The sequence below is a fragment of the Mauremys mutica genome, chromosome 14, assembly GCF_020497125.1.
Source record: "Mauremys mutica isolate MM-2020 ecotype Southern chromosome 14, ASM2049712v1, whole genome shotgun sequence".
In the NCBI taxonomy this organism is placed as follows: domain Eukaryota; kingdom Metazoa; phylum Chordata; order Testudines; family Geoemydidae; genus Mauremys; species Mauremys mutica.
In genome coordinates, this window is record NC_059085.1 from 43708352 (window position 1) to 44230962 (window position 522611).

At 49.7% G+C, this 522611-nt stretch overlaps 15 protein-coding genes and 1 long non-coding RNA gene across 33 annotated transcripts; 10 read left to right on the forward strand and 6 right to left on the reverse strand.

Annotated features, from left to right (window-relative positions):
- The first annotated feature begins 1473 nt into the window (after nucleotides 1–1473).
- LOC123349429 (B-cadherin-like) lies at nucleotides 1474–21857 on the forward strand. The gene is made up of 16 exons (XM_044987500.1): nucleotides 1474–1615; nucleotides 2329–2443; nucleotides 10878–11089; nucleotides 11723–11866; nucleotides 12371–12526; nucleotides 12632–12776; nucleotides 13292–13467; nucleotides 14002–14130; nucleotides 14614–14799; nucleotides 15170–15414; nucleotides 16006–16148; nucleotides 16703–16927; nucleotides 17914–18132; nucleotides 18570–18700; nucleotides 18959–19105; nucleotides 20870–21857. The coding sequence occupies exons 1-16, from the start codon at nucleotides 1562–1564 to the stop codon at nucleotides 21077–21079; spliced, it is 2637 nt and encodes an 878-aa protein (XP_044843435.1). The 5' UTR covers nucleotides 1474–1561; the 3' UTR covers nucleotides 21080–21857.
- Nucleotides 21858–31936: 10079 nt separating this feature from the next.
- LOC123349244 (B-cadherin-like) lies at nucleotides 31937–69451 on the forward strand. Its single transcript, XM_044987136.1, has 16 exons — nucleotides 31937–32055; nucleotides 32939–33053; nucleotides 52302–52525; nucleotides 54179–54322; nucleotides 54896–55051; nucleotides 56275–56419; nucleotides 57190–57365; nucleotides 58296–58424; nucleotides 59267–59452; nucleotides 60391–60635; nucleotides 61911–62053; nucleotides 63267–63491; nucleotides 64282–64506; nucleotides 64798–64928; nucleotides 65798–65941; nucleotides 67238–69451. The coding sequence occupies exons 1-16, from the start codon at nucleotides 32002–32004 to the stop codon at nucleotides 67448–67450; spliced, it is 2655 nt and encodes an 884-aa protein (XP_044843071.1). The 5' UTR covers nucleotides 31937–32001; the 3' UTR covers nucleotides 67451–69451.
- A 1594-nt stretch (nucleotides 69452–71045) lies between these two features.
- TANGO6 (transport and golgi organization 6 homolog) lies at nucleotides 71046–156064 on the forward strand. 3 transcript variants are annotated; one of them, XM_044987745.1, is made up of 18 exons: nucleotides 71046–71169; nucleotides 74348–75000; nucleotides 79057–79173; nucleotides 82418–82568; nucleotides 83899–84035; nucleotides 85566–85728; nucleotides 89271–89353; nucleotides 95679–95791; nucleotides 97445–97621; nucleotides 100458–100584; nucleotides 101864–102055; nucleotides 104816–104950; nucleotides 110561–111097; nucleotides 112366–112423; nucleotides 124392–124544; nucleotides 138856–139007; nucleotides 146191–146304; nucleotides 154878–156064. In XM_044987745.1, exons 1-18 carry the CDS (start codon nucleotides 71094–71096, stop codon nucleotides 155052–155054), a joined length of 3315 nt encoding a protein of 1104 aa, XP_044843680.1. In that variant the 5' UTR covers nucleotides 71046–71093; the 3' UTR covers nucleotides 155055–156064. The 3 variants fall into 3 exon arrangements, with proteins under 3 accessions (XP_044843680.1, XP_044843681.1, XP_044843682.1); XM_044987746.1 differs by lacking the exon at nucleotides 154878–156064 and adding an exon at nucleotides 149377–150514; XM_044987747.1 differs by lacking the exon at nucleotides 71046–71169 and adding an exon at nucleotides 72311–72546.
- Nucleotides 156065–159336: 3272 nt separating this feature from the next.
- Nucleotides 159337–187019, forward strand: HAS3 (hyaluronan synthase 3). Of its 5 annotated transcripts, none has more exons than XM_044987288.1 (4): nucleotides 159337–159523; nucleotides 177064–177684; nucleotides 180845–180946; nucleotides 181851–187019. In XM_044987288.1, exons 2-4 carry the CDS (start codon nucleotides 177064–177066, stop codon nucleotides 182772–182774), a joined length of 1647 nt encoding a protein of 548 aa, XP_044843223.1. In that variant the 5' UTR covers nucleotides 159337–159523; the 3' UTR covers nucleotides 182775–187019. The 5 variants fall into 5 exon arrangements, with proteins under 5 accessions (XP_044843223.1, XP_044843221.1, XP_044843220.1 ...); XM_044987286.1 differs by lacking the exon at nucleotides 159337–159523 and adding an exon at nucleotides 171849–171932; XM_044987285.1 differs by lacking the exon at nucleotides 159337–159523 and adding an exon at nucleotides 172354–172776.
- A 329-nt stretch (nucleotides 187020–187348) lies between these two features.
- On the reverse strand, nucleotides 187349–190212 carry DERPC (DERPC proline and glycine rich nuclear protein). 6 transcript variants are annotated; one of them, XM_044987279.1, is made up of 2 exons: nucleotides 190131–190212; nucleotides 187349–190088 (listed from the first exon to the last, which is right to left on the reverse strand). In XM_044987279.1, exons 1-2 carry the CDS (start codon nucleotides 190210–190212, stop codon nucleotides 187834–187836), a joined length of 2337 nt encoding a protein of 778 aa, XP_044843214.1. In that variant the 3' UTR covers nucleotides 187349–187833. The 6 variants fall into 6 exon arrangements, with proteins under 6 accessions (XP_044843214.1, XP_044843217.1, XP_044843215.1 ...); XM_044987282.1 differs by having other exon boundaries at nucleotides 187349–190004; nucleotides 190089–190212; XM_044987280.1 differs by having other exon boundaries at nucleotides 187349–190046; nucleotides 190089–190212.
- On the reverse strand, nucleotides 190209–194492 carry CHTF8 (chromosome transmission fidelity factor 8). 2 transcript variants are annotated; one of them, XM_044987292.1, is made up of 5 exons: nucleotides 194367–194492; nucleotides 192901–193002; nucleotides 191013–191049; nucleotides 190635–190752; nucleotides 190209–190433 (listed from the first exon to the last, which is right to left on the reverse strand). In XM_044987292.1, the coding sequence occupies exons 3-5, from the start codon at nucleotides 191033–191035 to the stop codon at nucleotides 190209–190211; spliced, it is 366 nt and encodes a 121-aa protein (XP_044843227.1). In that variant the 5' UTR covers nucleotides 191036–191049; nucleotides 192901–193002; nucleotides 194367–194492. The 2 variants fall into 2 exon arrangements, with proteins under 2 accessions (XP_044843227.1, XP_044843228.1); XM_044987293.1 differs by lacking the exon at nucleotides 192901–193002 and having other exon boundaries at nucleotides 194367–194479.
- Nucleotides 194493–194525: 33 nt separating this feature from the next.
- Nucleotides 194526–205922, forward strand: UTP4 (UTP4 small subunit processome component). Its single transcript, XM_044987284.1, has 16 exons — nucleotides 194526–194713; nucleotides 195479–195670; nucleotides 196616–196700; nucleotides 197343–197432; nucleotides 197842–198053; nucleotides 198445–198616; nucleotides 198722–198813; nucleotides 199299–199395; nucleotides 200309–200373; nucleotides 201260–201382; nucleotides 201618–201777; nucleotides 202286–202392; nucleotides 202652–202747; nucleotides 203291–203476; nucleotides 204253–204363; nucleotides 205722–205922. Exons 1-16 carry the CDS (start codon nucleotides 194555–194557, stop codon nucleotides 205836–205838), a joined length of 2064 nt encoding a protein of 687 aa, XP_044843219.1. The 5' UTR covers nucleotides 194526–194554; the 3' UTR covers nucleotides 205839–205922.
- Nucleotides 205923–210991: 5069 nt separating this feature from the next.
- Nucleotides 210992–264375, forward strand: SNTB2 (syntrophin beta 2). Its single transcript, XM_044987291.1, has 7 exons — nucleotides 210992–211475; nucleotides 237290–237503; nucleotides 243902–244112; nucleotides 247394–247536; nucleotides 251360–251556; nucleotides 257517–257701; nucleotides 258341–264375. Exons 1-7 carry the CDS (start codon nucleotides 210992–210994, stop codon nucleotides 258431–258433), a joined length of 1527 nt encoding a protein of 508 aa, XP_044843226.1. The 3' UTR covers nucleotides 258434–264375.
- Nucleotides 264376–266088: 1713 nt separating this feature from the next.
- VPS4A (vacuolar protein sorting 4 homolog A) lies at nucleotides 266089–280286 on the forward strand. The gene is made up of 11 exons (XM_044987640.1): nucleotides 266089–266263; nucleotides 267386–267497; nucleotides 267994–268141; nucleotides 268454–268515; nucleotides 268873–268992; nucleotides 276805–276961; nucleotides 277248–277396; nucleotides 277892–277973; nucleotides 278313–278532; nucleotides 278785–278925; nucleotides 279820–280286. The coding sequence occupies exons 1-11, from the start codon at nucleotides 266243–266245 to the stop codon at nucleotides 279919–279921; spliced, it is 1314 nt and encodes a 437-aa protein (XP_044843575.1). The 5' UTR covers nucleotides 266089–266242; the 3' UTR covers nucleotides 279922–280286.
- A 3170-nt stretch (nucleotides 280287–283456) lies between these two features.
- Nucleotides 283457–288858, reverse strand: COG8 (component of oligomeric golgi complex 8). Of its 2 annotated transcripts, XM_044987868.1 has the most exons (6): nucleotides 288375–288858; nucleotides 287964–288171; nucleotides 286955–287773; nucleotides 286419–286587; nucleotides 285946–286136; nucleotides 283457–283758 (listed from the first exon to the last, which is right to left on the reverse strand). In XM_044987868.1, the coding sequence occupies exons 1-6, from the start codon at nucleotides 288704–288706 to the stop codon at nucleotides 283612–283614; spliced, it is 1866 nt and encodes a 621-aa protein (XP_044843803.1). In that variant the 5' UTR covers nucleotides 288707–288858; the 3' UTR covers nucleotides 283457–283611. The 2 variants fall into 2 exon arrangements, with proteins under 2 accessions (XP_044843803.1, XP_044843802.1); XM_044987867.1 differs by lacking the exon at nucleotides 283457–283758 and having other exon boundaries at nucleotides 285209–286136.
- A 56-nt stretch (nucleotides 288859–288914) lies between these two features.
- Nucleotides 288915–292328, forward strand: NIP7 (nucleolar pre-rRNA processing protein NIP7). The gene is made up of 5 exons (XM_044987870.1): nucleotides 288915–289070; nucleotides 289731–289817; nucleotides 290129–290267; nucleotides 291711–291851; nucleotides 291972–292328. The coding sequence occupies exons 1-5, from the start codon at nucleotides 289015–289017 to the stop codon at nucleotides 292089–292091; spliced, it is 543 nt and encodes a 180-aa protein (XP_044843805.1). The 5' UTR covers nucleotides 288915–289014; the 3' UTR covers nucleotides 292092–292328.
- Nucleotides 292329–292470: 142 nt separating this feature from the next.
- TMED6 (transmembrane p24 trafficking protein 6) lies at nucleotides 292471–300330 on the reverse strand. Its single transcript, XM_044987869.1, has 4 exons — nucleotides 298307–300330; nucleotides 295666–295792; nucleotides 295199–295350; nucleotides 292471–293322 (listed from the first exon to the last, which is right to left on the reverse strand). The coding sequence occupies exons 1-4, from the start codon at nucleotides 298520–298522 to the stop codon at nucleotides 293089–293091; spliced, it is 729 nt and encodes a 242-aa protein (XP_044843804.1). The 5' UTR covers nucleotides 298523–300330; the 3' UTR covers nucleotides 292471–293088.
- Nucleotides 300331–300482: 152 nt separating this feature from the next.
- TERF2 (telomeric repeat binding factor 2) lies at nucleotides 300483–314480 on the reverse strand. 2 transcript variants are annotated; one of them, XM_044987864.1, is made up of 10 exons: nucleotides 314202–314480; nucleotides 313848–313943; nucleotides 312432–312562; nucleotides 311332–311418; nucleotides 310863–311009; nucleotides 309330–309661; nucleotides 306190–306588; nucleotides 304093–304178; nucleotides 303173–303225; nucleotides 300483–301143 (listed from the first exon to the last, which is right to left on the reverse strand). In XM_044987864.1, the coding sequence occupies exons 1-10, from the start codon at nucleotides 314422–314424 to the stop codon at nucleotides 300985–300987; spliced, it is 1713 nt and encodes a 570-aa protein (XP_044843799.1). In that variant the 5' UTR covers nucleotides 314425–314480; the 3' UTR covers nucleotides 300483–300984. The 2 variants fall into 2 exon arrangements, with proteins under 2 accessions (XP_044843799.1, XP_044843800.1); XM_044987865.1 differs by having other exon boundaries at nucleotides 306190–306432; nucleotides 314202–314479.
- An 11492-nt stretch (nucleotides 314481–325972) lies between these two features.
- Nucleotides 325973–356489, forward strand: LOC123349423 (cytochrome b5). The gene is made up of 5 exons (XM_044987478.1): nucleotides 325973–326200; nucleotides 335797–335925; nucleotides 337433–337459; nucleotides 349276–349307; nucleotides 352642–356489. Exons 1-5 carry the CDS (start codon nucleotides 326045–326047, stop codon nucleotides 352727–352729), a joined length of 432 nt encoding a protein of 143 aa, XP_044843413.1. The 5' UTR covers nucleotides 325973–326044; the 3' UTR covers nucleotides 352730–356489.
- A 6169-nt stretch (nucleotides 356490–362658) lies between these two features.
- LOC123349424 lies at nucleotides 362659–382560 on the reverse strand. Of its 4 annotated transcripts, XR_006573534.1 has the most exons (4): nucleotides 382156–382560; nucleotides 380491–380598; nucleotides 365867–365958; nucleotides 362659–363663 (listed from the first exon to the last, which is right to left on the reverse strand). It is a non-coding gene; the product is annotated as an uncharacterized LOC123349424 (long non-coding RNA). The 4 variants fall into 4 exon arrangements; XR_006573531.1 differs by lacking the exon at nucleotides 362659–363663 and having other exon boundaries at nucleotides 364423–365958; nucleotides 382156–382556; XR_006573532.1 differs by lacking the exons at nucleotides 362659–363663; nucleotides 365867–365958 and adding an exon at nucleotides 373388–375753 and having other exon boundaries at nucleotides 382156–382556.
- A 138-nt stretch (nucleotides 382561–382698) lies between these two features.
- NFAT5 (nuclear factor of activated T cells 5) lies at nucleotides 382699–517119 on the forward strand. Its single transcript, XM_044987477.1, has 14 exons — nucleotides 382699–383002; nucleotides 435306–435431; nucleotides 449882–450440; nucleotides 455634–455826; nucleotides 458974–459164; nucleotides 466782–466954; nucleotides 470812–470946; nucleotides 471162–471214; nucleotides 476336–476468; nucleotides 485607–485684; nucleotides 496463–496611; nucleotides 500579–503009; nucleotides 509419–509665; nucleotides 511532–517119. The coding sequence occupies exons 1-13, from the start codon at nucleotides 382930–382932 to the stop codon at nucleotides 509655–509657; spliced, it is 4533 nt and encodes a 1510-aa protein (XP_044843412.1). The 5' UTR covers nucleotides 382699–382929; the 3' UTR covers nucleotides 509658–509665; nucleotides 511532–517119.
- Nucleotides 517120–522611: the final 5492 nt, after the last annotated feature.

Sequence of the window (522611 nt, forward strand, 5' to 3'; positions counted from 1 at the left end):
TGCAGTTATAGTCTGTGCAGGAACCTGGTTTAAACTGCAGGGGGAGGTGTGGACGGCGCTGGGGCAGGGTGGGGGGCAGTGCGGGGGCAGTGCAGGGGGAAGGACGGAAGGGCTCTGGGGGGAGGATGGATAACGTGGGGAGATGTGGGCAGCACTGGGGCAGTGTGGGGGGAGGAACAGAGGGGCTGGGGAGAGGCTGGATAACGGGGAGGTGCGGGGGGCTCTGGGGCAGGGTGGGGGGAGGGACAGCGGGCACTGGGGGGGAGGTTGGATAATGGGGGGAGGTGCGGGGGGGCTCTGGGGCAGGGTGGGGGGAGGGCCAGCGGGCACTGAGGGGGGAGGTTGGATAACAGGGGGAGGTGCGGGGGACTCTGGGGCAGGGTGGGGGGAGGGACAGTGGGCACTGGGGGGGAGGTTGGATAATGGGGGGAGGTGCGGGGGCTCTGGGGCAGGGTGGGGGGAGGGACAGCGGGCACTGAGGGGGGAGGTTGGATAATGGGGGAGGTATGGGGGGCTCTGGGGCAGGGTGGGGGGAGGGACAGCGGGCACTGAGGGGGGAGGATGGATAACGGGGAGGTGCGGGGGGCTCTGGGGCAGGGTGGGGGGAGGGACAGCGGGCACTGGGGGGGAGGTTGGATAACAGGGGGAGGTGCGGGGGGCTCTGGGGCAGGGTGGAGGGCGGTGCAGGGGGAAGGACGGAAGGGCTCTGGGGGGGAGGTTGGATAACGGGGGGAGGTGCGGGGGGCTCTGGGGCAGGGTGGGGGGCGGTGCAGGGGGAAGGACGGAAGGGCTCTGGGGGGAGGTGGGATAACGGGGGGAGGTACAGGGGGGGCTCTGGGGCAGGGTGGGGGGCGGTGCAGGGGGAAGGACGGAAGGGCTCTGGGGGGAGGTTGGATAACGGGGGGAGGTACAGGGGGGGCTCTGGGGCGGGGGGGGGGGCGGGGCAGGGGGAGGGACGGAAGGGCACTGGGGGGAGGTTGGATAACGGGGGGAGGTACAGGGGGGGGCTCTGGGGCAGGGTGGGGGGCGGTGCAGGGGGAAGGACGGAAGGGCTCTGGGGGGAGGTTGGATAACGGGGGGAGGTACAGGGGGGGCTCTGGGGCAGGGTGGGGGGCGGTGCAGGGGGAACGACGGAAGGCCTCTGGGGGGAGGTTGGATAACGGGGGGAGGTACAGGGGGGGCTCTGGGGCAGGGTGGGGGGCGGTGCAGGGGGAAGGACGGAAGGGCTCTGGGGGGAGGTTGGATAACGGGGGGAGGTACAGGGGGGGCTCTGGGGCAGGGTGGGGGGGAGGGACAGCGGGCACTGGGGGGGAGGTTGGATAATGGGGGGAGGTGCGGGCGGCGCTGGGACAGGTCGGGGGAAGGGCCGGGCCCTGCCGCTCCCCCCAGACTGCAGCGCCCCCCTGCGCCGCGCACACGCGCTGCCGGGGGCGCGCTCGGCCCCTCCCGGGGCGGAGCCGACGGGGCGGCACCTGGTCCCGCCTCACCTGGAGCCGCCGCTTTAAAGGCGCCGGGCGGGGCGGCCGGGTAGATACGGAGCCTCTACATCCCCCTCGCACGGATGGGGCCGCCGCGGGGCTGCCTGCCCGGGCTCTGCCTCCTTCTCCTGCTGCAGGTACCGGCACCGCGCTTGCTGCCCGCCCCGGGGCTGGAGGGGAGCCGCAGGGGCAGGCGGGGGGGCTGAGCCCCGGGGCTGGAGGGGCGCGGGGGGGGCTGAGCCCCGGGGCTGGAGGGGCGCGGGGGGGCAGGGGCCGGCGGGGGGGCTGAGCCCCGGGGCTGGAGGGGCGCGGGGGGGCCGGCGGGGGGTGGCCGCGCTGTCTGGGAGGAGGGGGCTGAGCCCCGGGGCTGGAGGGGGGCAGGGGCAGGCGGGGGGGGCTGAGCCCCGGGGCTGGAGGGGCGTGGGGGGCAGGCGGGGGGGGCCGCGCTGTAGAGGAGGAGGGGGGCTGAGCCCCGGGGCTGGAGGGGCGCGGGGGGCAGGGGCAGGCGGGGGGGGGCGCGCTGTGGAGGAGGAGGGGGCTGAGCCCCGGGGCTGGAGGGGCGCGGGGGGCAGGGGCAGGCGGGGGGGGCTGAGCCCCGGGGCTGGAGGGGCGCGGGGGGCAGGGGCAGGCGGGGGGGGCTGAGCCCCGGGGCTGGAGGGGCGCGGGGGGGCAGGGGCCGGCGGGGGGGGCTGAGCCCCGGGGCTGGAGGGGCGCGGGGGGGCAGGCGGGGGGTGGCCGCGCTGTGGGGGAGGAGGGGGCTGAGCCCCGGGGCTGGAGGGGCGCGGGGGGCAGGGGCTGCAGGGAGCGCTGCATGGGCCGGGCCGGGCTAACCCCGCTCTCCCCGGCTCAGGTGGGCTGGCAGCTGGGCGAGCCGGCGGAGCCGTGCCGGGCTGGCTTTACCTCGGAGCGGTTCACGTTCGTGGTGCCCCGTGCGCAGCTGCTCCGGGGCCAGGTCCTGGGCCGAGGTAAGGCCGCCTCCCTCCTGGGGCACTGGGGGGGGGGGGCGGGATCCCGGGGGCAGCGGGGCAGAGCCGTGGGGTGTGGGGGGCGCCAGCCTGCCTCAGGCTCCGGGCCAGGCCCGCGGGTGCTGCTCGCTGCCCTGTGGGACGTGCCCTTGGCTGCCCCACGAGCCCGGGCTGCCCCCTGCCTGTGGGGTGCGTGTTGCCGTGCTAGGCCTTCCCCTGCGCCCCTCGGGCCGCGTGGGTCGCGGTCAGCCCCGGCCCCAGACTCGCTTTGATGCTCGGGGGTGTGGTTCGGCTGGGGCGTTCCCCTCCGCTCTCGCTCCCGGCCCCGGTGGGGCACTAGCCACCGCTTGCACCGAGCTAGCCACATGCTCTGCCGTGAGCCCGCGAGTCCTGCCAGGCAGCGCCGGCTCCACTCCCTTCTGCTGCCCCTGCCCTGCTCACCTGCTCTCGGGCCGAGACCCTGGGGCAGAGCCCTCCCCAGAGCACTAAGCCTCTAGAGAGAGACGTGCCGGGGCCCAGGCTGCCTAGGTGAGGAAACCCTGCACGCTGAGTGAGCGAGTTTCCCTGGGGATATAATGGCTAAACAGCTTCCTGGCTGCCCCTAGTGCAAAACCTGCCCTGACATTCCAGCTTATTCTCCACCCTCCTAGTATCCCGCCGGCTCCAAAACTCCTCCTGGAATGGAGGGTTAATTCTGATTCCCCCCTTCCTCCCAAACTGCCCTGGCTGAGTCTTGTGACCGCCTCACCTAAACCCGATCCTCCGGGCTTCCTGTGGGGTTAGACCGGGGCTGGGGGGCTGGCACTTCGGAAAGTGGGAACGGGGAGCGCCAGGCCCTGGCTGCTTTGTCCCTCTGAAGTGTGCTCAGCAAATGATCTGATCAGACCCTGGAGAGGAGTCTATTTCCACTCCAAATGGGGGGCTCAAGGGCCTTTTCTCCTGCAGTTGAATTGTCAAAGCCTTAATTCAGACTAGAGCATTTAGGGGCTTACACATTAGTGGAAACTTCCTTAATGTATCAGAGTAGCAGCCGTGTTAGTCTGTCTCAGCAAAAGAACAGGAGTCCTTGTGGCACTTAGATATGTCTATATGCATCTTCTTGTATTTTTCACTCGATGCAGCCGATGAAGTGGGCTTTAGCCCACAAAAAGCTTATGCTCAAATATATTTGTTAGTCTCTATCTACTTACTGTATTTTTCACTCCATGCATCTGGTGAAATGGGCTTTAGCCGAGGAAGGCTTATGCTCAAATATATTTTAGTCTCTAAGGTGCCACAAGGACGCCTCGTTCTTTTGCCTTATTGTAGTTAAGGCTTTGCCTGCAAAGGTTGTCATGTCTGTCCCACCCCAAAGTAGGGGAAACTTCCACCGTGTTTTTATAACTTTGCCCCGAGTTCTGGTGAACTTGGCTGTCAGTGCTCACAAATCCCCCAGGCCTCCAACACTTACAGGGCAGAGGTTATAAAAACTGCTTCCATCTCCCAAAAAAGCGTGGGCCTGTCTCCTCTTTATCTGCGCTCCTCCCCCTGGAGTGCGGGAGGCTTTGTCCTGGGGAATGCAGCCTTTGAAATGCTAACGTCCAAACTGCTGGAGGACAATGCTCTGTGATTGGAAGGCAAGAGAGACTCCCACACCTTGAGCCCCACCCCGCCTAGGACAATGGAGCAGGAATAGATCATCCTGTGAAGGAGCCTGAAAGGAGGAACAGCCCTGCGAACCAGGCTCTGAGCGAACCAGGCTCTGAGCGCACTCTGTGAGGCTGTTACTGCCCTGCCCTGGCAGCTTATTCTGGCTGGTGGCAGGTCTTAACAGATACTCCCCCGCCTTCCCCTCCAGCGACCCCCTCCCTTAGCGCTAAAGCAGGGAGTTCAGGCGGCTGCTGCTGCTGTGCTGGTCTCCCCTGGGCTGGGGATGTGGATAAAGGTGCTTGCTCCTGATGTGCTGGTGAGACCAAACCAGGAGCTCCAGGCATGATTCAGCTTGGTGGGACTCCATCTGGCCAGTCTTTGTGCAGGTGGCAGAATCCTGGTGGCAGTGTCCCTGAACCCAGGTTCTAATGGCTAGTGCCAGGCGTTGGAGGGTGGCATTTAAATTCCTCACCCCCAGCCAATGCCTGGGTTAGACTCTGCCTGACATGGCTGTCAGCATGCCCGTCTCTGCCCTTGCATTCCAGGCTCGCTCAAGCATGGCAGTGGGTGCCAGTGCAGGATTCTTGCAGTGAGGTGGGTGTTTCATTGCCCCACAGACATGCTCCCGTCACCTGCAGGGTGACCTCCCCAGGGTCCCAAATGGGGGCAATGGCTCTGCTTTGGACTCTTTTCCCTGCCTCTCCTGGCCCACCCTGCAGTGGGCCCAGGGAGTGTGGATCAGGTGCTGAGATGAGCCGAGCCAGTGCTGGGCATGGTTCTGGCATGTGAAATGTGCACATTGTGCTCTGAACAGAGGCTAGTCTGTCTCCTCTGTCCTCCCTCCACGGACTGGAATGCACTTAACTCCATGCTTGCTGGAGTGATTTCAGCGCAGGCCACCAGAACTTATTGATTTTATGTCACCCACTGCTCTGTGGAAGAAAGACTTCCCTTCCTCATGGGCCAGAGCCTCCCTCACAGGGCGGGGAAGGCGAGACTGCACCTGCATGTGGCCAAGGGCTTGTCTACACTCGAGAGGCTAGAGTAGAGCTGCTGGAGCCTGGGTGTAGACTGCAGGGTTCCCCTGTCCCCGTGTGGGTAATCACCTGTCTGACAAGCAGTAACTAGGCTGAGGAATTCTTCTGTCAGCCTAGCCCGGGGGTCGGCAACATTTGTGTTGCCGAGTCTTCATTTATTCACTCTGATTTAAGGTTCCACGTGCCAGTCATACATTTTAATGTTTTTAGAAGGTCTCTTTCTATAAGTCTATAATGGATAACTAAATGATTGTTGTATGTCAAGTAAATAAGGTTTTTAAAATGTTTTAAGAAGCTTAGTTGAAAATTAAATTAAAATGCAGAGCCCCCTGGACCAGTGGCCAAGACCCGGGCAGTGTGAGTGCCACTGGAAATCAGCCCGTGTGCCGCTTTCGGCATGCGTGCCATAGGTTGCCTAGCCTGATCTACGCAGGGGCTTGGTTCTGCTTAACTGTACTGCTCGGGGGGTGGATTTTTCATGCAGTGTAGTTAAACTACCCTAGTTTTCTAATGTAGACCAAGCTGTAGGCTCTCAAAGCTCACTCTACGTCTCCAGACAGAAAACCCCCCTAAAATACAGAACAGAAATGTTCAGTGGATCAAGGGACCCCTCCCATTCTAAACCAGATCCATGCTGTTCAGTAATTCACCATCCTGTGAAACTAGCCAAATCCAGCCTGCAGAGCAGTTACTTGGTTAGTGCCCAAAGCCTAATTAACCTTCCTCAAAATGCAAATTGCTGTGCCAAGGGAACAATGTTGCCTTCCTAGTGCTTTGAGCTTGACTAGAAACTCTGCACTGGTGGCTGCAGATCAGGGACTGCTGTAACAGGACCCTGTAGGATAGTGCCCCTGGCAGCCTGGGGGTGCTGAATCCGCACTGTGGTGTTTACTGCTCTGCTTATGGAGGATTTCACCAAAGCAGGCTTTCTGCTCTTCCTTCACCTCTTGCACAGCCTGACCCCTGTAAAGTAGAGGCCTTGAGACAAACCTTTGGTATGTCAACACAGGGGCTGCAAAAATTCCATGCATGCTGGAGGGAGGGGAGGTGCTGATCTCCTAGCCTGTTCTAATTCCCCTTGTGCTGTGAAGCCTGCTACAAATTACTCTTTAGCGTAGCACTGTGGTGCTGTTAGGAGCGATTTAATATCCGGAGCTATTTGAGTCCCCTCTAATTAGCATTACACAGGGATCAAAATGCAACTTAAAAAATCACATGCACTTAATGTTCCGAAGTGTAGCTGCTAATTCTCCAGTGCGGAGGAGGAGGAGTTGTTGGCCTGTTTCTCTTCGTCCATCTTAGAGGCGCACTGGTCAGCTCTGATTACACTTAAGCCTGTGACCAGGGTAGTAGTGATGCAGAAGCCTCCTGGGTGAAGGTGAGGTCCTTGGCCATACTACAGGCCTCATGCAAAGGGTATCCTATTGAACTTGCCTGTTCCAGGGCTTCCTCTGCTGTCTGGTTGAAAGGATTGCACCCCTCCCCACCCCCCCAAGCTGGTACCAAGGAGGCAGCGCCAAGGCTGGGTATCACTGCAGTGAATGCCAGGTGGAGGCAGTTGCTTGTGCTGGGCTGGGGTCTCAGGGTTGGGGATGTGAAGCAGCTCCGCTCAGGGTTAAAGGCAAGGAATAACCACTCCCAGTGCCTCTCCTAGCCCCTGCCATCTCTGTAGTGGTGGGAGCTTTCTGCTGCAGTGCCTCTGGTGGGGACCATGGCCAGCAGTCCCAGAGCTCTGGGGACTGCGTCTCTCTCCTGCGCTGTCTGATGCAGGGCAGCATTGCAAGCCCTTGTTTACTCTTTCCGTTTGGAAGTGTCCTGGGGGAGGAGGCTATTTCCAGTAACTGCATGCAGAACTCTAGCTTCGGTGATGGGCTTAGCTAATGGTTGCAGAACTCGAAATACCACTAAGTGGTGAGTGCTTTCAGCGAGCCAAGGCCAGGCGAGCTGACCCGAGTGCACAGCTCGCTCAAAGTACCTTTGCTGGGTCTAGCTGGATGTGGGGAGCTGGAAGCCTTCCTGTTTTCTCCATCCCAGAGCAGAGATGTCTGTCCCTTCTCTATGGAACACGTGCCTCCATTTCTCAAAGTATCACTCTGGGTCTTCCTGGTTCTGTCCAGGCTGTGGCTGCAAGTTGGGGCTTAGAACATGCCCGGGTAGCTGAGCTGGCCCAGGGGAGTCTCATGGACATGCAGGCTGAAAACTACAATGCGCTGAAGCCTTATGGGGCCCCATGGCCACGGTAAGTGTGGCAAGAGGGTGCATTTCTATTGCAGGGTGTGAGAGATTCTGGATACAAGTGCACAATGCAGCTCCCCTCCAGAGCCAGTAATGACTGAGGCTGGTGCTGTCTCTGGGAGATGTTTTTGTGCATGGCCCTCAAGAATTCTTGTCCAAGACCACAGATGGTGTGGGGTGACCGGCTCTGTCTGCACTGGGCACTCTAAAATGGTCCCTCTGGTGCCGTTCACTAGGGCTAGTGACAAGGGAGCACTATTGGAGCCCAGCAGCTCGGCTTGCATGGTGCTGGCGAGCCCTGCTCGGTGCAGGCATAGGCAACACCACAGCTTGCTGGAGGCTAGAGCCCATGAGAGTGGGAGGACTCTGGCAAACCCTACAGCCTCAGGAGGAGCGTGCTGGTCTTGCTGTGGGGTGGCCCAGCCTGCCTGCAGGGGACCCTGACTAGAAGAGTCTTGCACTGTCCCGTTTCCTGGCTAAAAGGCATCTGTGTCCCTAGGCTAGGGCTGGTGCAGCTGACCAGAGCTCTGCACTAAAGCTACCAGCCCTCAGGTACGGAGGGTGCAGTCATCGTCCTGGAGGCTTGGGGGAAGGGGCTGTTCAATTCCAGTGTAGATGTTCCCAAGCCCCATGAGCCAAGTCAGCTGGCACAGGCCGTCTGCTGGTATCTAACTGCAGTGTAGACGTACTCCAAGTCACCTAAGCTTTCCTGGCCACGCCCTCAGGAAGCCAGCCCTTTGCCAAGTCCCTTTCCAAGGGGCACTGGATTGAGCTATTCCATGGTCTGTCTGAGCTATCATCAAAGCCCTAAATTCCTGCAAAGTCCCTTGGTCCTGCCCTCCTGCTAAGCTAGCCCATGACACCTGCTGTGGAGGCTCTGAGCATGGCAAGGCAACAAACTAGCGATCGCTGGGAATGAAGAGCATGTGGAATCATCTGGGTATGGGGGTGGTGGTTTTGCTGCCTCAAGGCAAGTGCTGCAGTTACTGGGTTTCCTGTAGCCACACTCTGGGGTGGGGGGAGGGAGGGAGGAGAGGCTGGTACCTATACTGAGCTAGCATCCTGAGTCCCTACTCAGGGACCAGGGGAGGAGTCAGTTTCTTGGAAATGCTCCCAGTTCATGGGGAAGGTCAGAGTTGACCAGTCTAGCTGAGCCTGATCTCAAGTGAGAGCGGAGCAGCAAGCGCTACCTGACTGTTCCTGCCCCAGGGAAGGGGAGAGATCACACAGTGACCCTGGATTTCTCAAAGACCAGGCCTGCTGGTGGGCAGCTGCAGCCTTCCCTGAAAGCTGTGAACTGGAGACTGGTTTGGTTTGGGCTTCACTCCATGCCCCTGATCCAAGGGTGGTGCAGGGGTCAGAGCATGAGCATCTTCCTGTGCAAAACGGAGCCGAGGGCCTGTCCTTCCAGCTGTGAGGAGCTGCCCCCAGTCTCCAGCCTGATGCCTCTAAAGCCACTCTGCAGACCTACGCTGTGTTCCCCATCCTTGGTGAGGGAGGCTCTGTGGCTGGATCAGCATGGCAGGAACAGGAAGTGGGACAGGTCTGATTGAGTAACTTGGCCATTTAATTACCTGCATAGCAGAGACCAGCCCTCTCAGCACTACCCAAGAGTCAGTGACTCACCCTGGGCAGTGTCTGAAAGCAAACCGGAAACATGCATGTAACTCGCTGCTGGGGGCAGATTACCCAACAGGCCCTGCACCTGCTTGGCCTCACATCAGGCTCTTACACATGTGGACTTCTGGAGACAAGCGACTGGCCGCTGCATTATCCAGAGGGGTTCCTGGCTTCCCTGGCACTGGAGTGTGAGCAGAAACCCCTCCTAAACAAGAGCCTGGGCTAGCAAAGCCCTGAGTCTGGAGTGCTCTGTACCTCTCTGGCTGCCCTTGCAGGGCACAGGGCCCCTCTAAACTGGTGTTCTGCATGTGAGGCGGCTATGGGAACCTTGTCTCCTAGGGTATTTGCATTGAGAACAGAGGTGACAGCCTAAGCCCGTGTTTGAGTCTGACCTCAGCTCCTCAATGGCAAAGAAAAGGGGAGCATGTCCCAAACAGGCTCCCAGGCCTCTGAGCCGGCTGTCGCAGGGTGCTGGCTTTCCTGGCTTACAGGAAGTCTCTCTTCCATTTCATGGGCATGGCATGGAATGGGGGCCCGGGCAAGAGTGAATGGTGGGTGGGTGCTCCCAAGAATCTGTAAACTATCCCATTGTGAAGGCTTTGGGACCACTGGCCTACAGTACCGGGTGAGTCCAGCCTTCCTGCCCAAGTGTCTGCCGAGGTCCTGGCTGCCGCTCACCTAGGCAGCGTGACCCTGTGGAAAGCTGGTGGCAGAGAGGTCTACAAAGACCTATAGTGCTCTCACTAACAGATGGCCCAGTGCACTTGGCCACACAGGGCTGGGGTAGCTCTGGTGAACTGGGTACGCCTGGCCTAGCAGCATGGTGGTTGGGATAGAAATGGGGTGTGTCCTGTGTGCACTCTGTACAAGGCCAGGATACCCTATGACTGAAGCATGCAGTGCAGAGACTCCTTCTTGGAGCCTTTGCCAAGGCGGCATGCACCTGGTGTGGGATTTGCCCAGAGCCCTCAGCCCTGAAGTCTGCCTCTTGCACTCCCAACTCCTAATACAACTAAACCTCTAAACTGAGTCAGGCCATCACAGGCTCCTCTGTGGTAGGAACTACCTGCAAGAGGAGAACTGGCCCTCCTGTTAATTGCTCCCTCCCTCTGCCCCCTGCTGACAGGGCTGTCTGCAAACCTGTAGACGGATGGAGGCAGAGTTCTTGTCTGGAACTGCCCAGTCATGGGTGCTAACCAGCAGGCAGCTGCCTTACTGCCTTGTTCTGGAGGTGTACTAGCAAGCTATGCTGCATAGCTGAAGTGACACCATTGCCCTCACCCAAGCTTGGAAGGCCACATGCTGTGTGGTGGGGGCCCAGGCTGACAGACACATTGGGATTCTGACCTTGGTATAGTACTATGGTGAAACAACCATTACTGTGGCCAGTTTCAGAAACGCAGCCTCTGTTTGGGCTAGTGACTGCACTAGGAAGAGCCTGTCTTAGCTGAGTCAGCAGCTCCAGTTGTGTCTGAGCAGACTTAGCTGATCACGCTGGAGGATAAATCCAGATCTCCCCTGCCCCTTCCTGTATGGTTGTGCTGTCACATGTCTGGCTTAAACACTTAATGCCTCCTAGCAGGTTAGCCAGAGTCTAGCTGGAGATACCTTATCAGTCACATTCCTGTCTCCACTCTCCCCCCCACTCTCTTGGCCTGGCATTGAGAAACTTGTTCACACATGTGCCTGGGTAGCTCAGAAGGCAGGTTCCAGGCTGGCCACTCCAGAGAATGATGACGTGTGCTCAGGGTCAATGGCTCTAGAAAGGGGGTAACATGCAAATGATAAGTCAAGGCAACCCATTGCAACTGGAAACCATCGCAGTCGTAGTGCCAGGGTCTCCCCGATATCCTGTCTCCTGCCATCCTGTGCATGGCTGGAGCCTGCTAACAGTGCTGCCCTTCCTCCCCCAGTGAGGTTTGAGGACTGCACGAGATGGAAGCTAGTGCTGTACGATGCAGATGATGCTGACTTCCGTGTGCTAGCGGATGGGACCGTCCTGATGAGACACCACACCCAGCTGCATGGGCAGGGGAAGACTTTTACCGTGGATGCCTGGGATTCCACTGGCAAGAAATTCTCTGCTTCAGTGACTGTGAAGACGCAAAGCCCTCACTCCACACAGGTAAAGCTAGTGCCAGCTGGCAGGCCTGTAGGGAGCACACAGGGCTGACGCTATGGCAACCTTTGTGCCTGGCTAGCAAACCTTGATCTCCTAATGGGATGGCAAGGTGCCCTGACTGCTCATGGCGCCTACAAGAGATGGGGCTGGGAAGGCCATTCCCACAACCATTAACACTGTAGCGTTGCCAGTGCACCCAGCCCACTAACTGCCTGTTGCTTTACTGGGACTGAGTTACACGGAGAACGACACCGGTCTAGCAACCGCGTTCCTGGCTGGAGCAGCCCAGGAGTGTGGGGCTCAGTGGGAATCGCTGATCGTAGCTCTCCTTGGACTGCCAAGTTGGCCCCTGGTCACACTGGGCCCAGAGTGCAACCTTCTCCCTTGCACTTCATTTCTGTGTCTGGCTCGGATCACGTGTATGGTCTTCATCCCACTTGCCGTGGCCTGGCCTCCTGCAGTGTCTGTGTCTGAGTCTGAACTGTCAGCAAGTCTGACTCCAGCTCTGCTGTGCTCCCAGCACGCTCTGTGTAAAGGAGCTGCCGGCTGGCACCGCACTAACCCAGGGTTAAACGCTGGCTGGGATCCCTGGGCTTGTTTCTTGTACACATGGATGATGTCTCCCTCTCCCTGTAGGAAGCTGCTTCAGACCATCAAGCAGAGGTGCTGATGTTCCCGCAGGCCAGACCTGGTCTGCAGAGACAGAAGAGGGACTGGGTGATCCCTCCGATAAGGGTTCCTGAAAATGAGAGGGGCCCATTCCCTAAAAAGCTGGTTCAGGTATGGAGGCATCTCAACCCGGCGTTTGCCCGCCTGAATGCTGTGTCTTGGGCAGGCAGGTGCTGCCAGTTCTCTTGTTGCTGGACCTTAATGTGTGTCAAATACTTGACTGCATAGGCGCTGACTCTTCTTTTTGCCAGTGGGAGCTTTTGAAAGGGGGCTGGGGGGGGACTATTTTCAGCATATTTATAATTCTAGTTGTTGCATGTTCTATCATTGGTATCTTCATGTAATCACTATACTAATGAACTACAGAATCTCACTGTCAGGAATTACAGTAGAGGAAAATCCTTGCACTCCCCTACATGCTGCTGCAGCAGATCTTCTGTATTTGCTGAAGCACAGCGGGTTCCTAAAGGTTCCCACCTTGTTTGGAATGCAAGTTTATCTATCTTTCAGCTTGGCCCTACTCCTGTCCATTACTGGACTGAAGTGTGGTGTGCTAGTCTAATTCCACCTTCCGGTTACACCGTGCGCCATGTATGTGCTTTGACTTCCCCCTAGATCAAATCCAATCGGGATAAAGCGACCAAGATTATCTACAGCATCACAGGGCAGGGTGCAGACACCCCTCCCAATGGCGTCTTCACCATCGAGGCCAAGACCGGCTGGATGATGGTGACTCAGCCCTTGGACAGAGAAGACATTGACAAATACCACGTAAGTCACCCAAGCCTTGCGTGTGGTCAGGGGGCCCATTTCTGAGCCAGCTGCTGGTGGAAGGGAGCATGGTGGAGCTCACAGGCCTCTTGTTTCTGTCTGTAGCTCTTCTCTCACGCTGTGTCTGAGAATGGCAAACCTGTGGAGGAGCCCATGGAGATCATCATCACCGTGACAGATCAGAATGACAACAAACCCCAGTTCACCCAGGAGCTCTTCAGAGGCTCGGTCCTGGAAGGAGCACTGCCAGGTAGGAGAAATGGGTGGAAATAGCCTTGTCCTGCTAATACTGATCCAGGCTCCAAAAATCTGCACCTCTAGACTCTGCTTCGTTAGCCGTTAGTGGGACAGGGCATGGACTGAGTCTGGGTTGTCCCTGTTAGCAGGTGGGATTCTGCCTTGGAGGTCTCTGATGGTGCCTGCATCCATGCCCCTGTGATCCACATGTGGTACTGAACACCGATCACCAGGGTTCGATTTCTTACAAGCCTCTGATCTCTGGCAGCCCTGACGGGTCAGGCAGGCTTCCCAAGCCACTGGTCCATGAATGTGGTGCCCACTTACACACCCTTTCGTGTGGCTTGCCAATGAGGAGGAGACGAGCCCAGCGCTGGCTCCATTCGCAGAGTCTCAGCTATTGTCCTGAGCTTCTAAAAATTCTAAGCATCTTGTATGAAGCTGCAGCACTCCTCAGGGGAAGTGTTCCTCCTCCTGATGAGGGAGGAGAGATCCTCTACCACCTCCAACTCTACCCTCCTTTCTCAGGTACTTCTGTGATGCAAGTAACTGCCACCGATGCAGATGATGCTATAGAGACCTACAATGGGGTCATTGCATACTCAATCCTGAACCAAGAGCCTAAGGAACCCCATCCCCAGATGTTCACCATCCACAGAGCCACTGGAGCCATCAGTGTGATTGCAAGTGGTCTAGACAGAGAGGTGAGCAGAGACATGGACTTGGAAGCACAGCAGCTGTTGCCATAGCAAAGTTCCATGAAGGAGGGTGGCAACATCACTGCTACACTTCAGTTAGTGAAGTGTGCTGAGGACTGAGTCCTCTTCCATGCTGGCACATGCCTACGAAGGAGACTGCTCCTCGTTAGCAGCCTGCCACTCAATGGTCTGAAATGGGCTGCAGGAAACAAGCAGGTTTATAAATCTTGTGCTTGACACCAGAAGACTCCTGCAGTGGCTCTCCCTGGCTGGAGAGGTATGCTACTGCTGTTGACAAAGCCCGGCCCTTGCATAGGGCTGCAGGGGAGAAGGGCTCCCTGTTGATGCATGCCTCTGAGATCTGGGCAGATCCCTGGCCCAGGAAGTCCTGATGCATGGTGGACTCTTGTAGTCAGCTTGCCATGCCCAGGCTGCTGGGGACTGCGTGAGAGGGTTACAGGGAACTGGCATCTGAGGCAGCACTGCTCATGTCTTCTCTCTCCATCTCTACCACTGACTGGCATGTCTGCCTCTCCCCAGAGAGTGAGAGAATACACGCTGACGCTGCAGGCTGCAGACTTGGACGGGGAAGGCTTAACAACCACTGCATCTGCTGTGATAGAGATCGCGGACACCAACGACAACGCTCCAGTGTTTGACCCCAGAACGGTACCCTACTCTGTCATCCTCTTGCAAGTATCAGCTGCTGACCCCTGCTGTGCTGGAGTGTCCCGTCTCGTTCACCTCCCTGGGATTGCAGGGGATGGCAGCACAGGGAAGACTGCAAGGAAAAGTGGCCATTCCTCCAGCCAAAGCATCTCTTGGCTAGGAGCCATGTGAGGTGCTCTCTGCACAGCTGCTGGTATCCCGTGCCTACCCCGGTTGTCAGGGACCAAACAGCCAGGGTGCCCCAGATGTCTCCCTTTCAGGGGCTCTAGTTGTGTTAGGTGCTGCACAAACAATGAGGTCATGGTTCCAGGCAAGGGCTGCAGTCTATTTTCCTGCTCATGGCATAGGACAAGACGAGTGGGGCGGGGCTGGGAGGGCAAGGTCTGGGTTGTGCTGCTGGCCAGTGGAGAGGGCCCAGGTCTCAGGAGGTGCTGGGTCTCTGCTCTGAGCTGTGACTGTGGCCTGCATGCCTCTCTGTTGCAGTACACCGTGGCAGTGCCAGAGAACGAAGCGGGCCGTGAGGTCCAGAGGCTGACCGTGACGGACACGGACGAGGTCAACACGGCAGCATGGCGGGCCGTGTACACCATTGTGCGAGGCAACGAAGGAGGCTTCTTCACTATCACCACAGATCACGAGACCAATGAAGGCATTCTGCGAACAGCTAAGGTGAGTGTAGGCTCTGGGTGTGTGCAGGGCTAAGCACCAGCAGCGTCAGGCTCCAGCGTCCTGCCTAGGGTGACCAGACAGCAAGTGTGAAAAATCAGGACAGGGGTGTAACAAGAGCCCATATAAGGAACAGACTCAAAAATCCTGACTGTCCCTATAAAATCAGGACATCTAGTCACCCTAGTCCTGCCAGAATGAAGCAGCTGCATCAAAACCCAGGACCATCCTGCAGCTGATTCTTCAGCACAGCTGAGTGGATGGCGTTGCCACGTAGTGATGTCTAGAGCACCAGGGACCTCGTGAGCTAAAGCATGTTTCCTGGGCATGAGGCAACAGGACAGGCTTCACCTTTCCTTTTCGTCCCTCCCAGGGCTTGGACTTCGAAGTGAGAAGCCAATTTGTCCTCTATGTGGCAGCCACCAATGAGGAGCCCTTTGTCGTGAAACTCACAACCTCCACAGCCACTGTCACAGTGAACGTGGAGGATGTGAATGAGGCACCTGTCTTTGACCCACCTATCCGGACAGCCCAGGTCTCAGAGGACGTGCCTATTGGGCAGAAAATCACCTCCTACACTGCTCAGGACCCAGACAAAATGCAGAGTCAGACGATCCGGTAAGTGGTGGTTGGGCCGGTAATGCCACATGTACCGAATCCAGCCTCATGCCTAAACAGCCCAAACGGGGACTGATGCCTTGACAGCCCTGTGCCAGTATGTGAGCTTGGGTCTGGACCTGTAAACCATGGGCAGCGAAGCCAAACGCACCGTAGCCATGTTAGTCTGGATCTGTAGAAGCAGCAAAGAGTCCCGTGGCACCTTGTAGACTAACAAACCTATTGGAGCATGAGCCTTCGTGGGTGAAGACCCACTTCGTCGGATCCATGGCCACTGCTCCCGTCCCCCGGAACAGGCTGCCTGGCACAGCCGCCCTTGCAGAACAGAACCTCTGGGCTCTGCTCTCTGGAGTTCAGCACCTGCCGCTCAGGAGTACGGAGCCCCCAGGGAAGCAGGAATTTGGGCAGGAGGCCTCCGTCAGGGAACCTGTTACTTAGCTGCGCAGCAGGGCAGGTGTCAGCGAGCCGCTTTCTGCCGCACTTGGTCAGAGCGGTGCTGAATCTGGCACCTTCCAGAACTGTCTCCCCTACAAACTGGCGTCTGCCCCAGGCTCTTGCGCCTTTTCTGCCCCTAACGCTCTTTCCCTTCAGGTACCGCATCGGGAATGACCCCGCGGGGTGGCTGGAGATTCACCCGGAGAACGGGATTGTAACGGCGAAGGCCCAGCTGGACAGGGAGGCTGTGTTTGTGAAGAACAACACCTACCCGGCCATTGTGCTGGCCGTGGATGATGGTAACGGCTCTGCAGCTGGAACGTGGCGGGGGCAGGGCTGAGAGCTTGTCTAATCGCTGCATTTCTGTGATCAAGAGCATCTTTGTTCCCCTGCGCAGTGCGCTGCTGGTGGCTCCCCATGTGAGAGACATGTGCTAAGGCCACGCCCCCTCCTGGGCTGTCACGAGAAACCACATCTCAATTAAAACCCAGCTCTCTTCCTGGGAAGATGGGAGTAATTCCAAAAGCAGCCCAGGCTGGCTTGTCGGCCCCTCCGTGACACTGCTCCAGTCTGCAGCAGCCTGTGGTGGTGTGGAACTGAAGGCACAGGGCTTGGGAGCCTCACCTGAGTCATGGGCAAAGCAGGCCCTGTAGCCTAGAGTGGGGACCCCGTAATGGTCCCTGTTGGGGTTTGCACCAGGGACCTCCCTAGCTGGCAGCAGCAGCCAGCTCTCTCCTGGATCAGGCACAGAGCAGGGGTGTTCCACTGGCTGAGCAGCGGGCTCCCCTTCTGGGCTAGGCAAATGAGATCATGAATCACATGCAGCCATTCACCTCCCCTCCGTCCCCAACAGGCACTCCTCCTGCCACTGGCACAGGCACCTTGCTTCTGACTCTTCTGGATGTGAACGACAACGGGCCTGAGCCAGACCCTCGTGAGATCACAGTCTGCAACCAGAATCCAGTGCCACAGGTCCTGACCATCAGCGACAAGGATCTGCCCCCGAACACCTCCCCCTTCAGAGCAGAGCTCATCCATGGATCTGGTGCGAGCTGGGCTGCAGAAATGGACAGTAAAGGTAACTACTGAAGGGATTTGCTGGTCACCTGAGATCTCAGACCATCCATTGCCCCTTTCTCCTGCCCCTTTCCTCCCATTCCCTCCACTAGGAGGAATGAGCCTGAACTGGGGGTGTGGATCAAAGGCAAGGCAGTGCAGGACACAGCCCTTGCCCACAGAATGTAATGTGGGGTGGTGCTGGCTTGGAGTCACTCATGTGACTAGGTCCAAAACACTTGACCTACCAGGAAAGATTTGAAAGTTCAGTTTGTCTAGCCTGGAGAAAGCGTGTCCCCTTTCAGTCAAACAGTCACTTTTGTAACAACCTTTTTACATATGTGGAAGAGGGTGATAAATCGTTCTCCTTAACCACCGAGGACAGGACGAGAAGCAATGGGCTTACATCAGGAAAACCAGTCTCTGTGTGTCAGGGTAGTTACACAGTGGAACAAATTCCCTAGGGACGCTGCAGAACCTCTGTGGTTGGAGGCTTTTGAGGACAGGTTGGACAAACACATGTCAGGGGTGGTCTGCAGAATTGGTTCTCAACCTATTTACCATTGTGGGCCACATCCAATACTACCTGTATGGCCCTGAGCATGTCACGTGGGCTGCAGCTCTGTGCTGACTGGGCTGCAAGCGGCCTGTGAGCTGCAGATTGAGAACCACTGGTCTAGAGAATACTTGCTCCAGCCTCTGCACAGGGGGTTGGGCTAGATGACCTCTTGTGGTCCCTTCCAGCCTGACATTTCTGTGACCTCTCTGCACGTGTCATGGGTATCCTAGTCCCAGACATGCTGTAGCTGAACGCTGGGGAGGGAAGATGCAAACTCCTGGGATGAAGTGATCTTGGGTAGAGCATGTTCGTGGCACTGTAGCCACCATAGGGGCTTGGCCTGCTTGGGAGGTAGAGAGGATGGGGGGGCCTGTTCTCTGACCCCTGGTGACCCACCCCTTGGGTATTCAAGCTGCTGTCTCACCCCCGTAATCCCATTGTCTGCACAGGGGAGACACTCACCTTGAAGCTGCTGGAGCCGTTGAAGAAAGACGTCTACCAAGTTTACCTGCGGCTCTTTGACAACCAGAACAAAGACCAGCTGACTGTCCTCAAGGCAGAAGTGTGCAACTGCGAGGGGCATGCAGAGAAGTGCCCAGAGGAACGGCTGCCTGTTCCGGGGGTCCCCATCATTCTGGCCATCCTGGGGGCTATTCTGGCCCTGCTGAGTGAGTACCTGGGAGGAGTTGCTCTAGGCCTGGCGGCTGAGCATCTTGTGCCAGGGTGGGGTCTTCCAGAGCTAAGCTAGCCTGGCCTGCACAGAAGGTGAGCTGCAACGGCAGGTGTCTTGCAGTGCAGGCTGAGACCTGCTGCTGCCTGTGGTGAGGCAGCTTGGCCTAGTGGCTAGAGTACCGACAATCAGACCTGGGACCTTGTTCCAGCTCTTCTAGTGACCTGCTGTTTCACTTCTGTGCCCTGGGTTCCCTGCCATTAAAACTGTGGTGCCTGCCCTCCTGCCAAGTGCTCCGAGATGGGAGCCCGCTGGTGTCTCTCAGAGTCACTGCAGGCCTGCCCTTCTCCCGCGGCACCCAGAGCAGCATGGCCCCATTGTGGGGGGAGGAGAGCACGCTGCATGGCACATGCTGACCTGGCTTGTCTCTTCCAGTCATCCTGCTGCTGCTGCTCCTCTTCGTGCGGCGGAGGAAGGTGGTGAAGGAGCCCTTGCTGCTCCCCGAGGACGACACCCGGGACAACGTTTTCTACTACGGCGAGGAGGGAGGCGGCGAGGAAGACCAGGTGGGCACCAGTGACCTGTGGCATGCTGGGGGTGGGGGATGGGTAACAGCACACCCGACACGCTGGCTTGCCCTGGGGGCTCGACTGGGTCCCACCTTGGTCCTCTCAGTCTCCACATGCTCCAGGAGTGGGCGATGTGGGCATGCAAAATGAATGGCCTGGGAGCCCCTCTGGTGCCCATCCCCAGGACAGATGAGGCCTGGCAAAGGGACATCCCAGTTCTGGATCAGCCCTGACCCTGTGCCTCTCTCTCCGAAGGACTACGACCTCAGCCAGCTGCACCGCGGCCTGGAGGCTCGCCCCGAAGTCCTCGTCCGCAACGACGTGGTGCCAACCCTGCTGCCAGCTCCCCAATATCGGCCTCGACCTGCCAACCCCGATGAGATCGGCAACTTCATTGATGAGGTGAGGCCAGGGATGCGAGTGTCACTAAACTCGCGTGAGCCTGGGCTCAGTGAGGGGCTGGAGCCAGCTCTGGACAGGGGCATTGGCTGATCAGTGTCAGCAGTTCCTTTCCAGAGCTCAAGATCTGGTCCTCGCTTTAGATGTACACTGGGCACGTGCCACCCTCGGGGGCCAGTCACTAGCCCCTCGCGGCTCTGCCGCTGTGGGGATTCCCTGGACAGCCGGTTCTGCCCACCCGAGGTCAGCAATGGCTGTTTGCCTGGCCTGGTGCAGCCGCCTAGCTGCTAGGGAGGCTGGCTTCATGGCTGTGCTATGCTCTGATGGGCCTGCCCTCGTTGCCAGGGGCGTAGCTATGGGGAGTGGAGCGGGTGGGTGGGTGTCGGCCTATACAGCCCCCCCACACACTACTGTTAGCAGGCCACATCCATTCGGGGGGGCACCCTGAGGATGTCACATGGGCCTCGGCTGTGTGCTGATGGGCCATAAGTGGCCAGTGGGTTGAGAACTGGTGTAGAGATGTCAGGGGAACTGGCTGGGGGCGGTGGAGAACATGGCAACTCACGGTGAATGGGGCCAGAGCACAGACCTGTCTCCCTCCCCTGCAAGCTGTTGATCTAGAAAAGCCCCTTGGCCAGCGCTGGAGACTAACCTCCAGGAGAAGGCCTGTGGCACCTGTTAGTCAGGGTCTGAGCCCCTCCTTTCTGCAGGGTGCTTGGCATGACTGGCCCCAGCCTCTGAGTGCCCGTGCTGTCAGGGTGGTAATGGGCCAGGCCCTTTGCTCAGACCTGCTCCCTCTGGTCATAGTGGCTGTAGTTCCTTGGGGTCGCTGAGCCCACTGGCCTCAGTGGGAATGAGGGTTCCCCAGGACCTTTGCCTGCACTCGATCCTGCCACCCCTGCCCAGGCAGGACTGGCTCCTGCCAGAGGATTCCCCAGGTCCAGCTGGGAGACCAAATTCTAGTCTCTGGGGTGAGAAGGCAGCTGGCGCTGGGGTTGCTCTGGGCTGTCAGGATCTCCCTGCTGGTGACTCATGGACCCTCCATCAGGACTGATCCGGGAGCCCCAGGCCCAAATGCAGGCACTGAGGGTGTCTCAGTGCTGAGCAAAACCACCCTGCGATGCCCTGGTCTCGTGATACAAACCTGCCTCTTGACTCCCCATCCGAGAGCCCCCTGCCTGGCCTGTCCCAGGGGTGAAAGGAACTGAGGACACTTATCTGGGGGGGGCTCTGGCCGATAGAAGGGCAGGGCTGGGGGTCAGCAGCCCCCAGCAACCATTGGAGCTCCACGCTGGCCCCAGGGCAGCTTCTCTCTTTGCCACCCCCAGCCAGGGAGGGAGGGGGGCAAAGGGGACAGGGGTTTTTCTCTAATATTGCTGTGCCCACCCCCACCCCCCATCAGCAGCCCTGCCACCAGGGCAGTGCCAAGTGCTGACAGAGGGAGGGGGCAGCCGTGTTAAAGCACTGCCAGGGTTGCCCCTTGTCTCCTCCCTCCCCCAGCCCCCTACGGACAGGGGAGGCGGAAGGGGCAGGGACACTAAAGCGCTGCGGCTGGGTATGGGCTGGTGCGGGTCCTTGCCGGTACCGGCTCACTTCCCCCGCCCTGCCAAAGTCTGGGCCCCAGGTGGGCTCCCCTCGAGGTGATGACTCCCTGGTGTTAGTGCTGCCTGCCAGCACCGATGGGGTGGCCCTCTCGCTGCACTGGAGAGTGGCCCCCGTAGCGCAAGGTGGGATGACTCCTAACCTAACGCTTCTCCCCACCCCCAGAACCTGAAGGCGGCCGACACTGACCCCACCGCCCCGCCGTACGACTCCCTGCTGGTGTTTGACTACGAGGGCAGTGGCTCCGAGGCGGCCTCGCTCAGCTCCCTCAACTCCTCCGCCTCCGACCGGGACCAGGACTACGACTACCTGAACGACTGGGGCGGCCGCTTCAGGAAGCTGGCGGACATGTACGGCGGGGGCGAGGATGAGTAAGGGGGGCAGTCAGATGCCATGTGCCCGCCCGCAGAGCAGCTTCTGCCAGGATGCACAATTCTCTCCAGGAAGCTCTGCAGAGCAGCTTGTCTTGCATGGAGCAACTGGCGGGCTGGAGCTTCAGTGGGCAAACTCGCTGGCCTGGGTCCCTTCACATGAGATCTTAAAGCTTCCTGGAGAGGAGATAGGCCCGTGTCTCCATGCCACCTTCAGGGCTGAGCCCTGATTGCCTGGTGGGTGTGATGCTTCCTGGAGCTGAGGAGCCTAGTGTGACTTTCCTGGAGACTTGCAAACAGCCTTGTACCCAGACCCGGCCATGCCTGGAAGCCTTATGAAGCTGCTGGTGCCTTCTGGATCTTAAGACACAGTTGCCTGCCAGGGAAAATAAAAGCCTGTCTTATGAAGCCCTAACTCCTAGTATCCCCAAGGCCTGGAGACCTCTGGCTCCTGATTCTGAACTGTGGCTGGTTCACCTCCTTGTGTGGAGTTTCAGACTCCAGCGCATCAGGGTAACGTATTGGCGCAAGGTGCGGTACCCAATCAGTCCAGTAAGCTGCCGGCTAGCTCCACGTCCAGCTGCCTTCCTGCTCCGACCAGACCACTCGACTGTTAATGCCCTGCTGCTAGCCATGTTCCCTACAAAATGTCTGACTCTGGCCTTTTTATAGCTTCCTAGGCCGCCTTTTTCTTTTGTACTGTGTATAAAGTAAGTTAGTTGCCGCTAAGCATGGGACAAGGGGTGAGGTCACTTTTAATAAAGGAAGTTGTGTGTTTTTTAGACTTGGCTCTTTATTCCTGGCATCTCTCTGGCCACATACCCACAGCCTGAGGCAGAGGGAGCACTATCTCCGAGCTATTGTTCAAGGGCTGAGCAGTAACCAGCTCCCTAGCCTGTCCTAAGTGGGGGGAGACTCCACATTCCCCCATCAGGCCCCTTTAGTTGGTAGAGAAATCTCCACACTCTGGAGCCCCAGGAACTCTGGCCTGTTCACAGATGCTAACTTCCAAAGAGCTCTGGCCATGCTCCTCCTGGTCTGCCACTGGCTCCCGTCGCACCTTGAGAGGGGGTTGGCAGGGACCTGTCTCCTGTGTGTGGGAGACCTAGCTGGCCTCCTGACCTCTCCAGGGGGGAGAGGGGTTTCCCTAGCATAGAGGCAGGATTGGGCTGGGGTTTAGTGTAGGCCAGGCTCTCAGCATCTGGTCATCTAGATAAACCCTGGCCAAGGCAGGACTCCTACCTGCTCAGCAGCGATGGCTAAGTCTCCAGGTCAGTGACCCCGTGCTACCCCCTCACCCTGCAGGGAGATGCTCTTAACAGCATGGCAAGGCAGAGCGGCCCTCGGGCCTGCAGATACTGCCCCAGTGGCCGGCCAGCCTTGCCTGGCTGCTCAGGGGGAAGTAGAGGGATTTTAGCCTCTAGCAATGCTGGTACTGGGACCAGCCAGCAAGCTGCTGCCTTCCTCCTGGCAATGCATAACTGCAGGAGTTTGTCACCCTGGGTTGGGAGTGATCCTGCTGCAGGTGAACAGCTGCAGCATTTGGCAGAGACTAGGCCTGCTTTTTGGGGGGGGTGGGGCAGGGAGGTGTCTAAGGCTGCATGGGCCAGGGTAGCCCAGCTAAACTGTCCTGCACTAGCCTCGCCCACACCCCATCAATACACAGCACAGCCAGGCTGCCAGAGCAGCCCCTGCTCATCCCTGACCTCATCCCAGCCCTCCTGCAAACCTGAGCCATAAACAAGAGCTTAGAGAAGCTGCCAAGGCCACTGATCTCCAAACAAAGCTGCAGAGGCAGCTCTCCCCAGCTGGGCAGAGGCAGAGTGGAGCTGGGAGGCTGGCTAGCCCAGGTGGAGGAGAGGTTTGCAAGAGTGAATGTTGTTGCTGCTTATAACCTGTGTGATTACAGCTGCTTGCCTCTGTCACAGGGAGCCGGAGCCAGCCCAGGAAAGGTCCAGAACCTCATTACAAACAAGAAGTGACATCTAAAGCTGTCAGGCTCCTGGGGCTGCTCTGGCCTTGGCTTCACCACCCGAACCACAGCTCACATGAGCTGTGATCAAATATTCAGCTGCCGAAAGGCTTTGGGGAGCAAGTGGCTGCTGCCCACAGGAGCTTCCTTTGTGTTTGCAGGGGGCTGAGGAGGCCCCTGCTGCTGGGCTGGGTGACATTCACCTGTGCAGAGTGTGTGCTAGAGGCTGGTGACAGCTGGGCCAATGCAGCATGGGCAGGAAGGAGCCAGTGACATTTCCTCCATGCTGCCCTAAACAAAGTGACCAGGAGCTTCCTGAGCTCCAGGGGCTGGAGTTTGGGGGTGAATCGGGCTTGTCATGTGAATTGCCCAGTGAGACCCTGTATTGACAGCGAGTGCCTGAGCCCTGGAGTGAGCACTGCCCTCCGCAGCAGCTGCCCTGGCAACCTCAGAGCTGCTTAGGGTGACCAGACAGCAAGTGTGAAAAATCGGGATGGGGTGGGGGGTAATAGGAGCCTATATAAGAAAAATCCCCAGCTATCAGGACTGTCCCTATAAAATTGGGATGTCTGGTCACCCTAGAGCTGCTTGAGACACCCCCGGAAAGGATTTCCCCTGAGCCAGCCAGTGGTAAAACAGGAAGGGAACCCAGGCATCCTGCCCTACAGGTGCATGCTTGGCTCTTGCTTTGCTGATGGTGCCTGTTGCTGTGGGCTGCTAAAAAGCTGCCATGTTCCAGCTGTGAGGAGGCAGCTGCTCTGGGGTGAGGCCAGTGACTGTTCTTACACTGGGGGTGAGATGCCCTGCAGTGCTGGGGGGATTAAACCTGCATCCTCTGTGCTCGTGAGCAGGGGTAGGGCCAGGCCCAAGGACCTTAGCGAAATGCCAGGAAGTCACTTAAGCAGCTGAGTTTCAAACCCTGCTTGGGGGAGGGGAAAGGTAGCAGGGCCCCAGTCCCCACTTTTCCTGCCTTATTCTCCCCATGCTGGGGGGGGAGAGGGAGGCTGGGGCCTGTATTCTCCCCCCCCTCACCACCATTCTTGTGCCAGCCCTGGGCTGGATGGTGACTTTTCCCTCCTGCAGCACGTGCCTTCGCTTTCTCCCTTCACCAGACTGAACAGGGCTGGGCCTGCAGCTCACAGGAACCTCCACAGGCACCTTTTACTTTACCAGGTCCCTGCTGGGGAGCAGAAAGCCCCTGCTCCAGCCTGGCCTCTTCCTTCTGCCCAGGGCTAATCTGCCTGCTCCAGAGAAATCCCAGGCTGGGGGAGGGGGCCACGCCTGAGCCCAGAGAGCAGCCTGGAACCTGAGGCCAGGCCCTGGCTCCTCGCTTTGCTCAGTGGCGGGGGGGCCACAGACTGCCTTCTCCCCACAGTGCCCTTCCTCGGGGGTGCGGGGAGGCTGGATGCAGCCAGTGCCTGGACCCAGCACTGCGGGAGCTGCTCCAGCTGCCCCTGGCCTGATGCTCACCCCGGAGGTGTCTACACTGCTCAGATGCCATTTGGGCTCCATGTGCCCTGGGAGGTGGAGGGTCCCAGAGACTGAGCTCCAGCCAGAGCTCAGAGGTCTACACTGCAGTTAAACAGCCCCTTACCCAAGCCCCATGAGTCCAACTCAGCTGGCAGGGGCCTGCTCTGGGTTTGTAACTGCAGTGTGGACAAACAACCCTGAGTGCTTCCCAGCCAATGAGAGCTGTGGAGCTGGCACTCAGGGCGGGGGCACCGCACCGAGCCCCCCGGCCACCCCTGCACCTAAGAGCCGGAGGGAGATGCCAGCCAGGGTGACCAACTGGACTTTCAGTGGCCTGGTCGGCAGTGCTGACTGGAGCCACCAGCATCCGTTTTCAACCAGCTGTTCCAGCTGAAACCCGGCTGCCTGGCAACCCCAGGTGGGTCTCTGCCTGCCCCCTGTGTGGCTGCAGCGAGACCCGGACAGCTCCATTTCACCCACCTGCTCACTCCAGCCCGTTGGCTTGGCTGGGGCATCTAGCCCTGCACGCAGCCCCTGACGGGCGAGGAGCTCCCCGCAGGGGCTGAGCAGCTGGCCCAACAGATGTGGGTGCAGCATCCTCCTGCAGCAAGGGCCAAGCCCGGGGCTGGTTCCAAAACCAGCCTTTCCTGTTCGTCTCTGAGAACGGCTGCTGCTGGCCTGCAGGGGAAAATAGTCCCTGCGTCTCTCCACCAGCGCCTGACCCCTGCTCCTCTGAGTGTCCCCCCTGCAGCTGCCCTGGATCTGTGCTGAACTCCCCCAGGAAAAGACGATGACACCCTGTTGCTTGTGGGACCTCTGGGCACCCGCAGCGTGCTCAGTGCAGATCAGCCCCCCAGGCGGCACATCCCAGCACCATCAGCCTTTCCCTTCCCCTGCGTTTTCCAGAGGCAGGGCTCAGCTCTGTGCCCACCACTCAGGACAGGGCCCTCACCACCGCCTCCTCCCCTGCAGCAGGCATGGGCTTCTCACCCACTTGCCAACCTGGCACCGGGGTTGCTTTCACGGGCAGGCACCCACCAGTGGAGGGTGCCCTAGGACGAAGGGCCTTGCTGATGCTGAGTGCCCACCGGTGACTCCTGGCTCTCCCCGAGCTCCGCCAGCGCCCCTGGGCACCTCAGCCAGGCAGCAGCAGGAGAGCAGCTCGACTCAGCACAGCCCTGCCCAGCTGCCAGCATGGGCAGCAGTGTGACCCACCTCCAGCACTAGCTCAGGGGGTCGGCAGGGGCAGCTGGGCAGCGGCCCCACTCTCCCCAGAACAAGATGGGGACAAGTTAACTCTTTGAGAACCAAGCAGGTGCTTCCGAGCGTGGAGTCCCCCTGCGGGCACATGCTCAGCTCCACCGCCGTGGTCACCAGGGGGCGCTAGCCCAGAGCGGGCCCCGGGCCCCCCAATGAGCCAGCTTGCCCTGCTCCCAGCAGGCCTGGAGGGCACCGTGCGCACAGCAGCCGCGGGTGTCTCCTCCCCAGGAGCAGCTGAAAGGGGGAATGGTGATGGACAAGGCGGGTCAGGGAAGAGCTTTTCTTCTCTCCGCCGAGCTCATCTTCACCCAGCTCGTGTCTCTGTCCTGGCCCAGCACGGCTACACCAACGGGCCGGCGTAGACACAGCTCAAGGCTGAGATTCGGCTCCACGGACCCGTCGTTCCGCCCCACAGCACCAGCGCCAGGCGGCTGATGGGCCGTGGCTGCTGCTGGTTGGGCTCTGGAGAGCTGGCTGGCGGCGCTGTGTGTGTGCCTGGACCCAGCCTGTGACCGCTTGGGCAGGGCCCATCTCATTAGCAGTGAGGCTGCTAGGTGCTTTGCACTAAACGTGGTAACCTCCCCGAGGTCCCGGACAGCGCCAGGGAGCAGCGCGCTGGGCCGGCTCCAGCTGTGGGGGCAGGGGCCCCAGGGCTGCAAACAGGGAGCGTCAATTCCAAATTCTTCCTTGGGTTTGCGTTTCCCTCGAGCATCCCTGTTGTGCGGGATGTGCAAAGCCTCTTGGTAACTAGACCTCCCCCACAGCCTCCCACCGCGGCCTTGGGCTGGAAACGCCCCCCGGGGCACATCAGCCCTGGCCCGCTCACCAGCAGCTAGACCTGGCGCTCAGCTTTCCCGTGTCCTGCCCCCAAAGCAGCGTTCAGAAAGCTGGGGGCCTGCAGCCCGGACCCCGGTAACAGCCGTTGTCTCCTCAGTGCTCTGGCTCCCGCAGTCAGAGCCAAGGATGTGCAAAGCTGAACCGGCACCGACTGCCGGGATGGCACAGCCGGGCACCGTGACAGGAGCGGCTAGAGCCAGCAGGCCGGGCTCCTGCCTGTGACTGCGGGGAAAGGGCTACGGGAACGTCACTGTTGGAGGGGAAAACACCCTGCGCAATAGGTGAGGCCTGGGCCCGCACAGGAGGTTTGTACAGGCAGCCGAGGAGGAGCGCAGCTGGATGGGAGGACGGGGCTGGGCTCTGTCTGACCGGGGAGCCCCTCACGTCTGATTCCGCCGCACCATCTTCCTGCTGGGGCGCTCCCTGCAGCTAGCCGGGCGCTCCCTGGAGGTACTGGCCAGCCTGCTGTTCCGCTCTGCCCTGCCCCACCCCAGTCCTGTCCCTGCTGCCCCTCAGCCACCACCCGCCCCATCCAGCCCCCTGCATGACAGCCACAAGCACCCTTCCTTCCTGCCCCAGCTCCATGTCCTAGCCTCACCCTGCTCCAGGCTTGGCATCCTGCCCATCTCTGCTCAGCACTGCCCCTGGCTTCTCACCACTGCAAGCCTGCCAGCAGCTGCAGGCCCCTGGGACGTGAGCACCATCACGTCCCTTATGGCAGGGAGGCAGCGCGGGTGGGGCACAGCAACGGCAGCAGCGGCTACCCCTGGGGCAGGGGGCAGTGCTCAGCGGAGAGCATCAGCATGACCCAGCAGCGCCGGGGGCATGACCTGCTAGCCACAGTGACCACAAAGGCCTCGCAGGCGCCCAGGCCTGAGCCCCAGTCTCTGGGCAGTGTTCATTAGTATGAGCTAGGAGGGGAGCACCTCCAGGTCCTACCGCAGACCAGTGCTCCACCATGCCCAGCGCTGCCCAGGCAGCTGGGGAGAGGCCGTCCCGAATGGGCTAAACAGTCAACCCAGGCCCAAGCTGGGCCAAAGGAAGGATTATTGCCCATTGCGCCTTCTGTACCTTTATAAATCCCCACGTCAGCTGAGGTTCGGGGAGGGGACGCCCCCCGTTGAAGCCCCTCGGACTTGCTGTGGCTGTGTGTGTGGGCTGAGCAGAACCCCAGGGAATGGGATGGGCCAGCCTGCAAGTGACGAGGGGCTTGGTGCTGCTCAGATGCCTGAGTGGGCTTCCCTGGGGAATGCAGCTCAGCTGGCAGGAGCCACGGGACCTGCCTACTGGGCACATGGCAAACGTTCCCCTTGGAGCACATTTCCCATGGGGTTTGAACACCCCCCACTTGCTGACAGGGGAGACCACTCAGCAGCTGCTTCGGGAGAGCGACTCCGAGACCGGCTCCCGCCAGGCTGCTCTGGTTTGTGGGCGAGATGCAGAGCTCTGGTCCCTGGCGGGTGCCTTCATGCAGCACCTAGGGCCTGTGGAGACAAGCGCTCGGGGATGCTGTGAGGCCGTGGGGGGAACTGGCTGATGCACTGTGCCCCTTTTGTGCCATGAGCTTAGCCCTCCAGGGAATGTCCCTGGGGCAATGAACCAGGGCCTGGGGGGTCTGCGGTTCCTCCCTTGTGGAGTCAGTAGCAGGGATTTAAATGCAGTTGACCAGTGAAATGCACCGACCCGGCTCATGCCCAGCACTGCCCGGCTGCAGGTCTGGCTCGAGGCTCATGTCTGCCACACAGGGCTCAGCCCCCCAGTCAGGGTAGGACCAGCGTTCTCGAACACGGCGGCCACACGCTGTGTTTGTACCACACGAGCGCGGCCGTGGGCTCAGCAGCAGGGCCGCTCCCGGGTTCATTCGGTGTCTGACCCTGAAGCCGGGAGGAGAATGTGGGAAATAGGAGTGTGAGGAGCCTGAGTCAGGTTCAGCAGGGTCCATAATCGCCTCCTGCACCCCCACCCTCCCGAGCAGCTGGCACTGGCTCCTGGCAGCGGCAGGGGGAGGGGCGGTGATGGACCCCTGCTCTGACCCGCTAGGGCAATTCCTAGGGGCTCAGCTGTGCCAGCCTGGCCACAGGCTGCTCCCGAGCACTTGGCACCACACACCCAGAGCGTGGGCAGCCCGGCTTGGGGGGGTTGTAATTAATCCTGTTTCTCACAGCAGGAGCCCTGGCTCAGCAGGCCACACTGGGCTCGGCGCTACACCAACACCGAGTGGCTGGTCCCTCCCCCAAGGGCTAAATACTCAAGCTAGCCCGGGGGGGGCACAAGCCAAGTGACTGATGTGATGCCAGCAGTGTGAGTTCCTGTATGTGTGGGGGGGGATTCACATGGGAGCGGATCAGCTACTTGGGAGGGGAGGCGGGTGATGGAGACAAGGCTATGAGCAATGCCGGGGGGGGGGAGGGATGAGCACCTTGGACTCTGGACGCTTGGGGCAGCCCCCAGCAGGCTGCCTCATTGCACTGTGCAAATATTTGCCTTCCCCAGATGCTCAGAGGGCAAGGGAGGCTCCCAGGCATTTTCTGAGGCTTCTGTTTCACAGGCAGTTGGCAGGGCTCATCCCCGCCCCTTCCCTTGGGTGATTTGTGCCCCGGGGCGGCGGGAGCACATCCAGCTGCAGCATGAGGCTACAGAGTTAGGTTGACAAAAGCCGCCTTGCATTGGCCTAGCTGGGCATGTCTCTCCCACCGCTGGAAGTGTCCTGCTATGGCACCGCAGTAACATCCCTGCCCTGCGTGGTGCTGAGCCCTGGTCGGCACAGTGCGAGTGCAGCTACTGGGTTACCTCTGTCGACCCGATCAGCCCCACCGTCCCAGCCTGACCATTGTGAACGCCACTGCCCGAGGTCCCGGAAAACGGGGAACCCCACATATTTCTGACCTGCCTTTGCACAACTACTCCAGCGCTCCCTCGTGTGGAGCACACAAGGGGACTGGCTCTCCTGGGTCTGTGGGGGGAAGGGGTTTGCAGGCACAGCTAGGAGCAGGCGTAAAGCCGTGGCCAGCTGTGAAAGGATCGCACAGGGCAGGCGAAGGGGTGACAGTGGCCAGCAGCAGTGCAGAGGGGAAGGGAAGGAACTGCAGCAGCATGCCAGGCCGGAGAGGCCAGCAGTCGAGACCTTTTATAATGAGCTGCATGCAGAGACTCCCCAGAGCACCGGGGCTACCTCTGTGGTGCCTGAGACAGAGCACTGCCAGGCACTGGTGGGAGGACATGCACTGGGGCGTCCAGCTGTGCCACAAGCCAGGCCCTGTTTGAGACCCGCCGCAGGGAGAGGGAGCTCGGGACAGCGTGGGAACGCATTTCCCGTGACCAGGTTTAAAGGTGCTAACCAGCCCCTCATCTTAAGAGGTGCCATTCAATCCACCTCGCCTGGGCCCCTGCACCACCACAGGGATGATTTCCCACCAGCCAGGGGGTAAGAGTCACCCAGGCCCTTGGGGCCAAAATCCCCCCTTCTCCCTCACTCTCGGGAAGAGACGGAGGCTGATACGTCCTTCTGAGCAAGGGAGAGGGAGAGGGAGAGAAGGCTCCCCTAGCCGGGGCTGCCCTGCAGCCTGGCCCTGCCTTCCTGGGAACATTCTGGGGAGTGTTCCCAGAGCCAGGAAAGCTTTGATGCTCCCGTTGACAGGCAGATTTACAGACATTTGTGACAAGGCCTCTGGCTCTACCCACCCCTCCCACTTACGAACCCACCGTTTGCACAGGGCTGAGGGCCTGGCCCTCGCCCTCTCTCATCTGGGCTGGGGCACAATTAGGTACCAGGAAAGCTGGGGGAGGCCCTATGGCCAGATCCTCAAAGGCAGTTCAGCTTCTAACTTCCACTGATTTCAAGGGAATGTAGGAGCCTAAATACCTCTGAGGACCTGGGCCTAAATTCACACCAAGCAGCTGGTTGTGTCTTCCTCAGTCCGTTCAATTCCCAGGTCCAGCTGTGCTTTTCTTCTGTTTGCTGACGACTGGACAGCGTCGGGCAAATTCACAAACAGCTGTTTCCGGGAAAGCATTTGCTCTGTGTTTGCGCAGAAACGGCACCTCAGCCACCTGTTTCTGCCATCAGGTGGCCATTTAGCCTGCAATAAAGCCTGAAAGTTCAGAGACCAGCTCCTCATCTGGTGGAACCTGGCAGTGACACCAGTGGAGCTTGGCGAGTTTCCACCAGGCGACCATAGATCCCAACCATTGCAAACCCCAAGAGCCAGGATCAAGCGCTTTCCAATGTCACCGGAACCTGCAGAGGTCAGGACACTCTTACTACAGGACAGAAGTTTCCTCTCCTGAAAACTTCACAGTCTGAGAACCTAAACCCGCAAACACATCCACGGACTCAAAGAGCCCGATCTGTTTGGTTCTAGCTCCCTCACCGGAATCCCAACAGGCAAAGGGGGAGGGGCAGGGTGTGACGTGACGGAGGGGGGACAGTTTGTGGTTTTGGGTAGCACCCAGAAGCATCAGCTGAGCTGGGGCCCCCAGTGTGGTGGGTGCTGCACAGACATGAGGCCTGGCCGTTCAAGGGCCGGTGAGTTGTTTCTGAGCAGCACCCAGGGCCTGGTTTGGGAAATCTGCCTCTCCGGAAAACCCCCAATGGAAACGCCGCTTCCTGCAGGGCTGCCTTTGCACTCGCTCCTCTGACCTGTGCCACAGTTAGGGAGGCTAGAAGGGCAAGGACAAAACGCAGCGACAGCTTTCAGGGGCTGGGCTGGGGCTGCGGCGGGAACAGCTCTGCCTTAGCGAGGATCATTTCGTTACCTCGTCCCTGTACCCGTCAGATTTGTCTGGCGTCCCCTTGGGGCTCTAGGCACCTCCTGGGGAGCCCAGGCTCCTACCGGCTGCAGGCTGGGGTGGGTCTGTCTGCCAGCGGGGCACTGTCCTGGCAGCTCCCCTGGACGTGAGCCGGGCTCCCCCCGCGTGCTCCAGGGCAGGGACTGGCTCTGGGGGCACCCAGCGCGGAGGAGCCTGCTCGGCCAGGGCGCTGCCATCCCACACACTGGTCGTTATTTCATCGGCAGGGACCTGCCCCGGAGTCCCGCTCTCGGCTGCCAGGAGCCCGCGGGCGAGCCCTGTCCGGGCACCAGGCAGGGCTGGGAGCGGGATGCCCCGCGCAGGGGGCGCTGCAAGACGCCTCGGGGGCCGGGCCAGAGCGCAGCGCAGCGCAGCTACCCCCGGCACAGGGCGCAGCGCGGGGCCCCGCCCGGCGGGGCAGGGCCGCGAGTCCCGCCTCCCGGGGCGGCGGAGCCTCCTCACCTGCGGGACGGGGCGGGACTGGGAGCTGGGAGCGGCCGCACCTGCCCGGCCGGCACTCGGCGCTGCAGCGCGTACGGAGCGGAGCGGAGCGGAGCGAAGCGACCCTCGGTCCGCACCGACTTGCCGCCTCCTGCCCCATGGGGCCGCCGCGGGGCCGCCTGCCCGGGCTCTGCCTCCTGCTGCTGCTGCAGGTACCGGGGCTGGGGCGCTGGGAGCCGCGGGGCCGGACTGCGCCCCCCAGCTCCGCTCGGCAAGGGAGAGACCGGGGCTCACTGCCGGGGGGCTGGGCGGAGCCGCTTCCTGGGGCACCCGGCTGCCCCCCCTTAGCCTCCCCTGCTCCCCTTTGTAAGGGCAACTCCCACTCCGGCTGCCCCCCATTCCCCTCCTGCCCCCACCCCCACTGTGCAAGGGCAGCACCCACCCCGGCTGCCCTCCGGCTGCCCCCTATTCCCCCTCCTGCCCCCACCCCCACTGTGTAAGGGCAGCTCCCACCCTGGCTGCCTCGCTGCCACCCTGCTTTGTTAGGGCAGTACCCCCTGCAGTGTGCCCCCCCCATGCCGCCTCCGGGGCGCCCCTTGCCTAGGCAGTGGGTTGCTGTACTTGTGGTGTGCCGGGGCGGCAGTGGCCAGCATTGTGCACCATAGCCAGGCCCTGACTCCAGAGTTCAGGGCTTGTTGGACTCTCTGGGTCTCCGATCCTGGGCTGGGAGTCTCATGGGACAGGCTTTGTCGTGAGGCTGCCGGCCTGTGACACAGACTTTCTCCCTGGAGCCTAGTGCTCCTGCCTCATCTGGATTCGGGCAGCGTAGAAGGCAGAGGAGGGCTGAGTTGCAGGTGGAATTTCCTTCTAGATAGGGGGATGCTCTGGGGGACGTACTGCTTGTGACCTGTCCCGGATGCCAGATACAGATCCTCTGGGGGCTCGGGAGATTTGGGACCTGTTCCTTCTGCATCCTCCAGAGTAGAACTCTCTAGGCAGGATTTTCGGGGGTCAGCATGATGGGGTTCAAGGGAAATCACCGACAGGGCTAGGCCAGAATGTGTGACTTACTAACGCTTATTTCTTGGGCACCAGGCTGGCCGGTGGTTTTGTGAAGAGGTGTCGCAGTGCCAGCCAGGTTTCGGCTCGGAGAGCTACACCTTCCCTGTCTCCCGGCGGGATCTGGAAACTGGCCGAGTGCTGGGCAAAGGTAAGGTGACTTCTCAGCTCCTTGAATGCTCCACTCGAGGCAGGTGTTCTCACCCTTTGTCTTAGGGCAGCTCACACCTTCATAGGGAGAGCATTTCCCTCGGACTGTTCCTGATCATAGGGTCATAGAGTTTAAGGCCAGAGGGACCATTGTGATCATCCTGTCTGCCCACCGCAATAACCTGGCCCATGGGACTGCCTCAAATTAATCCCTGTTTGGCTGTTTTTCTAGTTCAATTTGGATGTAAAAATGGCTGGTGCTGGAGAAGCCACCAGATAACACCCTTACAGCAGGGACCACTGATGGGGACAAGTACACTTAGGAAAGAATGTAATGTATTAGCAGCTGGGAAAAGGGAGAGCTGTGGAGATATGGCTGGTCAGAAAACCGCAGTTTGCTTTATGCTTTTGAGCCTAGTGCTGTAACCGTGGCCGAAGTTATGGACTAGGCCGGTAAATGTTTCTCAGTGGCTCTTGCTCCTGACATGAAAGTGTTAACAAGCAGAGAGGCTCACTGAAATCTGCCCTTTCCCCTCGAGCTAGGGGAGGCGTAAGGCAAGCTGAAAGCAGACTTGTTCTAACTAGCAGTCTTTGGGTGTGTGGCTTGTGTTTATTCACTGACAATCTGCCGTCACCATCATCCCTGTGCCTGGCAGCAGGAATGCCCATTTCCTGCTCTTCTTACTGAAGTTTCGGTAATACGAGTGGGTCATCTGTTTGGCCTTGGACATTGTGTAAATAAGGAAATTATTACTTACTTATTAATTAATTACTTAAATGGGGGACTTAGTTTTGGTTTGGCTATAAATAGCTGGTTCTCAGGCATGACCAACAAAATCAAAGCAGACAATCTGTCTACAGGGCTGTGGTCTCTTGGACTGTATGGTTTTACGGGGAGGGGCCCTTCCACAACTGTCTGTAAAACACCTCGCACTAGACAAGAAGTAATTGCCAGCCTCTGGATGGTAGCATGTCCAGCAAACGCAGCGCCTCTGTTCTCTCTGAGCTTGTGGATAGGTTAAGTGTGCCCTGCCCCCCGCCCTCGGATGGAGCTTTGGTTCTCTTGGCGAGTGCAAGCTGGAGCTGAGCTGCGTTGTGTTGTGCGTGCGTTCTGGGGTCACGACTGTGTGCGATGCCTCTGACCCATCTCAGAGAGAATGAATAGTTCTTTGTTCATTATAGCTCCCACTGGTAGGCTAGGTGTTTTGCAAACGCGCAGGCAATGGGGCCCTCTTTGGAGGCGCCACCAATCCACATCTGTAAACCAAAACCATCTGGCTAAAGCAGAGTTTGGGTCGCAGGTGTGTCAGTGGTTTCTGGTTCCATCCCTCGCTACACATCACGCTTCCTTTACAAATGTGCTGCACCTCTCAAACTTCCAAACCTGGCCTCTGGGAGTAGACCTAGCCACTACCCCATAATCCTTTGCTACACCCATCGCCTCCTCCAGTCAACGCTGCCCACTCCAACTTAGTGTCATGCCAGGAAACTTGCAAATTCAGAAGACCAAATTAGAAGGAGACCACAAGTTCCACTTCCTCTTCATGGGTCTCCAGAAGACACAATCCCCCTCAACCCACCTCAGTCCCACTTAAACCCACTTCCTCACTCCCGTGTCTCAGTGTTGACAACAAGTGCCCAAAGATGAGCTGAAGAAGGAGGGTTTGTCCAGATGGCAATTCCCACTGCGGGCTGTGACAGAGCCAAGACGATGGTTCCCTAACATCATCAAAGATCTGGCAGCCTTTAAATCTGGCTTCTCGAGCTTCTGCTAAGTGATGCTGGGGATGAAATTCCCATGCTCAGCATTCTGTGAAGAACGAGCTGGTGCAGAGGAACCGTCAGTACTTAGCTGCCTTTGTTCCGATGTCCTGGGGTTGGCTGGTGGCTTCTTTCGCTGGCTACTATGGAACAAAGGAAAGCTGATTTTGTGTGTGACTGGTACCAAGAGTTGTGAGGTGTCTGGTGTCACAACTTTGGCTCGTGACTGCACCATCCCTGGCAGAATGCTTGGTGCATTGTCTAAACTTCTTCTCAAGAAGACAAACTGGTGCTTGGGGTCTCCTCCAGCCTGCATTTGGCTTCCTCATGGCTTGTGAGGAACAATGTGTAGCTATGCCAGGAAGTGGGTTGTGGGGGGAGAATCAACTCCGGCTAGGGGTCAAACCCTTTGAAGAGCATGGTGAAAGGCAACATACTGGAGACTTTGATGGGGCATTCGGAACAGTGGGGGCCAGTGTGACCACTGCACTTTTAAGGTCCCAGATGTCGTGTGGGGCAGGGTTCTTTTCTTTTGCAGCTGAGCCCAAGAATGAGCTGGTGTTGGGCAGAGCTTAGGACCCGCTTTATTTTTGCTGTTGTGATCTAGTCTAGATGTGACTGTTGTGCGTCCCGGTCCAAACACGCCTGGCTGTTCAGCACGGCTGTAAAATCAAGCCCTATTCCTTTGCCCCTCACCTGTATGGTGCCCTCTTGAATAGCTTCAGCAAGTCTTCCTGCCCCTACTAGGGGCATTTGTTCTGGCAAAGTTGGCAGGAGCTGGGGCAGAGTCTATGCCCATAGGGAAGGGCTGGGAGCAAGGCTCCCTCTTTCTCTGTGTTTGTGGAGCAGACAGAGGAAGGACAGGTGGGGTCTCACATGAGCAGTGAGCCCAGCAGGGGAGCAGCGAGCCCAGCAGGGGAGCGCCCTGTCAGAAAGGCTGGTAGCTCCTGTGTTCAGGCTGGGTGTTGGGATCCCGCTGAGGTTCCCAGGACTGCTCTGTTGTTTTTTGACAGGGTTGCTATGGAATAAATGCTGCCTGTCGCATTATTCTCGCAGCAACCATTGGCTAGAAACATTTATACAACATTTTGTAACTGCTCTGCCTGAGCTTCTCACGTAAGGGGTGGCAGGTACTGGGATCAAACCATCTCTTTCTGAAGGACCTCAGTAGCATCTGCTGTTGAATTCAAAGGCAGGTGGTTACCCACTCTTTGGACCACAGCTGTTTCCAGCCCCTGCAAACTGGGCTGAAGATGCAGTGTGCTTAGTGGACTGAGCATAGGGCTAGGAGCCAGGAATTCCTGAGCTTTTAGCTCTGGCACTGACTCACTGGTGACCCTGGCAGGTCACTTCACCTCTATCTCCCCAGGGTACAGAGGAGGAAATGGCATCGTGGCCGCAAGGGGAGGGAGAGGACGAGCTTGTGCAGCACTTTGGAACAGATTTTTCTGGCTGATCCTGCCCATCCCATTCTTGCAGACAGGAGGGGTCGAGCTCTGGAATCCGGGGCGGGGTGACAGCTAATGGAGAAGGCAGCGGCTGCTGCTTCTCCTGCCTGTTTTATTTATTTGTTAAGCTTCTCTGGTAATAGGGTCCTGCTGACACCCTCGGCCCTTGGGGAGGGAGGGCCTCTGTGGCTTATGGCCTAAGCTGTCCCGTGTGGCTGCTGGTGGCCAATTACTGAATAGCAGTAGCACGACTCCCTCTCTGATCTCCCTGCACCTTGGTCTTGTCCCCTTGGTAGCATGTGCTGCCCCATCCCCTTCGTTCCGTCTGTGCGCTTGTGTTGAGCTGGGACTGCCTCATCCAGAGCCCTGGTCCCCGAGCAGCGGCAAGGCTGCCAGCGTAGGGCTTGGGGCTTTGGCCAGCTTCCCCGAGCTACCAGCGTCCCCTCTTGGGTGGTCGCCTTTAGCAGCCTGGGTGAATTGTTCGCTTCGTACAGGTGATTTCGCCCTGAATCACCTTTCGGGAGAAACTCTGTCTTGTGAGCCTGAAGTCATGGTGAAACTGCAGTATGACATCAGGGGGCTGTCTGGGAGTAGGTGTTTCCGTGGGAGAGGCAGGGTAGGAGTTCTGCCGTCCTGTTTGTCCCCGGGATCCATAAAAGCTGATGAGTCTCTCTGGACTCTCACTTCCTCCTACGACAGGGGTCTGCGTTTTGTGGAGGAGCGGCTGGATTTGGGAAAACACAGAGACAGGTTGTTGCTCAAACCCAGGGGCTGATGGTACAAAGGCAGTGACAAAACAATCGACAAATAAACCCAGAACCCCTCCCTGACTCCAGTGTGGGAGGCGAGAGCTTGTTTGGCTAATCTGCAGCTCTAAGCCGCTTATCTGTTCAGGAGGGGTTGGCGCTTTCCTGCCAGCGAATGACTCACCTCCACCTGCGCTGGGCCTGAACGAAGGAGGCTGAGTCGGCTGAGTGATGTCATTGTTCCCTGCCCCAGCGTGGGTCGGACTAGGGTGACCATATTAGGCGCTGCGCTAAAGGCTAGCGTGGCGTCCCCTCTCTGGGATCACAGCCAAGGTTAATATGACTCTGGGTCTCTGCTACCGATACGTGGGGCCGTAGCAAACAAGCACATCTCACAGCGTCGCTCCAGCTCTGTTGTGGGCCATTTACTTCCATGCCCTCTATATTGAATTCTGACACTGGCACTCCGCTGTCCCTCTTCCCCCACGCCATCCCCCCAGCTCCGGCCACAAGACTTGTTGAATTCAGACCTTTGCTCCTTCCAGCAAGGGTTGCCAGGCATCCGGTTTTTGACCGGAACACTCGGTCAAAAAGGGACCCTGGTGGCTCTCTGACCGGGCCGTTAAAAGTCCGGTTGTGGCACAGTGGTGCAGGCAGGCTCCCTGCCCGGATCCACGTGGCTCCTGGAAGCAGCGACAGGTCCCTCCAGCTCCTAGGCACAGGAGCGGCCATGGGGGCTAAGCATGCTGCCCCTACGCCAAGCATCGGCTCCGCAGCTCCCATTGGCCAGGAACCATGGCCAATGGGAGCTGCAGGGGCGGTGCCTGTGGACAGGGGCAGCACGCGGAGCCTCCGTGGCTGCCCCTGTGCCAAGGAGCCAGAGGGACCTGTCACTGCTTCCAGGAGCCACCTGAGGTAAACACCCGCCTGGAGCCCCCTCCTGTACCCCAAACCCTCATCCCCAGCCCCCAGCTGGAGCCCTCACCCTCTCCCGCACTCCAACCCCTGCCCTAGCCCAGGGCCCCCTCCTGCACCCAAAACTCCTCATCCCCGGCCCTATCCCAGAGCCCGAACCCCCAGCTGGGAGTCTTCACCCACTCCTGCACCCCAAGCCCCTGCCCCAGGCCGGAGCCCCTTCCTGCACCCTGAACCCCTCATTTCTGGCCCCACTCCAGAGCCCGCACCCCCAGACTGGAGCCCCTCCCTCCCCCCTGCCCCAGCCCAGTGAAAATGAGCTTGTGAGGGAGGGAGGGGGAGAGTTACTGTGGGGCCGGGCCTCGGGGAAGGGGGCAGGGTAAATGTGTTCAGTTTTCTGCAAATAGAAAGTTGGTAACTCTACTTCCAGCTCTTAAACGACATACGATTAAATCCCAAAGCCTTCCAGAGCCGGTGGCTCCTTGTAGCTGAGGCTTCAGAAAATCTTTGCTTTACACAAGTGGGAGGAATCCTGAAGCCCTTGTTCATCAAACCCTTATCATCCCACAGCCCTTGTGCCTCAGGTGCTCAGAGAGCCTCCTCTGTGTCCTAGGCACCCAGGGGCCTCCATCACTGTCCTCTCGGTGCGCCTCAGGGGCCTCACACACGCCTGGGAGGCAGGGCACTGTACAGGTGGGGATCCGCAGCACTAAGTGACGTGCCCAAGGTCACACAGGAAATCTCTGGCAGAGCAGGGAATTGAACCTGGGTCTCCCAGATCTAGGCTCGTGCCAGCCTTTCTTCATACATCACACAGTGAGCAGCGATGGGTCCGGGCATCACGTCCTGTGTCGAAAGCTCCCGCAGGCAGGCCGCACTGTGGCACCACATGGCTGCTGAGAGTCTCAGACGGACTGAGGAAAGAACAAGGGGTCTCCCCAGGCTGCTCCGTTACTTTGGCAAAGGGCAGTAGGGACAGGGCGAGTATCATGTGTGAAGGCTACACGCTGCCCAGTGGGAGGCTGGTGCTCTGTGCCATCACCGTCCTTTCAAAGTAAGAATGTCTGCCCGAGCTCGGCCCTGCCAGGCCGCTGGAGGCTTGGGTGGTGGTTCATGACATGCCTGGGTTCTCGCTGGGCAGCCTATCGTAGGTATAAATAGCTTTGCCTGTCTCGGTGCTTGTTCTGTCCTGGCTGGGGGAGATCAGGGGACTGGAGCCGCATTGTGCAAGGGCAGATTTTTTAGGCCCATAACTGACTGCGCGTCATTTGCCAGTAGTTCTGCGTGGGCCAGAAGCCACTTTTCGGTGTCTGATATCTTGGCCTTTCGCTGTTTAAAGTTGATTATAATGTGGGTTAGTGCGTCCCCCAGCTAGCCTAATGCAGCCATTTGTATGAACTGCTAATGCAGCAAATATTTTGCATGTATCATAAATTTAGTGATTTATTTATTTATTTTAGTCTACACAGCCCCTCAGGTTTACGTCTGGCCCCAGCTCTTAGTGAGAGCTGCTCAGTCTCTGCAGAGCTGAGTTACAGGAGTTTCGAACTGAGCTGCTCCATTCTGTGGCAAATTCTCTGTTTGTTCCCTGGGCACCAGAGCAGGCAAGTGAGTTGGAGGGAAATGAACCTCAGTCCAGTGCCCTGACGGTGCCTGGGTTGGGCTTCTGTGCTGCGCGAGGATCGGTCCATAGCGCTTCCAAGCACCTATCCTGTGGGAGGAGTCGTCTGCATGGCCAGGGTAAAAGTGAACCCTGCTGTGTGCTGCCTGGGTGTGGCTGGGCAGGAATGCACTTTCTTTCCAGCCAGGCTTCCTGGAGAAACTGGTTTGGCGGCTGCTTCTCTCAAATTAGAAGAGAGTCAATCCAAGCTCCATTCAGAGTGGCACCGGCACAGGGTGGTCCTCTCTCTTTTCTTGTGCTAAGGTGAGATTTTCTGCAGCACGCTCCCTGGGCACAGCCTCCTGGCCCACAGCAGGGGTGCTGGGGAGCCAGCGTGCAGGGGGAGGAGGAGAACATCTCGTCTCCTCTCTCTCTAGGAGTATGAGCAGCACTGACCCCCTCCAAAGGGGCGTCCCACCCCGTTCCCCTGGACTGGAGGAAAGGCGGCTGCCACCGCGATGCCTGGGCACTGTTCAGGGGTTGGCAGTCTAACTCTCCACTTCGCCGGGGCCTGTATGACACTGAGCCTGGCCACTTTTCACCTCCAGGCTCTCCCTGGTCTGCAAATGGGGGGGACGGATGCCCAGCGAGCGAATCACCTGGCCAAGGGCACCCAGCCAGTCTGTGGCTGAGCCAGGAATGGAACCTTGCGCCCCCTGTCCGTGTGACCATGCTGCCCCTCACTGGCACGGGGGTAGGAATGGGCAGAGTGAGGACGTGGTCTCAAGCGGGAGGGCAGCTCTGAGTCTTTGCCTAACGTGGCTGTTGCCTTAATTGTCCAAAGCATCTGCCCTCACCCAGAAGGTTTATTGCAGGAAGAAGAGACGTGCGAGTCATTCTGAGACTGGACTGAAATGAAACGTAGGGACTTGCCTACTTAGCCTGTGATTTCTGTGGGGGGAAATCCTTCGCTTCCCACCTGCCATCCCTCTTAAGGCTTTAAGACAGCCTTACACACAGCCATAGACTAACTCAACTTTGCATTATGTGATGGAGAAAGTGGCAAGTGTCTCATTATTATAATGATCTTGCCTTTATATTGTGCTGGATCCCAGAGCTTTGCAAACTCTGTAGCATGAAATGAGAAGATTTCATACATCTTTGATGAGCATTCCCTAAAATGGAAACACTTTGGAAACAGGTATGAAAACAAATGAAAGGTGCTGCCGGCTGTAACTTACCAGTGACAACTTGGGTTTATTACTGAGCCTGCCTCTGGAAAATCAGCATTTGAAATCTACAGAACTAATGTCCTGCTTTTTAGTCGCAACTAGACTCTGTTCCAGATCGTCTGTGGGGGACCCAGGAGATCATTTATCCCCATCATCTGGGATTAAAAAAAACAACTGGAGGGGATGCTGGCAATACAAAAACTCATGATTATTTTTCATATTGGAAAAATTCTGAACTGGACTGTTCTCTTCCTAGTTTGTGACCGTGTGAGCGCTTGTGACTAGGAGTGACAAAGGTATTAAATTATGAGGTCCATTTTGTATCTCGGTGCTATGGAAACCCAATAAAATGTGTGCTAATTTGAGAGAGAATCTCTGGGCACGTCTCTGGAATGCAGCTACCTCTGGGTAAAGCGACCGTGTCCTTGTCTCACCACCAGACAGTCCCAGTTCTTCAGAGGAGGTCTGGGCATCCCAGGATCTTCTCTACCCATTTCACTGGATTAAAATGTTTGGTGTTTTTTTATAACTACAAAATGTTTGTTCAAGACCCTGCTGTACCCAGCAGAGTTTCCTCAGTTTGCCAGGAAGAAGCCGCATCGTGGAATGAATGTTCAGTGCGGTGAGCAGGGCATACATTAATCTCCCTGCCTGGCTGGGAGAGTCCTCATCCAGGGGGCCCAACCAGCCACTTCTTCTCCCAATGGGGAGGCCCTTCTGGGCTGCATCTTGGTGGTTACCAAATGCTGGAGGGAGAGTCTGAATGGCCAGAGTCCTCCAGGGTCTGAATCCCAGACTCCTGCTAGAGAATGGCCCTTGCCCTGCCTGTGGCCCTGCAGATGCAAATACAAGGACACACAGTGTGTGGGGGGCTGTCACTACACTGGAGCAATCTGCCTGTGGCTATTGGAGGCGCTGCTCCTAGCCGAGGGGAGATAGAGACAGGGCCGCCCAGAGGATTCCAGGGGCCCGGGGTCTTCGGCGGTGGGGGGCCCTTCCGTTCCGGGACCCGCCGCCGAAGTGCCCCAGAGACCCGCGGCGGGGACCCCCCGCCGCCGCTGAATTACCGCCGAAGCGGGACCCGCCGCCGAAGTGCAGCCCAGTCTTCGGCGGTAATTCGGCGGCGGGGGGGGTCCCCGCCACGGGTCTTTGGGGCACTTTGGCGGCGGGTCCCGGAACGGAAGGGCCCCCCGCCGCCGAATTACCGCCGAAGACCGAGCTGCACGTCGCGGCGGGTCCCGCTTCGGCGGTAATTCGCCAGCGGGGGGGGTCCTTCTGCTCCGGGACCCACCGCCGAAGTGCCCCGAAGACCCGCGGCGGGGATCCCCCCGCCGCCGCCGAATTACCGCCGAAGACCGGGCTGCACGTCGGCGGCGGGTCCCGCTTCGGCGGTAATTCGCCAGTGGGAGGGTCCTTCTGCCCCGGAGCGGAAGGACCCCCCCGCCGGTGAAGACCGGGAGCCGGGAGCCAAGAAGCTCCTGCGCCCTCTTACCCCGCCCCCTCTGGGCGGCCCTGACCCTATCCACCCCCCCCCATTCCCTGCCCCTGACCGCTCCCCCAACCTCTGCCCCCTCCCTGTGCCCTGACTGTCCCCAGGATTCCCTGCCCCTTAGCCAGCCCCCCTGGCCCCAGCCTCTTACCCCCGGCTCCCTCCTCGCCCGGAGTCTCAGCGCCTCGCCCGACAGCCGCAGCGTGCGGCCGGCGGGGCCTGAGCTCCGCCCCGCTCAGAGCCGCGTGGGGAGGGGGCGGGGCTGCGAGCTCCACGCCGAGTGGAGGGAGCTGAGCTCAGCCCGGAGCTCCCAGCCCCGCCCCCTCCCCACGCGGCTCTGAGGGGGCGGGGCTCAGGGGCCCCGGCAGAGACACGCTGCGGCGCTGTCTGAGGACGCCGCTTGATGCGCTGAGGCTCCAGGAGAGGGGCAGAGGCGGGAGCCTCAGCTGTTCTCTTGGGGGCCCAGGGCAAATTGCCCCCTTTGCCCCCTCCCCCCGGGCGGCCCTGGATAGAGAGCAGAGGGTGGAACAAAAGGGGAAGTGGTTGGGAGGGAATGATGGCTGGCTCGGGGGTGGGCAAGGAAGTGAAGGCTTTAATAACCTGGTGGATTTACATAAATGATACATATTCATATTAGTGCATTGTATTTGCATATAATCCCTAGCTTTCTGCAGCTACAGTTTGCACAGGTGTGGAGAGGCCTGTCTGACATCCTGCAATGGCAGAGAGGGCTGAGATCGGCAGGATGTGGCTGGGATTTGTTCTGTCCCGTCTGTCTGACCGGCTGCTCCTGCAGCAGCACAATACCACTGGGCGGGGGCATGACTGGGGGAGTCTCCAAGGTCGCTTCCCCACAGCAGCCCCCCTGGCTGGCCCCTGGGAAGAGTTTCTCCCGCACAGAGGTGGGAAGTTGCGCTGCACACAGAGGAGGCAGCACCTGTCAGCTGCAGCCTGCGCCCAGGATGGGATCCCCTCACTTGCATATTGGGGATCCTGGAGGTCTCTTGCCATAGAGACCCTGCCTAGAGTGCCTTTGCCAGGCTTTAGGGGCACCCAAACTCCAGGCACCATTGGGGGGGGTGGAGGGAGATAGCTCAGTGGTTTGAGCATTGGCCGGCTAAACCCAGGGTTGTGAGTTCAGTCCTTGAGGGGGTCACCTAGGGATCTGAGGCAAAAATCAGTGCTTGGTCCTGCTCGTGAAGGCAGGGGCTGGACTCGATGACCTTTCAGGGTCCCTTCCAGTTCTAGGAGATGGGTATATCTCCAGTTATTACCTTATTACCTTTCATTGGGAGCTGCCAGCTGTGACAGCTGGCTCTGCACAGGATTGTCTGACTTCCGTAACAATGCAGACGCTGGGCCCCCCTGTCTCTTACCCCATGCAGGAGCTGATGCCCTTGCTCTCCCGGGACCCACAGCTAGTAGGAAAAGGTAACCCCAAACTCTCGCCTGCCTTCCCCTCACACTGGGGAGCTGGTTTGCTCCATTGTCGGGTCTATTGCAATATCCAGGTCTGGGGACAGCCTCTCTCCCAGCGTATGGCTTAGCGTACTAAACGGAGACAGGCTGCCCTGTCAGCACTCTCTCCTGGTGCCCTGTGTGTAGCGGGAGGGACCCATCGGCTCTGCCCAAGAGCCCGACGGCAGGTCCCCTGGCTGCAGGACTGTGTTCATCCCTTGGCTGTGCTCAGTGGCAGGTGCTGCCCAGAGGTGGAAGGAGAGGTTTGGGTACTTTGACAGCAGATTGCTGCTGGAGGAGATGATGAGATGTCCTACATTTTTAACGGCTTCAAAGAGATTTCCTTTAGCTAGCCTGGCGGTGGGCGTGGCTTGACCTCCATCCTCTGAGTGCGAATGGCGCCTTGATACTGAGCAGAATTCAGCTGTCTGGGTGGGAGAAGAGACCAGGTGAAATTGGCAGGGTGTAGATTTAATCCTCGGATTGTTTGCTTTTGCTCAAAGGCACCCAGCAGCTGGGAATTTAGTCAATTGCAAAGAATGAGTTAAAAGTGGTTTCAGTGGAACACCTGCCCGAGAGTCTCCTCCCCTCCCCACCCCCCCAGTCCATAGTTTGCTCTTTAACAAAACAAACACAACCTTGCTCTTCTGGGCTGCTGCCCAAGGGGCGGGGACAGAACACAATCTACAGGGGAAGAAATAAACCTGACTCTGTACAAATTGTGGTTAAATGCACCAACTAAAAAAACCCTGGGAAACTGAGTGCTTTGCTCTGATCTGTCAGTGATGGGATCGCAGGGGTTACTTGTTACAGACGTGATTAAGTTCAGGCAGAAGTGTGACTTTGTCCACTCCATGCATCATGGAAAATTCTTCATTCTCTTGATCCCTTTGAGCAGTTCGTTGTGATTAGAGCTCCCAGGTGTCAGCGGTTCACAGGGGCAGACTCCTGTTTACACCTACAGGTTTGCTGGGTAAGAGCTCTGACTCCAGGGTGGATCAGCAAGTTGTGCATGAGCAAAGGCAGAAGTAAACAGTACATTAGAGAAGGTGTTTAGCTGCCTTCCTCTATTTACATAATGCACACTGAGCTGCCGGTGCTATATAAGATCTGCTCAGGGCCCCGTTATGATAAATGGAATGGCTGCACTGCTCTCCACTGACCTTCTCTCTGCCCAGTAGCAGTTAAAGCAAAGGGGATGCAAGGTGCATAATATTTTTTTAAGATTAAGACTAGAGTGTTCTCTGTATCCACCAGACACTAGTCTGTCCACGTCTGGAGTGCTGCCTTCACTGTAGGGACACCGTCCGGTTGAAACATTTTTTTTTAAAACCCATTTCCTTCCCTTAGGTGGTTAGACTGAAAGAGGTTTAAAAGCCAAACTTGCTTTTCACCATTTGTGCTGCTGCTCTAACCCAGGGGAGTAAACAGTGACAGTAAACGGACTGGCCCCTTACACAGGCTTCTGTTTATAGCAGTGGTTCTCAAACTATTGTACTGGTGACCCCTTTCACACAAGCCTCTGAGTGCGACCCCCCCCCTTATAAATGAAAAACACTTTTAAATATATTTAACACCATTATAAATGTTGGAGGCAAAGTGGGTTTGGGGTGGAGGCTGACAGCTCGCGACCTCCATGTAATAACCTCACGACCCCCCTGAGGTGTCCCAACCCCCAGTTTGAGAACCCCTGGTTTATAGCATCTGGTCAGTTTCACTTTCCAGTTGTCAGGGTCTATCCCAGGGGTCACCAACCTTTCAGAAGTGCTGTGCCGAGTCTTTATTTATTCACTTTGATTTAAGGTTCCACATGCCAGTCATACGTTTTAATGTTTTTAGAAGGTCTCTTTCTATAAGGCTATAATACAGAACTAAACTATTGTTGTATGTCAAGTAAATAAGGTTTTTAAAATGTTTAAGAAGCTTAGTTTAAAATTAAATTAAAATGCAGAGCCCCCTGGACCTGTGGCCAGGACCAGGCAGTGTGAGTGCCACTGAAAATCAGCTCGCGTGCTGCCTTCGGCGCCCGTGCCATAGGTTGCCTACCCTGGGCTAGAATCTTGCTGCAATGTTAGTTCCAAGATGGCAAAGGAAGAGAGCACGGCAGTGGTGGTTGTGTAGCCCTGAATGGAGGGATTAGAGGACTCGAGGGAATTCAGTTATGGAAAACCCAGTGGCAAGTGCCCATTTCCTCCGCTTGTTCTGTCCCATCGTCTGAGCGGTGGGACAAAGGGAAGCACCCAAAGAAACTGAAAGCCTAGAGCAAATAGAAAGATGGTGGTTTATACAGCCCACCTATGTAACTCGCTGCTGCAGGAGGCTAAAAGACAGGCATAGAGGCTGCTGTTGGTCCCAGGATATTAAAGACACAAGGTGGGTGAGAGGGTTCAGAGTGGAGCCGTGTTCGTCTCGTTCAGCAAACAGAACAGGATCCTTGTGGCACCTTAGAGACTAACACATTATTTGGACATAAGCTTTCGTGGGCTAGAACTCCTCCAGCTCTCGCTTTGTCCTGCCGGGGCTCACTCTTCGTCTTGGTAAAGCTCTTCTCCTTTTGTCCTCCAAGGCCCTTCTGGGACCTAGGGCAGCTGCACATGGTTTTGCACTGGCTGAATCAGCCAGTCATCTCTGAGGAGGCCTCATGCAGAGCATTAACTGGTGTCCCAGCCTTTGAACTGTGATGCAATTCCTAACCAGTTACAATGTAACCCTTTAATCCCTCGCTGCAAATGCAAACCACTTTTCACTAGGGGTGGGGCTCCCAGCCTTCCAGCTCTGATGGTTAATGGAAACATTTGCTACCTCACTGGCTGGCTTCTCTAGAAAATGTTGTTGCACATTTTCCAGTGAAAAGGCTCAAGCTTCCATCACGACATAAGGGCCAGCGTTGTATCCCAGGGTAAAACCCAGGACTAGGGGGGCAGGAGAGTTGGGGGTTTGTTCCTGGCTCTGCAGCTGGCTTGCTGAGACACCTTGCCCACGTCACTTAACCTCGCTGCTGCTCAGTTTCTCTGTAATAAAGACAACCCGCCCCTTCCTCTGGAGAGTGCTGGATGAGTGCTTCAATTGTGATTACCACTACAAAAAGGGTTTTTTTTCTCCTGCTGGTAATAGCTCACCTTAACTGATCACTCTCGTTAGTGTGTGTATGGTAACACCCAATGTTTCATGTTGTGTGTGTGTGTGTGTGTGTGTATATATATATATATCTATACATATCTTCCTACTGTATTTTCCACTGCATGCATCTGATGAAGTGGGCTGGGTCCTGGCTCTTCTGTCCAGCATGGCAAGAATCTGGGTGAAACCAAGCTCTGCAGTGGCTGGCTTGGTGGGTGGCTGTGGACTCCCTGGTTTCACTGAAGATCGATACTGGAAATTGGATTCTCGTGTATTTTGTCATGCTGGGGACTGACCTGGTTCCCAATAGCCATGAGCCAGATCCTGCTCCCCTTTCTCCCTGAGCCAGTGGAGCTACTCAGAGCGAGCGAGGGCAGGAGAACTATAAGGAGCTTAGATCGTTGTCTTTCCAAGCTGACTCTTACAAAGCACTTGTTGGAGTGATGGTGTGCGATCCAGGCCTGCCTGAGCTGCATTCTAAGGGTGTTTGGTTCTGGGTCTCCTTTAGCTTCTAGGCCTGTCTCCAGACAAGTGCAGCGACTCCGGAAAGCCCATAGGATGGACAGTCTGGGAATACTGACTTGCAGGGCATGGTAGGAGTAGAGAAGTGGTACAGGAACTCCCCTGAGATCTGGGTGCTGCCCCTGCAACTCATCTGCTTCCAGTGCAGAATGCTGATGGATCAATCCGCACCTGCCAAAGTCAGGCAGAGCCCAGTGCTCCCCTAAGGAAAATGCCCCATTCCCATATGATCTGAGGAAGGACAGATCCAGGGGTGGTGGCAGCAGAGGCCTTCAAGGGTTGTCAGTCCATTCAGGGCGTGCAGAGACTGTCACTTCTGTGAAGGCCTGGTCAGCTCATGCACCGGCACTGGTTTAATGAAAGGCATGATGGGTTAAATTGGTGCATCTGTGGGTGGATGCTCATGGGGTTTAAATCTGTGTAACTTTCAGTGATAAATCTGTGGGCTCACGCTCAACCAATATCACCAGTTTTAAACCAGCTGAGTTTCCCCCCAGGGGTTTGCCTCAGTTTAACGAATCAGGTTTTTAGGAAGTCTGGGTGAGGACAAGCCAGGTACAAGGCAAACTGCTCCACCCACTGTTCCTGCGTGCTAGAAGAACTGCATGATCTCTAACCCTGATCGGGGTGTCTGGCCATCTAGCTAACTCTTCTCCATGACAAAATAAGGCTTTTGCAAACACAAAACACAGCCAAAAGCCTTCAGTGCTTGGAATCAAAGTGTCCCACGCTGGTTTCTGCCAAAATTTCCCCACTCCCTTGCTTGGGTTCATGGTTCTAACCGTGAAGCTTTTTATTTCCGGCAACATGGATTGACACTGAACTTCCCAACACTTGTTTGTGTCTAATACTTAGTGGGAGGGAATTGGCCTTAGGCTGTTACCCAAAATAGCAGCGACCGTAGCCTGCTGTGGTGGTGGTGGGGTGGGGGGAAGGTAGGTGCAAGCACCTTTCCATTCATGTATCCAGCCAGCTGCCACCTGCTGTGTAACAGGCCTCTGGGAGCATGGAGGGTGACTTGCCTCAGTGCAGGTAGCCAGCGAGACCACGTATCTGCTAAGCGATCTGCCGCCTAAGGAGGCAAGACCCCCTCCAGGGCTGAGGGGTTCTCAAACTTCACTGCACCACAAACCCCTTCCGACGACAGTAATTACTGCATGACCCTGAGCCCTGCCGACCCGGGTTGATGGGCCGAAGCCCGAGCCCCTCTGCCCCGGGCAGGGGCCACAGCTGAAGCCCAAGGGCTTCAGCCCCAGGCCCCATCAAGTCTAAGCCAGCCCCAGCCACCCCATTAAAAGGGGGGCCTGACCCACAGTTTGAGAACCAACGGGATAGGTGTTAAGAGACGGAGAAACATTTCCCACTGTACGTTGCTCATTAGAAGCAAACAAAACCCCTTCCACAGGCGTGGGACTCATGCTACCATCAGTGTGGACAGAGGAGAGCATTGCATGCGTTTCCGCTGTGCCCTCTGGGGCTGGGATGGGACAGCGAACGTAGCACTTTTACACGCCCTAGGAGCGGTTCTGTGGTCAAAGTCCTGTGTAAAACCAGCCCGGCTTCCTTCCCTGGTGCAGGCGACTGTTAGTCGTGGCTTGTAGGGGGGAAAGAGGGCAGATAACGAAGGCCCCTCTTCTTCAGCAGGAGAACAGGGAGAAAGAAAATCTCCTGTTCAGATAGCGGAGTGGGGGGGTCCCCTGAAAGATGAAATGTCCCCATAACTTTGCCGGGCGCTGGAACAATTTGTACAGGTGCTGAGAGCCATTGACTCAAAGGGGGAGGGGTAGCCCAGTGGTTTGAGGATTGGCCTGCTAAACCCAGGGTTGTGAGTTCAGCCCTTGAGGGGGCCATTTAGGGACCTGGGGCAAAAATCTGTCTGGGGATTGGTCCTGCTTTGAGCAGGGGGTTGGACTAGATACCTCCTGAGGTCCCTTCCAACCCTGAGATTCTATGAGTCCAATTACTAAGATATTACCAACCCTGTAAACTTCAAGCCATGGGGTGTGGCTGGACCCCCAGCACCCTAGTTCCACCCCCTATAAACTTTGCTGCATCACCCCACACGCAGGTGTGGCACCAGCACGCCAAGCTCATGCCTGGGGCAGCAAGCCATGGGGGGCGCTCTGCCGGTCACTGCGAGGGCGGCAGACAGGTTGCCTTTGGCGGCTTGCCTGCGGAGGGTCTGCTGGTCCCGCGGCTTCAGCGGAGCTGCCGCCGAATCCGCGGGACCTGGGACCTCCCACAGGCAAGCCACTGAAGGCAGCCTGCCTGCCATGCTTGGGGTGGCAAAATACCTAGAGCTGCCCCTGCCCCCACGCACACTGTCTTGGCGCACATGCAGCCCTTTGGGGTATTGGGTGCTCTTGATCTGACACTTCACAGCCCGAGAAGCTGCCGGGTGAAAAGTTCTTAAGTTGTGCTGCTGTGTAATTGCAAGATGGACTGTGAAGGGAGCCTTAGCCGTGGTGCTTGGAAAGTGCCTGTCATGTGCAGCGCTTGCTCTGATGTGTGGGGGGCACTCAGCCACCCTCTCAGCCAGCGGCCCACTCCGCGCCCTCAGAGGCTTTTGCTTTAATGTTGCTGTTCCTATGAAGGCTGCACTATCGATTGTCTGGGCCCTGCTAGGATGCATTTCCCACCCCGGCCATACAGCTGTGCTGAGCAGGGGCCAGGAACGGGAGGCTACGCACATCGGGGGGGCGGTGGCTCACCCTGCGTGGGAGCCGGCCACGTTGCTTCTCCAGCTGGGGGCTGCAGGTTGTGGATCCCGCCCCCCACCCCCTAAACTGCTCCCTGTTTGGTGCTGGCAGGCCTAGGAGAGCCGGAGAGGCCATTAAAGCAGGGCTGTACCGTGAAAGCTTTTAGTGACCCCCCCGCCTGGCGCTCACCGCGCAGAGCATTAAGAACCTAGTGCACTAACTGGGATGGGCTCTGCGGGGGGGGGAGGGGCAGATTAGGCAACGCTTCATTTCCTTGGGGTGAGATCCGGGAGCTGGGGCAAGGAGCCCCTTGCCCGGTCGGTGCTCTGGGGGCTGGCCCCTGGGTCTCACCCACGTTAGTTGTAACCACTTGGGATGGTTGCCTGAGTGGGAGCATCCGCATTCCAGAGCTTCCCTTCCCAGGTTAATCACCGGCTTCCTGGGGGAGGGGAGGGCGTGGGGTCCCGCAGCCATTTCCTGCTGATCTTGGAGCTGTGATGACAAAGCAGCCCTGGCTTAGCCAGCACCTGGGACGCCCTGCTGTGCTGGGGGCAGAGGGAGGGAAGGACAGCCTGCCTTCAGCATGGGGAAGAGAACTCAGCTCCCCTCCCCCCCAGCCCAAAAGTTGGGGCTTACATTAATAAATGCAGGATATCTGGGGTCTGGAATGGAAGCTGGTTCCCCCCCAACCCCCCGCCCACATAAAAAAAGTTGCTGGTGCCCGGGTCAGGGTATGATTTTGAGGGGAGGGTGCAGCAAACCCCTCCAGTGGCTCCTGGGCTGTGAGCTACGGGAATCCCCTTCCAGCCTGTGCCAGCAGCTCTGGGTGGCTGGGCCTGCAGAGCTACCGGGCCTGCCGTGCCCACCCAGGCTCATTACCGGATAGTCCCAGCGTGGGCCCCACGAAACCCACCATAAATCTCACCCCCAGGAGACCAGGGCAGTTCCCAGAGCCCAGCGTTGCTGTTTGCGCTGCTGGCACCGAGTCAGGAGAACTTGGCTTGTTTGCTCTGGCAGAGGTGCTGCTGTCCCCAGGGCCAAGGAAACTGGAGCACGGGCGCCCTCTGGCTGAGACTGGGACCTTGGCTAGAGCCTGAGAGCCTCGCTGACGGTCACCATCAGTCCTGTGCCTTCCAGGATCCCTAGGTCGGGGTGGGGAGGGGGTGAGCTGTTGGAAGCTGGGCCTGTAGCTTTGGTTAGAAGCAGCGTAGGATGGGGTGGGATGTTATGGCACCTGGAAGACTACGGGGGGACGCGTCTCTTTCGAGAGAGCTGCAAATGGCGTCTGTAACGTCTGAGATCTCAGGTCAAGCAACGTTGCTCCAAAGCAGCCCCTGGGCAGCATCTGCTTTAACTCGAGCGTGAGCCGGCTGCATGGCAGCCTCTGAGGCCTGGCTGAGGCGCTTTCCTGGCCTGGGTTTCCCAGTGGGTGATGGGCCGCGCCGCTCGCCGTTGGTGTGTATGTGGAAGACTCTGTGAATACGCAGGTCACCACTCCCCCCCAGTACTCCAGGGCAGAGTTCACCTCCCAGTGGCTGCTGCTGCAGAACCTCCATTGAGAGTGATAGCGCAGCCTCGCTCCTCAACCACCGTATCCCTGCAGTCTGAGAACCTTGCTAACGACCCCCCGCCCGGTGCAAGCGGGCACTGAACCCTGCGGTCTCTCCCTGCCCTCAGCAGAGCAATTCGTCGGGAGGCCGAGTTGCTAAGGCTTTGTGGCTGGGGAGCCGCGTAGTGACTAATGGGTTAGTAATGGCCCTTGGCCCTGAGTCCAGGATGTTCTGTTCTGCTCTGCTGTGGCCTGGCCTCTGAACTGCTTGCGGACTCGCAGGTCGGAGCCGCCATTCCACTGGCTGCTGTAAAGGGGCCAGGTTCTGCCTGCGCTTGGTGGGTGGCAGCTCAGTGAAACCACCTGCCCTCAGCCCACTGCTACCGGCAAGGAGGCTGGCAAAGCTCAGGCTTTAACACCAGCCCTCCTCATTCGCCCCTTTCGCGTTCTCTGCAGCAGCTTTGGCTCACTTTTCTCCTGTGCTTTCAGAGCTCCAAACAGGGGAGCAGGCTGCTAAGTGCCTAGAGTGAGCCACGGAGCCTGGCGCAGTGTGGGAGATACGGGCCCCTGGCTGGCGGGGCTCTGTCCAGAGAGAGGGACGTCCAGCTGCTGGGTATCCAGTAGGGCGGGGACTGGAATACACCGATGGGCAGGTGGCTCTGCTTCTAACCCCCTTCTCCTGCTGGGCTTTGCTGTCTCCGTCTCTGCAGTGAGCTTCGAGGGCTGCGCAGGAAGGAACCGGACGGCGTACCTGTCAGATGACACGCACTTCAAAGTGCACACGGATGGAGTCGTCTCAGTCAAACGTCGCCTCCATCTCCACGGGCACAAAAAGAGCTTTTTCATCCATGCCTGGGACTCTGCCAGCAAGAAGCACTCTGCCAAGGTTACCGTGAAGAGAGAGGGGCACGGGCACCACCACCACCAGCACATGGTACGGCGACAAACCCAGCGGGGCTGGCTCGTGTGACCTGTCTGCCCCGGCTCTGCCCGTCTGACGCGGTATCCGTCGGTGGCCGTTGTGTCCTTCAGGCCCAGAGGGTTCCCTCAACGCTGGCCCTGGGCCAGTCTGGGCTCATCCTCTGCCAGCAGAACGGCCTCTGTCCCCTGAGTGCCTGCGCTGCGTGGCTGCCGGTGCTGCCTCTGCCTTGCAGAGCCTGGGTGGGACCCCGGGGCTCAGGTGGCACTCTGCCTGCTGCGCTGGGGGAGGAGGGCGGCTGTCAGCTATTGGGCCAGGGTAAAGCTCCTGGCAGCCGTTCAGCCCGCAGCTCTCTCCTGGATCTGGCTTACTTTACAAACAAGAGCAAGGAAACTCAGTATCCTTGGGCACCACCAGCTTCGGCCCACTGGGAACCAGAGGCCATGTCTTCCCTCCCTGAATACTAGAGTGGGGGCATCCCTGACCCTGGGTGTCTCCATCCTGCTGCCTCCTCCACGTGGGCTCCTGTTGGTCAAGTGCCCTGCCACTACAGCTCGGCGAGAGGAAAGGCCACAGTGAAGCAGGAGGCGGCTCCACTCCTGAGGAGGAGCAGGAGTGAGCACAGCGCTGCAGGGACGCTGTCCTCCAGAGCAAAGCCGAGTCTCCTGCCAGGGAGCTGCTGCGCTAAGGGGCAGAGGGTTGGGGTGAAAGGGAGGCTGTAAATTGCAAGCGCCTGGGGCTGCACATCAGCAGGAGCTAAGGACACTCAGCACCTGGCAGGATTGGCACTAAGTTAGGAGCTTGGATCTCTTCCAGCTCTGGCTCCTGTGCTCTGCAGCTGGGCTCTCAGATTGGCACTGTGGCTGGTTGTCTGCACACATCTGTTCGGTGTGCAGCGTCCGCCAAACAAGCGAACAGGTTGGTGGGAACCACTAGGAAAGGGCTAGATAATGAGCCAGAGAAGATCCTAATGCCACTGCATAAATCCCGGGTACGCCCACAGCTGGAATGCTGCGTGCAGTGCTGGTCGCCCCATGGCAGAAAAGAGCTGTTGGAATTGGAAAAGGTACAGAAAGGGACAGGGGTATGGGACAGCTTCTGCATGGGGAGAGATTAAAAAGCCGGGGGCTGTTCAGTTTAGAAAAGAGACAGCTAAGGGGGGATAAGACAGAGGTCTATACAGTCATGACTGGGGTGGAGAAAGTGGATAGGAAAGTGTTGATAAATGCAGAGTAATGCACACTGGAAAACATAATCCCAACTATACATATAAAACAATGGGGTCTAAATTGGCTGTTACCACTCAAGACAGAGATCCTGGAGTCACTGTGGCTAGTTCTCTGAAAACATCCACTCAATGTGCAGCGGCAGTCGAAAGAGCTGGCAGCTGCTGCTCGGTATCTGGTCTGGGGCCTGTTGCGTCTCTTGTGACGAAGTGCCATGCCCAGCTATAAAACGGATAGGCAGAAGTTCCAGCCCAGCCCAGTGGTGAATTAGCAAGAGCTCGCAGCTAATGGCTCCTCAAGCCCTTTGCAGAAGGTGGAGAACCAGAGTCTGGATTTGTCTGTGTAACGGGTGTGGCTGGATCTTGGACGGTTTGTTAAAACCTCCAGCCGCCTTGTGTCTAATGCAGGGACCTCGCTGTGAACCGTCTCTCTCTCCCTGCAGGACTCCCCCGCCAATGCTCAGGCAGACATACTCCTCTTCCCAGAGTCCCGCCCTGGCCGGAAGAGGCAGAAGAGAGACTGGGTCATCCCTCCAATCAACTGCCCTGAGAATGAGAGGGGGCCCTTCCCCAAGCCGCTGGTTCAGGTATGGGAGGCCTTTGGCCCGGCGTCCCAGCTAGGCGTGGTGTGGCGAGTGTGTCACTGTTGGGGTGTGAGGAGGGGGGCTCTTTGGAGAGCCGGCAGCGGGGGATAGCTGGGAGAAGGCAGAGGGGGAGCATGGAGAGATGGGCGGGTGGCGTTTGGAAGAGCTCTTGGGATCTGACACTCTGGTTCCACCCAGCGCATCCCGCTGGGCCGAGGAGCCGTTTCATTGCCAGGGTCTAGCTTGCTGCCACTGGGTGGCCATGCAGCGCGGTGCTGGGGAGAAGGCTCCATCCGCGCCCGGACGGCTCCTATGTCAGCATTGACAAACAGAACCCACCCAAGCCCTTTCTCTGCTACTGGGCTTGTGTGGCAACAAACCCGCCTTCCAGGCCTGTCCTCCCCCGTATCCTCTAATGGGGTAAATGGGGGCAGGGGGTGCCGAGCAGGAGCCTGAATGTGGGGGGCAGCTTCTCGGGGACTGGAGGGGTTCTGCACAGATGGGGAGGGGAGCACAGGCTGGGGCGGGCCCGGTGCTCAGAATCCCCCGGATGACCCTCCTGTTCCCCGGCACCAGATAAAATCCAACAGAGACAAAGAGATCCAGGTTTTCTACAGCATCACGGGGCAGGGCGCAAGCACCCCCCCTGAGGGCGTCTTCATCATCGAAAGGGAGACGGGGTGGCTGAAGGTGACACGGCCGCTGGACAGAGAGGACATCAGCCACTACACGGTGAGTCCCTGGGTGCCGTGGATGGAGCAGGGGCGTGTTCTCAGGGGCTGATGGCCCCTGGAGCTTGGAGGTGGCTGGGAAGGGGCCAGAGGCTCCAGTGAACTGGGTTTCACTCCATTTCTTGTACCGCGTGGTCCAGAGGGCAGCTGCCCTCTCCTCCCCCTCACGGTCTCTTCCCCGAGGCCCGGCAGAGTAAAGCCAGAGAGGAGGTGCTGACCCCAGCTGGGCGCCGCCTCCTGCTCTGTGCCCGGCCCAGGTCATGTCAGCACTTGGCCCTGGGGCCTGGTTCTTTCCCCGAGGTGCTGAGAGCTGCAGCGGGAGCTGAGGGGCCCCAGCACCAGTGAGAATCGGGCCTAGAGCGCGCTGACAGCCCAGCACCGTCTCGCTGCCTGAGCAGGGCCCCTGCTGCTTGGAGACGCGCTCAGCGTGCGCCTCCCGTCTCCGAAAGCTTGGCTGGATGCCTCGTCACGGGCCCATGGGTCTCTGCTGGGCAGAGCAGGGCTAGCGGGTGGCTCCATGTCCATTACTGATGTTGGGGTTTGGCCCAGCAGGGAGGAGAAACCATAAATCCACACAGGTCAGGACAGTCCAGACTGGCCCCTCCTTGGGTAACAGGACCTCACTGTGCATGGGCCAGCCAGTGATTATCCTCCGAATGTGGAGAGGAGCTGGATGAGCCCTTGGAAGGCTGTCCGGACCCTGGGCACAGGCTGAGCTGGGCACATCCCCCATGCTGGGTGTGTTCCGTGTGGCCTGCGTGTGGACTCAGGACGCTAGTGGGGATGGTCAGCCAGCAGCTGGAGGTGCGGAATCGAAGGCAAGCCCCTCTGGCTAAGCCAGCTAGGCTCGGGCTCCCGTTCTGCAGGGACATGTGGAATGCTGCACACAAACCAAGCATGACCACTGCTTTCGGAGCCGTGGCTGGGTGTGGCGGGCGCTGCCGGCTGCTTTCGGAGCCGTGGCTGGGTGTGGCGGGCGCTGCCGGCTGCTTTCGGAGCCGTGGCTGGGTGTGGCGGGCGCTGCCGGCTGCTTTCGGAGCCGTGGCTGGGTGTGGCGGGCGCTGCCGGCTGCTTTCGGAGCCGTGGCTGGGTGTGGCGGGCGCTGCCGGCTGCTTTCGGAGCCGTGGCTGGGTGTGGCGGGCGCTGCCGGCTGTGCATGGCCATGTGGCTGCAGGACTCGCAGGGTGGCTTGATGGTGCCTTACCCCCTGTGCTGCCTTTGCAGCTCTATTCCCACGCTGTGTCTGCGAATGGGGAGTCCGTGGAGGACCCCATGGAGATCATCATCACCGTGAGCGACCAGAACGACAACAAACCCCAGTTCACCCAGAGCGTCTTCACAGGCTCCATAGGAGAAGGAGCCACGCCAGGTATGTGAGCAGAGCCCCTACTGGGGGGCTGAGACACACCTGACATGAGATGTGGCTTTGGAGGGTTCCGTCCAAGGAGAGAGAGAGACGGGGGCTGTTTGAGTGTTGGGTTAATTTTGCTTTGAAGAATTTAAATCCCAGAATAACCCAAAGGGGCTAAAATCTGCCCACTGAGCAGAGGCGCCTTGTCCAGAGCGGGCTGCTCGTGCGGATGGCTGGGTTTGGAGCAGACTCTCCCTCCCCTTCCAACCCAGCAGTTCAACCACCCGATCCTGCAGGAGAGTCGGCATCCTGGGGTTGAGCACCCGCCTCGCTACAGACCCCGCGTACAGAAGGCTCTGGGGCTGGCAGGGAGCAGGTGCTCGGTGCAGATACCGCTGATGGGGGCGGTACGAGAACTGGAAGAGAACAGGGGAGCTAATTTGGTAACAGTAAATGTAGCTCCGAATGGTGCTGTCCGTTTACCTGTGAGACGCTCCTAGGGCTCTGGTCTTTGTATCGCCCCAGTGAGATCGATGGCTCTGGGCTGACGGCTCAGCCTGCGCTGCCCCGAGGCGCTTACAATCGTATTCCCCTTCTTTGGTGACTGCAGAGAGGAATTGGTAGACGTTAGGGATGGGAAATGCCTGGTGGTTGATCTAGTCACCTTCCCCCATCCCCCTCGGTGGGCCAGGGCGGGATTGTTCCTGGCAGTATGTCCTGGAGAATCGTCTCCAATCTCATTGTGTCCTAGAACTAGAAAAATTGTGTTACTCTAAACTCGTGCCCAGGTACCTCCGTGATGCAAGTGACAGCCACAGATGCAGACGACAGTGTAAACACCTACAATGGGGTCATTGCTTACTCCATCCTGCAGCAGATACCAGAACAACCCCACAGAGGGATGTTCGCCATCAACAATGAGACTGGCGTCATCAGTGTGACTGGAACTGGGCTGGACAGAGAGGTGAGTGCCGCAGCGTTGGGTCGGAGGCACGTCCGTGTGTTGCGTTTGCACAGAGCGGATGGACGGCCCTAGGTTCTGAAGGGCGAGCGCCGCACCGAAACGCATTGGGAGGGGCAGGTGTCTGGTGCAATCCGTGTCACGCTGCAGGATGTCTTTGGCAAACTTCTGCTCTCTCCGTTTCTCCTGGGCGCTTGTGCCATGTTAGACCTCCCCTGCCTGGCCAGCCCTCGGGCTGAGTGAATTGTGCTTGGCAGGGAGGCAGTGGGGGGTTCAATGGGCATCTCTGCAGCGCTAGAAACTGACCCCCCTGTGGGAGGTCCAATCGTTTGTCCGTGTTCGGTTAATTCAGCTAATTTAAATGCATCAAATCTCAGCCCCATGTTGGGTTGTGTAGAAACACGTTGTTGCCGAGCCTGAGCCCAGCAGAGAGGTTGCACTGGGAACTCTACTGATCAAGGGAAACCCACTTTCTAACAAATACAAAGTGAAACTGATGTCATTGATTAATTGTCCAAGCCCAGACAGATGTGCAGAAACCCCCAAGCTGGTCACTGTAGATAAGCAAAGTGAATGCTTAAAATGCTCTCGGCTACCAATGTGAAATACTGATTTTAGTAGCAGGGACAATGGCCGCTTGCCTCCTGAATTGTGAAGCAGGTTCCCTTACCTGTTACTGCTGGGTTTCAGTGGATGAAACTGCCCAGAGACGGCACCCGCAGCCAGAAGAGTGGTGCTGCTTGATAGCTGAGTTCAGGAGTTCTCGCCTCCTGTATCACCTGCTGGCTGCTCTGACAGCGATGAAACTAATCATAAAAAGTTCCCCTGAGAGGAAGAGAGGCAGGGCCTGCCAAAGCCCATTCCCAGCCAGTATTGCAGCAGCCTGACATCTCCTCTGGGTGCTAACCCAAAAGTGACTTTTGTGGCTTGCAGACGACCCCCAACTACACGCTGATTGTCCAGGCTGCCGACTTACAAGGCGAAGGCTTTACTACCTCAGCTACAGCAATGATTGAAGTCATAGACATCAACGATAATGCTCCAGTGTTCGATCCACTCAGGGTAACGTAATCTCTCACCTGCTTCTATCTCTGTTTGCACTACCCGGGTCGGGAGCTCCACTCCCAACATAGAGGATTTCATTAGCTACATCTGAGTTAATTAGATGCCTGACAAAACTGTCCAGTTACTAACCCCAGACTTGGTGAAGAATCAAAGGGGCAGAATTAGTCCATGGGGTTAGAGAATCAAATTCTTCTTCTGTGCCAAAAAATTTTGCCTCTAACTGGAAGTTGCCTGAACTTGCTCCCTTTAGGAATGTGAGTGAAAGGCAAACATAACATCAACCTCATCGAAGTACCGCCAGCCATTGGGGGAGCTGGGGACCTGCATGCTGTGTGTGTTCGTATCTGAGTGCTGAGAGCCAGATCCTAGCTCGGCATAGCCACGTTGAAGCCAGTGGAAATTGCTGATTTCCCCTAGCTGTGGATCCTGGCCCTGGGCGTGTAGTTATGGAATAGCCACTGCAGGGACAGATGACATCTGTCGCTGGAACACTCAGTGCAACTTTCCATCCCCACCCCCAATGTACGGGCCCCCTTGAGGAGAATGTAGCAGCTCTGGGTGCTATGGCGCTCCCTGGAAATAGGTGCCGCTTGTGACAGCAAGGCCCATGATTCTGGCCCAGGATGTCCAGCTGGGGTTCCCTTTGGAGCCCAGCAGCTGAAGCAGTTGGACTCTGCCCCTGTGTGGAGGGTTCCGGCCCCGCTGCAGAAGCCGGACATCTAGGCTTTGTTGTTTTAAAAATCGATGGGATTCTGGGGCTGCGAGAAGTGCTCCGGCGGCTGTGCAGTAACCCGCAGTCAGAGTGGCGCCCTGCATCCAGCCTGTCCCTTCTGTTGCAGTACCAAGCCACGGTGCCTGAGAACGAAGTGGGGGTGCTGGTTGACAGGCTGCATGTGACGGACAGGGACAAGCGGGGCTCTCCGGCCTGGCAGGCGAGGTATGAGATCGTGAAGGGGAACGAAGAGGGCTTTTTCACCATAACCACCGACCCCAACAACAACGACGGGATCCTGAAAACTGCCCAGGTGAGTCATGGCAACCCAGCGCCACCTCAGCCCCCGTGCCCCACCTTGATGTGACTGACTTCGAAAATGCTACAGTCTGGTGGGGACGTCTCCCGGGGTCCTGGGCTGCACTGCTTCTCCCTCCTGCGCTCACCTGTGTTCACCCCAGGAACGTACACCAGCCCGGCTCAGCCCCCTGCTCTCACTCTGCAGGAGCACGATCCCCAGCAGAGGGTGCCCTGGGGAGCTCCCAGTTTGGGTCCCCAGAGCCCTGCTGCGTGTGAATCCTTCCCCAGGAAGATACGACTCTGTCTGGGGTCCCAGGGGCTTACTCTCAGCCGCCCCAGGGCCAGCGCTACTGAGACTTGCTCTTCGGGATCTCTCCCCAGCACTGCTTGGGGTGGGGTGGGGGTGTCCGTCTGGCAGGACGGACTCAGGGCTTTAGGTTCCCAAATGTCTCCCTCCCCACTCCGGATCTGGTTAGGGGCTGTGGGCCTGCCATCAGGGGCTGTGGGCCTGCCATCAGGGGCAGAGCTCAGTGCACTGTGGAATGGCACCAAAGAGCAGGGAGGGAGCGTGGTCGAGGGATTAGACCAGGGGACTGGGAGTTGAACAATCCTGCCACAGAATTCAGAGCTTCCTTATCCCCGTCAGTGTGGTGGGGAGGGTTCTCCCTCCCGGGAGGCTCGGGGGCAAGTGCGTGTGGAGCACTCAGGGGGTCTTGGACGGAAGGCATCCGGGGAAGGGCATAGCGCTCTCAAGGGACCTTCCCGAAGCGAGCCTGCTGATGGGCGGAGTTCCTCTGCCGCCAGGTTAGTGTGTGTCCTTTCTCCAAGGGCAGGATGAATAGCCTCCCAGCCGTTCAGAGCGCTGCTCCTTGCCGGGAATTCTCCCTGGTGTTAGCAGGGTTTATATTGTCTCTCCTGGAAAGCTGACTCCTTCCTTTGCATCCTTTCCAGGGCCTGGATTTTGAGGTGCATAAGCAGTTCATCCTCCACGTTGCTGCAACAAACGACATTGTCTTCTCAGTGCCTCTCCCGACTTCCACAGCCACCGTCACTGTGAACGTTGAGGATGTGAACGAAGCCCCAGTCTTTGATCCGCCTATCAAAAGCGCAGTGGTCTCAGAGGACTTGCCTGTGGGACAGCAAGTCACCTCCTACACGGCCCGGGACCCAGATAAGAGCCAGATGCAGAAAATCACGTAAGGGCGGGAATGCTGCAGATAAGCCTTGACAGGCCCCAGGGACTGAGCTCACAGCAGCCATTTGATTTGTGCATCAGCTGCTCAGGCCACCCCACATCAGTCCAGAAATGCTGCACGGCAAACACAGTGTGGCCTGTGCACGGCCTTTCTGTGTCCCATGGGCCCCGGGGAAAGCCAGGCACTAAGGAGGTTCTAATTGTTGGCAAACTCCTCCTTCCTGCATCGGAAATCATCTCAAATCTCAGTCATCTGCTCTCTTGAAAGGGAATAAAGGCAAATTATCTGGGCAGATCAGTGGTACGATTGCCCTGCTAAAACTCAGACCTAACTTTGCACGATCTACCTTCATGCTTGAAAACTGGGTAACTGGAAATATACCGAGCTGGCTGTTTGCTCAGCTAACCAAGCAAATCAGGGGCGTAGCTACGTGTGCAGCGCAGCCAGGCCGTCGGCAGCTCCAGGCCAATCAAGCTGCTGCCTGGTGACACAAAGGCCTGGTCTGCGCTACGAGTTAGGTTGACGCAAGGCAGCTTACATCTAGTTGTGTGAGTGTCTACACTAAAATGTAGCTCCCACCGATGTAAGTCACCCACTACGCCAACTTAATAACTCCACCTCCGCGAGAGGCGTAGTGCTTCGTCGATGGAGCGTCCGTGTTGTTGGCTGTCAGCTCTGCATGGGGCTCAAAGCTGGATCCCTGCCCTGGCAGCAGGGCTCCCAGCTATCAGGCCCAGGGCAGCAGGGCTCCAGGTGTCAGTGCCCCACTTAAGTGCTTCTGCCGCCGACCGAAGGAGCAAGTGTGACGTGACACAGCGCTTTAATGACTGCGCTGCCTGAACGTCGACTTAATTTTGTAGTGTAGGCACGGCCAACTCTACCCATCCACGCCTCTGTCCTGAGCTCTTCCCTTCAGTCCCTTTACGCTGTGTGCTCTTGGTACCTCTCTTCCTCTTTCACTGGCTGGAGGGCAAGGAACCAGCCCTTCTGATCTGAAATGAGGCAAGCTGCATTCCTGCCAGCAATCTGCGCGAGTGTGAACCCTAGCAAGCACCTGAGAGCCCTCGGCAGGGTGGTGACTGGTCCTCTCCTGCAGGGGACGTAAGCGTGAAAGGGGCCGGTTGTTTATAGTTGCAAACCTAGTTTGCTAGATTTCAGCCTTAAACTCTCACTGGCAAATTCATTTCACGCTCCCATAAGAGCATTGCCCACCTGCTCAGGCCCCGCACCGCATGCTGGACCTTTCTCCTGATCCCTGCTTGCCCTCCTCTCCAGGTACAGCATGGGGAGTGACCCTGGAGAGTGGCTGGCTATTGACGCCCAAAATGGCATCATCACCGCAAAACTGCCTCTGGACAGGGAGTCGAGCTTCGTAGTCAACAACATCTACAAGGCCATAGTCCTGGCTGTCGACTCAGGTAAAGACACGTGGCTTCCTCTTGTTTCGGGCCCCTGTTCTCTGGCCGAGCAAACTGCCTGTGTGATGGGTTGTAAGGCAGGGATCGCTCGTGACTCTCCGGCAGCAGCGCTGCCTTCCCGCTGTGTTTGGATACAGATGCCCCTGGCTAGAGAAACGAGTGAAAACCTCGCCTTGTGCTTACGCAGCGGCTTTCCTCCCCCAAGTCTTGCACTGCTCCAGAGTAGAGAGCAAATAGCTGCTACTCCCGCGGTGAGGAAAGTGGCGTACGAGCCCCTGGCTGCACTGTATAATATTCTGGAACAGGAACAGGAAAAATAGTGCCCAGTGGACACTGCTGGGGCAAAATGTAACTACCCAAGCTGGGAGGTGGCCAGGACACCAGGGCTAATGCCACAGGACATGGAATGGCCCCATGTGGTCTGCACTTTGCTTAGAGACAGAGATGGAGTAAATCAGAGCTGTGGGAACGCTCATGAAAGCATGGCACCATTTAAGGCAGGGGGAGGGCAAACTACAGCTCGGGGGCTGCATCCAGCCCATCAGACCTTTTAATCCGGCCCTCGAGCTCCGGCTGGGGAGCGGGGTCAGGGGCTTGCCCCGTTCCGTGGCTTCCAGAAGCAGCGGCATGTCCCCCTCTCCAGCTCCTATGCATAGGGGCAGCCGGGGGCTCTGCATGCTGCCCCTGCCCAGGCGCCAGCTCTGCAGGTCCCACAGCCAAGGGGGGGACAGGCTGCTGCTTCCGGGAGCTGCTTGAGGTTAAGCGCCACTTGGACCCTGCACCCCGACCTCCTCCCGCGCCCCATCCCCCTGCTCCAGCTCTGATCCCCCTCCTGCCCTCCAAACCCCTCGGTCCCAGCCTGGAGCATCCTCCTGCACCCCAAACGCCTCATCTCCAGCCCCACCCCAGAGCCCACACCCCCAGCCAGAGCCCTCACTCCCCCCGGCACCTCAGCCCCCATTCCGTGAGCATTCATGGCCCGCCATACAATTTCCATACCCAGATGTGGCCCTCGGGCCAAAAAGTTTGCCCAGCCCTGGTTTAAGGCCATCAGCCCAGCTCGTCCCTGCTCCGGCCCATCTGATCACAAGGCTCTCCTCCGTCTGCCCATGCCGTGCTCATACCCAGGTGTGGGAGGAGGCTGGGCGGCAGCAGAGGCGCGTGTGGGATTCTGGGGTCCCCTGCACTGAGCCGTGGTGTCGCTCTCCCTTAGGGACGCCGTCGGCCACGGGCACGGGGACCTTGCTGCTGACCCTCGAGGATGTGAATGACAACGGGCCAGTGCCAGATCCGCGGGAATTTTACATCTGCAATCAGAACCCAGTGGTCCAGTTGTTAAATATTGTGGACCCGGACCTTCCCCCGAACACCGGCCCCTTCAAGGTGGACCTGCTGCACGGCTCCAGCTCCAACTGGACAGCAACTATGAACGACCAGGGTAAGGGGCTGGGCCGCTGTGTGCCCCTCTCGGCTTGTCCTGCTGCGGGGGGAGCTACCCCGCGCTGGCGTTCCCACGGGCTGGTGGCCCAGGGGCTGTGGGGCAGAACTGGGCCCATCCGCCGGTTCTTTGTTGCTTTGTTTGGCTTGCGAAAAGGCCAGTGGAGCCATAAGGCCTTTCCAGTTACTGCTTGTGCTCCCCCTGGCCCCCAGCAGAGCAAGGGGCAGGGACCCCAGTCCCCTCTGGAGCCTGGTGCGTTCTCACTAACCTGCCCAGCCGCCGCTCCTCAGGAGGAGAGTGAGAGCTCTGGAGCAGGCATGTGTCTGCTGGGCCGCTCTTCAGGTGCCAGCCAACCCTACTGGTCTCCTGAACCCACAGCGGGTACCTGAGGGTAGAGCCCCCCTGTGAAGGACCCCAAACGTTTGAAGGGGGCTCAGGCTTCCCCACTCCCGCTGGGCCTGCTGGTTGTAGCCAGTGGCAGCCCCACTATCTAATGCCCCCAACGCCAGTCACACTGCCAGCTGTAAGGGTTGCTAGCTTCCCCCCACCCCTACGAACCCCAAGCTCCGTAAACCTCCCTGCAGGAGCTGGGCTTTGCAGACAGCCAGGCCCCCCAGCGGGGAGGCTGCTCTGCAGTGTGTCTGCCATAGAGCTGGAGGGGCTGGCGGCTTTGGACTCTCACCACGCTGGGGTCCGGCATGCTCGGTGCTGAGGCTGCCTGCCTCCGGGATCCCAGCACTGTCCCTGGAGCGTGTTTCTGACTCGAGCCCTGAATCCTGCTCTCCCCCAGGAGACAGCCTGGCCTTAAAGCTTACCAAACACCTGGAGCCAGGAGAATACAGCATCATCCTGCAGCTGGTGGACAACCAGGGTAAAGCCCAGGTGACGACTGTCAAAGCCAGTGTGTGCGACTGTGACGGGGAAGCCAGGAACTGCGAGAAGAGAGCAGCCATCGCCGGCGGCCTGGGGATCCCGGCCATCCTGGGGATTCTGGGTGGAATCCTTGCCTTGCTGAGTGAGTACCGCGGGCGGAGCCCCCTCACCTCGGGGAGAAGCAAAGAGCCTCACGCGCCTGCCAAGCGAGTTACTGTCGCAAAAGGCCTTAACCTCAGTCTCACGGCAACTGCACCTGCTGCTGAAACGACTCCCCAGCACAGCGTGCGCCACTGTCTGAGAGCTCCCTGGCTGGGGCAGTGCGGCTGGGGACTGCTCCCGCTGCTCTAGCGCCTGGCCTGGCCGTGCAGGCTGCTGGCCCCTCCTGGCGCTGCAGCCAGATAAAGGCCGTGCTTTCACTCCCTCTTTCTAGTCCTGCTGCTGCTGCTGCTGCTCTTCGTGCGGCGGAGGAAGGTGGTGAAGGAGCCCTTGCTGCTCCCTGAGGACGACACCCGGGACAACGTCTATCACTACGACGAGGAGGGCGGTGGGGAGGAAGACCAGGTGGGTGGAGCGCTGAAGCCGATGTTTAGGAAGGCCCTGCTCTCCCCTGCGTGCGGCTGGGGCATCGCAGGGACCTGCTCCGGATGCAGGCAGGGTGGGCTCTCTTGGTGCCTTTCCCAGTCTCACAGCCAGGCTCACGTGGCCTGGCCAAGGTGTCACAGAGGGTCAGTGGCACTGCCACGCTCTGAAACCAGGATCCTCTCGATCCAGCCGCTCGCTGTGATGAGTGGCTCTGCCGGTATCCCAAATCGCTCCACACATGCGGACGCCGCCATCACCCAGGGCCTTGGTCGCCAGCTGCCCCCTCAGATCTCGGACAGCCCCCAGGTCAGCCCCTCCGCCGTGGGCCAGGCCGTTCGGACAGCCCAAGTGTGACTCGCTCGGCGCGTTGAGTGCGTGCAGCCGATGCACAGAGGGGCGAGGCCTGCGGAGCATCTCCCAGCGTGGCCCTGACAGCGCTGCCCTCGGCTTCTCGTGGCTGGCAATGTTGGATTTGCTTGTGCTTCCAACACTGACATGAGCCACTTACAGAAAAGGAGGAGGAGGAGATATGAAAACCCACCCTGCCTTCAGCGCGCCTACCCCCTGGCCCCCCCCCGCCACGGTCCAGTGTTGTCCTTCAGCAACCGCTTCCCTGCAGCCTCGGTACAGAGCGGATCTCTGCGCTGCCCCTGTGCAGGGCTGAGAGCGGGACACATCCCGCGGGAGGCGTTGCTATGGGGTGACTGTGTAGTGGTGGGGGAAGTTCCTGCTGTTGGGCCCTGCCTGAGGCTCCCCCTTTACAACCTTGCTTTGCCGGCGTCTCGCAGAACAGCCTGGCTTTCTCCTGCTTGTTTCCTGACATCCCACCTCTTCCTCCTACTCCCCAGGACTACGACCTGAGCCAGCTGCACCGCGGCCTGGATGCTCGGCCTGAGGTCACCCGCAATGACGTCGTCCCGACTCTCATGCCAGCCCCGCAGTACCGGCCACGCCCCACCAACCCTGACGAGATCGGCAACTTCATCGATGAGGTGAGTGGGGCAGGCAGAGGAGTCGGTTACCCAGAGCTCTCTCTTAGCAAGGCTTCCTGTTGGCTCAGGCTGTGCAGCAGAATCCATTGCTGCAGGCTGGGCTGTGCAGAAACCTTTCCTGAGATCCTGCACCATAATTCCTAAGGCTCCGTCTCTGTGCCCAGTGGGGACACTAAAGCCAGAGATCCAGAGCGTGAAACTCACTGGGGTCAGGGCATTCTCAGTGTCAGGCCCTGGCTAGGGAACTCTTTCCTGCAGCTCAGGCCTAGCCCCCTTCAGAGCGTGATGCACAGCACCCCCGCCTCCCCCCAAGTAGCGAAGGCAGAGAGGAGTCCAATTGCCATCTGTTACCATGCTTGGAACTCAGCGTTTTCATTCTCTTGGTGACAGCTCTGGGATCCCCTCGCAGCTGTGTGCAGTACCACGGTGCGCCAGAGACATCTAAACACCTGGTCAGGACGGGGCCTGGGGGGCCAAGCCCCAGGGACAAAGGGAGGGGGGGATGAAACTCCTGCTGAGCGTCCTTGGGGGAGCTCGACTGCCTTGCTGGATTGCCCCCGCACACACCCCGTGGGGGGACTCAGGTGCCATTCCCAGAACACTGCCCAGATCATCATGGTAGCGTTGCCCTCTCGTTCCTCATCTGCTTCTATCAGCTGTGAAACGGTTACATGGCGATCTGTAAATCACCGTCCTGTCGCCCCGGGAATGGAGCAGAGCACTGCTCTCTTGGCTATGGTTTCAGGCTGCTTGCAGACGCCTGCCTGTCTGTCCCGAAGAGATGGGTACCAGTGGAACTGCAGCAAAGCTACCCCCCAGTTTGCTGCCCCAGCGTGACCTGGCACCTGCCGCAGTGTGGCCCTTAGCCCTGTTGTAAACTGGGATAAGCTGCACCCGCGTGCAGCGCATCTACACTGGGGTGTGCACTGCTGTGAATACTCCAGTGCAGAGAGGGCTCTGGGTGGATCCCCCTGCACCTCTTCACAGTCAGCTCCTGTTGTGAAGGGTTCCTTTGTGGTCACGCGAGCTAGAGGTTTAAGTTTCTTCCAAAGAGAAGCCGAGTCTCTAGCATGAGATGCCAGCTCCTGTGGGTGCAGGGTGCCGGTGCAGGGGCTGCTAACTGCGGTGCAGGTACAGAGTGTGCAGGAAGGGCCAATTCTGGGACAGCAGAACTGTACTGCCCCTCCATTTAAAGTCTGTCTGAGATTCTCCTGAGGGCATCCCCTGAGTGGCACCTCTAGGCAGGGCGAAGCTGTTGCTCTAGCTCCCGATTTAATGCTCCTCCCCAACCCCCAGAACCTGAAGGCGGCCGACACTGACCCCACCGCCCCGCCGTACGACTCCCTGCTGGTATTTGACTACGAGGGCAGCGGCTCCGAGGCGGCCTCGCTCAGCTCCCTCAACTCCTCCGCCTCCGACCGGGACCAGGACTACGACTACCTGAACGACTGGGGCGGCCGCTTCAGGAAGCTGGCGGACATGTACGGCGGGGGCGAGGATGAGGAGTAGGTGCCGCCTGTGTGTTCGGGCTGCAGCCGGGCGACGTGTGAGAAATGTCGCTGTGGCCCGTTCGACACAGACCAGCAAGGTTGCTGCTCTTCCCGAGTGGGCTGGATGGCTGAAATTCCCTTTCCTTAGCAGACAATAGCACTACATAAATCTGTCCTCCTCGCAGTCCTGGCTCAGTTTCTTCAGCCCCGGTCGTTCAGCTGTGGATAGCCAGTGCTTTCCAGCTTAATGGGGGTGGGGGGGATTCTGTTTCAGATTTCGGTCAACCAAGGGCCTTGGTGGCAGCCTGCCCGGAGTGCGAGGCTTCTCCCCAGAACACACTGCACTTTGACAGCTGCACTGTAGGGGCTGCAGGTCCCATTGTGCTCAAGGCGGAGCAACGCACGCTGGGATCGACAGCCTCCACAGACTGACGGTTTCTAGGAGAGGGCAGACCTGGGCTGCTCTCTAGAAGCAGAGGCCACAGCCCAGTTCTGTTTCCTCTCGTGCGGCTGGGGAGCTCCTGGCTGCTGTTACTTCCCCCAGACAGCCAGGCCCTTCCACTTCCCTGTGCCCACGTGGGTGAGCACTCACATGCACCTGCTAAATGGCCTAGTCTTGCTGCTTTGCAGCACACTGGGCAAGGGGTGCCCGGAGAATGCACTCATACCAGTCTGGTGCTGTGCAGCAATGTCTCCACCTGCCCTGCATTTCTTGCTGCAGGCCTCCCAGGACAGGGGCCTGCTAACTTCTGGGGGCTCCTATCTTCCAGCGGTGTTATTAAAAGGTACCCGTTTCCCCGGTGCTCTCAGAATACCTCATTCCGAATACAGGAAGCCTAGTGGGAAACTCCCCTCCACCAGCGTGTGGGATTTGTTCACGTTTTCACGCCACCCATTGTGTGGCTCGGTGCTGCGTGTGCCCACGGAGTGGGTGTGTTCTACAAAGTAGATTCTGAAGAGCAAGCGTGAAGTAGCCTTTCTCAGTAATCGTGGTGACCCGCTACCGCTGGGCCAGTCTGGAACACAGCCAAATTGCAGGGGACTTTGCCAGAGATATTTTTTATTGAATTTTCAGATGCCACTTATTTTTTATTATTATTGTTACCCTTAAACAAGAGCTGCACTTTGATACGTTTAGCACTGTGCCAACCCAAAGACCAAAGATGAGGGTAGCCCTCTTACTAAGCAATCAGTCACGGGAAATATGGGGGCGAGCCCCTAGGAAATCCTCAGGGAACGGACAGCAGATTCACACCCTTTCCTGGAAAGGAACCCCAGGACTCACTTCGGGAGCTCTGCTGGCAAGTGCCCAAATACCTTTGTATGCTGGTTTTAATGAATCCAGCTCGTCCCTGTCCGTGCGTTCATGTGCTCCGAAAGTAGTGATAATTTGTCTCTGTGCGCTGCAGTAGTGACTTTCCATTTCTCTAAATAGAGTTCAGTCTTCCCCGCCCCCTATACTTTGTCATGCACTCCTTACCCCTCCCAAAAAACTGGCTTATAAACCAACTCTTAAGTCTGTCCTCTGCCGACTGGAGGTGTGACTCTGAGGAAGTGTCACAGGACGGTAGTGCCTAGTACACTTGGGGCTCTGTATAAATAAATGCAACGTCTAAAGCCTGACTGTCAGCCAGTTTGAGGCTGTATTTTTGTATAAAGTTCATTCATATTTCTGAATAGGGAGGAGAGGATCTATAAAATTACCAGCCAATACCATGCCAAGTTCTTTTCACATAGTATTTAGCAGGATGTCTTATTTGATTTAATAGCTATAGGCCGATTTATATTTTTCCATTGTGACTACTTCCTTCGGTGCGTTGTCTAATCTCTAATGTATGCAGTGTAATTACTGTGCAATGGAGCTTTAAAAAAAACCAAAATGGCTTTATGCCTGCCTTGATACTTTGTACCTTTCTGTGACCGGGAATGGTGGGATCCAAAGGAAGCTCAGAGAACAGCAATAGCGTTGTGTTAATCTGACGTTTTTATAGCATTTTAATAAATTTGTTTTTAAAAAATACTTTTCTCTTTTAATGTTAAGGCTAAAAGTCTCTGCACGGGGTTTTGCTGCCCTTAGCTCATTGAGCATATCCTCTAGTTCAGTGCTTCTCAAACTTTTTTTCCACAGACCACTTGAAAATTGCTGAGGGTCTCGGCGGACCATTAATGACCTTTCCAAATGTTGTTTGTACTGTGAGCTAACTATTGTAAAGCGCTTTGGATAAAAGCGCTATATTAAAAATTAATAATAATTCAATTTTTTTGGTTCTACAAATAAAAGCACACTTCATATTTTAATATCAGTAGTCTTACCTTCCTAATGCGATGGATGTGCCCTCTCTCCCCTGCTGCAGCAGCCTCCAAGCTGGGGCTGGGAAGGAGGGAGGTCTCTCTCCCCCATAGGGTGACCAAATGTCCTGATTTTTATAGGGACAGTCCCAGTTTTTGGGTCTTTTTCTTATATAGGCTTCTCTGGCTTCTATTAACCCCGCCCCCCCCCAACACACCACCCCACGTGTCCCGATTTTTCATATTTCCTGTCTGGTCACCCTACTCCCGCACTGCGGCAGCCCCCAAGCTGGGGCTGGTAAGGAGGGGGGGGTCTCCCTGCCAGCGGCAGCCCTGGAGCTGAGGAAAGTCACCTCTTTCTCTGGCTGCCGCAGCCCTGCTCATCCCAAATTCCCCCCAGTCCCTCTTCTCACCCTACTGCCCCCCCCACATACCTCTTATTCCCCCCAAGGCCATCACCTAACCTTACAAATGTGTCTTCTCCAGGGTCCAGGCACCTAATTAGTGGAGCCACGCCTGCGCCCTTCATTGTGTTGTGTGTGGCCACCAAGGCGCGCAGCTCAGAGGGAACTATCCACGGACCCCCTGAATGGAGCTCACAGCATAGGTGCCAACTTCCGCTGGTGCCGGTGGGTGCTCAACTCCCTGGCCCTGCTCCGATTCCACCCCTGCCTCTATTCCAACCCCTTCCCCAAATCCTGGCCCCGCCTCCTCCCGAGTGCAGTGTTCCAGCTCCTCCCCCCTCCCTCCCAGAGCTCCTTACGCCACCAAACAGCTGTTTTGCGGGGGCAAGCGCTGGGAGGTAGGAGGGACAAGGTGGCGGGCTCACGGGAGGAGGTGGAGGTGGAGGTGGGGCGGGGCGGGGAGCTTGGCTGCCTTTTCCCAGTGGGCACTCCAGCCGGGCGGGAAGAGCCAAGCCCTGAACCACACTACAAGCCACGTGTGTCTGATGAAGTGGGTCTTCACCCACGAAAGCTCATGCTCCAATACGTCTGTTAGTCTATAAGGTGCCACAGGACCCTTTGCTGCTTTTACAGATCCAGACTAACACGGCTCCCCCTCTGATACACTACAAGCTAACTGCACATGGTCTGACCCTCCCAAGATGGCGGGAAGACAGCCCCGTGGGGCTGTTAGTCTGACCCTCCCAAGATGGCGGTAGGGCCAGTCCTCCCCTCCCCCTACGGGGCTGCGCTGGTCTGACTCTCCCAAGATGGCGGAAATACAGCCCCGTGGGGCTGCGTTAGTCTGACCCTCCCAAGATGGCGGTAGGGCCAGTCCTCCCCTCCCCCTACGAGGCTGCGCTGGTCAGACCCTCCCAAGATGGCGTCTCGGGGCGCTGTTGTGCGCAGCCGCAGTGGGTACGGAGCGCTATGGCCGAGAGTTTGAAGCTGGAGCGGGTAGTGGAGGCGCTGGCGCTGCTGCTGGGGAGGCCCGAAGGAGGCACCGGTGAGAGGGGCCGCTCCCTTCAGCGGGCGGGGACTGTGGGGCTCGCATGTTGGGGTCCCCGCCCCCGCATTGCCCGTGTGGGCCCTCGCCCCCCCATTGCCCTGAGCAGCGCCCCCGCATTGCCCGTGTGGCCCCCGTCCCCCCATTGCCTTGAACAGCGCCCCCGCCCCCATTGCCTGTGTGGGCCCCCACCTCCCCATTGCCCTGAGCAGCCCCTCCCCGCCCCCCATTGCCTGTGAGCAGCCCGCCCCCGCCCCCCCATTGCCTGTGTGGGCCCCCACCTCCCCATTGCCCTGAGCAGCCCCTCCCCGCCCCCCATTGCCTGTGTGGGCCCCTGTCCCCCCATTGCCCTGAGCGGGCCCCCCCTGCCCCTCCCTCACAGTGGGACCCCCCCGCCCGGTCCTCGTTCGCCACCGTGGGGGAGACCCCCGTTTTCCTGCACCCCCTTTTCACGAAGGCTCTTCTGGCCCCTTTCGTGTCTGCTCCCCAGGCCTCCTGTCCTGTCCCCTGCACCCCACAGGCTTGTTTGCGGGGGGCAGGTGTCTGGCTGCACCTGCCCTGTGGGGTTTGGGACAAAGGCCTGCAGCGCGGCCTAGCTGCTTGTCTGTGGGGCTGGATGTGCGCAGGGTGCTTTACCCCAAAGAAATCACACTCCTCTGCTGCGTGCACCTCTGGGCCGGACCCGCCAAACCTGGCTTTCCGAGCAGTGCGCTTTGGTAATGGAGCTGTCACACGCTGGGCTGTGGGGCGCTTTAGGGAATGGAAGAAATCAGAGACATTGTAGCAGAGAGAGGAGCAAGTGAGGGAGGTGTAGGAAAGAAGAGTTCTCCACTGAGATCTGAAACGAAGGGGTGGCTGAATGCCTGAGGTGGAGAGATCCAGGGAAGCTATCCAGAGGAGCAGGCTTCTGCACTTCAGGGTGGTGAGATGTGGGGAAGGGGGAAAGACAAAATGCCAAGAGGGGAGTTCTGCACAGGTCTGGCCAACCTGTTGTGTTCTCAGAGCTCTGAGGCTAGCACTGTTTGGAAAGAGCTGTGCCCTCATAAGAACTAGATTCATCCCCAACAGAAAGCTATTTAAGGCTATTGCAGATATCTAGGTTGGTGCACATGATTTTTAAATTAAAACCATATGCACTTTTTCTTATTTAACTGTAGGACAATATTGACTATATTAAGGTTAAGCTGGGGAAAAGGAAATAAATCTACTTCATCGCTATGGCTGCAGGAACAAATACCAGCCACAGGGATGTGGCTGACTACAGTACAAATACAGAAATGGAATGACATTCTGTATCGGATTAACAACAGCTGTTTGAGGAAAGGTGGACTGAATGGGACAAATTGATAAATCACAGATAAACACTTTTTCAGAACAGTATGTATTCCTACAGTCCCTCATAACTCACTCTGTCTCAGTTCTGCTGGGTTCCTGTACTTTTAGTGTTGTTATCGCCTCTTTTAATGCTGGAGGAAGACGCAGGGATAATAAAGAACCTGTACTGTTGACAGTTCTGTTTGTTTTTAATTAAAAGTTAGTAACTGGTAGAGCAGTTGTCTAAGAGATTGTGCTGGTGAATGACCCATATGGGAGCAGCCTCAAGGACTCCACTCTGCTTCTGAATTTCCCAGGCTAGTAAGACACCGATCAGCATTGTGCCAAGGAGGTAACTTGAGTCGGAGAGAATACAAGAATGTTTTTCTCTACCCAATTCTAGTAGTTGCTGCTCTTCCAGTGGGTGATATGGAATTACTTCAATCCACATTTCTGTTTGATGCAAACTTTTCTTAGGCTTTCGCATAACTTACAGCCTCCAATTTTTCTCCCATCCCAAAGTGCAGTTTGAAAGGCTGCCTCTTTGTCTGGTGAGGATGGATGTTGCCCAGCAAGGGTATGACTATGCAGCATTTTGGCACAAGCCTCCCAGCATGGATTGATAGACTCAGGCTAGGGGGGCTCACACTAGTACATTAAAAATAGCTGTGTAAATAGTGCTTTGACGTTGGGGCTCAGGCTCTGAAGCCTGCAGGGTGGGCTTCAGAGCCCAAGTTCCAGCCTGAGCCACCACTTTAAAGCACTGTCTATACAGCTATTGTTAGAGCACTAGCACTTGCCCTGGGTTGGGAGACTGGCTCCGGAAGGCTGTGTAGGCATACCCAAGTGGGGAAAAGGCAACAACTCCTGATATTTATTTTCACCCAATGGATTGGGGAGGGCAGTTTCTCACCAATTATCAGAGGGCAAGAGAGTCTCTTTCTCCTTCTGTATCTTCCTGCGTCATGGAAGAGGTACCCAAGTCTTTTTACCAAACTCTTTACGTGCAGTGCACAGGTACCAAGCTCTTGCTTGGTGAGTTCCATGTTGGTAGTTTCTTGCTAACCCAGATAAGCAACAATGTGGTGCCCCCATAATCCCTCTGAGACAGGGATTGTCTCTTTATCTGCCCTGTGCAACGGGGCCCAATCCTGGCTACTATGACATAAATGTTTATTATCATGTCTGCACCCCTGACCTTAAAATGTCTCCCAGGTTTCCTACAGGCTCAGACACCCTGCTTTCAACTGCTCCTTCTATCTGTCTGTCTGCTTTGTCACTCCCAGTTTCTCTTCTCAGAGTATGTCTACACTGCAAAGTTGTCACAAAACTTTTGTCTTTCACAGGTACTTAAACCCCCCCCCCCCCCCCAAGACAGAAGCTTTGCTGATGTAAGGGGCAGTGTGATCTGCTGACAAAGCTAACGCCGCTTGCGGAGCTGGAAGTATTTTGCTGGCAAAAGTGCTGACGGAATACCAACAACGAGCATTTACACACGCTGACTTTGAGTGACAAGGCTGCGTGGTGTAGACAAGCTGTCAGTTTTTCTGTGTTCTGCCTTTCCCATGCCTCACAAACACAAAACAGTACTCAGCAAAACCCCTCTGACTCTTAGCCCAAGAACTCTTGGGCAGGTTCACAGCCCCCTTTTGCCTTGTGATTAATTTATGCAGACATTTATGTTAATAGCAGGTATGTTCACACCCAGGCTCACGGAGGTTAATGATCCAAGGAGTAACCAGAACTTCTCAGCAGAACACTAATCATAGCAGCTAAGGAGGGACATTATATGGCTTAGTGGAGGGCAGGTGCTCCGCTCTAGCAATCCTTGTACTGTGCTTGACCTATTTGTTTTTCCTTTTAGGAACAGATTCAGGTTCTCTCCAGACGGCAAAACATGCAGCTCTGCTCGAAACCTTAAACTCCAACTTGGCTGCTTTAGAGGAAAAGCTTGGTCAGGATCCCCAATGGAATGAACTGCGGAGCTTGAGAGCTGAAGTCAGAGAGCAGGCTGCTTGGCTAGAAAGCTCTACAGATGTGACCTGGAGTTTTACTTGTCAAGTCCTGCTATTACTGCTGAGTCTGAAAAAGTGCATGATCCTCCTAGCTGCTGCTTATCATCCAGCCAAACCAAACCCTAGGACCGCTGAAGCTGCTCCTGCTCTCAGCCCTGACACGCTCAGTATCTCCCAGCAGAAGACTGTTCAGTCTGCATTGCAGTTTGTGATTACCTTGGGCCTTTGTCCATATCTCTTGCCTGGGGTTGGAATCCCGCTGAAGCACAGGACAGAGTTCAGTGCTGTTGTTCAGGATGTGGTATCTCCCCACACTGCCCCCAGTGCTCTGCATCGGCTCTATGCCAGCTGTACTGCACTGCTGCAGATTGCACAGCACCCATCTTTGGGCAGCCTCATCCTTACCCGCCACCTTGGGGACCTCATCGCAGGTCTGTGCCAGCTTGGATTCTGCCCGATCAAAGGAAAGGGGGAGCAAGCCAGGCCACTGGAGCAACTAAAGGTGTGTGTTCTGATTGGAATTTCCTGCCTTAATTTTGCGTATAGGCCCCATCCTGTAGCTTCCATTTTTCTGGGGCAAAGACAACTGTCTGGAAGGGACATAAAACCTTGTGCTTCAGGGAGCAAGATGAGACCTTCCTTGGGGGGCAGATTATCCCATATCTGCCTTCTGTGTGGTGTCTTGCACCTTCCTTTGAAGCAGCTGGTACCAGTGACTGTCCTAGACAGGATACTGGGCTAGCTGAACCACAAATCTGATCCTGTCATAAGAACATAAGAATGGTCATACTGGGATGGACCAGTGCTCCATGTAGCTCAGTATCCTGTCTTCTGATAGTGGCCAGTGCCAGAAGCTTCAGAGGGAGTGAACAGAACCGGGCAGTTTATGGAGTGATCCATCCACCGTTGTCCAGTCCCAGCACCTGGCAGTCAAAGGCTTATGGACATCTATGCGTGGGGCTGCATCCCTGACCATCTTGGCTAGTAGCCATTGGTGGACCTGTCCTCCATGAACTTTATTTAATTCTTTTTTGAACCCAGTTATTCTTTTGGCCTGGACAACATCCCCTGGCAACAAGTTCCACAGGTTGACTGTGTGTTGTGTGAAGAAATGCTTCCTTTTGTTTGTTTTAAAACTATTAATGGGTGACCAGCGCTGTAACTCCCAGCGCTGCAACTCTCAAGTGTAGCCAAGCCCTCAGTAACAGCCTTGTCTTCCTTGAGTGCTCCTTTAGCGCCTTGCTCATTCAGTGGCCCCACTGATTGTTTGCCAGGCTTCCTGCTTCTGATGTAATTAAAAAAAAAGTTTGTTGTTAGCTTTTATGTCTTTGGTTAGTTCTTCAAATTCTTTTTTGGCCTGCCTGGACTTGCCAGAGTTTGTGTTTCTTTCTATTGTCCTCAGCAGGATTTGATTTCCAATTCCTAAAGGATGTCTTTTTGTCTCAAACCTCTTCTTTGACTCTGTTTAGCCAGGCTGGCATTTTTTTGGGTCCTCTTACTGTTTTTCTTTCATTTGAGGTATACATTTAGTTTGGGTCTCTATTACTGTGTTTTTATAAAGTTTTTATGCAGCTTACAGGCATTTCGCTCTTGTGACCGTTCCTTTTAATTTCCATTTAACTAGCCTCATTTTTGTGTAGGTCTTTCTTTTTTTTAAGCTAAATGCTACTGTGGTGGGTTTCTGTGGTATTTTTCCCCCTACAAGAAGGTTAAATTTAATTACATTATGGTCACTATTACCAAGCGGTTCAGCTATATTCATTTCTTGGACCAGATTCTGTCCCCCACTTAGGACTAAATCAAGAATTGCTTCTCTCTCTGTGGGATCCAGGACTAGCTGCTCCAAGAAGCAGCCATTACTTGTGTCTAGACATTTTATTTCTGAGGTGACATGTTCCTAGTCAATATGTGGATAGTTGAAATCCCCCATTATTATTGGGTCTTCTGTTTTGGTAGCCTCTCTAATCTCCCTGAGCATTTCTCAACCATTGTCACCATCCTGGTCATGTGGTTGGTAGTATATTCCTGTTGCTATACTCTTATTATTCAAGCATGGAATTTCTATCTATAGAGATTCTATGCTACTGTTTTAATTCATTTAAGACTTTTACTGTATTTGACTCTATGCTTTCTTTAACATATAGTGCCACTCCCCCACCAGTGAGACCCACTCTGACATTCCTATATATTTTGTAACCTGATATTACCGGATCCCATTGATTATCATCATTCTACCAAGTTTCTGTGATTCCCATTAGATCAGTATCCTCATTTAATACCAGGCGGTCAAGTTCACCCCTCTTACTATTTAGACTTCTTGCATTTGTATCCAAGCACTTATAAAATGAGTCTGCCTTTGAGTGATGTAATTGAATGGGACTCTTCTTTGTTGTCTCTCTTCAGTTCCTTCCTGTACTTTGTCTACTTCTGTCCTCTGCTCTTTACAGGATATAGAATATTCCCTTTAATAAATCCTCCCATGCGGGATGTATGAATCATGTGCTCCTCTGCACCTATCAGTTTCCCTCACTCCTTAGTTTAAAAACTCCTCTGTGACCTTTTTAATTTTACATACCAGCAATCTGGTTCCATTTTGGTTTTGGTGGAGCCCATCCTTCCTGTATAGGCTTCTCCTTTCCCAGAAGAGTCCCCAGTTCCTAATAAACCTAAATCCCTCCTCTGAACACCATTGTCTCATCCACTCATTGAGACCCTGTAGTTCTGCCTGTCTAATTGGCCCTGCATGTGACACTGGAAACATTTCAGAGAATGCTACCATGGAAGTCCTGGACTTCGCTCCTCTCCAACCCTACGCATAAAACTGTCTAAACGTCTTGAGAGGTCTACAACCTTTGCACCTGCAGGCAATTCACCATATGGTTCTCCTGGTCATCAAAACCCCACTATTTATATTTCTAATAATCAAATCCCCCATTACTATTACCTGCCTCTTCCTAATAACAGGGGCCCTCTGCCCCGGAGAGGTATCCTCGGTGTGAACGAATACTATGACATCATCTGGAAGGAGGGTCCCAGCTGTGGGATTGGTTCCCTCCGCTCCAGCTTGATGTTCCCCTTCCCTGAGACTTTCCTCCTCCTCAGCAACACAGAGACTGTCATAGTTGGGGGGTGGAACCGCTTTACTTTGAGCTTGTCTACACTACAAAAGTAGGTCGACCTGCAGCCAACACAGTAATTAAATCGGCTGTTGGTGTCCACACTACCCTCCTTTTGCCGGTGGTGCGCATCCTCATCAGGAGCGCTTGCACTGACTGAAGTGGGGCATTGTGGGGCACTGATAGCCGCACAGGGTTCACAGCTGGAGCCCTCCTCCCGCCGCAGGGCTGACAGTGCCAGTTGTGAGCCAGGCACAGGGCTCCATTTCACAGTTGACATTCGTGTCAGTTTCCGGCTGCTATTATTTCACCTTTCCTCTCTGGCTGTCAGCTGGACTCCTGCCCTGGGGCTGACAACCAGAGCCAGAGAGGAAATGTGAAATAATAGCAGCCCTGAAACTGACACGAATGTCAGTTTCACAGCTGGTAGGCTCCTTGCTGTGAAATTGAGCCTGGGGAGGGTCTTGCATCTTAGACTGTCAGCCCTGGGGTGTGGGTGGGCTGTTCCCATTGTAAGCTCTGTTGCCAGGGCTGACACCCGGGAGGAGGGATTGACAACCCGGAGCCCCGTCGCCACCTCCCAGTGAGGGATGGGGGGGAGGAGAGCCCAAGCCCGGGCTCCTTCCTCCTCCCCACTGCCCAATCCCTCACTGGGAGGTGGCAGCGGGGCTCCGCCACCCGACAGTGGGGCTCTGTGCTGTCAGGGCTGCAGCTGTGAGTCCCGTGCTGGGCTGACAGCCAACGGGCAATGTAAGTAATGCAGTGACTGCACAGACACTGTCTCACCCTACTGCATCGACCTGAGTGCTACGCCTCTCGCAGAGGTGGGGTTATTAGGTCAGCGTAGTGGGCATCTTACATTGGTGCGTGCAACGTTCTAGTGTAGACACTTACAGAGTCAGGCCAACGTAAGCTGTGCTGTAGCCCAGGCCTTTGCCCCGCAAAGTCTCATATGTATCTCGTGTCTCTCTTAGCTCCTCCAGTTCAGAAACTCTCATCTCAAAAGCTCATATTGGGTCTCTGAGAGCCACAAACTGCTTGCACCAAATGCACATACACCACCTGTCCACAAGGCAAGTAATCGCTGCATTCAGTGTAATAAACAGGATAGACCCCACTCGGATGGACTTCTGCCTGCACTGCTTTTACTCTTGCAGGGTTGTTTTGTGTGTTTGTTCTTTGAGTGTGTGTGTGGCAGTTCCCGGGTAACAGTTGTTCCTGAACAGGTTTTGTTTATATTTGCCTTGACTAAAAACACCCTGTGTCAAACAGAATTTAGAATGGTGTCTAGATAGCACCTGGATGTTTCCCAATCGATGACCTAGAAGTTGCTAATGGTCCAGTAGAGGGAGCCAGAACCTAGCAAAATACATACCCGATGCTGCTTTACTGTTTGCCTGTGCTGCATTAATATTCCAGCACAGAGACCTGTTATTTTTCAGGGCCTTACAGAAGAGCAGCGAACCCACTGCAGGGAGGCCTTGAAGAGTGTCTTGGATCGAGTCTACCAACCCCTAGTGGTCCGGGAACTGCTTGTTCTCCAGGGTGGATCCAAACAGGTACCGAGGCTGCCAACTGGTTCTGTAGCTGGGTGGGGGAAGGGAATCTGACTCATGCGGCTGTCTCCAGTGTCTGCACCTTCCAGTGGTACAGGAGCTGGACTATGATATGCTAGAGCAGGGCTGGGCAAACTTTTTGGCCTGAGGGCCACATCTGGGTATGAAAATTGTATGGTGGGCCATGAATGCTCACGAAATTGGGAGTTGGGGTGCGGGAGGGGGGTGAGGACTCTGGCTGGGGGTGCAGACTCTGGGGTGAGGCCAGAAATGAGGAGTTCAGGGTATGGGAGGGGGCTCTGGGCTGGGGGTTGGAGTATGGGGGGGTGAGGGCTCCAGCTGGGGGTGCAGGCTCTGGGATGGGGCTGGGGATGAGGGGTTTGGGGTGCAGGAGGGTGCTTGAGGCTGGGACCGAGGGGTTCGGAGGGCAGGAGAGTGATCAGGGCTGGAGCAGGGGGATGGGTCACGGGAGGAGGTCAGGGGTACAGGCTCCAGGCAGTGCTTATCTCAAGCAGCTCCTGGAAGCAGCAGCCTGTCTCCCCTCTGGCTCCTGTGTGTAGGGGCCAATGGGAGCTGCAGAGCTGGCACTTGGAGCTGGGGCAGCGTGTGGAGCCCCCTGGCTACTCCTACATGTAGGAGCCGGATGGGGGACATGCTGCTGCTTCTGGGAACCACGGCACATGCAGAGTGGGGCAAGCCCCTGACCCCGCTCCCCAATGGGAGCTCGAGGGCCGGATTAAAAGTCTGATGGGCCAGATGTGGCTGTAGTTTGCCCACCCCTGTGCTAGAGCATTAAACTGTGATTTCCTAGCTACCTGTCCGACCAATGGGATGAAGATATGGGGCTTGGAATTTGCTGCAGAGACTTGCATTTGGAAGCTTTGTTTTATTTTTACTCAAGCTACATACTAGGAGTGAATCTATTTTCTTGAAAAGATAATAGAAGCACAGAAGCTTGTTCCCTAGAGAAGATGGTGCCATGGATCCATCCTTGCTATGTTGCTTCACCAAGTATAATGCTGTGTCAGCAGGGATGAATCTGGCTCATTGTGGTGGTTTATATGCTCCTGACAAACCAGCTGAATTTGTGCTAAATACGCACTGACGGCTACTTCTCCACTCTGAGATTGGCTGAGCTATTTGTCCTAGAACCTTGGCTATCTTACTAGTTATGAATAATGCAAAAATATGGTAATAAAACATTGTGGATTAGAATATAAATGCGCAAAAATCAGCAAAATTGTGGCTCCTACAGCAACAGCGACCCTGTCACACTGAACATAAATATTTATGGCTTAAAATAGTAATAAAAATCCTACTTGTGATGCCTGCAATAAAGCAGAGTTGCTGTGAGAGCCATAACTTGGAATAAGTTAATTGTTGTGCATTTACCCTTGTAGCTAGATACAGAGCTTGTCAATTCCGCAAACTGACTACAGCTCCACACTTGCTTCTTTGCAAAAAAAATTGTTCAGCGAAACACCATGTACGCTTTGGGTGCTCTATGAATAGTAAATAGAAATTCCTGGCAATGCTTTGTTCATCGGGTTAGGTGTGCTTTGCCCTAGAACTCCCCAGTGTGTGTGTATGTACCGTTGGCTTCCGTCAAAGCCAGTACAGCACCAGTTCAGTTTGTAGTCTGTCAAGCTTCCAATTTGACTGTCCTTCTGGTGAAGTGTCTTGTCCTGTAACTTTCCTATGTCACTCTGGCAAAACAGGCATTGCTTTCTTTTCAGGCTATGTGGCACTAACTTGAGCAAATATCCAATTCCTGATTTCAGTCTGTACAGGACCTCTGCAAAAAGACTATTTGGCTTTAAATGAACAGAGGCATTGAAACTAGATGCATGTCTTTCCTCCATGCAGCAATTTAAACTAGGCCATGTTTCAGGGTGCTCTATGGGGCTGTAAACTGGGAGAACCAGGGGAATTCAGCACACTGAGAACAATGTTACTGTCAGGAATTCAGTGTACCACATCTGGTGAAACAAGAGAAATCTGAGTCTTGTCTTAAAACCCTAATGCACAGCATCATCCTCCTAATGCATGGCACAGTATTGCCCCTAAATTGGAATTGTGCGTTCAGAAATGCTTGGATTATACTGCTAGATTTACCGGCAAGGAGAATATTAGATTTTCCTTTCAAGAATCTTTATAGAGTCCTTTAAATACACTTTCTAATTGCTTTTCCGTTTAGTGTCAGCAGTATTCTTGTGCTCCAGCTGTATAGCGTTAAGCTGATCCATCTATTTAAGTTTGTTACTCAAAGTTGATAAATTTGAGCTGCAACTGTTTTGACTTAGCACTGCAGGCTTAAAGGGAAGGCAGCGGCTCGTTAAAGAAAGCTGCTGTCCAGGATGGAGGTTGCTCCTCTCTCTCTGGAGTGGTTAAAGCAACATGAAAGAACAGTCCGTTGAAGGATTCGGGGTGTCAGATCTCATTAAATAAAGCAGCTGGACACTTCTGATCAGTTCTGACCTGGGTTGCCAGTAGCCTTGAATCTGCACTGATTCGTTCTTATTTGATCTTTAGTCCTCCATAAGTACCCTGTGTGTTTAATGTAGCTGTTTAACACGAAAGTGAGGGCTGCCTTGTAAAGAGAAAGGTGAGAGAATCCCCCGAGCTACTTTCTCAGTAAAGCAAACATACATCCGCCTTTCCACTGTTGATATAGCAGCTGACAGCAAACGCTGTCCATGCAGACTGCATGATTTCTAGGATTGTACACTCTAGATGGCACTGCCATTTCTACTGGAACAGCACCTGTCCTAATACTGAGGCACACTGGGGTTGTTTCCTTTCTTGACCACATAACCTATAGTTTGTATTGTCTGTCTTCTCAGCACAGTGTGCGTTATTACTGTGCCCAGCAGTCACTGGAGTTGGACTCGCTCTCCTCTTGAGCGCAATGAGCCCTGATTCATACTGAGAACCCCCTGTGTGTATCACTGGTAGTGAGACAGTCAAAGCTGACGTGTAACCCTGGAGACGCTAATTTAGGGAAAGAAATCCCTGCATGGAGGAGAGGCTCCTGGGATGCTCAGCCCACCTAATTAAACCCTAATTATTTTGGTGCCATTAGGTGGTGAAATGATTTATAGAAAATTCCCCTCTGTGTTGTGTTCCTGCCGTCACATACAGATCAAAGCCCTTCAGGGCAGAGAACATGTCGTTTTGCACATCTGTGAGTGCTGGCACCATTCTCTAAAGAAAATACATCTCCAATGCCCTCTCCGTACCCTTTCAGGGCTTGCAGTCCCCTGGACAAGAGGTGAAGCAGCCGCTTGCCCAAGCCCCAGCTTGGCTTCGGCATCTCTGCGGACAGCTGCTCTCGGAGAGGCTGATGAGACCCAGTGGGGTTCAGGCTGTTGTCCGGGGCATCATGGAGGGAGCAGGAAGTAAGTATGTTGCTCAGACACTGTCATTTCTGTTTCACAGATTATGAGTGAAATGAGACTTCCAGAGTGGGTCAGAGATCTTCCCATCCGATGAAATAACAAGCTGGAATAGCATTATGGGGACCCTCCCATAAGAGATGTCCTCTTATTAGAGAGAGAGACACACGCACGCACGCACGTGTTATGATTGCTTCTGGTCTTAAAAAGGGAGTACTGAGCTCCTGAACTTCAAGACACCTTTTGTCAGGGCTTGTTACGTTTCTGGGACTGGAAACGTCTACAGTTAATACAAGAACTAGGGGTCACCAAACGAAATTAATAGGCAGCAGGTTTAAAACAAATAAAAGGAAGTTCTTCTTCACGCAGCGCACAGTCAACTTGTGGAACTCCTTGCCTGAGGATGTTGTGAAGGCTAGGACTATAACAATGTTTAAAAGGGAACTGGATAAATTCATGGTGGCTAAGTCCATAAATGGCTATTAGCCAGGATGGGTAAGAATGGTGTCCCTAGCCTCTGTTCGTCAGAGGATGGAGATGGATGGCAGGAGAGAGATCACTTGATCATTGCCTGTTAGGTTCACTCCCTCTGGGGCACCTGGCATTGGCCACTGTCGGTAGACAAATACTGGGCTAGATGGACCTTTGGTCTGACCCGGTACGGCCGTTCTTATGTTCTTACAGTTATTGACAAAATATAAATAAAATGACACAACCTAGGGCAAAAATATCTGTGTATATGAAATGCCAGTTCCTCACTCTTGTGAAGAGTACGTTTGTTTTTAAAGATCTGTATTATTGATCTTTTTATTAGTGCCTATTTCTGTAAAGGGCATTGGTGCACGGGAACAGTGCTCTATGTTAGTAAATCATACTCATCTGGAGAGGAGTGAGATCGATTCCACACCCAGTAGGGTTTGGGATCTCAAGGCCTGCCAGTTAGCTCAGGAAGGGGTTTCTCGCTAAGACTAGGTGAATGTGACGTCAGGGACTTGTGTCCCATAGCCTGCACTCCCAGAGCCCTGGCCAGGGTGCTCAGAGTCTTGCGCTGTGGCTCTCTGAGAGGGACTTGAGATCAGCACCTGCCTCCAGTGCTTGGCTGTTATGCTTGTGAGTGGGAGTTGACTGCTGGAGTCCGAGGCCTTTGATAACACATTGTTCCCTTCCTCCAAAGCAGCAAGGCAGTCACCTGAAAGACGCCTGGGCTGAGGAGATGGTTAAAAACAAAAATCCGACTTTTAGCCTTAAACGTCTGGCTGTAGGGAAAACCTGAACTGTTGTTTGGCAAGCCCAAGTCTAATGGGGTCTGTGTCCTGCTCTCCTTTGCTTTCAGCCGGGTCAGCTGGTGGCAGCGGCGCTGAAGCAGCAGCTGCAGACTGGAGAAAGTGTGACATGGTTGCTAGGATCTTGGCCTCCTGTCCTCAGCAATCTCTGTCCCTGGAGGATTACTACAGACAGGTGTGCCCACAGGTATGCCCTTCAGTCCCCGTTCTCACCAGAGCATGTCTGCAGTGCCCGTGAGCAGGGGATTGTGTGCTTAGCCCATAGTCCCTCAGTATGAAATACCCTTGCCTCCCTAGCTAGGGGATTGTGTGCGGCTTGGCTGTGTTGTGAGTGTGATCCAGTACAGAGCACACTGGGCCGAACTGGAGAAGATTTGACTGGGGATCTGTAAACAGGAGAAATTCCCACCCTGCTCTGTGTGTACACACCATAGATCATCTAAACCAGGGGTCGGCAACCGTTCAGAAGTGGTGCCGAGTCTTCATTTATTCACTCTGATTTAAGGTTTTGCGTCCCAGTCATACATTTTAACATTTTTAGAAGGGCTCTTTCTATAAGCCTATAATACAGAACTAAACTATTGTTGTATGTAAAGTAAATAAGGTTTTTAAAATGTTTAAGAAGATTCATTTAAAATTAAATTAAAATGCAGAGCCCCCTGGACTGATGGCCAGGACCCGGGCAGTGTGAGTGTCACTGAAAATCAGTCCGCGTGCCGCCTTTGGCACGTGTGCCGTAGGTTGCCTAGCCTGATCTAAACTTACCCCCTTTCCAGGATTTGGCTTTATGTGCCTCTTAAATAACCAAAATAATAACAAAACATAAGCTTCAGCTTCACCTTTCAGGAACTCGTCTGTCCTAGCTCCTAGTTCCCTCTGTCCTAGAGAAACTCCAAGTTACTGCCCCTCTTACAGCCTAGGAGCTAATGAGACCCACCTGCTAGCATAAGTTAGCAATAATTACCCTGCATTTTATGTGCAGTTCTAGCTCTGACCTAGGCTGATAGGCATTTGTTTCAGCTGATAAGTCAAACGATTTCTCTTTCTTTTACTTTTACTGTGTCCTCCTGAGCATTTCTCTTGCTGATCGCTGTCCATGGGCCCTTGTGTTTCCTTGATGACATGTCTTCAACATGAGTATCCTAGCTGGCCAAACTGCCTTCTCCCTTTGTGACTCACATGCTCTTCTTGTATCTTCTTTCATTTAAGGGTCTCAAATCCCTTTGTAAATGTGTATCAAATCTTAAACAAGCCTGTGAAGCATTACCCCACTTCAGAGGGTAAAGTGATGTGCAGAGAGTTTAGGAGATCTGTCCAAGACCGTACAGTCAGGAAGTAGAGAGTCTGGAATAGACCCCTGGAGCCTGATGCCTTCTCACTAGGCAACACTGCCCAAGCTACGAAAAGGTACTAGAATTAAGAAATGCTCCCCCATGGAGCTCTTGCTTCTTCTCAGCCCTTGCCCCCAAAATTGCTGCAGGTGTTGGTGTCCTAGCTCATCTCAGAAAAAAATTCCCTTATTTCCTCCCCCACTCTTCCCTGCAGCACATACTGTGGAGGAGCCCTGCCTCCGCCAGACTCATAGCTGAGATGTCTCCTCATGCATTGCACTCAGTTGAAATGAAGTTAATAGGGCTCCTCATTCTCATCTGTTGGCTAGAAGTTCACTGCTCTCTCTGTTTCCTGACCTGTGTTGTATGTGTAATTTACATTCCAGATTCTAGACTTACTGCATATTCAGGAGAAGTTGACAGCACACCAGTTCCAGAGAGTTGCCACCACTGCCCTTCTCACCATGGCCAGAGAACGCCCTCAGCTGGCAGTGAAATATTTGCTCCATCCCATGCTAGCACCACTTCTCCAGTGCTGGGATATGGCAGGTAACGGTCCATCTCTCTTGGTCATGTGGACCTGTAACATATCAGGCAAAACCTCTCACTTGAGAAGGGAAGATGGGTTTCTCTTTCTGTCATACATCTGTGGGCTCATCGCCCTGAAACGAATCCCATGGAGTAATCCCTGCAGATCCAGGGTCCTGGTCCTTCCATCAAGGGTTCCTCTTGATTGGCTAGCTGGCTGCTCAGTGTCTAGGCTCAAACTGGAACCTATAGAAAGAGGCATTGGTCCAGGAACACTTTTTTTTATAGCCCGCTGAGACCTCTCCCTCTTTCTGGCTGTGCTGCTTAAGGAACAGCTGCGTGGATTGTATTTGAGACACACGTCCCAGATTCTGATTCCACGCCATGATAGCTACATACCTCTTAAAGAGGTTTGAGGAGTGACTTCCTTCTCTGAAATCAGTCCCCCTCGTGCATGGAGGCCTGGTTTTCGCTGTGGGAAGTGGTGGGAGGAGCGCAGTCTGTTTCTTGTGTGGCAGTGCTAGTGAGATGGATGATACCTTCCTGTGCTAAGTCACCTGCTATCAGAGGCTACATGATGTTCTGCAGTGCTTTGTTCGATCTCTATCACACTGTTAAATGACTCACGGGGCAGGGCTTCTGCTACTTCCGAAGTCTGAGGTGGTGTCGAGTGGTCAGTGACAGGTTTCTGGTGGCCATCCTTCCTCCCAGCTGCTGGGGAGTGGGATGTCAGCCTCTGAGCAAGCAGAAAAACTTCTCCAAGTTACATATTCTGACTTATGTTTTTATAGGTTGCACATAACTCATAGTAACCCTTGCAAACAATCAATTGTCCTGTCATCAGCAAGCAGTTCGTAGCCTAACATCAGCAAAACCTCATCATCAGGAACACCTGGATCAGTGCTCTCCAGCCTTTTTACGCCCAAGATCACTTTTTGAATTTAAGGGCAACCCAGGATCTGCCCCGCTCCTTCCTCAAAGCCCGGCTCACTCCATCCCCCCTCTTTCTGTTGCTTGCTCTCCCCCACCCTCCCTCACTTTCACCGGGCTGGCGTGTGGGCTCTGGGCTGGGGCAAGAGGTTCACAGTGTGGGAGGAGGCTCTGGGCTGAGCCTTGGGCAGGGGGTTGGGGTGCAGGAGGGGGTGAGGGGTGCAAGCTCTGGGTGGGTGTTTGTGTGCAGGATGGGGCTGTGAGATGGGGCAGGGTGCTGGGGTACAGGAGGGTGCTGGCTGTGAAAAGGGGATCAGGGCTGGGGCAGGGGGTTCGGGGTGCAGGAGGGGGCTTGGGGTGCTGGCTATGGGAGGGGGCTCAGGGCTGGGGGTTGGAATTTGGCCTCCCACTGGGCGGCACTTACCGCGGGCAGCTCCCAGTTGGCGGTGCAGCAAGGCTAAGGCAGGCTCCCTGCTTGCCCGGGCCCCATGCTGCTTCCGGAAGGATAGGGTTGCCAGATAGCAACTGTGAAAAAACGGAACGGGGTGGGGCGTAAAAGGCACCTATATAAGAAAAAGTCCCCAAAAATGGAACTGTCCCTTTAAAAACGGAACATCTGGTCACCCTACGGAAGGGGCCAGTGTGTCTCTGCAGCCCCTGCGGGGGTGGGGTGCAGGGGGCATGTGGCTCTGCACGCTGCCCCTCTCTGTAGGCACTGCCCCCAAACCTCCCATTGGCCACAGTTCCCCGTTCCTGGCCAATGGGAGCTGCAGGGGTGGTGCTTGCAGGCAGGCAGCAGTGCGCAGAGACCATTGTGCTCCCCAGGGCTGCAGGGGCATGCTGGCCGCTCCTGGGAGCAGCGTGGGGCCGTGGCAGGCAGGGAGCCTGCCTTAGTGGCAGCCCTGCTACACCGCTGGAGATCACGATCGACTGGGAGAGTCCCCAGGATCGACCAGTCAATCGCGATTGACGGGTTGCTGACCACTGCCCTAGATCTAATGTCAGCTGTTCACATTTTAACCCATTCTTGTGGTTCTTCCAAGTTTTACTTTTGATCCCTATCAGCAAAACTGCTGCTGCAGCTATTTTGTATGCTTATACAACACCCAAGTTATTCCCGACTACGAGGTATTCTCGCTTCCAATTAATGGTGGCTGAGTGCACAAAATTGCTGTGGTTTTGTCAGTCAGTGTCTCTTGTAACATCGCCATCACTGTAATGGGAAATAAATTTACAGTACGTACTTACCCACGGATCCTCCCCCTGGCCCTTGCTAGACTCTGGTGGAGTCTCAAACAGGCCCTTGCTTGCAGCATAACTGAATCCCCTGGTTGTATGTCCCCAACTCCTCCCCGACCTCGCTTTTCAGGCTAGAGGCCTGTGGTTCGGCTCCTTGGAAGTGTCCATGGTGGTGTGCAGGGTGCTGTTGGTGTCTCCACCAAGTATGGCATGTAGCTCTTTGTAAAAGTGGCAGGTCTGTAGTTTGACACCGGATCAACTGTTGGCCTCCCTGGTCTTCTGGTATGCTTGCCACAGTGCCTTCGCTTTCATGTGTCGCTGCTGCTGGTCCCTTCTCCTGCATCCCCGTGAAATCTGCTCGTAGATGTTGATATTTCTATGGCTGGTCCACAGCAGTGCCTGCACAGGCTCAGGGGATCCAATATCTCCTGTCTGCTCCAGGCTGGAGCATGTAAGCAAGACACAAGAATTAATTCTTCCACAAAAAAGGTTGTTGCAAGGAGGAGAGAGAAAAATTATTCTCCTTAACCTCTGAGGATAGGACAAGAAGCAAGGGGCTTAAATTGCAGCAAGGGAGGTTTAAGTTGGACATTAGGAAAGCTTCCTCTTGGAGTTGTTAAGCACTGGAATAAATTGCCTAGGGAGGTTGTGGAATCTCAGGGATGGTCTAGATAATACTTAGTCCTGCTATGAGTGCAGGGGGCTGGACTAGACGATCTTTCGAGTCCCTTCCTATCCTGTGATTCTATGTGTGGAGCATGTAGCCATCATGGTCAGCTGGGCAGTTGCATGCAATAATGGAGAGCTGCTAGGTGTGCTCACCATTCTGGGCAATCAGGAAAAGGCATTTCAAGACTTTGCAGGGCTTTAAAGAGGAGGGCGGGGGGGCTGCCGGTCTGCATGACCCCTGGGCAGTGGAGTTCACAACTGAGACCAGAGAGGTCAGTGTTGGGCATTGTGGGACAGCTGCTGGAGGACTGTTAGGGTCGACATAGGTAGCGCAGTGTTTACGCTTATGCTGAATCAGCCTCAACATGGCTCAATACCGCTCGGGGAGGTGGTGTTACTATGTCAGTGTCATGGAGCGCTTACATTAATTGGAGACCAATTTAAGTGTAGACACGTGTGCAACTAGATCAACGCAAGGTGGCTTATGTCAGCCTAACTTTGTAGAATAGACCTGGGGACTGCTGATTTCACCCTTAATTCTTCACTTCCCTCCATCTATTATTCTATAACCTATTTGCACATGCATGTTCCAGTGCTGCTCTACTAAACTGCTTTGGGTACTGTAGCAATGTGCCAAGACACTGTCACTCTCCTGCTCCTGGAGGCTATGTAGTGAAGGTGCATGTGGCAGCAGAGTCTTGATGCTCATTTTCTGTTTTTTTAAGAGCTGGCAATGGAAGACTTACCTGCAGGGACTGTGCTGGTGAAAGAGGCAGAGCTCAGCCGCTGCGTGGAAGATGTGTTCAAGGTACAGTATTTAATTTGGGTCTCTAATATGTGTAGTCGTTGCCTGAGGATTGAAGAGAAAAGTGTCTGTCAGGAGTCAGTCTTCATGTCTGGGACCTGCTGAGCCACTTAGATGAATATTCTAAACTATGAAAGAGAACAAAATCTCCAATGCAGCCTCAATGCTGAAATAAGGTGGAGTCATGGTCCCTTCTGGGAATGGTGCCCCAAGTGAGGAGTGTTTTTAATACCTCCCTCCATTTGTTAAACTTTTGAAAACCTTATTTTTTTTGCATTTGTAGCCCATTTCATGACTTTGATGCACTAGTTGAATGCATGATTTACCCCTGTCATTGTAAGATGATAATGTGCACTCTAGGATCTGTAAAGCTGTATTTATTCATGCCATATATAAGAAAATAAAAAATTGTTTCCTCTAACCTTAGAGAAACTTTTTACTTTTCAGAGTAACTGAAATGTACTAACATCAAGAGATTGAACTGTGCACCACTATTGGGTGGATCAGTATTAAATAGTGTTACAGTAGGTGACAGCCTTAGAATGTTAACCCTTTGTTGTTCTGTTTCAGATATTTTCCTATCAAATTTGCCCCTGGCTGCAAACTAGATTGCAAGTGAGCTTTTTGCTTCCTATACTGAGTTCCTGAAGGAGGAAAACAGACAGTATTAGGGAGAGCAAAAGTCTGTGTTCAGCAGTCTTAGAAAGTCATCAAACATTACGTGTTAAGCCTGGCGAAAGGAGTAACAGTATTTTTTGTTGCGTAGATAGAGGTTTGATAAATATCTCAGACATCTCATTAAATATGTCCTTTATTAGTCGCTACTTACACTCGTCAAGTACACTTTCACAATTACGCACTAAAACAAGGTTCACAATATCGCAACTGGGCTGTCACTTCACTTCAGTTCGTTCTTATATCTCACTGACTGACTGGCGCCACCCTGCCGCTTATATACCAACGAGGACATGGCTGACAATGTTCTAGGAGGTTCGAGCAAAATATAGTTCTCAGAAAGTCTGGAAGGTTCCACGAGATTCTACAAAGGTCTAGAATATTCTAGGAAGTTAGTGAAAAATGAATCCATATACGGAATACCTGAAACATTTTATTTTAAATATTCTATTTTCCCTTTTGCCACTAACAACAAAAACAGGACCCCGAGCCTGGCACCCCCCTAAGCTGTCACCTGGGTTGCCTGCCCCTAAATCTAGCCCTACCTTCTGGCCTTAAAATCTATGAAAAAAGATCTGCAGTGAAAGTAGTTCCAAAAACACAGAAGTGAATCACTTTAAACTCCATCTAAAGCTTCATTCTTGCTGCTGGGAGCAATCTCCATTTATATTGTGTCTTTGTCAAGCTGAAATCTGTCAGGGGTTTCCCAGTTTTAACCTTCCCGGAAGAGGGCTAACAGATCTTAATTCCCATAAAACCTAGCTTTTACCATCTGTGCTTACCTCATGCTTGGCAGGAAACACGTCTGGGTGTAATTCCTCTCTTTCGTGATGCATTTCTTCCATCTCGGGTAGTACCTCTCAAAACACTGACGGAAGAGTGAGAAAGAAACATAAAGTTCTCTTCACCTCTGCTACTGTCAGTACGTTTTCTCTTGACGACAGAAGTCAGAGAATGGGGGGAGGTCAATAGTATAGTGCTTTCCAGATTCTGATCCCATTGGATTCCCTTGGAGCAATCCTGTAACATCCTCAGTGTAAGTATGATGCTGTCCCATGTGCAAAGGAAAAGTAATAGCTTAATTCTAAATTTAAATTCAGCTTTGAGGCAATGGGCAGGGACCCTCATCTTACTCTGCAACATGTGGATTCCTCTGTGTTGTGTAATTTCAGCACTGCAGACAGGACCGGCACCAGCAAACAAAGCATGTGCTTGGGGTGGCACAATTCCAGGGGCAGCAAAAAACCTAGAGCTGGCCCTGACTGCGGACAAGTAACCTGGTCAGCAATCATCACCCATTTTTCAGCATCTTTACCAAGCAGTGTAATTAATTGAGTAGTGTGCTTTCAAGACCTGCTGCTGCATAGTGTAGATCAAGAGGAGGAGAATGAGCTGGCCAAAATTAATGGTGATTGTGCCAAGTGCTACCAAAGCTCCCTGAAACATGATGGTTTTCGTGCGCCAAAGCACAGGGGGCACTCTGGTTCCGGTTATAAGAGATGGGGGAGCAGGCAAAATCAAGAGGACAGGAAAATTGATGGAACCATGAGCTTACTACCCTAATGGGCCTGTCACTGTCAGCTTTTGCCAATAACTGACTGTCTTTAATGTTAATGCAGAAATGTCAGCAGGCAGGGAGGATAGTGCAGACTCAGCATCTTATGTGGCGCTCCTCCCAACAACAATTGATTGTTCTTGAAGCTGCTGCTAGAAAACTGCTCAATGGAATCGATTGCCTCATAACTGAAGTGCCACTGTGATGAATACTATCTGAGGGATTCAGATGGGCTCTTTGGCGCACTGGTGGCTTTGGGCGTGGTGGTGTGTAACGCAGGTCTCAGGGCTGTGGCTGTGGAGAGGAACTAACCTTCCCTTGTGGTGGTCTGTTAGGTTGTTAAAGGTAAACCGCATCCATTTGCACAGAACTATGTCCAGAAATCTGATGTGGTGAGAGAGGCTTGGGCAGGTATCTTACAGTCTTCATCCCCTCCTCCCACATGTCACATCTGCCCAATGAAACGCTGTAGAGAGGGTAAAAGGAGCAAATGGCCATGTTGCCAGAAGCCTGAGTTGCAGCCTGCACAGTCTAAGTATGCAGAGCAGTGCTTGGATCGAGATGGAGCGTTCCGTGCTGAGCCCTGTAATCGATGGAGGCAGCACCTCCGCCGTATTAATGGTGAGAGAGGCAGCAGTGTAGAGCCTCACGGGCATCCTTTAGCCACCTTGGTTGGTGTAGGAAGGTGTGGAACAGAAAAGCCCTAGTGGCTCAGTGCTTGATCCTCTGCTGTGACCACAACAGCAAATGGCCTCTTTGGGTCTAGCAGAAAACAAGATTCAGACCAATCTCAGACTGTTACCAGTCTGCAGTGAGCCAGCTCTGAGGCTTAGCCATGTGTCCTGTCAGGGGAACCTGCTCTCCTGTGAGTCCCAGGCTCCGGGCTAGAAGGGCAGCGTCTGGAGCAATGGAGTTTAACTGCAAGAAGCTAGTGATTGGATCTTTGGCAGAAGCCTTGGCAGTCTGAGCTTTTAAACCAGAGGTGGGCAAACTATGGGCCGGATCCGTCCCACCAGCTGTTTTAATCCGGCCCTCGAGCGCCTGCTGGGGTGCAGGGTCTGGGGCTTGCCCTGCTCCAGCCGGGGAGCAGGGTTGGGGCTGCTCCACGTGGCTCACGGAAGCAGCGGCATGGCCCCTTCTGGCTCCTACATGTAGGGGCAGCCAGGAGGCTCCAATCTGCAGGCTACCCCCCCACCCCCAAGCACCGCCTCCCCCAGCTCCCATTGGCTAGGAACCATGGCCAATGGGAGCTGCAGGGGTGACACCTGCAGACGGGGCAGTGTGCAGAGCCACCTGTCCGCGCCTCTGTGTAGGAGCCGGAGAAGGGATATGCCGCTGCTTCTGGGAGCCACTTGCAGTAAGCACTGCCTGGAGCCTGTGCCCCGAGCCTCTCACTGCTCCCCAACCCCTGGCTCCAGCCCTGATCCCCCTCCCGCCCTCCAAACCCCTCAATCCCTGCCCGCAACACCCTCCTGCACCCCAAACTTCTCATCCCCAGCCCCACCCCAGAGATCACACACCCAACTGGAGCCTGCACCCGTTGGCATGCCCCAACCCCCTGCCACAGCCTTGATCCCCATCCTCCAAACCCCTTGATCCCAGCCTGGAGCGCCCTCCCGCACCCCAAACCGCTCATTTCCAGCCCCACCCCAGAGCCTGCACCCCCAGCTGGAGCCCTCACCCACTCCCTAGCCCAGAGCCCCCTCCCAGAGCCTGCACCCCCAACCAGAGCCCTCACCCCCTCCTGCACCCCAGTCCCAATTTTGTGAGCATTCATGACCGCCATATAATTTCTATTCCCAGATGTGGCCCTCGGGCCAAAAAGTTTGCCTACCCCTGTTTTAAACACTATGATTGGTGCAACATTTTGGGTAGTAATGATCTGTTATAACTAGCTGGCAGGCAGAGGCCAGTCAGGGGGCTGCTCTGTGGCTGGTGTTCATTATGAAAATGCCTCTGGAGTGCAGGGCGGATCCCTCGTTAATGGCACTGTGCTTTAGTCCTGACAGCAGAGAGATTAACAGTGGAGACTCCGGCTTGCAAGTGTGCAGGTTTTTTGCCTACCAAGTGTCATTTGATGCTAGAGTGGGAATTGCTCCTTGGGGCTTCACCAGGAAGGCTTTGTATACCAAAGATGCTGGTTAGGAAGCACGCTCCACAGGGATTAGCATGGGCAAAACACTCTGCATCAAAACAATAGGCCAGTATATTATCCAAAGAATCTCCTCCTTCCTCACCTAAGCTGCCCTCTCGCTCTGGGCTGGCATGTTGCATCTGACAGGCAGTAGCAACACTTGGAAGTCCGCTCTGAGATTGGATCAAACCCTAGGAACCGCTTGCCCTCCAGCTGCCAGGGAAATCTGGAGCTGGGAGGAATAGTCTTGTTTAAAGGAACAGTGTCCTCCAAGCAGGCAGTTTCCCAGCCTGCTGAGCTGAAGATCATTCAAACAGCTTGCTAACAGGGTCGATATTTTATTTGCCTCTTCCTGGCACCCTCCCCAGTAAAAACATTTTTAACAAACCCACATACCTGTTAATTTGAAATTTACTGTAAGAAATGTGCACACTCTGAAATTGTAAGTCTGTAACTAATCAGAGCTTTTTATTTCTTGTAGCCTTCTGCACTGGGTGTCTAGAGTTATTGCTATTACCGCAGCCATCTTATGAGGGTTTTTAGAGAAATAGTTCAAAACAAACCAGGGCCGCCCAGAGGGGGGGGCAAAGGGGGCAATTTGCCCCGGGCCCCGGACTCCGCAGGGGCCCCCAAGAGAAGAGCGGAGGCTCCCGCCTCCGCCCCTCTCCTGGAGCCTCAGCGTCTCCGGCGGGGCCCCTGAGCCCCACCCCGCTCAGAGACGGTCCCGGCCCCGGCCTCTTACCGAGCACGTCTCCAACGGGGCCTGAGCCCCGCCCCGCTCAGAGCGGCGTGGGGAGGGGGCGGGGCAGCTGCCTCCGCTCGGCGTGGAGCTCACAGCCCCGCCCCCTCACCACGCGGCTCTGAGCGGGACGGAGCTCAGGTCCCGCCGGAGACGTGCTCGGTAAGAGGCTGGGGGCGGGACCCGCCGGGGGCGGGGGGGGGGAAGCGGGACCCGACGCCGACGCGCAGCCCGGTCTTCGGTGGCGGGGGGCCCCTTCTGTTCCGGGACCCGCCGCCTAAGTGCCCGGAAGGCCCGCGGCGGGGACCCCCCCCCGCCACCGAATTACCGCCGAAGACCGGGCTGCGCTTCGGCGGCGGTCCCGCTTCGGCGGTAATTCGGCGGCGGGGGGTCCCCGCCGCGGGTCTTCGGGGCACTTTGGCGGCGGGTCCCAGAACGGAAGGGCCCCCCGCCGCCAAAGACCCCGGGCCCCCGGAATCCTCTGGGCGGCCCTGAAACAAACGTGTAAATTGTAAGATTTTTCAGGATCTCTCTCCCTGGGCTTTGGGGCAGGGAAGGGAGATGTGGGGTGATTTGTGTGGCTGGTAACTGGGGGTGCTGCGGGTGGTTATGATGGTATTTGAAATGTATCGGGGTATAGAGCCCTGGGTAGGTGCCTTTTGGAAATAAAGGGAGGGAGGAGAGAGTGTCACTCTGAAGTCTCCTCAAAGTGCTGCCTGTCAGCAGCCTGAGTCTCACGGGCCCTCTGCCTTCTCCTTGGATACCTCACTCAGCACATAGCAGCCCAGTTGTCTTTCAGCCTTCGCTTTCGAGGGACTGAGCTGTCCAACAATGGAGATGTGACTCTGGGTATGTTGGTCACCAGGTTTATAAAGACTTGTCTCTTCAAATACTGCAGTCTGTAGTTTTAATCCCCAACCCTGAGTGATAGCGGCCCTGCGTAACTGGCTGTAATACACAAATAGCATGAAGCCCTACTGTAGCTAGCTCTGGCAGTTCCTAGATGACTCTGGAGAAGATGGTGCTGATGAAGGCTGCTTTCAGTGCTTAATAGCAAACAGGAGTCTGGTGTGATCAAGGGATGTGGACTCAGAATTAGAAGGGCTGGGAGCAGTAACCTGCTCCGTGTATGTTCAGAAATCAGTCCCTACCAGGCATGCACATGCCTTTCACCCATCCCTTCCTCTGCACTCCAGGCAGACATTTGACCCTTCTGTCTCCGTAGGTGTACGTGGCTGGGAATGAGGCCTCTGATGTGTTGCTGGAATCCTTGCAGCCAGCTCTGGGAGTGATTTTCTCTCTCTATTGTTTCACCAAGCAGAACGTGTCTCACTTACGGTAAGGCATGTGGCAAAACTCTTCTGCTAAGTAAAGAGGTAATGCCTGGCACACAGCTCTGTATCCTGGGGTGGGGGAATCCTCCCCGCTTGGTGCCCTGCTGTAAAAGACAGAGAAATCAGTGCCTTATTGCTGCGCAGAGACGGAAGTGTCCAGAGGACACTCCTGTGCCGAGCTTGCAGCCCCAAGGAGTTTAGATTCAAACTCACCCCGACTATGGATGTCAGACACACACAGCAGACCAGAACTGCCCCCAGGCTTGCCGTGGTAAGATACAGTGCTCGTCTGGTAGGTCAGAAACTAGTACTTTGAAGTGGTGACAAGTCTACCTACAGGGTGCTGGGGATCAGCCATTAATTAGTTCACTGTCTGGCCTATGTGGAACTGAGTAGGAAGGAGGGATCGTGGTTGCCCAGGGACAGCAGAAAGGGGTGTGTGTGGCGAGGGGCTTGGCTGGGTGTGGGGTGTTTTGTGTGCAGGTGGGATTTAGGGACAAGGGAAAACTTGAAATAAATTCCAGTATATGGACCTGAATGTCCTTGTGCTCTACTGGCTGTTTGAAGTAAAGGTCATTTGTTTTCCATCTGAGCTGATTTCCCTCTTCCTGGAGGTGCACAGGACCTGCTCCTCTCCTGGCCATTGTAGCTTTGTTCACACTGAGCTCTACGTTGAGTTCTCCCACCCCTGGAGTAACACCAGTACTGTGCGGGTAGCACGAGTGCAGACCAGCTGCTGGTGTGTTTGCCACTTTCCTCTCAGCCTGCTCCGAGCAGGGTTGGACGACAGTTTGATAATCACGTTGCCAGGAGGTTTACTCAAGCCCTTCCACCATTACTAATACCACGAGGGGCACAAGGGCTTTGATGAAAAGCTCTGTGGAGACACAGCCTTTGCCAGCAGAAAGACATCATCATTAATAATGTCAACGGTGCAGGGGCACCTCCTTAAAACAATGAAAACAACAAACTAAACCAGCTGCAGGGAGAGTGGGGCTACCGGGGCACTGGATCTTTCCCAGAATTCAGCAAGCGTAACCGAACTGCAGCTGCCCAGCACTGGTCAATCTTCCAGAATCTGGCACCGTCATGAAACAGCTGCTGGCACTCATCCAGTCATTACTGAGTTACGGGCTATCTGTCACCTCACTCTCCTCCCAATTTCCTCCTCTGATGCCTTGGCTCAGGAACAGCTCTGTTCACTGAGTGGGACTGCAGGCAGGCTTCAGGCCCAGAAGCCACTAATCCCACGAGGGGTCTGTGTGGAGGTGGTCTTTATTGTGCATATTCACTTTCATTCACACGGTCAGGCTTCTCGTTGCTGGGTTGAAATCTTTAATGACCCAGATCCTTCCACATCTGAACTGTGGAGGAGCAGGAGAAGCCATTGTGATGCATTGCAGCTGCCTTATAAGCGCACATAGAGAACTGTCACCTCCCTGGGGCTTACTGTATCTGTGAGACTGCACAGAAGGAACTTTCCAAGGTGTGTCTGTGGTCACCTGCCATCTTCCCAGTGCCACCAGCTCGCTCTGATGGTGTTTGCTGTGTATTGGAGCTCACAGAACATCATTGTAACATTGCTCCATGTGTCTGTTACAAGGCAACATGCCAATGGTAGAAGATGGACTCTGTCATGGCCTCTCTTTCTTGACAGCTCACCATGCCAGGAGATTTTATTATGGGTCTTGGAGAAGTCAGAGAGAAAGGTGGCGCTCTCCATGCTGGAAGGGTTTGCAGGACTGGGTAGAACCATGCAGTTTCTCCATCCGCTATGCCAGTTTCAAGTAGCTGGTGGAGGTGGTGCCATGGTCACTGTCAGAGAGACCATCAGGTAAGAGACTATGTCGTGACACGCTGCGTTAGCAGCCTTACACCCCTTGCCTGGCGTGCCTTCAACTGTCGTCATTCAACACCTCGGGCTGTTTTATGGCTCAGCCAGTAAGGGGTGCCCATGCAAAGTTCCACAACATGTGCAGAATATGAAAGCGGCGGGGTTCAAGACGTTGTCGGGGATTCTGTAATCCCTGGGGAGTGTCACCACTGGGCAGGGATGGACGATTGACTTGGACTTGGGCTTTACAGGCAAACTGAGCCGAACATTGCTGGAGCAATGTGGTGTGAAGTTGGACCAGACTTTTAGCCCTGATACAGCTACAAAACCAGTAATAAAATTCATGGTTGGCTTTTATTAGCATTATTAATTTCTTCTTGGGAGCCCTTTGGCCTGAGGCTGGATGGCTCAGGGGATTGAGAATAGGAAATGGCCTTTCACTCCTGAATCTCTGGTTCAAATTCTGACCAGACTGGTAGTGTCTGATGTCATCACAGCCTAATACAGGGGTGGCCAACCTGTGGCTCCAGAGCCACATGCGGCTCTTCAGAAGTTAATATGCGGCTCGTTGTACAGGCACTGACTCTGGGGCTGGAGCTACAGGTGCCAACTTTCCAATGAGCTGGGAGGGGGTGCTCACTGCTCAACCCCTGGCTCTGCCACAGGCCCTGCCCCCTCTCCACCCCTTCCCGCCCCCTTCCCTGAGCCTGCTGTGTCCTTGCTCCTCCCCCCATCCCCCGAACCTCCTGCACTCCAGGAAACAGCTGATTGGGAGGTGCAGGGAGGAAGGGGAAGGCACTGATCAGTGGGGCTGCCGGTGGGTGGGAGGGAGCAGATACGGGGGCTGCTGACATGTTACTGTGGCTCTTTGGCAATGTACATTGGTAAATTCTGGCTCCTTCTCAGGCTCAGGTTGGCCAACCCTGGTCTAATGGCTGATCAGTTACGTGTGTGAAATGAATGGAGTGGACATCTAGCACCATCAGCATGGTACTAATTGACCCTCTTGTTGACGTCCTCTGTAGACTGACTGAATGAGCCATAGTGACTGAACTCCCCCAGTGCTCCTGGAGATGGTCCCTCCAGGGTAGGGTCAGGCATGTTGGTGCCTGGCGTTAGATGGCAATTGCCCATGCTCTGTCTGCTTTGAGGGTAAATGGAAGACTGCAGGCTCCAGCACTGTCCAGACAGAGCCCATCACCAGCTTGGGGCATGTATCTACGAGCCAGCATTACCTGGTGGAAAGAACCAGGAACTCCTGCTTTGTCACTGGCCTACTGTGTGAGCAAGTTTGGAGTTGTCTGCACACAGACTTGCATCCATTTAGTTAAACTGGTGCAGAACCCCATGTGGCTGTTCTTATTCCAGTGTAGTTTAAACCTGTGCCTGCAACTTGAATGAACATGGTTAGAACTAAAATAAGTGTGTCGGGGTTTGCGCAGGTTTAACTAAATCAATGTAAAATCATTGCTCAAGTTAAACTAATGCACCTTTGCATGTCGACAAGGCCTTGCTTCCCCTCTGTGTATCTATTTCCCTCTTTTCTGGCTGGGGAAACAATTGTAGGGCTGCTGCATTCATTCATTAATGCTCATCCAGCTCTTCGCAGAGGAGTTATGTATGTGCTAACTATTTTGTGTGCATAGGTTCTGCCCTTGTCATTCCTGCAATGAATGTAGGTTAATTAGTGAACTGAATGCTCAGCCATTTCAACTTCATCACCAAACTAAATGATATTCATCAGCTGCCTACTGGCTGTCGCCTTTCAGGGCGTGCAGTACAGGGTGTTGCTGTCACTGGGAGTTTGCAAAAGCCTGGAAGTGATGAAACAGTGTAAACGCTGCCCCAGCTTCCCCTGATCGGGAGTGACAGGTGGGCTGGGAAGGCATGGGAAATACTGAGGCACAAAGCTGGACAGATAAGCCGGAAGCCGCTTGGGCATTTGGGACTTCACGTTAATTCTGTCACGTGGAAAGCACTCCTCACTGAAGGCTTGGCTCATTACAGCTTGAAACCACTTTATAAACCTGGATGAGATAGCCAGGGTTCCAAACACTGCAGTGCCAGTCGGGATGGGAAGGAGTGGATCTTACACTGAGGGAGATTCTAAATACCACTGAGAACTCTTCCTGGAAGTGTTTGGCACTGCTCCTTGGTGTCAGTAGGAGAGCTTAGCTTGCTGGAGTTACCTGCTGGATCTGGAGCATGGGTTTACGCCCCAGCCCTCTCCCTCACAGGAACATGGACAAGGCTCTGGCATACAGCAGCAGATTAGGGATTCTTCTGGGAGGGAGGTCATATAATGCTGTTGATCAAAGAGAAGGCAGACAGACCATCCTGTTGCGGGCACACCTTCAGCAGCCGGTGGTCTCTCCCATTGGGGTTGGGAGTGATTTTCATGCTTGTTTGAGTCTTAAAACCAGATCCCTGGCTGCTGACTAGCTTAAACAGCCCCAAGAGTGGGCTAGGCAGTGGGGGCCACCGTTGACCATTAGAGCCCTGCATGCTTCTTGCATGAATAGGGACCTTAGACCTGGTGCCCAGGCAAAATTCCATCTTCAAATAACATTGTCTCTGAAAAAGTTTCCCTGCCGTTTCTGTTGGATACGGTATTCTCTGCTTCCTGTCATGAAACGGGGTGTAGCACTGCTGTGTGCTGGCTGCTGCATCTTAATGGGGAGATGAAAGGATGCCCCTGTGGAAGTATTCTGGAAATCCCTACAGCACTTGGGGATGATATGTGCCAGGAAATGCTCTTGCCAGGGTTAGTTAAAAAACCAACACCAGAGAGACTCTGGGTGGGTTCCTGTCAGGTGAAACATTGGCTGCATTTCAGTGATGAGGAGGAGGCGCTCTACCAGAAGGTCTCCTCGGAGCAGTGGCAGATGGAGCAGTTGGTGGACCTGTTGACTCACTGCCAGAAGAGCGGCTTAGCTGGAGACTTCTTCATCTGCTGTTTAAAGGTAAGAGGCCACAGTCTGTTAGCAGCCTGTGCCGGGTGCAAGGGTCCAGGAAGTGCCTTGCATTCCCAGAGGGTTAACTTCCACATGCCTGATGGTTCCATGCCGCTACAGGTATAGGGTAGCTATATCTCGCAACAGTTGCAGCACCAAGCCCTGAGGAGGCACATGGAGTCCTCAGCCTGTGAAAGGCTTAACCCTTGTTCTGAGAACAGGAACATGTCTGAAGTTGAATGGTGGGATTTAGGCTGTGGGTAATGCCTACCTTTGCAGACCGCCACTTCCTTGGCTTTCAAGAAGGAAAGGCACTTCCCCAGCTCCCTGGCCCACGTTTCCTTTTCTTCCTGCAGCTTCATATCCAGCCTAATCACCGCCATGGCCCCTCCTCAGTGTTTGCTAGGGCTGGGCCAGGCTTTACTCTGCTCTGCTGCCAGGCAGAGTGTATAATCCGTGTCCTGCTAGCCCCCTTTGGGGTTGGTTACGGCCCTTCTGCTGTGCACAGAGGCGCTGCGCTCCTTTGTCTGGCCACCAGAAGAGCTCATCCAGTGTATGGATGGGAAGGGGCACTGGCAGCACAGGGGCACGTCTGTGTGAAGCAAGCGGGGTGCCCAGGCCATGCAGCCCACCACCAGGAAGCCCTTCTCAACCTGTTCAGCAGATGTTCCTGTTCACTTTATAACTCAGGAAATATACAGTTAAAATCTAGTTTGCTAGAGGTCAAAGGGTCTCTGGGGTGTCTGAGGCAAGCACCAAAGCAAATGAGCAAGCAAGACCCTGGCAGGTTTACAGCCCTAAAGTGACCATCCTTAGGGGAAGCTTTTAGTGTTCCTTCCCCTGATACGTGCTAGGAGATCACCCTGCAGCATTTGGGGCGGTGGTAGCAGTATGAGGAGAGGGGTGGGAGATCCCAGGCCTGGATAACAGAACCAGCATGAGATCCCTTTGGAAAGCTTGGGCTTTAGGAAAATGGCTGGAGAAGAATCCCCAAGGCCTCAGTGCAGATCAGTCTGCTTCCTGGCACCTGGATGAAGATTCTGGGCTAGGGTGAGGATGGCAGCAAAGGTTTGAGGCCTATAGTTACTATAGTAGAATCGGCTGCTCTGTGATGCTGATGTGCTCTTTAAATCTGACCTTGTTCTTGGACGTTTGCTGCTGGCCAGTTGCCAGCTGGGTGCCCCCAGCTGTGTGGATGGGGCTGTCATTGCCGGTGGCCCAGCGACCTAGTTCCTGTATTTAGCTCTGTTTCTGACTGTGCCGTGCACTCCCCTCCCCTCCCCGGCAGGAGCTGACTCACGTGGCTGCAAAGGACGAGGCTGGCTCGGATGCTGTTCCCCTCTCCTGTGAGAGTCTGGTGGAGCTGGAGCAATACCACAGTCAGCATCTTGTGGGGCAGAAGAAGAAACTGCTTGTTCTGCAGCTGGTGGCCATGCTGTGTGAGCGCGTCTCAGACACTGTGTTCACAGACATTGTCCAGGTAGGTCATGGCACTGGCAACAGCACTGCACCTGGGAAATGCCATCTGACTTGAGGCTCACAGAACAACCCTCAGCTGGGTCCTGTATAAGTCTTGGTTGAACCCCTTCTGCAGAGTGTGACATGAAGTCAGACGTGGCTACTGCCTTTCCGTTGACTGACTCCCATGCACTGAGGTGAGGGTGCAGTGAGGAGCGGTGTTCCCTGTGTGACCACAGGGGGGAATAGCCTGAAATCTCAAAGACTTCTGCTTGGGAAAATGAGACAGCAATGGTTCTGAGCTTCCCACAGCCAGCACTTCTACACCAGTCACTGGTGGGCATCCTGCTGGAAGAGGCTGGGGCTGAGTATCTAGAGCAGTGGTTCTCAACTTCTTGTTTCATTTGTGGACCCCTACAGGATTTCGAATGGAGGTGTGGACCCCTTTGGAAATCGTAGACACAGTCTGCAGACCCCAGGTTGAGAACCACTGATCTAGGGGACCTTGCCATACTTGGTGCTCCTGTCCCATTTCCAACAGCACCTTCTCCTGGGCTAAGCAGAGTGCCAATATTTTTCCCCAGCCCCTTGTTCCCAGAGCCTGCTGACCTTCCATTTGCAGTTTGAACAATATTGGGAGAATTCAGAAGCTCCATGTTACTCAAACTGTGGAGGTGATCTGAGCTGCTGTTCGGGGATGGAAGGAGCTCCAAATTGGTGGAAATGTGATGTGGTGACCAGATGCCCTCTGCCCTCTTGCCATGGGGCCCCCATTGGGAGCTACTCCAAAGGAGGTTACTCTGAATTGAACCCCCTGCATGAAGTATGAATAGCCGCTAGTCTTCCATCCCCAGCACAAATCAGCACTCGGGTGCTCCATGACGGCTCTGCACCAGCAGTTAAATGAGCCTCTTCCCAGAGTTGTGCTGCACCAGTGTTGCTGGTGGACAAACAAAGAAGTGAACCGGAAGAGTCATATTAATGTTGAGCTCCATTAGAAATGCAGGAAGCTAAGGGAAGATCAAAGGTTTGGGCTGCCAAATGGCGAAGGCCAAAGCCAGTCGGGCAGGAAATGTGTTTGTGATTTTAAAGCTTCTTGCAGAGAGTTGTGAAACATGGGAAAAAATATCTGATCCTATTCTTGACTGCAGACTCGGCATGGAGCACGTGAGGTCTAATCCCCTGGCCTTGTCTTACTCTGCATAATTGGGGAGCGCTTTGAACAGATGAAATGTGCCTAGAGAAGGAATAATTGTTGGGGGCTGGAAACCCTGCAGTGTGTTTCTGGAGAAGACCAATTATTCTTTATTTGCGGAATACTCCAAACGATGCAAAGTGCTGTGGTGACAGTGGAGAAGGGCACAGTCCGTGCCACAGAGCGCTTGCAGTCAAAGACAGCCTACCGAAAAGGGGAGAGAGCAGGATTGTCTCAATGAACGTATTTGATCCATGCTGAACTCCTGCTTTGGCGTTTGACCCTGTAGCCAGCCAGCAACTTTGATGTGTGCTGGTGTTAATCTAACCCTATTTTACTGAGCTTTCTAATTGTTCCTTACGGGATATTTTAAACCCGGTCCTTTCTTAATATTTTGCACTGTTTAACCCCTACCCAGTCTATATTTACCTAGTTAATGTTTCAAGCCCTAGCCTTTTCCTAATATGTTCGAACCCTTAATCCTCCTCTGTCATCCCTCCCAACAGTGATCAGGTGATGAGTCCAGTGCCCTTTGCTTCCCAGAACCTCCTCCGTCCTTGCCCACTTCCAACCCTTTCGCTCTGCACAAACCTCTAGTCACCTGCAGAGACTGGCAGGTTGCTTAGCTCAGGTCAGAAAGGGGTAGCTCCCAGGGGCTGCTAACATACTGCTCCCTGGAGACCTTGCAGGACTCCTGCTCTCGCAGAGGCCTGCTAATGAAGGCAATGAGCTGCATTATTATCGTCATCCAGGGACTGTGAAGGGCTGCAGTAAAGAAGCAAAGAAAAATGCTGCTTCCCTTGGAATAAAGGACTCGGAAAGCCTTGACAGAAGCCAAGCCACTGTTGCTGTTTATAGCCCAGTCTATCAGTGTGTGCTTTTTAAGGAGTTTCTAGCTAGGCTTTGGGCTAAAACCTGCTATGTATGACTCAGGCGGGGGATGTGAGTGTTGTATTTTAAGTATCAAGTTTCAGAAATATCAGTTTTTTTGTCTCAGGTTTAAAGGACTGGAGGGAGGGGGAAGGCCTCTTGGTTTGGCTGCAGCCTTGCATTCCTGGTGCTGACAGCCAAATCTGCTTGTTAAAATTAAAATGGCCAGAATGTTGAGGCATAATATTGCTTTTCATAGTGAAGAAAATTAGACAGGCCAAGCTCATAATATATGAGCAGCTACTGGGGATTCATAGCTCCAGAAATACTTCAAATTTGCTAAAAGTATCTCTCAAACTCCTATGGCTTCCTGGTGCCCACCAAGTGAGTTTATAAATAAATTAAGCAAAGCCGCGCTGTCTCCTCTTCCTCTGGAACTCCCAGCATGTCCGGCACTGGGAGCTCTTTGGGGCAGGAACTGTCTATTTCTGTTTATGGTACAACACTGAGCACCGTGTGAGTGTCAAACAAAGAATCAAGTTCCACTTCCAGGTAAATACGAGTTTCTCCGGCTCCCCTGGTAGAGGACCAGAGCTCCTGTAGAGTGCAGTGGTCTGCAGCCAGCCCATAGGGGGTGCAGTGACTGAAGGATCGTTGTGTCTCTAGCTGGAATGATGTGATTTCTCTTCTGTTCCCTAAACTCCCTTCCTTTGGCAGGTGGTGGAATTTGTGGCAGTTACCTTGCAGCGGGCCTGTGCAAGTCTTGCCCAGGGTCCAGAGGGCGCTGTGGAGGCGCAGACTCTGAGCATGTCCATGGGACTAGTGGCTGCCATGCTAGGAGGGGCAGTGCAGGTAAGCCAGGACACCATGGGTTGTGTGCAGATGAGCTGAATTCATGAAGGGGCCTCTGGAGCCCCTGGCCAGCAATGCAGGCTGCTCTGGCGTATGCATGACAGCCTGTGCCTGGGCTGAGATGCAACACTAGAATGGCTGGAACTGGATGGTTAGTTGAGATCAGATCATATTGAAATTTTGAAAATAGAGATCCTTTCCACTCCTGTGCCTTGCCCCTTGGAACAGACATGGTTTCCCTTCACCAGGAAGACTCTTAGGCTGTGGTTTGGATACTACAATGCTCCCGTCCCTTTTCTCTCCCCCACGTCTGCTGACTTCTGTCTGAGAGTGATGCCAAGAAATTGATTCATGCCATTGCATCAACTGGAGTGGGCTAGTGTGTAATGTGCGAAGGATGTAGCTGTGTTGTAACAAAGGGACCAGATGACTCACAATTGAGCTGTCTACCTGTTGCTATTTAAGCAGGCTCAAGAGTTACACTTGTACCTGTTTTGGAAGCATTTTCACGCCATCATGCAAGTCGTTGCACTGCTTGGATCCTACTTCATTTGTCAGCCTCTTCCTCCTTCAGTTTGTTCATTTAACCAAGGTCTCTTTATAATGTGGTGTGTTTCTAACAAAAAACCCACCAAACTCTAAATCTGTGAACAGACCCAGTGAAGGAGCATGGCCTGGGTGCATATTTAGTCAAACTACTACACTTCTCCTTTAGTTTAGTTCTGTAAATCTTCTAAAGTATGAAGAGGATAGTGATCTTGCATGTGCCTTGTAAGGTACACAGGAGGGAGCCCCTCTGGGACACACCTTAGGGGTTCTGCTGCTGGGGAAGGCAGAAAACATTTTCCCTAGCTACACAACTCTTAAAGCATAAGGGAGAATAGGGCCCTGTCTTGGGACTCCTAGGGTCCAGGGGACAGGTTGTTCTGGTGATATTTTGCCACTTAGTTCCAGATTATGGAGTTTACATGTACTTTGCATGCCAGCAGCTTCCAAGTCCTGGAGAATCAACCTGCTCCTGACCTGGTTTTTTCTCTAAAGTAAATAAACCTAGGAATGGCATACAAACAACTCTGCACAGCTCAGTGCTCACAAGTCATGAAGTACCAGTTAGTTTCATGCAGAACTCGGACTCTACCACCAGGTATAGGTGATCTGAGTCTCTACATGATCACATTGTATTCCTTAAATATTCATGTTTTTAGTCTGAGATACTCACGTGTAGCCTCTTGTAAGTGCATTACTCTGTATATGTCTTTCAGTCCCTGAAAGTCACTTACATGAAAAGTACACAATAAATTAAACTTATAGGACATCCTACCAATTAAGCAGGCATGGGAATAATAGTGAACATTTGCTGAGCACCTAAGTTTGCAGCAAAATTCACTTTCTGGTCAGCTGCCTCATTTTCTGAATTATACCAAAGGAAGGCTGATCTGCTGGTGGAAAAGAGAATTTGTTGCATCTGTTTGCTCACTAAGTTACTAAAATAATTAACGGAAGAGGAGACTCTTTCAGTGAAAACATTCTGGACTGTCTTGACAATGAAGTTAGTGGAAATGTGAAAAAATGGTACATGGTGTCACGTGTGAAAAGCAGTGGAAATCTTGTATGAAGCTATGTTAGTTCAGCAGTAGCCTGTGATCATGTGATTAATGACTGTATCATGATACATGTGCACATGGGGAAGATGAAGTCCATTCTCCACTCTCTGCCAAATCCCAGCATTTTAGGTTGTCGGTGAGACTGGGTGGGGGCATGGATCAGTGTTCACGTCGCAGTGCCCAGCCCAGACTGGGGAAGCTGATGATGCAACCAGCGGACCAAATTTGGTGATGAATCCTGCTCACATGCCTCCTGAGGCACGTGGTGCACATGCTAAGAAGTAGGACTGGGTATTTAATATTGACTTTTTGGTTGCGTGCATGGGGTTAAACTGATAGCTAAATGTGGGGCTGGGAAGGAATTTTGCCCAGGGCCTGGCAGGGTTTTACCTTCCTCTGAACCGCTGCCTGGGAGTGTTCCACTCACATAAGGTGGGCATGTACCACGATGGATTTCTTTCCCTTCTGGTTGCAGGGGAGCCTAGAGCACTGCGGGCCATCGTCCCTCCCACTAGCTATGATCTAAACCAGCCAAACACCATGTAAACTCAGGGCAGAAGCTTACTCTCTGCCCTTTCTGGTTTTCTTTCTCACCTAGACTCCTGCTTTCCTTTTGGGGTCTTCTCGTTGTTCAACTGCACCTTACCCTCCTTCCTCTGGCATGAGCAACACCTCCTCAGACACAGAGAACGTGCATTCTAGGTCTGTACCCCTGACCCACAGTGGATGAAGTAGTGGAGCAGGGCTCCACGCTTGTGCATGGGCCCACTCCTAAGTCAGACCTGATTCTCACTAGCTCATAGCTGCTCACTAGCCATTGTTAATGGAAGCAACTTAATGTGTCCAAATCAATTGAACGAGAAAGGTTTCCCAGGGCAGATGGTGGTTGACATCAGACATTTAGGTTAACATTTAGTATCCTGCAAATCTACAGGTATTGGTTTTATATCTGCATCTGTGGACCATTTTTTAAAATTTTGTATCCATGCAGGACTCTAAGTGTATTGTCTCAAATGGCCACCACAGAGGATATTTATCTTGGTTTTCAATTAAGTGTTTTGCACAATTGTGCAAAAAAATCTCCTGAAGCCACTGGCAAACCATCAGCTTCACTACTCAAGTCTTTGCTTTCCCAGCTCTAATGATTGAATTTTGAAACTGTCGGTTCCAGGATATTGGAGAGACAGGGTGGGTGCGGTAATATCTTTATTAGACCAACTTCTGTTGGCGAGAGGGACAAGCTTTCGAGCTCTGTATAAGCTCGTAAGCTTGTGTCTCTCGCCAGCAGAAGTTGGTCCAGTAACGTCTATTACCTCGCTCACCTTCTCTCTGATTTTTGAACTGCAGTTCAGTGCAAGAACTTCCTTTCATCCTCTCCCATGTCCTGATACACGCTGCTAGCAAAACCGCGCAGTGCCTCTTGCAGATCTGACACATTGCTACAGCTTCAGAGGGAACTTCTACCCAGTGACACTCTTGAGTAGCTTAGGCACAGTGCATTCCCCGCGGTAAAAGGGGGCTTGGGAGGAGCGTGCAGAGGACAGTTTTGTGATCTACCCTGGTGTTGCTGAACCTGGTGGTTCTCACGCCTGCCTGCCCCTGTCCTGCCCCTGTCCTTTGGGAGGTTGTAGCTCTTGTGCTCCCCCTGCTGGCGCTTTGCCAGAGCGAGGCAGGTCAATCAGTGCTGCTCATTAAACAAGGAAGTAAATGAAAAATGCACCTTAATCTCTGTAACCTCGAGAGAAAATATTTGTCAAATAGGAAAGGACGTCATTGGTGCAGCAGAGAGTGAAAACCAAAGTAGGTGTGAGAGCCCTGCTCCCCGAGGCTCCCCAGCATCTGAGATGCTAAAATCCCAGGCATTGACAATGCAGCCTTATTCGGAAGGTGTTGAAGTCTCATGATTTCAGCATCGGGATTGGGAGTTTGGATTTCTGTGTTCTATCCCTAGCTCTTCTCCAGACTTGTTGCGTGGTGCTGGATGAGTCACGTGACTGTGCAGGAGCTCAGTTTCCCAGCCAGAAGAAAGTGGATAATATTTATTTTCCCATCTCCAAAGGGGGCTGTGGAGCCTGATTCATGCAGTCAGTCCTAAAGCTCAAACATTACTGATGCCAAACGGGCATTCCGAGCACATGGGCTCTGCTGCAGGAGGCTCTGTGGGAGATCCGGAGATGGTCTGTTTCTTGCTAGCTTGTTGATTAGGGTGTGCAGTCACGCGTATTGGAAGGGCACGTTTCCTCTCCTGAGGAGTGATTAGGTTTCTTGGGCCTCTTGGAGATCCCTGACCCGATAGAGTTTTAGAGCTGAGCAGGCATCTCCGGGATGGACTAGAGGCAGTACTGGGATTGGCGCTGGTGGTGGAGACGGGGGATTGGCCCAGTCCTGGGAGTTGTGATGCAATCCTTTGGAGCTGATATAAGACTTTTGCTGCCTCCCCCCTGCTCCTGCCCTCCCCCGTCCTAGTTTCTTTTACGGTGCTGTGTGCTAAATCCAGGACATTGCCACTTGGTTTAGTTTGTCACGCACAGAGCAATTTTCTCCCTCAAGTAGCATCTTCACCCTTTGTTGAGGTCCTTTCAATGGATCTGTTGAGGTGTTGGCTACAGCAAAGGCACTTGGTCCAAATTGGGCAGATGTTATAATTCTCACGTATATTTCCTGATCACATTGACAGGATGAAAGTACTGGGTTATTTAACAAGTAAAAAGATATCCACTGGGAAGCAGATTTTAAATCAAGATCGGAATCTTTTTCTAAACAATACGGTCTAGTTCAAACAGAGATTAATGCAGGGAAGCGCTATGGTCTGTGTTATACAGGTGGTCAGATGAGATGATCACAGTGGTGCCTTCTGGCCTTATACTCTGGGAATCTACAGTCTGTGAAAAGCGCTTTGTGTCCCAGTTCACGTTCATCTCTGGAATATGCTTCGGAGGGAAGGTGATGCACTTGCGGTGCTTTAGGTAACTGTCGATGATCAGGCTCATTGCCTAGTCCTAGCAGACACATTGGTTTCCTGTACATGCCTCCTAGCAGATACTGAGGGGCAGACAGTCATTTGTTTTGATTTACAACATACACAAATGGCTCCTAATCCTGGGATCTGGGCACCTTTGTCATAAAATAGTTACATAAAGGTTGAACCAGCAGCTGCTCCTCACCTCTAGGCAAGAAAAAAATAACCAAAGATTAATCAAACCCCAAACAAATACCCTCTTAGCACAAGTGCAGGAGGTCGCTTGCATTCAGTCTGAACCTGGAGCGTGCTGCCAATCTGCACATCACCATGTGCACTCATGAAACTAGCCCTTGTCTCTCTCCATCCCCAGAAACATAGGAAGAAGACAGGGCCCTGCAGAGTGTTGTAATCACGTGCAATTACCTGTGCACACTTTTACATGCACAGTTTGTGATCTGTTGCATGTGCAGCTAGTCAAGTGACTGCTCACACAACTGCACCTGCACATCGCATGTTCCTTTTTGTATGTGCTACAGTGAACATGAGGCCTGAGTAAATGCCTCCTGGGAGGAGCGTCTCCCCGGCTCAGCTGAGCTAGTGCCGCGTGGCTGAACTGCACTGCAAGCAGACTAGCAGTGTCGGTAAAGGATGTGCAGGAGAAGGAGCCAGTGAGGCTTTACAGGAACCAGTCAGACTACTTACTGCTGTGTCTGAGAAGCTGCATGACCAGACGAGGTGTTCTGGGCCTCCTGTAGCCACATCCCCATGTGAGGATGGTAGGGAAATGTGAAAAGCTGCTGGCCCACCCCACTTAATGGTCACACTTGCCAGTTTGGGGCACATTATTATCTGATCCATCAGGCTCACATCCACGCTGTGCAGTTACCGAGGTTTCTTAATAGATTCAGCTCCATCAGACCATCTCCCATCACTCTCTCTCCCGGGCCACTCAGCCCAGGGGAGTGTTCTCTGGAGCTGCTGTAAGTCAGTGTGTCCATCTCTCGTTTTGAGGCCATGCCAGTGACAGTTGTGTTCTTCTTTCAGCTGAAATCGAGTGACTTTGCCTTCCTAAAGCAGTTGGTGCCCCTGTTGGAGGAGATCTCCCGCATTCATCCTGAACCTGTCATCCAGGAGCTCGCTGCTGATCTGCGCATCACCATCTGCACTCACGGAGCCTTCTCCACCCAAACAGTTGGCACTGCTGCCCACAGCACCCTGGGGAAAATAATAGGGTCAAACAGGTCAGGAGGACAGACCCACGCAAACCCCACAGAAAGTCCTGAGGACAAAACAGCCGGGCTCAGCCTGGGACCGCCACAGAGTAATGAAAATTGCAGCCACACAAACAGCAGCATGGCCAGTAACCCCAGTCCTAAAGGAAAGAATGGGGACTCCACCGTGCAGAAAGAGTGCCCCGCTGGGACTCCTACAGCAGCCCACAGCCCACAACAGCTTCAGGAGCTCCTCTTATCAGCGTATGACCCTGAAATCCCAGTACGGGCAGCTGCCTTGCGGGGTCTTTCCCGCTTGATAGAGCAGAGAGATCCAGACGGACTTAAGGCTCAGGAGAAACTCCTCAAGGTAGGCAGAACTCAAGACGAAAGCTTGCTTACAGAGCGTGTTTGTTTAATGAGCTGTTTCCCTTCTGACACTGTGCCATGCTCAACCAAGTGTCACACTTACAGGCTTGTCTTCACACTTCTTACATGACAACACACCTGGGACAATGTGGGCTCTGGGGGAGTGACTCAGGCGGGCCATACACATGTCTGGGAAGAGCACGCAGATCCCTTGTTGGCAGGTTTTTCCTGCAGAGCTCAGCCTTCGTCCTGCTTGTGGACCCAGCAACTCTTACTGGGTTTCCTCTCAACTGTTGGGGTTTGTTCTCTCTCCTCCCGGCCCCATGAAGCAGTAAACACGATGATTTGGTAGCCCAGTTATTGACCCTGCTGACATGAGATTAACAAGGTTCCTCTGGCCCAACATGGGCAATGTCCCCATGTGCTATTCTCATGCTGGCGTGTCATGCCCCGCCTCTGCCCCATATTCCTGGGTTCAGGGAGGAGCAGAGGTCACTTCCACTGTTTTCTGCAGCTAAAGGAGAGGAACCAGAGTTAAAACGGGAAAGTGCCCACTGATCTCTGTAAGTGAAAACCTCGCATCCTCCCTGTGAATAGCTAAGGAAACAAATTGTCCTACATGCTATTGCAGGACTCAGAGGAGATTCCTGAGCCACTCCCCACCCTGCAGCTGGCAGTCTCTGCTGTAGCGATGGGCAGCTGAGGAGTCAGTGTCTCGCTAGCAGATTTCATGAATCAGCGTTACATTTATGGCAACCACGACCCAGGCTCAAACCCTTTAACCAGGGCCATGTGCAGTCCATGATGCTGTGGGAATCCACCCATATGACAGCTCTGAGAGGTGCAAACTTCCACATTCATCTCAGCGTGGTGCTAACTCTCAAGCCTAGTTATGATGATTTAAATTGTCAGCATTCACTATTTCACTGCTGGCAGAAGCATCCAGCCAATGTCCTGGTCCCTCACTGCTGGCTGCAGAGGGGTGTGTTGAGGTAAGAGGCAGTGGAACAGCTAGTTGCTGTCAAAGTTTAGAATTTCAAAATTTCCTGTTGCTCCAAACTTGCCTACAAGGTGGAGAGAAAAGCTGCTTCCCCACAGATCACACAGGGCCTTGCTTGTAACTCCAGCTTGACCACAGGGTACAGAGGCTCACTCAGAGAAATGGGGAAGTCTGGATAACACCCCCAAGTGTGTGGGACTGGAGCTGTCTGAGGTGAGAACATGGGTCTTGCACTCCTAGGAAGGTAACTGGTGTGCTTTGTCCTCCAGGTTTTCCTGGAAAATATGGAACACGAGGACTCCTTTGTGTACCTTTCTGCTATTCAAGGTGAGTGCAGTGCCCAAGTTGCTTGGGTTTGATGTCTAATAATTTTCTAAGGATTTGCTGGTTAAACGTGCACATTGTGTCTGTCATGCAGAGCCCTTCGCTCCTTTCAGTGCCCAGAGCCAAGGCAGCTACCAAGAGAGTAGCACAATGATCACTGCCTGGGTGAGATCGGTGGGGCAAGGTCTGAACACAGGATCGGGAGCCAGGAACTGCTGAGTTCCAATCCCAGCTATGCCACTCTCCCGTTCTGTGACCTTCACCTCTGTGCCTGTTTCCCTTTCTCAAAACAGGGATATTTCCTACGTCCTGGGCTCCTTGTGTGAACTGCACTTGCCAGAACAATACTATTGTGGAATATAAGACACCTGTGAGGAGAATTGTGTTTAGCCTGGCCTAGGTAGGAAACTTCTCTGCCCCATCTGTTGTCTCCTCCTTGCCAGCAGCAGTAAACACCCCAGTCTCTGGATCACCTGCCAACAGTGAGGGGTTAGCTTCTCTTTCTCCCTCTCTAGCTGCAGAAACTCACAGCACTGGTCACTTGTCTGCAGCATGGTAAGGAAAGAAGCAATCTCCTGTCTGTGTCATCTGTATCTCTCCACTCTTCTTATATTGATTTGTACTGAGACCCCTATTGTAATGTCAGGGAGGGCCTTGTTCCCCCCCAGCACCCTGCTGTCTTTAGGCCAATCTGTGGGAGTCTCTCTGGGCAGTTTCTGCCAGTGTTTCTGAGGCTATTGTAATCTGAAAGGTGGAAAGGTACCCAGTTCTTGCTGAGTTCTTCACAGCTGGGTCTATCTTCGTGTCCTCTGTGGCTTGGGGTGTGAAGCTTTCTCTGGCTGCCATCAATACTTTGCCCAGAAAGCGGCTTCACTGAACTTAAGTTGGAGATCGAATCACCACAACTGTAAAGGGAAATGAACAAGCGGTGAATGAATTACAACACATTTAAGCCAGAAGAGCACAACGGTCTTTGCCCAGCAGTTCCAGGAATAGGTCTTGCTGGGAAAGATTTTCTTTTAGAACAAAAGGAAAAGCAAACATTTTACATGGCTCCAGGTTCTGCCTCGGAGCTGTTTCCAGCACCATCTCCCGGTTGAAGTGGGGCGGAGGTTTTTGATCTAATAGAACAACTAGTAGCTCATGATTCCTGCCACCCACTTGTGTGTGACTAATGCACATGGAGGTGTAGGTGCTGTACGTTTCCCTGTTCAGATGAGGCAAACCCTCTTCCCAGGTAAGCCATACTGGAGGGCATCTTCCCCACTATGGTTTAACTAGCATTTGTTTTGTGATATGTATGAGTCCTTTGTGTTCCACCCATGCTCCTATCTGTGAACTGCTGGCGTACATCAGCTGAAAGGTGTGTGCTTGTTTATTTACCAATTAAGCCATTGATTATATTCCCCTGCTGAGGATGTGCTGCAGATTTAGTGAGTCTCTCATCCTTAAACACTGCACATTCCCAAGAAAGTCAGAGGTGAGACAGGAGAGAATTCCCTGGAAACCAGAGAGCCAGTGGCTGTGAAAGCCAACCTTTATGCCTCCCAGTCAGCAGTTTGGATCCATATGGATTTTCTACTGGGATCGCAGGCCTCCTGGAGCTAGCATCTATTTGGCTTTGTCTAGACTAGAGCTTTGATCATGTAACTCAAGGCAATTGATTGCCAGTTAACTTGCGTAAATGCTAATCTAGACAGTCCACGGAAGTGTGTTGGTGGCTGTGTTAGAGTTCACGGTGGTAAATACACTTTTCCTTCAGCTGCGTGGGCAAACAAGTCATTGCTGTCACAGGCATGGTACAAGGCTTCTCCACAGAATGAAGGGCAGTAGCGCAGGACCTCCGTGCTAGTCAGTGCATGCAGCTCTTAGTAGAGCACAGGTCACTCTGAGATTCTTGCGGAGGTTGGCTAATAGGTGTGCTCCGCAGACTGGGCCACCAGGGAAAGGCAATCCTGAAATACGCGGGTTATTGTCAAGGGAAAGATGGGGGCAAGCTTCTGATACCTGTGACCCGTGGGCAGGGGAGTCCAAAGTTGTGAGCGGAGCGACCGCTGACCCAGGGAGAGTGGCACTGGGGGACTGTTGGAGTTGACAGGTAGTTCAGTGTCTCTGCTAGCAGTGATGGCAGAAATAGGCTGTCCTTGGCCTCATGTCGTGTGGGGAGATGGTGTTACTGTTTCCACGCAACAGGGAGGCTACCTCAGTGAGAGGCAAACACAGCTCTGGACGTTAGGTCGACATAGCTTTGTAGTGTAGACCAGGCTGAAGTGCCTCTTGGTCCATGGTGCTCAGCATGCACATTTGGAACTGGGAGTCTGACACCAGAAACTCTCCTGAGCGGCTTGGTTCTCCAGCTATGAAAGCATAAGCCGCCCCACCACATGGTGAAAATACCTGGGCTCTCCTGAAAGGGGAAACCTGTCATTTCTAGAGTAACACAGATGTTTGTTTAGCTGCTTGTAAAGAATTGCAGGGTGATCTGGCATAAAGCTGTACCAACATGCTTTATAGACGATGAACAAATAAAGAGCGCCTTCCGAAGAAAAGCTGTCGTATCCGGACTCCAACCCTATTGCATACTAGCTATCTAAACAATCCCCCTGTGGTTTCCGATCTTCACTCTTTCCAAACTCCTGGGTAGTGTTGCTGTGCACTTTTTAAAGGGGGCTCCATGGCAAGAAACCGTGCGGATGCATTCTAAAGCAGCTGCAAGAGCTGGAGCAGTTCTGCCGAGGGAATTGCTGTAATCAAGCTGTATGGTTCCCCGGGTATATTAGCTGCTGGGGAGGTCATTGTGGGGAAAATAAAATCTCTTCCTAAGAAACCTGTGCGTGTGAAGAGAGGTTACTAGCTTGCCCATGCATCCTGTTCCATGGAAATGGCTGCTGAAAATGGTGCCAAGATTCCTGACCTTGCTTCCTACCTTAGACCGAGTCCCTGCAGTAAGAGGAGAGACACAGGAAGAGAGAGCATCTAGTGAAACCTCGTATTGGGGTACCTGGGCAGGTCATTTTAATGTTCACCACTTAGCGCCCCCATTACTATCTCAATAAAACCACTGATAGACAGGGGATGGATGCTTGAGGGACGCCAGGTAGCATAACCATTGGGAATGATCTAGTCATCTGTTACCACTAACTGATCTCCAGCCTTGTAGGTGTGACTAGAACAATGTCAGACATGAGGCCCAAATGACACATTCACATTCACAATACAAGCTTTCATTATTATTAAAAAAAATTATAAGTAGTTTCTGGCTCTCAGGGTTGAAAAAACCCTTCCAAAATGTGGCTTAAGTGTAACCAGTGTAGTAGTGATTGCTTGGCTCTGCAGACAGCCTGAATCAGTGGCTCTGAGAGGTCTGAACTCCCCAAAGCCCTATTAATCTCCTCTATACGTTAACCCTGTAGCCCACTGATGACACTTTAATGTAACCATTAACTATTCAATTAGTGATCACTGTAGTGCATGGAATGGTGAAGAAGGTGGCCACGGGGAGTTGCTGCAGAGAAGGATGTGCAGAAAGAAAAACAGACACAGTTAAGAGAGAGACAAGGAAGGGAAACAAAGTGAAGAAATAATAGTGATCCTATGGGGGAGCAGATTTCCCTATGGGGTGCTGCCGAATAAGACAGTTGGGTTCCAAACAAAACATGGCATGACAATAACTCATAGTTTCATTGCTACATAAAGACCAGATTCTCCCCTGGGTCTCTGTGACATTGTTGGGGTGCCACTGTGGATTGACAGTAGTGTGTTTGTGCAAGACTGAAACTTTGGTCCATGGATCAGAATTAAAAATGGGATTCAGCTCTCGCCACAGAATGAGTTTGACACCCCTGCACTAGCACCACTTGAAGATGGTTACATGCGCAGACCATCTCCTGTAGTCACCAAATCAGCTGGCCGTGGCTGTTATCAAAACTTGTTATTTCTCAGGCTTGGTCTACACTTAAGTTTTGCCAGTATCGCTTAGTCTGTTTGGGGAACTGGTACAAACTGTAGCCCGTGTCATGGCTCCACAAGCCCTGAGCTACATCCCAGCTAGTGGAGGAACCCCTTCAGTGAGTCCCACTCTTCCTTCAGGGTTGGCCATACGGTCTCACCAGCTCCTACACTTGAGCCTCTAGGTTTCAGCGCTCCCGCTTCATACTATGAGCTCTGCCCAGTGCGTCCAACTAACAGACACCTGGTTAGAGTCTCTGAAGAGTGTAAATGGGCCTCAGCAGGTATTTGCAGTTCCAAACAGACTAGGGTTTATTAGTCAACTGGAGTGCAGCACTGGAAGCCCTTAGGTTAGCGCAGAGAAATAAAGATGAAGACAGTGTCTGTCTGGCCAAGCTAGTGCCATCCACCATCCAAGCTGCTGTGGACCCCATTTCTGGCTCTCTCTGACCCTTTGTCAGTCCCAGGGGAGAGCAGTCCAGCCTCTTCCAGAAGCAAACTCTTTATCCCTGCCTGTACCTCTGTCCTTCGTTTTCAGGCAGAGCTATGCTGAGTTCACATACTCCACCTCTGAGCGCTTCCCCCGTAAAGCGTTGATTGCTCAGCCATTGGGGGGGTTCTCGTTGTCTCTGTAGATCCTCTGTTGATTTGGGTTGGTTTCAACCAGGTCTTTAATGCCCATTCATTCCACCCAGGCAGCGGGATGGTGCACACACCTCATGCCTTCTGTGCTGCCCCAACAGCAGACTTACCCCTTTTTCACCTACTTGGTAGCAATGTTAAGTACAGGGGGACGCTGAGACACACACACAGGGTCCATAAAAATATTGCAGAAAATCCCCACTTCATCACAACTAACAAAGGCAGAATAAACCCCCACTAGGAGGGTTTGCTGGGGTAGCTCTACCAGTATATCTATACTTGTCTAGTGTAGACAAGGCTGACGTATGACAGAGTTGTCACTTGCCTGCAATGGTCTTCTCAGGCAATAGAAGCTTGAATAATACCGTAGAAGTCTACCTTTCGGCAGCTAATCCTTCCAAATCTTAAACACAGAACTCTAGTACTGTTGAGCCAGATGGGGAACCAGGCCATGCATCCTAGTCAGTCTCATATATATGCATTGTTTCCACCTCTGACCCAGGTCTCTCTCCTCAATAGACAGATCTTTCTTGTGTATGGCTGGGTTGGGTGCATAAGGTAGCATTGTTCCTTTGGAAGGAAAGTCTTAGTGACATGAACAATTAGATTCTTAGAGGGGTAAACAATGTATTGCTTAGGAGATGCATAAGTATGGAGGAAGAAAACCCCTGCGGATTGTACAATTAGTTACCTCTGTCTCTGAACCTCCTCTTCAGTGTGGCAGAAATCTGAGATGAAGGCAGTCTGGGGTGGTTAAGACTGGCTCCTTAAAAATTCTCAAACTCCAGTCTCTGTCCCCACTTCTCTTGCTGGCTGGAGTAGGAGCAAGAGAAGAAATACCATATTTGCTTCTCGTAATTGATGACTGGAAGAACAACCCCTTCCGAAACAGCTGGAAGATTATCAGTACACTTTCCTCTCTGCCTGTACAGTCTTGAGTGTGATGAGGTTATTCTTGCCCTGCAGGTGAAATAGGCATGCACGCTTAGATAGCCTCTGAATGATTCATGTACTGTGGGCAGCTCCTCACATATTTAGCCGCCAGTTATAGTTCCGATTAACCCTGACACAGTTTCTTGTGGTGTTGAGTCACTAACTGTACACAGAAGTAACATGTTAGCTAAGATTAGAAAGCGTTGTTAGTCTTGCCCTGTAAATGGCCTTCGGGGATGTAGGGTAGAGGTTGAGAGCAGCTGATGGATGCTTTAGGCAGGTTCCCTTTTTTTCTGGGCAACACATGCTGCTTCTGCGGTAGGGCTTTTTGCAAGTGTTTTCTGATGTTGGAACTTACAAGCTGGGTAGCCATGATGAGAACTGAAATCAGAGCTCACCCCAGAGCATGATACAGGAAGGGAGAGGGATCTGGCACTATGCCACTGTATCGATGTAGGCTGATGGCCAGTAATTGACAGAGGGTGTTAGTTCATTGATACTTACGATTTGGGACCTACAGGTGGGGCTGCTACTCTGAGGATGGGAGGGAATTAGATCTTGCATGTCAGCCCTCACCACTGCCGATGTGCTTGTCAGAGCCAGGAAGCTTTGTGCCACGATATAATTTTCACTTACTAGTTGCTGCTTTTTATTACGTTGACAGTCAAGCCCCAAATAAGTCGGCAGTTGTTTGAGCTCAGTTCCAGAACTGCAAATCCTGGACAGGGCTTGGCAGTACGGAACACAAGCAGGTCTCCTGGCTCCTGTACTGTGCTTTAACCATAAGGCCATGCTTCTCTTCAGTGTCGTTCAGGCAAAATGGCCAGGCATGTTCAGATTCCCTATTTCTCAGCCTCTCTGAGAGTCTCCGGTGTTTTCATTCTGTGGTTCAGTCCTTAGAGAGAGCACTTACACCCTTCATGGACTCATCCTTTCCTACCATCCCAGTTGTCTGCTGGTTGGTTCTTAGTATGTTTGTTATAGGACGGCTCCACATGGAGCCACCCCCAACAATAGAACTGGGGTCTCTGCCTCAGTTTTCCCTCCTTTGAAGGTCCCAGTAACTCTGTGCAAGCTTTCTTGTCTCATAAGACCCCTTCTTGGTACTGATTTATTACAAAAACATAGTGAAATTTAACCAGAACACACTGGTGCCACATCTGTCTGATCCCAACAAGGGCAGTCAGGGCCAGGGGTCGGAGCAGGGGCAAACCTGAGGCTAGGAGAAGCAGAGGACTTTGTAGTTGGATTCCAGGCCAGAGTCGATACTGAGGGTCAGAGTCCAAGTCTGTAGGTGAACTCTAGACCAAGCAGAGGTCAAAGCCAGGGATTCAGGAGCAACGAGCAGGAACAGTCATGGCAGCTACAGGAGATCCACGCTGTTGCCTGGACGCTTCCTGGCATGCCCCTTGGGTTTATATAGGGCAGGGAGCCAATCAGGAGCCATGAGGCTGCTGTCTGTCAAGCTCCTGAAGCAGAACTTCCCCATGTCTGTGTCCACAGCGGGTCATGGGAAGTGGAGCACAGATGGGCTCCAGCTGGCGCTGCGTAGCACCCTGGAGATGTCAGCTGCCTGGTGCAGGCCTGGGTTCTAGACCCATGGGGCCTTACAACATGGTTCTTAAAATCCTGTGACATGATGCCACACTCCCACCACACCTGGGCTCTTCATCAGTCTGCCTGTCCTTTTACAGGAGACCCCCCCAGCCCTTCCAGCTGGAGCGCAGCCCCACTCTTCCCAGCAGGACACCCCTTCCCCTCCCAGCCTCTCTGTTGGAAGTTCATCCTCACCAGGGGAGTAACCCTTAGTCCCCTGAGCTCCCAGCCCTCTGGCTCAAGCTACCCACTGAGGTCCCTATGCTGGAGAAGCCCCTCCTTGGCCTTCAGCCCTCTGGCCCTGGTTCTCTGGCTTGGGGAGGTCAACTGGCAAACCCCTCCCTCTTGCTGCTCTCCTGCCTTCAGCCTTCCCCCAGGAATTGCATTCAGTCTCAAGGCTCTGGCAGCGCTCACTTGTCAGTGTCTCACTCCCTGGGAGCTCTCACCTGCCCTTGTCCTGCTGACACTGTCTCTGCTCTAAGGTCACCCTCTCACCAGGCCTCTCTCGACTCCAAGTCCCAGTCTTTTAACCTTAGTTGGGTCAGCTGATGATTCACAAATGCACTAGGCTCTTTCCTCTTGAAGGGCCAGTGCCACCCTGACAGTTTCATTCTGGAAGTTCCCATCTCACTTTCAAAAGTCTTTTGTGAGCCCATCTCTCTGTACTGACTGAGTTCTGGTTACATTGCTGTTGTCTTTAATATTCTAGACCTTGGCAGCGCATGGTCTTATGACCTGGAAGAGAGAGCCGATAAAGCAGACTGATCTACCAAGCTCATGCTCCAAGACTGGTTGAGAGGCTAGAGGAGGTGAAAGGGTTTGGATGCTGCCCACTCTTGACATTGTACAAATACACAGCTCGGATTGCACACTCTGTACAGACACAGAACAGAGACAATCCCTGCTCCAAAGAGCTGACTACATCAGTGTAAGACAAGCCCAATGGTGGAGGACAAGTTGATGAGGAGATACTGCTGGTCAGCGTGACGGGCTCTGGTCTCAGCACACCAGCAATCAAACTGCTGTCAAATTTTTGTAGGCATCACAGCAAATTACAACTCAGCAGCCAGGATCAGACAATGTCAGGAAGCATAGGGAATGGGATGGTGAATGATACAGAGAAGGGTCAGGGAGACAAGGTGGGTGAGGTCAGATTTTTTATTTGACCAACTTTTGTTGGTGCGAGACAAGCCTGACCTGGACACCGTGCGCAGCACTGGCCACCCCATCTCGGAAAGGGTCTTCCAGAACTAGACAGGGCTGAGAGAGACACAAGGAGAATGATCAGGGGCCTGGAATTCAAGGGCCTCCTCGAGGCTAAGCTCAGACCCAGGCACGGATCCTAGAGAAATCTGTTCTGGCTGCAGATAGGAGGGCTCTGCAATGTTGGGAGTAGCTTTTTGCGTGGGCAAACCTGCTGTTAGTGTTTCTCTCTGCAGAGCAAGTGGAAACAGTTTTCCATTGGCTTTGCCAGTGCTGCGATTTATCTGCATATATGGCAGGGGGGAAGTTGTGTGGAGGAGGTGGTTATAGATCTAAGAAGGAGGAATGCATGTACTTCCTGGCCTTTGAGATGAGGCTTTGGCTCCAGCTGCCTCATTTTTTTCTGTCTGCAGGGCACTGGGTCTCTTCTTTCCTACCTAATTAGGGTGTGGCTAAAAGGAGTCATGTCAGTTATATCAGCAGGACTTTCATGTCAGTTTTATACTCCGTATGATGCTCATTACTCATTCAAATAAAGGCCATAGCGCCGATGCCACTCATTCCTGCCCTATAGTACCCTCTGCTCTTCTAGTCTGGGCCTCTCCCACACAGCGGTGCCAGTGCGTCTCCATCCTAGTTGGCAGCACCCAGCACGATCCCAGCCCTGACTTCCCCCCATGCACAGCTGGGCCCTAGTATCCCAGTCTTTACCTGCAGTTCCATCAGGATCTGCACGGAGATTCCAGGCACACTGCACTTGTGCCTGACACCAAATTTGAATCAGAATTCCAGAAGACTGTTCATTTACTGTGTCCCTTCCCCTCCCGCTCCCCTGCTCCAGTACCTCCAGCACTCCCTGCGTGGGGCACAGACATGCATTCATTTCCTATCTAAACCTCGCCAACTCTCAAAACTTCCAGTCTTCTGCCAGAATGCGTTTCTCCAGGAATCTTTAGGTTGCTAACATGGGTTCCATGTAATCTGGAGGCTACTGAAGGGAGTGGGACATACTCTGCTAAGAAGGTGAGAGAGCAACTCCAGAGCTGAGATACTCACAATGCACAGCCTGTTAGAAACAGATTTTGTGAGCTGTCTCCTCTCATCCGCTGTGGTGTTCAACCTGGAGCAGTACAAGATGAGTTACTCACGGGACACGAGCCCCTTCTGATCTTCAAGAGAGACCTTGTCACACAGTTAGCTTCCAGCCCCTGCAAAAGCTATTTATTAACAGACTGGCAATGCCAGACGACCACAACCATGGGCTCATGTAAGGAGCAGTTCATTGAACTACTTAGGGCTTGTGGGACAATGCATTCTACGCAAACAGCACGCCATTAAAGCACACCAGCAGGGTCTACACAGACCAGTTACAGTGCACTAAAGTGTTGTGCATTAGAAATCAACCCCACCCCGCCCCTGTAGAGCCTATTAACCCACTGTGTAGACAAGCCTTAGTGTACATGAGTAGGGTGCTGGAAGTTATATCGAACCAGAGAGTAAACGGTTCATAGCAGGCAGACTGTGTGAGCTGAACGTGAGCGAGATCTGGTACGAAGGGGCTGTGTTTAGAGGAAGCTTGGCTGGGGTTCCCTTGTTGCTGTGGATGGGGTAGAGATCTCTTATGAGGGTTCAGAGGTGTGCGAGGAGATAGGGACGTGGGCCCTGCCTTGCAGAGCTCACAGGCGTGCAGCCAAAGGGAGAGGGAAAGGGGGAGGGGACGAGGTTCGTTCATTTACTGAATTGATGTGACCCAGGCTGAATTCCTGTTGCCACTTGGTGCTGATGCCTTGATTTTTCTCATCCCAGCCTATTGGTCTTTGCTAGGAGAGCCAGAAACCATGACCTTGCCCCAATGCCTTGTCTGTTGTACAGCGCACCTCGAGCCTTGCCTTTCCTGTGTTCAGCCCCAGCCTTTGTTGTTGGTTTGTGACCCTCGCTTTGCCAGTGACGCCCAGGCCAGCACCATGCTGCAAGAACCTAGCCAGGGCTGAATCCAGGCGCCAGCAATCGCGTTCCCTGACGGGACGCTGAATATGGCCTGTCCTGGTCTGTGCTACGTTGCGTTCAGCGCTGTCAGCTTGTGAGGACAGGACTGAGGACTGGCAAATGGTGTATTGGACCGTGCTGCCAACCCTCGGGCTGCTAGAGCCTGGCCTGTAATATTGGTGGTGTTCTGGAAGCCCCAGCTCCTTCAGTCCTGTTCCTACAGAAGGGTCAGCTCCATCTGGAGCCCTCCCGGCTACGGAGAAAAGCTGAAACATAACCCAGGTATGCCCCAAAGGCTCAAAGTAGATAGCAAATAAATCCCCAACTTCCATTGTTTATAGTCGCTAGGGTTTTAAGCCAGTCTCCTGATTTTGGGGACCTGCCTCGGGACTTTGGCTCACCAGAGACTGGCATACTGAGGCCAGGGTAGGACGCATGCTGTCAGTCCCCAAGCACAGTGTCTGAGGCAGGGACCAGCGAGGGGAAAAGGAGACCACTATGTTGGGTCAGACAGCTCTTCCTGGTCCTACACTCCCTGGTGTTCTCCCACAATCCCCATTGCAAGGCCGGTCAAAGAGAGTCTGTCTTAGGCTACAGGGTGAATTGTCTCCGGAGCTCAGGTGACCACTATTAAGTGCCGCTGTGCTGCTGTTTGCCAGCTCAGGCAGCTTCCAGTGATACTTCGCCCCTTCTCCTGCCCTTCAATTTTGTAACTAATTTTTGGATGTTTAACATCTCCTGTCAGTCTGGTTGAGCGCTGGTCACCTCTGCCTGCTCTCTGCAGACGGGTCTGGGGAGGAGTCCATAGCTTGACTAGCTGGCCCTGCACTCCAAGGGACAGTCAGTGCCATTTCTTGGGTGACAGTGGGAGTGATGGGCTGGCACAGAACCTGCGGGAGCATAACTACCTTTCAGGTTCTGAGGTTGATACAGACAGCAAGATACTGTGATCCTCACACTTGGAAGCGTTAGGAGACGGAGACTGTTTGGCAAGCGTGTTGACGTGTGCTAGAGATGCCAAAATGAACAAAGATTATTAAAATCCCCCAAATTGTCAACTGACACTGCCTTGTGCAAATAAACCTGCCACTTCGAATCACTGTAAAAACCTCCGTCTGCGAGCTCTCTCCCTTCTCGTTCTGTGCCCCAGTGCGTCTGCTGCTGCCCTGCAGCTGTGGTTGAGAGGCCCGGATGCCAGCTATATCCGCCACACACAGGGCTGGAGCAGTAACCTGTACCACTACCGTTTACCCCGCAGCAATTCATGGGAACCATGTTATTTTCCAGCTCTGCTCAGTCACTAATGGAGCTGAGATGGGGAGGAGGGGGGTGCATTTTACAGCTGCATGCCCAGTTTTCCCACCCCGCCCGTGTTCACAGATCCACAAGTGATCAGCCCTTGGGGCTGGATACTCTTAGCATTTTATTGGGTAGTTTTGGGCTACAACTGTTGCCCCAGGGAGGAACTGACCTGGGGGGGCAGAGCCCTCTGAGGCGGAGAAGCTCACTGAGCAGAGAGGTAGTAAACCCTGAAGAGACTCTGAGATTGATTTTCGTCTGTAAGTTCGCTGTGGTTTGGTGCTCCATGGTTAGACATTCTGGGTCTATCCACTGCCTTATATTTTAGATTGAATCATGTACCCCTTTTTGTTTTGAACATCAGGTGTTGCCCTTCTGTCAGATGTGTACCCAGAGCAAATCCTACCCTGCCTGCTGGCCCAGTATGGCTGCACTTCACCAGGCACCAGAGGACCCCAGACTGCAGAGACCAGGATGAAAGTGGGAGAGGTGCTGATGCGGGTAACCCGGGCACTGGGTGAGTCTACAGCAGTTTCTCCTTTGGAGGGAGTGTACCAAATACTGCATCAGAGCAACATGTACCATTACTCTTGTGTATGGCCCTGGGCTTTATTGGGGCCTCTGTGTGTCCATGTTCCAGTGAAAATAGTGGAAAACTTTGAAGTTGTTGAAGTTTTCACTGCAAGTATTTAGTTTATTGATTTTTTTTTCCAGATCTACAAAAATAAAACCTACTGTGAAAAGTTTGCACTTTCCAGTAGTGACTCTACTATAAATTTGATGGGTTAGTACTGGTCACTTAAACCAGATGTGCCCAGACTTTGCCCAGCTGAGGTCACACTGGGAATTTGAGGGCAGCGTCTATCTGGCATAAAATGAAGGAGACAGCAGGCAGCATCCTCTTTTACTGTTTGTGGCCAGGCTGCTTGGATCAAGATGGAACGTCTGTTTGGTGTGATGGCTGCACTTTGGCTGTCCTGACTTAAAGCTACTAATTTGTGACTTGATTTTCAGGTGCGCTGAGCACCTCCCGCTCCTGCTGACGTCAGTACGCACCGCCTAAACCCAGGCCTGTAGCATATTAGAATAGTTATAACTACCTGCCATACCTAAATGAATGCTCAACCATCAGAATTGCACTGCTGTGTAAAAGCCCCAGATGCAACCCTCAGCTCCAGAGGCACACCAACCCCTCCTTCCCAAATATCTATAGGGGGAATGAGCCTGGCAGTGTGTCCAGAAGGCTAATGAATTGCAGCCCTGCAGAACAAGGGAGGAAGCAAGCCAAGCATCCAGAAGCCTTTGTAAAGAACGCCCTGCCCGCCATCCACAAACCAATGGGATTTTAGCTTGAGCACCTCTGCTTATTGTGACTGTAGTGGCAGGTATTGCACAGAGAGAAGGATAGTCCCCCGGGTAAGATGTGAGCACAGAGCCCTGGTGTAATGCGCTCTCAGCAAGTCATGGAGACAGAGAACTAACAAGATCACTTTTAAGGAAACACTCAATACATTGGCTCCGTCTCCTTCCCTTTATGAAATAGATTGCCTGTCCCTTTAAATTAAATAGCTGCTGGTTGAAATGTTAACCCATTTCATGTTTTACAAAGGACTGGGATTTCTACCCTAGATTGTAGTTTAGGAAAAACTTAAGGGTAGTTGAGCTCTGGAACAGGCTTCCAAGGAAGGGTGGGGAATCCCCATCACTAGAGGTTTTCAAGAAAAGTTTAGACAACCTAGACCCTCTCGGACAAGTGTTTAGCTTGGTCCTGCCTCAGTGTTGGGGGCTGGATTAGATGACCTCTCCAGGTCCCTTTCAGCCCAACATTTCTATGGTTCTTCATGTATCTACTAGTATGATACCCCAGGCAAAATCAGAGGGAAAAGTTATCAGCTGGGCTAGTGACTTGTGAGCTGCAGTTGGTTGATTAGACTCTTCCAAGCTCCAGTGCTTCCCCGTGGAAGGGAAAGGAAGGGAAGATTTGGAACGGAGGTGCTGTCGCATTAAACAGCTGCTTGTCTTGCACCTCAAGTTGATGAAGGAGTTTGGCAACATAAGTCACAGCCCAGGAAGATGCAGACACTGCTAATCCTGGGATGCTGGTGGCTTTTGTCCTCTGCTGCTTCCAGAGCCTCACTGTAGAGGGGGTGTTGTGGGATGCTGGGACACACAGGGCAGAGGGATAAAATAGAGCTGGACAAGGCTCTTCCGGCAGCTGCTGTAACAAGTGATACCTAAAAATGTGTCCTGCCTCTTCACAGGCTGAGCTAAACAAACCAAAAGGAAAAGGAGCCAGGATTCCCCCCCTCCTGCCCTGAAGGTGCTTACGCTTTGGCTTCCCCTGTGGGAATCAGGAGGGCTGGATGCAGCTCTCCCCCAGAGGAGAGCTGCTGGAACAGTGAAAGGAGTCCAGGGCTCAAGGTGCTGCCTCCACACAGCTTATCTTCGCCCAAGAGCTAACCTGGAGACCCAGGCCTGCTAACCAGCTGAGCCTCCAAAACCCGGTCCTCCTGGGAAAGAGAGATGCCCTTGAATGTAGAGTGCAGAGTGATCAGTGAGCCCCATTGACGGGTGGGTCTAAACAACTTCCCTCTCGGGGATTTCAGGCTTTGGCTGTGCAGGGCCTGCAGCTGATGCCATTGTAACTAGCACCTGTCCCAAAGCAGGATGTCTTGGAGCTTAGTATCTCCTCCTGCTCCTTGGAGAAGTAGTGATCCCTGTAGTTTCTCTGAGACAATTGCCTCATAAACCCAGCTCTGGCGTCTGTACTGCTCTTCCACCTCAGGGTACTGGAGCCTTGGAGCTGCTTGTGATGTAACTAGTCTCAACCTTGTGAGGAGAAGCGGAGTCTTTTCAGCAATAATGTCTAGCTTCTCAGAGCTCTACCCCCTTTCCCTGGCCTAGCAAACACTGGGAAGCCCAACAAAGCTTCCTATATGTTTTGATCCAGGTGTGATATTTACTGCACCGTAAACTCTCCCTCTGCTTCACTTCCCTGTAAACGGTAGCTCAGGAGTTGCCCACCTGCTTCCCGTATGGCTAACAACGCGTTATAAAACAAAATGGTGTTGCCCAGCACTTCCTGGCTCCCCTGGGACTGAAGCTTCGTGGCTTGTCTGGGCACGATGGTGACTGTGTGCCCTCAAGTTTTGCTGTTACAAAAATAAATCCTCTTATGGGAGGGCAGTTATTTGTGTGTGCTAGTCTGGTGCCTCTGGATGTTTGGGAGACCTGCATGGCTGATACGGGAAAATAATCCCTGCCTCCTAATGCTTCTCTCTCCCCCTGCCCAGCCCTGTGGTGAGGGCTTCCCAGAGAACAGACAGTATTCCTCGTACTTCACTGCAGAGCCAGCGGTATCCATTGACTAGATTCCTTTCTAGCCTTTTCTTGCACTTACCGCTGTACATTATCAGCTGTCCCAGATGCTTCCCCATCTGTGCCCCTCGTGTTCGCCTGGTGCAGAAAGTGAGTAATAAATCTGCTTTGGGCTGCTGCTAGGATGTGCTGATTGAGGCAGAAATCCTGCCCTGGCCAGCACTGCTGGTTGCTAAGGCATTTCAGCTCCACGGACGCTAACATTGAGAGCCCAGAGTTGCCAGGTGCTGCTGCCATTGTAAGCACGATGGCCTCTAACTGCTCAGCACCATACTAATCAATGCATGTTTAAAATGCTCTTGGGCCTCCCAGCATTGCTCCCACTGCGGGGCCTGAGCCTGGGTTAGCAGCAGCAGGGATGTTCCGGTGATTCCCTGGGTGTGGACAAGGTGGCTGGGGGACATGCGTTCTCACAGGCGTGGAATTTCTTTAAATGCTGATCGGCAGTGCTGTGTTCTGGGCGCAGCCCTACTACCACTCACGCTTTGTGACTAATGTTCTCTGCACTCAAGTTGTAGCTCAGACCTCTCCCTGGTGTAGGGAAAACTTCTCTTCTACAGATTGCTGCAGAATACTGTGGGAATGTGTCAGAATGATAGACCGCAGTGAGGCTGGAGAGCCTCTGCTCTCCTGGACCGGTGTTCTTCTCTAGACCTTTCCCTTTCAAACGTGGCTATGCTGCTTTGGTGTGAGCCACAGGTTCATCACTTTTGGGGTGGGGACTGTGAAGGGTTAGCTGGAGGTTTGCATTCGCATTGCCCCCTGTGACGGGTTGGATCACAGAACCCCCCTTGGGAGCTGCCAACTCACGTGCCAAGACTACTTCTGCTCCTGTTTTCCCTGCCAGCTCGGGACTCCAGCACCCTGTCGTGCTGAGCCAGACACTCCCGTCTGCTCCAACAAAGACCCAGGGTCTGAAGTACTTGCCCCAAAGCTGGAGGTTTACCTGAAAGCAGATCACAGAAGTTTGCTTGTCTTTAACACTCAGATGCTCAACTCCCAATGGGGTCTAAACCCAAATAAATCCATTTTACCCTGTATAAAGCTTATACAGGGTAAACTCATAAATTGTTCACCCTCTAGAACACTGATAGAGAGAGATGCACAGTTGTTTGCTCCCCAGGTATTAATTCATACTCTGAGTTAATTAATAAGTAAAAGGTGATTTTATTAAATACAGAAAGTCGGATTTAAGTGGTTCCAAGTAGTAACAGACAGAACAAAGTAAGTCACCAAGCAAAATAAAATAAAACACGCAAATGTATGTCTAATCAAACTGAATACAGATAATCTCATCCTCAGAGATGCTTCAATAAGTTTTATCCTCAGACTAGACACCTTCCAGGCCTGGGCACAATTCTTTCCCCGGTACAGCCCTTGTTTCAGGTGGTAGCTGGGGGATTCCTCATGACGGCTCCTCCCCTTCTCTGTTCCACCCACTTCTCTATCTCTTTTGCATATGGCGGGAATCCTTTGTCCCTCTGGGTTCCCACCCCTCCTTCTCAATGGAAAAGCACCAGGTTAAAGTGACATGGATTCCGGTTCAGGTGACATAATCACATGTCACTGTAAAACCCTCCCAAGCCTTCATTCTTCCCAGCCTGACTCACAGGAAGGCCTGCCCACAAACAGAGCCATCCAGTCAATTGCTCTGGTTAATGGGAGTCATCAAGATTCCAGACCACCATTAATGGCCCGCACTTTGCAAAATTACAATAGGCCCTCAGAGTTATATTTCATCTCTCTAGTTTCAGATACAAGAGTGTTGCCTTTATACAATCAGGATGATCACACTCAGTAGATTATAAGCTTTGTAATGATACCTTACAAGAGACCTTTTGTATGAAGCCTATCCCAGTTACATTATATTTGCTTATTAGCATATTTTTATAAAATCATATAGAGTGCAATGTCACACCCCCATCTCCTCAATTTGCCTGGAATGGGGTGTTGTGCTTTCACCATCCCCTTATTGTTAAAATGTAGTGTCCTGGGCTATAACCTTATGCCCAGAAATCTTGAACAAATGAGGTTCCATGTGGAGCGATTCTGCAGATTCAGCACAGAACATAAGTCATGTTCCCCTACTTCGCAGAACAGCCCCGGACTCCTGTCTCCTCACTGGGAGTGGTTGATCCAACTCTTGAATGATTCTGACTTGCTTTCATTACCTTCCTGCCTCCCAGCCAATCCCCTTCAGTGGGTAGAAGAGTGGTTGGGGGAGGTGTGTAGACCAGTCCATCACTGTCTTTTCACTGATAGAAACTCCCCCTTGCTGTGTGGTCTCTGCAGAGGGTTTGCAGCATTTAGAATGTTTAACTCTCACCTTCCCACTCAGCCATATGGTGATTTGAAGGGCTTTTTATTTTCCGAGGTAGAATTACATCTCTTGCAGGTTGGATTCCTTTACACTGCTATCCTAAACCTTCTCCAAAACCACCAACTACGGGAAAATTCTCTTGGCTCATAGGCACGAGCTGCAACTAGCAAAGAGCCCTTTCTTTAAAGATAATCACATAATTATACTGCAGTGTGTCAATGCTTTATCCTGCTCATTGCTAATTTTTCTCCTTTAAAAAAAACAACACATTTGCAGTTCTCTCCTCCTCCTCCCCAAAGCAAGGGAGCTGGTTTGGATTGGTGGCCCTTGCCCTTTTCTGTATCTGGGAGAACAGGGAGCAAGAGGCTGAATTTAAAAAAATGAAATCCCAAGACAAAATGTAGGGCTGGCTGTGTAAATAGACCATTCATTAAACTATCCCCTGAGCTTTGCAATTACCAAACCAGACTGGAAAGTCAGGAGATCTGAATGTCATGCCTGGTGTTCAGCAATGCTAAGAATACGAAAGTGCAGGTTCCCACCCCAGCTTTGGCTCTGCCCTCTCGTCTCTTATTTATCCTCCTCTTACTGATTGCAAGAGCCCGCTATTAGCCACATGACATGAATTCCTTGGATCACAGCAGCAAGATATTTTGCTGCACAGTGACAGCGTGCACTCACTCTTCCAGCCTTTCCTGAGTAGCAGAGGCTCCCATGGCATTGGCAGGGCACAGGGCCGCCCAGAGGATTCCGGGGGCCCGGGGTCTTCGGCGGCGGGGGGCCCTTCCGTTCCTGGACCCACCGCCGAAGTGCCCCGAAGACCCGTGGCGGGGGGCCCCCCCCCCGCCGCCGAATTACCACCGAAGCGGGACCCGCCGCCGAAGCGCAGCCCGGTCTTCGGCGGTAATTCGGCGGAGGGGGGCCCCACCGCGGGTCTTCGGGGCACTTCGGCAGCGGGTCCCGGAACGGAAGGGCCCCCCGCCGCTGAATTACCGCCGAAGACCGGGCTGCACTTCGGCGGCGGGTCCCGCTCCGTCTTCTGTGGTAATTCGCCAGCGGGGGGTCCTTCCGCCCCGGAGCGGAAGGTCCCCCCGCCGGCGAAGACCGGGAGTGGCAGAAGCTCCTGCGCCCGACCGCACAAGAGTTTGCCGGGCACCCCGGAGCGAGTGAGGGACCCCGCTCCAGGGGCCCCGAAAAACTCTGGTGGGGGCCCCCGTGGGGCTCGGGGCCTGGGGCAAATTGCCCCTCTTGCCCCCCCCTCTGGGCGGCCCTGGCAGGGCATGATGGGGAGGCTGGGGCTTTTCCTGCATTCAGCCTAGTCTCTTGACTGAGGCTCTAGCAAGTATCTCTAATATAGAGGCCTGGCCAGTTTTGGGAGGTTGAATGGGGGCAGAATCAGGTATTTGGCCAATAATGGAGAAATAGCTGGGGAGCAGGGTCTTGTGTGGATGATAGGTACAGGAGGATGTGTGATGTTGTGGTGACTGGCACATACTCCAAGGCCCTGGGGAAGGTCTTGTCTCTAGCCTCTTACGAGACAGGGGTTTGCAGTTTACAAGCCAGTTATGGAGAGCTTTGTCTGGGAAAAGGGGAGTGGGGCCTGTGGTCCATACTTGAAAATTCCATGAAGGACGCTCAGGAAATGAGGTCAGGCACCTTAAATCCCAAAGCTAGACAGAGCCAAACTTTGCAGTGGAATCGGAGCTGAGTATTCCCTGACTCTGATGGTCAGCATTTCTGAACTCTCAGACCAGGTCTACACTACAGCGTTTTGTCGTTGCAGCTGTGTGGAAAAACCACCCCTCCTAGCTGACATAACTATGCCGTCAGAACCCCCAGAGAGGAGACACAACTCTGCTGGCAGAAGAGTGCTTCCGTCTGACGTTGCGGGAGGTGATGTTATGCTGACAGAAAACTCCCTCTGTGGGTGTGTGCTGCGTCTACACTAGGGGGCTTTGCCAGCATAACCTGTCAACCATTTGTAGCGTACACAAGCCCTCAGTATGGTTGGTCGTCTTGACTTTTGCCTCATTAGCACTATTATGCTCTAATGTTTTAAACTGGTCAGTAGTTCTCTGCAACCTCCACTCTGACTTCAGTTGTTTGGCTGGGATTCGTAGGTGACTGTCTCTGCTGTCTGTCGGGGACCTGCCATGTAGGAGGGATCAGCTCCTTGGCATTAGATCGCAGCCCTTCGTCCTGGGTAGATCGACCTTGCGATGCCCCTTGTTGAGCCTTGGCAGAACAGGGCTCTGTTGTGACTGGCACATGGGTGCCTCAGCCATTGTGTGTCACTGCAAGGAGAGCACCACAGGGGCTACTGAGTTTGAGGGTTGGAGGGCAAGCCGTGATGTCGCCAGGCTCTCAGCCGTCTCTTCCAGACTACGCTCCTTTACCGCTACAGTCCCTGGGACATTTACTCTTCGGCATGTGCTGACTAGCCTGAGTATTTATAGACCAAATTAAATTAAACGATATGTCTTTAAATTGTGCATATTGCAACACTCTAAAGAGTTTATCCGGCATTTCAAACCCACCTTTTTATCTCAATCTTTTTTTCTCAACTTTGCCATGAATTGGAACTCCTCCATCTCCTCCAGGGAGACAATCCTGCAGCACAACTGGCCCTTCTGTCTCCTCTGGAGTAGAGGGAAGGCTACTTGCATGGGTCTGATCACATCAGATGACTGTAGCTGAGTGGAGTTTGCCAGTCTGTACAAGAACTAAAATTAACCATTAGAAGAATTTTGTATTTTAATATGAAATCAAAATGCCGGTAACATTTTTGAACATTTGACCTAATATTGATTTGAAGCATCTAATGTAACCAAGCTAATGTACATGGTTCTGATCCAATCGAAATGGACAGGCTGCTTGAGGCTTGAGGCTCTCACAACAAAAATAAATGCACATGAATTCTTTCCGTGTTGATTTTTATAGCAGGAACATCCCTGGCAAAGGGTATTTCCTGTGTCGTAACAATCCCTTCAGAAGTAGTACTTTGGCCTAGCGAAAGGCCATTAACTCCATTTAGACACCACAGTGGTGTCTGACTCCTCCCATGTGGTTGCTAATCTGAAGCAAATGGTGTGGACTGGGGCCATTGTTTCTTAAACAGGGTGAAAACCGCTTTGCAGTTGCCTCCATGGGACTCTTGCATGGCTGGTGGCACAAACTGTCCCTTCCAGCAGTGCAGCCAGCTGCTCCTGTAACTTTGAAATACTTGGCATGGTCTGTCTGCCTTAATGGGGTGTGTTGCTGCAGTGCTGAACGGAACACCCTGAGCTGGCTAGTCGGGAGCAAAAGTTGTTACCAACTGGTAGCCAGTGGTTGGTCTCAGTGCACAAGTGCCCACAGTACAAATGACATGAATTGTCACCCTTGGCAGAGAAGCCAAGCGCTGAAGAGCCATGAAGACTCAATCTTTCTTGCCCCTAGCTGAGGTCTTTCTGTTCAGATTTGAGATGTAAGAGTAGGTCTGGGGCGCAGCTGCTGGGAAGTTTGTGCTACCCCTGCTCAGGCTGTGCTTCTCCAGGTGATCAGGGATCTGAACTCTCTCAGAGAAGAACAGCAATGGCCTAATGCTCCCCAAAGTGCATGGGACACAGAAATATGGACTTCGGTGCTGCGTGTGCGCAAACCAGGAAAGCAGAACTGAAGGAGGACTGTAGAAATGTATGCGGCCTGCCCATCCAGTGAGTGCTTTAGTGCTGCTGTACTGGCTGCACTCACATGTCCCATCAAGACCAAGAGCTTGCTTCAGCATGAAGGTGGTTGAACACTGGTAGTACGTGCACAGCGCGGAGGCAGCCAGTGAGCCGGTTATCTCAACCTCCCAACAGCTCCAGAGGAGTGAGAGGATACATCATTCTTTCCCATTTGCTCTCAAGACAATGGAAAACGATTTTCATGGCAGGTTAAACTGCAGCAATCTGGGCTGGAACTGGGGGCTCAATACAGAATAGAAGTCCAATCAGTTGATCATTGCCTTCAGCAGGATATTATACCCTGAATTTATGGCTGTAACTGTGTCAGCTCTAAGTGGTTATGAATAAATTGTCTCTGTCTCTCTGCTGCAGCTTCAGTAACCATGGCTCTAGGGCTCAGGGTTGTGATCCTCTCAGCTGATCATGGAGCTCCAGCAGAGTATTGTTGGGCATCTCCTGGTGGCCCTGTCCAGCCAACTGGCCACTCACTAGGTGATGAGAGAACCAGAAATCACTGACAGCTAGTAGGACAATGATGCAAAACTATAAAAAGGAATAAACAATTGAAACCATCCCCTCCCCCTCCCGGTGGTGCTGGCAGTAGCAATGACAGATTGGCAAGAGCTGACCGGTGCAGAGGCAGGGTATATTGCTGGCATAAAAGCCCCAGTGTGTGTGACAATCTAATCAACCAGATTTCTACAGCAGGGAGACTCTGATTAATTGTTCCTCAGTAATTGGCTGGCCAGGCCAGCCCAGCCCCGACAGAAGGGTCAGTCGGGAAACACAGTCAGTTGGTGACTGGGGAAATCTGGGTTTATTTCTAGGGACCATGCCATTCAATCTGTACCGTACTACACACTCCCTTGTTTGACTTGCAGACGGTGGAGCTCGAAATCTTGTGGATCCACATGCAGCATAGACCAATTAAATGGCGACTTCTCTCCTTCCCCCTCCTGCTGTGACACAGCTGGTGTCAATTATGGGACAGACTCAGCTGACTCGGAGAAACCGTTTGCGCTATTCTGCTCGGTTAGGGCTGAATTCTCATCTTGGGTAGCAGGCGCATCTCACTGCTTGCCTTGAAAAATCTCCTGTGGTGCTGAACTCTACAGGAGATGCAGCGCTCGGCTGCTTATCTATCTGAGGTCAGGGCTGAGGCCTTGGTTGTGGGCGGTTGTGACAGTTGCCACTGCCTCAGACCGTGTGGCACACCAACTTCCCACCCAATGAGTGCTTGTTTGCACCAGCTTCAGCTCGTTGTCTCAGCCTTATTATAAAGTAGCATTTTTGCTTCTGGCGCCTGGCAGCAGATAGTTCAAGACAAGTTGAGATCTGTTAGTTGGCTGAAAGTACTAGCAAAGCGAACAGAATCTGTGTAACCTGATGCTGGTGTGTGTGTCACATTGAATCACTCTGGCTGCACCCTGCTTATCAACAAGCCCCATTTCGGATGGGGCAAGTGGGGAAAAAGCTCTTCCCTTCCCTCTCTGAGGTTTCCTGAAAGTTTTACATCATTGCAGTGAGTTTTCATCACAGGCACATTAAATCTGCCAAAGCTACGTCAGGGGAGACATTTCCTCTGGTTAGTCAGGGATTATCCGCCCTGCTCTGCGGGGGGGGGGGGGGGCGGGGGCTGCTTTGTTCATTCAAAAAGCAACAGAATCCTGTGGCACTTTATAGACTAACAGATGTACTGGAGCATGAGCTTTCGTGGGTGAATATGTCGGACAAAGTGGGTCTTCACCCACGAAAGCTCATGCTCCAATACGTCTGTTAGTCTATAAGGTGCCACAGGACTCTTTGTTGCTTTTTACAGATCCAGACTAACACGGCCACCCCTCCGATCCTTGTTCATTCAGTAACTAATCCACCAACCGGCCGGTGCTGTCACTGGCTTTAGCAAGAGAGAGCCAGAGTAATTAGCTTTCCCTCAATGGCCTGGTCCTTTCAGTGCAATGCTGGGGAGATGCCAGCCTCCCATTGCTGACCAGTGCAAAAAACCCTACACTGTTACCTCCAGGGGTATAGACATCTTTGCTGCATGGCACAGTGTGTGAATTCCAGAACAAGGAACGTAGCATTCTTTTATTTATTATTTGTATTAGCGTAGTGCCTAGGGACCCCGGTCCTGGACCAAGACCCCTTTGTGCTAGGTGCTGTACAGCCACAGAACGAAGAGCTGGTCCTTGCCCTAAAGAGCTGACAATCCTAAGTATAAGACAAAAGAAACAGATGGAGACAGAGTCAGGGAAGTACAGGGAGACAGTGCTGATCAGCATGACAGGTGTCGTCTCAGCATACCCAGCAGCCGAACCGTTGTCAAGTGTTTTTAGCTGTGCCAGCAAAGGAGAGTTTTAAGGAGAGATTTGAAGGGGGATCATGAGGTATCTTTGCAATGTTTCCAGGGAGCTCCTCCAAAATGTGAGAGGCAGAATGAGAGAAAGCACCAAGGGGCTTGTTTGAAAATGTAATGGACAGAGAAAATATTACAAATGGGCAGCTATGTAGTGCGAGGGCACAATTGCTTTAGTTTATGGTGTTCCCAGAACTCTGCAGAGGTGTTAACCCTACTAGTAACTGGCTGAAGTCTGTCTGTGTAGAATTGGAGGATGCCAGTGAGCAGTCCAGGCTGTGTGACCTTGATACAACTGTGACGGGTTGGATCACAGAGACCCCCTTGGGACTGCCACCTGATGTGCTGAGACTACCTCTGTGCCCATTTTCCCTGGCAGCTTGGGACTTCAGTGCCCTGTCTTGTTGAGCCAGACACGCTTGCCTGCTACAAACACAGACCCAGGTGTGAACCATGTCCCCCAAAAGCTGCGGATTTAACTGAAAACGGCTTAGAAAGTGCTCCTGTCTCTAGCACCCAGATACCCAGTTCCCCATGGGATCCAAATCCCCAAATAAATCCGTTTTACTCGGTATAAAGCTTATACAGGGTAAACTCATCAATTGTTCGCCCTCTGTAACGCTGATAGAGAGAGATGCACAGCTGTTTGCTCCCCCAGGAATTAATTACTTGCTCTGGGTTAATTAGTAAGCAAAAAATGATTTTATTAAATATAAAAAGTAGGATTTAAGTGGTTCCAAGTAATAACAGACAGAACAAAGTAAGTTACCAAGCAAAATAAAACAAAAACATTCAAGTCAAAGCCTAATACAGTAGGAAACTAAATGCAGGTAAATCCCCCCCTCAGAGATGTTCCAATAAGCTTCTTTCACAGACTAGACTCCTTCCTAGTCTGGGCCCAGCAATCACTTACACCCCTGTGGTTACTGTTCTTTGTTCCAGTTTCTTTCAGGCATCTCTTTGGGGTGGAGAGGCTATCTTTGAGCCAGCTGAAGACAAAAAGGAGGGATTTCCAGGGCCTTTTATATTCTTTCTCTTGTGGGCAGAAACCCCTTTGTTTTCCTGTGCAAAATCACAGTAACAAGATGGAGTCTGTAGCCACCTGGGCAAGTCACATGTCTGTGAATGATTCAGCTTTTTGCAGGCCAACGCCATTGTTTACATGTTAGTTTGAACGTTCCCAGGAAAGCTCAGATGTGGATTGGCGTCTTCCCAAAGTCGGTTGCTAGTTAAGTTCTCCCAATTACTTGAATAACCCCTTCACACTATGTTGACCAAATCTGCCTTATGTGCTTCCTACAGCACACACTTTAAATACAAGCATAGAGCCAATGCTCATAACTTCAGATATAAAAATGATACATGCATACAAATAGGATGAATAGATTCAGTAGATCATAACCTTTGCAAAGATCTGTTACATGGCATCTCGAGCATAAAACATATTCCAGTGATGTCATATTGACACTCATAAGCATATTTCTATAAAGCATTATGGGGAGCAGCGTCACAAGAACGCTGTGTGTTCTGTGCTGCTGTCTGAACTGGGAGGGAATCACTTTGAATCCAAAGAGAGGTGAGGTTAAGAATGACTTGGAAATGCATCGAGAAGCACTCTTGAGAACACCCCACCTCTGGTCCCCTGTTATGGAAGCCAGTCCTTGGTACAAGCCATCTGCTGTTCAGAACTGGAGAGTGCGTGGACTTATGGAGAATGTGGTTGGCTTATGTCTGGCAGCAGAAGCCCGGGTTTATCCAGCCTACTGTAATAGTGGATGTTCTTCTTGTTCTTCATAGAAACGTTAAATCTTTGTATGACTGCTGCTGAGCCTGTGGTATCTTGTGGCAGCTAGTCCTGCACAATAACTATACTTGGCACATTTTTTTTAATTAAAAACCCCCTTTTTATCAGCTTTAAATTTTGGTGTGTTTCAGCTCTGTGCATCCCTTGGCCTTGTAGTATGAAGGACTAGACAACAGTGGCTGCTTTTCCCACTCTGAACCATTAATTCTTCTTCGAGTGATTGCTCATGCACGTTCCAGTAGGTGTGCGCACCGCATGCATGATCGTCGGAAGGTTTTCCCCTAGTGGGACCCATCAGGTTGGCTGCAGAGCCCCCTGGAGTGGCATCTTCATGGCAGTGTCTATAGGTCCCTGCGGACTCACCGCCTGCTCAGTTCCTTCTTACGACCAGTGACAGTCGTTGGAGCAGCTCAGTCTCTTGCATTCACGAGTACCTACCTAGTGGTTCCCCTTTTCCTAGTTGTAAATAGTTTCACAGAGTTATAGTTACAGTAGTTTGTAGTTTATAGTTAGCTAAGCTTACTTTGGGGGGTCATCCCCCCCCAGTTTTCCCCAGACACCGGGGCAGGCCTCTGCCGCAGGGGTTTAAGTCATGTGAGAGGTGTGCGAAACCTATGCCCAGAGGCGACGCTGCTTGTCTTAAGTGCCTAGGAGAAGGTCATCAGACAGACCTGTGCTGAATTTGCAGGAGCTTTAGACCTAGGACAAGAGGGAGTGGGACTATCGTTTGAAGCTTCTCCTGATGGAGTCGGCCCTCAGCCGGTCCTGGAAATGGCACTGGCTGAGACCATGCACAGCAGAGTGAAAGCCCCAGATGTGGGTCTCTGCTTCAGATTACCCAGAATACTGATGATCCACTCTAGGGACTAGGTTTGCAGAGCCCCTGTCTCAGAGACAACACAGTGGTGTGTTGCCAGTGAGAACACAAGTCATTTAATAAGAGCTGATCACTGGCTCACCTGCATTATCTAGGAGAGAAGCTGCTTAAGTGCTACATCCTGGAACTCTATAGGAAAGCATGGTACAGCCATGAAGGGGTTAAAACTATTCGATCCACTAATGTCTAATGCCAGCAACTAAAAAGACTGAATTGGAGAAAAGGCTTTTCAATACTGCACCAGGAATGGGCTCAGCATAGCGGGAAAGGAGTTCTGAAAAGTCCTTCCCACTAGTGGAAGCATCTCCTGGCCTTTAAACTGTTTGCTTTTTAAACCTGTTAAATCTCCTTAAACCTCCTGTGCTTTCTCCTTCTCTCTCCTGCAGGGGACATGAGCTGCCAGTACAGAGCTCCTCTGATTCATGCCTTCCTGAGAGGAGCAAGAGACCCGGATAGCACCCTGAGGGCTAGCAGTCTGTCCAACTTGGGAGAGCTGTGTCAGAAACTTCACTTCCAGCTGGGCTCCATGGTTCAGGAGGTATTAATGCTGTACATCTCCCCTATATAATAGACACTTGAGCTGTATCTGTTGCCACTGGAGAGCGGTCTTAATGACACAGTTACAGGGGTCTTCCTGCTGACCCCTCTCCCACAGAGTGAAGGCATGGGATCGGTGGAGGAGGAGCCTTCCTAGGGCTGCTGCATATCTTGCAGGTGCGTTTGTAGGTTCCTAGTCTTAGAAACCATTTGTGCTGGCTGAGATGGGAACGAGGAGGCCTGTTTATATCCTTTGAATCAGGTCTTCGGGAGCTCACATTTCTGTCTGTTTTATATATTATACATGCAAAAGAATGTAAAGGTTGCAGAGTCAAGCACTCAGGTTAAGAAATGCCAGAATTAAGGTTGCCTATAACTTTGATTTGGCCTCCTTGTGTGTATGCATTATAACATAGTCTTTAATTAGGTGACCCCATGCTGTTGTTTCCATAGGACCCGCCTCATTCAGTGCACAGGATGGATGGTGCACGCTGAATGAGCAGCTATTCGAGATTTTGTTTTATCCACATTGTTTCGTGTGTGACTCCAGGTCCTATTTACTGCATGCTGTTCAAGTCCGGTTCTGAATACAGAATACAGCTCACCTTCTGAGTCCCAGCTCCCAGTCGTCTCCCACCCCTGACACTGTGTCTAATTTCAGTCTTCTCCCTACCCCTTTCCGGGCCGGCTCCAGGCACCAACACGCCAAGCACGTGCTTGGGGCGGCATGCTGCGGGGGGCACTCTGCCGGTTGCCGGGAGGGCGGCAGGCAGCTCCGGTGGACCTCCCGCAGGGACGCCTGCGGGAGGTCCACCGGAGCCGTGGGACTGGCAGAGTGCCCCCCGCGGCGTGCCGCCGTGCTTGGGGCAGCAAAATTGCTGACCCCTTTCCCCCTCTCCTGGTCCCCAGTGTCTCCCCCACAGCTCCCAGTCACTCTTCCTTGACTCTTCACCTCAGTCTCGTCCCCCCCACGACTCATTGCCTAGGCAGTCCTAGTCATCCCTGCCCCTAGATTCCTTCTCTAATCTGTCTTCCGCTCACCTGTTTTCCCCGTTCCCAGTCTTGCCCCTGGCACTTCGCCCCCTCTGCTGCCCCTCTCACATGTTCAGCTCTTGTCCCCTCTGCATTCAAGTCAGGCAGCTTCCTCCTCCAGCCTGCCTGGCAGATGGATCATTGGAAACACAGGAGAGAGTCTCCCTGTCAGTTCTGGTACCCAGCACCACAGTGCTCCTCGGCAGCTGGGAGCAACAATTACTGGGAAAGTCCTGTTCAGCCTCTGTGGCCCTGAACTGGAGCATGCTCAGTGTAGACAGAATCTTCAGAGAATTTACCTATTGGTCCCTTCAGAGCATGTGCAAACAGAGCATTTCCAGTGGCCTGTCACTTTACCAAATCTGGGCAGTTTTTCACAGGAACAGTAACGTGCACAGCTCTGACACTGGGTGAAGCCACCGTCCCTGCCACGTTTCAAGCCCTTGCTGTCAGACATGGAGGCACTATAGCTTCTCAGTTAAACACAGAGAGAATATTTTAAACATGGGCAAAACAATGTATTTTTCCCTAATCTTGTTCTCTGAATCAGCTGAACAATTTTTGTTGGTACTTTAATTCAGTCTGAGACAGACCCCTGGCTTGGAAAATTTCAGCCCAAATAGTTAGTTTGGCAACTGAAAACACGGTCTTATAATGGGAAGTGTCGGGCTACCAGCCCTGCCTCTAATAATTTCACTGTAGTACAAGACCTTAAAGCATGTTTTGTACCTGCTACAGGCACCTCCTCCCAGTTAATAGCATCTCATTATGCTTTTCATTGCTGCAAAAGAGGAGAATTCAGTGTCAGTTTTATCCTAGTGGCTGGGGTGCTGCAGTCTGTGCACTTTGATGAAAGGCTTTAGGCAAGGTGTGTTTATATCAGAGGCACAACAAAGGTGGAGTTTCCCCAGCTGCTGTTCTCCCTTGAAGTTTTTTCAGGGCCAGAGGTGAGTTTCTCATTTTTCCCTGGCTGATTGTAACTGTTTGGTGTGTTGGAGGCAATGAACCTGCTGCTCTGGCGCTAAACCCAGGAACACCGTGTCACTCACTCAGCCATGAACGCTGCTGAGGCCCAGAAGACTGTGCTTGTACAGCCAGTGTGTCTGCAAACAGGCCATTCCCAGAGCTGTTCCCTTCCCACACATCACTCCTTTCTCTGGAAGGCACGTGCAGCCCAGGTGTGTGCATGGTCCAGGGCTTTAATTGTTTCGGAACAAACAAACCAAAAATGGCCTCTCAGTAGGCATGTGTGAAGAACACTTTCACACACAGATCAAGTAGTGAACTGGCAAATGTCATTCCACGTTAGTGCCCTTTGCACACGAGGATTCGGGGAGCTGTGTTTCCTTCCCTTCCCATTTGCCGTCACCAGCCCTCACCTCCCTTCCAGTTGTGCTCACACACCTCTGTGGCAACTGGATTAATCACGTACATGAAATATTTTGCTTGTGTGTTTCTCACTGTATCCAGCTGCTGGTCTTTATTGCATTGGAGTAGAAGAGCCAGCCCCATGTGACCAGACAGCTGTACACTCCTGTCCCCCGCCCTGGTTTGGGAACGGCTGCACTACAGACTGTAAGCTCTTTGGGGCAGGGACCATGTGTTTGTACAGTGCCTAGCACCCTGGGTCCTTCCTCCATTGCTGGGCCCCAAGGCACTGTGGTAATATAAATAACAGAGACATGTTCCTGCAGCTTAGAGCCCCGTGACTAGCTCCGTGGACAAGAGATGAGGACATTGGGTGCAGCTCTGTAGCAGTTCTGATGCCTGCTCACCCAGTGTCCGTGAGGTGCCCTCTCTGACCAAAGGGCTCAGGTGTGTTTGGCAGCCCAGTGACATCACAGCCTGCCCAGAGAGGTGTGGCCCATGAGTAGATAGTGAGGGTGGGCCTGGTAACCGGCCAGGATCCCAGGGATCAACCTAATTTGCATAAAAGCAAAGCTCCCTGGTGGCTTTGCTGAAATGGAAGTGTTGCCCATCAAGCCCATGCCATGCTCCAGCCTCTCCTCCTCTTCACACACATTCTTTGCATCCAGCAGCTCCATATTAAAGGCCAGGGCACCTGCCTCTGCGCCATCCAGTGCAAAGTAGGGACACTCCCAGTCTGGTGGCCTGTGTCTGGGATGATACTGAACTGAGCTCTAGTCTCCCAGGGTGCTGAGAACTAGGAATCTCTCCTCATGGCCTAAACCAGGTGCTGATACTGCTTTATCTGTGCTTCCTAATCAGAAGCTGAGGTACCTGGAATAGTGCACTGCAGTCTTCAGGGCCTCTTTTCCTAAGGCAGTGTGTTGGGCTGACAGACATGAATGTGATTTATAACCACCACCCAGGAGCAGGGAGGGGCCGTATCATTGTGAGCCGCTCCGCTACTATGGCGACAAGTGCTATGGAAATGCTGATAAATGAGCCCACCTGGCAGGGCACCGTCAGCCACACACGGTCAGTGGTGTGCGCTGTAGGGTTCTGCAGAGACGTGTCAGTGCAGTCGTTAGGCAGCGCCGGGTTTACAGAGCAGAGATGGGGCCTGCGGTAATGCTCCTGTGAATGAGCAGACTGTTAATGAGTTTAAAAGCGATCTACATCAGGCACGCTGAGATCAGCACCATCCCCACTGAGTGAGCAGAAGGATGTGGCTGAGGCAGGTGCTCACTAGGAGGCAGGCAGAGGTGTGAGCACATGCCAGAGGACAAGCAGGTCACCTCTGTTCTGTGCCCAGTTGGTCTGATCCCTTTTCAGACCCGAAGGCAGGTGGAAGTGCTTCAGGGAAGGGAGAAGCACAGCGGCAGCCACGGGAGGCTCTCTGCAATCCCCTCTGCTTGTGAGGTGCTTCCCAGCAGGGGCTGTTCCTGGGGATTGGCTGGGTTGGTGCCAGCCTGCGTGAATTCTGGATGTAAGCGTAAGGGCTGGGAGCAGTGCGGAGACACCGCCTAGGGGCCGGGGCATTCCCACAGTGCTCGAAGAAGCTGCTTTTCCAGGGTTTCTGTAGAAATACACCCTGTGAGCTCTGTGGTCCCATATGAACCAGTGTTGGCTTAAACCTGGGCTGTGCCTTCCCACACGGTGCTAGGAGCAGGCTCCCATCTCCCTGCCAACTTCAGAAGAATCACTGGGGCAGCTAGTCACAGGGCTGGGAATCCGGGGGGATCTTGTTACTGTTCGGGTAGAGCTCCAGGAGTTTTGTGTTTAAGGTGGTCCAAGGGTGAAGGGCTTGTGTATTGGCAGAAAGAGAAGGCTGAGGAGCTCCATCCAGAGATTGCACTAGGGCTGAGTCCTGCAGGGTCACAGCCCCCCACCCCGCCCCCCGAAGGTGACCCACTCACTGCTGAGTGAGTGGGCACTATGAATGTGCCTGAAACAAGCTGTCAGAGCCCTACAATTGTGTGAGACTAGCGCAGGCCTGTTGTGGGTGCTTCCAGATCACTTTAAGCCCTGGCTCCAGCTCCATTCTTCCCTGAGCGCTTAGTCTCTGGCATGAATAAGTATGTGGACAGGTCTGGTGCAGCCCCTCTGCTGCTGCTGTGTAAATCCCTTCTGGCTCTGCAGCAGGCGGGAGTCCAGCCGAGTTGAGCAGGCATTGCAGCAGCCAGCTCCTCTGTGAGATGCACTCTCCAGGGCGCGGGGACTAGGCACTGTCCTTGAACAAATTGCTGATACTCTCATGCTGATACAAATTGCTGATACTCTTTTCCCATTCTGTTTGGAAATGAGCCAACCAGCCACGGAAAGTGGAGCATGTCTGTTAATGTCAGGTAGTGCTTTGCAAAGCTGGGATCTACTGGAGGAGAACAGCTTTAGGCTCAGGTGCAGTGTGCACTGGATTTTGGGGATTTGGGTCTGTCTCTGCCCCAAAGCAGGAGGCAGGTGGGTTAAAATCTCCCAGGAACTATTGCAGCACATGTGAGGAGGAAGGCAGGTCATGCTCCCAGGCATGATTCAAAACAAGAGCACACCTAGCCAGGGCCATTGAGACACACAGGGTCGTGGACTGGGATAGGATTTGTAGGACTTTGCTGTTCAGCTCTCTGCTGGTCCACCTGTGCCAGTGAACTGCTGAGACAGTTTTCCCACCACTTGTTCACAGGCTGCTCTGAGAAACCCTTCTTAGCCCATACAGTTCTGGGTGACTGGCTAGTGTCAGAGGCAAGCAGACGCATTGGTGTGGCTAGAAGCTGTGAGGTCCGCAGCAATGCCAAAAGCAGAGTGAATGCAAGCAGGTGGCAGAGCACGCCTTCTGCAAGACAGAAAGATGTAATGAATATTTCCCTCCTCTTCTGCTCACGCATCGATCTGGTAGTGACAGCATTTGACAAGATGCCAATGCACCGCATGTCAGCTATTTCAGGAACATGCTAGCTCTGCGAACTCTCCCTGCTGTTGCTGATTATCTAATTAGGCTCTTTAAACTCTGCCTGCCTGCTTAACAGCAGAGAAACACATGGTCTGAATAGCAAATCCCTGTGCAAGTGAAGTGTCTCTCCTCGAGCTGGAGATTCACTCGCTCTCTGACGGCGTGATCCAGGCATGCCCATGTTCTCTGCGTGAGGCACTTGCCTTTTGGGCAACAGTTTCTGCTCTCAGGTTTTGAGATGTAGCTGTTCCAGGAAGTCTCGCTCAGGCAATTTGTGCCCCCGTTTCACCTACTTGATACCAGTGACACCCCCTTCGGGTTGGTCAGTCTGTATTACAGGCCCTTCAGGACCTGTTCTGGGTCAGAATCATCTGCACTGGCTGAAAGGGGGGTTTTAATAATAAAATACCCAGTGTTTGCCTACGACCCATGATATCTGGCACTGCTGCTGAGAGAGCGCCCGCCTCCTGGAGGGGGATGGCAATACCATCCAGTGGCCCAGAGACGGGCCGCACCAGCGCTCCAAGCACGTGCCTGGGGCGGCAAGCCCCGGGGGGCGCCCTGCCAGTCCCTGCGAGGGCGGTAGTCAGGCAGCCTTCCGCGGCTTGCCTGCGGGAGGTCCGCTGGTCCTGTGGTTTCGGCAGCAATTCGGTGGCGGGTATGCCGAAGGCGCGGGACCGGTGGACTTCCCGCAGGCGAGCCACCGAAGGCAGCCTGCCTGCCGTGCTTGGGGCGGCAAAAAAGCTAGAGCCGCCCCTGCCCAGAGAAATGCCGACATTATGGATGCCAGTGCCCAAACAAGGGAATATATGAACCAAACCCAGAGGCCATGAGGTACCTAACAAATCCCTGGGCAAGTAGCATTCCTTCCGACCTTCTACGGAGCGGGAACACCTGACTGGACCATGCTTAGAATCCTTTGATATACAACAGCTTTCTCGTCGCACAGTCTCTGCTGCTTTCCTGGGTCCCAGCTCAGCTTTGCAGCCCCCGTTGCCCTGACAACACACGGAGCAAAGCCCCTCCCAATCCATGGGGAGCCTAGTGGCATCTGCACGTTTAATCAAATCTGGATGCCTAAAGTTAGGTGTCCAAATCCACATTTAGGCCACTAAATTGACCTATGTAAAGGTGCTAAATGACTCGGCTCTCACTGAAGTCAGTGGCAGTCTCAGGAGCTCAGCACCTTTGAGAATTCGGTCACTTTTCTTTAGGATTTTAACTTTAGGCACCTGGGTTTGAAAATGTAGGGAGCCAGCTTGAGAGGCCAGAGGTCTTCTGAAATTGTCAAGAGGATTTCCCCCGGTCCCATCCCCTGAAATCGCAGGCAATGGGACGTCCTCCCCCCGCCCCAGAGAACGCTGAATGAGCAGCCCCAGACCTCAGCTGGCAGAAAAGGCAGGAGAGCAGCATAACGTGGGGCTTCCCTTCTTTCCACTCCTGACACAGCCCCCATTGCCTGCAGCTTCTGTAAAGACCCATGTCATGGGGTGCGCTCTAGCCTGCTGCGCCAGGTCTGCCTTGGTTTCCATGGGCTTGTTTCTGCCAGGAGTTCTCCTGCCCGCTCTGGAGCTGCAGGTGGGCAGGCCCTGGGGGCTGTCGCTGTGGCATTTTCCCTGCTGTGTGTACGCCTGTAACATGTGGATCTGCATGTTACAGTCACTGCACGTCCCGTGTGGGTGTACTGCTGGGTTCCTGACTGCACCCCCACCCAGCCCGGTGACACTGCGGTGGGGACGACGGAGTGTGGCAAAGGCGCTGCGTACACTAACAGAGTTCTCACCCCGGTTTGCCCTGCCAGGTGACCTCCTGTTTGACAGCCATAGTTAAGACGGCCAGTGAGGCTGAAGTCCGAAGAGCTGCCGTCCATGTGGTGGTGGTGCTGCTCCGTGGGCTCAGTGAGAAAGCAACTGAGGTAAGCCTCCCTCCCTGCCCCCAGCAGTGCCACAGGTACCGCCAGGCAGCCTCTTTGCAGACTGACCTGCACTCGTAGCTCAGGCACGCCTCCCGCTTTATCCCTGGAGCGTACAGTCAACACGCTGGCTCCTGCCACAGAGCAAGGAAACTCTCAAGTGTCTCCAGACCCAAGGGTCCTGCCACTGCACCCATCCCAAGCCTGGCGGGCTTAATGTGCTCTCATACAGCAACTTAGTGAACTCTCTGGGTATCTCTGAAGTGATCTCTAGATAGCAGCAGTTCAGGCTCTGATTGTGTGTGTTGAGTCACTGGGAAGGGTTACGAGAAACATTTCCTCTCGATGTTGCAGGCAGTAAAAACCCAAGGTGTGGCTCTTGGGAGCCTAATAACTCAGAAGGTTAAACTTCCACATCTAATGAAAGCGTAACGGTGAGCTAGGAATTCGTTTCCCCTGCAGGGATTCCTGCCTAGCTCCTGTGCTGAGCTCTAAGATTAGTGCACAACGGTGTCTCCTCTTATTGTCTGTGTGTGCCAGTCCCCAGCGGGGAGATCCCCCCCTCCTGCAGTACTCGGGAGTTCTAGAAATCATGAGCCCTCTGTCCTGGTTTCCTGGCTCCTAATGCACAGACCTGTTCAGGAGTCACCAGCATGGATGTGCTGAAATATTAAGAGAACAGTAATTATCCTAAAAGCCACAGACTTCCCAGCACCCACTGTTAATGTTCTGCATTAACACTGATCCCAGCTTCCTCACTTACACAGCAGCTCCTGCATATTGGCCATTCCCCAGAGTGGCTTTAGCACTGGCTTCTGTAACAGAGACTGCCTTCCTTGGAGAGATGAAGAGCAACCTCCCTGCATTACTACAGCAAAGGCTGTCATCCTGCCATGGCCAGAGATTTCACTCCCATCTCTGCCTCAGTCTAATCAGTGCTATTTCTGACATACGAGAGCACCCAGGCCATGCTGCTAGCCCAGGGCTGCTCTGTTCCTTTTCCCTGCTCTTCCATGTGTTTGCAGAGAGTGGGAGAGAGCGTCTGGTGTCCACTGCGTATAAAAAGCCTGTCCTGTTGACGGCGACAGCACTTGGGGCTGGGCTGGCACTGCCAGGGATAGATTCGTCCTCTGGGGAAGTTTAATCTGGCATTGCTGTGTCTGAGGTGGTGCTGGGAGGCTGTCAGCTGGAGAAGCCCCCATGCAGCCCAGCCACCTAGGGGGTGGTTCAGGGACTAGAAGATGTGGACACTATTGGATTCTGCCTCCGTGTAGTGCTTCGGTGGGGATCCAGGGTCCCCATTTGTCCAAGCAGGCGGTGCACTGGGAAAGTCACCCTCTTAGGCCAAGAGGTCATTGGTTCTCCCCATAAAATTGCTTGGACAGACGGAGCAGTGTGACCTCTGGATGAGGTGTCAAAGGGTTAGATAGTGTGTGACTCCAATCCCATGTGACCCCAGGGCCTGAATGTTACAATGGCAGCAGGTCCAACCTGGAACCACCAGCCTCAGAGCAGCCATGTTAGCGCTGGTTACGTCTTCTGAATCCCCTGGCTGGGGTCAGGAGCAGGCCCAGCACCTGGAGAAGGGGCGACACTGCACAGAATGGGCAGCACTTGCTACCCCCCTGAGCTCCCCAGATCCCTCCTGTGCTTCCTGAGCTGAGGCTTGCGCTCTGTGCATGGATCTCTGTTACAGCAGGCTGCATGCAGGGGGAGGTCCTAGCCAGCTGGGGAGTCTGCAGAGCGCCAGTGAGCCCTCACCCAGGTGCCTGCCTCTCCTTGGGTCTGTCCCTGGATGAAAGCCCAGCTCTTTATCACACGCTAGTAACGCCTGTGTGTGGATGACCCGGCCACTCCGCCAAAGATGTCAGAGCAGGGTTGGTTCTTCACTGGTGAGGCTGAACTTTCAGCTAGTTTATCCCCTTTGAACTGTGTGTCTGTGAAGTCAGGAGCTGGTCTGAACCAAGCTCCATCCCCTGTAATAACATACACGATCCCCTTGGGTGCGTCAGCGTGCAGCAGAGAGCCATGGGGTTTCAGGCTTGCTGCCCTTCCTTGCTGTCTGCCGAGGCCCCTTGGATTCTTCCCTCACAATGGGTTTGTAGCCATAAAATCCTGCTGGGTATTGCCAAGCTGCATGTGGGACCCTGTGGGGAGGGCTCACGGGGTCAGTGTGAGGGACCTGCTAACGGAGTGTGATACAGCGGGTACTGGGAGTCCTGCCACCAGAAGTGGCTCAGTCCTGCTGAATGAGCCAGCCCTGTGGGAGTGGCAATAGGTGTGTCGTACAACAGAACTGCCCTGGGCAGAGGTGAGGCATGGCCACTGTGCAGTTCCCTTAGCGTGCTGAGAGCTGGCTCTTCTGGCCATCACAAGGCAAAACAGAGTATTAAGAACATAAGAAGGGCCATACTGGGGCAGACCAATGTCCATCTAGCCCCTTATCCTGTCCGACAGTGACTAGTGCCTGATGCTTCAGAGGGAATCTACAGAACACGGCAGTGTCCAGTCCCAGCTTCTGGCATGCTGGGATCTGTAGTTTCCACCACCTGCACTTCTGTATTTGAGAGTGACATCTGATACCAGGCCAATGGCATGGCAGTCGGGTGCAGTGCTGGCACTCCAGGCAGGTTGTCAGTGCAGCCCTCTGTGGGGCAGTCAGAGCACCCCAGACGTGTGCGCTGTCGTGGTGGGTGGGTATCGCACAGCGCAGTGCTGTAAAGGTAATACGTAAAATCTGGGACGTCTCTCTCTGGGTTCACTAGAAATCCCACGTCAGAGTTTAATGTTTTGGTGGCAAAGAGCAGATCCCATCTGGGAAGCTGCATGTTGTTCGCTGCTCTTACACCAGCACGTTGCACAACGTGCACTGCTGTCAGCAGCTCTTAACGCCAGCCCAGGAGCGGGTCTAAACCACGACGGCTCCTTCGTGTCTGCGAAGCGCGCTCCTCGCTGCAGAGAGCACCTGGGCGACAGGGCCTGGCTACAGAGCCTGCTCCTTGGCAGCTGCTATTGGGGCTGGGAGGGGCTCTGCTTTTGCAAGCAGCAGCTTCCTAACTCGGTGTCTCACTGCAGGTCGCGTAGCTCACACCCGGAGAACCGACCCCCTGGTCCTGTGCAGCCCCCGTTTGTCACACCCCGCATGTGCTGCGCTCACTGCATAGGCTACAAGAATTAAACCCAGGATTTCTGAGTTAACACTGTGCTACTGGCCTAGATTCACCTCCTTGTCCCTGTGCAGCCTGAGAGCTGCCCAGCATCTTCCTGCCTTTTGTTGTCTTATGTCTCCCCCACCCCCAAAGTTGTTTTAACACCTTTTTGAGCATGTGTTGACACAGGCTGCAGAATGGGCTATCGGCTGATCCAGCCTGTTTCCTTTGCAGAGCTATTCCCCCAGCAAGTGCTCCACATACAGACAGAGCCTCACTGTAGTGCACAAATGAAAAGAACATTTATATGAGCATGACTCACATCCAGGTTAGCTTTATTCCTCTGCAGACTTTCCAAGACAGTCATCAAGGTCCTCGATAGGCAGAAAACCAATGGACACAGCCCCCTTGCCCTGCTGCTCCTCCCCCAGTAACTGTCTGCCTCTAACCTTTCTGCTTCCCCCACTTCCACGAGACAGCGGGTGGCATCAGCGAGCTGCCCTGCGGGGACTGGCGCGCACTCTGCTGCAGGCTCTCGGAGCATGGAGTATTGTCACAGTTCTTGCTAGGAATGGAACACTCTCTCCCCTGGGGCTCTCAGCAGCTAGGGCAGGTTTGCTGTGGCTGATACCATTGACCAGAGATTGAGAGCATGACAATCTCACAGCAGCTACATTTGCTTTACTGCTTCCTGTCACTCAGAGGCAGTTTCCCAGTGTGCTTTGGCTGTGTGTATTCACCTGCTCTGTGTGTGGTTAATATGCTTCTCTCTGGAACCTGGAAGGTAGGTAGAGAGCTGGCTGCTTACTTGCATTCCTACTGCAGGTTTGTCTGTATCCACCTCTACCAGGTGTCTGATATTTCTCCTCTTGCTGCTCTTTGTCCCTCCACCCCCTCAAGAGCATCTGCAAGATGGGACAGATTTCTATAGCTTTCCCACTCCCTGAGCCTCCAGTTCTGGTTCTCTCTCAGTGAGAGTGAATAGTACCAGCATCTGCCTCTACTGTTGCCCATATGCCTGCTGCAGAGTGAAACTGACATTCTTATTTGCACTGCTCCCTACAGAATTCTGGATAGCAGCAGTGAAACTGACCAGAGTGGAGTTACTCTCCTCCGCTACAGTATGGGAAAGCTATGAGCTGCAGCAGAGGCACTAGAGCTGTCTGCAGTCTCAGGAAGTTGACACTGCATTGCTTTACATTCTGTTCATATTGCCAAGGTTTTTCCCTCTCCCTCAACTAAGGATTAGAGTTAGCAACTTTTGCAATGGAATATTACTTTATAAAGAAATTGAAGATTCACACACCCCCTTACCTGTGCCCAGTCACATTCCAGTGAATGCTTCCCACTTGTCATGGGTGAGTGGATTTGTCCAGTCCTGGTTATCTGTCCCAGTGTAGCCAGATGTGTCAGTTTCCCTGTGGGGGAGTGCTTGTTCTTTATTTCTTCCCTGATGTTTGGCTGCTTGTGAGGTTTTATTCCTGTGTGAACAACATGCTATATAAAATTTATTATATGGCAATTTACCAGAAGGAGGATTCCAGTGAAGTTGCTGTTCCTGAACAAGCTGCTGGTTAAGGTGGAAGTGTTTTGATACCATCCCAATGCAGCACAATGCCTGTTGAATGACTGTAACTTCAGTTGGTGGCTGGTGTACAAATTACTGAGGTAGCCTGCTCAATTCAGGGAGGCATGTGGCCTAGTGGACTGAGCATAGGCTTGGGAGTCAGGAACTCCTGAGTTCTAATCCCCCTTCTGTCCCTGACTTGCTATGGGGCCTCTGTCTGTTTCCCCATCTGTGAAATGGAGTTAGTGCCTTGGGCACATGCTGGGGAAGGATAGGCGGTTTGACAGTGTGCATGCTAGATGTGGTGTTGCATTGGTTATGGGTTAGAGAGGTTTCTGCTGAGGCTTAGCTGCTGTTCCAAGAATTCCAACATAGGCAAATTCCCTGGGGCCTCACCTTTCCCACCTCCCTCCAAAACACAAACATTTAGAAAGTCACCCCGAAATCCTGCTCCGTGAGTGCAGCAGGTGCATGACGTGGGGTTATTGCTGCAAAGGGGAGTGGAGCGAGTCTGGCATTAAAAGTGCAGTAGGTGAAATTCCCCCCAAAAAGCAGTAGGTGGCGCTCATACAGGCTTGTGATGCCAGCTGCCCTTGGGATTCGTGGTGCAGTTGCAGAAGCGCCGGCCACATGCACAGCAGAGGAAGAGGCCAGGGGTGTGGTGGGGGACACGGACAGGTCTTCAGGGTGAACTGTCACACGTGTGAGTCAGTTGATAAGACATGAACTGAATGGAGTACTGGGAATTCTAATGTATCGCATCCCGGAGAAGTCCTGTCTACACAACAGCTTCCTCCCCCTTCGGCTGCAGGGCACCCTAGGGACCCCTGGGTAGGACTCCCCTGTTAGTAGCTGTGCCAGCGTTCCATTCACACTGCGCTGGATCTTCGTAGCTGGGGGGAGGCAATGGCCAGATCCTGCAAAGCTGTGTTCCTGGCCGTGGCATGCTGGCAGCTTATCCTTGGGCGCTTGTGCGGGGCAGTCGTATTCCTGGGTAGAGATGAGAGCGGCTCAGAGCTCTGCTGCTCAGGATTGGCACTAACAGCAGCCTCTTGGGCTTCATAGTCCAGGGTTCCCCATGTTGCACTGGGAAGACTAGCAGCCTTGTGGTCCCACAGAAACACCGAATTCGAGGCTTGGCTGCAGAGCGAAATGGGGAAAGCCCAGGGGCTTGTACGCCAGTGAGCCTGACCGGTAAAATCCCCTTTCCAAACCCACCCTCTGGCTGGGTACGTCCTTTCCAGCTGCCCTCACTTCCTTTGCAGCACCTCTGCTGGGCAGGGCCTACACAGCTGCAGGTACCTGGAGTTGGCACCCATTTCCCTGTGCATGGAAGAGCCACACCCTCCCTCTGATCTTCAGAGCCAACAGCTGAAACACCAGGCACTGGGGAAGGGAGGGCCAGGCCAGGCCCTTCCAAGTGTCTGGTTCCTTCGAGCCTCCTGATGAATAACTATGGCTCTGGTGAGAATCCAGGGACTTGCCTGTTTCTTCCCTTCCCCACAGGACACCACCTTCCCTTAGCTTGTGAACATGAGGGACTCTGCCTCGGTGGCAGGCCTTCCTGCCCATCCCTCTCCACAGCAAGGGGAGATGGTGCTGATGGAAGGTCCATGTCATTCGTGTTGGAGACGGCAGTGCCCTGGGCTGTGTGTAAAACGAACCCTTCCGGTAGCACATTCTCAGCTGGCTGGCTCCCCTCCAGCAGTGCAGGAAGTCTGCCCCCCTCATGGCCTGTCCCCATGTGGCCAGGGACCCAGGCTGGGCGGTGCAGTGTCAGCTGCAGGTGACCTACAGGGATACAGCCAGAGGGAGAGGTTTTGATAGGTTGCAGGTGGTCATGGAGCCTCTCACTCCAAGGAAGGCATCCAGCCATGTCTCTCTCTCCTTGGCCTTTCCTGCTGATTGCTCGATTCCCCTGCCAAGATGCCTCTTCCCTGCCAGGGGGGTGGAATTCCCCTGCTCAGGAGTTAGACTGAGGAAAGGGGAACTTGGCACAGGAGCCCAGTGGACACGGGTAAAACATGTCAGTGCTACGTCTCGGAAAGCCGTGGGCATTGCCATAGGGGCTTTCTTGTAAATGCAGGGACTGAGGACTGGCCCTTTTATTCAGGGGCAAGGACTTCCCCGCTCTCCTTGCCGGTTATTTGGTGTTCCCAGCAGCAGAATTTGTTTGGGTGCCTTTCCCGTGTTAAAGGAAATAGTTCTCTTGCTCTTGGGAATTCCCAGAGCCGGGCTGGGATTGCGTTGCACTGTGCCCTTGCTTGGCCCCGCTAGAGGTGGATGACACTGACAAGTTCTCTCCCACCCATTGCTGTGCCATCGGGTAACACAGTGAAGACGAGGGGGTGCAGGGGATAAAGCCTTTGGATAACGGAAGGGTGCAAAAGCCAAGGAGGGGAAGGGGATCATTTAAGGCAGTAGTTTTCTGGGCCATGGAATGTCAGGCACTGGGTCACGGCAGCTCTGGTCCTGTTAAAAGTCCCGTGAGTGGTGCTGCCCAGCTAAGGCCGGCTAGTCCCTACCCGTTCAAACACCGCGCCGCACCCTGGAAGCGGCCAGCAGCAGGTCCGGCTCCTAGGCAGGGGGGCCATGGGGCTCCGCGCACTGCCCCTGCCCTGAGCACTGGCTCTGCACTCCCATTGGCTGGTTCCCAGCCAATGGGAGCTGGGGGAGGCGTGCCTGCAGGCGAGCCCCCTCCAAACCTGAAGCCCCTCCCTGCACCCCAAACCCTTCATCCCCAGCCCAGAGCCCTGACCCCCCTCCCCTACCCCAGCCCTGTGCCCTCTCAAACCCCTGGCCCCACCCCAGAGCCTTGTGATCTGGCTGTCCAGCTGCAGGGGATTCAGATCCAGCTGGTCTGGACAAAGCAGTGATGTAGACTGGGAAAGGCAGGCACCAGTTCAGTCGGCCTTGGAGCTACCAACTTGGTGTGTCAGGCCAGCGCCTGCCCTGCTCCCTCCGGGGTGGTGCCAGTGTAGCTGTGGATCTGCGCATCACACAGCACTGCAGGAAGGTGTCCCTGGGTGTGAGCTGAGCCCACTGCTGCTGTCAGCCCGCCCTGGGGGCAGCCCCTTTCCATGACGAGCGTGAACACCAAGGTGTTAGCAGGCTCACTACCAAGGCAGGGAAAGACTTTGTGTTTTCAGGCATCTCTGGACTTCATCTACCCCTGCCACTGGGAGCTGGGATTTTCTCACCCATATGTGCGTCCAGAAAGGCCTTTGCCCAAATCCCAGAGATCTAGAACCTCTTGCTCCAAAGCTGGGAAAGCCTGGTTCTGTGCATCCCTTCCCCATGAACGCCACACGTGCTCCCACCCTTCTCTGGTCCCCGTCCCCCCCTCAGCCTGGCTGGATGTTCATGCATCTCTCTGATCTGGGGGGGCAGCCTGGCTGCCTGCTGCAGCCAACACTCCTATGGAGCAGTGGATCACATGGCAAGTGGGTTAGTAAGGGATGGACACGCACAACCAGACAACTTGGCTAATTTGTACGTGCTTCAGTCCCCGAGCCGAGGAGCTAGAAACCTGCCCCTGGGGACAAAAGCCGCCACCTGCCTGTCTTAGGGAAAATCCAGTGGCTCAGCATCTGCTGTGGGGAGTGAGCACTGTTCAGTGGTAGCGCTCAGTGTTTACAGAGGAGGGCCTGTATCATGGTCCCTCTCTGGGGGGAAACTGAGGCACGGAGGGACAGGGATTTGTCCAAGTGATCCTACTGCTGTGATTTGCTGTAGTGACTTGGCTGAGCCTGGGGTGCTGGACAGAAGGCGACAGGTCTGTGCCCCAATGGGACACACTGGCTTATGGCTGTTCCTAATGTGAAGATACGGGCAGCTGACGACTATCCGTCTCTCCTCAGGTTCTCAGGGACGTGCTGCGGGATCTCTATCGCCTGCTGAAATCAGTGGTGGTCTCTGACCGTGATGAGGTCACTGTGCTTCATGCCCAGCTGGCCTTGGAGGAGCTTGATGACATCATGAGGAGGTTCTTGTTCCCCCCTCAAACCCTAGAGAAGAAGCTCGTGGTCCTGCCTTAGCAAGACAGACGGGCCAGCAGGGTCGAGTGCCCCCAGCATGACTTCCACAGCCGAGTCGCACCTCTTGGTCCGTGCCAGCGCGCCGTAGCCAGGAGAGACTGGGATTCCTGCGTCCCACAGCTCGTCTCGTCCCCTCCTGCCTCCCGGTTTGCTGAGAGCATTTAACACACTCTAGGATGTGCTTAGAATTTGCTAGTCCTCGTGAGGCTCCTGCTCCAGGCTGGGAGACTTGGAGCCTGCCAGCGTGTGTTCTGGCCTGTCTGCCTCGGCTATAAATGAGGCTGTGTGGAATCTGCAAGAAATCAGAAAGTCGCAGTGAGGGCTCCTTGCCTGTGCAGACTGCAGCATTGCTTGGGGCCAGCACAGCTACAGGTGGCAGCGTCTCACAGGGACCAGCAGGGAGTCGCTTTTAAAACCAAAACCAAACGTGTACTGAACCCAAACACAGAGCAGGAAAAAATCCCCACCTGTGAAGAATCCATTTGCTCTGCCCTCCGTTCATGTTTAACGGGACAGCTGCCAATGAAACCACCGGCCCGTCACAGCGAGGAGGCAGTGGCATCGGGGTGGCTCCGGCACAGGTACCTCCCAGAGGGTTCAGCCGGCCTGCCAGGTGCAGAGCCCCCTTGGCTCCCCCCATGTGCTCAGACTGAGGGAACTCGCTGCTCAAAATGCAGAGACCTTATTAAAACGACAGCCCCTCTCCAGGCCCGTGGGACTGGCTCCTCGGCGAGTGGTGAAAGGCAGGAACTGGAAGTCAGCTCTCATCCACTCCCTGCGTTTGACCTGCACTGGGGGCTCTCAGGCATTAGCGCTGTGCTGCAGAGCTGGGTTTAAAAACCCGTTTGGGGTGAAATTATTTACAAAACAGCCCCCGTGAGCCGTCCACTGGGGTGCCTGGTGGGGGTGGGGTATGTTTGACATTGTTTTTAACAATATCTAAACTCTGGGCCAACCTTGTTGTGCCAGGGCGCCTCTACGCTGGCTATAAAGGACCTCTGTCACTGTCACTAGGTGTAGAGTCAGCCTGCGTGGGCAGCGGGAGGGGCGCGGCAGAGCATGCGCTCTTGCTCTCCCTGGATAAAGCTGGCGTGGGGAAGCTGGCCCCCTGTACCACACTGGCGAGCACTGCGCCGTTTGCGCCCGAGGCAGGGAACTCGGAGGAAATGGATTTGTTTTCACTTGCAGAGGGGAGGGAAGGGAATTGACCTGGACAGTGCCCTGGGAAATGCAAAGTAGGATCCAGCCCCTCCTTCCCACACCTCCGGTGCCCCAGGGCTGCACAGTCGGGGGATGTGATGCAGCACGCAGACCGCACTAGTGCTGAGCTGTCAGACAGGCCCAGCCATGTCAAGCCTGCAAGGCCTGTGTTCTCCCCCCCTGCCCAGGGAGCCGGTCAGCGCTCTGCTGGCAGGAAGGTGCAGCTTTCCAGTGGTGAGCTGCTGAGATCTCCCTCCCTTTGTAAAGTGCTTTGGGATCAGCAGGTGGGAAGACCTGTCTGAGAGCTCGGGGCGGTTGCTGCTGGGCTGGGGGCAGCTGGCAGGTGCATGGGCTGCTGCCTCCTACAAGCAGCCTTGGCAGCTCGGCTCTTTAAGCCCCGCTCCTGGAGCCATGTGGCTGCAGGAGACTCAGCTTTGTGTGATTTAAAAGGAGGTTTGTGGCCCTCGTGGCGGGGGAGAAAAGCTGGAAACGCGAGGCCGGCTCAGGCCCCAGAAGGCAAAGGACCAGAGCCAGGTTCAGTCTTTGTCAGACTCTCCTGAATGAAGCTTATCTCGTGTGTTGGGGGGAGGGGGGAGAGTGTTTTCTGACTGGTGATTTTTGAGTGCCTGGCACCAAACAGACCCATTGACCAGTTCCTTCATGGACACCTCCACGGCGGCAGTGGAGGGGCACAGGAGGAGGTGCGGTTCCTGGGCTGGTGAAGGGGCAGGGAGGCCCCCGTGACCCCTCTCTGAGCTGTGGGCAAAGCTTGCGAAGCCCTGCACGCCTCTTTGCCCCGAGCCCAGCCCCTCCACGTCAGCTCACGGGGTGAGTCAGGGAGGGGCTGGCATCATGGGCACGTCCAGCTCCCTAGAGCCTCCCTTAAAACCAATGGGGCCTTCGATTGAAAAGTGACCCGGTGGGGGCTTGTGGCATGTCTGATTCCTCCCTCCTGCCTGGGCGTGACCCAGGGGCCCAGGCCTCCAGAACACGTGGAGAATGACTCGCTGCCCTGCTTTCACTGGCGCAGCGACCGGCCCGGGCTCTCTTGGGAGCCTCTCTGAGGCTGCAGGACGTGCGGGGAGGAGACATTAGCTCTGGGGTGGGGTCTGGAGTGGGCGGGCTTAGGGGAGATCTCTCTGCAGAGCTTCCAGCCGGGGCAGGCACGACCCCCCCAACTCCGCACTGCTGCAGGCTCACCAGCTGCCATGCTGCGTGCATCTTCCTTGCCCCTCTGAGCCAGGGCCTGGCCCTGCAGGGCTCCCCAGGGAAGCCTCACGCTGGCTGGCAGAAAACGTACCCAAATCTCTCTGCAGTGGCCTGTGTCTCCAGCTCCCCACACAGGGAGAGGAGCTGCCTTTGGCTCAGGTTCTGCTGGGTCGGGTGGGGCTGGGGCTGGGGCAGGGGCAGCTGCGTGCTGACCTCTTAGAAATACCTGAGAACAAACATTAAAACCTGGGATCTCTGAGGCTTCTGCCTGGAGCCAGGGCTGTGTCTGTATGAGCCCCGGGCTCCTGCCTGGAGCCAGCACCCTGTCCGTGTGAGCCCAGAGCCCCGGGCCCCTGCCTGGACCCGGCACCCCAGCCATGTGAGCCCAGAGCCCCTGGCCTGGAGCCGGCACCCCCTCCGTGTGAGCCCAGAGCCCCTGGCCTGGAGCCGGCACCCCATCCGTGTGAGCCCAGAGCCCCCGGGCCCCTGCCTGGACCCGGCACCCTGGCCATGTGAGCCCAGAGCCCCCGGCCTGGAGCCAGCACCTCCTCTGTGTGAGCCCAGAGCCCCTGGGCCCCGGCCTGGAGCCGGCACCCTGTCCGTGTGAGCCCAGAGCCCCCCCGGCCTGGAGCCAGCACCCCCTCCGTGTGAGCCCAGAGCCCCTGGGCCCCGGCCTGGAGCGGCACCCCGTCCGTGTGAGCCCAGAGCCCCCCCGGCCTGGAGCCAGCACCCCCTCCGTGTGAGCCCAGAGCCCCTGGGCCCCGGCCTGGAGCCGGCACACCATCTGTATGAGCCCAGAGCCCCCGGGCCCTGGCCTGGAGCTGGCACCCCGTCCGTGTGAGCCCAGAGCCCCCGGGTCCCGAGCTGGAGACAGCAAAACACTTGTGTGAGCTACAAGGTCCCTAGATGTCCCGTCACACCCAGTCCTGCTTCTGTTGCTACCCCCCAGCACCGGTACCTAGGGCGGCTGCTGGCATGCAGGGCTGGCCCCACCCCCCTGGTGATCTGCAGCCAGGCTGGCTCAGAGTGGAGTCTGCCAGAACACCTGCCCCACATCCACCAACTCAGCACCTGGCACAGGCTCCTCGCCAGCGGGGTGATCGCAGGGCACAGCCCGACTGCTCCCTGCCCCGGGGGCTGGGGGCCTTTACACAGCAGCAGATGGATGTGGGTAGATTTCCCAGGTTTCCCTCGGCCCCAGACGTCCCTATGGGTGAAGGTGTTTCAAACACGCTGGCTCTGTGGCAAACACTGAGCCCTTTCTTTGCCCATCCCCACGGCTGTCTAGCTGATGGGCCAGCAGCCTCCCTCCCAGCTGGGAAGTGCCATTGTTGCCTAAAGATACGGGATCAGGTTGAGGCCCGGTGACCGTTGCTATGCGCGGCTCCAGCGATCCCTGGGGAAATGCAATTCTGAGCTGTACTCAGGTCCAGGTACAAGGACTCCCAGTGTTGTGTGGCTGAATCGCAGCCCTCGCTGCCTCCCCCTCTCCACCCTCAGCAAACCAAACGGTCTCTAATCTCAGTACCTTGATCTGCCCCGCAAACCCGGCTCCCCAGCAGCGCTCTGCCCCAGCCGGCGGGAGCTAGAGAAATGATTTTATAGCGTCTAAGAATAGCTTTATGGTCTGGGCTTTGAACTGAGAGAAAGCGGCAGCCGAGCGCGCGCTCATTGTCCTTGCTGGAGAATGCCAGGTTGCTGCAAGATCAGCTCCCACGAGTAGGTTTTCCCAGCCCTCTTTCCCTCTCCAGATTACACCAGGCTCTGCTGTCCTGCAGCTTTGGCTGGGCAGAGGCCACGTCTTTGGGGAGTTGTCTGTCCTGCGATGTTTATGTCTGAGCTCTGCCTCCGCCTAGGGATCACACCAGGGGAAGATTTTTGAATGAAAAGTCTCTTTTAATGTTTTCTGGGCTTCTGGCTGCAATTCTCCCTGTGCAAACAAGGCGATTTCTGTGCAGGAGGAGACGGAAATTTTATTTATACCTTGGGAAGTGCTTCTGCAGAGAGCCACAGGAAGGGAAGAAAGGTGAGGTGTCTGCGAGCAGCGTTTGCATCAAAAGGTAAGAAGCTGCCGTGCTGCGATTTTTACAACAAATTGGCCATGTTTGTCTGCACCTGTTTAAACGTTACCTGGGAAGGAGCATAAAGGTTAATAGATATTGTGCGTGTGCGCGCACGCGTCCCCCAGCCCCCTGCACCTCCCTGCGCCCGGTTATCACACCAGGCGATGCTGCGTTTGCCCTGCTTTCCAAAAGCAGAGGCAGTGAGAACTCCCTGCCCTCCCCGACCCCGGCAGCTTTAAGCAGACACACAATGGAGCAGGGGCTTTCAAACCTCGGCTTTCTTCTAAACACTCCCTGTTCCGCTAGACGCCAAACCTGGCTGCGGGGGGGTGAGAGGGGCGTGGCAAAGGGGTCTTGGCTGATTTCTGTCCCATGCAGCCGGCACACGGGCGGCTCAGCAAACTGCTCGACCCCCTGCTCATACCGCGCCCAGAGCAGCTGGATTGGAACAGGTGCATCTGCCAGCACGAGGGGCAGCTGCCCAGGAGCTCCAAGGACGTGCCCGAGGGGGGCAGCTCTCAGGCTTTGCACTCACTGGGTCTCTGCCGGGGCGAGGGCAGGCCTGCTGCAGGAGATGGGGGGGGCTGCAGCGCAGGATTCCTGCTGCTAGCAGCCACCTGCCCGGGCAGAGCTCGCGGTCCCCTCCAGGGCTGTGCTCCTGAGTGCAGTGTCTGAAGGTCAGACCCAGCCACAGACCCCACCCCCCCCGGCTCCTTGGAGGAGCTGGGCCCCAAGGCCAGGACGCTCGTCGCTACTGTTCATACTAGGCCTCGGCTCTGGTGCCTTCCCTCAACGCGCTTCCCAAAGGGCAACGAACTCGCTCCCGGCACCCCGGCCCCTGGGCTCCGACGGGCTCGGGACTCGCAGACCTGGACAGCCAGTGGCAGAACTGGGAGATGGAGCTCGGCCCCCGGCCTGTTCACACTCCCTGTGGTAGCATGGTTGCCACTCCCCGCCCAGGGCTCTAGGGGACTGGACTGGCGCCCAGCTCTGCCAGGGCTGGAACTCTGGCTTTGTGCAAGTGGCAAGGTGGGGGGAAGCCTGCGAAAAATAGCAGCTGCTGGTAATTGGGGGGGAGGGGTTACCCTTTGTACCTCAAAATGAGATGGGGCTTCACTGTTCACTGCCCCAGCAGTGTTCAGGCAGGCCAGGCGGTCTCGCGGGGGCCTGCAAGCGCACACACCACAAGCCCAGCCACCAGAGTGCTGGCAATGCCGCCTGGTGCCAGCACCAGAGGGAAGTGCCTAGACAGTCACCTGCTGGGCTGGTCCACCTGGAATGGGAGTCAAGCTGGCAAGTGTCTGACATCCGCCCTAGCCCAGGTCTGTGACTGAGCCAGGCCCCTTGGCTGTGGGGCCGCAGCGGTTAGCTAGGAAACACCATCTCTCTCTCCTGGAGGCTGCTGCCCCGGGGAGAGCTGAGCTCTCAGCCCAGAACAAACCCAACGTGCCCATTCCCTCGCTGCTGCCCCTGGAACCGGGGAAATCTCACCTCTTCTTCAATGATCCCAACAGCAAATCAGTGAGAGGCAGCGGGAGAGGTTGGTTCTGGTGGCCCTGACTGGCCAGGAGGAGGAGGTAGGTGGAGGTGTGTCGAGGGCTAGAGAACTGGTGTGTGCGCCAGGAGGTTATTCAATCTGGGCACATCCTTGGCGCCATAGTCATGCGTCAACGTCCTCTGCTGAGGGCACCCCAAAGCCCATTGTCCTGAATCACAGAACCCTAGAACGGGCACTCAGGAGGGCTCAGCCAGCCGTTGGCACTGGCAGGGCCAGACGGGTTTGTCCAACTTGAGCTTACAGGCCTCCAATGACGGGGATTCGACAACCTCCATTGGACACTTGCTCCAGAGCTTAACTGCCCTTGTACATAGAAAGGGCTTCCTAGTATCTAACCTCAATCTGCCTTGCTGCAGGTTAAGCCCATCACATCTTGTTCCACCTTCAGTGAACGTGGAGACCAATTGATCCCCGTCCTCTTCATAACAGCCCTTCACAGATCTGGAAACTGCTAACAGGTCCCCCTCAGGCTTTTCTCAAGATGAAACAAGCCCAATTTTTTTAACCTTTCCTCACGGGTCAGGCTGCCTAAACCTTCTATTGCCATGTTGGTGGCTCTGTGGCCTCTCTCCAATTTGTGCCCATCTTTCCCAAAGTGCAGTGCCCACAGTTGGACTCAGGACTCCAGCTGAGGCTCACCAGTGCCAAGTAGAGCGGGACAATGACCTCCCGGTTCTTACACGCCAGAACAATTGTAGTCTTTGTCCCAGTACCATTACACTGTTGCCATATTCATTTTGTGATCCACTCTAACCTCCAGAGCCTTGTCTGCAGCGCTGCCGCCTAGCTGGTTATTCCTAGTTGGTAGTTGTGCAATTGTACAGCACTTTCCTGTGCTGAATTTCATCTTGATGGTTTCAGACCAATTCTCCAATGGAGCAAGATCCTTTTGAATTCTAATCCTGTCCTGCAGAGTGCTTGCAACCCTCCCAGCTCGGTGTTATCTGCAGATTTTTTAAGCACGCTGTACGCTCCATTATCCAAATCATTAATGAAGATGAGCCTGGACAGATGCTTGTGGGACCCAAGTAGATACATCCCCCCAGTTTGACAGTGACCCACTACATTTCCCTAGTTTGCTTATGAGAATGTCCTGGGGGACTATGTCAAAAACCTCGCTAAAATCAAGATCCATCATGTCTGCAGCTTCCTCTCTATCCACTACACCAGGAAATGAGTTGGTTTGGCATGATTTGCTCCTGACAAATCCATGCTGGCTATTCATTATCACACTATGATCCTCTAGATATTTACTGGGGCTGTCAAGCAATTTAAAAAAAAACATGATTAATTTGCATGATTAATCACACTGTTAAACAATAATAGAATACCAGTGATTTAAATATTTTTTGATGTTTTTTACATTTTCAAATATATTGATTTAGATAACAAACTTTCTATTTATTTTTAGTACGAGTATTTGCACTGAAAAAAACAAATAGTATTTTTCAGTTCACCTCATACAAAGTACTGTAGTGCAATCTCTGTATCATGAAAGCTGAACTTACAAATGTTGAATCATGTACAAAAAAAACTGCATTCAAAAATAAAACAATATAAAAATTTAGAGCCTACAAGTCCACTCAGTCCTACTTCAGCCAATTGCTCGGACAAACAAGGAGATAATGCTGCCCGCTTCTTGTTTACAATGTCACCTGAAAGTGAGAACAGGCGTTTGCATGGCACTTTTGTAACCAACGTGACAAGGTATTTATGTGCCAGATGTGCTAAAGATTCATATGTCCCTTTATGCTTCAACCACCATTCCAGGGGACATGCTCCCATGCTGATGATGGGTTCTGCTCGATAATGATCCAAAGCAGTGCAGACCAACGCATGTTCATTTTCATCATCTGAGTCAGATGCCACCAGCAGAAGATTGGGGGTTTGGTTGGTTGGTTGGTTGGTGGTTGGGTTCTGTAGTTTCCGCACTGGAGTGTTGTTCTTTTAAGACTTCTGAGAGCATGCTCCACACCTCCTCCCTCTCAAATTTTGGAAGGCACTTCAGATTCTTAAACCTTGGGTCAAGTGTTGTAGCTATTTTTAGAAATCTCACATTGGTACCTTCTTTGTGTTTTGTCGAATCTGCAGTGAGAGTTTGTAAATCAAACAACGTGCTGGGTCATCATCCGAGATGGCTATATCATGAAATAATGGCAGAATGTGGGTAAAACAGAGCAGGGGACGTACAATTCTCCCCCAAGGAGTTCAGTCACAAATTTAATGAACGCACTATTTTTTTAACTAACCTCATCAGCATGGAAGCATGTCCTCCAGAATGGTGGCTGAAGCATGAAGCGGCATATGAATGTTTAAGATATCTGGCATATAAATATCTTGCAATGCCAGCAACAAAAGTGCCATGAGAATGCTTGTTCTCACTTTCAGGTGACATTAAAAGCAGCAGTCAGGTGACATTGTAAATAAGAAGTGGGAAGCTTCTGCCATAAATGTAAACAAACTTGTTTCTCTTAGCGTTTGGCTGAACAAGAAGTAGGACTGAGTGGACTTGTAGACTCTAAAGTTGTACATTGTTTTGTTATGGAGTGCAATTATGTAACAAAAAAAATCTATTTGTAAGTTGCACTTTCAGGATAAAGAGATTGCACTACAGTACTTGTCTGAGGGGAATTGAAAAAAGACGGTTACTCACCTGTAGTAACTGGTGTTCTTCGAGATGTGTTGCTCCTATCCATTCCATGTAGGTGTGCGCGCCGCGCGTGCACGGCTCTCCGGAACATTTTTACCCTAGCAACTCCGGCGGGCCGGCTGGCGCCCCCTGGAGTGGCGCCGTCAAGGCGCCCCTTATACACCTCAGCCGGCCCGTCCGCTCCTCAGTTCCTTCTTGCCGGCTATTCCGACAGTGGGGAAGGAGGGCGGGTCTGGAATGGATAGGAGCAACACATCTCGAAGAACACCAGTTACTACAGGTGAGTAACCGTCTTTTCTTCTTCGAGTGATTGCTCCTATGCATTCCATGTAGGTGATTCCCAAGCCTTACCTAGGCGGTGGGGTCGGAATGAGACGTGGCGGAGTGTAGCACCGCAGAGCCGAAGGCTGCGTCGTCTCGGGACTGCTGCACCAACGCATAATGGGAAGCGAAGGTGTGGACGGAAGACCAGGTGGCCGCTCGACAGATGTCCTGGATGGGAACGTGGGCCAGGAAGGCGGCTGACGAGGCGTGCGCCCTTGTCGAGTGTGCGGTGAGCCGGCACGGGGGGACGCGAGCAAGATCGTAGCACGCCCGTATGCAGGATGTCACCCAGGAAGAAATCCGTTGAGATGAAACAGGCTCGCCTTTCATGCGCTCCGCAATTGCGACAAAGAGCTGGGAGGAACGCCGGAAGGACTTAGTTCGGTCAATGTAAAAGGCGAGGGCCCTACGGACGTCGAGGGTGTGGAGCTGCTGCTCACGAGGTGAGGCGTGCGGCTTTGGAAAGAAGACCGGGAGGAAGATCTCCTGATTAAGATGAAAGGCCGACACCACCTTTGGGAGGAAGGCCGGATGTGGCCGAAGCTGCACTTTGTCCGCGTGGAAGACGGTATATGGGGGACCCGCCGTCAGGGCGCGGAGTTCGGATACTCGTCTGGCGGATGTGATTGCCACGAGGAAGGCCGTCTTCCAGGTGAGATGGAGGAGGGAGCAGGAGGCCATGGGCTCGAAGGGCGGGCGCATCAGCTGGGTGAGAGCCAGGTTCAGATCCCACGTAGGAGCCGGCGGCCGCACTTGCGGGTAGAGGCGGTCCAACCCCTTGAGGAAGCGGGCAACCATGGGGTTGGAAAACACGGAGCGACCATCTACAGCAGGCCGGAAGGCCGAAAGCGCCGCCAGGTGTACCCTCAGGGACGAGATCGCGAGACCTTGGCCTTTCAGGTACCAGAGGTAGTCAAGGACCGTCTGGAGAGGGGTCGAGAAGGGGTTAAGACCTTGCTGATCGCACCAAAGGGCAAAGCGTTTCCACTTTGCCAGGTAGGTAGAGCGTGTGGACGGTTTTCTGCTTTCAAGGAGAACTTGCTGCACCGCCGCAGAACAGGTCCTCTCCGCGTCGGTCAACCACTCAGGAACCAGGCTGTAAGATGCAGCGACTGCAGGTTCGGGTGACAAAGCCTGCCGAGGTCCTGAGAATGAGATCCGGCCATAACGGTAGGGGAATGGGATCCCGGATCGATAGCTCGAGGAGCAGGGTATACCAGTGCTGCCTCGGCCAGGCCGGAGCGACGAGTATGACGCGGGCCTTGTCCCTCCGTAGCTTGAGCAGTACTCGGTGGACTAGCGGGAACGGCGGGAAGGCGTATAGAAGGGGACCCGTCCAGGACATGAGGAACGCATCGGAGATGGAGTCCGGAGCCCGACCCTGGTACGAACAGAACCTGTGGCACTTCCTGTTGGTCCTGGAGGCAAACAGGTCTATTTGGGGAAATCCCCACCTTTGGAAGATGGTGTGGGCTACGTCGGGGCGAAGGGACCACTCGTGGGCAGCGAAAGACCGGCTCAGACGGTCGGCCAGCGTGTTCTGCACCCCTGGTAGAAAGAACGCTTCGAGGCGAATCGAGTGGGTTACACACAGGTCCCATAGGAGCATCGCCTCCTTGCACAGCGGGGAGGATCGGGCCCCGCCCTGTTTGTTCAGATAGAACATGGCTGCCGTGTTGTCCGTGTATACCGCGACGCAGCGGTCCCGGAGGTGTGCAAGAAAGGCGAGACAAGCCAAGCGGATCGCTCTCAATTCTCTGACGTTGATGTGCAGGGAGAGCTCCTGGGCCGACCAGAGGCCCTGAGTGTGCAGGTCTCCCATGTGAGCCCCCCATCCAAGCGCCGAGGCGTCTGTGGTCAGGGTGACCGACGGGCGAGGGGGGCGAAACGGAACCCCGGCGCAGACCACCTCCTGATGCAGCCACCAGGTGAGCGTCTGGAGAGTGGGGTCCGAGACCGTGACCACCAGATCTAGAGGGTCGCGGTGGGGCCGGTACACCGAAGTCAGCCACATCTGGAACGGACGGAGCCTCAGCCTCGCGTTCGCGGTCACAAAGGTGCACGCAGCCATGTGGCCCAGCAGGCGAAGGCAGGACCGGGCCGTCGTGGAAGGGAAGGCTTGTAAGCTGCGAATGAGCGAGACCATTGTCTCGTGTCGAGAACGAGGGAGGCAGGCCCTGGCGAGGGTGGAGTCGAGGACTGCTCCTATGAACTCCAATCGCTGTGTCGGCCGTAATTGGGACTTCTCGGCATTGACGAGGAGGCCGAGAGACTGGAACAGGTGCAGTATCTCTGACACCTGGGCTGTCACCAGTTCTTGAGATCGCCCACGGATCAGCCAGTCGTCGAGGTAGGGGTATACGTGGATTCTGCGACGACGGAGAGTTGCGGCCACGACCGCCATGCACTTGGTGAACACCCTCGGGGCAGTGGAGAGGCCAAAGGGTAACACCGCAAACTGGTAGTGGGTCGCGTTGACCATGAAGCGCAGGAAGCGTCTGTGGGGGGGGTAAATCGCCACATGAAAGTAAGCGTCTTTCATGTCGAGGGCGGCAAACCAGTCTCCCGGATCCAAGGAAGGGATAATGGACCCCAAGGTTACCATCCGAAACTTGAGCTTGCAGAGGTATCTGTTCAGCTCCCGGAGGTCCAAGATGGGACGAAGACCTCCTTTCGCCTTGGGGATGAGGAAATATCTGGAGTAGAATCCCCTGCCCCGCCTGCAGGGAGGCACCTCCTCGATAGCACCCACGCTCAACAGAGCCTGCACCTCCTGTATGAGGACTTGCTCGTGAGAGGGGTCCCTGAAGAGGGACGGGGAAGGTGGGTGGGAGGGGGGGGGCGAAAGAAACTGTAGGCGGTAGCCGTGCTGGATGGTGCTGAGGACCCAGCTGTCCGATGTTATAGCAGACCACGCCGGAAGGAAGCGGGCAAGGCGATTGGAAAACAAAAGGGGTGGATCCTGGGGGGAGAGTGATGGGCCGTCCTCGGGCGTCCCGTCAAAAGGCCGGCTTTTGGCCTTGCGGAGCCTTGGACGAGTTCTGCGCCTGGTTGCGCCGCCCCCCTGACGGTCTACGGCGGAAGGGGGCCGTTCGGCGGTTGTTAAACGGCCGAGACCTGGCCTGGTTGAAGGGACGGTAGGGCTGTTGGCGGAACGAACGCCTCTGCGTGGCCGGCGTGTGCATACCCAGAGTTCGTATCGCAACCCTCCCATCCTTTAGGGACTGGATTCTGGCATCCGTTTTCTCAGAAAACAGCCCCTTCGTGTCAAACGGGAGGTCCTGGAGGGTGTACTGGACCTCAGGTGGGAGGGTGGAAGATTGTAGCCACGCAATGCGGCGCATCGTCACCCCGGATGCTACCGTTCGAGCCCCTGAGTCTGCTGCGTCTACGGCCGCTTTGATCAGTGTTCTGGAGGCTAACTTGCCCTCCTCCAGCAGCGCTGAGAATTCAGGGCGGGATTCCGGAGGGGTTAGCTCCGTGAACTTCGCAAGGCACCCCAAGATATTAAAAGTGTATCTGGATAAGAGGGCCATCTGGTTGGCGACACGGAGTTGGAGGCCTCCCGCCGAATAGATTTTACGCCCTAATAAGTCCATGCGCCGGGCGTCCTTCGCCTTCGGCGCAGCGGCGGGTTGACCGTGTCGTTCGCGGTCATTGACCGATTGGACCACCAGCGAGTCCGGGGTGGGGTGGACGTACAAGTATTCGTAGCCCTGGGGCGGGACGGAATACTTCCTTTCGACGCCTCGTGCCGTGGGGGCAACGGAGGAGGGCGACTGCCAGATAGTGGCACTGTTCTTCTGAATGGTGCGAATGAACGGGAGCGCCACTCTGACAGGGGCGTCATCTCCCACAACGTCCGTAATCGGGTCCTCGACTTCTTGCACCTCCTCTATGGGCAAGTTAATGGCCTTTGCCACCCTTCGGAGAAGGTCCTGGTGTGCCCTGAGGTCGATGGGCGGGGGTCCCGATGGCGAGGCCCCCGCTACCGCCTCATCTGGAGAGGACGACGAGGAGTGGCCCGGGAGCACCTCCTCCTGCTGGTGCTCGCCCACCTGGTGATCTGGCCGCAGCGAGTCCTGGCCCAAAGAAGGGTCGTGGGCGGCGGCTTGCGTCGGTGGGGACGGGGGGGCTCGACTAACGGTGGCCACCGGTACCGATGGTGCCGAGCCCGGCTGCCTGGGTGGCAGGGGAGGCCCCTGTTCATATTGCGCCCAGGGCACCCAATGTCCCCAATACTGGGGTCCATGATCCGGGGGAACGGAACCGGCTCTGAAATCCACCGCACTGCCTTGGGGTGAGGCTACAGAGGGTTCCCTGGAGGGCCAGGGTGGAGCCGTGGCGATGCCTGGGCGGGCGTCCAGCGCCGGCGTGAGACGATCCTCCGGTGCCGAGGGTCGGTGCCGGGCGTCTCGGGGGTCCAGTGGCGAGCGGGACCTGTGCTGCGCACGGTGCCGGGAGCCGGATCTCCGGTGCCGGGAGCCAGATCTACGGCGTCGGGAGCTGGATCTCCGGTGCCAAGAAGGGGAGCGGCGGCGGCGGGAGCTCGACCGGCGACGTCGGGAGCTCGACCGGCGGTGCCGGGAACCGGACCTCGAGCGGGATCTGCGGCGCCTCGAACGGCTGCGCGAGTCCCGATGTCCGCGGTGCCTGGACGCGGACCTGCTGCGGTGCCGGTGACTTCGTGACCGGGACCTGGAGCGCCGCCGGGAGTACGACCGGCCCCGCGATGGAGAGCGGTGCCGGGACTGCGACCGGTGCCGGGACGCTGAGCGGCGTCGCGATGGCGATTTACGGCGGGATGGGGAGCGGTGCCTCGGTGACCTTCGCCGGGAGATAGACCGGGATCGAGACCGGATTCTGGAGCCACGGTCGCCACGGTCGCCCGGAGATGAGGGGCGCACCATCGCTGGCTTGCCGAGGGACTTGAATGTCCGCACCAGTGGTGCCGGCGGCTGATATGACGGGGCCGTCGCCTCGATCAGCTCTCTTGCCGTCGCGAACGCCTCCGGCGTCGACGGGATCCTCAGCTCCTCCTCGGTGGGCACCGGGGAGCTGGGCGGAACCGGACTCGACGGGCCAGGCGGCGCCGGAGTCAACGGTGCGGTGCACTTAGCGTGCACTGCCTCAGCCTGCACCGTTTTCGTCGGAGGCGGCTGGGCTGACGGCTTTCGCTGCTGTTTTGCGGCAGCCGTCTTCGGCGCCTTGTGCTTCCTCCCCGGGGAGAGGGAGCGGTGCCGGGTCTTTGGTGCCGGCTCGGTGCCGGAGCGGCTCGGTGCAGTCGGAGCGCTGCTTGTCGAGGCGGTTTTCGGTGCTGCTGGAGCTGGCGCCGGAGGTTGGAGCGCAGACTCCATCAGTAAGTGCTTCAGCCTAGAGTCTCTCTCTTTCCTCGTACGAGGTTTAAAGGCTATGCAGATAGAGCACTTATCTGTCCGATGCGACTCTCCGAGGCAGCGGAGGCAAGAGTCGTGCGGGTCGCTAACCGGCATAGGCCGCTGGCAAGCCGCACAGGGCTTGAAACCCGGTGCTCCGGGCATAAGCCCGCACCGGGGCGGAAGAAGAGGGGCAAACCCTCTAATTCCGTAACTATTGACACTATTAACACTAAATATATATATATCTACAACAAGAACTGAACTAACTACTAAAACTATCTACACTAGAACTATGGAGAAACACTAGGGTTGTGGAGGTAAGGGAGCACTCCACTGTTCCAACTGGCCGTCACGGGCGGGAAGAAGGAACTGAGGAGCGGACGGGCCGGCTGAGGTGTATAAGGGGCGCCTTGACGGCGCCACTCCAGGGGGCGCCAGCCGGCCCGCCGGAGTTGCTAGGGTAAAAATGTTCCGGAGAGCCGTGCACGCGCGGCGCGCACACCTACATGGAATGCATAGGAGCAATCACTCGAAGAAGAAATACTGTTTCTTTTATCATTTTTACAGTGCAAATATTTGTAATAAAATAATATAAAGTGAGCACTGTACACTTTGTATTCTGTGTTGGAATAGAAATCAGTATATTTGAAAATGTAGAAAAAAATCCAAAAATATTTAATACATTTCAATTGGTTTCTATTGTTTAACAGTGAGATTAATCACAATTAATTTTTTAGTTAATCATGTGAGTTAATTGTGATTAATTGACAGCCCTAATATTTACCAAGTGTTTGATTCATCATTTGTCCCAGTATTGTTCCAGGCATTGAAGTTAGGCTGGCTGGTCTATCATTCTCCGGGTCCTCTTTGTTCCCCCTTTTAAAGAGAGGTTCTGTGTTTGCCCTTCTCCAGTCCTCTGGGACCTCTCCTGTCCTCCGTGAGTTCTCAAAAATAATTGCTAACAGCGCGAAGGTTTCTTCAGCTAGTTCCTTCAATACCTAGGATGAATTTCATCAGGCTCTGCTGATTTCAATACATCTAACTTATCTAAATAGTCTTTATCCTGTTCTTTCTATGTTAGCTTGTGTTCCTTCCCCCTTGTTGTTAATATTAATTGTGTTAAGTATCTGGTCACAATTTACCTTTTTAGGGAAGACTGAAGCAAAATAGGCAGTAAACACCTCAGGCATCTTGAGGTTGTCCATTAGTAGCTCTCCTTGCCTTTTATGCCCCTTGCTAGGGGTAACTCATGTTCTCCCTACATGCTTGTGCTGTTGGGGGTTCTTTGTGCTCCTCCTTAGCAGTTTGTCCATGTTTCCACTTCCTGTAGATCCCTTTTTGGTTTTCAGGTCATTCAAGATCTCCTGGTGCAGCCGGACTGGCCTCTGACTAGTCTTCCTGCCTTTCCTTTGCAGCGGGATAGTTTGTTGTTGCACCTGTAATACTGTCTCTGAGAAACTGCCAGCTCTCTGGAATTCCTTTTCATTTTGATTTTCTTCCCACGGGACCTCACCTACCAGTTCTCTGAGGTGGTTAAAGTGTGTGTGTTTGTAATCCACTGTCCTTATTCTGCTCTCACACCTTCTAAAACGACGGTCCCCCCGGTTACAACCTGCCCCTTCTGAAACCAGTCGTTAGCCCCAGGACATTCCAAGAACTTATTGGGCAGTTTGTGTTTTGCTGTATTACATTTCCAGCAGATGGCTGGCCAGGGCAAGTGCCCCAACTACTAGGTCTTGTGTTTGGGATATTTGTTTGTTCTCGAAATGCCTCACCCACCTCCTCTTGCTAATTGGGTCCCTACTGCAGTCACCCCTATTTCTTCACCCAGAGCCTGTCAGCTGCTCTGCCTCTCACCTGGACCTCAGAACAGGGTCTATGGTCTTGGCATGTAATGCAGCCCCCCCCTTTCCCCGGTTTGTCCTTCTGAACAAGCTGCACCAGCGTTCCAGGCAGGAGACTTATCCCCCCTCCCAGTGATGCCAGTGAAGTCAAAACCCCACAGAGCAGTTTGCTCCAGGTGCTGCGCTGGCAGCCAGAGCAGGGACTTTCCAGTGGGGATTTTGACTAATCCTTGGGGGACTTCAGCCAGAGGAAACCACCCGCGGTGCCAGTCCTGCTACAGACTCATGTAAAGCAAAGTCTGTAAAATGGGACAATCAGATGGGTCAGTTAAACTGCCACTGCTGGGGATTCCAGTCAGCTGCTTGGTACAAAGTGAGACCCATCTCCGTCCGCCTGCACCTCCAGCTGTCGCGTGCAGGAGGCTCCAGCTGCCTGGTCAGAGGAGAGGGATCCATTCCCCCTCCACCTCTGCACCATACCGGGGGCGGGGAGGGGGCAGCGTGTGGAGCCTCAGTCTGCCCAAGGTTCTGGTCAAACCCAATGAAATTCCAGCAGGAAGCAGGAGAGAGTCTCCTACCCCTCCCTAGGGAAGACACCCAGCACCCTCGGCGGAGCACACAGGCCTTTGCAGGGTTCTTTTCTGTCCTAGAGGTAGGTGGCTTTTTTAGTGATTTTATTCCCCCAGCTGGCCCGGTCCCCCAAAGCCCTGCTCTGGTTTAGCAGCAGAGGGCAGGAAGTGTCATCTCCCAGCATAATCTGTCCTTAAAACCCTGGCTGGATGGGCGTGTAGCCAGGGCCTACCCTTGTTAGCTTCCAGCCATGGCTACATCTGCTCCAATCAGCTCTGACACGCCCTGTTGCACCAACTCCTGCCTAATGTGTTTGGCCTTGAATTCTGCTACTACTAAGCACTGGACTTTGAGAGGTGCGAATCGTTGATGTCACAGGCACCCCCATGGACACCCCCACTCTCCCCTCACCCCTCGGGAGGGGCCCCAAGGAGTGCTGGGGTGGCGGTAAATAAAGCACTGGCACCAACGGGGGCTCGTTCCCCTCTCCTACCCCAAAAGGCTGAACTGGTTCTGCTGCCGAAAGCCGAGCCCAGCTCTGGAGAATTTCAGCCCCAAGGGTCAGAGTTTGACACTAAGCCAAGAGCTGGAAGCCGTGCAGGGCCCGGTGCTCTCTGATCTCTGTAACTTCCCCTCACACCTGGCTCTGGGGCGGTTCACTTTGTGCCTCCAGGAGCGGAGGCTGCGCGCCAAGAACCGGGCTCCCTGGGGAGTGAAAGCCCCTTCCTAGTCTGGGCGCTGCGCTCGGGGGATGCACAGCTCCGGCTCCCCGGCTGCCTCCGCCACCCCGCTCGGGCCCAGGAGCCAGGAGCACTTGGCTCAAGCCAGCAGCGATCTGTAACCTGCGGGCTGCTCCGGAGCAGCGCTTGCATGTGGCTCCGAGAACCAGAACCGCAGGCAGCTCCGGGTCTCACTCCGGCGTGGAGGTAACCAGGTTCCCCCGTCCCCACTGCTGGCATGGGCGCCGCCCCCGCCCTGGCTCCAGACCTGAACGGCCCAGCTCCGAGGGGCCTCGCCGGGCGCTCAGGTGGCCGCTCGGCTGGCCGGGAAAGTCCATCTGCATCCTGCAGCCGTGCGAGCCCTGCCCCGGCGCTGCGGGCGGGCAGCCGCTGGCCAGCGCCGGGCCGGGGGTACTGAGGCAGAGGGAGTCAGCGACTTGCTGGGTCCCGCGGCAGCCGGGGCAGGGGCAGAGCCCGGCCCGGCTGACCGGGGGCTGGGCGGGGAACGAGCCTGCTGGGCTCCGCCGGCGGTTCCTGGTCGGAGCCGGGGCTCCCCGGGCCGCTGGTTCGGCTGGACGCTGCCGGCCCAGCGGTGCCAGGGGCGGCGGGAGCACGTGGGGGGCGGGCGAGAGGGGCTCCCCCGTCCGGCCTCGGGGCGCCTCTCCCGGCCGGGCAGGCGGAGCCCCCGGGGGCTGCGGGAGGTGCCGGCTCAGCCGCGCCTTTAAAGGCGGCTCGGGGGGGCCGGGCCGGGCTCAGAGCGGCGCGGGAGGCGGCCAGCCGGCGGCACGGTGAGCGGGGCGGGGGTCGCCAGTTCCCCCCCCCCGGGCTGGCGGAGCGCGGGGAGCCGGCCGGCCGAGGGCTCCGGAGCTGCGGCCCGGGCTGCCGCACTGCAGGGTGAGAGGCGCCTCGGCCCGCTCCAGTCCCGCAGGCTGCTCCAGGGTCCTGCCGGCCCCAGCCCGTCTCCCCTCTCCGGTCGCTGGGGTACCCGGGGTACCCGGGGCAGCCTCTCGGCCCGGCTTTGCAGAGCTCCCCTGGGGGCCGGAGCCGGGGCCTGCCTCGCAGGGTGGGGAGCAGGCGGAGGCGGCTCGCAGGGCGCTGCACATCCCTGGGCGGGGAGCCCGCCCTGTGGCTCCCCTGAAACCCTCCTCCGGGCTCTCCCTGGCGCGCTCCCCGCCAAGCGAACCGAACCGAGCGGAGCCTGCCCCCCACCCCCCCGTCAGTCGGCCCTGCCCGGATCCCTGCAGCCCTGGGGCAAAGGGCCCCTCCGGCAGCTCCCTGGAGTGCACCGGGGCCGTGCCAGCTGGTGCTGGGCTGATGCTCACAGGGGCCAGCCAGCCTCCCTTACCCTGGGTCTCAGGCCCTGGGTCGCCGAGGCTGGTGGTTTGTGTCGCCCAGCTGCTGCCTGGAGCCGCCTCCTCTGGCCTGGCACGTGGCCGGAGCCAAGGGCGACACTTAGGTGGAGGAACAGAGACACCCCCCCCCCAACCCGGCCGCCTTGCAACCTGCATGTTCCCTGCGTCTCACGGGACACCCCCAGCGAGGCTGGAGAAAGCACAAGCCAACGTGCTGCAGGGACCTCTAAAGCCAGGGAGCACCTAGCACCTAGCAGCCTCTTCCCGGGAACCAGGAGCAGAGAGAGCAAGTGAGGGCACTAAGACAGAACCTGCCTGGCTTGGGGGGCAGCCGAGGGCAGACTGGGTTGGGGGCCAGTGGGAGGGACTATCTGAGCCTTCCGGGCTGGGACCTGCCTGCTCCACCCAGCAGGTTAGCCTGTGCCTTTGGCAGCTCGCACCTGGTGCAGAAACAGGCCCGCAGCGCTGGTGGGTCCCTCCCCCTCCCCCAGGGTGCTGGGAGAGCTGTGAAGTGCTATTGGCAGGAGAGGGCTTGGAGCTGGGTGGGAGGGTCAGTGATTCCTCTCCTGTAAGCCCATGCAGGCCAGGGGCTGACTGGCCCCTTCCCAGGAGCAGAGACTCCTCTTAGGAGTGGGATTGCCAAGCAGACAGGGACTCCCTGTATTTATCCCCCTCCCCCCCACACACCCCAAAGACCCAGGACCTCTGTAAGGGCAGTGAGCACCTGGCTGGTCTGTTGGTGCCTTGGGTACCAGTGAATGCCGATGGCATCCAGTCTGTCCTGCTGCAGGGGCAGCTGGGAGTGGGACGAAGGCATCCTTCATGCCCTTCGGTGTCCTTCAGCAGAGCCCAGCTCCGCTCCGGCGGGGCCTGGCACCCAGCAGTCTGGGTGTGCAGGCTCCTGGGGAGGAGCCTGGAGATCAGCTGGAAAGGCTCCAGGTGCCAGAGCCTGCATGGCTGTTGGCAGCTCTGCAGCAACCCCTCTGGCTCTCCCCCTCGTACACCCTCTGTGATCGGAGAGCTTCGCTCACCCGTGTGACTAGGAATGAAAGGCCGTTGGCCAAGTCGCCAGCTCTTCCCGCTGGGGAAGCATGGCTCTGTGCTTTCCCACCGGTGACTGGCTCCCTGGGGCGAGACCACTGTCTGCAGCCCCCTGCCCAGGCTTTTGGGGGCTCTGGTTTCCTGTAGCTTGGGGGCCCAATGGAGTGTCTCTGGCTGCTGAGCTTCCTCGTCCCTCTGACACAGCTTGGTAGCTGGGGATGGCCAGTGCAAGTGCAAAGCCAAATGCAAGCAGGCCTGTGGCCCCAGGATATGGGGCCAAATCCCTCCATCGCGTTGGCTTTGTACTAAGCTTTGGGATTTGTTCCAATAACAGTGCTCAGAAAGGAGCAGAGGAAAAAAATCCTCCAGGTGAGAGTGAGACCCTGCGTCCTGCCCCCAACCACCACTGGGTGACCGGGAGTCTCTGTGTCCCTGATAGAGACCTGGGAACCTCCCTCTTCCAGGCCTCTGTCGTGGTCAGCAGCCTTGTGACTGAGGAGGCTGTAGCTGGTCTCCCAAGACCCCTACGAGTGCTGAGTGTCAGGGGAGCAGAGAGGGGCTCTCTGGCTCCACCTGTTCCCTTGGCTGGGCCCGTCCCGGAGGAACAGAACGTCATCTGGCTGGCTGGGGAAGGCAACTCTTCCCCATTGTAGGGGCATGGATGGAGCAGGGGAGCTGCATTTGATCAGGAAAGGGACTGAGAGCCCAGCCCCTCCTCACTAGGGATGGCGCGGGACAGACTTCTTCCTCTTTGCTGCAGGTCTGGGGAGCGTCTGACTTGGGTGAGCAGTTGCTGTGATTGCTTGTACAAATGGCTGCCTATGCACTTTTGCACACTTGCGCAGTCCCCGTGTCATGCACCATCAAGCAGTCGCACGCTCAGCTCTCTGAAGTGTTTGGCCCTGAGAGCCCAGAGCCTGAAGCCTGTGTTCAAATTGTGTGGGGTTTTTCTGGCTGCTGGGTGACAGGATTTTACACCCTGCAGAGAGGAGCTGTTCCAAGGGCCTGCCTTTGAATGGCCAGCAACAGCGCACGAGAAGAGGGTATCTGGCTGGGGTAACAGACACAACTCTGTGCATGAGGCCAATATGTGGTGTGGGGGGGATAAACCTTTCCTCCTGCATTTGGAACGCTGTGGGCCAGCCTGGTTCCTGTATACAGAGCCAGTGTCCAGTCAGAGCCTGGCTTTGTGACAAGTCTTTGGCCACTTCTGGGGAGAGGATGCTTGGATTTCTAGCACTAGTTTTGAGGAGACCTGAGACTGACTGGGATTCACATGCAGAAACTGTAGGGAGAGTAGCCAACCTCTCTCTCCCCTTGACAGGTCACCTGCAGCATGGGTTGTGAAGCAGGAGAACCAGCTGCAGATGCAGTAGCACTTGGTGTTTGGTTGTGTGAGTGGCTGGCTGTGAACTGCTCCTGGGTGGCTCAGAGCTGAAGGTCTCTGGGAAGGTGACTCCCACATAACCCACTAGGCAATCTCACAGGGGTGGGATCCCTGCAGAGGGGGTTAGCCAGCACTTCTGGCAGCTGCTAGAACAGACCCCGGCTCCTTCACTACTGGGGAAAGTGAGTGCGTGTCCTGAGTGTTTGAACAGTGCAGCCCTGGGTGTGGCGACAGCCGTGTGCACGGTGCTTTCCAGAGTGCAGACAGAGGCTGCCGCAAAGGGCTTGCCAGCTAAGCGAGGCACTGAGCGATGGCAGGCCCTTCTCTGCAACCTGGAGAGCAGGAGGGCAGTGGGGGGCTGACTCAGCAATCCCCATTGGCCTGAAGGGGTGTACGAAGTCTCCAATGCACTTCAGGCTGGCCCAGGGCTCTGGACTGTTGCTTCATCCTAGCTGGAGCTGGCCGGGAATGGGACCCCCTTCTGTAGCACCCTTCCCTGGTCCTGCCTTCAGTACCCAAGTGACCCTTGCCCTTTGGCATGCTGCCAGAATGAAGGCCCCCTGCTCTGCCAGCTGGGTGACTGGAGGAAGGGTTGCTTGGGGGCCCCCCGGGCAGCACCATTGCTTCTGTGGCGTTGCTGTCCTGACCTCAGCCTGCCCTGTGGGCTTTGGGTTGCACCCCTAACATAGCCTCTGGTCCCTTCTCTTTGGACAGATGCCAGTGAGCTTTACCACGGCCCTTCGTGTTTTTGGTACCAGCCTCTTCGCCTTGGTGGTGCTGGGAGGCATCCTTGCAGCCTACATCACTGGCTACCAGTTCATCCACACCGAGAAGCACTACCTCTCCTTCGGCCTGTATGGTGCCATCCTGGGCCTGCACCTCTTCATCCAGAGCCTCTTTGCCTTCCTGGAGCACCGGCACATGCGGCTTGAGGGACGGCCCCTGAAGCTGCAGCGCTCCGTGGCGCTCTGCATCGCTGCCTACCAGGAGGATCCCGACTACCTGAAGAAATGCCTGCACTCGGTGAAGCGCATCTCCTTCCCCGACCTCCAGGTCGTGATGGTGGTGGATGGCAATGGCCAGGATGACACCTACATGCTGGAGATCTTCAATGAGATCCTGGGCTCTGAGAAAACGGGCTGCTACGTCTGGAAGAGCAACTTCCATGAGAGGGGCGAGGGGGAGACGGACAGCAGCCTCCAGGAGAGCATGGGGCACATCCAGCAGCTGGTGCGGAACAGCACCTACTCCTGCATCTTGCAGAAGTGGGGGGGGAAGCGCGAGGTGATGTACACAGCCTTCCGAGCACTCGGGGACTCCGTGGACTACATCCAGGTGGGTGGCCAGCTCCTGGGGGCGGCTGGAGGGTGGAACGGCACAGGAGAGGGGTGACACTCCTGCCTTGGCGGGCACGGCGCCAGGAGCGGTGACCACGCAGCTCTCGCACTAACCAGTGTGGAGCCGTTTCATATCTCTTGGGAAGGAGGGGCAGGTGAGAGGGGCTGGGGCGGGGGAATCTGCTGCCTCAGGACAGGGGCAGCACAGCCTTTGCTGTACCTTGCCTGGGCGGGAGGGAACGCAAGGCTAGGCCAAGATCTCTCCCAGCCGATGCACCGGGGATTGGCTGGCTCAGGCAGACTGGAGAGCCAGAGCAAGGAAGGGTTAGTGGCGAAGGCTGAGAGTTGGGATGCTGCACTCCCAGCTGACTCATGGCAGGGCCCGGGCCCGGCTCCGTACCCACCTTCTCCAGATCCAGCCCAGGCCCAGCCTTCCTGTGGGATTTGTTTGTGCTCAAAGTGTTTGAGATCCTCTACCGGGCAGTGCAAGAGCAGGGAGACTGGGCTGGCTGATGCACTGCTACATACACAGCCACAGAGGGTATCAGCCAGGCTGCTCAGGGCATGGGGGGGACGCAGCAGTAGCACAGTCACTGTCCTCAATCCTGTCCCTTTCCTTTGTGCAGCCCCTGCCAGCTCTCAGTCCTGTCCTGCCTCTGCTTGGCGCTGTGTGCAGGGAGCCTGGGGCTCTGCTCCATAGGGCTCCTCCAGCTTATAGTTATTGCCCGCTGGTGGGTCGTGTGTTCCTGAGTGGGACTCTCTCCAGCTCTGTTCTGTACAAAGCCCCCAGGGATCCCCCCGCCCAGCGAGAACTGAATTATCCAGGGTAGTTAATGTGAGCCATTGGAGGGGTAACCCTGGCTCAAAAGGCTTAGTCCAATAGACAGATGCCCAGGAGTTTAGATGCTCTTGGGTTGCAGATTTGGTCTGGAGCTCTCCCAAGAACAGGATTTGAATTTTCCCGCCCTTCCTGCTTCCTATTGGGGTCCCAGAAGCAGGCATGAGGTGTGAGCCTGTGAAACCTGCCTCTGCGGGATATACAGCTCCTTAGGCCAGGGTTAGGGAGAAGCTAAGGGAAGGAAAGGAGGTGAGATGCCCCCGCCATGTAACAACTTCCCCCTCCCCCCAAGCATCCGGGGGAACAGCACTCAACCAGGGGCTAACCCATTAAACTGACAGCCAGCTTCAGAGTGCATCCCCAGGGCTCAGCAGAGTCCAGCTCAGGAAAGTGAGGGCACATGCTGGGTCTGTCTTCACAGGGGGAGAGAGGCAGAAATTGGTTCTTTGGGGAAGGAGGGTGCTGGAGCTCTCTCTGCAAACCCTTGGGCTAGCCAAGCACAGGGGAGTGCAGCCCTCTCTTCCCGCTGGCTTGAGAGAGTCCAGAGCAGCTGGTGCACAGATGATCCTGCCTGGCCAGCCTGCCCTGAGTGGGCAGTGGCCAAATAGGCAGATTGGGTCCCTCCCACTCCTGCCTTGTGACATCCTCTCCAGGAATGGGACTTGGGAGTGCAGGGCCATCGTCCCCGGGGAGGGCTGTGGCTCCTGGGATCACTGCTCCTCTTTCCTGGCAGTGAGGCACTAGCAAAGGGCCAAGTGCACTGGAGAGCCAGTGTTCATGCACCAGTTCTGTAGTGCCACAGATGTGCAGGCCACTCTAGGATGGTGGAGGCAGCAGGATGGGCAGGGGTGGAGGGGGGCAGGGCTGTAACCCGGGTGGCACAGGGGAGTGGAGCTCAGGATGGCTTCCTGCTTGCCACAGAATCCTAGGTGGAAAAGCCCATCTAGCCTAGACCCTCCCTGCCAGGCTCTGCTCCAGGTCTTTGTGCAGCCCAGTGTTCAGTGGCTGGGGCAGCAGGCCCTTCCCGCGGGAGATGATTCCACAGCCCCCATTAAGAAGCGTTCCCTGATCTCCGTATGAGCGAATCCCCCTGGCTGGCCTGTGCCCAGGCTCGCCAGACACCCAGCTAGGTGAGACCGGACCAATCCCTCTCCTGGCTCTTCTCTGACCTCCCTTCAGTTTGTCACCCTCTTTCTGGCATTGAGTTGCCCTGCACTGATCCCTGCTCTGACCCCCCTGTGCTGTACAAAGAGGGCCTGACTCTGCTGCAACCCCTGTGTGTGTGTGTGGGGGGGCTCCCTTGCAGGTCAGGCTTTGCCCTTTCCTCGCTGCTGCAGCTGAGGGGGGCGCTGCTGAGGAGCCAGCGGGGTGCAGGGGCTCTCACCAAGGTGTTGGGCGTGAGAAAACCACGTCAGTACATTGAGGAAGCCCTGCACAGGTGTTCGGAGGTCTTGGCAGGCTCCGAGATGCTCATTGTTCTGGATCCATACGTTAGCCGGAATGGCTGGAGGGTGCTTTGGCCCGAGAGAGAGGCCGTCTCGGTGCTCCCCTTGCCAGGCCAGCAGCTTTGCCAAGATGCATGGCATTCTTGTGCACTGCCACAAGCAGGAACTGCTGTTCCCCAGCAGGCACCGAGCAGTTCCCTGCTTGGGGCTGCATGCCCCAGCCATGGCCACTTGCTCTTTGGGCCCTGTGAGACACTAACCCTGCAGCAAATGCCTTTGCCTGGACTGTGCCAGGTCTCCCTACTGCTCCTCTGGCACTGCCACTTCAGCTCCTGCAAGCAGAACTACCTCATGACATCTTCCCCCCACAACCCCTTAGTGAGACCCTTCACCTCTGCCCCGTAGTGCACCCCTGCCCCCTAACGGCAGACTCCTTCCCTGCCAACTTCCTAGCATAGAGACATTCTCTCTTCCCTCCAGCCCCCCTCAGTGGCTGGCACAGCCCTGCCTGGGGCTCAGAACCAGGGCCCCTGTGCTCTGCATGGTTCTGTGAGCCCAGAGCAAGGAGGAAAGGTGATCTGGGCAGTACCATGCTGCCCCCCTGCTGGAGCTCCTGAGTCAGGTTGTGTCCATCTGCGGCTGTGTACGCTCCGTGCAGCCTCTCAGAATGGTCTCCTGGAGCTGCCCTGTAGGCCCCAACGTGTCTGTGGCAGGATGGGCCTCTCCCCTGGGCTTGCTGTGCGGTGCTTTGTCTAGTTCTAAGTGACTCGGGCTTTGCTGGATGCAGGGTTGGAGGCTGGGCTCCCGCGGCGTGCGTGGAAGGGAGCAGGAGGCTTAGGCCGAGCAGACCGTGATGTTCTCTCTCTGCTCGGTAGGTGTGTGACTCAGACACGGTCCTGGATCCAGCCTGCACGGTGGAGATGCTGCGCATTTTAGAGGAGGATCCACGGGTGGGCGCAGTTGGTGGGGACGTTCAGGTACGAACCCCAGGGGTGTAGCCAATGGCGCGTGAGTCAAATGAGACTACCCTGAAATCCCAGAGCCAGCCGAGCCCAGGGAATGCAGGCCACCCGGGGCGTAGGGTGAGGGGATCGTTTGGCTCCTCTGCGGTTGGGCGCCAGGTTCAAAGTGAGCCTGGCTGTGCTGCTGCTGAGTGGGCGGGGAGCAAGTCCCTGTGCCAGTGCTGGGAGGGAGGGGTTAGTGCCATATCCAGGCCTGGGATGCCAAGGCTCTCTCAAATCCTAGGGAGAGGGAACATCCTGGAACAGGCCAGGAAAGAAGGCTTTCACCGCGGCTCAGAGCCAGCCTGCACGCTGTGCTGAGCCTGCTGCCACATGCTTTGGCAGTGATCGTGAGGCACACCCGGGGCAGCAGCTCTGCATGGCAGTGCAGGCTCTGTCCTCACCCCATAGGCGCAACCAGTGGGGAGGGGAGGGACAATGTCCCTCGGCCCCCATCATACTGCTGCCTGCTGTGGGGCTCCTCCCTCACTGGTGGGAGGCTGGCAGGTGCCTAGTGAAAGTCAGGGAACCGGCTCCCTGAATAACTGGGCAGCAGGGCTGAGGTCCTGGAGGCACCTCTCCGAGAGCCCCATTTCTCCTTAGAACAGCCACAGTGCCTGTCTGTGCACTGGTCTCTGCCCTGCAGGCCTGGCCGCGTGCACAGGAAGAGCTGGCTACTGCTGTTGCTCTGAAGGCAAGGGCCTCTCAGCCGCCCTCCGGCAGCAGGGCTCCCCTGCAATGGCAAGCCCTGTGGTGAGGGTGCTGCTGGATGGGAGCCGTTGGGCCGCAGTGCGATGCTGCTCTCCTTGCCTCGGCTGGGGAGGGAGGCCCTGCAGGGCTAGGTACTAGTGGTGTCTCCTTATGTGTGTTGCCTTCCCAGATCCTCAACAAGTACGACTCGTGGATCTCCTTCCTGAGCAGCGTGCGGTACTGGATGGCCTTCAACGTGGAGCGGGCCTGCCAGTCCTACTTCGGCTGCGTCCAGTGCATCAGCGGCCCCCTGGGCATGTACCGGAACGCCCTCCTGCAGCAGTTCCTGGAGGACTGGTACAATCAGAAGTTTCTTGGCAGCAAGTGCAGCTTTGGGGATGACAGACACCTCACCAACCGTGTCTTGAGCCTCGGGTATAGGACTAAGTACACCGCCCGTTCCAAGTGCCTGACCGAGACTCCCACCAAATACCTCCGCTGGCTCAACCAGCAGACTCGCTGGAGCAAGTCCTACTTCAGGGAGTGGCTCTACAACGCCTTGTGGTTCCACAAGCACCACCTCTGGATGACCTACGAGTCCGTGGTGACTGGCTTCTTCCCCTTCTTCCTCATTGCCACGGTCATCCAGCTGTTCTACCGCGGCCGCATCTGGAATATCCTTCTCTTCCTCCTGACTGTGCAGCTGGTGGGGATCATCAAGGCCACCTATGCCTGCTTCCTCCGGGGCAATGCGGAGATGATCTTTATGTCCCTCTACTCCCTGCTCTATATGTCCAGCCTCCTGCCAGCCAAAATGTTCGCCATCGCCACCATCAACAAGTCAGGCTGGGGCACCTCTGGCCGCAAAACCATTGTGGTCAACTTCATTGGCCTCATCCCGGTTTCTGTGTGGGTCGCTGTCCTGCTGGGAGGCCTGGCCTACACGGCGTACTGCCAGGACCTCTTCAGTGAGACGGACCTGGCCTTCCTCATCTCCGGCGCCATCTTGTACGGCTGCTACTGGATGGGCCTCCTCACGCTCTACATGGCCATCGTTGCCCGGCGCTGTGGGAAGCAGCAGGAGCAGAGCAGCCTGGCTTTTGCCGAGGTGTGACAGGCGGGGGTGCTCTGGACGGAGCGGGGAAAGTGCAATGGGAAAGGATTAGTGCTGCCGCCATGCATTGTTCGGGGGCAGCCGCGGGTTGGGGTGGGGAGGAGATGGGATTTTATTTGTGGGGTTTTAAATTGCTGTCCAAGGAGCGAGTTCCTGGGCTAGTGAGTCTGAGTGCCGCCCGAGGAGCAGCTGCTTGTTGCCCAGCAGAGAACGCTCCAGGTAGCCTGGGCCACGCACACCTGCCCGCAGGTGCAGTGACGATGGCTCCTGTGAAGATTCCTGTCTGCCACCTGCCAGGGCCCAAAATCCTGCTGTGGGAGCTGCACTGAGCTCCATTGGTGTGGGAGAGGCCCTGGGCCGGAGGCAGGACAGGAAGCGTTGCCTGCGGACTCCAGCCTGAGCAATAGGCTCCACGGGAGGCCTGAGCCCCAGGAGCCAGTGAGGGTGCTCTGTGCCCCCTGCCCTCCAGTAGGGACGGGAGTGCTCACAGAAATGAATTCATACGGCAAAAGAATCCAAGTTTGCAAACTCTTTGTCCTGCCCTGTAGAGCAGGAGCTGTCTGGCTGCACTGGCCGCATGGTAGGTGACACAGTAAGTTGGCTGCAATGTGTGCCCCTGGAGCCTGGGGACTTGATTCCTGCCTGGGGAGGAGTGCCCCAAGGTCTCTGCAGGCAGAGCTGTGCTTGGCAGGCTGTGAGCTCCCTCCCTCTTGTGCTTTAGCGTCCAGACACTGGATTCCCTGTCAGTTTTGCATTCTCCCCAGGCAGGAAAATGGTCCATAAATATTCAATTTATTTAAATGGGCAGAAATCTCCCCCCCTCCGCACACAGGACTGGCTGCCTGTGGATTTAATGCTGTGAACTAGGGAGGGTTCCCTGTGGCTTTGTGCCGGGGCAGGTGGGCTCCCAGTGCTATGGTGCTTTGCTAAGGACACTGCAGTCCTTTCCCTGGTGCGGTGAAGAGATGTCTCCAATTTGACATGAGAGTTTCCAAGGCAGGGGGAAGGATCCTCCCCTGTGAGGGCCCAGATGGCAGCCGTTGGGCCGCCTGAACTGGACCATTCTTTGCTGTTCTGAAGTGGCTTCCTCAGTCAGGTACCACGTCCTTTTCCTTGAGCCACTTGAAAACTCAAATGATCCTGGCCTCCCGCAGGGATCTGCTGCATGTCTGTGTGGCCCAGCTGCCTCCAGGGCTCTCCCATGGCTCCTTCTGATCCAAAGCCCTGGGCATGAGGGCAGCGTATGCCCATGGTGCTGATGGTGGTATGAGCTGCTGCTCCTCTGTCCCCTCTGCCTGCTTTGCCACTGATCCCCAAGCAGCTTTTCCGTCTCATTCCACACAGTGGGGCTGCACCCTGGGGTCACTGCAAGGGGGCAGTGTTGCACGCTCTGCCCAGCCCATGGCCTGGCTTGTCTGCTCCTTAAAGGCTGAGGCAGTACAGCTCCAGCTTTAGCCTTTGCTGTGCTCAGAGGAACATCCCCCACAACTGCCAGACCAGCAGCAAGAGCAATAACCCGACCCAGCCTGCTGCTGGGGCCATGGTGCTGTGTACAGCTCCAGTGCCCTACTGTGCCAAAGCCCATGGCAGGGTCACCTGGAGCCTCTCTCGGGATGGCTGCCTCTGCCCCCAGTCAGCATTACCCGGTGCTTACGAGCGACCCGTGCCAGCAGCTGAGGGTGAAGGCAGAAAGGTGAGTGGCTGCATTAAGGTTACATGGCTCTGAGCTTTCCTCCTCCCTTGCCTGTCCCCATGGCCCCCTGCACAACGGGGAGCACCTTTGCCATGGAGCGAGGCCAAGGCTGGCTGTCAGGGCTGGCAATAGGAATGGGGAGGGGGCAGCATCAAGATGGAGTTAGAAAGTGCTTATTACTTAGCCTCTCAGTGCTTCCCCTCCTTCCTGCTTCTCAGGTCAGGGCTCCTGGTTGTCCTGTCCACACCACGCAGGAGTGCCAGATCCCCTCTCATCAAGGTGAGGGAACTCCGTCTTTACGGCTGCTCAGTGCAGTCCTGCCCTGCCTTAACTGCGCACAAGCAGGCAGCATGGCCTGTGCCCTGGGAGGCAGGACCCTGGGTACTATTCCTGGCTCTGCCACTGATGCAGGCAAACTCAGGCAAGTCTCTTCCCCAGCTGTGAAAGGGGGGGTATGTGGGTACCCTCCCAGGGCAGTTAATTATGTGCTGTTTAGTCCAGGGGTTAGCACCCTTTGGTATCTTCACTGTGGGCCCCACTGCTAAGCTAGACTCCACCAAGAGCCTCAGTCAGAATCCCTGCTCCATGCTATTGTCTGCCGCTGGCTGTGGTTTTATCCCACGTCCTCTCTGGTGCCAGCCCTGGCTGTAGCTCTAGCATCCCTGTGTGAGGCTAACGTGCCAGAGAAAGCAGCGAAGCGCCGCTCTGCGTAAGGGCGTCTGTGGCCAGTACAGCGAGGGGGCTCGGGGCAGCGTGGAGAGAGGCAAAGGGATGGTGAGGGATGCATGGAGTGAGCCTAGCCAGAGCGGGAATGCAGCAAGTAAAGCACTCGCCCCTGTTCTGCTGGCTGAGGCACCTCATGCAGGGACCCAGCGATGCCAGGGGCGGCTGAGGCAGGACACCAGGACTTAGAGCTTTGGGAACAGCCACCCAGCCTGTGCAGATGGGGTTTGAGAGGCCCCTTCTGCTGAAGAAACACCACAAAAGCCCCTTAAGCCCCCTCCAGCTGCCACTCCCTGGCCCCTGGTGGGTGTTGGGAGGGTCTGAGGCTTGCCCCATGGGAGAACAGCAGCTAATTCTGGCTCCTTTGCCAAAGAACGGAAGGGCAGTGAGAGGCCACAGTCAGCGGGAGCCTGCCCAAGAATGGCTGCCAGCAGCTTCTTTGCCTGCCCTCTGCTGTGCCTGAGGAGTGCTCAAGGGGCTCGTGAACCCTTCCAGGGCCTGCAAGGGTGGTTGTAGCCAAAAGCCGTATTTCGCGCTGTGTCCCGGGGAGCTGGGTGCTGCCCCACTCCTCCAGCACAGCGCCTCTGCCATGAGCTAAGGGGACACCAGTAATGCAAGGTGCTGTGCTGGGCACTAAGCTGGGGGCCAGCTGCCCTTGCAGGGGCCCCAGCCCCATGGAATAGTTTTGCATGTTGGCTTAAGTCCCTGTGCTGCTCTTGGGCCAGGCTTAGTGGGCTGGGGGTTCCCCTAGTCTGCAGGGCAGAGGTTCCAGTACCCACCCCCCTCCCATACCAGAGGGACAGGAGTCTGAGCTGAGGGCCTGCCCCACATTCCGGGGTGGTGTGCCACAGCCGAGTGGTCACTCCAGCTGTGGGCAGCACATCCAGCCTGCAAGTTGCTGCGGCAGGAGCTTTTTGGCTGTATGGCTCCTTGTGCCTGAGAGGCTGCTCAGCTGGACCTGTTAACGAGAGCACCTAACAAGGCACCAGCAGGGACTAACCTGCCATGGCACCAGGCTGCTCCTGGCCAGGCAAATGCTGAGGGCTGGGATTCCAGCAGCTTGTCTGAATCAGCGCACAGGTGTGGGCAGCTCCCTCCGGAAAGGGGATGCTCCCAGTGCTGTAATCAGCAGAAGGCTGCTTGCTCTGCACCCTGTGCTGAGCTAATCCCGGCTGCTTTGCTCTTGGGCTGGGGCCAGTCAGCTCTGCTCCCAGACTTCTGTGCTTTCTTGTGAGGGAGGGCCCCCGGGGGTGTACGCCTATGGGCTTCTGGAACAGGTGCCTCCCTGCAGCCCCCCTCCCCTCCGGTGCTAGGGGGAGGGAGCCTGGCCTCCCATGGCATACGTGGAGGCCTGAGCAGGGACCTGGCTTTGGATCTACACCACAGGTATGTGCTCCCTCCTGGGCCTGGGAGGGCCTGGGAGAGCAGCTGCCACCCCTGCCCGGCCCAACAGTGTCCCCACATTCCTTGTGTCTGGTCTGGCTGCACCACAGCGGTCTCCCCAGGCCCTCTTTTCAGGGCAGAAACCTTACGCCAGGTGACTTACTCCATTGAATACAAGGTTTTTAGGAGACTTTTGTAGCGCTTTGATATTTACACTTATTGCTACCATTGTTTGTAAATCTATTTATTTTTTACCTGCATTTTTTCATTTTTTAAAAGGTCTGTTTTTATATCGCAATGGATGTCATAATAAAGAGATTTGCACACAGGAAGGCTGGGGGGTATCTTGGAGGGGAGGGGGGCAGCTGCCTTCTTGGCCCTAGAACTGAGTGTCCCCCCCCCGGCCAGAGCAGCTCTGCCAGGAGCCTGGCTTGGTAACTGAGTGTTCCCCCCCCCCCCCCCCGGCCAGAGCAGCTCTGCCAGGAGCCTGGCTTGGTAACTGAGTGCCTCCCCCAGGGCCATGTTCATGAGCAGCAGGGCCACCTCAGCCTACGCTCCTGCCACCCAGGCAGGGCCACTTCCGCCCCAGCCTTGCCCTGCAGGGGCCCGAGGGGGGCAGAGTTCCCACGGGTTTGCTCCAGTAGCTGAATAGCAGCTGCTCCATGCTGCAGTAACGAGGGTTCAGTGTCCAGCGTGGCCCTGTCCCTCCTGGCTGAGGCAGGGTCGCTGTTCCTATGGCGCTGGGATGACACAGGAGACAGTGCAGGCCCACTGACCCTCCTGTCACTTTTATTCAAGGGGCAGGAAGAAGGAACACAAACCCAGAACAAAAGGTCAGTTGGCTCCTGGCTGAGCAGGAAAGGTGATGCCACCTGCTGTCTCCAGCAGCAGCTGCATGGTCGGGGTTACACCAAAGGGCCTGCTTCAGAACAGGCTCCTGTGGCTCATTGTTCCAGTTCCGGGCACTACTGCCAGACAGCGATGGGGGCTCCTGGATTCCCGGCTGTGCAGGCAAGGTGGTAGTGCTGGAGTCGCTGGGCCTGAGATCTGCATTCCCTGAGGAGTGCGTCACCCAAACACAGTGCTCCATCACATCTAGGAGGATGAGGGGCTGCTGGCCTACGAACTCCTGGAGTCCAGAACCCAGCAAGGCTCTAGGAAAAGCTAAGACTGTGCTAGGTCCTAGTTTGTTGGCAAGGCAGGTGGCAGGAGTATGGCTGCACTCTTGATCTTCTCTCCAGGGTAGGGGGCAGGAGAGAATCAGCACCACCGCAGCCTGGCTGTGTTGTTAATGGGAGATGACAATGTCCCATTAGGAAAGAGGACAGCTGGGTTCACAGCCATGGGGCCAGCTGGCGTGGGGAAGGGAGCTGCGTTTGGCCCCAGGGGGCCAGCTGGCCTGGGGCAGGGAGTTGGGTTTGGCCCCAGGGGGCCAGCTGCTTTGGAGAAGAGGACTGGGTTCATGCTCTGGGGCTCACCCACCCTGGGGAAGGGAGTCCGGTTCACACTCTGGGGACCAGCTGCCCCGGGGAAGGGAGATTGACCCAGGGGACCGGTAGGTCTAGTGTCCAGCATGGCAGGCCCCTGTGTGATGGGAGCGGTGTTCATGCCCAGGGAGCCAGTTGTTCTTGGAACTGGGCTCATACCTAGGAGGCCACCAGCCCTTGCGCTGGGAGCCAGGTTCATGCCCAGGGGTGAGCCAATCCCTGCAATGGGAGCTGGGGTTGCACTTGAGGGTCCTCCTTCCCTGGGAAAGGGGAATGGATTCATAGATAGGGTGTCAGCTCGTCTAGTGGTGAAGAGGCCAGTCCCCCTCGGCATGGGAGCCGGGCCCGGGCCCGGGCCCAGGGCTCCAGTCCCCCTCGGCATGGGAGCCGGGCCCAGGGCTCCAGTCCCCCTCGGCATGGGAGGCGGGCTCAGGCCCGGGCCCAAGGCTCCAGTCCCCCTCGGCATGGGAGGCGGGCCCGGGCCCAGGGCTCCAGTCCCCCTCGGCATGGGAGGCGGGCCCGGGCCCAGGGCTCCAGTCCCCCTCGGCATGGGAGCCGGGCCCAGGGCTCCAGTCCCCCTCGGCATGGGAGCCGGGCCCAGGGCTCCAGTCCCCCTCGGCATGGGAGCCGGGCCCAGGGCTCCAGTCCCCCTCGGCATGGGAGCCGGGCCCGGGCCCAGGGCTCCAGTCCCCCTCGGCATGGGAGCCGGAGCCGGGCCCAGGGCTCCAGTCCCCCTCGGCATGGGAGCCGGGCTCAGGCCTAGGAGGCCACCTGCCCTCACGATGGGAGCTGGGCTTGGGCCCAGGGCTCCAGTTCCCACTGGGATGGGAGCTGGATTCGGACCCAGAAGACCACCTGGCTTGGGGATTGCAGCTGGGCTTGGGCCCAGGGCTCCAGTGCCCCTTGAGATGGGAGCCGGACTAGGGCCCAGGAGGCCACCTGCCCTTGTGATGGGAGCTGGGCTGAGGCCCAGGAGGCCACCTGCCCTAAGAATGGGACCTGGTCTGGGGCCCAGGGCTCCGGTCGCCGTCGGGACGGGACCTGGTCTGGGGCCCAGGGCTCCGGTCGCCGTCGGGACGGGACCTGGTCTGGGGCCCAGGGCTCCAGTGCCCCTTGAGATGGGAGCCGGACTAGTGCCTAGGAGGCCACCTGCTTTAGGGATGGGAGCTGGGCTGGGGCCCAGGAGCCCACCTGCCCTAGGAACGGGACCTGGTCTGGGGCCTAGGGCTCCGGTCGCTGTTGGGACGGGACCTGGTCTGGGGCCCAGGGCTCCGGTCGCCGTCGGGACGGGACCTGGTCTGGGGCCCAGGGCTCCAGTGCCCCTTGAGATGGGAGCTGGACTAGTGCCTAGGAGGCCACCTGCTTTAGGGATGGGAGCGGGGCTGGGGCCCAGGAGCCCACCTGCTCTTGGAAGAGTAGCTGGGTTCTGGCCCACAGCACCAGTGCCCCTGGGGGTGGAAGTTGGGCTAGAGCCAAGGAGTCCACCTGTCCTTGGGGTGTGAACTGGGCTTGGGCCCAGGAGCCCACCTGCCCTTGGTAGGGGAACTGGGCTTGGGCCCAGGGCTCCAGTTCCCAGCAAGGTGGGAGCTGGGCTAGCACCCAGGAGGCCACCTGCCCTTGGGAAGATAGCTGGGTTTGGGCCCAGGGCTCCAGTGCCCCTTGGGATGGGACTCGGGCTAATGCCCAAGAGGCCACCTGCCCTGGGGAAGGGAGCTTGACTTGTGTCTTGAGGTGGGGTCCCCCTTGTGCTAGGAGTACAGTTCTGGCCCAAGCACATGGCCCCACCTAGCACGGGAGCTGGAGTTGTACCCAAGAGGCCACCAGGCCTTGGCAGGAGAGCCTGGCTCATGTTTTGGAGTTCAACCCCTCTCGGGATGGTAGCTGGGCTTGTGCCCAGGAGTCCGGATGCTCTAGGGAAGGGAGCTGAGTTTGCCCCCATGGGACCAGCCCCTCTTGGGAACGGAGCTGAGTTTGCCCCCATGGGACCAGCCCCTCTTGGGAACGGAGCTGAGTTTGCCCCCATGGGACCAGCCCCTCTTGGGAAGGGAGCTGAGTTTGCCCCCATGGGACCAGCCCCCCGCCCTCGGGACAGAAGCTGGGCTCGTGTCCAGGGGGCAGGACGCTCTCTGGTATGGGGCCGGGGCTCTTTCATACTTTCTTGGGCACGTTGGTGATGATGGGCTTGGGGCGGGTTTTGAAGAGGAGCTTGGTCTTGATCAGAGCAGTCACCAGGTAGTGGGTAGCTGCCCCTGTGGGGCTGCGGTCACAGCCGTGCTCACTGGCACTACGTTTGGTGAGGACGGCGAAGGGCTTCTCCAGGCGCACTACCTTCCCATAAAGAATGTGATGGCCCACGATGAGCACAGGGACCCCCTTGGGAAAGAAGAGAGAACAGGCACAGGGTCAGAGCCCTGCAGGGACCAGGCTCCCTTCCTTTCACTACAGCCTCCTTCCCCCTTCCACAAGAAGATGGAGCTCAGAACCAGGTGCAGCCTTGGTGGGAGCTGACTTGGCAGAGGACTCCCTACAGCTGCTCTCCCCAGCCTGGAAGGAAGGGAAGGAAAGCTCCCTCACCTCTCTGGTGTAATGCAGGTCTCCCAGGAGGTTTCCAGCCAGTCCGGTGCTGTAGCGAGCCTCAATCTCTCCCTGCAGCTCCATCAGCACCCACTCTGCCAGGCCATCAGCCCCATCACTGAAAGCAAAGGGCTGGCGGTTACAATGTCCTAAGCGTCGAAGGGCCAGGAGGGGGATGTCCAGACAGAGGCTCCACTACAAAAAAAGTGGCAAGCCAGGTCCACCAGCTCTCTGGTTTCTGTGCAATACCCGGGTTTAGACGCTGCCCTAGGGCCTTGCTGAAGCATGTTCAGACCCCAGTGGGACACAAGCTAGCTCAGAAACTGACAACTCATCACTTCCTAACACTAGCACAGGAAGGAGTCGTGCCACACTCACCTGGAAATCACAATCTGCACCATGCTCCGCTTCTCCTCTGCAAAGCGAAGGAGACACAGATTCATCAGCAAATGGGGCTGAGGGACCAGGCACCTGCGCTGAACCTCCTGGGCCACTAGTGTCTCACTGGGCGAGAAGTGACCCCCCAGCCGTACCTGGGGAGGGGAGGAGTCCACTCTCGCCTCACTGCGAAGGCTCAGTGTTTGAACCACTTATGGCACAGCCCCAAGAGGCCCTTTGACACACACGCTCCCTCTGTGCCCTATGCAGCCCTTCTGACGGGAGCGCCCCATTGATTCGCAAGGGGGAGTGGTGGGTTGAGCAGATTATTTTGTATTTTACTGCCACCTACTGGCAAACTCAGATAATGTTCCTTTACAGCTACAATGGACAATGAGTTGTGCACAATAGAAGTGGCTCAATGTTGTGCTCCCCAAAACAGCCAGAGGGAGTCTCCCAGAAGCAGGGAGAATCACCAAGCACATGGCATAATGACCTGACTGCAACGTTAATAAGTGGCTGGCACATACCTGACCCCTGAGGTTACACTCCAAACCACAATATATTTGTTTGATTGTAACAAACAACTGAAGAGGCTGGACTACCAGATGGGATGTTCCAAGATCATTTTCACTGGAAACAACAGATGGGATTTGAACACAGGCAGACGAGTGACTAACACGTGGCTCCAGCAGGCCTCCCTTTTACACGGCACCACACTGTCTCAAAGCCAGTTTGCTTGGATGGTCAATGTCATGTCAGCAAAGTGCTTAGAAGAGGCATTCTCCAAATACCTTATGGATCAGCAAGATTGTGTAGTTTCCTTGGCTGTAAATAGTTTGACTCCTGTCTTTTACTTCATTATAGTTAGCATGGTGGGCCCTGGATCCCAACACCCCAGAAACTGAGCTCAACCAGCCCAGACTGTGAACATTCTCCTGTAAAGCTAGAATTAAACATTCTTATTGTCTGTAATTCAGGTAGCCTGAAGTGTGTGATGTGAACTCCCCAAAACTATTCAGCAGTGAAAGCTGAGTCCATGGGAGTTTGCAGGGGAAATGAATTTGCACTAATATCTCAGACTTCCAAGTATTAAACTCTACAGAGGCTAATTCATCATTTCTTGGAGATTTATTTATTGGGATAAACTCAAACAAGAAAATAAACTGTTGCAAATTAAAACTGGAAAAGCTCCTTTTGCTCCCACTGAGTCCATCTCCCAAGGGCCATGGCAAGAGTACTCCATGCAGGACATTCTCTAGTGCTTTGTCTGATCTAATTTAAAGTTTCCCAAATGACAAGGTTTCTGTCCCTTCCTTGAGAGTCTTCCATGGCCATCTACATCTCACTGTCACTAGCTTTTCCCTTACAGTCAACTTAAATTCCCCCTTACTTAATTTCATCCTATTCCTCCTATGTAAATCCACCTGTGCGTAGGAAAGTAATTTCTATCCCTCCTTGGTGTTTACACTGTTTAGATACATGAAGATTCATGTCCCTCACCTTTATTGTCACATAGCCAAGTTAGTTCCTATATTCTTCCCTCATAAATTAATTGCTCCAGCCACTTCTTTTTCTTATCTGAATTCCCTCCAATTTGTTAATATCTTTTTGACAATTTGGTGCTCAAAATTGAATGGAACATTCCAGGTGTGCTTGCATCAGAGTTGTGTAGAAAGGGGCTATTTTAAAATTATTATTAAAAAATTAAACAGATCTATCTTATAGCACTTTCCATCCTGAATCATTCCAGCCTGCATTACAAATTTTAATTACATACACAGTGGAATCACAACACCGGCCACTGCAACACAGCCACCTCTTTGGTGGAACAAGTAGATGTTTGACTTGATTAGTGAAAATCTTTACTTTCTAAAATGTAACTTACTTTCACAGAATATCCTTATTCCCAGGAAAGAGAGTTCTGTTACTAATAATTCTCCTTTCCTCTGCCTCTTGATGGCATTCGCTACAGCCAGACTTGAAACTCCTGCATAGAAACACTCCCTGTTTGCAACTGCACATGAAACATCAGACTCCCAAACCCTCTCATGACCCGCCTCCTATTTAATCCTCCAATACAGTCATTCTAATCAGGAGCCAACCGTCTTGCAATGAAATTAAGGCTGTGTGGGGAAATGATACTTCCTGTGGGGACAGTACAAAAAATGGATGTGTCCCATAAAACTCAGTCAATAGTGTGACTGGGTCCATGTAGTGGGCGAGGTGCTCTACAGGCTGCTGTCCTGAGGCGTACACAGGCTCAGTGTGACACAGGATAAGGGAGGGCTTTAGACCTCAGCCTGGGAATGGTGGCAACAGGCTGCACAGTTCTCTTCATGCCACACCCAAGTGAGGTTCTACCCAGCTGTACCCTCATGCCTCTGCTCTCCTTCCTGCAGCCTGGCTCAGCCCCCTGCTCCTGCACCAGCTTCCCTAGCCCTTCCCTCACCACCCTCCCTGATCCTTCACCAGAGCCCCTTCACTAGCCCCTCCCCCACCACCTTCCCAGAGCCCCTCCCTCCCCATCCTCCCCCAGAGCCCCTCCCCCACCACCTTCCCAGAGCCCCTTCCCTAGCCCCTCCCCCACCACCTTCCCAGAGCCCCTCCCTCACCACCCTCCCCCAGAGCCCCTTCCCTAGCCCCTCCCCCACCACCTTCCCAGAGCCCCTTCCCTAGCCCCTCCCCCACCACCTTCCCAGAGCCCCTCCCTCCCCATCCTCCCCCAGAGCCCCTTCCCTAGCCCCTCCCCCACCACCTTCCCAGAGCCCCTTCACTAGCCCCTCCCCCACCACCTTCCCAGAGCCCCTCCCTCACCACCCTCCCCCAGAGCCCCTTCCCTAGCCCCTCCCCCACCACCTTCCCAGAGCCCCTTCACTAGCCCCTCCCCCACCACCTTCCCAGAGCCCCTCCCTCACCACCCTCCCCCAGAGCCCCTTCCCTAGCCCCTCCCCCCACCTTCCCAGAGCCCCTTCACTAGCCCCTCCCCCCCACCTTCCCAGAGCCCCTTCACTAGCCCCTCCCCCACCACCTTCCCAGAGCCCCTCCCTCCCCATCCTCCCCCAGAGCCCCTTCCCTAGCCCCTCCCCCACCACCTTCCCAGAGCCCCTTCCCTAGCCCCTCCCCCACCACTTCCCAGAACCCCTCCCTCCCCACCCTTCCTTCTTCATCCTTCCCCAGAGCCCCTTCACGAGCCCCTCCCCCACCATTTCCCCAAAGCCCCTCCCCCGAGCCCTTCCCTCGCCACCCTCCCCCTTCGCTAGTCCCTCCCCCCACGCCAACATCCCTGTACCACGGCCCCTCCCCCCGCCGGGCCCCACCATCACCCCTCGCCCCAGGGTCCCTGGTCCCGACCTGCAGGAGGGGCCGTCGACGCAGCAGGGCCTGGCGAGGGAGCCGGGGGCTGCGTGGTCTCCCGGCAACAACCGAACCTCCCGCCGCTGCGCACTTCCGCCCGGCCGGACCCTTCCCCTCGCTTCCGGTTCCGGGGCGCAGGGCGCGCACGTGGGGGGCGCTGGGGGAGGCGGGGCTGCAGCCGCGGGATGGGGGAGTTCCAGGTGCACCGGGTGCGGTTCTTCGCCTACGTGCCCGCGGGGATCCGCTGCCTGGCTCACAGCCCGCGCTCCGCCCGCCTGGCCCTGGCCCGCACGGACGGCGCCCTCGAGGTCTACAACTTCGCGGCCAACTACTTCCAGGAGAAGGTAACGGGGCGCCCCCGCCGCGAGCGGCCATCCCGGCCCGAACCCAGCCGGGGCCTTGCGGGGAGCCGGGGGCGGAGACCAGCCCTCGCTGGAGCGAGCGTGGGGCCGGGAGAAGGTCCCAGGCTCCCCCCGGAAAGCAGCCCCCCCCCGGCAGCTCTGGGATGTCACCTGCCCTAGACGAAGCCTGGGCTCCCTGCGCGGGAGCTGTCACCGCAGCCTCGCGTGTCTGAGCGTCATTGGCTTTGCTGGGCTTCAGCTTCTCGCTCGCTATGGGGCGGGGGCGGGGGCGGGGGCTCTCCAGCTAACCCAGCCACCCCCTCCAGTGGGCGAGACTTCATACAGGGATGGGCAAGGAACAACCCTGACCCCCGGAGGGCCCGGGAGCTGCTCAGGACGGTGTTCTGGGGCCGATTCAACCGTCCGTGCTCGCCCAGGGCCCAGTGGCTTCGCTGATCTGGCCACGCGTTAGGGGCTAGTGGAGGAACTTGGGGCCCGTCCCAGCAGGCAGCACTATAGGGAAGGGTACAGCAGTGCTGCCTGCCTGGGAGTGACTAACCTCTGCTAGCTGGTGTATAGGGAGCAGTGGAGGGGCCCTCAGCCCTGGCCCTCCCATTGGGGATTGAGGTAGGGGAATTCCATAGGAGCAGAGGGTGGGGGGGACAAAATGAGACTTTGTCCTTATATGGTGCTCAGACGTGGGCTGTCTGAGCCCGGGTGGGCTCCAGGGGAAGCGGGATGGTGTGATTCATCTGTGCGTCTTTTCAGGGTATCCCAGGCCATGAGACAAGAACCACAGAGGCGCTGTGCTGGGCAGCTGGGGATCGGCTCTTCGGAGCAGGCCTGGGCGGAGACATCAGCGAGTATGATTTAGAGAAGCTGCGAGTCAAGTACTCCCTGGATGGCTTTGGGGGCCCCATCTGGAGCATGGCGGCTGATCCCAGTGGCACTCAGCTGGCAGTGAGTACCTCTGGCTGGAAAATCCCAGGGAAGCCTGCCAGCTCTGTAGCTTGGTTCTGCCATTGGGCCAGGATGTCATTTCTGGCTCCTGCTGGCCTATGGAGCAGATGAGGTCTGCCTCCCTTGCTGCTGCTCCCAGCTAGCAAGCTCCCTGGTGTTCTGAAACCCAGGTGCATACTCGAATTGTCTTCAGTGGCTACGCTCCTGTCCAGCCTCACAAGGCATGATGGACTGGCTCTGTGCCGGGCAATGGGACTGCTTGGTGCAAGCCGCAGACAGTGCTGAGATTAGGGGAGGGGGAGAATCATACATGTTGGTTCCAGGGAATGATGGAGTGGAGACTGCAGAATCTTCTTCCCCCTGTTGCGGGTGGGTGTGCTGAGCCCCTTCCCATTACCACAGATCGCAGTGTGGGGTAGGGACTGTGGGGCTCCCCGCTGCTGGTAGCTGATGGGCTGTGAGCAGTGCATCTGGGGGGGGGCATAGAGAGCCGGGTGGGTGGCGTCATAGTTGAGTGGTGGTGAGATGTGCCCACGAGGCCCAAGGGCAGTTTGTTCTCAGAACTACTTCAGCACAGAGTCCGGGCTGCCCAGCCCCGGGCCCTTCCCGAACGCAGAAGAGGCTGATTGTAAATCTCTGACAAGCAGGAAGCAGAGTTGTGGAGATGGAGGTAAAGGAGTTCTGTGCGCTAAGCAATACTCCTCACCAGACAGTGGGGCAGGCCGGGCTGGCAGTGCGGAGCAGTCCTGGCCTTGCTGGGTCGCTGTGCCAAGCACTCTACTGTGCTGGGAGCTGGAACTGACTTTGCTTCTGAGCGTCCATGTTCAGGCAGTTGGGGAGCCCATCGCTGCCTGCCCTTGGCAGCAGACAGATGGGACGTGAGCCAAATAAGGGCTTTAATCATCTCTCTCTCGTGTTGTCTCCTCGCTCGCCTGCCCTCCATAGGTTGGCTGTGAGGATGGGTCAGTGAAGCTTTTCCAAGTCTTGCCTGATAAAATCCAGTTTGAGAGGAGCCTGGACCGGCAGAAAGGTAGATTTGATGGGGACAGAGCAGGGCAGAGGCTGATGGGGGAAGCTGTGGTTGGGGGGAGTGATGGAGGGAAGGCTACAGAATCTACTTCCCACTCCCTTTAAATGCCCCAAGCCTGGTCCTCTGCAGCTCTCTCGGCCCTGGGTCAGCTGTGGGACTTGTGTTCTCCATTCCGAAGAAGCAACTAAGATGAGTTGAATCTGCTCCAGGTGGGACCCGCTGCCACCAGGGAGCCCTCCAAAGGCCCCACACTGAGCAGCGGGAGTCACAGCCTGCCCTCTTCCCCAGTCAGGTGCCCATGGATGGGGTCTTGTGGGCAGAGGGCAGTTAGAAGGGACAGTGTGGTCACTCAGGAGTCCAGGGTGTGGTGAAGGGGAGGCTGGTGCACACCTCTCTGAGAGAAATGTGCCAGCCTCCCATGGATCCAGCTAGCCCTGCTTCTGAACTGTCCTCTAGCTTAGCCTGTCCTAGCCCTGTACCCTCGCCCCTATTGGGAAGGCACAGCACCCAAGGCTGGGGTTTCTGCCCCATGGCACTGCCAGGCAATCGCTGAGTGCAGGCTTGCACTGAACGTTGGGGGTGAGGGGCATTGGTCTGGGTTGGCTCATGTGAGATCTCTTTCCCTGCCGTGTAATTCTCCAGGGCGTATCATGTCCCTCTCCTGGCATCCCTCCGGCACCCACATTGCTGTTGGCTCCATCGACCTTCTCCGAGTCTTTGACGTCAAATCAGGTGACTAGGAGCGCCCAGCAGAGGCGTAGTGGAGAGGGTTAGTGTCCAGGTGCCCCTGAGTGCTGGATGTGCTGGTGGGCTGTCCCCTAAGCACCTCCTGTCCACGTGGGCTGCATGCTCGCCCTCCCATTCTCCCTTCCCCCAGCAGAGTTCAACTGCCCCAAACGGAGCCAGCTGTGCCCTGTGGACTCCAGGCCAGGTGGGGTTGCTGGTCCATGTACCGGGCATTCCTGATGCAGCTGAATGGGGCTTCTGAGCAGATTGCCCTGGAGGAGAGAGACTCGGAGCCTGGCCTATCTATCATGTTAGCAAGGGGCCCAGCTCACGCACCCTGCCCCGACCCTGAGCTGTAAGCTCCCCATGGCCCTGTCCCCCTCTCCTCTGCTATCCGGGGTTGTCTGATTCACAGGCCATGCCATCCAGCGGATCCTGGTGGACCGGCGCCCGCAGGGTCTGTACAGCCGTGAGTGTGTGGTGTGGAGCGTGGCATTCCTCTCCGACGGCACCATTGTCAGCTCTGATTCGGTGGGGAAGGTGCAGTTCTGGGACTCGGAGAAAGGAACCCTCCTGGAGACCCACCCAGTCAGCAGCTCGGCTGTGCTGTGTCTTGCTGTGTCTGAGGTAGGAGGGGCCTGGCGGTTCCTGGGAGACCCCGTGCGTAGGCTGGGCAGAGGGGTGGTGACTGTGTGGGCTCTGCGCAGGGATGCTAGTAATCTGGGATCTCACCCCTTATCTGCAGCATCTTCTGTGACACTGGCTGACCCAGAGCGGCTTGTCCAGGAGCCATCCCCACCTGGTTAAAGGGCACTGCAGGCTGCTGGGGTGGATGCTGCCCTGGCTGACTGGCTTGGAGCTCGCCCATCTCCCACCCTCTTGGGCCAGGGTGCAAGGAGCTGTTGGGCTCTGTCCAGTACCTAGTGGGATGGGGGTTCACATCCCCACCCTTCCCTTGGCACTGCCCGGCCCTGCACTGTGGGCACGGCGAGCGATGGCTGTTTGGTTTCCTCCCCAGGAGGAAGATAGCATCGTGGTGGGCACTTCGGAGGGGGCGGTGTACCAGTTCCAGCTGCTGCCGGTGAAGTGGGGCAGTGCTGAGAGCAAGTGGGTGCGGACGAAGCCGTTCCAGCATCACACCCATGACGTGCGGGCCGTGGCACACAGCGCGACGGCACTCATCTCTGGAGGTATGGGGTGAGGAAGCTGCACCAGCCTAGAAGTGGGGCTCTGATCGCGCCTGGGCTTGGCTCAGCACAGTTTAGCCACCTTGGTGTCTCCTCCTCCTCTTTCAGGTCTGGATGCCCAGCTGGTGATCCGCCCGCTCATGGAGAGGGTGCATGGAAAGGGCTATGATGCTGCCCTCCGGAAATTCACCTTCCCCCATGTAAGTGCTGCACCCTGTGAGCTCTGTCTTGGTAGCCCTGCTCACCAGGTCCCCTTGCCGCAGCCACCAACTCCTGTTTGCAGGCCTGTGTCACTCCTGCTCTTGGGATTGCTCCAGAGTGGGTCCTTCCCTGTTGGAGTGGCAGCCTGGTCCCTCTTCACCCTTCCTGGTTCCAGTGGGGTCACCGTGGGTGAGCTGGCTGGGGAGTCCCATCGCTGGGGATGGCCCGTGCTGCTTGCTGACCTGCTGGGGAGAATGGGCATCAGAATGTGCTGAATGACAGTCTGGAGCACAAGAGGTGCCTGGCCGGCTTCCCACGTGCCATGCGCCGATCCTGTGGCATCTGGGTGCCCATCGCCCCAGGGGGTTCTGCACCCACAAATAGGAGCTGTGCGTGCTGGGCTGTCTGCCCTCTGGCCTGTCTGGCCTCGCCCTGCCCCGTTACCCAGGGGTCTCGTAACTGTCTGACTCTTGGTTGGTTGCAGCGACGCCTCGTCTCGTGCGCTAAGAAGGCCGGGCTCCTCCTCTTCCAGTTCCCCCAACACCTGGAGCTCTGGAGACTCGGAGCCACCAATTCTGCAGGTAAGACCCCGTGAGGGCTCCCAAGCGCTGATTGAAAACCGAATCTGTTCTTGGGATCTGGCAGAGTGAAGTGCCCGAAAGGGAATTTCTAGCAAATCCATGAAACAAGGCCAGTGCAATTCCTAGGGGACAGGTGTCCACGTCACCAGCCCCCTCCTCCCCTGCGGTCTCTAACCGGTCCCCTCTTGGCAGCCTTGGCAGAAAGGGCAATGATGGCTGTGCCTTGCCAGCATGGCCCGCAGGAAGTGCCCACTGCTGCCTGTGTCTCTGGAGAGTGTCAGTCTCCAGCAGGTGAGTCCAGCCTGAAAAAGGTTCAAAAAAGAGAATGGCCTTGGCCTAGGAAGTCGAGATGTAGTTTTGTGACTGGAGGGTTAAAGAGCCCCTGCCTTGGCCCCGCTGGGACTCCCAGAGCCTGGGAGGGGCCTGAATGGATTGGCTCCAGCGTAACAATCGGCTGTTTCAGCCACGTGCAGGGGCCTGGGTAGCATCCTGACAATTGACACTAGGAAGCGTTCCCCGCTCTGGGCACAGGCTGGTGCCACTCCTCTCTCTTGTTGCACGTGGCCAAGCAGAAATCATGTACTGCCCACACACAACCACTGTACTCAATGTCACTCGACACACCAAATCCCTGGTGTGCCAGCATGTGTCACGCGGGGTGGGCACAAGTGCTGGGAATGGTTCCGTAGAGTTCAGTGTGGCAGAGCTGAGTCATGGGGTGGGCACCTCTATGGGTAAAGCTCCCCCCTCCTGCTACGGTTCCCGGCATCTTGTGGGAGGTGCTGGGCTCAGGCCAGGACGGATCATCAGCCAGTTTCTCCCCGTCTGTGCCGTGGGGGAGTCGGTAGTGGCCTGAGTTGTGCAGAGCTCCTCAAGCAGTGTCGGCACTAAGTGCTCTTGGTTCTTCTCCCAGGGAAGGATGGTGATATCCTGCCAGTTTCCCGTGCCCCTGAGCACTTGCTGCAGCTGAAGAGCAAGGTAAGGCTGAGCAGCCTCTCCAGAGGGGGTGCCACCTCCCCGTTGCCCAGGTGGCTAGGCCTGGCCTAGGCCCCAGCTGTCCCCAGCTATAAGTTTTCACATGTGCTGTGCCTGCCTGGCCAGATCCCTGTGTGCAGGGACGCCCTGGGTAGCGTGAGAGTTACAGGAGAGTCAGAGAGAGTAACAGCCAGCCTTGTTCGGTCTGTGGCCTCCCCGGTCAAGGGCGCTTCCAAGTCGCTGGTGGGTGCTGTGAGGCAGGAGCACTGTGCTACCGGCCCATTCTCTCAGAGCCCTGCTGCACTGCGCTCCCTCGCAGCCGTGTCTGCTGTCGAGCTCCCCTGGGTACGGGAGCTAGGGGGTGCAGAGTGGGTTACTCCGGCTGCCGCAGGCTCGCTGAGGTGCAGAAATAAACTTCCTGCTTTGCCCACGGCTCAGCCGCAGGGGGCAGGTTGGGGGCTGGAACGCTCTGTACAGAGCGTCGGGCTCTGACAGCAAGGGGAGACCTGGGTGGTGGGGAAAGCAGGCCCCTGCCATCCCACTGGCAGCTCTCTCTCTCTCTGGCTGGCCCTGCCTACTCCCTCTTGCTGGGACGAGCTGCAGCTGATTTGTCTGGTTACTGAGAATCCTGGTCCCAGCATGCGACAGTCCCACAGCGAAGGGCAGACGCACCCCACACTCCCCAGGATGTGTGCGAGAAAGCATGGGTGCTATGGGACTCCTTCCTGTGGGGAAAGCCCCTCTGACCTCCGCAGTGCAGTTCTGCTGGCAGCTGTTCTCAACCGTTAAATGAGGGCACCTGTCTGCGTGTGGGGTGCAGGTACCTTTGGGGCTAAGACAGAGGGTGGCTGCTGGCCAACCCAGCCTCAGCACTCTGTGTGGTTCCCAGGGCCCCGAGCACATCTGTTGCAGCTGCATCTCGCTGTGTGGCAGCTGGATCGCCTATTCCACGGCCTCCAGGCTTCATCTGCACAGAGTGCACTTGGAGAACGGCAGCGTCAGTGTCAAGAGGGTGAGTACAGGCCCTGCTGTCGGGCTAAACCTGGGCGTGGGGGCTTGTTCCTGCCCTGACTGACGGTCGCTGATGGGTTCTGTGGGATGGAGTGGGGGAGGGGAGACAGTGATGGGAAGGGAAGGACCTCGGTCCAGTGCCCCCTTGGAGGGCCATGGAGCCCTGAGCAGTGGCCGTGCCTTGCCAGCTGCACGTAGGAAGTGAGCGCTGATTCTGCTCTCCTGCCCTCTCCAAGGTCTCCAAGGTGCCCAAGCTGCTGTGCTCCGCCCACCAGCTCCTGTGCTCCGCCGACTCCACCAGCCTGTTCGTGGCCTCAGATGAGGGTGCCGTTCATGTCCTCAAGCTCCTGGAGCCAGGGGGCTGCGGGCACCTGCAGACCCTCCGCCCAAACTCAGGTATGCGCTCCCTGCAGCTCCTGTGTGGCTGCAGGTGGGAGCAAATTTCAAAGAATCCCCAGCCCTCCCCAAACCTGTGCCTGAGGCAGTAGGGGAGGCTGGCCCTGGGCTGAGCCATTCCAGCCCCACTGCCTTCCCTGGGGTTTTGCTGGTGGGGGGCATTTTTCCCCTGGGGCAGCCTGTGAATGCCTGCCCCCCATTTGAGATGCCCAGAGTGCCCTGGAGCCGCTCCCCCTTGCTCCTGAAATGGAGCGTGTCTCGTCCACACTCCCTTGGACTCTGCCGGGTTTGCTCACCAATCTGCCCCCAGTGCCCTGATGTGACCTCTGCACAGGTCACTATGACTAGGTGTGTGCACCCCTAGGAAGAGCCTGGTGGGGGGCAGCGATCCCTTATGGCTTTGGACTGGGGTTGGATTTGGGGTGCCTTCAAGTGCCCTGCACCTCCATGGGCGCCAGAGAGGAAACGACTGGTGCTGAGCAGTGCGGCCGCTCTGACTCTCCTGCAGGCAGCGCCCAGGCTGTGTACCTGCTGGCAGCAAGTGCGGATGGGGACTGGCTGGCTGCCGCTGGTGGGGACTGGGAGATCAACGTCTACAGCCTGAGACACTTCAAGGTGAGAGCTGTGTGAAGGGTGCCTCCTGTGGTGGGAGGGCGAACCTGCATGTGTTTAGGGGTCGCCGTAGCCGGGAGACTAGCCGGCATGGTGCATGGGCTCCTTTGGGGCGCTCTAGCTGCATCACTGCCTTCCAGAGGGCAGAATCCTGGGAGTCTGTGCTGCGATGGGTTCATTGCCGCTCGGACTGTTCCGACACAGCGAGCCTGGCCGTCCAGTCCCGCAGACGTCCGTATCTCACCCTGTCTTCTCTTCTCAGCCCCACTGCACGGTGCCTGCATACAACTGCGCAGTGACTGCCCTGGCCATTCACCCTGTGACCAATAACCTCGTCATCACCCACTCGGACCAGCAGGTAGGAGCTGTCTCCTGCACAGGCTTTCCATTCTCGCCTGCTGCTCCGCTTCCTGTTAACTGCCTGTGCTTGGGCAATACGGACTCCATGCCCCCAGGGCGCCGTTCCTTGCGTCCAGGCTCTCGGGAATGAATGCACCCCGTAGACTGGTTTGTGGGTCACTGTTGCAGTCGCTGGAGTTCCGGTTTAGGGACGTTGGTATTTAGCAGCCGCAGCCTGGGTGTGAAGTTGGCAACGTCTGATGTCAGTCCCGTGACAGGGAACTCTTCCCATTGTGGGCACCATCCTTCTCGCTGCCAGCAGAGCGGTTTGGGGGCGAACTGGCCGGGACAGGCCACCAGTCGCCTCAGTCCTAGAGGAGAGGCTGGGTCAGGTCAGCTCGGGCTGTGGGGTGGTGGAGCAGCCTGGCGGTTCCTGTAGCTTTACACTGAGGTTGGTGCCGACTGCTCATCTGGCCTTCAAGGAAAGGGTGGAGGAGGGACTTGGCCAGGGGTATGTCCAGCTGTAATCCTGCTTCTTCCTGTCCCTCCCCGTGCTCTGCAGGTGTTTGAATTCAGCATCCCCGACAGAGAATACACCACGTGGAGCAGGAAGGTGCAGCAGCACGGGCTGCATAAGGGTTGGCTGGAGCGGGACACGCCCATCACCCATATCACCTTTAACCCCAAGCAGCCAGCGCACATCCTCCTCCATGACACACACATGTTCTGCATCCTCGACAAGTCACTGGTGAGCCCTGGCCCTGAGTCACTTCTGGGAAGCAGCTTGTGGTACAAGATGGGGCGAGCAGGGAAAGTTGTTCTGCCCGTTAGGGCCTCGCCCCACTGATCAAGGGACGTTCCCTGGAGCGCAAGGTGATTGGCATCCCCATGGGCATGCAGCTGCGCAGCAGCTCCTGTGACTTGCACAAGCTGCCTTGTTAGCAATGGCCAAGTCTGGCACCGGCAGCTGGGGCCTCCTGGCTGTCTGGGAAGGGGAGCAGGGCAGGGTGGGGTGCAGGGGAGTATGTGGAGTGTGTGTCCCCAGGGGCTTTCCTGATACCTTCTGAAGTGGCTCTTGTAGCCGCTGGTGGTGCTCGGCCTTAGGGTGGCAGATTGCGGCCCTGGCAGGCATGGGGCTGTCACATGGGCCTGGTGCCTTAGCCTGGGATGTTAGTTTGCCTGTTGGTTTGGGAGGGGTGGCAGCAGGTTGGGAGTAGTGCGCTGAGTGTGCACCCGCACAATACAGGGGCTTGTCCTGTCGTGCGCAGGATGGGGAGCGCTCCCCGTTTGCAGATTCTCTTTAGCATAGCCTGTGCCAACAGACAGCTCCCCAAGGGGCTTTGATCTCGATAGAATGGCTGTGCCCGTGCGGTCGGCCTGTCCCACCAAAGCCCCTCCCCCCGAAAGGATCCTTTGTTGGGTGGGAGCAGCGGGAGGAATGGACCAAACAAAGGGATGGGGGGCTCTGTGGAGTGTGCTGAGTCCCTGGAAGGCTGAGATACACACTGTGGGCTTTCTCCCCAGCCCCTCCCTGATGATGCAACCCCGCTGATGAATCAGACGGCCTTGAAGCAACTCTCAGAGAAGGCCAGGCGGGGCTATGCTCATGCCTTCAAGATCTGCAAAAAGTACCAGGCGAGTGTGCTAATGTGAGGGCCACCTCTGGGGGGGGATGGGCGGCCGCCTGCTGGGCCCACAGTTCACCCCCTGCAGCCGAGTACAGGAGCCAGGAGAGCTTTTCCTTGTGCTGAAGTTCACACACGTGTGCTGGGAGGTGCTGCACTGCAGTGCTTCCCTAGTAGGATGTTTACTCCCCGGGGGACTAATGCCAGAGCTGAGATTCCAGGCTAGCAAGATCAGCCCCTGGGTGCCCTGCTAGCTGGCCGGCTCTGGAAACAGCAGGATGGTGCCAGAGAGCTGAACTTGATGCCCATGGGTTTTGGGGTGGGAGTCACAGCTGCTCCAGCTGGCTGACACATGGAGGCTGGAGCAGGCTGGATACACCCGTTCCCTGTCAGTCAGTGGAGGGAGGTCTGGGATCTGTTGTTGGAGGAGGACTGGGCCTGTCTAGCTCCTGAACTCCCCCCAGGGTCAGTCAGTTCTCACAGGGGACGTGATGCTGATGGGACAGCATCCATACCCACCCCTCCCCCCCCACACACACACTCTCTCTCTCTCTCTCTCACTCTGGTGCTTCGTATAAAACACAAGTGCTTGAAATGTGCTGCCAGCCATGGGAGTCGTGTGTAACTCTCACTCCATGCCTGACCCTCCCTCCCTCCTTCAGGGTCTTGGGCGGTAGTGGCAGATGCTTAACTCCCCCGGGGTCTGGTGCTGTGTTGGAGCTGCTTCTGTTAGATGTTCTGACAAGCTTGTGGCTTAACTCTGAGCAGCCATCCCCACCTGCAACTGATCCAGACCAATTCTTTGGCTCACTTGGGTGCCTCCTGGCGAGGAACGGAATCCTGCTGAGAGGGCCTGAGACAGCTCTTGTGCCCAGGTGTTTCTGACCTGAAATCTCCCATGCTTGGGAGGGTTAGGGGGGTGGTATTGCTCCTCCCCAGCAATACAGACCTCTGTGATCTCCCAGGCTCGCTTACCAGCTGCTGGGTGTGTATTTCCATGATCAGCGTCCCTTCTGCCTGCGCTGTTGCACAGATCTCTTGAACCAAGCCAGAGCTGCCTTGCTGGAGGCTGGTCACTAGGGAGCAGTACGTGCCCATCCCATTGACCTTACACAGCAGTAGGTTGAGAAGACTTGATCTGAGGTTATGGGGCTGCCTGGTGTAGGGAACTGCAGGGTTTCAGAGGATCTTAGGCTGACGACTGCACAGGGGCTCACTGTTCCTGGACCCTGTGGCTAGGACCTGGTCTGGCAAGGCTCCTGGAGAGTTGATTCATGTTACTGCAGAGGCTCCGGGATGCACTCGGCAGAGCTGCTCATGCTGTTCCGAGAAGAGTTTTAATCTTGTCTCCCTCTTCCTGTCCTGCAGCCCCTGCTGTTTGTGGACCTCCTGGAGGAGGGCTCCCTGGTGGTGGTGGAGCGGCCCCTGATGGACATCAAGACACAGCTGCCCCCACCTGTCCAACAGAAGAAGTTTGGCACCTAAGAGCAGAGCTGGGTGCCCTGCCCATGGAGACTCTTTGTACTGTTGCTTACCTGGGGACCCTCGTAATAATAAACCCCTGCTGTTCTGTAGGCCTGTGCTGGTGAATCTCCTCTGCCCTGTGGGGCTCCCTGCTTTCCTAGCAACTGAGATGGCTCTAAGGTCAGTTTCCCTAGAAGGGATGTGTGCTGGAGGGATGGGCCCATCAGCTCTCCTGGGGCTTCTCTCATCCCCAACCGACCCAGCAGAAGCTGGACCTGACCCCAGGCCCCACTTCCTAGAGGGTGACACCAATCTCTCCCCCTTTTTGGTAATCGTGGACCCCCGGCTCACGGTCGGCAGTGGCTTTATTACTCTAGATGCTGGTGCTCTTCCTGCGGCACTGACAACCAGCAGCTGGGCTGGTGGGTCTCAGTCTGATCCCAGAACTGAGACTGGAAAGGAACTCTTCTCACCGTGTTTAATGGGAACAGCAACACCCACTGGTTGCTCTCGGGACTGGAAGCCCATTGAGCCAGGCTCTGCGCAGGTGTAGGAGGAGACGCGATCCCTGTCCCAAAAGACCTTCAGCCTAAATTAGATGCTGGGATCCATTTTGGTGGCACATTTTGGACCTTCCCCTCCACTCCTCTGTGTCTTGCTGCTGGGCTGCTTGCTGTGGGGGGCGGCTTCTGCCAGATGTAGTCAGTTCTTGCCGAAATTCATACTAACAAATATAGCCACTTCAGCTGGTGCCAAAAACCCTGCATCGAACCAGCTTTCACACCCAGTTCTCCCTTTGGACAGTGACTAGCCGTGACGGGAGGAGATCGGGGTGATTGGAAGCAGACCAGGCCAGACTTCTTTTAGCTGGCGACCTGTACTCAGTAGGTGCCTGTACCTGGGGAGTGGGTTTGAACTGCAGTTTCTGGTGCATGTTACTGTGTTTGTGGCTCTCGTATGGAACGCAGGTGCTCACTCAATTTGGGTTTGGTTTGTGCCCAGTTCGCTGCTAATGCCATGATCAGAGTCACTGCAGTGTGCCTTATTCTGTGGAACTTGCACATATCAGTTGGCCGCTTTCGTGTGCAGTTGCAGCAGTTGCCTATGCAGTATTTATGGGCAAACGTACAAATCTGGGCCTAGACGGAGCTGCAGGCAGTTACACAGTAACTCAAGAACACGGACTGGCTGGTCTAAGCGGCTCTGGGCTAACCAGACTCACACATCTACTCCGGGCACTCACACACAGACTTCCCGGCCGGTGTGAGTGCCCGGAGTGGATGTCGGTGCTGCACGTACAGGTAGTGACTTGTTGCTGTTGTGTACATGCTGTAGCTACCTGGCTCTCGCTGCCTGTCTGTGGGTGCCTGCACTCACATGTCCCACCCCAAAGGCAGCTGCAGGCAGCTCCTTGTCCCCTGCAGGCCTCTCACCCCACCTCCTCCAAGCCCGCTTCCCTCCCCCTCCCTCTGCGTACCCTTGCACCTACATAGTTCAGCATGGCCACATGCACCTTGCCTGGTGGTAAAAGACCCAGTTCTCTCCACAGTGGGCGTCGTATGAGGCAGAGCTGGCCTGAAATGTTACCAACTACATTTTAAAAGGACAGTCTGGTAGTAGCTTCTGTCCCAGACCATAGACAGACTTCCATCTTGCCCCAGAACCTGGATACCGATCTGACGTGTATCTGGCTCAGTAAGTGATTACGAGCCATTTGAACCCCATGTTGGACACCCCTGTTCTACCCCAAAAGTTCAGTTCTTCGTAGTGTGGGTTGTGCTGTGAATGCCTCCTTTCCATTTATCACGCCACCCCCCCCGTCCTCCATTTGCCATCATTTAGTCTCAGTTCCCATCCCATAACCTTCCTGTGCCAACTCCAGCAGCTATTTACATGGAAGAGAAGTAGTAGGAAAGTGTTAAGGGATGTTGGTTGTCTCTTAATATGACTTAACAGCTGGGCTGAAGAGCCAGCCCCATGGCAGCAGCCAATGCTTTGCTGACCAGTCTGAGACCTGCTGTTCTGCATTTTCATTGCCGTTAAGGATGATATTTTGAACTCTGGTGCAGAAACAAGCAGAAAGATGCCCACTCAGCCTTTATAGATCATCAAACAGCACCCTGGTTTTCTTTGCAGGCCTCTCTAACACTGTGCCAGCAGGGGGCACTGTTCCCTTAGCTTTTAGGATACCACTAATGAAAGCGAGGAGAGGGGGGATTAAGTTGCTCTCTCCTGAGATGTACTTGGTCCTGCCTCGATGCAGAGGGCTGGACTAGATGACCACTCGAGGACCCTCCTAGCCCTGCGCTTCCATGATTCTAAGATGCTGCAAAACTGAACTTGGGTTTTCTAGCCAAAGCAACAGGCTTGTGCGAGGCAGAGTAAAGGACTGCGTGGGTGGCTCCCTCTGGGCAGTCAGCTTGTTACAGCTTGGTAGGTGTCAGAAGGAAAGGAAGTTAATTCACAAAATGTGATGAATGGAGGTATGCTCAGGCTTGCAAAACCTTGATCACTGTGAGCTTGAGTTTCCCTGCTGATCCGTGAAGTGAGACAGAGCCCAAGCCGGGTTGCAAATGGGGCATCATCTGTAGGGCTCCATGACCGCTCCCTTCTCCCCCAAGGGGATGATACTTAGCCAGACTGTGACTGCTGCCCTCTCCACTCTGCTGTGCTGGCATTTCCGTTCATCTCCTTTTTCAGAGGCTCTTGTTTTGGCTATTTTAATTCCCCTCCTGCTGGAACTCAGTGTGGTATGTCACCTTTTAACCAAGCACCATTGCAATCCATCTGGTCTTCCAGCACTTGCGATTATTGTGCAGCTGTGTTGGTATGGGTGTAACAAAAGCCAGCCCTTGGATTGAGTTACAGCATCATCTGTCCGGAGGAGGAGGCAAGAGCTCTCTATCAGAACTCATTCAGCAGGCCCTGGTAAATTACAAAATAGCAGCTTGTCAGATGTCAGCAGTTCCAGTAAAATTAGATGATATTTCAATTCATCTGCAAGTCCCATTTCAAGGCAAAAGCTCATGTGTGGTGAGAGCATTTGTACTAAATAGTGAATCAGATCAGGTCTCTGCCCACTCACACTCTTCAGCAGGAAACCATAGTTGCAAAGAATTGCTTTGTAGTGTAGGTTGTTCCACCTACAGTGGAAAGCAGCCCCCTCCACCGCCCCTTGTAGGCTACCGCCCTTTAGTACTATTTATACATCTGATCAACAGGAAGGATGCCTAAAACAAGCCTTCAGTTACACAGGGGCAGTAGTTGCTTTTCCCAGCTTTTTTGGTCTCACAGAGCAATTGTTAACATTCAAACCCTGCGATGCTCGTAATTCTGGAGTAGGCAGTCCTGATACATTGTAAGTAATAATATCCCCCATTATAATTTGTTTGTGATCACTTCACCATGAAGCACTTGACATACCACCTATTAAACATGATACCTGTCTTATAAAATAGTATCCCCAAATCCTAGTAATGGACTTTGCACCGGTTATTGCTGTTTGTTGCATGAAATATTTAGCAGAGGTCTGATGTGCAAAAGCACCTGACTGCAAGTAAAACTTGTATCTGCTGCTGTTTGAGCAGTCAACAGGGCTAGAACACGGGGGGGGGAAATGTAGCTTAGTCTTGATAGATGACATCTTTAACTGAGTTTTTCCTGGTACTTTGGCCAATTGATTTCTAAAGCAACAATGCCTGTATCCTGCTTCTCCCCCCACCCTCCAGAAGCCTTAGAACTGCTCTAATTCACAATTCCCTTAATTCTCATCAATGAGAATGGGGTGTCAATTTAGTGTGGTTATTGCTTCCCGAACCACCTTCCCTGACCCCTGCAATCACAGTGCACTGGGCCTGAGTGCTTAGAGCCCAAGGGCTGGAAGGAGTTTATTATATTTCCCTTCTCTCAGGAGGTGTCCTCAGGAGTCTGAGGATCACCAGTGATTACATATGCTTGAGTTAAAAATAGTGCTCCTGGTCTGAAGGCTCAGCAGCCAAGGCCTAGCCTCAGGCAGGAAGTTAGCAAGCTCCAGGCTGCACTACTCTCAAGTGGACCTGCAACGAAATTTCTGTCTTAATATTGGATCTGCTGCTGAACTAATGCCATCTATGTAAACCTGGTTATGATCCCCTTGCTCAGGGCTAGCTTTTTCCTTAAGCAAGAAATTGAAGCAAAGTAAGGTGATCGGGAAGCCCCTTAGGTGTTCCCCTCTAGGCTTTGGCTACACTCTGGTTCTTCAAGAGGGAAGGACCTAGTGGCTATATTCATATCCCTATTTTCCCCTATTATTAATACTGTTTAGCCTTGTTTCCAACCCGTGCTACAGCTTTGACCTCTGGTAGCTGGGTCTTATCTCACTTCCACTCGGAACTGCCTTTGGGGTAAGAAGGGCTCTCTGGACTTCCACAGCTGGGTCTCCAATTCCAGCTCTGATGTGCTCCACTCTCCAAGGGAGATGGTATTTTTTCTGCCATAGCTGTTCCCTGCCCTGGACTCAAGTCCATCTTGGTTCTTAGTGCCTTGGGCAGGGCTAGGAGGACAGAGGCAGCGACTCCCATGTGGGTGCTGAAGGCAATGCCCTGGGCTGTGGGGTGGCAGCTCAGGTGTGACAGAATGAGGGAGGCCCATCTAGTGCAGTTGGGGGGTCTGACCTACAGCATGGGAAGGGCCCCTGGTGCCCATCTGCTGGGTATGGTGCCAACAGCCCAAGCTCTGTGCAGGCCCCACGGGATGGGTGGGGTTGGGGCAGCTGCTGCCCCTGGACCCAGTGTGGATGGGACCCCTGCTGGGATGGGGGCCTGTAGCTCTCCTCCCCTTTGCCCTGGAGCAGGGATGGGAGGAGCCTGCAGAAGCCCCGCCCCTAGCGAGCTTGAGGCTTTATTACTATAAGCCCCGCCCCTTATAGCCGTTCCGGCGGGGGGAGCCCTGAGCTGCGGCACCCCGCCCGCTGCTGCCTCTCGCTGGGGGGCGGAGCTCAGGCCTGCAGACACGCCCCTTCCCGCTCCCCACCAATGGCGTGCTCCCGTCGAGGCACTGCCCCGCCCCCTGCGGGAAGGAGGCCGGACGGGAGCGCGAGCCTCGCCCCTCCGCCAATAGCAGGGCCGCGCCCGCCCTCTCCTCAGCGGGGCCCGGCGGGAGCGGGCCGGGTGCCGGCGGAGGAGCCGCGCGGCGGGATGGCGGTGTGGACGCGCGCCGCCAAGGCGGGGCTGCTGGAGCTGCTGCTGCGGGAGCGCTGGGTGCGGGTGGCGGCGGAGCTGAGCGGCGAGGCGCTGAGCCTCACCTCGGAGCCGCCGCCGCCCGAGCCCGCGGGGCCGCCCAACGGGCTGCCCAACGGCGCCGAGTGGGGCGCGGCGGGGGGCGGCCCGGAGCCCCGCCCCCTCTCGCCGCCCCCGGCCGAGCCGGCGCCGCCGGGCGTGCGGCGGGTGCGGGTGGTGAAGGCCGAGGCGGGCGGGCTGGGCATCAGCATCAAGGGCGGGCGCGAGAACCGCATGCCCGTGCTCATCTCCCGCATCTTCCCGGGGCTGGCGGCCGAGCGCTGCGGCGCCCTGCGGCTCGGGGACGCCATCCTCTCGGTGAACGGCACCGACCTGCGCGACGCCACCCACGACCAGGCCGTGCAGGCGCTGAAGCGGGCCGGCCGCGAGGTGCTGCTGGAAGGTACCGGGGGCGGCGCGGCGGGGCGGGGCGGGGCGGGCGGAGGTTCCCCCCAGGTGTGTGTGTGACACACACACCGCGCCGGGACGAGCTCCCCTCCCCGGGGCCGGCCGCCCGGTGCAGCGGGCCTAGGTCCCCGGAGCCAGGCTTCCCCCTGCCCGGAGCCAGGCTGGCCTTGCGGGGGAGGCACCGGGCGAGACTGGGCTCTCGGTGTGACCGTGGTCAAGTCCCTGAAGCGGGTCTGCGGCTTGCATGGGCCGACGTGTCTGTACAGCGCCTCGCACATGTGCCCTCCCCCGCCTGGTCTGGCCTCTCCAGGCGCTGCTATAAGACGGATAGTATCGCTGTTAGTGTATGTCTGGGCACGGAGGGTTGTCCGTGTGCGGTTTAGAGCAAACGCTGGGGGTGAAAAGAGCCTTTCTGGGTTATGGTACAGAATGATCCCCAAAGTGGTGGGATCTTGCAGGGCGGGAGTATGTGTGTAGGAGGAGGAGCAGCAGCAGCCCGGTGTTTACATCTGAGCTAGCTACTTGGTTACTTTGGCTTGGTCCAGCAGAATCTTGCTTTCCTGCAACTGTGCTCATTTATACCCCGCCCCTGAGCAGGGGAGCTCTGTTCACAGGTGCAGCTCTGTGGCCAGGAGAGATGGCCTGTTAGTGCCTGAAAACAAGCTCCTCCCGCTGACTTCGTGTGTGGTCCTAAACTGAACAGCTCTATCGCATGCAGTTTTCCTTTATTTGCGTTTCAAAGCTCCTGCTCTGTGGCATTTGCCCCGGCTGGGTTCTCTGTAATACAGAAGCAGAGCAGTGGGGATAGCCATTGAGTCCTCTTTGGAGATGTTGCTGTCTGTAGGGCTGCTAGAGTGAAAGCTCCTGTTTCGTAGTCTGTCATCTCTAAGTAGCCCAGTGTTAGAGGGGACAAGTCCTCACCCCAGCCCTTGTAGTGGATCTGCTATATTGAAGTGTGCTTGCATTCTTGGGGTTGGAAGATAGCCCTTTCTCATAGAGCTGGAAGGGACCCCGAAGGGTCATTGAGTCCAGCCCCCTGCCTTCACTAGCAGGGCCAAATACTGAACTCACAACCCTGGGTTTAGCAGGCCAATGCTCAAACTGGCAGTGGGTGCAAGTCCATGCCTGAGTTGTCTGTTGTTTTAGGGGAATTTATGAAAAGTAGCCGGGGAGCTGCAAACTGCAAGTGAAGGTGTAATCTGGCTCCTCCCTTCCTTTCTTAGGGGAATCATTCACTGCCTGGTTCACATGCTAGCAGCAACATCTGCTCACTGCTAAGCCCCAGCCCATGGTGAAAGCTTTAGTGCAATTCTAATACTCAAGTCTGTTGTTGTGGCTTTGCCTCTAGTAGAGATGCTGCTGCTATTCTGAAGTTGCTGAGTGGGCAGCATCTGCAATTGAACCCGCAAGATAGTATTTGTGGTTGGAAGTCCCTTATAGCTGAGGGCCTGTAACTGAGAATGCAGCTGTACAGTCCATGGGTGCTTGAGCAGTAAGGTTTGTGAGTGATGTGCACCAACGTCACCGGAACAGACTAAGGGCTGCAAAGCAACTGGCCAAAGTTTTCTGTTTGCATGGTGTTGGAGGCACATGCTGTCAGCTATTCAAAACAGTCCTCCCTTAACTAGAGCCCCATGCTGATGTCTTGGTTTTGTGGGAATAAGTCTTCTCCCTAATGGAAAGTTATTGGTGGCCTAAAACTTTTATGAAGGAAAGCAAATTGCAATATTAGGTGATGGATTTGAATATGTTCTGTAAAGTTACTGGAATCAAACTGCTGATTGCTTGTGGGTGGGTGGCATTCTGCAAAGAACATTGAGCTCTGGGGCTCACAGCTTGGGACTGCAGGTTGGATGGGATGATCTGGGACAGGTTCTCAAACTGGGGGTCGTGACCCAGGTTATTACGTGGTCATGAGCTGTCAGCCTCCACCCTCCTTCTCCTCCATCATTTATAAGAGTTAAATATAAAAAATGTTTTTAATTTATAAGGGGAGGGGGTTGCACTGAGAGGCTTGCTATGTGTGAAAGGGGTTACCAATGCAAAAGTTTGAGAACTGGTCTGGAAGAAGCTGGGTTGGCTTCACAGCATTATTTCCTGTGCCCTGAACATCCTGGCTTGGATAGACTGCTTATTTGTTAAGAGCCTTGTTTTATGAAGGTTCTTGCAAACCTGTTTTCTGAAGCAAAGCCTCTACATGCTGGTGCAAAGAAGGTGATGGGAGAGGTGCTTGTGATTGGAGGCAGATCCAGAGGCTCTTAAAAGAGGAATTTACCTGTGGAAAGCTGATGCAGCAAGCTGACCCACTGTTGGTGATGAGGGTGACTGCATTATCTGGAAGATTATAGCAGTAAGAAAACCATAAAGCTACATTCAGAAGGGTTGTAATTATCGGGGTGTGTTTTATTTCACTGTCCTAGCCATCCAGTGCACTGCTATAGCAGGCAGGCAGAATTCAGCTTACACATAATTTAATACTGTGAAAGGATTTGATTCTTGCTGGAGGTAAAACATGGTCCAGGTTTGCTATTCCTTTGGGAAGCTGTTTCCTTGAAGTCTGCATGCTGTGGTATGGAGATGTTGGTATTTTTAGAGTCTTGTCTTTTTATTTATTACACAACTTTGTGATTCAAAGGAGTTGAGAGCATAAATTATCTGCTGGTCTAGGGAGTGACTGTCATTAGTAATCTGTGGTAGCAAGTAGGGGAAACTGAGTAGTTTCTCTTCTAAACCGAACAGAAAAATGAATCTTAGCTTGCAAGATGCATCAGGAAAGCAGACAGAGAAACCTTGATTTCTGGAGAGGTAACTCCATTTTAAGCCCTACAGTTCCTGTGTTGAGCTGTTTGGGTAGCTGCAGAGCTGTGGAGAGCCAGAGGGAGTGAATCTGCTCTTCTACTGCCTTCCCTGGGCTGCCCTTTCTCAACGACATTTATGATTCTAGTGAGAACTGATGCCTGAAGCTGCCAATAGAGCTTCCTTTTAAAGTCCATCAGCGGCTATTAGCCAAGATGGTCAGAGATTCAAACCTGTGCTCTGGGTGTCCCTAAACCTCCAACTGCCTGAAACTGGGAGTGGATGATGGGATGGATCACTCGAAATTTCTCTGTTCTGTTCATTCCCACTGAAGCACCTGGCATTGGCCACTGTTGGAAGGCAGGACTCTGGGCTAGATGGACTTTTGGTCTGACCCAGTTTGGCCGTTCTTATGTTCCTGTATTCTGACAGATGGCTGCCAGAACAGGGGTGGGTTTGCAGTGTAGCTGCCGCCTCCGGAATCTACCGTCTTGCAGCAGGCCTGAGGTTGTCGGAGTAAATCCTGAAGTACTTAGAGGCTAGATGTTCTAATTCTAGTACAGCTTTCTAAATCCTCCCTGTGCTCATGTGGCTGATTCAGAGGTACCTTCTTCCAGTGATTGCTGCTAACGATTACATTAACCCTTTAAAATGTAAAGCCTGAAAGTTGCTGACATGTGGTAGAGTCCTGAGTCCTCAGTTTGCAAATTGGACTAGAAATCTCATGAGACTTTGCTGGGAGATTTCCAGCACTTCCTGGGCCTTTCTGTCCCAGCCAGTGACTGGTAATAAGAATTCAGTCCTGGTGGAAGTAATTGGTGTAAAAGTGATCAACATGACCAGAGACTGCATAATGATCTGTCGTGCAAAGCAAATATGACTCTAGCTCTACCATTATTTGACACGCTCGGACAAGAAATATAAAATAATCCAGCCTTCCAAGAGCTCAAATGAGTAATTCTAGGTGGATGGTCAGTGCTTTGGGACTGCCAAGATAGAATTGCTGCATATAATGGGATTCCATTCAGAAGTCAGTGTTGTAATACATTACAGTATCAGGCTGGAAATGCTGAGCATAATGCACTGATTCCCGTCGGGTACAGAGACGTGTAAGAGCTGCCCATAGGCTGTAGTTGGGTGCATTCTGGGCATTGGCAATGCAGGTGCCTCCTTCAGTAGCAGAATGCAGTTCAGCACATTTCCCATCTAGGCATTTGTTTGTTTTTGCTATGGTTGCCCACAAATGTCAGTTTTTAGGTTGATTTTTGGGCTGTGGAACTGGCTTGAGAACACACACGTTTTCACATACAGCACCAAACAGCTGTTATGTGGGGTCTACTGAGGCCATGTTCAGCCTGGACTGCATTAGAATTGGTGACCTAGAGTAAAAAGGGTATGCAGCCCATTACCCATATCCCTGAACCCCCTTCTGCGTTTCGAAGGGACTCGGTAGTGCTGCTGCCGGGTTGCTAGTTATAACACGAGGGGCTCCAGCTGGTGCACAATTGTTGTGAACCCCAGCATGAAGACTAGAGCTGCCAAAGGGTGCCGATTTACCCCAGCTCAGCTGTAACCTGATAATTTGAGCCTTTGAGACCTCTGGAGAGAGAGTCAGCGTTGCTCTGCAGTGGCTGGGAAAAGATTTCACGTCAGTTCACTAGCTCCAATCACAGTTATTGCTTTTAACAAAAACTGGACTTGTCACTTACACTCTCCATGGCATTACATTTCAGCTGATGGCATTGCAGGCTGGTCTCTAATTATTGGCTGAGAAGCAGAGAGAGTTTTCATTCAGGTCTTGTGCGCCAGACTTAATATTTCTCCTCCTCCATCTGTTCCCCTTTCACTCCTTGTCTCATATTGGAAGGTTCCTTTTATCCTCTTGTACAGAAGAACAAGTAACTGTACATTTTTAGAAGTTTGTACTGTACATTTCACCTCAGTCATAAGAGAGACAGCTCTGAGATGCCAGAGCTCAAAAGACAGACTTGCTCACTTTACAATCTGGAATGCATTACAAGATGCTTCTTGCTTTCTAGTGGGGATTGTAAATCTACTAGTTCATCAGGTGTACGTTATCTAGTGACCCATTGGTACATAGCTCAAGTGAGAGCCTCTTTGGGGTTTGTATATGCATGAAACAAGAACCAGGGGTCACCCAATGAAATTAATAGGCTGCAGGTTTAAAACACACACAAGGAAGTACTTCTTCACACAACACACAGTGAAGCTGTGGAACTCATTGCCGGGGGAAGTCATGAAGGCCAAAAAGGAATTAGATAAGTTCCTGGAGGATAGCCAAGATGGTCAGGGCGGCAACCCCATGCTCCGGGTGTCCCCAAATGTCTAACTGCCAGAAGCTGGGACTGGATGACAGGATGATTAACTTGAAATTGCCCTGTTCTGTTCATTCCCTCCGAAGCGTCTGGAACTGGGCATTGTCAGACAGGATATTGGGCTAGCTGGACCATTGGTCTGACCCAGTCTGGCCGTTCTTATGTTCCAGCATCTCTTATGTGGAGGTCTCATGAGATGTGGGCAAAGGGCAGTTAGTGTGTGGACTGGGTAACTGGTCCAGTCAGTAGGCTCATCATGCTCCTCTGTGCTGAGCCCTGCCAAAGTGGCCTTCTATAGAAAGGCCCCTGTAATATGATGATTAGATACCTGATAGAATCTGTGCAGTAGTAGTATTTGGGAACAAGACTCTAATCTTGGATGGACCAAGCACCGTGTATTGGCATATCACAGAAGTGCCATCGTACCAGGAAAAGAAAATGCCATCCAGCTGCTTTGTAAAAGCCAGAGCTAGTAGCTGCTGTAAGATGCATCCAGGGGCAAGAAGGCATCAATTAGAGGTGCTCAGCTGCTTCTCACGCTTGGGAGTGGTAGCCAGTGCAATGCTTGCAGGGATTGGGCTCATCTGTAGCACATTGCTTGCCCCTCCTTTGCTGGTTAGCTATGGGAGCTGTATAGAGAGGCTGCATTTCTGGGGGGTGGACCCATGCTGAGTGTTTGCCTCCCAGGACTGCCGCTAAAGGGAGGCTGTGTGTGAATGTGTTCTAGTGCACTATTTGATCAGAAGGTTTTCTGAGCTGGGGGATGGGAAGCTCTTCCACGTGTTAGTTCTAAAGCAGGCTCCTGGGACTTAAGAGCAGAGCTTCCAGGGAATGGGGCAGGTTAAAATTCAGCCTGTGTGGCTCACAAAGAGGAAGGAGAGCCGCAAGACAAACGCAATCTAGATACAATTCTGCATGTTCCTCAGCTTTCCCTGCCCAAATCTCGCTGCTTTGCTGGCAGCCCCCAGGGATGAGGGTTTTCCGTGGAGGGGATAGTGGGGAACAAGCTGCAGCTTTTCTAAGACATGTTGGCAACCCCATGTCTCTAGTCACCTCTGGCCATGAGGGATGCTAGGGGAGCAAGGGCTGGTCTTCGCTGAGGCATTGGCTCATGGTATAATGCAAGTGCTCCTAGTGCCGCTGGTCCCGCGCCTACGGTGGAGCTTCCGGAGTCATGCCTGCGGGAGGTCCACACGAGCCGCGGGACCAGCGCACCCGCCACAGTCATGCCTGCGGGAGGTCCGGTTGTCCCGCGGCTCCGTTGGACCTCCCGCAGGCATGACTGCGGAAGGTCCGCCGGACCCGCCTGCTGCCCTCCCGTTAAAATGCCGCCCCACGCGCGCGCTTGGCGCGCTGGGGTCTGGAGCCGGCCCTGCTTGAGCTAACACTGTCCTGAAGAGAAGCCCTAAGAGCCTGTCCTTCACTGCAAAAAAAAAAAGGGGTGTTCTTGATCTTGACTTGGGTTAAATAGCAGTGAAGGCACAGCAGTTCTGCCTCTGACTCAGGTTGTATGCAGTGTAGTTGTAACCATGTTGGACCCAGAATGTTAGAGAGATTTTTGTCTCTAACTCAAGTTAGCAGCTCAAATGCAACCATGGGGGCTGCCCTGTAGGCTTCTATCAAGCTGCAGTGTTGCCATGTCTTCACTGCTGTTTTAACCCAAGTCAAGAGCACTGCATTTTTCTGCAGTGAAGACATAGCCCAAGTCTTTCTTCTCCCCTTCCCAGCAGATTGTGGGTAGGCCTATCTTCCCTGTAATGGAGTGTTAACAGCAGAGGGGCGAGGTCTCCTCTGTGACCATTACTCCTGTGGTTAATGCAGCGCTGAGCAACGCTGGCTACTGATGGAGGTGAAATGGATGCTGTGCTCACTCTGAGGCCTGGTTCCTGATGGTTCTGCAGACATGGGAAGAGGGTGGAAGATGGGCGCACAGGTAGTGCTCCGGATTGAAAGCAGAATGTGAATCAAGGCCCTGGTTCCTCTTTGTTGTTCCAGCTATTGTCTAGTGTTGTCTCTGACCTTTTTGGCTGCCTTTAACCGTGAATAGAGGACATGGTTCAGGAGCTTGGAATGCTAGTGTCATGAGGCTCTGCAGCAGGAAGAGCCATGTAGTGTCACTCTAGTCCCCATGAAGGTTAGCCTTGTTGGTATACTGCAGATATACTAGCAAAATCCTCCCATTTTTGTATTGGCTTCTGCAGCTTTGACCACTGAGGGTATGTAATCAACTAAGCATGACAAGTGTTCTAAGGAATCTAAAAGTACCAGGGGTGAAGTTCAGAGGCTCCTCCTTGCAGGCTGTGGCAGTACTGAAAAGTGGCACTGAGAGTTCTCTATACTTTGTCTCCTGGATATGTTTCCTGCCTGGCAAAGCCACGTGCCAAGGCCCCCTAGCCATGTTGCCCAGAGAGTAACGTGCTGCACAGTCTTCCCTGCAGGGTTCTGCAGTTGATACTGCTTTAGAGAGCTTGGTCAGCTAACTGCTTAAAAGAAACTGCCCTGATGATGCCCCCTTCCTTCCCCCCCCAGATCTCCTACCTGCTGAGGCTCAGTATCTTCAAATCTTCCTTGTTCCCTTTAGTGCTAACTGTTGCTGTCTTTGTGCTTGTGTGCCACCTTGTTAACTAGCTGCTGGAGGGCATGCCCACTCATGTAGTTTGCCAGCAGATGCATGTTTGGCTTGTAGCCAGTGCTGAAACACTGCAGTTATTGCCGCGATTTGGCAAGTGAGTCTGCAGAGGCCTAATTCTTCTTACTAAAGCTGGTTAACAATAAACTTAGTGTCTGAATGTTTGTAACATTCTGTGTTCTAGGGACGACCTGCAGCGTCACCGTTAAGCTGTAGTATGGCCTGGTTTTACAATATCACTGCCTACCAGTATGAAGGAGACCTGTGAAAATCTGCTCCCCAAGCAGCCTTTGGGAGATAACTGACTCGTGGGGTGATGGTAGCAGTTCAGCTTGAGGGGTGAGAAGAGCCTGTTTTTAAGCATTTAATTCAGGACTCAGTAATTGGAATGAAGTAACTAACCAAGGTAGATCTGGCTCAACAGCAGCTTTTACAGCCCCCCTCCCTAACATCTGGCATGGGCAGAATATTCTTTCTGCTCGTACCAAGGGCCATTTAAATAGCTGGGGATGAATCAACCCCTGACAGTGACAGGTGGAGTTAGGGGTCCTCATCAAGGTCTGTGAGAGGGAAGGAACAAGTGGGGGGAGGGGTTAAGATCCTAGTACACTTGGTGGAGAAAGTCTCAGCCCTAAGGCAGCTTCCATTGCATCAGGGGATAGAGCTAACCTGGGTTTCAAAACACACATGACCACTTCCTCATTTGTTAAACTTTATCTTAATTCCCAGGCAATGAACTTTAAGCTGGAGTTGAGGTTGGTAGAACACCTTGGTAACTTACAAGTGGTGAACCCTACAGGAGAGCTGTAGCCATACACCAAACAAGCAGCAGAAACCCAAGACGTTCAGAGTTAAGGTGCAATTTAAGGAAGCCCAAACACTTGCCAGGACAGAAATGCACAGTTAAAATGTCCCCAGACCATATATCTTTCTCTACAGCAACCCCAGCCTCCAGTGTTTCCTTTGACCCTTTCCCAGCAAGGGGCCAGAGCTTGAGAACCCCTTACTCAAACAGTTAATGGTTTACAGGATCAGGGTTCTTGTTGTAAGGTGGGGTTTGTGGATCAGACTCTTCTGAAGGAGTTGAGAAGTTCAGACTGCACCTGTGGATGCCTTAACTTTGGAGAAGTCAATGTCCTGTTGCAGCGTGCATACCATGGCACCTTCCCACTTTCCTACTGTCTCTTCCCACAAGCTTTAAAGAGCCTGGGGTCTGTGGAAGTTCTGAGGGCTGTTCTGTATAATGTCACTAGTGAGTGTGAGGCTTTGTCACTGCACTAGCTCGTTCCTTTTGAGTAAGTGCTCTACTTTTCTGGCCAGGCCTGGCAGGGTTGTGTGCGAAGATGCACTAGCTCAGGAACAAGGTGCTTAAGGAGAACTAGATGATTGGTATGTGTGTTCCTTGTATTGTGGTAGCACCCAGAGGCTGCAGTCGGGGATTGGGTCCCGTGGCGCTAGGCTACAACAGCAGACACCCCAGATATACTTTGATTCAAGATAAGTAAACTGTTGGGAGTTTCTTCCCTTTCCCAAATGATCCGAAACCATTACAATGGCCAAGCTCAGGGCCTGACTTCAATTATTTTTACTTTCACGGGTATGACTGCATTTCTGGCTCAGAGCTGGCTAGCCATGCTCACCACAATGCACCTTTAAAATGGCAGCTGCAGCTTGTTGGGGTCAGACTAATTGACACAAGGCAGCTCTCACAATAGATTGGAATTAGAGAAGATAATGGGGCTGGGGAAGAGGATTAAATGAGAGAAGGGCATGAAATCCTCTGACGCAGGGTTTGCCTTGCTTTTACCTTGTTCACTTGAAAGCAGAGAAGGAGTTTCTCTCTCGAAGTACAGGTGTGTTTAGTGTGTGTAGTGTAGGAGGGAGGAATAATTCATTGGGCTACCAGTCATTATTGCTCCCAGCTGACAGCAGTGTCACTGCTGAATGCCTTTGTCCTGGAGTTTAGCAGGTGAGTGGCTTTGGTGTCTTCCAAGCATTGCACTAAAGGAGGGCATGGCCAAGGCTGCTTCAGAACCACTCTCCTGAAAGTGCAGCCATCTGCCTTGCTGCAGTAGTGAGAGAGCCAACAGCTGCATAGACCAGTCTCTGGCTTTTGCAGCTTTATATTAGTATGTCAGTAAGCTCTCTGAGCTTCCTTCTGGACCTGCTCTGGGGGTCTGCTGCTCGCCAGCGCTTCCAGGTTGGTGCTGGACTTAAACCTGCATTGAATGCTGCTGGCAATCATAGATTATTAGGTTGGAAGGGACCTCAGGAGATCATCTAGTCCAACCCCTGCTCAAAGCAGGGCAAATCCCCAGACAGTTTTTTTTTATTTTTTTTTACCCCCATTCCCTAAATGGGCCCCCTCAAGGATTGAACTCACAACCCTGGGTTTAGCAGGCCAATGCTCCAACCACTGAGCTATCCTTCCCCCAGACTGCAGAGCACTTGTCTTTCTGTGACCATCACTAGCTCACCCCACCCTTCCTCTCTGGTGATGTTTCCTCTGCTGGTGTCAGACTACTGGGCTGACCCTTGCTGAACCAGATGGTGCTCTAATTTCTTATGAGCAGATGCAGGCATCAGGCCTGATATTCCCCAGGGAGCAGTGGATTGACTGGCCTCAGAAGTAGGAGGAGGAAGGGGCGCATATATGGCAAAATGGTCTCTCTCTCATAATTAGAGAGCGCATATGGCATCTGTTCATATCACTGAAATGAGTCCAGAATCTTTTGTCCAGATGTCCAGCCAGCATATCAGGGGAGAGAAGCACATCTTGTCTGCAGAAGGATGCACTTGTGTGGGGGAAGATCAGTCTTCTCGAAATGTCTCCTGCATTCTTGTCTCCTCCGTTTGGGTTCTTGTTAACACATTCCTGTTTAGTCACCTTTGCCATCTACAATGCAGCCAGTGCCCTGTAGTTCCTGTAGGCTATGACCTCCAGTGTTTGAGTAGTCCCATATATTCCCACTCTGGGAACAGTTCAAAACACCAGACTGCTTGGGTAGTTGTCCCATGGATTTTCACCTTTTGAAGAGCTTTGTTCATACAGAGCAATAGCTGGGGCTAGTGCCTGACTGTCGGGGCTTTACGGCTTGAGGCATGCAGCAGAGATTTCGATGGGTTCGTTAGGTAGATGTTTAACTAGTCTCGCACCACGTCAAGTTATGATTGGTTCAGAGTAGCTCATATGTGGGGTGGTATTTAGTCACTGGGGGGATCTTGGTCACTGGTTTCCTGCTTTCCTTTACTCCTTATCCTTTTGGCTAATTCCCTTTCCAAAGCCTATCAATGGTCCACCTGGTATTGGGCCCTCCCCCCCCCCCAGTTAGAAAAGTGGCATTGTGCAAAGTTCTCCCTGAAAACCTGAGAGTTCCCTCCAACACAAAGTATATCACAATGCTTGATTCTGCCTTTTTTAAATGAGGTTAAAAATCCAACCAGCCTTGGCAAATCTTCCTTCATTTATGCTGCAAAAATAAGCATGTGGAAAAGCTGCTGAGGCCAAACCACATTACTCCATGGTGTATTCTTGGCTATGTGGCTAGGAAAAAGCCTGTTCTTACTGTGTCTTAGTTTAGTGGCCTAGCAGAAGTAAAACATAGGTGTTTAATACTGTTACAGCATGGCCCTTGTTGTGCATTTAAACTTCTTGCCTTCGACTTTGCTACGATTGTTTCATCATGACTGTGTTTATAGTGCAGAGGCCAACCTTAGTCTCTTACGCTGAAGCTCACTTGCTTGCTGTGTAGGCAGCTTTTTCATGTTTGTTTGTATATTTTTCCTCTCCCAGTTAGAAGTTCTGTGTTCACTTTTGGTGGCTCCTTTCTGTATTTCCATCCATGCAGTTCATAGATTCATGAATTTGTAAGGCAAGAAGGAACCACTGATTTGGGGCTGTTTGCGTGTCCCAGTGAAATGCCTATTAACATCAGTAAAACAGGGTGCTAAGTCGTAGCCAATTCCATGACTTCAGTAGCTTGCACACTTGAATGATAACCAAGCTCCCAGTTTTGTCCCTGCTGGGATTGTGGGCTCCAGCTGTTACAGGGCAGCAGTCCCTCTCTCAAAGGGCTGTGTTGGCTTTTTCCTTTTCTGTGAATTTAATCTGTGAAATGCTGTAACGCATCCTTCCTCAAACACCACGTTAATCTGCAGGGTTAGAATCTTTCACTGAGGGTGGCTTATAGTTGAGGCCCAGATGTGATCCTGACAGCAGCAGTGTTAGCAGACATGGGCAGGGCACAAACAAGGCATTCTGGCCCATCCTGAGAGGGATGGATCTTTCAAGCTCTGATTCCATGCTGGGCATATTGCATCCGCTCCGGCCCTTCTTAAAATACATTATGCAACTCTTGAAAGTGATGATTACAAGCTCTGACTCTTCTCCTTCCCTCCAAGAACTGGTCATGTTACACCGCCTTTTATTGGTCCTCTTTGGCTCACTTTTAGCTGGGAGGAGAGCTGCAGTAATGGAAGCACCAGGTTTCCATGTGCAGAGGGGATGTTGTGCCAGTTGCTGAGGCCAACCCTTCACTGACATGGGTTTTCAGTTACCAAATTCAATTCTAGACCTTTTTAGAATCTCAGCATTTGTCAAAATGTTTAAAATGTTTTCTTTGAGTTCTAAGCGGGCTTGGTTGGCCTTTTCTGTAAGTACAGTTCCAGCTGCACCTGGCCAATCCTGAATGAGGCTCCCCCATCTGGAGCTGCATTTGGCAGAGTCAGATGTGATGAGGTTCTGGCTGTGCACATGCTTTGCTGCCATGTTCATAGCAGCCTTTGGGATTATCTGATCAGGTTAGTTTCACTCACTCAAAAATCATTGAAGGCTCAGCAGCTCACAGATTTTTCCTTTCCGAAGAGTCAAGCCTTTAGCCCTTCCTTGAAAGTTAGGGCGAGGTATAAATGACCCACCTGTGTTCCACCATGTGGGTTATGCTTTGGTGGTATTTAACTTCCTGACTGTATTGGAAAGCAACTTAGAACAAGAACACCAACATCCACATCTGGTGGCCAGCTGTGTAGCAGGCCCCTTTGCAGAGTTCTGGATTAGTGCTCCACCTCACAGGGCTCGCCCATCTACAGCAGGGAGGGGGAAGATTAAGGTGCATGGAGCTGTGTAATCCTGAAATAAGTGCTCTGACTGCCTGCAGGAGGCTAATATTAACTCTAGTTTGCTGCCCTCAGCAAGGGCAAGCTTCTCCTCAAAGCATGGATCTCGGTCTGTCTGTGCTGCTCAGTCGAACTGATCTGATGGGAGCACAGAGCCGAAGGGGAGGGGTTATTGGCTTGAAGCTCATATAACCAGATGAAACTTTTCTGCATGGCTTTGGCTCCTTTGCTCTTTGCCATGCTAACACTCAACACCCACTGCTCTGACAGCTTAACAGCCTCTGGATACAAAGCATGGGTCCCGAGGAGGTGGGCACGGCTAACCATGTCTATGCACCTGTCACAGGTAGAGACCTAATCCAGAGGTGGAGCTGGCTGCATTAGTGCTGCTTTTTCCCCTTGTGCAGCCCCTGGTACTTCATTGGCTGTGTAAGGAGATGCTACAATGCAGCGTTAACCCTCTGGTAACAGACTTTCTTCTTCCTGGTCTGTTGAAAATGTTACTATGATGATGCGGTTCTGGCGGGACCCAACTGAGAGTGCCAATTCAGGACCAATTGCTCAAACAGGGCAGTCACAGCCCAAGGCTGGGGTTTTTCCACCTCTAAGGCAAACCAAACCAGCCAGACAAAAATGACTTCGGTTTCACCCCACTGGCTAACCACAAGTCACACAAGCAATTTCCTTAGACACTCCAGTCTCCCAGTATCACCACCAGTGCCACTCGTCCTGGGGATGAATGGTTATGAAAACCAACACCCCAATAAAAGAAAAAAGGTTCTCTCGATCCCAAAGAATCAAGCCCCAGACCCAGGTCAATATACACATCAGATCTTACCCACAAATCACGCTGTTGCCAATCCTTTAGAATCTAAAATCTAAAGGTTTATTCATAAAAGGAAAAAGGTAGAGATGAGAGCTAGAATTGGTTAAATGGAATCACTTACATACAGTAATGGCAAAGTTCTTAGTTCAGGCTTGTAGCAGTGATGGAATAAACTGCAGGTTCAAATCAAGTCTCTGGAGTACATCCCCAGCTGGGATGGGTCATCAGTCCCTTGTGTAGAGCTTCAGCTTGTAGCAAAGTCCCTCCAGAGGTAAGAAGCAGGATTGAAAACAACATGGAGATGAGGCATCAGCCTTATATAGGCTCTTCCAGGTGTAAGAACACTTCTTTGTTCTTACTGTGGAAAATCACAGCAAAATGGAGTCTGGAGTCACATGGGCAAGTCCCTGCATACTTTGCTGAGTTATGTATCTGCCTCCTCTCAATGGGTCAATTGGGTAGCTGATGGTCCTTAATGGGCCATCAAGCAGGCTAGGCAGAGCTAACACCAACTTGTCTGGGATTTTTCCCAGAAATACAGCACAAATTTGAAATACAGACAGTATACAGCCAATACTCATAACTTCAACTACAAAATGACACAAGCATACAGACAGCATAATCATAACCAGCAACCCATAACCTGGTCTTAGACACCTTATACGACCCCCTTTACATAAGATTTGGTGCCACTACAGGACCTTGGTTGCAAACCATGTTCTATATGGTCCCAGTTTATATCAATAATGTCACAGTTACCTTTTGGAAGGCAGCTTTGGGGGGCTGTGATCGAATGCTAAATTCTGATCTAGCACCGTGAGAGCCTGGCTTTGTCTCATGCCACCTTGGGGTGATGTATTTGAGCCTGGGAATCCAGTGAGTAGTAATGCAGAGGGATGCTCCTTCAGCAGAAGTCTGCCCATACCTTGCTATCAGAACCGAGATTGGAACAGTCTGCAAAGGCTCTGTGGCCTGTTTTTTAAGAACTCCCCTTGTGTCCAGAGAGAGGCTGGAAGGGCCTTGCTTTAATGTCCCCTTTGCTGTTGAGGGGTGGAGCAGCACCTGCTGGTACTGAATTCAGCAGTGTCAGAGCTCGCTCTGAGCCCCTGGCCTGGCCTGGTGACTGAACCCCTTCCTGGCCTCTGCGGCTGATGGAGCCTCCTGACAACCTGCTGCACTGTGCATGTGATGGCTGGAGGTGGGTATGGCCTTGGGAAGCGGGAGAAGCTCAGACTTCTGAGGGTGACAGAAGTGGGAGAAGGTGTGGTGGTCATCGTAGGCAGGACTAACAGCAACACCTGGAATGGAATGGGCCAGGGGAGGGAGCGATGACCAAGGGTTTGAGCTGGAAGGACGAGTGGGGCAGTGTGAGTGATGCTGAGGCAAACTCTTCCCAAGGTTGGAGACCACCTGGGCGCTGGGGAAGGTGAGTGAGAAGTAGATAATGCACTGCGGTGCTAAGCCAGGACACATGAAGGCTAATGGCCTTGTCAGTGGTGCTCAGCGGGGCAGGGGTTCTGAGTTGGAGGATTCTTCATTCCTCTCAAGAGTTGGCTTTGGCTACTACAAAACTCATTGCACAGAGCATTGCCAGTAAGCGACACACCCCAAGGGCAGAGGTCTCCTTATCTGCTGGAGTTCCTGTTACAAAACCCCATTTTTGAGACATTTGAAACTTGATCACTGAGTGAGACTGAAACTTGGCAAACGGGCTTAGACCAAAGAGGTGAAATAATCTGTTCTATTAATCAGCTTTGCCAGTTTGGGATTGCTTCCTTTTAATGAGCATAAAAAAGAAACTGCTCTTCAAAGGAACTGAAGGCGTGGCATGTTCTCCTGGCATGTCCAGAGCAAAGGGCTGGCATTACTACTATAAGGCTGACTCCTGCACCTGCGCAGGCAGGCAAGGGGAAGTGGGAACTGAAAAGCCCTAGTATAGGGGTGGGCAAACTATGAAGGGCTGGATGCAGCCCCAGGGCCAGATGTTTTAATAAGGCCCTTGAGCTGTTGCCAGGGAGCAGAGTCAGGGGCTTACCCTGTTCCACGCGTGCCATGGCTCTGTGCAGCTCCTGCAGCTCTCATTGGCTGGCAACTGCAGCCAATGGGAGCTGCAGGGGTGGCGCCTGTGGACAGAGCAGCGCACAGCGCTGCCTGGCTGCACCTCCGCATAGGAGCCAGAGGGGGGACATGCTGCTGCTGCTTCCGGGAGCTGCTTGAGGTAAGCGCTGCCCAGACTCTGCACCCCTGACCCCTTCCCACACCTCAGCCCTGATCCCTGTCCTGCCTTCTGAACCTCTCAGTCCCAGCCCAGAGCTGCCTCCTGTACCCCAGAGCCTGCACCCCCAGCCGGAGCCCTCACCCCTTCCCACACCCCAACCCCCAATTTAGTGAGCATTCATGGCCCATCATACAATTTCCATACCCAGATGTGGCCCTCAGGCCAAAAAGTTTGCCCATGCCTTTCCTAGCATCTTAATGCTGCCGCTTCTCCTCCATGCTGGACAGCTCTGCTGCCTCAAGCAGTCCCATCGGGATGCTCCCTTAGCAGAGGGCATGATACCAAAAGCCTGTTCTTGCCCTCTGAGAACATGCTACTATCCTCGGGGGGGGGGGGAAACGAATTTAAAACCTAATGTGTAACACTTCTAAGCATAAATTACAGGAGAGCCTGGTATTGGATCATTCTGTATCGATTGTTACACAGTTCCAGCAAAATGCCAGAAGCCTAAATCAGAGGATCAGACAGTCTGGCTAATGTGTAGGTAGTTTAGAATCCCGACTAGTGGAATCAAATGGCTGCACAGCCCCGGTGTAATCCCTCTACTATTTATCTCTCAGCCCCTCTGCTGGCTTGTCATCACAACTCATTGTCTTTGCGTTCTGCGTCCTGTCTCAGCACAGAGTGTTGCACTCGCCTTGCTGCTGTTGGTTACATTCTTATCTGACATGATTGGGTTAATTGCAGGTGCCCATTTGGATCAGATCCAGACAAAAGTCAGATGAAAATAGCCACACAATTTTCACTTCTCTTGACACACAAGCTCAAGGAGTGTGGGTGCTGGTGCCACTAATGTAAGCTGGCGAGCCTTTGTCAGCAGCTCTGTTTGGGGAAAATAATGGTCAGAAACAAGATGGTTAGCACAATTCTCTGTTGAGTGGGGCTGAACAAGGCGTGCAGGTTTTGCTGTAATACCAATTTCTATCCTGTTTGTATTCAGGAGAGATGTAAAGGGGCGTCATCCCCAAAAATGTAGTGGGCAAATGCTCCCTTGTGCTTGAGACTGTGGGAAAGCCACTCTCATTACTGAAACCCTCAACTTCTAAACAAAGCAAATCGTTCTGCCTCACAGGCTCTGAATGCCTGCATGTCCTGTTTTATGTTAGCAGTGCACATTGTCTATTGTGTGTGTGTTTTATTGGAGCAGGATGGCATATTGTTTGGGTTTTAATGGTGCGTTCATTAATTGGGTTGCAAATATTTGATGTGGAGAGGACTAAGACTTTGAGGGCATTTCAGATATTTTCTCTGAGCTGTAGACCGTTTGAGTTCATAGGGGCTGTAGCTTGTTCACTTTTTTTATTTTCTACTCTCTGCTGACTTGTAGTTCATTAGTTATTGCCTTCAGCTTTGTTCCCCTTATTCAAAGATGTATAACTAGGATTCACTGTCAACTGACTGTTTTCAGGATCCGGGTTCCTCCTATTCTCTACCTGAAAACATGCCTATCACCAGCTGCTCCAGAGCTAGGACATTAAAATGTGAATGCTGAGATGTTTTCACTATTTCCTTGCCTTTTAGGTGGGCATAGGAGGATTAGATTTTTAACGGTGAATGTCAATTTCATAATAAATACACAAATCAACAAAGAATATTCCCATCAATTACTGAAATATACAGATAGGCAAAGTAAGAAAAATGCTGCTTGAAAACATATTGAAGTTTGATTTAAGGATATTTACTTTGAGGATTTTGACATGTGAGGTTGATAATATGCATTAAGTGATGAGGCTTTCATTTTTTGAATCTCAACATGTACTGTCATTAATTTCCCACTGCTGTGAAAATTTAAATAGATATAAAAAATGCTTGAATATGAACATTGATGTTATCAGTCAACAATTGGGGGGGAAAAAAAAAAGAATTCTGCCATGCCTACTTGCATCAGGAGTGTTCTTGACCTCAGAAACATCTATCTGTGCCTTTCCAGAGCCCCTAAGGTCAATGGTTAATGCAGGGAGAGCCTCTCTGAAGGGCTGGGGAGAGCATGTGCAGAGCTACACAGGTGTTAGGACCTGATCCTGCATCTGTTGAAGTCTCAGTAGGAGTTTTGCTGCTGACTTCAGTGAGCACAGGATTAGGCCCTCAATGAAGTCTTTCACAATGTAGCTTTTAAACAGGAACCACTTCAGGGGTCACCTCTTGTGGCTCCTGGTAATGCTGGCTTCAGAGGAGCTGCCATGTGAAGGGCTGGTGGTCTCAGTGTGGCTCTTCTGACCACAAGAGTTTGTTACAACTGATGGGGCTATAGAAAGAAAACAATGTGTTTGGCCCCGTCCCCGAGAGGGGACTAGGACAAAACAGCCCTGCCCTAAGTAGCTGTGGCCAGAGCTCTTGCACTGGGTGCCTAAAGCCACAGTAGGCCCCCTGCTGACAGTGGGTCACTTATCGGTACTCAGCACCAACAGCTCCCATTTCAGTGGGAGTGGGCCATGCATGGAAAATCGGACCATTTTAGTAGGGTGCCTAATTTTGGGCACTTAGATGCAGGACAATATTTTCTAACTTAATTCAGGTCTAGGTGTGTCCGTCCTGTGGAGACCAGATCAGTGCCTACTTAGGTGGATGCACGCTATGCCTCTGCTATGAGAGGCAGGCTTCACCTATGCTGCAATTTAACATATTTAATGTTAAATGGTTGGCACTTAGTGGGTTATCCCTGAAAGGCCTTGCAAAGGTCTAAGTGGCAAAAACCCCACCAGACTGCTTCTCCCAGCTTCAGAAAGATCTCTGACTACTTCCACTCTAAGTTTTGGGTCATCCCTTCACTGCCTCTGCTGGAGGATTTGGGCAGGATCTTTGGAGAACATCACACAAGACTGTAATAACCCAAGCTACTGCTTTGGTGAGTGGAACAGCATGAGGCTGTAAAGTGAAGGGCTCCACCAGTGTTGACCACAACTTCGTCTTGTGTTGATGATAAGAATACTTACACGAAACAGGTTTTGCATTTAAAACTAACAGAGGAGGAAGTAGTATCTGTAGATAGTGAATTGAGCTGATTTGTTTCTGGTCACCATGTTCTTTAAAATTTTAAACTAGATCTTATCCTCCTGAACCTCATTTGTATTCATAGATTGGAAGAGGAAAAAGACCTGTCCTGACCCCTCCACCTCCTAGAGAAGTGACTACTGCTATCAGAAAGCTGGCTTAGCGCTTTCAAGCCCTGGTCCAGGTGCTTAGCCAGTGACTTCCCCTTGTTCAGTGGCTTGACTTCCTTTAAAACTTCAATAGCAAATGTATTGCTTGATTTTTTTATTTAAAAGATTATATATAGTAAGTTGAGGCCTTAACTTAGGTTGTCATAATTTCAAATTTAATATTTTAAATAGGTTTATTTTACAAAGAAAAACCCAATTTAAATACATACATTTTTTAAAAATAATCTGTTTTAATCCACCCTTGTTCATAGGGCTTTCCCCCCTGTGTGTTTGGCAGGGGACTGGCCTTGTCTGTATTAGAGGAAACTTGTGAAAAAATGTTTCCCTTGCATTGCTTCTCCCTTCCTTGGAGTTACTGATGTTGGAAGCCCTAATGTAGACAGCCCACCTGCTGCTGGTACATTTTTCAACCCTGTGTCACCCATGCCTGCTGGGAGCAAGTCTAACTGATTTGCTAGTGCTGGTTCTTCTGGACTGACAGCAATACTGAGAAATCTTTCCAAAACGTCCTTAGTGTAGGCAAGGCCAGTGGTGAGTCCTTTAGCTTACTGTGAAAGAGCTCCTTCTCAGCTGTACTCCTTAGTCATTTCTTCTGGGGGGAGGTGATCTGGCTGGGGGAAATGTACAAATGGCTCCCCTTTCTCCCTCCTACTGCTGACACTGGAGAAGCCTTTGGAGCTGTGCCAACTTGGCTAGAAAATCCCCCAAGATGACCGAATCCTGGCAGCTGTGAACAGCAGATCCTAGGCTGGTGGTGAAGGGTCGAAAGCTTTGGAAACTTGGATAGCGTCGTCCTTCCGCAGGCATGGCTACAGATGAGATCCAGGATGGGATGGCAGTTGACCCCTTGGTCACATTCATTGTGCTGGTTTCTATTCTCTTTCCTGCTTCAGTTCCGTTCCTTGTGCTGCCAGTAACTGGGGATGAGCTATCCGGTCCCTCCACCCTTCTAAGGACATGACTCCTAGGTGGAGGTATTGTGCAGTCGAACTTCATATGAAGAGCCCTTGTTTTGAATGCAGAGGAGTTTCCCCAGGTCTGAAAATTCTTCACTGCCCTTAGTAGTGGTGATAGTCTGAACCAGGAGGAACTGGTTGCTCCCCTTTCCTCTTTGAACAATTCACTGTGGGTCTCTGTTGTTTCACTCCAGCAGGGCTAAAACAGCAGATGTCAATCAACCAGCCATTAGTCTCTTGCTCTTTGAGTGCAGTTTGCCTGGGAGCGGAGGGAACAAGGAGGCTATGCCTGCTATGGAGATTCTGCCTCAGATAGTTTTGAAGCTTCAAATTGCCCAAAAATGAAGTCTGAATCCACCCATCTGAGTCTTTGCAGGGAGCGTGTTATAATGTCATTCTTCTCGACACCATTCGCTTTCGGCACCACTGGAGCCAGCTTACCCTTCCTCCTTGTTTTGTAATCTGTAATGAGATTACTCTAGGGCAGTCGTGCAATATTCTTCGAGAGGAAGCATGTGCAAGGGAAAGAACCTTGCACTACTATAACGTGGTGCAGAATGCATTGTAGAGAAGAGCTGGACTGGCTAGGCAACTGTTAGCAATGTGGAGCAATTCCCTAATCGGTGTGGTAACTCTGGACGTTCCGTTTTTCCCTGACAATACTGCATTCCGTTGTCCACTTTTTAGTAGCTTTGGCAAGTTCCTCTTTCTGACCAGGGATAAAGGATAATTTACTCATTCCATGCAGAGCATGTCCCCTGCACAGTCATTCGCTGATTTGACAGAGCTATCTGAGCCCTTGGTGGCACAGGTTCCCACACCAACGGGATTTGTTCCGATTTCCTGCTTAATGAAGCTGTTGAGATTTTGCAGCTTTTTTGTGGAGTCTTTGATCGTCCAGCCCAATTCTACGTCTTGGTGTGCTCTGGGCAGGTGCCAGGGGCTTCTCTCGGTCAGCTCCTCTATTGTTTAATTAGACCACATCCCAGTCTGAAGCGCAAGGCGTAGCTCTTCGGAGCCAGCATGGGGGGGAGTTAGCTGGCCATCCTCAAGGAGCAGGTTTAGACTCCTCCTGCCTGAAACTGGTTTGTTCAGGCTTGAGCCTGAAGTCTGATGCTGAGAAGGGAGGGATGGCCAGAGAACTGAAGCAAGGCAATGTAAATGGGTACAGTCAGCTTGGGAAGAGACCGGAATTGTGCTCCAAGGTCCACTCCCGTGCAGGCCAGTTTGGGGTGTCTTCTGGAAGCTCCATTTACAGAGTTTGGTTTGGATGCTAGTTGGGAATTGCAGACCCGCTCCTGAAGGATCGAAGAGCATGAACGCAGGATTGATGGAGTTTTAATTGTGTTGTAAAAGGAAATTAGTGGTTTCTGGGAACCAGCTGACGAAAGCTTTGTGGCTGTAATAAATAACCATCCTCATGTCTAGATGATTAGCACTTACTCAGCCCAGCCAGGATGGTGGCTTAGTGCACAGAAGGCCAGGGCGGAGAGAGCCTTCCCACTTCATAGAGCCTAGTCACAGGGAAACACAGTGCTGACGTTGAGGGGGAGGAGGGTCTGTGCTGCTCTTTCCCAGGAGTTAGCTGATCTGGAGGGGAGGCAGTAGAGGGGACGTTCTCAGTTGTACCTGCAGGGTAGCTAATTATATAGCGCACTGTGTTTTGTGGAACAGTCTGCCTTGTATTAGTCTAGGTAGCCCAATACAATCTGCTCCCCCTCCTAGACTGTGGGTATGTCTATATGAACACTTAATTTGTGGAAGGCTGGGGTGTAAAGCAAACTTGTGCTAGCCTGCTGAGCACTAACTGTCCATCTGGACCCTGCTGCAATGCGCTCAAAGTTCCCTAGTGCACTTTGACCCTGCTTCAAAGCAGGCACATCAAAGTGCTCTTGGGAACTTTTAGTGTGTGGCGTGGTAGTGCGGGGTACACTTATACCCTGGCTTGCCACAAACTTAAGTGTTCACATAGACGTAGGTTTTCCAACTTGGTAATATTTAAAAACTGGACACCCCATCAGAGTGCTGAAACCTTCCCTGCCCCACATCTTTCCCTGGGGCTCCATCTCTTCCTCCCCCTCCCCAAGTCCACTCTTCCTCCTCCAATTCCCCCTCCCCCATCACTTGCTTTTTTTTCCCTCCCACCTCCCTGCCTGGGTCAGGAGGGATTACCTGCGGTGCTGGGGAGCCCTGGCTTTGTAGGGGCTGATGTGGGTGATGACCCAGCATCTCCCCATCCCACAGTAACTGGACTTGGGTGTTCGGTCAATAGATCTGACCGGACACTGTCAGGTCCCCTTTTTGACTGGACTTTTCAGTTGAAAACCAGGCACCTGGCCACCCTACGTAGGCAAGCCCTGAGCCATTCATGAGGCTAGTCCCATTCTAAATCTATATGCCACTGAAATTCACTTCTGGTTAGAATGTGGCCAGAGGGTTTGGTCCTTACTGGAACAGCACCTGGAGCAGTGATTACAAAAGTCTATTTAGAAGCACAAAAAGTAGTGACTAAAGTCCTCACATTCTGGAGAGTGTCTCAGCAGCCATCCCTTTGTCACGGAAGCTGGAGCCCTCTTCACAAATAAGCAGACAGCTGATGTATGCAGTAACTTTCCAGAATGTTGTGTATCAGGAATTGGTGTGTGCACTAAATGTGGCTTCATGCAGCTTCTCTGGGTCCAGGAAGCTGCTGAGACAGAGAGACAATTAAATGATTAAAAAATCCAATAAACCCCAGAACTCAGTACCCCTTCCAGCCTCTGACACGCTCGTCCCTGAAATAAACAAAGCAATTAAATACCAAAGAGCTGCGTTTTCCAGGTCACTCAGATTTTTCTGAACCATAACTCAGCTGTCTGGACTCTGCTCTCCTCCTCAGCAGAGAGTGTCGGGGACCATATTGGCCTGAACCATGAATTTCCTTTGGTTTTAAAAATCTAAACTACTACATTGTTTAAATGCTGTATCATATGCTGAACCCAATTTCAGAGAATATCCTACGCAGTGTATGGTGAATGCTAGTGTAGTCATTGGCAGTCCCACAGCTGCAGAGCCTGCATTTGCTTTGGGAAGCACATCCAGAGGTTCAGATACTTATCCAAACTTTCTGCAGCTGTATACTTTCCGTGTCCCAACTCCCCCCTCCCCACTGCTTGGTTTTAGGAAGGGAAGGGAACAGCTTGCTCTTAGCACTTCCCTATGCAAAGCCCTGGTCACATTTTCCAGAGGGCTGACAGGCCTGCTTCCATTTCTTTGTGCAGCTGGCATGCAGATAGACCATTCTCTCCCAGATTCCCAGAGCAGCACAGTTCTGGGGTGGGTACCTTGCCTGCTGGGCCACCTGGGAGCTTGCTGCTATATCTTTAACCATGTGTCACTGAGGTTGTCTGGGAGCTGCACTTCCTGGAAGTGATCAAAGTTTCTGGGTAGCCCATGGGTCCCAGGGCAGGTTCACAACAAGACCTAGAAAAGAGGCCATCTAGACTGAGCCTCCTGGTTTGAACCTTCCCTCCTCAGGCTCCCTTTTAATAGTGGCTCGTCTTGCATGAGGCCATTTGAAAGAGACATTTTTCTCCTGTGCTGCTGTGGTGGTTACTCTCGGAGCTGCAGCCACCTGGTCGCTGGGGCAGTGGTCGGGCTATACTTCAAGCAGATGGCTCAGTTTATTACAGAAATGTGCCTTTTTGGTTCCTTTACTAGGACAACTCTAAACACCTTGGAATTCCTCAACTGAATCCCCAGCACCCCGGTAGCTGGCCCGTTACATTTGGGGGACACAGGCAACTGCAGCTGTCAGTGTCTGTCCTGCATCTGGCTGCAGCTTGCTGCACTTCCTTCCTTTCCAGCTGGATGATATTCTGAGCTCCTGTTTTCCCTTTCATTCCTGAGGAGATGGCGCAGTCACACAGGCAGTGAGTGAAAACTCAGGGCTGAGACTGCTAAAGCCCATGTGCTCTGCTCTTCCCTTCAAAGCAAAAGGGGAGTGGAGGGCCATGCACTTAAATGCTTGGGTCAGCTGCTCAGGGAGAGAACCAGCTTCCCCTAATGGGAGCACTGTGCATGACTGCTCCACTCCTGATCACCTGGGGAAGAAAGATCCTGTTTGCTGCTGCTGCTGTTTCTCCTTCTTGCCAGCCAAATCCTGATGTCTGGAGGATGTTTAATATGTAGCTTGTACTGTCTCGTGCTGAGACAAGAGGCTGAGAATTAAAGGCGGAGGCAGCTTCCAGTTATAAAGCAGGTTTTTGATCCCTCTGTCAAATTTTACCCAAAATAAACTGACCCACCTGTAAAACTTCAGATGGGTTCTACCACCAGGCTAGTTCCCCTAGGAATCCTGTGAGGCAAATTGGAAAAGAGGGTTGGGTGACATGAGGGGTCCAAAACTGAGCTGATTCATTTCTTGAGACGTTTCCTACTCAAAACTCTGAGGGGAAACTCAAACTTGTTCTGGTTGGCTGGGCTTGTGAGGTCATTCACTCTGGTTCTGTCAGTCTGTGGGGTGGTAACTTTTGAATGCTTCCGCCAATCCCAAAATTGCAGGGAATGTTCGAGCCAGCTTCACTCTGAACTAGTATTCCAGCTGGCGAGGTCAGGTAATGGCAGTACCACCTCATTGATCAGTGCTGTAGCTGATGGTGATGTCACTAAGCATCCAGGCTGTAGCATGTGCCTGCTGGAGGATCTATTCTAGAAGTGTCCTGATCTGTCTCTAGGGTACTGACACGGTCTGCATCACCATAGTATGTGAGTGTCTGTATTTCCTGTCTCTCTCCTCATGCACCCTGTGCGGCAGGGCAGGGCAGTTATCCCCACTGTACCGCTGGGGGAGCTGAGGCTAAGTGACATGCCCAAGGTCACAAAGGGAGCCTGTGGCAGTGCAGGGAACTGAACCAGTGGGCAATCCCTCATCTCTGGCAAATGACCAAGGTGGTGTTTTATGGAAGCGTCCATAAAACACCACCTGTGTCTGGTAACCCTCTGGCTTCACTATCCAGAGACCATTGCTGACATAGCTCTGAGACCCACCCTGCTCCCCCTGAGGCCATGAGTTGGGGGAGCAGAGCACTAGGACTGTATTTGCAGAGGCAGCAGCAGTCTGATTTCATCTGACAAGCAAGTCCTTTCCTGTCCTCACAACATGCCTAGAGACCAGCTTCCTGTCACCCACAGTCCTGAGGAACCCTCCCCCTGTGGAAATAGTGAATAAATGTGTTTACCGTTTCCATCCTGCTGCCAGACAGCTGAGAGCTTGTCGACAAATGGGGGTGTGAAACTACATCCTCCTAGGACAGTTTAGGCAAGACCCCCTCCCCCCCCCCGACTTGCAGAGGAGAGGGGCAAAAGCTTGCACACATCCATATGATGGGCTAGCTGGGCAGGTTCACTCATCTGTCCTCTCTGGAAGGTGAGAGCAACTAACTCTAAGTCTAAGCTAGATCCCTAGCAGCGGACTTCTGGTCCTCGCAGGAGACCATGCTCTGAGGCCTGCTTAGTGCCCCCCCCTCACCCTCACCGCCGCACTGGCAGGCACTGCCCTCACAGTCAGTGCAGACCACTGCTCCCTGCTGGTGGGGGAGTCGGCACACTGCCCTGGGATGCACAGATCCGCAGGTGCTGCCTTACTTTTCTGTGCAGGTGCATGCAGTGTTTTGTGCACCCCCTCCTGAGGCAGCCGAGGTGCTAACTCTCCTCTCCCATCTCTGTTCTTAGTGAAGTTCATGCGGGAAGTGACTCCCTACATTAAGAAGCCATCGCTGGTGTCAGACCTCCCATGGGACGGGGCAGCTCCCCAGTCACCGAGCCTGAGTGGCAGTGAGGACTCCGGCTCACCGAAGCACTACAATGGCACCAAAGACAGGAAGGTGATCCCTCTGAAAATGTGCTTCGCCGCCAGGAACTTGAGCATGCCGGACCTGGAGAACAGGTGAGCTGGAGCCTAGGGAGACAGAGGCCTTGGGGTGCAGCAGGCTGCTCTGGGCCTATGTGCCTGGCATTTTGGGTGTAGGGAGGAGTGTTGACAGTGCTGGCCGGACATGCAAGGTGAGAAATGATCCCTTTTTTGCTGCTTTGCAATGTGTAAAGGAGTCTGGAAGACTTTTAAAAAGCTGCTTTTTCTGCTTGGCTTCTATCTGGATGTCAGGAATGTGGAGCCTCATGTGTCTGTTTTCCTGGAGGGCTCTTGGGAGGTCAGAGAACTGCAGGAGAGTCCCAGGCCCTAGTTATTGGGGTAGGAGTGTCTGAGTCTTTGAGACTCTTCTCCCAGGTGCCAAGAGGAGCTGGAGTTAAATGGGTGCTTACAAAGGCAAACAGGGTTTGAATCCCCACACACACACACACACACACACACACTTGCAAGCCCTTGTGAGGTAAAGTCCTGCTAGATCTATTTGTTTTGAATCCTCTAGCAAACAAAGGCAGATATGAGACACCTGCATTCCCGATGCAAAACCAACCAGGAAAAGCACACCAGACTTTGGCTGTATGTCAGGAAAGGGCATGTTTCTCTTCCCTTGTAGGCCCCCTTGCGTGCAAGAGATCCAATGGCATGGGTTTGTTCCTTCAGGCAGGTGGGGGGAGCTGTTGTGCTTATCACTGTGATGAACAGGTGGGAGTCGGTCTGCGCTGGGTCCCCCAGCAGTGCGAATGCCTTTGCAGCTGACCTCGTGGCAGCAGCCATGGTGCTTTCTACAAGAAAGGCTGACACTGCCTTGAGCGAGCTGTGAAGCTGGTGGCCTGACTGTTTGTGGTGCTTCCCGACGTTTGAGGTGGTAACCCTGCCACTGGTTCGTTCTTGGCCAGGTAACTTCACCTCAAGGGGTGCAGATCCTGCCTGGGTAGAGGATAGAACTAGGAGTCTGGAAATCTGCATTCTAACGCTGCCTGCAGCTCAGACTCCTCTGACCTAGCACAGTCACATCACTTCCCTGGGACAGTTCTTACCCTACTGCGCTTTCAGGGTGATGTGAGGGTTAACCAGCCCAGTTTTGGAGAGCTGAGCTCCTCAGCTGGAAGGTGCTATAAAGGGGTCATTATTTCACATGAGTCCCCCCTGGCAGTTCCAGCAGGATCTGGCAGTGTTGACTTCCTGCCCCAAAGCGTTCAGTGAGAAGCCTGCGTTCCACCCCAGAAGCAGCTGTTTCATAGGTGGGTGTGGTTATTCCTTATCTGCCACAAAGTGAGGGTTGGGAGCCTTAACTAGTGCACGTGACCCAAGTGGATTCAGTCAGGTGATATACAACTGCCAGGCTCCTCCTTTGGCTTATTAATTTGCACCCAGGGTCCCGAACACAGTTAGGGCTCTGTTGTACCAGGTGCTGTACACCCACAGGAAGGCCTGTGGAGCTGAATGACCCAGCGCCTGACACACACGGGGCGGGAAGGTGAGGGGAGCAGTGAGGTCCATGGCCACAGGGGCCTTCTGTGCAGATAGGTGCTGCAGATCCTGCTGCCGCTCGTTCTCAGTCACAGCAGAGATGGGTCTGGAGAAGCGGGGTTGTGATCCATCTTCCAGGCATCTAGTTCAGCTGTGTCTCTGCTTGCAGCCAGGTTACGTGTAACGCCTGTGTGTTCAGCGTCTGGGTTGAAGACAAAGTGTCCTCTCCTGGTGCCTTTTGGGAGGTGCAGGCTGGCTGACCGGGTGTCCACAGGATGTTTGGCTAATCTGTGTGTTGAACTTTTTCCATGGAGAAGATACCTGGCCTTGTGCCACACGCACGCTCCAGTGGAAATGGCAGTTCCTCTGCTGGTCCGTGTGCCCGGGATCGGCTCTGGAGACGAGGCTCGGGCTTCAGCTAAGCAGCAGAAGATGGACTAGAGGAGACTTAGGGTGGGAACAGCTGCACCTCAGGCCAATCTCCTGATTCACTCATCAAATCGTAACTGCAGCTTGCAGGAAATTCTCAGTGGTTTGGCTGCCAGCCAGGTCTCTCCACTCAGTGCCCCTCCTCCCCCCAGGCCTCAGCGAAAGCTGGCTGGCTGCCGTGTGGGACAGGCAGTGTTTGCATTTTGCTGTCCTCCTGGGGTAGAAGGCTCCAGCTCAGGGAAGAATGCAAACCCCTTCATCTAAATTGCCTTTCTGGCAGTTCAGCTTTCTTCTAAAACAGAGTTCAGATGGATTTGGGCTGAATCTCACCGAGGCCTTCCCCTGCTCTGGTAGCGCCTGTCTGCCCTGTCACACACCTGCTAGGTGGGGGCGGTATTGCGTGTAGTCCTGCCAGTGAGTGGTGGTTGGGGGCAGTTAGAGGCTATTAGTGATCCTGTTGGGTGCGTGTGTGCCGGGGGGAGGGGGAGGGGGAAATCTTGGTTGTGCTTATTTTCATTCTCTGCCCTTGCCACCTCTTCTTTGTACCTTCCAAGTGGCTGTATCCTATGTCCAGCCGGGGGCAGAGTTGGAATATCACACCTAGTCCATGGTCCCAGAGCAGCTGCATCTTCCTGTTGGAAAGAGTTGACAACTGTGTATCTGTCCAGTACTTATCAGGGTTCAGAGTTAACCTGTTGAACTGGCCCTTGGACCTGTAGTTCACCCTTGCATCCTGCAGATTCTGTTGGGTGCATCTGGAAGGATTTCCTCAACCACCTGGGCTTTATTAAAAGGAAAGGTTAAATTCTGTAAAACCAGGTGAGGCCTCTGGAGCCAGGTTGGCGTGGCCTGTGTGAGCGGGCTCTGGCATAGAGGCGGGGCAAATGAGCATCATTGGTTGGCAGTGCTGGGTAAGCAGTGATGTCCCAAACTGCGCTCTGCTGCTTGGAACTTGCTTCTCCTCTGTGTGTTGCTGAGCATTTGAACTGATTCCCCATTTGCCCAGGAGGTGGCTGGGCCCTGCCATGCAGAGTGGGGTTGCATTGCTGAGCTCTGAGAGTTGGGTTTGTCATTAGAGGGAGGAAATGACACTAATCACTTCCCCTTGTTTTCCTTGTATCTGTCATTACCTATGCAAAGCCCTCCCCTGGGTGCTAGGGACCAGGGAAATGCTGACAGGCTCTCACTGATGGGGAAGTTGCTATAGCTAAAAGCACTGAATCTTCAGGGGGTTGTGCTGCCCCAGGACACTGCTGTAGGGCTGATTACCTGATCTCCTGGGCCAAGCAGCTCTGACACTTGTATTGCAGGACCAGTTTCCAAGGTGGTGTCCCTTCACCGTCCCATGCTCCCCACATACACCTGCTGGGAGGCTGCCTCCCCCGCAGCTCTTGGGAACAGGCGTGGCCAAGCTACAGGGTTTTTGCAGCATGCAGGCTGACTTTGCAGGACTCTCCCTCAATGCTCCCACAAGAAGATCTTGTCCAGGAATAGTTTGACTTGGTACCTTTGCCCCACCAGCATCTCTGTCCTGGCACAGAGTTGGTCCGCGATGGAAATGACTAAGGTTTCCGGCCTGCGCATCCCTTTCTGAACAGGGCAGACTCTCCCTTGCAGACTCCTCTTAACTAGGTGGTGGGGAATGTAACGCCATCTCTGCCGAGTCTTCTGCCCCTTTGCTTTAAGCTGCACAACTTGGCGCGCTTTTGCGTTGGTGGGTGGACATGTGAAAGAGCTGTAATGGCTTCAGTACTAACATGCTGGGGGGGAGGGGGGGCAGGAAAATAGTATGGAATTAAATTGCCGGAAATGTACATGGATGAGTAAGAGCTAACTGCTCATATGTCCTGAACTCAGAACGGTATTTGCTCTCAACTGGGAGAGACCGCTTCCACGGAGCAATAGGCACACCCGAGGCTAGCGTGTCTGGTGTAAGGTGAGCCACCCTTCCCAGCACTGCTGGCATTTGTGCCAGCATAGGTGCTTGTGCAGGCATTTTCAGCACCATGTCCTAATGCTGGGAGGTTTTCCTGGGGCTGAGCTATCCAGGGCCCCTTGGCACTGGCACCAGTGCCAAGAATGGGAGTGGGATACTGTAGCTGGAAGAGAATGCAGTATCAGTGTAAACAGTGGCCAAGAGCATAACGATGGCTTTGTCTGTCCTTGGAGAGCCAGCAAGCAACCCAGTCTGCAGAGCTGTGAAAAGCCAAGTGAGCTCTGACATGCACGCTGCTGATCTGGAGGGCTTGATGATCTGTGCCGAAATGCCTCCCCTGTAGCTTGTGTGGGATGAGGAGCGTAGTCCAAGGGTACAGCTACACTTCAATCAAAAACCCATGGCACAGAGTCCCAGACCCTAGGGCAATTGGCTGTGGCACTAAGAACTGCAGTGTAGACACTGAGACCCCATGTATGGGGAGGGTCTCAGAACCTGCCTTCCAGCCTGAGCCCAACCAACTAGACTGCAATTTTTAGCCCCACAAGCCATAGTCAGCTGACCTGGGCCACAGGTCTTTTATTGCAGTGTGGTGCACCCCAAGTGTCTGGGTCTGCTGTGCTGCTTCTGTGTCCTTGCAAGACTGAATTTCCAGCACTGGAGCATGCCCAAAGCTGCGGCCTGGTACCAAGAAAGCGTTAAAAGTAGCAGCAGTTCACAAAGGGCTCAGGCCAGGATTGTCCCTGGGCTAGCACGATAGCGATGTTTGCTGAGATCATGGGCTTCCTGGCATCATTCACAATTCACTGCATAGTGCTGCTGGTTACTAAGCAAGTCTGTATCCCTGGGTTCCCAGGCAAGCGGCACCCTGGCAAGTAGAACTTTCCAGCCAGACTCAAGCGCAAAGGCTCCCTATCTCCCAGAACTTGACAAGGAGGTGAGCCTCTGAGGAGCTGTGACACCAAAGGTCTGAGCCATGCTCTGGACCTGGACAAAGGCAGCACCAATTCCCTGTCCTGCAGCATAGGCAAGTGGGAAGGGCAGAGAGTTGTCCTGGGGTTCCGATCAGGATCAGAGTGAACTGCATTAGTCTTTAAGGTGCCACAAGTACTCCTTTTTTTTGCGGATACAGACTAACGCGGCTGCTACTCTGAAACCTGCATTTAGTCGGTGTTTGGAGAATGGAAATCCAATTACCCAACCCCCGCTCATCCAGGTGGAAATAAGCTGCTGCTGCAAAAGGCTTTTGTCACGCTGTATCTGCTGTCTCTCCAGAGTTCTGCAGCAGGATTTCTGCACTGCCTTTGCATGCTGGTGGCTTCCCGCAAGGAGCGGTGCACACGCTCCTGTCTCAAAACTAGCCAGCCCCAATGTACTTTTAAGCACAAGGACTCGTTTCTACATGTTCTGTGGTCTCACGCCTGCTTCTCTGTTGTGCTAAGAGGGTGGTAGGCAGCTTGCCTTTGGGTGGCATTCGTGCAGCTTCCATTCCACTTAACAGCCCATCTCGGACATTTTGCGGTTACAATCTTGTCCCTGTAGCTGCTTGTCAACAGGTGATTGTCCCCAAAGTCCAGCTGGGCTCCTGATTTGCCGGCAGTCTAATTAATAGCTCTGTACTATGCACGCATCCCCAGATCCAAGAAGGTAACTGTGGAGAAAGGACCGTTAGCTTTAAATGATTATGGGAATTGTTGGCTTTCAGAAGGCTCCCGTTGCATCCTGAGTTAGGCATCAAAAGGGCATCATAAGGAGCAGATGTGTCTGCAGCAGTTTGGCATGGCTAGTCTGTTCTGGGTTCTGTAGCTACTGAGTGAAGGGCAGAGGAGATGAGTTGTGTGTGTGCTGCACCTGCATTCCAGGGAGGGAAGAGATGCCAGCTCGCCCTTTAGTATCTGTCTATCTCATAGCCTGTGGCTGAGCAATCGGATGAGAAGCCAGGCAGGGATCTGGGCTGGGCACCCCCGCTGCTCTGAGGGATGCTGAGCTGCTGCAGGAAGGTTCCTGCAGGAACCTGGGTGCCCTTACTGCTCCCCAAACCCTCTGAGTGCCGGCAAGCTCTGGGCCAGTGCTTGCTTTCTTCCTAAGCTCTCAGATGTTGCATCAGCTCCTGGCAGGGCTTCCTGACAGCTAAGATTAGGAAGCTCTGTAATCTTTTAATCAGTGGCACAGCTTCTCAGCCAGCTGACGGAGAGAATGATTCATGAGGCATCCCCCTGCTCTAGCAGAGCGGGAATCATCACTGCCTCCGACGCTGCGGGTTTCATAAGCACCTGAACAGATGAGTTTCCAGACAGTGCCCTGCCACGCAGCACTGGAATTCCATCCTGCCACGGAGCCAACTTTGCCCTACCCTCCGTCCCTGTGGTGAAGTCTTTGTGAGCGCTGCCTGGGCTGCTCGTAGCTGACCCCAGCCAGGGGCCCTCCCTAGCAGATACCAAAAGGTTTGAGTGTTTCATGTGCACTTTTCTTGGGGAGCCAAACCCCATTGATGTAGGGAGTGTCTGTTGCAGGGCTTCCACGTTCCCCCTCTGCCTTAGCTCTGGCTGCACTTCTCAGCCTAGCTCTGTCTCTTCCTATTCAGGTTGATAGAGCTGCACTCACCGGACAGCAGAAACACCCTGATCCTGCGGTGCAAAGACACAGCGACAGCACACTCCTGGTTCACGGCCATCCACACCAACATCATGGCCCTCCTCCCTCAGGTGCTAGCTGAACTCAGTGCCATGCTAGGTGCCAACAATGCCACAGGAAGTAGCAAGGAGGTCAAACACATCGCTTGGCTGGCGGAACAGGTATGCTGAGATGGAGGGCCCCTGATGTCTTGACCTTATTTGGGTAGAACTCATTTTTACAGGTGTGGTAAGAGTGCAGTCTAGCACTCTGCTTAAGGTGTAGCTGTGAAGAGATTAGTTTTCATTGGCAGGCATGGGAGCAGGTCAGCACTGCGGAGATTACAGCACTTTGGTAGTGGCTCGTGTGTTTTCAGTTCTCCTTTCTCCACTTACTACTGTGAGCCTAGAAGCCAGCTCAGTAATGGAATCCAATGGCAGCTGGAGCTGTGGGAGAGACCTGTCCAGGGAGGGATTTGTGCCAATCCAGTTTTGAAAATGTAACTTCTACCTAAAAACATCCTGACCCAATTAACGTTTCAGAGATGGCTTTCATCTCTGCCTGGCAGGCCACAGCTCCAGTAACCCTCCTTTCCTCTGGAGATGTGGCCCCTACCAACCCTGCAGGGGCATGTGCTGTAGTAGTGTTTGCCTGTTGTAGACAGGGCTGTAACCTTCTCACAGGCTTCCCATGCCTGTTGTGGATGGGTTGTGTGCAGGGTTTGTTCTGATTCTCAGCAGTGTCAGTGCAAGCCTGATCTCATTCCTTGCAGCACTAGGATGGTACTTCAGTCAGCAGCTTTGCGTGCACACAGGGCTCCAGACTTTCCCATCCGAGTGTCTGTCCTCTCTCCTTCCCTCAATAATTCATTTCCCCTTTAGTCAAAACCTCACCTGATGCTCTTCCTCTTTATTTAAAGGCACTAGGCATATGCAGTTGTCTTACTGGCCTCCACATGCGATAAAACACCTCCTTTCTCGGTGGGAGTTCATGCTCCAAGTGCCAATTTCACACTTGATCCTAGGCTGGCAGAGCTTTCTAGATCTGATGCTTGGGTATCTGTGCACCATTGTACATGCACCCCTTGGGTAACTAGACTGGCAGGAAAGGGGTGGCAATGCCATAATCTTAATGGGGATGAAGGATGGTTAAAGCAGAGACCTGGGGTCTGTGCACAGCCCTGTCACTGAGTCACGTGGCTGGGGCAAATCTAGTAATGGGGTTGAGAACCCTCCTTGGAGCTAGGAAAAGTAACTTGCTTATACTGAAATGCTTTGAGATCCTTGGGTACCAGGCGCGATACAAAGCAAAGTAGTGGTGTGGGTAGGAAGACCTGGTAAAGCAAAGGCCATTCCTCATGGGCCAATGGGAGGGACAGTTGAGGTTCAGTGAAAATCTCTGACCCATGGACTTCACAAGATTGCTGGACTTTTCTTGAGGTCCCATACTTGGTGCTCAGCCAGGCTCACAACTATGTTGCTGTGAAACTGGGCCCTGAAACTAATGCAGACAAAGCTACGTGCTGAACCATTGTGAACATGAACACCTCCCCCCCACACCCCCGTGTCACTGAGCCTGCACTTCCTTCCCGGGTCTGTGTTCGGTTTCCAGTTAAAGATGTTAAACCTTTGACAGCTCCAAGCTTCCTAGATCCTCTTCAGAGTGACCTGGAGTGTTTGTTTCTGCAGATAAGAGGAGACAAAGGAGAGTCTGTGTGGGCGGAATGTCCTGTGTATTTAAGCCAGTCACTTGATGTCAGCTGTTGGACACGTGGGCTAGTGGCTAAAGCACATGGCCAAGAGTTAGGTCCGGAATCTGCCACAGACCGTGGCTTTGGGCAAGTCAGTGACTTTCTGCCTCCACTTCCCAGTTTGATGTAGGGGTCATGTTGACCTAACTCCCAGGGTTTGCAAAAGTTAATTTCTGTTGTAAATATTATCAAGCAATGCACTCCTCCTGCGTGCAGTATGAAAACCACAACCTTGCAGAGTTAAAGGGCTGTACATTGTGCAACAGTGCAGAAAACCCAGCAATGGGAATAGCTTCCCACAAGGTATTCAGGCAGGTGAGTTTTTTAACAGCTAAAGGAAGATAGGCCTATCTCCGCACGGGGCAGAACACTTCCAATGGGATGAGCCTCATAGGCCAGTGGGACTGTGTCCTGTGAAGTGTTGCTGTGACAACAAGGAATTAGTTGTAACATCAGGTCAGGGTCCACTGTGCTCACTGTCCCGCTACTGCAGGAGGCACTGTGGCTGCCCGTGGTCCCCACACTTGGAACACTGGGATGGCTTTGCCAGAGGAGTCTGCGACTCCAGAAGCACTTGTGAAGCACTTTGCGTTCCACCCCAGGAGCCCAGAGAGGGCTGGCCAGGTTCACAGCAAGCTGGGCTTATACCGCTCTGGGCTGTGCTCCTGTCCTGTTCCCTGCCCCCACGTGATGGGTCATAGCCTGAGTGGGTGGAAGCCAGCGCTCGCCCGGCGCGGCTTTCCACTGGGGTGGTGAATCCCGTCGATAGGCCTGGGCTCTCCCAGCTGCTGTGTGATAGGACTGACTGACCGCATCTAGCGGTGCCCCCGGGGAGGGATCTGTGCGCAGGTTCTGAGTGTCAGTCTGATGCCCACACAGCATGAGCCCTCAACCATGGGATTTGCCCAGTCACCGAGGAGTTAGAACTATAGTCCCAGACTTGCCCTTACCTGAATTTGCTGATCCCAAAGTTAGTTTATCCTTGACCTTGTAAGTGTTTTCTTGGCCTGATAAGAGCTGGGCTGTGGCCGTCCTGGGCATGGGATCTCCTGGATGGCTGGACCCATTAGTGCCTTGCCGGCATTCCTCAGATGATGAGTTAACACCATTCCCACAGGGTCAGATTAGACTCTTCGGTGCCTGCTCCTTAGGGTGCCACTACCCAACCAGGTTATTAATACGGCGCAACAATATGCTGCTTGCTTCAGACAGGGCCTGGCTCCAGGCATGAAGGGAAATCTTCTCTCGTTAATTTTCCAGATTATTTTTTGCCCTAGTGCTGTTGATCTCTGAGTAGCTCGCCTTGCCCGGGGAGGGGAGGCAAGCACAAGCATCATGGATTGATTCCACATGGGGTCAGACGAGAGCACTACGGCACATTGCCTGATCCCCGAGTGCCCCACAGAGAGGAGAAGACACTGGGCTCTGCTGCTGGGAGGGAGGGGGAGGCAGGAACTGAGGATAGAAAAACTCCGAACTCGGCTCACTACTCCTTTCCTCAGTCTGCATTGCCCCGTCTGCTCTGTTACACGGACTCCTTCCCCCTCTGCCACTGGCACATTGTGACTGACTTAACAGATGCACTAATCAGAAATGTCCTTTGGCCCCAGACTGCAGATCTTAGATGCTCTCAAATGAGGATCCTTTGCCCCCAGCGGGCAGCACACACTGCTTCCTGGACTGCATGTTAACAGCTCTCTCGACTTCTTGCAGGCTAGACTAGATGGAGGAAGGCAGCAGTGGCGCCCCATCCTCATGGCTATGACAGAGAAGGACTTGCTGCTCTATGATTGTATGCCCTGGACAAGAGATGCATGGGCATCACCTTGCCACAGCTACCCTCTTGTTGCTACCAGGTAAGATCCAAGCCTCCAAGTTGCCTGGAGGGACATTTCTTTGATGACCTAAACCCTGCCCCGTAGAGTGAAAGCCTTTCCCGCTTAGCGCTTTTCACCCACCAGGTGCCAAGCGCTTTGTAAAGCTGCAGCTTTCCAGGGGAAACTGAGGCACAGAGTTGGGACGTGACTTCCCCAGTGTCATACAGTGAGTCTGACTGCTAGGATCAGACCTCTGGCCTCTGCCCAGTTTTCAGTCTGCTAAACCACAGTTGCCTCAGCCCACAGCTCCAGCCAGGGCATTGCTGGAATAACCTGGCTTGGGTCCTTTCTTGTTTTGCTGCTGCATAGTCCTCTCAGCAGCTCCTTACCTGGCTGCTGGAAGTAGGGTTGCCAACTGTCTAACCACACAAACCCAAACACCCTTGCCCTGCTCTGTGGCCCCGCCCCTTCTCCGAGGCCCCACCCCTCTCACTCCAGCCCTCCTCCCTCCGTTGCTGGCTCTCCCCTGCCCTCACTCAATTTCACTGGGTTGAGGCAGAGGGGGATGGTGCGGGCTCTGGGCTGGGCCGAGGGGTTCAGAGTATGGGAGGGGGCTCCGGGCTGAGCCTGGGGCAGGGGATTGGGGTGCAGGAGCTGCGGAGTTGGTGCTTGAGGCATGGGCATGGGCAGCGCACGGACAGACAGACACGCACCCCACGGCCTCAGGAACATGCCAGATGCTTCTGGGAGTGGTGCGGGGCCAGGACAGGCAGAGAGCCTGCCTTAGCCCCTCTGTGCTGCCAGACTTTCAGTGGCTTAAAATCTCCCACTTTGGCTTCAGTAGCCTCTGGGAGATGGAGCCTGATTCCAGGAGACTCCCAGTGAAACCGGGAGGGTTGGCAACACTAGCTGGAGCATGAGAGCCCTGCTTCTTTCTGTGCTGAGCCTGAGATGAGTGCCAGTGCCAGTGCCAGGATGTGAGCATTTAAATACTAGCCCAGTCACTTCCCTAACTGTATTATCAGTCGGCCACTTTGCTCCAAGCATTGGGCTGCTTTTCCTTTTGACTGCAACCTGGAACTTCTTTCCATTAGTGTAGGACGACTTCCACCCGGTCAAACCCCACTGCTCTGGCAGGGGTCCCACCTGCAGAGTAATTGTCAGGTTTGGATTCCCATTCCAAGGGTGATGGGTGGCACTTGTGATTGGCCAGCGACAGCTGGGGGAGTGCTAATCAGAGCAGCTGAGGCAGCCCTCCCACAAACATTGCTCAGCGGCAGGACTGCCAGTAGCTGTTACCCCTCTGGCAAATCAGCAGAGACTGGGCTGCTCTTCCTGGTAGCAAGTGGGAGAGTCAGGGGAGGGCTAGCTGTGCTCAGGCCATCCCTCTCTCAGCCACCTCTGATAAATCACCTGGTAAAAGGCCACTTTCTTCCGGTTGCTCTTGTTGGGCCCATACCTCTGATTCTTTTTCTAAGGCCTGGTCTACTCGGGGGGGGGGTGTCGAACCAAGGTACGCGACTTCAGCTACGTAAATAGCGTAGCTGAAGTCGAACTACCTTAGTTCGACTGACTTACCCGTCCTGACGCCGCGGGATTGAACTCCGCGGCTCCCCCGTCGACTCCGCCACCGCCGTTCGCGGTGGTGGAGTTCCGGAGTCAACGGGAGTGCGTCCGGAGTTCAAACTATCGCGTCTAGATTAGATGCGATAGTTCGAACTCTGAGAAGTCGAACTCTCCGCGTCGACCCGTGCGGTAAGTATGGACCTACCCTTAATGTGGCCAGCAGCCCAGAGTAACCCTGTAATAAGCCAGTGTGCGTGTCCCAGCCCTCCCAGGAGCCGTAAGCCAGCAAGGCACTGGGCATTGCTGGGGGAGAGAGATCGCAAACTCCCAGGGATTCTGCAAGACAGTGACGTTCTTCGTAAATGACACGGAATGCTCAAGCTGAAGGATGAGACAGACTTAGCAGTAGGCACTCAGCACTAATACAGAGCTGCAAACATTCCAGCTCCTGAGGAGTTTGCTTACAGTATAAGAGCCTTTCTGTAAACTAATGCACTCCTGCTTTGAGCACTGAGAGAATGAGTCCCTGCCTCTCCCAGCCCTGCCACGGCGTTCATTCCAGTCCACACAGAACCCAGCCCTGTGGCCCAAGCACAGACCAAGAGGCAAAGGTGGCCACCATGAAGCTCTGGCTACCAGAATACCATGAACAGCCAATGCTCACCTGGAAACCAGGCTGACCAGTGTCGGTATCCCCGCTAAGGACTGCGAAACCCGTCTTGGCTGCCTGGCAGCATCTGCAGAAAGCCTGTGCTGCTGCTGGAGTCCATACCAAACTTTAGCCTTCTCTGTGGTGACCTCAGTGTCGTTATTGCCCTGCTAACTCCTTCCATGATGATCTATGGGGCAGGGTGCATGTGTGTTCTCCTCCCAGGCCCACTCTTGCCACCTGTCCTGCAAGTGAAAGGGAGCAGAGCATGGTGTGCTGACAAGCCTGTATTTCAGACAGCCATTACAGCCTCCAAAACAAGAGGGTTTTGTTGCTGTTGGGGCAGGGAGCGCAGCTGCTGTGATCAGAGCGGGGGTCCCCTGACATAGGAGGGGCTGCAGGCTCTCGGCATGGTGAGATGTCTGCATGCATCTTGCGTTGGGCTGCCTGAGTGCTGGGAGGGGGCTCTTGGCTACTTACCTTTTCATTTCTAGCCCTGTCTCCCTGAGAGGAGTCCTGGCTTTGCGGCTTTGCTAGCAGCCTGAATCCAGCCTTGCTGGGAGCTGGAGGGGCTGTCCTGCTGCCAGAGGAAAGGCTTGGCCTGCCTGAGCAGGCTGCGTGGGGCCTTGGTGTCGTGTTCGCATCCGTTGCTCAAGCCTTCCTGTGACGCCCATAGGGGCGTGTGCAGGTCCTGCCACTGGATCAGTTCATGTTCCCTGCCAAGCCTTCAGCAGCCAGCACCATAGGAGGGAAACATTCCTCTAGCCTGAGCATTTCTAGAACATCTGGCTTGAGGCCTCCTGGAACAGGCTGATCCCTGCTTGGCATCTGCAGGCTCAGGGTGTCTTGCCCATTGTGCCATGTGGCTGCTCAGTTTGTCACCTGCCACCTCCACAGGGCTGGGCTCCAGCTGTCTGGTTCCAGGCAGCCCTTGGCTGCACCAGCTGAGAGGACGGAGGGGAGCTAGCTGCATCTCTCTAGTGCATCTGCCCAGAGAACCCCCAGCCCTGTGCACTAAGGAGTATGCCTTTGCCAGCCTGCTGCCCATGGAAGGGGAGAGCAGTTTAACTAGTGTTAATTGTGTTACTGCCCCATGTATTTCTAATGCCTCGCTCAGCCTGTGAGCAATGTCTCCCTAGTCTGCTCTGACCTTCTCCATCGCTGCCTGGCGGCTGCTCTGGTGGACAGATTTCTGAGGCGCCCCGGATCCATTGACAGAGAGGAGGCTGTGAGATGGGAGGTGGCAGCGGATCGAGCTGGGAGTGGCTGGTCTGGTTGGTGCTGGGTTTTCCCCACGTGACACATGACTGGGTGTTGGATGTGTGCACTGGGGAAAGGTGAGTGTTGTGTGGCCCATGCATGTGGCTTCCCCGGGTCACTGTCCAGGAGCAAGTTTGCTCAAACAGTGGCTTACGAGCAGCATAAGTCACAGCTCGGCCACTCACCAGCCAATAAATCTGAATGAATGAACAAAAGCAGCATCCTCCCACGGAGACCTCCCTCCCTCCTGGCCCCATGATAAAGGTTTGTTAATGAACCACAGCTTGCTCCCCCCCATGTTGGGAAGCAGCAGTGTCCTGGAACGATGTCTCCCTGGCCACTGTGCAGTCACACTGGTTTCCCTCTTCTCTCCCATGTGATCCGCAGGCTGGTTCACTCTGGCTCCGGGCGCAGATCACCTTCTCCGGGATCCGAGCTCACCTTTGCAACGAGGACAGGCTCTCGCCAGGGCATTGAAATGCACGTTTTCAGGGTGGAGACGCATCGGGACCTCTCCTCCTGGACCAGGATGCTAGTTCAGGGCTGCCACACTGCTGCGGAGCTGATAAAGGAGGTGTCCGTAGGTACGCTGGGGGGCAGTAACTGTCTGCAGCCCCACTGCTCCTTCCTGAGTTGCTCAACTGCCAAGCAATCAGTTGATCACCTACCCTCTGGGACTGGGTCTCAGCAGCTCTCCCTAGCTGAGCAGAGGCAGGCCTGTGAGGGCTTGGATGGGGGGCTGCTTAGCTTTCACAAACACACGAGAGAGTTGTGGGACATGGTTTGGAATTAAGACTCATGAGGGACACAAGAAAAGTAAGTGTGGGAAACTTAACACTAAGGCGCCCAGTCTGCATAGCCTGGAGTCTCGGCTCAGTGACTGCGCTTCTGGAGGTCATGGTGGGGCCATGTGGACTGCACAGAGCTCTGGGTCTTGGATGAGGGGTGTCCTCTGCTATAACCAAGGTTCTCTTGCTAGTCTGTAACAGAGCCCAGGTCCAGTTGGAGTGAATCCCTTGCCCTTCTGTACCTCTTTACATGGGAAGATCTGAATGCTTTCATGTGCTCAGAGATGGCCAGTGTCCCACCGGAGCTGAGGCTAGTGTGAGGTGATGGTAGTGATAGTGCAGTGAAACTGGAAGGCTGATTACAGTTCACGCCTAACTGGTTGGTGGAGCAGCCTAATCAAAAGGAAGCCAATTATCTCTCCGCCCCAGGTGGTGCACAACATATCTTCATTGCCTCGGCACTGCCAAGTTTGTGCTGATTTCTTGAGTAATGTGGAATGTGTGGCTCTCTTGGTAGGCAGACAAGCCTGAGTGGAAAGTTTTAACCATCTGGACTCTGGCCATTGGTCCATCTCCCCAGTGTAAGGACAGCATCACTAATATCCGGAGGTGCCGTGACCACAGTGTGATTGGCAGAATCTGTAATTCTGAGACATGCTTCTGGCATGCAGCTGGAGCGGAGTGCTGGGAAAGCCAGCTTTGTTCCTGCATTCTGAACACGTGAGGCTGCCCGTAAATTTGAGAACAGAGAGGAGCTGGGCAGTACGGCCCTGGGCATGGAAATCATTTCAGCCAGTGGGGGTGTGAAGTGGCCCATGTGCACTTAGAAAACCCAGTCTCAGCCTTGTAGCTGGAGTCTTCCAGTTTGGGGGTGGGAGAGGGCTCAACAGCAGAGAGATAGAAACAGCCAAAAATGAAGTTCTAGGCCAGGGGTAGGCAACCTATGGCACACGTGCTGAAGGCGGCATGCAAGCTGATTTTCAGTGGCACTCTCACTGCCCGGGTCTTGGCCACCGGTCCGGGGGGCTCTGCATTTTAATTTAATTTTAAATGAAGCTTCTTAAACATTTTAAAAACCTTATTTACTTTACATACAACAATAGTTTAGTTATATATTATAGACGTCTAGAAAGAGACCTTCTAAAAACGTTAAAATGTATGACTGGCCTGCGAAACCTTAAATTACAGTGAATAAATGAAGACTCGGCACACCACTTCTGAAAGGTTGCTGACCTCTATTCTAGGCTGAGAGGTTTGGGTCAGTCTGTTACCTATGGCTTAAAAGCTCCCTCTAGTGTTCAGAAGAGAATAGCACCCATTCTACAAGTCCTTCCCCCTTTTGAAGACTCTAATTTTTATTTCTGAGCCTCTTGCTTGTCACAATCATCTTACTGGGAAAAGCTAATGTGAGGTGGCAGGCCAGCTTCCATCCTGCTGCAATAGCAGCTTAATTGCTGCAAGGAGAATATTGGCTTGGGAGCCAGCACCTTCCACAAGCACTACTACAGCCCTCTGCATGATGGTCCTGCGAGTTTTGTGCGAAGGGGCCCTTCAGCCAGTTCTTTCCATCAGGAGCCCTCTCCCTAAAGGCCATACTCTCGTGCAGTCTGCCTGCTCCCCCGCATGCCTTATCCTTCAGCATCTGTAATGGCAGCTGTCTTGTTGGCAGTAGGCGCTCTGTGATGTATCAGGCACCCTAGAGCCCTGTATGGTGCCAGTTGAGGTAATAAAATTGCTGCCACAAGCGGAAAGATTCCAGATGCCACTAGGCATCAAAAACAGAGCATCTGAAAAATAGACTGTGTGCTAGGGAAAGCTGCTCACGTTGGGACCATGCAGAAGTGACGGGCTTCTTTTGAGGTTAGGCTAAGGAGCAGTTGTTAATCTTGTGTTGGTTGCATGATATATACTCCTTCAAACAAAACCCAAGAATGTGATGCTGATTGGTTTAGCAATAGAAATCTGGCTGGTGAAAACCAGGGCTAGACATGGTAGCAAAAGGAAGACTTGGTGGGAGAGCAGGCTTGGCTGCCCTTGTAGTATTTCACAGGTGAACCAGAAACACCTGAGTGATGTCACACATTTCAGATTCTCCCCCCCCACACACACACCCTCTGTTATAGACAAATGCAAGTCCCCTGATACTGCACACAACTGCTTGAAGTCTTTCAAAAACAGGACCTGATGCATGACTGCTGACAGGGAGTGGCTCTCAGTGAGTGAACAAGTTCCACAAGCCTCAGATGTGACAGGCAATCTGGGCAAAAAGTAAAAATCTAGGGGGGAGTGATGGACTTGTCCCTTTTTGGCTGCTTTCTAATCTGTTAAAGGCCTGTGTGGGGAGGGGGGGGGGAAGTTGAATCTACTTTGTTTTTCCCCATTGGAAATTCAAGTCTTACCTACCCTGGTTTCCTGGGAGACTTCGAATGTCTGGAGAACTGGTAGGATTGATATGCCATGCAAGTAAACTTTGGTTGAGGTGGGAATGGATTTTTATTGAAACTGTGCAACAGTTTTATTAACTCAAAGGCCTAAAAATAGTTGGGAGAAAAGCATTTTTTGAAGATTCAGGTCCCGCTCTAACATAAGGCCTGAAAAAGGTTCACATTCTATCCTGAGTCCTCCAGGAAAGATTGAATAGCCATGATAGCATGACTAACAGTAAAAGACAAGTAGAAAAACAACTTTAAAAAATGCTTTCAGGTCATCTTTATACATCCCAAACCTAAGTCTTGTCCTTCTCAGGTTCCCCTTGATAGGAGAGTCCAGAACAGACTCATAGTCTCTCTGATCCCTGATCATTACTGTGAGATCTTTGTCCACAGTGAGCAGAGAAACCCCAGAGAGCTTTCTTTTCATGTTTAAGTATTGGATGAGATGGGTTTTGGAAAGGGACTGGAGAGCGGCAGGCAGGCCTAGACTGACAGGCTAAGCCACCGCCCTGTGCATTCTTGGTGAGTTAGTTCATCCTATGTTCCCCGCCCCTCTCGCTGCCAAGCTGTGAAGGTACAAACCGAGCAATCATGCTCTTCCTGGGCGCAGATCCTGTGTCATGCTGGTGCCTCAAGGATGTTCCAGGTTGAGCTGCCCCCATGCTGTCCTGGGACACAGCCAGAGTGGGTCTGACAGATGCACCATCCCAGGCTCCAGCAGGATATTAGTCATCCTGCACCCATCTAGTTACATGATTGAAATCCCAGGCTTTCTGCTTTTCTGAGATGCTTCCTCTGCTAGTGTCCTCACCATGCTGCTGCTTTGGCTTTCCTGAGGTATTTCTTCCCTCGGCGCCATCTGCCAGTCTCTGCTCCTTGGTTCTAGCTGTAGCAGGTGACAGCATCCCTGTCCCAGAGATGTCTGCTCTGAACCCCGCACGGTCCCCAGTCCCTTCCCTTTTTCTGTGCAGTGGTTCCATTTGTGTGCTCTCTGGGCTGTCAGCAGCATGGTGAATTTCCTGGCTCCACAAAGGGCACTGCCAGTCTCATCCAGGAGCCAGGAAACACCCTGGTGTCCCTTGCTGATGCTTTTATATGCTAGGTACACAATGGCATGGACTCAAATAATGCTCCTGTGTGAATTCACAGAGCAGCAGATGTGTCCCTTGCAATTCCGTGGGCAGCCTGATTTCACACTGGCCCAGCCTGTAGCATTAGTGGTACAGCTGATGCACTAGTGTGGAAATGCTTCACCTTCACTACACACATCCAGGTCAGTTTGGTCACTCTCCTGCACCCACCCAAGGGCGAGTAGACCTCTTCTCTGCCCTTGTGCTCACAATGAGCACAGAAGGAGCACTCAAGGATAAGGCCATTGCAGAGAAACTAAATGAATTCTTTGCATCAGTCTTCATGGCTGAGGATGTGAGGGAGATTCCCAAACCTGAGCCATTCTTTTTAGGTGACAAATCTGAGGAACTGCCCCAGATTGAGGTGGTGTTAGAGGAGGTTTTGGAACAAATTGATCAATTAAACAGTAATAAGTCACCAGGACAAGATGGTATTCACCCAAGAGTTCTGAAGTAGCTCAGATGTGAAATTGTAGAACTAACTGTAGTTGGTAACCTATCATTTCAATCAGCTTCTATACCAAATGACTGAAGGATAGCTAATGTGATGCCAATTTTTAAAAAGGGCTGCCGGGGTCACCTCCTGAATTACAGGCCAGTAACCGTGATTTCAGTACCAGGCAAACTGGTTGAAACTATAGTAAAGAACAAAATTATCAGACACATAGATGAACGTAATTTGTTGGAAGAGTCAACATGTTTTTTGTAAAGGGAAATCATGCCTCGCTTATCTACTAGAATTCTTTGAGGGGGTCAACAAGCATGCTGACAAAGGAGATCCAGTGGATATAGTGTACTTAGATTTTCAGAAAGCTTTAGACAAGATCGCTCACCAAAGGCTCTTAAGCAAAGTAAAATGTAATGGGATAAGAGGAAAGATCCTGTCATGTATCGATAACTGGTTAAAAGATGGGAAACAAAGGGTAGGAATAAATGGTCAGTTTTCAAAATGGAGAGAGGTAAAAAGTGGTGTCCCCCAGGGGTCTGTACTGGGCCCAGTCCTATTCAACATATTCATAAATGGTCTGGAAAAAGGAGTGAACAGTCAGGTGGCAAAATGTGCAGATGTTACAAAGCTACTCAAGATAGTTAAGTCCCAGGCAGATTCCGAAGTGCTACAAAAAGATCTGTCAAAACTGGGTGACTGGGCAACAAAATGGCAGATGAAATTCAATGCTGAGAAATGCAAAGTAATGCACATTGGAAAACATCATCCCAACTATACATATAAAACGATGGGGTCTAAATCAGCTGTTACCACTCAAGACCGAGATCTTGGAGTCATTGTGGATAAGTCTCTGAAATCATCCACTCAATGTGCAGCAACAGTCAAAAAAGCGAACAGAATGTTGGGAATCATTAAGAAAGGGATAGCTAAGACAGAAAATATATTTCCTATATATAAATCTATGGTATGTCCACATCTTGAATGCTGCGTGCAGATGTGGTTGCCATATCTCAGAAAAGATATATTGGAATTAGAAAAAGTTCAGAAAAGGGCAACAAAAATGATTAGGGGTATGGAACAGCTGCCATATGAGGAGAGATTAATAAGACTGGGACTTTTCAGCTTGGAAAAAAGACAACTAAGGGGGGATATGATAGAGGTCTATAAAATCATGACTGATGTGGAGAAAGTAGATAAGGAAGTGTCATTTACTCTTCCTCATAACACAAGAACTAGGGGTCACCAAATTAAATTAATAGGCAGCAGGTTTAAAACAAACAAAAGGAAGTATTTTTTCATACAATGCACAGCCAGCCTGTGGAACGCCTTGTCAGAGGATGTTGTGAAGGCCAAGACTATACCAGAGTTCAAAAAAGAACTAGATAAATTCCTGGAGGATAGGTCCATCAATGGCTTTTAGCCAGGAGGGGAAGGGATGGGGTCCCTAGCCTCTGTTTGCCAGAAGCTGGGAATGGACGACAGGGGATGGATCACTTGATGATTCCCTGTTCTGTTCATTCCCTCTGGGGCACCTGCCATTGGCCACTGTTGGAAGACAGGATACTGGGCTTGGTGGACATTTGGTCTGACCCAGTCTGGCCGTTCTTATATTCTTAATGTTGGGACACAGGGTCCAGTGCAGCGGTTGCAGGCTCTGTCTTTGAAGGGTGTGGGGGGAGAGGCTAGGGGGCATGTTCTCTGAGCTGGCTGGCTGCTTCTGAGGTTCTGTGCTCTGTTTCTGTGCAGGCTGCACTTTGAATGGTCAGGAGGTGAAGCTCACAGTCCATTATGAAAATGGATTCACTCTCTCCAGGGAGGAGGCAGGCTCCAGTCGCACCCTGTTCCTCTACCCCTTTGAGAAGCTTAGAGTGTCTGCAGATGATGGCATCAGGAACCTCTACTTGGATTTTGGAGGCCCTGAGGGGGAGCTGGTGAGAATGGGGCTGGGGATGTGCCGTGATGTGTATTTTGTGGAGTGGGAAGGATTCGGGCTTGTCTGTTATCAAACTACTGTGTGACTTGAGTTAATTTCAGGTGCTCAAAGCCTGCCTCTCCCATCCCACCCCCTGTGGCCCTCACCTGCCCTGGGAGATTCCACTCTCACAAGCTGGGTACCATTGGGCCAAAGGATCCCTGTCTGCTTAGACATCCAGGAAAGCCAGTTCTTCCCACACCATGCTGGTGGCTGATCCCTAATCATTACCGTGCAGACACCTCACTCCCAGATCCCAAGGGGCAGGTGGATTGAGAGTCTGTTGCTTGTTGAAGCCAGACTGAGCAGTGTGGCCTCATGGTGATTACAGGGCCCTCGGTGCTTTGGGCCCAGCTTTTCCATCACCTTTGGAATTGGGGGTGTGGGATTGGCGGTTCCCAGGGGGAAAGCCCAGCTCAGGATCTGCTCTTCCCTGCTGTGTGAGAAGCTCTTTGTAACCATTGGGCTCTGTGGTTGAGTGGGAGCTGAAAACCCTGTCTTGGGGTGGTTTGTTTGCAATCTACACTGACACTTCTGCTCCAAGTAGAGCCCTGTGCTATGTGTGGGACTGACAGCATCTCTTGTGCTTTCTCTCCAGACCCTGGACCTGCACTCTTGTCCAAAACCCATTGTTTTTATGTTGCACACTTTCTTGTCAGCCAAAGTCACCCGTATGGGACTGCTTGTGTAAGAGGTGAAGGGTCCCAACAGCCCTGAACAACACATCTACTGTCCCAGCAGCAAAAAAGCACAAAAGACCCTAGTTTGTGGTGTCCTCCTGCAGTACCAGTGCCTTGACAAAGACTGACTCATGCCAGAACCATGATGGTGTGGAAGGAAGCTTCTGCTCTCCTCAGAGCCATAGCCAGAAACTCCAGCCTCTCCACAATTTCCTGGAATAACTGCTCCACATGCCTAGAAAATGCTGAGGCCAGGCTGCTGCTGCTGGTAGCTGAATACTGAGATCAGGGGAGATGTGGTTCTCACATTCTCAGTTTCCAGCCACTTCCTGGCTGCTGGCAATTTGAGACTCTTCTTCCTGACACTCCTGGGATTCAGTTGTCACCCTGAAGACTCAACGTAAACCGAGCATCCAGCACTCATCTGTTGCAAGAAGAGCCATTGGCATGGGACTGTGAGGGGGGAGGTTAGGGGCGGAACTATAACCAATCTGTATGACGCCATTTTTATTGCTTACCAAATGTGCCTTTGGTGTAAGGTGGGTGGTGCTTTACTGGAGATGTGGATGAGGAGACTGGGAGTTCAGCGCTGGTCGCTCTGGAAGAGTGTTCCATGAGCCCCCGCCCTCAGCTCGTTCCAAGCTGACCCAGCTCCCTCTGTTGCCACAAAGCCACTTTCCCAGGGGTCCTTGGTAAGGAAGAGGCCTGTCCTTCTCACTAGCCAGTGGGTTTAGATCCCCCTTGCCGAGTGGGATGGATAGTCAGGGAGATTTCAGTCACTTTTCTGACTTGCTTTGGGCACCTGGAAACATCCTAAATACAGAGCACTTGGTGCTTTTCGCTGATGCTTCTTACCGAGGCCCCCGATGGTCAAATGTGACAGGACAGATGCTACGTGGCTGGATCGGAGGCACAGAAAGGCCAGCTGGTTGCGTGTTCTGAGATGAGCTGGAATGTGTAAGGCAGCTGATGTCCATATAGTGATGCACACAGCCTCTGGGCCTGGCAACTTCCTTCTGAGACGCTAGCAGCACCCTCTCCTTTCCTAGTGCTGGGCTGCCTGTCCCTCCGCCTGTGCCAAGCCCATGTGCCCAGGTGTATGTGCTGCAGAGAGGTGGGTGACGGGGGCCTGTGAATGACTTTGAAATACCTGGGAGACAAGGTAGGGGAGATGGTATATTTTATTGGACCTACTTCTGTCGGGGAGAGGGACCAGCTTTCAAGCCACGCAGAGCTGTGTGCATGCTTGCAATGCTTGTTGGCACAGCCTGTCCCATTCCTAAAGAAGGTCTTCTGAAGCATCTGCAGGACCGAGGGGAGACAGCTCATCCACCAGAGGCGGGGAAATTGCAGTGCTTCCTTCACTCTGGTGGCAGAATTTGAACACAGGGCTTTTGGAAGCCCCCTCCCAGCACATCACTGACCTCCTCTTCCCAAAAGGACTCAAGACACCCGGCAATGGAGCTGGGCTCAGAACTCTGAGAAACTGATTTCACTGCATAACCCAGACTTTCAGCAGGGCCTGCACCCTCCAGCTCTCTTCCTAGATTCCTGGTCTCTCTCATGCTTGGGAAGAGCTGTGCCTGGGACACCCAGAGATGGGGGGCAGGGACTCCAGGAGCCCCACTGCGCGCACACAGCAGGTGGCTTGGACAGTCCTTTGAGGCTCTGCTTGCTTCCTTGGAGCGCCTCTAGCACCCGCTGTTGTGAGCGTTTCATTCCCAGTGTAGGTTGCTCAAGATTAACTCCTGGGATTCAGCTTCGCAAGTTACCAGTGTACTGAGCTTTCCGAGACTGGCTAGAGCCATGGGACACTTACGCCATCTGCAGACCAGTACGGTAGCCCATCTCCTTAGCAGCGCAGATCGACAGCTTGATGTAACTAGACTTAGGGTGAGAGTTCACAGCACAAAGCTTTTGAAGGTGAACCTAAGAGCATGCTGCCTCGAGCCTGGCCTTCCCCAGAACAGGCTCGCAGTGTGTGAAGAAGCTATCCTGGAGGGCACACTTCTCTTAAGTGAGGTATGAAGCAAAGCTGATTTGCCCAGATTGTCCTGCCAGCACAGCAGCCTGCTGAAACCCAAGGGAGGAGGGAGTGTTCTTCATAGGCCCCTCACAACCATGTGGCCTGTGCCTGATGCCTAGCAGCTCACTTCCAAACACAGTTTTAGCAACCAGCAAAGGCCAATCAGTTGAAACGTGTTTGTTTAAACAACAAATCACACCAGGTTATAACATACTTAGAGTAGTGTCTTAGCTGATTGGGGTTTATGAAGTGAATATAAGGTTAATATAAAGTGTGCGTTCCCGCACAGTACTGATTAGGATAGGTTTGTGTTCACCCAACAGACTGTTATCTGGTCTGTGGACCAATCGGAAGAGTTGTCATTCCAACGCAAGGCTGTTAAGCTCTTCAGTCTATTTTAGCTGCTCTTAAAGTGGATATTTCAGCTCTAGTATGGTTGGGGGTTTGTCCCATCAGTACGGCGAGTGCTGGAAAGCACGTAGTCTGCATGGTGAAAAATCTACTCCAGGGACAGTAGACTAGTTCTAAGCCTCAGTTCTTAGACAACCCATAAAGAAGTACTCCTAACGCCACAGGGTGATTAAGCTGTTACCATGTTGGACTATTTTCTTATCTAAATGTCTGGTTGTTTTTTTTTAATTTGCAGCTTCACCACATTGGTGGCTGTAAAGCATCTGGAATATTTTTACAAGTTAGAGGCTAGGCCAGTTTGGTCTCTTACCAAAAGCCACAAGTCGACTTAAATTAGAATTCTGGACAAGGTCCCTCCTTCTCCCAGGAAAACATGGCTTGCTAGGAACCAGGTTTACGAGGGTAAATGTGGGGTCCATCAACAGGGGAATATTCACACCTGTTGTACTGGAAAGTGAGTAGTGTCAGTATATCACATAAAATGGGACAGTCCCCCCACACCTCATATTATTCCTTCGTTCTGCAAACTACCTAATAAGCTGCTATTCAAATTCTGTTGTGTCCTGACTGGTTTCAAGGGGTTAGATATCCCTGAGGATTTCAGGGAAGAACTTGTAGACTTAAGCACTTTCTCTGCTTTTTTATTTTGCTCTGACACTTAAGGTTGAGTGGTTGCTATTTTGAGCTCCTGTGGTGGCCACTGATTGTCAGTACTGCTCATGATCTGTGCAAAACTTCAGTGTAAATGCCTTGCTGTCAGTGGGGTGAACTCTTCCCAAATCGCCTGTCACTAGCAAAGCTCTGGTTGAGGTGGCAACTGAAATGTCAAGAATAGACGCCAAATGGAATTGCACGTGATGGAGGTTTGGCTTAACAGGAGGTTATTTTCACTCATTTCGATTGGATTTGGATTTCTCTGGGAGGTGGAGGAGTACTTAGTACTGCCTTGTCATAACCACCCACTACAAGCTGAGCTGGCACCCCTTGTGCACGGCCAGCTGGAGTGAAGTACAGTATGGTCTGTCTTCCCCTTTGCATCAGACATGGTATAGTTAATGTGCAGAAAGGCTCATGCTGCCAGCCTGAAACTGTCTCCCAACAGATGCAGGTTCCTTCCCAGGCTTCGCTGTGTTAGGAATGACATTCTGTCCTGTTTAAGCAATCACATTTGAGCCTTTTGCCACAAAGCCTGAATTCAATCCTGACTTGCTTCACCAGTGAAGCCCCTGAGATCTCAGCCTAGTTCCCAGAGAGCCTGTGTCCAAACCAGACCCGTCTTCTCATTCGCGTGAGCGTCAGTGTCCACTGAATGGAGGCTCAGGTCTGTTGCGGATCAGAGGTACTTGGGGGAACTTGCCAGTTTGCACTCTGCGTAGTTCTCCCCAGGGATGCCTTTCATTCATGCCAAATACCTGCCCTGTTACAGAATGCTGCATGCCCTTTTGGAACACCGCGAGCCATCGCTTACTCTGGAAGCTCAGGTCCTCTTAGCTTTTAAGGTTTTTAATGTTTTAACTTGGTATTAAAAGCCTGTTCTGCAGACTGAATTTCTGATGCTCAAGCCCCCACTGTGTCCCAGCTCCTCCCCAGAAGTGTTGAGGTACCAGATTTATCTGCAGTACATTCACTATGTGCCTCACCTGGCCTCGTTTGTTTCTGGTGGCAGCAGGCTCCCCTCTTCCCAGAGCCTGTGTAGAGATATGGGGAAATGTACAAACGCCTGGGAGCTTGCCCTGTCTTTTCCCTGTAAGTGGGGGGGAAAGGGCCCTGGAATGTCTGCAAGAGACTCTGCTCCCACCCCCTCCCACATCTATGCAAACCTCTGTATTTTGAGTGAGGTGGTATGTTGGAAAGCTAGAAAATGCCCCATGTGGCGCTCCAGCTCCGCAGCTGGAGAGCTCTGTTACAGCATTCCATGTGGAAGATACACCACTGAGAGGCATCCCACATTATCCTTGGAAACCAGAGAGAGGAGAGGAGAATATTTATGCTGAGCTTGTCTTTTCTATCCGGAATAAGAGCAGGCAAGTGTCTTAAATATGGCCCTATTAGCCTGGATGACCATATGGTGGTGTGTAATTAAACTAGTGAATGGTGTTTACAAAACCTTACACAAGCTGTGTAGATCTTAAAAGCTATTGGTCCCCTCTAGTCAGTCAATTCCTCCTACCAACTCCTCTTCAAACAGCACTTGTGGGATCGACTCTCAGCATTAATACTCTGCAAGATCTTTGGAGATTCTTGTGCTTTCCCCAATGCAACATTTCTATGCCTGTGGCTAATTTCCACAGCTGAAAGCAGACATGGCATGCAGGGCTTAATTTGTAATGAAAGAGGTGCCAGGTTTCAAGCAATTTTTGTACTTTCCTAACTGACATGCCAAGCCCAAAGGTGCCCAGGTGGCTCAGCCCTGGCAGAAATTAAGCACTGCTTGTGTGTAGAAACCAGGCTATACTTTTCTTTAAAAGGAGGCCAGTAGCCTCTTCGCATTAGATATTAAGCAATAAAGAAAATGGATGTGAAACTAGTAAAAGCAAATGTTCAAGTCTTTGGCTGTGGATCCCACTCCTGGTGTGCATGTGCTTTGTGGGATCCACATGGACAGAGCATCTTGAAGCACCATGGTTGCTGTAAGGCTAAGTAACCGTTCTCTACAGCCAGCCCACCTTTGCCTTTATGCTGCCAGGATTTTGCTACATGAGTTAATTCTGTTTCTGCTGCTGATCTTACAGCATCCTGGCCTGCAACACAGTACATCAAAACATTGATTGCACTTTCATGTTCTAGAATTTGGGGGAACTACAGGGCTAGTTCTACCTGGTTTTAAAAATAATTTGCATTGACATCTCTTCTCTGTCGAAGAAAATTAAAAAAAAATAAAATCCCGTTGGCACATCAATGTTTGTGGTGCTCCATTTTCCTTTTAGCATATTTTCCTGTCTGGGATCAGCCAGTGTAGGGGATCTCACTACAGTGATCAGTGTTAAGTTTACAATTTGGGTAAATAGAGCATTACAAGCCCCAGGTGCTAAAGACAAGAACCCTGTAGGTATAACTGCCCCAGGTCATCTGAATAATAAATTGCACCGAACCACTACAAGTAAACTGTTTTTTAACCTGTGCAAACTCTGTGCTGTTTGATATGATATAATCAAGGCACAGACTGTAACACTCCCATGAAAAAACTAAAATAACATGCAATCAATTCTATTTTTGTATTCTTTGTAGTTAACTATTTATACAATTCTTCCTTTTTTGATGTTTTTAATCTCAAGCTTTTGGAACTTCCAGGTTACCAAATCCAAATAACCCAAGTGGTGAAAAGCAGGGGAGTTTGTGTATTTTACAATCACATTAAAGCTTTATGTGTACTCTATAAATATAGATGCATAGACAACCTATTGTCCCTCGAGTTGCATGTTAACTGTATAGTATTGTACATTACAATGAAAATGTAACCTAAGGGCAAGTGTAACCTTTATACTGTAAATAACAATAAAGGCTTTTATGCTTTTAGATTTTTATATTTGGGTTTTTCCTCTGTGGAAAACGTTTTGTCTGGGGTATGAGATGCAGATGCAATTTTGCCATTCAAGATGGAAAACAGTGCTCCCTGTCCTCCTCTGCCACAAGCAAACAAACAAAAAAACAACCCCAAACCCCAAGCAGTGCAGTGGTGCAGCACCCCTGGAAGCTGGCAGCCAGGGAGACCACCTGATCCTAGAACAGGAGACTCTCTGCTTTTCCTGCCACACACGGTTCTGTGTTGGAGGGGAGGGGGCTTGGCAGAACCCCCAGGAGAACAGTGGATCTGTGGTGTTCGTGCTCCATTGAGATTCATGAGGTGGTTCACCCATCTGAACCATTGGCTCTCCGCAGGCTCAAAGAACTGTCCCTGCATCAGTTACATCGAGCTTTTCTTCACCCCCACGATGGCAAGAAAGTGTGGTGAGTTTTTGGGGTTTTTTTTTGTTAAAGCTGAAATTCCCACGTAACTACCTGATTGGAGGAGCTGGAACCTTAGGCATTGGCCTCCAGAACCTATAACTTAAAGCAGCCCTGGATGAATGGGGCTGCAGTGATAGGCCCACGGCCCAATAAGCATCTATTTGTTGCTGTGATGTGCCAGGGGGCAGAAATCTCACCCAGACAATGCACTATTCCAAAAAGTTTTAGGGTTTAAGAATGGAACTGTCTGCCTACTCTGGAAAGGCCGGGGTGTACAGACAATCACACAGGACTAGACAAGCCTCACCCACTGAAAGGCAGGGCAGGTCTATCTGGAAAAAGGAAAGGTAAGGCACTGTGGTGTCCATTATCTCTACATGGTTATTAAAGCGCCAGGCCTGTGTGTGAATGGATGTATGCATTCTTGGGGGCAGCACAGTCCATTAGAGGGGGCTCCTTGTTCAAGGTTGACGGTAATGAGGTAAGAATGCCACTTTAGGAACAGGAGTGCAAAGCCCTGGATTCTCTGTGTCAGCAAGGAGGCAGGTAACCTACCTCAGCCCCTACAAGGGACCTGCCAAGGAAAAATCTATGGCTGAGTGACCTCTTCTCCAGAAAGCGACAGAGTCCTGAGGTAAGGTGTCACAGGACTGTTGCTTTTTACAGATCCAGACTAACACGGCTTCCCCCTGCGCTACTCTTCTCCAGAGAAGATGCTGTCTCCTGAAGTGCTGTGTAGCAGAGGAAGCTGCACCAGACCTGCTGCCTGAAGCCAGCCACGTGCAAATACAACTTAGCCTCAATGGATGACACGCCCCTGGAACAAACGTCCCAGGGAAGTGGCACATTCTCCATCTCCAGCATCCTCTGGTCCAGCCTGGACAACTTTCTGGAGGAGGCTTTAGCCAGATGCAAGTTCCTGGGCTCAGCACCGGGCTAACTGGGTGTGAACGTGAATAGCCCCTGTTCTGCAGGCGATCAGAGTCGATGAGCTAATGGTCCCTTTAGACTTAAAGCTGGGGAGTCGGTAGGGGAAGGGGGGCTGTGCCCATGGCGGGGGGGTCTCGATGCAGGGGAGGTGGACGAGGCTGAGTGGGCCACTTACAGGCGTTTATATCAAACAAAGCCCTGAATCTCGGACCGGAGCCTACTCGCCTGGGGGCGGTGCGCGGGTGTCTCCGAGCGGGGTGGGGGGGGCCCTGAGGGGCCGGGGCGGGATCCCCTCCGCTGCCGGCGGTCGCTGCAGTTCCCGGCGCGGCCGGCAGGGGGCCCCGCCGTCCTCGCTCCCCACGTAGCAGCTGCGCGGCCGGTGGGTCCCGGTTCGGTGCCGCCGCCTCCCGCCCGCCCGCCGCGCCGGGGCCTCCCCGCCCGGAGCCGGAGCCGGATCCAGGCCGCTCGCAGCGCCCCGGGGACTCGGGCGGCACCGGGCGATGAAATGTCAACGTCAACCCTTCAGGTAGCAGGCGGCGGGGCCGGGCCCGGCCCGGCTCCAGCGTCTCCCGCCCCGGCCCGGCCCCGGCCCCGGCCCCAGCCCGGGCTTTGCGGGCCTCAGGCCGGGCCAGGCCGGAGCGGAGCGGAGCGTCCCCCCGGCTCAGGGTCCAGGGCCCGGCTGGGGGCCGCCGCGGGCTCCCGTCCCCGGGGCCGTGGAGAGAGCCGCCGGGCCGGGCCCTGCGTGGGGCCTGGGCACGCGGGGGGCGGCGGCCTGGCCCGGCCCGGGCTTTCCCGTGCCCCATGGCCTAGGCCGGGCCCGGCCCGGGCCGTGTCAGGGGAGCTGGGCCCGGCCCCGCTGGCGGCAGCAGGTTTCGAGGCGAGACTGTCCAGGGGCCGCCAGCGCTGGGGGGGCGCAGAGCGGCTTCTTCCCCTCCCCCCAGAGGGGTGCCCGGCCCCTGGCCCCGGGTGAGTGGTGCTAACCCAGCTCCCGGCCTGTGGGCAGCGGGAGCTCTGCGCCCAGGGTCTGCATCAGGTGCAAGTTGGGCCGTTTCTTTCTTTCTTTTCTACCAAAACACTTGTACCGGCACCGCCCCTCTGGTGAGGTGAGGGTGCCTGGTACCGTATCCCCCTCCCCGCACCAGAGTGGCTGTACTGGGATCAGTACGTTTATACCAGGGGAACTGTCCACATTAGGGAGCTGCCCTGCTTTCGCTAAACAGGTGCTACGACTTGTGTGTGTAGACAGGGCTTTCCCTGCAAGGCCCACGGGTGCCTCTGTTTCTCCTGCCCTTGCTCTGCGGTGGTGGCGGCGGCATTGGTTAAAGGTCCCAGTGGCACAGGAGCTGTCTGCTTGCGCTGCCCCGACCTGGCAAATGGAGATGGGTTCTGGGCTTGGTTTTTGCTCTCTGGAATCAGTGGTTTTGTCCAGCCGAGAAGGAGCCACTTGTGAGTTTTGTCTGCTGTGTGTGAGCAGAAGGTTCATATGAGAAACAGGAGATGACTCTAGGCGCCAGGAGTTTGTGGTGCAGCTGCTGCTTCTCAGAGGTGTCCAAAAACCCGTTACCTCTGTGGGAAACATTACCTCTTTACTCTTCCATTGACATGGCCGGGGCAGCTGTGTCACTGGAGCTGCGTTCTCTCCTTGCAGAAAGCTATCGACCTGGTAACAAAAGCGACTGAGGAGGATAAGGCCAAGAACTATGAGGAGGCGCTGCGGCTGTACCAGCATGCAGTGGAGTACTTTCTACATGCCATCAAATGTGAGTCGGGCTTCTCTCTCCCTAGGCCAGCCTGTGCCAGATCTTTCCCTCGCTGTTCCTCTTAGGATCCTTCTTCCCGTTTCACCCTGCTGGGAGTCAGGCCCGCCCAGAATAGCACATCCCCAAAGAGATCAGCCTGCACCTGTTGCAGAGCGAGGTGGCCTGCAGAGAGTTCCCACGAGTGCATGCGTTCTCTGGGGAATGAGCTAACTGTAGAGCTGGGCTCAGAAACCCTGAAGTTGTGGGATTATCCGAAGGGGGGTGGGGCTTCCCCGGCTGTGGGTTTGTGCTGCGTCTGTCTCTAGGAGCAGCTTCTCCTGGGGGATTCTCTCCAGCTGCCCACCCGGTGGGAGCTGGTGAAGGGAGACGTTGGTGTCTCATGCCCCTGGAGAGGGCTTTTCTCCCCACTGCTGGCTCTAAAAGGGAGGGTGCTGTAGGGCTCTCCTCACTCCATGCCCATGGCGAGCTGCTCACTGTGTCTCGGGTGCCCTGACAGATGAGGCTCACAGTGACAAGGCGAAGGAAAGCATCCGGGCGAAGTGCATGCAGTACCTGGACCGGGCGGAGAAGCTGAAGGATTATCTACGCAACAAAGACAAACAAAGCAAGAAGCCTGTCAAAGAGTCTCCAAATGATAGCAAGGGGTACGTGTGCAGCCTCCATTGCACCCCCTAAACATGCTCATGCCTGTAACGATGGGAGAGGCCAGCCACAGGCCCTGGGTGCCCCCTCTTCTGCTGGGGGTGACTCCGGCAGTGGGTTTCAAACCAGCACTTCTCCCTCTCTGCACTCTGTAGTTTGTGAGTGCGCGTTGGGGGTCTCCTGTTGGGGCTGGCAAGAGCCAGCACTGCGAGGCTTCGACCCTTCTGGCATGGCCAGGCCAGAGCCTCCCTTCCCCCAGATAGCAGGACCTGGACCTTCGCTGGCCTCGCCATGACACTGCGTCCTCTCCACAGGAGCGACAGTGACAGCGAGGGCGAGAATCCGGAGAAGAAGAAGCTGCAGGAGCAGCTGATGGGTAAGAGGCGGGGGCTGGGAGCACGGCATTGCCCTGCAAGGTCGAGTTCCTGACTTGGGAAGCGGCTGGTGCATGCTGCTTGGTGCAGGGTCGGTGGGACTATACATGAGCCACTCCTGGAGCGGGATGAGGGGCTGCAGGGCCGCCTCCTCTCTAGCTCTGTGGCTGCTGGGCAGCTCTGGAGACTCCTCGTGAGCCCTAGCGAAAAGGAGACGTCCCTCATGCGTGATGACAGCCTGGCCCGGGCGGGTGGAGTTTGACAGCTGGTGCAGTGGCTGGAGGGAGGCTCGGGTGAGCCCCGAGGCGGGAGTGCTGTCATCTCTTGTCCCGCTAGGGAGAGCTGCCTTCCTCTCGCAGGTGCCATTGTGATGGAGAAGCCCAACGTGCGGTGGAACGATGTGGCTGGCCTGGAGGGTGCCAAGGAGGCTCTGAAAGAGGCTGTGATTTTACCCATTAAATTCCCACACTTATTCACAGGTGAGGGTTGCTCTGGTAGCTCTGGGGAGAGGCTGGGGCAGGGTGGATTGGCTGCTGCTCCCTCCGAGACGGACTGTGGCCATTGTGGTACTGGTTCCAGGTGGAGACCACGTCCTGGGATCTGAGTACTGAGCAGAGCCCAGAAACTTCCTTGGCCAACAGCCCTAGCAGAGCCCTGAGCAGCGAGGTGCATGTGAACTGGCCAGTGCCCCCCAGCACGGCAGGAGCAATACTGCAGGGGGCTGGGGCAGAGGCCTGCCCGACTGGAGTCTGGTACCTAATTCCCTCCATTCAAAGCCAGGTCTGCCCCTGCTCATTGCGTGCTGTGTTCCAGAAAGCCTATGACAAGGTCCCTCACCAAAGGCTCTTACGTAAATGAAGTTGTCATGGGATAAGAGGGAAGATCCTTTCATGGACTGAGAACTGGTTAAAGGACAGGGAACAAAGGGTAGGAATTAATGGTAAATTCTCAGAATGGAGAGGGGTAACTAGTGGTGTTCCCCAAGGGTCAGTCCTAGGACCAATCCTATTCAATTTATTCATAAATGATCTGGAGAAAGGGGTAAACAGTGAGGTGGCAAAGTTTGCAGATGATACTAAACTGCTCAAGATAGTTAAGACCAAAGCAGACTGTGAAGAACTTCAAAAAGATCTCACAAAACTAAGTGACTGGGCAACAAAATGGCAAATGAAATTTAATGTGGATAAATGTAAAGTAATGCACATGGGGAAAAATAACCCCAACTATACATACAATATGATGGGGGCTAATTTAGCTACAGCTAATCAGGAAAAAGATCTTGGCGTCATCGTGGATAGTTCTCTGAAGATGTCCACGCAGTGTGCAGCTGTGGTCAAAAGAGCAAACAGGATGTTAGGAATCATTAAAAGGGATGGAGAATATTTTATTTTAAATTGATGGTACGCCCACATCTTGAATACTGCATCCAGATGTGGTCTCCTCATCTCAAAAAAGATATTCTAGCACTAGAAAAGATTCAGAAAAAGGCAACTAAAATGATTAGGGGTTTGGAATGGGTCCCATATGAGGAGAGATTTAAGAGGCTAGGACTTTCAGGTTGGAAAAGAGGAGACTAAGGGGGGACATGATAGAGGTCTATAAAATCATGAGTGATATGGAGAAAGTGGATAAGGAAAAGTTCTTCTTCGAGTGATTGCTCCTATGCATTCCATGTAGGTGTGCGCGCCGCGCGTGCACGGCTCTCCGGAACATTTTTACCCTAGCAACTCCGGCGGGCCGGCTGGCGCCCCCTGGAGTGGCGCCGTCAAGGCGCCCCTTATACACCTCAGCCGGCCCGTCCGCTCCTCAGTTCCTTCTTCCCGCCCGTGACGGCCAGTTGGAACAGTGGAGTGCTCCCTTACCTCCACAACCCTAGTGTTTCTCCATAGTTCTAGTGTAGATAGTTTTAGTAGTTAGTTCAGTTCTTGTTGTAGTTAAATATATATTTAGTGTTAATAGTGTCAATAGTTACGGAATTAGAGGGTTTGCCCCTCTTCTTCCGCCCCGGTGCGGGCTTATGCCCGGAGCACCGGGTTTCAAGCCCTGTGCGGCTTGCCAGCGGCCTATGCCGGTTAGCGACCCGCACGACTCTTGCCTCCGCTGCCTCGGAGAGTCGCATCGGACAGATAAGTGCTCTATCTGCATAGCCTTTAAACCTCGTACGAGGAAAGAGAGAGACTCTAGGCTGAAGCACTTACTGATGGAGTCTGCGCTCCAACCTCCGGCGCCAGCTCCAGCGGCACCGAAAACCGCCTCGACAAGCAGCGCTCCGACTGCACCGAGCCGCTCCGGCACCGAGCCGGCACCAAAGACCCGGCACCGCTCCCTCTCCCCGGGGAGGAAGCACAAGGCGCCGAAGACGGCTGCCGCAAAACAGCAGCGAAAGCCGTCAGCCCAGCCGCCTCCGACGAAAACGGTGCAGGCTGAGGCAGTGCACGCTAAGTGCACCGCACCGTTGACTCCGGCGCCGCCTGGCCCGTCGAGTCCGGTTCCGCCCAGCTCCCCGGTGCCCACCGAGGAGGAGCTGAGGATCCCGTCGACGCCGGAGGCGTTCGCGACGGCAAGAGAGCTGATCGAGGCGACGGCCCCGTCATGTCAGCCGCCGGCACCACTGGTGCGGACATTCAAGTCCCTCGGCAAGCCAGCGATGGTGCGCCCCTCATCTCCGGGCGACCGTGGCGACCGTGGCTCCAGAATCCGGTCTCGATCCCGGTCTATCTCCCGGCGAAGGTCACCGAGGCACCGCTCCCCATCCCGCCGTAAATCGCCATCGCGACGCCGCTCAGCGTCCCGGCACCGGTCGCAGTCCCGGCACCGCTCTCCATCGCGGGGCCGGTCGTACTCCCGGCGGCGCTCCAGGTCCCGGTCACGAAGTCACCGGCACCGCAGCAGGTCCGCGTCCAGGCACCGCGGACATCGGGACTCGCGCAGCCGTTCGAGGCGCCGCAGATCCCGCTCGAGGTCCGGTTCCCGGCACCGCCGGTTGAGCTCCCGACGTCGCCGGTCGAGCTCCCGCCGCCGCCGCTCCCCTTCTTGGCACCGGAGATCCAGCTCCCGACGCCGTAGATCTGGCTCCCGGCACCGGAGATCCGGCTCCCGGCACCGTGCGCAGCACGGGTCCCGCTCGCCACTGGACCCCCGAGACGCCCGGCACCGACCCTCGGCACCGGAGGATCGTCTCACGCCGGCGCTGGACGCCCGCCCAGGCATCGCCACGGCTCCACCCTGGCCCTCCAGGGAACCCTCTGTAGCCTCACCCCAAGGCAGTGCGGTGGATTTCAGAGCCGGTTCCGTTCCCCCGGATCATGGACCCCAGTATTGGGGACATTGGGTGCCCTGGGCGCAATATGAACAGGGGCCTCCCCTGCCACCCAGGCAGCCGGGCTCGGCACCATCGGTACCGGTGGCCACCGTTAGTCGAGCCCCCCCGTCCCCACCGACGCAAGCCGCCGCCCACGACCCTTCTTTGGGCCAGGACTCGCTGCGGCCAGATCACCAGGTGGGCGAGCACCAGCAGGAGGAGGTGCTCCCGGGCCACTCCTCGTCGTCCTCTCCAGATGAGGCGGTAGCGGGGGCCTCGCCATCGGGACCCCCGCCCATTGACCTCAGGGCACACCAGGACCTTCTCCGAAGGGTGGCAAAGGCCATTAACTTGCCCATAGAGGAGGTGCAAGAAGTCGAGGACCCGATTACGGACGTTGTGGGAGATGACGCCCCTGTCAGGGTGGCGCTCCCGTTCATTCGCACCATTCAGAAGAACAGTGCCACTATCTGGCAGTCGCCCTCCTCCGTTGCCCCCACGGCGCGAGGCGTCGAAAGGAAGTATTCCGTCCCGCCCCAGGGCTACGAATACTTGTACGTCCACCCCACCCCGGACTCGCTGGTGGTCCAATCGGTCAATGACCGCGAACGACACGGTCAACCTGCCGCTGCGCCGAAGGCGAAGGACGCCCGGCGCATGGACTTATTAGGGCGTAAAATCTATTCGGCGGGAGGCCTCCAACTCCGTGTCGCCAACCAGATGGCCCTCTTATCCAGATACACTTTTAATATCTTGGGGTGCCTTGCGAAGTTCACGGAGCTAACCCCTCCGGAATCCCGCCCTGAATTCTCAGCGCTGCTGGAGGAGGGCAAGTTAGCCTCCAGAACACTGATCAAAGCGGCCGTAGACGCAGCAGACTCAGGGGCTCGAACGGTAGCATCCGGGGTGACGATGCGCCGCATTGCGTGGCTACAATCTTCCACCCTCCCACCTGAGGTCCAGTACACCCTCCAGGACCTCCCGTTTGACACGAAGGGGCTGTTTTCTGAGAAAACGGATGCCAGAATCCAGTCCCTAAAGGATGGGAGGGTTGCGATACGAACTCTGGGTATGCACACGCCGGCCACGCAGAGGCGTTCGTTCCGCCAACAGCCCTACCGTCCCTTCAACCAGGCCAGGTCTCGGCCGTTTAACAACCGCCGAACGGCCCCCTTCCGCCGTAGACCGTCAGGGGGGCGGCGCAACCAGGCGCAGAACTCGTCCAAGGCTCCGCAAGGCCAAAAGCCGGCCTTTTGACGGGACGCCCGAGGACGACCCATCACTCTCCCCCCAGGATCCACCCCTTTTGTTTTCCAATCGCCTTGCCCGCTTCCTTCCGGCGTGGTCTGCTATAACATCGGACAGCTGGGTCCTCAGCACCATCCAGCACGGCTACCGCCTACAGTTTCTTTCGCCCCCCCCCTCCCACCCACCTTCCCCGTCCCTCTTCAGGGACCCCTCTCACGAGCAAGTCCTCATACAGGAGGTGCAGGCTCTGTTGAGCGTGGGTGCTATCGAGGAGGTGCCTCCCTGCAGGCGGGGCAGGGGATTCTACTCCAGATATTTCCTCATCCCCAAGGCGAAAGGAGGTCTTCGTCCCATCTTGGACCTCCGGGAGCTGAACAGATACCTCTGCAAGCTCAAGTTTCGGATGGTAACCTTGGGGTCCATTATCCCTTCCTTGGATCCGGGAGACTGGTTTGCCGCCCTCGACATGAAAGACGCTTACTTTCATGTGGCGATTTACCCCCCCCACAGATGCTTCCTGCGCTTCATGGTCAACGCGACCCACTACCAGTTTGCGGTGTTACCCTTTGGCCTCTCCACTGCCCCGAGGGTGTTCACCAAGTGCATGGCGGTCGTGGCCGCAACTCTCCGTCGTCGCAGAATCCACGTATACCCCTATCTCGACGACTGGCTGATCCGTGGGCGATCTCAAGAACTGGTGACAGCCCAGGTGTCAGAGATACTGCACCTGTTCCGGTCTCTCGGCCTCCTCGTCAATGCCGAGAAGTCCCAATTACTGCCGACACAGCGATTGGAGTTCATAGGAGCAGTCCTCGACTCCACCCTCGCCAGGGCCTGCCTCCCTCGTTCTCGACACGAGACAATGGTCTCGCTCATTCGCAGCTTACAAGCCTTCCCTTCCACGACGGCCCGGTCCTGCCTTCGCCTGCTGGGCCACATGGCTGCGTGCACCTTTGTGACCGCGAACGCGAGGCTGAGGCTCCGTCCGTTCCAGATGTGGCTGACTTCGGTGTACCGGCCCCACCGCGACCCTCTAGATCTGGTGGTCACGGTCTCGGACCCCACTCTCCAGACGCTCACCTGGTGGCTGCATCAGGAGGTGGTCTGCGCCGGGGTTCCGTTTCGCCCCCCTCGCCCGTCGGTCACCCTGACCACAGACGCCTCGGCGCTTGGATGGGGGGCTCACATGGGAGACCTGCACACTCAGGGCCTCTGGTCGGCCCAGGAGCTCTCCCTGCACATCAACGTCAGGGAATTGAGAGCGATCCGCTTGGCTTGTCTCGCCTTTCTTGCACACCTCCGGGACCGCTGCGTCGCGGTATACACGGACAACACGGCAGCCATGTTCTATCTGAACAAACAGGGCGGGGCCCGATCCTCCCCGCTGTGCAAGGAGGCGATGCTCCTATGGGACCTGTGTGTAACCCACTCGATTCGCCTCGAAGCGTTCTTTCTACCAGGGGTGCAGAACACGCTGGCCGACCGTCTGAGCCGGTCTTTCGCTGCCCACGAGTGGTCCCTTCGCCCCGACGTAGCCCACACCATCTTCCAAAGGTGGGGATTTCCCCAAATAGACCTGTTTGCCTCCAGGACCAACAGGAAGTGCCACAGGTTCTGTTCGTACCAGGGTCGGGCTCCGGACTCCATCTCCGATGCGTTCCTCATGTCCTGGACGGGTCCCCTTCTATACGCCTTCCCGCCGTTCCCGCTAGTCCACCGAGTACTGCTCAAGCTACGGAGGGACAAGGCCCGCGTCATACTCGTCGCTCCGGCCTGGCCGAGGCAGCACTGGTATACCCTGCTCCTCGAGCTATCGATCCGGGATCCCATTCCCCTACCGTTATGGCCGGATCTCATCTCTCAGGACCTCGGCAGGCTTTGTCACCCGAACCTGCAGTCGCTGCATCTTACAGCCTGGTTCCTGAGTGGTTGACCGACGCGGAGAGGACCTGTTCTGCGGCGGTGCAGCAAGTTCTCCTTGAAAGCAGAAAACCGTCCACACGCTCTACCTACCTGGCAAAGTGGAAACGCTTTGCCCTTTGGTGCGATCAGCAAGGTCTTAACCCCTTCTCGACCCCTCTCCAGACGGTCCTTGACTACCTCTGGTACCTGAAAGGCCAAGGTCTCGCGATCTCGTCCCTGAGGGTACACCTGGCGGCGCTTTCGGCCTTCCGGCCTGCTGTAGATGGTCGCTCCGTGTTTTCCAACCCCATGGTTGCCCGCTTCCTCAAGGGGTTGGACCGCCTCTACCCGCAAGTGCGGCCGCCGGCTCCTACGTGGGATCTGAACCTGGCTCTCACCCAGCTGATGCGCCGCCCCTTCGAGCCCATGGCCTCCTGCTCCCTCCTCCATCTCACCTGGAAGACGGCCTTCCTCGTGGCAATCACATCCGCCAGACGAGTATCCGAACTCCGCGCCCTGACGGCGGGTCCCCCATATACCGTCTTCCACGCGGACAAAGTGCAGCTTCGGCCACATCCGGCCTTCCTCCCAAAGGTGGTGTCGGCCTTTCATCTTAATCAGGAGATCTTCCTCCCGGTCTTCTTTCCAAAGCCGCACGCCTCACCTCGTGAGCAGCAGCTCCACACCCTCGACGTCCGTAGGGCCCTCGCCTTTTACATTGACCGAACTAAGTCCTTCCGGCGTTCCTCCCAGCTCTTTGTCGCAATTGCGGAGCGCATGAAAGGCGAGCCTGTTTCATCTCAACGGATTTCTTCCTGGGTGACATCCTGCATACGGGCGTGCTACGAACTTGCTCGCGTCCCCCCGTGCCGGCTCACCGCGCACTCGACAAGGGCGCACGCCTCGTCAGCCGCCTTCCTGGCCCACGTTCCCATCCAGGACATCTGTCGAGCGGCCACCTGGTCTTCCGTCCACACCTTCGCTTCCCATTATGCGTTGGTGCAGCAGTCCCGAGACGACGCAGCCTTCGGCTCTGCGGTGCTACACTCCGCCACGTCTCATTCCGACCCCACCGCCTAGGTAAGGCTTGGGAATCACCTACATGGAATGCATAGGAGCAATCACTCGAAGAAGAAAAGACGGTTACTCACCTGTAGTAACTGGTGTTCTTCGAGATGTGTTGCTCCTATCCATTCCAGACCCGCCCTCCTTCCCCACTGTCGGAATAGCCGGCAAGAAGGAACTGAGGAGCGGACGGGCCGGCTGAGGTGTATAAGGGGCGCCTTGACGGCGCCACTCCAGGGGGCGCCAGCCGGCCCGCCGGAGTTGCTAGGGTAAAAATGTTCCGGAGAGCCGTGCACGCGCGGCGCGCACACCTACATGGAATGGATAGGAGCAACACATCTCGAAGAACACCAGTTACTACAGGTGAGTAACCGTCTTTTACTTACTTGTTCCCATAATAGAAGAACTAGGGCCCACCAAATGAAATTAATAGGCAGCAGGTTTAAAACAAATAAAAGGAAGTTCTTCTTCACACAGCGCACAGTCAACCTGTGGAACTCCTTGCCTGAGGAGGTTGTGAAGGCTAGGGCTATAACAGGGTTTAAAAGAGAACTGGATAAATTCATTAATGGCTATTAGCCAGGCTGGGTAAGGAATGGTGTCCCTAGGCTCTGTTCGTCAGAGGGTGGAGATGGATGGCAGGAGAGAGATCACTTGATCATTGCCTGTTGGGTTCACTCCCTGTGGGTCACCTGGCATTGGCCAGTCAGAGGACAGGATACTGGGCTTGATGGACTTTTGGTCTGGCCCAGTCTGGCCATTCTTGTGTTCTTAGGTAAGCGCACCCCTTGGCGTGGGATTCTGCTCTTTGGGCCCCCTGGCACGGGGAAGTCGTACCTGGCCAAGGCTGTGGCAACTGAGGCCAACAACTCCACGTTCTTCTCCGTGTCGTCCTCGGACCTGATGTCGAAGTGGCTGGGAGAGAGTGAGAAGTAAGTTAGCGGCTGGACTGCGCTGCTCAGCGCCAGGGCAGAGGAGAGCGCACTGTGGCTGCTGCACTCGTCACAGGCACTAGCGTGTCTCCCGAGGAAGGTGACTCCAGAGGCAGTGGGGTAAATGAGAACAAGCTAAGCAGTGACAGCGGGAGAGCTCCCTGCCTGCAGCCCGAGGGTGCTGGTCCTCGCTCCCCCGCACAGGGGGCACATGTGGGTTGCAGGGTCAGGGCTGGAGAGGAGGCTGCCTGTCTGTTAGCGCTGACCCTGTGTCTTTCTGCCCCAGGCTGGTGAAGAATCTCTTCGAGCTGGCAAGGCAGCACAAACCCTCCATCATCTTCATCGACGAGGTGGACTCTCTGTGCGGCTCCCGCAATGAGAACGAGAGCGAGGCTGGCCGCAGGATCAAGACAGAGTTCCTGGTGCAGATGCAGGGTGGGTCATGGCGAATGAGCTCCAGCCCCCAGAGCTCACCCCTCCCCCAGCTGGCTCAGATGGTGCCGGATCAGCCCTGGGGCAGGCGGGTGGAGAATGAGAAGTGAAGAACGAGGGGCTGCTCTCGTCCTCAGCCTGCTCGTTCCCTTTGCCGAGGGCAGCCTTGAAGGGTCTGTCTTGGACTGGCAGCTGGCTGACGAGCCAGTACTGAGCCTGGGCCTGGCGCCATGGTAAACCCAGAGGTGGGCCTGGCGCCCACTCTCCCATAGCCCCACTCCCACTTTGCCTCGTCCTCCTGTGGCCCCATCTGCTGCCCTCTGCCCCCTCCGCCCTGTGGGGGTGGTGGGTGGGGCCTTGGGGGACAGGGCAGAGCGTGGGGTTGGGGCCATGGGCCAGGCTCTGGGGCCCACAGAAGGTTAATCCAGCCCTGTGCTCTTCCGGGCCCCTCCGAGGAGTCAGTCCTGCTCCTTTATCGCTGTTTCTTCTTCCCGGTAGGTGTTGGTAATAACAACGACGGGACCCTGGTCCTCGGTGCCACAAATATCCCCTGGGTCTTAGACTCGGCCATTAGGAGAAGGTGAGTGGGAGCTATTGGAAACCAGCCGCTAGAGCTGCTCTCTGCCTGGTTAGGGGCAGCCACATTGAATGTGCCAGGAGCCACTGCCCCCCCCTTAGGGAGTGGCCCAGAGAACACAGAGTGGTCTGCCCCAGGGCAGGCTTAGGTCTGTCACCAGCATTACTGAGTGCCTCAGCGATCCCCAGCCCCGCCCAACCCCTCCCTCCCTCCCTCCCGCAGCCGGCAGCTCTTGCTGGAACCCGTCAGTGCTGCAGTGATCTGCACGGCACACTGCTTGCCAGCCCCGCCTGGCAGAACGTGGGCAGCTGCTCACCCGCTCTACCCACTGTCGGTGCCTAGGTTTGAGAAGCGCATCTACATCCCGTTGCCGGAGGAGGCAGCCCGAGCCCAGATGTTCAGGCTGCACCTGGGGAACACACCACGCAACCTGACAGAGGCCAACATCCACGAGCTGGCCAGGAAGACGGATGGCTACTCGGGAGCTGACATCAGCGTCATCGTGCGTGACGCCCTCATGCAGCCTGTCCGCAAAGTGCAGTCGGCCACACACTTCAAGAAGGTGAGAGCAGGTGTGCGGGACCTGCTGCTCCCCAAGGACTGCGGCATCCGAGCCTGGGGTCGCTGGTCTGCAAGGGAGGGGGGCTCCATGGCCACCTGGGTGTGTCCGGTGCCCTCGCCCCTCATGGTGAGATCCTTCCTGAGTCCCCCACGTCAGCCCCCAGGGCCCATGTCAGAGAGGCCCCTGCGGGCGGTTGGGGAGCCAGCCCTGGCATCCGCCCTCTCAATGCACTTCCTCTCTGGCATGTGGCAGGTGCGAGGCCCATCTCGAACCAATCCCAGCATAACCGTAGATGACCTCCTGACCCCATGCTCGCCGGGGGACCCTGGAGCCATCGAGATGACTTGGATGGAGGTGCCTAGTGACAAGCTGCTGGAGCCAGTGATCTGCATGGTAAGTAATTCATTAGGGACAGACACGCTGGGCTGGAGGGTGGCTGGGATGAGAGGGATTGTCACTTGGCCCGTGACACAAGTCAGTGTGCAACACTTCTGAGGCCAGCAGAGCCCCTGCTGGTGTGGACAGCCTTGCTCTGCCCTCCCACTTTCCCACTGGGGCTGGGGAAAGGTGCTATCCCCGTCAAAGCCACTGTCCCAGCATAGCTGCATGTTCCTGGGGAAATGATCAGCGTAAAAGAGATCCCTTGTCATCATTAGGCTTCAGAGTTAACCACTGTAGCTGAAAGGGTCAGTGGGCATCCCTGAGTGATTGCTTGTTCCTTCTGCCTGCGGCTTCCCTGCAACTGTCCCATCTGGAATGCTTGGCTCACAGCTCCGAGTGCGAGAGCCCTGGGCCTTTCTCCCTGACCGTTCTATTGTGCTGAGAGCTGAGGCAGCGGAGTGGCCAGAGCAGCAGTGTCATGTGCTGGAGGGGGGAGGGCTCCTCGGGATTAATGCTGCTGGAAGAGGAAAGCGTCCTTCTCCACCTGTGACCCCGGCCCTCCCCGAGCACCCAGGGAGGTCAGTAAGCATGGCCATCCCAGGGGACAGGCTGGAGAAAGCCCACAGGTGGAGGTCACACCAGTGACCAGGAGCAGTGTGGAACCTGAGTCCCGGCTCCCAGGCCTCCGTTCCATGCACCTGCCCTGGGGGACCCTGTAGGGAGATGCCTGTCGTTCAGGGCAGAGAGGTGCTAGCTCCACTGCCTTTGCTAGGGCTGGGGTGTTTAGACCTGGGATTCTCCCCCGCAACCAGAACTCGGGTAGGATTTCCGAGGGCATCAAGGTAAAAGCGACGGAGACTCTGATGTTGCACTTTGGCCTCAGCTGCCCTCTCCCCTTGTTTGCAGTCAGATATGCTGCGCTCGCTGGCCACCACCCGCCCCACCGTGAATGCAGAGGACCTCCTGAAGGTGAAGAAATTCACAGACGACTTTGGACAGGAAGGATAAAAGCTTCTGCCGTGGGGCGTGCGGGGGTGGCCGGGCAGGGCGGGGCGGGCAGGGCACGCCTTGCAGTGGCAGCGTGTACGCTTGCAAAGCCCAAGTGCTGGCAGGCAGACGGTGCCAGGTGGACGCTAATGTTCAGCTCCCTACTAAACCCACCTGCCTGTGGGCCCCCAGCTGGGAGTCACACAGCAGCACGGCCCCTGCCAGCCTGGCAGGCCTGCGGAAGGAGCTGAGCACAGCCCAGGGGCCCACCCTGCCTGCCCCGGGGCTCCGACTCCCCTGCCCGCTTCTTTTTTTTTTTAATTTTTTTAAATTAATGCTGCTTGTTTTGTCTTGTTTATATAAAAATAAAAACGATCCAAAAGCTTCGCCTGCCAGAACGGGACTTTCCTGGGGTAGCCGAGCCCACACAGCGATGCCCCGATCGCACGGGGCCAGCCGGCAGAGTGTAACCCTCCTCCACCTGCTGCACACGCTGCGTAGGGAGGCAGTGTGTGGAAGGACAAAGGCCTCTGGGCTAGGCCCCATGTACCAGGCTCCCCTCACTGAAACGGCCCCAAGCTGGGGCTGTGCTGTGAGGCGCCAGCCTGTCACGTAGCACTGCCAGCAGGAAACGGACCTGGATGCACGGCTACAGCCAGGTTCTGCAGCACATGGGTGGTGCCTCGTCTCCAGCTGGGCCCTGCCCCTGCTGTAGCCACTGTCTGCAGTGCTGCTGACGCAGGGAGCAAGGAGTCCAAGGGAGTCCTCCCCAGCTGGCTGCTTTTCCATAGCTGTGGGACCTCTCCAGCCCGCTGCACAGCCCCTCTGTGAGCCTGGCTCTTTGCTTTCCTGGGTGCTGCAACCCCCCCTCCCATCAGTTCCCGGCTCACCGTATGCTAAGGCTTCGCTCCTGCTGCAAGCTGGGGCCCAGGCCCTGTCACCGAGCTCAGGGCTACTCAGCTTCACCCTCCCCCCCGCTGGCATTAGAGGATTGAAGGTGTGGAGATGGGGCGAGAGGGGCTGAATAACGGTCAAGGGGAGGAGGAGATCTGAGAGTGACAATCCGCAGCCCCTTGGCTGCTGCACTTCCCTGTCCTGCGCCTGATTCCGGTCTCCTAGGAGTAGCCAAGTGCCAAGCCCCAGCGCTGGAGCTTCGGAGCTTTGGGCAGGCGTTAGCCTGAGCTAATCCCACGCCCTGGCTGCTGTTGGGCCAAACTCAATAGCAACCCCCCGGCCATCTCTGCTCCCACTGCAATGACCGGCTGCTGCTCCCGGGAGCTCCCCACCTGCACTCGCTGCGTGTGGGAGCCAGATGGGCCTGCGAGGACGAGCGGTGGAATAGCCAGCAGTGCTGGCAGTAGCAAGGTGGTGGTGGTGCTCCAGAGCTCATGGGGGCAGTTCTCTCTGTGCTGTTTGTGGGCAGGATCCCAGGGCGCCCCCTTCCCGGCCCAGGAGATCGCTTGGCTGGAGCCCAAAATCTTGTGTCCTCACAAAGTGCTCAGATCTGCAGCCAGCTCCTTGGAGTGTGAGACTCCCTGCCTCTCCCGGTCTGTGCTTCCAGGGGGCCAGGTGAGGCTGCCCAGGGCTGGGGTAAGCCCATCTATGGGAAGCTGGGCCCAGGCTTGAGGGGCTGAGTGAGGAGTGCCGCAGAGTGGTCAGAGCACAGGACTGGGAGCCAGGCACTCGTGCTAGTCTGAGCACTGGCGCTGGGTAAAATGGGGACAATGCAGGGCTGGGGGAATGAGACTCCTAGTGCAGGGATTCTCAAACAGCGGGGGCGGGAGGTCATTACCGGAGGGGTCGCGAGCTGTCAGCCTCCACCCCAACCCCTGCTTTGCCTCCAGCATTTATAATGGTGTTAAATATAAAAAAAGTGTTTTCATTTCTTGGGGGGGGGGGGGTGTTGCACTCAGAGCCTTGCTGTGTGGAAGGGGTCACCAGTACAGAAGTTGGAGAATCACTGTCCTAGAGCCTGAGATGCCAATGGGGGGAGAAAAGCAGCAATTGCTCCCTTCCCCCCGCCCCCGGCCAGTTTGACTGTCAACCCCTCTTGGGTTGGAGGTGGGTGATGTGCCTGGTGCAAGGCCCCTGCATCAGCCTGAGGCTCCCACCTATGTCTCCCCACCCCACCACCCCCCACTGCTGCCTAGTCAGGGTTGCAGTATCATGGCTGGGGGCTCAGCTCAGGCCCCAGCTAGGCAGGTTGCTGCAGGGGGTGGATCGGCTGGCCCGGCTGCCTACAGGAGAGGTGCTGGGGGAGGGGGGGGAGAGGAGGGTGCAGATTGGGCAGGCAACGTGCCCAGCGCAGAGCTGCTGAGGGGCAGAGCAGAGGGGCTAGCCCCACAGGGGGTCACAGCTGGAGTTTGCCCACAGGTTACTCGTAACCTGAATGTTTTTCTTTTAGCTCCATGACCCCGGTCTCACGTTGCCCTTTTAGGTGAATATTAATTCCCAAACCAGCCACGCTGCTCACTGCGCCCTGGGCTGGCCACTGGCCTCCTCAGGGAAATGGCTCACCCCTGAGGGCTGCATTTACATGGGAGCCCAGCGCTCCAGGGGCTGTTTTCAATGCGTGCAGCTCTTGGGCAGCGTCTGTAACGAAATCTCTGCAGCAGTGGTGGCTCTTGGGAAGAGCTCCACTTTTCGCTCTGCTCTGCACTAAGATGGCCTGTTCTCAGCATCCATGTGTTTCATTCGATTGCTGCCTGGCTTCTCAGTAGGGAAGAGGAGAACTGCTAGAAGGCCTTGCAGTCAGAGAGCCCCTGCCCAGGTAGACGGCTGCCTGCTAGGGTGCACCGCAAAGCTCTCTGCCGGGAAGAGTCTGCCGCTCGTAGGGGAGCTGCCCCTGGGTCAGGCTTCTCTTGCAGATTGGCTCTGGTGCCCTAGAGGGAACCTAGCAGCCGCAGGTAGTGGGATGAGCCCAGCCCATGAGCAGGAAGTGGCCTGCCCTCGTTCAGCTTGCAGGGGAGAGTGGGTGGCAGTAGCAGGCTGCCGGGGGAGGAACCCAGGCTGGAATTGTGAAAGACTTTCTCTGTATTTGCTGTAATAAAGCTGAATGAGTCTCCCTGGCCCGTGGCTCAGCAAGTGGGTTCTGTCCCTGCTACGGAGGCCTGGTGCTGTGGGTAGCAACAAGCTGTGGGCGCCAGCCCCAGCAGTGGTGTGGTACCCGCCAGCTACCTCTCCCAGCAGGAGGTGACTATTCCCGCTGACAGGAGGAAGGGCTACAATCCACTCGCCTTTCCCTCTAAGGCCTCAGTGTCACATGGCGCATTGACAAAAGGGAAGACAAGTTACTCTCAGCTTGGTCCCTGTGGATGCACATTATAAAACTACCCCTCCAAGTGCTGGGCAAAACTGAACCAGCATGGCAGGACTCCCCCATGCAGCCAGGGGCCAGCCCTAGGCAGGGGCTGCTGGGAAAGCACAGGAGATGCACCTGTCTGCCTGCTCTGGCTCCCAGCAGGGGGGGGGGGGGGGTGTTAGCCATAGCCTCAGAGGGAAAGGGAGGGTTGGCCCCCCACCTGGCCACAGGCCTTCAGAACTCTCAGACTGCAGCTGAGCTGTGGAACACATTTATTTCCCGTGCTATCGGTGGGAGAGCTTCCACCTGCCGCCAGAGGCTCCCAGCGCAGCCATCGTGCCCTTGGTCAGAGTGGAGGACACCACCCATGCCAGTCTCTCCAGCTGCCCATGATGCAGCACGTGAGGGGCTCAGTCGTTCAGCTCCGTCCAGCGTGTATTCACAAAGGTCCGGCTCTCCATTTTGTCGATGTACAGGATGCCCTGCAGGTGGTCCATCTCATGCTGGAGGATGCGGGCCGCCCACCCGCTTGCCTGCCAAGAAACGGCATCTCCTGCCTCATTCAGGCCTGCAGAAGCAAACATGGCCCAGGTGAGCCGCTGAGCATCAGGCCCCCCCGCCCCACTTCCAATACAGCTGGCACCAATCACCCCTCTGGCTAAGCACAGCGTGTATAGCCCCCGCAGGGCAGGGCTCACGCCTCAGCACCAGCTGCCTCACCCTGCCTCGGCGCTGCTCACATGCAAGGGGGGGTGTTTGGGCCCTGCCTAGCGGCAGTGTCCTCTCCCCCACGCCAGCATGAATTCCTGCCACTTGCACAGCTTACCAGGAGCAAAGACCTCAGTCTATCCCCGGCTATGGGGTTCTGGGGCTCCTGCCAGACTATGGGGGATGCACGCGACATGCCAGACTGCCAAGCCACTCGATGCCAGCACGCTGCAGCCTGCCTGTGGCCAGGGGGCTGGACCTACCTCAGGGCATCCCAGCAATAGGCATTGTTGCCACGGGGCTGGTGACTGGGCGGGGCGGGGGCAAGGCCTGGCTTGGGGGGGGGGGGGGGCCCCTGAACCAGGGAGTCAGGCGAGGGGGCTGGGACACGCGGGGCGAGGAGCGGCAGCCGGGCGGGAGCAGGCAGGGCCTGGCCCCGGGCGCTACGGGACAGGCCCGCTCCAGTACGGCCTGGTCCGTGTGACGGGCGCGCCCGGCTTTGCGCGCTGCAGTCCCGGCAGGGAGGCCCGGCGCTGCCCCGCCTACCTGACACCTGCACCGCCTGGTAGCGCGGCACACAGGCGGCGAAGCCGGCGATGCTGGCGCAGCCCTCGGGGAAGGAGACCAGGCGGGAGTCCAGCACCCGCAGGGCCGGGTTCACGAACACTTTGAGCGGGAACGGGGCCATCTGCCTGGCCGCCCGCAGGCTGGGGCTGGTGGCCCGGTGCAGCCGCTCGGGGAGCTCGGCCACGAAGAGCTGCAGGGGCACCCCGAGCTGGGGCGCGCTCAGCCCCACGCACGGCAGCCGCCGCATCGCCCGCACCAGCCGCCGGATCAGGCGCTGTACGTCGGGGCTGGCGATGAGCGCGGGCTCCACGGCGGCGGCCGCCGCCCGCAGCACGGGGTGTCCGGCCTGGCACACGCGCGCGTGGGGCGGCAGCAGCAGCAGCGCGCGGCGCAGGGCCTCCCACGGGGCGCGCGGCGTGGGCGGCGCCGAGCAGCTCTGCCGGGCTCGGGCCCAGGCCGGGCCCCAGCGGCTCCGCACGTGCGCGAGGGGCGGCCTGGCCCCGCACGCGGCCATCGGCACGAAGGGGGCGGGGCTCCGGGCGCTCCCGTGTCACTGAGCCGCCAGCCCCACCCCCGCCGCGGGGCCCAACCGGAAGTAGCGGTGCATGCCGGGAGCTGTAGTCTCCAAAGGTACCACGGGAGAGCGCAGCCCCTGGCGGCGGAGGGCGGGGTCACCGGCTCCAAGCCCACTCAGCCATGCCCTGCAATGGGTCTGTACACCACTGCACCTCCTTCCCCGCAGTGCAAAATACACTGATTTTTCTCTCTGGCCATTGCCTCTAGAGTTACCCAGGGTTTGAGCCCAAAGCTCAGACGGGGTAAGAGCAGCAGCTGAGCATCTGTGAATATCTTCAACAGCTGAGCCCTTGTCAGGCTGGGGAGAGAAATGACAGACCCTAGCAAGGTATGCCCATAGCAGCTGCTTGCAGCCAGGGCTAGGGGGAGAAGCAGGTACAGCACCGCATACACTCATGAGCTTTATTTACACAATGATCAGCCTTTTCCAGAGGTATGTACATCATTGAACCTGCTTTCCAAGTCAGAAAGCATTCACTCTCTTTATACTACAGAGAGCCTGGGTCCAGCCTCCTTCCACCCAGGCCTGGCCCAGGAGACCTGCAAGGGCCCTTGCCCACACTCGATGGTTACAGTGAAGCCAAGGAAGTAGTTACAGATGATGCAGCCTGTAATCCTCTGTACAGTTCCCATCAGCAGCCACAGCCAATGTTCCTGCTCATCTCCATCCACACCCCTACACACAGTGCCATTGTTCAATACCAGCGCTGCTACGTGCAAGACTCCCACAGGCTTCTGCAGAGGCCAGAATCAGCCAGGATATGCACGCAGCACGGCGGGCAAGCTGGGGCAGTCCCCTCCCTCTGTTAGGTTGTGGCTCCTGGGACATCAGGCTGCAGAACAGCCATTGTGTTCAGGCTGCTCTCCTCTCCAGCCACCGGAGGCAGCTGCACACTAGGTTCTACTCCCTGCTCTGGCCCTGGAATTTCTGGTGCAGGTGCAAGGCTCTCCTGGGCCAGTTCCTTCTCGTCTGGAGTGAACGTGGCCTCTCTCTTTGGCAGGATGAAGGCGAGTGGCTCCTTGATCACATTCACGTCCACACAGCCCAGGCTGCCATGCTTGTGCAGCTGAGTGGGAGGAACACCTGGCAAAGAGAGCAGAGAGTTAACTCACCCAGAGCCCACCTGGAAAGGGACATGACAACATCACACAGCTCAGGCAGGGATCCTTGTGGACTGTTGGACTTCACTGGGGGAGCTCTGAGCACTCCAGCCAACGGATGTCCCATGGGATCCAGAGCAGGGCAGTGAAGGGGTCAAAGACAAGGGTCTCTGGGACCCACCCTGCTCAGCAGATATGTCCTGGCTCTGCATGAGAGCAGGCACTTCCCTCATACTTCTCTGCTGAGGGAAGAAGGAATTCTTACCCAGGGTCTGTGCTATCTGGGCTGGGGGAAAGAGCACGTGGAGGCAACGGTTAAGGTAGGGGAGCAGGTCTTCCAGGAACACCGTACAGAACTGAGCAAAAAGCTCTTGCTCCCGGCTGCTGAAAGCCGCCTCCTCTGCCCGGTGAAAAGCCAAGATTGTTTGAGTCACCTGCAGGAGGGAGAGAGAGAGTGAGCGCGTAAGCACTTTCAGTTCCTCATCCTGCAACCTCCACCCTGGGCAGCTGCACCAAACAGCCCCACATTCCCCAAGCTGCTCAGAGTGATGGGACTGGCCCTGGAGAGCAGCCACTGACACACCACCTTGCCCTACACAATTCATCTTCTGATGCTGGACCCCGAGTCTGATTCAGTTGCCCAATTGTAGGGGAAATGCAGGGGAGGGGAAAGGGGCTCATTCAGCCAACAGGAAGTGGGTGCAGAAGGGAACGGCAAGATCTATCCTCGGCATTCTGACAACCCGTACAAAATGCTGAAAGAGAGAGAAACGGCCATGCCCTGTCAGGTGCCTGCCTCACCTTGCCCAGGGCAGCCTCCAGGGAAGTCGTTACATCCTGGGCAAGAGCCACAGGGCAGCAGAGACGCAGGTCATTGAAGGCAACGAGAATATTGTTCAGGAAACAGGCAAGAGGTGGGAAGTCCAGCAGCACCATGGGAGGCTGCAGGGTTCCTGGCTGGGTGGTTGGCACTGCCACAGGGATGGTGCTGCCCAGGACAGCAGGAGCAGAGATCAGCGTGTAGGAGTTCATCTCATCTTGGAATTTGTCCACTGCTTCCTGAATCGCCTTCTTGAAAGTGCCAAATGCAACTTGCTGGAACACTGGGGCCAGCTGGCCCCGGAAATCAGCTCCCACCCTGCTAAAGGACAGGCCAAAGTACATGCACTGACCCAACAGTGAGTCCAAGCGGCTGCCCACCCCCCGCCGGAGGTCATTATCCAGAACCTGCAGGAATTGTGAAACCTTCTGCAGCACCCAGCCATGGAAGATGGCACTCTCATTGACCGCATGCTCGCCGGGAGGCAGCAACGGCTCCTCGTCCGAGAAGATGGCGCGATACTGTGTGATGATGTCAAAGAGATGGACGCGGCAGGCCTCGATGGTCTTGGTGATGTGGAAGTAGGGGTCGTCATCAGGGATAGAGGCCTGGATGGAGTGGAGCCAGGCGTCCCGGGCCTGCAGAAACTTGATGCGCAGTTCGGCCTCTGTGAACACATCCATGCGCCGCAAGTAGCCAATGACACGCAGGCAAGCTGGCAGCTGGATATTAGTGCGCAGTTGCTGGATCAAGTGATTCAGCATCAGCTGTGAAGACTGATGCACTTCGTCCACAATGCCCTAGAGGCAGGGAGAGAGAGACCTCAGCTAGGAGACAGTCCAAACATTACACCCCCCAAACCACACTCCTCTCAGAGCAAGACCCCACCCGCTGCATGGAGGCCAGTCGACCAGCCAGCCACTACGTGAGGAGCTCATCCCATGCCCAGGGGCTGCAGACCCCAGCGTGGGCAGCACTATTGGGACAAACCTGGATGACAGGGATGGAGGAGTGTTTCCTCTCCAGCCGGCGCACGTAGGCAGCGAGCTCCAGCGCCTCCTCGTAGTAGCCGTTACGGACGCAGGTGTCCATCAGCTGCGGGATCTCCAGGATCTCCAAGATCTCCGTGTGCCGGTTCAGGGTCAGGCTGTTCATGCGCCGGCTGGAGGCGATTTCCTCGGCGTCCCGCAAGAAGCTCCTGCCAGAGGGAAGGAGAACTCAGCCCCCCGCAAAACTCCACCAGGCCCCGCCCCCCACAAGCCCCCCGGGCCCGGTGCCCCCGCCCCCCACACGCCCCCCGGGCCCGGTGCCCCCGCCCCCCACACCCCCTACAAGCCCCCCGGTGTCCCCCCTCCAAGCCCCCCGGGCCCGGTGCCCCCGCCCCCCACACCCCGGGCCCACCTGCAGCTCTCCTGGAAGCCGGGCAGCCGCCCCAGGAGCCGGGCCAGGCCGCGCTCGATGCCCCCGAAGCCGCGGCCCGTCTCGCTGGTGCACTCGGCCGAGCGGATGAAGATCTTGTAGTGGGCGAAGGCCAAGTGCCGCGTCTGGGCGGCGGCCAGCGCCCGCTCCTCGGCCAGGCGGCCCGGCTCGCGGCCCAGCGCCTCCAGCCCCAGCCCCGCCAGCTCCGCCAGGTACCCGGCCAGCTCCGGCCCCGGCGCCGGCCCCGGCGCCCCGCGGAACAGCCAGGCCAGCAGGCTGGCCTCCTCCAGGGCCGCGCCGGCCGCCGCCGCCATCTTGGGCAGAGCGCCACGACTCGCAGGTACGCGCTACCCGGGGGACACTCTACCCGCCTCCCGGCAACTCCACTGCTCTGGAGAGACTTGGTCTAGCGCCCCCTACAGCTCCGCGAACCCAACGCCGGAGCGCGGGTCCCTCCGCGGCACCCGGACTCTATGGCACGGAGCGGGGCACGCTGGCCCCACCCACCCGGGACGCTCTATGTTCTAGACTCTACGGGCCCAGGGCTGTTTCCGGTTCCGGGCTTTCCCCTCCCCCACGTGGAGCCGTGCCCTGACTGAGCCCGGAGCTGCCGGGCGCGGCGATGCGGCCCCTCACGCAGGAGGAGACCCGGGCCCTGTTCGAGAAGCTCGCGAAATAGTGAGGCGGGGCCGGGGTGACGCGGGGGGCTGGGGGCGGCTGGGCCGAGAGGGGGCTGACCCGGGGGCGGAGAGGGGGCTGGCCCGGGGGGGAGGGGGATGGGGGGGCTGGCCCGGGGGGGGAGGGGCGGAGAGGGGGCTGGCCCCGGGGGGGGAGGGGGATGGGGGGACTGGCCGGGGGGGAGGGGCGGAGAGGGGGCTGGCCCGGGGGGGGAGGGGCGGAGAGGGGGCTGGCCCCGGGGGGGGAGGGGGAGGGGGAGGGGGAGGGGGGGGCGGAGAGGGGGCTGGCCCCGGGGGGGGGAGGGGGAGCGCCGGACTGGCCGGCGGGCACGGGCGGAGAGGGGGCTGGCCCCGGGGGGGGAGGGGCGGAGAGGGGGCTGGCCCCGGGGGGGGAGGGGCGGAGAGGGGGCTGGCCCCGGGGGGGGGAGGGGCGGAGAGGGGGCTGGCCCCGGGGGGGGGGGGATGGGGGGACTGGCCGGGGGGGAGGGGCGGAGAGGGGACTGGCCCGGGGGGGGGAGGGGGATGGGGGGGCTGGCCCGGGGGGGGAGGGGCGGAGGGGGGCTGGCCCGGGGGCTGGGCGTGGGCCCGGCCTGGCGGAGGGGCTGGTGACCCCCAGGTGGCCTGTCCCAGGGCCCACCGCTCATGGTCTCTCTCCCCGCAGCATCGGCGAGAACATCCAGCTGCTGGTGGACCGGCCCGACGGCTCCTACTGTTTCCGCCTGCACAAGGACCGCGTTTACTACGTCAGGTGGGTGGCGCAGCCGGGCTGCGGAGTCCCCGGGCCACAAGCGCAGGCTCCGCAGCTGCCATTGACGTGACCAGTTCTGCAGACTGGGCCCCTGCTGCCTCAGGGCAGGGATTGGCCCCAGGCGCTCTGTCTCCTGGTCCTTTCCTGGAGAGTGCGGGGCTGATGCTTCTTGGGACTGCAGCTCTTCGTGCCCTGCCCCATCGGTGCCTCTGGCTAATAGTGGGGTCCCTGGTGCTGGTTAAACCTTCTCTTTTAGGTGTTGAGGTTCTCTGAGAACTAATCACATGTTGGCTGCATTTGCTCTTTCCTAGTGAGAGAATCTTGAAGGTGGCGACCAGTATCCCTGGGGACAAGCTGGTGGCACTGGGCACCTGCTTTGGGAAGTTCACCAAGACCGGGAAGTTCCGGCTCCACGTCACTGCCCTGGATTACCTTGCTCCCTATGCCAAGGTGAGAGGCTTGCTAAGGAGCAGCTTTCAGGCAGCAACCTGATCCTTGGTCATGTTTAGCAGCACTGGTGTGCTGTGTTCCCTGTACGCTGCTCGCTTGCGCAGCCCAGGAGCGATTTAAGTGCTCCATTCTGCAGCTGCTCCCAGGACCCTCCGGTTGGCTGTGCAGAGCAGAGCTGGGGTGGGGGAGGAGGGTGCTGATCCCCCTTCCCCAGCACCCCATCTCTGCAGGGCCGATGGGGGACAGCCTGGCTCAGGACTCAGAGCTTATGCAGGGAAGGGTGAGTGACAGAGTGCCTTTCTTAAAGAGATAGTGCACTGTTTCTGAGCCTTCCCCAGCAGCCAGCTCACAGTCTCTGTCTCTCTCCCCACCCATGTGCCCCATCTCCACAGAGCAGGGGAGGGGAGACGAGATGAGACAAGGCTCAGGACAGAGCAGGAGAGCTTTCCCTGAGTGCTGTAGAGACAGCATGGAGCATCTCTCAAAAACTTTCCCAGCAGCCAGCACACACACACTGGCTGCGCCACAGGCACCTCCCAACATACATTTATATTGTTACTTCTTGCAATGCACATATATTCTCTGTAATTTTACTCTTTCAAAATGTGTTATTTTACTGGTTTGACTGGTCTATGCATTTCATCATCTTTTTTTCTCTTACTACTGAAAGAATTAATTTAAGTGCGAGTTCTAAAATGCCTAACCTGTCCTGGCTGGAGTAATTATCCCTATTTAACTTTTTAAAAAATATATTTAGGTTTTTTGTTCCTACTGGTGCACATCACATTTATTTTGCACATGGATGGAAAAAATTAGAGGGAATGTTGGTGGTGAGGGGCTGGGGGAGAAGGGTGTAATATGTCTGCAGCCCCTGTAGCTAAACGAGATGGACCAGTTCTTCCCCGTACTCATTTGCTCTTGTTACCCATATCCCCTACCCTATGTCTCTAGCTTGTATGCATGGGGTGCGTCTAATAGATTTGTACAGTGCCCAGGACAGTGGGGTGTGATCCTGTTTGGGATCTTTAGGTGCTACTCACAACTATTTACTGATGGTATTTCCCTCCCTACTCACTCCCCTTGTGGCACTGCAGCTCTCCGGCCTCAGGTGTCTGCTTTCTGGCTCACCCTAGCTGCATGAAGTAATCTGCTTTCTGTGGGCATCCCTGGCACTAACCCCTGCTAGCCTCAGCCTCTGGTCCCCTTCTATAGCTGCATGAAGAACAAAAGGAAACAATGGACTGTTACAGGTTGTCCCTGTCGTCTCCCATGCCCCGGATACCACCTTATGAAGCAAGGCTCAAGTAGGGTATCACCTGTGTCTCTACCCTTGTGCCCGGTTGCATGAGGAATAACCTTGTACGTTCAGCAATAAGTGTAACTTGTGAAGATCTGGGTGAGCAACTGCTGTGCCTCCTGAGAATGGGTGCTTTTCTCTTGCAGTATAAAGTGTGGGTGAAACCTGGAGCAGAACAGTCCTTCCTTTATGGGAACCATGTGCTGAAATCTGGCCTAGGCCGCATCACCGAGAACACAGCTCAGTACCAGGGTGTGGTGGTGTATTCCATGGCTGATGTTCCTCTGGTAAGTGACAGTGCTGGTAGGGGAGTGGATTGTTCTTCAGAAAAGGGTGATTAACTTGCTTTGAACAGAGTGGTATTGATACAAGTGGGTGCCTGAGTTTCACTATTCTTAATTCCTCAGGGTTTTGGAGTAGCGGCAAAGTCTACCCAGGACTGCCGGAAAGTGGACCCCATGGCAATCGTAGTGTTTCATCAGGCTGATGTTGGGGAGTACGTGCGGCATGAGGACACACTTACTTAAAGGGCTGCCAGCTTCACAGGGCAAGAATGGAGCATGTTATGAAATCAGAACTCACAGCAGCAGCAGGGAGCTCTCCTGGAGTGGGGCTCTGCAGGCTGCTGTGGAGGATTACAGACCAGTTTACCTGTGACTTAGTCAAAACTGTTGTGAGCTCTGAGGAGTGCCTGTCCCAGCCTGAAGAGGAGACAGGGATTATATAAAACTTATTTTCTATCTAATAAAAACCATGTTGGTGTGGCCTCGTGAAAGAACTCAGCTACCTGGTCCTAAGCCCTGCCCAGGAATGGCTCTTACGCTCTCAGACTAAAGGCAGTTTTCTCAGTAGTAGCTGCTGAGGGGGGTAGATCACCTTAATGCAGCTACCTACTCCCTCCATCGGTGCTAGGGCAACCTGGAAGTTCTGTGTAGCAGGAGACTGAGGTGAACACAGCGATTCCTCCCCTCCCCCAGGGTTGTTTCTACCTTTTTCCCCAACAGAGACCCAAGTGGAGCAGGAGCTGACAGGGTTGTGCCACTGGAGGACATGACCACCCAACCAGGGCTAATCAGAAGCAGTGTAGGTAGGTGGGTGCTGTAGCAGTGGCTTCCACAGCAGGGAGCTGCCCTGGTTCCTAGAGGAGGGTAGATTCAGACAGGACAGTGCTTTCACACTATGAACTGTTTATTTATAATGTGAACAGCTTTTTAAGCCATTTCACTATTAGAGCATTGGGCAGATTAGGTCTAAACTAGTAGTGAACCATCCCCTCCCCCAAAATGGATCTTGTACTAGAGGCTGAGTAGAGAATGAAGAGCCAGCTGGACACTAGGGCATTGAGGGGAATTCTGTTCCTGAAAAATGCCCATCCCGGTCCATCCACAGGCAGGATCTCCCATTTTCCCATGGAGGCGGAGGGGAGAAAAGATGAGATGGAGTTCAGTGTGTTCTGCAGTGTTACAGGCCAGTCCTTTGGTCCTCCCTGCTGCATGGGTCCAGCAGTGGTGTAAGCCAGAGGCCTTAGCACCTTGGTTTGTTGGTGGCAGTAGTGGGTTGCACATTGAAGAGCCGCTTTAGGAAATACAGCTGCAGGACACCCGAGAGGACAATGATGAGGCTCTGAGCCAGTGACCACCAGTTCACATAGTTATAGTTGGACTGAAGGATGAAATAGTCAGCCGCTTTCCTCATCCGGGCAAAGTTATAAAAGCGCCACATGTGGAAGACGTGGGCCTGCAGACTGCGGGTGCTCTCCTGCAACAAGCACAAGGACAGGTAATGAAATCCTTCTCCCAACCCTCGATTAGACTGTGGAACTCTATGCCACCAGGTATCACTGAGGTCAAGGACTTGGCCAGATCCAGTGGATACTATTGTTCACGTTAACTGTTTTGGAAGAGCTTTAACTATGTGCTTCAGGGCTTCAGACAACTTCTAGTTGGGGGGGTTGGGATGAAACCTTTGTGGGGACATTATCCCACATCTGCCTTCTGCCAGGTTCCTTGAATATTCCTGTGAAGTACCTCATGCTGGCCACTGTCAGGCAGGATACAGGGGTAGATGGGCCTTTGGGCTGACCTGGTCCGGCAGTTGCTAAGTTCCTATGAGAACCAGTAAGGGGAAGAATGGAAGCCCTGCAGACCTCCCCCAGAGCCTGCAGGAACAGATCTTTCACCATTTGGGATTGAATGACAAGAGCAGAACAGGAGCCTGTTGACTGCATTCCATCCAGATCCCTGGCAGCCAGCCCCATCCAGCTTCACATGCCCCAGTGACCTAGACCTCTCCCTCAGCCACCCTTCCTGTTTTCACAGAACCCCGTGACCAAAAGCACCACTGTAGTCACACGCTACATGTACTAGGTGTTGAACATAGGCCCTGTGAGGTATCATCTGGAAATTAATAACTTGCTTGTCAATATCCTGGTGAGATGTACACGGCAACATATGTAGAGTTACGAATTCCCCAGTATGGTGGTGATAGCACAGCCATGGCTGAGCAAAAGTTGTTTAGAACAGACCTGTTTAACACAGGAATGTGCACACCTCAATTTAGATCCAAGGAGTAAACAGGGTCCTTGAGACAGCAAAAGGGGGAAAATGGCAGGAGACAAGCTGCATTTCAGCATATACAGGGGAGAAGAATGAGCATAGAGCCACTTTCACCACCAGTCTCCATGTCGCCGCCTTTAGAGTTTGAATAAACTTTGCTTTGAGGGTTAATCCTCAGAAGAATCCACTTCAGAAGGGGGCTGGACTATAAAAGCAAGGGGCAAAACCACCCAAAGCTCTCCCTGTCGCGCTCTCACCGAAGGTGACAAAGGAGCCAGTCCTTTGACTTTAGGAGAGATCTGGTCAGCAATTTTGCTAAGGATTTTATCTTCAACCAAGTCTAGCTTGTTGAGTTTTAGCTACTAGACAGTGCTTTATCTTTTGTTTTCTTGTAACCATTTCCAACTTTAATGCCTTATACTTGTACTCACCTAAAATGTCTTAAAAAATAAAACTAGTTTCTTTAACTACAATCAGAACTAATCCAATGCTGTGTTTGAACTGAACTGTTTGGGTAACTCAAGATAGCAAACTTGAGTACTGACCCCTTAGAGGGGCAATGGATTTCTAATACCTGAACTGCTCAGCAGAGGGCTGGACAGCGCAGAACACGTTTTGGGGAAAATTCAGGACTGGGAGTGTGTTGGGGTCACCCTGCAGGTAGTAACCAAGCCAGAAGGTGACTGGAGTGTTGCCAACAGGCTACTGGGCCAGTTGGCTATACACAGTCAGTCAAGGTGTGACCTGCATGCTGTTTGGTCGGCCCAGGTTGGAAGCGACAGCAGCAAAGCATTGTGAGGCCCCCAGGGCTACAGGGCAGGCAGTGACAGCTACTCATTGATCTGGATTGCACCCCAGAATGTGACCCCCCCCCATTCCTGGCTCTCTCTGGAGCCAAGTGTCTGACTGGTTTAACACTACTCCAGTTGCTGTCCCATGTATGTTTCCTGGGAGCAGCAGTTCTCCTGAGCTCCCCATTTACTTCCATGTGCCTCATTTTCAAAACCAAGATGCCTGTTTGAGCTTGCTCAGCCCTGCAATTGATTCCAAGGGAGCTGACAATGCAAATAAAATATTACCTCAATTGCCTCCAGCGTGTCATTAATTTTCTTCCTTTCCACGTCTGGTGAGTTTTGCAGGTCAAAGCCTTCATAGAACACACCAAAGTTGAGATAAACCTGAACGACACCAAAATGGTTGAGCTGATTGCTCAAGCACAGCTGGTAAAAACCTGTAGAGGGAAATGGTTCAAAGCATCAGAGGAGAGCAGCAGGTGCTGTGACAGTCAGACATTACCCCAAATCCTCTACTCTGTTAGCTCCCATTTACCCCTTCTCTGCAGCAGAGACATAATCTCTCCGAGCTTAGCAGCTGCAGAAAAGCTTGGTTGCCTGTATAGTCAAATTCCGAGCTCAATATCTCATGCTATGTCTAGCAAGACTTTAACAGGACTATGGCTTAGATCATTAACGATCTGCAGGCTGCCCTTGGATTGGAGTAGTCCAGCTCTCTTGTGGGCAAGGGACGTAGCAGGGGTGACAACAACCTGTCTCTTTGGTTGGGAAGTTCATCTGTCCTCGTACATCCTGGGACTTGCCCATTTGGAGGCCATTGGGATCATTTGCAGTGGCCAAGACATGTCTGTCATGTCCAATTCCCGAAGTCCGTTGTACCTGAAGCCAAGAGACAATGAGCAGAATAAGGAACTTTGGGTGCAGCTCTGAGTTCTAGCAAAGAACAAGCCTGACTGGTGCTGTCCTCGGAAATTCCCATGGGAACTGATGGGGCCGTGTTGCTTATAAAGGCAGCAAAGCCCATGCCTGTTCTCAGTGGCATCAGCTAAACTCACCTCAAGTGGCTGCCCATGAGCTTACAGGAGCCGCAGCATCCTGAGCAAACCAGACAAGCTTGGAGGAACAAGCACAGGACTGGGAAAGTCCTGGCTCTCCACACAGTGTGTAGCTGGATGGTTCAGTTCCTGTCAGTGAAATGGGGAGAATGCTACCACTCTGCAGGGTGAAAGATAAGAGCCTCCACCTGGCAGCTAAGTGGTTTCCGGTGCACTCAGGCCTAGCTCCAGAGTACGCAGGCTCAGAAAGGAAGGCTGGGGCAAGGAGAACCTGCTGAGTCTGCTTCCTCCTCTGCCCATGTCAGTTCAAGGACACCAAGGATTTTGCCCAGTTTTGCACTGTACAGTGTAATTCTCTCCCGCAATCCCCTTTCTCTCCCCAACCATTTGTGTACTGAGCTGTGCCACGGCTAGTAGAGATCTAGCTAGCGCAGGGCTGGCCCCCAAACATGTTCCATGACTGGGCAGTGGATTCCCTTCCCTCCATGTACAGTCAGCCCCCAGCGGGAGCTGTGGTATGGTTCAAGCCAGCCCTCCTTGCCCTTTACGCATGCAGCAATCAGTACTCCCAAACACACACCTCCCCTGCTTTGGAACAGGCTCAGAGAAGGGCGGGGGAGCACCTTGGGCTTGAACGCCAGCTCAATCCCCTGCCGAATCCTTGAACACCTCCAGCCCCTCTGCCTACTACAGCCCAGCTGCTTTGCTCCACACGCACCACAGATAAGGGAGCAGCTGATAAACACAAATAGTGACAAGAATGCCAGGCACAAACTCCCACATCTACTTCAATCGGCCCAGTGTAAACAGAAGCAGGGAAGTCACAGGGTTTAAGATAAGAGGATTGGAGGGCTCCATCCCAGCCGGGAGCCCAGTACCTAGTACTGGCAATACACAACCACACAGCAAGAGACCTTGGATACTCCTGCCACTCTCAGCCTAGGGGACAGGAAGGTCTCCTGTTGTGAGTGCTCAGCTGAGTCCATGCACTGTGGAACCTCCTGCCAAGTGAAGATCCAACCAACACTGGATGCTGGCTACTAGCTCTCGCCCCTCTACTACCGACTTGGCAAAGTTCTCTAGCAACCTTTGGAACAGCACATTCTCCAGAACCAGGAGAAGTTCTTCTCCACTGAGGTCAAAGCCAAAGCCGGGAGTTGCCTGAAGTAATCACTAGTTGAGCCTCTAATAGTCACCACAATACAATCAAGTTCAAGCTTCCTCAACAGAGGGGAGGGCCCCAGGACCAGCATGGCAGGGCCTTAACCTTTAGGAAGGGGGAGTTTAAAAGAAATTTAATCAAAAAGGCCCTAAAAACAGAGTCCTTAGACTCAGCCTGGAGTGAGGTCACTGGAAGGCAGGCAACTCCCCTTAACAAAACAAACAGGAAGGTGAGCTGGGGGGTGGGGGGGGAAGAGTCTGGCTAATGAGGTTGAAGAGATTATTTGAGCCCCCTCTTGTTCAGGGGAAAGAAATCCAACTCCAGTGAAGTCAACAGACAGGAGAGTAATCTATGGCATGAAGAGTGAAAATGGAAGTCAGGAAGGTTAAAAGGGGATGTTTAAATGGCTGAGAAAAATCAGAGCGTCTGTTCTCCCTCTCATGACATAGGGGACATTCAGTGAAGAAAAAAAAAAAGAGCAAAATGCAAAACTAACATGAAGCAAACACTTCCACCTGTGAGACTAGACTGCGGAACACATTGCCAGAGGATGTTAGTGTGGCCAAGAACTTAGCAAGATTCAAAAAGGGATTGGACATTTATGGCTAACAAGGATGTCCAAAGTTAATAGTTAATGCTAACAAATTTTGGAAGAGACAATAAACCTCATGCTTCAGGATTTAAACCCATCTCTAAGGAATTAGGGACACCTAATCTGTGTGTGGGGAGGTGACGGGATGATCATCCCACACCTGCCTAATACAAGGCTGCTTCATTTTCCTCTAAAGTATCTGGCTCTGGCCACTGCCAGACTAGAGGGCAACTCCTGTGTGCTACCAGGATAGAACACAGTACTCAACACCTTCCTTCAAGGGATACAGCAAAACTAGAGGGGCTCAGACGCAGGGATGGAAGTTTTGAGGACAAGAATGGGACTGTTCAGTTCAAAGGAGACATTAGAAGGTACAAAATAGAGGCGTGGAGAAGGTAGATCGGGCACTCCTATTCACACCCACTCAGCATATAAGAGCAAGCAGACATTGAAAGTGAAAGGCAGCAAGTTGGTACAGAAGATACCATTTTTGAAGATTCTGAAGCCAGAAGGGACTGTTAGATCATTTAGCCTGATAAAAAAAGTCTTTAGCTAGTTGTTTGGAGTGGGTCCCCAGCACTCACCTCATAGCTGAAGTAGAAGTAGCCGCTCTGATGTGCAAACTGCCAGAAGCACTCTGTGCCGCCTGCAGGGACAACAATGGCGAAGTCATAGCGATCAGCTCCACGGAAGAGAGGCTGCTCACTGGAGCCACTCGAGGGCTCTGTCTTTGGGCTCCTGGCAGGGCCTATCAGACTAAGCAGACCCACAATCACAGCCAAAGGAAAGAGTGGGACCATGCTGCCTTGTGAGCCTCCACCACTCTGGCTGGGGCAGAGCAGGAGCCTGGGTCCCAGGATGCAAGGGGATAATCATTAACTTCACTCCTCACTCCCCTGCTTTCGCCAAACACTCTTCCTTCAGCACATAACACAGCTGCACTTATCCAAACATTGGGGCACTTGGAAGTTCAGCTCCTCGAGATAATCTCAGTGTAATTACCAGGCCTGCATGGGCAGCTGTGCAGTTTGTCCTCATTAGAGCTTAACAGTCTGAAACATTTTGTAAAACCCTGAAGTCCACTTTGAAGAAATGTCACTAGGCACAAACGGTCCTTCCTGGGGAACTGCCTGTTCTGGGGGCAGGCTGGGTGTCCTGCACGCAGACTTCTGTCTACAGCCTACACCATGGTCTGAAGGATGCTATTATAGTGATTAGTGTGTTAAAACATTCCTAGAAACTTTATTTAGTACAAGAAATATAGACAGTGATCACAGAGCAGCAATATGCCAGAGAAGACCCAGGGACTTGGCTACATGGGCTGTGCGTATCCTTTACTACCTTATGCTGCCATCCCATCTGGTGCTGCAAGATATGTCCTGTTTCATCTTTGGCTGTGACTTCTCTTCTCTTATGGAGTCCGTGGCAATGTCCTCACTCTATAAATGGGAAAGGGGCACCACTGGCTGGAAAGTGTTCTACTGCATGGAGTGGGAGGCAAAGGGCTGGTATCGATTTTTGGATGTGGGATGATATTTATTCTCATGTCCCGTATGGCACAAGGAAGAAAGCATCCCATGTTTCTCCCACTGACACTTATTAATCTGGCTTACTGTAACTGGCCCAAATGGAAATACTAAACAGGGAAAACATGGCTCCATTGACACTTTGCCAAAGGCACTGCTTCACAGCCAGGCCACTCAAGCACAGGGGAAAGTTTCAGAACAGAAGAAAATATAAAATAAACTGGGCAAAGGGCAGGGAGAAAGAGCCTGGCTAATAGCTAAGTTAAAGAGGTTACTTGAGCCACTTGTATCCAGACAGCAGGTTCCTCTGGCAAGGTTCCTTCCAGCAACTGCTAGTGCCAAAGGACACGGCTAAAGCAAGCAGGGGACTTCTACCCAGCACCAGTGACAACAGAAGCAGCTCCCAGGACCCCTGCTGTTGGGGTATTTCTGCAGCTAGAACTGAAGGAAATTAAATGCATGAGTGTTGGTGGAAGCGAGGGGAAGATGATACATAAGTGCTTCTGAAATCCACCTGTCCCTAATAAGCAGCAGCATCCCACCGGATAGAGGTACAAGACTTTCTGGCACTCCAATTCAGTTAGTTGCTGATGCGATGCTCCTGGCTTCAGCTGGCTCAGGAAGTGAATGCAGGATGAAATTCTGGTTGTTAAAAGGGTGTCCCACTGACTCAGGGATATGCCAAGCTTCTCCCTTTTCAAGGCGGAATATTTACCTCAGGAGGGAATGCTGGGGAGAGGCAAATCAAATGTGTTGCAATTGTTATATCCAACACAGGAACTGCTTTATTTTACATGATGGGTTCAGACATGGGATTGGAATGGCACTAGAAGGCACGGCATGTCTGGTGCCTGCCAGAGATCCCCAGAGACCTTTCAGGGATAATGCACTACTCCAGGAAATAGACAGAAGGAAGGGAATTTTCCAAAGGAGGCAACTCAAACAAAAGTCAAACCAACTGAACACTAACTTTTAACTTGATGACATCTGGCTCCAAACATTCTAGAAACTAATGAGCACAAAGACAAAACATCTCTTTTTAAAGCATCAAAAAAAAATGTGGAGGAAGAAATCCCCACTCAATATAAAAATGTACAAAGCAGAGAAATGTGGAAACAAACGCCAGTCCCTGGCCAAGAAACCAGACTTCTGCCGGTGCAACAGCTCAGCCTACACCGCTGCTTTCCCCTCTGGGAGGGGCTGACGGGCAAAGACAGAAAGCCGATCAGCCAAGTGATTCAAAATTGGTTTAAGAAAATTAATATAGATAAAACAGTCGGTGACAGGATTACCCTGCCATTCAACCAACATCTGAGGAGAGAAAGCTGTGATCCCAGCTACAGTCCACTCAGGTTCCAGCTCTAATGCTCACAGGGTAAAGGCTGCCAGAATCCTCACTCTTTCTGAACATATACAAAATGTCAGCATTGTAGCACTTTTACTAGAGTCTTTCCATAGTTACTCAGGCTGTGTTGCTCCTGATGACAAAGATCTAAATTTAGTGACTCCAGCTAAATACAAGAACTAGGAAGGTTTCCCAAGCTCTAGTTAAACTTTGCTTCTTCCAGCTGTAGCATTCAGCTCTCCCAAGCAGCCATAAGAAGTCTCCACATCATTCCTATCACATTGCTAGGAAGGGGGCTACAAACTTCCTCCCATGGGAGTTGTTGCTTTGGTCCATCTTTTGGAGAGAAATGAGAGCACGTGTCACTCTAAGACTTCCTCAACTGCTGTTTTCAGTGGAGTCCCAGCTTTTTCATGGTCCGCCAGCGATCCTTAATCATCACCGCGGTGCGGTTCTCAAAGGGGAACTTTTTGCAAATGATTTTCCAGTTCCCTTCTCCAAACTTCTTCACTCCTTCTCTGATCCACTCGCTTTCCTGTACTGTCCATCTCTGCAAAAGAAGAACAAGGAGTGCCATGACTCTTAAGGCACAGGTCCTATCACCTCTGCACTAAAGGCTTCTTAGCCTCCTTGGTCCCCCTTACATCCATACTATCACAGCACCTTCTTATAACATAGTAATAAGGCACAGGTACCTCACCAGTAACGCCACACGGTATCCAGTGATCACTCCATTCCAGAAGAATTGTTACAATGGTTATATACCAGGAAAATACTATAGCTGAAGTTCAGGACTAGTTCTGTTTCCCAAATCACAGTGTAGATTACCCAGGAAATTCTCAGGAGTTATTGCTCTTGTATTCTCCAAGTAGTCATGGAGAGAGTATGGAAGTTACATCCCCTATGCAACGTTCACACAAGTAAAGAGAACTAACTACCTGCGGCTCGTAGAAGGAAAGGGCTGTGTTCGAGGGCTCTGTGAATTTCAATGACAGGAGGCCAAGTATAAGGGAAGAGGTGAACCACAAGAAAGCAAACACTGTAAGATGTTACAGGTTGCATAAAAGTGAACAGCCATTCACTTGTCAGAAAGGTGGTTACTGCAGGCATCAGATTTTGGAGCATTTACAAGGCAAATGCTACCAGGTGACAAACTCTAAGTGGTGCCACTGGCATGCACCATGCTTTTTCACTGCATGGAAAATCCGACAGACCCAGCTCCAACCAACTGGCATCAGACAGAAAAGGGGCAAGTAAGGAGGATTCACTCAGGAGACACCAACCCTGGCACCTCCCAAAAGTGTATTTATATTTTCAATACTAGCTGCAGGCTTATTTAGGAATGATGTGGTTTCTAGGGTGTGTTCTGGTTCTCCGCCTCATCAGCTCACTTACCTGCTGAGCAGTTCAGGAAGCAGATGCCAGCCAGGATATTATTTTAGGCCTCTACCACTTTCCTGGCTTTTAGTAGACAAACTGAAGCCAGGCCCTTACAATTTAAAGATCCGTGCAACCCAACTCACCCCTGTCATAGGTCTCACCCCCACTTAGAGCTGTTGGGTTCCAAAATGGGGACCTGCATTGACTCCCCTAAACTAAAATCCTAGTTTAGATCTGGTAAAAGCTGCCACCACCCAATAATGTACGTGTATTGGGACACAGTCCTTCCCCAAAATCCTTGGGGATCCCAAGAGCCCCAAAGCCATGGAGTTCTTACACCCAGGAGAAATAAACCATTCCCCCCTGCTTCCTCCCCCTTCCCTTTTCCTAGGAGAGATACCGGGATCCAACTACAGAGGGATGCCTCCCTCCTCCCCTTTCCCTGAGAATTCACCCAAGGAAAGATTTACCAAGTCCTTAACAGAAAAGATTTATTAAAGAATAAAAAGAAAGTAACTGTCTCTGTAATACCCAGATGGAACAATACACAGAGTCTAAACTTATCAATCTCTGGAGAGAATCCCCCCTCCTTTCTTTCTCAGTAAAAGCAATAACAGTACAGAATTAAAGAAATTCTATAGCAAACACACAATTGCAAATGTAGAAATCAAATTATAAGACTAATCCGCCTTTCTAATTAATACTCACTATTGGATAGTAGGAACTACTCCAGGAGAACTTGGAGACATGACTGGCCTCTCTTAGATCCAAAGAGAGCACAGAGCCAACAAGGAACACAGACAAAGGCTTCCCTCCACAGAGATTTGAAATTATCCTGTCCCTTGATTGGTCCTCTGGTCAGGTGTTTCTCAGGTTACTGAGCTTGTTAACCCTTTCCAGGTAAAAGAGACCTTAACCCTGATCTGTTTATTTATGCCCCTTGTAAGTTCAACGCTTAGATAATGCGAGCAGTGATCAAGGTACTCCAGTCCCTTAGTAAATATCATTTATCAGTGCAGCATCTTGGAGTTTTCTATTCAGTGTGCATCGCTTGGACTCGTCTAACTGAGCTGATACCAGAGGCTAAGAAATCTCTGAACAGCAAAAGGGATTTCCCCTTTCCAACTGCTTCATTGCTTCACTACCCCTGCAAAGCCTTGCTTTGGGCTGCTGAACGGAGCTGGAGGGCTCTATATTACCTGCTTCTTGGAACCGAGGCTTGAAGAGCTGTGGCTATTTCTTCCATGGGACTCTGAAAAATAAACCCAAGGAGAGTCATATTTCAGCATTCGCCTTCTGCTGTGCATGTATTTCCCAGAGAGACTGGCTTTAGCCTGTTCGATTACAGGGAGGAAGCGGCATGGCCACCAGGGGAACGCCCTTGACCAGGGTATGGAAAACAGAAACAAATGCCTTTACTTCCTCTAGCTTCTAGAATTCCACGTACTGAAGGGACACTTGGCCATTCTGATCCAAGCCCTGGTTACCTCATAAGAAGTGTAACTAAAGAAATATAATAACTAAGACTGCATCAAAAGGAATTAGACTTGTCTCAGGTTAGCGAATGTGTCTAAGGAAAAAAAAAAAAGACGGCCTGAACCAAAAAGCTTCCTCAATAGAAATCTCTGTTCATAAATGGAAGCACGTTCAGGCCACAGCAGGGAAGGTCCCAGATGTTAAACAGCACCCAGGAGAAAAGTCTTAGCTGTGATTTATTACACCTTTTGAAACAAGCATGCAAACACTCATCTGCCACCCTACAGCTGTTAATGGGAAGGAACTGCTTTTGGGCTGGGTCTCAAACTAGAATAGCTGACAATGACTAACAGGTAGTTTCATCTCAGGTCTGAAGCTGTAACGAGAGGGTACTTGCTAGATGTTCCATGATCAGGTACACAATAGATTTAGCAACTTCCCATTGTTTGGGCCCGCCTAAGAAAGGACATCATCTCCATTTCTGCAGTCTTATAACAGCAACCGTAGTCCCAAGCTTTCCAGGGTTATGGGATTTCTAGACTTTTGGTTTCTGTCAAGTATTCAAGGCAACAGAATGCGCAAGGGCTAACAGCATGGCTGGGACCAGCAATTAGAGTGTGCATGGCAAAAATAGCATACTTACTCTTGTCCAGGAAGAGCTCATCCTCCTCACTCCAAGTGTCCTTTTCTTCTTGCCCATTCGAGGTGTTCCATCTTGCTTTCAGTGGCCTGAAAACACACCACACACACATTTTAACTGCAACAAGCCAGCCTGGTTAATGAGGGCTGAAGAGACAGTCACTGCAGACAGCTAAATCAAACATCCAAAAGGACCACAGACCACTGACTAATTACCTAGAGGCCACAGTCCAGGACCACCTTGGTAGCAATGAGTCAAGACTAAGATCAGCATGCAGCACTGGGAAATGTGGGAGCTTGCCTGACAGCTGGATTATGTATGTTTGCTTCACCTCCACAACACATGCATCTTAGTCCACTGCCATTTGACTGGTTTGTAGGTAAAGGGTGCCATAGGTGTATGTCTGGCATTCAGAGCCACTCAGTGCCATTTTAATAACTACAGGTAGTTCTCTCTTTGGACCTTGACAGATCCCTGTATCAAACACACAAGAAGCAACTGAGAGTGAACTATGTAAAAACTAAGCAGTTGCTGAAAACTGATACAAACACCTGAGCTACCAAGAAGGTGCCGTGCATGTGGCATGAAACAGACAATGGAATGGGGCAGGAGCACTTAGCAAGAGTCGCATGCTCCACAAGGCTGCTATGAAATTTTTACTACAGGCAAAGCCAGCTGGTTCCAAACCAATTATGTTCCTTATTTCTCTCACTCACATGCATGCACTCAACTCCTTACAGGATAAGGAGAAGTCAGCTGAAATCAGGTGCATTTAAAATACTTTAAAAGGATATGTTGCAAGTAGATTCAATTAGTTTTAATATTACAGCAACTACATGAAAACAAATGTTCCCTGTTAGTAATACTCCTGTGCATTCCATCGCCATAGCAGCATGCAAGCATTTTCACACAGATGTATTTGAGCATTTGGGAAGGGGAAGGTTTAAAGTTGAACTCCTAAAGCAAAAGTTGACATCCTTTGTCACCAGTAGCCATCACCATCAGCACCACTGCCATTTAAAGCATTGCAACCTAGCTAGGATCTTAGTCAACAACAATGGGTGGCAAGAGCCAAAGTCAGGGAGCTCTGGAAACATGCCAATCCCGGGTGCTCCGCAGGGCACTGGGAACAGCTGGAGCCTACTCAACTGCATAGAACGTTTTACACTTGTAGTGGCCAACTTCCAAGCATTTTAGTGTGTTAGCACTTAACATTTTAAGCATATAAAACCTGAAATGCTAAACTCTAAACCAGTATCTTTTCAAGCATGAAAGCGCATGCAGCTCAGTAGGGTCTGCTCTGCAATCAGTACCCTGACGTGCTCCTAAGTCTGAAAACCTTATGGAACTACCATGTTTGCCTCATCTCTCCTGGGGAGCTCAAGTACTGCTCAGGAAAGGGAATTCCCTGCTGTTTCATTCCTGCAGTTCCACAGTACCGCCTTAAGTGTGCAAAAGCAGAGGTCCTCATCTGCACAGCCTCCAAGATGCATTAGAAGGGAACCCTGCTACACCCTCATCAAGTCCTACAGAAAACATGCATCCCAGAAGCCTAGCTCCAGAGAAAGTTTTGTTCCCACATATCCACCCACTCCCCTCTCTAATTTACAGCTAAGTGATAGAATACATATACAAGGTACAAAACAAGTGTGGAAGAATTAAAGTAACTTGCATCAATATTCTATTACTCTTAAAATTCATACATGGTTTAACTTCATCACAGATGTGAAAATTTACCTTAATCTGTCCCACAAAACATATCTACAAACTCCAACCTGTGTATTACTAACTGCAGATTTACAAAGTCAGATGCATACACTGAGAAGCAGTTTGCAAGGATGTCAAGGGTCAGCATTAAGGTCATTGGAATGTAGGAGGTGAGCTTTCCCATTTCCCATGTTGCTAACCACATGTATGAACTACAAGGGCAATAGAACATTTGCTTTAACTATCCATTTCCACATTTTCCAAAAGGGAGGGATTTTTAACATTCTACTTTCGCACTGATAAGGTTATATTGTTTAATGTAGCGATGTTAGCTATACGTTTTCAAAGCATTGCGTCTGTGTTAGAATACAGTGTCATGGATGTGCTTCATACTTGGGACTTCTGGAAGACACACACTGAACATGTGGCTTTTGAACAAGAGTCCCGAATGCAGAAGATACCACTGGCTCCTGGGATGAGTCTGGAGTCTCACTCAGCTCAGTACTCTGGCTGTCCTGCTCCATAATCAGTCTGCTTATAGTCAACAAGCGTTTACTCTTTGGAGGTGATTTAGGAATGTCTGAAGTCTCAGAGGTCTCCAAGGGTGGATTCTCCTCTTCTCTCTGCCTCTTGAGTCTGTGGGATACAGAAGGGGACAATTGCTTGGGGAAAGAAAAGTCGGTTTCATCCAGTTTGGTAAAGGCTGCATCAGAATCTTGGGGATTTGACAAGGTCTTGAAAGCTTCTCTCAGAGCAGAAATCCCATATGTGGTTACAGTTCCAGATGGCTGCCTATAAAATAAATGAAGCTATGCAGGTTACATCAATGATTTCAACAATATAAGGCTCTACTTCACTAAAATCACAGCTGGTCCCCTCACTCTGCCTCATAGCTAAGCGCCTACCAAATTCACATTCATGCAAAAGCACATCACAGACCATGAAATCAGACCTTCCCCTGTGAAATCTAGCTATTAAAGGGGACAGAGAGAGACAGGGCCAGGGGCACCCCAACTGGGGACTGCTCCCATGCACCAGGCTTCCAGCTGCTAGTCCTGTCAGAGATAGGACTTCCTCTTCCCCAGCACAGCCGCTTTCAGGGGGAGGTCAGACCCACCTTGGGTACCTCTCTCGGCTGCAGGAAGCTCCGAGGATGCTGCCTTCAGAGCCCAGCTTTCAGACCTTTCAGCTCTGAAGGCAGCGCAGCCATGGAGCTTCCTGCAGCCGGAAGATCCCAGAATTGGGTCTGACCTCTCCCCAGGAGCCACCGTGCAGGCAAAGAGGAAGTCCTGTCCTTCCCCAGATGGCCCGGACTAGCAGCTAGGAGCCCCCAGCTGGGGCGCTCCCAGAAGCACAGGGGGATATCAGACCCACCTCCAGGAATCTCCTCCGGCTGCAGGAAGCTCTGTGGCTGCTGTCTTCAGAGCCCAGCTCTGAAGGCAGCGCAGAAGTGATGGTGGCAATCCCATCTCACACACACACACACACACACGCATAGTCCCCGTTTGGGTCAGGACCTCCATGGTTACAACACCCTGAAATTTTAGGTGTAAACACCTTAAAATGTGAAACTGACTAATTTTAAAACCGTCTAGCCATGAAACTGACAGTGAATTTGGTCAAAATGGACAGTGAATTTGGTAGGGCCCTATTCAGAGCAAACAATTATGCCTGAAAGATGCCCCATCACAACACAAGGCATTCCCAATCTCTACTGACTCATCTCCCTTCTACAAGAACTTCAGTGTCATGTGCCATCCTGCCACCAGTGCAGGTGAGCTGCCTCCTCCAAGACCAGTGGCTCTCATCCTTTTTTAGTGGTGACCCCTTTCACATAGGAAGCCTCTGAGTGCAACCCCCCCTTATAAAGATATAAAAAAGTGTTTTTAATTTAACACCATTATAAATGCTGGAGGCAAAGCAGGATTTGGGGTGGAGATTGACAGCTCACGAACCCCCCAAGTAATAACCTCATAACCCCTTGAGGGGTCCCAACCCCCAGTCTGAGAACCACTGTCCAAGACAGATATCATTTCTGCTTGGTAATGACAGCAATGATCCTGAAAGCATCCGTGATGCCATATGGAATATGGGTGATCACTTACAATGTTATTGATACCAATATTACAAAATTGCAGTGATTCCTACAAGATATGCCATGTAAGGTATCAGTGGAAAAGTTATGATTTGGTAAGTATAATCATGTTTATATGTATGCATCGTCTTTGTATTGCGTTATAAATGTGAGATATATTTGTGTATCAAACTTGTGCTTTGTTTCTGGGTGACACGCCCAGACAGTTTGGCATCAACACTATTCAGTCTGTTTGATGGCCATCAAAGGCAATCAGCTGTAAAATGAACCCATTGAGAGAAGCCAGGGGCTACCCTATGACTCAGCAGGACATGCCTGTGGACAGGGGACTCCAAGTGCTTTTCCATGCCTATGTGCCGTGAGCTTGTGTTTGGGACAAAAGATATAAAAAGGCAGCGGCATCTTCTCCATTTTCAATCCTGCTTTCCACCTCTGGAGCATCTTCTCTACAAACTGAAGCTTTTAACAAAGCACTGATAGACGCATCCAAGCTTTGGATGTTTTCCAGGGGGACTTTACAAGCCAGCAAACTCACCAATGCTGGTAAGAACCTGATATATGGACTCTGAAGTCATAGGTATGTATCTGATTGCTTTGACCATTTAGCAACTCTCTTCTCATTCTTTTCTTTTATAATAAAACCTTTAGTTTTAGATACTAAAGGACTGGCTGGCAGCATGGTATTTTGGGTAAAATCTAAACTAGTATTGATCTGGCAACATGGCTGGCCCTCTGGGGATCAGAACAACATTCTCTGTAGCGAACATAGTTTTAAAAAACTTCTCACTGTACTGGACCTATTTGCTGTTTGGGAGCCAGAGAACTGGAATGCAATAAAGGGGGTTGTGTGATTTCTTTTTTAGCTTCTTGATAACCATTGTGGGAGATCAGGAGCACAGTTTGGGACTAGCTGGTGAATCTAACTTCAGTGTTAACCACCAGTTTTGGGAGAATCTGCTCCCCTTTTTGCAGCCTGCCCTGACCTTGGCATTTTCAGTGTCGGCTACCATAGGCACCTCAGATCACAGCATCCATCTGTTTTATCCCTCCAAAGAGTGGCAACTAAATGCATTGACCAAACTTATGTCCTCTGTACCATGGACACACCAAAACCCTTCTGTAAACATAAGACCCTCTCTCATTCACCACCTGTCACAAGGGACACCTTCCCTTCCTATAGTCCAAACACTCACCAGGGTACTCTTCAGAAAAAAGATCAACATTTTAATTCAGAGCTAGACAGCCTAGTGAAAAATCCTCAAGTAGTAGTCCCTGGGGCAGCACAACTGCATTGGCACATGGCAAAAAATTACAGTTGCCTGCACAGAGTGAAACCAGTGGGAGTTACAATTCAGAAGCAGAATTCTGGCAAACTTCATTCACCATATGTGGTCAGCTTTCCTCTGTAAGTTGCTAATGCATCACTGTAGTGGCTCACCTCTCAGAGTCCTTTGAAGACATTTCCACACTGTCTGGAGCCACCGCTGGTGGTTGCTTGGCTACTTCCACACTGTCTGGAGCCACCACTGGTGGTTGCTTAGCTACTTCCACACTGTCTGGAGCTGCCGCTGGTGGTCGCTTAGCTACTTCCACGCTGTCTGGAGCCGCCGCTGGTGGTTGCTTAGCTACTTCCACACTGTCTGGAGCCGCCTCTGATGGTTGCTTAGCTACTTCCACAGGCTTTGGAGCCGCTGCTTCCACAGGCTCTGGAACTAATGCCAGCTTCTTAGTTTCATCAATATATTCTGAATTCAAAGTCTTTTTCGCCATCTTTGACAGGAAGAAAGCACATAATCATTACAAATAAAACTCCATGGAACTGCATTTATTTTACTCCCATTCCACAGGCATGGAACATTATTTAATTAATTACTTGCTGTTCTATGGTCAGGGTGCTATTTAGTATATTGGAGATAAGATGACTATGGTCATTTGTCAGGTGTTCTGCAGTAGTTACATGTGCAGAGTTAAGTTATCTTGATTAAGAACTATAACAACCACCAAGTAATTTTATAGCATGGAACCTTAAGAGAAGGTCTGAATTTTAAATGCTAAAAAATTACTCCCTTGGTGTGCTGATCCCAAAACTTTACAGCCAGACATTTGTATCTGACTTCTGAGTACAAGTCAAAAATATTACACGTCAATAAGACAAAGAAACAAATTGGTAACTTCTTTCTAATTCATATCATTTGAGACTATTGTATCAACATTATAAAAGTTATCTGCATCTCTGTGAGCCAGAGATTGTATTCTAACTGCACAGAGGTGGTTTACCAAGTTTCCCCAAGGATCTACAATCACTGGAGGTGATTATTGCACATCCTGGGACAGGTAAACATCACCAATCCAGTATAACCCCAAAGGATTTTACAAATGGTGGATCAGACCAGTTTCCAGAGGCCCAGGAAACAAAGAAAGGCTTTCGGTACAAAAGGTGAACTTAATGCGGGGCTTGGGGGGTTGTTCTTTACCTGAAAACTGACCTGAACCTTTAACAAGAGGGCAAGCCCTGCTGGAAGGATCTGAAAGACTTTGACTCCTACCAGACCCTCATTTGAAAGATGAGTCACTTCTAATATGCACTTAGACTTTTTATGGTTCTATGACAAATTTTCCTCTGTAATTCTTTTGTTCTTAATAAAACACACTTTGCTTTGTGAAGGCTAGCTAGTCCCTTGTCCTTCAGGGGAAAGCATGAAACCATGGGTGGGGAGCTAGGTCAGACTGCTGGGATAGTCACAGAGAACAGCAAGCCTAAATCCCAGATCTGAAGGGAGAGAGTCACAGGACACTGCCTATAGAGAGGTGACAGCTGGAGGCCTGAGACCTAAGGATGTATCCCTTGAACTGAAGCCCAGAGGGGTTAGAGGTGACATGCATCACATGCAATTCTCCTGCAGACCATGGGGGGGGGGGGGGTGACAGCTGGGGTAGGGCTAAAATGTGGGTAGCCAGGGTAGATACATACGGTCAAGAGAAAGGGCTCTGAATCCTCCAGGTAGGTCTCCAAGAACTGGAACGCACTCTGTTGAAAAGTCTTGTAGGAAAAATTTCGGATCATCGTATGAGACAAATTCTTCTCACGGATAATGCTGAGCAACTCTGTCCTCAGTTTCTAGTCAAGAGGCAAGAACATTCTGAATATGTACAAATGATACAAGTTACAAATGCAGGAGCTGGGGGTTTGGGTGGAGAGGGGACTTCCCCACTGACACTACAACATTATCAGCTAATTTACACTGACCTAAATTAGGAAGCAAATGCCAGAAAAGTCTGGATTCTGTGTCAGCATTGCCAACTACATTCGCTTTCGGTGTCAGACAACGCAATGGTAGCAGCAGACAAATTAAGAAAAGGAAATACATGTTTGGGAACATATTGCACAGCCAACAAGATACTCCACCTCAAGCCCCAAAAATTCACATAATCAAACTCACCTGGGTGCTGGGATCCTTTGCCATGTTTTTTTTCAGAATTTTTGAGGCTTTATCAAACTCCCTCTTTTTGATACAAATGATAACAGCCTAAAGAGGAAAAAGAGGATCTCAATTTTTGTGTATCAATTCAACCACATCTCCTAAATCAGCTTCACATACAGCACAATCAAAATGCAAGCAAAACCTGTGACGTTCCTTCCAAACATAATCCAAGTAACATGGAAACACCACTTTTTGCACCAAACACCTTAATGAGCTGCTAACCTGAAATCCTACTATACCCTTCTAACTATCCCATTAATGCAAAGTTATAATTAAGGATTGCGTTACCTAATTTCATTTGTATGGTGTCATTCAATTCAGCAAAATACTTATTGTAAATGTACATGGACACCCCTGAAATTTGAGAATCCATCAGTTCTCACTAGATTTCCTTGGCTTAATTTTAAATAAACAAGTAGCCTTCTACAGGATCACAGAGTTACATGGCATGTCACTACTAAAAGAAGCTGACATGGCCCCTCCCCAAAGAGCTTACAAGTGAAGGCAGACAGCATGTGGATGTAGGAAGAAAGAGAAAATGCGCCAAAGACATTTTGATGTGCCTTGGCAAGTGTCTTGTAGCCTCAGGTTTGCTTATTGTAGCATAATATGCAATAAAACATCATAGTTACATTTTATATTTTACATACATCATACATGCAAACTTTATCTCAAGCCCGCAAATTGAACAGACCAGTTTGCAGGGGATGATTAGTTGCAATAGTAAGTTTTTAGGAGGGATTCTTAGTCTCTATGAGCATTCTGGTTCTACATTTAAAAGGTCCCCCAGTAAAAAGAAGAGAGAAAGGATGCATTATTTCTAATATAGTCAGAAATAGAGAAAATGGTAATAGCAAAATAAATGTTCTGCTTTTCAGTTCACCTGTAATAGTAACCTATTAGGATCTGTAACTCTATTTTCCTAGCAATGGAAAGCTCCCGGAAGACCTGAGAAGGGACAATTGCCCTCAGTGTAAGGGAAGCTTTTTTTTTTTAATTAGATTAAAGCTTATAAAACTCTAAACTATTTGAATGAAAAAGGAGAACTTGACCCTTACAGCTTGCTTCACCATTTTTCTAACAGATTCCATTGCCACCTCAGACACAGGAAATTCTCTCTCAATCAGCTCCAGCACACCGATTGCAGATTCAAGAGGGGTGAGCTCTGATTCTGTATCAAAGGTGCAATCTACAATTAAAAGAAACAATTCATTCCTATTGGTTTTAAAACAGACACACAAATCTACCTGGGACCAAGAAATCCTCCACAGGAAGCAGACAAAACAAGTAGGCTAAGATTTGCTCAGTTAGGCCACTAATGCTGCAGTAACTGACACAGCAGAGAACAGCACATACAAAACAATTATGATCAAGAAAGACAAGAAAGGCTGTCTAAGTTATGCAAGGTCCTCAAAAAGAAACATGACATTTGGTGAGTTTGAAATTAAAAGCAATAAACATTGTGAGCTGAGTATGTGGAGGTTTGCTTTACCTTACACTACAAAGAGAAAAATCAGGAATTAATACACTGAATAAAAATTACAGAAGATTACACTAATGCAGTTTAAATTCTCAAACATCAAGAAATTCAAATGTAAAGTTCTTGCCATATTGAAAGGGCACTGTTGTCAGATCAAATCTGATCCCCAAGTTTAAGTTTTGCTCAAGTATAACTAGATCGAAGACTGATATACATGGTTGCTTTACTTAATGTTTTAATTTCAATTGAAAGCAAAGACAAAGCCTTCTCCACAGTGTTTTCACTCAAACATTGTGTTCTTGGTCTATCACAGGAGAAATAAAGAATGAAATTGGTTTACCTATACATTGTTTGTAAAGAAAGTGGAAGTGACTTTGTTCCAGATGACAGAGAGAGAAAATATAGAATCCCTGCAAAGAAGCCAGGTTTTTCTTAAACAAAAACTTTTGTTTGGGTTTTAGGCTATTAGTAACAGAATGTTTGATGTTTACCCCACATGTTGCCTTCAAGTGACAATGCTAAACAGGGAAAAAGAAATCATACCTCAGTCTGAAAGTTTTACCTATTATTGTTCGATTCCTATTACTGAAAAGAGTGAAAATTACTTCGCTATTTCCCAGTTTGTTTACCCTGAACGTTAACTACCCTATGAAAAGAGTCACTTTCAACTACTTTGGTTCTGGTCAGAGGCACTATCCCTACTATTATCAGGCCTATACCCTTTCCTTTGCAGAAAAGACCCTTATAAACAAAAAAACACAAGCAGATTATTTCAAGGAATTATAACAGAAGTTTCAGAGACCTTTACCCAAACCTGAATTTAAAAAAATCTAAATAGCGTAGTTGGTTTTCCTCGGGCAAACAGTAGATAACAAGTGATTTCAGCAGAACGGTCCCACGCTGCACTGAGCATGGGCAATGCACTGAGGTGAATGACGTTTTGGGAACAGGGCTGAGCACCAGTAAGGCAAATTGTGGCGCTTTTCTCTCGTACCTAGGTTCTCGCCCTCCTCAATTCTTGAAAGAAACTGCATAATCCGGAGCAGCCGGGAGATTGCAGGTTCCTTAACCAGGGGCCGCAGCAGCAGAGCTAGAGAGAGAGAAGACAGAGAGCTTGGCACATCCACGTCAGAAACACCCCCCCCCCCGGCGGGCCCCGAGCGCCCCCCGGCCCCCTCCCTCTCCCCCCGACGGGCCCCGGGCGCCCCCCGGCCCCCTCCCCCTCCCCACGGCGGGCCCCGGGCGCCCCCCGGCCCCCTCCCCCCGGCGGGCCCCGGGCGCCCCCCGGCCCCCTCCCCACGGCGGGCCCCGGGCGCCCCCCGGCCCCCTCCCCCCGGCGGGCCCTCACCCTGCATCACGTCGCGGAACTCGCGGAAGTCCCGGTTCCGGCGGGCCCGATAGGCCCCCACGGCCTGGTGGAAGTAGAACTGCAGCACCCAGCGGTTCACCGCCTCCTCGGGGGCGCGGAGCCCCAGCGCCCCCTTCCCAGCCGCCATGGGCCCCCGCCGGCTCCGGGAGACCCGCCCGCGCGCACCAGCCATCCCGCGCCAGGACTCGGAAGTGACGCGCATAGCACGACGGAAGTGACGGCATCCCGCCGCTGCCCTCTCGACGCCTTGGGGAAAGCGAGCGCCCCCTGCACTTCCTCCTCTTATTGCTACGCGGGGCCACGGGGCGACTACAGCGACCGGCATGCACTGCGGCCTCCGGCTCCCAATATGCCCCCCAGCCCGGATCTCCCGGCCTGCCCTGCGTTGCTCGGCCCCGGCTGGCGGCGAGTCAGGCCCGGCGGGGCGCAGGGATTGCAGGGGATGGGTGGGACCCGTGTCCTGTCCCGCACCCCAGTCGTTAGCGAGAGGGTCCCGCCCTTCCCCATTGTCGGGCCTGTCCCGGGCCATAACAGCCCCTGCTGCAAACAGACTGGCCCGAGTCCCGCCTCCTCGGTGCTGCACCCATGGGGTTACATTGGGGTGAGCTCAGCCTAGTGCCCGTACCAGCCCTCGGTAACACAAACTGCTCTTCTGGCCTAGGTCTTCGTGAGAGACGGTGACCCTGGGAACCCCGGCCCAGTCCCTGGGGCCTGATTAAAAGAGTCTCCACATTTCTACATGTAATCACCGCGGTTCCAGATTCCTTGTACATAGAACTACACAATTGCTAAAAACATTCTCCTAATCTCTAGTAACAAGTTAATGATGATTGAAAAGCGTTTTCAACATATAAAAGCAGGAACTGAGTGGCCACCTCTTTCTCTTAACTGTCCAGAATATAGTAACAACAACTCAGAAGCCCAGAAAATATTGTCTTCTCTTGACACCACCATTTTGAGTCCCATTAATAACCTTGGATGAACTATGATTTGAGTCTTGCTAATGCTAATTTAGTCAAAATATAAAATTAGCCAAACTCTGTCCACGTGCAGAATTCTGGGCCTGTTACTTAAGTCATAGAGACATGTTGGTGCCACCGTCAGTTTGAAGTTGTGCTACTATGGTACGGCCACATCTTGAATACTGCATGCAGATGTGGTCGCCCCATCTCAAAAAAGATCTATTGGAATTGGAAATGGTTCAGAAAAGGGCAAAAACAAATTATGAGGGGTATGGAACAGCTTCCACATGAGGAGAGATTAATAAGACTGGGACTTTTCAGCTTGGAAAAGAGACAACTAAGGGGGGGGATATGATAGAGGTCTATAAAATCATGACTGGTGTGGAGAAAGTAGATAAGGACATCCTTGTTTACACAAGAACTAGGGGTCACCAAATGAAATTAATAGGCAGCAGGTTTAAAACAAAAGGAAGTATTTTTTTCACACAGCTCACAGTCAACTTGTGGAACTCCTTGCCAGAGGATGTTGTGAAGGCCAAGACCATAACAGGGTTCAGAAAATAACTAGATAAATTAATGGAGGATAGGTCTATCAGTGGCTATTAGCCAGGATGGGCAGGAATGGTGTCCCTAACCTCTGTTTGCCAGAAGCTGGGAATGGCAACAAGGGATGGATCACTTGATGATTACCTGTTCTTTTCATTTCCTCTGGGGCACCTGACATTGGCCACTGTCGGTAGACAGGATACTGGGCTAGATGGACCTTTGGTCTGACCCAGTAGGGCCATTCTTATGTACTACCCTTTCTTCTTTTGCATTTAAGAATATGTGACAGAGGGAAGGGAGTAACACTCTCTAGCATACTATACAGTAGTGTTCTCCCAGACCTGAAGATATCCTAGCTTCATCCTAATTTCTTCAGAGATTTCATTCTCTTCTAGCTTAAAATATTTGGTGGTATTGTAAATTCATCTTTCATTGCCAACAATTCTTCTTCTTCCCCTCACATAAAATACTCCTTCCAGGAATTTTGGAAACTGAACTCACTTTAGTAGGATCAATGCTCCTGTCTCCTCTTTTGTTCCTAATGCAAATCCTATCTGAAGACAGCTGTCTTCCTTTCAATATTCTAGTTAACATACTGCAGGATTTATTCCCATAGACAAAGAATTGATGTGGATGATTTAGTTTATAATATTACAGCCAATGACCGCCTTGCCTTCATTATTTCCTTTTTTGTTTTCAATCCCAACATTATTTTTCTATTAGATTCCTTTTCTATGTAATGCCAGCTCTAATCCCCAATGGATCTCAATTATCTTTTTGGTGCGTGCCTCCTATAAAAACATTTCCTGTTGCAAACAATAACCCTACACTGATTCCTAGTACCTAACAGTGACCCCTCTTTGAAGCCCTGCACTGACAGGCTCCAAAAAGGATTGTTCATCCATTTCTACTCAGTTAGAAAAGTCATTACAAATGGGAGTTCTGTTTGGCTTTCAGGATATCCCCACCCTTTTCCTCCCCTCCAGGGGCTCCATAGAAGAGAAAGAGGAGGAAAAGAAACAAGAAAAAATCAATATGTGTCAAAAGGAAAACAATAAAACTGGAAGGGAAAGAAATGCTATTGGCAAACAAACAAAGGGAAGTAAAAATAATTAAAATCTGCAAGAGCAAGAGGATGATGTGTTTTTACCTCTGGACTGAGCTGAGTGACCTCTACAGTGTATACACAGTCATGGGGCAGTTAGAATGGAACTAATTATAACCTGATTGTCACAAGGTTAATTTGTTCGAATGCAGCACTGAAGGGTTAGGAAGGATAGAGAAATCTACAGATCCATACTGTGTCCTGTTCTGTGAGGCAGCAGACAGAATTATGCAGTTTCCTTAGGGTCTCTTACTGTATAAAATGGGCAAGAGCTAATGGAGCAAGCAAGATGACTCAGGTCTCAACCCATAAGACCATGGCAAAACAGCTGATCAGTTTGGTATTAGTGTGCTGTATTGGCTACTCATGATCCAAGGGAAACATTATTACCAAGGGAAATCATCCGTAAGATTGTTACTCTAATTTTTTAAAATACATTCTTAATTTTCAGGCTGGGGCATCCTAAAGCACCCAGGATCTGTTAAACACAACAGCTTTCTCACCCTCCTGAGACACATTGCTCCTACTAGATGCAGCAGCTTTAGCCAAGGTTGATGCAACTGCATTCAGCAGACTATAGAGGTTTCAGGAGCTTGAGCTTCTTTGTTCATTTTAGCTTGAACATCAGAAAAGTGAGATCTATTAGACTACTCAAGGACAATAGTGGAAGCCTCACCATTTGTGTCACTTATACCGAACTGGACAAAGCTCTGGAGACTACAGGGTAATGAACAATCCTGCAATGGCTTCTGCAGGGATGGGAGTGAACAGGAGGGAAAGAATTCATGTGACCTTATAGGTCTTTTCAATTTTTATCTTCTACTATTCTGTGTTCAGTTGGTTAAAATCAATAATATCAATAAACAATGCTTTTTTACATTATGGAGCCCAGTTTGAGTTGTTGGCATCCTTTTGTCTGCGAGAGACGGTGGAAATTGCAGACTATGATGTAGATGGTTTGCAATGTCTCATATGACTGAATAGTCCAGTCTGAGATTTGCATGATCTTTGGCAGTTATTGCAAATGTCTGTATCTTGGGAGCTGCTTGCTTCCTACGGGCTCTTTACTCTTCAAGCTTTGGGGGGGCTAGCTTCTGTCTGGACTTTGATACCCTGATGGAGACCACAGTGCCACTTGTTACGATCACTTGCCAGGATTTCCCATTGTTCAGGATCAATTCAAAATTCCTTCATCTCTCGCTTGCATGTGTCTTTATAGAAAAGCTTGGGACATCCTGTTGTTCTTGTTCCCTCTGATAGCTCCCCATATAACATGTCCTTGGGTATGTGTCTGTCTTACAACCTACTCAGATGGCCCAGCCAGCACAGTTGTCTTTGCTTAAGCAGGGCTGTCACACTTGGTAAATTTGACCTTTGAAGAACCTCTGCGTTGGTGACTTTATCCTGCCATTTGGTGTTGAGTAAACAGCGTAGGTGGAAACTGTTTAACTTTTTCTCCTGGTGAGCATAAGTTGTCCATGTTTCCCCACCATACATGAGCGCTGAGGATGCAAACTTGGTACACTAGCATTTTGGTCTTGATGGTAAGCTTTGAGTTGTTCCAGGCTCTTTTAGTTAGTCTGATAAAGGTGGTGGCAGCCTTTCCAATGCAAATTCCAATGAAGAATTTAGTTCTTCATCCAATAAAAGGTCGATGGTCACTGTAGAACCCAGGGCCGCCCAGAGGATTCCTGGGGCCCGGGGTCTTCGGCGGCGGGGGGCCCTTCCGTTCCGGGACCCGCAGCCAAAGTGCCCCGAAGACCCGCAGCGGGAGCCCCCCGCCGCCGAATTACCACCGAAGCGGGACCCGCCGCCGAAGCGCAGCCCGGTCTTCGGCGGTAATTCGGTGGCGGGGGGGGGGCCCGCCACGGGTCTTCGGGGCACTTCGGCGGCGGGTCCCGGAACAGAAGGGGCCCCCCGCCGCCGAAGACCGGGCTGCGCTTCGGCGGCGGCGGGTCCCGCTTCCCCCCCGCCCCGGCCCCAGCCTCTTACCCGAGCGCGTCTCCGGCGGGGCCAAAGCTCCGTCCCGCTCAGAGCCGCGTGGTGAGGGGGCGGGACTGGGAGCTCAGCCCGGAGCTCGCAGCCCCGCCCCCTCCCCACGCCGCTCTGAGCGGGGCGGGGCTCAGGGGCTCGGCCGGAGACTCGGCGCTTGATGCGCTGAGGCTCCAGGAGAGGGGCGGAGGCGGGAGCCTCCGCTCTTCTCTTGGGGGCCCCTGCGGAGCCCGGGGCCCGGGGCAAATTGCCCCCTTTCCCCCCCCCCTCTGGGCGGCCCTGGTAGAACCTAAATAGCTGAACTTTTGGATGACTTCTAGCTGGTTTGTCAGCAGAGCAGGTCTATTTGCAATACTAGAAAAGATAGGATGCCCACCAACTCTGTTAAGTCTTACACGTTCATTCCACAACAACATGAGATCAACTGTCCAGTTTGACGGGGCCACTTTGGACAACTTTGAGATGAAAAGCGGAATGAAGCAAGGACGTGTTCTTGCCCCTACACTCTTTGGAATCTTCTTCTCAGTACTCTTGAACTGTGCATTTAAGGACATGAAAGATGGAGTTTATCTCCACACAAGTTCAGATGGGAAACTCTTCAACCTGTCCCCACTTAAGTCAAAGACCAAAGTAAAAAAGGTGCTGCTCAGGGAACTTCTATTCGCTGATGCTGCTGCCCTCATAGCATAGGCACCGAGTTTCTAATCTGCTGGGGGGCGGGGGGGAGGCTTCTCTCTGGCCCCACCAAGGCCCAACCCCACCCCTTCCCCAAGGCCCCACCCACACCCTGCTTCTTCCCACCCCCACCCCACTTATGCTTAGTGATTCTTACCCCTTTAGAGTGCAAGCAGCAAAAAGAACCAAGTTTCTCTTTGTCAGGGATTTTTCTCTCTTTCTCCCCAGAGCCCAGGCTGATGGGATGAGATCATATGCAGGTCTCCTCTTCCTGGAAGGGGTGAGGAGTGCAATTAACAAAATCTTTGTTCTTTTGATGTTTCACACTGGCTCATTTGGTTTCAAAGACATTCTTGTTGGGCAGGACTTAACATCTTCTGTAGGAAGCCAGCATTTGCATTAGAGAAGGTTCCTTTGATGAGTTACACAGTTAGAAAGGTTCACATTTGCTATTGCTTTATAACATGGTGTACAGATGAGTGAGACTATGCAGCATTCTACAAGTTATTCATAAGTACAGTTCAGTGTCTGTTACAGGGGTTGCAGAATTCACGGATTCCGCCACTTTCTGAGACTTCTGTGACTTCTGCAACAGCCAGTGTGGCTGACCCAGCGTCACCCAAGCAGCAGTCTCAGGGACAGGGCTGCTGCTGGAGTGGCTCTGCAGCCAGCGGCTGTTTGAGTGGCCCCGGGCAGCTGGCCCTGGGGACCACCCGAGCAGTGGTCCCTGGGGCAGCCAAAGCAGTGACTGCTCTGGCAGCCCCCTGCAGCTGGTGCTGCTGGCCCTGGCCCCCCCAACAATGACCCCCCCGGCGTGCCCTTCACAGCAGCGACCCCTTGGGGTGCCCCCCACAGCAGCAGCTGCCCCAAGATTTAGTCTGGGGTATTTATAGAATAATCATGGGCCATGAATTTTTGTTTACTGCCTGTGACCTGTCCATGACTTTTACTAAAAGTACCCATGACTAAACTGTAGCCTTATTCATAAGGCGTAAACATCAAACACATTCTTACAACTCTACTATCTAGCTTAAAAATATAACAGACAGGAGAGTCAGACTGGTTTCCAGCTATACATTTGTCAGCATTCAGTGAGGCCTGGGGCCTTGGCACAAGCTGGCACTTGGTCTGCCAGCATCACAATTATATCCTGCAAAGCTGCAGGGGGCAGGAGTGGAAGAAATAATGGAGAGGTTGATGGAAGAACCCTTTCCGTCACTGTGGTAAGTGCCTGCACTACAGGGGCACAATTTGTCCAGAGCTTCTTTGTGGAGCCATGTGTGTGAGCTCCTGTGTAGCAGTGCAGAGTCCTGGGGAGCGAGCCACCTCTGTAGTTCCAACTCTATCTTGTCTTCATTTATATACAGAACGAAAACTGTGTTATCACTAGCAGCCTCTCTAGTCCCCTTTCTTCTCATCCTTTCCAGTCCAGTGCAACAAACATCCACCGTTTTCCCTTTCAAACACTTAAAATGTACTCTTAGGCAGCCCACCCTAATCAGGCACATTGAGTTCTTCCATATTTATTTGCCTAAATTAAAATAGCAAAATAAAGCAATAAACTTATTCTTTGGCCACTATTACTCCTTACCATTCTTAGACACCAATGGGAGCCTGAACGTTATAATTCGTCTGTCTAGATAACAAACACGTTAGTTAGCAGGGATTATTTTCCTGTTTTGTACACACAGCTGGTGCTCAGTAAATGATAAGAGAGAAAGAAGCCTGTGGTGACCAGTATGCTCCTTGTAATTTTCCTGTTTTGTTTCCCGTCCCTTTTACAGTAACTCAGGCAGAAAGGCAGACATGAGACACCAGCTATGTACAGGTCTTGGCCTCTGGAATGTTTTCTTTCATCTCTAATCATTGCACTGAGGCTCATAAATCAAGCAGTCAGGACAAAAAGCACAAACATGGCTGTGATTTGTTCCTTCCTGCTGAGGTTGGTTGTTTTTTTTGTTTTTTTGTTTTTTCATAGAGAAAACCAAACCTCTCCTTGGTGGTGGACTGATAATGTCTCTGGGCAGTTAAGAGATGTTCTGGAGCAAATAATTTCATATATTTCTATAGGTCCTTTAAAAATTAGACTTTAAGGTGCTTTGCAGACTGTGTGGGAGACTTCACTGCCCTCTAGGATGAAATGCAACACAGTGCACACCCTAATTGTCTGTGGGTACTTTGGCTAGCTGAAACTATTAGAGTAAGTTAGGTTGACCAGAGAGTAATTTACCTGAGCTAGAATTTGAGATATCAAGACTAACATTTCTACCTTGGCAAAAACTGTCATGGGATTTTTAGTTACCATAAAGTGGCTCAGACCTTCCTTCAGAAATAAGTACTCCAACAGTACTGGGGTCTTTCTTCAGCGCCAGGCTGAGTCATGGGGTTCAGTTCTCATACAGAGGGAATAATGTCACATATTCTATAACCAACACTGCTTCTTGAAGCACACTGGGGATTTCTGTGGATATTTCCCAACCAGGTGCCAATCAGGCCAAATACTGCTTAGTTTAGGGAGCTGACTAGCAGGAGAGTCATTTGCTATGTTTGGAGGAGTTGGGGCAGGCCCCTCCTGACTTTTCATAGGTCTTCTGTATACCTCGTGGTATCTACACCAGGGGCTAGATCAGCTTAAATACATAGCACAGAGCGTGAAATTTTTCACAGCCCTGAGTGATATAGTTAAGCTGACCTAACTTTGTTGTGTAGAACAGCCCTGAGTATTTTGTGCCAGCAGAGCACAGAATAAGAATGATGATGAAGGTCTATATAGTAATTGTCAGGCACAAGGAAATCTGATGCATTGATAAAGGAGAGCCGCTTCCTTTGGACAGATACAGTGTAGAACCTGAGCACTTAGTTTAGTTCAACCTAGCTGTATAGCTCAGGGCTGTGAAAAATGTCACATCCTGTGCAATGCAGCTTGCATGAGGAAAACATTTATCCACCCCAGGGGATATCAAAGGATAGTAAGAATGTGCCATTCTGATAAGTGGTGTAAATGGGTTTAATACATAACTAACTCCCTGTTTCTGGGGGAGTAGAGGGATAGAGGATACATTTTAAGAGCAGAAAATTGGTCTGAGGTCAATATGAATTAGATGTTTCTTTGGCTGAATGTTTTTTCCTACTCCTATCCCAACTGATGCATCTCACACAATGTCTCTCTTTCCTTACTAATTCTTTGATTGCTCCTTGGTCCTGATTCATCTCCTTAGACAGAACCAGTAAAATGAGGCAAAGATAAACCAGTGTAACTGAATACTACCCTATACTTCAGCTCTTAGCTCCCAGCTATGGCTAGCTGGGCTATGCAAGACAGCAGTACAATTAGATTTTAAGTTATGGTTGCCAGGCACCAATGGGGCAATTTCCTTATCTTCAATAACAAAAATACTCCTTTCTGACCAGAAAGAAACCTGGAAGATTTGTTAGACACATAAGCTGGGATTCTGAAGAAAGTGTAAGGGAGGTAGGCACCCAGCTCCCACTGCATTTAAATAGGGTTTGGGTGTTTAATTCCCTTGGTCTCCTTGGAAAACCCCAGCTGTAGTAAATAATCTGGAATCAGTGTGGTCATTCTTTCTTTCTCTGTATGTAACAATGGACAGTTTTAGTAACACCTCTTTTGAGTTATGCAACGTTCTTCCCTCAGCAATAAGATTGGCGTTTGTAGCCCACTGTCGACCAGTAAATATAGCTGATTATATTTATATATATGATGCACATATACAATAAAAATTCCATTGGAAATTAGGGGCAAAAGCTTCAGGCCTAGAGATGTCCCTTACTTCTGCAGTTAACTTCCAAGCTAACTGCTGTCCCTTCATCATGCTGGATAGGAGCAGCATTGAAAGGCCTTTACTCAATCATGTGGCTGTGTTACCTACCCTGTGAAACGGCCCAGGGAGCTTAGCATTTCATTCTGCAGTTTTGTATGTGGACACTTATTTTGGAAGCTGCTAGAAATTCCTCATTGCTTTCCAGATGATGTTAAAGCACCTGGTAATTTTAGTATCAGAGGGGTAGCTGTGTTAGTCTGGATCTGTAAAAGCAGCAAAGAGTCCCTGGCACCTTATAGACTAACAGACGTATTGGAGCATGAGCTTTCGTGAGTGAATACTCACTTTGTCAGATGCATCCAACGAAGTGGGTCTTCACTCACGAAGCTCATGCTCCAATACGTCTGTTAGTCTATAAGGTGCCACAGGACTCTTTGCTGCTTTTACTGGTCATTTTAAAGACTTGTGAGACAATAGACTCTTCTACATATGCTTTCAGAAGGAATGGAAACAAAAGAACCAGTGTGGAACACATTCCTGTTGTGTTGGGATGTACCTGCTTTCCAGACCAAAGCCACTACAAGCTAACTTTTAGTCATGATACACTCTGCCATTTTATCAGGACTGTGTTGGAATATTCATTTTGAGAGAAGGTTTATCTTTCTTTGTTACTAGGGATGGACTGGAACCAGACTATAGCTCCAAATATCTCTGCAGTTTGGATCTGGACTTTGTGACTCTGACACCTCTCTGCTTGTTACCATTTTAACCTTTCTTTAATGTCAATGGCAAAGAAAGGAAAAGGTAGTTGGGCTGTTCTCTGGCTCATGTGGTTAGACTAGCTTAACTGGTAACTGAAGACAAATATTCATTTCCTGTGAAATGAGATTTTTTCCCAAAAATATTTCCCCTCATGTGCTGAATAAACATAGAACAGGAAGATAGGACTTTACCGAAGGGACCATGTGACAGAAATACAGTCACACAGGGAATAATTCACGACATAAGGTAAACATCACACCATGTGACCAGACCCTAAAAGGGTTTAATCTCAAAGCTCCATAGCACGCATGGTTCCTTCCCTGTTTATCTATATAGCAAAGGAATCACTGAAGCTATTGATAACCTTTGATTAAGGCTGGGTGGAAGACATTTCCAGCCTTGTACTGGAAAGGGATTGATAATGATGGACATTTACATAACACTCCCTCTATAGCACTCAACAAACTTAACTGATTTCTGGATTCCCCTTTGCTACCACATTGAATTCAAAGTTCTTGTTGGCATCTCTGCTCCTCTCTATTTGTCCAACCTGGTTTCCTCATCAGATGCCAGTCTTGATGCTCCCGTCATCTATTTCTTCCACACTTTTCTCTGCATTGTTTTCCATGCTGCCTGCTACAGCCAGAACATCTTCTCTACTCCAGCCCACCCCGCTCCCCCTCTCTCCTCAAAATCTGTCTCTTCCATGATGCTTACAATGAGGTATTAAGAAAATCTCATGTGAGCCACTAACACACACACAGCTACTGCTTCCTGCTCTCACTTCTCCCCATCCTCTCCTTACTAGTTGTTACCTCTAAAAGCGCTTTAGGACAGGGGTAGCATCTGGGTCAGGCCCCCAACTATCAGCTCCAGCTGCCTACAAAAGCACTCACTGCCCACAGCTTCAAGGGGCACTGAGACCACCCATGAGGCAGCCAGACAGCTGTACAGCCCCACAGCAACCAAGAGCAGGGAGCAAGGATCTGTACCTGTGGGCACTGCGAGGGGAGTGTCACCATAGACAGTAGAACCAGGAAAACCTCACTCCAGTGGAAGAGGTAATGGGGTCAGGCACCCCAAAGAGCCCTTGTGCCACCAGGGAGGGGGGGCAGGGCAAGGGGCTGGGAGATGGGCAGTCCCATAGGGCTGGGGGAGGGGTCCCTGTACCCCCAGGGGCTAGGGGAGAGGCAGCCCCATGGGGCTGGGGCCCATGTACTCCCAGAGGCTGGGGGAGTGATCCCTGTACCCCCAGGGGCTGGGAGGGGCAGCCCCATGGGGCTGGGGGGAGGGGTCCCTGTACCCCCAGGGGCTGGGGGAGGGGCAGCCCCATGGGGCTGGGGGAGGGGCCCCTGTACCCCCAGGGGCTGGGGGAGGGGCAGCCCCATGGGGCTGGGGGAGGGGCCCCTGTACCCCCAGGGGCTGGGGGAGGGGCAGCCCCATGGGGCTGGGGGAGGGGCCCCTGTACCCCCAGGGGCTGGGGGAGGGGCAGCCCCATGGGGCTGGGGGAGGGGCCCCTGTACCCCCAGGGGCTGGGGGAGGGGCCCCTGTACCCCCAGGGGCTAGGACTGGCCAGCACAGAGGCTCCACAGGTGAATGACACCCCCGTTCCCTGGGAGCTGGCGGGGGTGTTCGAGGCTGTAGCGCTCCCCTCTGCCGGCAGGGGCGCTATTCCCGAGTAGCCCGGGTGAGGAGGGCCGGGTGCTCTCTTTCTCTCGCTTCAGCGCCTTATCACGCCTCCTTCTCGGGCAGGTCGGTGGGATCTCGCCGTTTCATTGGCTGCGGTGGGGCGTCAGGGCACCTCTGATTGGCTATTAGGAGTCGAACCAGAACTGGCTACGAGCGGCCGGCCACCCCTCAATCTCCATTGGTCGACGGCGAGCGGACCAGATTGGGACCCGGAAGACCCATTGGCGCGGAGGGGGTGTGGCCTAGGTACGGCGGCCGCGCTGGGTTTAACTAGTTTGCCGTTCGGTAAAGGTGCCGGCGGGAGCCGGGATGGGGAGCGAACAGCTCAGCGCTGGTGGGGTTGGCGCGGCGCCCGAGGGCGGCCCCTTCTTCACCCTGGCGGAGGTGGCGAAGCGCAACTCGAGCCGCGAGGCCTGGCTGGTGATCCACGGGCGCGTGTACGACGTCGGCCGCTTCCTGGACGAGGTGAGGCCCGCGGGGGCGGAGCTCTGGGAAGGGGCGCGGGGGGGGAGCGCGCTAGTATTTACCTGTCGCTGTAAGGAAGCTTCCCGGGGCTGAGCCCTGCCCCGCTTGGCCCCCGGGGGGGGCCCTGGGGGACACTGACGGTGGCTCTCCCAGAGCAGGGTTGTATCATTAACCGGGATTTGGTTGTAGTGAAGCGGAGTCGCGAGGACCCGGTCAGGCTCGGGGCTGGCTCCGTGGTGGGTGTGGCACAGCGTGTCTAGAAAGAGGCATCCCTGCCCCTGTGGGGTGACCGGCAGCACGTGTGAGAAATCGGGATGGGGTGGGGGGTAATAGGAGCCTATATAAGAAAAGGACCCCAAAATCGGGACTGTCCCTATAAAATCGGGACATCTGGTCACCCTACTATTGCCTACAGTGCGATTTAAAACAGATGGAGCAAGTGGATGGAAGTGGGAAGGGGGGACGGACGTAACACATGATGTGGTGGTTTCAAATCGTTTGTTGTTCCCCCCCCCCCCCCAAACAAATAATTGAACCCAGTTCTTGTTGGCATCTCTGCTCCTCTCATGATATGACAAAAGTAAACTGAAGGCTTGGATTTGCATTTCTATGTTGGTTCCCTCAGGCTAATCGAATCAGTATAAGATTTTATACTAAGTTGTGAGACAAGGTGCCTGAGGTAATATCTTTTACTAGAACCAACTTCTGTTGATGAAAGAGACAAGCTTCCAAGCTACGCAGAGCTCTGCTTCAGTTCTGGGGGAAACTTGTTCCTCTCAGCAACAGAAGTTGGTTCAGTAAAAGAGATCACCTCACCTACCTTGTAGCCATGTTGGTCCCAGGGCATTAGAGAGACAACAACACCACAAATAATATACTAAGTAGTGTCAGGGTAGGTCAGTATTTTGAAGGCAGATCTCCAAGCAGAACCTAGGTTTTAAAGGAGACGATGCTGGTGATTCAGTAGATGAGTATCTGTCATGTTATTCACTTCCAAGAGGTGGGTGTATTTCTCTGACTGGGAGGGGAGTTATCCCTGTGTATAGTCTGCAGTTCTCCTGCATTCTTTGGGGTGAGCAGTGTTATGTGATAACTCATTGCTATTGACTTGGATTCTGGAAATGTTTTAAGGTATAGGCTGCTCCTAACAGTGTTTGGAGTCAGTAATTCAGCAGAATTAATAATAAATAGTCAGCTGTGTTTTTGTCTCACCTCAAAATAAAACCTCAGCTGCCATGCCACCCACACCTGCCCCGAGCTTCTGGCTCCTACAGAGCAATGCACTTATCACCTCATTCTGAACTAATGCTAAAACAGAAGCACTTCACTGAGTGAAACCATGTGGCGTGTACGGGGGTCTGCTTGTGAATCCTCAGGTGATGAAAAAGCAAGTCAACAATCACTATGTCATTGCCACGTTCCAGACCCTCTGTGGCAACATTGGAACATCAAGCTCACTATGAAGCTGTGGATCTATAGGACTGTGGTTGTACCAACTCAGATGTATGGAAGTGGAAATGAGGGCTCTGAGGAAGGCTGAAGAGCACCAGATTGATGTCTTTGATTCTCGTTGTCTTTGTCAGCTGCTCCATGTTAAATGGCAGATAAAGATCTGCAATTAAGATATTTGTAGCTGAACCCACCAACCACCTCCATCAGCACAGATTTTGGTTTGGCATCTTCCTTGGTATGGACATATTATTAGGATGGAAGACCAGTGAATTACAAAGCACACTTATGAAGGAATGTTGCTACATGGTCGATGATGGCCTACATGCCAGAGGCTATGGTGGTGCAGTGAGGTTGGCAGTGATGATCATAGACTGAGCATCCAGCAAGACTGTCTTAAAGACCTAGCTAGAGATTGATCTGGGTGGTGTTTGATCTGCAAGGAGGATGCATTCCTTTGGAATTTGTGGTGATGATAACAACACTCATAGTCATCTTGTAGGAAGACTCTTGTGAAAGGCAGACTGCCTTTCACAAGGCAGAACCTCTGTGCCCCTTTGTGGTGCAGCTTGGGGTCTTTCACACTACATTGGCTTAGGCTGTCTCTTCTTTGCTTGAGTCAGTTTTGCACTTTTTTGCAGCTTTCATAGTGAAATGGATATACTAGCAAAACTGGGCTTTTACTGGTATAGTTTGTTGCTCACGGGGGGGGGGGAATCTTGTTATACTGGTACAAAGCACAGCTTTAACGATATAGCTGCGTCCATGCTAGGTGTGTTTTGCCAGTATGGCATGGCCTGTGTAGTCAATACAGCTGCTGGAGAGAGTCAGACCCAGGCACTTCAATGGATTTTAAACAAGCCCAGTGTCTGATAAACTGTTCTGCATTAGATCTCTGAGAGTATGTCTACACTAGCAGAGTTATAGCACCAGCAGTTACAGCGCCGCTCAGAGAGTGCTGAAGGGAAACCACTGTTGTGTGTTCACCCCATCAGCTGCCTGCACAATAGAGTGTTCACACTTGCAGCGGTATTCGGAGCGGTGCACTCTGGGCAGCTATCCCACAGAGCGTCTCTTCCTCTTCTGTCACTAAGGCTACGTCTATACTACCCGCCCGGGTCGGCAGGTAGCGTTTGACTTCTCGGAGTTCGATATATTGCGTCTCATCTAGACGCGATATATCGAACTCCGAACGCGCTCCCATCGACTCCGGAACTCCACCACCGCGAATGGCGGTGGCGGAGTCGACGGGGGAGCCGCGGACTTCAATCCCGCGGCGTCTGGACGGGTGAGTAGTTCGAACTAAGGTAGTTCGAATTCAGCTACGCGCTGAACTTGCGTACCTTAGTTCGACCCCCCCCCCCCAGTGTAGACCAGGCCTAAGAGTTATGGGAAGGTGGAGGGGGCCATGGGGCATCCTGGGTCCTGTCCCAGTGCCCCGTGATGCATTGCTTCACATCCCGGCAATCCCTGTGCTTCTGTCCGCATTTGGCGCCATCTTTCAATGGTTTGTGTAGTGCACAGTCTGCAGGAATGGATTCTGCACTGTTCTGGCACATCACATTCTCCTTTCAGTCTCTCTTCTTGCTGTCCTGCCACTCCTTCAATTCTTGTTTTTCAGCCGTGGAGTGCATCATGACATCATGCAGAAAGTCCTCTTTAGTTCTTCGTGGCCGCTTTCTAATTCTGTGCAGCCATTCAGCTGGTGATAACAAAGAGAGAGGCTGGGTTCCCAAGGTCATCTCTGTGAAGCCAAAATGCAACATTTTATAGAAGCAGTATTGTTTGCAACACACAAAACACTGATTTAACACAGCAACTATTCGCATACCTATCACTAACTGGCTGACCCCAGGCAAGCATACATGAGCCACAAGACCACCAACATGATGAGTAACCACAGGGGAAATCAGTGTTCTCGGACCCTACTGTACACTGGGCACGTGGCTCTTGTGGAGAGTCAGCTCGAGGGGGGGTTATAATCATTACGGGCCCCACATTTTCCACAGGATGTGATCATTATGGAAGATATCTCGCTGCTGAGGGTGAGCAGGGAATCAAAGGAGGGTCTTCTCCAAGACTGCAGCTTCCACCCTGGCCCTTATTGTTCAGGAATGGTCCCCACCGCCCCAGTGACAGCAGAGTGGTGCGGGAAAGTTACCTTTAATGGGGCAAGAAACAAAGCAGCTTTGCCAAAGAACCTGTGTCAGCGGATTGCCCAGTATCTCCAGGAGTGTTTCCTGGAGATCTCTGAGGCAGATTCCTGTGAAGCGAGGGAGTCAATCAACACCCTGTTCCACCGCTCAGACTAGGCACGTGGTGGTACACGCATCATACAGACACAAGCCTGCTTTCTGCAACCCTCCTGCCCCCAACATCTCACTTCAGCAATTCCAAAAATCAAAGCCACTTACCAGGGGCCTCCTCTCCTGTTTGTGCTTCGCCAAGCTCCAACAGCTGTGGCTGGCTAGCCTCCTCTGCGGTAGAGAAGAGCTCCTGGCTGCATGCATCCCTGACCTCTGTGTTGTCCTCTGCCTCTGGGTCCCCTTCCCCATACAAGATTTCCTCCTCCTGGCTCAGTCCAGTCTTGACTGGCATGCGAGCCACCGAATTATCTACAGTGGCCTTCGCAGTGGAGGTGGGGTCACCACTGAGTATCACGTCCACCTCTTTGTAGAACGGGCAGCACCGAAGCGGCGATTTGCCCCCTACATCTTGTGGTAGGCGTTCTGCAGCTGCTTTACTTTGACCCTGCACTGCAGTGTGTCCTGGCCATGGCCCCTTTCTGTCATGCATCATGAAATCTGTCCGTAGTTGTTATAATTCCTGCGGCTGGAGCACAGCTGGGACTGGACAGACTCCCCTCCCCAAATGCTGATGAGGTCCAGCAGCTCAGCATTGCTCCAAGTGGGGGATCGCCTGGTGCGTGGAGCAGGCATGGTCACCTGGAGAGAGGTGCTGAGACCACTGCATGCATCACTGAGCAAACAGGAAGGGGACTTTCAAAATTCCCAAGGAATTTAAGGGGTGGGGCTGACGGTTGGTCACCTGAGGGCAGGGCAGTAGAGTTCAAACCAATGGCCAGAGAGGCTAGAACAGGCATTGTGGGACACCTCCCAGAGGGCAATTGCAGTGCTATAATCGTCCAGGGTATCTACATTGGCACCGTGGCACTGTAGCCCCGGCACAGAAAGCTCTATGCCTCTCGTCGGGGTGTTGGGTTTTTTTTTGTTTTGTTTTTCTTTTAATAGCGCTGCAGCTGCGCAGTGGTTTGGCAGTGTGTACACCTCGGGAGTTACAGCGCAGAAAGTTGCTTTGCTGGCAGAAACTTGCCAGTGTAGACAAGAACTGAATTGCTGTAACTGCAGATGTCAGGGATTCAGCATGAAATGTTCCCTCTCAATCCTCTGTAATGGTTGGGGCAATTGCTAATTGCTGCCTGTTCTAGCCCTTGGCCACATGTTATTTGTACAGAATTGCTGAGCTCATTGAAGTACTATTGCAAGGCTATTGCATAATTTCTGAGAGGCCACTCTGGTTCCTGCAAACCAGACACAGTGGGTCAGGTGCTGGTCAGTCTGGCTAAAGTGTGTCAGTTGCAATATGGATTATTTTAAACTTTATTTATAGTGTTATGTTGCTGGTTACATAATAGACGTTCTAAGACATTGGACTTACCACATGGCAAAAGTCCATCGGGTCATAAGAACGTGGACAGAATGAGAGAGAGGTGCAAAGGCAGCTCCTCAAGTTGCATTTAAAACCTATAGTGTGAGTTGGTATCTGTTTCTCTTCCAGAGCTGGCTATGCTACAGCGGGGGGTATGCCTGATGTGTTTCAGATGAAGTAGAACCATTTCCATAAATATCACCCAAATATGAAAAGGGTAATTCACTTACCACTTGAAACAAAATAAGCTGCAGAATGCAGGTTACAGTGGTGTCTATGTGCTGCAACTGCAGGAGCCATGAAAACTAAGTCTGTGTGTTTAAATATGGATTCCAGGTAAACTGCAAGGGGTTAACTTTCCAATTATGTGCTGAAATGGCTTGTCAGGAGCAGGGGTAAATGTACCTTTTGATTAGCATTGTGAAGTGTAAGTAGCCCTGTGCTGCATGCCCCTCTCTCCACTACATGCACACTACCATTTGGGGCATTTAACTCATCCCCTCCAAACCCCCTTGCATTTCTATCGATCTCAGGTACTCATAAACATCGTAGGGGGGGCTTGAAGTCTTTACTGGATTTCTTCTCACAGTCCCGTTCTGAGGTAGGCAGTGGTGGTGTTTGTATTTTACAGCTAGGGAACTGAAGAGTGGTGAGTTGGGGCGCTCTCTACATGAATTCTGGTTGATATTGTGAAGTTGTATTAGGGAGAACTGCTGTATTATGAGTACCTATGGCTGTCTACACCACAGCTTATGTCAGCATAATTTATGTCGCACAGGGGTGTGCATAAACCACCCCACTGAGTGACATAAATTACACTGATGTAAGCACCAATGTGGAAAGTGCTATGTCAGCAGGAGAGCATCTCTGGCCAACATAATTACTGCTGCTCACGGGGGCAGTCTTAGAGCAGCTACGTTAGAGAGCTTACAGCTGCGTTGCTACAAGTTCTCTAGTGTAGCCAGAACCTGTGTGTATATGGGTTCACCATGGATGACAGGGCCTGTAGCATATGTGACCCAAGCAGAAAGAGTAAGGCCTTGTCCACACTATAGAGCAGGGGTCGGCAACCTTTCAGAAGTGCTGTGCCCAGTCTTCATTCATTCACTCTAATTTAAGGTTTCACGTGCCACTAATACTTTTTAATGTTTTTAGAAGGTCTCTCTCTATAAGTCTATAATCTATAACTAAACTATTATTGTATGTAAAGTAAATAAGGTTTTTAAAATGTATAAGAGGCTTCATTTAAAATTAAACTAAAATGCAGAGCCCCCCGGACCGGTGGCCAGGACCCGGGCAGCGTGAGTGCCACTGAAAATCAGCTTGCGTGCCGCCTTCGGCACTTGTGCCATAGGTTACCTACCCCTGCTATAGAGTTAAGTCGACTTAAGTTACGGTCCGTAATGTACAGCCACCGCTGTAATTAAACCGCTGTTGCATCTCCACACTATGCTCCTTGTGTCGGTGGAGTGTGTCATGGGTAGCTATCCCACTGTGCAACTCACCACCATCTACCGCAGGATGTGTTGGGAAGGTTTTGCAATGCCTCATGGATAGGGCCCTACCAAATTCATGGTCCATTTTGGTCAATTTCATGCTCATAGCATTTTAAACATCGTAAATTTCACAATTTCAGCTGTTTAAATCTGAAATGTCACATGTTGTAATTGTAGGGGTCCTGACCCAAAAAGGAGCTGTGGGGGGGAGGGGTCGTAAGGTTGTTGCAGGTGGCGTTGCGGTATTGCTACCATTATTTCTGTGCTGCTGCTGTTGGTTGCGGTGCTGCCTTCAGAGCTGGGCAGCTGGAGAGCGGCGGCTGGTGGCCAGGAGCCCAGCTCTGAAGGCAGAGCTGCTACCAGCAGAAGTAAGGATGGCATGGGATGGTATTGCCACCCTTACTTCTGCGCTGCTGCTGGCGGGGCACTGCCTTCAGAACTGGGCCACCGGCCACCACTCTCCAACCATCAGCCACCACTCTCTGGCTACCCAGCTCTTAAGGCAGCGCAGAAGTAAGAGTAGCAATACTGCGAACCCCCTAAAATAACCTTGCGACACCCCCCCCCAATTCCCTTTTGGGTCAGAACCCCAAATTTGAGAAATGCTGGTCTCTTCAATGAAATCTGTATAGTACAGGGTGAAAGCACACAGAAGACCAGTTTTCATAGTGGGATACCAGATTTCATTGTCTGTGACATGTTTTTCGTGACCATTAATTTGGTAGGGTTCTACTCAGGGATGCAGTTTTCCCATCCTATAATTCAATGCCCATCCTAGTACGTTTCATGCTGCTTTTCAACAATCCCTGTAACCTGCGCGCCAGCTGGCTCTGTCAGAAAGCATGGCTGGTGGACTGCTCTTCACTATTGTGATGAGCATTATGAACACAACGCACCTGATCCTGCAGTATTTCATGAGCTGTGACTCTGATGACGATGCCTTGGTGTCTGCGTTACGATGAAAGAAACAATTCAAGATTGTTGTTTGCATTCACAGAGAAGCTGCACATGGTGGACTGTCGTTTCTGGGCTTGAGAAACAAGCAGTGAGTGGTGGGATCACATTGTTATGCAGGTTTGGGATGACAAGCAGTGGCTGTAGAACTTTCAGATGTGCAAAGCCACCTTCCTGGAACTTTAAGTATTTAAGTTATTAGTTCCTGGCTAATGGACTTCTCCTTAGTAGGTGTTGGGTAAATTTTTCAACCACCCTTGAAGATCTACAGCTGAAAACCACCCTTGAAGATCTACAGCTTTAGATGAATCACTTTGGCTAGTTTTCAGGCACAACTCCCTTAAATGCAGAGTGGAAGGATGAGGTGCACTTCATGCTTTGGCTGTCATGGCAGAATGCATCTCATTTCTTAGTGATGCATGTTCTCTGCCGTGGGCAAGGTTGCTAGGTTCCAATAAGCATCTTTCCATCTCCTTTCCTGCGTTCTTGCTCTCTCTAACAAAACCAGGAAGAGGAGAAATCCAGTTCCTAAGGGATTTAATGATGCTTTTTCTATCTGTCACTTCTTGTACTGCCCACCTGCATCTACTATCTCTGCACCCTCTTGTGTCTCACTTTGGAGGTAGTAGGCTGGTGGTGTGAAACCGGCCAATGGGAAAGGCCTGTGGCGTTCATCATGGAGGTGACACTTAACCTCTGCCCTCGCCCTCAGAAGGCTTAGCTTGGGTGGAGAACACTCCCCATGGTTCTTCCCAGCTCATTCCAGAAGCATGTTCATATGCAACACCCACTCTGAACTCTGACTCAGGGTAGGTCTGTGCACAGCTATCATTCTGTTGTTGATTACAGGTCATACTAGCTTTTCAAGGGTGAACAGGTATCTTTTATCGCCTGTGATGTTTTATATACTAGTTAGATAAAGGTTCTACTGAGGAATGCAGCCTTGAGGGGGAAGGAGACTAATTTCAGTGATTTAGACACTTCAGAGGTGAAACTTTTTTTAAATCAGTCAAAGTACAAACAGTAAAACTTCTCTTTAGGACCTTCACTCCCCCTGGCTGCTGAGTGTTTGCCCCTGGCTGGATTTCAGAGTGGGCCAGATGCAATGCTGGTGAATTAGAGGCTGCTTCGAGGAGGGTCACTAGAATTGTCAGCTTATGCCATTGGCAAGCTTGGCCCTCTCTCTGTTGATGTTACTGTAAGTGGAAAGATTAATTAAAGCAGACAGAGATCCTCTTATTGCAGCACCCTGGGGAAATGGAATAGCAATGTTGCCTCCACTGACATCCAGGAGAGGAGCATCCTAGATTGAGCGTCTGGGAACCCTTCCCTAGCAGCCTTTATTCCAGCAGGTGAGGAAGAAATAAGAATGGCTCGTGCATGGAAGGAAAGGGGAAAAGGAGAGAGTTCTCTGCAAGCGAGAGTGCCTGGCCTGCCCGGCATGTTCTGTTCAAGAGCCATGAGGAGGTGCTCTCTCTGTTATGCCTAAATAATCACAGTCACTGCTGGAGTATACTCAGCGCCTCAGGCTCTGCTGTTCAGGGCTCCTGTGCTTGTGTGTTGCTTGCACTCACGGCTCCTCTAGAGGCTCATATTCTGTGTTGTGCTTCTGCATGAGCATACATCTAGGTGCATCAGGAGTCAGACCAGCCTGTCTTGGCTATGAACCTTAAGGACTACAGAGCAGACATGACTTGAGAGGGCCGAGTCAGTGCATTGTGGATGTTGTGGAATTGCTTCTTGTTGGTGGAGGGATTTTTGCTGCCTGTAAAGCAGGTAAGGCTGGATTCCAGGTGCTTGCCAGACCCTGCAGTGCTCTGTCATTACTCATGGTTGCAGACTTGGACCTTTAGTGGGGTTATCTTAAGCTGTTCTGTGGGGGCTGTGATGAATTGAAAAGACTGGAGTACGTTTGGAGTGTTGGGCCCAGGACATTGCCACAGTATGTGTGTTTGTGGAGGGGACTGGAATTCTTCTCATTGCTTTTTATCCCTCAGCCTTGGGCTCACTGAATTCCTTCTTTTCCAGCATCCAGGTGGAGAGGAGGTTTTGCTCGAACAGGCTGGTAAGGATGCCACAGAGAGCTTTGAAGATGTTGGGCACTCCACAGATGCCAGGGAAATGCTCAAAGAGTACTTCATAGGAGAGGTTCACCCGGTAAGCAACAGCTGGGTGTGACAAACCCAGAGGGAACTCTGTGCATGCCCCCTCAGGGTAATCCAGCAGACAACTACATCAAGATCTGTCCTACTACATGTGGAGTTGCTGTGTACCTCCTTCCTCCACCCAAAAAAACAAACAAACCCCCAAACACATGCAGAAATGTAGGCTGTAGATTAAAATCTAAACAAATCTTCCCCATTCAGAGGCTTCTGAATGCAATTTAGTCAATGTCCCTGTCACAAGGTGCACCTCTCGCTGCTGGGCTGGCACCTCCTCCTGGTCACTCTGGGGTTAGCTCGAGACTGACATTCCTCGTCATGGTTGCACACCACTCCGACCCTGGTCTGAAGCTCCTCTCGCTCCAGGACCCACAGCGGATCCTTTGTGATTTAGTCCTCCAGCTAGGTCACTCAGCGTCCCCGCTTCCAGGATTCAGTCCTAGGCAGTCTGCCATTCGCTGCTCGAGTTCCGTGCCATGCCCTCGGAGGCTGGTAGGGGAACCCAGGTTTGCCATCTTCTCCAGGATCCAGTCCAGGGACTCTCGGCTCAACAATTTCGGGCTCCTTTCTCTCCCCTCACTGCTCCTTCCCTGGACTGCTTCCTACCTGTCTGGCTCCCCTTCTCTCTCTGGGTGTACCAGCTCCAAGAATCCCCTCCTTGGGAGTGACTGCTGCCTGCCTTCCTGCAGCTTATCCTAGCCACCCAGTCTGTAGCCCACTACCTGGCTTTACGGCCTCTCTCTCCCTGTTTCTGCACATATGAGCCTCTCTAATGAACTGCCTCTAACCTAAAGCTCCCCTGTTTGCAGCCTAATTAGCTGATTAACTCCCCACCTGGCCCAGTTCAGCTCCTGCAGGGCCAATGTGGGAGCTCACCCCATCAGTCCCTTAAAAAAATTCCTTTGGGAGGCTGACTCTGGAGGGGGTGGGGTCTGAACTCCTCCTTGCCTTGTGGATCAGGGGTTGACGATGTGAGATAGCTGATGCTGTGGACCCTGCATTCTACATGCTTTGTGATTAAACTTGCCGTAAAGCCAGTGCCTTTCAGCTGGCAAGGCCTTGGTCACAGCCAGGGGCACCAGAAAGGGGGGGGGGGGAAGAGGGGAGAAGGGGCATGGCCCCATCACTTTTAAAAGTAGGAAGTCTGCCCTCCCACTTCTTACTGGCCGTAAGGGTGAGCAACAAGTGGGGAAGGGAGTGCAGAGGTGCGATCAGGAGGCGGGGCCACGGGGGAAGAGGCAGTGTGGGGGCAGGGCCCCAGTTTGGGCGCCAGTGGCCCCTGTTTGGGTGCTGATGGCCCCACCACTCTTAGGGAGCTTCTGCTGCTGCTGGTCACAGCAAGGAGCTGAAGTTGAAATGTTCCAGGCAGCTGCCCAGGTGATGCTGGCTGGGTGCCTGCTGATTCTTCTGCAGTGGTTGAAAACTTCTTTCCAAAAGGCAAAGTTACAATGTTTGCAATTTTCTCTTCTCTTTTCTCCCCCCACCCCTCCAAAAACCTGCAGTGCGATCGTAAAAATGAAGGCTCTAAGGTAAGAAGCAAGTGTTTTGTGTTCCCCGCCCCCCCTATAACTTAGTGTCTAGGAGTCTGCTGGGTTCAATTAGCAGATATTTCATTTTGTTTCTACACAATGTGTTAGGCATTACCCTAGATGGAAAAGGTTACACAAACCATAGGGATTGGACGCTGTGGTGAAGAGACCCAAGAAAGTGTGTGTGGGGGGGGAGGGGTTGAATGCTGCTTTGGAGAAGAGGGGGGCTCATGGCCGTCCCAGGGACAGCAGGGCTGTCACATTGGATATGAAGTGGAAGAGAAAGATGGTATCTTGCTTTGCAAATGAGATCTGGCTCATCCTTTAGGGAGCAGGGATTTGTTGTATTTTTACCCTAGTGGGGGAAGGGCACTGCTTTTCTTCCAGTCTTTCATGGCATTTAAACCAAGAGTTGGGGTGTTAGCATTGGTGTCCTGCTAAATTCTAATTTGAGTAATTGCATCTTACCACCTAAATTCCCCCCCCCCCAAAATTTTACTTACAATATCTTCCTTCCATTCCTAATCTCTTCTGTAGTATTGCTGTGAGCTGCTACACAGCTACCATCTCACACTCAAGATTAGCTGCATTTATTTGGCAGGAAAAGTTATTTTTGTATACATATTTGTAAAGCACTTAGCCCATTGTTTAAAATAGATGATTGAGTTGCCAGAGTTGTCTTTCCCTCTTTTTTTGCCACAGTAATACAGTTTCTCTGGTTCTCATTGCAAATCCAGTGTATAGAGCAGGCAGATTGAGTCTGAGGAACTGGGAAATATGCGGGGTAAGGACCACACAAGAATTATTGAGCAGACCTCCATGGTAGATGTAACTTTTAGTATGACGGCCTAAATTGCACAGCAAGTGAAATACAGCCAACAGTTCTGGTTCAGACACAGGAGTGTTTAGCACTTGCTGTTCCCAGAAGGTCTCATGGAATATAAGCAGGAGAGGAATCATCCGTTGCCTTGCAATTCTGACTGTGTAAATGAGATCTGCAGAGTCTATCCATGCTCAAGTCTGGTATACGACACATTTACTGAAAGAGGAATAAAGTGGTTTTTTGAACTAGTTCTAAGCATTATCTGTGCCTTGTCCCCCCCCCCCTTTTTTTTTTTTAAATCTTCCTACCCAGTTCCTGTTGATAAAGATTTGAAACGACCATGATGTCCTAGTTCACAGTTTATTTAACTTGTCCTGAGAACATCAACTTTTGATTGTAAACATGTCCAGGGAAGTGCCCTACTAATCTGAAAGTGTTCCCCAGCAGCCAAGAGATTTAAGCCAATATCACCATATGTTTGTGGCCTTTTTTGAAAATGGCCTTGCTTAGACAGGATCTGCTATTCCCATGTGCAGTATTAATGTCTTGAGAGGTCGTAAAATCCATACCATGGTTTGGTTTGTGATATGTCAGAGGGCAAAAGATCCTTGAAAATATGAGTAACATCTTCAAATGTGGAAATAAACTGCACCAGTACAAAGCCAACTACAGAACCACCCAAATGAAATGTTCATTATAGCGGATGAAAATGTGTAAGGATATCCTAGCAAGGTTAGTCCTATTTGTATTCCAGTGAGTGGCAGGCTGGAGGAACGTGTCTTGTTTATGATAATGTTACTGGTTTGCAAATTTATGCATGCAGTAGTGGCCAGAAAAAGGAGACATTTTACCATGCTTCCTGTCCTATAAACACCGCACTGTGATATTTCATTCTAAGTATAGGAGAACACCACAATTCTGCAGTAAAATCAACACTGCAATAAAGTAAATATTTCCCTTTGATCTTGTAGGTGTTTTTAAGGCACCTGTCCCCTTGGTATCTAACTTTTAAGATCACCTCCTGTATCTTAACTTTAGTTAACATTTGTGTAACTAAAGAGGTCTTAGTGTGACATGGTTCATAGCTTGGATGCGACAAGAATCTCTCAATCCTCTCTACAGAACGGGGGAAAACCCTCCATCCAAATTTTCCCACTGCCAGGTACAACCGATGGGTTGCTTTTGAACAGTTGCACTCTTGTTAACTACTTATGTAGTGTTGACTTCCTCACTTTCACTATGTGCTCAGCAAAAGGCTACTCCTGTGAGTCTAACAAAATCTAGCAGTGGAGTGGAGGATGCTTTAAGGTACCAATGGTTGCTCATATCTAGGCCCTTCCTATTCTAAGTGCTGAAGAAATCTCTGGGAGGCAACCTGCTCGCCTAACTCAAGATTAGCCACTAGATTTGGAGAGCGTGCTTGCAGGGCTTGACCAGCTTTTTCAAATACTAGTATCAAAATGCACTGGTCTCACTGAGCACTTATGTAGTGATTGTTACCCTGAGAGGCTGGATATGTGACACACACCACCACATCTCATACTGATATGAGAAGGGAGCCATGGTGATGGTAGCTCAGGCCTCTTTTGGGTACTACTAAGAGAACTGGAAACGGAAAGCTTTGGTGCCAGAATATGAACGTGTATCGTACTGTCTGGTGTTCAAGTATCAACAGCAAAAAACTTGGACTTGACAGGGGCAAGTTGTTAAATGCTTGGTGGGGGGGAGGACTTTTTTCCTGTCTTTAGTTACTGACTAGTGTCTTTTTGATGACACTCTGCTACTGTAGTTGGCCTTAAAGCCTGTGGGTATCCTCTTGCTGTCTTACGCTTCACTTTGTGTTCTCTTGGTCTACCTTCCGTAGAGAAAATAATATTTGACGGATGGATGTGTGACAGGTTCCCCCCAGGGTGCCACCCAGAACTGGGGTACTACTGAGCTCCATGACCCACTAGCCTGGGCTCCCTCTCACACTGTACTGCTGTGACAAACCCTCCAGCCTGCACTTTCACTAGCATACACACAGGTAGGGACACAGCCAGCTGCAGTTACAAGCAGGCTCTCTGACGAGCCCCTGCATGGGCAGGCTACTCCCAGCTCCTCAGGCATGCACCCTCTCTGGAATATAAACCCAAAATTATACTGTCTTGTGCTGCACAAGCAACTGTACAGCGTAAGCTCATAAAATTTGCCCCTTCCCTCAATGTGGAGAAGAATATACAACAGCCTTTTGCCCAGAGAGATGATTCCCACACACTGCTTTAGGTGAAGCAAAAGATAGATTAAGTGCTTATAAGTGATAGCAAACAGATCAAAGCAGATTACCTAGCAAATAAACAAAAAATGCAAACTAAGCTTAATATACTAAATAGATAGGGTGAGAATCTGCTATTCATGTCCAAAGAGATGATACCAGCAGGCTGCAGATCCTCAAGGGGCAGCTGCCCTTGCTTTGCAGCTTGGAATCCCCAAGTGTTTCATTCACAGGCTAAAAATCCCTTTAGCCTAGGTCCAGCACTTCCCCCAGTTCAGTGTTTGTTCCTCAGGTGTTTTCAGGAGTCTTCTTGTGTGGAGACCAAAGAACACCACCAGATGATGTCACTCCCTGCCTTATATAGCTTTTTGCATATGGCGGGAACCCTTTGTTCTCAAAGCTTGGTTCCCAGATCAGTCTGGAAAAATACTGACATCCCAAGATGGAGTCTGCAGTTATGGTCTCATCACATATCGCTGTGTAATCGTAGCAGCCATCGCTCACTGGCTGTTTGGAGCCTTCACAGGAAGGCTCCCCAGGTGGGAGATAAGCTTCTGCTAAGATCTACTGTTTTTTTTCCTAATGGCCCATTGCCCTAAATAGGCCCTTCCTCATTCATTATCTAGACTGACAGCATATTGTCTAGGGGGCGTTTCCCAGGTGTCTCTACATTTGAAATACAGATACATAGTCAATACTCATAACTTCAGATACAAAAGTGATACCTGCATACACATAATATTCAGGAAATCATAACCTTTTCAATGACACCACACGACTTATCTTGCATGAAATCCATTTACAGTGTCAATCATATAATATCACTGAAGTGCAGTGTCACAGGATCATGGTCATGCTGGGTGTAGTGGGTTAACGGTTGTCCCTCCCCTTCTGGCTCAGCGGGAGGCCACGCCTCAGTGCCAAGGCAGGGCCAGGCAATAATACTGTCTAGGCCCCTCAGGCCAGGCAGAGCAAACAAACAGTCTTAAGGGAGCACAGGCCCTTAGGTAGGGCAGAGCTAGAAGGAGTCCAGGACAGTGGTCTCCAAACTTTTTTGATCATGCACCTTATCAGTAAAAAAATTTTTGAGCACGCACCCCCAATATGTGTGTATTTATGTATAAAATATATACATGTACTACTTATATGAATATATTATGTCCATTATAAAACATACAAAAAATTGAAATTAAAAAAGGATGAGAGATGAAACAATTTTTAAAATAATTTTTTATTGTATTTTATTTATTTCCTTTTTGCTCTCAAAAAAATGAATAATAATTTTTAGTGAGAGCAATGTGATTGAATATGCTTCATTATTTCTGAAAGTCTTGGTTTAACTCTATTGCCTGAAGTCCTGGCTCAGACAGACGTCAGACAAACACAGGCTTTGGCCAAAGGTTGGGAGGCTGCCACCCCAGGGTGCGGTTGGCAGCAGCAGCTAGGGGGATCCAGGCCCACCCTGCTCCACCAGCCCAAGGCCCTAACCGTGGCAGAGGGTTCCGCCACTGAGTCAGAAGGGCTCATACTGCAACATGCTGACTCAGGTTCTAACACCAAAACTGGACCAGCATCTGGTTTCCCTGGGCTACTTCCTACCATGGTCTTGATGAGGGGTTTCGTGTACTGGGGTTTTCCGTCTCCTTGGGATATATGGCGAGCAGCAGTCCTGGCAGTTCTTCTCCTGGGTCAATCTGCCCTTAGGGGCAGGGCACAGCACAGCTTAGGTTCAGCTCCAGGGTTCTGCACCAGGTTGGAGACATCCGCTTCCTTCCCTGGCTCCGGCTCAACTGGGATAAAGGTCCTGTTCTTTATACTTCCTGTCCTGCCCCTTAGCTTCTGGTGGGAGGGGTGGGCCTGGCCTGGCTCCACCCACTTGGGATCAGCATGGCTCTTCCCCCTCTGGCTCAGTGGGAGGCCACTCCACCTCATTACACTATGCCTTTCTGATCTACCCAGTGAGTCTCCTGGTCAGGTCCTCTATCTTAGACAGGCTTTTGTTCGTTGGTGAGCTAGCACTTTCACCTAATCTGTGGTGATGTCCTTTAATGCATGCTTAGATGCTGTTTGAAGGATGGTTAAGGCTACAATTTGGTCATGGAAATCACGGAAGTCACGGAATCCATGACTTCCACAGACCTCCATGACTTCAGCCCGCAGTGGCTGGGCGTTGCAGACTATCCCCACCTCCCGTGGTGGCTGGGAGCTTTGGGGTACTCCTGCTGCCTGGAGTGGTGGGGGTCTCCCACAGCTCCCCAGCTGCCACAGATATGGGGGGAATCCCCGGAGCTCCCAAGCCCTGTGGGCAGTGCGGGATCCCAGGTAGCGCCTCAGCTGCCAGTGGCAAGGAATTCCCCGGTAGCTCCCCAGACCCTGCGGGGTCCTGGCAACTCCCCCCTGGGAGGAATCCTCCAGTGCTCCCCAGGCAGCAGGGGATCCCCTACAGCTCCCCAGCCACCACAGTGGGGGTCCCTCCCAGCTGCCAGTCATGGGGCAGACTGCAGCTTCCAGCCACAGCAGGGCAGGGTGCTGGACCCTCCTCCCTCCCCATTTTTGTCATGGACATTTTTAGTAAAAGTCAGGAACAGGTCATGGCTTCCATGAAGTTTTGTTAATTGCCTGTGACCTGTCTGTGACTTTTACTGAAAATGTCCATAACAAAATCGTAGCCTTAATTATGGTTGGTTGCACTGTAACATGATCTCTACAGTTGATGGTTAGTATGTGACTTGGTGAAGACTCTCTTCTGTTTAAAGCACAAGTTTTTGTTCATAGGTGTGGAAGAGCCATGTTTTAGCTACTTTTATTTACTGGAAGGAAGCTGGTAATCTTTCTTACGTCTAAGAGCATGCTAACATGTGCAGCTTTCCCAATCAGTACGGTTCCTTCTGCTTGGTAGTAGACAATACTATGCTTGGGGCAGGCATGTTTACACAGCTCTTTAATTTAGAACTGGGTCAGACAAGATTGCAGGGAAGAATGGTCATAGAAGGAAGATGAAGCAGCTTTGTATTGCCAGATTCTATCTTGAGCTAGATGTTCTGTGGACAGTAAACTGCTCCCCAGGATGCTCCAACAAAAAGCTACACACCTTTTGTGTAAGGTCAAAAATTACCCCAAACAGGGCTTGGCTGTGTTGCTGAAAGTAAGACAACTCAACCTAAGAAACTCCTCAGGCCTTCTCCACAGGCTTGGTTACCCTAGAGTTCCTGTCTGTCTCTTCCAGACCCTACTTTGCTCTTTATAAAGCTGTTCCACCTCTCTTCATATTTGGGTTGGAGTTAAATGAGTCATCCCTGTCCCAGTGAATTCAGTAGGAATTAACCAGAAACTTCCCACATGGTTCTAACAGGGTGAGACTGGAAGAGAATCTTGCCTTCCCATTACATGGACCCTTCTGCTCTAGGATTACATCATGTTTTGGTACCAAGATTTTTTTCCACAGGAAGGCCCTACAATTATAGGATGATTCATCAAGAGGATCACTGGTATATCTAATGCTTTCCTTTATCTGCTGATGTCCATCTTGTTCACCTCTTCAGTGATGAGGTGTAACCTAAAAACAGGGCTATTGCATCATTGTACTCTTTGGAACTTGCTTTTGTGTTCTTGGGTTAGGGTTCTCAGATGTTGCTGCAGGTTTCTGTTTCTGGAGCATTTGGGCACTTAGTGATTTCTTCTTAGATATGAAAGGTGGTATGTGCCCCAGCAGCTTCTAGTATGCATTGGTTTGGTACCCTAGCAAGCCTGTAGCAGCTTTTTTCACACTACAAGTAGATGGCTGCTCTGTGTTCCCTAAGTGGGATTTCTTAAGTCCTTGCTGCTTTTTGATCGTATGGTCTCATTACCCTTTTCAGTACTTGAATCTGGAACTCACCTTTTGTCTGCTTGTTTCTGAAATGTACATTTAATCAGAACATAACATAAGAATGGCCACACTGGGTCAAACCAAAAGTCCATCTAGCCCAGTATCCTGTCTTCCGACAGTGGCCAATGGCAGGTGCCCCAGAGGGGATGAACAGAACAGGTAAACAAGTGATCCATTCCTTGTCCTGGCAAACAGAGGCTAGGGACACCATCGCTTCCCCTCCTGGCTAATAGCCATTAATGGACCTATCCTCCATGAACTTACCTAGTTCTTTTTTTAACCCTGATATAGTCTTGGCCTTCACAACATCCTCTGACAAGGCGTTCCACAGGTTGACTGTGCGTTTTGTGGAAAAAATACTTCCTTTTCTTTGTTTTAAACCTGCTGCCTATTAATTTCATTTGGTGACCCCTAGTTCTTGTGTTATGAGGAAGAGTAAATGACACTTCCATATCTACTTTCTCCACACCAGTCATGATTTTATAGACCTCTATCATATCCCACCCTTAGTTGTCTTTTTTCCAAGCTGAAAAGGCCCAGTCTTATTAATCTCTCCTCATCTGGCAGCTGTTCCATACCCTTAATCATTTTTGTTGCCCTTTTCTGAACCTTTTCCAATTCCAGTATATCTTTTTTTGAGATGGGGTGACCACATCTGCACACAGTATTCAAGATGTGGGCGTACCATGAATTTATATAGAGGCAATATGGTATTTTATGTCTTATTATCTATCCCTTTCTTAACGATTCCCAACTTGGTTTGCTTTTTTGACTGCTGCTGCACATTGAGTGGATGTTTTCAGAGAGCTATCCATAATGACTCCAAAATCTCTGTCTTGAGTGGTAACAGCTAGTTTAGACTCCATCATTTGATATGTATAGTTGGGATTATGTTTTCCAATGTGCATTTGCATTTATCAATACTGAATTTCATCTGCCATTTTGTTGCCCAGTCACCCAGTTTTGTGAGATCCTTTTATAGTTCTTCGCAGGCTGCCTGGGACTTAACTATTTGGAGTAATTTTGTATCTGCAAATTTTGCTACCTCACTGTTTACCCCTTTTTCCAGATCATCTGTGAATATGTTGAATAGGACTGGGTCCAGTACAGACCTCTGGCGGACACCACTATTTACCTCTCTCCATTCTGAAAACTGATAATTTATTCCTACCCTTTGTTTCCTATCTTTTAACCAGTTACCGATCCATGAGAGGACCTTCCTTCTTATCCCATGTTCAAGAATACAGACTGGGTTGTGAACTGTCCCTTCCTTGACTAACCTTAATGAGCAACCCCATCCAAGAGACTAAAGGGGAAAACTGAACTCTCTGAATGTTGGTGGTGCCTGTGTAGATACTCCAAATTTCAAGCGGGTGGATTAAGAATTGAATGGCAGCCTTCGCTGCTCTAGCTCGGGAGAGCTAGGCATGGTTCCCTCTGGAGATTGTCAAAATAGCTGACCAGTTTACTAGTTGCTCTAGTAAAATGAAGCCCCAAACCCCATATTTCCAGGCCTCTGTGTACATTGCTGCCTGTGGCTCAGGACTGGAGGGAAAAAAATGAGTCATTCAGTGTTTCTTCCACAGAGCTGGTGGTTTTGTGTTTACACAAATTGGGATACTGAATAAACCTTGCAAGCAAATTATTACTTTGTTTTTGTTCTAAAGATCAGCAGCACCTCAGTGTGGGATTTGAACCTCACTCCCCTGACATCAGCAGAGTGTTATTTCCACACCTTGAACCGCAGACCTCTGTTTGCATCATTCAGTGTGTCCTGATCACTGAACTGTTAGTGTTGTCAGATTCAACCCAGGAGACAGACCTAACCACCTGGGTTTGGCCTGAAATCACGAATTCTGTGTTAGCATCACCAAGTGATCTTTAGGGCTTCTGCTGAAAACTTGGGGACTCCCGGATCAGAACCTGGGTGGGGAGGCATATTGGAAAACTACCCTTGAAAGGAGGGGGGTGGAGAATCTGTAATAAATGGAATCTAATTAAGGAGTTAAATATGTGTCTTGCAGTTGGCTTCTCCTTGTACTTGACTAGGAGACTTGGCCTGGTAACAGCTCTGCTTTAGACAGCCCTTTCATTAGGCATCCTGAAGAGGCAACATCTTCTTTTTCTGCAGTCTGTTGGGAGGGTCTGTTTGTTCTGTTCAGCCATGGAGAGTATCGCTCAAACCCCAGGTTAGTTATACAGAACAGCAGGCCTTTCAAATTCTTCTCTTTTTATTTCAACCCTATTTCATAAACCGATGCAGAGCCACATGCTTCAGTAAAGGGTGTATAGCAATGGGTGGCAGCCTGAGCAGCTGTGCTGAATATGAGAAGGAGAACTTACGGCATTTCACAGCTTACTGCTATATTTAGATATGTCAAAATGGTGGATGGTGAGCCTCCAAGGGGATCTAAAGAAACTGGAAGATTGAGCAGCACTATGGAAAATGTATTTTAACTTGGATAAATCCAACGTAATGCTCACTGGAGGGGAAGAAAGATCTATCCTCTTCTGATGGGTTCTGAACTTGCAGGATGCTCTAAGGAGAAAGATCGCTGCTGCTATCCTTAGTTCAGTGGAGAAGAGCAGTCCAGTGTGCTGCAGCAGTCATGGGGAACAAGTAGGTGGCTCAGGTGTATTTAAAAATAATAACAAAATATGGAAATAATACATAAAATAGATAAAAGATGTTGCCTCTTTGATATCACTTTCCTTTTGAGGATCTCAAAGTTCTTCTCAAGCACAAATGATGGTATCTCTGCATCTAAAACAGCATCTTAATTTCAAAGACAGCATAAATTGCAAAGGGCAGTACATTGTTTAGAAGTGTATTGGGACTTATGGAGGATGAGACACTGTAGAGGACCCTGGAAAGGGGAAGTGTTGTAGGGGTATTCAGTTCTCAGAAGGTCCTTCCCTTGTTTTCATGCTATGGGGCAGAAGAAAGGATCACATATCACTCTCATACTTCATCCATTTCACACTAAGTCAAAGGAAAGAAAGTATTTTTACACATTGTATAGTCACTTTGTGAAACTTGCTTTCACTGAAGATCAATACTCTTGCTTGTATACACAATCATATATTTAAAAAACTCCAAACCAGCCCTGGGCTGGCTTTGTGTCTCCTTGTTATCTGACACCTTTTCACAAACACTAAAACTAACTCACTTAAAAAAAAAAAAAAGGGGGTGGGGGATGATGATGTGGACACACTATATGCAACTCTTCAAGCTAAACTATGAAGGGGAATAATCTCTTAGACATCATGTCATCAGTTGATTGGGAAAGATTTGTTCCCTCAGGCAATCTCCATGTTAAATACAAAATTATGGTTTTGTCCAGATGTTTTATAGCTGTTTATACTTTCCTCTGAAACATCAGGTACTTGTCCTGGATGCAAGGTATCTGGCTAGTTGAGCCAATGATTTGATGTTTTGGCAAATCCCGTGTTTCTTTCCTGATGTGGGCTAGTTACACGCTTTGTCTGTTTTAGGAGATGGAGTAGCATGTCCCTTAAAGGCTATAGTATCTATCCACATAGTATCCCTATGTAATAAAGTATAGTTGTGACCAGAGGTTCCGATCAAGATAGATACAGGTCCCGATCAAGATAGATAGAGGTCCCTGTGTGCATAGAGAGAGATGTGGTCCCTGACCCAAAATGCTTATAATGAAAGAAGAGGAGGGGGGGAGGCTGAGACTAATGTATATAAAATGTTGAGGGTTTTTAATACATAAATACTGTATCAAGTTTCCCTACTCTGCCCCTTCTAGGCGTTAATTGTTGACTGACTTCTTGTAGGTGTTATGGAAGAAATGGATCTTTAAAAGTGATTTGAAGGAGGACAGGGTTGGTAGCCTTACGAATCAATTCAGGGAGGGAGTCCCATAAATAAGGGGTGACATGGCAGAAAGCACAAAGCTATTTATGGAAGTAACAGACAAGTGAGTGGTCAGTAACATAATCACCAGGAGATTGGAAGAAAGTCAGGGATAAATATGGAAGGACAGAGTAGTAAAGGGCTTTGGTGGTAAAGAGAAGAAACTTGAACTTGACCTGGTGGATGAAGGTTAGGCAGCAGAGGGACTTACAGGAGGAGGATGTGATGTGGTTAGACATGAGCAAGGAAGATGACTTTAGAAGCTGTGTTTTGACTAGATTGGAGGGCAGCAATGGTGGCTATGAGGTTCCAGCAGCTGAGACTGGAGATGAAGGCCTGAATGAGAGTTTCAGCTGCCTGGACAGAAGAGGATGAATTTTGGAAATTTGATGGAGGAAGTGTTAGGATTTGGAGACATCCTGGATATGTGTAGTAAGTGCAAGGGAGGAGTTGAAGAAAATTCAACAGCAGGGGGGTCAAGAGGATGAGAATGGAATACTGGCTCAGTGATTTAGCCAGGGAGAGATCATTCAGACTTAGTGAGAGCAGTTTTGGTTGAATGCCAGGCGCAGAAGCCACACTGGAGGGGGATCTATGATGTAGCTGCAGGAGAGCATCTTGAGGTAATGGTTGTAGATAGCACATTCAGTGAGTTCAGAAGTGAAGGGAAGACTTTGGATGGTTGGTGCAGACAGGTGGGGTAAAGAGTTCATTTTGCTTTTAAGGATGGTTAAATCCAGCACATGCTTGTATTTAGAGGTGAATAGGTTTGAGTGTGAGGTTGAGGAGGGAGTGGAGTCAGGGAGGCAAGTGAAGAGATGTGGTAGAGAGCAAGTGAGAACCCTGTGTCGGTTATGGAAGGGAAAAGAGATATGGGAAACGGAGGAAGATGTGAGGGTTTTTCTGTCCCCCTCTCTATGGCAATTACATGTTCAGGGTTGTAGTTCTGTCAGTATAACTCATATAATGTATCTCTCTCTCTCCTCAGGATCCAAACACGACATCCTCAAGCCAGTCAAGGTATAGTACCCTGTTTATATAGGAATAAAGAGGTCTGAGGCTGGGGCACTCTGTAGCATTACATATTAATTCTGTGCCTTGTACAGAGCAGAAATCCCAGAACCTTAATGCAGAGCTCTTGAGTGCAGCCAGTCCAAGATAAGTAGCCAAATTGCAGCCCAATGAGTTCTATGTGAGTCCACAGTTCCCCTCTGTAATAGGCAGGAGCCATCCATGGAAACAAGTCCCAGCATGCAAAGCTCCATCCTGTTCAGAACAGCTAGACCTCCTAGCGATCTGGGACTTTGTCTTTGGTTCACACTTTCATTTGAAATATTACTATGGCTGCAAACTGCTCCACTGTACTGCCAATTTAGGTGAATGTCATAGATTCCTGGCACACTGTGAATGCATTCTATGGATTGGCAAATTTGTGGGAGCTGCTGTTTTACTGTAGAGTGGCAGTCTAGTTTAGCTGAAGTCCCAGGTAAGGTTGCCAGGTGTCCAGTTTTTGACTGGAATGCCCAGTCAAAAAAGGGACCCTGGCAGCTCCAGTCAGTGCTGCTGATTGGGCAGTTAAAGGCTGGTTGGTGGCACAATGGGGCTTAAGCAGGCTCCCTGTGGCTCCCGGAAGCCGCCGGCATATCTGGCTCCTAGGCGCAAGGGCGGCCACGGGGGCTCCGCATGCTCCGCACGTTGCCTCCGCCCTGAGCACCAGCTCCAGAGCTCCCATTGGAGCCCGACATGCCAGCTGCTTCTGGGAGCCATGGGGAACCCTCATCCCCAACCCCCTGCCCAGCCCGGAGCCCCCACCCCGCATCCTGAACCCCTCGTTTGTGGCCCCATCTGAAGCCCTTACCTCCTCTCACACCCCAATGCCCTGCCCCAGCCCAGTGAAAGTGAGTGAGGGTGGGGGAAAGCGAGTGATGGAGGGAGGGGGAATGAAGTGAGCAGGGGTGGGGCCTCAGAGAAGGGGTGGGGCCTTGGGGCAGAGGACAGGGCAAGGGTGTTCAGTTTTGTGCAATTAGAAAGTTGGCAACCGTAGTCCCAGAAGTATGTAGAGTCAGAACAGGTTTCTGGATTTCCATGACTGATGTAGAAGGCCCTCTTCTGTAAGGAAGCCAGTCAGCTTGGCTGGAGGTGAGTTCCTCTCAGGGTATGTCTACACTATGGGATTATTCCGATGTTACAGAAACCGTTTTTTTAAAACAGATTGTATAAAGTCGAGTGCACGTGGCCACACTAAGCACATTAATTCGGCGGTGTGCGTCCATGTACCGAGGCTAGCGTCGATTTCCGGAGCGTTGCACTGTGGGTAGCTATCCTGTAGCTATACCATAGTTCCCGCAGTCTCCTCCGCCCATTGGAATTATGGGTTGAGATCCCAATGCATGATGGGGCAAAAACAGTGTCGCGGGTGATGCTGGGTAAATGTCGTCACTCAATCCTTCCTCTGTGAAAGCAACGGCAGACAATCATTTCGGCCCTTTTTCCCTGGATTGCCCTGGCAGATGCCATAGCATGGCAACCATGGAGCCCGTTTAGCCTTTTGTCACTGTCACCGTATGTGTACTGGATGCTGCTGACAGACACGGTACTGCAGTGCTACACAGCAGCATTCATTCGCCTTTGCAAGGTAGCGGAGATGGTTACCAGCCCTATATCACAGTCTGCAATTGGAAATTGGCGATGACGGTTATCAATCCTTTTGTACCGTCTGCTGCTGTCATGGGTGCTCCTGGCTGGCCTCGCTGAGGTCGGCCAGGGGCGCATGGACAAAACTAGGAATGACTTCCCCAGGTCATTCCCTTCTTTATGTTTTGTCTAAAAATAGTCAGTCCTGCCTAGAATATGGGGCAAGTCTACTAGAGAACCAGAGAGCACAGCTGCTCCGGGTCAGAGCCCCAGATATCCCGCAGGAATGATGAGCTGCATGCCATTCTAGGGGGTGCCCCTGCAACAACCCCACCCGTTGTTTCCTTCCTCCCACACCCCTCCTGGGCTACCGTTGCAGTGTCCCCCCATTTGTTTGATGAAGTAATAAAGAATGCAGGAATAAGAAACACTGACTTTTTAGTGAGAGAAAATGAGGGGGAGGCAGCCTCCCGTTGCTATGATAGTCCAGGCAGTACAGAATCTTCATTAGACATGAAAGGGTGGGGGAGGCGCTCAGCCTCCAGTTGCTATGATAACGGTTTTTAATCCTTCTGTACCGTCTGCCGGGAATAACAGGAAGTCATTCCCATTTTTGCCCAGGCGCCCCCGGCTGACCTCACCGAGGCCAGCCAGGAGCACTCACGGGATGATGATGACGGATATCAGTCATTTTGCACTGTCTGCCACCGGGGAGAGGAGGGAATGCTGCTGTTCAGCACTCCAGCACCCCTTCTACCAGCAGCATGCAGCAGACATAGGGTGACATTGAAAAAAGCGAGAGACTATTTTTTCCCTTTTCTTTCGGGGGGGGGGAGGGAAAGGGGGGAAATTGACAACATACACCCTGAAACACCCGGGAAAATGTTTTTGACCCTTCAGGCATTGGGAGCTCAGCCAAGAATGCAAATGCTTTTCGGAGACTGCGGTGACTGTGGGATAGCTGGCGTCCTCAGCCCCCTCTCCCTCCCTCCATGAGCGTCCATTTGATTCTTTGGCTTTCCGTTACGCTTCTCACGCAGCACTGTGCTGTGGCCTCTGTCTATCATAGCCTGGAGATTTTTTCAAATGCTTTGGCATTTCATTTTCTGTAACAGAGCTCTGATAGAACAGATTTGTCTCCCCATACAGCGATCAGATCCGGTATCTCCTGTACGGTCCATGCTGGAGCTCTTTTTGGATTTGGGACTGCATGGCCACCCGTGCTGATCAGAGCTCCACGCTGGGCAAACAGGAAACGAAATTCAAAAGTTCGCGGGGCTTTTCCTTTCTACCTGGCCAGTGCATCCGAGTTCAGATCGCTTTCCAGAGCGGTCACAATGGTGCACTGTGGGATACCGCCCGGAGGCCAATACCGTCGAATTGCGGCCACGCTAACCCTAATCTGACATGGCAATACCGATTTCAGCGCTATTCCCCTCGTCGGGGAGGAGTACATAAATCGGTTTTAAGAGCCCTTTATATCGATATAAAGGGCTTTGTTGTGTGGACGGGTGCAGGGTTAATTCGGTTTAACACTGCTAAATTCGGTTTAAACGTGTAGTGTAGACCAGGCCTCAGTGTCTAAATATGTGGTCTCTCAGAGAATTTCCCAGATCAAACCAGTCCAGATTTGAGCATGTTGGACATTAGGAATAAATTATTAATTTGCTGCTCTCTTCTGTTTTGTGTTGTGTGTTGATTTTTTCCCTCTCTTCTGTAGTTTCTGGTCAGCATGGCTAATCCCCATCTTTGGCGCACTAGTCATAGGCTTAATGTACCGATATTACATGTTGGATGGGAAATCTTGATCTGACCTCGCTGGAACCTTGAGAAGCATGAGACCACATGCATGCAAGCAAGAGCTCTGGGGTTTTGGTTTTCTTAAACCTTGTGTATTTTGTTCTTAGCTTTGAGTCTGTCTAGCAATGGTGGTGTCTGCAGAGTCAAGCTACTGTTAGAGAGTGTCTGTCCAGACTCTGGGATCCGCTGCCCTGTCTCACGTTCTCTTCAGAGTCTTCGTATGTGTGTTGGGGCAGGGGGTGAGGTGCAGTGTCCTAATATTCCATTATATGTCTAGTCTGGCTCGCTGTAATAATCAGTCATGGGTAACGTTTCTTTTAACACCTTTTTGTTAATCCCAACAATGTGGAACAGCTGCTAGCATGTGAGCCTGTGAAATGCCCCTGTCTTCCATGTGAGCATTGTCAAAGAAACTGCAAGTTGTCTACAATCCCATCAAGCAGAAGTGTTCTGAGACTGAGCAGAACAGCTTTCCCAGTGCACCCAGGCAACACTAACAGAGGCAGCAGGAAATTGCTAGCTCTTGTTGTCTCTTCATATATGTGGCTGTTTTTAAATGGTTAAGCAAATATATATATTTTAAAAATGATCCATTTCACTTTGTAATATTTGTCTGTCCTGTAAAACGAGAGCTCACAGCTGCTGTACTTGGGACCCCAGCTCCATAGGAACTGACAGCTGGTTTCTTGGAACAGGTCTCCTCTCTCTCTCCCGGAGCTCTTCATCTTGACACGTGTACTTGGGTTAAAACACATTCCTATTGAAAACATGAGGGTGGGCTGGACAAAAACTATCCCTTCCCTCATACAGCCTGGGTTCCTGGGGAGGGCTAGCAGGAAGAGTAGCAGTTAGAACTCCCTGCTTGGGATTGGCGTATGATGTTCTGGTTTTCTCTTGGGACTGGAGTGTGGATGTTCCTATTTTCCTGTGTCTATTCCAGAAGCTACCCTCTGCCGCCAGCCCCAAACAGGGAAGAGAGGCAGGACAAAGCATGTTTTATGCATCATAAGGCATTTATCTCTCCTATCTCTTCCAGTAGTGTAGTCCTGTGGCTCTACAATCTGTGGTAACGGCAGTGAGAAATACAATACAACACCAAGTAGAAAAGAGGAATTAGTGTTCTGGTTCCTACCATCCCTCTGTGATTCTATTGTTTCTAAATTGCTCTGAGACTCTTTCCCAATTGGGGGGGATATTGGCAATAAGGAGAGGACCATAGCAGAGCCTGTCATTGGATAGTAGATAGGGAATGCCCTCCTTCCTTTATTGCTTCTCTTTTTACTGCATGCTTCTGTCCTGTATATGAGAACACCATCTGGAAGGGTTTTTTTTAATTTTTTTAGCTGCTTGTTATTCCCCACTTCCATGCAGCCAGTGTGCTCCCCAAAGTTGCTGTTGAGTCTTTGAAAAAACGAGCCTGCAATTCCCAGAATTCAATGTAAAAAGCCATGAAGTCTCTCTTGACAGGAAAGAATGACTATTCAAATGGCCTTAACTCCCTTCCAACATGTGGGATCCTGTCACTACCATGACCATGTCACTCACGTGGCTTAGCACTAATTAGCAGGCTTTTGGGGCTGCTGCCTCTGAGTCATCTTCCATATCATGATTCCTTAGAACAGAAGTATTAAAAGGCCCTTCCCTTTGGTGCGGGACTCCCCTCCTCTGCTGTGGATTATGTTCTGTCTTCTGTTGTGAACTGCGGGAGGTAGAAAGCTGCTATCCATAGTGAGGGGGAACCCTTGGGTTACGGTGTGGTGCTGAGAATTGGTAAAACAGTTTTTAGCCGTTCCATCCATTACAAGCTGTCCTTGGTCTGCTGCTACAGGGGAAGGGACTGAACCCAAGGTTAACTTTAACAGTTCATCAGCCTGGGGTGTGTGTGTGTGGGTGTGTGTGTGTGTTGGGTCCAGTTGTACGAGGGGTATACATTTGAGCCACGCAAAATCCATTGGGAAAGATCTTGCAAATATCCATGATTTTTAAAATATTTAAAAGGGATATATGGGGTGACCTGGCTAATTATAGACCTGTAAGCCTGACATCAATCCCAGGCAAAATAATGGAACGTCTGATACAGAACTTCATTAATAAAGAATTTAATCCATTGTGAGTTAAGCATATGTACAATCTAGTTTGTCCTTATGAGAGAACTAGCCCCCTCACTCAGCACTACATTTATTGTCTTAAGCAGCTAGAGCCACGTTTTAATATCTGTGGAATCCATCACGTTTCAGCCAGCGGTGTCCACTGTGGTCTGTGGGGCACTTACTTGTCTATTTCCACTGATGATAGACTGTGGTGCAGTCCACAGTTTGGAATCAAAGTCAGCAAATATCTGGAGTGCAGACTGTTGGGGAAGCATAGTGCTCTGTAAGAGAGCTGTGAGTCTGGCCATCAGCCCCCTAATTCTTCCAAACAAAGGGGATACTTTTTTGAGTGACTTGTTTGCTCATTAACAGCAGTAGGGGCTTATTTTGAAGTCTGTATTGCTACTTTACAGGGTTTAGTTTTAACAAGGAGGAAGGCCTAGTTGGCATCTAATAATATCTGCCTCTAGGTTTCCTCTGGCAAGATCATATTATGTCTGTATTCGAAAGGAGAGCTGTAACAGTTTTTGGTCTAATTGAGTGCATTCACGGTGTTTGACAGACACTTGCACTGATTCCTGGAGCAGTAATTTGCCACTGGTACTGTAAAATGGCAATACCTAGTTGCTTCTGATTCCTGGGGTAAGGATGGCAGGTTCAATTACCTTCTGCTGCTGGAGACCTGGCCACAAACACAATTGGAAGTTTGTTGACTGTGTTGAAGGACCAAAATTTCATCAAATGAGCAGTCATGATAGGCAGGTTGGACTGTCTAGGACTGAAATAAGATGGTGCTACTTGTTTGTATAGAAGCACACTGGCAGATAGGAGCATACATGACTGACAATGCAATCAGTCCATAACTTTCACAAGCTTGTGCACTTACTTTTTTTTTTTTTTTTTTTTAAAGGATTGGGTTCATCCAGTTTTCTTCATTCCTTTTTCCTTACAAGTCATGTGGATAGTGGTTAAAACTTAGGTTTAAAGCTAACTAAAACCAGCTTTAAAACTTGAATGAACACAGAAACAATAATAGCTTGTTTACCTATTTCATTTCAGAATTTTTTAAAAACAAAAATATTTGTCTTTAAAGTGAGTTTCTCACAAAGCAAGTTTGTTACCAGACCTGCTACAGGATAAAGGTATTGTCTCAACTTTCATCCATGCAATAAAGATATTTCAGTGAAAATAAAGCTGGGTGTGTAGGGTCTGTTCCCTTCAGGTGTTCTGGAAAAGGTTTCTACTAAACTACTGTATACATGACCAGAGGCAGCTTTAAAATTATTAATATAACTAAATTAAAACTGGCCTCCAGAGTGCCAGAGTACTGCTACTGGGTTTCTGACTCTTCAAAAACATAAATTCCTTGGCATATGAATGCAAGTGTAACAGTGGCTTTGTGGATGCTGTGAAGACCAAGGAGCCAGATTTGAGTCTGTTTTCATTTCTGTTGAAATTAGCTGATAAAGGAAACAAATTGCAAGGGAACAAGGTACAGGTCTGTCTGTAAAGCCAAGGTTCAAATCTGGTTGTCTTGGAAACTGATCCAAGTAAATTGCTGATTGTGATGGGAAGAATTTAGGAAGCTGCCTGGTTCTGAAATTGTAACGATTTCTACAATGCAAATTTGTATCTGGATATTGTCTGTCCAGTGAAACACTGGATTATATACTTTTTTTAAAATAAGCATCTGTACAGCTAATGAGTGCATAGTTCTGTATTGAACTGATCTCCTTCAATTGTTATACTAAAACTGGAAAATTTTGCTGCAGATTGAGTCTCTTTGCTTATTTTTGTGTGTCCCGAAAGCAAGCAGATCAGTCTCACATTTTACATTTTCCAGACTCAAGGTTTCACATTAGCTACATCTTTTTCAGACAAAGAACTAGACTACAGCAGCAGCATTTGTGGTTTCCCATCCACGCAGAGAGAAAAACTTCTAGATTGCACCAGTTCAGCTGAAAGCCTAAGCCAAAGATTTTGTTCAGGGTATTGCAACCATATAATAAGTGTTTCCTGCAAAATACTTAGGAAAGCTGTAGCCTGTGGACAAAACATGGTGCAGGCAGAGTTCAGTGTTTTCTTGCATAATATAATTAATGCCACAATGACCTACATTAAAAAAGTTATTAAACATTGTAATAAAGAATGTATCCATGCACTACAAGACTTTGCGAGGTGCACAGGTACCACGATAGTGGGTTAACTCAGTCTCCTAGACAAAGAATTCTTGCTGAAAATGGTGCCCAGTTTCTTTGGAACCATGATCTTTCTCTGTTGCAACTGCCTAATTTGTAATTCGATCTAAATGATTGTCTGAGATAGTTATGCTGTTAACCACCATCTTACCTTCCCACTTCTCAGAGTTGCTCCTTTCTGGGATGTATGTTAATTCCACATAGTAATAGCAGCTCTTAAGGTTTCCTTTATACATTCTAATTCTAAGCTACACTGGAACAATCTGAACCATTTTTTGTATTGTAATAGCGGAACTGTCAGGAGGTTGGGTACCTATTCATTTATTTTGCATAATTCTTCTAAACTTCATTTGGTTTGTTCAAGATGTGAAATGTTGAAGGATCAAATCAGTTATTCAAACAAACGTGAGAGATGTCATATAGTGGACATTATTTACCACTACTAATATGAAACTAAGTACAGCCTCTTGTCTTCTGTAATTGGACCTTTGTTTACTCCAGTAGTAACTGGAGCTCCCAGCAGGGCCCCTGCTGTGCTAGTGGTGTACGAATAAAGCTGGGATAAGGATTGTCCCAAAGACCTCATCATCGAAGGCTTTGTCTGCATTTGCAAAAGTAGGGTGGTGGGGTTTTGGGGTTTGTTTTTTTTTACAGTGAGATAACACACACGAACGATCTTGCTGTAAAATCCTAGTGCAGAGAAGGCATCATAGTTTTTACTGTGAGGGAGCTAGGTGAGGTCTACCACAGGCATGGGTATAGTGTTGACTTTTCATAGCTACCTCACACTAAAACAATAGTGCCTGTCTCCACTAGGATTTTACACTGGCATAGTTAGCATTTGTTAATTATCCCATAATTAAACACGTGGTTTTTTTTGGAAGTGAAGAAAAGCTAAAGATAGATGGGGGAGAGGGAGCTATGAAACGTATGCAGTTTTACAGACATAAGTACACTTGTACTATTTTTGGTAATTACATATATGAATAACACACGCTTTCTCCAACTGCTAACTAGTCCAGCTCTTAAAATTGGGCTGATTTTGTGTAGTTTGTTGTGATAGTTGCAGTAAACGTGCATTGTGGTTGCTCCCAAAGGCCCCATTGCACTAGGTACAGACACACAAAAGAGAACCCCTATTATGAAGGGTTTAAGGAGGAGTCGGAAGTAGCCTCACAGGGAGAGAGCATCCCAAGAATAAGCACATCTGGGAAGAAGGTGAAAAGACTTAGGAAAGAGCTGACAAGCAGAGGGCTGTGCTGATGCTAGCTGAGTAAAGGGGACAGGGGAAACACTGTAAGACAAAAGTGACCAACCCACAGAAGTGGACCTTTCTAGTCTGCCCTAAATTCTGGACAAAATGTATTCAATTAAATAGGCAAGCTCTAAACACACGATACAGAGGCAGCATTGTTGATTAACTCAATCTAATATACAAGATAAAGCCGAGGCAGATTTTCTGTAACAGACAAACATGAACTGAACTCTTTCTACCCAAATACAAGGAATATGGGAAGCAAGCAGATCAAACTAGACGTGTGACAGAGATGGGGATCATGACCTAGTGAACCTAACAGAATCATTCCACCATATTTCTCATGCCTATGCTGCAGAAGGCTACAGTCTCACAACTGGAATAAATAAGCTGTATATGAAAATGATTAGTTTGTGCAGTGATTGGAAAAAAATGAAAAGTGCTGCTAAATTAAAATGCAAAGAGGATACTGCAAAGGAACTATTAATTGACTCAACAAAACCACCAAGCTACTAATTGAAGAGTGAGTATGTTTGTGAGACTCATGGTTTAAGAAGAAAAGATAAGAAAAATAGGAGGAAGATATTAAAGGGCACATCTGCATGAAAGAAAATGGTGGGGGGTGGGGAACCACCTGGCCATAACTTGAACTGAAGTCAGAAGTTCCTGTACTTGCAGGGGAATTTAAGACAGCTGTTGGGGATAACATGCAGACAAATATGTATTGTAAAAGAGGTTCCTGAGTTATGAGAAGACAGCTGTGTGATCCAGAAAGCAGAGAATCCAGTCAGAGTAGAGGGCATCCTAGATCTGCTTTTTACTGGAAGAAAAAGTTATAAGCATCTCCCTTATTCTTAATAAGTTATTTCCTTGGTAGACAGTATCTTGCTGAGAGTTTGAGTTCACTAGGACCGTGATCCAAAACCCACTAAAGTAAATGGCAGTCTTTGAATGGACTTAAATAGGTTATGAATCAGGACCCCAAAGCCTGAAACTAAGAGTGTTGACATTTGCTGTAAGAGCCTCTTACCCCTATAGCAACTGAAGTTATTACTTGCCTAAGAGCACGCAGCAAGTCAGTCCAGCACTGATAAAAACAGAACCCAGAAGAATTCGATCTAACCACTCAAACTACATTCTGCAGACCAGTCAGTCAGCTACACTAGTGGCTCTCAACCTTTCCAGACTACTGTACCCCTTTCAGCAGTCTGATTTGTCTTGTGTATCCCAAGTTTCACCTCACTTAAAAGCTATTTGCTTGCAAAATCAGACAAAAATACAAAAGTCTCACAGCACACTAGTACTGAAAAATCGCTGACTTTTTCATTTTACCATATAATTATAAAATAAATCAATTGGAATATTAATACTTACATGTCAGTGTATAGTATATAGAGCAGTATAAACAAGTCATTGTCATTTTAGTTTGTACTGACTTTGCTAGTGCTTTTTATGTAGCCTGTTGTATAACTAGACAAGTATCTAGATGAGTTGATGTACCCCTGGAACACCTCTACGTTTCCCCTGGTTGTGGTCCACTGAGCTACGCTGTATTGGTCAACTAGAAGAATGCTGGGATACATTTTGTCTTTGTTTTTCACCATAAGAGGTACACAATACACAACAGCCAAGGCTATCTGTAGTACTAAGTGCATTATGGATGCTCCATCTATCTAAACCGCCCCTGCATTGTTCTCTTATGAATGATCTAATCTAAATCCCAACTGTATTCCCTGCTGCTCAGTAAATACTCACATTAATTTTATATTCATTTTTCTTCTGGGAATGCTGTTTTTATGTTAAATGCTAAATAGTGCCCTGCAGCAAGTGCTAACTGGAAGAGCAAATAATTTGAAAACAAAGTTTTAAGTTGCTAAGCAAGCTCTTTTTTTCCAGCTCAACATACTGCAGCATCAAGTCATTCTGGCCAGAATCCCTAATGCCATTATTTTGACCCAATCCTGGCTATGTTGCATTTTTCACATATGCAGCCTGTGCCTATCCTGCTTTCTATATCCCTTGGAGGCAGCATCTTCCCTGCTATTGATTCAAAATATGTCTAGCATTAATACCTGCTTGCAGCAATTTCCAAACTGCACTCCAGGCAGCTCTTGCTGCTGGTCTGGGGACATCTAGTCGGTCACATGGTATTGACTCTCCTGGTTTCCAGATTAAATAGAATAGGTGTAAGGGGAAGAGGAAGCAAAAGCACAGTGTGGTTCATTTTATCCAAAGAGGACAAAACCCTTATGGCATTAAAGTCAACTTAAAATACTGCTGAAACTGCCACAAGGATGTTACTCATTTGTGAATGGGTGCTGCTTTCCATGAGACACTTTTTATTAGATGTGGTTCACACTACGGTGACAGTGCCTTATTAAATAACCTCCAGCTAGAGCACCACAGACGATTTTTGTTAGATATCTGGCTAAGCAGTATTAAACTGGTCAGTGCTTGTCTGGAAGATCATCAAGGAAACTCCAGGTGGTGCAGTAAGTAGCCTTGGTGACTCCAATAGGGGGAGGAAAGTTCTTCCTTCTGTTATGATGCAGGAACATTTTTCTAGATGAGACTTAAAACTGAGGTCCAGCCTCAACCCCCTGTGACTTTCAGAGATCCCACAGCAATTTTTTGCAAGTGGGATTGTTGGTCTTAAAGCTAAATCCACCCCCTTCAGCTACACAGGTACTTCTCCTAACAAAGTAAATGGGAGCTACGTCCATGTAATTCGGGTTAGAGAACGAGAACTGGGGCCTTCAATGTCCAAGCCAAACTTAAACTTTGTTAATGAAATTCCCTCTCTGCTGTGGCTGGACGTGATATTCTTCATTTCCCACAACTAAATGGTTCTAATGGCTGCTGTATTCCAGATGGGAAGTGGCTGCATTTCAAGTGGTGGGGGAGTTGCAGTGGTGCATACACTGTATTCTAAGCCTATAATTTTGTAAAGCATTTGGAGGGATACAAAAGTTCCTATATAAATCAATAAATTAAATCCAACGTTCTTTACATGGTGTGCTAATGAATATTAACAGCAGAATATTTTACTCTAGTTCTCCCAGCAGGGGGTGCTCTAGGGAATGGTGCAAGAGTGTTGGGAGTGTATGACCACCAACCATGAATTAAGCTTATAATTCCTAGGCCTGGCTATATCAGCAGGCACTGTTGCAGTGTTCTGGCACACAGCTAGTCCAGTAGCAGTGGGGAAGATCAGTGCTTATCAGTTCCCAATAACAGCTGCAATGAGCAGAGCAGCAATAAATACCTCTACCCTGGTAGAACAAACAGCCTCTCTCCCAGTGCAGCTTCTGCTGAAGATAGTGGGCTTTTTTCTTCAGCTGACAGATGGTGATACTGAGGCTTTCCTGGCACCAACAGTGTTTTGTAAGGAGTTAATTTTTAGAGAGGATAAGAGGCAGAAGGGCCAAAATGTTTAACTTGGAACAGCTACAGCTCTGACTTGCCAGTCGGGTTCATACAGCTGAACACAGGAAATCTCTTGAATCAGCCACTGATACTAGCTGTTATCCCTAGTGTGAAGAGTGGAACTTTACAGGGACTGTTCAGCTGTGACCATTAGGACTACATACTGGGCTGACTCATGGAAAAGAAGATTGTGGCAAACAGTTAAAGATTCTACCCAGGAACAGTCTCAATAGCATTTAGGCTGTGACAACCCCAAAGGAATTTCCCTGCTGAGCTTGTTCTGCAGTGAATTGATAACTCTGGCTGAATTGTGAACTCTGGCATGCTGGAGCCAAACTGCCACCAAGCAGAGTGGAAACCTGGAGAGTCTCACAGCTCCCTATGGCAGAACCTGGCTGACTCACTGGAAGTGATGCGTTCACTCTTGGGTGACGAGAGGGTCCTTTGTGCAGCTCCACGGCCTGTTTATCCATGGAGTTTTATCTCCAGAGGAACCCACACACCTGCCATTCCTGTTGGAGGTAAGTGACCAGGACAGCTAATGTCTACATACCTGATCAGAGAGCTGGTAGGAGCCAAACACTACAATAAAAGTATTCAATAGGTGAAAAATTATTCACAAGCTTATTTCAGGAGGTTATTATTTAACGGCTAGGTGGCTGTATAGTTGTAATGGCTTTATCCCACCCATGAGAGCTATGTATGTCTGTGCATGAAGGGCTGGGGAGGCACCAGAGGCTGAGCTCCACTTTTGTGTAGCTGTTTTAGAGTTCTATAAGAATGTGTATGCTAAACATCTGTATTGCTGCTAAAGCTGCAAAAAGGAAGCTAAAAAGCCCTCAAAATGTTATAAGATTAACATCTGAGTCTCTCTTCAAGTTGGCAAATATTGTTAATAGCTGGATCCAATTTATAAAAAGTTTGAGAACATGATTGAGAAGAAAACAGTTATTTTATTTTGGAACGATTAAAAAAAATTGACCTCTTCATCACAAGACAATCAGCATTGTATTATACAGACAGGGGAAGCATCTTGCAAATAATTTTCACTAACTCTGGTTTTCCTTTGATTAATGAGGGGGCCCTGAAATACTGTTCTAAGATATGTCACAACTGCTCTTTTCCAGGTGATTTAAAAAAAAAAAATTATTTCCTCCTTTATAAAAGGAACTCAGCAATTAACAATAGTCAACAATTTTCCCTGGAAGTCTGAATTTACAGAAGAATATGTTTGATCAGAAACGTTTACATTAATTTAATAAAATGTGCTAAGATTATTTTCTCAAAGTACTTCATAGCCTCAGAAGGTAACATTTCTTATTTCCTCATTTTATGTATAGTGAAATATGTCTTAAGTGACTTCAGGTATTTGGCAAAAAGTTGCTTGCTTCGTGGAGGCAGCTTAGTAAGAAGGGGCAGAGGTATACTCAGTATATTTGTGGATATTTTGGCATAGTCTTTTAAGACAGGGAGATGCCTAATAAGGGTAGACTCCTGTGCAGGTTCCACTGTACTATGTCAAAAGTTAATGTCCCCTCATTTCTAATACAGACAGATTTGGGGTTTTAATTTGATTATCTTGCTTATAAAGCTAAACTTCTAATACCCCATAATGCAAATGTGTACATTAGCCTCACTTAGGTTAGTGCATCTTGAGAAAATCAAGCTATATATTGTTTAAGGACAAAGTTAAAAAAAATGTTGGAGCTGTACATTCAACGAGGAAAAAAATACCATGGCCAAATTTTTCAAACTTAGGTTCCTAAAATTAGGCAGTTGAGTCCATCTTTAGCTACCTCAGCAGAAGTGACCACACCCATAACTTCCTCTGAAACTTATGGAAGCTGCATGAAAATAAAATGGCTTGATTTAGGTGCTAACTTTAAGCACCTGCCTTTCAAAATTCAGGTTTCCATCTGTAAGGGTCGTTTGTATATTCGCACAACAAGAGGTTTTGATGAGACTGGAATAAACTAAACAGATGAAAGGAAACATTAATTGTGACAGATAGTTGTATATAAGGTATAGCTTTAAGAACTCCCAATATTCAATTTTACAACAGCAAAATATACTGACAACAGCTAAAAAGCAAACATTCAAAGAGGAACAAATTAACAGCTCAGCCAGCTAGTGAATCAGCTATAGCAATGCTCCTTCTCAGCTCCTTCTCAGGGAAACTATAAAATAAAATAATAATACCAATCTCCTAGAACTGGAAGGAACCTTGAAAGGTCATTGAGTCCAGCCCCCTGCCTTCACTAGCAGGACCAAGTACTGATTTTTGCCCCAGATCCCTCAGTGGTCCCCTCAAGGACTGAACTCACAACCCTGGGTTTAGCGGACCAATGCTCAATCCATCATATGGATTTCCCAATTAGTCAGGGATGAGGGATTTGTCTCTTTTCTAATACTAAAGCAACAATATGACCTGCCTACCACTATTTACAACTAAACACTTACTAATATATCAGTTTGGTCCAGATGCCCTAGGACTGGCTGAGGCCCAGGAGCTACTGGGAATCATAGAATTATAGACTCATAGACTTTAAGGTCAGAAGGGACCATTATGATCATCTAGTCTGACCTCCTGCACATCACGGGCCACAGAATCTCACCCACCCACTCCTGTATCTGAGCCACTGAAGTCCTCAAATCATGGTTTAAGAACTTCAAGATGCTGAGAATCTTCCAGCAAATGACCCGTGCTCCATACTGCAGAGGAAGGCGAAAAACCCGCAGGGCCTCTGCCAATCTGCCCTGGAGGAAAATTCCTTCCCGACCCCAAATATGGTGATCAGCTAAACTCTGAGCAGGTGGGCAAGACTCACCAGCCAGACACCCAGGAAAGAATCTTAGAAATGCTTCATAAAGTCCCCTGACCCATGTCTACTCGGTATGCTTTATTAATTACGAGTAACTCTAGTGATCTGGAGTTCTTTGTGAAAATGTGGAGAGTTATCACAGCCCTTAAAACAACCCCAATGGCAGGGCATGTTACAGATGCTTCTGTGGATCTTGGGCTATGCCAGATACAACAAAAAATTCTATTCAAAATGTCTTGGATGCCACAGAGATTATGGAAAAAATGGGCCTTGTCCTCTAATGTTTGTTGGTGCTGCAATAAAGAAAAAGGAACCTGGCTGCATATGTTATGGGACTGTCTAAGAGTCAGGCAGCTAAGCAGAGAGATGGACATGAGAGTGAAAATAGTGCTTGGCTTCAGCTACCAAACCTCAGCTAAAAATAACACCCTATAGGTTATGTACCTACTACCCTGGGTTTAACTCCTCCACAAGACTTTGGTACTTGAGGCCTGGAGTGATTACCAAGTGCATGATTTTACAAAACTGGAGGAGCAGTGTATTTGGACCTGTCTGAGTTAGCAGCAAAAGAAAGTATTGCTTATTGATGTAGACAGCAATTATATGAATTTTGAAATTTTCACATGAATTATATGAAGAAATTTGGACCCTGTCTCTTGATACATTTGGATAAAGAATGGTGAAGCCTGATATTATTTGAGCTATTTGCATTCCACTTGGCCTCTCTGCTTTTTCCTTCCCTCTTCTTGCCACCCACCTTCTCTTTCCTTTGTTTGCCTATTTGTGTTTTTTTATTGTTATCCCCACCCCTAACATGTTATGGCTGTGTAATATTGTCTGGTCTTGCAGCTTTGACAAATTGTAAAGTTGCATAATTACACAATTTTCTTGGATATAGTATGAAATGTGGACTATTTGGTAACATATACAAGCTGTGTGTCATTTATCTATTTGTATTTTTTATGTTTCTTTAGGAAAATTAATAAAAAATAATCACAAAACCCAGAAGGGATGTGCACACCGAACCATTTGTTCCTCTCTTTCCCATGGTCAGTTGTGGGTATAGGGGTTGTTTCTCTCTGCCTGGAGAGATTTCTGTTATTTTTTTAAAAATCCCAATCTCCTTATTTATTAAGTTGTATTATAGTTAGCTAACTAGTTAGTGTTAGCTTGCAATATTACATAATTCATTTTTCCCCCAGATGCAGGATCGTCAAAGATCCAGATAACAATGATGGATTTAAGCAGGGTGCATCATGTATGTTCCTGGAGGCAAGTGTGCATGCCTTAGTACCCATGCTGCCAGAAGAAGTTCATTCCTTGGATTAGTGTTTGATGCATAGGACCATCATACCTCAAGCCCACACTGATAGCCACAGGTGGCTCTGTGCCTTCCCCAGAGTCTGAGTCCAGACACAGGATCAGTTCTGGAACAGCCTCCTGTCCCTGAGAAGAGACAAAGGGTCAGTTTAGATTGTAAACTCTTTGGAGGCAGGGACCCTATGTGTCCTGTGTTTGTACAGCACCAATCACAATGGGATCCTGATCCCTGACTGTGGCTCCTATGCACTACCATAATATATATAATAATAATCTTGGGAGCCACAATTAGATAGATCAAGTCCATGGCTTCAGTGCCTAGTCTTCAATAGGCATGAGACCACACTGGCTTAGAGGAGAGAGCCTTCCAGTCCCAGAACTTTATTAGTGCAGAAGCAGATATTGTCTTCTAAGGATCCCATTGGTCCAGGTCTTTCCTGAGTACTGAAGAAACCTGGTCCTAAGCAGATACTCACTTCTGTGCTGATGTAACCCTGACAGACCCCAGTTGTCTCTGCAGCTTAGTGCATGAGCCTCTACCGCATGAGCTAAAAGCCAGCTGTCTGGTAGCTAAGGCTGTAAAGCAGACTCCTTTTATCTCACTCTGTAAGTGGGCTCAGTGCCACTATATGGAACAGAACACCACACCCAGGAGGTGTGTAGGTTACACTGACACCAGATTCCATTGGTACTGGAGAGCTTTGTTGTGTTGGATTAAGCCAGTGCAGCTAACCCCCACCCCCATCCCTGCACCTCCCCCAGTACCAGGATCTTCCATAGTCAAAAAGACGCTGGTGCCATGCCATGAGGCTATCAGTGCAAAGACTTTGGGTATGTCTACATTGCAATTAAAAACTCGCAGATGGCCCTTGCCAGCTGACCTGGGCTCACTGGCCTTGGGCTGCGGGGATGTTTAACTACAGTGTAGATGTCTGGGCTCAGGCTGGAGCCCGGACTTTAGGACTCTGCAAGGTGGGAGGTAACAAAGCTCAAGCTAGAATGTCTACACCACAATAAAACAGCCCTGCAGCTCAATCCCTGCGAGCCTGTGTCAGCTGGCATGTGCAGCCATAGGTGTCTAATTGCAGTGTAGACTTACCGTTTGAGACAGCCTCCAAAGTCTCAAGTGCGTAAGAACGGCCATACTGGGTCAGACCAAAGGTCCATCTAGCCCAGTATCCTCTTCCGACAGTGGCCAATCCCAGGTGCCCCAATGGGAATGAACAGAACAGGGAATCATCAAGTGATCCATTCCCTATCACCTATTCCCAAATTCTTGCAAACAGATGCTAGGGACACCATCCCTGCCCATCCTGGCTAATAGCCACTGATGGACCTATCCTCCATGAATTTATCTAGTTCTTTTTTGAACCCTATTATAGTCTTGGCCTTCACAACATCCTCTTACAAGGCATTCACAGGTTGACTGTGTGATGTTTGAAAAAATACTTTCTTTTGTTTGTTTTAAACCTGCTGCCTATTAATTCCATTTGGTGACCTCTATTTCTTGTGTCATGAGAAGTAAATAACACTTCCTTATTTACTTTCTCCACATCAGTCATGATTTTATAGACCTCTTATATCCCCCCTTAGTCCATAGGCACCGAGTTCGTGGGTGCTCTGGGGCTGGAGCACCCATGGGGGAAAAACACACCGGCAGCTCTCCGCCCTGCCCTCCCCACCCCAGCTCACCGCCGCCTCCTCCCCTGAGCATGCCACGTGCCCACTATTCCCCCCTACCTCCCAACGCTTGCGCTGTGGAACAGGTGTTTCACGTGGCTGGGAGGGTGGGGAGAGGAGGGGGGACGCGGCGCGTTCGGGGGAAGAGGTGGGCCTGGGGTGGGGATTTGGGGAAGGGGTCCAATAGGGGCAGGGAGGGGGCGGAGGACTTTGGGGAAGGGTTTGGAATGGGGGGAGGGCAGGGGCGGGGAAAGGGTGGAGTTAGGGTGGGAGGGGGTGCGAGCACCCACCGGCATCAGGGAAAGTTGGCGCCTATGCCTTAGTCATCTCTTTTCCAAGCTGAAAAGTCCCAGTCTTATTAATCGCTCCTATAATGGAAGTCGTTTCATACCCCTAATCATTTTTGTTGCCCTTTTCTGAACCTTTTCCAATTCCAATATATCTTTTTTGAGATGGGGCAACCACATCTGCATGCAGTATTCAAGATGTGGGCGTACCATGGATTTATATAGTGGCAATATGATATTTTTCTGTCTTATTATCTATCCCTTTCTTAATGATGCCAACATTCTGTTCGCTTTTTTGACTGTTGCTGCACATTGAGTGGATGTTTTCAGCGAACTATCCATAATGACTCCAAGATCTCTGTCTTGAGTGGTAACAGCTAATTTAGATCCCATCATTTTATATGTATAGTTGGGATTATGTTTTCCAACGTGCATTACTTTGCATTTATCAATATTGAATTTCATCTGCTATTTTGTTGCCCAATTACGCAGTTTTGAGAGATCCTTCTGTAGCTCTTAACTGTCTGCTTGGGTCTTAACTCTTTTGAGTAGTTTTCATAGAATCACAGAATATTAGGGTTGGAAGAGACCTCAGGAGGTCATCTAGTCCAACCCCTGCTCAAAGCAGGACCAACACCAACTAAATCATCCCAGCCAGGGCTTTGTCAAGCCGGGCCTTAAAAACCTCTATGGATGGAGATTCCACCACCTCTCTAGGTAACCCATTCCAGTGCTTCACCACCCTCCTAGTGAAATAGTGTTTCCCAATATCCAGCCTAGACCTCCCCCACTGCAACTTGAGACCATTGCTCCTTGTTCTGTCATCTGCCACCACTGAGAACAGCCTAGCTCCAGCCCTTTTGGAACCCCCCTTCAGGTAGCTGAAGGCTGCTATCAAATCCCCCCTCACTCTTCTCTTCTGCAGACTAAATAACCCCTGTTCCCTCAGCCTCTCCTTGTAAGTGTGCCCCAGCACCCTAATCATTTTCATTGCCCTCTGCTGAACTCTCTCCAATTTGTCCACATCCCTTCTGTAGTGGTGGTGGAGGGGGAGTGGGGGACCAAAACTGGACACAATACTCCAGGTGTGGCCTCATCAGTGCCAAATAGAGGGGAATAATCACTTTCCTCGATCTGCTGGCAGTGCTCCTACTAATACAGCCCAATATGCCGTTGGCCTTCTTGGTAACAAGGGCACACTGCTGACTCATATCCAGCTTCTCATCTACTGTAATCCCCAGGTCCTTTTCTGCAGAACTGCTGCTTAGCCAGTCGGTCCCCAGCCCGTAGCGGTGCATGGGATTCTTCTTTCCTAAGTGCATGACTCTGCACTTGCCCTTGTTGAACCTCATCAGATTTATTTTGGCTCAATCCTCCAATTTGTTTAGGTTATTCTGGACACTATCCCTACCCTCCAGTGTATCTACCTCTCCCCCCATCTTAGTGTCATCTGTGAATTTGCTGAGGGTGCAATTCATCCCATCATCCAGATCATTAATAAAGATGTTGAACAAAACTGGCCCCAGGACCGATCCCTGTGGCACTCTGCTTGATACCGGCTGCCAACTAGACATTGAGCCGTTGATCACTACCTGTTGAGCCCGACAATCTAGCCAGCTTTCTATCCACCTTACAGTACATTCATCCAATCCATACTTCTTTAACTTGCTGGCAAGAATACTGTGGGGTTTGTATCATCTGCAAATTTTGCCACCTCACTGTTTACCCATTTTTCCAGGTTATTTATAAATATGTTGAATAGGACTGGTCTCAGTACAGACCCTTGGGGGACACCACTATTTATCTCTCTCCATTCTGAAAACTGACCATTTATTCCTACCTTTTGTTTCCTATCTTTTAACCAGTTAACAATGTATGAGAGGACATTCCCTCTTATCCCATGTGCATTTAGAAGATGCTACAGTGCCTCGCTGGCTGCCCTCAAAACCTGAGAGAAAGAAGTGCTCAAGGGTCCTCTGTTATGGAGTTCTTAACTCCTTCCATGGGCAGCAGGTATGATAGGCTGGGGGAGGCTGAGCCTCCCAAAACTGCCAGGTCTGACCCCACCCACACTCCGCCCCCAGTCCTCCTCTGGCTGCTTCCTGCTCTGTGGGTGGCTGTCTCTTCCCCTGTGCCATCATGGCCCTAGCTGGGGCTGGGGCCGCGCTGCCTGTCCTCCCGGTGCTCTGGAGCCAGTGGTTCACCCACCACCTATGGCTCCTTCCCAGAAGAAAAAACATCCCAATTAGTCCAAAGACTGTGTGGATGAGCTGTCTGCCCTGGTACCATGGTGTCAAGGGCTTCTCTTGCTCTGTCTATTGTTGATCTCTAGGATCCCAACTTCCTCTCCTTCATATGTAGCCAGTGTTCCATTACTGGAACATATAGTCATGCCCTTGCCTGCACACTCTTCTGGTCCAGAGAGTCAGCCTTAGCTGAGATCTCAGTTCCATGGGTTGTCCTGGTCAGTTTTGGAACTTCCTGGGGAAAACTGAGAGGCTTATTGGGACAGCTTGTATAGCAGAGAGGGACATCCCAGGGCTCTTGTTCTCCTTCAGTTGCTGTAGTCTCTTGAGGTATCCCACCTCAGTCTCTCTTCCTATGTAGTCTTACTGGCAGGGTCTTTCCTCTTACCCTTGAGAGTCTGGGGTGATTTAACAGATCAGCCATAAGACTCCTCCTCACCTTTCTGTCTCTCATATGACAACTATGTTGTTGTATTTGCTTCCCAGACCAGTAGAAACGTTTGCAGCACCATCCCCTCTGCTAGCCAGTACTCCTGACTACCTCTCTATTCAAGAAGTGGCACTGTCCATCTATAGACCTCTTCCTGTCAAACAGCAAAGTTTCTCTTGTTCTGCTTCAGAGCAGGGATGGACAGACTATCACCCATGTATTTTGGTTGAGAGCAGAACATAGAGAAAGCTTATATATTCTCATTGATTCCTTTAATCCCACCTGTGGTGAAAAAGATAGAACCCAGACATATTAGTTGTTCCAGTATGAGCCAGATAGTACTGACACATGCTTCTTCTCTGAGTGGCTCTGCATATTCCCACTTGTGGGGTATTTTGCCACATTGTTGTGCCCAACAGAAGAACCTTCTCCAAGCAGTGCCTGTTGGAGCACACATGAGCCCCATTTGACTTTCCCTGTGGTGTTTTTTAATGTTCTAGGGGAAAGATTATATAAGGGGGTGCTTCTCTCTCTCTACCGTCTCAGTTCCTTTCACCTGCTGTGCCAGACGGAAATGAACTGTGCTGGTCCTTCAGATCCGGAGTTTCTCCAGTTATAGTGCCTTGTTATAGCTGTTGTTCTTAGTATAGTTTTAGTATAAGGTAATTTATGTACAGTAGAATATAGATAGTTTAATATAACTTTCATAAGGCAATTCCATGTGTTATGGAGGAACTGCAGAAGAAGAAGAAGCTTAGCTTTAAGAGAGATGTTTCATTACCAGCTGTCATCCTGGTGTCAGATAAACGCATGAGGTGCCTTACATGCCTGGCAGGATGCTTTTTGTATGGGTGTTCTATTTGCCGGACTTTCATTCCCAGATTAAGAAGAGGCAGAACAGACACTGCTGCTGCTCAAGGAATCTCTGGCTGCTAAATCAACCGGTTCTGGAAGATCACTGGATCTGAAAACTACTAGGCCTGATTTGGCTTTGATGGCTTCTTTTAGCAAGGTTGAGTTCCAAGTCATTGGGTTCTTTATCAGTTCCAGTTTCTGATCCTTTAGCTAAAACGTCAAGGCTTTGAAGGCACCATTGATAGAAAAGGGTTGATGGCCTGCTAAGGAACCTAAAGCCATATTGATTCTGACTGTATTGGTTCCGAAGAAGCAGTTGAAGGAGAAGACAGCGACTGTTAGCAATGCCAGATCCAGCATGCCAGACTTACTGAATCTGTCTGAGTCTGACCTAGCCTCTAAGAGTCTGACTTTGAAATCTGGACCTTCCTCAGCTAACAATTGTGGCTGATGACCATCTTCCTGCACCTAAGGCCAGGTCTACATTAGGAAATTAGATAAGCATGACTGTATCGCTCATGGGTGTGAAAAATCCCCAACCCTGAGGGACAGTAAAACTGACCTAGCCCTGATCTCCCAATGACATAGCAACTGCCTCTTGGGGAGGTGGAGCTGCCTCTTAGCTCAGCTGCAGCATTTTAAGTGCAGACCTGCTCTAAACATTCCTCAGTCTTCCTCAGTTCCACAGTTTGCTTCATTGTCACTTGAAAAGGGGAGAAAATCAGAGGAGATAGACAGTTTTTTTCCTGACCCTTTTATGTCGCCTCCTCTTAAGACTCCTACAGACAGATCTTTCTCATCCTTTATTTCTTTTCACCCTAAGGTTCCACTGCTGTCTCCAGTGGGATCCATAGTGGATCTGAGATGGAGGATAGAGGATGATGGAGGAAGAATCAAGAGACCTAATTTGTCCTGAGTTATGTCTCCTTATACTTTTGCTCCTCCTATGGTATATTTCCAGATCCCTGCTGGAAGAGACTGGCAGCTCTGGTCTTCAAGTCCCTGTTGGAGTCCACCACCACAGTTACTGGGTCAACCTCCTTATGGATGGAGAGGTGAAGTTTAATCTGTTAAGGATCTGGTTACTCAACAGTTCTCAGATCCGGTTCTTCCATATCCGTTGGTAGCTCAGATGGTAGAAACTGATACGTTTCTGAAGAAGAGGATAAGGAGATCGCTACTCTTTTTGAACAGGAATAAATGGATAAGACTTTGATCCAGATGTATCATCCTATGAGTTTGTGGGCATAGCTTCTGTGTCCTCCCCCTCTGAAGATGCTTTCCAGTTCCATGACATTGTGGATCGCATAGTAGCCACATTAAATTTAAAATGTAAGATTCTGGATCAGTACCAGAGCAGGCACAGATGTAACATTTTAAAAAGTCTAAGGGAAAAGGTACTTATAGTAGATCTTCCTTGATTTGCTGGCCAAGACCCAAGCTCATAGTTCCATGTTTCTCCTGGAACAGTTGCTGGTATCCTCCTCCCTTCAGTACCAGGAACTGGAAGAGCTTCCCCCTAGGCATGAGTGAATGAAAACTAAGAAGGATTATTCTAATAAAAATTAAGTACTAATATGTAAAATTCAGTATAAATAAAATGAAATTGGAGCAATCTAGGGTTTGCTGAATCCTTTAATTCTAACATCTGCTTAATACAGAAGGTATATTTTATATCTGAGATTTAAAATTTGTATCTGTACGTGTGAGCTCATTCTGTGTAAAGGACTACCTTAGAAAATACACTAATCTGAATGAAGCAATGAGATTGTTCTGTAGCTCCCAGTAAGCATGGCATCCCAAAAGGCCCACAAGCACCGTGCTGCATAAAGCTCAGAATAGTTTTGTTTATTATTTTCTTCTATGCAAGGTCCAGAGGCCTACTTGTTGATCTTATGATTTGCAAAATTTCTCTCAGAAATGTCTCACTTACCCCAAACATGCAAGTGTATCAGGAGAGGAATATTCAACATGTGGGTTAACATGTCACTAGATAGTAGAAAGATCCAATTATAAAATAGATATGTATTTATAAAGAGAAGTACCAAAATAACTAAATTGTGCTGTGGAAGTTAACAGGTGTTTCTTTTAACTAAGTACAACCCTAAAATTTTAAATATTGCAATTTCAAAAATATCTTCTGATATCATTAAGGAATACAATTGCATGAATACTACTTTCATAGCACCTTTAACCTGAGGATCTCAGCAGTTTAGAAACATTAAACTTCTTGACACCCTTATTAACTATGTAAGTAATTCAATTCATTTTACAGAGGGAGGAAATTAAGCACAGCAAAGTGAAACAGTTTTCCCAAGGTCACGTGGTCCGACAGTGGCTGAGCTGGGGCAAGAACCTAGCAGGCTGACTCTCAGCCTTGCTTTAATCAATATATACTAACATGTAGAAGCTGAAATCCAAATGTCCAGAAAACAGATGCACATCTATGCACCTCATTTGTGTGTACAACTATTTACACACACCACAGCTTGTCATTTGCACTTGCAGTTGATGTAATTAATTATATGCATAAATTAGATATGCAGTTGAGCACATTTTTTGTGCATACAATACCATATGCTGTTTTCTGAAAAATGTGGGCCTGAGTTTAATTCCTAACTATTTGACTCAGAGGTGGCCAAAATATAGCTCACTGGAATCGGTAAGGTGGGTTTCGCTTGCCTTTGTGGCCTCTGTAGATTACTGGTACAGTCATACAATTCACCATCTTGATCCAGATGGATGCAAATTGCGCATATGGCCTTTAGCTGGTCCACATTTAGATGGTAAGAAACAGCTGAGAGTTTTCTTATTAGATTGCCCTTTTAATGCTAGCTTTTTCATAGAAGACCCATGTCTATCAGCATACATACTTTTTCTGTTTATTGAATAAATGCAAACCTTTTTAAGCTTCAGGAATGCAACAGGTTATTCATAATTATAATAATAATACCAGGTTCTATTCCTAAACAACTAACATTGAATCGCAACCCCGTTGATTATCCTGTTCCCCATGTCAAGTGCTGGGATATAAAGAGATTATCATTTAATGACAATGCTAATGAGAAGCATACTTTAAACACTGAATTGTAATCCTGATGCTTTGCAACAGCCTGGTAGCTGTGTCACATGTTCACCGGTGGCTCTTCTCAAGGGAGGCTGCTAGGAGAAAGTACTATAAAACAAGTTTCCTGCCAACCTCAGCAACTCTGCAAATCAGGAAGTGGTGACCTAGGAACAGGGTAACCATTGACAGACCCTAATAGTTTTCTGACAGTCTTTTCAAACACCATTGGAAAATAAAACACCTCCATATTCTCAGAGATTGCAAATGGAGTGAATATATTATGTATGCACTTGCTAATTTCCCCACATGATCCTAGTTTAGTGTCCTTCCCACTCACACCTGCTGCTATCCAACTGTTAACATGCATGCTTAATTATAATAAAGAGAAAATACATTACACTGAATACCTGATTTCTTAATTTTAAGTTTCTTGTTTCAGAAACTGGCGCATTAGTTGTTTTTGTGTGTTAGTAACATTTATTTAGTGTATTAGGAACACAAGAGGAAGGCGCACACAGACATTATCACATTTCACAGACATGAGAGAGGGAGAATAGACCCACCCATCAGGCTATCTTGATTACACCTCCAGTGATGTAAGATTGTTCATGGGCATTCAGGAGTTTTATGCAGTGCTCTTTTAACTGTCTCACAGAATGGGATTCCATTGGGAGATCATAGCATTGCTACCCATCTGGCTACGCGTCATTGCTACACATTATGGTTTCTGTGTCTGTGTACCATTTAGGGTTGCCAAGTGCACATTTTTTCACTGGAAAGTCCAGTCAAAAAGGGGACCTGGCAACCCTAAATGACACTCAAACCAAAATCTGTTTACTATGGGGCAGAAGGAGATGCTGGGTCATTAACTTGTGCCAGCCTCTGTTCAGCTGGGGCTGCCTCCTACTTGCAAGCAGGCTCCTTGAGACGATCCAGCAAGTGATGGGGATGGAGGCAAGAGGAGTGAGCAACAGGGGCGGGGCCTTGTGGGAAGAGGCAGAGAAGGGAGCAGGGCTTTGGGGGAAGAGGTGGAACAGGGGTGGGGACTCTGAGTCCAGTTACCAGCAATTAGAAAGGAGACCAGTCCACATACTGATCTCATTGTTAGTAAATTATGCCTGAAAATGTACCCATTTCTCTTTCCCCTTATATCTAGTTATGTCCCACAAGACTATCCTATATGATTCCTTTCCTTCCTTGATGCTTCCGCCCTTCAAATATGTCAAGGGTTCTCAAACTATTGTCTGAAAAGCCCATCTCTGTTGTCACCAGAATTCAACACTTTGAAAAACAACCAACAGGGAATGATTGTTAGTGGCTCTCCAACTTTTTCCATTCTCTCACTTACGAAGGTACCTGCAGAATGAAAAAATTGGAGAGCCTGTAACTTACCATATTTCTACACAATGTGTATGTCTACGCTATGAGCTAGAGGTGTGACTTCCAGCTAGTGTACACATATTTTCACACTAAAATCATAGTATAGTCAGGCAGAGGCACAGACTAGCTGCTCCAAATACAAATCTGCTGGGACCCTGAGGGTACAGTACTCAGGGCAGCCAGCCCATGTTGCCATTGCATGTGCTACTGTGGCTACACTACTATTTCTAGTGTGCTTGCTTGATGAGAGCTAGTGCAAGTATGTGTACATGAGCTGGGAATCACACCCCTTGCTCGCAGTGTAGACATAGCCTTAGTAACTGGTTAGCTGAGCTATGCTTATTTAATTCTTTTAATCTTCTCACAAATTAGTGTCTCCAGCCCCTACGTTTTTTTTTAGTTTTTTCTCTGAATTCTTTTCAGATTGCTTAATCTTTCTAGCACTAAGGGTGATCAGAACTAAATGCAATATTTCAGAGCCTCTGAAAGCCAAGGTTTTCTCCTCTCCCTCTTCCATGATATAACTGTACATATAGACAAAAAAACATTTTTGCTACAACAGCCCATTGCAAGTTCATATTTAATCTGCTATACACTGTCACCATTGGGTCTGGTCTCATCTTACTGCTTCTGAAACATCTCCTTCCCTGTTGGATTTGTGTTTTGTATTATTTCTCTCTGACGGTATTAGGCTCTATTTTTGTAGACTGAATCCCAGCACTATTTCTTGCCCATTTTCTAATCTTTCTAGGTCTCTTGATATTACTTCATTATTGTTTACAGCTATTCCCAATTGACTATTATTTATTACCCCTTCAAGTTCATTAATCCATCAAAGAAAGTTAAAGGCAACCAGGTCTTAAAGGTACTTTGAAGCACCTCTCTGGACACTTCCCCCAGTGCGATACATTGCCATTTATTGTTATTTGCTTATGGACTATTTTCAGATGTATTTCAGTTTGTAGGATGGTACTTATATCCAAGACATGTTGAATTACATTTTCAAGTACAATTTTGAGAGGTACTCTGTTAAATTCTTTCCTAAAATCTAGATAGAAGAAATAGTCTATGTTTTCTATGTTCATTAATTTTGTTAATTTGATTACAGAAAGCAATCAGGTTTGTTTTGCCTGGTTTTGATTGTATATTTTTCCTGGATTTCTGTGTCACCAAGGTGTTTACAGATTATTACATGCATTTCTAAGGTGCCTAACGCTATTAGTTTGGCAGATTTTTATTTTTGTTCTGATTTTTTTTCCTGAGTCCTAGAAATCAGCTTTAATGGATGATAAGTATAAGGACTGTGGCTATACTGCCCTCTTTAAGATTGTTACTGCATTTGTCTATTTTCTTCCTCCTCCAAGATTTGATAAGAATAATTGCCACTGGCTCAATAAATTCATTAGTTAATCTTCTTAGATCCCTGAGATTCATATTATCTGCGCCTGTTTATTTGTACAGTACTATGTATAGTCAGTTTTCCCACATCTTTCCTTACATGCTTTTATTGATAGTTAATGTAGGCACCCTTTACTATAAGGGCCTCTGAACTTAATTGGGTGTGTTCCAGTTGGGAAGATCCTGAGTGCTGCAATCCAACCTTGGAGACTACAATTCCCATAATGCCGAGAGAGAGAGAGAGAGACTAACTTCCTCTTATAGTCTAGCCAGGTAGAGCATGCAGTGGGCTCCATTTGGGGAGAGGAGCTGAGATTGCTTGATGGAGTTTTGTCCAAACCAGGACCTGCTGATTGAAAGCCAGAAGCTGCCACTGAGAGCCTGCTTGGGCTTTGACCAACCAGGGAGCCACAGAGGCTGTTGGTGGCTTCACTGGAGCCAGGGCAGAGGCTGTTGCTGTGCCCAGAACTGACTGAGGAGGGCCTCCAGTGAAGGCAATGTGAGTAGGCACCACCCTTGTTTGGGAAAATACTTGCAAGGGAAGGGGGACAGTGAAGAGACTGTAAGGGGTTGTCTAGGTCTGAGAAGAGGTGGAATGGACTTGTTATGTAACCAGACCCAAGGTTGCTGACACCTGGTTAAAACAATTCCCATCTTCAGAGGGGTTGTGCAGTTTGGAATGATTCCAAATTAGAATTGCTCTGCCTCCTGTTGCCTTGCCTGGACTGATTCACTGAACCAACACATTGCTGTCCCCAGCTTCAACATCCTCAGGCGCACCCATGCAAGCGGTTAGACCTCTGAAATCCAGAGGAGAGTTCACTCAGGGGTGGGGTAAATGAGGGCAGTGTAAATGCAAGTTAGATAAATTTCATTTACTACTGTAAACTGTATTTGTTAATTGATTTATTGAACTGGCCTCTGCTGATTTAAATTAGTGGTGACATTTAATCTCAGTATTATCATGTTTTCTTAAATTGTTAAGTAAAGATGTGTTAACTCCAATCTAAGTGTATATTGTTTAGAATTGGTATTTTTGAGTTAGACTCATTGCTTGGATTAGTTTAGATTTATTTCAGGAGGCTCCCAAGGCACACCATTGAGTGTGTACAGGGCCCAGCCAGGCCGAAGCACCGCCAATTTTAATTTCCTTTACAAGTAAAAGGACTGCAGCAGAGGGGTGGATAGAGGATTCCCACCTATCCATCATCATCACTAGGATACTCAGGATCTCCTTTACTGTCAACAGCATCAGGCACCCGGGCACACAGGTGACTGTTGCCTGCTCCCAAGTAACACAGGGAGGAAAGGGGGGTTACACTATATTCATAAAGTCTGTATTTATTTTTCTATACTAGTCATTTGTTTAAAGATAGAATTTTGAGAAGTAGGTCAGTAGGTCAGCCACTTTAGGCAGGCTCATTAAAATGCCTTTTTAAATGTTTGTATTTTTAATTTATTCTCTTCAGCCTTGTTCACACTTACAGCGGTGTACAGGGTATATGTAGTGACACGCAGCAGTGAAAGGCTCTGGCAGCAGGGAAGGCTCCAGGAACTCCCACTGCTCTCCCACAGCCAGAGCCTTTCACTGTGCAGGAAAAGACTCCAGCAGCCGGGAAGCTGCAGACCACTACAGTGCTAAAAATAGCAGCATAGAAATGGGAGGCACTGCTCTGGCATGTGGCAAGAGTTCTGACATTTCTGTACTCGATTCACCTAAGCAATGCCTCACTGTCTTCACTGCTATTTATACTTGTGCTAGCTGGGCATGCAGTCTCTGTACTCAATATGTTGCCCTTAGTGTAGACATATCTTCTTAATATGAAGTTCAGTGGTATTTTTGTTTTGCTGCCCTCAGCTTTCTTCTTTTACCTTGAAATTTTGTATGGTACAGTCTTCTTTTGTTCCCGTTTCCATTGCAGCTTCTCATTACTTTGGATCAGTGTCTTGTGCATCCACACTCACTGCCTCTCTTTTCTCATTTCTTCTTCATCAGAGGAATTGTAATCTCCATTAAGAAGTCTTGAGATTCCTCAGCCTTCTTTCACATTGGTGAATTTTAATACTTTACATCACCTATTATTCACTAAGTTTCTTAATTCCCCAATATTTGCTTTCTTGAAATCCATACCTTCTGTGAACACAGTCTTTCTTCAGTATGTTTATTTCAAATATACTTTGGTCACTAGTTTCAACACTTCCCTGTTTACTTTCTCAATAGTTTTTCTCCCTCTTAGTAGAAAATTTCCCAGGAGTTTGCATCTCTGCCTGGATACCATGCTCTTGGCATAATGAAGTTTTTCACTAGAGAAAACTTGGGAATCTTAGTTTTAATTATACTTGTCATTCCAGACTTCTGGGTAGTTGATTATGCTATCCTGTGGTTTCTCCTGCACCTTGATGATCCAAGCATTTTTCACTCACACTTGGCTCATTTTAGTGCTCTTCCACAGATTTTGTATGGTACAGTCTTCTTGGTACAGCCAATTGCAGTGTCATTCCCCCTCCCCAATTCTCGTATCTTTTCTAAAAGTACGTATGCTCTTAGCTGCTTGTTAAAATCAAATTTTCAAAACCCCAGGCAAGTCATTTAAACTCCGTGCTGAAGTTTCCCTATTTTGATATTATTTAGAGAATAACTTTGTCTTTGTAAAGCCCTTTGAGATCCTCAAATGTGAAGTATGGTTTTCTTTGCCAAGCGTGAAGCACACTTTTTTTTTCCCACTTGGTGCTACCTCTTCTCTTTTTCCCTTTCCTGAATTGATTGATAACCATAATGTTGATATTATACCTATGAGAAACATCCCATCAGCTTTGTGATGCCATCTAGGTTGTGTCCTCTGTGAAGGCGTTGAATACTGTGGCTCCTCTTTATACAGCATGCAGACAAGCCTCAGAAAACACTTATTTTAGAAAAGGCTCAATAGCATGAACAAGCTATTATGTGCCCCCACCCTCCTTTTTTTCCCCCTCCAGTGTTTCTTTTTCTCTGATAGGTCACCCATTCTCTTGCATTTTTTCAACTTTCATGGACAGGGCTCTCTTATCCACAGCTGTACTAGTACATATAATTTATTTGGGATACAAGATACCAACTAGTTGCATGGAGAAGGACCAAGCATGATATCCTTGTAAAGAATGAAAGCTCAAAGTTGCTAGTTTTAAAAACAAATAGTAATTTTGGGGCCTTTGTAGCTAGGGTGACCAGATGTCCTGATTTTATAGGGACAGTCCTGATATTTAGGGCTTTTTCTTATATAAAGGCCTATTACCCCCCACCCCCATCCCAATTGTTCACACTTTCTGTCTGGTCACCTTATTTGTAGCATCTACCCTCACAGATCAGCGGTTTAGTAGGAGTCATGAGGCTGATTGTCATGAGGACCAGATTCAGCAGTTCAAGAGATGGAGGCCTGGAACATCCTGTTTAATTAAAGACAAAAAAAAAAACTAGCAGCACATGGGCTGACATACAATTCTATGGTAGATTGTGGTACAAGGGATGCCATTTACAGAGCGCTGACACACAGAATAATAGGTACTATGCTGACTTGATAAACTTTTTGTGCTTAAGTTGAATATTAGTAACGTCTTCATTCTAACCTAAACCTTATCAACCCTTCCGGATTTCATGGGGAAAAACCAGTCCATGACAAGTTCTAACATATCACAGGAAATCAGGTTTGAAGTAGAGACATAAACTTCAACCTCCAGCAAATGTGGTATTTTTCTACAGCTCTGGAATGGTTTTCCTCCAGCTTCTTCAATCAGCTTTGAGTGATTTCCTTCAAACTCTTGCTGGGGGGAGAAAATTTAGCTCTTATGGTCTGTACCTGAGTGTGAAAAGCTACAGCATAAGAGGAACAAAGATTCCCACAGCCTTACCTATGTGGGTCCTCTAGCGCTCTCTCACCTTTGCCTGGTGGCAGCTAGCATTCCCACCTTGTTCTGCTTTTACCTCTTTCATTCCCACATCAGGGATGGTTTAGTCAGAGTGGCCAAATGTGCATCAGAAAGGGGCCTTACTTCACCAGAGACCATCTGCCCCAGAGCTGCACAGGATCAGAGAGGAGCTGCTTCATGCTTGTCAGGCTACATGACAACATAAAGCACCAGGGGATTCACCTAGGGTGATGAGGTGTCCCTTTTTTGACCAGAACAACCGGTGGAAAAGAGACTTTGGCAGCTCCAGTCAGTGGGGCTGCCCAGCTAAGGCAGGCTAGTCTCTACCTGTTCTGACACTGCGCTGTACCCTAGAAGCAGCCAGCAGGTTTGGCTCCTAGGCAGAGGGAGGGGGGCAGGGGTGCCATGGGGCTCTGTGTGCTGCCCCTGCCCCAAGCACTGGCTCTGCACTCCAGCCACTGGGAGCTGGGGGGGGAGGGTGGTGTCTGTGGGCAAGAGCAGTGTGCAGAGCTGTTTGCATGCCTCCGCCCAGGAGCCAGACCTGCTGCGAGCTGCTTCTAGGGCACAGTGCAGTCCACGGTGCCAGGACAGGCAGGACACCTGCCTTAGCACTCCCGGTCTGGCGCTGACCCAGAGCTGCCAGAATTAAGCCTGTGCCCCAGCCCAGAGCCCCCCCCACACACACTCTGAGCTCCTCATCCCCAGCCCCACCTCAGAGCCAACACTCCCAGCCCAGAACCCTCACCCGCTCCCACACCCCAACCCCCAGCACTCTCCCCCATTCTAAATCCCTTGGCCCCACCCCCAACCTGGAGTCCCCTCCTGCACCCCAAACCCCTGCCCAGAGCCCCCTCCCACACCCCAAAGCCCTCATTTGTGCCCCAGCCCGAGTCCTCTCCCCCTCCCATGCCCAGTGGAAGTGGGTGAGGGGAGTGAGCCATGAGAGGGAGGAGTGTGGAGGGGGTGTGTGACTAGGGTGTTTGGTTTTGTGTGATCAGAAAGTTGGCAACCCAAGCGTCACCCCAACTCCCCCTTTCCCCCATGGCTGCTTGAGGCACAAGGCAAGATCCCTCCTACCTATGGGGTCACTGGCAGTCTCCGTCTGTCCCCGCTGCACAGCCCCCTGCGCATCCAGGGTCCGCCTCGGGCTGCCCCGCCTGCCCCCTCACCCCGCCTGCCCCCTCAGCTCCGCAGCTGTTCTCGACGCTTCGCTCTCTCCCGGCCCAGGCCCAGCTCAGGCTCTTCTCGCCTCCTCCCTCCGTTCAGTCACACGGACCCGGCTGCTCGCTCGCTCGCTAGTAGTACATCTCCCACAGCGTCCAGAAGCTGCGCATGCGTAGAACCTCACTCGCCGCCCGCCCGGTATTTGAGCACGAGACCCCCTCACCATGGGGGCCGTTGGCAGACACATGCGCAGAACGACACAACTAGCGAGTGGAAAATGGGCAAAGCCTGAGTAGGTCAGTCTACGCATGTGCAAAATAGCTGACCTGCGGCTCTTCCCGTTCTTACTCCCCCTCCCCCGGCTCCCCTCGGGAGCGCATGCGCACGTCGCCCGATCCGTTGTTCTCGATGTGCGCCACCCCTCCGGAGCCCTGTCGGTTGACGCATGCGCAGAGCAGTAACGGAGGGGGCGGTCTGGACCGTTCCGTTGGCAGCAGCCGGATTCCTGTCAGCGGCGGCCGAGCCCGATCCTGACAGCGCGTGAAGCCCCTGGCCTAGCCCGGCCCGCAGTGAGCGCGGCGCGCCCTCTCGGCTCCCGGGGTCTCCCTTCCCCACGCCGGGGCGGCGCAGGCAGCAGCGCCCCTCCTCCCGGCGGCCCCCGAGCCCCCGCCGGGCCGCGAAGCTGCGATGCCCTCGGACTTCATCTCTCTGCTCAGCGCCGACCTCGACCTCGAGTCCCCCAAGTCTCTCTACTCCAAGGGTGAGTGCGGGGGGCGGGGCTCCGGGCCGCGCTTCCCCCGCGGGCCGCGGCCCCCACCGCCCGGCGGGCCGCAGCTCGCCCCAGAGCAGCGCCGAGGCTGCCGAGAGCTGGCCCCGGTCCTCGCCCCGCGGGGCCCCAGCTTGGCGGCCGGGCCCGTCCCAGGGAGACCTGCCAGGTGTGGAGCGCCCGGCTCGCAGGGATGCTGCCCGCCGCGGGGATCCCCGGGAAGCCCCGGCCCCAGCGCCAGCGAGGCGCTGAGATTGCAGCGGGGCTGCTCAGGCTGCATTCCTGGCCCGGACACAGTAGCCTCAAGAATGTGTCCCGACAGGTTTGTGCGCAAGGGACGCAGCAGCCGGCCCGCCGCGATATCCGCTATGTGATCAGACCCGTGGGCTGAGGCTGAGGCTGAGGCTTCTCTCCCTGGCCGGGGCGCAGCTGGGCGACTACCTCTGACTTCCCACTGCCAATTCGGAGTGTGCCTGGCAGGCACGCAGACTGTGTGTGTAAACAGTACTGAAGCTGACATGTTGGCTACCTGCTGGCCTAGGTAGAACGTCTTGGTTGTGACTACAAAACCAGTGGATAAAGGGGGAATGGAAACACAGTTTATTTGGATTGTCATAAAGCTGCTGACTAACTCAATGATAAAAACGTTCTTAAATAAACAGAGTCGTTTGAGGGAAAGAGGTGGAATTCTGTCGTGAAGTAGAAACTGGCTAAGAGTCAAAAAACAAATAATAATTGGAGATATACCAATCTCCTAGAACTGGAAGGGACCTCGAAAGGTCATCGAGTCCAGCCCCCTGCCTTCACTAGCAGGACCAAGCACTGATTTTTGCCCCAGCTCCCTAAGTGGCCCCCTCAAGGATTGAACTCACAACCCTGGGTTTAGCAGGCCAATGCTCAAACCACTGAGCTCTCGCGCCCCAAAAAGAGTTGAAATACATGGTTAATTTTCAACATGGCAAGAGAGTTTATGGTGCCCAGCTTTGAGCTAGGACTAGTATTTACTCTGTTAACAGGGGATTTGGAAAAGGGAGTGAACAGAGAGGTGGCAAAGTTTTCAGATGATACCTACAGTCTATTTGGATAGTCAAGATGATAAAAGAATGTATGGAACGTCAGAGCTGTGCTAGGTGAATGCGTGGCCTGATGTCATGTGAAAGTCCATGTTGGCAAACATATGGTAATAAGGAAATGTACAGTGGAAGGAATAAGTTGAGCTACATGTACACATAATTGATTGCTAAACTCACTTTTAAATTAAAGATTTGGGTGTTGCTGTGGGCAGCTTAATAAAATATCTGATCATTGTGCAGCAGAGACATACAAAATACAACTTTTGTATAAAAGGGTAGAAAATACTGAGCATATTTTGCTGCTATATATTATGTCCAAGTAAAATAAATATTAAACTGGAATTAAGGTACCTTAACCAGTACCCAGTTTTTGAAAGGGAAAAACATCACAGTAATGATGTTATCCCCAAAACAAATGTAATAAACCCAGAAAATGCTGTCCTAAGACCAAACTTAAAAGAAATCCAAACAAGGTATGGAAATACATAGTTAAGGCACTCAAACAGCTGTAACTCATAGTGGTGCCATTCAGTAACCGTAGAATTGTGACTAGTACGTAATAGTGTTTGTAGTACCAGATTAGATTTAAATGATTTTTAGACATTGAATTTTAATTTTTCCCCTTATGTCACTACGGGGTGGTGTTCAGGTTGTTTGGATGCCTTAACTGTGTATTCCAATTTGCCTCAGTCCTAGTGAGAACAATAGCAGGTGGTAGACGTTTTGAAAGAGAGTTCACAGGTTATGTTGTCATCAGGGGTTCTCAACTTTGCTCTCTCTGAGGCCCCCCTCAACATGCTATAAAACTCCAGGGCCTGGTGCGGGGTGGTGCTCGGAGCAGGGGCCTTGGGGTTATGTGTAGTTTGACTTCTGTTGGGGGGGGGGGAAGGGGCCAGCGGGGCTCAAGCCACCTCCACATAGTGGGATCCAGGGAGGGAGTGCCATCTCCACCTCCTGACTCACCTCAGCAGGGCACCAAGCCTGTCTGGGTTGGAGTAGGGGATGCAACTGAAAATTATAACTCAAAGGTGGGGGGCTTAGCTCAAAAAGTTTGAAAACAGTTTAGGGTGCAAGGAGGGGGTAGCTAGGGGCTGTGTGTACACGGGGTGGTTATAGGTGTGTGGGGGGATTAGGGGCTGTGTGCAGGCAGGGGGGTAGCTAGGGGCTGTGTGCGGGCAGGGAGTAGTTCAGGGTACAGGAAGGGTGTAGCCTCCGGGTGTAGGGAGAGGGGCATTAGGGGCTGTATGCTGGGAGGACTCCCTGTTCCTGGAGGGATCTGCCAGCCAGCCACGGAGCTGGGTGTCCCCACCTGGGGGGCTCTTACCGGCTGCCTCTGGGGAATAAAGGAGGCTGGGAGCTGAGGAGCAGCTTCAACCTGGGGCATCAGCAGGAGAGGAGGGAACGCTGCCACTGCCTATTCCATGGCACCAGCGAGAGCAGCAGTTGCCCCTCACTGCCTGGCTGCGACTTCCACCTCTGACCGGGCCAGGGGGCGGGGAGAAGAAATGGGGGAGGTGGAGGTGTGGAGCTGCCCCCAGTGCCTCTTAGCTTCAGCCCCGTGTGGAGGCTCCAGGGATTGGGGCTCCAGCCCTACGCCTCCTGGCTTCAGCCCCATGGGGAGTGCTGCGGCCCCCTTGAAAGGACACACAGACCCCCAGGGAGCCACAGACCCTCGGTTGGGAATTGCTGAACTAGATCTCAGTGGGTTTTAACTACAGTAGAACCTTAGAGTTACAAATAGCAGAGTTATGAACTAACCGGTCAATCACACACCTCATTTGGAACTGGAAGTACGCAATCGGACAGCAGAGACCCCCTCCTCCAAAAAAAAATAACAAAAAAACAAATACTGTACAGAACAGTACTGTGTGAAATATAAATTACTAAAAAAAAAGAAAAAGGGAAAGTTTAAATTTTTTTTTGACAGGGTAAAGAAACTCTTTCCATGCTGTTTCATTTAAAAGCAGCATTTTTCTTATGCATAGTAAAGTTTCAAAGCTGTATTAAGTCAGTGTTCAACTGTAAATTTTGAAAGAACAACCATAATGTTTTGTTCAGAGTTACAAACAACTTCAGGAAGGGAGGTTGTTTGTAACTCTGAGGTTCTACTGCATACTTAAAGTTTGAAGAATATAGTGAGATGAAGACATTATAGAACCAGGAGTGAGGGAAAAGAGAGCTGATTGTCTAGTCAAACTGTCAGTCACCCAGAGAGGAACTTCCCTTCTGCTGTGCAAAGGGTTCTGGATAGAGAAGCCTTCTATAAAACTCCTAGGTCCAGAGGCAGAATAAGTTGCAGGGCAGGTAAGGAAGGGTCACATGGAAGAAACTGGGCCAGTTACAAGATGTATAGAGTACTTTGAATGAGTAAATGGACTGATGTTATGGAAAAGTATCCGTTGTTGTTCTTTAGCTTATTTTTTTATGTAGAATAAATTATTAGCACTCTTTTTGCTAAACTCCTCTGAACTGTGTCCTGCTGATTTGTTTGGGGAACCTTGCTGCCATGCTATGCCACAAAGTTTCTGTTACTTCATTAAGATAATTTAGGACAAAATGGTCTGATACTGGCTGCTAAATTTCTTAAAGAAGTCACTTAAATTTAACTTCTAATCTGTAAATGGGCCAATTTATTTACTTTTTTTTAACAAATTCTCAGAATATTTGTTTAATTCTTCAAGTGCCATAATTTTCGAGTGGATATATTGTATTTTTTATATGTAACAAAGTGGTTGAATCTGCTTGAAGTGCAAAACTGTTCTCAACTGCAATACAATATATAGACTGGTGCTTCCATAATGTAATTGATATGCCTTCACCTTTAGTTTTGGTCGTCATCATTTCTGAAAAAGAGAGCAGAACTTGAAAGTGTCTTCTTGAAATGAATGAAATGACTAGAAATAGGAATAAACATTGAAAAGAATGGGACTATTTAATGTAGAGGAGATGAATAAGATTAGGTGTGATATAGGTTTATAAAAGAGTAGATGGAAAAATTGATTTAAATACAAATCAGACTTTAAATGTAGGTTTATTTAAAAAAATTGAAATTGACAATCTATATTAACGCCTACATTTATTATAATCTATTTTTTTTGGTATTTGATTTAAAGCAGTACATGTTTGCTGCAAAGTTCTAAAGAAAGTCAGACCACCGAAGTGATGGAAATCACTAAGTACCTTGAACACGGATGCAGAGAATATTTTCTTAATTTCAGTTTATTCAACCTGTTCAGGTCAATAACTAGTTAATTCAAAGTTAAGAAAGTAATTGCCAGCTGAAATATTAGGAAAGCTCCTTCCTCTTACAATCGCTGAATAAAAGCTTTGTATGAGAGGATGAGATTCCACTATGTCTCAAGTTTTGATGGCCATGGTGACCAGAAACAATCAGTCCAATTTGCTAACTACAAATATCTCCTTTTGTTTAATAAATCAGTTGTTTTGTATTTCAAAATGTTTTGACAAACTTTTTTCTTATGGATCTAGCACACTTAAGGTAGTTCTTAATTGAATTTGAATTTCTGTCCAAATCCAACTTGACAAAGATCTCAAATAAAAAATTAATCGTTCATAAAAAGTTAAGCTATATTGCTTAAATATGTATAGCTATTGTGTATCCTCCTTGTTAGCAAAAAGAAGCACTAAATTTAGTGTAAAGACTATATTTAATTGCAAATCAGCATGTTTTTAATGGTTACCATCCAATTAGAATTTACCTGTCTTTAAAAAAATAACTGAAGTGCAAATGCAAAATGTGATTAAAATCGATTATTTAAATTTAGATTTTCTGCTTCCTGATTTAAATCATGATTAAAATTGGTGATTTAAATCACTTTGATCTAAATCAATTAACCCTCTTATAAAACAATAATATAAAGAAGATATCAGGGTTTCATTTTTATGCTTTATCATACTATAAGAACAAAGGGACATTCAGTTAAATTGAAAGGCAACACATTTAAAGCTAATAAAAGAAAATACTTCTACACAGTGAATAATTAATTTGAGGATGTAATTGCCCCAATTACAGAAAAATACTACTGTTTATGTGGATAATCAAACATCCACCATTATATTATATTCCTTGTATTTTTCTTCTGTCAAACCTCCTATGATTCAGTGCATAAACTAAAACCCGAGAGAGTTGGGGGAAAAACTCTGGACACAGTGGGAATGGTCAGAAGTTGAGGCATCTATATTTGTGGGTATAGGCTAGGGAATATTGAAAGGATGGGATTTATATGATTGCTTTACTGTTATTGAGAAGTGTAGTCATCCTGCAGATCAGAACCCCTCTACCAACCGGATTGTATAATTTAAAACTATACAATATCGCTGCACTCTGAGACAATTACAGTGTAGTATAATACCTATCTCATAGAATATTGGCTATTAATATTTGTACAGTATTTGGAAGTAAAAGGACCACACAGATCATAAATATTAGTTTCCATGTAATTAAGTTCACTTCCAAACCATAGGAAAAATCAGAGTTCTAGCAGAAGGATATAAGTACATCCAGAATGGGCAACAATATAGAAATATTTATATGGTATTATTGCTGTTGGAACAATGAGTTTTGTCTGCCTGAGTTACATTTTACATGACTTTATCAAACAAAGTCAAATGGTTGGTTTGACACTTCTGATCTAAAAATGCAAAGTGCATAATTTTGAAATGATGGAGAAAAATGTTTCATAGACTGTCTTAATAATTTCAAAAGCTTGATATAGATCATTGGAAGCCCAGAATGAACAGCGAAAATGACTTCTCTTTGTTCAAGATGCTGTAACACATGTCAGTCTTTGTACTGATTAATAGTTGCCTACTATATCTGTCTCAGTTTGAGTTCTCTCGTTTACATACATTTTTATAAATTGATTTTATTGAGCTTTTGGAAGAGAATATCTTTTCTGCAAAGATAGTATCACTGAATTCTTAGGTTTCAAGATTCCAGTGCATGTCTGGAACTCCCAAAGATAAAAGAAACAAATGCCAGAGGTGTTTTTAAAAGCATTTCTATGGTGCCCATTCCCATATTATCTTGAGAATGTGGTTGTTAGAACCAAGCAAAAAACCTTCAAGGTCTAATGTCCGCAAATCATTGTGAAAAATGATGCCAGATAGCCTCAAAAACAAACAAACAAAAACCCCAAAACAAAAAAACCCAAACCACAACCCTTGGCAAAAGAAACAAAAATATGTATGTTATTTGCATATAGATTATTAAAACCATGCACTGATAATATATCTAAAGAATATAATAATGGGTCCAACTCCAGACTTTGCAGAACACCATCCTCAAGATAAACAACAAGAATTTTGTCATACAAAGGTAAATTAGCAATCCAAGAGACAAATTGCTGGCACACGTACTCTGAAAACCTAGAGGTTAGTTGTCCTGTGGTTGGTAGATTTAAGTGCTGTTTTCAATACTATCATTTACTTAATTTTGTTAAACTATTCATTTTAGCCCCTTGAAAGACCACTAAGTACCATGAGTGAAAGTTTGTTGAATGATAGGCCCTAAATCCAAACTCATTAGTATCAACTAATTTAATTAATCCTTTATGTAGAGCCTTTTCATACTCCAGGTATTTCAGTGCTTTAACTTCTTACCGTATGCACAATGTGCCTCAGGTGGCACGTGTCCAAGATTCATCACCAAATTTGGTCCGCTGGTTGGATCATTAGGTTCCCTGGCCTGGGCTGGGTACTGATGGAGAGCATGACATGAATGCTGATCCATGCTAAAATGAGTTAAATCCCAGTAATACAGTGACTATGTAGTCAAGGAGAAATAGAGCGTCCGTTTTTATGTTTACTTACAGCTTTGGATATTAAAATTTGTGTTGAGAAGAGAAAGGTTGGGGAGGATATTGCAATTATCAATTTGTTTGATCCTCATCACCATAGTATCTGAGCATCTCCTAGTTATTTAGAAATAGAAATAATAAAATAATACTTTAATTTATATTTGTAGTTTTTCTTAGGTACATAGAAGAAAGGAGTTGTCATACTGTATCAGTATCCTGTCTCTAACAGTAGTGCTTCTGATGAATGTGCAAGAAAACCAGCTGTAGGCAAAGGTTAGGTAATCTGGACTTTATGAAGGTCTCATTCTAACTGATGATAGTTAGAGATTGTCTTAATGCCTGAAAATATCCCTTTCAACATTTGTTGGCACTATAACTCTCTCTCTGTTTGCTATCCATATGAATGTCTAATTCCACTTTGAATCTTGCTAGATTCTTTATCTCAGTGACATTCTGTGAGAAGGAGTTCCACAATCTAATCACACAGTGTGTAAAAGGTATTTCTTTTAATTAGTTTTGAATTTGCCACCTCACAATTTCTTATTGACTGTTTCCATGCTCTTGTGTTGAGACAGAGAACAGAAGCGCCAGATCTTCCTTCTTTATACATTTATTATTTTGTGTACTTCATGTCACTGCTTATTCATCTCCTTTCTAATTTCATCTCTTGTTTGCTTTCTAGTTTGTATGTCTCAATGTGAAGAAACTGAGAAAAAGCTAAATTGAATAAATGAGTTTTGTATTTAGTTCTGAAAGTTGTTAGTTCCATAGTCATTCCTATCTTTTGCTGGGTTGAATTCTGTTGTCCAGGTCCAGTTCCTGGGAAATATCTGTCTCCTTCTCTCATGAACCTTCTCATATTGATCAGTAGTTCTGTTTTTCAAATGAAGTATAGCTGTTGTGGGAGGTTATAGTCACAGAGAGAAATGTGATCTTCCAGGTAGAAAGGACCAATCCCATGGAGTGATTTGAATATCAGAACAGAAACCTTGTATAATTAAAGCTGAACTCTATTCAAGTTGACTCTGTTCAAGGGAAGCCAGCACAAAGAACAGCACACCAGAGTGATATGTTCACAACAACCTGTCTTGCTACAGTGCTTTATGGCACTTGAACCTTTTCATGGGTGCGTAGCTTGACTCATGGATATGAGCAGCAGTAAATAATCAAGCCTGGAGTCATGACTGTGTGATGCCAGGTGTATGTTTGATAGGTTGGGGTTCAATTTTCTGCTCAGTTGCCATGGTGGCAGTCACTTCCGTTTACTATTTGTGCTGTGTATCCAGTAGCACTGAGGAGTCCCAAAGGATCCAAAGGTTGAGGGTTGATTTATCAATCTGAGAGTAGATGCCCTCAATTATTGTTGGTATTATAGAGGAGGGAGGTTCTCTGAAGTGCTTTCTTCTTCTTACCAGCTTCATCTCTCTGTCTTGGGTTCATCTTTACCCTCTGCTCTTCACTCAGGTATTTGTTTTGGCCTTGTTTAGGACTGTGTTTTGTGTTTTATGTAAAGAAAATGTAGAACAGGATAATATCAGCATACTGCTGGCACTTCATCCTATATTTTCTCAATGTCTCACCAGCTTTCCCAACAGCTTCATAAGATGTTGAATAACGTGGGGTAAAGAATTGACTCTTGTGGGACTCTGCAGTTGAGGGTTTCACAGATAGAGGAAAAGTTCCATAAAATGATCGTTTATGCTTAATCTGAGAGGAAGACCCCGAGTTATTTCAGATCCTTCCTGTTCAGTGCTACAACTCCTTGCAAGAAGGACAGGAATATTTGGTGATCAATAAAACTAAATGTAGCAGCGAAGTCCACTGGGGTATGTATGAATGTATTTTCCTTGTCTCTAGGCAGGAGGAGATAGTCCACTAGAATAATATGCTGTCTCAGTACCATATCCTAATGTGAAACCTGAATGATAGAAATTCAGCATACTGGTAAATAACAGATGGTTCTGATTACTGTCTTTTGCTAGTTTCTTGATTAACTTAGAAAATGGGAGGTTAGATGTTGGGCTGTAGTGATTGACCTGCGCCAACTGGATTGCTGAGTCAACTAGACATTTCAGTCTTGTGTGATTGCTGTCAATTCTTTCATGACTACTGCTTGGTCATAGAGCTAAATTTTTGAAAGGAAGGGATTTGTATCTATGATTTTGCCCTTGGCTTGGTTTTGTTGGCCTCTGGTGTCATTCCAAAAGCAGGTGATTTACTCTGTGAAATACGATAACTCCTCACGTCTGGAGATGCTATGTTCTTGGGTTGAGTAGAGGCTGTCAATGATTTTAAACTGACTTATGGTTTGGGAAGGTTCTGCAGGATATGATTTCCTGCCTTTGTGGCAAAGGCAATAAAGATAGGCCCTACATCTCCCTTACTCACAAAGAGTATTTTATGGTCTTTAGCTTCATCTGGACCAGCAACAGAAATCTTATGTTCTGTCTCATGTGAATGATAGCATCTTCTTCCCATGATCACACTGCAGAATTAGTATTCTGTATGAATATAACAGCTGGTTTGAGACTTTAAAACAGACTTCAGACCTAGAAGTGAAAATACTTTCAAGTAAGCTGTCTGTAAGTGAAAAGCAGTATTTTCAAAATAACTTAGTTCTCTAAAGTTGACATTACATGTTAATCTTTTGTAAATATGCAAACTTATTTCAGGTATTAATATGCATGGTGATTTAAGCTTTTACTTCATAGATATAAACAAAGTTTACACTTAATATTAGAGGAAGGATTGCAACTTGCTGATAATGTGGCAGTAAGCCAAGAACTGCAAAAACTGTTACTGGAGCGTGTCTATGTTGGCTGTAACTATAGAAACTCTAAACCTGATCGAGTTGCAGGTACTCTCTTTGGCTTTACATTTGTTCATTAGACTTTCTGATTAAATTAACGAGGACATAGTATTAGACAGCTATTGTCAATAATAAATTCATTAGTTGACCTCAAACAGGTGATGTATGTTGACTTACTAAATAAGTTTCGCCAGCTTTTTGGGCATCATCACAACAGTGGCTATGGTTGAGCAGAAAGCCATAATAGCTTTTTTTTTGTTTTAAATTACAGAGATGCTGCCAATTTAGTCAAGATTTGAAATCTAGATTTTAATTTAAGCAGAGAGGACTTTTAAAATGCTAATGGAAATGGAACTTTAAAAAAAAAATTTGAATGTGAATACTTTCCTGCAGTGAGGCTTAAAGGTGAAATTGACCAGTTGAGTTTCATTGTCCATTTTAAGAGAAAAGCAAACAGAATAATTGGGAATTTAAAAAAAAAATCTAATTTAACTCTCCTGTAATAATTTAGTAAAACACAACTAAGGTTACCTTTAACATAACTAAAGTTTATACAAAAAGTTCATTTGTATAAAAGTTCATGTGTATTCTTTTTCAGTAGGAAATATCTGTAGCTAGATAACTAGGTTTGAATTAAGGTGGGAATGCTATATACAATTTTTGGAATAAAACACATAGATAATTCAGACCAGGAGTGTATTTGAGCTCAAAAGCAGATGCTTGTAATCAAGGGATGTTTTAGACCGGGGCTCAAACTTCTGTAGAGAGGGCTGTGTTATATTTTTTTAATTAGTCTGGGCAAGGGTAAAAATCTAGATGATGTACTCCCCTCAACCACTGCAGAACTCCCACTAATAGTAACAGAAGGCTTTCCCAGAAATAAAAGAGAATTTGGCCTTTTTGTCGGGGTGGATTTGATTTAAATCACTAGTCAGGAAGACTCGATTTAATCATGGATTTCTACATAGAAGTGCATTCTTGTTGGTCGTTACAACCTTAGTACATATTCTTCACAACTCAGAGATAGATGTAGGTTTCATTTTTAGAACTTACATGTTATACATTTTTAAAGTGATTTATTTTGAAAACTTTTCAGATTAATTTTACAGTTATATCAGAAAATGAATGATTGTTTGGTTATTTCATTTACCAAAGGTAATTGAAGCAGATATTTATGAAATCAGTGGGTAGTGAACTATCTCCAATTCAACAGGTTAATCATTAATATTTGGAGGATTTTCTTGCTATGCTGTATTAGGAGGAGAAAATCACAAACATTTAAATTGTTGTATTTAACTGAAACAACAACGTTATGTATTCTGGATTTTTTTTCTTCAACAGCAAACATATAATATTTTAACAAAATAAGCATATTAATTTTTGAATTTAAACATTCAAGTTTTTTTAAAATCTAGTTTGTTTTTGTTAAAATTGTTTTTAAGTAAAATAGTTAAATCAAATATTTAAAAAAAAACCAACAAAAATTAAATCGACTCTGTCAGCCAGGTCAACATGAGAAACTTAAAATATTGACTTCTGCAGCTAACTCAGTCATCTTCACCTTCATTTTCCTGTTTGTTCATAATCTGGAAAAGAAAAACAAGCTTTCCTGCTTTTTCAGGTCCCAAACGATTTCTCAATTTGGAATTAATTAGTCCAAAGGAAGAAAATATTCTTTCTACACTGGCAGAAGAAGCTACTGCTGTTAAAAGTGAGATTATCACTTCAACCGTCTCTGAATCCAAGTGCTTAAGTGACTTCCACCAGTTCACTGGTGTGACTTTCTTTAAAACATCACCAGCAAACATATATTTCTTGAATGGTTCACCCTTAGCTCTGAAGTTTATTATAGTTGGCATTATGGAGGGATGATTGCTGGATGTCCATGTCATAGCCAACTCCTCTTCTTCAGCAGTTAAAGTTTGACCCTGGTACCGAGTATTGAGAATATTTGCAAGAAAATGAGATGGAGATAGTGCTTGTCGCATTTGTTTTTTTTAATGCTTTGTAATTTAACTCTGTCATTGCATATTTCTCTTTTTAACATCTCACTCAGTTCCTTCCAAATTTCAACAGCATCAGCAATAAAACAGCTATTTCCCTGCATTTTGTTCAAGACCACAGAAATAGGCTTTAGGGCACTCAGCATGTGTTCAACATTTCTCTTAAGCCCAGTGTTGAGAACTTTAGCTGTGACAGTGTCATCTGTTTTTTCACGATTTGTTCACAAACTGTCATCAGATTAGGCCCATTCTTGATATAGTGCTCAAAACAGTCCACTACTGAGTTCCATCACACGTCTTGTGGGAGGGTTAGCTTGGTTCCTCCCACTTTTTTCAGAGCAGCTGCTGCAAAGTGGTTGTTACGGAAGTATTTTGCAATTTCAACAACATTAGCCTTTATTTCTGGAACACTGAAGTCTAGTCTGGCTAGGAGGTGAATCAAATGGGCGCTGCAACCATATGTTATGGGCTTGGGGCTCTCTTCACTCTCTTCTCAATTTCTTCTCATCTTGGATACATTTGCAGCATTGTCTGTGACCAAGCTGCATACTAGACATTTGAATTTTTTTTCACAGTTTGTTATAGCTTTTACTGCTACTTCTTGTAAGTATTCTGCTGCTTGTGCATTTCCTGATGTATCAATTGTTTCTGTAAGGAAGACAGTCCCTTCTGTTGTCACACAAGCACATACAACAGGATCATTGTGGACATTGCTCCACTCATCAAGACTCAGGTTAACAATTTTACCCTCTAGACCTTTTGCACACTGCTCAGTTTCTCTTTCATATACTTTATCCAGCAATTTGCCTGCGACATCTGCTCTGTTGGGTGGACTGTATCCTGGTCTTAATGACTGTACCATGTTAATGAAGTGAGGGTTCTCAATCATACGGAAAGGAGAGTTTGTTGCATAAACAAACCGGGCAATTTTTTCATCAATTACTACTTTCTGTAATCTGCTGGTTCTTATCACAAACTTAGCTATGGTTAACAAATTTATTTGAGCATAAGCTTTCGTGGGCTACAGCCCACTTCTTTGAATGCATAGAATGGAACACACAGACAGAAGATATTTATACATACAGAGAACATGAAAAGGTGGAAGTAGCCATGCCAACTGTAAGAGGCCAATCAACTGAGATGAGCTATCATGAGCAGGAGAAAAAAAACCTTTGAAGTGATAATTGAGATGACCCATAGAAAGTGTGAGAACTTAACATGGGGAAATAGATTCAATTAGTGTAATGACCCAACCATTCCCAGTCTCTGTTTAAACCTAAGTTAATTGTATCTAATTTGCATATTAATTCAAGTTCAGCGGTCTCTCTTTGGAGTCTGTTTTTGAAGTTTTTTTGTTGCAAAATTGCCACCTTCAAGTCTGTCACTGAGTGGTTAGAGAGTTTGAAGTGTTCTCCCACTGGTTTTTGAATGTTATGATTCCTGATGTCAGATTTGTGTCCATTTATTCTTGTGCGTAGAGATTGTCCGTTTTGGCCAATGTATATGGCAGAAGGGCATTGCTGGCACATGCTGGCATATATCACGTTGGTAGATGTGCAGGTGAACGAGCCCCTGATGGCGTGGCTGATGTGATTAGGTCCTATGATGGTGTCACTTGAATAGATATGTGGACAGAGTTGGCATCGGGCTTTGTTCCAAGGATAGGTTCCTGGGTTAGTGTTTATGTTGTATGGTGTGCGGTTGCTGGTGAGTATTTGCTTCAGGTTGGGAGGCTGTCTGTAAGTGAGGACTGTCCTGTCTCCCAAGATCTGTGAGAGTGAGGGATCATCTTTCAGGATAGGTTGTAGATCTTTGATGATGCGCTGGAGAGGTTTTAATTGGGGGCTCATCTCAGTTGATTGGCCTCTTACAGTTGGCATGGCTACTTCCACCTTTTCATGTTCTCTGTATGTATAAATATCATCTTTTTGTGTGTTCCATTCTATGCATCCAAAGAAGTGGGCTGTAGCCCACGAAAGCTTATGCTGAAATAAATTTGTTAGTCTCTAAGTTGCCACAAGTACACCTGTTCTTTTTGTGGATACAGACTAACACGACTGCTACTCTGAAACTTATCTATGGTTGTTTCTGAATGATGGAGATTTTGTTTTTCTTTTTGCTACAGTGGCTATATGACATACATGATGTGTCTGAAACACTGTCATTGGTAGATAACTCTGAAACTATAGAAAATGATGGTGATCTTGAACATGGATATTCTTCAAAATCCAGTATGTTGAGGATGGATTCTCCTAAACAAAATAAGTCAGTGCAGTTATTTAATTATTATTACCACACTGCTCATTTAATATTACCGTATTGTCCCGAGTATAGGCCGCACTTTTTTCCCCTAATTTAAGTCTTTAAATTAGGGGTGCGGCCTATAATCAGGAACTTAAAAAAAAAAACAATAAAAATACTTAAAATCCCAGCCGCGGCCGGGAATCAGAGCGCTCTGGGCTGCCCGTGGCGGCGGGGAGCCCAGAGCCTTTTAAATCCCAGCCGCGGCGGGGAATCAGAGCGCTCTGGGCTGCTCGCCGTGGCGGGGAGCCCAGAGCCTTTTAAATCCCAGCCGCGGCGGGGACTCAGAGGGCTCTGGGCTGCCCGCCGCGGTGGGGAGCCCAGAGCCTTTTAAATCCCAGCCGCGGCGGGGACTCAGAGGGCTCTGGGCTGCCCGCCGCGGCGGGGAGCCCAGAGCCCTTTAAATCCCAGCCGCGGCGGGGACTCAGAGGGCTCTGGGCTGCCCGCCGCGGCGGGGAGCCCAGAGCCTTTTAAATCCCAGCCGCGGCGGGGACTCAGAGGGCTCTGATTCCCCGCCGCGGCTGGGATTTAAAGGGCTCTGGGCTCCCCGCCGCGGCGGGCAGCCCGGAGCCCTCTGATTCCCCGCCGCGGCTGGGATTGAAAGAGCTCTGGGCTCCCCGCCGCAGCGGGCAGCCCAGAGCGCTCTGATTCCCCGCCGCGGCTGGGATTGAAAGAGCTCTGGGCTCCCCGCCGCGGCGGGCAGCCTAGAGCCCTCTGAGTCCCGGCCGCGGCTGGGATTTAAAGGGCTCTGGGCTCCCCGCCGCAGCGGGCAGCCTAGAGCCCTCTGAGTCCCGGCCGCGGCTGGGATTTAAAGGGCTCTGGGCTCCCCGCCGCGGCGGGCAGCCCGGAGCCCTCTGATTCCCCGCCGCGGCTGGGATTGAAAGAGCTCTGGGCTCCCCGGCGCAGCGGGCAGCCCAGAGCGCTCTGATTCCCCGCCGCGGCTGGGATTTAAAGAGCTCTGGGCTCCCCGCCGCAGTGGGCAGCCTAGAGCCCTCTGAGTCCCGGCCGCGGCTGGGATTTAAAGGGCTCTGGGCTCCCCGCCGCGGCGGGCAGCCCAGAGCGCTCTGATTCCCCGCCGCGGCTGGGATTTAAAGAGCTCTGGGCTCCCCGCCGCAGCGGGCAGCCTAGAGCCCTCTGAGTCCCGGCCGCGGCTGAGATTTTCTTTAAGTTAAAAAAAGTTAAAAATTTAATTTTTTTAAAATAGCACCAAACTTTAAGGGTGCGGCTTATAATCAGGAGCGGCCTATACTCGGAACAATACGGTACTCATTGCATTCACTGCCACTCAGTTCTACTTTAAAGGTGAAGGTGTAAAAGGAAGATCTGCCTAGTTCAGCTATTTATTTATTTTTTATCACAACTGCATCTAAAAGGATAGTACCATAGAGTAACAACTATATTTTTTGCTCAAACATGAGAATTCAAGAATAGTCCAGAAGGAAGACAGGCAGTCCTTAAGAAAGAAGTATGAAATAAAAAAGTTTACCAACCTAAAGATCCTGCATGTTCCGACATGTTCCTTTCATTATCTTCAACGCAGGTTCCTCCCGAGAAGGAACACTTCTCATGATGTTGTTTCATTCGGGCAACCGGGTCTTGCATTTCTTTGTTGCAGTGTTTGCATGCATGCCTGTCTTACCCACAGGTAGAGGAACTTCATTAAAATATTCCCAAACTGGGTCTCTTTTATGACCGTTATAGGTTACTGCCATTATAAGTTTTCCCTTCTAGTGAGAGAATGGTATGGTAGATCTCAAATCAATGAAGGCTATACTCAGAAAGACCTGCAGACTTCTGGAATATGCTGCTCAAACAGTTTCACTTTTGTTTCTACTGCCTGACCCTCCCGTCTCACGTTTATCTCGAGACTTCTCCTTGTCCAGATCTATTCCACCCCCAACAATCATTCATTGAACTTTTTGAAACTTTGCACTTTAGAGAGAGGTAAGGGATTGACTCTGTATACACAGATTTGCAGAGGGACAATAGGGTTGAGGTCTGTTATTTCTCACCTCTATATATTATTTATTTTAAAACATTTTTGCTGTTAACAAGCATGTTATCTCTGGAGACACAAATCCACAGTTTGAGAACTGCAAAACTAAGCATCTCTGATGGTTTCTTCTAGACTGAGCACTGAGTCCCACTGGGTAGATAGAAAGATTAACCTAAATAATCTATACAGAAGCCCTTGGAAGCCCATAAAATTGGGTCCCTAATCCATGAACTATTGGAACTCATTTACAAAACTTTTCGTAAACATTACATGAATATATTGTTTTGTACTATGGAATTAGAATTTACAATCCCTATTCCATGATGAGATATCTTTGAGCTATAATGTATCTTAATTAAAACTATCTTTGGATAGGTTTTTTCCTTAAAAAGCATTTTATCAAAAAAATCCGATTTAAATAAAAAAATCATTGATTTTTATACCCTCTGCTTTTTGTATTAAATAAACTTTTTCAGTACTGTATCCATGGCATACTACTATTTCTACTTTTTTCTCTATTCCCCCTCATTTTCTTTTCTCCTTTTCTCTGCCTCTTCCCTGTCCTTAGAAAGACAGTGGGTGTGAGGTAGTATATTTTATTGGACCAGCTTCTGTTGGTGAGAGAGACAAGCTTTCGAGCTATTCAGAGTTCTTCAGGTTTGAGAAAGGTACTAGGGGTGTCACAGCTAAATACAACATCGAACAGCTAGTTTAGCATAAGCAGTTAGCACATATTCTAAGGGACCATTCAAGCTTAAGTGGCCTGTTAACACCCCTCTAGTCATAGGACCAAAAAAGGGAGGTTAGTGTGTTACAGATTATTGTAATAATTCATAAATCCAGTGTCACTATTAAGACTGTGATTTTTAGTGCCCAGCAAAGTTATGAATTTAAGCTCCCAGGCTCATCTTTGAAAATGTTTTGTAGGTTTCCTTTGAGGATGAGGACTGAAAGGTCAGACAGAGTTGATTGCTTTGTGAAAAGTGTTCACCACAGATGATAGGATATCTTTCTTTTTTATAATTTTCCTGTGTGAGTTCATTTGAAAGTGTAATGACTGTCTGGTTTTACCCACGTGGTTGTTGGGGCATTTTAGTGCACTGGATGAGGCAGATCGCATGTTGTGATAGGCATGTGTAGGACCCATGGATCTTAAAAGATATATTGTAGAGGGTATTGAGCATTGTAGTGTCCCTGCCAGCAGGTATATGGGATCTTGGGGAGCAATTACCACACAGGTGGGGTGCAAAATAAACTTTATTAAGCAAATGCAAAAACAGGGAAAATTCAATAGTGAGGGGTATGGGGGTTGTTAAGGTAGACAATTGGGGAGGGGTTTCTTTTTGGTGAACAGTAAGGGGGTTTCAATAGTGGAGTACAACACAGTAGGATACAATACAGTGGGTAACCAATTAACACTGAGGTATAAATGTAACAGGTAGCTAGCGATTTCTATGTAAAAAGGTGTGTCACAGCAGCATATAACCAACTAACAGTTATGGATAAAATGTGTTAAATAACAAACGATTTTAGGTGTCACAGTGGTGTAAATGTAGAATGTGAGGGGTATCAGAGAGGAAGAAAGTAACCAATGGGGTTTTATGCTAGAGACTTAAACTTAGTGAGACAGAACAAACCGGCTGCAAGCTTAAGCAGCAGAGAGAGTGTAACAAGGTAGAAAGACACAGAGAAGCTGGGGGTGGGGGTGTAAGAGAGGTTTTAAGACACAGACCAAGGTTTAGCTTGAGTCTGTGTGCTGGGGAGACAGAGCCAGCAGCTAAAATAATAAAATAAAAGTATAGAAAGTTTCACAGAGGGATTCTTACCACCCCCCAAGGCAGCAGCAGAGGCAGAAGCAGCAAGAACATCAGAAGGTTCGGTACAGTCTTGATAATCAGGAGATCTCTCAGGCAGCAATTCGTTCTTCGTGGGTTGTTTTTTTTTCAAAAACGGGGGTACGCTCAAAAATAAAACGAGAGCGGAGAAAGGACCCCCAGAACCCCTGGTTGATCAGACCAGGCAGCAATGCAAGAACCTTTCTGAAGTCTGTTCAAAAATGTCTGTTTTTAAAGGCAAACCCTAGCAGCTTCCCGCCAGTAACTCTGATTGGCTCCCCCTCTTACAGGGAGGAGAGAAGGCAGAGAAAAAACTGCAGGCAGCCACAGAGGCATGTTTGGACTAGCCCTGAGCCCAGAGGTATGACTCATGCCCAGGATCTTAAAAACACAATAGGTCTTGCAGCTCTGGACAGAGCCTACCCTACACCAAGCCCAGGTTTTAACAAGGTGATAACAGGACTAACCCTTTGAACAGGGCAGTGGTCCCACTTAGCATAAGTGGCCATCCCTTTGAGAAGGGCAATGGCTCTTGTTAAACAACTTAAGGGGCCCTCCCTTTGAGAAGGGCAGAGGCCCTGGTAAACAACTTAACAGCCAGGGAGGGGCGGCCACAGAGGAGAACAAGAACAAAATGGAGTAAGGGGACAGCTGTAAGAACAAAATGGAGCTGTAACAGACACGTAGGAGTGGAGATATGTCTTCAGGATTTGCATCTTGTTCTGGCAGGGTCTGGTGCTGCTTTGCGTTGGTGTGTCCTGGTCTGTGGGGAGCTTGCTTCTGTGATGAGCTTGGAGACGCTGTCAGGTTGTTTGAGGGCCAGAAGAGGAGATTCAGGAAAGATTTCTTAGAGGGTGCGGTCCCCATTGAGAATGAGTTGTAGTTTGTTGATACCTGTATGGGTTCCAGTGTGAAGTGGTAGCTGACAACTAGAGGTGTGTGGTCAGATGGAGTTTTATTTCTGTATTGAAGCAGGTTCTCTTGGAGTATTTGGGTGGCCCACTCTATGATGTGATCTTCTTCTCTGATGGAGTGTCCTTGTTTGGCGAAGGCGATTTTGATTGTTTTAAGGTATATATCTCGGAAACGACATTTCTCCTTGGAGCATATTCTGTGGTATCTGAGTGCCTGACTGTAGACAACAGATTTCTTTGTGCGTTCGGTGTGTTTACTGGATCTAAGAAGGTAGGTGTGGTGATCTGTGGGTGTCTTGTATATAGTTGTCTGTTGGGTTCCATTGCTGAAGCTGATTGTGGTGCCCAGGAAGTTTTGATGCTAGTATGGGAGTGTTCCAGAGAGTTTAATGGATGTGTGGCCGTGATGGTTGTTGAAATTGTGGTAGGGAGGGAGTATGTCGTCTGGCCAGAGTGTGAAAATATAATTGATGTATCTCAGGTATATCATTGGTTTTGTGGCACATTTCTTCCCTGTCTTTGTCAATTTTCTTTTCTGCATTTTCTTCCTTAAGGAAACTCTCAGTCCCCATCTATGGGCTTCCCTTCTCGTCCCTTTCCATTCCATCACTAAAACAAGCAGTGAGAAAGAGTTTGTTTAAATTTAAAGTGGTATAATCTTTAGAATGTAGGTGGGTAAAATTCTCACCTCTAAGTCATTGTTTTAGGCTGTGTTCTGACTTAGGGCACACTGCATCTGTTATACTTGGTTCATGTTTGGAAGGTTGTCTTTGCAGCCATGATGCTTGGAAGCTTTAAGTGAAAGCTGAGATTCTCCAGATTATGAAAATGCTACATGGGCCCCAATTCATCAAGTATGTTGGATCTGGCTTGGGGGCTGTATCTTTGTGTCACAGTTCAGGGCAACTGCACCTGAATTCCCTCTCCATGGTCCAGCAAGGGCACATGCTCTCAGCTCCTTAGCAACATATCTCTTGATTGGAGACCCTTGTCTCTCTCCCTCCTGACTGGTGTTTTTCCAGACTGCACAGTATCTTGCCTACATTGGATTTCTGTGACAGGGACGACTCACCACCAATGCCACCTAGTAGGCAGGGCAGGCTTTTTCCCCACTTTCTCATGATAGCTTAGCCCTTTTGGTGGTCTGTCCTTTTAGTGAGTCAACCCTCTGGCCAGGTCACATGTTCAAGTCCACCCTTTTCGGGATACGTATAAGGAGTCTAGTAATGTGGAAGTCTAGTAATGTTGAGGAGAACTTAACAATTGAATCTATTTCCCTATGTTAAGTTCTCCTCACACCTTCTATGGGCCATCTTAATTATCACTTCAAAAAGTTTTTTTTTTTCTTTCCTCCTGCTAACGATAGCTCATCTCAATTGATTAGACTCTGCCTGTTGGTATGCATACTTCCACCTTTTCATGTTCTCTGTATGTATAAATATCTCCTGTCTGTGTGTTCCATTCTATGCATCCGAAGAAGTGAGCTTTAGCTCACGAAAGCTCATGCTAAAATAAATTTGTTAGTCTTTAAGGTGCCACAAGTACTCCTGTTTTTTTTACTCTGCAGCATGTTAACAGTTATTGTAAAATATACCAGAGAGTACTGATGTTGCATGCTCGGTGGCTCGGAGAAAAGCTTTCTAATTTTTACTAATGTTACCTTCAGTATTGTTTAAAAGGGTGGCTATAGCTTCTTCATGAAGGTGGCAGTGTCACTACCTCTGTGCCGTCCCCTGGACATAAGTGTCTGCTGAGGATAATGTCACCATTTAGTTCCTGTCATGATACCCAGTACTGGTAAATTCTTCCTACTTTTAGCTGCTCTTTTCCATTATGGGGAAAATGCCTCGTTCAGTTTGCACAGTGGTTTCCTGATGCATTCCATGTGGCTAGACTTAAAATGGCAAAGAAGCAGGGAAAACTTTTCTAAAAGTAAATCCAAACATTGGAAATAAGAAGATTTTTGGCAATGTGTTTAATGCATTTATATTATATTGTACCTATTACACCAGGTATTAGCATGGGACATCGTCATAGCATCTAGTGCTTATCTAGCTGAAATCACAAACAGTTTTTCTGTTAATGTGGTTGTGCACTAAAGCAAATTACTTCTGTCTTTTTATAATGCCTTAGTGTTAAGCAGATGTAGCATTCAAATTGGTGTGCTACTAACACATCCTTAGGTAGTGGGTCATAACATTTAACTTGTGGAGTTATCTGTTAATCATTGCACTTATTTACCCCAGTCTCATGGAGTTATGTCCAAATGTCTTTTTCAATAATTGAAGTATTGTGAACCTCAAGCATTCATAATCATGAGTCAGTCCCCATCCTCCCCCAAATCACAAACTATTAAATAAATTGTATTTATTTGCCTTCTAGTTTTTTTGAGCCTTTAGGGTTCATATTTTCAAGCTTTTCCTGCTCCCACGAAGACTATGGGTATGTCTACACAGCAATTTAAGTACGGGTCTGAGCCTGGGCTCAAGCCAAATTCCCATTGCATTCATACTGCAAATGTGCTAACCTGGGGCTTAGCCCCAAGGTCCCAGGACCCTGCAGGACTGGAAGGTCCTAAACCCGTGTTAAGCTGGGACCTAGGGTCTGAGCCCTATTGCTTTCCTGTGTGCACGCAGCTCTGGATTAACTCAGGTCCCAGAAGTCCTCCAGCTATATCCCAGAATTCCTGGTGGCAGAGGAGCAGTGCTTCAGGCAACCAGCACTGTGTCTGGAAGCGCCATTACTGCCTGACTGAGTGCGCTCCCCCTTCCTGCTCTGCCTCACGTGTCCAGAGCAGGAAGCAAAGCTGCCAGGTGAAAGACATCACCTGGCCACTGGGATGTTGTGGATCATCCCTCCCCTGGCTGTGCTGAGCTGGGCACCCTGCTGCTCCCCCTCCTGCAGGACAGTGCTTGATCCTTGCTCCACTCTCTGGCCCTTGCTTCTGGGCCCCTCCTGTGCTCTCTGGGGCTGCATGTGCAGGGGGACTCAGGCTACGTGCATTGTCAGGGCAGTGACTGGGAGCTAGCCCCAGAACTTCCCCACAGCTTCCTGGGGTTCTTGTTCTGGCTTGCTGCAGGAAAGTTTTGGGGCTAGCTCTGATCAAGCTAGTGTGCTAAAAGTAGAGCATAGAGATGTTGGCACAAGCTGCGGGGTAGGGGGCTAGCTGCCCCATGTACTTACCTGTCCAAGACACTAGGCACGTAGTTAGAGTGACTAGCTGCTTGCACTACAGAAGCTAAACTCCATTTTTAGCACGTGATGTCAATCAAAGCTAGTGTGGGTATGTCTGCTTGAGCTGGAAATTACACCTTCCATTTAGGAGTGTAGACATACCTCTGCAAACCTTCAGACCAATAGCATCATCTGTGGACTTACTGATGCTAATTTGGTACTGGTAACTGCTAGGGATAGGTTGCTCCCATAGGGCAGTGACCATTTTTCATGCTAAATGGGGCACTCATACTTGTAGTTTTCTGCTGCAGTGTCAGGGCTAGCTCATCACAGACATACAAATAGCTATTGTCTCTCATCCTGAAGTTCTGCAGTAACCAGGTCTGTAGAACAACACTGTCCCACCAGTCTGCACTTGTGATCCAGGCCCAAATGTAATAGTCTGGCTGTTAATTATCCTGTGCAGTTACTGCATGGAGCTGGTTTCTATGTGGGGGATGTGCACCTTTTTTGCAGTGTAAACTGTGCAACTGCTTGGTTCTTGACATGTATGCCTTTCACTGTCTCATTTCAGTGCCCTACCAAATTCACGGTCATGAAAAATGTGTCATGGACCATGACATCTGGTCTTTCGTGTGCTTTTACCCTATACTGGGGAGACCAGCATTTCTCATATTGGGGGGGTCCTGATCCAAAAGGGAGTTGTAGGGGGTCACAAGGTTATTTTAGAGGAGTTGCAGTATTGCTACTCTTATTTCTGCTCTGCCTTCAGATCTGGGGGGCTGGACACTGGCAGCTGTTAGCCGGGGACCCAGCTCTGAAGGCAATCCCCTGCCAGCAGTGCAGAAGTAAGGGTGGCAATACCATATAATGCCATTCTTACTTCTGCGCTGCTGCTGGTGGCTGCTCTGCCTTCAGAGCTGGGCTCCCGGCAAGCAGCTACTGCTCTCCAGCTGCCCAGCTTTGAAGGCAGCATCGCTGCCAGTAGCAGCGCAGAAATAAGGGTAGCAGTACCACAACCCCACCTACGATAACCTTGCAACCCCGCCCCCCACAGCTCCTTTATGAGTCAGGACCCATACAATTACAACACCATGAAATTTCAGATTTAAATAGCTGAAATAATGAAATTTACAATTTTTAAAATCCTACTGACATTGATCAAAATGGACCATGAATTTGGTAGGGCCCTACCTATGATGTCTGTTCAAAAGCTCCTGCAGAAACCCTTCTTGCTGAACAAGGAGAGAGCTGACTGTTCAGTCTAGCCACCATTTTGAAAAAAAACAACCTGAACATGGTGTTGGGAATTATGGGAGATTCCCAGTGGAGGGAAATGTACAAGGAAACATCTCTTCTCACAATTTCCCTGTGCTCTGAGGTATTCCAAAGGCCTTCTGAAATTGCTGAGCAGCAACTGCCTCAGAGAGTGGTGCCAAGAGGTGTAGGTTAGATATGCAGAGGACAGTGCAACCACAATTGGGTAGAATGCAACCAACGTGCATGAAGTGCAAAACCCAACATTAGATAGCTTTTGTGAACACAGTGTACGATTCATTCTTACAAGATTGCGAACCTATTGGTTCAACTAACATTTCAGTTCTCTAGTCCAGAAGGGGGATTTTTAACCAAATTTCCCCTGGGATGCATTTGTTAGGCTCTGTCATAAACAGATAGTTAAGGGTTAAGGTCTCTTTTACCTGTAAAGGGTTAACATGCAGTACCTGATGACCACCTGACCAGAGGACCAATCAAGGGACAGGATAATTTCAAATCTCTGTGGAGGGAAGCCTTTGTCTGTGTTCCTTGTTGGCTCTGCGTTCTCTTTTTGGATCTAAGAGAGGCCAGACATGTCTCCAAGTTCTCCTGGAGTAGTTCCTACTATTCAATAGTGAGTATTAATTAGAAAGGCGGATTAGTTTTATAATTTGATTTCTACATTTGCAATTGTGTGTTTGCTGAAGGAAATTCTTTATTCCTGTTTGCTGTTACTTTGCTTTTACTGAGAAAGAAAGGAGGGGGGGATTCTCTCCAGAGATTAATAAGTTTAGACCCTGTGTATTGTTCCATCTTGGATTACAGAGACAAGTTACTTTCTTTTTATTTTGTAATAAATCTTTTCTGTTAAGAACTTGGTTGATCTTTCCTTGGGTGGATTCTCAGGGAAAGGGGAGGAGGGAGGCATCCCTCTGTAGTTGGATCCCGGTATCTCTTCTAGGAAAAGGGAGGGGGGAGGAAGCAGGGGAGAATGGTTTATTTCTCCTAGGTGTAAGAACTCCATGGATTTGGGGCTCTTGGGATCCCCAAGGATTTTGGGGAAGGACTGTGTCCCAATACACGTACATTATTGGGTTGTGGCAGCTTTTACCAGTTCTAAACTAGGATTTAAGTTTAGAAGGATCCATGCAGATCCCCATCTTGTGAACCCAACAGCTCCAAGTGGGGGTGAGACCTATGACAGGCTCCCACTTATTTCTTGGGATCCATGTACATGCATGTTTGGGGAAATACTTGATCTTAATAGATGATAAATGTTTTGTTAAAAAACAAACAAACACAGGTTAAATCTGAGTTTAACATTTCCTCGTACAGTTCTTTCCTGATATAACATCTGTCAGACTATTAATGACCTAATATTAATGGTGGCTAAATAGATACTTCATGTGCATATATGAGAAGTAGCGGTAGTTTGGAGAAGCAGTAGAAATTTTCAAATGTGGAAATGAGATGGAGCTATAATGATTTTGTTGTTAACAAATACTTACATAGTTTGTACCATATACTGTATCTGTATAACACACTTCAGTAGCTTTGTCTAACAATTGACCATATTCTAACTATGACTCTGACTTGTTTTACTAAGTCATCCTGTTACTACTGAGCAGTTAACTACAATGAAAAAAAAAAAGTCCAAATGCTAAGTAAGCTTGAATATTGTACAAAACAGACTTGCTAGGCAGGATTTTAAGTAGTCTTGATTTTCAACATTGTTTTCACTTCATTTGAATCCTGCCTGAGTATTGTCAATAAATGAAGGGAGAAAGTTGAAATTTGAGATTACTCAAAATCCTGCCCCAGGGGCTTGATGTGCATGCACAACCATTTCACTCTTCCTTTCTTTCACTCCTGAATGTGGGCACTGGATATAATGGAAAAATAGTTGGAGCCATGGATGTGTTTGTTGTAACTAGCACGTACGATATCATTCATTTTTTAAATATTTTAGAATGTAGAGCACACCTTCAGAGAGCCGGCTCTTCTCGCCTTAAACTCTATTACTCTGTGCCAGCACTGAATACCATCTCATATTGTGCTGGTGAATACTGTTTGTTAAACATAAATGTTTGTAATAAACTAAATATACAGTAATGTTTAGCCTCAAACATTGATCTTGGTTTTTAAGCACAAAGGAAAATGACATATAATCTGAATTATCTAGGAAGCATAAAAGCTTTACAGTAAGGTGGAAGCTAAAATTTGAGACAAGCTGGAGACCATGTAAAAAAGGATAATTTCAACAGTTGAGAGTACACGTGAAATTTTACTGAAACGGAGATTAGTTTTCAAGTTATTTCTGTTTAATAAAACCATTCTTTGCAGGAGAGAGTTGATCATCGTTGTAACTTGTAAAGGAATTATTTTTTTCAGAATAGGCCATTTTCAACCTTTCTTTAAAGAGCCATGTTGGTTTTATTTATTTATTTTGTCATTATGAGTTCCATTTCAGCTCTTTTAGAGTGGGCAGACACAACTGAACTAAAACATTTTTTTAAACAAATATATAACACAGTTGAATAAAATGGAAAGACACTTTGGATATATAAATAGCATATTTTTATCTCAGGATCTCAAAATGCTTTATGTGAAGGCAGGCAAGGGATTAGGAAGTGAGAAGCTTGCTTGCTGTTCTTCACTGATTACTATATAAATAATAAAACTGAAACAAGGGGTCAAGGGTAAAGCTGTATCTTTGGCCTCTCTGCCTCTCCATGGGTACCCTTTCCAAGTGATGTGCCTACACCTGTGCTGCTTTGAGCGGAATCATGAGATTCACCCCATTTTTATATTAGACTGACGAGGCAACAGCAGCCCCTGCTTTACCAATCATATCTCTAGAAGGTCCAGATGGGTTTTGGCCCCTGCTTAGATTTCCATCTGGGAGCCTGTGACCAGTGTGAAAATGTAGTGGCAGGATTTGTTCAAAATACAGTATTTTTTTTATCCATAGGAATATCACAAACAGGGAGAAGAGGGTGTAAAATAAACAAGCATACAAGCATAGTGTTTTACCTAACCGTAGCCTTGCTTGCCAGGCACTCCTCCTCCCCTAATATTGGAGCTGGTCAAGATAGGCTCTACCCCCATAGCTTCTGGCTCTGACATTCTGAATCCTCCCTCTCTCTCCCCCATCAGTGAAAGTGTGAAGATATGTGTCCCTCACAAAAAAGGCTGTCTTCTATCCATTTCAAAGTTCCTTCATTCTAGAGTTCCCACCCAAAAATCTCCTGGTTGTCCAGCAGGGCTCCCAAATGTGGTCAGACTGGTGTATGTTTTTCTCCAGTGGCGGTCAAATGTAGCCTCCCAACAGTGGACTTAGTTTATTGTCCATTTGAGCACCAGGCAAGTGAATTAGAGCCTTTGCTAGATTCCTGGAAACTTAGGAAAAACTCTGGTTGACATTCAGTCCTTAGGGTTCTATAGAACCAGCCATACCACAATACTCAAACAAATAGAGAGAGACACAATCTTTATAAAATTAATACAGATATCTCCTGTGCTCTTCTCAAGAGGATTCACCTGCCTGGTCTCTGAACAGAGGCAGCTCCCATTTTGTCCATGTAAACCGTGTTATTCACATCTGATAGCTGATCAGTAACCAATATGAAATGAACAAGGAGTACTTGTGGCACCTTAAAGACTAACAAATTTATTTGGGCATAAGCTTTCGTGGGCTAAAACCCACTTCATTGGATGCATGCAGTAGAAAATACAGTAGGAATATATATATATATATATATACACACAGAGAACATGAAAAAACGGGTTATGCCATACCAACTATAACGAGAGTAATCAATTAAGGTGGGCTCTTAGCAGCAGGAGGAAAAAATAACTTTTGTAGTGATAATCATGACTTAGGCTTCTTTACAATCACTCTGTCTAACCCAAAATGCTCAAATCCTGTCTACAGTGCAGCTTGCACTGTTTCTTCCACCCGTGGTAAACTGTAGCCGCAAAGTTTGCTAGTGTAGATGCAGACAGACAAACACTTTCTCTATGCATTCATGAGCTGCATTGATTTAGGGTTTGCTTCTTTTGTGTGCAGCCCGTGGGAACTGGAAGTAAGATTTTGTGTCTGGCTATATAAAATAGTCTCGTGTAAACTTAAAAATTCTGTGAACGTCTGCCAGTGTTGCTGTATCAGTGGAGCATTTCTGCTAGTGCTGGCAATGGTAGGAGCACTAGTGTAAACTTGCTTTCAGCATTTTTTATCACTGTGCAATCTACACAGAATCTGGGAGTGACATGGTGATGAAAATGCGATTGGCAATGTATGCTAGCACTGCCACTGTTGCTAGCGCTGTTGGAGATGTCCTGATCCTTCAGCAATGGTAGATCTTCATTAAAATTTTAATTGATATAGATGTTGCTGTGATGTTGCACTCCATATGTTTTATGGAAATATGCCTATAAGTGTAAATATAGTGTAACTGGAATATGCTTTATGCAAAAGGTCTCTTGTAAGGTATCAATACAAAGCTTATAATCCACTGAGTGTGTTCAACCTATTTGTGTGAATGTATCATTCTTGTATCTGAAGCTAGAAATATGAAGTATTACTCTGAAGTCCTATGGTAATTATGTAAAGTGTGGGCCATTAAGGGTGGCTTGGAATCTTGATAGCTCCCATTGACTGGGACAATTGGTTGTGAATGGCTCTGTTTACTTGCAAACCTTCCTGGGGACCTGCAGGCCATCCCTGGAAGAATGAAGGCTGGGGTCTCACAGGACATGTGACCATGTCACATGATACTGGAATCCATCTTAAACCTGGTGCTTTTCCATTTAGAAGGAGTGGGGATCCAGAGAGACAAAGGATTCCCACCTTCGGCTAAAGCTATAAAAGGGGGTGGAGCAGAACAAAGGGGGCTGCCAGTCATGAGAAATCCCCTAGTTACCACCTGAGCTGGAACTATCAAGAACTGTACCGGGGAAAGGATTGGGCCCAGACTAGAAAGAAGTCTAGTCTGTGAAAAAAGCTTATTAGAACATCTCTAAGGGTGAGATTTACCTGTATTCAATTTCTTAATGTATTAGGCTTAGACTAGAGTTTTCTTTTATTTTGCTTAGTAACTTACTTTGTGCTTTCTGTTTATTACTTGAAACCAGAGTAAGTGATTAATACATAGGAGGAGCAAATGGCTGTGCATCTCTCTCTATCAGTGTTATCGAGGGCAGACAATTTGAGTGTATCCTGTATAAGCTTTATACAGAGTAAAACAGATTTATTTGGGGTTTGGATCCCATTGTGAGCTGGGTGCTGGAGACAGGAGTACTTGCAGACTTAACTGAAAACAGCTCAGCAGCTTTGGTGGTGTGGTTCAGACCCCGGGTCTGTGTTGCAGCAGGCTAGCATGTCTGGCTCAACAAGACAGGGTTCTGGAGTCCCACGCCATCAAAGAAAATGGGGCTCAGAGGTAGTTTCAGCACATCAAGTGACAGTGCAAAGGGGGTCTGTGTGACCGAACCCATCACAGTAGCCAGTGTTACAATGTAGCAAGTCCCTTGAGCAACAGCTAACAGTCTTCACTTCAAACCCTGGTCTTTGGTATACAAGTGCCGAAAGCTATCTGGAAAATTTCCCCAGTTAATGTAGTTTTTAAACATATAATCTACTTTAAGTTATGTAATTTCTTTAGCTGAAGTTTCATTATTTTTTCATATAGTAGATTTAATCAAATTAACATTGATCAAACACACAACAAAAAGACCCCTGAAATAAAAATTAGAGACTATGATTTAACAAATTCAGTTCAATTAGTCACTAAACTTCTTGTTTTATACCAACTATAAACCTCTGTTTAGTTCTTTTGCCTTATATATGGGTTTAGCTTTATCATGGAATGCCATAATGAATATTTATTATCCTTTTAGTAGTAGCCACAGATGCTAGTTTCCACCTGCGCTCATTCAGGGTTTTTGCTAAAAATAATCTTGCTTCCTATTTTTGTGTGTAACTTATAAAAGCTTCAGAGGCAAACCTGATTCTTGGGATATTTGACACCATTTTAGTAGTATCGCACACACAAAACTATGCTAAAAGAATGTTAAAGTTACAAAGTCAAGTACTCTAAAAGTTAGGGAGTGCTTAGGGTCTATATATTTTTTTTAATAGTACGTAGCATTCTGTAGCACTTAATATGTTCAAAGCACAGCGCCCATTGACTTCAGTTGCAGCTGAGAGTACTTGGCCCTTCTGCAAATCAGACCTAGGGTTTAAAGTTGGGACCTAGAAAATGAGGAACACACAGTAGTGAACACTGTTGTACAGACAAAACTACACAGGATCTTTTCAGGGGGCAAGACAAAGATGCCACATTTATTATGATAATTTGATTTATGACCAGTAACTAATATCTTAATCCTCATACACACACACACATTATACCTAATACCTATATACACACACACACATCCATCAGCTGTTCTGCAGCTGCTGCATAGTTACCAGTCCTGGATAAAAGAACAGGAGTACTTGTGGCACCTTAGAGACTAACAAATTTATTTCAGCATGAGCTTTCGTGAGCTACAGCTCACTTCTTCGGATGCATAGAATGGAACACACAGACAGGAGATATTTATACATACAGAGAACATGAAAAGGTGGAAGTATGCATACCAATAGGAAGAGTCTAATCAATTGAGATGAGCTATCATCAGCAGGAGAAAAAAAACTTTTGAAGTGATAATTAAGATGACCCATAGAAGGTGTGAGGAGAACTTAACATGGGGAAATAGATTCAGTTAGTGTAATGACCCAACCATTCCCAGTCTCTGTTTAAGCCTGAGTTAATTGTATCTAATTTGCATAATAATTCGAGTTCAGCAGTCTCTCTTTGGAGTCTGTTTTTGAAGTTTTTTTGTTGCAAAATTGCCACCTTCAAGTCTGTCACTGAGTGGTTAGAGAGGTTGAAGTGTTCTCCCACTGGCTTTTGAATGTTATGATTCCTGATGTCAGATTTGTGTCCATTTATTCTTTTGCGTAGAGACTGTCTGTTTTGGCCAATGTACATTGCAGAGGGGCATTGCTGGCACATGATGGCATATATATCACGTTGGTAGATGTGCAGGTGAACGAGCCCCTGATGGCATGGCTGATGTGATTAGGTCCTATGATGGTGTCATTTGAATAGATATGTGGACAGAGCTGGCATCGGGCTTTGCTGCAAGGATAGGTTCCTGGGTTAGTGTTTATATTGTATGGTGTGTGGTTGCTGGTGAGTATTTGCTTCAGGTTGGGAGGCTGTCTATAAGCGAGGACTGTCCTGTCTCCCAAGATCTGTGAGAGTGAGGGATCATCTTTCAGGATAGGTTGTAGATCCTTGATGATGCGCTGTAGATCCTTGATGATGCGCTTTAGTTGGGGGCTGTAGGTGACGGCTAGTGGCGTTCTGTTATTTTCTTTGTTGGGCCTGTCCTGTAGTAGGTGGCTTCTGGGTACTCTTCTGGCTCTGTCAATCTGTTTTTTTCACTTCAGCAGGTGGGTATTGTAGTTTTAAGAATGCTTGATAGAGATCTTGTAGGTGTTTATCTCTGTCTGAGGGATTGGAGCAAATACGGTTGTATCTTAGAGCTTGGCTGTAGACAATGGATCGTGTGGTGTGTTCTGGATGGAAGCTGGAGGCATGTAGGTAAGTATAGCGGTCAGTGGGTTTCCGGTATAGGGTGGCATTTGTGACCATCGCTTATTAGCACAGTAGTATCTAGGAAATGGACTGCTTGTGTGGATTGGTCTAGGCTGAGGTTGATGGTGGGATGGAAATTGTTAAAATCACGGTGGAATTCCTCGAGGGCTTCTTTTCCATGAGTCCAGATGATGAAGATGTTATCAGTGTAGCGCAAGTAGAGTAGGGGCGTTAGGGAACGAGAGCTAAGGAAGTGTTGTTCTGGCTTTATTTTGCAGCTTGGGTTTGTAGCTTGTGGCGGCTAACTGGCCAGGAAAGCCAGGCACAAGGACGAGCTGGGTCTCTGTTGGGCATGCACCGATGCCCTTCCATGTTGGCAGCAGAATGTTACCCTCCAAAGTTTTCCATCTGACCCATCCTTTTTGTAGGCTTTAGTTTGAGTCTATAGGTCTTGCTGTGTCAGGCTGCCTCTGGGTTTGGTGATTGATCACCCGTCAGTTGCAGGCGTGACTTTCAGCCTGGGACCTGGCTTTGATCTTCCTTCTATTGTACCTTTTCTTTTTAGGGTGGACTCTGCTTACTTTGTTAGGGCTCTTGTCTGCATCTTCAGCCAGTGGGGTTTGAACTCTATTTCATCAGGACAGGCTGGGGCTGGAGGTTGATTCCATCATTCATACATGCCTCATTCACACATCTAATCTAAACTAATAAGATTACAGCAGGGCTTGCAAAAATGAAGGTTGGAGGAAGCTTTTACAAAATGGGGTTTGAATTACAGTATGGCAAATAGTGAACAGAAGTTACAATATAGACAAGTGTAGTGGATGGCAAACAGTGAACAGAAGTTACAATGTAGGTAAGTGTAGTGCATGGTGAACAGAAGTTACGTTAATAAAGTGAACAATTAAAAACAATTTCATTTATCAGTTCTACAACACCTGTGAAAAGTTTGGTTTAAGTGACTTGCCCAGCATCATGTAAGAACTCTGTTGCAGAGGTAAGGGTAGAATCCAGTTTTCCAGAGTTGCATTAACCATTAGGCACCATCCTTTCTCCTTCCTGCAGGCAAGTCTCCTTCAGTAAATGGCTCTGATTCATCCCCAGAGCCTGGTCTATCTTGTGCACTTAATATTATTTCCATAGGAACACTGCATCATTATGTGATCATGTATTTAAAGACTGTATCATAATGCATACTCAAAAAGTTGAACAAATTAACCTTAATTGTGGCATTTCCTAACTTGAAAACTTGATTTTTGCAGCCTTAATAATCTTTTAATGTATTTTTGTGTGCGATTTCATAGGATTTTAAAAAAACAAACTGAATCATATTGACACCCTGTAGTGATGTGGGACTCACCCCTGCGACACCACCTACTGGTCCAGTATGCGAATTAGCTCTCCAGCCTTGGAGTGCCCTCTGCAGGCCAATGTCCTGATGTCGCTGGCCCTGTGTCCCTCCCGGACCCCGGTGCCCCTCTTCCTTGGGTGCTGCCCCCTGGCAGTACCCCCACTCTGTGTCTCCCCACCCAGGGGAACCCCCACCCACCATCCCCACCTCCCCTCAGTCTTGGGCTACTGCCAGTCGCCATCTAGCCCCCGCTCACTGGGGCAGACTGCAGTGTAAAAGCCACTCATCATAGGCAAGGGGGTTTTGGACCGGCTGCCTCTGCGTACCCTGGGCTGCACCCTTGCACCCTAGTACCTTTCTGGCCTTTGACAAGGCTCCAGCCTGGGGCTTTTCCAGGCAGGAGCTCTCCAGCTCCATTGCCCTATTCCCCAGCCCTGCTCCCACTCAGGTACCCTGTTCAGCTTTCCAGCCACCAGGCTCTTCTCCCTGTAGAGACAGAGAAAGACTGACTCTGCTCCTGGCCCACTGCCCTCTTATAAGGGCCAGCTGAGTCCTGACTGAGGCATGGCCACAGCTGAGCCTGCTTCACCAATCAGCCTGGGAACTGCTTGCTCCCAGCGACAACCCTCTTCTGAGCTGTTTTAAGCTCTTTAAGGCCAGAGTGGATGACCATCCCGCTACACACCCACATGGATTATTAGTCTTATTTGGAACCCTTAGCTCCACCACCAAGACATTTTGCCTCTTGAGCTCATGCATAAGTGATAACAATTGTAGGTTGTCATCCTCTGTGTGGGCCACCATTAGAAGAGGATGACATACGTTTCCTCTGGGTTTCAGAGCAGTCTATTGACTGCGGAGGAAAGTTGAGGCCCATGAATCTTGGATTCCATGCCAGGCCCTGGAGTGGACTCTGCTGACTACAGACCTCTTCTTCCCCCATCTCCTCCAGCCTGTCCCTGTCTCAGTTCTGCAGGATTAACACTGTAAACAACCACAATGTATCACTTTTAATCACTTCCAGAATAGAACTGAACTACAGATACTTAAAACTGTTTGTTTCATCTCAAAGGATTCCAAAGGACTTGATCAATAATGCATATATAGTATCACTGAAATGCAGTTATGGCATAGTAGCCAGGCACTTAATTGACACACAACCTGCTACACAACAATTGAACTAGTTTTTGGTACTCAACAGTCCATTAGCAGATTTAGTAAGACTGTAATCTGTTCTTTTATTTTTTTTCCCCTCCCCGTCTCTTGGAGTGGTAGCACAAAATCCAACTTTGTACTTGGATTTCAGGGTGAGGCTCATTCTTTAACAGGAGGGTTTTCATTCCAAAGTGGCAGCTGTTTTGACCATAAAAGATTGCCTGAAGCTCCTAGATGAGGACTGTGGTCAACAACTGCTTCCCAGGCACACTAAAACTGTCCATGGCAAAGGTTGTTTGTATACTAGATAGAGCTTTCTTTGGGGCCTATTGAAGGCTATGCAAGTGAACTCCCTACGGATCTAACCACCTTTATCATCACCGCTTTCTATTTCAAGTGCAAGGGACATTTCTTTGACTGTGCCTTCTTATGTTCTTAACAAATACACACACACCACACCACACCACACCACACCAGGCATAAAATGACTACAAAAATAAGTTTTTAAAAAGCTACAGTTTTCCCATTGGGTAGAAAGAGACTCACGTGTGACAAATGGTAGTCACGTTGCTTAATGTGGTCGGATACTATGGTGATGAGGACAGTATAAGAACCTGAATATAAGAGAACTTTGAAAAGGCTTTGAAAAACCAAAAATACACTAGACCCCTTATATTGGGATGACAGTAAAATATTCAAGATGATTCTAATTTAGTGTGTTGTGTGCAGAATTCTGAGGGCCTACGTGCAAAGAAGGCCAATGTTTGATTGTATGCATACAGATTTTCATTAAAAATCCAAAGGGGTAGAGCCTCAGCTGATGTAAACTCTCATATGTCAATTTACATCAGCTGAGGATCTGTTCCTAAATCCTTCTCATATATGTGACATACCTTGACAGGTGACGTGTGAATACCTTGAGAATTATTTGTTCTTGCAGATATTTCAAGATAGGCAGTGATGCATGCCACTCACCTGAGACTAGATTGAGGTTTAGATTTACACTGTGTAATCTATACATTTGAAAATGGGTGCTTGCAGTTTTGGTCCTGGTAACTTATTTCTGGTGAACCATCATGGCAACTAATTGTAATACCATGTGAATTTTTTAATTACCGTTATTGCATATAAATTGTTCAGTTGGTGTGAATATGTACAGTACAATTTTACCCTGTCTTCAGTCACCCCATAGAACAAAATCCTGGTTGTCCTTGATGTAGAATGTATTGGTGTCTTGGATGATGTTAGCTCATTGCCTCTGGTCAGTGTGGTCATGTGAAATGCCATTTTTTGAATTTTCAATATAACTGGCAAGAAGATAAGAGTTGCAACAGCTGACCTCAGCTGTGAGATTAGGAGTGAGGGATAATCGGAGCAAGGGCATTTGAATAAATTTGACAGCATCTAAAATAATAATTTTTCACACATTTGTCCCGTCCCCTTGTGTCCTTGATCTGAGTAGTTGGATATGAGATACATGGAAGCCTCTAGCAAACTAGCACTGTGGGTTTAGGTGGGGGAGGGGAATGGGAAATTTGGAGGCTTGCTGTAAATACTGTGTCCGATAACTGCCTGAATAGATATATGGGTTAGGAAACAGGCCACTGCTAATCTACGTGTGTGCTTTATGAATGGAGGTGTGTGCTTTGACTTTTGCTGACCAGCATATTTTTCTTTTTTGGTTTGATCTGGAATAATCTTGAAACATCTGTTCTCACTTTGAGGCAAGACAATCTGTTGGTGAAGAGGGATGTTTAAAAGAGCCCTTTACTCTTAATGAAAACTTTGAGTATAAAAGGAAATGCCAAGTTAAGGGGTCAGCTATTCACAGAGAGGGATGGTGAAATGCATTAACTTTTGTTGAATGACTATAAGTTGATTGTGCTTCTTTATGCAGCAGGATGGCCAGTGAGAACAGGAGGGCTCTTATCTGGGTTTTTCTTCTGCTGAGGTGGGATCATAGCAAGAGGCTAGGGATTTTATGTTCTGGAAATTACAGTTCAACATTTGGGTAGCTATTTTGTTGCAAATATATTTTTATTGAATAAATTAAAGTGGGTTTAAGAATAACTTTGTAATTTAAAATATGGTGATGAGCTACTTGGTTGGTTGTCATGGATCTTAATTTTTGGGGTGATAATAGGTAATCTCCTATAAAGAGGGCTGAGCTGAACTGCAGGGAACCAGGGGTAGGCAACCTATGGCATGCGTGCCGAAGGTGGCACGCGAGCTGATTTTCAATGGCACTCATACTGCCTGGGTCCTGGCCACCGGTCTGGGGGGCTCTGCATTTTAATTTAATTTTAAATGAAGCTTCTTAAACATTTTAAAAACCTTATTTACATTACATACAAAATACTTTAGTTATCTATTATAGACTTATAGAAAGAGACCTTCTAAAAACATTAAATGTATGACTGGCACACAAAACCTTAAATTAGAGTGAATAAATATAGACTTGGCACACCACTTCTGAAAGGTTGCCGACCCCTGATTTAGACACTTCTGGAGGTAGTTGGAGAGTTGACATGAACTTCATTCCAATAGTGAGTTTAGGCAGCTAGCTTTCTTTCTCTTGTTGGTGCAATTTCACAGATGTCTCCTTAAATTTGGATAGCACCTGAGGATAGAGGATTGGACTTCTCATCAAGGGATTTTACCTAGACCTTGCTAGTATGTCACACTACTTCCCTCATCTTTTATATCTACCTCTGACATCAAGTTTGGTCCTGTAGTTAGGAGGGTATCTGGTCAACTGATCAAAGGAGATCTTGTTGACTACTTTTTTTAAAAAACACTCAAATAGGGAATTATATTTTTATTTCAGACATTTATGAGTAATGGCCAAATAAAAACTAACATTTTCCAGTAGCTTCAATAACAGTAAACTGTTTGAGCTAAGTAATTTAATCCAATTTAAAATTATACACACATTAAGCATCTGACAATTTAAGAAACCCAGGAAATGAAGAGTTAAATTAACCTGGGTTCTTAATCCACTCTTTTGCACTTAAGTATATTGCAAAATATTGTCAGTCACATTGGCACTGTAGAACAGTATCTGAAGGCACAAAAGCCTACTCACAAGCTGAGTGCAAATATATAACCATTGTCAAAATGATACATTCCATTGTTTATGTCGTCATAGCTCAGGATATCAGAGGGGTAGCCATGTTAGTCTGGTTCTGTAGAAGCAGCAAAGAATCCTGTGGCACCTTATAGACTAACAGACGTTTTGCAGCATGAGCTTTCGTGGGTGAATACCCACTTCTTCGGATGCAAGTAGTGGAAATTTCCAGGGGCAGGTTTATATAGGCAAGCAAGAGGCCTATAGTTATTGTTATAGCTCAGGAAGAATTGTTCCTATAAACATATTTCCAATGTTTTCCAAAGCAGCATTTTACAATAATGCAAATGATGGAGGGCTATGTAGAATAATGATTTTCAAAAGTGCCTGAAAGAGTTAGCTGCCCACTTCTCATTGAAAATCATTAGGGTCAGTTGCCTAACTTCCTTATGTGCCTCTGAAAAGTTTCACTTTTTGTGTAGAACACAAAACAATTTACATTAAACTAGTTCAAGAGGGAATTAATTTATTTAAAAAATAAAGAAGAATAAAGATCTTGAACATTAACAGATGTAAGAGATTTCGGTTTTCATTCTCAACAGTGTTGCATAATTTAAGGTCATCAATAACAGCAGTCTTATTTTTGGGGTGATAGTGGATGCTTGCCTGATGTCACATACATCATTTTATGCTTCTGTTAAGTAACATAAATGAAGATCCATTGCCAGTTTTAGCTTTTTGGAGAGTGACAATGAGTCACTATTGTTTTGAGGCATCTCTGAGCCAAAGGGAGTGGTGAAGGATGTGGTCAATATAATTGTTGTACGATTCTCTAACACTTTTATAATTTCAAACGTGTTTGAATGTAGGAATTCCAGTAGTGGATCAGATCAGTGATCCATCAAATCCAATATCCTGTTTTTGACTGTGACCAATACCGTCTACTTCACAGGAAGGTGCAAGTAACTATGCAGAAAACACTTTTACGGAAAACCTGCCTCCAAGGAAAGTTTCTTTCTAACTCCTTGTAATTAGAGGTTGACTTATGCTGTGAAGCAAGAGTGGTTATGTCTGTTCTTAAACTTTTATTTTTAAAATCTTTACTGTTATAACTGGTTATTCTTGTTATCTGCATAAGTGTCGTATTTTTGTTTGAATCCTGCCAAGCTCTGGCCTCAGTTATATCTAGTGGCAGTGAGTTCCATGGGTTGACTGCATCTTGTGAAGGAAAAAATGTGTATCTGTCAGTTTGAAATTTGCTACCTTTAATTGAATATCCTTTTGTTATTGTATCATGAGAGGGCAAATAGAAGTTTCAGATCTACCTTCTCCGTACCGTTATTTTGTATATCTTTTTATCGTGTCATCTTGTTTACTTCATAAGGTAAACAGTCCGAATCTTCTCTATCTCTCTTCATATAAGCTCTTTCCAGGGCTCTAATAATTCTCGTTGTCTCAGAGCCCCTGCTTTTTTGCCATATATTTCTTGAGATGGAGCAACTGTAACTGAACAAAATAGTCCAGGCAAGGATATACCACTGATTTATATAATGGTGTTGTCATAGTTTCAGAATTATTCTCTGTCTCATTTGTATTGTAGTTAGCATGTGGTATTGAGTTGGAAGCCTAGATATACGTAGGTTGGAGTTTTAACTTCATCTTCTTAGGTTTGGTTACTGGAGGTCGTACATATATTGATCAGTGCTTTGGCAAGTTAAAGGACTGTATATGTGCTAAGTATTCATAGGTGCTAACTCACTGGTAGCCAGCTTCCCCCCCATCCCAGCGTCTCCCGCCCGCCTGCTGCCTTGCCAATCAGCACGTCCCTCTACCGCCTGCTGCAATTAGCTGTTTCGTGGCATGAAGGAGGCTCTGGGAGGGAGGGGAAGGAGTGGGGATGGGGCATGCTGGGGGGGGCGGAAGTGGGTGGAAAGAGGCGGAGCAGGGGTGGGAGCGGGGCCTGGGGTGGAGTGGGGTGTAAATAAAATTGCAATAATTCTAAAGCAAAACAGGTTCCCTCACCATAAGATGAAATACATTTCACAGGCTGTCTCCCTTCAGCTTGGGACCACCCCTCCCACAGTTCAATGATGCTTCTCTTTGTCTTCCAAAAGATCTTTCTTCCATGTGTCGAGGTGGGGGAGGTAATGGGGAAGCCATTGCCTCTTTTTTTTTTTTTATAGCCTCCTCCTCCCTGCGAGGAATACCCTCCCTGCTGGGGTGCAGACAATCAATCTGTGGTGTATATGAGATTTGAAATGTCTTTCAGGTAAATAGTAAATTTCTTGCTCACACCTTCTGTGTATGCGATGTTTGAAGAATCTTTGGGGATGACATGCAAGGCCTTTTGCTCTCTCTAAAGCCCTAGTCTGTGGGTGTTCCCCAGACTCAGCATATTTCAGTAACAAATAAACATATAGCAAAATCTCATAACCTCATTACAATGATGATGCACACATTTAACAGAACAATGATGTTCAACAGATTGACTTTTCAAGTGATATCTCACAAGGCATACTCTGTACAACATATATCATAACTTTGGCTGTAACATAATGGGACCTGCAAGCCACATCCTGTATGTTTCGCTAAGGCGAAGTTAGCATACATATGTTTGGGACCTTTCACTTAGATAGATGGTGATGAACTAAAGCATAAGGTCCATATATGACTGCGACCTTTAACATAGAGGATGCTTTAAAGCAGGTTGGCATAGGGGATTTCCTAAATTTATACCCTTTTAAACTTAACAGGTATACCACAACTTAGAACTTGGAAAGAACCAAAATAACCAGTTAGGACAGAAATAACAAATGTGATACCTAACCACCAAAGGGCCATGGTATCAAATGGACTTATATGATAACAAGTTGAGATCGCTGATATATTAACACATAGCAAAAAGACACTCCAACGTTAGTAAGATGAGGAAATACAAATAAGGAAAAGAGGGAAAAATCTCCTACTGAATATGCATCAAACATAGTGGCGTCAGCATAATGTGTTACAAAAGTGGCATCCCAGCCTAGGAGTGATAGGAGAAAGAGATGTAGTCCTTGGGAGGTGCCAGAATGATGGCCACAGGTGATGATGGGGAAGGTAATGGTGATGAGGAAGATGATGGCTAACATTTCAGGATATTCTACAGAAGATAGTGTGAGTATATGGATGTTCAGATGTACATTCTGTAGTATCTCTATCTGCTTACTGAGCTGGGGTGTTTGTGACTGTGCTAAATGTATTAATAAACTATATTTGTAAATATAAGAGAGTTCCTATAGTGTGAGTGTTGCACTGTGCACATTGGGGTTCCCAACTGTGTAATAATTTGAATAATACTGAGCCTGATCTTGGGGCAAGAACCTGTCAACCCACAAAGAGATAACTGGATATCCTTAAGTAATCAATATAATTAATACATAATCTAAAAATCGGGCAACACCATATAAAAATGGTGGCTATGGGGTTACAGGGCAGTACATGGGTTAAAAAGTGTCTGTAACTGGAATCCCAGGGGAGCCACACTGAAGTTACTCAATTAGGGTGAACCCCAAAGAATGGGGCAGACAATCCCCAAAGCTTAGATCCCCAATACTTAGATTTACCAAGCCAGCACAAAACAGCTTCTATAATACCTCACTGATTACCCAGAAACCAACAACAGAGTTCCCTTAAAGCAACCCAGCCTTAGGCCTCTGCCCAGACACCCAAGTCAAATATGATGAGGATTACTGAAAACCTTGTTCATCATAAGAAAGTTCTACCAATCCCAAAGGATCTGACACATTACCTCCCAAGTTAATGAATATTTCAGATCTTACCCAAATACACGCTTACAGCCAATCCTTATTAATTAAACTAACATTTATTAAAAAAGAAAAGAGAGAGAGTATTGGTTAAAAGATTAGTGTACATACAGACATGAGTACAGTTCTGAGATCAGATTCATAGTAGAGTTGGTGAGCTTTGTAGTTGCAAAGAATTCTTTCAGAATTAGACCATAGGTTATAGTCCAATGTTCATATTCAGGGTGATCCAGGTGGGACTGGAGATCTCAGTCTTACCACTCAAGCTTCCCCTGCAGAAAGCATCAAGCAGATCTGAGATGAAAAGGATCAGAACCCAAGGGTTTTTATACAATTCCAGGCCTCCTCTTGACAGCTTGGCGTCCTTAGGCGAACAGTAGGCAATCATGGAGACTTTGAAGTAGACCTATTTCCTAAGCGTCACCGGTAATTAGCTACAGGGATTAACATAAGGCAATTGCCTGTTTTCCATTATTCGCAAGTGATTTTCTGTACATTTCAAAGAGAGGTGAATACAGTGATATCACTATATTTACAGGTTTCAGAGTAGCAGCCGTGTTAGTCTGTATCCGCAAAAAAAACAGGAGTACTTGTGGCACCTTAAAGACTAACAAATTTATTGTAGCATGAGCTTTCGTGAGCTAAAGCTCACTTCTTCGGATGCATAGAATGGAACACACAGACAGGAGATATTTATACATACAGAGAACATGAAAAGGTGGAAGTATGCATACCAACAGGCAGAGTCTAATCAATTGAGATGAGCTATTGTTAGCAGGAGGAAAGAAAAAAAAAACTTTTTGAAGTGATAATTAAGATGGCCCATAGAAGGTGTGAGGAGAACTTAACATAGGGAAATAGATTCAATTGGTGTAATGACCCAACCATTCCCAGTCTTTATTTAGACCACAGTTAATGGTATCTAGTTTGCATATTAATTCAAGTTCAGCAGTCTCTCTTTGGAGTCTGTTTTTGAAGTTTTTTTGTTGCAAAATTGCCACCTTCAAGTCTGTCACTGAGTGGTTAGGAAGGTTGAAGTGTTCTCCCACTGGTTTTTGAATGTTATGATTCCTGATGTCAGATTTGTGTCCATTTATTCTTTTGCGTAGAGACTGTCCGGTTTGGCCAATGTACATGGCAGAGGGGCATTGCTGGCACATGATGGCATATATCACGTTGGTAGATGTGCAGGTGTATCCATCAGGAACAGTATCCCCGATAATATCACGGCTAACCTGGTGGCTGAACTTTGTGACTTTGTCCTCACCCACAACTATTTCACATTTGGGGACAATATATATCTTCAAGTCAGTGGCACTGCTATGGGTACCCGCATGGCCCCTCAGTATGCCAACATCTTTATGGCTGACTTAGAACAACGCTTCCTTAACTCTCGTTCCCTAACACCCCTACTCTACTTGCGCTACATTGATGACATCTTCATCATCTGGACTCATGGAAAAGAAGCCCTCGAGGAATTCCACCGAGATTTTAACAATTTCCATCCCACCATCAACCTCAGCCTAGACCAATCCACACAAGCGGTCCATTTCCTAGACACTACTGTGCTAATAAACGATGGTCACATAAATACCAACCCTATACCGGAAACCTACTGACCGCTATACTTACTTACATGCCTCCAGCTTCCATCCCGGACACACACCACACGATCCATTGTCTACAGCCAAGCTCTAAGATACAACCGTATTTGCTCCAATCCCCTCGGACAGAGATAAAACACCTACAAGATCTCTATCAAGCATTCTTAAACCTACAATACCCACCTGCTGAAGTGAAAAAACAGATTGACAGAGCCAGAAGAGTACCCAGAAGCCACCTACTACAGGACAGGCCTAAAAAAGAAAATAACAGAACACCACTAGCCATCACCTACAGCCCCCAACTAAAACCTCTCCAGCGCTATCATCAAAGATTTACAACCTATCCTTAAAGATGATCCCTCACTCTCACAGATCTTGGGAGACAGGCCAGTCCTTGCTTATAGACAGCCTCCCAACCTGAAGCAAATACTCACCAGCAACCGCACACCATACAACATAAACACTAACCCAGGAACCTATCCTTGCAATAAAGCCCGATGCCAGCTCTGTCCACATATCCATTCAAGTGACACCATCACAGGACCTAATCACATCAGACACACCATCAGGGGGCTCGTACACCTGCACATCTACCAACGTGATATATGCCATCATGTGCCAGCAATGCCCCTCTGCCATGTACATTGGCCAAACCGGACAGTCTCTACGCAAAAGAATAAAATGGACACAAATCTGACATCGGGAATCATAACATTCAAAAACCCAGTGGGAGAACACTTCAACCTTTCCTAACCACTCAGTGACAGACTTGAAGGTGGCAATTTTGCAACAAAAAAACTTCAAAAAACAGACTCCAAAGAGAGACTGCTGAACTTGAATTAATATGCAAACTAGATACCATTAACTGTGGTCTAAATAAAGACTGGGAATGGTTGGGTCATTACACCAATTGAATCTATTTCCCTATGTTAAGTTCTCCTCACACCTTCTATGGGCCATCTTAATTATCACTTCAAAAAGTTTTTTTTCCTCCTGCTAACGATAGCTCATCTCAATTGATTAGACTCTGCCTGTTGGTATGCATACTTCCACCTTTTCATGTTCTCTGTATGTATAAATATCTCCTGTCTGTGTGTTCCATTCTATGCATCCGAAGAAGTGAGCTTTAGCTCACGAAAGCTCATGCTACAATAAATTTGTTAGTCTTTAAGGTGCCACAAGTACTACTATATTTACAGTTCATTTAAATGTTAAGATTTCCTTTTGATCTCTGAATTACCAGAATACAACATAGACAGGGACTGTTTTGATTACATTTGTTAACCTCTAACAATATAGATGTAAACACACAGCATTATCTACCAATATGTCCCTAAAGGTTGAATCTGGGTCAGTTAGCCTGCAAGCTGCTTAACCCTTTCTGGCCATGGGTCACAGTGTCACATCACCCAAGACAAGGCTTAGTTTCCATGGGACCACTGTGTTCTTCCTTAGGATGCAAAAGTATGGCAAGTCTAGGGAATGTTTTGATAGAACAAACATGCTGATATAGGCTGTTTGCTTTGAGTCTCAGAAACTCTAGAACCTTTGGAATTCTGGTTAATTTCAGCTTCAGGTTTTTCATTTCAGTGCTGGTTAGAGTGCTCTATACTTAAGACTTGCCTATTAGAATGTAAAATGCTTTTCATATAAAAAAAAAGCTTAACTGGAAATGTGATTTGCTTGGGATGGTGCTCAACAATAAGCTCTGTTAAAGATATGTGATTTTATTTTATATTCCTTCAAAGAATTGTGAAGCAACAATCCATGATGTGATTTATTTATGCTGCAAAGTCCTATTGGCCCTAGAGGGTCTGAGAAAAGTTAAGAGCTCCTTTTTTCATTCCCTCAACCCCATATCCCCCATCCAAGGGCTCTAGTCTTTACATTAATATAAAACTGTACTCTTATAGGCCACTTATAGGCCACTCTTATAGCTGCTCTACTGAAGTATATCAAGACTTGAATCAGATGGTAGCTTTTACATTATACTCCAAGTAGTCTTAATTAATTTCCTGCCTCACAGAATAAGGCTTGGTCTCCACTACTAGCAACCTACATCAAAAATCCACACTTCTGAGTGACTCAGTTATATCGACCTAACTCCCACTGTGGACTGTGCTATGTCAATGGAAGGGCTTCTCCTGTCAACATATCTACTACCTCTCAGCGAGGTGGATTTCCTGTGCTGATGGGAGAAGCCCAAGAGATCTTGGTAAACCAAAGCTTATATTTGATTTAGCAGTTGCAGGCTGTCTTCCTCAAATGAAATTTTTGGGCCTGAGGTCCGAAAGAGACCTGTCATTAAAAGTGATCAGTCAAAGAAACAATACAACTATCACTCCCGCCCCCTCAAAAAAAACAACCAAACCTGTAAAAATTGACCCATCCTACTTTATGATGTATAAATACTCCTCGGGTTTTTTAAAACAAAATTTGTGGCACATTAGGAATTAGTAGCAGTCCAAGACACAAACAACTCCTTTGTACATCATCTTTTGGCTTTGACAGTATTGAGTTCAGGCATTCAAAATCAGACAGTCTTCCCAAAATCATGAAATGGGCTTAACAATTAAATTTTAAATAATACATTTTGTATTGTTTGCCTGCTCCCCCTCACCCCTGTCTTTGGCTTTTGGGGTACACACTGGTCATGTTTTAAAGATTATTCTGGAACTCTGATGTATAGAGAATTACTTTTAAAAAAATTAAGTGAGATTGTTGCCTAATTGATTCTAGGAATTGCAACTTTAAAAAAAGAGCACCAGATGTTGTGAGAATCATGATAAAATAATGCGTTGGCAATACTGCTTTTGTACTAAGGAGTAGTTCTTGACAGATATAATGATGGGAATTGCATATGCTGTGTCAAGGCCCCCAATTTTAGGCCAAGTTGCAAAAAAGTCTTAATAGTTAACTTAATTATTAAAAGAAAACGTACTTGCCAAGTTGTTCCCTCCAACATAGCTACCGTGGGTTTAATTTAGATTTAGATGGTCTTGGGTTTTATAAACCCATTCCAGGTACTAACAGCCCTGGCCACAAGAATTGCTGGTGGTCTGTTGCTAGGGCCTGCTCTGCTGAGCTAGTGGGAGGTTGGCTGCTAACTTCTACCCCTGCTAACTGAGTCACAGTGCAAAACTCAGAGGCGCATAGAGATGGTAAGTGAGGAATAGTCACCGCTGCCTCTTGCTTGGCACATTTTTGTGTAGCTAGACTTTTGTGGGAATGAAGGATTATGGGCCTCCAGAAAGTTGGATAAGAATCCAAATGCCTAACACTTTGAAATCCTGAATTAAGACATATTTAAAATAATCAATAATTAATCAGAAAACACACGGACAAACTTCTTGTGGCTCCCAAATTCTATAGCTTATTTGGAGAATTTCCCCTGATTTCCCTTCCCCCCACTCTCCCCCCCCCATCCCCCCCAAAAAATGTTGACAACTATGCTTCTGTTCAAGCTGTTGGGACCATCCAACACAGAAATATGTTAACTTGGGGTTTTTTTTAACCTGTGAAGCCTACTTGAAACTTCCTGGTTCACTGAAGCTATCTCAGAATGCAGTGTGACAAATAACTGATACCATTGCAAACCAAGCATTTGTGGGGGCAGATAATTATTCATTTTGGGGATCTTTTGTGTGGGACATAGGACTTGAAGGGACCTCCTGGGTCATCGAATCCAGTCTTCTGCTGTCACATGCAATCCAGAAATATAATCTTGTCCCAAATTTATCAAGCGCCATCTTAAAACCAGTTAGGTTGTTCGCCACCACTATGCTTATTGGAAGCATGTTCCAGGACCTCACTCCTCTGATGATAGAAATCTTCTTCTAATTCCCAGCCTAAATATATTCATGGCAAGTTCAGGGCAACTGCACCTATATTTCTCCTTTATGGTTCAGCAAGGGCAACCACTCAAGCTTCCAGCTCCCCTGGCCATCATCTCTCTTGAGTGGAGACCCAAGGCTCCCCATTCTGACCAAACTGGTCCCTGTTTTGTCTCTTATTTCCAACAAAAGACAGTCTGCCTAGACAGGCCTGCTTGCTTCTCCCTTCAGAGACAGTACATAGTGTCATTGCCAACAGTTATAACATACTACACAGCACTTCCTGTGCAAGCCTATTTATTTTTAAGGTAAAAGCACTAGAGAGAAAACTTATATATCAGCCAGTTTATACCCGTTTGTTCTGGTGCCAACATTGTCCTTTAGCTTAAATATCTCTTCTCCGTTCTGGGTGTTTACCCTCCTACGTAGAGAGCAATCATACCGCCTCTTAGCCTTTATTTTGCTGAGCTAAACAAGCCTAGCTCTTTTGATTTCTTCTTGTAAGGTAAGTTCTTCATTCCCCTGATCATCTTCATAGCCCTTCTTTGCACCTGTTACAGATTGGATTTATCTTTCTTGAACGTGGGTGACCTGAATCGTATAGTGTATTCCAGATGAGATCTTAACAGTGCATTGTTCAATGGCATTAAGATGATACTTCCCTATCTTTCCTGGAATTACCTTGTGTGATACATCCTAGGAACCCATTTGCCTTTTTCACAACTGCATCACTTTGATGGCTCACAGTAATCCTGTGATTGACTAATATACCCAGTTCTCTCTCTTCTGTCCTTTTCGTGGGTTTTTTTTTTTTTTGGTCTGTTACTGGGGTTGTATCCTTTCCCCTTTTCTTTTAATATATTTTGTTCATTTAGATTGTAATCTCTCTAGGGTAGAGAAACTCTATTCTCACAAGTCTGTAAAGTGCCATGCATACCATTGGCACTATTGGTAGGGGCCACCAAATGAAATTAATGGGCAGCAGGCTTAAAACAAATAAAAGGAAGTTCTTCACACAGCGCACAGTCAACTTGTGGAACTCTTTGCTTGAGGAGGTTGTAAAGGCTAGGACTATAACAGGGTTTATAAGAGAACTGGATACATTCATGGAGGTTAAGTCCATTAATGGACATTAGCCAGGATGGATAGGGAATGGTGTCCCTAGCCTCTGTTTGTCAGAGGGTGGTGATGGACGGCAGGAGAGAGATCACTTGATCATTACCTGTTAGGTTCACTCCTTCTGGGGCACCTGGCATTGGCCACTGTCGGCAGACAGGATACTGGGCTGGATGGACCTTTGGTCTGACCCAGTACAGCCGTTCTTATGTAAGTGAGTTAATCTACAGGGGTCTCAAACTATGGGTCGCAACCCTGTTTTAATGGGGTCGCCAGGCCTGGGACCGAAGCCCAAGCGCTTCAGCTCAAGGCAGTGGGGCTCAGGTTACAGGCCTGGGGCTGAAGCCCTTGGGCTTTGGCCCCCCCGCCGAGGGTGGCAGGGGTTGGGCGGGCTCAGGTGTTAGTTCCTGTCTCCTGTCGTTGCGTAGTAATTTTTGTTGTCAATGAAGTTTGAGAACCACAGATCTACATTATATGGTTTTAAGCTAAAGGGTCTAGCCTTTCCTGTGGGTGTAATTCACATTATTTTATATTGGAGTGTTTATACACCTCTACCTCGATATAACGCTGTCCTCGGGAGTAAAAAAATCTTAATGTGTTACAGGTGAAACCGCGTTATATTGAACTTGCTTTGATCCACCGGAGTGCGCAGCCCCGCCCCCCTGGAGCACTGCTTTACCGTGTTATATTCAAATTTGTGTTATATCGGGTCGTGTTCTATCAGGGTAGAGGTGTATGTGCACTTATTTGAAAATAGCTTAGGTGTTGAACTTCCTTTCACCCTTCTGTTCTCCTTGCCTTGTGGCTAAATGTGTATTTTGTCATCTGTAGGGTGCTATTTAAAATAAATAAATAAATAATGTACCTTTAAAACTCCGGATTAAGAAATAGAGCTCAGGATTTAAATCTTGATATTTTGACTCAGAATATTTAGGTGTATAAATGTCTCAGGCTTGTGTGTGAAAATATATTGTGTCTGAAATCTTGCAAGCTTTTTTTGGTGTGCTAATACAGTTGGTACTTCACAAATGAAAATGAGCCCAGGTGAACTTCTTTCCAAGTCTAGCTTTCCTTTCCTATTCTTACATACATCAAGGAGATGCATAGCTTATCTGATGGACTGGGAGGATTAAAGTATTAAAAGCTGAAATAGACTAAAGACCTGTTTATTGTCTACAAGCACAACATGTCTTCTGGTGCCACATGATTGTTCAAAATTTTTAGCTAAAAAAAGTTAAATATATCAGCTGTAAATTCATTCCTTCTCACCCACGATATTACTTTAAGCAAACAGGGCCCTTGATACTGAGTTTGGGATACAAAGCATACTTAGTACTTAGATCTTGGCATTTAAATAGAAATTGTCTTTCAACTTCAAGGTTGTGTATTTGATAGGCAATCTGGAGGCTGTTGGGTTTGGATATACTACCTACTTTACACCTGCAAATTTTTGGATATTTATGACCTTAGATGTGGGTTATTTTTACTCGCCACTCATCTTGTAAGGTTTTTCCATTTTAACACAGCATATTTAATAGTGTCAACGGTACTTAACCCCTCACAACATTGATTCTAAATTCACTCCTAGCAGCCCTTTAAAACATAATATCAATAATGGAAAGCATCCCCACAGAAAACATCGTTACATTACAATAGCAAGGGAGGTAATTGTCAGTAGATCTGTCCTACTAATAGAAATCCTTCAGGAATGCAGTGATGTAAAACATCAAATGTCTGGGCATAGTGAAGTTTGGGGAGCACTTTCAAATATCTGGAATATGATCCAGGTAGTGAGTTAGCACTCTTTATTTCTGATTCTCCTCAAGTCTGTGAATTGGGTATATGAGTCTTTCTACCATTTCTGTCTAGAGAGGCTATGTTAAAAGAATGGTGAGTTCAAGCACTGAAAAGTTAGAAAATGCCAGAGCTAAGATTGTTTATGAAAAATTAATTTGGCCCTTTTGTGCACATGCATTATGAAACAAGTCTTTAATTACATACTATATTTTTTCATAGGACCCCAGCCTCACTCAGTGCCCAAGTAGGACACCTCCTGGGGATGAATCAGAGTTGTTTAGTGAAGAAGACTTGTCTATAGGACCCCAGCCTCATTTGTCACAGAAGTTGGAAGGTGTTTTATGAATGAGGGAGGGAATTGCAGGAAGAGAAAAGATGATCTCATGGCAAAAGTAGCTGAATGCTACCCTGGAGAAGTGTATTTTATGCCTGCCTCTGCAACAGAGTTTCTATGCGATGCTTGGCAAGTCACTTAAACCTAACTTTTTAATGTTGTGTTCTTCATTTTTCTACGTATCAAACTCAGGACCCTAGAGCTGATTTGCAGAAGTGCTCAGCATTCAACAGCTGCAACTGAAATCAATGGGAGCTATGCTTTGAATATATAAAATGCTACGTACTCTGAAAAGTCAGACCCTAAGGGACAGACAAAATTAATGGACACTTTTGACCTTCTTCTGTTTGAGATTCAGTTCTGTGTCTGTAAAATGGGAGTAATTATACCCTCTCTTCCCACAGGGGTGTCATGAAAATAAATTCACTAATGTTTGTGAAGTGCTCAGATACAATAGTGGTGAACACAATAGAAAAGCCTGTGAGGAAATTAAACATTCTGTATTTGCAGGAGAGTTTGAATAACATAGTAAATAAGGCATAGGGGCCATATATTGAACAATAAGGAAAAAATATTGAATAGCTGCTCATTTAGTGAGCACTCTCCATCTTGAGGCAGCAGTCTTGTTTAAAAAAAAAAAAGCAGGTGGTAACACAATTAGAGACTGTATCATAATGTTTATGTACAAGGGGGGCTGAATTAAGATTGCACTGGCAATCATAAATTTGGAATTTTCCAAATTTTGAGTGCTTGACTTTTCAATTATAACATTTTTTTAACATCATTTTGGGATGTAATGGTAGTGACTGATCCAAGATGATATTAAAAAATGGGGGGAAATATACTTTAAATTTATAAACTGCTGCTGCCCAGGCAGTTCAGGTTGTAAAATTCATGATAAACTATAGAATAGAATACAATTATGAAAATACAATAATACTCATTTGATAAAATTGCCCTCTTAAACATACAGTAAGCTCTGTAATGCTCCTAATCACATTAACAAAGCAAAATAATCTACCAGAATTGAAAAGTAAACCAGTTACATAATCAGACTTTTAAAAATACGATTTCAAATCTCAAAAGTATATGGACCATTGTAGTCTACCTTGTTTTTGTGTTTGCTCTCCATAAAATTCAGGATTCCATTTGTGACAGGTACTAAAATATTACCTGTTTATTTTGCACTGGCACAAATGTAGATATTGTAGATATCTGTATGAAATCCTAAATCCAGTAGTGAGGATACAAGGTATCCTGTCAGAAGAAAGATATTTATTCTATGTCAAGCAAGCTGACCAGTGTCCACAATGAAGACATATCAAAATTACCAAGAGGAGAGAACAGAATGTCAGATCTAATATATACCTTAGGTAGCTACCAGAACAATTTAGTATTTTGTCTAACATAACTAGGAGAAACAATGAGGAGTCCTTGTGGCACCTTAGAGACTAACAAATTTATTTGGGCACAAGCTTTCATAGGTTAGAACCCACTTCATCAGATGCATGGAGTGGAAAATACAGGAGCCGGTATAAATACATGAAAGGATGGGAGTTGCCTTACCATGTGTGAGGTCAGTCTAACGAGACAAATCAATTAACAGCAGGATACCTAGGGAGGAAAAATAACTTCTGAAGTGGTAATGAGAGTGGCCCATTTCAGACAGTTAACAAGAAGGTGTGAGTAACAGTAGGGGGAAATTAGTATTGGGGAAATAAGTTTTAGGTTTTGTAATGACGCAACCACTCCTGTATTATACCTGCTCCTGTATTTTCCACTCCATGCATCTGAGGAAGTGGGTTCTAGCCCACAAAAGCTTATGCCCAAATAAAATTGTTAGTCTAACAAGGACTCCTTGTTGTTTTTGCTGATACAGACTAACACGGCTACCACTCTGATAACTAGGAGCTATCCCATCCTTTCCCCCACAAAATAGTGCTGAGAGGTCTGTCTGCAAATGAAATACAATAAAATAAACCATAAATTAATTAGTGCTCTAATTTTTTTTTCCTTTTCATTATCCTCTTCATTTTCTTTCCATTCATCAAATATCTTGTTCCTTTATCACTATATTTTTGCTCATTTGGCTAGTGTTCTAGTAACTTCCTATATCTTACTCTTTCATATTCACCACAATTCACTGTTGTTTTTCTGTTACATTCTCCTCCCCTTTGCTCCCTTTCTGTTCCATTACTGCCTGTTCTCCCTCTCCTACATCACTTTTGTCTATTTCTGGTTCTTTCTTTCTTTTTACCATATACTTCCTGAGATATGGCAGCTACTTCTCTTCCCCATTCCCTTGGGTGTTCATTTCCCCCCCCTTCCTGTGTTCTGTGCATCTGACCAGGATATTGGAGTTGAGGGGGAAGGGGAGGAATGTAAGCAGACATTTTTATTCTCCTCCCCATCACAACCTGAATCTAAATAACTTAAAACATGCTTGAAATTTAAACTTCTTCTTTCCTCTGAAAGTGATTCACCAAAATATGCTAATAAATATTCTGTAAAGTAGATTGATGGCATATTCTTATTGTCTGAATGCAGTGGCAGCTTTTATTATGAGGCTAATTTTAAATAATCATGTGATTACAGGTGAATAGTTTACCTTTGAATCAGGAGTTAACGTGGAAAAGCAGAGTGAATTTGGTGTTAGGTGACTTAACATCTTAAACTTTGCTCTTGTGGTTTTGTGTCAGGCATGTTGTGTGTAGCAGCCATAACTGTTTTACAACAGATACGTTCACAAAAATACTTACTTATTATTTATAGTGCCACACATTACCATAGAGTCTGAGGGCCTTCCACATAAAACAGCATCTCTAGTGGGTTCTGGCTCTTTTCTGATATCTTTTTTCAGTTTATAGAATCTTTGGCTTTTTTGGTTTTTTTTGTTGGGGAGGGGGGAAGGGCTGATGTATGTTGTGACCATCATTCTTGTTATAGTGAAAAAAATTATTAAATAGGAAGGTTTTACATTATTTCCTAAATATTAGTCTATTCTCCATTGGAAGCTATTTCCACTGCTTGAATACTGAGAGTAGTTTTGTCTCCAGATCTCAGGTACTTTGTTCTGGGTTTCATCATCTGTGTTGTTTCAAAGGCACCCATGTGTTGCAGGTTCATAGATGGTCACTCTGTGTCTTGAAAGGGAAAATGCAAATTTGCTCAGTCTTGAAAACTTGTATATTTTAAGTTTTTTAATTTTTTTAAAATCAACTTGATTTCTGTGGGTCAGTGATCTCCAAGAAATTTGCCTACGCAACTTCTTATGAAGCTTCTTGAGATGCCACATCGATGGTCTATATTCCTAGACTAAAATCTTTAATATAATCTATGTTTACAAAAATGACAGTTGATCTCTGTGTTTAAACCCCTTTTCTCCTTTTTTTTTTTCCCTTCAGAATCTGTCTATGACCTCCTCCCAAAGGAGTTGCAGTTACCACCCTCCAGAGAAACATCTGTAGCATCCATGAGCCAAACAAGTGGTGGTGAGGCAGGTTCGCCTCCTCCAGCTGTAGTTGCTGCTGGTAAGCATTCCACTTTGCTCAGTTATATCCTTAAGATGTGTAGTATTCTGGCCAACATGAACAGTGCTGGCAAAGTTTGGAGTCTGAGACGATTATGAAGAAATAAATGAGAGCTCATTCTAGGAGACTTCTAACAATCAAACTAAATGATATGCATTACAGGAAAATTTTACCTAAATCATACTTGCATTACATGCATAATATGCTTTTCCCACTGGTACATTCTTCAAAACCATAAGTGTGTACTAACTCCTAGAATGCACTCTTCTCTTCAGATATGGTAGGCACCAATTTGGAACTGAGTCAATGTGTGTAAAATAATGAATTCCACCTAGCATAGAAGATAGAATATGAGATGGTATTTTGGCCTTAAGTCTTTTATCAGGCTATAGGAAGAAAAATACCATGTTTTCCTTTGTATGGCCTGAAGAAGCTCTCAGAATTAAACCACACATATATATTTTCCGTTGTTGCATGTACTGTAATCTTTTTATTGCATATTAAAACATAAATAACTAGTTAATGTGATTTCATATTTATCAAAAATGTCTGAAATTACTATTTAAATTAGGTACACAGTTTAGAATTAAGCACATTTCTTTTTACAATGTGTCATTTTGGAGAAAGTGTGGGACATGACACTTAAACTGTATTTATTTACAAAATATTAAGATCATCTCCTTATGCAGAATATTTTAAACTTAAAGCATAAAGTCCCTTTTATTGACCTTTGTTTTTAAAAAAATAAATAAGGAAGAGTTAGTCCATTGCTAAGGATAAAGTTTTGATCTGTGAGGTTGGCACCAGTGCTCTGCAGAGTGCTAGTGTATAGCTGGAACTCTTTAGTAAGCAGTTTCACTTTAGCGAAAAGGCAAACCAATCATTGTGCCCATGGCTTATATCTCTTCCCTAATGGGCTGAGATTTCTTGAATAATTGGATCCCTGTAATCTTTATAACATTATATTAAGTTTGAGAGTGGTGTGTGGTCCATCAGTTGATGTTCTAGAAAATTAATGTTTGAGGTGGGGGTGCTGGTAGCTGCATTATGCAGCTTTTGCTGTAGATTCATGTGCATTAACCTTCTATATAAAAACATGCCCCAGAAATGCACAGTGTAATAAACAGCCTTTCTGGTTGGAGGCTGAAAAGGTTTAAATCTGTAAGAGAAACTTACAGCACTGATCACCGTTCATGTTTTGCCAGACGTTTTCTAACAGAGTCTGTGGATTTAATTGTGTACCGTGGAACTTGCTAGTCATTAGATTTATAAAAAGTGGTAATTTCTTTTACAAGTGTTTGATTCTAAGAGATTTTAAAATACAAGAGATTTTACCTCAGTTCTTAATAATGAATCTGGTACAAAGGTACAGCAACAACTGAGTACTGTTGCAGAAACATAGATTTTTGTTTTAAAAAAACTGTTAGTTAAATCCACAGACAGAAATGTAACTGCTAACTATATTTGTACCTTTACTGAGACAATTTTTGAGCATTTGAGTTTAGATAAACAGAACTAAATGTCTGTTCCTGCTAGGTTTTTAGCATCTGCTGATAGTCAATCCAGATCCGCTTAAAAAGCTGGGAATGTGCTAGCTGTGTTTGGGTTACACTGCAGCATTGACAGTTCAAGACTATAACAGGGTTCAAAAAAAGAACTAGATAAATTAATGGAGGATAGGTCCATCAATGGCTATTAGCCAGGATGGGCAGGGATGGTGTCTCTAGTCTTTGTTTGCCAGAAACTGGGGATGGGCAACAGGGGATGGATCACTTGGTGATTACCTGTTCTGTTCATTGCCTCTGAAGCATCTGGCATTGGCCACTGTTGGAAGACAGGATACTGGGCTAGATGCACCTTTGGTGTGACCCAGTATGGCCTTATGTTCTTTCCTTTAAAGAAAACTGAAAGAATATAATGTAGATCAGAGGTTTATTTGTAAACACTGGAAGAAGGTTCTATGTTCACTGAACTAAAAGGGGTCTTTAATGTCACTTTCTGATGAAGATTCCTCTGCATCAGCATTGTGAGAAGCCAGTTGGGTTTTTAGATTTCACAGGGTGCAGTTAAAAAGCTGGATCAAAAGTGGCACACTTGATTATAAAGATTGTAAGAAATTTAACAGCTTAGATTATATAAACTTTGTTAAAAATTAGTATAAAACATTAAAGTGTGAATCTCATTACTGCTGTCACCTGCCATAAAAATGAGTGTCCGAAGGATTGAATCTTGGTATTTTAAATAGTGTATCATTCGTACCTTGAAAGCCCCAGTCAGTGATCAGCGCCATTGTGCTGTGTACATATGTAACAACTTTGATGGCCCGTAACCCAAAGAGTTTGTGGCTGGGGCTTTCAAAGGAATCTAAGGGAGTTATGTGCCCATATCTAATTGACTTTCAGTGGCAGTTAGGTGACTAATTCCCTTAGACCCTTGGTGAAAATCCCAGGCTACACTTTCAAGATGTGACAGGAGTCAACAGAAGGATAAAATAGACACAATGCAAGTGAATCTACTGTTTGTGTAATACAGGGGTAGGCAACCTATGGCACGCGAGCTGATGTTCAGTGACACTCGTGCTGCCCGGGTCCTGGCCACCAGTCCAGGGGGCTCTGCATTTTAATTTAATTTGAAATGAAGCTTCTTAAACATTTTAAAAACCTTATTTACTTTACATACAACAATAGTTTAGTTATATATTATAGACTTAGAGACCTTCTAAAAACATTAAAATGTATGACTGGCACGCGAAACCTAAAATTAGAGTGAATAAATGAAAACTCAGCACACCACTTCTGAAAGGTTGCTGACCCCTGGTGTAATACATAGCAGTAGCAGTGTTCTTCCCCTCTTTGCCTCCACCATCTGGTACAGTTTGGGAGAAGGCTTCTCTCCCCAGAAGAACCAAAGGTGTGGGGGGGCTGAACAGGACCACCCATATCTCTTTCCCCTGCAAACTTGGGACAGTTTTGGAGGTTGTGGGGGAAGGAAACACCCCCTTTGTCTCCAAGATTGGGAGAGGCTGCTTGGGTTAGTCTGGTAAATTTTGGACCTGACTTGTGACCGCCCCATTTGGAAGCTGGCAATAGGAGAAGAAACAGCCCCCTCCACAAACAATAGGAGAGAGTGGAGAAGTGAGTGTGAGGCTCTGTCGTGGACCCAGTGGGCTGGTTACTAGTGTTGCCACAAGATCCCTGATCATGCTCCTGCTGATGCATCAGTGCCAGAGGCCCTGCTGCAGTCCCTCCAAGCAGACTTCAGATCTGCCACTGGGAGGTGAGATGAGGCCCAAGTCTCTTGTCCTCCCCACCATCTCCTCCACACAGCAAGGGTCCCTCTCTGAGCATATAGGATTTGTCTAGTGCAAAGAGATGGATCCTGGGCTGAGGATACTCGGAGACTCTGCCTTCCATCTTTCCCCTTGACCAAACGTCTGCAGGGAGGGGAGCACAGTAGTCCAGCTTCAGTGGGAGGTCTGGGAAGTTTTATACTTAGGCTGGAGTTAGTAGACCGGAGCCCAGGCTGGGCTCGCCTAGAGCATTACACATGCCTTCTTTTTGAATGTTTTGGAGGGATTGATTCTCCTATTCTCAGGGGAGCCATAGTTTCCAGTTGTGGTGGGTTAGATTTGCCCAGCCCTCTCTTCAGTGTTCTGTCAATTTTTGTGAAGGAGGAGTTTTTCTCCCCCTATACCCAAAATTCTCCAGGTTCCCAAAGGAAGGAGGCACAGGTGCTTCAGTCAGAAGACTGCTATTTCTCCTTCTTTGGAAGGAGCAGTCTTCCCCTGTGCTGCACTAGTTCCTTTTTGGGTGCACCACTCTCTATCATATGCCCCAATTGTCTTAGGGTTGCTGCAGTCTCCTCAGGCAGCTGTCATAGCTGGTCCTGACTCATGCAGTATAAGGAGTCTGCTTGGTCTCCTTTCTGTTAATAGGAAAAAAAGTGGGAAGGTCACTCCAGGCTCCCTATGTGTATTGTAGAGAGAGAAAGAGGAGTGTGCTTGTGTATTTATATTTAATTTAAAAAACCAAGATTGGCTGTTCACTCATCTGAATGTCACTTTTGAAAAGTGGTTAGTAAAAGAACACAGACACACGTTCAAATGGCTGATGTTGTAGAAATGGTAAAGTTGGAAAGAAAGGTGACCTTGGCATCTTAGAGTTCCACTATCATAAGCCAGTTTGTTCTTTCTAGTGTTTTGTGTAAATCTTTTGTGTGCTATCTTATTTATCCTAAAACTATAACGTATTTTCTAATGTTATAAGTCTAAACCTGCATCACTGTAGGTGAGCCCATTAAATACATTGTTATTTTTTTAAGAGATGGAGTTAACTAGAAATAGGCCTAGCATTTAGTATGTAGTGTAAAAATCAATAAATAAAATGATGCAGGTGCACTTTACTAGAAGCAATGAGAAGATTAAATCATAGGGAGTGATCAGAGGGTTTTTTTTTTCTCCTTTAAGATTGAACATAATTTGTTTTCTGCTTCCCTAGCCACTGGGTGACACAGTATCTGGCTGAAAATCAGATTACTGTAGGGTTTTCCATCAGATGCTTTGCTCTGAGGTTTTGTTCCATGTAAATACATTGCATAAAAATCTTGCTGCAGCTAACTCTTCAGATTTTTAGAGGAGCAGGATGGGCTGTTTTTCAGGTGTGAGGGCCTGACAGAAACAGACTTCTAGTTCTACCATTTAACATTTGTTTTACAACTTACAGGTCAGTTTAAAAATATTAAAACAGAGTCTTGATAGTTGGATTTTCATGAACACATTTGATAATTTTAATATAAGCAACACGATGTGTATCTCATATTCATCAATTCAGATGAAGAGTTTTACCCACTCTTTGAATGTCAATCAGGCAAGTGTAACCAATGAGGAATCCAGAATTTTGTGCTGCAACATTGATATCCTCAGCTTCTTTCTCAGGTATCTAGTTCCATCACACTTCCAGAAAATAGGAGGAGGAAAAGGGGCTCCCTTATATGCATCAGCACTAAGGACTAGCATCGTGAGCTCTTTGTATAGACTGCTGCATGTGGGAGCATCTTCATCCAGAGGGCAGGAAAAAGACTAACATGTGAGCCAGCACGAGCATATTACTAACAGGAAATATGGATCATTTACTAGGCTCTTTTGATTGCAGATCCAGATGATGAAGCAATCTCAATCTAGGCTATAGTTGGAGTTGATCACTTACATAGATCAGCAGCTGGAGCTCCAGGAACCCACACTTTTAATGTTCCTGGCATGAGCATTTTCAAACCTTTGTAGGAGAAGGTGCCTGATTCTTCAGTTGTATTTCTCAGATGTTGATGAGATTTTTCACATTTGGAGGACATGGGTTTGTACGAAACTGATTTAAACAAGCCTTTATCTTTCTATTCAAAATGCTAATCTAAGTCTCTTCTCTTGTGTTCCTTTCTAGTAGCAAGTCAAAAGCCCTCTGTCATCTTCTTCTGTTTGGAATACTTCAAATACAAGAGCCCCTGTTCCTAAGCACCTCAAACTGTATTGCTTTTTGAAAGGTAAATGTGAAGGGTGAACCTGTTCTCTGAATTAGTATGTACAATAAAATCCTCTCTACCCTTGCACAGAAAATATAAAGGGAGCATCTTGACTGCCAGCTGTAGTCCTGTTCCTTCTCCCTCCAGTAGAATCTTAACTAAGGACAGTTTGCAAATCTTCGGGGTGCAGTAAGGAATGCATCCTTTCCAGTGTCTCTTTTTGATCTCTTGTTCCCATTTTGCCACTGTGGGAATGGATCATTCTTCCATATTTTTTCCTCCTCACCATTATGAACAACCTTCCTGCATCTGATTTGGTTTTCTGGCTGTTTTCAATTCCCATCTCAACTTTCCAAGCTCTAATAAAACAATCAATTTGTTTTCTCATAGTAAACACTGGGACACAAATTCCACATCCCTGAAGCTTGTTCACAGAACCCTCTTAAATTGCATATATAGAATGTAATCAGACGGGTTGAGTAATGTTTTGGTAAGAACAATATACAAAAATAAATTATATGGTATCTTGAGAGAGAGTAGCATAGACCTATTAGATCAAATTTTCCCTGAAGATAATTCTGATTGCACATTCTTCTTAAGTTTTTCCCAATTTAAAAAAAAAAAAGATGATCTGTGGGATTCTGTCAGCTGCCATCCACGAGATATGAGGTATTATGGAGCAGGTGGAATCTGGCATTCTAAACAAAAGGAATAATACTTCTGAATCTTAGAAAGGTTGGCCCTGTGGAGTGGGATAATTGAAACATCTACAGTAGTGCTGAATTTGCTAAAAAGTTACATTTATACTATAGCTAGAGGTATAGGGATTGTTCCTTTCTTTAAAATGGTATATAAGGAGGCAGGTTTAAAGAGGTAATATAACTTCTCCTGTGGGGGGAGGGGGGCTCCATAATACTTGGAGTAATCATTTTTGTACATTTAATTCTGAAAATCATATTTTGCTGCTCATTTGTTAATAAAAGAGCCATACAATTAATTATTTGTCCCCTCTTGCAACCATATCCTAAGGGTTAGGTTCATTTTCTTCCTCCATAAAGCAGAAGAAGCTTTTGGGTAATACTCATACTAAAATTTCCAAATCAGTTAATTGCAAATAAAGTTTGAAAATGGAAACTGAGTTTTTGCAGAATTGGAGCCAGGACATCAGCTTTTCTTTTGCTTATTTCCATATATCAATAGCAGAAATTTCTGGTATTTATTCTAGGTGGACTTCATTGCCAGTGTCAGTCACTGGTCCTTTCCTTTGGTCTGGAAGCAGTTACCAGAATCTTCAAAGGTGATATGAGTGCTAACATAGCAGGTTTATGATGTCATGTGTTGACTTGATTATGAGAAATAAAAAGCTCGATCTGGTTTTGGTCTGGTGTCCAAAGTCTTGGAAAGCTTTCAATTCTTGTGGTTCATAATCAGCTATGCAGAAAACCATCACTTCAATCACAACACAACAGATGAATGTTCAGGAAGTGCTTTCCATATGTTTCAGGGGAGGGAATTTCAAGGAGGACAAACTTCATAGAATGCACAGCTTTGAGGAAAAACTATCTATAGCACGTTTGTTTCAGCCAAGAAATATCAACTGCTTCTCTTTTTTTACAAGGTTAATATACATTGTAAAGCTTTTTAGGCCAGGGTCTTCCTCTGACTATATGATAGTGCAGTGCTTAGCATACTGGGGCCTCTGGGCACTGTTGTAATACAACTAATTTCTGAGCAAGGTATTTCTAAACTGCACTCCCATTCCCAGTGTGTCACTTCTAGGTACACACGATTATGAAGATAGTTTCAACAGTCCAGAAGAGGCCAATGTCTAATTAGCTTGGTGGCAGTTAAGGCAAGGATGTTCCCTTATCATTATGAGTTCTATGTGTAATGGTGATAGTGTGTAGATATGTACTGGGAGAGTCGAAGAAAGGAAAGTTTCTCACAAACACACTTTCCATTGAATGGAAATTTCTGTTGGCAGTATGTGTTCCCTCTAAGTTCTAAAAATACAGTGGAATAAGTAGTAGACCTTTAGGTCTCTAATTCTTATTTCTGTTCTAGTTCAAAGTTGCTTTCAGCCTTCTCTTGACTGATGTATAAGCAATAAAGCCCACCCATTAAGAAGGTTTTGGCATTAATTCATTATGAAAATGCACCATTCTTATTATCAAATAATGCAGAAACAAAGACAGGAAAAAGAGGACAAACCTAGTGTGTAATTACTGGGGAGAAATTCCTTGTCATAGTGGTATAAAAACCTCACTTAGTTCAGCACAACATTACTACATTTTTGGAAGGAACTGGTGGATTTGAGGAACAGAAGAGATCATTTCCTACCCAGAGATGGTTTTTTGTTATTCTGATCCACCAGTCAAGACATTACAGAATTATTCCTTTTAAGATGGTTTGATTATGTCAGGAAGTTGGGGAGATGAAAGGTGAGAGCTGGAAGAGGGAGCAGCTGAGGAAGTGTAGAATTCTGCCTGACTTGCTTGATTGCCTCTGACACCACTCTGAGTGGGAAAACCTACTAAACTGAATTGGTGGATGAGAATCACTAACAAAAAAGTTGCAGGTAAGAAATTACTACTTTTGTATCTTTAAACATGAGTGTAAATTATTGGTGGTGTTTATATAAAAACAGATTGAATGATGTGTTTAATCTAGGTATAAAGTACTGCTTGTTTCAGCATGTAATTGTAAGGGAATTGAAACTGTTTTGGACTTAATGTAAATTAAAATAACCAGCCTATCTTGAATCTGTGTGACTATTTATTTTTGAATAACTGGTGAATTGGATTGCTTGATTATATTTACTGGGATGCTAGTTGTTTTCTCTATTAATACTTAACTTGCATTCTAGCTCCGCCATTCAGAGACAGGCATCGTGTGGTGGGTTGTGACAGTGTCTGTCAATAGTGAAGACAAATAGTGCCAGAGACACTTAACCCATCCAATCTCACCCAGGGTATAGGTCGGTCTTGTTTTCAGACTTCTTCATAAGTCTTTTTTTCTTTCTTTTTTGTTTCTAAATAGTGGATTGATTGAAAACTAAACTTTTTTGTAAAGTTTTTGACTTTACATCAGTAATACTAAAAGAACAAAAGTAGAAACCCAAAGTTGGCATATGAGGTGTTAAAAGCAGGTTTGCAGCCACTTTGTAAGTTCTGGTTCATAACTTTTAAACCTTTGGCAACACCAGGGTTAATGCTGGAAATTTTGTATGTAGTATCCTTCTGTTTTATTCTGAAAAAGTCAAATATTGCCAAGAATATAACATGTAAGGTCTATAAATAACATTCATGGAGGGCCATACTCTGTGCATTAGGCCTGTAAATAAGGCCCTACTTGAATTGTGGGATGATTGTCAAAAAATTGGCTGGGTTGCAGACAAGACATGGAAAATTGCAAAAAAAAAAAAAACAAAAAAAAAAAGTAATATGGACTTTATTTGCAGTAATAAAGTCCATTATTATTTTTCCGTGATTTTCTGCTGTCAGGGTCCTGGGGCTGAGAGCGGGGGCGCTCCTGCTGTCAGAATTGCTGTGGAACCTAATATTGTGGAATCTGCAATTTCCACAGTATCTCAAGTTAAGTAGGGACTTACCTATAAATGTCCCAAACTTTACCCTGTGTGGTGTTTGAATTTTCATTTTTGTCACCAATTGTTTTCTGACAGCCTGTAGTGGAGCGCATGGCATACATGCTAGGCCCTGAAAAATAAGGAGAGTTCTTAATGACTTCCTGTATGTAGTGACTGTTCATGCACAGGGGGTTGGAATACTTTTTAAAACAAAAAATCTCTTACATAGTTGCATTTGAAATCTTGCAATTTCGACTATGGGATGTAACTCGCATTGCAAGATAGCAGCATGTTTTAAATGTCAGGAGTAAGGCACTTGTTTATTTTTGAGGGATTGTGAATCCTTGTAGTATTGAAGGATTTCTGTGAAGAGAGTGAACAAGGATTTCATGGAACAAGGATTGCCTCCTCTTAAGCTATTTTTAAAGACTGCAACTCCCTTCAGAGCAAGCAGTGATCATCCTGCTCCCCCCCCCACCCCCATTATTTTAAAGGCTGAAAGTCTTGTTTGACTCCACAGAATTATGGAAATATATAATGTGGCCTTAGTCAGTAATTTAGTAGCTAATGTTTCTTTCCTTTTCAATAAACAAATTGTAAAACAAAATCCAGCACTAATTTGCACATGGGGATGCTCTTTGCTATGCATTCCACTCTTCCTGATACTAGCCTGTGAATTTGGTAGCATGCATTTGTGCCACATGGGCACTGCATCCCCTTTTCCCACTGCCTGCTTTCTGGCTGCTTTCTATTTTCAGAAAGAACCTAAATTATTCCAATTCATAGAAAGAAGAGGCTATGAAAATAACGCTGCTTTACTGCCCTGAAAGTGAGATGGGCAGCTGGGACTAATAGGCAGCTTTCACCCTGTTGAAAGCAAACATGGGTGAACTGATGCCATGACCAACTGGAAATTATGCATCAGTCATTCTAGAAATAGTGCAGAGAAATAGGTGTTCTTTCTTAATTTACATTATAAACTCCAGCACTGACCAAATATGTTAAGTTACAATTCTTGGTTAGTTTAGGTTCTTTCATGTACAAACTATGGAATTGCATCTATTAATGTGTAAATTGTGTTGCCTGAAAGAGAACAGGAAATGCCTTGTGTTAAACTGCTTGTTCTGTATCAATCTGTTTGGCTTTATGGAGAGATATTTGCGGGAGTGGAGGCAACAGATTATGAAATTTATTTTCTTCATTTCTACTAACTTCATATGGAGTAGAGGTGATATTCAGAATAGCTAAAAGGCTTTTAGTTTCTAACAATGACCCACCATACTCTAATTTGAAAGGATTTAAATACAAAATACACTTCCAGACCTGTTTTATTTGCTTTTATGGTCCTTTGGCTGCATACCCCATCAAAAAATTCACTTGGCTTATATCATATAAAATTGTAATTCTCAAATAATTTTAAGAAAACTGTAGCGAAGTCTTATTAATATTCTGTCTTTATTTCAAATGTGCAAATACAGAATATAGTAACTATCTAAGTAAACAAAATTAATATTTGTGGGTTTTGGTAAGCATTGTTAAACTAAGCTGTCAGATAAAAATGTGTCTCTACGGTAAATAATTTACACTCTAAGACAAAAAGAAAATGCTTAAAAAGGTCTGTGTTCGTACTCTAATTTTCCAGGACACAAGTGAGGTTTTTCTTGCATTCTGGTTGTTGTATGCTCAATTCCTGTACTCTTGGGAACAATTCCTTTTTCTGTTGGATAATTTCTAAAAAAGTAGGAAATGGAAAAATGCTCTCAAGTTTTAAAACAGGACCAATGAAGATTAAAGCATTGAAAACTTAGAATAAAGAATGTTTAAATGCAGCATATTCAACCAAGGGATCCCTTTTGTGTATCAGATGTATGCATAGATTGGCACTGGCTCCAAATATATTTAAAGTTTAAAAAAACAAAATGAAATTATGTAAAAATGTTAGTTTGTTATTCATTATAGTAACTTCATGAATTCATACCTGGCAGATCCTACTTGTTTACTCTTTAAACTAGGAAGAAGATGAATTGGCTGGAGACCTATTGGCTCTACCTGTAAACATGAAATAGTTGCATCATTTTTACTAGTGGCATAACTTGAAATGTTTAGAAAGTGCATTTACACTGATTTATCCTCAAAAACACATTTCAGATTTGCCTGTTTTTGTAAGGGCAGAAAATAAATGATCTGCTGCTTTGATTGGCGTGATCCTCATGCTGCTTTTTGTATATTTTTGAGGTATGATAGGAAAAACACTGAACTTCACAAAGCTATACATATTTTAACAGTTGCATATTAATGGATGATATTTGAATACTTTTGAGAATATATAGCAAAAAAGGAGGCTATTTGGATTGTATTAAACAGTATTCGTTTAGCTTGCCATTTGTTTCCTGCATTACCGATACACAGGGCATCCCTGCTAATTGGAATACAGTGCAACTGGTCCCTCTAAGAGAACATATATTTCCTTCGAATTCTCTTAAAAATACGGAGGAAATTTGTTTTGGAACTTGGTAGTATTTATGATTAAAGTTTTTGAAATATTGTTCGTTGGTGACCTCAGACAGTGTTGGTGTTACCAGCTATTTAGCTTTGTGCTAATAAATAATATTTTTTAAATAGTTTTTCCACAAAAATTAAGGTAAAATTCATCTGTTGGATTTCTAGGATTTCTATTTTAAATGCAGGATATGATCACCATTTGGTATACCTGTCCCAATGCAGACTTGCATGTATAAAGTGCTAAATTCTGCTGCTTTGGTTTTTCACATGAATGCTTCTTTAGAAGAGCTCATTTAACGTTTACTTTTGTAGCAAATATTAAACGTTTTCACAAGTAATCCTTAACGCTAAATTCTGCAGAAGGGTGATCACCTTTATCCCAATTTTAGAACTTTGTTATCTGACTCAAGGGTCAGCTGTGTAATTGTTTATTATTCCAGTTAACGTTTTTGTCATGGGCAGAGATCCATGACGTGTTCATATTCTACATTCTGTTGTGCATGGTGTTTCGTTTCATTAGTAAACGGATTGATACCTAAGAAGGGAAAATGTTGCTGTGCAGCAGGACAAGTTTGCAGCATTATTCCACTTGCAAACCCTGCATGTAGCACACATACTCTGTGTGTGCTGCACACTTTTTTTCTATGTAGGTGAATTTACAAATACTAAATAGGAACTAATGCTGTTGTTGCTAACAAAACAAGGTAAAACATGTATGGTAACAATCTTTCTCAACTCAAAGTGGTTGCAAATCAGCTCCTAAATATTGTCACTGAAATTAATATCTAGAGGAAGAAGTTTTTTTCCAATTTTATAAATGTTTCTAAAGAAGAAGCATTGAATTAATGCATGCTACAAAACAGATAAATTTGTCTTTAAATTTGAATGCAGTTCACAGTGACTGAATCCTCCAGCTTCAGCCACTACATTTACCAAGGAACAAACTGGAAAATGGAACTGGTATCATTCAGCTTGTCCAGGAGGTGGAGAAAGGGAGTCTTTTTCTACATAGCTGAAAGAGTAATTTATTGATAAACTGTACTGACAACTAAATTTCTCTTAAAACTTAACCACAGATAGGGATTATTTTTCATTTCACTTAGAACAGAAAAACATCCAATTAAATTGTTTGTTTTAAAAACAACCTTCATTTTTAATGACTCTTCATATGGTTCTGATGCTTCAATTTTAATTACCAAAAACACTGATTTTTTTTTTATGGTTTTCTCATTTTTACCATACCTGAAAATAAATATTCACTTCATCGTTAAACAAAAAAATGTTTCCCCCCCCCCTTTTTTTTAATTTTCTGAGATTTCCTCAGAGTGGTCCAAGATAGTTAAAATACAGATTAATTAATTGAATTTCCACATTATGGAAATAATGTCATGATTTGAGTGGCTTATCAGAGACTCCTGCCTTTTGGATTTAAAACACCCCAAAAAACCTGACTTCCTCCTTACAGCAGATATTACCCTTAGTGCTGCAGTAATGACCATTCTATGATATTCCAGTGTAGGTTTATTTCCCATTGAAGTTTGTGATGGTGGTATTTGTTCCTTGAGTTTTGGTGTGATCAGCACTATTAAAAAAAAAAAAAAGAAGAAGAAGAAAATAGCTCCTTCCCTGGAGGGCTTACAATCTAATGTAAAACATACAGTTTTGTGAGTTGTTCTGCAATAAGCTGCTATCATTGAAAACATCTACTTGAATTTTAACATTCTTTCTTTTTACTCACTTGCTGATTGATATGTCAAGTTTTGAGAGAGTTACTTAAAAAAATCTTTAGTAGAAATAATCCTGTTGCTCTTCAAAAATCTTCTGATTTTTTTTGTTGTTGAACACTTAGCCCTGCTTTCCTGTATCAAGGGCAGTCTGATCTATAGGGTTTCCAGTTTGGTTAGTAAATAATTTTTGCTAGAGTAGGTGGGTAGATAGCTGTAGGACCCTGTTAATGTCCCTGAGGACACTGAGGCACGATTGAACTAAGAGTTCTGTCCCCTCATTGGTTCTATATGGCTTTTAACTTTCTGTATTTAAGGGGACCAGCTAACAGGTTCCTGGGAGATGGGGGTATATAGTCTGATGCTGACTTCTTCAGCCTCTGAGTTCCTAGTGGCCTTTTATCTTTCCATGCTAAGCATGCTACAAATCAGTTTTGTCCCTGTTCTGAACCTACACAATAAACAACCCATATCATAGTGACTGGTACCAGTTCCATTTTGCCTACAATTCAGTTGATTTTATATTTTATTTATCATTTTATAATTGATATCTGGAATCAGCAGCAATTTTCTCATTTATTTTCTCATATTTTTATTCCAGGATTTGCCTCTGAAGCAGGGAGTGTCTGCATTAAAAATGACCTGTAGTTCTCTGCTTCATAGGTTAGAAACTTATTTTAATATTTTGTGGCTAAGCACAGTCCCGTCTTTTCAAAAAATTCTAATAATGAATGGTTTAATTGGCATTGAATGTGGACTACAAGCATACATTTTGCTTTGGGGTTTCCATTGTTTTAGATAAAATGGCTTACGCTCAAATGATTAGTCCAGTTGAAGCAATAAAAGCCTTGTTGTTTGCTTGCAGCCTTTTTAATGACTTAAAGTTAACTAAAAACATAACTGATTATAGTTCAAAAGTTTAAGTACCATTTGGACACTTCAAAAATAATATTGTATTGCTTAGACCTTGTATTGCTTGAAGCATTTACATTCTCAAACTTACCAAATTCCAAATTTTCATTTGGGGGAAAAATCAGTTCACAAATCACATTATTTCAATGGGACTGCTATAGCCAGCACAGGTGCAAACATGTATCTTGTATTTACTTCTGAATTATACACCGCAGATGCTTCTTCAGCTCCCTCCTCTTCCTCCATGGGCGGTGCTTGCAGCTCCTTTACCACCTCTTCCAGTCCTACCATTTACTCTACCTCAGTCACCGACAGCAAGGCTATGCAAGTGGAGAGCTGCTCCTCAGCCGTGGGGGTAAGTAACCGAGGGGTAAGTGAAAAGCAGTTAACCAGTAACACAGTCCAGCAGCAACAGTCAATGCCGAAGAGACATACAGTCCTGTACATCTCACCACCACCTGAGGATTTGCTGGATAGCAGTCAGATGTCCTGCCAAGATGAAGGGTGTGGATTGGAATCAGAGCAGAGCTGCATTATGTGGATGGAGGATTCCCCCTCCAACTTCAGTAACATGAGCACCAGTTCCTACAATGATAACACTGAGGTGCCACGTAAATCACGCAAACGAAATCCAAAGCAGAGGCCAGGGATCAAACGTCGAGATTGTGAAGGATCCAGCATGGATATATTTGATGCCGACAGTGCCAAAGCGCCTCACTATGTCCTTTCTCAGCTCAGCACGGACAGCAAAGGCAACTCAAAAGCAGGAAATGGGTTGGTATCTACATTTTTTAAAGTTCTATCACCATAATTAACACCAAGCTAATACAACATATTCCTGATTTTTCTCAAGTGTTCTACTCAGGTTTTCACATAAACACAGCCTCTCCTTCCCTTTTGTATCTTAGCTCATAAGTTTATTCTAAAATTGCTAAGCTTTGCAGAGAAGTAAAGCTAAGATTTATTGCAATATAACATATGCTAGGCTTAGTTAGTGATTCAGTCCAGTACTGGTGAGATTATCCAAGGTTTTTCCCCCAGTGGATTGAGATTCCCAAAGGATAGAAAGCTTTTTAATTCTATGGCTCCATCTGTAAAAAGTCTATTTAAAAAGAGCTATAAGTACTGAAGAGATCTTACAACTGTTCTACACTGTCTTCCTAAAAATACCTTGTTCAGATTTTTATGTGAGGATCTCAGTTGATACATTTTATCTGCTTCTGTCTGTCTGTCTCTTTCTATTTATCAAATAGAGAGAGCGATGGATGTAGAAGTTAATTGCTTGTTAAGATTTTTCAGCATTTAAATTAACACGTCTTTCGCTTTTTGTTTGATAAAATGTTAAGATTATATGCTGAACTAAATTTTGTTTTTCATGTGAACTCACTTCTGTATTTGATTTTCAGAAATAAATCTCTAATCTTGTTTCTCTCTGTGCTTCTGGGTTGTGTGCATGTGTGTGTTAGTATGTGGGCACGCCTGGGTGGTAGTCTCTCATCTCTACCACTTCACACTGTTTACTAGATACATTTCAGTAGTTGCTTTAGAGAGAGAAAACCTCCATGAGTTTACAATAGTTTGTTGGGGGGGTTTTGTTTTTGTTTTTTTACCTGTGGCTTCTTTAGTACTTATTTTTATACTGCAGTCAAGTGGGTAGATTTATTTTTTACTTTTATGTATGTGCTTGCAATGTGTTCTAATGTTCATCACTGGAATGGTGAACATTAAAATATGACTGACTGGAAAGATGAGCTTTTCATATTCCTAAGGGAAACAGCCTTTAGTCTGTATTCCCAGGGTCATTGCAGTTCCATACTTAAAATGTTGCTTTGAGAAAGTGATTCTAAGAAACTCTCCAGAGTGGTCTGCAGCTTCATGGTAGAAACCTCATTCGGTAAGATGAGAATCAGGCTCACCAAAGGATGTAGAGTAAATATTGCCACCCGGTCTTTTTCACCTGCCTTCTGCAAAAAATTACTTAATCAATGGAACAATTTTTTGTCTGTTTACCACAAATGGTCTAGATGTATCAGTGAAACAGTCCAACATTCCTGTTCACCAGGAAAAATTTATAATACTGTGAAATATTAACTCTTTAAAATTGATTTGTAGCGTCTCAAATTAATAAACAAGTTGTTTGGAAAGCTAGAAAACAAGGTTGCACCAAGCTTGCAGGAAAGAAAGCAATTATCAGTCACCATGGAAAGAAGTGCTCTTCCTGTAGACAAGAATTGTGTGTGCGTAGAAGTTTTCTCCAGACAGGGAGCACAGGCTTAGTAAGCTACAGACGTATGACCTCGGTAGCATTAATAATGAAGAAGCTAGCAAAATGTTCATTACTACCATAACAGGAGCTAAGCAGCATGCATTAATAAAGGAAAGGTTATGTTTATATAGCCTTAAGCTTTTAGAACACTGGGGACAAGGTTGATTATAGTAGTATTGCATTATGCAATATATCTAGATTGTAAGAAAAACTTTGATAAAGTTCCAGATAGCAGATTCTAGTTAAAAGTAGATGCTTTAGTATCAGAAGTGGGTAGTATATGGAAATGCCCCCCCCTCCCGCCCCCTGCACGGGACATGTACATCTAGAGTACAGAGATGCAGCACTGCAAACACAGATTGTAGGAGTGACTGTAGTGCGGGGGTTTTTTTGTTTGTTTGTTTTTGGGGTTTTTTTTTTGCTTTTTCTGCCCAGTGGAGCTCAGCCAAGCTAGTTGACTCACATTTTGGCTTCAGGAGAAGAGGGAGGGTGATGACACTTGTTATATACACTAGTTCATACAATGGAAATACTAGCTCCCTCAGAAGAGACTTCTAATCTTCTGTAAAAGCTAGGGGAAAAAAGCCCACTTCCATAGAAACTGCGAAATGAGTTTGTGCAAGCTTTTTTAAAAGGCTTTGATTTTTTGATGATTTTCTAGGGCAAATAGGAGGATTCCTGTTCCTCCATTGGAATCATGCCAAGTCTCTGTCTCACTATTAGTCTCAAGTCTTCATTTGGACCATCTGTGGTTCAGATGGCACACACTTTAAATTATCAGGACAATGAAGAAACAAATAAAACAAAAATAGAATGTTGAGATATTGAGTGGGCATCATGGAATGTATTCTAATAAAAGCATTTGGCTTTGGCAGTTCATTTGAATGACCATGCCAGTCAGAATGATTTGTTTGGTTCTGATACCCGTTAAGCTAATTAATAAATAAGTATATGGAAAATATTGCTGTTGCTGTTTGCACAGGCATGGAAAATGGAATGCCACTAATTCTGGGAGTAAAAGGTAACTGAATTTAGAAGGACAGTGTAGGAATACGAGCTCTCCTTTATAGTTCGGAACAGGGATAAATGAGAGGGATTCCAGTGAAATATTTAAAATTCATCTATAATATAGCTAATTAGATTGAAAATGATCATCATAATTTCAAGAGACTCTTAATGGGAAAACATTCCAAATAATTGGCAATCAGTACCTCTTCAAACAAAAATAACACAGTATATGTGGAGTATGTTACCAAGCAAGGTAACTCAGGATTCAAAAGTAGAATAATTAAAGAAAACACATAGGTAGTCCAGGGAGGACAAAGTATTAAATGTGTATATTCTTTTAATAGGTCACATGTCTGTTTGTTCTTCCCATCAAAATTTCTATGATCTTAAAGTCTCCTTCAATAATCTGTTTAGCTGGAATTCTGAGTGTGAGAGATCAAAATATGTAACCCATATGTTTCTGCATTGAGAATTCTCTTGTGACATTATAGGTAATTAGGTGAGCTCTAAAGGCAAAGAAATGTGAATCCCAATCTCAGAGCTCTGAACAATATGACTATACTTTTATGATAATTAAATTGCTTAATATTCCTTTTCTGATTCCCATGTTTAATTACATGATTTAAAATTCTGGATGTCATGAAAAGCAGAGAAAATGTACTGACTCAAAACTGCTAATATACTGGAATAAGTTCCTAACAGAAGATATGGAGAATTGATAATCTAAAAACCTTGAATCTAGTTAGTGTTTTTGGTTAACTAGGACAGTAGTGTAACTAATACTGCTCTCCTACATGTGTTTACTTAGGTTTCATTAACTTGTGTACATTGTCCCAACTGGAAGAGGGTTTCTGTAGAATAAAAAAACTGGGTGAAAATAAAACTAAAGGGGTTTTTGTGGTAACAGCCTGTTTGGCTACACTGAAGCTGAACCATGAGGATTTCTTGCCATAAAATGGTACTGTTGCAATTTGTATGCTTTTATAACCTCTAAGTTCTACATCTTTTCTTTTAATTTGAAAACAAACCTACAAAACAGGTCTGGTGAAGCACTTTGGGATTCTATGCTCAGATTGAATAAATAACAGGCTCATAGGACAGTTTGAGTCTTAAGGTTAAATTTCATAAACACACAAAATTACGTTACTGCAGCCCTTGATAAATCATTCACTAGATCCTTAGTCAGAAGATTATTCATACTTGTTGCAAGTGTTCAAGGGGCTTGCAAGGTTTGGTGTAGGTGAGAGCATGATGGATGAAACCTTGTGGAAAATCAGACATGTAGCAGCAGTATTAAGGGAAAAACTTGCACCCTCCTCTACAGCAGTGAAGGCCTGTCTTGTAGCAAAACTACTGTGGTTCAGCTATACAGGGGTTAGGCCAGGAGTTGGGGAAACCTGTAAAAAAGATGTGCATTTCCTGTAGACTATGGAGCCTTGCTCTGTAATATTGTACGGTGAGAATTTCAGGCTGGGTGATACTTTGCAGATCCACCATTGTGTAAATCCACGGGCCATCAACTCTTCTAATCAGAGTGCAAATAGCCTCTCCGGGCTTAAGGCTGGCAAAGTTTCCAGGAAATAGGTCCACCATCAGTGTGTGGCTTTGAGGAAGAAGAGGTTTCCTTTCCTTCCCCAGCCAAATTGCTAACGAGGTGCCTTGAAACAGCATTCCTTAGGAATCTCACACCTTTCCCTTATTTCAGGCTATCCATGCACTCAAGAAGGCAACACTGGCTAGTTGACATTTAGAATGGTTTCTTCACATCCATAAATGCAGAAACTAATTGTTGATAAAGTTAAAGCTTACATTCTGCATAAACTGATTAAGGCCTCTCCCAGCCAACCCTAGTTGCCAGGGGAATAGTTCTGTTCACTATTGGTAAATGTGTTTAGCAGACTTTGGTTCATGATATTCTACAAACTTCCACTGTATAAGGTCAGTGAGACATTCTTTCTTGATCCTTTAAAATGGACAAAAAAAATTGTGAAATGTTATACTTTGGAGGGCTTCTTCATTCAGGTTTTAATTATGGAACTGATCACAAGCTACAGTACATTTTGAAGACCACACACCTGGGAAGAGATGGTCTTGTTGCATGCACTGCATTTGTGTTAAAGTCAGTGCAATTATGGCGTATCTGCTTAAGCCAAATACTTTTGAAACAGCTTTTTCATATATTTCTCAATTTGATCTGACAGAAATTACCAAATAGTAGTTGTGAACTTGCATGGTCATGCAAATTCAGGAGGAGACAGGCATGAGGCTGTTTTTCTATCTAAGAAGAAATTTATATCATTTAACCTTAATTCTGTTGAGCTTTTAAGTCATATTACAAATATGCATATCATTTCCCCTACATTTTCTGATTATACAGTATACTGGGGAGAGGATAGGATATGTGCCTTCCTCCTATTATTAACTTATTCTAGTAATGCTAATTGGTTTCCCCTTTGCTATTTATGTGAAAAACAGTTCATATTTTCACAGAATGGAAAAGACAGGGAAGCATTGTCCTGCCTTACCCTCCAGGGTTCCTTCTCTATCAGTGAGACAAGTCTAGCTTAAACATTTGCTCTTATAAATATTTCACCTGCCAATTTATTTGTTTTATCTATGGCACTTTACATTGATTTGTTTTTATATGGGAACTTCTTATAACACGTTCTCAATGGTCTGCTTTGACTTCTCAGAGCATCAGAAAACCAGAAAGGAGCCGGAGGGAAGAAGAGCCCGATGTTGTGTGGTCAGTATCCTACTAAAAGTGAAGGCAAGGAGCTGAAGATTGTGGTACAGCCGGAGACCCAGCACAGAGCTCGGTACTTGACTGAGGGCAGCCGAGGCTCAGTGAAAGACCGGACACAACAAGGTTTTCCAACTGTAAAGGTAGTCTGTTTCTAGTAGTACATGGCAATGCTGTGGGGAAAAGGGTTAATGTCATCCTTAGATGTATATACGGGAGTAGAGAGTAGGAGCAGAGAAGTGAATTTACCTCTGTGTGTCTCATTGGTTAGACTGTTACTAGAATTCAGCATCCAGTTCTGGAATCCACATTTTAAAGAGAGGCTTTGCAAAATTAGAGAGGGTGCAGAGAAGAACCACAAAAATTAATTAAGGGCTGGACAAAATGTCTTACAGTGCAGGCATGTCTACACTGCAACTGGAAGTGAACCTTGCAGTGCGGATAGACAGACTTGTGCTTGCAGAGCTCAGGTTAGCGCACTTAAAAATAGCTGTGTGGAGGACACTCTGTCTAGCAACCTACCTGGCCTGGGAGGCTCACTCCCAGTTGGTGTCTAGACATACCCTGAGGGACTTAAGGAGCACAATCAATTTAACTTCTCAAAAAGAAGATTTAGAGCTTGCTTGATTAGTGTACAACAGGGGTCGGCAAACTTTTTGGCCCGAGGGCCACATTGGGGTTGCAAAACTGTATGGAGAGCTGGGTAGGGAGGGCTGTGCTTCCTCAAACAGCCTGGCCTCCACCTCCTGCCTGGCCCCCACCCCCTTTCACTTCCCATCGCCCCCCTCAGAATCCCTGACCCATCCAGCCCCCCTGCTTCCTGTCCCCTAACTGCCCCCTCCCGGGACCCCCTGCCCCTAACCACCCCCAGGACCCTTGAGTACGGCAAATCGGGGCGACCGCTTTGGGCCCCATGCTTTGGGGGGCATTGCAGCCGGTGCAATTGGCTGGCGCGGTCAGTCCCAGAAGTGACACATTCGTCACTTCCGCCCCTGGCCTTTCTGTGTGGTATGCTTTAGTCAGACAAAAGTTACTGGGTTTACTAAAGAGTAATGGTGAAATTCTGTGACCTGTTATTATATGAGATCAGGGTACATGATGTAATGGCCCCTTCTGGCCTTAAACCATAAGAATCTATCTATATGGGGACATATTTCTGATAGTAGAGGGCTCTTTAATCTAGCAGATTAAGGCATCATAAAATCCAGTTGCTGAGATCTGAAGTGAAACAAACTGAGACTAGAAATAAAGAACAGATCTTTAACAGTGAGGAGAATTAACCACTGGAACAACATACCACGGGATGTGGTGAATTATTTATCATTTGAAGTCTTTAAATCAAGACTGGTTACCTTTCTAGAAGACATGCTACAGTTAAAACAGAAATTGTGGACTTGATGCAGAAATTATTATAGTTTTTTTGTCCTCTGTTTCCAAGGGAGCAAGAGTGGATGGTCATAATGGTCCCTTCTGGTTTAAAATCTGGGTCAAATGCATGCACAGTTGACCTTTCTCTGCTGTGAAACATCATATATACTTCCATTTCTAATTTGTTTTTTAATCACAGTGTTGTATACACTTCGAATAGTTGGAGTGATTAGTCTACATAATCCTGTCTTCAGTTTTTCATTAATATATTTGACATTTTCATAATGCTGTTCCTTCATGTTCCAAGGTAAATTAAAATACCAAACAAAAACAACCTCCATCTATCCACCGCCACTTCCCCCAAAACTATAGCATACAATATTAAGACTATTATATACTCAATTAAAAAAATCCGAGATAAAAGCATTTGACTAAACGAGTCTGGAAAAAGTAAGCTTTCAGTTCAGATCTAACAGTTCCACGATTGCTCATGATGCTCTACAGGAGAGCCTTTATTGCTCAGTGATGAAATACTGAATATATTTTAGAAAGCCATCAGGAATGGAGAGAACAGTTTCATTAGCTTTTAACGTCTAAGTAAAAACAGAGTCCTCTGTGTTAAGATGTATGTCAGGAAGTAGACAAATTACATTGCATATGTACTGATGTCATATTAAAGTTATGAAAAATCCTCTGGAAAATCATAAAACAAACAATATTGGACTTGTAGAAGAGCTGTGTATAAGTGGCTGGCTGAAGATGAATTTTGTTTAAACTTGAAAGCAGAGCTGGTTGTAATGGGAATTTGATTTTGGATACAGTTATAGCTGGAGAGGTTCTTGGAATAACTTTGTATCAATGGATTGCAACATGAATGGTGCAGTGATTATCTGATGCAACTGAACATGCAATTACCATTAGTAAAACAATGATGCAAAAGACCTTTTCCTGCTAGTTAATAGGAATTGCACTTGTAGTATTGCAGGATGTTTGATCTGTTCTCTGTGAATCAAACCACAAATTAAATTTTTTAATTAAAAATGGGATTAGAGAAAATATTGGAGAACTAAATCGCTATATACACTGAGTGAGGGGTGTTTTCTCAAATATAAAATTCTTCTAAACCACTTAATCTTTTGAAAACATTTTTCTTAATTGCTCTACAATGTAATAGAGATTCCTCTGTACAATTTCATAGAAGTATATTGATTAGTTAACGTGAAATTGTTAGCTTGAACTGCATGGCATTGTTGTGATCTAGGAGTTTCTGAATTGGTCAAACAGGATGAGGATCAGCATGCAGAGTGTAAAAGAACAGTATTAACAATTAGCATTTTAAGAGCTCATTAATCTAATGTAGAAATACATTTATATAAAAAGTTTAGGAATGGTTATTTAGTTTTAAATTTGAGTGTAAATTTACATATAATGCCAACACTTAGTCTTATAAAGTCCTGTAATACTCTAACACATTTTTCTCATGGCATAAATGTATTCTATTGCAAACTGATTGTGGGCAGCACATTAATACTGAACAGGTGTATCTAAGAAGCCTTTATTCACAAAATATTTTGACAGTGGATCAACATTGATCATAAATTTTAAGTGAGAATGCTAGTTGCTGTTTACTTTATATTTTTTATGGAAGAATAAATCGGATTTTCGAATTCCTGAGGCTACAATCTAAGCAATGTATTATTCACAAGAACAAAACATCAGTCTGCCATTTTGTAAATTTATATAGAAATTCTCTGCTTCCCCCCTCCTTGGAAATTGTTCATTTACTCTCAATCAGTTTTTTGGAGGTTCAATGTATCTTTTAACTGAAATATTGCAGTTCAGTTGTACTGTTTATAAAATGTCTGATTTCATAATAAATTATAAGGTCAATTTACTGTCTACTTCTTGTTGCTTGGTTCTAGCTGGAAGGTCACAATGAGCCAGTGGTTCTGCAAGTGTTTGTGGGTAATGACTCTGGTCGAGTGAAGCCACATGGGTTCTACCAGGCCTGCAGAGTAACTGGGCGAAACACTACTCCCTGCAAAGAGGTGGACATAGAGGGTACCACAGTTATAGAGGTTGGCCTTGACCCTAGCAACAACATGACACTTGCGTAAGTAATTCTTTTTGGATTGCACTGTTTTTCTGGGATGAAACAGTAAGATAGGGGTTCTCAAATGGTTTCTCAAACCCCCTTAGGGGGTTGCAAGGTTATTACACAGGGTTTGCGAGCTATCAGCCTCCAGCCCCAAACCAAGCTTTGCCTCCAGCATTTATAATAGTGTTAAATATACATCAAAACCACGTTTTTTTATAAGGAAGATTGCACTCTGGGGCTTACTGTGTGAAAGGGGTCACCAATACAAAAGTTTGAGAACCACTGCAGTAAGAGGTTTTTTTGCTTCAGGGATCAAGTTTGAAGGTGTGATTTGATGTTATCAGAGGGGTATTAGTCTATATCCACAAAAACAACATAAATCTGGGCATAAATCTGAAGAAGTGGATTTTTTACCCATGAAAGCTTATAACCAAATAAATCTGTTAGTCTTTAAGGTGCCACCAGACTCCTCATTATTTTTGTTAATTTGATGCTGTTATCTTAAATAAGAGGGTGGGTTTTTTTTTTACATATGTACAGCAGGGATCAAGATAATAAAGACTACAAATAAGATGTCCTAAATGTAGTCTGACATAATTAAAACTTTATGGAAATTGCTTTTTTATTTATTCACTGAATAGCTTGCTTTCAGAATTTATGTGAAAACAAACTGAGTAGACAGATTAATTTTTGTAAGCAAGTCACCTTCAAAATACCGTTTTTTAACTTAATGTTCCCCTTCATTAACTTGCTTCCAGAGGTTTTTTTTGGATTTGTTCATCAAACTGTTTTGAAAGCAGTTAAAATATGAATACCTTGACACAGAGAGAATACTAGTGAGACTAATATCGTAAGGAAAATGCCTTAAAACCTACCCTAGGCTCACCCAAAGTGTTTATTTTACCCAGTGTTCACTTTGTGACACATCTTTTTTTAATGCTTTTTCTATCTTTAGTTTTTATATTAGGGTTTTACTTTCTTTGTTTAGTATTTGTAACATTGTGTAAGTACTTGCAGGACATGAAGATTCGTCAGTGGATTTAGATGTTGTGCAGTTGTTCTTTCAACTTTTTTGTTTTGAGAGGCAAGGAAAAAGAGAGGGATGCCCTCTCAGTTAGTGTTTTTAGAGCTTATTGAAGAACTGAGTCCAGCAGGTTTTGGCTTTGTCGGTAGTGGGAAGTGCAGAAAGAGTCTTTTAGCACTCCCCCAGCCCAGTTTGTTCTGTTCCTGTCCTATCCATGGCCTAGTTAAAGGACTGTGAAACTGGCAACGAATCAGGCATTTATGACAAAGTACAACTACCGTCTTGGTTATAAAATGGTCACTTTTCAGAAGCATTTAAACAATCCTTTGTTGCCACCATTCAGGAGAGTCTAGAGCTCTCGAAATGCATGATTTGGACTCTTTGATGCTTAAGGTTCAGCTGTCCATTCTGTGTTTAGTGACTAAACACTATGCCTAGCTTTGTAATTTAGAATTTTATCCTAAAGTTGAACCAGTGATCTGGATCTCTGACTTGCAGGCCCTAATTAATACAAAATGAATAAAAAGAAAAGTAGGATTAGCATCTGTTCTTTGAGCTCAGTGATATCAGCCTGAAAGTCTTGGGCCTCTTTAGAGGCTACTGAAAGTTAAATTCCAATCTCCCTCAATTGGAAAGGTCAAATGACCATCTATGACACTGATTTACCATGTTTTGTCACTAGGGAATTGGAGGAAAGGTAAAAGATAACCTCCATGTTCTCTCATTCCAGGGACTTGGCTCATGATATTGTTAAAACAGGAAGTATTTTCTGGTAGACCTAGAAATTATAGAACCTGTTCTCACCAGGCAAAGAGGAATGTGTTTCTTATTCTTGATATTTCTTTATTACAACAGAGACTTTAAGAATAGGAAGTGATTAGAGACAGTTGTCCCAATTTGTACTTAAGAAAACTTAAGGGATGATTAAGAGGATCAGTTTCCAAATTGTTGTTGTCAATGCCACCTCCCCCTGCTTCTTTAAATGTATTGGAAATATCATTAGATTTATTTATGTATTTATTTTATTTATTAAGTAGGTCAGATTCCTTACCAATACTGGGTTCTTTATTTTACCCCTTCTTATGCCAACTGGTATTTTTTCATGACAGCCCCATGAGATAACACAAAATGCCATGCACACCTCTGAAGACATGGTCTGCAGCTGTATCCTTATCTGACTGGTTACTAAGAGCTGTGTCTACATATAATATGGGGCCTACAGTTACTATCAATCTCTGTCCTTTTATTCCAAAATTTGGCTCATTACAAAGAAGATGATCAGCTGTTTTGTGATATTAGTTTTTCTTGGCCATTGTCCTTCTGTTTTTAATAAAGATTTTTCCGGTGTTATGTCTCATTCTGACTTTTTCTTCATATGATAGCTTGAGCATTTCTCAAACCACTTCACTGTCTATAAGACTATTCACTACAGTTATTACTGTTCAGTGATTATCTCCTTGCAAAGACTCCATTCAGTAATCTGACTTTCTTTCTCTTCAGTAGAAGAGCAAGCTTTCAATGTTAAGGGAGTTGGTTTATTCCGCCCCAACAGTCCCTACTTTTCAAAGCAATCTTAGTAATAGATATGCTAAACTAAGTATTGTTTGGCCATAAGAGAAGCCTTCACATCCTTGTATTATGTCTGTAGAAGATATCTAACAATTGTATCTGCATCTTAGAAAAAAGACCTTATATTCTCTTTGAGTAGTGTCCCTATGGGTGCTCCACTGTAGGTGTATTTGCGCCCCTGAACCTCTAGTCCGAGATTTTAGATAGCAGTGGCTGTTCAGCCCACGTGTGCGTCCTTCCTCCCTTGTGGTCTGCCTCAAGGCTATGTAGTGCTGCATGGGCGAACCGCCTTTGGCCTCAAATGGCATGAGCAGTAGTCTCTTCCTTCTTGATAGCATTTAGTATAAATAGTAGCTATGTTTGGAGTTTTTTGTTTCCTTTTAGTAGTTAGAGCAGTGGTCCCCAACCTTTTTCGTCTGGCGGGCACCAGACGAAGGACTGTGGCGGCGGTCGAGTGTCCGCCAAAATGCTGCCGAATTTCGGCGGCGACGCCTCTGGATGACGCCGCTTGTCGGCAGCAAGTGACATCATCCAGAGGCGTCGCCGCCAAAATGCCGCCGAATTTCGGCAGATGCTCGACCGCTGGCCAGGACGTGGGTACATTTAGGCGCCCGCGGGCACTGCGTTGGGGACCCCTGAGTTAGTTTCTGTTTTTCCATTCTGAGGAAAGAGAACTTTTTCTTTTAAATTTTTCCCATGTTTTTTGTGGGCAATCACGTGCTTGGTTCCCCCACCTTCACAAGGTGCCTCTCCTGCAATGGGGCAATTATAGTAACGGACAGGCATTCTCATTGTGTCTGGTGTCCTGGAGAGGCACTTATTCTGCAGAAGTTCACAGAGATGAGGTGACGTCTCATAAGAACCAGGAGCTCAAGTTAAAGCTTCTCTTCATGGAGGGTGCACTCCAACCACCAGCTGACTCCAGTCCTGAAACCTCTCCAAGACAGAGATCATCCTCAGAGCTTTGATCCTACAGAGGGATAGAATTGCAAAAAAAGTCAGCTGATTCTCCCCTGCAAAGCCACTAGAAAAAGGGTTCTGAGCCCTTAAACCTAGTTGTTGGCCAGCCAGAGGGGATCCCCAGTGTGTTCGCCCACCTCAGTCAATATCACTGACTCCCCGGTACTGCCTAAGGACCCCACGGGCAGAGGCTTGGAAGCAATGGCCCCGCCTCCCAGAGATAAAGACAGAGATTGTACCACCTCTAAAAGATAGGCACTGACAAAACCATCTTCGGCACTGAGTGTGTCAAAGCAACCCTTATTGGAGCATTCCTCACATAAACAACAGTCGGTATCAACAAGTCAGCACTGGCACTCCTTGATGGTACCGAGTGTATCAATGATACTGCAGGAGTTCAATTTCTCAGGTGACCTTGTGGTTATGGAAGAACTGGAATCCCCGCTACTTGGTACCAGGGTCCAAGTACCAAGCACATCTAGGTATCACCACAGGCACTGGGCCATTTACCCTCAGAACGCCAGTCAGCACCACCCTTTTCCAGCAAGGAGTCGGGCAGTGACCAGAATGATTATCTTTCTCTGGCCTCACAGTGTGGCCCACCATTACAACAGAGGGACTTCCTCAATCGCACCCTCGTTCCGACCCTCAAGCCTGGTACTGTCTGTCATCTGTGGGGACCACCATGACCACCCATGCCCTCCTCCCCCTCAGTGCCTGTATTGGGATCCATGGGCAATGTACAGATCCCACACTTTACAAGCATCATGTGTCTCTCAGAGAGAGTCCACCAGACGGTTCCCCTATGGCTTCAGTGTCCAGAGCCCCGGAACCCGAGAGAGAAACTTTTGAGGGGCAGGAAGCCAAGCTCAAAGCAAAGACTATCCCACCAGCAAACATCTCCTCCTCCTCCTCACCAAATAAAGCTGTGATGCCCCTTCCTCCATTGCTGGCAGATGACTTAGACTCTTTCCAGACCTTACTAGCAGATGAGTTTCAGATTCCCTTACAGAAGGTGACAGACTCACACCACAAGCTGGTGAATATTCTCCACATTTCCTCCTCCTCCTCCAGAATTGCCCTCCCAATTAACGAGGTGCTTCTGGACCCTGCCAAATTCATCTGGCAGCCGCCAGCCATCATTGCACTGACATGTAAAAGAGTCTACAAGAATTATGTTCTCTCCCCTCCCCCAAAGGAGGGAGACCTCACTTCCTCTTTACTCACCCTCAACCTGACTCTATAGTAATGGATGTGGTTAACACATGGGGAAAGCAACATCTTGCCAAGTCAACACCATATAATAGAGATTGGAAGAGGCTAGACCTTTTGGGAAGAAGGCACAGTCGTCAGCAACATTACAGTTCAGGGTCTTGAACTACTAAGCTGTAATGGCTATGTTTAACTATATAAATTATGGGAAACTCAACACGTTTATTGATCACTTGCCAGAGGAGCAAAAAGAACAATTTCAGGCCATTGTCAAAGAGGGGCAGTTAATAGCCAGAACAGCACTACAGATGGCACTGGATGCTGCAGACACAGTGATGTGCTCAGTCTTGATGGCAGTGGTAATGAGGCGGGCATCCTGGTTACACCTTTCAGGATTGCCCAAGGAAGTGCAAATGACAGTCGAGGACCTGCTGTTTGAAGATCCCAGACTCTTCACTGGTAAGACTGACCCATGATTCCACACATTAAAGGATTCCAGAGCCACGCTACGCTCCCTGGGAATCAACACCACCTGGACAGATGAGAAAATAGTGCTCACAACCACCTCACAGATCCCAAACACCTCAGTTCCCACCATCACAGCGGTATTGCAAGCTGCAACATAAGAGATCCAGGATGCAAAAGCAGAAGCCATAAGCTTCCTGATCCTCTATCTCTCAACCCTTGTCCTCTAAGCATCAGTTTTGATGCTTTGGTCAGGGCCCTGAACAACCATTCCTTGCGACAACAGCAGCTGCTATCTATAGACCTACCACATCCCTTTGGAAGTCACTTGACCCTCTTCTGTAGGAGTTGGGAGAACATCACCTCGGACAAATGAGTCTTGGAGTTTATTTTGAAGGGTTACACCATCCACTTCACATCCTGCCCCTACTCCCACCCTCATTCCCCATCCCTCTTCAGAGACCCTTCTGCTGAGAGTCTACTCCATCAGGAAGTAGATCTGATGTGCAGTGGGGCCGTAGAACCAGTCCCCACTCTCCTCACAGGCTAGGGATTTTACTCCTGATATTTCCTGATCCCCAAGGCAAAGGGAGACTGGAGACCCATACTAGGTCTAAGGGTGCTAAACAGATATGTGAAGGTGCAAAAGTTCAAGATGGTCACACGAGCAGCCATTATTCCAACTCTGGCGCAAGGAGATTAGTTTTCACTCTTGACCTACGAGATACCTACTTCCACATTTCAATCTGACAGTCTCACAGGAAATTCTTTTAATTTACATTTGGGCAGAACCATTATCAGTACAGAGTGCTCCCATTTAGCACCCAGGATATTCCCCAAGGTCCTCTCCTTCGTAGACGTGCACCTGCCAACATTGGGTGTTGTAATCTACCCATGCATGGATGACTGCCTCCTCAGGGCTTCTTCATTCAAAGACACCTTGTGGGCCACCCAGACGACTATGCACATATTTGCGCAACAGAGCCTACAGCTCAACACACAGAATTCAATCTTGACCCCAGTACAGAGCCTGGAGTTTATTGGGGCCGAACTCAACGTAGCACAAGCAAGAGTTTTTTCCTCCCGCTTCACAGATTTACCACCCTCATGAGTCTCATAGAGCAGTCCAAGCCAGCCCACAAACATCAACCAGGAATTGCCTGCAGCTTCTCAGACACATCGCAGCATCCACACTCCCTGTTGTTCATGAGGTGTCTGCAGATGTGGTTCAATCTCTCTACTCTCCGAACAAGGCCAGACTAAGCAAGCCACTATCAATGCCCTCAAATGTCAAACACTCCCATGACTGGTGGAAAGAACCATTCAATGTCCAAGCATCTCTGTTCATACAGCCCCCACCAACGCAGATTCGAACAACAAATCCCTTTCTAATAAGCCGGGGAGCCCTCCTAAATGACCGCAAGGTCTAAGGCAAGCGGTCTCCCATGGAAGCAGTTCTCCATATCAATCTTTTGAAATTAAGAGCCATCAGAAACACCTGTGTATATTTTCTTTGATTCATCAGAACCACACAAAGGTAATGATGGACAATATAACCTGCATGTCAGAACTAAGGTCTTTCATAACTACTGCAGTCTCTTCCGTGTAATGAAAAGTGAGGGGGTATTCCATGTCTAAGGAATGCCTTTCTAAATAGCTGGTGAAGTGTCATGCATAGTGCCGCTGGCCCATATCTGATATTGTGTAGGGCCCTTTTTACTAAGGGCACACATGCGTCTGCCACTTATTATTTATTTGTATTATTCTAGCAGCTAGGGGCCATAGTCATGGACCAGGACCCCTTTGTGTTAGGCACTGCACATTTGCTTGCACCAGATTCCAGTAGCCATAAGTCAACCATGTGAGTACGTGAAGTTTCTTCATGCTTTCAGCCAAGGCATTACTATCGTGGCATAGAAGCTTAGAGTGGAGGTAGAATTTTGGTAAAGTAGCCCTTCATATCCCTAGTTTGCATTACTCCCTCAGAACTAGCTTTTCAGTCTCCAAGAGTGGCAGAGTGGGGATCTGCAGAGGCAAATTGAGTGGCTGGCAGAGTTAATATGGAGTAAATTGAAGTTCTCTAGGTTTGCAGTCTTCATAGTTTCTCACTACTTTTTCCTTTGCTTCTTCATCTCCTGGACAAAGCAGGCAGGGATGAGAAGAAGGTAGGGTGATATAACTCACTTAGAGTTGCATTTTCAGTGCCCTGTCATGTGTTAAGGCACATGAACTGCTTTGGACTCTAACTGCATTTAAAAAATTCTGACTCTGTTGCACGGTAAACAAATCTGAATGGATTTATTGAGATGGTAAACCTACTGAACTCCAGGTTCTGTTAAGTTTTATAGTTGCAGTTTTGGAAGCCCTACTGGATTACTAACTCTAATGTTGTGTGTTGCTAGGGTTGATTGTGTAGGAATACTGAAGTTGAGAAATGCAGACGTTGAAGCTCGAATAGGGATTGCTGGTTCCAAGAAAAAAAGCACCCGTGCCAGATTGGTGTTTCGTGTAAACATCACTCGGAAAGATGGCTCAACTTTAACGCTCCAGACACCCTCCTCTCCAATTTTATGCAGTAAGTAGCAAAGTGAAAATTGGAATCGGAGGAAGCTGGGTTTTAATTTGATTTAAATCACTGTGACTCATTGTGTTGCCTCAGGGCAAGTCATCTATAAACCTCTTTGTGCTTCATTTAATCCAGCTATAATATTCTGTGTTAAGAAACAAAACAAAAAAATCCATCAATACAAAAATCTTGTTAAACCTAGAGTTGAAATTTCCTTGGAACTTTGTCAGGTTTGGTTTTTTTAATCCTTTTTAGGTCATAATTTCCTGATTTGTAATTAAGACACATGCTGGTTTTGAAAGTTGAAACATTTTTGACCGCATTGCCTTGAGCTGATCACAAAATGAAATGACCTTTTCAGCTACAGGCTGTTAACATCATTGTTATATTGTAAATGTAGTTGTCGCCGCCCAGCTTTCAGGAGTAGAAGTGGGTAAACAGCTTTATAGAGTTATAGCAGTTCATCAGGTCAGAAGTTAGTTCAGTTCTGATTAAGACAATGGAAAATTAATTTTTTTACCACTGAATGTTAGAATGCTCCATTTGGCATTGAAAACACGTGTGGGCTGAATATTTGTATTAAACTGAACAATATGGGAAACAAAACCATAGATTGCAGCAGAAGATTAGAGGCTCTTACCCCATGTGGCGTCAGTCCCAGAGATGTCAGTACTAGAATGGTGGGATGTCTTTTATTCTCCATTCCTTGTGCAACCTCTCCCTCCCAGGAGCCACCACCTGTGGGGCTAGCAAGAGGATTGGGGGAGCTTCTTCCCTTCCTGCCAGCGGGAATGGGGCCTTGAGACCATGGAGAGTAAGAGCATCCACAAGATTTTGCATTTTTCTTTTTGTTTCATTCTCTCTCCACAACTTTTTATTGTGTTTTGGAGGTCTGAGATCCTAAATACTTCAGGTCTCTTAAATGGGAAATAAACTGAATGTTGTATGAAAACAAAAGTTTGCCTTAACTATACAAAATATAGAGGGAGAAGGGAGAAAGATTTGATTGTTACATTAATGCCAATATATTAACTATTTAAAGACTACCACTACCTAGTTGTATGCAAATTTAGTTACATACATATAATTTAAATAACTTTTATATACTTATCTGTAGTTTTATAAACAAGTGCATCAAAATAATTGGTCAAATATGCCATGGAAAAAACAAACTCAATACAAAGAACATTTCCTTGTTTTTGGCATGAAGTCTGTAACCTTATTTCCTTTTCCTTTTCCTCTCCCCATTCCCTTTAACAGAAGCATTACTACTCTTAATCTTTAGCCTTCCAAGTAGCACTAATGAACATACAGGACGAATAGTGGCATTTCAATTATACTGAGTTACTTTTTGCTTATAAACCTATTCTTCTGGTATGTTAACAATGTGACTTGTTTGCAATGTACCTTTTGCTGCACTTGTATATATTTTCATGTCTTATAAAGCTTAAAAATGTTCTTGTTTAATTGTATAGGGCTGTGTAGCTGGTATATCTGTGAGAGTGCCAGCAGTGTCCTTGGCACTGTTGAAGGCACGCAAGTAGGCACATTCAATACCCTGAGGAGTTCAGAATCTAAATAGTTTTGATGTTTAATATGAAGCATAAATCAATTAAAACTTTTCTAAACACTGTTTTTGCCTTGATTTAGTCAATAGATATTTAATGATTACCTAGCAAACCAATTTAACCCTTGTAGAAAAGGTCCTTTTTAAAAGGTCAAAAGTAAAATGATTCAGAGTGGTCACAGTCCAGTTCCTTGTATATAATTAATATGTAGAAGACTAATGTGAACCCTCAAAATAGGCCTCATTTGGCAACCTTATGCCACCAAGGTCTTAAACTGTGAGTAGAAAAGGTGGTAGGAAATCTATTGGGAAGTGGAATTTCATATATATTATTAAAAAAAAAAGAGTTTTACAGTCAAAGTGCTATTTTAAAGTTTTCTATTGACACGTAGGATCCTAGAGAAGGGAAGGCATTGCTTTTATAAGCTGTTCTCCAAAATGTTAGTAAAATACTTTACAATAATTTATATTTATTTTCACTATTTTATCAGTTGACACTCCATTTTTTATTTAATGAGGGTACAATCTTATCTGATGAGTTGTCTGAGAATCATAGAAATAAATCACAGCAAGGACAAAATTTAATACGTACATTAATATATATTGCCATCGGCTTCTGATTCACAGAGAATTGAGGGCCTGTAATAATTGTAATTCATTGGTGAGTGTGTGTTTGAGTCCTCCTCTGTGCTGATTCACAGAGGATATGAGTTGTTGCAGCCCTTAGCTACAGAGCTTTAGCAGCTAACACTTTTAGCTCTGGAGGTCATCTGTTCAATCTCCAGTGTGTCAGCTAAGAGAGTAACAATAATGTAATAAAAGTAAAGGTACTATGGGAATGGTTTTACTGAAATCTGTTATGGCTTCAGTTTCACAGAACTGAGTAAGCTTTGTCATAAAAAAAAAACTTTTTATGGACTTGAACATGCTATTTTGTGCTGTCTCTGAGTTGTGCCTGTAGGTGTTTAGATTTGCTTGTGGATCTGCTTGCATATGGAGAAGACACAAAGCAAAACAATATTGTTTGATTACTCCTCTGTAGTTCAGGCAATGCAAAAACTTTTTGCTGCTTCTAAACTAAAAATAGATGATCAGCTTCAGCAATAGTTTTGCTTTATGTCCAAATGAATAACATGCTTATATATTAGTGGATCATTAGATAACTGTTACTACCTTAAAGGGACATTAACAACTTGAAAATAATATTTTTGTGTGGAAAAAGTTGTACTCACTTTACTGTAAGACTTAAGGCTCCTATAGTTGACTAGAATAGTACAATTTTTTTCCAGTTTGTTTACTTTGTGCATTTGGGGGCACATTTTGTATAATCAGATGAAATGCTTCCATATATGATCAGATAGTTACTCAGTTTTTCTCTTGCTAAAGAGATGCTGATAAGCAGAAAGCGCCTTACAAAAGTTATTAATGTTTGTTTGTTTTTTAATCAGACCATACTGGAATTTAAAACCGAAAGTGGAATTTTAAAAAACTAGTCAATTAAAAATAAGTTTATGCTGTCTCTTTTACTGTAAAACTAATGGTTTGCGCTGGTTGCACTCATGAAACCTGAACTTAATTTCTGCAGTTAGTTCAGTTTGTACCATTCCTTGCAATCTCCTTCACACAGAGGGCACCGAAAATGATTGGGGGCTGAGGCACATGACTTATTAGGAGAGGCTGAGGGAGCTGGACTTATTTAGTCTCTGGAAGAGAAGAGTGAGGGGGCATTTGATAGCAGCCTTCAACTACCTGAAGGGGGGGTTCCAAAGAGGATGGAGCTTGTCTGTTCTCAGTGGTGGCAGATGACAGAACAAGGAGCAATGGTCTCAAGTTGCAGTGGGGGCAATCTAGTTTGGATATTAGGAAACACTATTTCACTAGGAGTGTGGTGAAGCACTGGAATGGGTTCCTAGGGAGGTGGTGGAATCTCCATCCTTAGGGATTTTTAAAGCCCAGCTTGACAAATGGGATGGTTTAGTTGGTGTTGGTCCTGCTTTGAGCAGGGGGTTGGACTAGATGACCTCCTGAGGTCTCTTCCATCCCTAATCTTCTATGATTTCCTCTTCATGAGAAAAGGGATGTGCATAATTTGTTAGTGATTTTGGGGTACATATCACCCAAATGGAGAATTTACAGGTCATTCACGTGTAATGAAATATTGGAAACAAATAGTTCCTAAGTTTCATGCTAACTTCTGTTATCTGTTGTGTAAGTACAGGCAGAGGTTTTGGAATGATTTTGATCTTTGCTTGAAATTATGTAAAGGGAAATACCTATTAGTGTTCTTTTCTTATTGTAGCTCAACCAGCTGGCGTGCCAGAGATCCTCAAGAAAAGTCTGCACAGCTGTTCAGTAAAGGGGGAAGAGGAAGTCTTTCTGATTGGCAAGAACTTTCTTAAGGGAACAAAAGTGATCTTCCAAGAGGATATTTCTGGTCAGTGTGAAAAATACAGGGGCTTGGGCTGAGCAAAGGAGGACGTTTGGGTTTAAAATCCTACTACTTGGTTTTGTTCCACTTCTTAAGAGCTAATGAAGCAGCAAATACTATAGTAGCAACTCTATTGAGGACACCAAAATAATATTTTAGTTTTGTATAAATGTGCAATAAAAGTTACTTCTTTTTTTTTTTTTTTTTTTACTTTAAATCAGATGAAAACTCTTGGAAAGCAGAAGCTGAAATAGACATGGAATTATTTCATCAGGTACTTACTCATACATTGTATACAAATATCTGAAAATGTTCCCTGCGTCATCACTCAAAAAAAAAAGCTTGATTCTTAACTTTGTTCTATTGTCTTGGCCAGTAGAGACCAGGAAGGCTTGCTCTTCATACATAAAATGCAGAGAATATAATTAAGGAAATTGTATCTAGTATGATTTCACATACTATATACTGGAAGCATAATAGTTTTGTGGTAATTGTTAATGTTAAGAAAGATATTCTACTCTAAAGTTTCATTTTTCAGTTAGCACTACAAGTAAAGAATAATACTTAGCTAACTTTGGGGGAAAAATAAAAAAAAAAGATAAGGAAAAACAATGTGTTTATCACATGCACAGTCTAAAATTTTACATACTTATTTACTTACTACTTGATTTTTTTGGTCCATTCAGACTTCGAACCTTAATATTCCCTTAACATAGACTTTTGCACTTAATGGAGTAATAATTTCTTAACACCGAAAGCATCTGTCTGTCAAAACTGAGTATCTGGTTGTACTTTTGCCAACTCACAAGTACTAAGGCAGATAGTCAATTTTAAGATTGAAAAACAGCATAAAAAAGGTACAGAAACATGTTTAACTTAGCTGCCCTCCTTAGTAAGGGAAAATACTAAGCCCCAGAGAGAGAGAGAGCATGAAGGCGAAGCTCTATGATATAGAGAATCTTTTCTTTGGTGGGAGTCCCTCTCCACCCCAACTAGTGTGTTTATATTTAAAAAAAAAAAAAGTCTCATTGGGATTGTTGCTTTCCAAGGATATTTCTACGAGGCATTCCATACCCCTTTCCCAAGGATGAGATATTCCTCAGTTGGTTCCCATCCTACTAGTCTTTTTTAAATCTATTTCCGTTTCTGTAAAACTGGACTACCTATGGCTCTAGGTGTGTTCAGTTTTACAATAAAGCACACAGCCCTACACACACTCTCAAATTAAAACTCTAGATAATACCCCTTCCACCAGAAGGACCTAGGAGAAGTAACTTTGTAATGTGATCCTGAAATTCATTGACTCTGGAATTAGCTGCTCTTGTTGGACTGCCAGAGTTGAGGACCTTTTGCTGAAGGTGCCCTGTTACCACTGCCCTCTAGATTAAATTTGCGGGCCAGCGGATTGAGCGCTCTAGCTAACCAGAAGTGCTGTGGCATTTCATAAGAAGATAAATGTTCTGAGGTAACATGACCCAACCCATCGAGAATAAATGAAGAAGCTACTATACAAAAACCTAACTAAAGGCTCACTGAGGCAAATCACTGAGGGTGATTTGCAGAAGGCCCCACTGTGTGATGTGTAAACCCACTTAGAATGCAGTGTTGTCTTATTCAAACTTGGCTGTAGGGGATTTCTAAACTGGTTTTAGCTGGAAAGAATATTATTTAATATCCCTAGCAATCTAAAGAAATGTTATGGAATGATGTCTTTGACATCAGTTTGTTTAAAACTTCAAAAACAGAATTTAAAGTGCAGTTCTAGTCCGAAAATTGACAATAAAAATAGCATTGTGAACTTGCATGTTATTTCTCTTATTGACTCCAGGTCAGGCTTATGGTGTGTTATAAGGAAAAATAAAGGTTCCATTCACAAAATTATGCCCTTAGTGACACTAAAGCAACCCCATTGTTAGTGGGTTTGCATAAATGTAACTTGGTTTTGTAATTGGGCGCTTAGATACCACCATGATGGCTGTGTGGTATAAAACACTAAATAGAATGGAAACTTAGTAAACATGAAAATGTGTAATGAATCAAATTTTGCTCTTGCTGGCTGTGCAAGGTTAACAGAAATAACTTGCACAGCTCGTAGAACAGATTGTCTGTGTTAACACACAAATAATAAGCAGAAAATACAAGGCACCTATGTGAGTAAAATGGTGCTACTTTGCTATACTCCCTTCTCAGAGTGGAACTTCACAGTTAAGCCAGTGAAGGAGACTCCATATGTAATAGTTGGTAAAAGGTTATAGTACATATAACATAGTTAAAGGAAGGATCTAAAATTTTGCCAACGACTTTCACCTGGGAAGTTATCAGTGGGGGAAAAGCATTGTATCTTCTCTCTGCTCTTTGTGTCTGGCTGAATTTTTTCTTTAGTTACACTTTCCCCAGTAACTGACTTAATCTTTGCATACAGTTAGGGGGCTTGTAAGCTGAAATAATATTGCAAACAGTGCTGACTGGAGCTGGTCATTTTTTTTCTGTTGGTAAATTGCCCACAAACACAGTTTTTACCAATTTCTTATTTCTAATGGTTGGACAGATAGTTTGGGAACAACTGTTGGTCTGTGCATTGTTAATGATTGCTTCTGCTGATGTTTATTTGCTACTCACACTGTGTGATTAATCCACATCACCTGATGCTTCATTTCTCTGACTGGATGACCTATGTATTTAACAGCAGTACTTTTTCTGTTCATGAACTACACCTCTACCTCGATATAAAGTGGCCTGATATAACACGAATTCGGATATAACGCGGTAAAGCAGTGCTCCGGGGGGGGGGGCTGCACACTCCAGTGGATCAAAGCAAGTTCGATGTAACGCGGTTTCACCTATAACGCGGTAAGATTTTTTGGCTCCCGAGGACAGCGTTATATCGGGGTAGAGGTGTATTTGCAAACAGGTTGGGTTGTGTGATGCTTGGATCACAGAAACCCCCTTTGGGACTGCCACCTGATGTGCTTAGACTACCTCTGAGCCCATTTTCCCTGGCAGCTTGGGACTTCAGTGCCCTGCCTGGTTGTGCCAGACATGCTAGCCTGCTACAAACACAGACCCAGGCCTGAACCACGTCCCCCAAAAGCTGCAGGCTTAACTGAAAACAGCTTAAGAAGTGCTCCTGTCTCCAGCACTCAAATACCCAACTCCCAATGGGGTCCAAACCCCAAATAAATCCGTTTTACCCTGTATAAAGCTTATACAGGCTAAAATCATAAATTGTTCGCCCTCTGTAACGCTGATAGAGAGAGATGCACAGCTGTTCTCCCCCACCCCTGATATTAATTAATAAGTAAAAAGTGATTTTATTAAATACAAAAAGTAGAATTTAAGAGGTTCCAAGTAATAACAGACAGAACAAAGTGAATTACCAAGCAAAATAAAATAAAACGCACAAATCTAAGCCTAATACAGTAAGAAAGTGAGTATAGATAAAATCTCACCCTCAGAGATGTTTCAGTAAGCATCTATCACAGACTGGATGCCTTCCTAGTCTGGGCCCAATCCTTTCCCCTGATATAGTCCTTGTTCCAGCTCAGGTGGTAGCTAGGGGATTTCTCATGACTGCAGCCCCTTTGTTCTATTCTACCCCCTTATATATCTTTTGCACAAGGCAGGAAATCTTTGTCCCTCTCTGGGTTCCCACCCCTCCTCCTTAATGGAAAAGCACCAGGTTAAAGATGGATTCCAGTTCAGGTGACATGATCACATGTCATTGTGAGACCCCCCAAGCCTTCCTGACTCACAAGAAGGCTTACAAGTAAACAGAGCCATCTACAGGCAATTGTTCTGGTTAATGAGAGCCATCAAGATTCCAAACCACCATTAATGGCCCACACTTTGCTTAATTACAATAGAACAGTGGTCCCCAACCTTTTTGTGGCCAGTAGCACATTCATGTTTTCAGAAGAGTGTGGCGGGCGCCAACAATTTTTTAAGGCTTATTTTGTATTTGTACATTAAGTAATACGAAAAACATCATATTTAATATTACATAATATATGAATCCAGAGAGAAGCTGAAGAGAAGCCCTGAGGACAGAGAACACAGGAGCCGCAGCACTCTGTCCCCAGCAGGCGCAGGGCCACAGCTTCTGTCCCCCGCTGGGCACTAGGCGGGTACATATAAATGTGTTGGGGACCACTGCAATAGGACCTCAGAGTTATATTTCATATTCCTAGTTTCAGATATAAGAATGATGCATTCATACAAATAGGATGAACACACTCAGTAGATTATAAACTTTGTAATGAAACCTTACAAGAGACTTTTTGCACAAAGCATATTCCAGTTACATTATATTCACACTCATTAACATATTTTCATAAAATCATATAGAGTGCAACATCACAGGATGTTTACACATTTATTTGTTGTCTGTAATTGTTTGAATCTTCTGTGTGAATTAAAAGATCTTTTCCAAATGGCTGCAAAAGCACATCTGGTGTGAATACTCCAGCAAATATTTATTTGTGACACTTTTGCTTTCTGTGAACATTCTTGCAAATACTCATTCAAATGTCGTTGAAGAAAAAGAATTTCAAATACTAGGAAACTGAATTGGGAGGTTTTATTTACAAGGACTTTTTTGCTGCATTCACATAATACGTTATCGTTAAAGGGTAGGCGATAGAAATGACTGAAATCTTCCACGCAAAAATTATCCTAAAACTCTCGTAATGCTGCAGAATAAAAGGGACGAGAGGGAAGTACAAATGAATTCTGCAGTCCTTTGACTCTTCTGCCCCTTGCCTGGTCTTTCAAAGTGGATGTCCTTTTATCTGTTTCATATCTTCTGTGTTTATATAACTTGCCAGTACCTATGAAATGGTAAAGATCTTGAATTCAGGAGATGAACTGGACTCTTGTACTCAGGTTCTCTTTGCCTGAGTTGCCAGAACCTGAACCTCTCTCATATTGAGTACAGAGGCCCTGATTCAACAAAGTACTTAAACGTGTACTTAATTCTTTTACACTTCAGTGGGATTTAAGCACAGCTTTTAAAGTTAAGCACATGCTTCAGTGCTGTGCTGAATCAGGGCCAGAGTTCAAGGGTATGTGTATGTCTTTCCCACTCTTCCCTCCCTCCCTCCCGCCCACCCCATTTACGCCATATGTTACATAGAAGCACTGTATAGGCAGAACATTCCAGTGTCCTTTTCAGCTCCACATGGTTGTCCATTTCTTTTAACAGAAGCACAGCTTCACCGCCTTTCCCCTTGCACTTCTTACAGGTTTTCTTTTACTAGAACGTATTTGCTGGTGTTTGTGCTAGTCCATTGGTTGCTTTGATTTGGCTTGCTTTGGAGGGATAATAGTTACCTTTTAAATTGCAATTAAAATAATGAAGAAATCTTTCTAATATGAACTCTCTCTCCTTGCGATACAGAATCATCTTATTGTGAAGGTGCCACCATACCACGACCAGAAAATAACCTCATCTGTTTCTGTGGGGATATATGTGGTGACTAATGCTGGAAGATCACATGATGTGCAGTCATTTACATACACTCCAGATACATGTACGTAAAGTGAAGAAATGAGGGGAGGGAATGGACAAAATGGCCTGCAAGATCTTTTCTGATTTTAATTTTTGAATATTGAAGCAGAGAGAAAGGGGCTAACAAGGGTAGCAGCTTTGTGAAGTTGGGTAATAGGCTTTTCAAATATATATGTTCAGCAATACTATACCATTACAATGACATTTCTTCTTTGATAAAGTGGTACATATAGGTGCTTTAAACAGCCTTCTGAAATTTCAAGGCATTCTAGGAAGAATGTTTTGAGTCACTAACATGACAGTTCCTCTACTGGCCAAAGCACTTTGAAAGGCTCCTGTTCCTTCCCTCAGCTGAGGACTCTTCTGTGCACCAGACCCTAATATAGGGAGACACAGTAACAGCCATGATTGCAATAAAGATGATGGTGTGTGCTGTCGAGTACTGGGAGAGCCACCCTTAGGGATCTCATGAAGGGAAATAGTTAACTTTAGGGCTCCGCTGTCTACACACTGGATCTTGAGTCCTAGAATTAATCTCTGAACAGGAGGCTAAGCACAGAATGAAGTCAAATTGCAATTGTATTAGTTGTGAAAATGCTTGCAAAGGATGAGGAGACACTACACACGACAGACAGGTAACCATAGAGGGAAAGGGGCTTGAGGAAGAATTAGGGAGCAAATGTTTCCTCACTACTCAAAAATAAAATAAAATCTAAGGCTTTTGTTTTCTCGTAGACTGTGCAATATTTAACCAACTATCAAAATGTTTTACTTCAGTCCCAGTAAACTTTGATCATTGCAGGTTATCAACATTTCTCTACCTATGTGTTATATCGGCATCAGAAATGTTAATATTCTAAGAGCTCCTCTTGTTAGCAAAATCTGCTCTGTCAAGTAATGAGGTCTGAAGGGTTAACTTCCATCCTTGTTATGGCATGTAGCAAGGGAATCCCAGCCAGATACAGGCTGCTGCTTTCACATAGTAGTATCAATTTCAGGTTTATATAAGTTCGAAAAAGGAAGAACCCAAGCTGCAGGGCAAGTGAAGGTACAGGTGTTTGCAGTGGAAGATATAGCAAAATAAATAGCACCAAGCATTCTGTGTAGAAAGACCGAAGGGTGCAAATCAGACAGATATATTCTGGTTTTGATGCCACACTCTCTAATATGATAACCAGCTTGCTTATTCAATGTAGAAATGAAAATGAAACTTAGAAGTACACCGCTAATTCTTTTTATTTTTAACTTTGAAAACTATTGACTATCTTAGCCTGAGAATTTATTTTACATGACTGATGTCCCATAATTCACTAATATGACCTATACATTGTGAGGCTCTTACACTGCAGAGATAAGATATGCAACTTAATGATACTCATAGGGGATGTGATTTTATTTACTTCTGTTTATGCGGGGAGGTCAAGCTATCATGCAAGAGGATCTCCTATGTACTGGCAAAAAGGGCAATGAAAAGTTTTGCATAGCTGCAGTTGAACACCTAGAGCAGAAGCACAGTCAGCATAAACCAAAGGGTGAATGTAAGAGTCGTGCAAGCTCTGTTAGTGCCACTAGACGAGCCCGTGACTGTAAGGAAGTACCTCTAGAGAGATATAGTAACAATTTCTCTTATTCCCAGACTTATATGTATTGGATCTCATTTTCAGTGAGGCTTCAACTGCACTTTCCACATGTTGCATGCACTCATTAGTGCAGTAATAATTGTATGCAGGTGATAGAATTTTAATGTGTAAACCCATTTGGACAAATTTTGCAATGGACAGAAAATTGCCATCATAACACAACAGGGTTCACGCCAGTGTGTGCACAGAAAATTGTGCTTACATAGGGAGTGAATATGGGGCTCATTGGTATTCCCATGCTGGTAACATAGTCTTTAGACACACAATTCCTCTGAAATGCTAGTTAATGATTATTTTAACTAGTAAACCTACAACTCTTCATTTTAGTGCTATATATATTTGATCAACTTTGTCAGTCTCATCTTCTGTTTTCTGTCGATCAGGGTGGGGGCAAGGAAAAATGTAATAGATTCAGTAACGTCATCACTAGGGATGTACTCTTACCTTGATACATAAGGACTTTTGTGTGTTATTCTCCATGCTTCAAAATGAGAGTATAATAAGAACCTGATGTCTTGCTGTCCTATGTCTCTCATTGCTATTTCTGCAGAGCAAAGGAATTCAAGGAGAACTCTCATGAATATGGTCTACGTGAAACATTAAGATTAGAGAAATGTTGAGAGCGACAGCTAGATATTGGAGTTATACATTAATTACAAATGCCTGAGAGATTATATACTGTAAACCTGTTAAAAAAACATAAGAACTTTGCTATGGTGAAAACCTTCAGTGCAGCTATTTGTAGTCTGTAGGCTGAGATACTCTTTTTAAAAAAAAACAAAAAAAAACCACTCAGGGGAGTTGGACACCTGACTCCCTTAGACTCCTTTGAAAATCCGAATGCATGGTCCGCCTGTTACTTGTACACAACATGTCTGTTAGTAGAATGGATAGATAGCTTTAAATCATCTGATTGTGAGAGAAGAGAGCTAGAAATTTATTCCCTATATTGAATGTCTAAAGTAATTTTGGTAAAATATTAATGATCACACAAAGTTTATAATGAGCTTGTGGGGTACAGCCCAGTGTTCAGGTCTTTGGCCCAGTGACCCAAAGGGAGTCTTCTGTGTGGAGATGTTTCCTTCAGAGAATATCTGTATTCAGCGCCACAAAAACTGTATTTCACATGTGTGTTGTAAAATGTGTTTACCAGTATCATGCTGGTATTCATGGCACACCATCTATTTTTATTATGGGGAAGAGGGTTCCAAGAGCATTTGCATGACTCAAAGACTATTTCCCCTTATTTTTAACTTTTACTTATTTGGTATCTGAATTAGAAGCTGTAATCTTGTCAGGAGATGTAAGTGAACATTTTTTCTCCTGAATTTATCCTGATTGTTTTCTGGCCTCCAGTGATAGTAGAAGTGAATTACTGAATGATTGTTAAACTGATGTATTTTATGAGGACCAAGTTGACCTGGAAATATGTAACTAATGTGTCTTGTCTTTTGTATGGATTCTTTTTTGAGTGCCTGTACACATAGAATCGTAGGACTGTCTCCTGCACTCATGGCAGGACTGAGTATTGTCTAGACTAGGGTGGGCAAACTATGGGCTGGATCTGGCCCCTCAGGGCTTTGGATCTGGCCTGCAGGAGTGCCCCCCATGGTGCCGCGGGCCCCGCACCGCTCTCAGAAGCGGCTGGCACCACTTCCCTTCGGCCCCCGGACAGGGGGGGCAGAGGACTCCGTGCATTGCCCTTGCCTCCAGTCACCGCCCCCCGCAGCTCCCATTGGCTGGGAACGGGGAACCGCGGCCAATGGGAGCTTCGGAGGAGGTACCTGGAGGTGTGGCAAGGGAGCCTGCCCTGGCCCCGGTGCATCCCGCTGCCACTCCGGAGCTGCTTTAGGTAAGCGGCGCCGGGCCAGAGCCCGAACCTTGCCTGCACCCCAACTCCCTGCCCTAAGCCCCCTGCCTGCACCTCACACCCCTCCTGCACCCCAGCTCCCTGCCATCAGCCCCCTACCACACCCCACATCCCTCCTGCACCCCAACCCCCTGCCCTGAGCCCCCTCCTGCACTCCACACCCCTTCTGCACCCCAACCCTCTTCCCTAAGCCCCCTCATACACCCCTCCTCTGCCCCCACCCCCTACCCTGAGCCCTTTCCTGCACACCGCACCCCCTCCCACACCCCGCACTCCCTCCTGCAGCCCAACCCCCTGCCCCGGCCCTGCATACAATTTCCCCACCCAGATGTGGCCCTTGGCCCAAAAAGTTTGCCCACCCCGGTCTAGACCCTTCCTGACAGGTGTTTTCTCTAACCTGCTCTTTTAAAAATCTCCAATGATGGAGATTCCATAATCTCCATTAGTAATTCATTCCAGTGCTTAACCACCCTGACAGGACATTTTTCCTAATGTTCAACCTAAACTGCCTTTGCTGCAATTTAAACCAATACCCTTGTATAGTGCACTAAAGTTTGTATTCTTTTGGCCAGCAGTATTTGCTGGGGGCCGCATCTGCACCCTATGTGTCCTCATTCTTCCAACTAAGGGCATAGTGACTCCAACTGCCCCAGTTTCTTCTCCCCTGCCAGGAAGCCATGTGATATCTGAGCTTCTTCACTCACTGTGCAGATTACCCATTGTTTGTACATGGTTGTAAATAGATAGGTACATAGCAGTTAGTTGGTAATTAGTGTTAAGGTATGTCTACACCACGAGCACTACAGCAATGTGGCAAAAGGGAGGTTTCACTAGTATGTGCCATGGTGTCTAGGTATTCCGGTCAGTATGCATCTAAGAGGGAGTTTCATTACTCTATACCAGTGGCTCTCAACTTTTCCAGACTACTGTACCCCTTTCAGGAGTCTATTTGTCTTTCTTACCCCCAAGTTTGACCTCACTACTTGCTTACAAAATCAGACATAAAAATACAAGTGTCACAGCACACCATTACTGAAAAAATTTCCTTGCTTTCTCATTTTTACCATATAATTATAAAATAAATCAACTGGAATATAAATATTACACTTACATTCAGTATATAGTATACAGAGCAGTATGAACAAGTCACTGTATGAAATTTGAGATTGTACTGACTTCACTAGTGCTTTTTATGTAGCCTGTTGTAAAACTAGGCAAATATCTAGATGAGTTGATGTATCCCCTGGAAGACCTCTGCGTACCTCAGGGATACACGTACCCCTTGGCGAGAACCATTGCCCTAGACATAGGAGCCCCTGGGAGAGATAGTAGTCCCTGGTAGCTCTCCTTTTCTCCCCAAGAACGTGCTCCTTGTGCATACCAGTATCATTAGTTCTATTGGGCTCCATGGGGGATGCATCACTGTAGAACACCATTATCTGCATCCATCCCAATCCAGGGCTAGATCCCCTTTACCACCATCTCTCATGGGGGCAGGGGTTACAACCAACCTGTTCTGTTCCACTGCCAGCTGAACAGTCTGCTCAAGGCTCTGATGAAGAGTTACAAGTAGAGGACCACCTTATCCTGGCTCCCCTCTTATCATCATCATCATCATCCGGCTGTGGTATCTTCATCATCTACCTCAACCCCAGATGACTTTCAAGGCATTCCAGGACTTGCTGCGCAGAATGCCTGACACATTGGAGAGTCCAGCTGAGGTGGTCCAGGAAAATTCATGCACAATCCTGACATCTTGCAGTGCCCATCAACAAGGGCTTTTATAGCCACCTAAATTGCTCTGGCAGAAACCTGCTTATTCAGCACCAACATCAAAAAGAACAGATTGTTGCTTAAGTGTCTTCACAGGACTTTGAGCAATTGTATACATATTTCACACCGGTGTCATATTACAGCAGTGAATGAGAGGTCCAGGCAAATCAACAGAAAACAACACCAAGAGACAAGGAACCCAAGAAATTAGATACATTTCCCTGGAAAATGTATCCTACATAACAGTCCCCAGCTGAGAATCACCAATTACCAGGCCCTGTTGATGAAGTGTGGTTATTTGAATTGGGATTCCATACTCAAATTTGCAGACAAGCTTCCCCAAGATCAGAGTAGTTTAAGTCCTTGATAGCCGAAGATCAGCTTTTGGCATGTACTTTCCTCCAGGCAGCTCTTGGTACTGTGGATATGGCTTTTAGATCCATGGCTACCTCAGTTGCCACTAGGAGATGTGCTTGTCTCCAGTCATCAGTGATCCCTAAAGAGTTAAAACTGAGGATCTTCCATTTGAGGAATCTGAACTTGTCAGTATGAAAACAGACAAAACTTCGCATTCTCTGAAGGACTTTCCTGCCATGCTGAGTTCTTTAGGAGTCTATACTGCTGCATCAAAGTGGAAGCACTATAAGCCTCAACAACAGCAAAGGCAATCATTCTATACCCAATTTAGGCAACCGGAATCACCCAGAAAGCATGAAAAATTCCACAGGAGGAAGTCATTTCCATGCATACCATGTCTATGCTTCAGCATTCATCATCATTAAAGCAGTAGATTTGACCCCTGGTCAGGAGTGATGTCCAAATTCTGTTGGTTCTTCCTGTTTGTTCCTTCCATTTTAGGGATCATATATTTCATTTTCTTGGGGTCTGGAGCAATATACCCTCTAATATTTTACATCCATGTGCGGAATTAATTTTGTTATCTGTACCAATATGGAGGTGATGTGTGGCGGGGGTGGGGCCGAGGGATTCGGAGTGTGGGAGGGGACTCAGGGCTGAGGCAGAGGATTGGAGTATGGGGGGTGAGGGCTCTGGCTGGGGGTGCGGGCTCTGAGGTAGGGCTGGGGATGAGGGGTTTGGGATGTGGGAGGGGGCTCAGGACCAGAGAATTGGGGTGTAGGGGGGTAAGGGCTCTGGGCTGGGGCCAGAGATTAGGGGTTTGGGGTGCAGGCTACCCTGGGGCTGCGGCAGGGAGAGAGGACTCCCCCCAGCCCTCTCTCACCACAGCAACCTGGGGTCGGGGGAGATGCACCTCTCCCTGGCCGCGGCAGCTCTGGGGCTGGGGGAGAGGCGCCTTTCTTTGTCTGAGCAGCCCTTGATAGCCTGCTGTGCGGCCACGCAGCTTAGAGGGAACTTAGATCTGGAACATCATCACTATGGATGATTGGATCCTGGAAATCCTGTAGGAAGGCTATTCCACCCAATTACAGATCATTCCTAACCTCACCCTCACACATCTTCCCCATCCCTTTTCAGGGCCCCCCTCTCACGAGAACATGTCACATTACGAGATACAATCACTTCTCAATCTTAGAGAAGTTGAAAAATTTCCTCTAAAACACACGGAAGGGATTTTGCTTTCGTGACTTTAATTCCCAAAAAGAAATTGGCTGGTGCCCTATTCTAGATCTGAGACAATTGAACACCTTCATTTGCAAGCTTAAGTTCAGGATGGTAGCTCTGGCTTTATTTATTCCAACCCTAGATCTACACAACTGGTATGCAGCTCTCAACCTTCAGGATGCTTATTTGCCTAAAGCACTTCCTGCAGGTATGATGGATTAAGTCCCACTACCAGTACAGGGTGCTACTATTTGGCCTATTAATAGCTCCAAGAGTATTCATGAAATATCTAGCTTACGTCAAGAAACAAGGAGTTCAGATTCATCCATGTTTACATGGCTGGCTCATTTGCAGGAAGCCATATCAACAAGTAACTGACTCTGCAACTTCTTGCCTTCCTGAGATTAAGTAATCAGAGAAGTCAGACTACCTCCTACTCAAAAAATAAATTATAGGGGTGATTTTGGACTCTACAACAGCAATGGCCATTTGTCCCAAGAAGGATTCCAAGCTATGGTAGATCTGTCCGCCCACCTACAAATTAATCCCAAAACCAGTGTAAGAATTTTTCTGACTTTTGGGACACAAAACCTCCTACACGTACATAGGTCAGCTTGCCAGACTTCACCACCTTTGCATACAAGGGTGGTTGAAGTCTGATTATCCGACAAGCAGTTGTGGATATGTCAGTGCATGTTCCCCCAGAAATCCTCTTGTCATTAAGCTGGTGGAAAGACTCAGAGTTTGCAAGTGTCCTCTCCACAATTGCCATCAAAGACATTGGTGACAGATGCCTTCACATTGGGGTGGGAAGTCCACTTAGACAATATTCAGACATGGGGCATGTGGACTCGTCAGAAAGCCTGGCTTCACATAAATATCTTGTAGCTAAGGGCCACTCATCGGGCATGCACGATTTTCCTCTGAGTTCTAAAAGGTTGAATAAGTCAATTCCTGACAGACAACACTTCAATGAATCTGTATCCTATGGAATTTCTGTACGAGTCTGACAGAAATACTTACCAGGATTAAAGAATGTGCTGGCAGATCTCAACAGACTATTTGCAAGTGACCACGAATGGTGAGTGAAGGACACTAAAATCCAAGACATTCCTCAAGTGGGGTCATCCAGTCATAGACCTCTTTGCCACCAAAGAAAACAAAAGTGTCAAAAGCTCTGCTCCAGAGGAGGACCAAGTCTGGCATCCCTGTCTGATGCATTTCTGATCCCCTGATCCCCAGGACTGATGTACGCTTACCTTCCAGTTCTATTGATCCCAAGAGTTTTCATGAAGCTCAGGCAGGATTCAGCCAGAATAGTCATGGTAGTTCAGGCATGGCTGAGGCAATTCTGGTTCTCAGGCCAGAAGAATATCTCCATCCAACCACCGGTGCAATTGCCTCCCCAGCCAGATGTGATATTTCAGAGATGGACAGAACCTAGTATGCATCTCAAATTTCTGCTCATCAGTTCATGTGTATTTCACATTTTTCACAGCATACAGTTGCTACATTTTTTTTTTGAGAAGCCTTCTGAGGGTATGTCACAGGATGCCATTGACCCTTTAAGTGAGAGCAGGGCCATTGCACCTGTGACTGGTCCACTAACCCCAGCTGACCTTTAAAAGAGGGCACCTGGTCTTTGAGAGAGTGTGAGGCACAATCAGGATAGGGGTAGAGAAAAATTAGAGGGACATGTAGGGTAGCTACGTGGTGTTAAATGAATATGTTTACCAAGCATAACTACACAGTGGAAGCATCAAGATCTGATGCTTATTTTGGTAGGGCTTTCTTGGAATAATTTTTTTAGGTAGATTGCTGGCACCCACCTCCTATCATCTAGGTCATTGATTAAGTCTCCAACAGTGGAATATATATATATATATATATGGACAAGCACTCCAAGAAGAAACAATTATTTACTTACAGTAGCTTTGGCTCTTTGAGATGTGTTGTCCATATCTATTCCACAACCTGCCCTCTTTCCGTGCTACCAAGGAGATGGAAAAGATATGGGTTCTATATTGGTGAAAGAATAGAGAGGTGGTTGGAGTGGCCTGCCCTTTATGCCCTCCGTTAGAGGCAGTAAGACACTCAGGGTGCCAGTATGGCCCACAATGGACATTAATGGCCAAAAGAATCTTAACTCAAGTGCACTGGGCACATGCACACCAAAAGTGGAATATATATGGGTAAAACCTCTTGAAGACCCACAGTTACTGTAAGGTAAGTAGCCATTTCTTGTGAGAATGCTTTCAACATACTTGAGATTCAGCAATGTCTTTTGTCTCAACAGCTGGTACTCTGAATGTTAATGTGAAGAAAGAAATCTCCAGCCCAGCACAGCCTTGTTCTTTTGAAGAGGCTATAAAAGGTACTAAATTGATTCTTATCAGTGTTGTTAATGAGTGAGCTATAACTTCCTCCATCATCCCTGTCCAGATTGTACACTGAAGGAGCTAGGGGTCCCATAGAAATAGTTTGTGATCATATAATTAGATTTTATGCATATAACTTTTCTTTTTCTTTTCTGACTTTGAAGACTTCACCTTGCAACTACTGTGTTTTTATATACATAAATAAACATGGATTAGTATAGAGCAAAAACCATACAGAAGTTTTAAAAAAATCCATCTGGACTCTTCCTGTATACTGCCCTATGTTCCACTCTTTCTTTAATATGCTTCCAAGGGATGAGGATGAGAGAAAATGAAGTTTCTGTCACTTACATACTTAACATGGGAATTATTACAAGGAATTTAGAAAATATTAATTAATTTATGCAAGATAAAATTTAAAAGACTAAGAACAACTAAGTTTAGCATCAACCCCCTCTTAACGTTCTAGCTTTGGATATTACCTTAAGAGGGGTTGAAGTTACATTGTGACCGTATTGTAAGCACAGTTGGGGCTGTTCTGTAGCTGCCTGTCTGGTTTCACTGGGGAAGTTGGGAATACTTACTATTTCTAATATTCTTCTCTCATTCCCTCCAGTGTCTGTGGTGTGATTAATACTGACGTTTGCATCACTTGGCTCATGAGATACAAGTGCAAAATTCTCTGGTTTTGAAGTGGGAGGTGTATTTAAATTGTATGTATTGGAACATAGTAAAAGAGGGGCCCCAAGGGGGACATTTCTATTCATTTGTTAAAACTAGTGTGCCAAGGTTAATGGAAATTTCTGTAACCTGCTCTGATGAAGACAGTTTGAAAGGAGAGCAGATTAAACAATGTGATCACAAGTTTGATAGGAATCCCATAGCTCTAGGTTAAAATTACAAAGCTGATATTTAAAGTTAATAGTTGTACATTTGGGCCTTGGCAGCTGATGTTCCCAGAAACCAAATGCACTCTTTTGACCAATCAGCAAGAATAGAACAATATGTAATGGGGTTTAAACTTGCGGGGAAAATGTAGGGAAAGACTTTGAAGAACCTTTATTACCAACAGGATCTGGTTGAAAATTTGAAAGTGGAAAGCAGCTTGGCTGAAAATGATCATGAAATGGCAAGAGTTCATGATTCTAAGAAATAGTAGGAAGGAAAACAATACAGACAATGGACATAAAGAAGGCAGACTTTAGCAAACTCAGAGCATTGGTAGGTAAGATCCCATGAGAAGCAATTCTAAGGGGAAAAAAGAGTTCAGGGGAGTTGGCAGTTTTTTAAAAAAGACACTATTAAAGGCACAAGAGCAAACTATCCCACTGTGTCAGAAAGATAAGAATTATGGCAAGAGACCACCCTGGCTTAACCAGGAGATCATCAGCAACACTGAATCTCAGTCATACAAAAAGTGGAAACCAGGTCAAATTAAGAAGGATGAATACAAAAAAGCAACACAAGCATGTAGTAACAAAATTAGAAAGGTCAAGGCAAAAATTAGATTAAACTAGTTAGGAACTTAAAGGGTACTAAGAAAATATTTCACAAATATATGAGAAGCAAGAGGAAGACCAAGGACATGGTGGGCCCATTACTCAGTGAGGAGAGAGAGACAATAACAGAAAACACAGCAATGGCTGAAGTGTTAAATGCTTTTTTTTGTTTGTTTTTGCCAAAATAGTTAGCAATGATAGGATGACTAACATAGTGAATATCAGTGTAAATGGGGTAGGGTCTCAGGTTAAAAATGGAACAGAACAAATTAAGAATTATTTAGGGCAGTCTACACTACTGCTTAAAGAGCCACTCCCTTGAGCAATGCGAGTTACAGAGACCTAAACACTGTCCACACCGGCGCTATGTTGCCGGAAGACACTCTTCCGCTGACATAGCTTCTGCCTCTCATGGAGGTAGAGTAATTATATCAACGGGAGAGTGCTCTCCCATCCACATAGTGTCTTCTCTAGACGTGCTGCAGTTGCGCCAATGTAGCACTTCTAGTATAGACCTGCCCTTAGATAAGTTAGGTGTCTTCAAGTTGACATAGCCTGACGAAATATATCCTAGAATACTTAAGGAACTGGTTGAAGAGAGCTCTGAGCCATTCATGATTATTTTTGAGAACTCCTGGAGGACAGGAGAGATCCCAGCAGACTGGAAAAGGGACAAGTATAGTGTCCATCTATAAAAAGGGAATAAGGACAACCCAGGAAATTATAGACCAGGCAGCTTAAATTCAGTACACGGAAAGATAATGTAGCAGATAATCAAACAATCTTTTTATAAGCACCTAGAAGAAAATAAGGTAGTAAATAACAGTCAACATGTATTTGTCAAGAACAAATGTCAAACCAACCTAATGTCCTCCTTTGACAGGGTGACATGCTTTGTTGTTGAGGGGGAAGTATGTCGTATCTTAACTTTAGTGAGGCTTTTGTTACTGTCCTACCTTCTCATAAACAATGTAGAGAAATATAGCCTTGATGAACCTATTATAAGATGAGTGCACAACTGGTTGGAAAAGCGTACTCTGAGAGTAGTTGTCAGTGGTTCACATTCAAGCTAGAAGGGCATAGTGAGTGGGGTCCCGCAGGGCTCTGTCATGGGTCCGGTGCTATTTGGTATCTTCATAATGATTTGGATAATGACACTGAGGCCTGGGCCACACTAGCTGGGGGTGTGAGTGTGTGTTTTCAGACTAAGATACACAACTTCAGCTATGCTATTCACGTCCTCATGGTGGCAAGTCAACTGCCATGGCTCCCCCGTCGACTCTACTTACTCCTCCTGCCGAGGTGGAGTATGGGTGTCGATTCGTGGATCCCTGATATATTGAACACTACCCACTGATCTGGCGGGTAGTATAGATGTACCCAGAGATAAAGTTCACTAGTAATACCAAGATGGGAGGGTTGCAAGTGCTTTGAAGGACGGGAGTAGAAGTCAAAATGAACTTGACAAATTGGAGGAATGGTCTGAATTAGGATGAAATTCAATAACAAATGCAGACTACTTTACTTAGGAAGGAATAATCAGTTGCACAAATGGGAAATGCCTACTGAGGAAGGAGGACTGCAGAAAAGGATCCGGGGGTTACTGTCGATCACAAACTAAATATGAGTCAACAATGTAATGCTATTGCCCCCCGCCCCCAAAAAAAGGGGGGGGGAACATTATTCTAGGATGTATTAGCAGGAGTGTTGTAAGCAAGACACGAAGTAATTCTTTTGCTCTACTCAGCACTGATAAGGCTTTAACTGGAGAACTGCGTCCAGTTCTGGGCAACACACTTCAGTAAAGATGTGGACAGATTGGAGAAAGTCCAGAGAAGAGCAACAAAAATGACTAAAGGTCTAGAAAACATGACCTACAAGGAAAGATTGAAAAAATTGGGTTTGTTTAGTCTGGAGAAGAGAAGACTGAGAGGGGACATGATGATAGTTTTCAAGTATGTAAAAGGTTGTTACAAAGAGAAGGGTGATAAATTGTTCTCCTTAACCACTGAGGACAGGACAAGAAATAATGGTCTTAAATTGCAGCAAGGGAGATTTAGGTTAGACATTAGGAAATATTTCCTAACTAGGGAGGTTGGGAAATCACTGTCATTAGAGGTTTTTAAGAATAGGTTAGACACACACCTAGAAAATACTTAGTCATGCCTCAGTGCAGGGGACTGGACTAGATGATCCACTGATGTCCCTTCCAGTCCTACATTTCTATGATTCCATGGTTTTTTTCTTCTTTCTCCACAAGAGAGAGAGAGGAGAGCCAAAAAAAAAAATTCTAATTCATCACCTATAGCTGAGTCCCCTCTAAGCTGCGCAGTTGCGCTGCAACCTATTAAGCACCGCGCAGGCGCTCAGGGCTGCGGCAGGAGGAGATGCCTCTCCCCCAGCCCTGGATCTGCTGTGGCAGGGAGAGACGCCTCTCCCCGCCAGCCCCAGCCCAGTCCCGGACCTGCTGTAGTCAGGGGGAGAGGTGCTCAGCCCCGGCCCAGACCTGCCGCAATTGGGGAGAGAAGCGTCCCAACCCAGCCCAACCCCAGACCTGTCGCGACTGGGGGGGAGAGGCGCCCCTTCCCTAGCCCCAACCAAGCCCCGGACCTGCAGTGGCCAGGGGGAGAGGTGCCCCAGCCCCAGCTGCAGCCAAGGGAGAGGCGCCTATCCCATAGCCCCAGAGCTGCTGCGGTGGGGAGAGGCACCTCCCCACCCCCCAAAGCCCAGGTGCTGCTGTGGGGAGAGAGAGCTAGGAGTTGTCCTCTCTCCCCGCTGTAACCCCTCCTCCCTGGCCCCACCCCAGAGCCCGCACCCCCAGCCGTAGACCTAACACCCCCGCACCCTAACCCTCTGCTTCAGCCCTGAGCCCCGTCCCACACTCCGAACCCCTCGGCCCCACCCCCGCCACATGAATTTTGTTATGTGCACCAATATGGAGGTGATGTGTCACACATCATCTCCATATTGGTGCACATAACAAAATTCATTCCACATATGCGTAGGAGAAATTAGAGGGAACACTGACCAGCTCCCCAAAAATGGAATGCCACATGGGATGAGCAGTTAACCAGAAGCTTAATACTTGTTCTAGGTCCTTTCTGAAAATGACAAGTAAAAAGGTCCCTCTCTTTGGGGGGGGGGGGAGCAGAGTGGGGTTAGTCCATTGGGTCTGATGTGAACTGGGATCGGTTTCTGTTGCAAAACTGTTTCATAAACTGGGCCATCCCTAAATAGCACACAGCTGTCTAAGGCATGAGAAATAAACAAAAAAAATCCACCCCCCCCACCCCCCCAAGTTCACCTCTCCAGTGGCTCTTCAAAAGCACTTGACTCACTTGCCCAGGTCTTGCCTATCAACAATCAAATTTCCTCTCAGTTTGGCTGTCTCAGGCCCTAGCTATTCAGGTTCTTCCAGGCCTGAGGAAGGGATGCATTTTCTGTAGGTTGAGTAGCCCTGGATTGAAGCTACTTTTTTCTTTGAGTACTTAGTCTTGACCGTAATCCTGTCCTTACTGAATTTAATTGACAGCTTAAGCAGTTGTAGTTTGGCACTACCCCCAACATAGTCTATTAACCCCTTTCTGGGGTTATTGGTTTATAGACACTAAAATCCACTTCCAACTCAGGATTATTCTCTGTATTGCAGAGCTGTTGTTTGCATCTAGGTACATTCAGACTGGATCACCCCAGAATGCATTGCACATCAGTTACAGGGAATGGTACAAATGACTTGAATAAATGGTTGTTGAATTGTTTGTGTAGGTGGGGTGCTGTCATTGAGAAGGGTGATGACATAGTGGAAAAAACACCTGCACCTAGTTTAAACTAACACTTCCACCATTGCGATACAAACAATGCAAAAAGTCCTAGTACGGACATATTCATTGTGGCTATATGCAGAAGCTTGGTTAGTAGATGGGATGGGTAAACTTTGTTTTAGGGCAGGAAGGGGCAAAGGCTCTGAAGTTATATGATCTGTTTAAAGCAATCCTATGCAATGTGTATTTATATTGCAAAAAGTAACATCATCATATTTTCTTCTACAGAGGTTGTTAATGATTTAACAGAGGAAGAATGTTTAACCCACTACTTATGCAAACTATCTTTATTGAGCTCTCAGTGCAAAGGACCTGAGAGAAAAACTTTCTCATAAATCCAAGTACCCATTAATGTCTTGAACATGTCAATTCACTGAGCCCAGGATTCCATTCCTGTTTTTATTTATACCCTTCTCTCTTCCCTTTGTTATGTGTCCTGGCTATTTAAATCCTCTTACTTGCTACTAATCTTTGCAGTTATTGTTCTCTATAAGTGGCATCCCTGCCAAATGGAGTGGGCTGACGCAGTCAGGGACAAATCCACTGAGCTTTACACATAATGTTACATAACTAGCTGCCGGGTTTTGCCATGCTCATCACTGAAGGCTTTACTATTTCTCACGGATATTTATTCACGTTACTCATGGGATTCTTTCCATTCCAAAGTTAACCTTTCCATTTATTGAAAAAGAAAAAACGCATCAAATCCACAGTTCTAACGTTGTGAAAGAATGCTGGAGTTCTGACCCATGTAAGTGCTGTGCAGAAAACCAACTTTCAAGATATAACTAGAGTTTAATCTCAGGGCACCCTTTAAAACTTGGAAAGGGTGTTCATGGGTGTGGACCCACAAGGTTTGGGACTCTGGCTAAAGAACTGCTCTATATCTGACATTGCCTCTATAATACTAAATTTATTCTGAAATTGGTGGTGGTATCAGTCTCCAGATACTGTGCTGACTGTGCTACATAACTACCTAAATAGTGCAGTATTGGTTGAGAAAGTACAAATTTAAAGAAATACTGGAGCTAAGCATAAAGAAACATTTTTCAAAGTGCTCCCAATTTCTTCTAAAAGCAGCAAAGAATCCTGTGGCACCTTATAGACTAACAGACGTTTTGCAGCATGAGCTTTCGTGGGTGAATACCCACTTCTTCGGATGCAAGTAGTGGAAATTTCCAGGGGCAGGTATATATAAGCAAGCAAGAAGCAAGCTAGAGATAACGAGGTTAGATCAATCAGGGAGGATGAGGCCCTGTTCTAGCAGTTGAGGTGTGAAAACCAAGGGAGGAGAAACTGGTTCTGTAATTGGCAAGCCATTCACAGTCTTTGTTTAATCCTGAGCTGATGGTGTCAAATTTGCAGATGAACTGGAGCTCAGCAGTTTCTCTTTGAAGTCTGGTCCTAAAGTTTTTTTGCTGCAGGATGGCCACCTTAAAATCTGCTATAGTGTGGCCAGGGAGGTTGAAGTGTTCTCCTACAGGTTTTTGTATATTGCCATTCCTAATGTCTGATTTGTGTCCATTTATCCTTTTCCTTAGAGACTGTCCAGTTTGGCCGATGTACATAGCAGAGGGGCATTGCTGGCATATGATGGCATATATTACATTGGTGGATGTGCAGGTGAATGAACTGGTGATGGTGTGGCTGATCTGGTTAGGTCCTGTGATGGTGTTGCTGGTGTAGATATGTGGGCAGAGTTGGCATCGAGGTTTGTTGCATGGATTGGTTCCTGAGCTAGAGTTACTATGGTGCGGTGTGCAGTTGCTGGTGAGAATATGCTTCAAGTTGGCAGGTTGTCTGTGGGCGAGGACTGGCCTGCCACCCAAGGCCTGTGAAAGTGTGGGATCATTGTCCAGGATGGGTTGTAGATCCCTGATGATGCGTTGGAGGGGTTTTAGCTGGGGACTGTATGTGATGGCCAGTGGAGTCCTGTTGGTTTCTTTCTTGGGTTTGTCTTGCAGTAGGAGGCTTCTGGGTACACGTCTGGCTCTGTTGATCTGTTTCCTTATTTCCTCGTGTGGGTACTGTAGTCTTGAGAATGCTTGGTGGAGATTTTCTAGGTGTTGGTCTCTGTCTGCGGGGTTAGAGCAGATACGGTTGTACCTCAGTGCTTGGCTGTAGACAATGGATCTTGTGGTGTGTCCGGGATGGAAGCTGGAGGCATGAAGGTAGGCATAGCGGTCGGTAGGTTTTCGGTATAGGGTGGTGTTAATGTGACCATCACTTACTTGCACCGTGGTGTCTAGGAAGTGGACCTCCCATGTAGATTGGTCCAGGCTGAGGTTGATGGAGGGGTGGAAGCTGTTGAAATCGTGGTGGAATTTTTCCAGAGTCTCCTTCCCATGGGTCCAGATGATGAAGATGTCATCAATGTAGCGTAGATAGAGAAGGGGCGTGAGTGGACGGGAGCTGAGGAAGCGTTGTTCCAGGTCGGCCATAAAAATATTGGCATATTGTGGGGCCATGCGGGTGCCCATAGCGGTGCCACTGATCTGGAGATATATATTGTCATTAAATTTGAAATAGTTGTGTGTGAGGATAAAGGCACAGAGCTCAGCAACCAGTTGTGCTGTGGCATCATCAGGGATACTGTTCCTGACAGCCTGTATTCCATCAGTGTGTGGGATGTTTGTGTAGAGAGCCTCTACCTCCATGGTGGCTAGGATGGTGTTTTCTGGAAGGTCACCAATGCATTGTAGTTTCCTCAGGAAATCAGTGGTGTCACGGAGATAGCTGGGAGTGCTGGTAACATAGGGTCTGAGTAGAGAGTCTACATATCCAGACAGTCCTTCAGTGAGAGTTCCAATGCCCGAGATGATGGGGCATCCAGGATTTCCGGGTTTGTGGATCTTGGGTAGTAGATAGAATAACCCTGGTCGGGGCTCTAAGGGTATGTTGATTTGTTCCGGTGTTAGTGTAGGGAGTGTCCTGAGTAGATGGTGCAGTTTCTTAGTGTATTCCTCAGTGGGATCTGAGGGAAGTAGCCTGTAAAATTTGGTATTGAAGAGTTGTCTGGCGGCCTCCTTTTGGTAGTCAGACCTGTTCATGATGACAACAGCACCTCCTTTATCAGCCTCTTTGATTATAATGTCAGGATGGTTTCTGAGGCTGTGGATGGCATTGCGTTCTGCACGACTTAGGTTGTGAGGCAAGCAATGTTGTTTTTCCACAATTTCTGCCTGTGCACGTCGGCGGAAGCACTCAATGTATAGGTCCAGACTGTCATTTCGACCCTCAGGAGGAGTCCATGTGGAGTTCTTCTTCTTGTGCTGTTGGTGGGAGGGTAACTGTGTATCAGTGCGCTGTTCAGTGTTGTCCTGGAAGTATTCTTTGGGTCGGAGATGGCGAAAGTAGGCTTCCAGATCGCCGCAGAACTGTATCATGTTGGTGGGGGTGGCAGGGCAGAAAGAGAGTCCCCGAGATAGGACAGACTGTTCTTCTGGGCTGAGTGTGTGGTTGGATAGATTGACGATATTGCTGGGTGGGTTAGGGGTACCACGGTTGTGGCCCCATGTGGCAGGTAGGAGTTTAGACAGCTTACAGTCCTTTTTTCTTTGTAGAGAGGTGAAGTGAGTAATGTAGATCTCCTGTCTTATTTTAGTGAAGTCCGTTTGTATGGAAGTTTGGTTATTGATGAGAGTCTCTAGGTTGGAGAGCTCTTTTTTGATGTTTTCCTGTTTGCTGTATAGGATGCTGATCAGGTGGTTCCTCAGTTTCTTTGATAGAGTATGGCATAATCTCTCACTGTGGTCTGTGTAGTATGTAGATAGCAGTGGATTTTTTACCTTTAGTCCATTAGGTATGATGTCCATCCGTTTACATTTGGAAAGGAAGATGATATCCGTCTGTATTTGTGCAAGTTTCTTCATGAGGTTGATGGATTTCCACCCCAACAATTTCTTCTGTTGGGTTTCATTCTCCCAGCCAAATTTTGTTGAAAAGTTTAAGAAATATACCTTTGATTGTGAATGAACACACCACTGTTTGTGTCTAACCCATATATCATTGGGATTTAGAAATATCTTTGTACTAACACGGTTGTTTATCTGCCACTTCTTCAAAAATGCATTAAGAACGTTTCATTGTTCCTGAGAAGCACAATGAGACTAAAGTTGAAAGATAACAGTTTCTAAATCCTACCTTTAGAGCATAAAGAAATCCTGATAACAAATAGTTACCTTTAAATGCTATTAAATGCTATCTATATATCAAATTGGCCAAAACACGAAGCTATTCTAGAATGGAAATAATGTTTTGAAACTCTTGTCTCAAACCAAATTCCCAGCTAACTGGCCAATATGCAAATTCTGTGGTTTAAGTTTCCGGAGACATTCCAAAACTGAGCAGATGGAAAGAGGAGGAGAGCCTATTTGGCTATTTATACACTATGTTCAACTAATGGCTGAGGATTTATTATTCAAGATACAAAATGTTCTTTTGGGAGAGAACCTCTGATCTCTTGCAGAGTAAGTGTACTAGGAACATGGAGTAGGACATGAAAGCATTGTCCAGGGCACTTTGCAGAAGGCTGTTCATAGTCAGTATCCTGTTATGCTGTGTGTACATTAAAAACAGGAAAATTGTTTCATAGCCTTGATTTTGGGTCTGGGATGATAAGAAATGCAAAAGATAACAGCCCTTTGATAAAAAGATTAGCACTTCATTGAATTCAGGCTTCATGTTTTACTTCTTGGTCTGAGACTTGCAGTTTCAGCAAACTTTTGAAATTAAATAATTCCCTTTTATTCACATCCAAAATATCAGTTGATGTTAGGCACAATTTGCAATTAGATTAGAAAGGATTTAGGATTGGAAAAAAAAATCCTCAAGAAGCCTGCCCTCCAAGTTTAGAAACATTTAGAGGACAAAGTTAGATCTTTCTTACATACTGCATCATAAAGTTGACATATAGATCGGGCCAAGATTTTTGTTTTACAGTGTTTCACCCCAATGAAGACTTAACCAAACTGCTTTGTGAACTTGCCATTGTGCAAACATATCCTGAAACCGGATTGTTTCATATTGCGATCTCAAATGCAATACAATTAAGTTATTTCAATCTGGAAATCATTTCTTGACCCTAGAAGTTTGTAATTTATACAATTTAAGTATGGGTATGCTGCTCTAGAAATGTACTCTTGAGTGAAATGCAAAAGTATAGCATTGCTGTTTGTTTAAAATCCTGTTTATCTGACACTACAATTGTTTGATTTACGGGGTTTAATGTGTGTTCCAAGATTGTTTCAAGGTTTCTGATTTTTATAGTGATCTCTCTCCTTTTAGCATGCCATCTCTTGTGAGGAGGAAAGCTTATGGCATCCCAGCAAAACTGCACTGGAAAAGAGCCACCATCTCCCTAGTAGTCTGCCACTAAGGAGTCAGTACATTGAGCCATGATTTTTAGAGGCTATAATGCAGGATAACTTGTTATCAACTCTTTGTGTTTTGCAGCAGTAGCAGCCACTGGCTGTAACCTGGATAAAGTAAATATTCTCCCTAGTGCCTTGATAACTCCACTTATGCCGACCAGTGTGATTAAGAATGAAGATGTGGCTCCAATGGAAGTTACAGCTGAAAAAAGATCTCCCACTATCTTCAAGGTAAGTTAAATTATGAGCCCACTGTGCTGGTTATCCAAGTTTCGGGCATGACAGCATGTCAGACTATTTCATGGTAGTGTGTAGCAGAGGAGAGAAATAGGAGAGTGGTGAAAACGTGATAGCCCAAATCCAGTCAAACCTGTAATCCAGACATGCACATAAAGCAGTGAGTGATTCCCTTAAAAGTCATCAACAGCACTCTGACTCCTGCACCTTGTCCTCAATGAAACAGACTGTGGAGCAGCACAGGTGTACAAGTTCTATTAGTAGCTTGCTGGCCCAAAGTCTCTGTTCTCCTGTTGCACTGTGTTCAGCCATAAAATCAAACACAGCCAACCTCCAGAAAGCTACTAATCGTGACCTGTCCTGAGCAGCAGCCTGTTCTGTTGACTTGGAAGAATGAGGAGCAGCAAAAAGGAAAAAATCAATAAATATACAGCTGAGTTGTGAAGTGCTCATCAGCTATGAAAATCAGGTCAACTTTTACACAGTTGTCTAAATATGCAATTGTTTAAACTTTTTGCACCCAAGTTTGAAACTGTTGACCTATGTGGCTACGAAATGAATGCTACCACTTCCTGCTAAGAATTTAGACTACCTCCCACGAAGGAAAAACTGTCTGGATTCTAAGGTCTGGTCTACACTACGCGTTTAAACCGATTTTAGCAGCGTTAAACCGATTTAACGCTGCACCCGTCCACACAACGAGGCCCTTTATATCGATATAAAGGACTCTTTAAACCGGTTTCTGTACTCCTCCCCGACGAGAGGAGTAGCGCTGAAATCGGTATTACCATATCAGATTAGGGTTAGTATGGCCGCAAATCGACGATATTGGCCTCCGGGTGGTATCCTACAGTGCACCATTGTGACCGCTCTGGACAGCAATCTGAACTCGGATGCACTGGCCAGGTAGACAGGAAAAGCCCCGCGAACTTTTGAATTTCATTTCCTGTTTGTCCAGCGTGGAGCTCTGATCAGCACGGATGGCTATGCAGTCCCAAATGCAAAAAGAGCTCCAGCATGGACTGTACGGGAGATACTGGATCTGATCGCTGTATGGGGAGACAAATCTGTTCTATCAGAGCTCCGTTACAGAAGACGAAATGCCAAAGCATTTGAAAAAAATCTCCAGACAGAGGCCACAGCAGGGACTCAGCACAGTGCTGCGTGAGAAGCATAATGGAAAGCCAAAGAATCAAATGGACGCTCATGGAGGGAGGGAGTGGGGACTGAAGACTCCAGCTATCCCACAGTCCCCACAGTCTCCGAAAAGGATTTGCATTCTTGGCTGAGCTCCCAATGCCTGTAGAGTCAAACACATTGTCCGGGGTGGTTCAGGGTATAGCTCGTCAATTTACCCCCCCACCCCCACCCACCCCCGGAAAGAAAAGGGAAAAAAATTGTTTCTTGACTTTTTTCAATGTCACCCTATGTCTACTGAATGCTGCTGGAAGACGCGATGCTGCGGCAGTGAACAGCAGCATCCTTTCCCCCCCTCCCCGGTGGCAGATGGTACAATACGACTGCTATCCATTGTCATCATCAGCCTGTGAGTGCTCCTGGCTGGCCTCAGGTGAGGTCGGCCGGGGGCGCCTGGGTAAAAATAGGAATGACTCCCGGTCATTCCCAGTAGATGGTACAGAACGGCTGGTAACCGTCTTCATCATAGCAACTGGGGGCTGAGCTCCATCAGCCCCTGCCCTTCATGTCTAAAGAAAAGATTCTGTACTGCCTGGACTATCATAGCAGCGGGATGCTGGGCTCCTCTCCTCCACGCCACTTAATGTCCTGTCTGGACTATCATAGCAGCTGGAGGCTGCCTCACCCTCATTTTATCTCACTAACAAGTCACTGTTTCTTATTCCTGCATTCTTTATTACTTCATCACACAAATGGGGGGACACTGCCACGGTAGCCCAGGAAGGCTGGGGGAGGAGGGAAGCAACAGGTAGGGTTGTTGTAGGGGCACCCCCCGTGAATGGCATGCAGCTCATCATTTCTGCGGGATCTGACACGGAGCGGCTGTGCTCTCTGGTTCTCTGATACACTGGTTCTCTAGTACACTTGCCCCATATTCTAGGCAGGACTGACTATTTTTAGATATTATAAAGGAGGGATTGACTCGGGGAGTCATTCCCATTTTTGTCTTTGCGCCCCCGGCCGACCTCAGCCAGGGGCACCCATGATAGCAGCAGATGGTACAGCACAGAAGGACTGGTAACCATCATCTCATTGCCAATTTACAATGGCAGCAGACGGTACAGAACGGCTGATAACCGTCTCTGCAATCATGCAAAAGCAAATGAATGCTGCTGTGTAGCGCTGCAGTATCGCCTCTGTCAGCGGCATCCAGTACACATACGGTGACAGTGTCAAAAGGCAAAACAGACTCCACAGTTGCCATGCTATGGCGTCTGCCAGGGCAATCCAGGGAAAAAGGGCGCGAAATGATTGTCTGCCGTTGCTTTCCCGGAGGAAGGAATGAGTGACGACATTTACCTAGAACCACCCGCAACAATGATTTTTGCCCCATCAGGCACTGGGATCTCAACCCAGAATTCCAAGGGGCGGGGGAGACTGCGGGAACAATGGGATAGCTATGAAATAGCTACCCACAGTGCAACGCTCCAGAAATCGACGCTAGCCTTGAACAATGGACGCACACCGCCGACTTAATGTGCTTAGTGTGGCCACGTGCACTCGACTTTATACAATCTGTTTTACAAAACTGGTTTATGTAAAATCGGAATAATCCTGTAGTGTAGACGTACCCTTAGACATGCTTCCCCCATGTTTTGTCAGAACAAAAATCAGCTTAAAAGTTAAGGGTTGCAAACCAATTTCCCATACTGAATTAGCCTATCAGTTTTTACTGTTAATGGCTCAAAACCAAAAACTGAGCAAGTTATTTTATCCTATAGCTTCACAAATAGGAATTTCCCACACTGATGCACATCAACCTTCCTTGCTGTACTGCAGGAGTCGGCAACCTTTCAGAAGCGCTGTGCCGAGTCTTCATTTATTCACTCTAAGGCCTGGTCTACACGGGGTGGGGGGGGAGGTTGAACTAAGGTACGCAACTTCAGCTACGCGAATAGTTCGAACTACTTACCCGTCCTCATGGCGCGGGATCGACGTCCGCGGCTCCCCCGTCGACTCCGCCACCGCCATTTGCGGTGGTGGAGTTCCGGAGTCGACGGGAGCGCGTTTGGAGTTCGATATATCACGTCTAGATGAGACGCGATATATCGAACTCCGAGAAGTCCGATCCGGGCGGGTAGTATGGACGTACCCTAATTTAATTTAAGGTTTTGTGTGCCAGTAATACATTTTAATGTTTTTCAAAGGTCTCTTTCTATAAGTCTATAATATATAACTAAACTATTGTTGTATGTAAAGCAAATAAGGTTTTTAAAATGTTTAAGAAGCTTCATTTAAAATTGAATTAAAATGTGGAGCCCCCCGGACCGGTGGCCAAGGCCCTGGCAGTGTGAGTGCCACTGAAAATCAGCTTGTGTGCCACCTTCAGCACGCGTGCCATAGGTTGCCTACCCCTGCTGTACTGGATCACACTGCTGGTCCATGAAATCCAGTGTTTTGTCTACACTAGTCCACTATCTGATACTTCAGAGAAAAGTGAATAAACCCCCACTTCATATATCTAGCCAATTCTGCAGAGTACAGGAGTGAAAATTCCTTCCTGGTCCCATTCAGCATCAGTTTATGCAGTGAAACAAAAGTTTTGATCGTCCTTATTTTAGCATCATAATAACAAATGTTATTGGTTAAAATTTTGAATCCCCTTTTAAAATCAGCTACAGTATTTGACTGATCTCTTGTGGCAGTGCAAGTCATCTTATTAACTATAACCATATCCTAAGGCATCAGTGAAGTTTTCTAAGCATGACCCGAGTAATCCTACACACTTCTTAATGTGTACTGCTTTTTTTTTTTTCCCCACCAGGCTACAAAGGTGGTTGGACCAACTCAACAAACATTAGAAAATATGTCCAGCATATCAGGAAATGGAACCTTTTCAACTGCTGCTTCTCATTTACCTTCTGAGAGTGAAAAACAGCAGCAGATACAGCCTAAAGTGTATAATCCAGAGACTCTGACTACTATCCAAACACAGGACATTTCACAGCCTGGTAGCTTTCCAGCTGTCTCTGCTCCCAGCCAACTGCAGAATAGTGATGCACTATTGCAGCAAGCTGCACAGTTCCAAACTAGAGAGTCCCAATCCAGAGAGGTGTTACAATCAGACAGCACTGTAGTTACTTTGTCACAGTTAACTGAGGCTTCGCAGCAACAACAGTCAACATTATCAGAACCAGCACAGACACTACAGCAACAAATTTCATCAAGTATTTTCTCACCAGCAAACAGTGTGAGTCAGTTACAGAACACTATACAGCAACTGCAAGCTGGAAATTTTCCAACCAGCACTGCCAGTGGAAGCAGTGGAAATGTTGATTTGGTCCAGCAAGTCTTAGAAGCTGAACAGCAGTTATCTTCTGTTTTGTTTTCTGGGTCAGATAGTAGTGAGGATGTTCAAGAGCAACTCAGTGCAGACATTTTTCAGCAAGTTAGTCAAATCCAAAACAGTGTAAATCCTGGGATATTTTCCTCATCAGAGACAGCAGTCCATTCCAGGCAAGAGAATCTTTTGTCTGGAAGAGCTGAAAATGTACATCCACAGCCTGAGAGCTCATTGTCCAATCATCATCATCAACAGCAGGCAATGGAGACTTCTGCAGCAATGGTGATTGGAATGCAGCAAAGTATGTGCCAGGCTGCAACACAGATGCAATCTGATCTGTTCTCCTCAGCAGCTTCAGGAAATGGAAACCTCCAGCAGTCCCCTGTTTACCAGCAAGCTTCCCACTTGCTAAGTGGGCTATCAACAAGCGAAGAGATGCAGATGCAATGTGAGTTATTCTCTTCATCTTCTGGTGTTTCAGGAAATGAAACAACTACTACTGCTCAGCAGCAAGTCTCGACCAATGGCTCTACCATGTTTCAGACATCGAGTTCTGCAGATGGAGAAGAAGCTTCTGGACAGAATAAACAGATGCAAAACAATGTGTTTCAGACCATGGTTCAGATGCAACACAGTGGGGAAAGTCAGCCTCAAGTTAACCTTTTTTCATCTACGGAAAACTTGATGGCCGTTCAGGCAGGTGGAACTCAACAGCAGGGAGGTGGACTATTCCAGCAAAGTGGGGAAATTATGTCTCTTCAGTCAGGAAGTTTCATGCAGCAGACCCCACATTCACAGGCTCAACTTTTTCACTCTCAGAATCCCATTGGTGATGCTCAAAACATATCCCAGGAAACACAAGGGTCTATTTTTCGTAGTCCAAATTCCATTGTCCACAATCAGACCACTTCTTCTTCTTCGGACCAATTGCAGCCTCCAATGTTCCACTCCCAGAACACCATGGGTGTATTGCAGAGCTCTTCTGTACCTCAAGACCAGCAATCAGCCAATATGTTCCTTTCCCAGAATTCAATGAACAATCCTGTAACTCAAGAAGAACAGATGTCATTCTTTACAACACAGAATTCCATTTCTCCACTTCAGACAGCCACAAACACTGAGCAGCAACCTTCTTTCCAGCAGCAGGCACAGATACCCCACATTCAGAACCCTATGATTCCCCAAGATCAACCCCAAGCTCAGCCCACTCAGCAGGGTTTGTTTCAGCCACAAGTATCACTAGGCTCCCTCCAATCTAGTACAATGCCCCAGAACCAACAAGGGGCTATCTTCCAGTCTCAACATTCAATGGTTGCTATTCAAAGTAGCACTCCATCCCAAGAACAGCAGCAACAGCAGCAGAACATGATGTTCAGTACTCAAAATACAAGTACAATTGCTTCTCAGAAACAGACTATGATTTTCAACCCAAATCAAAATCCAATCAGTAATCAGGAACAGCAGAACCAATCTCTTTTTCATGCACAATCCAATATGGCACCAATGAATCAAGATCAACAGCCTATGCAGTTCCAGAGTCAAACAACAGTGACTCCACTTCAGAATCCTGGGTCCAGCCAGCCAGAGACACAGCAGCCCACCATGTTTCATAACTCACCCCAGATTCAGTTGGTTCAAGGATCACCAGGTTCTCAAGAGCAGCAAGTCACCCTCTTCATCTCTTCAGCTTCCATGTCCGCCTTGCAGAATAGCATGAGCCAGCAAGAGCTGCAGCAGTCTCCCATCTACTCTTCTCAGAACAATATGACAGGTATTCAAGGAGCTGCTTCTCCTGCACAGCAACAATCTTCTTTGTTTCACAATACAACAGGAAGTGCTATCAACCAACTGCAGAATTCTCCTGCTTCATCTCAGCAGACTTCAGGAATATTCCTATTTGGGATTCAAAATAGTAAGTGTTAAAAATCCTTGATTCTAATATTACGGTTTAGAAAAACAGCTACTTTGGAAGCTACCAAATTTAATTGTGTTTGTACAACTTTGTAGAGGTGTAAAGCGCTAAGTGGTAATGGTTACGGTCCTTTTGTTGAAAGTGTTAGTCATTAAAGGCAGGAAGTAAGTAAGTTACACCCATGCCTTTTGAGAAACTTTGCATGTTCCACTGAAGGTGACAGAAAAGTTTACGTGTGTATAAGCCAATACAGTTGCATTTCTGTTGGATATACACCATTTATCCCAAAATACTAAAGATTATCTATGAAACCATGATGGTGGAAAGGAAAATGTGAAATCTGTGCTCAGAGTTAGGCTTCATAGAAGAGGATCTGTTCTAAATAGTTAATTCATGCTTAATACTTATATAGAGGTAATAAAAGGACGTGTTTCAAAAAGTCAGTGAAGTTGTTTTTAAAAATAAAGAGCTCGTTAGTACCCCATATTTTCTCCCTGTGAAGGTACTTGCATTACTCTAATCAAGTTATTTCTCAGTCTTCTTGTTTAATAAGCTAAACAAACCGTCAAATTATTTTTGTGGTGCTTTTCTGTGCTCTCTCCAATTTTTCAATGTCCTTTTAAAAATGTAGACACCAGAATTGTCCCCAATATTCATATATCAATTTTTCCAATGCCATGTCAGTGCTAAAAAGGCCAATTCAGTTAGGGTGGATGTGACCCATTCCCAACAGCTGACAAGATGTGAGTATCAACAGAGGGAAAATTATTTTTTGTAGTGACCCAGCCACTCCCAGTCTTTATTCAGGCCTAATTTGATGGTGTCAAGTTTGCAAATTAATTCCAGTTCTGCAGTTCCTCACTGAAGTCTGTTTTTGAATTTTTGTTGAAGAATGGCCACTTTTAAGTCTGTGATTGAGTGTCCAAGGAGATTGAAGTGCTCTCCTACTGTTTTTTGAATGTTACAATTCTTGATGTCTGATTTCAGCGCTGTAAAGCGCCAGTGTAGACAGTGCACCAGTGCTGGGAGCCGCACCCCTCATGGAGGTGAGTTTTTTAGAGCCAGCGCTATGCCACGACCATGCGCAGTGCTTTAACGTTGCCAGTGTAGAATAGCCTTTATAGACCCCTATGTAGCTGCCAGTATAGTAGGATCCACTTAATCGCCTCCCTGAGAAATGGCATACCTTTTTAATTGGGATGATTGCCAGGGAATGTATTCAATGTAGTGCATTTAATTAACTTGAAACAGTGGATAAATGGCACAACTGATGTATTTAAACAACACGCATCTGGTTCTGCATGTAGCCTAGTCCTAGTAAGTTATACTGGTGTTAGCTGATATTTGCTAACATACATTTCCCACCATGCAGTCTTCAGTGTTTCTTCAGGCTTCCTCTCTGTTACTTTTATATACACACGCACACGCAAATACCAACTAACTAATATATATTAAGTATTTAATTGCTCTGCAGTTTGCTTTTCTCTAAAGTAGTTTGTGAAATTAAAATGAACCTCTCAGGAAAAAGTACTGTGTTTTGCTGAGAACCTGGATAGTGCTGATCCTGCTGGGAGTTTCCCCATTGATTTCATTAGCAGGAACAGGATTGGCCACTCTATTTGTTATTTTTTTTAAATTCTGTTCTCTCTTTCCATAATAAAATAACCAATTAAAATCCTTCAGCGATAGCTGCTTGTCTTATCTAAACTGGGAAAATGAGTTACGCTTGTCCATGGTAGGAATTTTTTTCTAAACAAATGATAGCTGGCATTTTATAGTCCTAGTGTAAGCAGGGCAAGTTGTAGTTTTCACATGGGTGAATGAAATTCATGGGAATACATGTACATAAGATCATATTCAAAAATATGTCAATAACCTGATTGATGAGATGTACACAACTTTTATTTTACAGCCATGTGCAGTTCTGTATTGCTTGAATTACTCTATATTTGCTTAATCTCTAGAGATATTATCTAAATGCAACAGAAACTTCAGAGAATTCAGAATGAAGCCAATCTATGAAGATGAAGTTCTGCAAAAGTTTATACCAGTGCTTCAACACGTTTGTTCCTATTTTACCTAGCAAGTAGTGATCAACTCAGTTAATGTCTATTCTAAAGTTTCTTGCCAGTCATGATAAATCTCCAGCTGCATTTAATTCCAGTCCATGTTCAATATAAAGTAATTCTAACTGTGTTTAAGGGTGAATGGAACTCCTTTTAGTACATATACCGAGAGAAAGGCACCTTACCCCATTTTAAAGCATTTTTATTTCTTCAAAGCACTGTACTGATATCCTCCTGATACCCTATAGTAACGTGACATGGAATATATGGCAATTTAAGACTACTTCCAAAACTATGCGTTCAGGGTGTAGTTGTCATGATGCATGGATCTTGAACCTGGGTTTGCAGGAGCAGCCATGCTCCAACCCTCCACCTAGCCGCCTGCTGACAGTCTGACAACTGCTTGCCAGGAAGACCAGTCCCAGTTTGAGGCTCTACCCCAGAGGTGCTATTAGTGGAGTCTCAGAGCAGCTGATTGTCCCACTGGCCCTACTTAAGCCAGCAGCAGGAACAAGAAGCTGTCTGAACGACTAGGCTCCTCCCTGTTCTGAACTGTGTGCCTTGTGCTTCCTGCTGCCCCGATTTGAGTTTCTGGCATCCTGACCCAGCATGACTCCTGGCATCTGATATGTGGTTCTGATCTCCAGTTTGTCTCCTGGCTGTGACTCCTAGTATTCTGACCCAGCCTGACTCTGGTTCCCAACTCGGGGTCCTGATCTCAACTTTGTCTCCTGCTTCTGACCTCCCGGTATCCTGACTAAGCTGACTCTCGACTCCTGTCTCATGAGTGTGGACTCTGGCTCTGACCACCAGGTCTGGCTACCCACAACCCAGCCATGACAGCTTATTTGGACCACAATAATGCTATGGGACTGAGCCCAGTGCGAGAAATATGGCCCAGCAGCACCACCACAGTCACTGGATGCATCAAGCACTGCAGGCCCAAGTCGTGCAGCTCATCAGGGAGAAGTAGTGGCTGCAGAAGCAAGTGTGGCAGCTCAGTTTCAAGAATGCCATGCTGCGACCACCACTTGCAGTGCCTTGCCCTGAACAGGGGCCTGCAATATCCTCGCCTGAATGGTTCGACGAAAGCCACCAGTGGTTCAAGGGTTTCATGAGCCAGTACCACCTTCTGTTTCTGATGTGTCCCAATAGCTATGCCTCTGACTAGTCCAAGGTGGCCTTGGTAATCAGCCTGCCTACAGGAGATGCATTAGACTGGCCTCCCCTGCTGAAAGGCCATAGCTGGTGCTGTTGAACTGCAGTGCCTTTCTCCAATCAATATCAATCAACTTTGACCCTTGCTGAGCTCGAGCAGCCAAGGGCACACTTAGAATCATAGAATCATAGAATTCAAGATCAGAAGGGACCATTATGATCATCTAGTCTGACCTCCTGCAAGATGCAGGCCACATAAGCCGATCCACCCACTCCTTAAGCAAGCGACCCCTGCCCCATGCTTCGGAGGAAGGCGAAAAACCTCCAGGGCCACTGCCAATCTACCCTGGAGGAAAATTCCTTCCCGACCCCAAATATGGCGGTCAGCTGAACTCCAAGCATGCGGGCAAGACTCTCCAGCCAGACCCTCTGGAAAAAGGCTAACAATATCCTATCATTGACCCTTTGTACTAATTACCATTGTGGCACGTTATTGACCTATTGACTAAACCCGTTATCCTATCATACCATCCCCTCCATAAACTTATCTAGCTTAATCTTAAAGTCATGGAGGTTCTTCGCCCCCACTGTTTCCCTCGGTAGGCTGTTCCAGAATTGCACTCCTCTGATGGTTAGAAACCTTCGTCTAATTTCAAGCCTAAATTTCCTGACTGACAATTTATATCCGTTTGTCCTCGTGTCCACATTAGCACTGAGCTGAAATAATTCCTCTCCTTCCCTGGTATTTATCCCTCTGATATATTTAAAGAGTGCAATCATATCTCCTCTTATCCTTCTTTTGGTTAAGGAAAACAAACCGAGTTCCTCAAGTCTCCTTTCATACGACAGGCTTTCCATTCCTTGGATCATTCTAGTGGCCCTTCTTTGTACCCGTTCCAGTTTGAATTCATCCTTCTTAAACATGGGAGACCAAAACTGCACACAATACTCCAAATGAGGTCTTACCAACGCCTTATATAACGGGACTAGCACCTCCTTATCCCTACTAGAAATACCTTGCCTAATGCATCCCAAGACCACATTAGCTTTTTTAGCGGCCACATCACATTGCCTACTCATAGTCATCCTACGATCAACCAGGACTCCTAGGTCCTTCTCCTCCTCCGTTACTTCTGCCACCTCACAGCGGATACAGACTGGAATGAAGCAGCACAGCTCTACCAGTTCTGGTGGTGCTTGCGGAAAGAAATCAAAGACTAACTGGCTTGTGTAGAGATGCCTACGGGCCTAGATGCCCTTATGGATCTTGCCATCTGCATAGACTATCGGCTGCGAGACTGAAGGGAGGAGAAGAGAAGTTCCCTGCAGTCCTTCTACCCGCATACCATGACCTCATCTTCTGTATCACCTGGTGAACCTATACAAGCTGATACAGCTTGTCAACAGCTCACTCATGAAGAAAAAAAACAGTGCCATCAGGGTAGCGGTTCTGGATTGTTATCTGATTTAGTGCTTCTACTACATGCAACCTGGTCACATCATCTCGGCCTTCCCAGTACAAACACAATGCAACTTGGGGAAACAAGCCAGTCCAAGCACAGATGGGGGGAATCGGCCTGGTCCTTGAGAGAAGAGAATTTCCCTGTACTCTAGTCCTCTCTGAGAGATATCCTGAGCTCCATCCAGGGGCTTCCCATTTGTAGGTGCCTATTGAGCTGTCAATCCAGGGGGACCCCTAACAGATTCCTTTCCAACAGGCCCTCATCAATTCAAGACCAGCGGACAATTTTATGGATGCAACTACAACAACAGAAGTCCATGCCAGACATGACAAACTATTGATGGCTCCCAGATGTCTTCAGGTCCAGTTGTGGAAAAGACTGTCCCCCTGGAGGTCTTTATTCAGGGACACAGAGAAATGATACAGTTTGGTGTGATCCATTCCGTGCATTTTCCCCTGATCCTTGGCATCTCCTGGCTAACCCTTAATGATCCCCCTCATTTGCTGGCAAGAATAGGTCACTTTCCCATCAGAATTCTGTCAAAGGCTTAGCCAAGGACCAGTAAGTGTGGCAGCCAGGCCTAAGTAGGTTTAATGGCTCACATTGAAATGCCTACTGAAAGAACTATGGAACTCCCCCCAAGTACTGTGACTATGCTGATGTCTTCGAGTAGAAGAATGCAGAAAGCCTCCCTCCACATCAAGACTGTGATTGTCTCATAGAACTGCAGTCAGGTGAAGATTCCATTTGGATGAATATATGCAATGTCAGAGCCTGAACTGGCTGCGTTGCAAGAAAACCTGGCCTGGGAGTTCATCCGCAAGTCAACTTCACCAGCCGGTGCCTCAGTCCTTTTCGTAAAGAAGGACAGCATCCTCTGCCTCTGTCAATTACCGAGCACTAAATCAGATAACAATCCAGAACCGCTACCCACTGCCTCTAATCCCTGAGTTGTTGAACCATGTGGGGGCCACCCATGTATTCATTTAACTGGCTCTCTGGAGAGCATAATACTTTTATTCATATTTGCTGTTACCTCTGAATGCATGCTGTGTTGAAGTAGTTCTGTGACTTGTGTGGATTAAGTTTGGCAGTTCGTCTGCAGTTGGGTCATTGGATGTACTGCCAGAAGCAAGGGGGAAGCTGATAGCTAATGGCAATTGCAGATTTATGGCTATCTAGTGTGTAGATGGATACTGGTGACCGAACTGAAAGGGGATGCATACATAGCTAATACTGAAGGAGGCCGGGCACACTTCCCACTGGTTGCTGGGATATTAATAGTGTAGTTTTAACAGAAGCCCAGATCTTCAAAAGTACTTGTACTAATCCCAGTTTGTCCTTGTACACTGGCAAACTTGGATGCCTAATTTATGTGAGTGCAAAAGCATGTGTACTTTTGTGCATCCTCTTCTGGAGATTTGGACCTGAATAAAGATGTTTACACTAGTATGTTAACAAACTCTTTTTATGAATGGATTTCCAAGTTTCAATATCCATGTGTGAAGACTTAGATTCTATTCCTGGCCGTGCTGCTAGCCTGATGGGTGACCTTGGGCAAGGCACTTCACTACTTTGTGCCTCAGTTTCCCCACCTGTCAAAGGGCACAACAGTACTGACCTTTGTAAAGCACTTTGAGATCTACTGATGAAAAGTGCTAGATAAGAGCTAGGGATTATCATCATGGTTTATTGTATTTATGTTCATTTCTTTCTTAACAGACTGTGGCCAGCTCTTAACCTCTGGACCATCTGCATTGCCAGATCAGCTGATGGCTATAAGTCAGCCAGGTCAGCCACAGAGTGAGGGGCAACCTGCCGTGACAACGCTTCTGTCCCAGCAGATATCTGAGAATTCTCCTCTACCTTCATCTATGACAACTAATCAGTGTATAGAGAAAATAGATGACTTGCTTGTGTCATTACAAAACCAGGGGAACAACATGGCTGGCTCATTTTAATTGGCCAAGTAAGAAGTGAATTTGGGTCTGTGGGTCTTCTTGCAATGATATTTAGTAAGTTTGTATATATACCAAAGAGCCTCTTGTTTTAACAGACGATGACTTTGCAATGAAGTCACAGTGCATGCTGAAATCAGTTAATATCTCTCTATGCCCCGGAAGCAAGTGTATAATTTCTGATAGTCCAGAGTAGGGAGTATTGCTGTTCATCAAGAGATCAGAATCTGTAGAAAATAATTGATCAAGTTTGGGTTTTGTTCTTGAATTGCTATTCGTTGTTCTGTCCCCTAGCATTGCAGTCTAATAATTTTAATGGCAAAGGTAAGGTGAATGGGTCACTTTCAGCTTGACCTGGCATCTCTGAGAACTGTCACCAAATCTGGCTTTAGTTAAAACTTTGGGTTTATTGTGGATGCATTAGACTCCACTTCAGTCTATAGCAGAGGTGGGCTAACTACTGCCTGCGGGCCACATCCGGCCCACAGGACCGTCCTGCCCGGCCTTGAGCTCCCAGTCAGGGAGGCTAGCCCCTGGCCACTCCCCTGCTGTCCTCCCTCCCCCGCAGCCAGCACTCTGGGCAGCGGAGCTGCGCGCTCCTGCTGAGCAGAGCGGCAGCGTATCTAGCTCTGGCCGGTCAGCGCGGTTGCCAGACATGCTGCTCTGAGCGGCATGGTAAGGGGGCCAGGGCCAGGGGGTTGGGTGAGGGGTCCTGGGGCATAGTCAGGGGGCAGGGGGCAGTTGGATGGGGCAGAGGTTCGGGGGGGGGCAGCGAGAGGACAAAGAACAGGGGGGTTGGATAAGTGTGGGAGTCCTAGGGGGCCTGTCAGGGGGTGGGGGTGTGGATGGGGTCGGGATGGGGAACAGGGGGGTTGGATAGGTGTGGGGTCCTGGGGGACCTGTCAGGGGACGGGGGTGTGGATAGAGGTCGGGGCAGTCAGAGGTCTGGGAGCAGGGGGGGTTGGATGGGGGTGGGATCCCGGGAGGGGGTGGTTAGGGGACAAGGAGCAGGGCGGGTTAGATAGGTTGGAGGTTCTAGGGGGGCATTCAGGGGGCGGATAGGGGGTTGGGGCCAGGCTGTTTGGGGAGGCAGTTTTACAACCCCAGTGTGGTCCTCGGGCCAAAAAGTTTGCTCACCCCTGGTCTAAAGTCTTCAGAGCCCTTCCCATAGTGCTGAAGTAGTTTGTGTGAGAGCAAGGAGTTGCAGGAAATGGTGTTTATTGAAAAGGCACCACTTGCTGAATCGTTGTTAGAACTGAGCCAATACAACAGCATGGAGCTAGGAAGTGTCTGTTGCTGGAAGGTGCCTTTTTCCCCCACATCGGAGGTAAAGCTCTGCTCATGCATAAGCATTAAATATATATGGGCTCTTCAATCCAGGTATAGCCACAGCATCTGACTATAACCACCTTGTGTAATTATCAGAGGGGTAGCCGTGTTAGTCTGGTTCTGTAGAAGCAGCAAAGAATCCTGTGGCACCTTATAGACTAACAGACGTTTTGCAGCATGAGCTTTCGTGGGTGAATACCCACTTCTTCGGATGCACTTGTATTCACCCACGAAAGCTCATGCTGCAAAACGTCTGTTAGTCTATAAGGTGCCACAGGATTCTTTGCTGCTTCTTGTGTAATTATGTTCTGCCTCCCAAAAAAACCCTGAAGTTTCAATTGGGTGCTCTTCACTTTCTGAGCTAAACAGTTTCGTAATGATGTTGTAAACTGGAAAATAGTTATCATATTCTGCCCCAAAGATGGCTGCATTTTGGCACTGGGTGTAGATTTGTTTCTGTAGTTTGTAAAGTGCTTTCAAATGAAGGAGCTACATGCAAGATGAGACTTCACTAGTTATGCCTAACTCTGTTTTGTTTTTAATTTCAGAAATTCTGTGAAGGAAAAGATGATTTCCAAGATCCCCTCAGACCTTGTGGCTCTGGATTAGGGTTTATGGAGCTGAACTGTTCTGTTAAAGAATGGCCTATACCCAAGCAAATGTGTAGACTTCACTCTCTTTTCTAAAGAGCACATATGCTGCCTACTGCAGTGTCTAGCAATTGAGGCTATAATGATAGCATTTGAGACTCCTGAAGCCAATAATGGCTGAAAAGCTGTGCTTTGTGTTACAGGGGGTGGAACTGGACGGTTACCACATTCCTAGGCCCCATTAGTCAATGGGCTGCTATTTTAATTCAAAGCATGACTGCTCAGCTATTATTGATAGAAAATAACACGTTATCATGTTTACTTTTTCTTTTCTTCCCTTTCTCCTTCACAACCCCTCTGTCGAGTCGGAAAGCTTGTGAAGCAGTACCATCATGTGCCCTAACTTGCGCTGTGATTCATGGCATAGCTGTCAGGGAAGGAATTGCAGTTTTTACAGTAGAGCTGAAGGACCATTGCAGGGATGTGTTAATCGCAGCAGGTGGTAGTGGTGGTGATGTATATAATATACAATCAGAAAATGTGCTACAATTCTAGGAGCAGCCAGAGAGATGCGGGTGCTTCCCATCTGAGGGTGTGATTAACAGCTTTCTGTCTGTACTGATGATTTTAGATATAAACTGCATAGAGTAAGAATTAGGTGGCTCTATCAAAATGAAGGGAAAAGTCACAGTAAATTGTGTTCTAAAATCCTACCTTCTAAAATACCTTAAACTGAAGAGAGCAATCTGCCTAGCTGAGGAAACAACTGCTTAATGCCTCTCACTATTTTGGCATAGATTAGAACTTGAACATTATTCTCTCTCATGCCAGGCTGCCCTCTTTCATTCTTTCCATGCTCTTCCCTCCCTCCCCCTAATTTTATATAGTTTGTTTCCTAAGCAAATACAAAGATGCTACTGGTTTTAGAAACTGAAGTAACTCTTAGGTGTCCAAGGCACCTCTCACTGTGGTACCAAAATGCCAAGCCAGTGGCTGCATCTTTATACATGATCAGGGTTTGTGGGAGTGAGAAAATGCTGGTTTCGTCTCCATGCCCCAGACTTCCTGAATCCTAGAGAAACCCTGCTTTTTCCTGTTGTTGCTGATTTAAAGTCTTAAACTTTATCCCATATGGGGAAAAACAACATGTTTTAAAGAACGATGAAAAATTATCATTTCAAGCTGAGCTGCTGCATCTTTGTAGCTTTCTCGGTTCATTGCAGGTTTGAAGCATCCTTTTTACTAGCAGTCCTCATGAGCTGTAGCCTCTCTGAGGCCATACATTAATTAAAAACAATTTACTCATGTTTTATAGTATCTAAGAATAACCCACTCCAGGCCATGCAGTTGTAGGGTGAGGAATGTGGATTCTTTCAGATGTTCCAACTAGCCCAAGAGAAATGTGGTGCCTCATTACAACCTCAGGCAGATGTTTTCTTCAGTCTTTTCCCTCTCCTGCATGTAGAAAGCTGTTAGTGCAGGTTAGAGCCAAACAGCTGTCATGAGTGGCTACTATGCTTTGGTGTAGCATAGTTGGTATGCTGTCACTTTTCATTTTGGTTATTTTAAATAATGGAGAGTAGCCTGTAAATGTTTGTTACCCGAGTCTGTTTACTGCGTGTTTTTTCTAACTTGTGCACCTAGTTGAGCCATGTAGAGTTGTTCTTTGGTTTTAACGGTTTTTCCCGTGTGTCAATTTGTCACAATGTTCATTTTCTCTTTTTGTGTGTGTCTCTCTCTCTCATTGAGAGGCATTGAATTACGTTTTCAGTAGTAAGGCTTCTTGCCGATATGAAGGGAACTTTTCAGAAAGAGACCTGCTCTGGGTCATTTAATTTTGAATACAGTTTTCAATCGTTCAAGTTTTGGATGGTTTATATCTAATGTGTGTTTCATTTTTTTGGAAAGCTATATTTTGTATTTAGGAAATGGTATACTATTTTGCTATTTGTACTGAGTGAGTACAATGGCATAAATATAAAAATTTATATATATACATATATATAATAATCTTTTTGCCACACATTTTTGTGGTAAATTTGTGAGTTTGTCTGATGTTCTACCACAACGTGGCGTCTGATAATGGTGGGGGTGAGGGTGGGGTTTGTTATGTCTTTACTAAGTATTTAAGTACTTTTTGCAACATAAATAGTTTGTTCATCTTGGGCCATTCCATCTGGCAATATGTTGTTTCAGTTGGCTCTGGACAACTTCAGTGTGTGTTTGTGTCTGTCACACAGCAGTGGGATGTAGTAAGGAAACCCATTTAGACAACTGTCTGATGGGGTTTCATTCAGAATGAGCCATTCAGCTTTTACTCTGTCACTGTCTATTTAATATTTTATTAGCTCCTTTGTGTTGTATCTTTTAATTTATAATTACACTAATGTTTGAAATTATAATCATGTTAAAGAACATTTTCTCTACTTCATAATGTCCAGAGCTGCTTTTTAGCTCTGAACCATATGCTTTTCTTCTGATACTTTTTTCCATAGCAGGAGAAAAATTAAAATAAAATCCTTTGTTATGGTTCAGGACATGAAAGCGCAGCCTGTCAGCACTGAATGAGCGCTGTATGAGGATGCATAGAAGGGTTCTGCACAGCATCGGAATGAATACACCTTCCGTTTGTAATCAATTTGTAAGAAACTGGCGACTTCTGCAAGAGCAGCGTGTTCACACTTAGTCCCAGAACAAGAATGTTTGGTGATATCTTGATGGCTGCGTAGGCTGACGGTGGGCAGAATGAGGTGATGGGGATGATAAACTGACTTGTGTGCTGTTTGTTTTGTTTTGTTCTTTTGCAGGAAGAGCATCCTCATGATGAAACGTTGTTGGTCAGTGCCAAGAAACCAGGGACCAATTCTCCATTTAATAAGATTGGTGTCCAAAATAGAACCTTTTACCAGGACTGCTACAATTCCCATTGTGGGGGGAATGTTTAAATGTGTGCATATTTTAGGTTGTTTATTACAAGGGCTGTGCTACCATATTCAAATGACTAAATAGTGACATCTGTATTTTCTTTTGTGTCAAATTTACTGTGTCTGTTTTAGGTCAATGTTAAATGTATAACATTTTGAACATGTGATTTGGTTACAAAAAGTATTTGTATTCTGAATGAAGGGTTTGCTCAGTGGTTGACAAGTGCTCTCGCTGCTGCTTCCAAACAGCTGTTACCGAGGATAAAGAGTGGTTCAATGAGCCAGCAAAGGCCTAGAAAACAGCTCACAGAAGTTGTTTCATGGCAGAAGGACCTAAGTATAATGCGAGCCACATCTTTGTTCCCTCACAGCCCTGCTCATGCACTGTTTTGATTTCAATAGTTGACGATGACTTTTGGAGCTTATCCTTTGTTTTTCTTTTACCCCCTGACTTATTTATTCCATAATACGTCTTCATCAGCATGGGTATTAGAGGAAGAGCACAGAAAGTGGATTGCCTATAGAGTTATTGAGAGGCAGGGGAATCAAGTCCAGACCAGTTTGGTTTGAAAAGTTAGAAATTACTTAAGGTAAATGAAAAATGTGCATCTTGAGTAGTCAAAAAATGACACTGACTCTTGCCCCTTGCATCTGATAAACATCACCTAAGAAGCCAGATTGCCAAAGATCAAATGTTGGGGGCATTATTGCAAAAGAAAATTTGCTTTCCCATCTGTCAGGCCAGTGTTCGCTGATGGAAGTAGGTGGTTTTATAGCTGTATGTACTGGATGGAAGCTGGAAAGCTGTAGAACTATATTTGTAGGGTGGATTTTCTGTGTAGTGTTTGTCTTTTTCATAGAACCATAGTGTTATATGGGACCCCAGAGATCATGTAGTCTAACCCTCTGCCAAGATGCAGGATTCATTATGACTAAACCATCTAAGACAGATGGCTCCAGTGAAAACCTCCAGTGACGGAGATTCCATGCTTCCCTACGCAGTTTGTTCCATTGTTCTACTGTTCTTACAGTTAGGAAGATTCCTGAGCTTTTCTCTTTCATGAACTCTCTATTAAACCACCTTTAATCCAAAACAAACAAACACACACACACTCTCTCTCTCGATCTCAAACTAGGTTATATTCTCCAGCCTTAAGTCACTTATCCATTAACTTCCCTGATTCTCCTAAACCCCATTTTTTGGATGTTGTCTCTACAGCATATCTGATCTGTACTGCACACCTAATAATAATAATAGAAGATATACCAATCTCCTAGAACTGGAAGGGACATTGAAAGGTCATCGAGTCCAGCCCCCTGCCTTCACTAGCAGGACCAATTTTTGCCCCAGATCCCTAGGTGGCCCCCTCAAGGATTGAACTCACAACCCTGGGTTTAGCAGGCCAATGCTCAAACCACTGAGCTGTCCCTCCCCCCTGTTTCCTAATAACTCACTAATATCCAGGGAGATGCACCCTGCTAGCTACCACAGTCCATATATCTTCTACCTGTGTCATGTTGTCTCCATGTAAACAACACGAGTGTATAAAAATAAACTGTTAAACTATTATTCCTTTAATGATTAATAAAGTAGGTGGATAACACTTAAGCTGTAGAAAAAGCTAAGACAAGTATTAGCCAAACATTTCCTATGGCAGGAGACGATCATCATCACTTTCCACTTCACAGCTCAGTCCACTAGTTGGCACTAGTTGACTTCTACTCTTTCAATGGTTATCCAAGCCAAATGCTCTACTATTATTTCCTTTGTCAACAAAAACAATTCAAGAAGTCGTTTCAGCCTTGCTGGGCCAAAATAAACAGTTAATGACCAGACCTTTTGTTTGGCTAATTTTACATTATTATCAGTGTGCTCAGAGCCTGTGAATGGACACTTTTATTTATACTCAATTGAAATAAAAAATAAATAGGTTAGTGTCTGTCAGTCTTGACAGCATCCCTTCTCATGCTTACACCGAGGGCATGTTCAGTTGCACCGATGCACATTTCTCTAATCTACATAAGCCGTGAGTTTTCCAGTGCTCCTGCTATGACTTTGATTAGGGCACACTGACCAAAAAAGCCTCATTCTGTTGCTCTGGTAAGCTTTTTCATTCTCGGAGATTGTCCTTTCCAGAGGCTTTGGAAGGACAACCACACAGGAGCTCATATCCCTTCTCTGACAAAGCCAAAACAACCATATGAGCAGCAGGAAAGATGCTTTGTTATAAAATGTCTTCATTGGAATAAAGAAATTGAACACCCAAAAAGGTCAAACTTTTATAAATTATAAAAGCAAAAGATGATCTCACCCATCTTGTTTCTCTTATTGACCAACTTCTGTTGGTGAGAGAAACAAGCTTTTGAGCTACACAGCTGCTCTTCAGGTCTGGGAAAGGTACTTAGTGTCACTGTTAAAAACAAGGTCCGACAGATAGTTTAGTGTAAGTAGTTATATATTCTAAGGGGCCATTCAAGGTGAAGGGGACCATTGACACTCTGTAGTCGTAGCACAAAAAGGGGGGTTAGTGGGTTACAGATTGTTGTAATAAGCCAGAAATCCAGTGTCTCTATTAAGACCATGATTTTTAGTTATGTATTTAAGCTCCCAGGCTCATCTTTTGAAAATGTGCAGATTTCCTTTGAGGAAGAGGACTGGTAGGCCTGGGAGCTTAAATTCATAACTTTGCTGAGTGTTAATGGGCCACTTCACCTTGAATGGTCCCTTACACTACTTATGCTAAACTATCTGTTCCACCTTGTATTTAGCTGTGAAATTCTGAGTACCCTTCCCAGATCCGAGGGAGAGCTCTGTGTAGCTCAAAAGCTTGTTTCTCCAACTGAAGTTGGTCCAGTAAAAGATGTTACCTCAGCCACCTTGTCTCTCTAATATCCTGGGACTAACATGGCTACAACAACACTGCATACAAGAAGAGAGAAATTTAATTACAGAATTTTATTTTCAAATGCATCTCACACATTGCTCTGTTACTTAACAAATTATCAGGCTGTCTATTCAAACTATGTACCCATTTGCAGAGCTCTGTCTATACAAGTCTTTATCTGAACAGTGGAAGCATCAAGCATGGTGAGGAATTGCTTAGTGTTCTCTGAACTTGGAACTATAGGTTGAAAGTGAGAAAAGGTAAATTTAATCTGACCACCGGGAGAGGCAAGAATTCTCCCAGTGAGAGATCTGTTTCTGTGGACTAGTCTTGCAAAGAGTGTGGTGGAAGACCTATTTGAGATGTTTTAAAAGCTAGCTGGATTGATAGTCAAGACCATATTGTAAGGCTCTTGAGTGTAGAATTTTGATGAGTCTTTCGGGACAGATTTTGATAATTCTACATACAAAAATATTCAGACTTGCAGTCCTGGTAATGGTGTGTGCAAACAGCCAGTTGTGTGTGCAAATGTACACCTTTGTGTACAAATAGTTGCCTACTAAGAGCCAGACTTTGTGAACTCTTATATGATATGTGATGTACACTACTTAGAGACAATAAAAGATACGACACAGCAGAGAAAATCTGGTAAAAATGCACATATAAAAATGTGCTTTTGCGAGAGAATGTAGAAAAGTCTTTTTTTCCCTTATATAATTTCGTGTATATATGTAAATATACTGTGCATAAAAATCCTTGGCTTGTACATATGTATATAGTTGGAATCAGATGATATGCCAGTGTTGTTGTAGGCATGTTGGTCCCAGGATATGAGACACACAAGGTGGGTGAGGAATATCTTTTATTGGACAAACGTCTGTTGTTGGACAATAAAAGGAGAAGCTGGTCCAATAAAAGATACTACCTCACCCACCTTGTGTGTCTCATATCCTGGGACCAACATACCTACAACAACACTGCAAACCATCACTGTACCATTGACTTTATTCTATAAATACATAAAAACTGTTATAGTAACATTTTTATAACTTTCAAAGAACATAATTGTCCTTAGTGTGCACTTGTTTCTCTAACTCTCTTCAGTAGTCGGTAACAGCTGTATAAATGTGTAAATACTGTATGAGTGTGGAGGGATTAGTAGTGTAATAATAAGTATTATCCCAGAAACGTGCTTTTCAGCAATTCACTAAAATCTATGGGATTAAGGTGAAACGACTGTTTGAAACATCCCTGTGCTTTTCTGTCTTTCTATAGAGATTTATTAACCTTTAGTCAATCTGATGTTTTGTGAAATGTGGGAACTAACAGCCCAGGAAATCGCAGTCCCCTGGATGGGTTGAGCAAGGGCAGCAGCAGTACATGTTTCCCACACACTTCTCTTTGCCAGTCTGCCTCACTCCTTTTCAGGAGGGACCACTTCTCAGGACTCAGTTTCCCAGGCCTCTCAGCAGAGGCTACCAGATAGTGCCAAGGACACACTGGTGGGGTTTGTGGTAGGGACTAGCCAGGAGCTGGACTGGTAACAGTGATCCACTTTTAACAGGGGTCACCAAACGTCTGTCAAATGGCAAAGATTTTGAGCCCACTACTGAGCTGGGCTGGGCTTAAACCAAAGACCTGGACCTAGCTGTGTAGCTCCTTCCTATTCCACTTTTTCTGATTTTTTGCGCCTAAGGAAAGGTGATAAAAAAACAAGGGTTTCTGAATTTTGTTATAAGGTTTTAACCAATAAGGTTTATTTATTGAAGCAGTCTGACTAGTACGTTCTTCCTAGTGGTATCTGGCTGTGTGGGGAGCACTGGACTTGCCAGTACTTACTTGTTGAAGACTGGGGAAGAGATTAAACTCTTAACAGGAATGTCAGTCCTTGACAGAAATGAAGAGCAATGTATTTTGCTCCCACAGCTTTTCTGGACACATTCTAATTTGACAATTGATTAATCCCCAGACATTATGATTCTGGCATATTTGATTTAAACCACCTCTGCTAACTCCCTTGCAGTGCCCAAGACCAGTGCCCTGACTTCCCTCTTCTCCCTCAATGCTGAGCACTTACCTGGTCCTGACCTTCCTCCTGCTGTACCCAGAAACACTCCCTTCCGCAGTTGAGCTCCTCCAGGCTGAGAAACTGTCCCACAAAATGCACCCCCCATTGTAAGCGTATCAATGCTCTTCCAGCTGCAGAATTCTCATTCATCCTCCCTTTACAAGTGCTTGGTTCAGATGCCTAACAGCTGTGAAACCCAGCCCCAACTCAGATACTTGTTCTGGTCTCCAAGCCACTAAAGGGACAGATCCTCAGCTGGTGTAAATTGGCATAGCATCGTTGAAGTCCCTGGAGCCACACCAATTTGCAGTAGCTTGGGTTCTGGTAAGTGTCCACTTCCTGCGTGTGCTCCATCTAGGCAGGAGGTAGTATTCTGAGCAGGTTAGTCCCATGTGGTGGTAGCCCCATTTCAGGGAAAAAATGCAGCATTTCTGGATGTTATGGGATAGGGATCATGCCCCTGCGTCCTGCTAAAAGGACCATTACCAACCTGAAACTTTTCTGTGCTGATTAGTATTTGATATAAACAGCTTTTGAGGTTTGTCCCCATACAGCTCCCTGTTTTTAATGGGTAAGCTCCAAACAGCTTCAAATTAGAGCCTTCTACCTCTTTTGTTAATCTCTGCATCAACTCGACATGCTTGTGTCAGTAATTCTTTCTGGAGTGGTTTATCTGCCTTTCTGCCATGTTTTTGTTGGAGTGCACAGATCACCACTGAGCTATCTTTTCTGTTGTCCTGCAATGTGAAAGTAGCACCAGATATTCCTTTGTGCATTTCTGTGTATATGGCTTTCGTAGTTGGGATCTTCAGAGCACTGATACCAGATGTTTTCAGTTTATTCTATGAGGGGAGATTTCATTTGCATCTATGTTTTTAGCTATCCTGTGATAACTTGTTGAATATTAAAATAAAAATAAATATTTTGCTTCTATTGGGACATTTGTATACTCGCAACTATATTTCTGTAAACAGCTGCAGTCAAGAATAAAACATTGAAAGTTTTCATTTTGCAGCGTGAACTCCTGTCATGTTCTTTCAAAGGCAGCTTCTCTCACACCCCCAGAAAAAAGCAGCTACTGTAAGTACTTCATAAATTTGGCTGGCTGGTGATGGTAGCCTTATGGCTTGGAGCTAGCACAGGGGAGACCGAGTCCAGGCTGATATCCTGCTCAGGCACACTTGTAGGAATTGTTATATAAGCAAATACTCTCTGCAGCACGCGCAGCTTTCCCAAGGGTTTTAGTGGTTCCGTTTGACCCCGTAACTAGTTCTCCCAACTCCAGAGTGGCCTTACAGAGGCAGAAATCTCCTTGCTGCTCAGGCCATGGCATTTGCATTAATAGGAACATGAAAATTGCTATATGAATCTGGTCCACTATCCTCTCTGACAATGTCCAGTACCAGATGTTCAAGAGAAAGGTGCAAGAAACCTCCATAGTGGACAACTATGGAATAATCTGTCTATAGGGTAATTCTCCGGTAATTCTAAGCTAGTTGTCAATTCTGGCAAAATACTGGACAAGGTGATACAGGATTCAACTGATTACGAATTAAAGGGTAGGAATATAATTTCTGACAGTCAACATGATTTTATGGAAAATAGGTCTTATCAAACAAATCTGATGCAACTCTTTGAGGTACCAAGTTTGGTTGATAACAGATGTAAAGTGGTTATACTTCAGTAAGGTGTTTGACTTAATACCACACAACAGTCTGATGAAAAAATTAGCACGATTAAATGGAGTGAGCCTGCCCCCCATGCAGGCACAGTGCTCAGACATTAAACTAACACCATATTTGATTTTGTCCAGGAAACAGCAAGAGTGAGAGTTAGAGGATGCATCTGCGGCGTGTCATGCAATTCACAACTAATCTGGGGTTCAACAGGATTGTTCTGGGTGCCCTGCGGGGAGACCAAAGGACACAGCCCTTTTCCTGTTGGTTGAGCAGGACTGTTTCCCCATGCATGTGCTGAGTGCTCAGGATGCTGCCTGGAGGAGGCAGGTAGTTAGTAAGAAGCTTTAGTGAAGAGGGCGGGAGGGTTTTGTACTAACAAAACCTCCTTGAAACAACCAACCCCTGCATCATAAGTGCTCCAGTCTGCAAACTTCTGACCGTTCACTCCTCACTGGGACCAGTTAGTGCTGCACCAAATGCTCACCACAATTAAGCAGATTGATACAGAATTAATGTGAACCTAGGGAGGACTCAGGCAGAGATCTGAAGGGGCCAGTGCTAGGTTCAGATCATCTTTGCTGTCAGGTGGCTCTCCCCTCCCCCACATTTTGATCAATGGCTGGGTATTCCCTGAGATGTGCCTCTCCCGGCCCATCCTGTACAACTGCAGGTTTGGTGGGGTGAAGGGCCCTCTTTCAAGTTCTGTCAACTCCTAGTTCTGGCTCATCCAACTCAGTCTCTGAGTGGAGAAGAAAAGGTTCCTTTGGGTCCACTGGGATTAAAATGTTGAATGCAAAAGAAAATATCCCACCAAGGTCACATGTGGCTACCGGGACCAGGAAAAGCTGGCCAGGCCCCCCTCTGAGCTGAAGTGCAGAAAGAGAGGACTTGCTTTGTGCCAGCTGCACTGCGAGTTTGGTCAGACTTTTTCTCTAGCTGGTCGGCTGAGCTCTGGGGTCTGTTCTCCCTCCATGCCCTCCCTGCTACTCCACACACACACCAGCAGCTTGTCTCCTATTACTGCTCATTTGCAGAGTGAACTGATTCTCGGGTGTACAGTCAAAGCTCTGCCAATGCAGGGGGAGGAGTGTTTCACGCAGCTATTCCTGTTAGAGCCTAAAAACCCACCAATGTTTTCCTGGAGATGTTATGCTGAGGACCTCAATAGCCCTCACCTGCAGGTTTCTCCTAAGTTGAATGGCTGCCCCCAGCAAATCACTACAGGGATGGCTGGGTTACTGCTCTGTTCTCTTCGATCTACGCTGCAGCTCTGACCAACCAACAGCTGGCATGTGCCATCTAGTGGCTCAGCACTAAACCTCTTCTAGCTGCCAAGCTGTACTGGTCTTCAGAGCCAGAAGTGGCAGCAGCAGTGGCTGCTCCCTTATTTCAACAGCTCCCTAAAGGACATGCCCAGGCCAGCACATTGGGCTGCATTCCAACAGGCACCTGTCTGCACATGGAGCATGCCTTGCTGACAGC

Excerpts from the sequence above, each read along its gene's own strand:
- LOC123349429 (XM_044987500.1), top strand. The coding sequence starts at position 1,562 with ATGGGGCCGCCGCGGGGCTGCCTGCCCGGGCTCTGCCTCCTTCTCCTG. Across the intron at positions 2,444-10,877 it reads GGGCCAGGTCCTGGGCCGAG|TGAGGTTTGAGGACTGCACG; the intron begins GTAAGGCCGCCT and ends TTCCTCCCCCAG. Across the intron at positions 12,527-12,631 it reads AAGACATTGACAAATACCAC|CTCTTCTCTCACGCTGTGTC; the intron begins GTAAGTCACCCA and ends TTCTGTCTGTAG.
- LOC123349244 (XM_044987136.1), top strand. The coding sequence starts at position 32,002 with ATGGGGCCGCCGCGGGGCCGCCTGCCCGGGCTCTGCCTCCTGCTGCTG. Across the intron at positions 58,425-59,266 it reads CAGTGTTCGATCCACTCAGG|TACCAAGCCACGGTGCCTGA; the intron begins GTAACGTAATCT and ends CTTCTGTTGCAG. Across the intron at positions 60,636-61,910 it reads AGCCAGATGCAGAAAATCAC|GTACAGCATGGGGAGTGACC; the intron begins GTAAGGGCGGGA and ends CCTCCTCTCCAG.
- TANGO6 (XM_044987745.1), top strand. The coding sequence starts at position 71,094 with ATGGCCGAGAGTTTGAAGCTGGAGCGGGTAGTGGAGGCGCTGGCGCTG. Across the intron at positions 75,001-79,056 it reads GGCCACTGGAGCAACTAAAG|GGCCTTACAGAAGAGCAGCG; the intron begins GTGTGTGTTCTG and ends GTTATTTTTCAG. Across the intron at positions 84,036-85,565 it reads ACAGACAGGTGTGCCCACAG|ATTCTAGACTTACTGCATAT; the intron begins GTATGCCCTTCA and ends TTTACATTCCAG.
- HAS3 (XM_044987288.1), top strand. The coding sequence starts at position 177,064 with ATGCCAGTGAGCTTTACCACGGCCCTTCGTGTTTTTGGTACCAGCCTC. Across the intron at positions 177,685-180,844 it reads ACTCCGTGGACTACATCCAG|GTGTGTGACTCAGACACGGT; the intron begins GTGGGTGGCCAG and ends TCTGCTCGGTAG. Across the intron at positions 180,947-181,850 it reads CAGTTGGTGGGGACGTTCAG|ATCCTCAACAAGTACGACTC; the intron begins GTACGAACCCCA and ends TTGCCTTCCCAG.
- DERPC (XM_044987279.1), bottom strand. The coding sequence starts at position 190,212 with ATGAAAGAGCCCCGGCCCCATACCAGAGAGCGTCCTGCCCCCTGGACA. Across the intron at positions 190,089-190,130 it reads GTCCCGAGGGCGGGGGGCTG|GTCCCATGGGGGCAAACTCA; the intron begins GTCCCATGGGGG and ends CAAGAGGGGCTG.
- CHTF8 (XM_044987292.1), bottom strand. The coding sequence starts at position 191,035 with ATGGTGCAGATTGTGATTTCCAG. Across the intron at positions 190,753-191,012 it reads GTGCAGATTGTGATTTCCAG|TGATGGGGCTGATGGCCTGG; the intron begins GTGAGTGTGGCA and ends CTTTGCTTTCAG. Across the intron at positions 190,434-190,634 it reads ACCTGCATTACACCAGAGAG|GGGGTCCCTGTGCTCATCGT; the intron begins GTGAGGGAGCTT and ends TTCTTTCCCAAG.
- UTP4 (XM_044987284.1), top strand. The coding sequence starts at position 194,555 with ATGGGGGAGTTCCAGGTGCACCGGGTGCGGTTCTTCGCCTACGTGCCC. Across the intron at positions 200,374-201,259 it reads TGCTGCAGCTGAAGAGCAAG|GGCCCCGAGCACATCTGTTG; the intron begins GTAAGGCTGAGC and ends TGTGGTTCCCAG. Across the intron at positions 201,778-202,285 it reads GACCCTCCGCCCAAACTCAG|GCAGCGCCCAGGCTGTGTAC; the intron begins GTATGCGCTCCC and ends ACTCTCCTGCAG.
- SNTB2 (XM_044987291.1), top strand. The coding sequence starts at position 210,992 with ATGGCGGTGTGGACGCGCGCCGCCAAGGCGGGGCTGCTGGAGCTGCTG. Across the intron at positions 244,113-247,393 it reads TCGCTTGGCTGGCGGAACAG|GCTAGACTAGATGGAGGAAG; the intron begins GTATGCTGAGAT and ends GACTTCTTGCAG. Across the intron at positions 247,537-251,359 it reads TACCCTCTTGTTGCTACCAG|GCTGGTTCACTCTGGCTCCG; the intron begins GTAAGATCCAAG and ends TGTGATCCGCAG.
- VPS4A (XM_044987640.1), top strand. The coding sequence starts at position 266,243 with ATGTCAACGTCAACCCTTCAG. Across the intron at positions 268,142-268,453 it reads TCTCCAAATGATAGCAAGGG|GAGCGACAGTGACAGCGAGG; the intron begins GTACGTGTGCAG and ends TCCTCTCCACAG. Across the intron at positions 268,516-268,872 it reads GCTGCAGGAGCAGCTGATGG|GTGCCATTGTGATGGAGAAG; the intron begins GTAAGAGGCGGG and ends TTCCTCTCGCAG.
- COG8 (XM_044987868.1), bottom strand. The coding sequence starts at position 288,706 with ATGGCGGCGGCGGCCGGCGCGGCCCTGGAGGAGGCCAGCCTGCTGGCC. Across the intron at positions 287,774-287,963 it reads CCTCCATCCCTGTCATCCAG|GGCATTGTGGACGAAGTGCA; the intron begins GTTTGTCCCAAT and ends CCCTGCCTCTAG. Across the intron at positions 286,588-286,954 it reads TGGAGGCTGCCCTGGGCAAG|GTGACTCAAACAATCTTGGC; the intron begins GTGAGGCAGGCA and ends TCCCTCCTGCAG.
- NIP7 (XM_044987870.1), top strand. The coding sequence starts at position 289,015 with ATGCGGCCCCTCACGCAGGAGGAGACCCGGGCCCTGTTCGAGAAGCTC. Across the intron at positions 290,268-291,710 it reads ACCTTGCTCCCTATGCCAAG|TATAAAGTGTGGGTGAAACC; the intron begins GTGAGAGGCTTG and ends TTTCTCTTGCAG. Across the intron at positions 291,852-291,971 it reads CCATGGCTGATGTTCCTCTG|GGTTTTGGAGTAGCGGCAAA; the intron begins GTAAGTGACAGT and ends TTAATTCCTCAG.
- TMED6 (XM_044987869.1), bottom strand. The coding sequence starts at position 298,522 with ATGGTCCCACTCTTTCCTTTGGCTGTGATTGTGGGTCTGCTTAGTCTG. Across the intron at positions 295,351-295,665 it reads CTTCCCAACCAAAGAGACAG|GTTTTTACCAGCTGTGCTTG; the intron begins GTTGTTGTCACC and ends TTCCCTCTACAG. Across the intron at positions 293,323-295,198 it reads ACACGCTGGAGGCAATTGAG|GAGAGCACCCGCAGTCTGCA; the intron begins GTAATATTTTAT and ends TGCTTGTTGCAG.
- TERF2 (XM_044987864.1), bottom strand. The coding sequence starts at position 314,424 with ATGCGCGTCACTTCCGAGTCCTGGCGCGGGATGGCTGGTGCGCGCGGG. Across the intron at positions 311,419-312,431 it reads GAAAAATGGTGAAGCAAGCT|GCTGTTATCATTTGTATCAA; the intron begins GTAAGGGTCAAG and ends TTTCCTCTTTAG. Across the intron at positions 306,589-309,329 it reads TCTTCAAAGGACTCTGAGAG|GCAGCCATCTGGAACTGTAA; the intron begins GTGAGCCACTAC and ends TTTATTTTATAG.
- LOC123349423 (XM_044987478.1), top strand. The coding sequence starts at position 326,045 with ATGGGGAGCGAACAGCTCAGCGCTGGTGGGGTTGGCGCGGCGCCCGAG. Across the intron at positions 326,201-335,796 it reads TCGGCCGCTTCCTGGACGAG|CATCCAGGTGGAGAGGAGGT; the intron begins GTGAGGCCCGCG and ends CTTCTTTTCCAG. Across the intron at positions 337,460-349,275 it reads GTAAAAATGAAGGCTCTAAG|GATCCAAACACGACATCCTC; the intron begins GTAAGAAGCAAG and ends CTCTCTCCTCAG.
- NFAT5 (XM_044987477.1), top strand. The coding sequence starts at position 382,930 with ATGCCCTCGGACTTCATCTCTCTGCTCAGCGCCGACCTCGACCTCGAG. Across the intron at positions 466,955-470,811 it reads CTCCTCTCCAATTTTATGCA|CTCAACCAGCTGGCGTGCCA; the intron begins GTAAGTAGCAAA and ends TTCTTATTGTAG. Across the intron at positions 496,612-500,578 it reads GATCTCCCACTATCTTCAAG|GCTACAAAGGTGGTTGGACC; the intron begins GTAAGTTAAATT and ends TTTCCCCACCAG.